Source organism: Anolis sagrei, chromosome 4 (genome assembly GCF_037176765.1).
Source record: "Anolis sagrei isolate rAnoSag1 chromosome 4, rAnoSag1.mat, whole genome shotgun sequence".
Taxonomy (NCBI): Eukaryota; Metazoa; Chordata; class Lepidosauria; order Squamata; family Dactyloidae; genus Anolis; species Anolis sagrei.
In genome coordinates, this window is record NC_090024.1 from 160,788,080 (window position 1) to 161,335,496 (window position 547,417).

The following is a 547,417-nucleotide window of genomic DNA, read 5'->3' on the forward strand; positions in this document are numbered from 1 at the left end:
TTAAAGTTATAACATTTTATCTTGTTATATGTTTATCTAAATTAATATCTGTATCTGTAATCATCATAAAGAGAATAATGATTGGAGAAAAAAGGAGAGAAGTCCAGTTGGTATTGTAAATCATTATCCCGTGACAAAAAACCTTGATGGAAAGCAGAGGATTAAAACCTACACACCATTAAAAATGTCTGAAAATATGCAATGGGATTTGATTCCAAGTAAACATACACAAGTTTGCAGCATGAGAGTCTTTAGGCACTTCATTATCACATTCTAAAAGGCTAGAACAGAACACAAGGAGGCAACAGTATACATATTTATTGAAAAGAAAAGTAATGGACCATACTGGAATATAACAGAAAATGCATAATCATAGTCTGTAGAAATTTGTCAGAATAGTACATTTACAAAACTAGCTTCTAAATACTATTACAACTATATGTACGAATACAGGATACATAATTCCTGTTACATACCATCCTGCTTTTACGTTCTTCATTGTGCAAGATATTATCCCTAGAAATTAAAGTAGAAGTGTCACTAAATAATGCCAGCAAATTTATATGGTGGCAACCCAGAAAGAAGATATGTCCCTGATCCTTTTTCTGCTTTAAATTATGGCTCTGAAATGTTAAATGCAATACAGCTGGAAGTTATGATAAATAATCCATTGTCTGTATCACTGCAAAGAAAAAGAATAATGAGTTTCTGTGTGAGAAATATTATTGACTGCAAAAATGGCATTTTACTTGATTGAAAAGTACCATGATATGTTGAAGCATTTTTAAAAAGTAAATTCCCATGGTCTAGAGAGCACTTTCTCTATTCCAAACAGATGATGCCATGAATAACTGAGAAAAGCCTAAGGTATAAACTTCTGTTTCAATTCATTGTAATGTATAGCATTTTAATAATACAATATGGGTAAAAATCCAGGTTCACTTCATGACTCAGGTACTCCTATGAGCCCTCTTTAGACTAAATCATGTGGCTGAGAAACTTTTATTAAACATGCTTCTTTTTCAAATCTAAACATGTCATTGTAAAAATGGTATGAAGAATAAGTAGCTGGGGAAAATGCCATGGTGCTGACTGGTGTTAAGGCTCTGGGAGTTTGATAGGACAGGGATTTTCTTTCGAGGTAAGGAAAAACAAAGAACAAAACGAGAAGAACAGAAGTTACAAAAAACATTGCAGTATAGAGTACTTTCACTCATGGTTTCAGTAACTCCTACTGATCCTTGCAATTTTTTTTTCCTCACTGAAGATGCCTAGTTCTCACTAGGCTATTGTTGCAAAAATTCCCCAGATACGTTTATATATTCAACAGATTATGCATGTTGACTAATAATGGCATAAAAAGAGTTTATACTATTAATCTGATTATCTTTTTCATGGCTCTATATGCATGTGCATGGTCACTGGAATTTTATATTATCAATAATGCCCAACAAGGAAATGATTGGCAAAACCTATTTTCTATCGTTATGTAAAATGTGTTGGTGGAAGAGGTAAGAAACTGAACAAATCACACTTTTCTACTGAAACTGGAATATAAAAGCTGTTTTTGCACAGAATTATGACATCTAAGATGATTAAGCAAATATTATACAAACTCTCAATTTTATTTCTAGCCACATAATGTAAAATGTCAGAACAGTTATCAATAATAAAAGGAAAAAAAGTCATGTACATAGGAAAATATTTTTAAAAACCAGGAAAGAAAAACAAGTGATGTACTGACATATTCAAACAATACATATGAAAACAATAAACAAAATATCAGTAAACAATGAACTGTGTAGGAAATTGACAGCCTCCCTCCCCGGGTCCCTTCTTTTTCTCTGCATATTTGCAGAGAAAGAAAGTCCTTTGGTTTCTATAATATTTCTACCTTTTGCTATTCCCTCAGAGTTGAATCTGGTAGAGAGCCTTATAGGTTGGACATATGTAACCTTTTGGCACAAAAGATAATTTTATAATCAGATGTTGTCTTTCTGTAAATAAAATCTCTGAATTGGTCTTAAATGTGCAGCTGTAGAAATGTTTTTAAAATAAAAAAATGTAATTCCAGAGGCTTGGAATTATACTATTCTTGTTAATGTTTAACATTTAAATTAGACCTCATTTGCATTAGTGTGTGCAAACATTAAAATATAAACTTCAACAAATACAAGAACTTTTTAAAAAAATCTTGTAATGAGTGTGACAGGGCACATACCTTTCGGCTCTAGCTTTATATAAGGAAGTCCATCATACCAAGGCATACATTACTGCTGGTTTTCCATTGGGATTTGTTCAGAAACAAGGCAATCTGTCTCATATTTCTTCTTTAGACCCTTCAGGTATATTTGCAAGCTGTTTGGATCCAGTTGAGAGTTACGAGCAGTTTGAACTAACATATTTGCTAAACGGTATATAGCCCTCTCTTTTAATGTTTCAGAAGTATTTATTTGTTGTTGCTGTTATTTAAAAGGACAAATATTAAAATCTGAAATTGTTTGACATTCACTGTGCAAGTTAAACAGATGTGATCTTTTCAATGATGCTCTTGTACTGATTGAGTAAACCAATGTAGATTATACACAAGCTTTTGGGAAATGCATGCCAGCAACCATGAATTTATCTTTATTCACACATAAACACACAGCTTCAAAACAAAGGGGCATTATTTAATATTGCTATATAGAACAATATATTGCTTTACAATCTGCATTGTCCACTAGCATGCATCTAGAATACAAAATTCTTAAAAATTATGAATTTTATTAATCACTTCTGGAGATAAAGACATTTTGAAATCTAGAAAACAAAAGTAGAAATGTTTTTCAAAACATATTTTTCTAAGACTGAATGGATAGTTGTGTTCTTAGGATTTGGTAGTGCATCAGTATACTGATTAGACCTGGCTCTCTTATTATATGAGTATACTGATGAGACCTGGCTCTGAGTCACCTTTGGGCTGATATGGGTGGGGTAAAAATGATATAAATAAATAATATATAAAAATATAAGTAAATAAATAAATAAAATAATTTAAAGCTTTATATTCTGCCCTTCTCACCCCAAAGGGGACTCAGGGCGGAGCACAATATATATATGGCAAACTTTTAATGCCGGAATATAAAATAAACTACAAGTATACATAAACACAAAATCAGTTATCTCCACTTTAAAATCAATTGCTTAAAACCATCTCAGATCATCCATAACGAATCCGGTATTAAGATCTAGATGAAGTCAATTACAACCTAAATTAATACCTGGGCTGGATGAGGATTTACAATTTGATACTTAACACCAACTAGAAAATGGTAATGATGGCAATGTCGAATTTATTTTTCCTGTTACTATCCCTCAAAATAACAAACTGCACGTCTTGCGTGTCCTTCTAGTCCCCATACTGCTACTGAATTCCCTGATGACAAAACTCATGTCAACTGATGTACTAGATGGAGCCTGTGACTGATTTAGGATTGTATTTCAGTCATCAGTATATCGATAATGTTTAGATCATTGCAATGTGCTCTCTGTGGGGATGTCTTTCTGAAGGCAGCTTAGAAGCAGCTAGTACAGCATGTTGTTTCTAGTGTCTTACAGGATAAAGCTTTGGGAGCCACATTACTTCTTTTCTGGAGTAATATAGTCTCAAATGCTTCCATTACCAATTCCTCCTTTGTACTGTAAAAATTAATCGTGAATCACCATTGCTATTCACAAGTAGCCCTTCTTCCATCAGCGACTTGCAAAAGGAATTTCCATGCTATCTCCTTTTCCCTATGAGGGAATGGCTAGAGTTGTACAGTAATAGTTGGAATGGTTCTATCTTACCACATCCCAAACTTCCATCTCCTCATACTGCCAATTTATCCATGGTGCCATAGTGTGACAATACTGTGTCACCACTTAAGGGCAAATCTCCTGAGGCTGTTTTCTAATGGACATGTATGCAAGGATTTGTGTGCCTTCCTATGAAGGGGAAAAGACCTACAATTCTCGAATGAACTGCCCAGGCTTTTACACAGATATATAAAAACAATAAACTGTTGCCCTTCAGGGATTATAGTCTGTCTCCCACCCGAGAGGTGAGATGTTTAACCAAGACTTAAAAACTTGGAGATCAGATTAAAAATTAGATCCTGAGAAACAACATGACAGCAAATGTACAAATGACAACATATTTTTGAGACTTAGAGTAATAATACCCAAATGTTAAGGAATATATTATGTAGCATCTGATAAAGTATGTATGTGTGTGTGTGTGTGTATCCTTTTCTTATCAAACTTTTATTCACAATTCAGTGGATTTTTTGTTTGAAATTTGGGATTAAAAAAGGCATATTCTGTATTTCAAAACAAATTCTAACAGGACCTATTTTCAAGTATATGTTAGGAAAATATGTAAGACTAACAAATGTACTGTACTCTAGGAATTACATGTTATATTCTGCATTACTACATACCATCATTTGTCTAGAAATAAGAGTTATGATCTCTTTAGCATCACATATTATTGATGGAGGAAGAGATGAAACCTCTGCAGCCTTTAATCCTAATAACAATATTAACAACATTGTTTAATTTTTTACCTATGAATTGAAGATTAAAATACAACAAAAACAGACACACAAGACCGTTTAAAAACACAAACACCAATTAAAATACATATTCAGTTAAAAGAGCATAACATTGGTCTAAAATCACGCATATTAAAAACAATCAATTTATGATTTTAAAATTCATCATTTAAAAACCTTCTGGATAGGTCTGCTGGGGGAAAAAACTGGACTTTAACACTGTTTATGCACAGCACATCTATTTGCTGAATCTCTTTCAGCAAGTCATTCAACAATTTGGGGGCAGTTAAAACAAAAGGCCTCTGCCTAATGGCTACCAAGTTGATTCTAGTTGATCAAAGTAAATGTTCCCTATATGACTTGACATTATGGGGTAGTTTATACAGGAGAAGACAATCTTGAAGGTAACATGAAATCAAAGCATGTATGATTTAAAAGAAGTTAAAAAAAACCCCAAAAAACAAAAAACACTTTGTCCTTTGCCCAAATGCTAACAGCAGCTGGATATATACTTTGACCCCTTAAAATTAGATAATCAAAATGTCTGTTTAGCACTGTTACTGCTGCAATATCTTGATCTCTTATCTATAGTAAAAAATAAGAGCTAGGCAACTATACTGCAGCTACACATGCATAACCTGGAGTTACGCATCTGTAGATGCTCCATATTCATTAGCACTACATAGTACAATATCACACTACAGCTCTAACATGCAAGTCCATGTTTCCCTATTGCCTCGTTTGCTCCTGCAGAATTCTGGGAAATATAGTTTAGGGTGGAAATCTCAGCCAGAGAAATCCTCGGCTTCCCTAAATTACGTTTTCCAGAATTCTGCAGGAGAAATCCGGGCAATAGGGAAATGTGGACCGGTGATTTAGAAGTCTAATGTGATATCATCCATAGTTGCTATTATGACATTATTGACACAATCATAAACACATTCGAAAATTCATGTTGCAAATACATTAAAAATATTAACAATAACACTAAAAATTATTACAACCACATAAAACAGTAGCTTCCCATGGAAGGAAGATTCAGAAGGTGGGAGCAGTCACTAAGGAGGATCTTATGTCCTCACCAAGCGAGCCTGTGATGGTTGTGAAACCAGGAGAAACCTTCTCCTGTAAAACTTGGGGTTATGTTTGTTTTGTAGGGGGAGATACACACAGTCTGGACTTAAGCTCTATAGAACTTTATGGTTCATGACCAGCACTTTTAATTGAGCTTAGAAGCAAACTGGTAGCCAGTGTAACTGTTTTAACAAGTTAAATGCAATAACAAAGTGGCACATGCCTAGTTCAATCAGCACATGGGAGTTCGATGACAGAGTCTTTTCCCAGTTTGGTTATATTTCTGCATTAATAGGTTGTAGAACTGAATTTTTCACTTGGAAAGAGGGAAGGGAAAATGGACACTATAACTATGATGCTATTATCAGTTTGTTACTACATTTCATTCATAACAACCTCATTACTAACGTTTTCCTCTCTACATCTATCTGTATGATATACCTGTCAACTGAAAATAACATTCTATTTGTTTAAAGAAGTGGACCCTGGTTCATGAAAGCTTATGTGTTAAACAATTTATCAGTCTCAGAAGATTCATTGTTTTATTGTAACCTTCATTCTTTCTTTGCAATGATATTGTAAATATCACTCAAAAAGAGAAGTGAAGCTGAGAAGAAGCAGAATATCTTGCAAAATGGAGAGACTAATGACAGCAATAATAATAAGTAATGCTGAGAAGATAATACAAATCTGAATGTACTACTGCTTTAAAAACATACACATATAAACAAGATGTCTTAAATACAATGTCACACTGGTGCTGCAGCACCAATGTGATTGAATTTCCTTCCTTCCTCCTCTTACCTATAATAGCCCTTGGAGATGTCCAACAAGCATCTTCAGAAGGTTTCCCAATCCTCCAGAGTAGATTCCAGAGGACATGGAGCAGGGGCTAAAGCAGATAGGGGAGGTATCCCTCTAACCAGATATGCTATATTCATTTTGAAAAATGCTAATAAGTAATATTGTATATTACCATAGTTTTTTTCTTCTGTATGTCCCTTAGAAAGCATATAGGTATAAGCAATTTTCTCCCTGATATCAGAACTACTTCTCACATGCTGTACTTTGAAGTAATTGTTTTCTGCATTGGGATATAAGGTATCAATTTGACATAATTCCAAGAAATGGGTAGCCAAGAGTGTAAATGCCTGAAGAATAGGGGGAAAAAATCAAATATAAATTATAGGAAAGAAGAAAAAAGAGAAAACATTTAAAAAAGAAATGGGTGTCTATTGATTAAAATATTAAAATTACCTTCAAATTCAGAAGATATTCACAGACTGCATAACATATGCCAATGCCTTCTTCAGGACTGGTACCTCTGCCAAGCTCATCAATTATGATAAGTGATCTGTCATTAGCATTTTGTATGATATATGTTATCTAGAGAAAAAGACATCAGATTTCATTACTAGCACTAAATGTGAGGATAAAATCTGTTAATGGGGATTTTCATTTCCTGCCCAAAACTCAAGCTAGGAAATTTACTTTGGTGGCATTTTACCAGCTGCCACTTAAAAGCAAAACATGAATGAACACAAGTAGACCAGTTTAGAAGCTCTACGTTTGCTTCTAAGCCAGAAGAGAAAAGTGGCAACAGGTATGTTTAGCTCCTTCTTGAAATGCATTTGTTTTTAAAATCTGCATTTTAGATTTTGTAGGCTCATTGCTTGCCCAAGTACATGTGAAAATACAATTTGTGTAAACAATCGCCTAAGATAGAGTATATGTGTATAACCAAATTCCTAAGTTGGGGAACATTATGTAGCACCTTCTTGGAGGCCACCTTAGCCTTCTTAACATGACACGTAGGATAGTTTTGATAGGGAATTCTAAAGACAATAAGAGGGGACCTTTACCCCACAGGCCAGTTGAGAAATATTTAAATAAACAAATAGATATAATCCACCTTCCACCAATTCCTCCAGTAGGAGCTTCTGGATTCTATCAGCTTCAATAAACTTATTTATTTGTTGGTGGGGGGGGGGGGGGGGAGAGAAAGAAGGTGCCTTTATTACATCTTGTTTGGATTATTTTATTTTATTTTATTTTATTTTAAACAGTTATGTTCTATCATTTTCACCCCAGAGGAGACTCAGGCTAGAGCACAACATACAAATGGCAAACATTCAATGCCAGGACAAAAATAAATTATACACATACATAAGCATTAAAATCATTTATCTCGACATTAAAATCCACTATATAAAACTGTCTCAATTATTGAAACATAGCTGCCTTTGGACACTTTTTAAAAACTCTTTTAATTGGTCCAAAATGCTCAGCCAGGTTACTTACTGGGGCAGGTTGTTGGGCGCATATAACATCCTTGCTAAAACAACTGAACTGCCTGCTGTTCCATTTCCAGGCAGAATTTAAACTCCTATGCAGCAAGGACTATGCAGAAGACGTGGATGTTCCGCTGTGCTTTTGACTAGGCAATTCCCTGGATAGCTGGTCCCAATTGGTACCTAAAAATCTTGTCCTCACACTTTCCAAACCTTTAATGACTAATTGTTCTTATCCTTATTGTTACTATAAGATATATGCACTTTACTCACTATTGTTATTGTATGTCTGCCCACCCATAACGAGACATTGGATTTTGCTATTGGTTGTTGGCTCTGATGTCCATTTTATATATTGCTTAATATTGTTATTTCTTTCTTGTTTATATTGTATTTTGTTACTCCTTTGTTGTTATGCATTTTAATGTGTTATGTTTTAACTGCATTGTTAGGCTTGGCTCCATGTAAGCTGCCCAAAGTCCCTTCGAGGAGAGGGAGGCAGGGTATAAAAATAAAATTATTTTTTGAGACGCAACAGGATGAGCCCACAGCAAACAAGATCACTCTGCTGGCTGTTGTATTGGATCACACATCAGGCACTTTGGCGAATAATGTGTGCAGATCCTTATTATTATTATTATTATTATTATTATTTTAGTGTATGTGGCAGATATAGCTTTTAACAGGGGGTATCCACCAGGGTTTGGTTTCGGACTCTTAATGGATACCAAAAAGTCATTAATGTTCAAATGCCATTATATACAATAGCATAGTAAAATAGTGCCCCTCATATAACATGACAAAGCCAAAATTTGCTCCGCAGATTTTTTGAGTGTGTATGGATATTTTCAACCCATAGATGGTTGAATCTGTAGAGAATCTATAGACAAGGATGGGTGATTCTATTTTACTTGACGTTTCATTGTATTATTATTTTAACTTGTTCTAATGCTGGTTTTAAATGCATATAGCTTAATTGTATTCTAACTTCTGTATTAGTAGATTTTTTAATTGTACTGTGCTTTTAAAATGTTATATGCCACATTGGATCATTTGTTTGGAGAAAGTTAGAATATAAAGAAATCAATAAAAATATCAAACGCAGTGGCTGAAACCATACTGTCATCATGCTGCACTTGTACAGCAGGGGAACCAACCTGCAGTCTGACTGATTCTCCAAAAAACACCTGGGGTTTACAATACCTTCTGAAGTGATAGGGGATGTGTCTCAGGAAACTGGAGTGAGAAACTGGCAGGAAATGGGAATTTCTCCTTGCATGAACTGAGGTGATTTATACAATTTTCAAAGATCTGTAAGATCTCAACCACTGCACGTCACCATGAACCTCTTAATGTGGTTATCAAAAGAAATCTCTACCGATTTGTACTCTTTGTTAGACCACCAATCATGGTCCAGAGTGGTGTCCTTGGAGGAATATTAAAGAGTGTTTTGCAAGTTGAATGTGGATGGATACAATGGGAAACAAGACTGGAATATAGAAAAACAGTTCAACATTTGGGTTGGTGCAGAGTGTCACTGAATTTCAGCCTGTTAGTACAATCTTTGATATTTTGGAAGAGCAACAGAAGCAAAGGCTCTTTAATATTTATTTCTAAGCAAAAATGTACAAGTCCATGAACAAATCAAATATTAATCAAGGCCATTGATTTCAAAATAGAATCACAAAGCTCAGCTGAATACCTCTTTCATCTCCTGCATGAATGTTGATGAATTTGTTTCTATATCATCATCCATACCTATTCTTGTAAATATTTGGTCAGCAATCCTAAAAGAAGAATATTCTGCAGGGACGAAAGAACCTGCAGATGAAAAAAGAAAAAAAAGAATGGAAAGTTTAATTGCAAAGATCCAATTTAATATTATATTGTTGTTTTGGGACTTCAACTTAATTCTGACTGAAGGCAACACTAGCACAGGGATTTCTTGACAGAATTTGTTCAGAGGGGATTTCCTTTGCCTAACTCTGAGGCTGAGAGAGTGTGAGTTGACTAAGGTCATCCAGTAGATTTCTATGGCCATGCAGAGATGCAAACTCCGATGTCCAGTGTCATGGTGTAGTGATTTGAGTATTGAATTATGACTTGGAGACTCATATCTGAACAAATCTTTTCAATAAAAACCCTTGGTAGATTCACATTATGAGGTTACAAGTCAGAAAGCACTTGAGGACTCAGAACATACTTTCCCTCTCCTATGGAATCATTGCTTCTAAAGAAATCAACAAGAGTTTAATATTACATACCAATTTGTGCCATAATCTGAGAAAGAGCTATCTGTTTTAAGTAGGTTGACTTTCCACTCATATTTGGTCCTGTAATTATGACAACATTGCTTCCTTCTGTGATGTAAGTATTGTTGCAAACAGGTTTCTCTAAAGATATTTTTTCAAGAACTGGATGCCATCCTTGCTTTATTGCTAATGTATCAGTAAACTCTGGACGTACTAAATAAAGACAGCAAAATAGTACAATATGTTTACTGATGTTGCTATTAACAAAAATATTGTAACTTCACTTTGACTGAGCTTGTAGGATCATTTAGTTTCTGAGAACTCCAGTAGTTGAGAATTTATGTGTGAAATCTTCAGCTTTCACAATCTGTCATCACACTCCCAATAATGGGGAAATTGATATTATTCCTGGTGGTTATCAAAATAATATTGCTTTTGGAGGGGAAAAAAGACCTGAAGAGAAAAGAAGTCCAAAAACACCTGAAAAACCAGGGGTTAGGAAACACTGGTCTACAACATCCCAAGTACTTACATGTTGCTGCAGGAAGTCTTTAATTGTATTGTTAACATCATTTGGTGCTCTAAATGGATTAATTGGTAATTTCAGGAAATAAATCGCAATAAATGGTATTTTTCCCTATGTAATAATACTTACCATAGTCAGAAAGTGTGCAAGCATGGGCAAATGACTGCAACATATCTAGCATTGACACAGTGTCAGAGAGTTTGTAGAGGCAATGAATATGTTCATAGATTTCACTCAGTAGTTTACACACTATCCTGCAAATACATAAGAGCACAATGTTTTACTGCTCAAAGCAATTTGAGCAAGAGTGTGAATTCATTACAACTCCTGTAAACATCAGCTATATTCCAAAACTACTTTTAATAAACATATAATAGCAATATCACTCATTTTACATAACTCATTTATATCAATACTGGAAAACATTTCATGATGACAAGACAGAAAGTGATTACTGGATTAATTTTAAATGAATTAGTTACTAAAGTTTGTTCTGTAAAACAGTTCAAGATCCACTTCAAGAAAGTGCTACAGAGATAGTGAAAATAAATGAATAAACAGTCCCCATGTTCATAGCAGCTTTTTTCATCTAGCCAACTTCATTAGTTTTATGTTGTTTGTGATTATTCTACATTAAGGAGAAAACCAATTTTTCTTAAATGCCATTATAAGGAATATTTGGGGGAAGTAACCTGACATACGCTATTTAATGATGGAATAGACATTTGGGGTCTTGGAGATTCAATTCACCTTTTAGGTGTTCTCTGTTGGGTTTACGTAATACCATTTATAAGACAAGGGCCTATTTACACAATCCAAATGAGGCATGGCACAGGTGAATTGATCTGTAGCATACATATAACATACAGGGCTGATCTGCCCTTAATGCAGTCTTACCCTGAGTTCCTCAACGCTGGGGGATGCTCTGAAGCTTCCACAAAGCTCTGGAGCTTACCTGCACTTTGGGGATGTGTAGCTAGGCCATTTCCAGGCCAGAACCAGTCATCCTGCTTAGTGGCCCCGGGACAGGGGGTGGGCACTAACCGTAATCATCCTGTCCTTAATGTAGTGGTAACCATAGGGCGCTAAATTGCTGGTCATCACTTGTCACAAAGACTGATGTCAGACCAGTCACAGAAATACAGGAGCAAAGGAGGGGGCAATCCCTCCTTTCCAATTTCTCCTCTCCCTAGTGGCTCTCATGTTTAAAGGACAGGATGGTGGTGGTATGGGTAGCTGCCCAATGGCATTGAACTGGGTTCAGACCACAAGGTCAAGAAGACCACTTCGCGTTGTCTGGATGGCTTGGTGCTGTGCTATGCGAGTACCCTCTAGGTGCCAAGCTGAATTGGAGGCTGGCTGTGCAGACTCCCTCAGGGCTGATTTGTAAATCCTGACTGGATCAGCTTTGGCATAAGTAACATGTAGAGATGGACCCAAAGACTCCAGAATTCCTCATGATCATTAACAAGACTTTTTGAAGTAATGATAGATATAGCTCAGTGAAAGCAGCAATCCATTGTACAGCTATGGTGGGGAGAAAAGCAAATTTGGAATTAAAGGAAAGGTGAAAATAAAACCACCACTATATTTAGAGCAAGGTTGAGTGACATCTGAATAAGGAAGGAGTAGACATCTGATATGTGGACTTCAGCATAGCTTTTGTAAATCCACAAAATGTTTAGAAAAAGGGCAGCCAAAAGATAAAGGGCAGCCTAAAGTGTTTGGAGCTTTTTAGTTTAGAAATAATATGCAGTGAAGTGGATATAAATCTATGTAGTGTGTGGCGAAGAAGGAAAAGACTTCCTTTTTTTTCCTTTTAGTGACAAAATTAGCTAGCAGTAGAATCTAATCTATGATGTGAGATGCTTTAGATGTGTTGGAAGAAGCAGCTCCCATTTCTCTCCCACAGGAAACTAAGCTGGCCCCTTCCCTTCCTTAATTCCATTGGCAGATAAACATCTTTTTTTCCTTTGGAATAATATCCACATCAAGGAGTATACCACAGAATCACACTGGCTTTGGGGGAACAGCTCCTGTTGCTATGTCACCTGCCTGTGACCTTCCTGAAATCATCAAGACAGTGAATCTATGTTCAACTTTTTCTGGCATTTTCATATATATAAGTGAGTATTAAGTGGAATTCAAACTTCTGCCTAAACACATACATCAGAAGCTGTTCTTCCTTGTCCCCCATACTAAAAAATAAAAATTAAAGGGACAGCTGGTATAGATTACACAGGATCATACTAAGGTGTCTTTTGGGTTGGAGGTCTTGAGCCTCTAGGAATAGCTGAGTTTGCTGGCAGATGGTACTACTGAGAGCCATTTTCTGGGAATACCAGACTAAACACATACATCAAAAGCTGTAATGTTTATGTGCAGCAGTCATTTTGCTGTTTAGCTATCTCCAAATATAAACACAAACTAGTGAGAATGAGACTAACAGAAGAAATAATAAAACAAGGTAAGAAAAAATCCCAAACCTTTTTTGAGAAGGTCAAAAATCTTTAAACAAAACCCATGAACATAGACCCAAAGGTGTCAAAACCTAGCATATTTGGCACAATAGCCTAAATCCAATCACAACTTCATGCCAGAGAAGACCCACTGAATCCATTACTGAGCCCCTTAATTCAATGTGCCCACTCTTGCTAGAACCAGAAATTGGATTTATGTCAACAAATTTACCTAGGGGGGAAATGAAAATGTTGGAGGTATTCTTACAAGTAGGTCATGTGATATATTTCTCTCAAAGACTCTTGGCATCTTTCATTCATTTTCATTAAATCTGGTGATGTAAAGTTATATACATTTTTCATTTTAGTTATCTGTAGAGAAAATTCAAACCAAACAATAAAATATGCTACATAAGCACAAATAAAACCTCTAAAAACTAAGTGAGTATAATTTGAAAAGCATGAGAGGAATTGCTTTTATTACCGTTCATAATTCTAGCTGGATAATAAAGAAAGCATGAATACAAATTTAAAATATGTGTGTGATAGTAACTGTATAATATCCAAATATAAATTTGGAGTTTTATAAAGAAAAACATTCTCATCCAGGTCTTGTACAAGGACAAGACCATCCAGCCAAGTCCTAACATCTCCAGTACTCCACAAACAGATAGGAAAAGAATGACAATCTTTACACTTTTTCAAAGACGACCATCACATTGCTTGTTCAGACAAGCTTAGAGGGACAAAAAAGGAAAATAACATGCAAAATTCAAGGAAAAATAAAACTCATAAAAGGGAGGGAGGCTGGCTGGCTTAGCTGAACAAGGCTTCACACTAAAACAAGAAATAATTATTTTTCATGTCCCAGATGTGTCAGAGAATTGAAAGGAAGGTTTCACTCCTCTGAAGTTATGTATTCTGCTGCCCGAAATGTTTAAGGTCAAGCTCTACACAGCCACTACAAATAACAGGGGAAAGCGATGTATAAATCATAAATATTCACAAAACTTTTTTTTGTTCTTACAAATATTCTAAAGAGATTATTTTATCATTTTAGAGTTGTATAGCTTTACAGTTAAAAACAGCTCTTTTCCTCTAATTTTCTATCTGAGTACAGTACATTAGGGGCCATTGTGTGGCCATTGTTCTGGTATCTATAGTCTTTGTAATTCAAACAATTTTTTTACTGTGTACTCTTTTTATGTTTGATTGATTTTATTGTTTATGGAATTTTATGGATGTTTATATGCTTTTAACTGTTTATATTATTGTGACATCGAATTGTGCCGGTTTTGTAAACCGCCCGGAGTCGCCCTCGGGCTGAGAAGGGCGGTATAGAAATATAGTAAATAATTAATTAATTAATACATATGTAGATTGAGATATTTGCGATTCTTTTCTTCTACCTTAAACACGTCAAGTTATCCATGTTTAAACAATTTGCCCTCATTCCAGTGTAATGTACTCTCTTGGTTAACCTGCATTATCCATGGCATCCCATAACATCCAGCTTCCCCAGTAGCACTGTACAGGAATAACATTGCCACTCTATCACTACAAGAGATGCTTGTAGTATATGTATGAAATATTTTAAGAAACCCAACGTATTAAAAACCATGTTTAAACTTTTTTCCAGTCTCATAACAGTAAAACATAATGTCAACTCCTTGTGATGGAAAAATTAAAATAATGTAAAAAAATTAAGTATATCAGGTTTCAGAAGCAACATCTCCAAAATATGTACCTTGGTAAATTCTGAAGGAAGCTGACCATTGTGTATTGCTGCACAGTCAGCACTCATCTGAATAAAAAATCCTCGAGCTGAACTAAAACTTGTTTTCAAAGGAAGGCTATATTTTTCTGCAAGCTGTGCTATCATTCCTTAATAGCAAGATGTAAAACACAAACATTTTTATATAATAAAATCAACCACATTATATGCACAATAAAATTCCTAATTGTTTCAGGGAAAATCTTGACATTTCTTATGCACAATGGATCTGTTTGCAGAAGATGTATCAAGTAAAGGGAAAACATTAATATTTTAAAAACTTGTTTTTGTTTCAATGTTGGTAAAATGAATAGAAAAAAAATAAGACAAAATACCCTGAAGAAATTGACATGGCTTGACAACAAAGAGCACATCTACACCACTTAGGCCAGTGTGTAGTCAGATCAGCCTTGCAGTGCCTAAAGACCACTAAAGGCTGGCCCAGCTTAACTCGGGGAAAGGCTATTTCAATGAAGTTGTACATTGGGTTAAACTAATTTAGGAAAAACCCAACTCCTAACACATAAGTCAGGCTCTCCCCAAGCTAGATACAGGCAATTTCCCCTTTTGTGAGTCATGAGAACCAGTAGAAAAATGCCACCACCCCACCCCCCCCCGAGATAAGAAAGGTGCGGGGGGGGGGGGGGAAGCTGCCTAATGCGTCTGGCATGGCAGGAGGGATTCCTTGCCATTAAAGTTGCTAAGGCATTCCTTTTGGGCTGCCAAATGGGCTCAAACAAGACACTAAAAGTGGTTTAGGCCCAATTTTAGTGTCTTTTAGAGAGACTATTCAGGGGGAAATTAAAAGAATATGTATGTGTTTTCATAAATGTGATCAACAAGAAATAAAAAAAATGGAAAAACACGCTTTTAAGTAAAGGTTCGGGATCCCTTAAAACACAGGTGTCAAACTCAAGGCCTATGGGCCAAATCCAGCTTGCCATGTCATTTTATATGGCCCTCCAGATGCCGGACTACCATTCCTGTATTTCTCATCATTAGACATCATGATTACAGCAGATGGGAGTTGTGATACAGTAACATCTGGAAGGCTGCCATTTTTCAGGATAGTGGGATTTGAATTTAGATACAAGGCTTGTGGATATGATGTATGACCTTAAAATGTATTTTAGCTGTTACCCAACCTCAGAGATAAAAATGCTGTTTTGCTGCCGTTCTCATGGCAGATAATCAGAAGTGATGAGAGTTGTCATTCAATAATACCTGGGTACCTATACTGGGTTAAAACTAAAGAGCACTAACCACTATGTAATATATATATATATATATTTGATCCTCTGTATCCACAGATTCTCTGTCCATGGATCCAATGGCTCTTTGAAGCCAGCCATTAGGTTGATGTGGCCCTTGATGAAAATGAGTTTGACACCCCTGCCTTAAAAGAATCAGTTCAGTTTATCCTGTTGAACCATCTGGTAATGTATCTCAATTAGAAAGGGCTGAATCCATAACTGAACACGCCCCCAATGAAGCTTGTGATCCAGCTAGTGTTCAGAACAGAAGCATGAAGCTGTTCAGATATTGGTAAAGAACATACTTTCTGTGAAATAATGAGCAGCTCACTCTCAGGAGAATTCCTAATTTCTGTATCTGAAATGTATTTATTCTTGCAAACTATATGCATTATTTCATATTTGAGAACAAGCATTTAGGTTATAAGGTACCTGCAATATCATCCACAATTTCAGTGTATGTTCTTCGTGCTATGTCAAGAAATTCATTGATATTAGGCTTTACTGCATAGCACTTCTGAGTTCTCATGTTCAAACATCCTTTTGTATATCTTGTATCATCATTAATGACAGTTTTAATTTTTTCAAGTATGATTCCAAATCTAAAACAATTATACAGGATGGTAGAAATGCTATATTTACGTATGTTAATAACTGTCATATATATCTATATTATATAGCAATAATATAAACTTGTTGCTATAGCCACACAATCATATCTAAAGTTATTTTAGATAACATTACAAAGCTAGTGACATTTTTAAGTTAAAAAGACTCCTCAGAACTAATGAGAAGTATTTTATCAGAGTTTATTGTTTAAACAAATTCCTATGTAAATCAATCAGCTTATTTAATAGTACTTCCTTATGTTTAGAATATCAATAAACTGGTTTAATTAAAATGAGCAACAGTTTCCTGTCAGGAGTGACTTGAGAAACTGCAAGTCGCTTCTGGCATTCAAGAATTGAGCAACTGTGAATTGCATTTAATATAATTTTCTTTTATTAATAGGGATAGAAAGACTTCTGAAAATAGTACTAATAATTACTGTCCACTAATCAAATTTATATAGTTTTATAATATTAATGGTAAAATAAAAGTAATAATTAATGCAATGAAATTTGAGTAAACTTTTAATAAAATATGGAATAGAAGACATACCAGCAATAGTGCTCAAGACAATATTATATTTATAATACTGTACCTTTTATCTTCCAAGGAACTATAATAAGCCTTTAACAATGGTGTTTTATAGACTGTCAAAGCATCCTGTTGAAATTAATATGAAAATTTTATATTGTAAAATGTACACAAATGTTAATGAACTCTATTGTTCTCATAAAACACAGTTGCATTCATATTTATTCAGAAGTAGGTTCTCTCCATTTCAGTTATGCTTCCTCTCAGATAAAGTAACAGGATTGCTATACAGTCATCTTGAATTAAATGAGTTTACAATTGAAAGACCAGGTTCACAATTTGAAAATATTCTTAGTGAGTGCATTTTTTTCTGGAAGACTTCATGTTGGGAGGCATATGTCAAGGAGTATCTTTGCCCAGTTTTAGTTTGTGTGCTAAATGCATCCCATTTGCTGATGAGCTGCTCTGTCTCCAGTACATGACCTCTTGATTAATTTTGGATCACTGGCATTGGGGAATAATGAAAAAAAAATCCTAAAACAACATACAATAATTAAGTCACAGCAGGACTGCCATTGTACAATGTACTTAACGTTAGGGAAAAATACAAATGTTTAAACTTGTTATTTGTCATTGAGTTGGCTTCAATGCTGAATATGTGAAAGACACACCTCCAACAAGCCCAGCCATCTAAAGCCCTGCTCAGATCTTATAAATGCAGAACTACAGCTTTCTTGATTGAATCAATCAATCCGTTATGCAGTCTTTCCCTTTTCAAACTGTGGTCTATTTTTGCCAGAATGTTAATCTTTTCTTGCTGTCCCTCTGTCAATACCTTCATTTTCATTTCAACTACAATTCCCACAGGATGCAGTGCTAAAATTATACAGTATGATAGTGTCCTGGGTCTGATCCTCTATGATGGTGGTACTGAAATGCAGTAGATAGGATAGCAATTTCCTCCTTGGGCAAATTAAAACAGTGATACAGAGTATTAAGGGTTATAAAAATCTGACGTTTGAGATCCTTAGGTTCTAATGATAACAGTAATTGGTGTTTAAAAAAGAATATGATACCTTCAAAGGCTCCACAAGTTCCAGGGTGTGCTTCAGATAAATTAAATTTGTTATCTTCGATTCAGATGCATTAAACTGTTAGAGAGCAGAGAAGGTATATAATTTATCATCCTTTAATATAATATGGCCTAGATTCTCTCGGGTTTACTACTATTATTGTTGGTGTCTCAGCTGAAACCCATATTTCCCTTGTAGGAAAATGTTAACTTACTTCTTTTCCTTACCTAACCACTCACTGTTTCCTTTACTGGATTGGCACCATTGCAACATAATGATTCTAACCTTGATATGAGGTGATTCTATAAAGGTCAATTTTGAAGCAAAATAGAAAGCCAAGTAGAATGTGTCAATAACAGGGAGAGAAAGAGCTGCTGCCTCTAAGGTCAACAGCATTAGATGTTTAATAACCCAACACAGCTCAAAAGATTTTCCTTGGGGGTACTTATGTGCACAGCACTGTGTCATATAGGAATACTAGGCCATTAAACCTTTACTGTTACACACTGTGTGATTCTCTCTTCTTTTCCCACTTAAAATAATACAGAGTCACACAAAAAATAAGGTATTTTTCATACTTGAGGTAGTATACAAGTAAACAGAAGTATATTCATTTGTATATTATAAAGAAAAACATTTATTTGTTTTTAAATTGATTGAAAAGGACTTGTGAGCATTTTGGAATGTCAAGGGTATCAATAAAAAAAATTAAGGGGAAACAGATATGTTAAACAATGGTAGGTGACAGGATAATTGACTTGAGTTCCTAACAGTTTAGAATCCCGAAAGAGCTAACTGAAAAGGAGTGTGTCGCCAGTGCAATTTTAAAAAATTGTATCCAGTACCATATACACAAGATTAAAAAAACTTTCAAGAGGATAAAATAGATAAGGGCTATTTTAAGGGAACGGGAACAAAAGGAAGTTGTCTCTCAAATATTCGTCCATTCTCTATGACCTATGAATGGTCTTATAGTTTCACAGTAGGTGAAACTCTGAAAACATTTTTATTAGAGCAGGGAGAGCCACTGCAGTATTGTAGTGCAAGATTCCACTTGTTTACTTCTGCTACAGAAGATGGTCCTATGGCTATCACAGGGGCAGTAAATAGTATCACACAATGTAAAATATACAACACTTGGCAATCAACAGTCTCCCCAACTTCTTTCACAAACTAGAGGTAGGACAAAATAAGAATCTTTCCACCATATTGTTCCATGTAGATCAACAACAATCTAATCACTCTGCAATCAGATTACTATATAACTATACTGCTACAGAGGGCAAGTTAATAATTTCTTATCTATTTTATTGTTAGTTCCTTGTGGGTCTTATCATTTTTGTTAACATATTCAATATGGTTTATTCTAACAAATTGTTTAGCTTAATGACATGAAAACTAAGATATACTGCTAGCACATTCATTGAGAATCAGCATATGATTGCTAAGTAAATGTTTTCAAGGAACAGTAATGCTTCGGGTTCATAACACTGGATATGCTTGTTTCTAGTTAAAATTCAGAAATATCTCAGGATGTATTATTTGCTTTTTCTACATAATTTATATTCTACCTTTCCACTTGTAAAAGCATATCTGTGCCAGCTCACAAAACTTAAGATTTAATATTACCCAGAAAATACATAATGTAAGCCCGACCTTTCAATTTATAACAGCTCATAAGACACTGTAATACATAAAATTACATTACAATGATTTGGTTACTCTGAATAAAATATCTGTTTATAATAGTTAAAGTTAAGAACATTGTGTAGGTTATTACAACCAATATAACATGCCAAAAATACTTTGAAAAAAGAATAATGCAAAGTCTCTAAGGCTGTAGTACATTCATGAAGAATGAAACTATAGTCCAATATTCTATAAATTTAATGTTGATGTCTGGCAATCTGTGAACATGTGGAATTACTCTAAAGATTCCTCTTTAAGAAATAAAAATACACAAATTTAACATGCAAAATACATACGCTACCAATTGCAAATTAGACAGATATCGTTCAAGGTTCAGATTTCCTCACAATAAATACAGAAGTGAATAATCAGAAACCAGCTATTCATTAAGTATAAAGTAAAAGATACATACCGTATCCTGTTTTGGAATTTGAACTAAAACTGAAAGTAGTTGTTCAGTGTCCAGGAATCGTGAAATAACTAAAAATAAGTCAAGCAAATCATTAATTAATCTCAATCAATAAAAATTAAAGTCAATGTACTGAATTTAATCACACTGTTATACCTGGGACAAATAGAGCAAACCTAAGTGGGACTAGGAGGGCATTACAAAGAAGATCAACTAATTAATCCCCAGCTCAGCTGGTTAGCGATGTCCAGGGAAGGTGGTGAGTATCTCCCTAGACTTTTCAGCTGAACATATTCAGACTTTGGAAGCAGTAAAATTGGCAACCATAACTACAACATACTCTCAGTTAACTGGGACTCAAACAGCTGGCAAAAAAAAAAAAACCCAAAAAGCAATACTTTAAATAAAAGGCTGTTTTTCTAACACAGTAAAACTGTGTTACATTATGTTTGCCTTTATTTGCCTTATTAGCTTTTACTTACTGTATTTAATATTAATATCAAATCAATACAGAGTTTATAGTATAGTATACTTTTAGTTAGGCCTATTTTTAATTCAAAAAATTTCAATTAGATATGCTCCAGTTTAAACAGATCCAATTCCTTAAGCCACTCCTCATAGGACATAGTTTCCAGACCTTTTACCATTTTCCTTTTTTGAATCTTTCTTGAATTGTGGTGCCCAGAAAGAGACACGGTATTCCATGAAATACATAACTATAGCAGAATAGAGTGGTACTATTGCTTCCTTCAATCTAGACATTATATACCCATTCATGCAACTTTGAATCACATTGGGATTTTTAGTTCCTCTACCACACTCATATTCATCTTGTAGTCCAGTAAAACTCCTAATTCCCTTTTGCGTGTACTGTTGTTAATCCAGGTGTCACCCATCCTAAATCGGTGCATTTCATTTTTCTTTATGTCATATTTCTCCCTGTTGAAATTCATTGTGTTAGTTTTGGCCCAGCCTTCCAATCTGTTAAAGTTATTTGATTCTAATCCTGTCCTCTCAAGTATGAGCTAATCCTCCTAATTTGGTGTCATCTCCAAATTCAATACACATGAACTTATAATGATGTTGAATACCACTGGCCTATGACAGAATCCCATAGTATCCCAATAGTCTCGCCACTGGTAAGCACCCTTTGGCCAGTTAAACAATTCCCAATTTGCCTAATAGAGGCATTGTCTAGGACTAAGTCATATTTTACTAGGCTCTTTGTGAGAACAACATGGGGAACTCTGTCAAAACCTTTTCTGAAATCGAGCTATGCTACATTCAGAATAGTCCCTTCATCAACCAAGCTTGTAATGCTACAAAAGAGAGAGAGATTAGTCTGGCATGACCTGTTTTTCAGAAACACGCATTGAATTAGTGGTCATGGCATTCCTTTCTAAGTGTTTCCAAACTCACTGTTTTTTCCCTTTTTGAAAATGGGAACTACATTCGTACTTTTCCAGTCCGCTGGAACTTCTCTTGTTCTCCAAACATTAGCAAATATGATTGCTAGTGGTTCTGAAATTACTTCTGCCGGTTCTTTTAATACTCTTGAATGTAATTAATCTGGCCCTGGAGATTTGGATTTGGATTCATTCAGTGTAACCAGGTATTGTTGTACTTTATCATATATTCTGTGTTGCATTTCTCTTACTGCATCATCTGTTCCATTTCCCTAAATTGAGCACTATTTTCCTTTTGAGAGAAGACTGAGGCAAAAAAGATGCTGTGTGGATCAGCATCTTCACTATCCTGTTAGCATTTCACCATCCCCTTCATGCAGTGCCCCTGCCTTTTCCTTGTTCTTTCTTTTGCTACAGATAGAACCAAAAAGCCCTCTAATTGTTTTCAACTTCTCTAGCAAGCCTGTGCTCACTCTGCACTTTGGCATTTTGACTTTCTACTTACACTGGCTAGCCATTTGTTTTAATTCCTCTTTGGTGATTATCCTCTTTTATCCATTTCTTTTGCATGTCACTTTTAAATATTAGCTCAGTTGAAAATTCTTTAGTCATCCCTCCTGGTTTCTTTAGTTCACTCTCCCTTTTTAGAAATTCCCATCCATCATCCCTCATTAAATGCCTTCTTTTATAGCATTCTTGATCACAGGGATAAATCCAATATTTCCTGAAGTTTACTGAAATCAGCTTTCTTAATCTACAATATATATCTGAACATGACCTCTCCCACCTAAAGATCCTGCCGCTAAAAGTTCATTTTGAGGATGGTCAGGCTACTGCCAAAACTGTCACTCAATTGTAGAAGGTTCCAGATGATGGTTTTGCACATTTGCAGGCAGCCCATTTGTCTCAGTCACAGAAATAATGAAGAACCCAGGGGTTCTCAAATTGTGCTTCATGGAGCCCTTGGAGCTCTGTATGTGATAGTAAGGAGCTCCACGGCAACAAGCTGCTTTCCGACTCCTCCTCTTTCCTCCTCCTGAGAAATTTAGAGAAATTAAAAATTTAGAGCTGCCAAAACAACATACTCCTCCTCCTCCCATGACACAGACTCTTTCTCTCCAGTGACTCTTGCTGCCCAGACTCTTTTTCTCAATGTCCAGACCTGCCCCCCTGACTACGTTGCTTCTAAACCCCTATTTCACTCCCACCTCTCAGGGGGTGCTTTGATTCTGCGTTTCCTGCATGACAGAAGGGAGTTGAACTAGATGGCCCCTGGGGTTGCTCCTATTATTATTATTATTATTATTATTATTGCTACTACAAACACTGGGTGTAAATTGTTTGAGGTGCTTTGATTGTGCTTTTCCTGCATGGCAGAAGGGTGTTTGACTGGATGGACCCTGGGGTCTTCCACTGAAATACTGTTAAGTTTGTGTTGGCTAAAATTGTTCTTCAAAGGTTTTCCATATAAATATTTCTTGGTTCTTCATGAGAAACTCTAACTTCACAAAGGACTCAGCAGCTGAAAAAGTTTGAGAACCCCTGCTTTAACTAATTCCTAAATGAGCTGTTGGAATTTAAAACACAACTGAAGACATATCTCTTTTGTCTCATGTATTTTAATATATGCTTTTATGATTGCATGGCAACTATATGCTTGATTTTGTTGTGCCCTACCTTAATCTGAAAAGAGAAGCAGGTAATAAATTAAAAATTACTACTACTATTATTATATTACTTAATATAAGTAATATTTCATCTCTTTTATACAGCAATATCAGATTACCTGACTGAAGGCCAAAAAAGAATTCCTCGTTCTGAAGAAGTTCTTGAACAGAATCCAATCTTGTGTTAATGGTATCCGCATCAACCAGAGGCTCTAGAATATTAGACCTAAGTCTTCTGCTTCCCCCTGGTGTTTTAGTATAATTTAGAACGCCAAAAAGAGTGTGACCATTCCTTTGAAGACAGCACACATTTGAAAAATAATCTCACAAAACAAAGTTGCCAAAAACCAATGCAAATATTGACATTATTATGCAAATCTGTTTTTAGAACAGCTAATATATGCACAAGTTACACTTCCTTCCATTTCTGCAGATCAGCACATAGAGGAGAACCCACCAGACTTTATAATAGTTCCCTTGCTCATGTCATCTCCACACAAAGCAAATTCCTGTCTTGTGGTCAATTCAGTGACTTTATTGCACAGTACTTTGGTAATAATTTCTATACTATTTCCTATTGCCATCCTTAATGCACTCATTTGTTATAACTCCAGATAGCACAATTGTTAAATCACTGAAATCTGTTTTTATTTTCTGCATTGACATAGCATTCCCCAACCTGATTTGTGGTCTGTTTGTTTGGAGTTTTGTTTTTTTACAATAAACAAACCCTGTATCACTAGGCAGTCCAATAGAGCCTTCCATAGCAAATGGCTATTGATGTTTTTCGGGGGCCATGTGCTCATCACTAATAGCATCTTGTTTTCTAGTACTGTCTGTTTTACTGCTTCCATTTGATCACAGATGGCATTAGTGATGAACAAATCTTTGTTCCTTCTGTGCCCGTTTCTGTTTCTATGGAACAGTAGATAACTATTGCTGCTGATTTATTCTTGTTTAATCTATTCATTTCAATGGGAAATGGTAAGGCACAAGTGTTTTTCAAAAAATAAATTTCTAATTGATATTGAAAGGACTTGGTGAAAGGAGATACTTCTAAATAAAGGACTATTTTGGTTATGGAGGAAGGCATGGATGGATGAGACACACATATTAAAAATGAATTCATCTATATCAGTGGTTTCCAATCTTTGGGCTTCCAGGTGTTTTGGACTTCAACTCCTACTGTTCCTAACAACTGGTAACCTGGCTGGCACTTCTGGGAGTTGAAGTCCAAAACACCTGGAGGCCCAAAGGTTGGGAACCACTGATCTATATTAATGGATTAAATGGTTTGGGGATGGATGGCATCTAGTTTGCTTCTTTCTAGGTTTCATGCAAAGCCAACTATGAATACCCTTTCACAGCAAGTGTTCTCAGCACACAAAAAATAAATAAATTGGGGCGGGGAGATGCAGAAAGGCCCACTAGAAAAAAAAACTGTTCTAAACCTGTTATTAATGAGAGAATTGCTATCATACAAGGGAGAATTCATCAATTATTACGTAACAAGCACCCAGCACCATAAAACACTTTCAGTATATAGATGTGCTGTTAAAGATCCAAACTGTGAATTTTGCCAATTAGTATGCAATTGTAAATACATCAAAAACTTTGTTCACATAATAAACATGGTTTATCAGTGAAAAGGAAATAATTTACTTAGACTGTTTCAAGTGAAACTATTGTGGTTAGAACATATGAACAAATGAGACAAAATTAGATAATCATTTGCATAGATATTATCAAGAACTGGAAGTATGGCAGAATAGTTTGCTTTACCAGGTGAAGAAAAAATGGTTTCACAAGAATTTACATTAGAAATATAATGAATCTGCTGCCACATTTACCATTTATGTCTGCAGTGGGGGTAGGAAGAGAGATTTAACATGGAGAATTAGCTGTAGCAATTCGAAAATGGACCCAAAGGTTTACAAAGCATTCCAAGAAGGAGGCTCAGAAGCCAGAGGTTAACTGGGCAATCCCATGCAAATCTCATCTATGTCCCACTAAATTTAGTGGGACTTACTCACTAGTAAATCGGTAATAAATCAGAAAAAGAAAGTAGGAGACAAAAGTAATCAAACTGATACTCTTTCCAGTATTGAAAAACTAGACATGCTTGTATTTTCTCCTAAATTTTTTAAAAAGAAGAATGACCTCATAATGGGCACTAAACCAAAAAGCTGTGTCAAGATGGAAATTTTGTGGCTCGCTGGCCCTGTGGGTCAGTCTCATTCTTGGGATCCCTTCCAGACCCTGACAATCCTCCTAATTTACCCACTAGAACAATTTTGGGACCTGTAAAATAACTCTAGGGGTGAAACTTAACATTGTTTTGCCCCCATCAAAAAATTGACTGTCACTGGAACATTACTTCCAGTTCCAGGAAGAGGATGAAATGAAAATGAAACCTCTAACCCTGACTGTCCGTGTACCAAGCTTCCTTGTAAAATCCTAATGACTTAAAATATATTTTCACTTGAAAAACAAACTTCTGTGCTTTCCCAGATATAAATTTATATTTAACAATATATTAACTACAAATATTTAATTCCTCTCTCTCTCTTCTCCACAGGTTAGAAATAAGAAACAAAAAAAATCTTACCTAGGATCCCTGTTGTTGGTTATTAATTCAAGATTTAGGGCTGATGTTGAATCAATCATTGCTGTTTGCTCACTTCCATGGAAACGAATCTTAAGAGACTTAGGTGCATACACTGAATTTTGAATGAACTCAACGTATTTCAGCACAGCTGCAACCGCTGCCAGACAGTAATACCTAGAAAAGAATTGAGCCAAATAAACAAAAATATTTAAAATTAAGCAGTATACTTTTGGCCTGAAAGTGTTTGTGGGTAGCTGAGATAAATTAGCACGGAACTTTAGACTACCCTAAATACAGTTTTGACACTTGCAAGGCAAATGTTCCTGTGTCACTTTCTGAAGAATAGGAAGTTAAAGGAAGATATAAAGAAATGATAGTTGCCATGTGAATCTGTGAGGTTAATAAGCAGTTTCACAATTCATTCCTAGTTTTCTGTATCTAAAAGAGCTTTCTCTATAATAGTACCTTGTTTCTGGAATTCTTAATATGTTTTTAAATTAAACATTTTCCAATACAATAAGAACAAAAATATACAAATAGAAAATGAACATAATAGTAGAGAAAAGGTAAAAACAAAGAGCAGTGAGAAAAGAATTTATATATGACTTCCAACCTTCCTAACACAGAATGGTATAAAGTAGCTTCACCGATCATACTTACTATTCATTTACTTCTTTAGCTTTACCAAATCTATTAATTACCAAAGTTCATAGTTAACATATTATTTTTTTCTCTTCAAAAAGACAAGTAAATGTTCCTTGTCTTTTAGAAATGCCACCAGTTGTTTTTCTTTAATCAATTCTGTTAATTTGAACATTTTGGCCCAATCCAGCAATTTTAGCAGCCAGTCCTCATTCACTTTTATTTTTCCTCTTCTATACACACAGCTCATTCCTGGAGACACCAGATATGGCCATGGTGGTATGTGCCTTGGTTACATCCCATCTGGATTACTCTAATGCAGTCCATTTGGGGCTGCCTCTTTAAGAACGCTCAAAAACATCATCTGGTCCAAAGAGCTGAAGCCAGATTGTTACCTGGGCTGACTACAGGAGCATACAAATTCCTTGTTGCTACAACACCACTGGCTGCCAGTTTGTTTCTGGGCATGTAAAGAATTTGGGACTTTTCTGAGGAATCGCAGTTCAATCATCTTCAGTAAGTGATCTGTTGCAGGGGAGATACTACTTGTGGTGATAACTGGCCAGACATGTTTAGAGTGGTGAAAATGTGCTCTCTGGATTAAAGACAGTTCAGGGGATTGCCTATGAGGATCCGTAAGGCCCCCATCTGGCCATCAAATCAACATGTTAATGATGAAGTGATTTCTGATGAAGACAAGAGAGATTAAAATTACCAGTGCAAATGCACAGCCTGAAAATGGGCAAAAAGAACCACAAAACCTATTTATTTATAAAATGGAACTAAGAAAAGCTTTCTGATCACAATGATAAGACCCATACTTTTGGCAAACCTTCTTTCTGTATGCTCAAGAACCTGGGAGTAAACTGGCTTGAAAAGGACTACTTTTTAAAGGACTTTTTCAAAAGCACCTTTAATAAAGAGCAAAAAGTAAAGAGGTCTGTTGAAATATACATGGCAAGGGAACAAACTGAGAATACGAAGTTTTGTAAGAAGCAAAACAGAGGAGAACAGATTTTAAATTGTATTTTCAAGCATGTGCCTGGCTTGGTTGAAATATTAGATTGTGTTGGCAAATAAAAGATTACTGAATTTGAAGGACACGACCTATGGTTTGGATGACACATATATTTATGATATAAAGTTTTGTGAGATGTGCCTTATTAAGACAATGGAATAGAAACAAGCCATGGTTATACCATAAGATGCCTTTATGTGTTTCAATACAAGAAGCATTCTACAGGCAGGAAAGAAGTAAATAGCCTAACCTGTTTTGTTTTTTTTGTTTTTTTGTTTTTTGCTATTTGATTAAGAACATGCTCTTAAAGCCTGTCAGTATAAAAGGGTTTTAGCCTGACACCAGATGAGTGTTCCAGAGTTCAGAGGTATTCCTTTCTTATTTTCCTTCCAAACAGGCTTGCAATGGTGGTAGGACTAAGAGAAGGGCCTCTCTTGAGCATTTCAGGACCTAGGCAGATTCATATTATTGAACTATGATTCCTCCCAGAAGCCCCAAATTCCTTAAGTTCCATTCATTGGCATCCAAATCAATGGCTTCTGGAAACCAAATCACTATGCTATTTACAATTTTTTATGGATTCAAAGTGGCAACAATAAACTTCTGAAACCTTTGGAAGTGGTATGTGACTACTATTATGATGTTTATTTTAAAAACAAGCTGTGTTTTACATATAGTTTTACTTTAAATTCAGAGTGTGAGCAAACTTAACCAAGAGTGGAAGAGGCGTATATAATTATTTAAAATATGTTAATAACATGATGATGATAAGGGAAAGTGGAGAAGCAGTAGTTACTGTTGTTAATGATGAGAAGGAAATGGGAGTTGCGTGTCCTGTGTTTTGCAATGTTGTATTTATTCCTATTTATCTGTCAGGTAAAATATAAATTATCAGATTGTGGGGTAGACAGGCTGCTCAGTTTGTGAGCTTTTTAGAGGCATCTGGTGGACTACTGTTCGGAAGGAGAATGCTGAACAAGATGAACCTTGGTTTGATTTACTATTTAATCAATTATTATGTACAGCAGAAAGAGGAAGGCAAATTGCAGGTGGTACACCATCTGAAATAATTTTCTGGCAGATAAAGTTATCAAGTTTGTCTGTTCTACAGGAATGACATAAAATCTCCCAGTGGGTGCATCTGATTATATTCAAGAACCATCTGTCCCTGATGAGGACGTGATAAAGAAAATAAATAGTATTAGCCTCTGAGGTGAGCTTTGGGAAACACAACTTAGACAGTATGCAAATAAGCTTTTGTCATGATACAGAGAACATGTAAACATTTCCAACTCATATATACCATATTATGCATAACATTGGACTCAGACTTATTAAACTCAGTTTCTTATTAAACTCAGCTGAGACTGTGCAGTTGCTAGATAACTGTCCGGATGTTTTAATGGACTGGATGGGGATCAATAAACTAAAGCTGAGTTCCAGCATGACTGAGGCTTCATGGATTGGTGGTTCTCAGGTCCAAGAATGGGTTGAACGGGGTTGTACCCCGCTCCAAAAGGAGCAGGTAGTAGCTTGCGAGTGCTCTTAGGTCCATTCCTAATCAATGGGCTCTGTGGCTCAGAGTGTTTGGCGCCAGCTTCAACTAGTGTCCTAGCTGCTGCCTTTCCTGGACAGAGATAATCTAACAACAGTAGTTCATGCTCTGGTCACTTCCTAGTTAGATTATTTCTATGTCAGGCTGCACTTGAAAAAAGACTTGGAAACGGAAGCTAGTGCAAGATGCAGCAGCTCAAATGTTGGCAGAAATATATAGAAAGGATAAAATGCCAGTCTTAAAATAATGGTACTGGCTGCCAATATGTTTGAGGTCTGAAGTCAAGATTCTTGTAATGAATATTAATGTAATGACATTTAAAGTCTTAAATGGCAGGGTAGCGCAATACTTGAAGAAGTCCCTCTCCCCTGAGGCTTAAGATCTATGAGGGGGAGGGTTCTTTGTGTCTCACCAGTGAGGTCAATACACTGTGTCAGGATATAGGAAAGAGACTTTAACTGTGGTACCCCAATTGTGGAATGTTCTCCCCCCTGAAGACTTCATTGGACCAACACCGATGTCATTTATGCTCCAATTTAAAAGTGAGTTGTTTGCTAAAGCCATCTATCCCCTGAAGACAATTATATATAGTTTTTAAAACTTTAAAAAATCAATCTGTTTCTAACTCATTTTATTAGAAACATAAAGTTGAAAGAGACCTTGTGGGTCATCCAGGCCAACCCCCTGCCAAGAAGCAGGAAAATCGCATTCAAAGCACCCCCGACAGGTGGCCATCCAGCCATCTTATTTATTGCTTTTATCTGTATAAATAAAAATGTAATGTTCATTTGTGGGATTAACATAACTCAAAAACCACTGGGTGAATTGACACCAAATTTGGACACGATCCACCTATCAGGACAACAAGTGATCATCACTCAAAAAACACCGAAAAACACAGCGGAAGGGACTTTAAAAGCCAAATACCAAAAAATACATTACTACGCATGCGCAAAACCGCATATAAACACAAACACACATATACACACACATATATGCATATATACAAACACAAAACACATATACACAGACTGGGCCACAGCAATGTGTGGCAGGGAACGGCTAGTCTTATTTAAATTAGCTTACTGGTTTTCAACTGTTTCAATATTATCTGTAAGCCACTCTGAATGTACCAGTATAGGATTGAGTGTAAATATTTTGATAAACTATAAAACAAATTTCAAATTCACTTTCAGCCAGCTAGTTCATCTTCAGTGGGTTGCTGTGAGTCTTCCGAGCTGTACGGTCGTGTTCCATAAGCATTCTCTCCTGACATTTCGCCAACATCTATGGCAGGCATCCTCATAAGTTGTGAGGTATTTTGGAAACTAAGCAATGGAGGTTTATATATATATATATATGTGGAAGGTCCAGAGTGGGAGAAAGAACTCTTATCTATTGGAGGCAACTGTGAATGTTCTAATTAATCATTGCAAAGCAGCTTTAAGGCCTGGCTGATTCCTGCCTGGGAGAATCCTTTGTTGGGAGGTGTTAGCTGCCCCTGATTGTTTCATGTCTAGAATTCCCATTTTCAGAGTATTGTTCTTTATTTACTGTCCTAATTTTAGAGCTTTTTAATACTGGTAGAAATATTTTGTTCATTTTTATGGTTTCCCCCTTTCTGTTGAAATTGTCCACATGCCTGTGGATTTCAATGGCTTTTCTGTGTAGTCTGGCATGGTGGTTGTTAGTTCATCCTCAGTGAGTCATTAATACTCAGCTTTACTTCAATATATTGGTTGTGAGCCTGAAATTAAGCCCTAAAATTTTAGGAAGGAAGATGGCATGAGAATAAACTTTAAAAAAATAGAATTAAGGCTCCAAAGCAGAATGAACAAAAAAAGTGAAAGATTTAGAAAAGCAAACTTAGTCTAAACATAGCCTGTGTAGTCAATAAATAAAACCAACAACAACATTAAATCCTATTGATAGTCCCAGCTTGAGTAGACTTACTGAATCAATGGTGAATGATGAGCTAACACTTATGTAAATGTCATTGATTCAAAATATCTGTGCCAGATAGTATAGGAATATTTGATATTTATATCAATCAAGAGAGCCAGTGTACTAAAGTGGTTTGAGCATTGATTCTAAAGAACAAGGTTCAAATCCCCGCTTAACCATGAAAAACCAATGGGTGAGTCACATTCTCTCAGAAAAATATCAAAGGTGAAGCTCTTCTGAATAAATCTTTCCAAGAAAACCCTGTGATAGGGTTCCCATAAGTCAGAAACAACTTGAAGGCCAACAACAACAACAACAACAACAACAACAACAACAACAACAAGCAGAGTACAGCACAGCTACTACAACCCAAGTTTGTGGTAGATACTGAAGAAATTACACAGGATGCTTTTGTAAAATTAATAAAAAGGAAGCAAATTGACCGTTTTAGAAAAACTTGGGCTAGGAGACAGGCAAAAGAAGTTGATCTAAATTTTGTTAAAGGGCTCTTAAAAGATGACTACCATTTGTGGGTGTTGGCTACCACCACCAATTATGAGTTTATCTAGATCCTCATAAACATGCCTTCCCAGACACAAACAGCTAGGGAAGAGAAAAATAATCTCTACAGACATGAAGGCAAGATAAAAAAAAACAGATATAAAAGAAAGTAGCAGAGAACTGAAACAAAAGGACATCCATGCTTTCTAGAGCCCCATGTCTCTCAGGAATCACTTTACAAACACCAATGCCTTTTTGTGTCCAACAGCTGAAATCATAGCACAATTCAAACCATTATATTAGTCCTGAATGTGTAGACTGGAAAGCAGAATGCAGTACCTAGTTGTAGGTTAAACACAGTGAACTGGTTAGTAAAAACTACTGAAGTTTTTGGATATGAATAAAAATGAAGCTTTTTTAAAAAAAAAGTACAACTAATAGAGATGTATGATCTTGTGTCCCCCTCCTTTCAACAGAAATTAAAGTTTTGCATACACCCCCTTTTTGGGAAAAAAATGCCAAATGCCACATATCAAATAGCAACATGAAATCTGTTTTGGAATTATCAAGACACTAAAATGAAAGAATTACTCAGTGTTAAATTACAAGGAGTACTATCTCCTAGTCCTACTATAGCAGCTTAACTCCTTGATCCCAAATGCATTTACCTGGACATCTCTCAAATTCATCTACATGTAACTGTAATTATTCCAAAGTAGGTTTTACTGAGCTAACAAAACTTAATTCCAAATTGGCGTATTCAAAATTCCAGTATAAGGAATTGTTGCTGCTTTATAATTATCTGATTGTGGAGATGTAAGGGAAAACTGCAAAGGAAATTGCACTGGTAAATGAAAACTTGTTAGAAAAATACTTACACTGGAAGCAAACACTATATAGGATCTAAACCTGAAGTACATCTACATCAGCCACAAAATCTGGGGCTAGCCTGAAACACTGCTGTTTTGAACCATGGTGGTTCAACCATTGGTTTCTGCCATGGTGTTTAAATCAATGTGCTCCCAAACCTCATCAGTGGAGAAGCAGCATCCTTACCGTTTGGTTGGGCCACATCTGGTTTGACTCCACTGGACAGTCACCCTTAGTGGTAGCCATGGAGCTCCAGAGAGCTTCTAGTCATCATTTGACACCTTTGCCAATGTAAGCAAGGACACCCATGAGGCTCAGAGAGAGGAGGGGGGTTGCCCCTCCTTCCTCCACCCCTCCTCTTAGTCACATGGGCATCTTTGTACCAAGTAATACTCAGGAGCTCTCTAGTGCTCTGTGGCCACCACTATATTGAGAGAGAAAAATACAAACATGTCCCATCCTCTGTTTGCTGAACCTCAAAGTGCAGGAACAATGTGATGGAACTGATAGCTTCTGAATCAGAACTGGCCCAACGTTAAGCACTTGCACCCCATGTTGGGGGCAAGATGGTCCCATGTGACTGTAATGCCACAGAACAAATTCTTGCCCACTTTGGGGTATATGACCTAAGTAGATGCACCCCTGGTCTTGGAGCAAAGAGAAAAGCTTTGTGCATGACAGGCTTATTCCTGTTGATTTATCCCTGCCCACATTTGCAATAGGAATCTGTGACTCCTTCCATAGTTATCCACACAATCTTCAAATGTCATGAACAGCTTTGTAGGACATCATCACATTCAAGAGGTGGTGTGTGTATTAAAGAGTATGCACCCCATTCAATTGAACAACTTTCGGCCTGTGTCCAATCTCCCCTTTTTGGGAAAAATCCTGGAATGTGTGGTGGACTTGCAACTTCAGGGGTTATTAGAATAAACTGATTATCTGGACCTGGCAAAGACTGGCTTTAGGCTAGGGCATGGAACTGAAACACCCTTGGTCACCTTAGTGGATGATCTACACCGGGAACTGGCCAGAGGGGTTGTGTCCCTGTTGGTTCTCCTGGACCTCTCAGCGACCTTCGATACTGTTGGCCACGGTATCCTTCTGGGACACCTCACGGAAATAGGGCTTGGGGCCACTGTCGTGCAGTGGGTTTGATCCTTCCTGGGGGACTGTACCCAGCAGGTGTTGTTGGGGGACACCTGCTTTGTCTTGTGGGGTCCTGCAGGTCTCAATACTGTCCCCATGTTGTTTAACATCTAAATGAAACTGTTGGGAGAGATCATCTGGAGTTTTGGAGTTTGATGTCATCTATACGCAGATGACGTCGAACTCCCCTTATTTAACTGCTACTAAGGAGGCTGTTCAGGTCCTGAACTGGTGCTTGGTAGCTGTGACGGTCTGAATGAGGGTGAACAAATTGAAATTGAATCCAGACAAGATTGATGTACTCCTGGTCAGTTGAAAGGTCAAACAGGATATAGTGTTATAGCCTGTGTTGGATATGGTTATGATCCATCAGAAGATACAGGTTCGCAGCTTGGGATTCATCCCGGATTCATAGTTAAGCCTGGAACCTCAGGTCTCGGCGGTGGTAAGGGGAGCTTTTGCACAATTAAAACTTGTGTGCCAGTTTTGCCGTATCTTGGGAAGTCAGACTTGGGAAGTCAGCCACGGTGGTCCACATTCTTGTTACATCAAGGATAGATTACTGCAATGTGCTCTACATGGGGTGACCTCTGAAGACTGTTCAGAAGCTTCAAGTGGTCCAACGAATGACAGCCAAATTTCTCACTGGGGCAGCGTACAGGAAGCACACAGCGCCCCCTATTACGTCAGCTCCACTGGCTGCCAGTTTGCTACCGAGCACAATTCAAAGTGCTGGCTTTAGCCTATAAAGCCCTAAATGGTTCCGGCCCAGCTAACCAGTCCAAACATATCTTTCTCTATCCACCTTGGAGAGTAAGATCTTCTGGAGAGATCCTACTCTCAGTCCCACCACCTTCACAAGCGCAACTGGTGGGGAAGAGAGACAGGGTCTTTTCAGTGGTGGCCCCTCGGCTATGGAACTCCCTCCCTATTGAAATTAGAGCAGCCCCCTCCCTCCTGACCTTCAGGAAGAAAGTAGAAAATGTGATTATGTCACCAAGCTTTTGAATAAAAAGTTTTTAGTGCAATCTTCAGGAGGAGCTTGAAAACGTGGTTGTTCCAGTGTGCCTTCCCAGAATAAGGAAACTCCTAGCATTATGTCCTAGCATTGGCACTTTATCAGAAAACCAAGATATCTGCACGCCCATCCCCCTCCAAACACTCCACCTGGTCATGCCCAGCACTTTTTAATTTTAATTATTACATTTGGTCCTGCCACTAATTTTAATTGAGTCATTGTGTGTGGTTAATGTTATTGCTTTGTTTTTTAGTTATTGTTTGTTTGTTGTTGCTGTTGTTTTTATTATTGTATTTGGGCTCGGCCTCTTGTAAGCCGCACCGAGTCCTTCGGGAGGTGGTTGTGGGGTACAAATAAAGGTTTATTATTATTATTATTATAACAAGAGAATAAGGAATAGTGAACAGATCAATAGAATGGCTTCAGATTATGATTTTGGATGGTGTGATTTTAATAACTGGTTTTAAATTGCATTGCTTTTATGTTTGGTCTTAATGCAAATGTTTATTGTATTGTATGTTTACGTTTTGGCATCGAATTGCTCCCTAATTTGTGATGCCACTTTGAGTCCCCTTCAGGGTAGAGAAGGGCGGGATATAAATGAAGTAAATAAGTAAGTAAATAAATAAATATAGCAGGCAAACTGCCCTAAAAAACACAGGAATTATACTCAACCCATCACAAAGAGTTTTTTCCTACCCGTATCTTTTAGAAACTAATGCAGGCCTGAGATCATCACATTTGGCACAGGCGGGGTGTCCCATTCCATTGTTTAAGCACACACACACACCCAAACATAGCATAATGATACAATGACACTTGAAATGGCAGATGTCTGTGAGAGAATTGATCACTCCCCACAGGCAACAGATCAAACTCATAAAGTAACGCTGGATGAAAAATCTACAATTCTGATACCATCACACGCAACAGATTATGCTTGTGATATGCTTCTGCCATTCAAAGGAATAGTCAGAACCCATTCAAAGACCACTGTTTTCCTATGCAATCACATGAATTGGCCACTAAGCAATAGCAGCATCATAGGATGGGATCCATTAGGTCCTGTAGAAAAATAGTGACAGGAACAGGAAAATGCTCCATAGAGGGCTGTACTGAGGGAGCTAAAGTGGAAAACCATAAAAACAATTCCCTGTTCTTCCTTGGATTCAAGCTAAAAATACATAATTACCCAACATACTGGTCCAAAATCAGTATCTATTAGCTAAAGTGTTAATATATTTATGTACTTAAGTATTAAATGTAAACCAATATGTATAGTAACAATAACAATAACAATAATAAATATATTGCTTGCCTCTCCTTGTATTAATATAATTGCATTTTAAAATACTTACATCTGACAAATTATGCATAAACAAAAAAAAACTAAGTAAAATTCAACTGCTGTGAAACAATTAACAATATGGCATGCCAACAGCACACTGGAATTTCTATTACATACATACTTGGACTGAACTTCCATTAGAACAGTGCAATATTCAGGTATACATAATTGTTCAATATATTCCAAGCCTTTGGATTCGTTGAAATATTTTCTTTGAACTGTAGTAAACGTCACATTCTGGGGAGGAAAAAACCCAAAAGCAGTATTGTGTTTTTCCATTGTTTTATAATTATTACAATGGACTATCCCCACCCCCACTCCCAACCACCAGTGAATTAAAGCTGAAATTCTAGTAGAAATCAAGTGTGAACATTTATATTTTGAAATGGATTTTAGAGGTACATATGTATAATGGGTTCACCAAAGTTATTTTTAACATTTCACCATGTCCAGATCCATGCAGAAGAACTAGAAACTGCTGCTAAACTCCACTGAGGAAACAATGTAGGAACCCTGCTTTAGATATATGAAGTTTCCTCTGCATAACTCTCTGACAAATGTATCCCTTTTTGTTTCAAAAATTTGCAGAACAGCCCACAAAATATTCATAAGGCATCCTTCTTGGAGGAACTGGGTTTTGATTACAATAAGAATGCTTGACAAAATACACATGTGCATTTAAAAATGTTTACCTTGAAATTTTCTGTTATCAAGCTGAACAATTTTGTTGCATTTCCTGTATCACATGCAGTATTTGACATTATTATTTCTAAAGGTGTTAAAATTCTGAGTTTGGTGATAACCTAGGAAAAAAGAAACATGATTAGTAAAGACCTGTATTTGATAGTTTTAAAACTATCAAGTTGTCATTGTCATCATTAAGATCAATTTATGTAATGCTATCAATATGCCTTTCTCGTCAGAGTGTAATAACCAGACATCTCTGCCTCTAAGGGTTTAACAGTCTGATAACTGGCGCAAGGGAGCAATATATGATCCAGACATACTTGCACAGCCCCTATGTAGATGTGTGGTGTGACACAGCAGGCAGCTGCCATGTCCTTCCCATTGATTCCTCGCTTTTCTCAACAGCCTGTGCAGAATTGCAAGCTCTTAGCACTTAGCCATTCAGATTGACTGCAACTGCCATATCTATTTCCTCCCCCCCCCCCCCAAAAAAAACCAACCACCTCACACTTGCCCCATATTCAGAGTTGGCTATTGTCACGATACATAGGAACTTCTGGGAAGTATTCAAAGTGTTTAGATCTTAATCCAACTTTTCTTGGAATGAAACAAAGTTGGGGAAAACACTGGAATTTGCATGCAACTCCAGAGTATCAACAGATTTTGGCCTGATTGGTTGTCCACATACCAACTGCTGCTATTATTATCCCTGCCCTGAGCAGCACAGAGAAAAGGATGAATGTCCTTGTATTGCTGCCACCACTCCTCACTAACCATAAAGCTCTGTGTTAACAAGGGGATGACACAGATAGACACCATCACAGCGTTACGGAGGATTCGGCCTGGTGCACCACCAGTCTGCACCATGATGCACCAGACTATATAAACACCAGCCTCTCTTTCAGCCTAGCCTACCTCACAGACTTGTTATTGGGATAATAATGAAGAGAAAACAAGTACCATATATGCTACTTTGGGCTTCTTGTGACTATCTGGTAGTTCTGGAAATTGTCTTTATTTATTTATTGATATTAGATTCTGTCTTTCTCCCAAGATGAGATGTCAGAGCATTATTTTGTAGTATTGTATACCTTGTAATGGCTGTTTCTTCTCCCACATCTAGTTACATCCAAAATATACTGGATTTATGCTCCGGTTTGTTACTGGCCATAGCACTATTTCAAGCTGCATTTCTCTTTTGAATTAAGTTTTTATCTCCCTTGAAGTATGATTTAGCTGTGTTTTAGGTATGACTTCCCACTCACCCCCACCCTGGACGTAACATCTTCTCCTTGCATGCTCCTCCCTGAGTACCCACAATCCAGTATCTCAATCTGTTTTTTGAATTATATAGTCACAATGCTATAACTCTAAAAAGAAGAGGAAAAAAATCCATCTGATAACCAAAAATGTAAGAAGAGAAGAGAAGCCAGTAGAAAATCCACAGGAAAAGTCACATGCCCTATTGTCATTAGTGAAACCACCCAAAAATACAGTTGGATAAAAACAGTAAATTGACACAAAACTCAGACATTCACTTCACTGTGCATTAGAAACCCCAGGGAAAAGGAAAACTACAATCTGTAGTGGGAATAAAAAAACTGTGGTAAATACCAGAAATGTTTAAAAAAAAACACAAGAGAATGAAGAATACTATATGGGTATCACAAGAAGAAAAATCCCGTAAGTACATCTTTAACTCTTATCAATCCAGAGAAATCCTTCTATTCATTAGAAAAGGATATCCATGAACAAATAGATAAATATGAGAAAAATGGGATGTAGTTTTCTCTTCCTATTTTTATATTTCTGAAGCATGCCGGTTGATGAGTGTGGAAGAGTTCCAAATTGACTGCCCTAAGATTCTGGGGACATGACTGATTTGCTTTCTAATGCACTTCCTTGCCTTGGTTTATGGTTATGAGCCCTCAATTTGTTTCTGGGTTACAGTGACTCAAAGAGAGATATTATCACAGGGTTTTCTGGGCCCAGGCCCGTAGCCAGGATTTTGTTTCCGGGGGGGGGGGGGGGGGGGCTGAGTTTGGTTCGGGGGGGGGGCTGAGTCTGAGTGAAAGAGGGTCTACCCTAGCAAACCTTTTGTATCGTTACCCCAATACACCCATGCATATGAGATATATTGAGCATGGTGATCAGATCATGATATGAATAAACATAACAGTTTAAATAATGTACCAGTAAGGCCTTCCCGCGGACCACCATGAGAATTTCAGGGGGGGTGAAGCCCCCCAAGCCGCCTCCCCCCCCCCGGCTACATGCCTGCCCAAGGTCACCCATTGGGTTTTCGGGTTGAGAAGGCTCAAACAACTACACCACACTTGCTCTCCTCCTCCCACTATGATCCCCCTCTTTCCCAAATGAGCTAACAACTGGAAATCCTAAAACACTTTTGTGATACTGAAAAACAGGCAACCATAAAATACTAATGCAATCTACTGGAATTAAGGCTACAATTTTGTGTATATACACTTCCTTTTTTCTTCTGTGAAAGGGAACCCTATGAAAATCCTTGGGTTACCAGAAGTTCATGGGGACTTCAAGGCACGCATTTTCTTTATTTTAAAAGGACTTTAAAGAAGGAATAAAGAAAGAAAGAAAAACCGTCTAATTTACCTTGGCATAGGTTGTATTGTCTGCAAACTGAGACAGCACAACTTCAGGATTTTTTAAGTCAATACTTGCCATTCCCACTTCACCTCTAGCAAGGCCTCGTCCTTCTATTACAGCTACAATAACTGATGCAACACTATGGGTAGAGACTGCTGAAGACGATGTAACTGTAAAACAGTCAGATATATTTACTGTTTGATGCAAATTCTACAAGAATTAATATTGACTGTTCATGAACATAATGACACATTCTGATATCTAGGCAATGCATTGTCCCAGTATATCTAACATTGATTTTTTTTTAATCACTGATCGAGTTGTTGAAGGCTTTCATGGTCGGAATCACTGGGTTTCTATGGGTTTTCTGGGCTGTACAGCCATGTTCCAGAAGCATTCTCTCCTGACGTTTCACCCACATCTATGGCAAGCATCTTCAGAGGTTGCCTGCCATAGATATGGGCGAAACGTCAGGAGAGAATGCTTCTGGAACATGGCCATTCAGCCCGGAAAACTCACAGAAACCTACCAATCAAGTTATTTTCATATGGAAAGGTGTACAACATTTATAAATATGTAAATATTTTAATTAAGTAAAACCAACTGTTCTGAACAAAAATGAATGCAAGTAAAACATTTAAGCAAGCATATATGTTGCTTAATCCATCATCATCATCATCATCACGACTACTTTTTAGGAGCAACATCCATGCCAAGCTCTTCCAGTATAAAATAATGTTTTGCAGTGTCTTAAAGACATACCACTATACAATATTGTCCTTATTTTTAAAAATCATTGTTAAAAATGCTGATAAAAGTTTAATATTAGCAGCTGAGCAAGATAAACTTTCTAAGAGAACCTATTCAATAATGTCAGCCTTTTTGTTTATCTTGCAATAAGAAATGTTTCTATGTGTTTTAAAAGAAAACTATAGCTTTTTGCTTTAATGTACTTATGTTCACTACACCATAAGGGAAGTTCCAAATAGATACAGTGACATATTGGCAGAGATTAACACTTCCTTGCAATAACAATGCATGAACTAATTGCTTCTGTCATAAAATTTCTAAAAACATTTCTTAAAGCTGTTTTCCTTAGTTGCAGATAATAAAATGGACTTCTAACCGGGATCATCATGGCCCTACTTGCAGGATTGCTACCTTATTGTGGTGAGTGTATGTGTGTGCTCCAGTGAAACTAAGAGTGAAGTTGTCAAGAGTCATTTACTCCAAGCATGATCACCCATGCTGGCAAGATTATAGGGAAGGAACCAGACAAAGAGCCATTCAAGGAAGCTCTCAATGGCAGAACAGGAGGATGACAACGTGGTGCATGTTACAATGGTTGTGAAGGTGAGGTGAAGGTTGCAACCCTATCATCACTAACACACTCTTTAACTAGAAAAATAAATTCATGACATCATAGAAGCTACCTCAGTCAAAGCATTGGCAACTCTTTGACTGTGTAATTAATTATACATGCTAGCGATGTACTTCTGACAAGAACCATGAGAAGCGCTGATGACTGCTGGACAGACCACTGATTAATTTTATCTACAATGGCCATCAAGATCACTTCAAAACATAGACTCCAAGAAAGCAAGTTAAGGCATAACATTTACATCCAAGCCCTTCAAGAGCCCTCTAAACAAGCTCTTCTCCAAGCAACACTTAAGGATCATCTGTCCATGAAAATGTTGATGAACAGTGGAATAAACTGAAGATTTCTATCATTACAGCCTGAGAACCAACCATTGGATAGCGAACTAAGAAACATCTAATAAAAGGGGGTTTAAACTGCCAATGTGATAGTACTAAAAACCCTGAGCTATCCACAACAAAGCATTATTGATATCATGAATAAAATTGTCTTCTTTCTCATCATAATCCCCTAAAATACTGAATCCCCCACTTATACTGAATATTCAATAATGCTGATTTTTCAAAGCTATCACCAAGTGACAAGATAATTATTTTCAGTATAAAACATCATAAGGTTAAATAACTGATGTTAAGATATTACACCTATCTGGTTCTTACATCCATTGTATCAATCAGAATATTCAGTCTTAAAGCAAAAGAATAACATTTACACAGCTACATAGTATGTGGATGTTAATGGAGAATCTCTAAATTGTCAAAAGACCAGTCTATTGTTGTTCTTTTGCTTTAACAACACGCTGTCAAAATCATTGTGACATTAGAGAATTCATCAATCTTTTAAATCAAATATTAATATAGAAAGTAATATCTTCATCAATCATTTTTATTTTTCATTCAAGTTCACTATTCTAGCAGTCAACATGTTCATCAATGTCAACTTTCCCTTTTATTCATCCTTCTGAAGCTTGCATTAGAACAGAGTAAAATGCTTAAAACTTTATCATCGCAATATTACTGTGTTTTCACATGTAGAGTACTTGGATTGAGGGTCCCATTGCCCAAGTAGCCCTTGTGCACCATCTCACATGCACATTGTGAAACCAGGAACTCTTTTATGCCAGATGTAATAATGGCACAAGTAAACTAGACAAATGTATTAAAGACAAGGGATTAAATTTTCTAAAGGCACCAGATCCCATCTAATCTTGGAAGACAAACAGGCTTAACTCTGGCTAGTACTTGGCTGGGAACCTGCCAAGGAATGCCAGGTACTATAAGCTGTATTTCAGAACAAGGAAGTGGTAAAACCATTTCTGATTATTCCTTGACTAAGAAAATCCTATGAAATGTGGAGCTGTACTAACCAAGAGTATTCATTCTGGGATAACAGGAGGACCAATCCACAACAATTGGATTTATCTCCCCATGTGCGAATTGGACTGATATGAACTCGCATTCTTTTTCCATCTGGCTCCAGTAGCCCCTTTCCTTCTCCTACAGTGCAATAATCTATCTGTTCCTTACTAACTTAATTATAAAAAAAATAACAACACAACAAAGCTGTCTAGAAAATAATTACTTCTTCTTGGCTCCCTAATAACATCTAGAAGAACTTCCTCTTAATCTCTTTTTTTCCTCCTAAGAGAGGGATGGGAGGAAAGTGTTCCTGCCATCCCAGAATGAATATTATTGGTACAACCTCTAATTCCCGGAATTACCCAATCCTCCTCCCCAGTGGACCATTAATTGACTACATAAGAGCCTCATTGTGTGTGTGTATGTGTGATGAGGGGGGGGGGGGGGTGTCGGGACAGACAGGGGACTGGGGAATTACCGATGGAGGGAAGACAGAGAGAAGCCACCAGAAAGGAGAACCCAGAATGAACAATGGCCCTTCCTCCTGCCAAAGTGAGGAAAGCCCATAGGCCCCTTGTGCTACTTCAAGCTTTGCTTTCTGGCTCACCAAAGCCCTGCCCCTGCAGTGAGGAAATTGGTTTGGGCTTCTGAGGTCTCCTCCTCTCCTCACATTCCCAAGCAAGAAAAGGAAGAGGAGGAAGTGGAAAGGGAGATGGGGGGAAAGAAGAGAGGGGGAGGGAGGAGGAGGAGAAGAGGAAGAGGAGGAGGAAGAAGAAGAGAAGTTCACCATGTTCCCATAAACTTTTAATTCATAAGTAACAATGTGCATACATGAAAAGGAACAATAGGTCAGACATACCATTCTTTCTCACTAAGTTTTATTGCAATGCTTATTGCAGATGGTGTTGCTGCAACCCAACACTGAATTGCTATGCTTCTAGAGCCCTGTTTCACAATCCTCCCAAGGCTGAATCTACTTAAAAAACATTCAGCTAGACAGAGGACAAGAAGTAAAAGTGGAGTGGGCAGCCATTGTAAAAACAAAATCACTGACAGATACAAATAAGTTACAAATTATTTTGTTTAATATTATCCATTCCATGAAATCTGGTAGACTTGCGGTGGTATCAACGTTGTGGTCCACTTCATCTCCCATAATTCCTTGCCATTGAACAAGCTGTCTTGGATTTGGGAGTTGGAGGCCCAAACATCTGGAGGGCTACAAGTTCCTCTGTGCTAGAGTGATGCCAGACTAATAAAAATGTGCAAAATTTGCTGCAACTACATCTCCTGTAAATTAATGGCAAACAGTTGGCCATCTTACTTTGAAGGAAAGGCCTTTGCTCTTTTGCCCAATAGACACTGTGTTTGCCTCTGTGGGAGAAAGAATGCTGGACTTATTTTGGGGGACTAATGGGAAGAGGAGGGGAACAGAAACAGTTTGGTAAGGAAGTGTTCAAATACTATAGCAGAGATAGATGAGATTTACTGGTACTTTATTTCAGAATAAATTAATCCATGTATAAAGAAAGTTATTAATGGGAAGATTTGGAAGTAACATAAGCATTACTTCAAGTAAATATGTTTAATTATAAGGTAATATGTAATTTGAACAAATTATACCAGAAACAACACAAACATTTCGTATCAAACTGTTTACAAATTATATACTTAAAAGGGTTACAAATCCTGTCTTAGACACACTGGCTTGAATAGCAAGGACTGGGATTTTCTACCAACCCACTGCAGCTCAAACATTAGTATTAACAATTGGAAAAGTAGTATGGGATGTAACACAGAAGATTGCATATGGAGTATAAACACTATGGCTTTTTCTTTCCTTGTGTAGGGAGCAATGCCTTTTGGCTCATGTTAGACATCTTTTGGTCCTAGCCTTTTTAAACACAATACAGTGGCGAAGGCATTCAAATCAGAACACTTCTTTTGCTCATACTGCCAATATTTCATTTACTATTTTATTTCCTTCACACTTCTTAGCCCAACAAAACATATTTTAAATTATAATATTCTGAAGTAGCTACTTAGTATGATGACTATAGTCAGTTTTTCTAGCTGTTCAGATTTCGAACCAAAAATTCTAATATAATTTCACACTGCCATCTACTGTCCATTTGAACAACTTATAATGTTAAAGGCAAGAGAGTGTCAGTAAAACATCAAATAGATCTTTAATAACTCTGGTCTCATACTTATAAGCTGTCTCCAAGTTTATATGTGTCTGTCTCAAGGAAAGTTTACATAGCCTAAAAAAACCCAAACATGCTACATACCTTATTTACTCAGCCAAATTACATAGCCAAAACTGAGGTGTATATTAGATTCAATTGAGCATTAGAATCACGCACATAAACTCACCTATGTGAAAAGGCCCGGAGGAACCCGGAACCCCACAGGCCAGACAGAGAGGTGGGGGACACAAAGAGGCTGTTCGTGGTGGTAGTTTCAGGGCTCCGTTGAGCTCAGAGGAGGAGGAGGGTCCAACTGGTGACCTAGTCATAGCCGCAGATCCTGCCTTCTGGGCCACCCTCAGGGTCTCTCCCCTGCCCACTCCCCCAGGCTCAGTCCCATGCAGTTGAGGGCAAATCCATTTTAAGTAACGTGCACATTCAACATTGAGTTAAACCTTACATTTAATGGTGCATCATACTCAAGTAAATACACTTTATTTTTCTCATTTTTTAAAAAGCTTTCATAATAGAAATCTGTAAGTTCAATAGCCTTTTCCCCCAGTCATTCCATTGCACTGTTCTCTCTTACCTAAACAGGGACTCTACCTATCAAAACCAGGGGTGGGAACTTCTGAACAACCAAATATCATTGTCCATTAGCTAAGCTAACTGGTAGAATGAAGGATGAATTCCAATAACTTCAGATAATCTACTACTTCTCCATCCTTGCACTAAGAAGTTAGCATTCCATGGACAATTGGTAAACTCAAATTTCATTGGACTATTCTCCCTTAAGGTCTTTTCTCAAAAGATTATGTGAGTGGTTGTTAGTTTTGTTTTGTTTTTTTACTTCTGCAAATTCTAGTATTACTCAAGGTACTGTGTGTGGGTGTGGTAAACTTCTTATAAAACAAGCACATACTCTGGAAACAAAAGCAGAAGCATGCAGCCCTTCAACTGTTGTTGCACTGAAGCTCCCATCAGCCTTGATCACCATAGGCAATGAGGAAGACTGCTAGGAGCTATAGTGCAACAACTTCTGGACAGCCACATCATTCCCACTCCTGGTTTAAAGACACAAGACTGATATCTAGTTTTGATAGCTGAATGTTCAGCTATAACATATATTCATTTACATCTAGTTTTGATAGCTGAATGTTCAGCTATAACATATATTCATTTATTCAAAACTGATCAAATTTAGGAATTACAGTGACAATACAACAAAATACAAAAGTAAACACTGATATGCTCTTCTGAGAGTTCCCTCTAATTTAGCATCTCAGCATGAAAACTGCTGTATGACTACCCATCAGGTACCCCAATTTGAGATGCATGGGAATAGTGTGTTTGCCAATGTTGTCCAAACATTCAATCCAACGGAAAGAAATTATTTTTGTTGCCCAAAATGTGAGTTTATTGTATAATACATTGACTGAAGAAATACATGGTGCACCTCTAAACCTCTAGTAGACTTGAAGATAAATTTACTCTTTTTCATACTTCGTAACAGATGGAAAGGTAACCCAGTCTTTTTGCATAACCATAATTTTTGTGTGTGTACATACACAAATGATAAAAACAACTATGAGTTTGCATCCAAATGTAGTTATACTCAAAACGTAGATCCATTAAAATAGATTTAAATAAGCTATATTTTAAATCAGACGTATTTTAAATTCCATTGATTTCAATGGGTCTATCCTAACCACAATTTAGAGATCTGAAATGCAAGGTCCACATATTTTTCTACAAAACACTAATATTTACATTTTTAAAATAACAGCTGTTAAGTCAACTGTACCTGAATATCCCATAAAAGGAGTCCAGTTTCTATATCCTGCTCTAGCCGATGATAGCGGTGTTTTCCGGGCCTGAGGAATATTTTGTGCTCTGGTTGAAGAAGGGCTTGTCAAATTCACTGTGCTAATGTTTTCTGCATAGGAACTCTTGTCTCCAAAGTATGAATCTAATAAATGTAACAAAACAAACAAATTTGTCATAAAGTGACAGGTATATACAGTGCTAGCATGTTTTGTTTCCAGAAGCACAGAACTAAGGTAACTAGAAATAACAATACTGATTATATTTAATCCAGTGGATTAAATCCAGATTGAATGAATGTTTTAGAGATGAAATTTAGCAGGTAAAAGTGAAAGGGTGCACACTTATGAAGTCCTGTTTAGTTTCAGCGGTGTAAGCTTTCTACACCTGTTCTTTTATACTCTTCATTGTATTATTGCAACCATTCTTTATTTTACCCCTCTTGTACCAGAGGAGGGGGTTTGCACATTTCCTTTGATTCTAGTTAAGAAATTAAGTGAATGAAGAGGGAAGGTAGGTCTATGTCTCTGCAGGCAAAGTGCCCTCTTTGGACCTTTCTACACAGCAGTATAAAATTCACATTGAACTGGATTATATATCAGTATGAATTCAGGTAATCCTGTTCAAAACAGATATTGTGGATTATCCGCCTTGATATTCTGAGTTATATGGCTGTGTGAAAGGGCCCTTTGCTTGCTGAGAGAAAAATCTGTAGTATCCTATGGCTATCCCAAGGAAGTCAATGCTATACTTATTCCCAAGATTTCAATAGGATTAAAGTATGGCAAGTGGATCTAACTTAGTAAAAATTTCCAAATATTTTATTCTTTGTTCATATATTGCTACAACTTCCAGGATCCCATAGCATTGAGCCATGGCAGCTAAAGTAGTGTAAAACTGCATTAATTCTACAATGTAGATGTAATTTGTAGATGTAACAAATGGTTATTTGTTAAATACAAATTTGCTTTGTCATGTCTAATTTGTTGTAATGTTTTCATTATTATTTGATGTGGATGTTCGATTTATGGTTGCTTTGGTTATTTTGGTTTTGAATTGCACTTTGCAGCTTTGAATATTTGCCATTGTTTGTTGTGAATCACCCTGAGTTCCCACAAGGAGAGGAAAGAATAGAAATAAAGTTTTATTATTACCCTAATGATTCTGGCCCAGCTTACCTGTCCTAATGTATGTCCCCCATGAACTACCCCACCAGATCATTTGCTCTCGGTTCCAACCTCTTCGCACATGTGGTTGGTGGAAACGAAAGACAGGGCCTTCTCAGTAGCGGCCCCTCGGCTGTGGAACTCCCTTCCCAGCAACACTAGATCAGCTTCCTCCCTTCCTCCAGAAAATTAAAACCTGGCTATGGAACCAAGCATTAGGAGAGTAGTTACAGTACAATATGCAGTTATGAGGTGAATGAAATATGATTGGATCGGCTTTGGACTATGATTCCGTGACCATGTGCTATGTTTTTAACAGTTTATTTTATTTCTGTTACTGTTTTGATTTTACCCCACTATGGATTTTGTAATTTTTGTTCGTTTTTATGCAGCACTGAATTATTGCTAATTGGAAGCCACTCTGAGTCCCCACAAGGGTTGTGATAAAAGTGGCAAAAAAACCCCACAGTAAATAATAATAATAATTAGATACACCCTGAGAGAACAGGATCTGAAATTGTGAATTTGGGCAAGTCACACTCTCTCAACCTCAGGGGAACACAGTGTCAAACCTTTTCTGGAGAAATCCTGCCAGGAAAACCCCATGATAGGTATGCTTTAGGGTCTCCATAACTCAGAAGTAACTTTGGGTGCATCTGCAATGCAGAAGTAATAGTCTACCACAGGCACGGGCAAATTTGGGCCCTCCAGGTGTTTTGGACTACAACTCCCACCATTCCAAACAGCCTCAGGCCCCTTCCTGGCTTAAGCGGCTGAAGGGGAAAAGGAAAGGGCCTGAGACTGTCAGGAATGGTGGGAGTTCAAGTCCAAAACACCTGGAAGGCGCAAGTTTGCCCGTGCCTGTTCCAGCACCACTTGAACTGCCCTGGCTCCATGGGAGGTGTAGTTTGATGAAGCCCAAGCCCTCTGGCAGAGAAGGGACAAGGCCTTGTAGCACAACTCCCAGGACCCTCTAGCATTGAGCCATGCCAGTCCTGTTGGTGTCGAACTGCATTCCTTCTGCAATCTAATGCGCCCTTAAAGGCACAAGACGCTATTAAAGAGTTGAGGCGGCCTTCCTTCCTTTCTAAGCAGGACCCACCTTCCAACCCTCTTGGGAGGAAGAAGGAATCCAGGCCGCTGCTGGTCTCTTTGCTTTTCTGTGGAAGGAGGGCCCCATCGTTGGAGGAAGACGTAGGGCCGGCACTAGCCGGTGTCTCTTGGAGGCCGAACTGGTAGCGGGGGCGCCGCTCCGCCGAAGGAGAGGACGAGCAACGCCCTGAGTAGGAGGTGGAGCCCCCCGAACCGCCCTCCATCTTCCAGGCCGCGTCCGACTCCCCTCACAACATCACTGCGAGGCGCTGGAAGAGGGCAACGGGATGTACCATTCCAAAATACAGGGGTCGCATATGTAATTTCATTTTTAAAGTCGAAACAAGCCCTTGAATGACACATAAGCCGACTCGCTGTTGGTTTTCTCTCTTCATAGAGAGGACACTCCAATTCATTCCCCTAAGACATGCGTTTGGGGAAGCAACCCAAAATAAAGCACCCCTATATGATCAAGTGGTACAGTCCACGCCCTGCTTGGGTAGCCTGCCTACCCGCCGCGCGCGAGGTTCAAAAGGAGGGGCTCGTCTTGTGCGCTGAGGCAGTTGCAGCTGAGGGGAAATTCAAGAAGCAGGGCTCTGGCTGAGGGATGCCTCCCCCATTAACATTTCAAAGGCCGATGTTGCTATAAGCCATTGCACTGGAGCATGCAACATAGAACATGGCAACCCTGAAAAGCATGCCAGGGCTTTGTATCCAGTCCTCATTCATTCTGGTGTACTGGCTGTGACGTCAAATCTATCATTCTAGCTCTGGCATCAATTCCAGCATTTGAAGGGAAAGAGAGGAAAGCCGCCATTTAGGTACACTCTGCCAGTTTCCTATCATGGAATCAGAGTTGGAAGAGACCTCGTGGGTCATCCAGTCCAACCCCCTGACAAGAAGCAGGAAAATCGCATTCAAAGCACCCCGACAGATGACCACCCAAAGGAGCCTCCACCACAGAGTTCCACTGGTGAACAGCTCTAAGGAAGTTCTTAATGTTCAGGTGGAATCTCCCTTGCTGTAGTTTGAAGCCATTCTTCTGCATCCTAGTCTCCAGGGCAGCAGAAAACAAGTTTGCTCCTTCCTCTCTATGACTTCCCCTCACATCTGTATATACGGTCATCATGTCTCAGCCTTCTCTTCCTCTTTAAGCCGCTCCTCATAGGGCTTGTTCTCATGGCAAACTCTAGTTTTCCATTAGAATTTATTCTATGTCATAACCGTAGCCAGATTTCTTTAATTATTGCAGGTTTATATTTCACATTTCAACCATCATTTTATGGGTGACGTAAATGGACACGTCCCAGGGGGAATTAACTCAAGGCTGAAAAGATTAAATTAGGAACTTCAACATACTTTTATATTAGATGCACTAGTAAATTAGAATAGCAAGAAGCTTCCTTAGCTGCTTTCTATTCCAATTTATTTTTTATTGTTGCTGATAAAGAGCCCCGATGGCTAGCATGTGGATTACCTCCCTCTTCAGACAAAATCGGAAATTTACTATAATAAAAAAAACTTGATCTGAACTTCAATGATCAAATTTCAACAGCAACATCCAGACAATTAATTACCTTGGACTGTATTATGTGTATCTGAACTGAATAGCATTGTGCAAGTATGTATATTTGTCTCCATATGCAACTACAATCGCACCCAACAGTCTAAGAATCTTTTCTGCTTGCTTGTTTCTAAGCATTAAAAGTTTGCAAAAGCAAACTTAAGACATAGACTGAAAATCTGAATGAAGTCACAAGTGTAGTGTTTTGTTTAGAAAGTACCTACAATCCCAGATCCAGCATGCAATAACCTTAAATGTAACTAGAAACAATTTAATTCAAATATGTCATTTCTCAAGATTCCTAGCTAAAGAACAATTATGCAACTTCTTACACCTCCAATAGACTATAGACAATGTAAGCAGTTAGAATTTCCTTTAATTTGTTTCAAGCAGAATCCCATTTCATATTTAAGATCTCAGCCAAGTTATAAATGCACAACTGTGACAAATGTGAAATGGAGGCACTTCTAGTGTTCCAGCAAAAGCAGATAATTCATCCTATAGAAAACAACTTTGTTCTAAAGCTTTATTTTGGACTATGTACAGTGTTAAGTGCTACTAAAATTGGGATTCATCACAGTAACAATAAATACCTTAAAGGAACAAACAGGAATTAAGCAAGGCCATTAGTTTAAATAAAGAGACATCAATAATACAATTATAACCTTCATTAAAGTATGCCAGTAGTACCATTAAATTTCTGCTTTCATGTAGTACAAGAAAATGTGATTGAAATTGGATAAAAACTATAGCAGATCTTACACAGGAACTCAAGTGCATAAAGTGTCACTGGCACAAGCAAGTAATTTTCTCTCAATACAAACAGTGTTGAGGACAATTCATTGCTCAGTAAATGCTATGACAAAGAAGAGAAATGATTGTGTCATAAATAGAAAGTCACAATTCAAGTATTCATCTACTGTGCCTAATACAATGTTCTGATGGAACATGACTGGAACCTAGCCAAGAGGAAGACATATTTTTAAAGACAATTTAAACGTGTATGTACATCTGTTATTGAAAATCTCAAGCACATGTAACAATGTTTATTTACTTTGGATACAGTCCACATATAAAATCATAGCGCTTACAGTAAAGTGGTGATTAATCATGTAAACACATTTAGAAATGTCTTCTGATGGAAAAATTGAAAGCAGCCATTACAGGAACGTTGTACATTACAGGAACGTTGTACACCTAGCTCACAAGTTCTGGTTGTACATTTACTCTTCGAAGGATCTCCTCGGGCATACAAAACACAGGATTTACTGGCTTAATTTGTTCTTCTCCGAGTAATGATAGTCCAGCAATTCCAAACAAGGTGTGAAATGGATCCACCTAAAACACATAAAAGCATACATTAAAAACGTTGGCAGTGGATTCACAGGTAATTATATTTTAAAATGATTAATGGATATTATAGATTTCTGGGAATTCTAATTTAGCAGTGGCCCCCAACAGAGATTTTACTTGATACTTTTTCAGAATCCAACCGAACAGACATAGAAGCCACAGAAAAAAACAAAACAGATTAGTCAAGAGACAACACATAAACCAGTTACAGAAACATCTAAAAGGTTTTATTTCACAGAGCTGACAAATATTTAAAGATATGCAAGTAGGCTAGATGGCAATAGAACATATCTAACTTTGGCAAAATGCTATAGCCAGAATTGAGAGAAAGCCATGAATGGTTTTTACGATGGAGTCATCAGTTTTCCCTCCAGTGGCAAGCCCATGAATATTAATTCTTTAACATTTAAATGTAGTGAAACGTCTTCAAAATACTGACAGAAGGAAAAAGGCAAAATGACTCAGTCCTTTGGATTTTGAACTGTTTCAGTTTCTGAATGTATTTTACTAGCTATATCCGTTTGTTTCTACATAGATTCCTGAACCAATTATACATGCATTTGGGTACCACCTGGTCCTAGAACTGGTCAGCTTTGGTGACAAAATCAAGAGGTTCACTTCAGGTCATAATTTAGAGGGAAAACTACCTGTATGGGAAGATAACTATCCTTGAGGTAGATAGCTTACCATATCGCCTGGCCTGTCAGCAAATCCTCCAGTCTCCTCATCCTGACAAGCCAAAATAAAGCTGCATAACTTCTCTCTGTCAATCCAATGCAACCTGCCAATTATCTTCAATGATGCCAGCACCCACCAGGAATAGCATACATCCGGCAACTGACAAAATTATGGAAATATGTCAGGGCATTGCAAGAGCAAAGGAAAACGTCACATCAGAAACTAGTACTAATTGCAAATATATGTTAGCATTATGTTTATTTTATTAATTTCTTCCCCATATTCTTAACTACATTTACATTAACAAACTCTGTGAAACATCATACGTGAAACATATCAATGGACTTAAGTTTATAACATCTAGTTATATGGGCTGTCACAATGGACTAAATGGACTTCTTCTTCGCCGGCGGCTGTGCTGTCTTCGACAGAGACTTGCCCGGGGTGGGCGGGACGGAGGATGAGGTGGAAGCACGCCGAGATTCCTCATGAGCTCGGCGAAAGGCAATGCGGACCGCCATGGAAGATGGCGGAGTCGCCGATGTCGACCTCGTGGATCTGATCGATCTCACCGACGCCACCGAGCTGGTTGAAGAGTGCCGGATGCGCACAGTCTCGGTCGTGACCGTGCATGGTTCCTTCTGCTTCGCAGGCCTTGCGGCCTTAGAAGCTGTCGACACCGAAGCCTTAGAAGCTGTCGACATAGCTGACCTTGGCCTTTTCTGTGCAGCCTTTCTCGCCCTTGTCTGGCGAGGCTTGACCTGAGTCGAGGGATCGACAGATTTTGAGGTCGATGCCTCCTTCAACGTCGATGTCGATGGCTTGGACACCGCAGTTGACGTCGACGCCGATGTTGAAGGTACCGGAGCCAATGTCTGCTGGTACAGAAGGTATCGAAGCCGATGAACCCGATTTTTACGGGACTGTGCCGTCAACGATTGACAATGACGACACGAAGATGTGATGTGTGCCTCTCCGAGACACAAAAGACAAAGAGCGTGCTTGTCCGAATCAGGGATCTTCCTCGGACAATTTGCGCATCTTTTAAAGCGAGTCGTTGACATAATACTATCCAATCACTAGTAGAAGAATCGAAGCGAGCCGTGCGGCGGAAAAACAGGAATTGTGTCGGTATGCGCGGGGCACCCTTTTATCCCTGCCGGGGCTGGGCGGGGTTACCGCCAAAACTTGAAAAGTTTAAACTGTAGAAGTTTCCGTTGGAGCCCGCGCAGGCGCAGTCTCTCCACAAGTGTGAATTCGCAGAGCACCACTCGAAGAAAGATGGTCACAGGTATGTAACCTACCATTACATTAACAAACTCTGTGAAACATCATACGTGAAACATATCAATGGACTTAAGACATTTAAACCAATTTTAAATTAAGATCCTGTCATATCCCTGAAGTGAAAAAAAACTTTTAAATTTAATCAATGGATGTAACTATGTACTCTGAAGAACTGCTGTAAAATGCTTTTTTAGTGTTTCCCTTCCTATCAACTTGCACTGAGCAATTACTTTCCATACTGCTCTCTGTACTCGTACATCAACACAAGCTGGATCTACTACTTAGAAGGTTTTCAACATTATGACAGGATATCCCGCTCTGAATCTCATAATTCACATGAATTCTTTTTTGTTTTGTAGCTATTAAATTTTGCCTAAATACTGAGATGTGAGCAATGTCAAGAGAAAAATGTTTTTGTAGATTATGACTACAGTTGAACAAGTTGAATGAAATTTAGGTAACTCATGAGCACAGTTATATGCAACAATGTTGCAAAAGATCAGAAAAAAACCTAACAGTTCCTCCCCATTTTTGGAAAGCCTCTAGGGAAGTTACAGGTAGCTTGAGAATGGAAACACATAATAACCCCTCTGTCTATAAATTTTGCTAGGAGGAAACTTTGTGTTCGTTAAAATGATGTCTGGAAATCATCTGAATTACTACACTGTTTACCAAATCTGCTTCTGGCATAATTTCCTTGTCCACCCACTTCCCAGCTCCATACTTTAAAAATACAAAAAGAAGCTCCATACCTTCTCTGGCCTTCCATTTAGCCCTCCAGATGGTAACTGACGTTCACAAAGCCACCAGCCTAGTAGGTCAGCATTAATTTGATGCAGCTGGCCAGTTATGGCCAGAAATCCTGTGCAACAATAGATCTAAAATTACAGATATAAAGTTGTCTATTTATCAATATAACTGTTCAGGTAAAACAAAGGAAGATTACAGAAAAGGATAACAAGGACGTAATGAAAGCTTTAAGTAACAAATATGCATTTTCATTAATATCAGAAAAACCTAATTTTGCACGGGAGTCTTGGTGTGGTGCTGTACCAGATCCAATTTTGACTATGATGAGTTTTCCACGTCCCTAGGCAACTTTTTCACTAGTCAATAAACACATTCTGTTTCATCCATTTCCCAAGCTAAAGCATTCTACTAAAATACTGGGCCTCCCAAAATATTTCCATTTAATCATAGTTGGTCTTTTATTTGTATTAACGATAACAGCAAGAAAAAAAAATGTAGAACTGAACTTAGCAAGTAGTTTTATTTGTACACCCTGGTTTTAGATTCCAGTTCCTAGCTTCCCCGTCCAAACTGATATTAATATTTAGCAACATGGTAAACAAAACATCTGGTTTCCCTTCAAAGTGCTACACTCTGTCTTATTTCTAAGTATATTTGGAAGAAAGGTTGCTTGCTTATTATACACGGTTCTAATGGAACTACACATTTCCAGTCTGACACTCATACCATCAAATGCACTCTTTGGGAAACATCCCAAAGTGAGTTTTCATGTGGCATGGAAGAATTTGGTGGGAAAAGAGAGTTAAGTTGGACAGGTGCTCAAATCCCTGGACAATGCTGGATTCTGCCCAATTTTATGGAGAACTGGGATTTTAAGGACATGACTGAAATTTGTGGAGATTAAAAATATTTGTTTTTTAAGAAGTCAAAACTTAATTTGAAAAGCTTAGCATGTTAGTACCCACAAACACTTCTAAGAATATGTTGAAAACTTTATTTGAAATGATGCACTACATACCTGTCCTGCATGAGATTCAGATCCTGGTCTACAACCAAACCCTCCATCAAAGTTCATACAAGACAATACAAATGATACTGCTTTGTCCACATCAATGGCATCCAGTTTACCCTGAAAAGCGGAAAAACTTTACAATTACCTTTCTCCGTCATAATTCAATGAAGAATCAATCCCAAACATAGTAGTAAATGTTCAGCTTAACTTTCAAGTATCTTTTATTTTAAAAAGTTGATGAAATTGAGTCTATACATTTTCCTCTTTGGTGCATGACAGATAGCTTCTGCTCATTTCACGACTCCTTTCTAAATATGGAATTAATTTGAAATACAGCATGGGAAAGTTTTTCTCCACCATACATTGGAAGATAAGCAGAAAATGCAACTAATAGGCATGTTTATGATGCAGTTTTCTGTATTTAATCAGTGTTTTCCCTAGCTAATTTGAACTCTTTATCCACAACAATTTAAGTAGCTTTTTCAAAATCAGATTGCTAGGGAACAAAGGACTTACCAGAAGGGCTAGCGTTGCAACTGCACAAAAAGAAAACCTTGTATCTACTTCTCCTGCGAAAAGAAATAAGAAATAAACGTTATGGTATGGTTTTTCCTTACTCTCAACACTATTTATATACTCAAGAAGTGAAGAATTGACATATTCTGATAGAATTAATGACATTAAAATTTCTCAAAATTGCACCTATACCCTTATGGAAACTATAACAGCAGCCATACAGAATATTGCTCTCAAATCTCAGAGTAATTCTAGAGCTAAAATTGTGATATAACATCAACCTTAGTCAGATAAATATTAACAACTCATCATAGATCTGAGAAGTTTGCAATTCATACAAATATGTACATAAGAATATAATTAGGACCCCTCTTGTAACATGTACATGTTTATTAAACAAGGAAAGGCACTAAGCAAGCTCACAGAATATATCCTTTTTAATTCTTGATCTCAGAAAATATAAACTGAATGATAAACATTTTTAAAGTTACCCCATTTATCTCCAGCAAATGATCCATCCTCCTTTTGCAGCTTCTTCACATATTCTACAATTTTATTTACATCAACAACCTGGAGACTGTCATAAAGAGTTAGAATCTGCAAAATAAAATCAGGTAAATTAATTTTTCTAGAACCAACATATCTCACAGAAGTTGCCTAGATAATTCCCAAAAGTTTCAAATATCAACTACATATACTGTATTGGATAGTCCTAACTGAAGGAGAATTTATTTATTTATTTAGAACATTTGTATCCTGTCCTATTTTCAAGCTACGAAGAGGGACTAAGGGCGGCTTCCAACGATATAAAAACACCAATAAAATACACAATTACATGGTAATAAATACACATTTAAAAATAGTTTGCCAAGATTAAATCATGCTGCAAATCAATCCAAAAAAATGTGGTCCATGCAATCTCATCTAAGCCAATAAAAATCGAGAACTGTTGAAATTAGAAGAAATTCAATCATAGCTTAGTACTCTTTTAACACACTGCTCTTTTTGCAGTGAATTAATTAAGGATGTAACATTGGTCATAGTGTAAGAATACTAAGTATTCAACATGAATTTGATATTTTAATGTTACCAACAGTATCAGATTCAATGTGATAAAAATAATTCATAAAGAAAACAGCATCACTCATGCATCTCATCTAGAAAACAGTAGGTTTAATTTTAGACTCATTCAGGCCCTAGATACTGCAAAGTGTAAAAAACAAGATATCTACAATAGCAGCCCCGGGTCTCAGAGTAATTCTAGAGCTAAGGATTACAACTACATCAATTGTAGTTTCAGATAAAAATTGCAGAATTCATCATTGACCCAAGGAAGTACAGAAGTTGTGTTCCAAAAATGTATATAAAAGCTCATACTGGACAATATGAATGCAGCATGACATTTTAACCACATATGTGAGAGAAACATTCTTGAGAACTCAAAAGCCTGCATATTATTGTAGAACTGGAATCAAGCCCAAGAAAGGCACTACTGTGTAACAAATTGTCAATAAAGTTCCACTGAGTAAGAAAAAACTTGCATTTGAAAGAAAAATATCTGATACTTGATTAACTCAATCAAATCAATTCATTACAGTAAATTACATGTGTGTTTACCTGGACAGCACTAAGGGTGTATAAAAGGTGAGGATCATGACCTATGCTGGCACTTATTCCCCCACATTCATGTTGACATGATTTGATAAATTCCAAAATTTCTTCTTTGCTCATACGATGTAGTTGTCCCATAAGATCCATCACTGTCAATCCCCAATAAACGCCACTCATTCTTAAATATTCTGACATACAGTATTCCTGAAAAAGTGTAACATTTTAGTTCCTATAATGATAGGAGAAAGCATGCAATTATTTCAAAGATCCCCAAAACAGCAAATATAGTCAATTTATTTTTATTAGCAAAGGTATTTTAAACAACTTTGATTTCACATACTTTTTCTTTACTTTTATATTTATATTTAGCTGTAACATAGCACCAGATGTATTTACTGCAAGAGAATTACTGTACTTCCTTGCCTTTTTAAAATACAGAAGTCAGGGAAGATAAGTACACAAATCCTACAAAATTACATCTTCCAAAGAACTAAACCTTTTTTTAAATGTAAAGTGAATTTTCAAAAAACACGGGATGCAGACATTTATTTAGCAAAACATTGAGGAAGTCCTATTTTTTTAAGAATACAGTGATATCTTTAAATTTAAAATGCCTCTAAGGTTTCAATAGATATAATACATTACAAAGTATTGCTATTTTCAAACACAGAATTAGTCATTGAGTCATGCTGATGAAAGTTAACATTTACTTATTTAACATCAGCCCTTCATCTTTAAATCAAATTATTTTATGAAGGAGGAGGACCACATAAAGGTTGAATCCTCTTTACAGCTGTTTTTTAGGTCTCAGTGTAATTCTAGAGCTAAAGAGCTAAATCTTCAGCTTTGGACTCAGATAATACATGCCAGTGTTACATCATTGACCTGCAAAACATCTGTAATTCATAGACTGATAAGTTTTTCTTTTACTCATCTTTTTAAGTCATTTTATAAGCTATTTTAAGAGAAATAAAGGCAACTGAATGCACATTAAACATGATACTCACATAATCATCCTTCTTTGTTCCATAAGCAGCTATGTAGTCTGCGTGCTTTTCTAAGAACAATGTAGCCGGTGCATCATTTTTTATTATGACATCTTTTTGTGGTGTTCCCTTAAAATAAAATTATTCAATTATTTTCAGAATGGTTTTCATATGAATTCTATGTCACAATCTAAAACTAATTTGGAAGGCTGCAACAATACTTGTGCAAACACATGCCTACTTAAAGCTTCTAGTAGATTCTAAATAGTTTCCCTCTACCTCTCCACCTAGTGGTCTGGAGCTTGAACTGATTCCTTGCACCAGTTCTGGGACTGGGCAGAGGCCACATGTTGCTCACTCTCAATTTACTGAAGAAGTTTGAGAAGACAATAGAACTGTAGTTCTCAATCTGTAGATCCCCAGATGTTTTGGCCTTCAACTCCCGGTAATCCTAACAGCTGGTATTCATTGAAAAGCTATAGGAAAATGTTTTTTATGATAGAACTAAGTAGGAAATGGCATTTACAAAAATTGTGTTACAAAGTACAGGGTTAGTCAAAATGCATAGGCCAAACATACATACAATTGTATGTATGTTTGGCCTATGCATTTTGACTAACCCTGTATAATCAAGAGTTTTAGCCTAGTTTATGGAGGCTGTAGAACAATCATTTTTATACTATTTCTCTCTTCAACTTAGGCTAGAATCTGCCCAGGGTCCTTATCCAATGAGAAATTAACACTTGTTCATTATATAGTTTCCTAAGTGGAGTCAATAAATAGGTCAGGCCCTGAAAATCTTTTTATGTAACTTACTCATTTCTATTTAATTCTGGGTTTCTGGATATATATGCAAATATATACCACCACCACCACCCCCCAAATTCAAACGCTTTCTGGTTCCAAGTATTTTGGATAATGACTACTCAACCTATACTACAACTTATGATATGGTGCAACATATTATGTAATACTAATAGTATAATATACTGGTAGTATACATATAGTGGTATAACAACTTAGCACAATATGTAATATAATTGTATATTATATATGATATGTTATTAACAATATTACAGTATTGTGGTATAGTACAATATAATAGTTTATAACAATATTGTAATATAATATATTACAATATAATACTACTATGCTATTAATATAATGTAATATAATATATTGTATATACATATATTTATAATATAACGTAATGCAAAATAATACGAATATTATATTATAATTATATATTTATATTACATGTAATATTACTAATAATATCATAATACAATGATATAGTACAATATAGTATTGTACTATATATATTGTATGAATATATATCTTGTAAGCCGTTCTGAGTCCCCTTCGGGGTGAGAAGGGCAGCATATAAATGTCGGAATAAGTAAATAATATACTACATATATATATATATTAATATTACAGTGCGATATAAGGCTTGTAATACAACATAACATATAATATTGTAATGTATAATAGTACTAATATATTATTATATTAACTATAATACTACTGATAAAATATACGAAGATATTATACCGTTTTGTTGTATATTTTAACTTGATTGCGAGCCGCTTTGAGAAATAAAGCGAGATAGAAATAAATATATAATATAATAAATATAAATAAATAATAATAAAATAAAAATAAACCTGTAGTTTGAGCAGGAGAATGGCGACTGGTGGCCATACATGGAGCCTGAGGAGGGAGCCATGTCCGACGCCCACGAGGCTCAGAGCGAGACAATGCAATTAAAAAAAAAATAACCCTTCCCCACGTTGAACCGGAAGAGGCGGGGCAAAAGTGGGCAGCTGAGAAGCGGTCCACCAAGTTCGATCCGACTTGACCTCGTGGTTCTCTCTCAGGCGCGAGCCTGCGCGCTCACGTGACCCACACCGTAACTCTTCTCTGACTGGCAGCAGAACTGACCTATCACTGCCTAGCCTCTGGCTCCTCCCCCCCCCCCCCAGGTTTTCACCAACCCGTTCTATTGGTTTCCGCCTCCCTTCCTATTTTCTCCCCCCCGCCCTTCGAGACTCTCAGAAAACCCACTCTATCCGTTACGGGTAGAAAAAAAAGGAAGGGGCAATAAAGAGCAAAAAAGGCGAAAGATAGAATTAACACGGCGCGAGCGGGGGGAGGGGAGTTACAAAAATCACCTCCACCCTGAAGCGAAAATAGACGCAAGTTGCGGCTTACCATGTTGGCACATCCGTCGCAGCCTGCCGACTGCGCCTGCGCGCGCTCGTCGCTTGAAAGGGCGGGGCGCAAAGGACGCACGCATCCGCCTCCAGTGCTTGAGGACCCCGTCATAGCTGCCCAAGTATTGCCTGTGTTCCTTCACTAAAATTCATTATCGCCTTTCGAGCGCATCTTGGGCCTCTCAAGGGTGTTTCCTCTATAGCTCAAATATACGCGAGTTGTGACCCTGTTTTGTACACTAAATCGACATTCGGTTATGGTTTTACTGGTTGATCGTGTTATTGACACCGATACACGGTAGATTTTTGAAATGAACTCAGTCCCCTGTATCAAGCACTACACAGTATTCGCTCAATCAAGGATCACTGCTTGTCCCCTGCTTCGCCCAGTGCTCATTGGGAGCCTCTGCAGGATTAAGTGTCATGCTTCAATACAATGGAATTATGGGAGTTGTAGTTCAGTGAGGCACCAACACTCTTCACTTAAGTGCTAAAAACCTTGCAAAACTACAACTCACAATACGCCATAGCAGACAAAGCGGTTTCAGACCACATTCATTCTATACTGTGACTCCACGCCTACTTATCCTCTGCCCCACTGGCACATTAAATGCCATAAACCTGGGAGTCTCTGCAAACTTACCGGGTTATCTTCTGTGAAGTCCTAAGAAGTGTTAGCTATGGCAACATTGGTTGCATATACACAGTAGATTTAATGCAGTTGGAGACCACTTTGACAGCCTTGGCCCAATGCTATGGAATCCTGGGAGCCATAATTTGATGAAGTACCGACACAATTTGTCAGAGAAGGCAGAAGACCGTATAAAACTACAGCTCCCAGGATCCCACAGCATTAAGCCATGGCTCTGACACACCCATATAACCCAGAACATCAAGGCAGAAAATCCCACCATATCTGCTTTGAACTGGGTTATCAGAGGGTCCTTCCACACAGCCCTATATCCCAGAATAATGCGTGATAATGTGTGATTTTTTGCCTTGATATTCTGGGATATAGGGCTGTGTGGAAGAGCCCTGAGTCCACACTGCCATATATTCCAGTTCAACAGGTCATGTGGGATTTTATTCAGCTGTATAGAAGGGACCTGACGTTCTTTCAGGAGGCCGAGAAGCACCTCTCTCTCTGCTGGACTCCTTCTCCTGCCATTCACAGAGGGCACAGGCAGGAAGGACTCAAGGCCCTTTCACACAGCCATATAACCCAGAATATCAAGGCAGAAAATCCCACAATATCTGCTTTGAACTGGGTTATCTGAGTCCACACTGCCATATATTCCAGTTCAAAAGCAGGTAATGTGGGATTTTAATCAACTGTTTGGAAGGGGCCTGAGACATCCTCTGCTGACCTCAGCCTGTTGCCCAGAGACAGGGAAAAGCATGCCTCCAACCTGAGTCTGACTGTTAAAAGATGAAAGATGGACGCTTTACTGCTGGGAAACAAACTGGACTCTGTTCTTCCAGATTCGGGGAAGGAAAAGAGCACAGGGGTTGTAATTTGGTGAGACACCAGCACTCTTTGGCAGAGAAGGTTAAAGTTCAAGTAAAACGACAACTCTCATGATACCACAGCATTGAGCTACAGCAGTTAAAATGGTGTAACAGCATTAATTACACTGCACAAATGCAATCTCAGAGGGTGCAAGCATCTTACATTTAAACTTCAATAACTAAGATAGAGTTTTGACTTATCAATCTCCAATATATGAGACTTGAACTCTTCCTAATCCTTGATTCACAAAATAACTCGAAATTAAGACATAAATATTTTTTTCACTTTCCATGAAAGCCAACATGGTCAGTGACACTGTGTCATGAAGTAAAGCTGAAGTCTTAAACTGAAGGCTAAAATGAAAAAACAAAACAAAAAAAACAAGAATTTATCTAAACTATGGCAAGATAGAACTCAGGAGAGTCATTTTTTCAAAAGCATTTTACAGCAAAATCTGGCAAATTATATCATTTGGGCACCAGACACAATGCACAATCACTGATCCATTTATTTCTTTGTTTAATTTATTCCTCTGGTACATTCCAACCGGGGTTGCAATATGAAATATTCCATTTCAAAATGTTTCAATAGTATACTTGCATAGATATAGGACTAACAAACACAGATTTTCTTTTTACCCTTTCCTGACATTTTTTTTCACCCAGAAGTGGGAATTGCAACGCTTTCCACATATAGTTATGTTGCAGCTTCCAGCAGTCTTGCATCTACTCAGCAAACCAATTGTGATGGTATCGCAATTCAACATCCAAAGTGACAAGCAACTCCATAAACTAGAAAGTATTCAATTGTGTCAAATGTGTAACTGAACTGAAGTAAAACTGAAGTGTTGACACCAATACATTCAGCCACATCCTTTGAGAAATTTTAAAAATAAAAACATTTCATTGCCAAAAAATATTCACAGTCTAGGTTACAAAGGAATTAGCTTTAAATGTAATACTATAGCTAATAAAAATAATGCTAGTACTTTAAATGTTACTAATAGAAATATTGCATTGTATGGCAATTTTTTAATCATGTTTGAGTATTACCAAATACCATTTAGCTGCTTCACTTTAAGCAACTGCAAAGGCACTGTCATCATTAAATACACTCAAATAATGTTCAAAACAAGCCTCACAATTATTTTACATCTGCCACACACTAAATTGATTATAAAACTATTAACAATTTACAAAGAAACAGAATTATTTTAGATAAATAATTATAATGTCATCAAAATGGATGGCTTCTTCAGAGGCACTGCTTTAAAAGCACTAGGATGGATTTATAAAGGCACTGCTTTAAATTAAGTGGGTGATGGCCACAATTGAAACAGATTTAATATTCTCTCTCTGTGCTGCTGAGCTACAAAAAGACATAGTATTTTACATTACTATGTTAAATACTTAAAAGCCTTGTGCATAGAATGGCAAGTTCGCAGTAAACCTATGGACAACTTATCTGGTATCACTGCAAGCAATATACACCTCATATTTTAGCTTGCTGTAACATTTCGTAGTTATTAAAAGGCAAACAGGTTCACAGAATTGGTATAAACTGTGATAAACTCACAATTTCAATTCACAATTCACAATTTCCCACTACACAGAAAGATACTTAATAGCTCTTCCCACAATTGTGGTATTTGTAACCCAAACTGCTGAGGCTAATATCAGATCTTACATATGGCACTGAAACAGTTAAATTTTCAGATTCCAGGCATTTGAAAGATATTGCAGAGTAGACTTCAGAAGTCAAGCATAACAATCTGGGTCAGTTTAAAGCCAAGTGAAAGCTTAACATTCTAGCAAAGCATACAGTACTGACATGTAATGCCTGAGAAAATTTCCAGGCTAATTTTTTTAATTGTTAAGTATGCAGCTTTTTATGTATTAAAAATAAGAAACAGATATGTCATTGAAAAAATGTTCTACTATAGAGGCAATTTTTCTTTTAACATTATAGAGTGGAAACAAGTGTTTGCGGAAGTGGGTTAATGCATGCTAGGAATTCAAGCATTAACTATATGGTTTCCGTGTTCTCTCAACCTTTAAATCTGCCAAGATGTTCACGGCCTACAATTAGCCTTTGAATCTGTGCTGTTCCTTCATATATCTGAAAGAGAAAATATTTAATAAGTAATATGTGCACTTGGACCACTCTGCAACTATACAGAATTTCAGTGAAAACAAGATAAACCTTGGAAGTGATAACAACCCAAATGATTCAAAATTCAAGTTGCAAAATATGTTATGGGGGTAACATAATGTGCACTAATCACTTCAAGGCTGAACATAATGGAAGGGGTCCAGAAAGCTTCTTTGCACAAATTCTAAATACTTTGATGTTTTCAGTGAAATGTTTACACTGAAACCAGATAATAGTACATCACAAACGACTTTAAAAGTCCTCTTGCTTTGAAGAAAAAATTATATATGGGAACTGTTGTTTAACAGATACAAACCCTTTGGAATGTATAAAACCATATTCTGATATTTTGTTTTGCCATCATTTGAATTATAACAACCAATATCCCTGTGGCAAACACTATTCTCTATCAGTATATTTTTTTTGTTATTGGTACTTTTGTAGTACTTTGGGGGGTGCATTTACAAATGCATATACAATTTGTAATAAATAACACTGATATGCTTAGTTTTCATATAAACTGACTGCATATCATCAAAGCTATCTGACAAAACATTAACAGCACAGTATATAATCATCTACAAGTATACTCAAGTCTAAGACAGCAATCCTATGAAGTCTTCGTCAGACTTATGTACTACTGAATTTAGTAGAATTTATTTTTCAGCTAATGTGCATACAAGCACTCAGCATAGGTACAAAGAAGTTACAGAGGGATAACTGCTACTAAAATAAAGAGAGCATTACCCTACAAAAAGACTCTTCAATCAGTTAGATTTATTAGTTCAAGAACAAATGTTTTGACTGTCTAAACAGCATGTCTTTGACTACTATTTCTTCTTTTATTATTAGTTCTTAATACACACATTGGTAATAGCAAGAGCCACCTTTAAGGATGCAATCTCTTCTACGATAATTCCTCATAAAACAACTGGTGGCACAATTCTTGCATTATGCACAATCTTTACAAAAAAGTCAAACTTTTCTTTTGAACTACTATGTCTCATGCAAAATGTTGTATATTAAGAGACTACTACTATGAATCCTTTAAGACAGCAGCATTATACAGGATACTTACCTGATATATTTTGGCATCTCTCATTAGTTTTTCTACTGGGTATTCACTGTTGAATCCATTTCCTCCAAAGATCTGGACAGCATCTGAAGCTACTTGATTTGCAATATCCCCAGCATATGCTTTTGCTATAGATGCATAGTAGGTATTTCTGCGACCAACATCGATCTCCCATGCAGCCCTTTGGTAAGCCAGGCGAGCAAGTTCAACTTTCATTGCCATTTCAGCCAACATGAAAGATACTGCTTGGTGCTATGATTGAGAAACATCAATCAGTGTTGAGAAATTGATGTCAATGATGTTATATAACCAAAAGAATATTGTCATGTAAACTACATAACTTACTTATTGAAAAAATAATAAACTGTGATACAAGAAGGAGGGTGCCAGTAGCTTCCTGGGATGAGCCAGTATCTCACTATATTCTAATTTTCAACAACTTTCATTTCATAATCATAACATATGTTATCACAAACTGATCTGGGTTTAATTTTTAGTGCTCATAACACAAAAAACTGAGAAGCAAGTCACTTCATGAATTTGAGGCAGATAAGTAAACTGCAAAATGTCTTAAAATTTAACAATATGGTTCAAACAAACTGAGATAGAAAAGATGTTGGACTATATATACCATGATCTCCAACCTCTGATCTTACTTGCTGGGACTGATGGATGTTATAAGAGCACATATATTCATGTCTGTTTAGTTCTGAGAAGATAATACAACATACTATTCTACAGTGGGAAAATTCACAGCACATTTGCCGTATTATCTATGAATTCTTTAAACCAGAAAACCAGAACCTGCTTGTATCACAGATCTTTTTAAAACAGTGTCACGTGTTCAAAATATAAGGAAATTCCTAATAAAGATTAATGAATGCTGTTTCATTGTTATCTGTACTATAACTACCAGTGTTTCACGCGATTTTGATAGAATTGTGAAAACAGATCAGCCTGAACAGATATTAACTGGAAATTAATACAAAGTGACTGAAAATGCACCTACCTCTGCGAGTATCCTGCCAAAGGTTTTTCTTTCTAGAGCATACCTTGTAGCTTCATCTAAGGCTCGCTGTGCTAGTCCTACCGCACCAGCTGCTACCTGTAGTTTTAAGGATGAATATCATGAAATTTGACTTCTATCATTCATGGAATCTATAATTTCTCAATTTTCTTCTAGCCAGTACTTACTGGAGGCCTTGTTTTATCAAATGCTCCCATGGCTATTTTAAAGCCGGCTCCTTCACCAATGAGAATATTCTCTTTGGGCACTCTTACATCCTCGAAAACAATCCCTCTTGTATCTGAGCAACGCTGACCCATATTAAGTTCCTGAAGAGGAAATTTGTGAAAGATGTAATTATCCATTAACACAGAAATACTTGACGAAAACTAACCAAGATTATATACAGAGTGCCACAAAATGCATACTTACTTTGATGTGAAAAATATTACCCTATAATTATAACTACTATATTTATACAAAAGCAAAATGGGTATGAGAGGTGTCCTTGAATTTTGGGATTCAATGCATGTGTTTGAAGTGCCCATTGTCGGCATCCAAACACTCAAAACCGCCACACTGCTACACAAACTATGTTCTGTAATGTGTCCAGTGTGATAACTGCATACGACCTTGCAGTTTTCTCATACAGCAATCAGTGTAGTTGGTTTCCTCTGTTAAACATCTTCCTTTAGCATCCCCCCATAGGTAGAAGTTGAGAGGTGTTAGATCAAGGGACAACACTTCTTCGACCTATCCAAAAACGAACATCTCAATGGTAGTGAGGGGAGTGCCAGCTTGTTCTAGGTAAAAGCTTTCATCCCCAGTTCTCGGATGGTAGGTAAAATGGATGTCTCAAGCATATCAAGACTTGTAGGTAAAAACTTTAGTCTCCAGCTCTCAAATGACAGGTAAAGTTGATGTCTGAAGCATATGAAGACACAGCACACTGGTAAAAGTACAGATTTTCAGAGGACTAGTACACACAATGGTGGAGGTTTACAGTATCAGTTTGAATTGTTCCTTATCAGACCAGACAAGCTTCTCTGTAAATGCCTCATCATCACACACCATGCTTTCAAACCACCCAAAGTACTGAAGTCTTCAGTCTGTATCGTCCTCAATCATAACATGCAGCATCCTTGGAATGTACACCTTCCACTTTGTACTTTTCAAATTTTGTTGTAAACTTGATTGACTAATTCTGGTTTTGTGTGAACACTAGGCTTGGTCCTGAATCAGTTTGAATGAAAAAGATTTGTATTCAGTGGGCTGTTTTATATAATCTCCAAAATAGACCGGGAAGGAGGGAGCTGAACAGCCTGGCAAAATGGATTCAGGGAACAGGATTTTATCCGGTTCTTAGTGAGGAAGCAGTAAAATTTCCAATATACCTGAGGCAGGGATCTGCCCCATCCGTCTTTTCTCCTCCTCCGGCAGCGGTGCCCCATTTCTTTTGAAAAAGTTCCCTAGTCTCCTCCTCCAGAGAGGGCCCTGCTGAGAACTTGCTTTCCCAGCAGCACTTGTACAGGGCAGGCAGTCTCTGAGTTGCTCCCGAAGCATGATGTGAGTTTAAGTTTTTCTCTCTGGTTCTCAGCCAATAAAAGTCTTGGTTTTATCTAAATCTAAAACTGAGGTAGGTTTCAAGCAGATAGGCCTTAAAATGACTGAGAATTGAACCTCTAGAATTTCCTGTTGTAGCCAATGGGCCGAATCTTTGCTGAATGAAAACAGCAATACCACCCCCCCTTTCGAGTAACTTCCTGGTAAACAGAATGAGGAGTCAGTTGACACTGGACCCCGAAACAGGATGCCATTTGGCCAGATTGTACACCCCTAGTGAGCACTATTTACAGACTTCAGTGGTGAGCGTGTAAATTGAAATACTACAGCAGAGGTACCTGTTCATGGTCCCTTGTATCTTTCTTTGTGCTCATCGGCAACAGTACCATCGATTTCAAATTTATCCTGAATTCATGCAATTCTTAAGACATTTTGGTAGCTGTGTTCTAATCTCATTCCGCCATTGTCTTTGTACCTGTCTAATGTTTTCAAACTTAAGGTAACCATATTACATTCTCACCCTGAAATAGAAATTTCATTTACATTTATTCCAAAAACATTGATGAGTAAGGAGTGTATACATTTTGGGGGCACTCTGTATTTTTAGTCAAGAAGACTGAGACAAGATATAGTAAATGCCACTGGTATGAGTGACTCACACAAAAGCATTAAGAGTAAAATATGTGTAAAGGTTTTTATTGGTTTTATGATATGTTAATATCCGCTTGTTGTTACTTACTTACTTGTTCACATTTCTATTGACTGACAGTTTTTGTTAACCTACACTGTCAGTCAATAGAAATGTGATGTTGTTAACCTACCACAAATACTCATATATAAATTGACTTCATGTATAAGAGTGAAGTCATGTCACTGCACCTGAGTTCAACTCTCTCAGATAATAAGACAAGTAGTCTTAAGATAAAAAATTGGCTAATAAACTTGGCAACCATCCCTGTAATACACTTGGCTACATCCTTGAAATATTTGTTTGTCAGACTGGTGCCTCCAGTTCACATATAATGGACACAAACTTCTATTTATTCACCTGGTTGTGGTTAGCAAAGTGTTTCTTCAATGCAAAAAGAGCACCCAGCTATGCTTTTTTCTTAGAAAAACTGTCAGTCAATAGAAATGTGAACAAAAATATAATTTAATGCAGGGTGCCAATCATTTTCATCGAGGGCCATATCAGTCTTATGGTTCCCTTTAAAGAGCCAGTGAATCCATGGCTATAAAGGACCAATATAATTTTCTGTCCAATAGTGGACAATGCTATTCAGTTTTTATCCAATTTGGTTGCCCGGATGTTTTTGAACAGCTCCCATCACTGAAGATAATGAGAACTGCAATCCAACAGCACTTGTCACACTGAGGTTCGGGAAAAGGTAAAGGGCATTTTAAAGTCAGACATGATACCCACAAGCCTTGATTCTAAAGTCAAAGCCTACTCTTCTGACAAAACAGAACAAACTGCAGCCTTCCAGGTGTTACTGTATCACAACTCCCATCAGCTTTAGTCAAGACATCTAATGATGAGGAATACAGGAGTGGCATAGACACTGAGAACTGGAAAGCCCTGGCCCTTGAGCGCTCCAGCTGGAGGTCAGCTGTGACTAGCAGTGCTGCAGAATTTGAAGAGGCATGGATGGAGGGTGAAAGAGAGAAATGTGCCAAAAGGAAGGCGTGTCAAGCCAACCCCTACCGAGACTGCCTTCCACCTGGAAATCAATGCCCTCACTGCGGGAGAACATGCAGATCAAGAATAGGGCTCCACAGTCACCTACGGACCCACCAGAATACTAATCCTGGATGACTATCCTACTCGGCCAACGAGGGATCGCCTAAGTAAGTACAGGAGTGGCATCTGAAGGGCCACAGAATATGACATAGAGGAGTCAGTTCATGGGCCTTGAGTTTGAGGCATGTGATCTAATAGTAAGCATTCTTATAGCTAGAATGCTGTGGTTTAGTTTAAGGTCCCTGCCCTCCAGAAAGCAAAATTCATGGATATGCATGGCCTGTCATTTGCAATGCCATTTTAAGATAATGTTCCTTATATAAAATGGCTTTTTGGGGAGAAAATATTTTCAAACTGTGGATGATTGAATTTGTGGGTGCGGAATCCACAGATATAAAGGGCAGACTATGGTAGTAAATGCTATTCCTTTTAGTGAATTTATTTCCCGGCATGTGTATGAAGGATTAAACACCAAAAATATTTAAAGATGCCACACTCAGGATTATTTTGCGAGAGGACAAATAGAACTGTTTAAATTCAATCCAGGCTGGATATTATATTACCGGCATATGTTCGTCTGGTTGTGAAAAGTACTAGAATCTGGTAAAGCCTACCCATTAAGAAAAGGAGGCACCACCTTTTTAATGCTGCGACAGTTACCCAGCCTTTCTGAACTGCTTTACTGGAGGCATAGAGGGCAAAGAGATATTCTGAAGATGGCCTCCTCATCCCACTCCTCCAGCACTCTGTTGGGTGGATCAGTTCCCTGAAGCTTCAGGTCAGCTCTTTTGGGCCAGTTTTTGAACATCAAAGATGGCATTTTTTCACTTCTTACTGAAAAGAATCCATTCCTGATACCTCAGTGAAGGCTAAAGTATTACTACAATACCTTTCTTCCTATTTGTATTCCAGGGCTATCTGCTTCCACGATAAAGCCAGTAAAAGCTTGATTTGCAGGAGCTTTGGGATCAGGAACAGTGCGAGCCAACAAAAAATACCTAGTAAAAAGACAGAGATGTCACAACTTTCACTGTAATGGATGTGAACAGTAACTTACAGCACAAACTACTTTAGCTTCACAAATATTAGGGCAATAGAGACTCACAGCATAATCCAAAGGACACATACACAGAAATGTGTCCCAGAATTCAGTGAGTTTTAACATAGCTGATAACAGACTCTAATTCTTCAATGCTATATATTTACAATTAGAAGAAACAAGCATTGTTACAATTTGGGAAAAAATCATGATCATTTACAATGACATTGTGGTAGTTTGAAGTGAAGGGTTGCCTTCCTTGGAACAAGAAACATGTAGGATGCATTTCTGTATGCCTACCAAAACTTCTAACTGCTCCACATTACATAAAACACAACGCATATGCATGTATAACACTCAATAATTGGATTACTCCAGGAACAGCAGTTGTCTTTTAAAACAAGGAGTAGCCCTCCTGCCTTCCTCATTTCACCAAAATGTGAGAATTTTTACAAAACTGTAAATAATCTATCTAGCTGGTGAAGCCTTGAAAATTGGCCTCTATATCCATGGAGCTTGTCCATCTCCAATTCACACAATTGTCTTCACTCTTCAGTCCCATTCCCTCTTTCCCAACTCTCATATTTTATTGTGCCCAGGAATATGGAGACCTAGTTGCATATTACTGGTTGCTCCATTACTGAATATTCCGATCCCTGGTCCAAACATGGTTCATGAATGGCAGCGATCTTGGGAAGTGATTTTCACATGTGTAATTGACACATCAGTATGTCAACAAAAAAAAAAACACTATATGGAAAGTATTACTATACCAGTTGGCCTTGCCACCATTGGTGATCCACATTTTTTGTCCATTAATTATATATTCGTCTCCTTTCTTTTCTGCTTTTGTTTTTAGACCTGCGACATCTGAACCAGCTCCAGGCTCTGTTACACAGTAGGCCTGAAAAAAAGCAATTACACATGTCAAGAGACAACAAGAGTGTGATACATCCAAGACTACATATTATTACACAGCTAATTTCATTTATAGCTTGTAATGTCCTAATAACATTTCATGAGTCGAACTGACTTGGCAATATTTTCTTTCTTTTTCCCAGTCTGGGACCCAATGCAGCATTACTATAGGCGATGTCATCCATTACCTGAGTTATATTCTGTTTTGACTGCAGCAATGTGCTAGAAGGAATATTAACTTTTAAGAGTATCTGTGAGATTCAGTTGGCACATATAAAAGCAGATAAATGTATCTGGCCCTAAGACAGAAAGACTTGCACTAAGTTGCCATTAGTTTTCCAGGCAAATTCAGGATACTGGCTATTATGTGTCTCAACTGAACTTGCCCACATGTTAAAATCTTGCAAAAAAGCCCTCTAGAGAGTACTTGCAGAGGCCCATTTGAAAGGGATGTGAGGAACTGAATGCATTCTGGTTCATTTCCCTTCTCTCTGTTTTGTAGAGGAAGTAAAGACACATCTTGTGAACTGTTTTGATTATTGAGATTAGTGCTTTTAATTTTTCAAACAAAATTCTTTTCAAGGATGTTTTAACTGTCTTGAGCACGAACAAATATAAAAATAAAATAAATATAAGATCCAGCCACTTTAATGGTACAGTAAGATGCTTCATTACCATATTGATCTAATGCTCATCTTTTTTTGGTTAAACTGCCTCATCAAAATTGGGGTGCACATTAGATTTGCATAATATAGTAAGCTTAGTGATGAGCCAAAGCAAAAGGGGAAGTTGCTTCAGGAGCGCATGGCACTCCGATTTGAGGGACATCATCTCTAATTTAATGGCCATGGCTCAATGCTATGGAATCCTGAGATTTGCAGTTTGGTGAGCCACCAGTATTCTCTGTTTGCTATTTATAACAAGATCATATCTAGATGTAGAATAAAAAGGATCGCACTGTATGAAGTACACTCTCTTGGGTGACAGAAAGTGATCAGGAACAAAAGAGGCTTTGAATAACTAAATTATATTCCTGTCATTAAGACTCTTGGGCTCCTGTGGTTCACCACACATTTCAATAAAAGAAGCCAGTTCATAACCTCATTGTTGGTGTGAACCCAAATGCTCCTTCATTAAGATGAACCATGTATGTTTTCTACATGCATAATAATAATAATAATAATAATAATAATAATAATACTTTATTTATAAACCGTCTTATTCCCCCAAAGGGACTCATAAAAGGTACATACACATCTCTAGACCACAGCCGTATTACTAAACAAATACTCGCTGGGGCTTTTGGAATGCTGAACAGGCTACTTGTTTTATTAATGATTCATGTTATTTTAATTGCTACTGAGTACCGATAAGCGACTATGAGACCTTAGCATTTTTGTTTGATATAAAAGCTAAGCAGGGACAGCTCTGGCTAGGATTTGGTTGGAGACTGCCAATGAATACTAGATGATATAGACTATACTTGAGAAGACGACCTGGCAATCTATCTCTTGAGATTGCTCTTACGTAAAAATCCCTATAAAATACATATTGTTGCTATAAGTTGAGAGGTGACTTAAAACCCACACGCTTCTTTAATATGAACTCAACATGACTGCTGGCAATTTTGCTTGAACATTTCTCTTTTTTAAAATGACCTTTCCATTTGTTTCTGTTTACTGCCCTGCTATAAACTCAGAATGTACATGCGATTTCAGTGTATCAGTGTAGTGAAAAGCTGTACATTGCCTTTGGGAGTAAGTTATGAATGCCTAACACCTCATTGTTCAACATAGCTACCTGTTACTAAGATTAGGATCTGGCCCATTTAATACTCCCAAACACATCTCATGATCTCTGAACAGTTAGATATGTTTCATTACAATTGTGCACAGTAAAAAAATCCAAGTTCTATACACAATGAAAAACACTTACACACATTAAGGGTGCTTCTGTCATTCTTCCCAGGTATTTCTTCTGTTGTTGTTCATTCCCTGCAATGATGACTGGCATTTGCTGGAAGAAAAGATGCTGGCTTAGTACACGTAATCTGATTGCTTAGACTAAATATTACAAAGAAGAGACAATAAATACTCACTCCCAGGGAATTTGCTTCAATGGCAGTTTGAACTCCTGTACATCCAAATGCTAATTCTTCAGTAATGAGACAAGCATCAAAAGTGCCAAGACCAAGGCCACCTAAGACAAAATATCATTTGAGCATGTTACCCCTATAAAAACTGACACTATATTGCACTTTAGCTCTGCATTATACCACAGCAAAACCAATATATTTCCAGGTCAATTAATTACTTACACATGTTGGGTATCTCTTACCGGGAAACCTAAAATGCTCCAAAGTCCAAAATTGCCAAGGCCACCCACCACATACACATACACATACACACACACACACACACACACAAATACTCCATAATAATAATGATAATAATAATAATAATAATAATAATAATAATAATAATATCTGAAATCCAAAAAATACTTCTGGTCCCAAGCATTTCAGATAAGGGATACTCAACCCACACTTCCTTTAAAAGGGAGCCACAGAGAATTACATGAACTACAAGATGCCTATGCAGAGTAACTCTCATAGTGGAGCTTCCTCATATTATTTGCTTGTGTGATTGGACAAGCACAATCTTTATACCAGAAACATTTCTACAGCTTCATCTCTCTCCATTCAAGGCACAACAGTTAAAACAAATGGCCAACAGCATGCCCATCAATATAGTTCTATTCATACATGTGTCCAATATATCAGTCATTAAGTGGGCTGTCACAAAAGAAATGATACATATGATCATGCCGTAACTATTTAAGAATTTTGTGATTTTTAATGAAAGAACAGTACGTTTTGCATTAAGCATTTTGGCAATCATTTCTTTCAGAAAACAATATGAATATGAAAATACATATGTCTTCAACTCTTGTAAAAGTCTACTTTAGTTTACTTTGTTTTGTAGCTTATGCAGTAATTCACTTACCACAGCTTTCAGGGATGTGAGTATTCATCAAGCCAAGCTCCCATGCCCTTTTAATGAGAGGAACAGGATACTGGGGGAAAGAAAGCGACATAAAGGTATTGTATGCATAGTTTCTGTATTTAAAAGAGTTTGCTAGGTGAAATATTCAAATGATTCCCTACTATATATCAGATATACCTCTCCAGTTCTGTCATACTCAGCCGCAACAGGTAAGATTTCCTCTCTAGCAAATTTCCGTGCTGTAGCTTGAAATTCCTTCTGCTCTTCTGTAAGTTCTGAAAAACATGAGATTTTTGTTTATTGTTAATTTGCCTCTTCCAAAAGCATTTCTTCGTGAGTAGAAGAATAGAGGGCTTCTTGTCTTCTTCCACGCCAGTGTTTTTTTATTTTCATCTAAGGGTAATCCTGGACTAAATCAGAAAACCAAATATTCCAGAATTCTGTCTCCCATAACAGCCAATTAAAGTCCCTAACCAGCTCCAATTAGAGGCTGCATGTTAAAACTACAGCTTAAAGAATTCTTCCCCAAGCATAGCTAGGACAATAATCAGCATATGAATCATGTTTCTAAACAATTCATATGTTACCTAATTTACATCACACGAGTAGTAGTTATCAATAGTGTTATTTTCCACTGATTTAATCCCCCTTTAAGGATATTTTAAGAAAAAAAGCCTGCACTTCTGATGTAATTTCAAGATAAAGAATTATGGTGATTCCACATTAATCTTTCTTGTCTTTCATAAATTTAGGCTCCCTTCTACACTGCCATATAATCCAGATTATCAAAGAAGAAAATATACACTCTCTGATTTAAACTGGATTATATGAGTTTACACTGCCATATAATCCAGTTCAAAGCAGATATTGTTTATTATTTATTTACCTTCTTTATACCCCACCTTTCTCAACCCCAAAGGGGACTCAAGGTGGCTTACATATAGGCAATTATTCAATTCCTTAGGCAACATACAATTCCAATGAACATTAAAATGAAAATTAACACATGTTAAACATTTAAAAACATTACATTCAGTATTAAAACCACATCATCCATATTCATAGTCCAAGGCCGTTCCAATAGTAATTGCACATATTCCATATCTATTATTGCACTGCAACTATTCTCCGAAGGCTTGATCGAAAGCCATGTTTTTACTGGATTTTATATGGCATTGTAGAAGGAACCTCTGTCTTACAAATGATCTAGATGATATATTGTATTTTAAAACCCCTTGATCTCAACAAGACTTCTTTCGTTTTTCCCTAATATTAACAAAACAAAATTCTTCCCCTAATAATAACAAAATGAAGTTCTTTGGCTGAAAGTTGAAATAGCGGCATGGTAATCCTAGACACTTCCCTTTAGTAGAAAACAAACCTTTTTTTTCAGTGCTTTTTCAGTACTTACCAAAACTAAATCCAGTTGCATGTTTGCTTTTTGGTAATGCTGCAGGAGCTTGACTGGACTGTGCTCTCCAACCACATGTAGCAATGCTTCTTATCACCTGGAAATTTGTTTTGAAAGTAAATTGAAAAACACTTTCAATTTATTCTCTAAATTTATTAAAAATGTCAACACACCCACATACATAAAACTGTAACAAGATCAATTAATTTAAAGAAAGAACAAAATGCATTTTGATCAGGAGAAGCTGGAGAATTCTACATATTTCAATGTGAAATACAATTTTTCATGTCTCTTCTGTTACAAAACTATATACAGTACATCTGGAAATATGTCCCTGGGCTTTGAGTGGAAACGCAAAAGTATAGTTAATAACAAACCATACTGACCAAAACACCTCTGGCAGAAGCACACAACAGAGAAACATTGGAGAATGTAGGAAATACAGTGACAGAACACTACTTCAAACACTGCTATGTCCTCCAGCACAACTGCAGCCAACTTCCAGCAGAAGTATACCATAGAATTATCAGGAAGATCTAGAAAATGTCTAGAGAGGACATATTATTTCAATCACAAGTAAATGTTAAAAATCAGCCCTGGAGATACGTGAGTTGTACTGCCCTTCTAAACTAGGGGTCCTCACACTTTTTAAACAGAGGGCCAATTCAGTTCCTCTGAGTGTTGGAATTCTGGAATATATTTTGTTGTTGATGCTGTGTGTCTTCAAGTCATTTCAGATTTAGGGTGACCCTATCACAGAATTTTCTTGTCAAGATGTATTCAAAAGGGATTTGTCTTTGTTTTCATCTCCGGCTGAGAGTGTGACTTGCCTAAAGTCACCCAATGGGTTTAGAGCCATAGTCTGAGGTTCAAACCACTACACCACACTTTCTGAATTCTTTCCCTCTCTTTTTCCAACCTCCTTTTCTTTCACCCTCTCTTCTTCTCTTCCCTCTCTGTTTCCTACCTACTTACCCTTCTTCCTGTTCTCCTTCCCTCTCTTTTTCCTACCTCTTTTTCTTTCTTTTTTCTTCCCTCTAACCAACCCCCCCCCCCCCCAGAATCCTCTCTATCCCATTCTTAGAAGGATTCTTCCATTGCTGTTTTTAAGAAGTGCATCCCAGTATTGTGTGTGCATTCAAGCATTTTCCCCAGAGAAAATGTGTTTTGCACACACATCTCAAGGTGATGGTTCAGCAAACAATTATAATCCCTAGTGCTAACTGCTGACATTGAATGTGTCTCATGCCTTGAGCTGCTAGCAAAACTGGGAACACTGTTTTTTGTTTTTTGAAGGGTTTGGGCTGATTCATTACTTAAAATGCCATTTTTAAAGTCTTTTAAAAAGCAGACTGGCTCACTCCTTTCTCCAAATTTTATCACTGTCACGAAGGTACAACAGGATCAAGGCTCTGACCTTTCTATTATGGTGGTTTCCATGTACATTATCTCCCTATGGCAAACTCTTCTCTACATTAACTCCCATAGTAATTGATTTGTTTTATACATCCCTGCACACACAAATGGTTTTTGCCTTGTTTATTTTCTAGTTTCCTGGGTACTTCTTAGTCTGAGAATGCTTGCCTTTCTGTAGTGAGAAACTACATGACCTTCCTATAGGTTCTGAATCTAATTTTGCATAGCCAGATAAGAAGGCATAACCATATATACAAATTGTTGTTGTCATTTTTAATGAAAACTTGGAAACAAAAACACAAATGATAAAAGTGGAAAATTCCATCTCTGTCATTCCAGTTATGTCTTACACAGCTATAGTACATCTTGCTGTTGAAATATGAGTACAAGCATACAATTAACAAATTAGATGTGCTCCAAGGATACATCTTTAATGGAAAATTTAGTACTGGAGAAAAGTCAGCAGGGAAAGAATAAGGAAGGATTCCTGCACTATAAAAATGATGAGCAATTTCAGCAAACTTTGCATTTAAAATTAACAACATGTTCAAGTGAGAAAAAAACAGGGAATGCATCTACACTGTAGAATTGCTGCAGTTGGACACCAACTTTACTGCCACGGCTCAAGTCTATGGAATCCTTGGATTTGTAGCTTGGTGAGGCACCAGTACTCTTTGGCAGGGAAGGCAAAGAGCTTGTAAAACTACATTTCCCATGATTCCATCACACTGAGCAAGGGGCAGTTAGAGTTGTGTCAAACTTACAGTATAGATCTGGCATAGGCAAACTCCAGCCCTCTAGGTGTTTTGGACCAACACCTAGAAATCCCGGCCATCTTATCAGTCGTTAGGAATTCTGGGAGTTGAAGTCCGAAACACTTGGATGGTTGAAGTCTGCCCATGCCTGCTGTAGATGCTCCCTAGGTCAGGTAAGCCTTGCAGAAGTGAAGAAAATTTTTTGGAAGTTTCTAAAGGTTCTTTTAAATTGTACTGAGGGATTACTTTTTTTTCTTTCACTTGCCACCAGTTCTTTTTATGATTTATGTTTGGATGGTCAAAGTTATTTTTAACTTGCTGTACGGAGCGAGTGAGCCAGCCTTTCCTCCTTTCTATTCTTATGTTCCTGCATGCTCAATAAGTGATGCTGGAGACAGTGGTTGTTTATCTTGCTGTTATATCATGTTCCAATAGGACTGGCTAAATTAGAATTCCACTTCTAATGGGCAAAGTCATTGCATTTATTACAGATATGCTGTTGCAACCTGATTCCAAAGGTATGTATTACTCCCACTCTCTTTTCAAAATCCTCCTAATGCCACCAGAAATCTTTCCAGAAAATAAGGAAGAAAGGGACACTGGTTACAAAAAAGATGATCTCTGTCAGAAGCACTTTTATTGAGGCATAGCTGCTGTGTAATCTTTTACAGTGATTGTCAGACTTTGGCCCTTCAGATAGTTGGAACGTCGTCTCCCTGAATTCCTGACTTTTGTTTGTGTTGGCTGGGATTTTGCCAACTGAAGCCAAAAACATCTTGGGGCCCAAAAAACTGAGAAACAGTGTTTTACAACACTGTAGTACAGGTTGAAAGTTCTTTATCCAAAATGTTTGGGACCAGAAGTGTTCTGTATTGTGGATGTCTTTCTGATTTATGAATACTTGTATATACATGAGATATCTTGGAGATGTGATCCATGCTGAAACGTGAAAATCTTTTATGATTCATGTGTACTTTATACACCTAGCCTGAAGGTAATGTTACATGTAACATTTTAATTATTTTTGTAATGAAGAAAACAACATTTGCGTAAACTGAACAATTTTGAGAGCATTTTGGATTTGAGAATTCCAGATACGCTACACACTAGCACATATCCTAATTCTTTGTAAAAGTCTGTACAGTACATATCTGTTTTGTCAATGAAATGTTAGGATAAAGAAATCAATTCCTTTTCATAAAACAAAATCCCATTAATACCAAAGATAAAATACTAATACTAATACTAATAGTAACTTTATTATTATATCCCACCACGATCTCCCCAAAGGGACTCAGGACAGCTTACATAGCAACCAAGCCCAACATAAACAAAATTTACAAGCATAAAACTCAATTTAAAAACATAATAATATATGAAAAATCTAAATTAAACAATGCACCTTCCCTTAAGGCTCCATTACATCATGGTTAGTTTCTGAAGTTATTGTTATGCTTACATTAACTGCACAGATGATTAAAGTGTTTGAGATGACATAACTTGTAATAAACCCTCCCCTTAAAGGTGTTTATTCCCAAATAGTCTGGAATTTTATTGTGATTTGCTGTTGGCTAATACCTGACAGGTGGAGTGGCTTCAGCATTTGACTATGACTGTATTTGCACTGTAGAATTAATAATGCAGCCTGACATCATTTTAACTGCCTTGTTTCAAGGTTATGAAATCACAGGAGTTGTAGTTTGGTGAGACACCAGCACTCTTTGGCAGAGAGAGCAAAAGGCCTTGCAAAATGACAACTTCTATGGTTCAATGGCATTGAGCCTTGTCCGGTAAAGTGGTGCCAAACTGCATTAACTCTACAATGTAGATCAGGCATGGGCAAACATTGGCCCTACAGGTGTTTTGGACTTCAACTCCCAAAATTGCTAACAGCGTGTTAGGAATTGTACAAGTTGAAGTCCAAAGCACCTGGAGAACCAAAGTTTGCCCATGCCTGGTGTAGAGGCTCCCTATGACTCTGGGGCCCTTTCCACACAGCTGAATGAAATCCCACATTATCTGCTCTGAACTGAAATATATGTTAGTATGGACTGAAATAACCCAGTTCAACACAGATATTGTGGGATTTTCCACCTTGATATTCTGGGAGCCCTTCCACACAGCTCTATATCCCAGAATATCAAGGCAGAAAATCCCACAATATCTGCTTTGAACTGTGTCATCTGAGTCCATACTCAGACAATGTGGGGTTTTCTGCCTTGATATTCTGAGTTATAGGGATGTGTGGAAGGGGAACAAGGGTTCAAATCCCTGCTAAGCCATGGAAACTCACTGGGTGAGACTTCACATTCTCTTGGCCTCAAAGGGAGGCCGGGACAAAGCTCTTCTAAACAACCCTTGTCAAGAAAACCTCATGATAGGTTTGCCATAAATCAGAAATAATTGCAGGGGGAAAGGATCATAGGAGATGGTTCCCACTTCTTTCTTGCAAACAGTGACCACGAGTGTGTCATTCAGAAACCCTTGACATTAAAAAAACCACGGCCTTTCAGACTATGCTGAAGAATGAATGCAATTTGACACCATTTTAATTGCCATGGCTGAATGCTATGGGATCCTGGGGGGTTGGAGTCTGACAAGGCCTTTAGTTTCCTCTGCCAAAGAGGGCAGGCGCCTCACCAAACTGTACTTATAGGATCTCATAGCACTGAGCCACGGGTAGTGTCAAACAGTGTTCATCTTACAATGTAGATTAGGTATGGGCAAGCTTCGGCCCTCCAGGTGTTTTGGACTTCAAAACCGGACTTTTGGACTTCAAAACCTACCGGCTGTTAGGAATTGTGGGAGTTGAAGTCCAAAACACCTGGAGGGCCGAAGTTTGCCCATACCTGGTGTAGGCCCCTGTAATGACTCCCTCGCTCTCCAGGACGGGCCCGGCTCTCTCCTCGCTTCTTCCTCAGCCAGGCCAGCTCCTCGCCCACGAAGCCTTGATTCCTTTCAATCTACGCGCCTCGATTTGGGCCTCCAGGCCTTAACAACGCTCTTCCTCACCCGAGAAGCCTTCCACGCAGCCATTCTGCCTCCTCTTCCCTTCCGCCCTTCGCTCGTCTCCTCTCAGCCGGCCAGAGGCTCACCTCCCACCTACTGGGCACAACGCCTGGGCCCCGCCTTCAGTGGGCAGGGACCAGGCATGGCGACCGGCTCTGAGAGAGGGAGGGAGGGAGAGAGGGAAAAGGCCGCCAAGGAGGGCGGTGCCCCGTTGCTACGGCAACGAGAGGGTTGAATTCGGCCTTTGCCCCTCGCTTGCGCCGCCGCTAGTGGGCCTGAGGCCTTTCAGACTTCAGCTCCCAGGATCCTTGATCATTAGGCACAGCAGCCGAGGCTTCTGGGAGTTGAAGTCCTAAAAAACACTCCGCGTTATAGCACAACAGCGCAGCACTTCCAAGCCTTTAGGACTCCAACTCCCACAAAGCCAGGCAGCGCGTTTATTGGTTGACTACCGCAGCTCCGTGGCGAGGGAATGCTGGGAGTCGTAGTTTTAGACGCTCTTGAGCCTTCTCTGGTGCCTTGCCAAACTAAACCCCCCCCCTAGCATTCAGCCATGGCAGATAAAATATGCCAGACTGCATTCATTCTACAGTGTAGGCCCTTCCACACCGCTGTGAAAAATCCACGTTATCTGCTTTGCACTGGATTATATGGCAGTGTGGACTCAAATAATCCAGTTTAAAGCAGATAATGGGGATTTCATGTCTTGGGCTGTGTGGAAGGGCCCTGTGTCTGTCTGCAGAGGAAAAAAAGCTCCATTTACACTACCATATAAAACTAGGAAGCCCTGGCCCTTGAGCGCTCCAGCTGGAGGTCAGCTGTAACCAGCAGTGCTGTTGAAGTGGATGATCTTTTTCCTAGGCTGCAAATCGGCGGGCGCAGGAACAACAAGACAGGCAGTCAGGTTCTTTCAAGAAAGCAGTTTACTTAGAAGTCAAGCAGCTGCCTGGGTCGCCTCCTACGCAACATGGCGCCTGGTGGAAACGACACAGGCCTCAAGCCATGTGGCCCTTTTATACAGTCAAAGGGGTTCGGTTTAGGACCGCCCATTGGTTCAAAGTTGTGGTGCAGTTTAATAAACATCCAATCATCCCCTGCCACCCAAACATCCAATCACCACCCGCCACCCTTGCCAAGCCCCTCCCTAACCCCATACTGCCCCCTATCCCATGAGTACTGGTAACTTCCCCAACTTCCATTTTGTAGTTCCACCTTATTCCCCCATTTTTTTATTTTTTTTTTTGTGTTCCCAAAACCCGTCCGACCTCGAAAGTCCAATTGTCTAGGGAAATTGGAAAAGCTCCCAGTAGACCATCCTATTAGACCAGTGGTCATTATCCTCCAAACAAAACATCAAATAACCGTCTTAACAATTCTACAAATGTGAAAATGACGTTATCATTTGAGTAAAACAATATAAACATTTTATGGATCCCTCCAAGTCTTACTGGGTTGAAACATAGCAACTTTTTCCACCGTTGGGGTCTGAATCATATACCTGGTACACATTTGCATGACTATGGGAGAACAACATAGTACAATGAAAAATACAAACAAGCCTAGCATAAAAATCATCAATATTTATGAGTAATTGTATGTACCATGGAGAAAGAAACGATCTCTACAGGCACTATAGTTCCCCATTTCATCAAAAATCCTTTGTATCCCCCTGGCAAAACTTGGTTGTTTTTCTTTTGTGCCAAACCAGAAACACAAACCTCTGGTGGCTTTTCGGAATCTAATCAGTGTACTCCTATCGTTTCCCGCCCTATTGGAAATATTAGTAAATAGCCCTGGGGGCTGATTATTGTTTATTCGGTATAAGTCGTCCAAGACTGGTTGGGGTTCATTAAACACATCAGGGAGAAAGGCAAAATCCCCTACCCTCCGGGGGTGCTCATAAATCAGTGTCACATTTTCCCCATGTACCTTGAACATTTCGCTGGCATGGAGAGTAAACCAATTCCCAAGGGTCGGTGCAAACATGCTAAACAACACTATAAACCCAAACACCGTTCTCCATCCCACCGGCCCTCTAGTCTCCCTCCTTCCCATGAGGACATTTTTCCACCAACTCCAGGAGAATGCTTTCGGTGGGCCACGCTGGGACATACTTGACCAACGGCGTTCTGTTGTTCCCGAAGGGGTCAGCTTCATGGCCTTGTTGTCCCCTTAGGGTGTTGCCGGACAATCCTGAGTCTTAATCCACTCGGATCGGTTCCTCCTACCCTCCACGTAGGTGGGGCTTGCTTTATGCGGGTATAATGAATCCAGGGTTTAATCTCCCTAACTTTTACTGCGGTTGGGGTTGACAATATCACCATATATGGCCCTCTCCACTTTGGCCCCAAAGGGTCAATCTTCCATTCCTTTACTAAAATCTCTTCACCTGGTGAAAAACAATGCAGAGGTGTGGTAGGATAAGGAGGATGGAGATCTGCAACATATTGAGCTAACTTTTCCAATTGCTTTCCCAAAGCTCGTAACTGTCCCTCCGTTTGCTCTTCTCCTACTACATGGGCCTCTGCCCCTTGCATTAAAATGTTTCTCAAATTGAGTGGAGGTCTCCCATACAGCCTTTCATAAGGAGACAGTCCTGTCCTCCGGTGCGGAGTACACCTGACTGTTAGCAATGCCATTGGCAGGGCGACTGGCCATTGTAGCCCAGTCTCTTGGCAAATTTTGGAAATTGCTGACTTTAAAGTCCTATTCATCCTTTCAACCTTAGCTGATGATTGAGGTCTATACGCGCAATGCAATTTCCACTTTGTTCCTAATAGGACGGCCAATCCCTGTATGGTTTTATGGACAAAAGCTGGGCCATTATCTGAGCCAATCTGCAGGGGTATTCCAAGTCGAGGAATAATGTCTCTTAGGAGGGCCCTGGACACCTCGACAGCCTTTTCAGTTCGGGTGGGGTAGGCCTCTACCCACCCGGTATAAGTATCTACAAACACCAGCAGGTATCGGAGCCCCCGATGAGAGGACATCTCCGTAAAGTCAACAACCAGTGCCTCGAAAGGGGTTCCCCCAGTATGCTGGATCCCAGGAGGTTGCAGGGGTCCTTCTCTTGGATTGTTTTTGGCACATGTCCAACATCTCATGGCGGCTGCCCTGGACAGACTGTGTAGCCCATTGATATATAGCTGTCTCTCAAGGAGTTTCGCCAGGGCACCTTTCCCTAAGTGTGTGTTCTGATGTGTCTGTTGAACTATGTGCCATGCCATGTTTTTAGGAACATAGACACGGTGGTCTGGCATCACGATCACTGAATCTTCCCATTGTCCTCCTTCTGTGAGAGCCCACTCCTCCTCCTCCTTTGTGTATTGAAGTCTTTCTAAAGGGGAAGTATCGGTTCTACATACTGCCACCCTTCCTTGTACAGTACCCTGCCGAGCGGCTTCCTTTGCGGCCAAATCCGCCTGGCGATTTCCTCTTGTGACCGCATCTTCCCCTCTTTGGTGGCCCTTACAGTGCATCACCGCTACCCGATCCGGATCCCAGACCGCCTCCAGGAGAGCTACAATCTCACCCGCATACTTTACGCCCTTTCCAGCCGACGTTAGGAGTCCCCGCTCCTTGTACAATGCCCCGTGGGCATGCAGCGTGGTAAATGCATACTTGGAATCTGTGTAGACATTGACCCGCTTGCCTTTCGCCAGCTGTAGAGCTCGGGTCAAGGCCACAAGCTCCGCCTTTTGAGCTGAGGTCCCCGGAGGTAGAGGCTCTGCTTCCAGGACCTCCCCTCCCTCCTGGACAACAGCGTATCCTGCTCGCCTCTCACCACTCTCAATGAAGCTGCTACCATCAGTGTATAGGGTCAAGTCTACTTTGGACATCGGCACATCCTTTAAGTCTGGCCGGCTGGAATATACCTGTTCCATCACTTGAGTGCACTGGTGAGTTGTTTCATCCCCTGGGACAGGTAACAGGGTGGCCGGGTTTAGGGAGGCACAGGTCTCAAGGGTCACCATTGGATTATTACACAGGACCCCCTCATACTTAGTCAATCTCTCGTTCGTGAGCCATCGAGGTCCCTTTGTATCTAGTAATGCCTTAACATGGTGTGGTACCCTTACGGTCAGCGGCTGTCCTACGGTCAGTTTACTAGCTTCCTTGATCAAGTCGACGGTTGCCGCCACTGCCCTTAGGCAAGGGGGCAACCCTTGGGCCACTGTATCTAACTGCTTAGACAAATATGCTACCGGCCGCTGCCAAGATCCTAATTTCTGTGTAAGGACACCCATAGCTACTCCATCCTTTTCAGAGATGAATAGGACAAAGGGTTTTTCCACATCTGGCAGTCCGAGGGCCGGCGAAGTCATCAAAGCCTCCTTCAGTCTCTCGAACGCCTCCTGGCACCCATTTGAATGCGTCTTCTCTTCCCCCTCTCGTAGCCTGATATAGAGGTTTGGCAATTGCAGCATACCCAGGGATCCACTGACGACAGTACCCTGTAGATCCTAACTTCCACCACCACGGGGGGGTACGTTCTTTGCCAGCCCAGGTGGATTGTCCTCGGCCCAGACCGCTGGGGTCCTATCCCATGGCCACTCTTGTATACTGGAGCCGCCTCCGGGGTTCCCCTCCTTTGCAATCATCAGTCTCCATTCCTCTTCCATTGGCAAAGTCAATTCCATCTGGCCCCCTTCTAAAAACTGAATCTGCGCTTGGAGCTTACTCAAAATGTCCCTTCCCAATAGGGACACTGGGCAATCTGGATGGTACAACAGTCTATGCTTTACTTCATGACCTGCTAGGTTACAGGTCCTTTCCTGCAGAAACGGACACCTCTGCATCTTTCCAGAAAGACCCACCACTCGAGTGGTGTAATCTGTGGGGTGGCTCACCATTTGGTTTACCACTGTCCGTTCTGCCCCAGTATCTACAAGAAAGTCCAATTGCTGGTTCCCGATTTTAACCTTGACCATCGGCTCCCCGGGATCCAGCAGTACAAGAGCCTGGCCGCTTCATTCCTCCTCCTCTTCCTCCATGTCCACCCACTGATTCTCTTCTGAGACTATGGCGGCTGCTATCTCCTTCCTGGGGAATGGGACGTAGCTTCCGCGTCCCCTTCCTCGACCATTCCCTCTACCTCTTCCTCGACCCCCCATATCCTTCTGGACTGGTCCCTCTACCTCCTGTCCCCTGCATTGTCCCTTCCAGTGCCCATATTTCTTACATCTGGCACACTGGTTCCAGTCCAACCGTACTCTGCCTCTCCCACGCCCCCGCCCCCTGGGCGCCTCAGGCTTCTCCATCATATTAACCAAAACCTTGTACCCTTCTTTCCTGTCCTTCTTTCTTTTCTCCTCCTCGACTTGATCTCTGGCCATATAGACTTGGTCCGCTATGGCCAGGAGTTCTGTCATAGATTTACCTATGAACCCTGGCTGTTTCTGTATCTTTCTTCTAATGTCATCCGCTGCCTGAGTAATGAATGACTGTTGTATCGCACGTTTCCCATTATCATCGTCCAGATTGTATGGACTGTATTTTCTATATGCTTCTTCTAACCTTTCAAGAAATGCTGTGGGCGATTCAGACTTCTCCTGGCGTATCCCCTGGATTTTTAAAATGTTGGCTGGTCTCGGGGGCCCTCGCCTTACGGCCTTCACCAAAATCCCCTGGAAAACACTCAACCTCTGGCGATGGGCTACCTTCTGGTAGTTCCACTGCGGGTCTACCTCTTGGGGAAACTGCTGACGTCCCCATTCGGCCACGTCAGTAGCGGCCGGCCTCCCTTCTACCTCTTGGGCAATTAGGCTTGCCTGATTTAAAATCTGCCTCCTTTCTTCGTTAGTGAAGAGGACCTGCAAAAGTTGTTTGCAGTCCTTCCAAGTGGGATTATGGGTGGACATTATTGTCTCTAAGAGATTTGCCATTGCCATCGGCTGTTCTGAGTAAGGAGGTGTGGAATTCTTCCAATTCAAGAGATCACTGCTAGTAAATGGGACCACCTGAAAGAGGGATTGGACTGCGTCATTTTGTCCTAAGACATAGACTTCCCTTATCGGGAATTCTCCCAATAAGTCCCCAATAGGCATATCTGCGCCTATTCCTTTTTTCAAAGCCTCCCTTGCTCGTGTAAGAGCCGGGCTTGCATCACTAGGCAGTCTCCGATTCACATACTTCTGCAATTCTTTAGAGAGGTCCCCATGAGGCCCAGATGGAGTAGGCCTCGAGGGAGTGCTATCATAAGGTGGCAAAGGCGGCGGACCCATATTTGGCGGAGCAAGGGGATCAAATTCTGCAACTACTGACTGTCCTGGGGACAAGTTGTAGGCCGCCGGAGGGGCCGTAGGTGGAGGTGGAGGACCTGGAAGTCCCGCCGGGATCCTCCTTCGAACCGCCTGGGGCCATTCTTCTTCTGTATCTGCCTCCAAGATCTTGGCTGGTTTTTGGCCTCCCTTTTTGCGTATAGCCATACACCTAAGCTTCTTACACTGCTGCACCCAGTCCGGATTCTGAGTCACTACAGTATCCCACGCATCTATGTAGATGAGCTGATCCGGATGATGTTCAGCACAATAGGCCTCAACCTGCCTAATCTTCTTTATGTCCTTAAGTTCCTTCTTCTGGCCACCCAAATGGAAAAGTCGGCCACTCATTAGTGCATAAATTCCTCAACCTATAGTCCTTAAAATCCTCTGGATCGGCCTGACTTGAAGCCGCCACAAATTTGTCAAAATTCCTCAACATGCATCCTAATGGGGTGTCCTTTTTTGAACCTCCCCCACCCATGGTTCCTACGCGGACCTTCCGCCTTGGCCTGAGCACCCGGACACTCAACGGCGTACTTCAGGAACCGCAAGGTTTTCAGTCCTTCCTCCCTTTTCCCTCCCTCAGGGAAACTTAGTGATCACCCTTCCTTTTCCCCCGGTACCGGCCCTATGTGTGTGTTCCCTAGTGTCTAACTTGACCACTATACTTGCCAGATTTCTGAAGACATCGGAACAACCTCTGCCCCTGGACTTTCCACCTGGATCCTCCCTGGACTGGTTTCTTGCGAACTTTTCGACTGCGATTGTCCTGGTTCGGGCCCGGCCCAAAGAGGGAAGCACCGCAACCGGTTATGTGGCGGTCGGGGGCCCCCTTCTTCTCGGCTCACGGTGGTTGCCTCCAGTTCCGGTCCCGGACCAGCAATCGGCCTGCCAACAGGGCCTGCCTTGTTGTTATCGGCCCTTCAAAGTAATCACGTCGGGGTCACCAAAAATGAAGTGGATGATCTTTTTCCTAGGCTGCAAATCGGCGGGCGCAGGAACAACAAGACAGGCAGTCAGGTTCTTTCAAGAAAGCAGTTTACTTAGAAGTCAAGCAGCTGCCTGGGTCGCCTCCTACGCAACATGGCGCCTGGTGGAAACGACACAGGCCTCAAGCCATGTGGCCCTTTTATACAGTCAAAGGGGTTCGGTTTAGGACCGCCCATTGGTTCAAAGTTGTGGTGCAGTTTAATAATCATCCAATCATCCCCTGCCACCCAAACATCCAATCACCACCCGCCACCCTTGCCAAGCCCCTCCCTAACCCCATACTGCCCCCTATCCCATGAGTACTGGTAACTTCCCCAACTTCCATTTTGTAGTTCCACCTTACTGTGGAATTCAAAGAGGCAAAGAGGCATAAATGAAAGGTGAAAGGGAGAAACGTGCCAAGAGGAAGGCGCATCAAGACAACCCTGAGTGGGACCACCTTCCTTCTGGAAATCGATGTCCTCACTGTGGAAGAACATGCGGGTCAAGAAAAGGGATTGGGACTTCCGGTGGGACGGCATGGCGGCAGGAGCGCTCTGCTGAGGCTCCTCAGCAGGGATCCACGAGAGAAGGCCGGGTAGAGTCTGTAACTCCCCTCCTCAGCCGGATCGAGAGCAGAGGATCGCGAAACCGTGCAGGATTACCCGAAGACCCCATAAGCCGCCATCCCCTCAAGGGTGGGGGTAGAGGGGGTCCGGGAAAAAATCCTCCGGTAGCGGGCTGCCTTGTGGAAAGCAGGGAAACCTGCAAGAACTGTCGCCGCCCCCCATCAAATTAAGAATTCAACGAAACAACGAAACAACAAACATCCCCTAATTTGAGGGGTAAGTGAAGAATTTTTGATTTTTCTGATACTTGCAACGGCAAGAAATAAAGAAACAAAACCGGGCAAAGTTCCCTGGCAGCCTCAACCCTGAACTGAATTTCAACTGAATTTTAATTGGAAAAATAAAGGAAAGGAAAGACAGAAGTGTCTAATTGAATCAACCAGAAGTGTTAATTGGGATTTGCCTAAAGACTATTAATCAATTAAGAATAATTAATTAAAAATTATATGAATTTCTGGAATTATAGCCAAACTATTTAAATTAGATTCTCTCCTCCCTGGAAATTCTCACCCCCCCCCCCCCCAAGAATTCTTGCCGCCTCAGTGAAGCATCGGTCGATTTATAAGAGCCCGTACCCGCACGGCTAAGTAAAGGAAAATTAAGCAATCCTGACCTTGGCGCCATGTTGTTATGTCTATCTCGCTGCCTTCTTGTAAACAAAAAAAGAACGGAGTGACGAACAGAGGAAGTGACGAATCGGAGGAGCGAAGGACACCAAAAGAGCGCTGAACAGAAGGAAAGCGTCAGGACGGAAAGTATTTGAGGTAACACCAGGAGCGTGGAAGGGCGGAAGTGAGATAATAAGAGAATACTGAGAAGGGCAGAAGAGTGAAATCCGCCATTGTAATTTGGGGCGGAAGCGAGAGGGGCAAGAAATAAATAAAATTTAAAGAAATATTGCGGGGAGAGGAGGGAGGAGAGAACAAATAAGAGGTGAGTGACGCTGAGAACGGCGTGAAGGGCGAGGGTCAACGAAGACGGCCTAGCAGAGAATCGACGGAGCGGAGGGATTATCATCGGGAAGAAGAGACAAACGGGACTTCGGACATCGGAAACAACAGAGATAGAGAAGAGATACAGAAGAAAAGCAGGAGCTTGAAGACGTCAGCCAACAAAGATAAGAAGAAGAGTTGAACTAATTAATAATTGATTTTGGAATGTTATTAATATTGGGGATATACAAATGAATTAAATATAAATCAATTAAAGTCTATATTTTTTCGGCAAGTATTGTAATATTCTGCTTGTCTAATTAATTGGACAATTTAATTTAAATTAAGGTATTTGATGTAGATATATTAAATTTAATTGATTATATATCAGAGCAATTCATATATAAATTAAACCTGAGCTGCTTTTTTAATTTTATACCTTAATGTACCATTGGAAAACAAATTGGAATATTATTAATTAATCTGAAATCATGGCAACAACACCAAAGGTGAAGCAGGATCCAACCACCAAAATGAAACAAGATCCAAAAATTGATCAATCATTGCTACAAAGGAGAAATTCCCAAGGATCGCAGGAGCCAAGTTTGAAAGATGTGGTAAAGGCACTTCAAAATTTAGCGGCATCACAAACAAGCCTACAAGAATCATTTGAAAAAGGTTTAAAAGATTTGAATGAAAAGCAAGAAAAACATCATAAAGAGATGCAGAATAAATTTGATGAATTAAAAATTGAATTAAAAAATGAAATAAAGAAGGAACTCAAAGAGGATATCAGTAAAGTAGATAAAGATGTTTCCGCGATGAAATCAGAGATAAAAGATTTAAAAATAAAAACAAAGGAGAGAGAAAAAACCCATAAGATAGTTGCAGAGAAAATGACCATGTGGGAGAAACAAAGCAAGAAACTGGAAAAGAACCAAGAAATATTGGAATTAAGAAATTTGGAAAATCAATTACGACTAAGGAATTTGCAAGAAAACCCAAACGAAGATATTAGGAAAATTACTTTGGAGATTTTGGCCACTGCACTGAAAAGACCAATAGAGGCATTGGAGAATGAAGTAGACCAAATATATCGTATTTCGACTACGTTTTCAAGAAAGAATAAAACCCCCAGAGATGTCATTGTAAAATTCTTGCGCAGACGAACAAGGGACGAGGTGCTGCAATGCAACAGTAAAATTCCACTGCAACTTCATGGCTCGAAGATAGTGGTGCTTAAAGAATTTCCACAAACAACTCTGATGAGGCGCAGGCAGTACTTCTTTCTTACAGAGGAGCTGAAAAGAAGAAATATAAGATATAGATGGGAGAGAACAGAGGGTATAATGACTACCTTCAAAGATCAAAAGTATTGGCTAACTTCAGTGGAGAAGGCGAAGAACTTCTACGATAGTCTAATGAAAGATCAAGACCCAGACAACACAAGCAACAAATCTCCGAAACCGGAACGTAAATTTGCTCAGGCAGAAGCTTCCAAGACGACATCTCTCACCCCAAGAAAGGGAAAAAGGAGTAAAAGGGCAAGATTTAACTCCCCAGACTACGTCGAAACAGGAACGGATGACGATGGATCCTCTAACTCGGACGAAGGAGAAGATGATCCCGGATCGGAAAGAGAAGACAATATTAATGGCTAATGAACAACAAATAAAAATATTCTCTCTGAATGCGAATGGTCTTAATTCTCCCAATAAAAGGAAGCGGCTATTTAATAGATTAAAGAGAGAAAAGTATGATATAGTGGCCTTACAAGAAACTCATATTATGCATAAACACACACCCCATTTAATCAATAAGAAGATTGGCAAAATTTATTACTTCTCATTCGAAAAAAAGAAAAGGGGGGTAGCCCTATATGTTAAGGATTCACTACAATCGGAGGTCTCCTTTAAGGACACAGAAGGAAGAGTGGTGGCGGTCATAATTACAATTGGTAACCAAAAGATTCTAATTTGTAATATTTACGCCCCAAATGGACCTAAATCTCATTTTGTGGAAACTCTTAAGGGTAAACTGGATGAGGTGGACTTTGATGATCTCATACTCCTGGGGGACTTTAATGGAATACTTAATAGCCAGTTGGACAAAACAAAAATTTCGAAAAAAAGTCTCAAGGGAAACATGTCCACATTGCCAAAAAAGTGGATTGACTTAAAGGAGGAGCAGGAGTTAGAGGATGTTTGGAGATGGAAAAATCCCACAAGAAAGGACTACACATTTTACTCACATAGACATCAGTCATGGTCTAGAATAGATATGTGTTGGGCCACAAAAAATATTATTACAAAAGTTTGGGATATAAACATCTTACCAAGAGAAATCTCGGATCATGCTCCGCTGGAAATTCTTCTTAACCCAAAAAAATTAAAAGGAAGATGGAGATTAAACGAAAATTTAATGAAAAAAGAACAGGACATTAAAAATTATAAAAAGGTCATTAATACATATTTGGAGCTAAACAATACCCCAGATATGCACCATAACATAATATGGGATGCTGCGAAAGCAGTGTTGCGAGGTCACTTCATACAACATAATGCTAAAAAACGCAAACTTGAACATAAAGAACAGAAGGATATTATAAATAAATTAAAAATGAAGGAAAATGAATTGAAGAAGAAACCCGGGAACAAAATAATTTTAAAAGAAATAGAAGTGTTACATCAGAAGAGACGTAGTCTAGAATTAGAAGAACAAGCCAAACAATTAAAGTTTTTAAAACAGTACCAGTTTGAAAATGCAAATAAAACAGGCAAATGGCTATCCAAACAAGTGAGGAAAAAGAAACAGGCCCAATGAATAATCAAAATTAAGTCGGAGAATTTAGAGGTAACGACAGATAAAGAGATTGTAAAAGAATTCAAAACATACTATGAAAAACTTTATAAGAAAGAAGAAATACCTAAAGAAGATATTGCAGAATATATAGGCAAATTTAAGATTCCCAAGATTACAGAGGCCCAAAGAGAAGATTTAAATAGGGAAATAACTGAGGAAGAGATAGAAGCGGCCATAAGGAAAATGGATGCAAACAAAGCGCCAGGTCCGGATGGATTTTCCGCAGGGTATTACAAAACTTTTATAAAGGAACTTATGCCACTACTAAGAAAGGTATTGAATGGAGTGCTCCAAGGTCAGGGAATCCCGGAGACATGGAACTCCGCAGAGATAATTGTAATCCACAAAGAGCAGTCGGATCCATCGGATGTACGAAATTATAGACCCATTTCATTGTTAAATGTGGACTATAAAATATTTACAAACATTTTGGCGCAAAGATTGAAGACCTTTCTGAGTGAATGGATAGGAGAGGAACAAGTGGGCTTTCTACCTAAGAGGAATGTGAAAGATAATCTGAGAATTGTTGTCGATATGATCGAATATTTTGAAGCCAACCCTCAAAAAGAGCTCGCCTTTTTAGCATTGGATGCTGAAAAAGCATTTGATAACCTTAATTGGGACTTTTTTAAATTGTTGATGAAAGAATTGGACTTGGGTTATCAGTTTACTACAGCAATTGAAGAGATTTATAAGCACCAAAAAGCTAAGGTGCAAATAAATGGACAAATATCCGAGGAATTCAGGATAGGGAAAGGCTCAAGACAAGGATGCCCGATTTCACCCCTGATTTTTATAATGGCTTTAGAACTATTGCTGAAAAACTTAAAGGAAGATGAAAATATTAAAGGGGTTAAAATCGGCAAACAAGAATTTAAAACTAGAGCATATGCGGACGACATAATTGGGATAATAGAAAGCCCACGAGAAAATATTAAAAATTGGCTAAGCAGGATTGAAGAATTTGGTAAATTGGCTGGCTTTAAATTAAATAAACAAAAAATTACCATCTTAACGAAGAACATGTCTAAAGAAAAACAAGAAGAATTGATGGAAATCTCGGGCCTCAAAGTAGTAAATAAGATGAAATACTTGGGAATCTGGATCACCTCCAAAAATGCTCAACTTCTTACAAATAATTATGAGAGACTCTGGAAGGAAATTAAAAAAGATTTAGAGAAATGGAAATTTCTGAACCTATCTCTTCTGGGAAGAATTGCCCCGATTAAAATGTCAGTCCTCCCAAAACTATTATACCTCTTCCAAAACATTCCAATAATTAGGAACATGAAAAAATTTAAGGAGTGGACCAGTGACCTTATGAAATTTATTTGGAAGGGGAAAAAACCAAGAATAAAATTTCAAGTGTTGACGGATCGGAAAACAAGAGGTGGCTTTGGGTTCCCTAACTTTCAACTTTATCATGATGCATCTGCCTTAATTTGGTTAAGGGACTGGATGGTTTTAAAAAAAGAGAACCTTCTCACTTTAGAAGGCCATGATCTGCGTGTAGGATGGCACGCCTATATCTGGTATGGTAGAGAACAAAAAGAAAGAAACTTTGGAAATCACTTTATTCGATCTTAGAATCATAGAATCATAGAATCAAAGAGTTGGAAGAGACCTCATGGGCCATCCAGTCCAACCCCCTGCCAAGAAGCAGGAATATTGCATTCAAATCACCCCTGACAGATGGCCATCCAGCCTCTGTTTAAAAGCTTCCAAAGAAGGAGCCTCCACCACACTCCGGGGCAGAGAGTTCCACTGCTGAACGGCTCTCACAGTCAGGAAGTTCTTCCTAATGTTCAGATGGAATCTCCTTTCTTGTAGTTTGAAGCCATTGTTCCGTGTCCTAGTCTCCAAGGAAGCAGAAAACAAGCTAGCTCCCTCCTCCCTGTGGCTTCCTCTCACATATTTATACATGGCTATCATATCTCCTCTCAGCCTTCTCTTCTTCAGGCTAAACATGCCCAGTTCCCTAAGCCGCTCCTCATAGGGCTTGTTCTCCAGACCCTTGATCATTTTAGTCGCCCTCCTCTGGACACTTTCCAGCTTGTCAATATCTCTCTTGAATTGTGGTGCCCAGAATTGGACACAATATTCCAGATGTGGTCTAACCAAAGCAGAATAGAGGGGTAGCATTACTTCCTTAGATCTAGACACTATGCTCCTATTGATGCAGGCCAAAATCCCATTGGCTTTTTTTGCCGCCACATCACATTGTTGGCTCATGTTTAACTTGTTGTCCACGAGGACTCCAAGATCTTTTTCACACGTACTGCTCTCGAGCCAGGCGTCCCCCATTCTGTATCTTTGCATCTCATTTTTTCTGCCAAAGTGGAGTATCTTGCATTTGTCACTGTTGAACTTCATTTTGTTAGTTTTGGCCCATCTCTCTAATCTGTCAAGATCGTTTTGAATTCTGCTCCTGTCCTCTGGACTATTGGCTATCCCTCCCAATTTGGTGTCGTCTGCAAACTTGATGATCATGCCTTCTAGCCCTTCATCTAAGTCATTAATAAAGATGTTGAACAGGACCGGGCCCAGGACGGAACCCTGCGGCACTCCACTTGTCACTTCTTTCCAAGATGAAGAGGAAGCATTAGTGAGCACTCTCTGTGTTCGTCCACTTAACCAATTACAGATCCACCTCACCGTAGTTTTGCCTAGCCCACATTGGACTAGTTTCCTTGCCAGAAGGTCATGGGGGACCTTGTCGAAGGCCTTACTGAAATCCAGGTACGCTACATCCACGGCATTCCCTGCATCTACCCAGCTTGTAGCTCTATCGAAGAAAGAGATCAGATTAGTCTGGCATGACTTGTTTTTGATAAATCCATGTTGACTATTAGCGATGACTGCATTTGTTTCTAATTAGAATCTGGGAAAGATACAAAAACTACTTTTATTCAAAAATCCCTCTTTGGATTTCTCCGATGGAAGCCAAACAGAGAAGATTATTGGGCTGGAATAAATGGCCGACGTATAAAGATGTATTAAAAAATGGCTCATCGGAGTTGAAATCCCAAGTAGAAATAAACCAGAGTTTCCCTAAAATCACATGGTTACATTACTTACAAATAAAGGAACAATATAACCAGGATAATAAACAAGGGTTTCAAATTAAGGAGGTATTTTGGGATAAGTTTTTAAAAACAGAAACCAAATGTATAACAAAACTGTATGAAAAACTATTAGAATGGTCAACGGAGACGGAAACAATAAAAGGATGTATGGTAAAATGGGCCGAAAATTTTAAGAGACCAATAGCTCTATGCGACTGGGAAATAATGTGGAAGAAAAAACTTAAATACACTTATGCAATGGACCTAAAGGAGAATTGGATGAAAATGTTTCACAGGTGGTACTTGACTCCAGTAAAATTACATTCTATGTACAAGAATGTTTCAAAACTCTGCTGGAAATGTAATCAACATGAGGGAACTTTTTTTCATCTTTGGTGGAGTTGTACAGAATCTCAAAAATATTGGAAAAGAATACATGAAGAAATGCAAATAATATTCAATAAAAAATTCCCAAGAAAAGCAGAATATTATTTATTAGGACTAATAGATTCTGATATAACACTGGATTCAAATGAGGATATCCTGTTTACGTATCTGACTACGGCCGCTAGAATCATTTTTGCCAAATTTTGGAAACAGAAAGAAATACCAGATGCACTCCAATGGATTATAAAAATAAATGAGATCAAGGATATGGATACTTTAACGTTTTTATTAAAGAAGAATACAGGCAACATAATGAAACAGACAAATTGGTCAATATTAGACAACTACATGGAAACAAGAGATAAAGAAGATTAATGGGATAGAGGTTATTTGAACACAATAGAGAGGGATTTACACTCCCTATATACAGAAAGAAGATGAGACTTTAAAGTGCGAAGCAGTATCAGAAGGGAGTCCACTCCCCCCCCCCCTTTTTTTCCATTATTTTATTTATTTTTATCCCTTTTGCACACACCGGCTCACTTTTTTGGGGGCATTTTTTTTTCTTTTTTTGGCGATATTTTGGACTCTTTGGACTTTTTCCGTTTTATTTTTATGCCTCTCTCTTAGTTTTCCTACTTTCCTATCTTCTTATATTATTCTCACACTTTCGCTGTAATCACATTAAACCTAATAAAATTTTCTCAAAAAAAGAAAAGAAAAGGGATTTATAGTCACCTACGTATCCACTGTCAAGACACTAGGAAAGCTATCATACTCGGATGAGGGATTGCCTAAGGAAGAATAATATAAAATCCAGATTATCTGCTTTGAACTGGATTTTATGGCAGTGTACAAGGGGCCTAAATTTCCTTCTTGAAGCTTGTGTGCCAAGTCTTCTTGTTGCCAACAAAGGTGAGCTTACCCGTAGTATTGCATCTATACTAGTGTAATGCACTCTGTATGGGAGTGCTTTTGAAATTTCTGTATTCAAACTGAGAGTACACAATAGCATGTGTGTGCAGATATATGTCCTGCTGAAGCAAGTCAGGGACTGCCAATTTTTTCCCCTCCACCTCCTGCGTCAACTGCAGCCTTGTAGATAATGAGCTATGAGATGAGCTAATGCAAAAAGTTTTAATTGAAACTTGGCAACTGAAAGTGTAAAATAATAAGGCACGAGATGTGATGTAAAATCACCTTAGAGCTTTCTAATCAATTATGCTGGACCCTGATTTAGGACCCTTCTGCACTGCTGTATAATCTAGATTATCAAAGCAGATCATCCAGATCATCTTCTTTGAATTTGTTTATATGAGTATGAAACCAGAATTTGCAGTTCTCCCAAGTCCCGAGGGATGCCTGGTGAGCCAGCTAACATGGATACCGAAGCAGGAACCGAAAACTTTACCAGGATGAAAGCAAACAACAGATAATTTATTCCATTTGCGCAAAAGGGACACTTGTACAGCACAGGTGCTTGAAGGCTAAGAGGGTAAAAATGTATTCACAAGCAGATATCTTTGTACCCAGAAGTTTCCATTCACTGACACTGTCTCATTTCAAAATCTCCCTCCCTCCCTGATTGGCCAGCTTGGCAAACCCAGCTTCCCTGGCACTTGCCCTGATTGGTGAAGGCGCCAGTGACATAGCTGAGGATCTCCTCCTAGCTGAGCAAGGAAGCCCAGAAGCCACCAATCAGTCAGGCAGAGGCAATCAGGAGGGAGGGAGCTATGGGGTAGATGGCATAGCAATCACAGTTTCAGTGTGGACTTTTGTCCCATGACTGTCCAAGATATCCAAAAGGAAATCCCAGGGCCATGAACAAATGGCCTCCTGCTGGGATCCGGGAAGAATCTTTGTCCAAAGGTTATGGCCCATCTCTGGCTGTAATCTGGGGTGTGGATATGATGCTTGGAAACTGCTCAAGGGAGAGGTTACTGGAGTTCATTGTTTCCAAGTTCATGTACATTTGCCTTCATTTTATAGAGTTTAATAATAATAAAACATAAAGAAATAGAAATAAATAATAGACTTTGTGTGGTACTTGGTGGGAACCAAGTATGAAGAAGAAGGAAAGGGGTGAAGATTGGGGGTGTCGCCATTGTTGAGCAGCAGCTGAGGGGGTCACCGATTGTATTTTGTTGTCTGTTATCTGTATTTGTTATTTGTATTTTGCTCATCTGTTCATGCAAATGTTTGCAGAAGAGAAAAAGAATAATAAAAGTAGAGAAATAGGAAGAGATACATGGTAACAAGGGAAGGAGAGAGACAGAGTAGCAGGGGCTCGCAAAATGGAGGTGCTATGGTTTCTTTGTGGCCGTTTGGCTGGCTTCCTAGATGGGAGGGAGAGAGGATCAGCTGGCTGAACTCCAAGCCTGTGGAGATCAGCTGGAGCAGACCAACCAGAACTAAGGGGTTGGGCCAGGGTGCGTATTGGGATTTGGGGGACCATGGTGGGTGGGTTTCTAGTGGTCCTGAGGAGGCTCCAAGGAGACGGTCCTTGGGAAAACTATAAATCATGGGACATAATCTATGTGTTCTTTTTTATTAGGGGTTGGGTTGGGGGTCTTCGATATCAAGTCTACACTGCCAGATAATCCTGTTCAACGTCTTAGGCCCCTTCTACATTGCCATATAATCAAGTTCAAAGCAGATAATTTGAATTTTATTGGGTGGTGTGGAAGGGACAATAGTAACACCTCAAAGGGTGTCTTTGCGCTATTTTACCTATAAAAGTAAATGTAACTGTGCAATTGGGTATTCCGTTGTTATAGCACTTGGGGGCCCATGTTTTTTGGTTTTCCATCTTTTCCCCCTTATTTTCCAAAAAATTTTAAAAAACTTCTCTCTTGAGATCAAGAAAAACCTGTTTGTGGTCTACTGTATTTTAAAACTCCACCTTTAAGAGACTGAGGTGACAAAATATTTCAGATTGTCTTACTCTTGTCCAAATATATATACAAGGGAACTACAGTTCCCTGGCTACCACTGTTTCTGGTTTCAGCTCAAAATGCTGAGTATAGTTTAACACCCTTATATCACTTAGTTTCAGGGTATCTGAAGAGCCCATGTTCTCACACACAAATCTGCCTGGGTGTTAGATCTTCGGGAGACATTTTTCCTTCTGTCCCATCATGGTCAGAAGAACATCTGTTGAAGAAATAAGAGAGAGGGCTTTCTTGTTGGCTACCAAATGAAGCTCCTTCTCTGATGTCTTTTCATCCACCGGAAAAGACCAGGCTATCTGTCTGAACGTATCTTCCCCTACAAACCAACTCGGAGACTAAGATCATCTGGGGAAGCCCTGCTCTCTGTCCCACCTGCCTCACAAGTATGGCGGGTGGGGACAAGACACAGGGCGGTTCCTGGGTTGTGGAATTCCCTTCCTAATGACATTAGATCAGCCCCCTCCCTACTAGCCTTCAGGAAGAGAGTCAAAACCTGGCTCTGGGAGCAGGCTTTTGAAAATTAGGGCAATGCAGTATGCCGAATATAGAATTATGTGCAATTTGACCTTGGAATTGCCTTAGACCTTGAACTCTGGATGGCATGTTTTTAACTTTGAATGTATTTTAATATTTTAGAATATGTTGTAATTTAAATTATTTTAAGGTGAATTTGTTGTTTTGAGGCACTGTGTATGTGCCGTTGTAAGCTGCCTTGAATCCCCCTGCTGGGATAGAGAAAGGTGAGGTATAAATATGGCAAATAAATAAATACATAAATAAATTTAGCAACTGACTTCTAATGTTTCAGAAGGTGTTTCTTATTGGGTAGATGCTATGTTTTATTTTACTGAAGCATTGAAAAGTGCATTTTAATTTTTGAACATGTTTTATTGTTTAAATCAATTTGTTTTTTATTGTTTAAATCAATTTAAAAGTGCCTTGAGATCTATTTTTGACGATTCTTATTAACTTCCCTTGAATTCCATAAATAAGTAATTAAGTAACTAATTAAAAATTTTCCCCACTGTGTCAAGGTTTAGAAAATGCAATAAAAACAACCAAGAGCAAAATCTCATGGATTGTTCAGTTACTTCCATTGAAAACAGGAGTGATCAAGAAGAGTGAATAAATATGCTGCCTATCCATATTAATTGAGGGTTCCTTGGATTCTTGACTTATTATGTTTCATAAATGCACCTAATATGTCACAGATAAACTATGCTTTTAAAAAAGCAGGGGTTTCTTTTAACCCTCAGATGATGTTGGAGTGAATCTCCCATCATTTCTCACCACTGACTATGCTGGCTAGGACTGTCAGAAGTTGCAGTCCAACAACATTTATTGGCTATAGTTTGTCCACCCCAGTTCAAGGTGATAGAAATCAATGCATTCCACACAAGGTTTTCTACAGATTGGGGGGAAAACAATGTTCTGATTGATTATGGTTTCCTAGGCAGTATTTGCTCTGTCTCTACTAAGCCTTTTCTACAAACTTTCATTGGCAAGATGGGAAGAACCAACTTGAAGCAGAAATGTAGATAATTAGAAGAGAAACAAGGCATGTGATGTGTAAAGTTACAGAAAGGCCCTCTGGGAATAAGTATTAGATGTGTGGCTTGAAAGCTTCCTTCCAGCATTCTAAACACAAAGACAGTCCAAAATGTTATTTTCCTTTCTTTTGCTTGTGCTTGTGAAGACATAATGTTTTAACCAATTCAGGTGACAGTAAGTGCAGAACCAAATCATAGTAGGTTTTTTGTGGCTGATTCAAATGTGTTTCAAAGGGAGGAGATTGGAACGAAGTACATAAAGGAAGAATGGAAGAACTAGCAGAGTGAGCCACACAATTTGAGAAAGGAAATGTTTGATAAATTTGAGAAACCATGAAAGGAAATGGAAAAAGAGGATTGCTACATTAGAATCCTGTGTATACTCAGGATGCATCTACATTGTAGAAACAATGCAGTTCGCTACAGAATCACGAGGAGTATAGTTTTACAATGTCTTTAGGTATCCCTGTCAGAGAGAGTTATGATGTTTCAACAACTTCAAATCCCATGACACCATAGTACTGAATGATGGTGGTCAAAGTGCCCCCCTCGATGGACTGTCACCTTGTCGTGGTGAGGGGGCTTGCGCGTTCCAATGAACCTGTAGGCACAACAACTGGAGTCCTGCACTCCCAGGAGTGGCCGCGGGGGAGGTTCCAGACCAAGCACAGTCCGAAGACCCAAAGACCTCAACGGCGGAGCAGGCGGAGGATAACATGGCACATGTTACAACGGCTGCGAAGGCGGAAGAAGGCTGCAACAGACTGAGAAGCCACGGTCATTGTGTTAAACTACATCACCAGTGGAACCTCACTCTGTGAAGTCTGTGTGTTGATCAGTTGTGCACTGACCTCCACACATTAAAAAAACCCACGCACAGGCGTCTTCCAAAGAAAACAAAAACAAACCAACCAAAGCCCCATGGCGATCAGCGAGTGGCGACAGGGGCAGGACTGTGAAATCTGGAAGCCCCTAGTCACAGACTGGCACATGGGCGGTGGGTACGGACTCAGTCGTTCTACCTCAAGGTCCGAGGCAGTTGAGTAGTTCGGCAGCTGTATCCGCGACTGAGCAGCCCTATTGAGGACCCACTCTGCTCACCCCACATGGGGAGGGGGCTAGAAAAGGTGCCCCAAACATAGTCTGCCTCACTTATCCCTGACTGGACTGCCGCGTCCAGTGGGGTCACCACCCTGCGGCCAAAAAAGGAAAATGAACTTCGGTACGTGGAACGTACGGACTCTGATGGACAACAGTGGCAGTGAACGCCCCGAACGCAGAACTGCCATCATTGCAAGGGAGCTGGGACGCTTCAACATCGACATAGCAGCCCTTCAGGAGACCCGGAGAGCAGGAGAGGGACAGCTGAAGGAAGAAAAAGGAGGCTACACCTTCTTCTGGAAGGGACTGCCCGAAAAAGACCAAAGAATGCACAGAGTTGGCTTTGCCATCATGAATGATCTGGTGAAACATCTGTCCGAAGCACCCACTGGCATCAATGAACGACTCTCCACCCTCCGAATCGATCTTGCCAAAAACCAACGGGCAACCATCATAAGTGCCTATGCACCAACACTAGATGCTGACGAAGACATCAAGGAGAAATTCTACTGTCAGCTGGATACCGTCCTATCGGGGATACCTAAGGAGGACAAAATCATCCTCCTGGGGGACTTCAATGCAAGAGTCGGGCGAGACTTCGACCTGTGGCCAGGGACCATCGGAAAAGACGGGGTTGGAAACAGCAACTCAAATGGCATCCTGCTTCTCACCAAATGTGCGGAGCACAACCTTGTCATCACCAACACGCTCTTCCGCCAGAAAAACAAGTTCAAGACATCATGGAAGCACCCCCGGTCAAAGCATTGGCACCTCTTAGACTATGTAATCACACGCGCCAGAGACCGCCATGATGTGCTCCTCACAAGAGCCATGACAGGTGCTGACGACTGCTGGACTGACCACAGGCTAATTCGATCCTCAATGGCTCTCAAGATTGCCCCCAAGCGCAGACTCCAAGGAAGGAAGACAAGGCGCAAAATGAACACCCAAGCCCTACAGGAGCCCTCCAGACGAGCCCATCTCCAAACAGCACTCAAGAACCATCTACCCACAGTACACCCTGAAAATGTTGAGGAACATTGGAACAAACTGAAGACCTCCATCATCCAAGCCTGCGAAGAAACTATTGGATACCAAGCCAAGAAACATCAAGACTGGTTTGATGAAAATGACATCGAGATCCAACAGCTAATTGACAAGAAAAGGAAAGCCTTCCAAGCATGGCAGAGAGACATCAACTGTGTTGCTAAGAAAAAGATCTATGCCAGTGCAAAAGCTGAGGTCCAAAGAAGGACAAGAGAACTCAAGAACATCTGGTGGACAAAGAAGGCTGAAGAAATCCAACACCTGGCGGATACCCATGATGCTCAGGGATTCTTCAAAGCCACAAAGGTCATCTATGGACCAAGAAACCATGGGATACAGCCTCTACGCTCATCAGATGGAACCAAACTCCTGAAGGACCAAAACTCAATTGCACTACGTTGGAAAGAACACTACCAAAGCCTCCTGAACCGCAGCTCCAATGTGGCCGAAGAGGTCCTCTCACAAATCCTGCAACAACAAACCAGGGACGAGCTTGCAGCACTGCCTAGTTTGGAAGAAGTCAGCAATGCCATCAGCCAACAGAAGAATAACAAAGCCAGTGGACCAGATGGGATCCCTGCTGAAATCTTTAAAGAGGGAGGACCTGAGCTGACACACCAACTCCACCAGCTCATAGAAAAAGTGTGGGTGACCGAGAAAATCCCAGCAGATTTCAAGGACGCCACCATCATCACCCTCTTCAAAAAAGGGGAAAGAACAGACTGCGGAAACTATCGAGGTATCTCCCTTCTAACCTCCGCTGGGAAAATCCTCGCAAGAATCCTTGCAAACCGCCTTCTGCCCCTCTCAGAAGACACCCTCCCAGAATCCCAGAATGGCTTCCGCCCCTCCAGAGGAACAGTGGACATGATCTTCACTGCAAGACAGCTCCAAGAAAAATGCAGAGAACAAAACCAACCTCTGTACATGGCATTCATCGACCTTGCCAAGGCATTCGACACAGTGAATCGCAGCGCTCTCTGGACCATCCTCCACAAAATCGGGTGCCCTAACAAATTTGTGAACATCCTGCGGCTCCTCCATGATGACATGATGGCAACAGTCTTGGACAGCAGTGGCTCCCAAAGTGACCCATTTAAGGTGGAATCGGGTGTCAAACAGGGATGTGTTATTGCCCCAACTCTATTCTCCATCTTCATCGCTATGATACTTCACCTTGTTGATGGGAAGCTTCCCACCGGAGTGGAAATAATCTATCGGACAGATGGCAAGCTATTCAACCTCAGCAGACTGAAAGCCAAAACCAAGGTTACAACAACAGCTGTTATAGAACTCCAGTATGCTGATGACAATGTTGTCTGTGCGCATTCAGAAGAAGATCTACAAGCCACTCTAAACACCTTCGCAGAAGCATATGAGAAGCTCGGCCTGTCACTGAACATTGAGAAAACCAAGGTGCTGTTCCAGCAGTCGCCAGCCAATCCCTCTCCAATGCCAGTAATACAGCTTAATGGTGTCACATTAGAAAATGTGGACCATTTCCGCTACCTTGGCAGCCACCTCTCCACCAAAGTCAACATCGACGCCGAAATACAACATCGCCTGAGCTCTGCAAGTGCAGCATTTTCCAGAATGAATCAGAGAGTGTTTGAGGACCGGGATATCCGTAGGGATACCAAGGTGCTTGTTTATAAAGCTATTGTCCTCCCAACCCTGCTATATGCCTGTGAGACGTGGACTGTCTACAGACGTCACATGCAGCTCCTGGAACGTTTCCATCAGCGCTGCCTCCGGAAAATCCTGCAAATCTCCTGGGAAGACAAGCGGACAAACGTCAGTGTGCTGGAAGAAGCAAAGACCACCAGCATTGAAGCGATGGTCCTCCAACATCAACTCCGCTGGGCCGGCCACGTTGTCCGGATGCCCGACCACCGTCTCCCAAAGCAGTTGCTCTACTCTGAACTCAAGAACGGAAAACGGAACGTTGGTGGGCAGGAAAAGAGATTTAAAGATGGGCTCAAAGCCAACCTTAAAAACTCTGGCATAGACACTGAGAACTGGGAAGCCCTGGCCCTTGAGCGCTCCAGCTGGAGGACAGCTGTGACCAGCAGTGCTGCAGAATTTGAGGAGGCACGAGTGGAGGGTGAAAGAGAGAAACGTGCCAGGAGGAAGGCGCGTCAAGCCAATCCCGACCGGGACCGCCTTCCACCTGGAAACCAATGCCCTCACTGCGGAAGAAGATGCAGAGCAAGAATAGGGCTCCACAGCCACATACGGACCCACAAGGAAATCCATAACGGAAGACCATCTTACTCGTCCAACGAGGGATCGCCTAAGTAAGTAAGGTCAAAGTGTTGTCAAATTACATTAATTCTACAAAGTAGATGCACCCTCAGGCACCATTTGCTATTTATTCCCTGGTGAACACGTGTTACAAGCAAGAGTGTATATTTTGGGGGACTGTGAGGTTCAACCCCTATGGACTACAAATGGCAGGTTCATGTGACAGCCCAGACCATTTTGATGTTTTCTGTGTTTCTATAGTACCTGTAGCAACTGAGGGCGTGCTTAATGCAGTTTGATACCACTTTAACAGCCATGGCTCAATGTTATAGAATCCTGGGATGTACCGTTTGGTGAGGCACCAGCACTCTTTGGCAGAGAGGCAGAAAACCTCAGACAACATCACTTCCCAGGATTCCATACTCTTGAGGCATGTCAATTAAAAGTGGAGTCAACTTTGTTAAATTCTATAGTGTAGTCACCCAGATAGGAGTTGCTATTGGGGTCTACAAGACATATCAGTTCCCTTGGGATTCTCCCAGGGCCTTCTGATGGAACTCAGCTAGATGGCAAGGATTATCTAGTAGTGGAGACTCCGGCTGCTTCTACACAGCTGTATAAAATCCACATTATCTGCTTAGACCTGGAATATATGGCAGTGTAGACTAAGATAATCCACTTCAAAGCAGACAATATGGAATATCTTGATATTCTGGATTATATTGCAGTATAGAAGGGACCTTAGTGCCCTTCTATACTGCCATTTAATCCAAGGCCCTTTAATGCTTTTGTTTATTTACCAATGTATGTGTATACGCGGTATTAAATTGTTGCCTTTGTAAGGCCGCCCTGAGTCCCCTTTGGGGTTGAGAAGGGTGGGATACAAGTGTAGTAAATAAATTAGTCTATCCACTTCGAAGGAGATAATGTGGATTTTGTACAGCTCTGTAGAAGGGGCCTCATATAATCCAGTTTAAATCAGATCATCTGGGATCAGATCCAGGGATATAGGACAGTGTAGAAGGGGCCAAAGAAAGCTACAGAAAGTTCCCCTCTCCCAATGAAACGTATAACTTACAACATAGGACCCTTCCACACAGCCCTAAAATCCAGAATATAAAGGCAGATAATACACAATATCTGCTTTGACCTCGATTATCTGAGTCCACACTGCCATATAATCCAGTTCAGTGTGGATTTTATACAGTTGTGTGGAAGGGACCTTACTCAGGTCAGTCACAAACTGACAAAGGAGAAGACATCTTTACTTAAACTACCCACATAAAGAAAAATAATTATATTTTAATGCCTTTCTACGAATGTCACCAGAATAGTGAACAAATCAAAATAAAGCCACATAAACCTAAAAAATTCAGTTGACAGACCTTACTCTGAACTGTAAGTATAACAAATACAGGGAAACAATAATGTAGCAGATTGTGTTAAGAATCAAAGTTTTCTAGGTTATTCTTTTCTAGCTGGCAATTTTACTAGCAAACCTGCAATTCCTTCCTCTGATTGTAATTTGTCTTTTTTTCTTCCTGCAGTGTGGAATATATATTGCTTCACTGGTCCCATTTATATAGCAGGGTGCCTTTTTAAAAAACAAAACAATTCTAATGAATAGTATAAGCTTGTATAAATTAGCAGGAAAACCCTGTAGAAGTAAGACTAATACATTATTTAAATGCAGGTTTTTCATTTGTTTAGACAGTTTAATGTGTTATTTTAATGTTTAATATTTATTGGACTCATTAGTATTAAGCATGGATCATATTTTTATTAATTATTTGATAATTTGAAACATTGCTAAACAGTATGCTAATAAATGATCATTATGAGATAAAAATATCTCCGTTTTGCCAATTGGGTTAGAAAAATGTTATTAAAGCACAAAAGGTTTTAAAAGTTGCGACAGATGTTTTTAAAAAAGATTATTGTATCATTATTTTTAGTAATAGAACATACAACTAAAATACATAATACCTTGAAGAAAAGCACTCTGTAAGGAACACACTTGAGCCTATCCAGCTGAAACTATAGACAAACCTGTTAAATCAAGTACAGGCAAATCGATATTGATGCAAATTCCACTGATGCAAATTCACTTGATTCAACGAGTCTCCTCTAGTTGGGATTCACAGTAAGATTTAAGCTATTAAAATTTCCTGACTATGTCTACAATTGAAATTGCAGTGAGAATGACATGACCTTTCAGATGCTGAATTGCAGTTCCCAGTATTCTGCACCAGTGGCTGGCTAGAGTTGCTGAGACTTGTACTGAAATAACACCAGGACCTCCACATGATTTAATAATAATAATAATAATAATAAATTTATTTATACCCTGACAGCATCTCCCCAAAGGGACTCAAGGTGGTTCACAAAAGCACTCCAGAGTGCCACACATAAATAAACAATACGTAAGCCTAAAAACAATAACAACAAAACAATACATAAGCCTAAAAACAATAAATTTACAACTGCAAGACATCAAACACACATAAGTCCACCTAATACATTTTGAAATTTATAAAACTGGTTCTTCAATTAATGAGCTAAAGTGCTGGAGTTAACAATTAGTCCTCACATACAACCACTGCAGACTACTCAAGGTCAAAGGTCCGTTTAAAATACCATGTTTTTAGGCTAGACCGAAAGGTTTGGAGTGGGGGCTAACCTAATCTCTCTAGAGAGGGCATTCCAGAGTTGGAGAGCCACCACCAAGAAGGCCCTCTTCCTCGTCCCCACCAACTGTACTAGGAACAATGGTGGGGCTGAGAGAAGGACCTTCCTGGTAGATCTCAGAGCCCACACAGTTTCATAGAAGGAGATGCGATCTCGAAGATAGATTAGACCCAAAGTGTATAGGGCTTTATGGGAAATAACTTGCACTTTGAATTGAGCCTGAAAACTTGTCAGAAGCCAGTGGAGCTCTTTAATAGGGGTGTGGTATGCTCCCTATAGCTAGACCCAGTTAGTAATCTGGCTGCCGACCTTTGCACTAACTGCAGTTACTGAGCTGTCTTCAAAGGCAGCCCCACATAGAGTGCATTACAGTAGTCCATTCTGGATGTAACTGAGGCATGGACCACAGTGGCTTTTCAAGGTACAGTCGCAGCTGGCGCACAAGTTTTAATGTGCAAAGGCCCTCCCGGCCACCACTGACACCTGAGTTTCAAGTGTCAGCAATTAATCTAGGAAGGCCTCCAGACTGCAGACCTGTGTCCTCAGGGGGAGTGTAACCCCTTTGATCACAGGTTGCCACCCTATACCCCAGATCAGCCTTGCAACTGATCAGGAGGACCTCTGTCTCATCTGGATTAAGCCTCAGCTTGTTGGCCCTCATCCAGTCCATCACAACTGCAAGGGACCGGTCCAGGATCCGGGGAACTTCCTTGAAATGGGGTGGAAAAGAATAGTAGAGTTCTGTATCATCTCTGTAGAGATGGCACCCAACTCAAAAACTCCAGATGACCTCACCCATCTCTCTGATTTCCACCTCTAAACACAGTCTTTCAAAGGGAGAGAGAACAGAGTGAGAGATGGATAGCTGAGGTGATGGTAACATAGAAAGAAGAAACATAAAGTCTATGAGATTAAGTATAAACTAGAATGAAGAGCTAAGAATCCTCAGAATTCATTACTGAAATTATTTCTAAAAATAGCTGCATGATCTTTTTCCCATTGAAGTTCCTTTAAGATTTGGTTTAAACTAACGCAGTGCTTGAAGGGTTTTCAAGTAGAAAGGAGATCACCCACGATGATAAAATTGCTTCTGCTGGATATTGTGTTGGATATTGGCTTCTCTTTCCTTTTATGTTAGTGCTCTGACACTTTCAAAGAGTGTTCCAGACACCAGGAGGGAAGAGTAATTTAAGAGAGGACTTTGTACAGAGGAGTGTGACCGAACTGGAGGAGCAAAAGTCACAGGCAGGGGTATATTGGGATGCAATGAAGGCAATAAGGCTGTGGAAATTTTTGAACAGAGAGTGAACCAGTGTAGCACTTGGAATATCATGTGCCATGTCTTAATGATTAGTTAGGGGAGTCATGTTACTTGGGCAAAGGTAAGAACATTGTGGTCTATAACAATAGAGGGCCAATAATAAAGGTGGGGAGTGACTACAAAATGATATTACCTTTTCTCATAGGGTAACAAGAGGATGGGCCAGTGTCCTGTTTCTTTTTCCATTCTTCCAAAACAAAAAAACCATTCTGCTTAAGCAAATTGTCTGTTTCATAAACTGCTGTCAAGAACACAGAGTTTGATTCTGCAGCTAACTTTTTTTTGTGCTGAGGACAAATAAGTAGTGCCATGTTCATTCTCCTCTTTCTGTTTCGCCATACTTGATGGTGACTAGCTACCAGTACAGAGTGCAGACATCCTATTGGTGTCAACATTCTCTCTGTGCTGAAGAATCCAGCCAGCATTCATATTGTCTTCTTGGACTGGCAGCTGGCTTGCAATTTTAAAAGAGTGGTCAGGTTGTTGTAGAACTTCCTTCCTAGAGAAGTGCAATCAGCCCCCTCCTTGTCGGCCTTTTTAATACAAATTAAGACCTTTCTGTGGAGCCGAGCCTTCTCAGATGACTTATAATAGACAACTGTGAGATAGTTGCTGGTAACTATCTAACTCTGAACGTTATGTTGGACCTAGCAATCTTGTGACATGACCTAATGAAAAAGGAGTTTTTCAGGATCTTCGTACAACCTGTTCTAAGGATAACCATAGTGGCCTGAGGTTAGGGAATTTTTTAATGGTATATGTTGCAATTTATTAATTTGTTGTATATGGTTTAGGTAATTGGTTATCTACTTTAATTGGCTTATGGTGTTATGTTGAATATGTATTTTATGTCATCTCTGTTGTTTTTTTTAACCACCGTGTGCCACTTTGAATCCCACCCATGGGTAAAAAGTGGGATAAAAATGAAGAAATAATAATAGTAACTTTCTGAATATTAGCTACCTTGCAGCTTTTGTGGATCCTCCATTTCCCCCCAGAATCAAGACAGTTTACAAATCAGTATAAATGCTGTATTTATATCCTCAAGAATCTTTACCAGTAGTGAGAATCATGCTGCCCTCCAGATGGTTTTAAGCTTCAAGATGTAGTCAGCATAGCCTAAAGCAGTGGTTCTCAACCTGTGGGTCCCCAGATGTTTTGGCCTTCAACTCCCAGAAATCCTACCATCTGATAAACTGGCTGGGATTTCTGGGATTTGTAGGCCAAAACACATGGGGACCCACAGGTTGAGAATCACTGGCTAAAGCAAAGGAATGGTGGTAGCTGCAGTCAAACAACATCTGTATTGAAACCCCTGCAGTAGTTTATAGATTGGTGGGAAAGCTTTGGCTCTATAAATACTTTGGATTTTGATTCCCAGATAAGCCAATCCATATGGCAAATGGAAAATAATGATGAAAGTTGTAGTGCAAAATATCTGATGGAAAAATAGCTCTCCACTACTATGGTAGAGGATGCAATGGGTTGAAAGGGGCAAAACAGGATATATCAATGACAGGCTCCACAATGAGACCACTAAGGGAATCTGGGAAACTCTCAGTTCACATGCAAAAATAGTTGAGAGAGCACGGTATGCTACATTGAACATGGCTGATATTTCTTTTGGAAATGGGAATGCTGAAATGACTGGGCCAATGAATACTGATGCATTGCATGGAAAAGAAGCAAGGTATCTTCCCACAGTATTTGACAAATTGCATTATGTGGTAAATACTGGTGTGGATGGTGATCAGTAAATCAAAAGCCCATATGACGCCTAAATATATTGAATTTGCTGCAGTTTGGCTTTATACATTAGCCACATTCACAAGCAATGTCCTGTGAATTTTGTTTCTAAATTGGTTATTATTTGCAGCCATTCTCCATCACTTATCTCTGTTAAAATAAAATATGTAATGGATTTATCCTAGTTACTGTTCAGAGATTATTTAACTAATTGGAAAGTTTTCAAAACAACTTGCATATTTTTCTTTGATTGGACTTGAAAGTAATTTACTGCATGGCTTTAAAGCATTTTCAAGTTGTTGTTTTTGTGTTGTGCTTAGATGATTCAAACATGGCTTTGTGTTTGCACTTCAGTGGAGAATAGCACTTGTATTATAAAACAACATTTGTTCAAAGTTGCTGTTTGAAGTAAATGAAAAACAAATACTAAGCCAGAAGCATGTTGATTTCCTTATCTTCAAGAAAAAAGACCAACCAACACCTATTTGAAGGTGAGCCTCTTTAACAAAGGTCTTGAGAAATAGGAAGGAAGAAAGGAGTGCTGTTATGTCACTTAGAAAACGTTTTAGTAACAATTTAGCAATTTCCTTCAGAAGCTGTATAGCAATAGTACAGCTCTTCAGTTTTCAACAGAAAGAAATCCTGCAGTTTGAATCCATTGCTCCATGTTCTGGTGTCTGGAGTGCTAGAAAACAAATTTGCCTCATCTTCAATATGACATCTTTTCAAATATTTAAACTTGCCTATCATGTCACCTTTAATCTTCTCTTTTCCAGGCTATCATGAGACTTCTTAACTTTCTCTTTTTCAAGGTAAACATATCCACTGCCCTCTAAGCTACTCTTCATGGGGAATGGTTTTTAAAGCTTTTGCCATTTGGTCACCCTCTTCTGGATATGTTCCAGGTTATCAATATCCTTCTTGGATTGTGGTGCACTCAGAACTTCATTTAGGCAGGAAAAATGAAATGCAAAACTACAAATGTGTAACGCCTGACTTGAAAGCAATATCTTAAAAAAAAAGATCTGGGGACCTTGTAGACCAGTCGTTCCCAACCTTTTTTTGACCAGGGACTACTTTGACTAGGGATGACTCTCCAACATTAGTACCAAAAGGGTTATGAATCAGTTTTTGGTCAACTTTAGATTTGGTTTGGGGTGCTGATTCATAAAATTGAATTGCTCTAGTTTCTGATACAAAACATATGCCATGGTCAGTGACAGGGAAGGAGTAGCAGGCAGTGTAAAAAGAGCAGAAATAAAATAAAATAAAATAAAGAGGAAAGAGGCTTGCAAAGGAATTTTTTGTCCTTGTGGCCCACTGGTGGTTCATGGTCCATAGGTTAAGAACCACTGTTGTAGACCACTAATGGATCACAAGTGAAACATGAGTCAGCAATGCAATGCAGCAACCAAAAAGCCAATGCGATTCTAGATTGCATCAATAGGAGCACAATGTCATGATTGGGTTAAGCAGTAGTGCCTGCTTTAGGTAGACTTTACCTGGAATATTGTGTCCAGTTCTGGGCACCACAATTCAAGAATGATATAAACAAGGTAGAATATGTCCAGAGAAGGGCAACAAAAGATCTGAACACAGAACCGTATGCAGCATGACAATAACATGTTTATCTTGGGGGAGGACTGAGAGGTGACATGGCAGCTATATTTAAATATCTGAAACGATATCACATAGTAGAACAAGCTTGTCTTTTGGTGACCCAGACGCTAAAACATGAATCAATGGGCTCAAAAGAAAGGCGTAGTGGTGGGATCATTCTCAACTCTCTCTATATATTTTTTTATTATATCCACTCTTCAGCAGTAGTATAAATTGCTTTTGAGAGTAGCAGTCTTTAAACAAAGTCTGGTGAGTATCTTTCAAGAGTCATTATGTATTCCTTCATGGTGAAGGCTTGACTAGATGACCTTTGTGATCCCTTCCAGTTATAACATTCTATGATTCAAAGAATGTATACAGTTGTACACATTCATTTTTGGGGGAAAACATTAAAATACTTATTTCTTGTTTTGAACAGAACATGACCTGTCACTGCTGATGAATAGATGTGTTAGCCTTGATATAGTAGTGTAAAATACTGAAAAAATGTAGTTTCTCTGCACTGCCTGATGAATGTGCTATTGGTGTTTATGTGCCTTGAGGATGTTCATTAGCAGTCTTTGACAACAACATTTTTTCTAGACTCCCTGTACAGAGTGTTAGCCAATGTTCGCCCCATTCTTGAATCTAATTATTTGCTTATTTATTTATTTATTAGTTACATTTATATCCTGCGTTTCCTTCAATAAGCTCAAGTTGGCATATATGTTTCTCCTGCTTCACATTTTATCTTCACAATAACCCTTGAAGTAGATCAGGCTCAGAAAGAATTGCTGACTCAAGGTCAAACAATGTACCAAATGACAAATATAAAACATAGAAGTGATCATTACATACCAAAGTCAGAGTAATCTATGCCATCACATTCCCAGTTTCAACATATCATTGTAAAAGCTGGACAGTGAAGACATTTAACAGGAAAAGAACTAATTCACTTAAAATGTGCTGGAAGATAATTTTATTCAAATTGTGGACTGCTGAAAAAGATAAACAAGTGGGTTTGAAAACAAATCAAACCCACATTCTCGTTGGAAATTGGGGCTATTGTATTTCAGACACATCATGAAATGACATGACTCATAGAATCATGGAGTTGGAAGAGACCTCATGGGCCATCCAATCCAATCTTGTCAAGGAGCAGGAAAATTGCATTCAAAGCACCCCTGACAGATGGCCATCCAGCCTCTGTTTAATACCTTCCAAAGAATGAGCCTCCACCACAATCCAGGGCAGACAGTTCCACTGCTACACCTCTCACGGTTAGGAAGTTCGTCCTAATTTTCAGGTAGAATCTCCTTTTGAAGCCATCATTCTGTGTCCTAGTCTCCAGGGCAGCAGAAAACAAGCCTGCTCCCTCCTCCCTATGACTTCCTCTCACATATTTATACATGGCCATTGTGTCTCTTCTCTGCCTTCTCTTCAGCAGGCTAAACATGCCCAGCTCTTTAAGCCACTCCTCATAGGGCTTGTTCTCCAGACCCTTGATCATTTTAGTTGTCCTCCTCTGGACACATTCCAGCTTGTCAACATCTCCTTTCAATTGTGGTGCCCAGAACTGGACACAGTATTACAGGTGTGGTCTGACCAAGGCAGAATAGAGGGGTAGCATGACTTCCTTGGATCTAGACACTATACTCACTGGAAAAGTAGTGCTTATATAAGAAAAATGAGTAATAAAAATAAAGACTACATTGAGAGTGAGTTGATTTAAGGAAGGAATCAATGACTTTGAGTTTGCATGAAAGAAAACAAAGTTAATGACCAGAACTCTTGCGAGCATCTAATGGGATTGTCATAAACTGAAATTAACTTGTAGACAAGTAACAATAATAACAAATTCCTTTATAATAATTAAAACTTGTTGATGATGTAAGTGGGGTTCTAAAATGTGAATATATTATATCAACTATAACAAATTTGGGGGAAATTATAGAATGCAACTATACAACTAAATTAATCCAGTCTTAATATAGTCAGGATAGACACAGTGAATCACAGTGCTCTCTGGACTATCCTCCAAAAAATTGGGTAGCCTGACAAATTTGTGAACATCCTCCGGCTCCTCCATGATGACATGATGGCAACAGTCTTGGACAGCAATGGTTTTCAAAATGACCAATTTAAGATGGAATTAGGTGTCAAACAGGGATGTGTTATTGCCCCAACCTTATTTTCCATCTTCATTGCTATTCTTTCTATTAATGATACTTCATCTTGTTGATGGGGAGCTTCCCACCGGAGTGGAAATCATCTATCAGACAGATGGCAAGCTATTTAACATCAGCAGACTGAAAGCCAAAACCAAGGTCACAACATCTGTTATAGAACTCCAATATGCTGATGACAACATCATTTGTGCACATTCAGAAGAAGACCTACAAGCCACTCTAAACACCTTTGCAGAAGCATACAAGAAGCTCGGCCTCTCATTAAACATCGAGAAAACCAAAGTGCTCTTCCAGCAGTCACCAGCCAATCCCTCTGCAATGCCGAAAATATAGCTTAATGGTGTAATGTTAGAAAATGTTGACAATTTCCTTGGCAACCACCCCTCCACAAGTCAACACTGAAATACAACACTGCCTGAGCTCTCTGAGTGCAGCATATTTCCGAATGAAGCAGAGAGTGTTTGAGGACCGGGACATCCGTAGGGAGACCAAGGTGCTTGTTTATAAAGCCATTGTCCTCCCAAACCTGCTATACACCTGCAAAACATGGACTATCTACAGACATCATACACAACTCCTGGAACAATTCCATCAGTGCTGCCTCTGAAAAATCCTGCAAATCTTTTGGGAAGACAAGTGGACAAATGTCAATGTGCTGGAAAAAGCAAAGACCTCCAGCATTGAAGGGATGCTCTTCTGCCATCAACTCAGCTGGACTGACCACGTTGTCTAAATGCCCAATCACCATCTCCCAAAGCAGTTACTCTACTCCAAACTCAAGAATGGGAAATGGAATTTGGAGGACAGGAAAAGAGATTTAAAGATCTCTTAAAAACTGTGGCATAGACACAGAGAATTGGGAAGCCTTGGCCCTTGAGCGCTCTAACTGGAGGTCAGCTGCGACCAGCAGTGCTGCAGAATTCAAAGAGGCATGAATCGAGGGTGAGAGGGAGAAACATGCCAAGAGGAAGGCACATCAAACCAACCTTGACCGGAACCGCCTTCCGTCTGGAAACCGATGTCCTCACTGCGGGAGAGCATGCAGATCAAGAATAGGGCTCCACAGCCACCTACAGACCCACCACCAAGACACCACATCTGGAAGACCATCATCCTCTAGCTACGAGGGATAGCCTTAGTAAGTAAAGTAAGTAAAGGATAGACAGTAAAAATAACTGAGGAAGCTAGCTATTTTCAAAATTGAAGGGACAGTGATCCACCAATTCATAAATACCTATCTTTTATAACAAATCAATTTTCCTTCTAGGTATTTTTGAATTGCATATACTAGTTGCCTTAATGACTATAATCAATGATAAGGAATGCTGGGAGTTGTACTCTAACAACCTCTAGAGGGCTGCATCTTTCCCACTCTTAAATTTATGAAACAGTAGCTGTAAAGTAGCACTTTTACTCTACATAGCTGTCAAATTGCAAAGCAACAGCAGAGGGTGCTCTTGCAGGAGATTGCATTCTGGATTTTTAATGTTCCAATAAGGATGTGTATATTTGAAAATATTTATCCAATGACATTTTATCATTTCTCATGTGAAAAAGAGCGAAGCTCATAGGCAGTTAAATTATAATATAGAACAGTCTGTATACCATGGCATTCAAAATGTACAAGTTATTTTCAGAATAATTCTCCCATTTGAAATAACAGATGCTCTCCTTTCATTCCGCTTACAAGAAACTCAGGCTGAGCATAGTATTGAAGGCATTCAAAAGAATGAATGGTATTGGAATTCTATGGGAAGGACAAAAATAATCTCTAAAATAAGAAAAAATCTCAGCGGAAAGGTCTAAACTAGCAAGTCGGGCCCTCTCATAATACTTGTAGTAGCAAAGAGATGTGTGCACAAGATGGCAAATATAGTGCTTCCCCCCACCCCACATCTGTGGGGTATACATCCTTGTGGATAATATCAAATTTTATTGAAATGAGTGACTTTTGCCAAAAGTTATTACGAGAGTCTTTCTGGAGGACCTAGAAATTTGCTACATTCTTAAGCAAGACTCTGAGGAAACCTCCAGCAGAAGCAGGCCAAAGAATCACATGGAGGACAAAGAAAATTCCTAGAGAGAACATATTTTGGCAGATGTGGGTAAGTGGAACTGTGAGTACCAGATGTGAGTAAGTGGAACTGTGAGTACCAGGACTGAACTGTATAACAGCAACAATATAACAGTATCCACCTCACTTTCTGAGCAAGTTCACCCATGCTTAATGTTTTCAGTACTTCAGAGTGTAGTATCAAGTGGTGATTACTTATACTTGAGCTCAAGAACTCAGCAAAGCAAGTAGGATGTATTGTTTCTGGAACTCCCATAATGAGATCCTCCTTTCAATGAGGAATGTGAATTTGCCATTGCAGTGTTCCCTCACTTATCGCGGAGGTTCCGTTCCAGGACCCGCCGTGATAAATGAAAATCCGTGAAATAGGGATGTCTGGCTCCCCCTCCCCACCTCCTGCTACTCCTCTTATCCCCTCCATCCTAAATCACCAGCGCTTTGACGCAAGGCCCCTGAGGCCACTGAGGAAAGACTGGACCTGGCCCTCAGGCAGGGAGGAAGGGAAAGAGTGAACCTGACTGGCTGAGGCCTTCTTTGCAAAAGATGGCTCTTGCCCTCCCGACTCTATCCCCGACCCTGTCCCCTCCACCTCAAGCACCTTTGGGCCTCAGGCCCGCCTCTTTGGGGACCAGCTGGATCTCCTCACTGGGCACCATGGCACAGGCAGGCTGGGAGGCGGATGGGGGGGGGGGAGAGCCCGCCGGAGTAGGAAGAAGGCACGGACGGGAGTTTCCCTTGCTCTCGGTGGTGGCCTCCTTTCCTCCTCCTCTTTCCCTGACTGCAATGCCTCAGCGCCCTCCCTCCGCCAGTGCCAATCAATGACTGGGCAGCACTAATAAATTCATATTTATTAAAAAATACATTTTTTTTTAAACGTGAAATAGCGAGTCTGCATAAAGTGAACCGTGAAGTGGCGAGGGAACACTGTACACTATATTTTTTGGGATTCTGTCTGTTTCCATTATCCCAAAGGCCAAAGTGGTACAAATAGAATGTCAAAATCTCTAGTGTTTTGGTTTTTTTCCCCTTCTTCAAGAGATCCTTGCACTTATGGAGCACCTATGTACACAAGATGAATATTAGCAGCCTGGAAGGAATTCCACATTTCAACCATGTTTTATATTCTTGCTGAGAAGGGAAATTACCTAAGAAGACAACTCCTCTGATCAACTATGGATAGCCTCTACTAGAAGTGCATTATTGCTTAGAAAGGCAACAGTATCATATTCTTTTCTTTTCTTCTTTTTGTGCCAGCTAATATACATCCATACATATTCATATACCCATGCACATTCTTCCTGGTTTCTGTACCATTTTCCATGTGGACATCACCCAGAGTGGAATTTGCTCAACTCATATATGGCTAGGCTCTTTAATGCTTTCTAACACAGGGATGGGCAACTATGATGTGTCGTGATCCAATCTTCTATCCTGGGGACTTCTGGGAGGAGGACAACACAAAAGGACAAAATGAAATTAATCAGGGATGGTTGAATATTCACTCATGGTTTTGAAAAAGGGGGAAGATTTATGAATGACACAGTGCAACACCTCATTCCCAATATAACCCATTTAAAAGTAAAACCAACCGCTGCCAGTAAATGCAAGTCATCTTTCTTTTAGCCAAGAAAAGGGTTATCTAGATAGCCTGGGGGAATTGACATCCACAAAAAGTAGTCTTGCAGGATTGCATGATGTCTCAATGCCATATTTATCTACGCATCTATTAAAATATACTGCTGTCTACCATCAGGTTAATTTTGACTTGTGACTTTGACTTGTGACTTTGAGGATGGGGATTCTGGTGTTCCTCCTGATGGGGCTGAGGATTCTGGGATTGTTAGGCCAACAGGGATGTTCCGTTAGAGACAGATTCACAGGCTGACAGGCCTGAGCTAGCTTTCCCAGGAGAGCCAAGGTCGGAATTTGATTGGAATGTGTTAACTGAAGATGTAGAGCCTGCGTTAGGTAGAAGGAAGTAAATTTGTCAGCAGAGACAGGTGGCCAAAGGGAGGCACCGCTCTAAGAGACTGTTGTCTAAGAGAGGCCCTCCTCAGAGTTCTCAAGGAAAAAGACATAGTTTCTTAAGGATAAAAGAGGGCGGTTTTGGAATGATCTTTTAGAGGAATCAACATCTAAGTAAAGGGAACAAGTCAAGATTAGTGGATTCGAGCCTTGGTTTTTCCTATGTGGTTTTTTAATGTTTTGAATATGAAGTGTTTTTCATGGTTTCTTGTATTGCTCCTTCTTGGATTGCTCTTAGAATCAAGTGGACTTATGTAATTTCTTGGATCTTTGCCATGCTAGTCATGTACCCCTGATCCTCAGGATTGTTATGCTTGCCAAGACACCAGTTTAAAGGTTTTGTCTGTACCTTGGTCTTCTGGATTATTGACTTCAGCTTTTCAGATGACTGTTTTTACATGGGCTATAATTTGTATTACTTTGAAAGACTTTTATTCTTTTTGCTTTAATAAACTGCTTTGCTTATATACTGAACTCTGGAGTGTGAGATTGGTTCAGAGGTGCCTTTCCAGCCTTGGTGTGTGACACTGGGCTGCATGGCCACCTTTGGGAAGCATTCTTTCCTGACGTTTTGCCCATATCTATGGCACGCATCCTCAGGGGTTGTGAGGTTTGTTGGAAACTAGGCAAGTGGGGTTTATATATCTGTGGAATGTCCAAGGTGGGAGAATGGCATGCAGCTGTGGACAAGCCTACATAGGAACCACCAAACACAGCACCCAAACACGAATTTTGGTGGTGGTGGTACTGAAATTAGGGTGCGTCTTACAATCAATGGTGACTTACAATTGAAGAAATACGGTATATATTTTAAAGTCTTAAGAAAGGTGTGTGGGGGAGAGAGGCCCTGATTCTGGTCACTCTCACAAGAACTGGAAAAGGTGAAGCAGAAACCTGCACATGCGGATGAAATGTCAAATAAGACATCATCATAATGTATATACTGATTTACATAAATCCAACTTAACAAAGCTACAGAACCTATCTTGTTCCTAACTTGGGGACTGCCAGTACTGCATTTCAATTGTAATCCACTATGGATTGTAATTTGCACCCTACTTTCAGTATGACCATGACTAAGAAAGATACACACACCTGGGATCTGAAAACACAATTTTTATAAATGTTTATATAGGAAAAAAGTGGGAATGGAAGAAATACAGTATGATAATGTTTCTATTTTAATATGCCAATACAGGCATGGGCAAACTCCAGCCCTCCGGGTGTTTTGGACTACAACACCCACAATTCCTAACAGCTTAATGGCTTGTGGAAGGCTTTCATGGCCAAAATCACTGGGTTGCTGTGAGTTTTCTGGGCTGTATGGCCATGTTCCAGAAACCTTCTCTCCTGATGTTTTGCCCACATCTATGGCAGGCATCCCCACAACCTCAGAGGATACCTGCCATAGATGTGGGCAAAACATCAGGAGAGAAAGCTTCTGGAACATGGTCATACAGCCCGGAAAACTCACAGCAACCCAGCCTACCGGCTGTTGGGAATGGTGGGAGTTGCAGTCTGGAAGGCCGAAGTTTGCCCATGCCTGTGCTAACTAACAGAGCTTCAATATGAGGAGGAGGGGGAGAGCTAGTGCTTCCTGGCATGGGGCTTGAAAGCAAGGCGGGGCTTTGAATCCCCTCGGAGACTAAACTTGGGCTGTGTTCCCCTTCCCGCCTGGCCTGAAGAGGGGGACTTGGGGGGGGGGGGGGGGCTGGGGGGAAGAGGAGCTTGGGGCGCCCCCAGGGCTGCCTTCCTGCGTATGGCTGGGGAGAGGCGGGCGGAGAGGCTGGGGGGCTGTCCCTCTTCGGCTCCCCCCACCCCTCCTCCCCTCCTGCGCGGGGAAAAGGCCAGCGAGGCTCCCAGAGAGACCGCAGCTCCTGCTGCTGGCGCGGCGTCGCAGCGAGGCTGGTGTTTACCTGCTGCAAGCCTCTCTCTCAATCGCTCTCTCCCACACTGCCTCTTGCACTGCTTGGAGCTCAAGGAGAGGAGCGAGGGGCGCTCTCGCCTGCCTCTGCATCGGCAGCTGGGGCAGGAGGAGGAGGAGGAGGAGGAGGAGGGAGAGAAGAAGAGGAGGAGGAGGAGGAGGAGGAAAACAAGCCTGGTCGCCTCTCCTCCTCGCCCCCCCCCCCCCCTTTCATTCCCCAATGCCCTCGCTGCCACAAAGCGCGCGCTGAAAGGCGCCCGGGCCCCGCAGGCAGGGCTAGTGCTGCAAAGCCGAGAGAGGGACCATGGCCAGGAAAGGGGACCCCGCCGCTTCGCCTTACGGTAAGCTCCTGAGGGAAGGGAAAGGGGAAGGGAAGGGGAAGGGAGGAAAGAAGGGAAGGGGAAGGTAGGGGAAGGGAAGGGGAAGGGGAAGGAAGAGAAGGGAAAGGAAAGAGAAGGGAAGGGGAAGGGAAGAGAAGAAGAAGGGGAGGGAAAGGAAGGATGGATGGAAGGAAGAAAGGAAGGAGGGAAGGGAAGAGAGGGAAGGGGAAGGGAAGGAACGATGGAAGGAAAAAGGGAAGGAAGGAAAGAGGACTGGGCTGGGCTGGCGAGGAGCTGGAGCAGAGCAAGGGAGGCAGCCCGCTCTTCTCCGGATAGGAGCCGGGTCTCTCCCTCGCCCCTTCCCCGCCTGGCCTGCCGACGGAGTTTGTTCCCTTCTGGGCAGGAGAGCGAGCCCGGTCCCCTTGCCTGCCTTTTGCGTGGCTCAGCGGACCCCCTTCCTGCCAGCTTTTGGGGGCCTTGCCTCTCCTTTCCGCCTTCCTTTCTCCAGCCCAGCGCGGCTTCTTGCTACTGCTGCTGCTGCGTCCTTGAGGAGGTCGGAAAGTTGGGGCTGAAGCGCAGGGAAGGGGACGGCGGAGAAGGGGACTGTTTGGGGGAGAGGCCGCCTGTTCGCCCTCCTTCCACCAGCCGCCGCTTTCACTCTCAGGGGAAAGGGGAGCCAAAGGGTCCTCTCGGCGGCTTTGTCTGCCTCCAGGGGGAAAGGAGGGGGTGCCTTGTTTTCGGGTTCCGGCCACGAGGTGGGATGGAGGCCCCAGGATGGAGGCTTTGCGGAGAGGAGGCGCGCTGCCTGGCGTCCCAGGAGGAGGACCTCTCCTTTCCTGAGCCGGGAATGTGCCCCTTGGCCACGTCCTGGGAAGACCCCCCCCCCCCCACTGTCGAATCCATGCAGTTGCTCGCTCTGGGACGGCTATGTTTCGATGCTATCGAAGCGTGGGATTTGTAGTTTCACGGGGTCTTTATTTAGCCTTCTCTGGAGAAGAGCGCAAAGGGTGATGTTGGGAATGAACCTTATAATGCACGATAGGCCTGAGCAAACTTGGACCCTCCAGGTGTTTTGGACGCCAATTCCCACCATTCCTAACAGCCTCAGGCCCTTTCCTTTTCGGCTGAGGGGGAAAAGGAACGGACCTGAGGCTGTTAGGAATGGTGGGAGTTGAAGTCCAAAGCACCTGGAGGGTCCAAGTCTGCCCCTGCCTGCTGTAGAATGGATGCACCTTGGCCCCACTTGAACTGTCCTGGCTCAATGCTGGTATGCAAACCTTGGGAGCAGTGCTGTCCAACTTGGGGGGCTTCCCGTTGTTTTGGACTTCAGCTCCCAGGATTCCTGGCCATCGGACAAGCTGGCTAGGGCTTCTGGGAGCTGTAAACCCCAATGTCTGGAGGGCCACACGCTGGACATCATGGTTTCCGAGGGTCTTTGCCAAGAGTGCTGACGCCTCACCAAACTTCAAGCCCCCCCCCCCCTCCCCGTGGCGCAGTGGGTTTAACCCTTGAGCCGGCAGGACTGAAGACCGACAGGTCAGGGGTTCGGATCTCGGGAGAGCAGGTTGAGCCCCCTCTGTCAGCTCCAGCTCCTCATGCGGGGACATGAAAGAAGCATTCCTTGCAGACGGCCAATTTTCTGACACCAGAAGCGACTTGCAGTTTCTCAAGTCGCTCCTGACACGAGAAAAACCCAAAACAAAACTGCAAAGGCCTGGATTCCACAGCATTGAGTGGTATCTATTCCAAACCACGTTCACGGGGGAGCGGGACTTCAGTGGGTCAGGGAGTCCCGGGTGGGAAAATCTGGGTGGGAACTTGGCGCCGACGTGAAATAGGGTTGAGTGGATTTCTTCCAGGTTGGTAGGCTTCGAAGCCAGGGAGCCAAGGCGGGTGGGATGCCTTGGTTGGCTGGCGAGCCGTGTTAGGAGAGTTGGGTTGCTGTGTCTCGCTCGTGAGGCTGAGGAATTGGAGCTCCCCGAGCATCCGAGACTCGAGTCCGCGGTGCAGTACAAAGGAGGGAGGGAGGGAAAGCCTGATAGGCGCAGGCATCTGGTGATGCTCAGCCAAGAGCCAATGGATCAAGGCTCTGAGCGATGCAGGGGCGGGCCTCGGCATTTTTAGGGACTCCTGACTGCTTGGGATAGAGATAGTGGGGCAGAAAACAATCCTTGGAGACAACTTTCCTGCATCTCTAAGCACAGTGACGACTTGAGTGTAGCTATTAATGGGGTTGTGGATCTGAAGGAAGAAATATATTCCTAAATGCCTTCTGAGGCATATTTGTGCTACTGTTTGCAGTGTAGATACCACAGTGTTTCTTAACCTTCCTAATTCCCTGACCCCTTAATCCAGTTCCTCATGTTGTGGCCACCTTCCAACCATAAAACTATTTTCATTGCTACTTCATCACTGTAATTTTGCTACTATTATGAATCGTAATGTAAATACCTGATATGCATTTACATTGATGGGACCAAATTTGGTACAAATACCCCATACGGCCAAATTTGAATACTGGTGGGGTTGGGAGGGATTGATTTCGTCATTTTGGACTTGTACTTGCTGGGATTTATAGTTCACCTACAATCAAAGAGCATTGTGAACTCCACCAACAATGGAATTGAACCAAACTTGGCACACACAACTCCAACAGAAAATACTGAAAGGGTTTGGTGGACAAACGATGATGGATCTGGACCAAACTTGGCATGAATACTCAATATGCCCAAATGTGAACACTGGTGGAGTTTGGGGAAAATAGACCTAGACATTTGGGAGTTGTAGTTTCTTGATTGTTCAACTACAGTTCTGAACCCCACCAATGATAAAATTGGGCTGAAACTTCCCACACAGAACTCCCATGACCAACAGAAAATAGTGTTTTCTGAGGGTCTTTGGTGACCCCTCAGACACTCCTTCATGACCCTCCCTCAGGGGTCCTGACCCCCAGGTTGAAAAACACGCCCATACCCTCTGTGTCTGTAGAAATAAATTAAATATAATAATATTAATAGCAACAATAACAATAAAAGAATTATAGAGATGGAAAGGACTGCACGGGCCATCTAGTGTAACCTCCTGCCTTGCAGGAAAGGCACAATTAAAGCACCCTTTTTTCATGTCAGTAGCAACTTGAGAAACTGAAAGTTGCTTCTGGTGTAAGAGAATTGGTGGTCTTCAAGGACGTTGACCAGGAGATACTCGGATGTGTTACCATCCTGTGGGAGGCCTTTCTCATGTTCCCAAAAGGAAAGATGAAGCTGACAGATAGGAGCTCACCCTGCTCCCTGGATTTGAATTGCTGACTTTTTGGTCAGCAGTCCTGCCACCACTAGGGTTTAATCCACTGCACCACTGATTGGTGGCCATCCAGCCTCTGCTTAAAAGCTTCCAAGGAAGGAGCTTCCAGCAGACTCCGAGGCAGAGAGTTCCACTGCTGAATAGCACTCACAGTCAGGAAGTTCTTCCTACTGTTCAAGTAGAATCTCCTTTCCTGTAAACTGAACCCATTGCTCAGAGTCATAGTTTCCAGAGCAGCAGAAAACAAGCCTGTTCCCTCCTCATTATGACATCCTTTCACATATTTATATATGGCCATCATGTCTTCTCACAGCCTTCTCTTCCGCAAGCTAAACATACCCAGTTCTTTAAGACGCTCTATAGGGCCTGGCCTCCAGACCTTTGATCATTTTAGTTGCCCTCCTCTGGACACATTCCAACTTGTCAATATCTCTTCTAAATTGTGGTGCCCAGAATTGGACACAGTATTCCAGGTGAGGAAATGTACTACCCATTTCTCCCTGAGACTCAAGGCAGGGTACAACATCATTACAACAAAAGATCAAAAAACGATTAGAACAAGTTCAAATCCACTGATGAAATGCAGATTAAAATTCACAATTTAAAACTGAGTGGGTAGGTATGCCAAAAGATATGCCCTTCAGTTGTGTCTTAAATATCTATCTACGAAATGTCCACTAAAACTCACAGCTTTATTCATTTCTTATTTTGTTCCTATCTCAGCTGTTGAAGTTTGGGGAAAATAGACTTTGACATTTGGGAGTTGTAGTTGTTGGGATTTATAGTTCATCTACAATCAAAGAGCATTCTGAACCCCACCAATGATAAAATTGGGCCAAACTTCCCAGACAAAACCCCATGCTTTGAAGGGACTTGCTTGCTTGCTCACACGCTCTCCCTTGCCAGCACATGCACATCATGATGCCATGCACTGAACAAGGCTGCTCTCCCCTCTGCCTGGAGTCTCAGAAACAGCTCTCCCCTTGACTGAGAGGCCAGCCAATCACAGTGGAGGAGGGCTTTTGGTGGGAGGATTTGCTGCCTGTTTCCAAAAGGAAGAGAACAGCCAGAGAGATTGTCAGTCTACTCTGCCAAAGGGGTTCCTAAGACCATCAGAAATAGATGTTTTCTGATAGTCTTTGGTGACTCCTTTGAAACCTCCGCATGACCCCACCAGGAGTCCCGACCCCAAGGTTGAGAAACGCTGCTCTAGAGCAGCACAAAATAAGCTTCGGTAAAACATCCTTTCAAATATTTTAAAATTTATATCCTATCCCCTCTTGATCTTCTCCAATATAAGCATACTCAGCTCCCTAAACCGCTTCTTGTAAGGCTTCACTTTCCAGCCTTTGACCATTTTGATTGTCCTTATCTGGACACATTGCAGTAATGGTGGAAGTGTACTTATTAACTCTGTATGTGTGGGTAAAGTGTTGAGGAGGGACCTGCTTAATTACATCAGCTTACAAAACTGCTAAAATAGCAACATTTTGTCTACAGTCACTTTGATTTTCCTTTCTCTCTGTTTCATATTCTTGAATTTTAGTGACCTTTGACTCGTCTATTATGATACATGATATTGTGGTAGTTTAAATTTCTGTGTGAGGGTTTTACACTGAATTACATGGAAATAAGAGTAGTACTTTATGTAAAGGAACAATTTATCTTGTTTGGACCTGTCTTAAATTGAATCAGCTCATTTAGCCTAGGCTTGCCTGCTTTGAGTGACAGTAGCTCTTCTGATTTGGGTCTTTGTCACCACTTGCTCCCTAAACTGTAACTGGAAATACCAGGGACTAAGCCTGAGGCCTTCTGCATGGAGCACATATGCTACCACCTAGGATTAGTCTTTCTCCTTTTATTTGAATGGAAGCTTATCACTGGGTGTTATTTGCTTGATGAATGCTACATCAAAGAAGCTTTATCAGACATTATATTTTCTGTATATAGATATTATAAGATACTATATATTTTTGACATATTAGTTTGCGTACAGGACACATTTGCAAGTGCATTGCACAAATAGACCATATACACAATTCTGGTAATAGTACACTATTACAAAGCGGGATTCTAAAGTATGTAGGTTGGTAAAGAAGCAAGTCATACAACCAATTCACGCAGCATTCCGGTATGAAAATTATTTAAAGTAACTAAAGTTAAACCACTGAGCTGCAGAACTTGCTTACCGAAAGGTCGCAGGTTCAAATCCGGGGAGCGGCATGAGTTCCCGCTATTAGCTCCAGCTTCTGTCAACCTAGCAGTTCAAAAACATGCAAATATGAGGAGATCAATAGGTACCGCTCTGGTGGGAAGGTAACAACACTCCTTGCAGTCATGCTGGCCACATGACCTTAGAGGTGTCTATGGAGAACGCTGGCTCTTTGGCTTAGTAATGGCGATGAGCACCAACCCCCAGACACGACTGGACTTAATGTCAGGAGAAAATCTTTACCTTTACCTACCTCAGGGAAAATGAAGGGTATGATATAGCCCAACATGTCTATAACCTCTTGTTTGAAACCTAGAATTTTCTGAGGCATCATCTACATTAATCATTTCATGCAGTTTCAAATCGGTGCTGACGAAAGAGGTTTCACTCTGCAGATGATTACACAGGAAATCCTGGAACCAAATTGAGACCCAGATGGTAATTATACAAACCATTGCTGCTTATAAAGAGCTTTTTCCCCCCTGTATACTTGTGGGAGTTGTTTGGCTTCTGCAGTTTGAAGCTAACTAGCTTCAAACTGCATTAAATGATCAGTATAGATGAGGCCTTGGTGAAGATAAAAAAAAAGGAGTCACTGTGAAGAAATCACTGGAGTCAAAGAACTGGTTAATCATGAGAATTTTTAATCTTAATGTCACAGGCTATACCAGGCATCCTCAAACTATGGCCCTTCAGCTGTTTGGGCCTTCAACTTCCAGAATTCCTGACCATTGAAAAAACTGGCTAAGGCTTCTGGGAGTTGGAAGCCCAAACAGTGGAGGGCCACAGTTTGAGAATACATGAGCTATACTGTAAAACAATTGCTTGGGAGTGTCCTTTGGAAATGTGTCAGTTCCATTTTGGTTACAAAATAGATATGTTAATTTATTTATTTGTATCCCGTCCTTCTCAACTCCCCGAGGGGGGACTCAGGGCAGTTTATAATGGCAACAATTTGATGCCAACACATACAAAAACACAATGCAACATGACATAGCAGAGTAGATAAAACATTAGGTTAAAATCAGTTTAAAACATTATCAACCATATTGCCATATCCAAGTCTGATTCAGCAACCAACAACCCAATCCAAAGCCTGTCCATAGTACGTTCTAAAACATTACGATTGCTGTCAAGCCTGTTACCCAATTGCCTGGACTCAAAACCATGTTTTGAGCTTCTTCCTAAAGGAAAGGAGGAATGAAGCTGACCTAATTTTTCTGGGGAGCATGTTCCACAGGTGGGGGGCCACCAACAAGAAGGCCCTGTCTCTCGTCCCTGCCAAATGTGTTCAAGAGCAGGGCCTCCCTGGAAGATCTTAAACTCAGAGGCAGGACACAGAGGGAGATATGCATATGCATTCTCTTTGGAATATTCCTGTCAGGTTTGCATATCTTTCTTTAACTTGATCTTTTGAAAATAAATAAAAAATAATGTTCACTCTTTTCCTCCCTCTCTTCTCTCCCCACTTCTCTCACACATACTGCAATTCTAAAGCTGCAATTTGTAATGTTGCTTCAGAGTATCCTTTCAAGCTATTCCCAAGGCTACGAAGAAAATAGCAGAGGAAACTGATGATAGTAGTACATTGAGCTCTCCATGTCCACATCAGAGTCTTGCAAAGCTAGCCATAGCCATATTATCTCCATTATGTACAGATGTGTGTCCTTTCCTTTTCCTCTGAACTCTCAACATATCTGTACTGTACAGGAGTTTGGAAAATATGTTTAAGTTATTACTTTTATTTATTTTTAATATCTGAATTTGGATGGACAAATTGGTACTTTGGTACTTCACACATTGGACTGCAAGGTTAAGAAACCCCATCCAACCCAGCTAACGGTGAATAATGCTTGAATTTGCAGTCTTAACATCTGGAAAGTCCGTTTTCCCATCCTAACATAGACTGAGACACTGCAAACATTCAACTAGCAACTGAATAAATATTTATTCTAACTTGTAAATATTTTCTAGATGGCAAGTGACACTTCAAATGTTCTACAGTATAGCCCCCAAACATTTCTCAAAATTGGGTTGTTGTAAGTTTTTTTCGGGCTATATGGCCATGTTCTAGAGGCATCTCTCCTGACGTTTCACCTGCATTTATGGCAAGCATCCTCAGAGGTTGTGAGGTCAGAGGTTGTGAGATCAGACCTCACAACCTCTGAGGATACTTGCCATAGATGCAGGCGAAACATCAGGAAAGAATGCCTCTAGAACAGCGTTTCTCAACCCGGGGGTTGGGACCCCTGGAGGGGTCGCGAGGGGATGTCAGAGGGGTCACCAAAGACCATCAGAAAACACAGTATTTTCTGTTGGGCATGGGAGCTCTGTGTGGAAAGATTGGCCCAATTCTATCGCTGGTGGGGCTCAGAATGCTCTTTGATTGCAGGTGAACTATAAATCCCAGCAACTACAACTCCCAAATGTCAAGGTCTATTTTTCCTCAAACTCCACCAGTGTTCACATGTGGGCATATTGAGTATTTGTGCCAAGTTTGGTTCAGAGCCATCATTGTTTGAGTCCACAGTGCTCTCTGGATGTAGGTGAACTACAACTCCCAAACTCAAGGTCAGTGCCCACTAAACCCTTCCAGTATTTTCTGTTGGTCATGGGGGTTCTGTGTGTCAAGTTTGGTTCAATTTCATTGTTGGTTTAGTTTGGAATGCTCTTTGATTATAGCTTAACTATAAATCCCAGCAACTACAACTCCCAAGTTACAAAATCAGTCCCCCTGCCCAATCCCACCAGTATTCAAATTTGGGCGTATTGGGTATTTGTGCCAAATTTGGGTCCAGTGAATGAAAGTACATCATGCATATCAGATATTTATGTTACAGTTCATAACAGTAGCAAAATTACAGTTATGAAGTAGCAACAAAAATAATGTTATGGTTGGGGGTCACCACAACATGAAGAACTGGATTAAGGGATTGCGGCATTAAGAAGGTTGAGAACCACTGCTCTAGAACATGGCCACATAGCCTGGAAAAACAACCCAGTGATTCCAGCCATGAAAGCCTTCAACAATACATTTCTCAACATTGTTTCTCTGCTAGTTTAGGACTACTGAGAGTTGTAGTACAGTACTTTTTTTGGGAATACAATATTGCCAGCTTGGTTTACATACTCATTTCTAATATGTATCCTTCTCAGGCACCTGATTTGTCAGTTTTGTGAACAGAATTTACAGAGGGCTTCTGCTTTCCATTAGAAATTATTCACATTGATTTCTTAATTTGCAGTACTAGCCTGCTGGATATCTTTTTACCTTGCATCTTCAACTATGGGGGAAGAAATATTCCAGAACATTTTGAATACTTTCCTGTGTGTGATTTGACACACAAAAAGACATGCAAAAAGTAAAAAAAAAACCTCAAAAGAACAATTATAGACAGTGCCCAAGTTATAAACATCTGCCTTACAAATGACTTATAGTTAAGAACAGGGGAGAGACAACAGGAAGTGAGAGAAATCTACCCCTTGGGAGGGAAATTCACTCCTGAAAGAATTATCATGGGGAAATGGTGTCTCCAGTGAAGTTTTTTCAACAGTCCTTGTTTCCACAACAATCCAAATTTTTCAAAATCCAAAACCCCCATTCATATAATTTCACCAATGAGGTGAAATCATCTGAATGGCGGCAAAAAATAAACAACAAACAAAAAGAAAACATCACAGGGTGTTCAGTCTTCCCCATGCTATCAGAATCATGCATGCATGCATAGATAGAGGTAGAGATGGTTATACACACACATATACATACATACTTGTACATGTGTGTGTCGAGAGTTACAATTTTAAAATGCACCTGTTTCGACTTACATATTCATTCAACTTAAACACAAACCTACAGAACCTACTTGTTCATAATTACCAGTTGCCTAAATTGAATTATTGTACTACTTTAGTGAGTCTGATTAGGTTTACACTAAAATAGTGCTTGAGTTGGATAGACTTTGGTTTGTGGACTGGGCTATAGTGACATCACAAAATTTGATGTGAGTGAGAATTACGTGGCAAAACTCTCTAGTTTATCTCATTAATGTATCAGTTAATTTTTGCTGTTTTGCCTAAAATGCAGACTTAACTGAATGTTAACTGAACATTAATTCACATTCAAGGGAACTCTTCTTTTTGACCAAGAAACCTAAAGATGGCACAACATTTCTTGCTTTCTTGTGTCTAATGAAAGATTTGTATCTTGACATCAAATGTGCAGTTCATTGCTGTTTTTTCCTATCTTCAAGTAGTTGTACCAGAGATGCGTGGTACATTTAACTGATGGTGCTATCGGTGCTATAGATGTCTGCTACAATATATGTAATTATGACATAAAACACATCATAAGCCTCTTTCACAATGAATATATTTGAAGGGGAAGATATGTTTTCAAGAAGCAATTTCTTTTTCTTAAGGTCTCTCTTTGGACAATTTGTAAATCAGCAGGTGGATTATTCAAATTAAAAATGGGGACTTGATACAAAACCCAGATGAAATGAACTGCATGCCAGTCATTTCTTTAATCCTTTGCTGTAAAATAGGATTTCTACAATTATTTCATTGGAGTTTGCAAAAGTGATGGCGATGGAATGTGGTGGTGATAATGATAACATCAACATATAAAAGACTGTGTATATAAGAAGTTATGTAAAAATGTTTAGCTTTTCTTAACCAAGGATTTTAAAGATGATTAGTGTGCCATTGTCTTTGCCTTTAGAAATTGTTGTTGTACACTTCAGTTACTCTCTTTGGCTAGTTCCTTCCTTCAGCTTGAAAATAAAATTATTACAGGGATTTCTCTTAAGTTGCTGGCCTAAATCCCCTAAAGACAGCAGATCCTATCTGATCTTGGAAGTAAGCAGGATTAGTTCTGTTTAGTACTTAGTTGGGAGACCTCTGATAAATACTAAGTCCTGTGGTCTATATTTCAAATTAAGGAACTGGCATAATCGTTTCTGAGTATTCCTTGTCTAAGAAAAGCATATGGAATTCATGGGGCTATCATAAGTCAACAGGTGACTTGAAAGCACTTGCAGGAAATGGTAACACAGCTTTACAAGTTTTTCAGTCTAGATCAGTGTCCCTAACCTTTTTTTTTTAAACCAGGGACCACTTTGACCAAGGATTACTCTCCAACATTAGTACCAAAAGAGTTACAAATCAGTTTTTGGTCAACTTTAGAATTAGTTTGGTAATTTGAGGTGCTGATTCAGAAAATTGCATTGGATAGACCACATCAGCTCTACTTTCTGATACATAACATATGCCATCCAGTAGTCGCCATCTGCTTGCCCACAGAAAACCATATTTAATAATCTAGAGCTGATGTGGTAGTAGTAATCTTTCTTGGGTAGTCAGCCTCTCCCCTCCCAACATCCCTGTTGCCTTACCACTATAAGAAAGTTTTATGAGACCGCTCTCGTTGCTGTGTGGTTTCGAGGCCATTGTATAGTGATGCCGTGGACCATATTTTTGTTCATGAAGACCACTGGTGGTCTGTGGACCACAGGTTGGGAGCCATTGGTCTAGATGATAATTATTTTTCATCTTTTTCTTACCATCTACTAGTTAAGGGAAGGAATTTAGATGTGTCATCTTGTTATGGTAAAGGCCTGATCCACTGGTATTTCACAATTTTGAATTCCCTAGGTTCCAAAGTTGTCAGCTTCATATCCCAGTTGTTAGTGCATCTTGTTCTGATACAGATATCAAGCAGGAATACTTGGTTCACATCTTTCTGTAGAGTATTACTGGGGTATCTCGTCAGACATCCTCATCCCCACTTATGGGATTCCTCTCTACTATTGGAGAGGATTCTCTATCTTGTATTACCTTCCACAAGTCAGTAGATTACTTGTCCAAATGTATCTCCTGCTATGAACTACCATGAAGCTTAAGATCGTCAGGAGAGGCCCTGCTCTCGATCCCACCACTCTCGCAAACTCAGTTGGTGGGGACGAGAGACAGGGCCTTCTGGGCAGTGGCGCCCCGTCTGTGGAACTCTCTCCCTAAGGACATCAGGTTGGCCACCTCCCTCCTGTCCTTTAGAAGACAATTGAAGACCTGGCTTTGGGGCCAGGCGTTCGACTAGATGATAGTGACAGTAGGAAAGGAATTTTGGGCTTTTGCAATATTGGATTTCCCAGTTTGGTCTTTGGTTTTACTGGCACGTTAATTTATTGTTAATTGAATTTATTGATGATTTGTAAAATGTGTTTTAAAATGTTTTTTACTGTTTTAATTGTAATTTTATGGTATATATATTATTAGCATCATTTGATGCCTATGTGAGTACATACATGTATGTATGGAGAAGGGCGGGATAGAAATATACGAAATAAATAATAAATAAATAGATCTAGTCTCTAATTTTAAAAAAGTAATTTAAAGATATCTGTTTTCTTCTTTACTCCTCTGTATCTTGCTTGCAGCTCAAACATCTCAATTATGAGTGACGCTTTTTTGCTTCTAGATCGAAGATTTTTAGTGTTACCAATCAAAAGGCATTGTTCAGCCACTCCATCTTTTCCTGTTTTTTTCTGCTAAGAAAATAATGCAAGAAATATTGTGATTGTACAATAGAAACACCTGTTGAGTATTTATTTTTTTAAAACACATTTCAGTTGTGCTTAATCAAATCTCAATTTCATTCCTGTAATATTGTTTCCTTTGGCTTACTTTTTAGTTTGTGAGGTCTTTGTATCTATTTTTATCCTTGGGAGTTATGTCACAGACTGCAGCAGAGTTTGGCTACTGGAGTGTCCTTACTCTTTTTCATAATTGTCAAATAGAAAAGCTGTATTAAAAGTGCCAGATATACAAATGCAAATGTGCAAAATGGGACACAACATGATTCAGTGCCATTCTGGAGATATTTCAGTTTATAGTTAATATGTATTTTCGAGTTCTTAATTATGGAAGCATTTCAATAAGAACCTTTTAAACACCTATTACAAAGAGGGGTTGTCTTAATAGTTTATTTTATAAATATAATTTAAAGATAGTTCATTCTAAGACGATTACATGCTTAATTACTTCCAGCATATACAGCACCCCAATTCAAGTATTCCTATCATCTACTATTGGGCTCTTTTGTTTAGCTGTACAAACAGAATGTTGATCACACTGTTAATGGTGTTTGTTTGACTTTTGAAGTCCTAATTGTACAGTTACTTGAGAACATAAGCACCCTTTGTTTTTATGACTAGTCATGCCAGGTTTAATGGGATTACTCACTTGTTCATTTTTAAAGCACAGAAGCTCAAAGGGAAGGATCAACATCACTTGGAAACATGACTTGTTGTTCCTCCATCAAAAAGGTCACAGTGACTATTAAGTGTCTTGTTCTATTATTTTGAGAAAATACAAAAACCCAGTGAAATAATTGGCAAGATTACAAAATATGTGCATTCATTCCCATGTGAGCAGTCCAAGTGGAATTTAGCCAGCATTGCAGAAATGCAGCTTAAATATCTGTTTTGTAACCATTGGAGCTTGAATTGTATTATACAGGTCCCATAACTCTGGGCTAAAATTACAAGGATGGCATTTTAAAAATTCAGTTGACAAGGGCTAATAATAATCAGATTCTATTATTGAAATTATTTCTAGATAAATAGCAGGATGATCTTTTTCCACTGAAGTTCCTCTGGACCCTTAAAATTTGGTTAAAACAAATATACTGCTTAAAGGGTTTTCAGGGAAATAGGCAATCACCCCACATGTTTGCATTGACAACACTGCATCCATTCACATAGTGTTGGATACTGGCTTCTTTTTGCTTTTGTGTCAGTGTTTGACAGGCTGTAGTAGAGCACATGAAAATAGGATGAAACAGATGAAATAACAGACAGAGGTTGAAGCAGTGATCTTCATGTGATTAGAGTTGTGTTTTTATTGATCAAATGCTGGATGATACGCCATGTCTGAAATCTCTTTAAGTATCTATTAGAGACAGAACTTGATTTAATCTCAGATTCCAGCCAATTTGACTATTCTGAATATTATTGTGTGTGTACAATAGAAATGACATGTCTTTTATGTATAAAGTTTTCCCTGTTTATTTAAAAATCAAGGGCTAATTTCAAAATTAGTTGTTCTCAAAGAAGACTCACTGAAACATATGGAATTTAAGATTATCACAACTAACTTAAGGTCCATTGACTTCAATGCATCTACTTTGAACATAAGTAATGCTAGATCTAACTCATGGTAAGGTTGTCTCAGGGTGCTTCCAGACAGCATCAAAATGTGGATCAAATAAGTGCGGCAAAAAATTGCGGGACCTGACATCAAGCCCAAACACAGACCTGTCAGTCCTGGTAAATGGACCCCTGCTGTTTTGACACTTTGTAGTGGATTTTAGAAATCTGCAAAATTGATGGGGACATCAGGCAGAAGTTTACTTCTTTTTTAAAAATGTGTCATTTAACTGCCACCCCCTGGTTTCTTCCAGATTTTAGGGCATGTATGTAAAAGGGCCTTTAAGGGGTTGCAGTTCAGATTATTTTGTCATTTGGACGCCTCTAGTAAAAACCCAGACAGGTCCCAGGATATGGGCTTAACTGGATGGGCCCTATTTATTGAAAAACCCTCTTGCTGTTAATGGGATTTTGGGAAGCCTAGACATTATTTTATTTACATATGCAGTGATGGTGCATGGTGATGGGTCCACGCTGGTACAAGGCAAACTAAATGAAATACTCTAAAATCATATAACAATGATATACACATAACAGTCAGTTAGATACACAGTCCAGTCATAAACCTAAATGACTATCTCTTGATAGATTCAGTCTCCTATTTTAAATGGAGGGGGTGTAAACAGAGACTTAAGTATAGATACATGATAATTTAGTACTATATTAATAATACAGTGAGATAATGATAGCACTGTTAGACTTGTTGAATATTTCTGTTTCATATGGATGCAATTGTTCTTTCTCTGTGGCTTCAAAAGAGAACGAAAATACCATTTATGCCATTTCAGAATAACTGTTAAATAGTTTAAAATACTAACTTTCATGAACGAATCAGCACTCAGAAGTGCAACATTGATGACAGGCTCTCTAATCAGTACAAGTAAATACATGACTGCTGCCTATCTCAGTGATGAAACACCAATGTGATTTGTGAATGTAAATGGCATGTTATTTAGTGTGAAGTATACCATGTGTGTCATTGGCAGTTGTGTGCCATTTCTGATTATTCCATCTACACCTCTGTTTTAAGACTACATTCTATTTTCAGACCAGGTGCCCACTCTTTTAATATCTTGTATATATTAAAGTCCAGTTTGTAAAAAGTCATGTTTAAACATAAATCAACACATACTATAGTTACATCACTTTATATGACCATTTATTTCAATATAATTATAGTTAATTATAAAGATAATTATAGTTCTTTTGCATTTTTTGCTGGCCTTCATATAGTCATTTTAAAAGGGGGGTTCTTTTGGTCTTTCACTTTAAATACACGAGTCCCTAGGGAATTCAATAATGGTTACATTTCAGTTTTTATATATGAATTGTCAACTAATTACAGTCTTTCTCTTATTCTTGAAAACACTTGCTCTGCCTGCTATCTTTATTGGAATGTAGATTGGGGTATATAAAACTCTTGAGAGTGCCATAATATAGGGAATTATATTACTGTCAGAATTACTGGGAGATGTTTTGTGCTGTACGTATTGCAGAAATATTATCTATGGTTCTGTGATTAGATGTTGTATATGTCTGTACTTACTTAGGCAATCCCTCATTGTCCGAGTAGGATCGGTGTACTGGCGGTGGGTCCATAGGTGACTGTGGAGCTCTATTCTTGATCTGCATGTTCTCCCACAGTGAGGGCATTGGTTTCCAGGTGGAAGGCAGCCCTGGTCGGGGCTGGCTTGACATGCCTTCCTCTTGGCATGTTTCTCTCTTTCACCCTCCATTCGTGCCTCTTCAAATTCTACAGCACTGCTGGTCACAGCTGACCTCCATCTGGAGTGCTCAAGGACCAGGGCTTCCCAGTTTTCAGTGTTTATGCCAGAATTTTTAAGGTTGGCTTTGAGCCCATCTTTAAATCTCTTTTCCTGCCAACCAACATTCTGTTTTCTGTTCTTGAGTTCGGAGTAGAGCAACTGCTTTGGGAGACGATGGTCGGGCATCCAGACAATGTTGCTGGTCCAGTGGAGTTGATGGTGGAGGACCATCGCTTCAATGCTGGTGGTCTTTGCTTCTTCGAGTGTGCTGACATTTGTCCACTTGTCTTCCCAAGAGATTTCCAGGATTTTTCAGAGGCAACACTGATGAAATCGTTCCAGGGGTTGCATGTGACATCTGCAGATAGTCCATGTCTCACAGGCATATAGCAGAGTTGGGAGGACAATAGCTTTATAAACAAGCACCTAGGTATCCCTACGGATGTCCCGGTCCTCAAACACTCTCTGCTTCATTTGGAAAAATGCTGTACTTGCAGAGTGCAGACGGTGTTGTATTTCAGTGTCAATGTTGACTTTTGTGGAGAGGTGGCTGCCAAGGTAGTGGAAATGGTCAACATTTTCTAATGTTACACCATTAAGCTGTATTTCTGGCATTGGAGAGGGATTGGCTGGTGACTGCTGGAAGAGCACTTTGGTTTTTCGATGTTCAGTGACAGGCTGAGCTTCTCGTATTCTTCTGTGAAGGTGTTTAGAGTGGATTTGAGGTCTTCTGAATGTTCCCAGATGACATTGTCATCAGCATACCTGAGTTCTATAACAGATGTTGTAACCTCGGTTTTATGTCTGTATCATGGTATCAATGGTATAATTTACAGTGGTTTTCTAGTTACTGTGATTATGTCAAGAAAAATGTAATGGCTGAAGAGGACTGGAGAGTCAAAAAGGCCTTGGTATAACTTGGGAATAGTCGTCCTAATTGTTACAAGTAACCAGCAAAGTTCTCAAGTGTTGTCTTTCTAAAATGCTGCCTATGAATGGAAACACTTATGTTACCAATGAATGGATAAGAACATTTTCCAATTACTTGCAGTTCTGCCAGAAAGCTGCCTCCTTTCTCTCCTTTGAACTCCACAGTGAACTTGTTGTTTTATCTTTAAACATGACTGTAAAAACTGAACTGATTTTCCTTAAAAATTTCACTATCTAATTGTTTACCAGTAACCAGCTAAATTTTGGTCTCATCTCAAGTGTGGTCCTTTTTCAAAGCTACATATTAATAGAAAAATGATTGCATCTCTTATATTTTCTTCTATGCTTAATACGTTTTGTTTGTAATTGTATATTGAATTTAACTATTTTGTTCCCTATTATTTTTCTTATATCTTTCACATTCGTTCACAACTTTGTCAGTCCCATCATCCTTTTTTCTCTTTGCTATTTAGAGGTTTTACACCCCTCCTTGCAACAAATTTTCTAAGTTGCTTTAGTCATGTTACTGTTGTTTCTGACTTATGTCTGTCTTAAGGAGACCCTGTCAAGGTGACCATATCAAGGGGCTTAATTGGCAGAATTTATTCAGTGAAGGGTTTGTCATTATTCATTATTCAAGTTATTCTGAAGCTGAGAGAATGTGACTTGCCTGAGATCACTCAGTGAGCATCAAACCCTGATCTCCCAGAGTCATAGTCCAGCACTCCAATTATTATATCACATTGGCATTCATCACACAGATTTTAAGTGTAGTTTTGTACCTGGAGAGGCTTCAGACTTTCATTTTTGAAAAATCCACATACTTGAAAAATATATCATAGGTCTAGCACCAACTCAACTTTATACTTTGTAAACATTAAATCAATTGCTTTCACCATTCTTATACACTTGTTACCCATCTTTGTGTTGTTTTGACAGGGGGCATTGTTTTGCATTCAATTATAGAATATAGACTGGCTTGATTTAGGAGCATTCATGAATGAAAATAGAAATGGTTTCTTATAATTGACATGCACATTGGGATCAGCAGAAGTACAATGTTTGGATGAATTTCAGGAAATGAATATGTGATTTTCTCAGACTTTGTTAATACTTATAATGACTGCTATGGGTATCAGTTTTGTAAATGCTGCTTACATTTCAGATACAAGTCACTTGCACTTGCTTGATACTTCATTAAAAGCATTAGGAACAATGAAGCCTTGTCTGTCAGTGAAATGCCAGAGTCCCAAAATATGTCAAGAATTACTGTTGCCTCGCTTCTTCTTTTCTAAAATTCATTATGTTGCATTTCTATATTCTTTATCTCATATTGTACAGAGATACTGAGGTGTGCATGGGTTATAAGAGTGTGTGCACCATTAGGGTAAGCTTCAGATTTAACATTCATATTAGCTAACTATGCTATATGCAATCAGATCATTTTGTTCTGATTTCTTTGGGTCTTGCCCAGCTATGGAGAGAAACCGAACAACCTAATTCAAGGGGTTGTTTTGTTGTTTGTACTTCTGTAGAAAGACCATAGAAATAGTTCATTCACCTGTTGCTCCAGGCTGGATCTACACTGCCCTATCCCAGGATCTGATCCCAGATTATCTGCTTTGAACTGGATTATATGAGTGTACACTGCCAGATAATCTGGGATAAGCAGATAATCTGGGATCAGATCCTGGGATAAAGGGCACTGTAGATCCAGCTTCAATAACAAGACAGCTGAGGACAGAGGGAAAATGTTTTGATCGCCATTATCTGATTCAGAAGCCAAATATAGTTTGACGGTATGGTAAATAAGAAGGCAAAGAAAGACATTGAAAATGAAAATAGAAAACTTGTCATGGCCAGCACTTTATTATTTATGGGTTGTTGTGCTGCTCAGCATATATTGAAACACATGGAGGAGCAGCTCAATTTTAATTCACCTAGACTGTGAAGCATACAGGGCAAAGAGAATTTAATGGTTTTGACCTATACATTTCTAAATAGCTTCAGCTTCTGGTCTGCATACATTAAGGCAGGCACTCTCCGATGTTTCATCATGGTCTCCGTGCTAAACAAGGATAGCCCACTATAGACTAATAACTATTTTATCACCACCCAGAGCCTAGCCAAGAAATATGTAAAATAACCCCATAATAAAAGATGAGGGTGTATGCGTGCCTCTGTTAGAGCCATAGCACCAAGATCAATCAAGGCAAATTCTAAACACCTGCATGCATACCAGGGGAAATCTTGTAGTGCACATCATGGAGCTATTCGTTTCTCAGAACTGCATTAATTAATTCTAATTAATTTAAAATGTGTTGATGTGTTTGAACCCTGCAGTATCATCTCCTATGGCTTCTGTCAAAATGTGCACAATGTTTCCAGCTCTAAGAGCTACATAGCATTGTTTGAAGGCATCAGTGCATCAAATTGAAGGCTGTTCCAACCTATGTGAAACTGGGTTCTCTCATCAGAATGAAATAAAATAGTTTGTCTGACATGTATCTGGGAAACCACCATCAGTCTCCACCCTGCTGGAATTTGAGGAAAATCTTCTAAGTAAACAGATGACTTTCAGCAAAAGCCCTGGTACTTTTCTGCTTAGAAATAAAGCACTATGGGTAGCCAAGGGTGTCCCTTTTCCCACTTCGGTGCCTCACGCTCTAGCCTAATCTTAGGCAGAGTTATATACAGCAGAGTGTTTTGATTTCTTTTAGCTTAGGCATGCCTGACTGATGCATGTCAAATAGTCCTTTCTGTAGCTGCTCTACAGCTATGAAACTTACTACCTTTGCTTATGGGATCAACTTTGCTGACCATGAAAAACAACTGAAGGCCAGTGCAAATAAATTTAGACTGAGAATTTACAGATAAGTTCAGGAATTTGTTTGAAGTATCCTTGTGGAACAGAACTCGCTGTCCTTTCACAGAGAACTCTACTCCTGATGAATTCCAAGCTTTATGCTAGTGACGTGATTTAAAGATGGGGCATCATTGTATTTATGCTTTTGCTAAAAAATTGAGTTAGAAATCCTTGTTGACCTATAGCAGTGGTTCTAAACCAATGGGCCGTAAGAGCAAAAATCTGGCCTGTGAACCTCCTTTTTATTTCTGCTCCTTTCTGCAGAGCTGACCAGCCCTGCCCTTTTTGGTACTAATGTTGGAGAGTGGTCACTGGTCAAAGTGGGCCCTGGTCAAGTGGCTCTGGTCAAAAAAGTTGGGAACCACTGATCTATAGAAATCACCAATTGATCTACCAGCTGGTTCTTATCTCTTTGCTGCTGAGCAGACTTCCTCAACCAATTCCCTTCCAGAAATGTTAGACTCTAGTTCAGTGTTTCACAACCTTCCTAATGCCATTGCCCCTTAATACAGTTCCTCATGTTGTGGTGACCCCAAAAACATAAAATTATTTTTGTTGCTACTTCATAACTGTAATTTTGCCTCTGTTATGAATCGTAATGTAAATATCTGATACACAGGAAGTATTTTCATTCACTGGACCAAATTTGGCACAAACACTTGATATGCTCAAATTTGAATACCGGTAGGATTGGGTGGGGATTGATTTTGTCATTTGGGAGTTGTAGTTGCTGGGATTTATAATTAACCTACAATCAAAGAGCATTCTGAACTCCACCGATGATGGAATTGAACTAATCTTGGCACACAGAACTCCCATGACCAACAGAAAATACTGGAAGGGTTTGGTGGGCATTGACCTTGAGTTCTGGAGTTGTAGTTCACCTATATCTAGAGAGTGTGAGAGACTCAAATAATGAGAGATCTGCAGCAAACTTGGCACAAATACTCAATATGTGCAAATGCGAACACTGGTGGAGTTTGGGGAAAATAAACCTTGATATTTGGGAGTTGTCGTTGCTGCGATTTATAATTCACCTACAATCAAAGAGCATTCTGAACTCCACCGATGATGGAATTGAACTAATCTTGGCACACAGAACTCCCATGACCAACAGAAAATACTGGAAGGGTTTGGTGGGCATTGACCTTGAGTTCTGGAGTTGTAGTTCACCTATATCTAGAGAGTGTGAGAGACTCAAATAATGAGAGATCTGCAGCAAACTTGGCACAAATACTCAATATGTGCAAATGCGAACACTGGTGGAGTTTGGGGAAAATAAACCTTGATATTTGGGAGTTGTCGTTGCTGCGATTTATAATTCACCTACAATCAAAGAGCCCCTTGAACCCCAACAATAGTAGAATTGGGCCAAACTTCCTACACAGAACCCCATCTCTTGAAGGAACTTGCTGGTGCGAGCCTCCCTCCAGCTTCACGTGCTCTCCCTTGCCCGACATGCACACCATGCTGCCATTCACCAAGCTCAACTGCTTTCTTCTCCCCATTTGGAGTATCAGAAACAGGTCCTCTTTGGCTGGGAGTCCAACCAATCACAGCGGAGGAGGTCTTTTGATTCGCTGTTTGTTTCCAAAAGGGAAGAGAAGGACAGGCAGAGAGATCTTCAGCCTTCTCTGCAAATGATTCCTAAGACCATCAGAAAGATATGTTTTCAGATGGTCTTTGGTAACCCCTCTGAAACCCCCTCACGACCCCCACCCCAGAGGTCCCAACTAGATGCTTCTCTAGTTATTGCTCCAGCTGGCATGTCCATTGATCTCTACCATGAGTTTCTTTTGTATGCCGAGGTCAAACTACGTGTGATCTTCAGAGTATACAAGCATTTAATAAAACATCCTTTCTTCACCCACCTATATCCCCCACTTCTGAGGATATTAGTTCCAGCAGGGAAGAGTCATTTGGGGCATCTTACTAGAAGGATTTTAATACCAGGAAGTTACTAAACTGGGGCTGATGGGAATAGGGCCGTAGCTGGCTGTGTGTGTGTGTGGGGGGGGGGGGAGTGGGTTGTTAATGGTTCTAATTGTCCCTTAAAGGGTTCTATCCCCCCCCCCCAACCTGGTTTACTCAAGAATTTTAACTGGTCAACCAAGTTGTGAGTAAACCAGGTTTCTTTTTTAACCTGACACATTTCAGGGCTGGGTTGAACTTTTAACCCCTTGCCCCCCTCTGGCTACGGCCCAGGATGGGAATGCTACTCCTCTAGAGAATACTAGACTTTAGAAGGCTGTTACAAGCTTGCTTAAAAAAGTGTACAGCCTTTACAATTGAGAAGTCTGTAGCAGGAAATAAATAGCTATTATCTTGGTATATCTTGTATTTTGTTACTACTAAATAGCCTAGGGCTATTCCATTTACATAATTAGGTGCTTAAAGGTGCTTAACATGAACTGAGTCTGCCCATATTATAGAATGTGCATGTAATGGTCCAAATGTTCGCTGTGCCATTTTAATACAGGAAAATGTATATATTATGTAGCCTGTTAGTGTACTTAACTAGTGTACTTAACTGTTCCATCATATTGTCCAGTTGGGTTATGTGTGATATTTCTTTTGGATAGCTGTACAAGTGTAGCCTGTATGCTGCATGCTAGTAAAATATAAACTCATAAAACTTGAGAGTCCATGAGTTTTTGTTATTGTCAGCAGGAACATCTTATCTTTGCCAGAGGTGAGGAAATGAGAAAAAAAAAGAAAAGCTGGTAATAAATCCTAATGTAAAATGTGTACAAAAAGATTATATCATCAAGGGCATCACTGGTAAATATAATATGTGCTGTTCATGCCAAGTTACTTCCATCCATCTTGATCTAGTGTATCTGTCTCAATCTCATAAGTATCTATGGCACAAGAAGCTTATCTGGAAGCATATGTAGTACAAGAATTGTGCCACAGCTGCAGTCCCCTCTCAGCAGCAAAATTATCTATTAGTTCTGGAACATAAACATTCATTATTCTGTGTGAGGAGACAGAACATGATATTTTAGCAACTGTTAGACTGGTATGAATTTATTTATCACCATAACTAAAACACAAGAAGTCTCTTTTTCACAGAATTCGTTTTGAGTTTTTCACATATACAGTAATGTCTTTGTGTGAAGATGCTTTAGTTGGAAGTTGTGAGTATAGATTTCACCATAACAGTTTATTCATTCTATTTTGAGCATTCTAAAGGGCTTCTTACTGATCACTTGGGAGGGAAGCCTGTCTTGCCACTAGCTTCACCTTCTCCAAAGGGGAACTCATCTGTCATTTTGGATTACTGACAGTTTGCAGCCTGCAGGATTTGAAATAGAACGGTTGGTAACCATTAAGTAAGGAATTCCATGACAGGAGTTAGATAATAGAGCCAAGCTCAGGGAGATTGCGGCATGATATCCCAATCTACTTATTCCCCAAGGAAGGAAAGAGCAACACTTTCCTCTTCAAAAGCATCCTTTCAATAGAAAGGTCAAAGCACCAGGCCCATCTTGCAAAAGAGATGGTATTGGTGATTTTAAATGATTCTTCATGGCATGAGTCATTAAATGGACTATATTAATCAGTAGAAGTTAGTTCCTTCCATCTTTGTCTGACACAGTACTAGATAATGACGCCAAGCCCTGGCTTTTTCTACTCTCAAATCGATCTCTAGTCCATTTCCTTTCTCTACAACTTATAGCCTCGTGAATGCTCCTAGGATTTTCTAGTGACTAGATATTGACTGAAAGGTTGCAGATTTGAATCCAGGGAGCGATGTAAGCTCCCGCTGTTAGCTCCAGCGAAAACATGCAAATGTGAGTAGATCAATTGGTAATGGTGTTCCATGCAGTCATGCCAGCCACATAACATTGGAGGTGTCTATGAACAATGCTTAGAAATGGAAATGAGCACTACTCCCCAGAGTCAGACACGACTGGACTTACCTAGATATTGAAGTCACTGTGTTGTTAGAAAAAATCTTTTTAAATACCCTGAAGGCACAAGTTTCCATCTGATTTTGAAAGCTAAGTGGTATCAGCCCTGATGAGTACTTCGATGATGATAATGATGATGATCATAGTAATAATAATAATTTTATTCTTGTACCCCACCTCCATCTCCTCAAAGGGACTCAGGGCAGCTTACATATGGCAGAAAGTGGATGGAATACAGTCAATAGATACCAAGTACAATAACTATTTCAGAGAAGGGAACTGGCAAAACTATCTTTTACTATATCTTGCCTAAGAAAATTCTATGAAATTCATGGGATCATCATAAGGTGCCAATCAACTTGAAGGCATACATGGTCAGTATCTTACATATAGTGAGATGGAAAACTTAAATGTGAAAGCCACAGACCGTTAAACATTATTTTGTAATTTCTTCGTTGATGCTACCTTTCTCTGCTTTCTATTTTCTTTTTCAAAAATGTATTTGTAAGTGTTACTTGTGAGGCAAAAAAACCCCAAACTGAATTGATTTTAAATGACATATTGATTTTAGTCACTTTGTACTCCTTGCCTCCTAAGTTGCAAGAAATCCCTTCAAACAAGCAATGTTTTTGGCATAATAAATATCTGTTACTCATTATGTTGTTATTCATTATAACACTAATTATGTTTTTAAAATGCCATTAGTGACAACATTCCCCTAAATTCAATGCATGAATGGTTACATTGTAAGCAGTTGGACCAGTTTTTCTCTCTGGACAGCAATGGCTTTCTCTGCTCTCTTTCACATCATTGCAATACCTGCAGCCATTGTATTACTGCTGCCCCCATAGCAGCCACCTACATTAGCATAGTTACATCAGCCAGGAGGATTTTGTATCTGTTCAGTTTTGTAATGCAGCATTCAAAATTGTTTCCCTCAATGTTTTGCCTGTATTTATTAAAAGCAGACCTTGATCTGATCAAAGTATAAATATTTACAGGTTTTGTTTGCATGAGCCTAAGCCTACTCGACTATGTGACCAGTTGCATGTAAACAAAGTGTTTCCCATCTTATGACCTCTTGACAATTCCATTTCTTAAACCAATAGTATCTGTCAAGCAACAAGAAGGGGAATTTACTGAGTTCCTGATGGCTCACTATGCATAGTTATGAATTCCCAGTGATCAAATCCCTTTGTGATATAGTAGTACCCTTAGCAACCGCTCATAGTTACTCTTTCAAAAGATAACAGTGGTTGCTATATGGCTATTGTATTAATGATGGTGCCTGCCTAACAATGGACTTCGCAGATGAGCATGGCAGAATAAATAATCTCCTGGTTTTAGAAAGTTCAGTTAACTCAAATAATTAGTAAGAAGACATAATCATTATTTATATTTAGTGAGGAAACTTGTTTTACTTCATACTTCTAAGCCTCTGTTCTTTATTATCTACTAGGTTTGCAGACTTTGTTTAGCAATGTTTGCAAGATCAACAATACAATTTGTATATTAGTTTTACAAAAGCAGTGTTGATTCTGTATGCTTCAAATACTAGCTCACATTGTTTTCAATACAAGGAGCAAGGGAATGTCTCAGTGGATTGTGCTCCTTGACATTATCTGCTGTCAAATTGGCTTTGACTTATGGCAACCCTCTGATGAGAGATCTCCAAGAGCCTCGGTCATCAATTGCCCTGCTCAAGTCTTGCCAACTTGCAAAGCCCTCCTCTGAAATGCAGCTCATTTTTTTAAAAAAAATTACAACTATATTTTATATTTCTGTTATAAAAATATGAGTATTTTTTGTATTATTGGTACTATAAGTTTTAAACATGAATTTTAAACAATTTGGGTTGGATAGGAGAAACACAGTGGGGTTTTAGGGAAAGGCTGCTCTTCTAAGAAGGTCGTAATTTGCTACTTCCCACTCTCTTGGGCAATAAAAATTAAAATGCACTTTATTCATTTGTTATACGTCTTATAGTTTAGAAGTTGCAAAGGATAAAGGAAGTTGCAAATGTATAAAGGAAATAATTAATTTTGTATAGTGTACTTTTGTACCCTGGTTTGTATATGCTTCGGGTCCTATCTATCTTCAAGATCACATCTTCTTCTATGAACCGATGCAGACTTTGAGATCTTCTGGGGAGGCCCTTCTCTTGGGTCCCACCACTGTCTCAAGCATGGTTGGTGGGGATGAGAGAGAGGGCCTTCTCAGTGTTGGCCCCCTGGCTCTGGAATATCCTTTCTAGAGAGGTTAGGTTAGCCCCCACTCTCCAATCCTTTCAGGCTAAATTGTTGTGGGGTTTTTTGGGCTGTATGGCCATGTTCTAGAAGCATTCTCTCCTAATGTTTTGCCTGCATCTGTGGCAGGCACCCTCAGAGGTTGTGAGGTCTTTCAGACTAGTTTAGAAACATGGTTTTTTAGACAGGTATTTGAACTTGTGTAATCTGTGATCAGATTGAGGATTCAGCAGTTGCTTCACTCTGCCACTTTACTTGTTAATTGTAGATAGACAACTTTATTTTCAGGTTTTATTGCATTTTATGAATGGTACAATTTTATTAGATGGGGTTTTATGTGTGGACATGTGGTTGTTGTTTTTACAGTGATGTTGCTGTTTTATATGCTTATGTATTGTTTGTTATGTACGGCACTTGAAGTGCTTCTGTGAGCTGCCCCAAATTCCTTCAGAGAGATGGTGGTAGGGTATAAATAATGTTGATGGTGGTGGTGATGATTATGACTAATTTCTTCGTTGGAGGGAGCAGCTACTCTCTACATATGTAATTTTCTTTGTGTGTGTGAAAAAAGTTCGCTGATCTTATTTTCCAACAATAGCATATAGTCTGCTTATTGGTTTGTTTTGTTTCTCTGCTATAAAAATGCTTTGGCCTCATGCTTCCTCACCTGGTTTTAAAATGTTTGGCATGCATTATTTTTTCCCATTAGCAAGGCTGTTTCTGTATATGCATGTGAATAGTCAATATTTTATTCATTCATTCTCACATGAATCTTGTGGTTTTAGAAATGTAAAGCTTAGAAATCCTTATAATTTATGAATAGCCAAGCACATAAAAATATGAACACTCTGTTCAGTGTTCAGCAGAGCAAACCTATGCCTTGCAGAAAACTGGAAAAGACATCATTTCTTTAAAACTTCCCTATTCCCACCCTCCTGCCCCCAACTCCCTTTCTAAATGGGCCCTGAAAAAAAACCAAAGGCAAAATAGTTGCATAGGGAACTTGAGAATGAATGAATGCAGAAGTAATCCACAGTTTGAGATGTGGCTAGATAAGAGGTGTTTTTTTGGAGGGGAATGATGTGATGTGAAATGCAAGGGAGAAGGGTTTCTCCAAACAAACAAATTTCTGCTTAAGAACCAGAGTCCTGAAACTGATCCTTAATAGTCTTTTCTCCATACATATGCTGAGTATATACAGGCAGTCCCCACGTTACATACATCCGACTTACAAACAACTCATAGCTAAGAATGGAATTGAGACAACAGGAAGTGAGAGAAATCTATCCCTAGGAAGGGAAGTTCACTCCTGAAGGAATTAACGTGGGGAAAAGGTGGAGATAGAAAGTAAGGCAAAATCTTCTGGACTGGAGCAGAGACAGCAAAACAAACACCACAGGTGTTAACCTTTCCCTATGCTATCCAAAGCTATATATATATATATATATATATATATATATATATACACACACACACACACACACACACACACATACAGTAGATTCTCGCTTATCCAACATTCTGTGTTATCCATTGCAGTCTGTCTCTCACCCAGGTCCACAAGTGAGGGAAGTGGAGATCATATTTACCTGTGGAATAATGTCCACGGTGGGAAAACCCTTGTCTGTTTTGGTACTAAATTCGTAAATACTGTAATTACTACATAATGTTACTGTGTATTGAACGGCTTTTTCTGCCGATTTGTTGTAAAACATGATGTTTTGGTGCTTAATTTGTAAAATCATAATGTAATTTGACGTTTAATAGGTTTTTCCTTAATCCCTCTTTATTATCCAACATTTTCACTTATCCAACATTCTGCTGGCCTGTTTATGTCACATAAGCGAGACTCTACTGTATATATAATATGACTGAAGTTACACTTTAAAAAAGTACTTGTTCCAACTTACAAACAAATTCAACTTAAGAACAAACCTACAGAACCTATCTTGTTTAAAACTTGGGGACTTCCTTTACATGACTAAGTCTCTTAGACAGTGGTTCTCAACCTATGAGTGTCCAGATGTTTTGGCCTTCAACTCCCAGAAATCCTAACAGCTGGTAAACTGGCTGGGATTCCTGGGAGTTGTAGGCCAAAACACCTGGGGACCCACAGTTTGAGAAGCACTGATCAAACTCTAGTCCTCCAGGTGTTTTGGATGTCAACTCTCAGAAGCTTCAGCTGCCTTGGCCAATGATCACTGATTCTTAGATTTGATGTCCCAAAGCATCTGAAAGACATGGTATTTGGAGACACTGCTCTAAGACAGTGCTCCCCAATTTTTGGTCTTTCGGGTGGTTTTGACTTCAGCTCCCAGAAATCTTGATATTTGGCCAAGCTGGTTGGGGATTTTGGGAGCTGAAATCCCAATACCTGGAGTACGAAAGGTTGGGAACCACTGTTCTGAAGTAGACTGTCACTGACGATATGCAATTCATATTTTCTTTTTTTTATTATAGTCTTTATTGAAAGTTTCAGTTAAAATACATTATAGATAAAATCATTAATCAAAAATCAAAAACTAAACTAACAGCATAAAGAACTGCCACCAAGTATCTATAGTCAAAAGACCAGGGCAGCAAGAAAAGAGGTAGGTAACCAGAGAAAGAGAGAAAAAGAGGCGTGAGAGAAAGAAGAAAAGAGAAGAGAAAGGGGAGAGAAGAAAAAAAAAAATGCTAGCAGAAAGCTTTTATTGACTTCCCGAGTATCTTCTGTGTGGATTCTTCCTTTTCTTTCTTCCATTTCCCTCTTCTGTTTCTTTTTGTCCCTTCCTTTCTTAAGGGAGCATATTTTCTCTGTTCAAGGTTATCCCCCTTCCCATCACCTCACCTGCAGAAGCCTTGCTGTTTAATTGTATTTTTTCCATATATTATCCTGCCTTGAAGAATTCTGCTCTTTTCTGCTCACAGATACAAGGTCAAGGTGCGCCACTGTCTCCCCCTTTCCTCTCACTGAAATAAAGCCTTCTTTACTCAGTCCCACCTCACTTGCACATTAGAAAGCTACAAAGAATGGTCCAAATGTGTTTATTCAGTTTCCCCCCACAAATATGATTATAATTCAACTAGAAATCATATTCCTCTATTTCTCAAAACCTGGATAAATCAAAATCAGTGTATAAAATTAAAGTCTGGGTTGTACAGCCATTATTAGATAACTTGTATGTAAAGACAAGCATTTTAACCCTACTGCAAGCATAGTAATATCAAGTATTAAACAAATACGGTTTCAAAATACAAATCTCTGTATTCTTTGTCTCAATTCAATTACAGGACTCTTAATTTCTAGTGTCTAAGAGACAGCCTTCACATTTAGACAACAAAGTTCATTCTAGCGTTTGCTGAAGGATAGCATGCATTTCTACACACACCAGAGTGTTCATGTAATCATTATCTTAGAAGATAGCAGGTCTTCTTCATTTTGTGTTTTCTGTTTGGCCGATGAGGTTGGAAGGGAATTCAGACATGGAACAAGTACCAGGCTTTCCCCCACAATCACAAAGCGATGGGCCCTGGGAATAATGTTAAATGTATTTTTAGATTATCATAGTAAAACATTGTGACTTTTCAAGAGGTTTTGCTCGATTTCTGACAACTCCCATGCCTTGCTTGCACTATTTGATTCACAGCAGTAGCCACTCTTTGATGGTATATCCCATTTGCTCCCTTAAATGTCAGAGTCTTGAAGTGCATTTTATCTTTCACTGTCAGCTGAAAAAGAAACTCCCCCCTGAGTTCTGCCTGATTCTTTTCCATTGGGAGTAGGGGGTGAGTCCATCTCAGAAAAGTATGGCATCTCATCCTGAAATCCAAGTTTGTGCAACAAATATGGCTGCTCTCTTGGAGTATTTTGGTTCTGGAGCACCCCCCCCCCATCCTCACACCTTAAGTACACTGTGAGGGTGTCCCCAAAACGGATTCTGTTGAAGGACGCCCCCCAAAACAAGGAAGTAGAGGTACAAGGGTACGTCTAAAAATAAGTGGAGCCACATGTCACTTTTTGTTGGACAAGTTGTACGTACCCAATACTACCACTGTCTGAAATATGTTCTTGTATATAATCTGGATGGTAATAGCTCCTACATGCCCACCAGTCCATTCGCCAGGTTCCCTGGTGAGAGAGAGATCACAAAGCTCTCTTTGGGTGTCATTTTGAACCTGATGAGATAACCTCATGATATGATGTCTTGTGCCTGTTTCTTAGAGATATTTTTCACTCCAAGGAAATGCTGGCTCGCCTCCCTCCCACTGGGCCCCATGGGAGAGAGGCGTGCATGAATCAGTCACTCTTTTTGTTGCAGGGTTGATGGCTAGAGTACTTTCTAAAGAAAGCTTGCTTTGTTCCTCCTTTCTGATCTTTAGCCCACTTTGAAACTTGGGGGAATGTGAGGACTAGTGAAATTTCTGCTGCCCTTGAGATTTACTAGGGAACAAAAGAAAGGCTTAGGGGGAGCTAAAAAGAGTTCTCCTTTCCTACTACTACTGTAAGGAGTTAGCATCTTGCCAGGGGGGAAAAATGAAACATATTCGGTAAGTCCGAGAGGAGGAATTCATATTCCAGGGTTAAAGCTAGAGAATCCTTCAAGCCACCTCTCCCATGGCACATGCTGCGAGCCAGTCAGACTCTAGAGTTGCATTAGTCTTATAGCCAACCGCTAACGTTGCAAATGATAGCATTGATCTTCTTATCTTCTTGTATCTGAGCTCTGGGATTATCTAACTGGGAGAAAAGAAGAAACTGCAGCACAGCCATGAAGACCTAAATTGGCATAGTCAGCTCTGGAGCTGGCAGAATACTATTCTCTCCCACCAGAAAAGGCTTTCTTTACCCATTGTTGTTGATCTCCCTGAAAATAATACGTAACATACTGGTGTAACAAACGTGCTGTAAAGCACAAATAGGACTCAGCACTTAGCATTTTGTCTTTGTCTTAATGTAAGGGCAGAACAACATCACATATACTCTTCAGCAGCTATTCAGCGGCTTTGAAGGAATACGGGGCTCAAAGAGCACGAGAGTGGTAATACTATAGAATACAGAAGCACCAATTCTACGTAGATACTTCACTTACATACTCAAGGCTGCTTGAGTGTAGGTGGCAACCAGGCTGGAGAGTTCCAGGTAGTAAAGAAATGAAATGTGGTTTGTGCTCAGGCAGTGAGGAGAAAGAACAGCTTGCTTCCAACAACATCAGAAAGATGGGAGATGTTTCCTCTTCAGTGCATGCAAGAAAAAAACACATAACATAGTGACCTATGTTTTACAGAGAATTGACACAATGAAGGAACTCAAGAAAGGTCAAGGGTAGCAATAAGCAATGAGAGAGTTGCTATGAGATATGGCTTCAGGTGTGCTGGCTAGAAGATTCTGGTCAACACCTCCCCTGTTCAGTACTGACACATCTATACAGCTCTTCTTTCTTAGTTGTGTGAATACATTCCTTGGGCTCAGCTTTACTTCCACATGTCAGTTAGTATTGCCTGCCTCCAATCTGGTGTATTCCAAATTTGACCTACGATTACTCCCATCTGTCCCCAGTTGATATGTCCAGTGATCACGATGCTGGCTGAGACTGGAGCTGTAATTCACATCTAGAGTACAATGGTTGGGAACCTCTCTCTCTCTCTCTGTTACACACACACACACACATACTATGCACATGCATCCTGGCAATTATGCAAGCTGTTTGTGGCATTCCATGATAGATGATAGAAGGGCATGGGATTCTTAGGTTACACATTCAAGATAATTTTACTGTGGGTTACCTGACCATTCTTACTCTTTTGGTCCTCAATTATGAATATATTCAAGAGGATTCATTGTGCCTTAATTTCCATTTGTGTTGCACACACCCATTTATCCCTCTTCCTCCCAACTGAAGGTAATTGAAGGAAGCTTTGAAGCTTATGAAGGGATTCACCTGTTCTTTTAACTCCATGTTAATTATAGAGGTCAGTTCTTGCTTCTTCTTAAGAGAGTGATGTTAAGCACATGGTTGTTACTTTTTCATTTCCTATAAAGCTTCCTCACTGCTGACATTCAAGAAAATAATGAGAGAAATATTCTGTAGACGTTTTCTAGGTACAGTAAAGTCTTGCTTATCCAACATAAACAGGCCTGCAGAATGTTGGATAAGTGAAAATGTTGGATAATAAGGAGGGATTAAAGAAAAGCCTATTTAATGTCGAGTTGCATTATGATTTTACAAATTAAGCACCAAAACAATGTTTTACAACAAATCAACAGAAAAAGCAGTTCAATTCACAATAACGTTATGTAGAAATGACTGTATGTACGAATTTAGTGCTAAAACATCGCAATATATTGTAACAGCTATGGATTGGGGCGTTGGATAATACAGAACGTTGGATGAGTGAAGGTTGGATAAGTGAGACACTACTGTATAAGCACAATTCAACATAGTAGGCCCTACTTCAAAGTAAATATGAATTGAGTTAAACTGGAGTTCCTTTTCTCCTTAGCTGTTAATAGAATTTGCATATTGCTGGAGTCAATTTGTTGGCTAGTTTTATTTTTTCAAATCAACACATCTTACCTTAGTTTTTTTTGTTAATGGACAAGTATTAGTATTTCAAATGAATGAGTAATTAAATAAATATGGGTGCAGTCTTGTGTGTGAGAGGTATCTTACTATTTTTTTAATCATCCAAGTCTTCTAGTAATATGTTCAAATTATAATCTGGCCCTCCAACCGTTTGAGGGACTGTGACCTGGCCCTCTATTTTAAAAGTTTGAGGACCCCTGTACTAGAGCTTGAACTCTAATTGGAGGAGGATACCATTTGTGTTTGACAAGTTTTTAAAAATCAGCTAATAGCTGATTAAAAAATAAATAAAAGGCCTTTTTTTTTTGTAAATAGGTGCAGGACAGAAATTAAAGTATTTTAGTTGATTCTGGTTCACATGTATCTTATACTGAACATGAATGAAAGTATAGGTGCATCAAGAATGAAACTATAGGTGCATCTACATTGTAGATTTGGAACCAGTTTTTACACCCATGGCTCAATGCTATGGGATCATGGGAGTTGTAGTTTTAGAAGGTGGTTAGCTTTCTCTGCCAAAGAGCTCTGGTTCCGCATCAAACTACAAATCTCAGGATTTCATGGCATTGGACCATTTAAATTTAAACTGCATTCTTTCCAGTACTGATGCATCCTATACACCCTTGAGTTGTACTTTGTGCTCATCTGTGATCTATAATCTATTTCAGTGGATTCACTCAACCAAGTATTTGATTACTTTGTGCTTCATAGCACATTCCATCTTACGGTCAATAACATGAAGACAAATTATTTTAAATAAAGCATTTTGATTTTCTACTTTTATAACATTCTTCGGTGTGTCGATGTGGTTCCAAATACAAAGAGGTCAATATGAGAAGTCATTGAGTCTGTTGGAAGAGGTCATACTCATTTCCATGTACAGGCAGTCCATGAGTTACCAATATACAACTTACAAATGATTCATAGTTAAGAACAGGGGTGAAACAACAGAAAGTTAGAGAAATCTACCCCTAGGAAGGAAATTCACCCCTGAAGTTTTCATGAGACTCACCATTCCTCTTAATGCAGTGGTTCTCAACCTGTGGGTCCCGAGATATTTTGGCCTTCAATTCCCAGAAATCCTAACAGCTGGTAAACTGGCTGGGATTTCTGGGAGTTGTAGGCCAAAACACCTGGGGATCCACAGGTTGAGAATCACTATCTTAATGTTTCCCCAGAATCCTCCACCTTGTGTGACTGTGGAGCAGAACAAAAAAAATCACATCTGTATGCTTACTCACATTCCTCATTCACAGAGGAAGAAATGCTTAAAACTACAGACAATGTGGTCGCTGTTGCCCATTTTTGGTCAAAAATTATTTACCTGCTTGTGCTTTCTCTATTTTATCAGTTTTATACTTGTTTTATTTATGCAATTCTTTTGACACAAAATAAATAAACCAAGCTTAGTAATCAATTTTCATTTGCACATGGAAATGCTCCATTTGCTGTGTGTTCATTCCTGATATGTAAAGGCACCAAACTACACCCATGAGCTAAGATTTGTTCCTTCTTGCTCCCTCCTGTTAGTCTATCTAACCCTAAATTAATATGTCCTTTAAAAATAGCATTTATGCAGGATATATCATTGGAACTACTTTCTTCCCTCCGGCTGTTGCCTTGCTCCTATGTTAGAAATTGAAAAGATCAATGTGTGTGTTGAAGTTTTTTTGGCTAGTAAAATAAATTCTAAAGTATTGATTACAGTAATGTAAATTACATTGAGTTAGAGATACTAAAACACTTAAGTACTGAAGCTGAATGATTAGGTTGTTGGCATACTATTAGCAAGGTGTATTGAAGTAAGCATTGTTACTTTTGTAGTTAAAGGGATTGCTTCTCTGCTTTCCAGTTAACATATTTTCAATTATAAGACACACCCTAATTTCAGTATCATCACTAACAACAAAAATGCATAAGATACACCTGTGATGCATCCCATTTTTAGAGATGTTTATATAGAGAAAAGGTGTGTCTTAGAAGTGAAGAAATACAGAAAATAATTTTGTATCTTACCATATTAACATAGTGCAGTGGTTCTTTTTTTTACCAGGGACCACTTGACCAGGGATCACTTGATCGGGGACCATTCTCCAACATTAGTACCAAAAGGGTTACGAATTAGTTTTTTGTCAGCTTTAGATTTGGTTTGGTTATTTGGGGTGCTGATTCAGAAAATTGCATTGGACAGAGCACATCAGTTCTAGTTTCTGATACAGAACATATGCCATCCAGTAGTTGCCATCTGCTTGCCCACAAAAACCATATTTAATAAGCCTCGGCACTATAAGAGGGTTTCGTGAGACCAGTCACTCTCGTTGCAACTGTGTAGTAGTGATGAGACCATGGACCATATTTTAGTTCTTGTGGACCTCTGGTGGTCCATGGACCACAGGCTGGGAACCACTCATATAGTATATTTCGCAGTGAAATGTACTAGTGATTCCTGCATGTGGCCATTCCTTGGTCATTTAGGAGGGCATATGATGCAGTCATCTTCAAGAAGCTCAGAAGTTTTGGCTTGGTCAGCCATGGTATAGTTGACCACCTGGAAATCCGTTGTACATTGACTTTAATGCTATCTTGAGTGGGGGGGGGGGGGAGGTTTTTAATGTAAATCCAATGAATAAATAATTTAAGAATCTGTTTAGTCTTATGGTACTGTCAGATTTCCTTCCAAAAGAATAGTTGTGTTTTGCTGGTTGCAGCAAAAATATCAAAGAGCAAGGATGTGTATTGACTAGGTATATGGAATGCTGAATCTTCTAGGATAAATTGGATGGGGGTAAAGTGGCGGTGTATTTAGGTTGAATACAGAAGGCTTCCCATCTCTTAGAATAACCTTCTTGTAGATTGCTGAAGCATGATTGCCCTGGGAAAAGACTCATTAAATTATTACAGAGATATTTGTGTTCAGAGGTGTTCAGCTGTGTTCAAGTATTGGGTCCCTTGTGATTATTCTTTCTGAACCCTGTCACTTTAACATTAGAGTGCTTCCTAGGAAGAGAATTTATGTAGAATAATGGCTGGAAAATGGTTTCTCCTTTTTGGCTTTATTCCCTTCAACAAACAATAACAGAAGAATGATTACCGTAGTATGGTAAAGAGGCTAGGAAGTTGTTTTTGCTCCTAAATATTTACAACTTCATTTTGACTGGGAGATTAGGGGAGAAGATTGAACATGTAATTGGGCAATCCAATGCTATGTAAGTTGTCATAATGGGAAGCCATTTGTACACTTTTGGTTTTTGTAATAGTGCAGGTTCTATTCAGTTTATTTATTCATTGGACATACATCTTGCTTTTCTCCAAGAATTGGGACTCAGGTTCACAAAAAGATCAAAAGAGGTGCAAATAGAAATAGATACAGATTTTAAAAACATAGCAAAGGTAAAATGTGAACAAATGTGATATTAAAACATATTAATACACAAAGTTAAGATGTTATTGAATTAGTAAGCACTTCAGAAACACTTCTGTAAGAAAAGCATGATGCAAATCTATTAACATAATCTACTGTAGGGGAGAACAAGACACCTGTCCATTTGGATTTAAAAACTGGGATTTTTCTCTTGGTGGTTCGATAACAGGTTTTTGTAGAAGGGCATTTCACAGCTGCAGAGCAGCCGCTTAAAACTCACAGACTTAACTTTATGAGAAATGAACACTCCAGCTGCAAAGCTTTCTTGCAACAGTCAGTGACAGAAAATATGAGAGAAGTCTCCATTGTCATGTATACTCTTTTTGTCCTGTGTTAACTCTGAAGGCTCACAGAAATGCTGGGTAGCCCCAAGGCATATGCTCCAATAATAAAGGCCTATGAGATATTTTCTAAATGGTCCAAGGTCCTTCTTTTACAGTCAATGTATTTGGTGGTAATTGAAAATGTAGAATAATATTTCTGTGGCTCCTACCATATGGAATTGCTTGTACTGGATGGTACAGTAAATCTAATTGGTTTTTCTTCTCATACTGCTCTCACTGACAGGGTTTTTCGGACGTGTTTGGTATGTTAAAAAAGCAACTGACTAACAAATAATAGTAATAATACTGTATTTAGTTGGGCTTTTGCAGCAGAATGATAAATAGCCTCAGTACTGTGGCTTTGGTGGTAGCTGACAAAGGGCAATGAACTGTATCTCTGAATACCCCCTTCTGTTAGTTTCAGTACAATGTGATATCTGTGCTAGTATCTAGAGAGCAAGCAAGAAGATAATGAACACAACGTGTCTCTGGACAGTGTACCTGAATGCTTCTAATGTTTATCCCAAGATACTGTGTAAAAGTATGAGGTGATATGTTTGTAAAACACTTGAGGTTTTTCTGTAATGTTTTGCTTAGCTCAGTTTAATTTTGACAGGTGGAAATTAGTTTTTAGCAACAATGTGACAAAAAGAAGCATAGTTCTGAAGAAAAAGATTGCTTACCGAGCCATTGTAAACATAGCTACCTAGAAGTATAATCAGTTTGGGACCTCGGTACCGTAAGGAATGCTTCTTCCCACATATATTTATTCAGGCGTTTCTTGCTTCATCTGCAAGGTATCTCAGGAGAGCGTACATGAAATTATGAAAACACATACGGTATAATGGCAACAATGATGTTACAAGATGAGGCATTAAATTATTCAAGCAGCAAAATATAAGCAATCTAAAAATTAAGAATGTGGATTAACATTCTGACAGTATTTTAGAATATAAAAATCTCTCTGGGCCATTTTCATTTGGTGCCAAGAAGAGGACATAGTCAGTGTCAGTTGGAAAGCTATTGCAAAGTCAAGGCACTATCTCAAGGAAGGCCCTTTCTATCTGTTGTTGTTCATTCGTTCAGTCGTCTCCGACTCTTCGTGACCTCATGGACCAGCCCACGCCAGATCTCCCTGTCGGCCGTCACCACCCCCAACTCCTTCAAGGTCAGTCCACTCACTTCAAGGATGCCATCCATCCATCTTGCCCTTGGTCGGCCCCTCTTCCTTTTGCCTTCCACTTTTCCCAGCATAATTGTCTTCTCTAGGCTTTGCTGTCTCCTCATGATGTGGCCAAAGTACTTCAACTTTGTCTCAGTATCCTTCCCTCCAGTGAGCAGCCGGGCTTTATTTCCTGGAGGATGGACTGGTTGGATCTTCTCGCAGTCCAAGGCACTCTCAGAACTTTCCTCCAACACCACAGCTCAAAAGCATCGATCTTCCTTCGCTCAGCCTTCCCTAAGGTCCAGCTCTCACATCCGTAGGTTACTACAGGGAATACCATGGCTTTGACTAGGCGGATCTTTGTTGCCAGTCTGATGTCTCTACTCTTTACTATTTTATCGAGACTGGACATTGCTCTCCTCCCAAGAAGTAAGCGTCTTCTGATTTCCTGGCCACAGTCTGCATCTGCAGTAATCTTTGCGCCTAGAAATACAAAGTCTGTCACGGCTTCCACATTTTCTCCCTCTATTTTCCAGTTGTCAATCATTCTTGTTGCCATAATCTTGTTTTTTTTTTATGTTTAGCTGCAACCCAGCTTTTGCTCTTTCTTCTTTCACCTTGATTAGAAGGCTCCTCAGCTCCTCCTCACTTTCGGCCATCAGAGTGGTGTCATCTGCATATCTAAGGTTGTTAATGTTTCTTCCAGCAATTTTCACCCCAGCTTTGCATTCATCAAGCCCCGCACATCGCATGATGTGTTCTGCATACAAGTTAAAAAGGTTGGGTGAGAGTATGCAGCCTTGCCGTACGCCTTTCCCAATCTTGAACCAGTCTGTTGTTCCGTGGTCCGTTCTTACTGTTGCTACTTGGTCCTTGTACAGATTCCGCAGGAGAGAGACAAGGTGGCTTGGTATGCCCATCCCACCAAGAAATTGCCACAATTTATTATGATCCACACAGTCAAAGGTTTTAGAATAGTCAATGAAGCAGAAATAGATGTTTTTCTGAAACTCCCTGCCTTTCTCCATTATCCAGCGGATATTGGCAATCTGGTCTCTCGTTCCTCTGCCTTTTCTAAACCCAGCTTGAACATCTGGCAACTCTCACTCCATGTATTGCTGGAGTCTTCCTTGCAGGATCTTGAGCATTACCTTACTGGCATGAGAAATAAGGGCCACTGTACGGAAGTTTGAGCAGTCTTTCGCATTTCCCTTTTTTTGGTATGGGGATATAAGTTGATTTTTTCCAGTCTGATGGCCATTCTTGTGTTTTCCATATTTGCTGGAATATGGCATGCATCACCTTGACAGCATCATCTTTTAAGATTTTAAACAGTTCAGCTGGGATCCTGTCGTCTCCTGCTGCCTTGTTTTTAGCAATGCTTCTTAAGGCCCATTCAACCTCACTCCTCAGGATGTCTGGTTCTAATTCATTCACCACACCGTCAAAGCTATCCTCGATATTATTATCCTTCCTATACAGATCTTCTGTATAGTCTCGCCACCTTCTCTTGATCTCTTCAGCTTCTGTTAGATCCCTGCCATCTTTGTTTCTTATCGTACCAATTTTTGCCTGAAATTTACCTTCAATGTTTCTAATTTTCTGGAAGAGGTCTCTTGTCCTTCCTATTCTGTTGTCTTCTTCCACTTCCATGCATTGCTTATTTTAAAATAGTTCCTTATCTCTTCTGGCTAACCTCTGGAATTGCGCATTTAACTGGGCATCTCTCCCCTTATCACTGTTTCCTTTTGCTTTCCTCCTTTCTTGGGCTACTTCCAGTGTCTCAGCACACAACCATTTTGCCTTCTTGGTTTTCTTTTTCTTTGGGATGTACTTTGTTGTCGTCTCCTGAACAATGTTGCGGACTTCTGTCCATAGTTCTTCTGGGACTCTGTTTACTAAATCTAGTCCTTCAAATCTGTTCTTCACTTCCACTGTATATTCGCTAGGAATGTTAGTGAGATCATATTAACTGGTCTGTGTATTTTCCCTGATCTCTTTAGTTTTATTCTAAATTGAGCAATAAGAAGTTCGTGATTTGAGCTACAGTCAGCCCCAGGTCTTGTTTTCACTGACTGGATGGATGTCCGCCACCTTTGGCTGCAAAGGATGTAGGTGCTGACCATCTGACCTTTTTATCTACCTGTGTCCAAAAAAATGAAAACCAGAGGCCTTCTCTGAACTCCCATTAAATCTAAAACAATAGTTCCCAATCTTTTTGTGATCAGAGACCACTTGACCAGGGACCACTTTGACCAGGGTCTGCTCTCCAATATTAGTACCAAAAGGGTCAACTTTAGATTTGGTTTGATCATTTGGAGTTCTGTTTCAGAAAATTGCATTGGATAGACCACATCAGCTCTAGTTTCTGATACGGAACATATGCCATCCAGTAGATGCCATCTGCTTGCCCACAGAAAACCATATTTAATAATCTAGAGGTTATGTGATCTATACAAGGGGTCAGGGCTGGTCAGCAACAGGGAAGGAGTGGCAGGTGCGGCATAAAAAGAGTGGAAATAAAATTAATAAAATAAAATAAATAAAGAGGAAAGTGGCTCGCGGACCAAATTTTCGTCCTTGTGGACCATTGGTGGTCCACAGCCCACAGATTAGGAACCACTGCATTATAAGCTATTAAATCTGCCTCAAGAAAGTCACATTTAAACAATGAACTTTATACTAGAACTTCAAGTCTCTAATTAGAAGCACATTCTATAAAATCAATGATTTCTGATTCCAACATAAAAATACTTGCACTACAAATTATGAATTACTACAATTTATTTTTAGAAGCTAATTATTGGTTTCAAAACAAAATATTTTAAAGTCCTTTAAAAACAAGTTTGCCTCACAATTTCAATTACTCGCAGACTAGCTTTATGGCATTACGAGAAACATCAAAGCACGCTTTATGGAGTCTTGGTCTCCTCCAGAAGAACTCCTGGTACTTATTTAAGGAATTCAATTCAATTGTTTATAAAGCAAGGATCTGCGAGTGTTTCTATTACAATGAATTTGGTGTATTTCCAGAAATAATTTATAGCAAGCATCAGACAAAACTTTGTAATGAAGCTACAAATTACAAACAGTAGGATGCTAGCAACACACTGAGAAACATATGTTCTAATGGGCTTCTTCACCTAGATCCTATGTACAGATCCATGCATCTTTATAGACAAGCTGTTATGCAGATATACAGACTCTACATCTCAAGATATGTGGCATTAAATACTCACTGGCAGTCCTCCTATCCATATAAGCACTATCAGTGTGATTCAAGAAGGGAAATTTCTTCCAGAATCAAGTATACATACCTCATCGCAGTATATGAATGAAGATGATGTAGTTCCATAATCAGAATATTCAGCAGACCGACAGCACTCTTTTATATGCATGGATATTTCTCTAGAGGTCCACAGCAGGTTCATAAACAAGAGCAATAAGGAATCCTGGGCTCTTTATAGTCTTTTTAAAATAATAGAAAATATATCACAAACTTCCTTGAGTCAGAGCCTACTACAGGTCCTTCTAACATTGTACATCATTGGTAGCAGACCATGGGCCCCCAGATTATCCTCTCAGGCTGTCTATCAATGGATAAATGTATGGCTGAACTTATTTGTCTGTATGTCCACTGAAGTCCATAAAATGTGAAGATACCAATGTGTATAGAAATATTTCTAGCAAGTCATGATACGTTTCTGAATGGAAGAAATACAGTTGGTCCTCTAAATTTGCAGCTTCATCCACTGAAGTCCATAAAATGTGAAGATACCAATGTGTATAGAAATATTTCTAGCAAGTCATGATACGTTTCTGAATGGAAGAAATACAGTTGGTCCTCTAAATTTGCAGCTTCACCCTTTGCAAACTTGGATTTGATTAGCATATTCTCTCTAAGAATCTCCAGATCCTCCCATATTATTCTATGGTAATTTTTTGGTGGACATTCACAATAGAATTATCTACAGATTCTTAGAGAGTTGTTCTGTCTGGTAAAAAGTAAAGATGGGGGGAGGGGTTCACTTTTGTGGATGTTTTCAGTCTTTAGATCAGTGGTTCCCAATTTGTGGTCCATGGACCACCAATGGTCCACAAGAACAAAAATATGATCCACAGCCTCACCATGATTACACCTTTGCCTCGAAACCACGGGGCAACTAGAGCAACTGGTCCCACTAAACCCTCTTATAGTTCCAAGTCAATGGGGATGTTGGGAAGGGAGAGGCAGAATACCCATGAAAGATTATTACTACCACATAATTGTAACAACTCCATTTCATTTATTTTCATCCCTAAATGTTTTTGAAGTGCTTACTAATTCAATAGCACCTTAACTTTGTTTGTTAATACACAAAGGCCTTGGTCAAAAAAAGGTTGGGATCCACTGCTATAATGTATGTATGATAATACCCTACTAAAAACTTGGGGTTTTACATGTTATATTTCAAATATGCTGCTAAGTCCTTAATAATGTGACTCTAGAAAACGACTTTTGTAATACACTTCCTTGTGTTTTCGACAAAAGTAAAGGTTTTCCCCTGACATTAACTCCAAAAGCTATCCTATTTTCAGCTTTTGTTTCCTTACAAAAATTGTGACACTTTGCCAATATAGCATCCAGAAGTTTTCATCTCTCTGTGTTTCTTTCATGTTAGATTCTTGTTGTTTTATAAAGGTAAACCTTTATAATGTCATTGTTGTTGTTTGCCACCAAGTTGGAAATAACTGAAGGATGAAAATTAATCATGAAGCTGGAAAGAACAGTGGTGCTGATTTAAGTTTCTATTTGGAAGAAAATGATTTCCGTGCTAACAGCAGTTCATTATGAGGAGGGAGAAGAAACTGTATTTTTTCCTCATTTTTATTTGATCAGTCTGATGCAGAGCCCTTTGTGCAAAGGCTTTCCCATTCAATTTAATGGACAAAATAATGGCTTCCATTGAACTGAATGGAAAATTTTATATGCATAACATGTAATATTCAGCAATACCTATTAAAATCTAAAACTGCATTACAGAATAGACATTTTGATATGATATCAGTTATTTGGAAGTAGCATTTTCAGTGTGGGTAATGTTACAAGGGAGAAATATGGGAGAGTTAAACAATCACAGAAGAAGCATGAATATTAATGTGAAAAGCATAAATATTAATGTGAAAGAATTGTAATGTAAACTGCCACAGCTTGACTAGAGAGCCAGCAGGGTGCAGATGTTTGAATGCCGAACCTTTGAGAGCCAAGGGATCAAACTCCTGCACAATCATGGAAACCTACCAGGTGATCTTGAGGAAGGCACACTTTCTCAATCTTAGAGGAAGGAAATGGCAAACTGAGTATTTGGTACTGAATGTCCCAGTGTCCCATTGTTGCCAGGAAAATTCTAGAATAAGATTGTCATAAGCCCGTCATCTTACAGGAACATATCAGCAATAATAAATACTTGATTATAAAGCTTTGTATTGGTTGGGAGATAGTTACTGAAGTAACGGATTCTTCTGAACCAATTCACTTATGTTTTGAGGTCATTTACAGAAGTTGTTTTTCGAGTAGTCCCACCATGGGTTAACCTGAAAGGAGGCCACATTTAGGTGGTAACACTCTTATTTATTTCCGTCTTTAGGTAGTGTTGCTTGACATCTTTGATATCCTCTAAATATCATTCAGAGTTATTTTTAATTTCACAGCCTTTCGAGCCTTCCATTTAAAAACTAAGATTATTGTTATTTGACTTTGATGGTTAGATTAGCATTATAGGGCGCTATGTTTTCCAAATAATGAATGCAGAGAGGTGTCGTGTGGTTCAGCAACACTTTTATTCTGCCATGATCATGAGGCTTACGATATTCATTGAAACATGGCCAAGAATTTCCCAGATCAGGTGGCTGTAGAAGAATAGGTTGTGCCTATGTGCAAAATTACCAGATCATATTGAAGTAAAACATGTCAGGAATCTTAATAAATAGTTTGAGTAGCTTTAAAAAGTCATGCTGGTTAGAACATTAGTTTAAAACTATGAGCTTTTCAGGCTTAGATCTTCTGTTGATTTTTCTGCTTGTGCCTAGCTTTGCTTTAAAAACCATATGTTAATGCTTTGGTTTGAAGTTCTTTCTAAGTTCTTAGAAATAAGAGAACAAGTGCCATGTTCTTTCACAGAGGTGCTTTTAAATGTGTTTGAAAAGGCTTTAGATCAAATGCATAGCAGAAGTGCCTGGTATTAAAACTGCTTTATAAGACGCACCATCTATTCACCTTGAGGTGCTGTTCATTAATTCTGCATAATAACAAACTGACTTGGGCAAATATAGGGGCATAGTTTTGTTGGAGTGGGTGGAAGAAGTCACCACATTGCAACCAGTGATTTTGCAGTATCTGAAAGGGCCAAATGTAAATTGCTAATATATTTACAGCTCATTTGATAACAGAGTTGGAGCTGGAGTGAAGATGTCTGCTATGTAATTGTGAAAGGGTTGTTCTTCTCCCAGTATTTATTTTGCAATGTGTTGATGAGCTTCTCAAATCACAAATAGTTTGCTAATTAGATTTCTTTCAAGTACAGGTTAGATAATATCAAATAACTGCTGTTGAAAGTGACCAACACATGTGACATTTGTGTTGGGTAATTTTAAGGACGTCGTTCTAAGCACATTTTCCCTAAGGAGCATCATGTAAATCCATCTTTTCTCCTTCAAGCATCCAACCTTCAAGCATGCAGGAATTACTGCAATGACAAAAATATAATTTATTTCATCTTGTTTATATTTGGAGCATGCTAAACTGCCTTAAACTGTCACCCCACATTGGCTATTTCCTTTACCATACCAGACTTTTCTTCCACTACAATGTCGTTGTTTTAAAAATGCCTTTCAATCAGAATTGTTCTCCTTTCTTTTGCACCTCTGGAACCATTTTAGGATTAAAGCATTCATGTGTTCTAAATGCTTATCACACATAGCATTTGGAGACTGCCCAAACAAATCATCCAAAGCAATGCCCGTTGCCCACCCTCTCATTACCAAAAATCACCATACAAACACAACTAAACTTCTGCACAGGAAATCATAGCAGAACAGTAGGAGGAAATGTGGTAATTAATGGATTTTTGTGTTAATAAAAAGAAACAGTCTCCAGTGGGAGAACAATAGAAAATAAATGGCATCATACAATCAACCTATCCAAAGACACCATTACCCTAATGTAATGGTGATTTCCCTAACTTATGTAGTAAATCCTGTCTTCATTTTGGAACTCTTCAGATTTCTGATATCTGTTCTTCAGGTCTGAATTCTTTTAAATAGAAATATGGAGCACTAGAACCAGAAGCCTTTTGTATGCAAAGCATGTGCTCTTTCCCTCAGGTACAGACTGGAATATCCGTACAAGTAGTCTTAGTATATACAGTAGAGTCTCGCTTATCCAACCTTCGCTCATCCAACCTTCTGTATTATCCAATGCAGTCTGCCTCCCACCCAGATCCACAGCTGTTTCAGTACATTGTGATGTTTTGGTGCTAAATTCATAAATACAGTAATTATTATATAACACTACCATTCATTGAACTGCTTTTTCTGTGAATTTGTTGTAAAACATGATGTTTTGGTGCTTAATTAGTGGAATCATAATTTGACGTTTAATAGGTTTTTCCTTAATCCCTTCCTATTATCCAATATTTTCACTTATCCAATGTTCTGCCGGCATGCTTATGTTGGATAAGGGAGACTCTACTGTATTGCTATTTTTTCCCATTAGATATAGGAAATAATACAGCCTCTTTGACTTTTAAATTGGTTCATGTTATTCTTGCTTGAATTCTGAATCGAAGACCAATTCTGAATCCAAGTGGTCAGCCTCTTGCACTGAACAATATTGATCATAGGTAGCATGTTAGAAGCCTAAAAGAAAATAAATCAACACACAGTTTCAGGTGACTAAACAAAAGGCAAATGGCTATTGGCAAAATATGTGCATGTGTACGAAGCTGGATTAAGAATGCTATTTTCAAAGTCTGCGTATTGACTGAACTCAAGACATAGATTTCCATATTATGTTTTTATATCTGACAGCTCTTTCCACAAAGCTTTCAAGTTTTGAAAATATAATATAGTTAACTTGCATGCACAATCAAAGCTCATTTTTCAAATACATTGTAAAGCTTCAAATATGTGTTGTCATCAGCTATGTCTGCTGTGAACAAGTGTTCCTTTCTATCTTTTAAAAGAAACTCTTGGCTATTTTTTTAAACAACTCCAAGTCTAGTGATTTCAGTTAGGACCATGGTTAAAGAGTCTGTGCCCGGCAAGCATATGCTAAACTTGATAGTCCAGGACAGAGAATCAAATGCACCAGGTTGAAAACAAGGTACAGAGGTTAAATACGATTTGACTAAAAAGAATGAAAGTACAAGCAGTGTGATTAAAAATGCACAAACATGAATTCACAAGATACAAGACATCTTATACCATTCTGATAGCTATTCAGACTTCTTGCACTCTCCACTGATTGGCTGAAAAAGAGACAGGCTAGTATTTGCACCGGGATTGGCTGGGAGCTCAGTTGATGTTCTCACCTCCAGGCAGGGATTCCTGTGGCAGGGAAAATGGCAGCCAGAGATTGATCAGAGTTTGATCAGGATTGATCAGCTGCAGAGACACCCCTTGGGAGGGTGCAGGCCAGGATAAGACAATCGTACAGATATGGCTGGTGAGCTTTTGATTAGCTCCAGAGTCCAGTTCTGTGTGAGACAAAAGGTGGACGACCCAAAGACAAAAATGTTGGTTCTGAGCAATCAAGGGCTAGGCTGCCAGTAAAGAAAGTTAATGTATGCACATATTCTAAGCCCCCATTTCAGCTGACTCTCAGCCTCAGTTTAGGTAAGCAGATATCTTGAGCTTATGTGGCTGATAATGCGGATCATCTGTCTTTATATACATAATGGTCTTGGTAGCTTCCTGGCTTGGAAAACAGAGGTGGTTGCTTAACATTTACGCTCTCAGGAGATTGTCTAAACAAACTCACAGATAATTCTGATACATATCTGAGAAATATTTTATACATTTCATATACTTCATATAATAAATTCATACAGTACATAGTAATAAAGACACAAGTTATACAGAAATCATTAAATGGCTGCAATTTATTAAAAGGTTAGACACAATATAGTTCAAGGGGTACAGCTGCTGCTAGGTATGTTCCAAATCTTCTAAAGATTTTGCAACTTTGGACCTTAATAAAAACAAAAAAAATATTGGTTGTGTCTTGGTGAACTATAAATCCTTCAGAGGGAGTGGGGTTACTGTGACTGTATAACATAAGCACTGAGAAAGCATATTTTTAGCATATATTTCAAGAAAGTCAAGAAAACATTATGGTTCATTGTAGGTATTGTATCCAACCATGCTTAAACAAACTTAACTATGATGTCAGAACTGAAAAATTGTGTTTGGCAGCAGGCTGGCAAATGTGAATAAGAAATTATAGCCTGGCTGTGCTACTCCCTCATCATCAGCTGTCTCTACACTGAGTTTTTCTAAGATGTCTTAGTATATAAAGTATTTAGGGAATAGCTAGAACTTTTTGCAATCTACCTTGATGTTCTTTAAGCATTTTGTATTAAGGGAAATTAATTAATTAATGGCAAGGAAATGTAGTGTTTTACCTTTTTCAGCCGTAGACAAATACAGTGCTTTGGCCTACAGCATCGGAGAACAAGATAGGAAAAAAGGTACAAAAACATCTCCCCAATGAGAAAAGATGCAAGATGTAATGCATAATATACTTGTGTTTTAATTAACAATTTGAAATCTTTAAATGTTTAATGAAAAAGCAATGTTGAAGAAAGATTATATAATGGTCAGAATGAGACCATCAGCACATAGCTAACACACTTTGCTAATTTATCTTGTAAATTACCTTTACTCTTATAATTCACCCTAAATTAGGTGAATCTTTTGCTCTTAAGACATTTACAGTTGTTTAAAAGTGATCAGTAATTTGTCTACCGAGTTTAAATGATTAATTGAATGAAACAGTCAGCTACTGAGGTGCTCCATGTCCATTGGACAGCAGTTACTTTAACAAAAACCTTATTTTAAACAGGCAAGATCTATATATACTAAACCATCAAAACCTTTTTCTGAGAATAATGGTTTGGGGATTTGGTGAGTATGCAAACATCTAGCTGTCCATCAAGGAAACTAGAAGTGGGCCATGTGACTCTTTATGGTTTGATTTCTGTACATGTTTTAATATTTTGGGCCATCTGTCCCATGAATGGTCTTTCAGGCCAAAAACAGCTTTGTGGACTTTCTGGGCTGTGCCACCCATTGGTTACAGTGGTTGGCACTAGTTTTCTAGGATTTCAGGCAATTATCTTTCCACGCTCTTCAAGGTTTCAAGGATATTTTTTTGCCAATGAGCTACAACACATCTCACTAAGTACAGGGGCACAGGAAGTATAACAATGCTCCCAACCTTGCCATTTTTTAAATAAAGAATACACAAGTTGGTAGAGAAATTGTGCTTTCAGCCTTGTGTGTGAATGTTAGAAAGTAAGCAGAAGAAAGTAAACAAAGAGACAACACAAGTATGGTCCATGAGCAAAATCAAAAATCAAGATTTCACATTGTTTTATTTATTTATTTTTATTTTATTTTATTCAATTAACAAACTTTTGCCATACAGGTCTTATCTTGATATACATTGTTCCAAAAGTCACTTTACCTTAATTGACGCTTTATGTATTCTTTGGATGTGTATCATATTACTTTAGTGAACCAGAAAAATACCATTGTTTAAAAACCTCTGCTTTTGTGTCTTCCAGGGCAGTTTATAAGGCTGGGAATTACAGAACCTGGGACTGGAGAGAAAAATAGAAAACATGTTTTTAAAAAAACACTCATGCAGGCCACCTGTTAAGGCCATAGAATCTATAGTTAAAGTCCATTGCTAGAGACTGCAGGCTAGAAACATCACCTTGAGATGTGATTATTATACTTCATCTCAAGGGATATAGAATCAATTGCTGTGGTCTATCTTGGTAGACAAAGGATTTCAGAACTACACAGCTCACTATCTGCTGTCTCTGATTGAAGTATATGGCTCCTTGGTGAGCCTGGGGCAGACATAACAAGCAACATGGCAGTCTCCATAGCAGCAAAATGAATGTGGTAATCTCATGAAAACAACCCCCACACTATTCCACTCTCTACTATAAGGTGCATAATGCAGTTCTCTAGTGGCTTTGGAAGCTTTGTTAGTAGCTTACACATTGAGTAGATAGATGAGGAACCTCTAGAAACGTTACTGTAAGTATTACCATTCATAGATGACTATCTCTTTCTCAATAGGAAGGAAAATAATAGTTCTTTTATGGTTGCAGAGGAAGGGATATGAACTTTGTAGATTTTAAATATAAAATCACTGTGCTGAAGCAATCAATTTTTGTTAGTACCCAGTGATTCTGCTTTCTGCTTTGACTAATTTGTTCATTGTTAATATTGTCCAAAGGGAAACCAGTCTGATGTATTTAATCGGGCTTCTTTTATTGAAAAAATGAGCCATTCTTCTATTAATTAAATATAAATGAGGGTTGTGAAGTTGGGAGACATAATTAACATGTCCTACAGATCCACATAGTCATCTTGCCCTCTTTGTTATTTTTTTAACATCATAATGACTTTAAAATAATGCTCATCAAACACTGTAATCCCTGAAATTTAACAGGCTCATCAGTAATCTCTTGTTGAATAGAATTTCTTGTCTCCTTGGAGAATGACACTTGATGGGTTTTTCAACTTCTTGCCACCAACACAATGACTTCTCACATCCAGGTTTATTTCCTTGACATTGACCCACAGGTCTTTTGCCACATTTTATAGACGTCAACTTATAGTTTAATATTCTGCATAAATTTAATTCCTCCTGTATCAGAGTGAAGATAACATCCATAGATTCCAGGAATACGTTAGGATCATGTAGGGGGAGAGAGAAAAAGATTTGCTGGTAAATGTTTGTGACCCTATCCAGTTTGTTAAACATGCTATCTTGTTTAGTGCTTCTCTTTGTTTGCTAACTAACCTCAGATGGCGCAAAGCCTGCTCAGATGTTCTGGCACAACACATGGTAATTTCCTCACATGGAGGATTACATTGTTCTGTTCCAGAAGTTAGGATACATTTATTTATATTTAGATTCTGCCTTTCCACTACAGATAGTGCACAGGATGGAGAATATGTAGGGTTGTGTACAAATTCTTCTTGCTACTGTGGCTTTACTGTGATCTTGGCTGAGTAGCTTGGCAACCAAGCAAGCACAATGGGTGTGTGTATTTGTAGATGGATTTAATGGCTTCCGCTGTCACTTCGAGCAGCACTTGGGTGCTTATTTTTGCAAATAACACTCCATTACATTTTTCACCTCCTGTGTCAGGAAGACAACACTGGACAGAAGTCATAAAGGGGAAGTTATTTTTCTAGATACGTTTTACATCTATCCTTTGAGGCAAAGGCTGCACAATACAGCATTGAGCATTTTTAAAAGGGAGAGCAGAGATAAACTCGAATAAGCAGAGTTTCCCTGTAAAAAAAATAAACTGATTTAGAAATGTCCAGATGTATTTTCATATCACAAAATGGTTAAAGACCAAAGTCCCACAAAACTGGTTTGTTTGTTTGTTTTGCTGTAGTTAACTAATATGGACATTACTTTGTGAATAAAAATATACAATGCAAACATAGAGGGCTTTATAAATAATATAAATAATATGTAAATTAATAAAGTTCAATGAAAAGTTTGTTATTTTTGAAATCTCAAGGACATATAACTTCCAGGAAAATTGCTTTATGTTTCATCAGACTTGTTGTTTGCTTAGCATTGTTACTTCTTTGGCCCCATCTACATTGCCATATAATTCAGTTTGAATACATTATATGATCATAAAATGCAGTTCAGTTAAATTGCATTATATGAGTCTACCATATATGAGTCTACCATATACTGACCATATAACACATTTTCAGACTGCATTATATAGCTATGGATGGGGCTCAGGACATATTTGCTGATAATTCTAGGACAGGAATAGGATTTGTGTGTCTTTCCAAAGTGCCGAAGTATAACTCTCAGCCTTCCTCATCATAAATCTCTATCCTCTAATTTCACAGCTGGAAACTGGGACATTTGGGCCAAATAAGAATGTAGTCCAGATTGCAAGTTTTCTTGAGGATGAATGCACAATTCAGAGAGATTACAATCTTTTAATTTTGTCTGATCCTACTAGGAAGAAGATTGCATCCATCTTTTCCCTTTCTTCCCTCTGAATTACAATGGGTCTTTACAATCTCCTGGGATTTACTTCCAGTACATGCCCACCCAGGTGGAGACCAAGATCTGTGGGTTTACAAGTTCCATTATATACACTGGCATAGTAAAACCGTGCCTCTTAAACAAAATGACGAACAAGTCAGACGAGTGCTGGAGAGAGCCTGAGATCTTTGAAATGTTGGGAGACTACAACATGGCATGATTACAAATCAGTGTAATGCTCATGCATGGCAAAAATCAAGATTTCCTTTTGGGATCCACCCTTCCCCATATGTTTTTGAGCTATGGGTAGGGTAAAAAAACTGTAGATTTGGAAGGCTGACTATAATTGAGTGCAAAGTACTTTGGGAGTTTGCAATAGTTGCAACAGTTGAAGTTGAGAATGAAGGAGAAAGTGAGAGATGTAGTTAGAATAGAGAAAAACTAGGACATTTTAAAATCAGCTGAAAAAGTGGAGGGGGATGAATTATTAATTGGAGCTGTTCCTGTAAAATTGGGACATTTGGAAAGCATATAAGCTGTGCTGGCTAGAATAGAAGAGAGATGCAATTAGCCAGCAATTGAAGGGCCACATGATCACCACCACTGCTCTAAGACTAAAGAGAAAGGCCTTGCTTATGCAAAATAATGTCCTTTATTTTTCTGTTCTCTAGGGCTTGGACACCCTACAGAGTGTCTGTTCCATGAGACCTCAGGCCTTAAACAGAAGCACCAGTTTCTTTGAGGCTGATATTTTGTAGCATGTCCCATTTTATGTAATTATATTAGTAGCAGAATGTATGAATATATTTTATCAACCAGTTTTTGATAGGCAATGTGATGACAGTGTATGAGTCTGGGGGAAAATATCTCCAATGTCTTGGCATGTTATGTTGGCTCTCCGTTAAATAAAGAAAGGTTTTCCAAGCAACAGAAGAGTCAGACAAAGTCCAGGAATATTAACAGAAGTAGCCCCCAATAGTAGAGTCCTTGTAAGTTAGTAGTTTTAATGTACATACATACATAAGCCATTGAGACTGAAATAAAGCCCAAATTCTGAGTCCAATTTCCGTGCTCACACCAAAAGTGTTTCAAGGTGCATTCAGGAACAAGCACAAACCAGAATTCCCATCCCAGGTCAACAAAGCTTGCAGTCTGAAAACAGCAGAATCAGAAGTCCAAGTCAGAAACCAAAATACAACAGTCAAGGGTACAGTCCAGAATCAAGATAGCTAATAATTCATAGAGCATTGGTCCAGATTCACACTACAAAGCAAAGATGTCTCTTTTTGACAAGGCTGGAGTGTTGAGATCCTTCAATTCTATGTTTCAGGTGTTTCCTGTGTAGAGCCTGTTTCTCTGCTATGTGAGTAAACCGGTGGGCCTCAGCTTACTCTCGTCTGTATTATCAAAGGGATGGTGCATGTAATCACCCATCAGCCAACTCTGATGTACTGTTTTCAGTTTGATCCGCCTGCTGGGAAGTGGTGGCTACTACAGAAGACTCCTCTTCTGCAATAATGAAGCTAGGCTTGGAGTGGGGGATGAGGGTGGGCCGCTGGTCTCCAACTCCACCACTGGCCCTTCCAGCAACTCCTCGTACTCACTCTCAGAGCTGACCAGGTGATGCCTAAAGATGTATGAAAATCAGAAGCTTCCAATTTCAATTAGAAAGTTGTCTCAAAGGAACTGTCACATTCACAAAACATAAATGCTATTCAAAATGGATATTATTTGACCTTGTCTCTTCCCCGTGCTCTCTTCCTCATTCTGTTGCATCTGGAAGTCTAAATGGCATCTGAGACAAAGAATAGGATGGCAGTATTGCATTCATAGCCAATACAATGAAAAATGACTCCCAGTGTTCTTCAGTGTATAAAGTCTGAATAGCATTAATCTTCACATATAACTTTTTTGTCCACCATTATGTAGCTGTCGTTTGCCTATTTTGTATTTTATTCCTATTTAGTTCTTAATTGCTACTTGTAGGTTTTGATTAAAGTTATCAAAGACTGGTAAACTAAGATTAGAATATATCTGCATGAAATCAATGCAATAAATTTCCCTAAATCCACTCAGTGTTTAGTGAAAAAAGTAAAACATCAAACCGAACTAAAGTGAAATGTGATAAGAAAAATGTGGATATTAGAACAAAATGCCTTAATGTTGCAAATATATGAGCCATGAAAGGTCAGCCAGTGAAGAAGAGGTCCTTAATAGCTGACAACAATAATTGACAGAAAAACTATTGTAGACATTGATGGGGGAACAGAATATTAAACAAGCCATTCGATTCTGTTTTCATAAAAATGGGCATAAAATAGATTCTGTTTTAAAAGAAATCTCTTCCTAAAGAACATAGAAGAATGCTTGAAACAAAACAAACTCATGACGGAAGGAATGATTGTATAATTAATTAGATATATTTGTATTTATATTGTATGTTTTGTTCCCAGAGCTAATGCCCAAGTTGGCTTACAAAAATTAATTACAATGCAAAACACTATCCCTATATGGTTACAATACAATGAAGAAAAGTTGACATGAAGAGAATTATCTCAGTAGAGATGTGGTGTTGATATTTTGTGGCTGTCGTGAACTGCCAGACTGAATAAATAGGTGAAAGAGTGAATCCAGTCCGAACCCTCCCTCAGAGACCAAAATGTAAAGGCATATCATAAGATGACATGACTTATTAGAAAAAAAAATCAAACAATGTTGGGGAAAGTGGGAGGCAATAGGAACAGGAAAAATGCATTAGAGATGGGAGGATAGTGCTTGTCCTTCTGGTTACCTAGAGGATGCAAAGGAGAAGACTCATCAGACTTGAGTTGGCATAACAAAATCTCCCCCATTGGCTTTCAGCTGAGGTGAATGAGTCTCCCACCCGATGGAAAGTCCAGCAAAGCCAACCATATCTTCTGCCCAGACCATCATAAATGGACAGGATTTAAGAAGCTTGTTCTGTAAACTAGCCAGTTCAGGGAGCTTCCTGTGTTGTCCATACCAAGGTTCTGTTGTGCTTCTTATGCCCCTTACAAGCCAGATTGCAAAGGAAGGTTTATTCTATGTTAATATTCTTGGCATTTTTTTAAAACCAGAAGCTAGAAGTAACTGGTTTGGACAACACAGCAAGTTGTCGCTTTCTGATTTAGGAGAAGCCAAGCCACAACAAAAGTAGACCATGGACCAGCATGCAACCTCTGAGCCATAGGCTAGGATTCCCCAGAATTCTGAGTTATCCTTGTAATAAAATATAGTTGTTGAATCCTAATTTAATTTTCTCAGCCCCCCCCCCCCCTATGTAGAGTATTCATAGAATGTCAATATGTAACACAATTTGTCATATGGGTCACTTTTTGTGAGCAAAAACTTCAGTAGGAATTATACATCAAGTTCTGCCACTTCTCTCAATTTATGTTAAAAATTTAAATTCATTTGCTGAGTCATACTTTGCGTAGCTGCATGAGGTACTATGAAAGAAGCACTTCAAAGCCATCTGCAGAATGTAGCAGAGGATATGTAAAAATATATATATTGAAGATGCATAAGTCTTTCACTGATTCTAAGAACAGTTTGAATGACTGACATTGTCATGGAGAATATGGCATTTGAAACCACGAGTTTTCATTTCTGTTGGCTTGTGTTTTGAACTCCAGTGTGAATTGTGCATATCCTAAAGGTAAGTAAGTGGTGGAACCAAAGTGACATAGTGTCTTATTTTGGGTGAGTACTTTTAAGATCCTTACTCAGCTATGGAAACCTATTGGCTGACCTTGGATAAATCATTTACTCAGCCTTTAGGGAAGGTGCTGGCAAATTGCTTTGAGTAACTATTGTCAAGAAAACTCTAGGATAGGTTCCTCTTAAGTGAGAGTTAAAGGTACAAAATAACAAGTATATAGTGCTCTTATCAATAATTTATGTGTATGTGCCTTTAGGCCAGTGCTATGTACTTAAAAATGTGTAAATCAGAATACTGTTTTTTTTAAGATTGTGTTTAGAAACAACATTATTAAGAAACAAAATTGGAACAAATTACCAGCTTTCTCCTTCCAAGATCATTTGGGAAAAATAGGCCAAAGGAGGCAAATATACCCCCAACAAATATAATTTGACACAGTAGGAGATTATCTCTTGGGGAATGATCAAGCCAATGAACTATGTAAATGACGGGCTTCAGCTGTGAAGCTTTCCTTCCTTCCCAGCATGTTTATCTCTAGAGATATTGGTGAAGGCTGAGGAGGGTGCTTTGCTTAGACTACAGAATTACCATATAAATAAATCCCACTGTAATAGATATTATAAAAATCTGGACATGGTACCTTAGAATGGTGTGTCTTAAACTGTGATTCCCAACTCCAAATGAGATACCCTTTGTTCAATGTTGGGGTCATGAAAAAATTGGTAATAGTAAAAGGTTTTTGACAGCCACCCACTTGTACAAATGTGTTAGCAGCAACGTCCAATGTTTACAGTGCATTCTGCAGAAGATACTTTGCTTCTAAATTCCACTGCTTTAAGTTATTGTCATGCTAGAAATTTCGGAAATGAAAGGAAATATAATTGAATAGTGTCCTCATGTTGCCTTTTCATCAACCACACAGCTGAGTAGCTAAAGAAGGGCCAAAATAGATAATTAAACTGTATTAATTCTACAGTGCAGACACATCCCATCTTGATTTTTAAAAACTTAGGTTAGGATCACATTTGTTTTCCAATAGTTCCCACTGGTTTTGAATTCTCAGTTGATAATAATGGAACATTTACTTTCTGAATACAATGACAGAATATAAAAGAACTTACGGTAGTCACTCTCGTTGCAACGGTGTAGTAATGGTGAGGCCAAGGACCATATTTTAGTTCTTGCAGACCACTGGTGGTCCAAGGACCACAGGTTGGGAACCATTGGTATAGAGGATACAATGTTTCATAGATGTGTGAATCTGTGTAAGCACAGCTGAAGTTTGTAGGGAAAACTAGAATAATTAATATAGGTTCTTGTGGGTTTTTTGGGCTATAGAGCCATGTTCTAGAGGCATTTCTCCTGACGTTTCGCCTGCATCTATGGCAAGCATCCTCAGAGATAGTGAGGAGGATGCTTGCCATAGATGCAGGCGAAACATCAGGAGAAATGCCTCTAGAACATGGCTCTATAGCCCGAAAAATCCCACAAGAACTTAGTGATTCCAGCCATGAAAGCCTTCGACAATACATAATTAATATAATTTGCAGTCATCAGTATGGTCAGGCTATAATATTAGTAAAAACATAATTAGCATTTAAGAAAAGAAATCATTGCCTGTCTCACTAGTTATGATACACTTAATAGCAAACAGAGTTCAGCAATGCCTAAATAAATGTAGTATAATTTCATCACGTCCCACACACAAGTGCCACCTAAGGGCTCATGTATTACTTGCAGACATGTGTCATAAAGGTATATGAAATAAGGTATAATTAAATAAGCATTTGATGTGGTTTGCATATTACTTGAACAAGCTGTTTTGTTTTTATCTTCTTTCATCATCATTAATTTCTCCCCTCTTACTTCTCACCTTCTATTCTGTCAGGTTATCTTACACCATCTGTCACATCATATTTCTCTTCTCATACTTTGTCTCACTCCTCTGTCTTCTTCCTTTTTTGTTCGAGTTGATTTGTGTGACTTTCCTGCACAATTTTTTTCTTGATTCTATGTGGAGGTCTTCAAGTTGCATGTCAACTTATGGTGTCACCATAAATTTCATAGTGTTTTCTTAATCAAAGAATACTCACTGGGGTTTTTCCAGTTCCTTCTGCTGAAATATAGGCTACTAATATCAAATCCAATTTCTGAAAATGTTTAGACTCTATACATTTGACCACAAAGTGCTGTTTACCTAGCAAAGCTCAAATTCTGAAAACTTAAGCAAGCTTTATAGCCCTTTGTCTTCAAACCATGTCTACAGCCATGTTTGATGGTAGATATCCTTACACCCCTTTAACTTACCATCTGTGTATTTGCGGAGCCCCGCAAATTAAGAATTTGCCCTATTACTTGCTCCTCTGCTCATCATATTCTGAACCAAGAACCAAACTTTTGGGATTTATTTTGTTTGATACATATTTCAAGAATGTTTCGTGAAAGATTTTCTATCTGATACTCCATGGTAACTCACAAGTTTTCTCTTTTTGCCCTGACAGCAAGGAAAATTTGGGCAAGATTTATTGCTGATATCACTATTGATTACTCTAGGGATGTACTTAAATAATCTAATTGTATAATTATGGCATTGTTGTTAATATCTAATATATTTCAATTATATTTTTCAATATGCAAGATGCATAAGTTTTCATTTTGTGCTTCCATTTCAAATATACTTTGTGGTTTTCATCTCTTGTTTTAGACCGTTCCCTTGCCTCTCCTTTAGTTGAGTGGCTCCCTGGAATTTTTCTTCTTCTGTGTACACTTAGAATTTATCCCCACTCTCAAATGGTGTAATAATTTCTGACATTTGCCAAAATTGGGTGCATGTCCCTTTTCATCCTGTTTATCACACCACTTCTTCTTTGTCTGGTGTTCTGGTATCCTCACAGTCATCAGCATAACAGCAGGTTATTCAGAGTTCAACCCATCAAGGCTCAGCAGAGTTTGCCAGGAGAAAATGGAGATTGATAGGAAGTGGCCACACTGTTCCAAATTCATTTAAACTGCAATCCTAAAAAGTGCATTTCTGAACATAAGCTCCATTGAACACACTAATATTGATTTCTGGTTAGAGATGCACAGGTTTGCCCAGCCAACTGGAGCTTACAGAGGTTTTTTTTTTTGGGGGGGGGGGGAATAGCACATACAATTATTTCTGAGTGGCTCAGAGTTTGTATTGCTGGTTTGTGGGAAATCATTTGTTATCAGGACATTGAATTATGTTTATACCGATTGGATTCACTAGAGAATCATTTCTGTTCCCAAATAGTGTAAAAGTCCCACCTCTAAATATTTTGGAAATAAATTAGACTGTTTGTCAGGAGTGCATTGATTGTCTATTCCTGTGGGTTAAAGTGGATGCACTTTTTGGTCTCTTCAGCTCTGTGGGTGCCTCTACACTGTAGAATTAATGCAGTTTGATTCCACTTTAATTGCAACCATTCACTGCTATGTTCCTGGTATTTGTAGTTTGGTGAGATATCAGCACTCTCGAGCTAAAAGCCTTGTAAAGCTAAAACTCCCATGGTTCCAAAACTTTAAGCTGTAGTGATTTTAGGTAGGATTGTGGTTAAAGGATCCATGCCCAGCAAATGTAAGATAAACCAGATCAGCCAGGACAGAGAAACAGTTTCACCAGGTTGAAGACAAGCCACAGAGGTTTATTATAATTCAGCCAAAAAGACTGCAAGTGCAAGCAATTTGCTTCAAAAGGTACAAGCATAAACATACAGAGAAATATAAGACATCTTATACAGTTCTGATATCAATTCAAGGCTCCTGCCTCGTCCCATGATTGGCTAAAAAAGGGGCCGGCCAGGATTTGTGTTGGGATTGACTGGGGATTCCCTTGACATCATTGCCTGCAGGCAGGGATTTGCTGGGTGGGAGAAACACAGCTGGGGATTGTTCCATGAACAGAGCCAATCAGCTGCAGATAAACCCCCTGGGAGGATGCTGTCCATGAGGAAACAATGGCACAGGTATGCTGATGAGATTTTGAGTAGCTTAAACATCCAGTTCCATGTGAAACAAAGATATGGAGCTCAGAAGACAAAGGTGCTAGATTCAAGAGACAAAAGTGCTGATCTTAGGCAGTCAAAGACTTGGCTGTCAATATAGAAATTTAATGAATGCACATATTCTAAGTCCTCTCTTCTGCAAGGAGCAGTAGACTCTCACGTTTTGAGCTTATCTAGCTGGTAAAGAAGATCCCCCATCTTTGCTCATTCAATGTATCTGATAATTATCTGGCTTGGGAAATAGCTAGAGGGATTTGGCCTACATCCCTGTTCCCAGGGGATTGTGCAAACAGGGAACACACATGATACAGGGACAATATGAAAGATAGAAGTTACACAGAAATCATCTAATTAATATAATTTCTTAAAGGGTTAGGCGCGATAGAGTTTAAAGGGTACAGATGCTGTTAGGTCCATTCCTGATCTTTTAAAGCTTCAAACTTATGCAATTCTGGATCTCTAAAAAAGGTTTTTAATAAAAAGAATCATATATTTATTTGTTGTTTCTTGGTGAACGATTAATCTTTTTTTGTAGGGGGGCTTGATAACGGAATCATGTCAGTTAATGTGGTGTTAAACTTCATTCATTCTTTAGTGTCAATGCAGTTTATGATTCAATGACTCTGAATTCTTGTTTATAAAGAAACAGTTACAAGATGCTATTGAAAGAGGGATATTGGGCAAGTATGAAAATAATTATAATACAGCTCTTTTTTACTTTGGCAAAATGTTCTTTATCCAAACTTTACAAGCAATGTATTTCATGGAGGTGACAGTGGTCATTGAGTGGAGCAGGAGGGGGAAAAGATGGACCTGTAAGGTTCTGATTTTGGTAAAAGGCAAATGCAAAACCAGCCCCTTTTGCTGTAAATGACTAGCAAGACCAAGGAAAGAAGTAAATCCACATTTTTTAAATATCTAGAAAGGTATCTCATTTTAAGATGAACCATTTAATCCCAGGAATTCTTTGAACATTTAATAATTTATTATGGAGTTGTTATATTAGTTGTCCAAAAATCTACTAGCACCCAAAATAAAAATGATATTGCAGCATGTTTTTGTGTACCACAACCTGCCTTATAAAGTGCTATCCTGTAAGTATATTATACATATTTAAATACTTTTATATGTTTTAACTGTATCTCTTTGTAAAGCTGTTAGCTGCTCTGTCTCCTAATCCTCAGGAAAAGCAGGTTATAAATAAATACAATAATAATACATATGGTTTGACAGTTAGAAAATAATCAGAAAAAAATCAAAATACCAATCTTTTATTTTGCTATGAACTGAGCACTACCCTGATATATAGGCACATCCTCTTGGGTGCTCAAATGCCATTTATAATTGTGTTGTTAGTAAAATGGTGTTCCTTATATAGAATAATAGACAACTCAAACAACGTAGCATGGTTCAAACATCAGTCGCTGGGGAACAACAGACATAAGTCGACAAGCAACTCAGATTTGTGATTGTGCCTTCTTGTCATTTCCAATTTATGGCGTCCCTAAGTTGAATCTATCACAAAGTTTTCTTGGCAAGACTTGCTAAAAGGGATTTTTGCATTCTCTTTCTTTGAGGCTGAAAGAATATTACTTGTCCAAGGTCACAGAATGGCTTTTCATGCTAGAACAGGGATTTGAACTCTGGTCTCGAGTTGTAGTTCAACACTCAGACTGATATACTATGCTGACTTCGTAATATAAGGGCATCTATTACCAATTATCATAGGTATTTTGCTACAGCATTCAGATTGTTTGTTATAGCTGCTTATTATATTTAATTTAGCACAATTTTATTAAGATCAAAGAGACTTTATTTGTAATTGGACTACTGACTGAATAATATGCCATTTTTTGTGCCTCATCTATAGTTAAGTGAGATGGTTCTTTATAAAAATCAGGATATTTTTGCTTCAATGTGTAAGCATTCACAAATATGAATTACCTCATTAGGTACCATTAAAAATCTACCTCAAATCAGATTTAAATTGGCAAAGGAATAGAAGGCAAAAGATTAATGTGATTGCTACTGTATGTAATGCACAAAAAGATGAAAGCTTAATTTTACCTTAGTTATAAGTTTCATGTGAAAGGGCCAGCATGAAATGGAGGTCTGGCACATTTCATGAAAACCATAATTTCCCTCATATATAAGGACAGGGTTGTGAAATTGGGTGAAGCAACGCTTTCCAATTTCTAGAGAGGCCAGGAAACATTGCCTTCAATCTGATTTGCATGATGAGTGCCTGGCATCACCTGGAGGCATTTTTACTAGTGCAATTTCACTTGCCAACTTTGATTGGCTATAGAAAGGTATGCTACTATCAAGTAACCTATATGGTTCTTGATGAGTTTGCTTTGCTTTAAGAGGAGGTCTGAGGCTGGAATCCTCTTGTAGCACTACACCAACATAAAAATTATTGTTTAAGCAGTTGTATTTCCTCAGACGTTGTTTAAATGCAGTTTCAGTCATTTGTGAAATTCACACAACCTTCTCTCGCATTTTCAGCTTGCTAAGTTGGGAGCCAAGCAACTGATGTGCAAAAGCTGAGCTTGGGACTATGGTATTCATTGTTCTGAAGATGCCAGCCACAGATGCAGGCAAAACACCAGGAAAACATCCCAGAAGCCACACAACATCCCAGTGATTCTGGTCGTGAAAGCCTTTGACAATATAGTTTTTCACCTCTTCAAAAAAATCAGATGCATATAAGAGAAAGCCAAAATATCTAGAATCTAAAATGCAACAAGAATACAGAATGCAACTGCAAACAGTGAAACTTTAATTTGGTGTGCACACTGAGTATGTAAAAGCCCGCCTACAGACAAAACATAAAGTACATAAATCATACTCCAGCAAATAAAATAAATCTAAAAGGTTTTTGGCTGTCATGGGGGGAAATGACTTGCCAATAAAATGGAAGTGCAAATAAGGTTTTGCTCTCTACTAAACACTGCACATAAAACCAATCTGTATAAAATCCTGGTCATAACTTTCTGGCGAACAGGAGTCTTACGATTGTGAAGGAGGTGAAGTTATTCCATTTCTCAAAATCCTCTGGTGTTGAAGGATTCAGTCAATCGCTCATTAATGAACTGTAACGTTAAGTAGTAATACAGTGATTGATAGATAGAATAAGAAGTAGAATTTATGAAATTATGGAGACATTACCTCTAGCTCTTGAATAGTATCGTAAAACTGTATTGAAAGGATCAACAACTTGTTATCCTTTTGGCTTTGTTATAACATCTATATATATAAAAATGCTCAGTGCATAATGAGTACCTTAAAAACAAAAGAACCAAAGAACGAAATCACACCAAATTTGGTAACAAAATGTCTCACAACACAAGGAGTGACCATCACTCAAAAAATTATGATTTTGTCATTTAGGAGTTGTAGTCGCTGAGATTTATAGTTCACCTACAATCAAAGAGCATTCTGAACTCCATCAACGATGGAATTGAACCAAACTTGGCACACAGAACTCCCTTGACCAACAGAAAATACTGGAAGGGTTTGGTGGGCATTGACCTAGAGTTTGGGAGTTGTAGTTCACCTATATCCAGACAGCACTGTGGACTCAAACAATGATGGAACTGGGCCAAACTTGGCACAAATATTCCTTATGCCCAAATATGAACACAGATGGAGTTTGGGGGAAATAGACCTTGACATTTGGGAGTTGTAGTCACTGGGATTCACAGTTCACCTACAATCAAAGAGCATTCTGAACCCCACAAATGACAGAATCGTGGCAAACATCCCACACAGAACCCTCATGACCAACAGAAAATACTTAAGGCCATTCAGTCCAACTCCCTTCATCGGGGCAAGAAAACATAATCAAAGTCCTCCTGACAAAGACCCATCCAGCCATAGATAGATAGATAGATAGATAGATAGATAGATAGAGATAGATAGATATTGCTCACACACACACAGATATAGTATCATAGTATTGAAAGGGACCCTTAAAGAAGGACAATGATATCTTGCAGGTTCCAGGGTGTGCAAACCAGACACTCTCCACATCAACACTGACAAAGAAACAGCAAGAAATACTGTTTACCCACAAGCATAAATAAATTAGATATATTAGAAACCATCTCATTACTTTATTTTCCAGATCAACAGACTGGGCCACAGCAACGCATGGCAGGGGACAGCTAGTTATGAATATGTGCATAATTATTGTATTGATAATGGAAAGAACAATATAACAAAAGAAATTGATGAAGGGTTATTCAGTCCTGAACATAATTGTAGAGCTATAGTCTCAGGAAGCTGAAGTTACTTGGTTATCTCTGCTCTAGTATGCGGTTGATGGGTTTTGAATTCAGTTCATTGAGATTTAAGGATATGCTGACAGGCAGTTAATGGCAGAAGGCAGAATGTGTTCCTTCATTAGTATGTCTAGCTAACAATCCTTAAGACCAAAACACCTAGATAATGTACTTGAATGCCTCTCCATACACACACAGTTGTTTACATTCTGGTACTGTTCTCATTTGCCATTGTGTTTGAATTCAGCAGAATGATTTGAATATGCTGGTCTTTCCTTTGGTCAAGTGGTATTAGCTTTTTCCTGATCTTTATTCTGGCCCCTTCTACACTGTTCTTTTATCCCAGGATCTGATCCCAGATTATCTGTTTATCCCAGATTATATGGCAGAGGATACTCATATAATCCAATTCAAAGTAAGTAACCAGGGATCAGATCCTGGGATATAAGGACAGTGTATCCCATAAGGGACATTAGGTTTTCCCCATACCATATCTGTATGATGTTAACACTCTTATTATTATACTGCATTGATGATAATCATGGAGGCTAAGCTGTGTGATAGGGCAAGGTTTTCAGCTCCACAGGTAAACTGAGGCGGAAATTCCTCTTCCCAGGTCCAAAAAGGGAGCCCACCCTCTGGCTAGGCTTACCAACAAGCTGAGAGAAAATCTAACATGAATTGGTGGCCACAAGGATTCCCAGGAATTGAATGATCTCATCAAAATTATTCCACTCAGGACTTAGTGTAAGGTGGGAATCATGCTTCCTTCATAAAGGGTTAGTTCCTACCTCCCACCCCCAAGCCCACCCCCATATTGATTTCCCTGGCAAACAGGTAGTATTTGGGGGGGGGGGAGTTCAATTCTGTACCTTAATAAAATTAATATACACAGCAAAATATGTCATTGATAATGTTACGACTTTCTTGAGACCTACAAGATTAGTCTACTTGTGTATTCCTTCTGCTTCTGAAGAAGAGACAATGGGATTGATGTGGGGAAATTTAGACTGTTTCAAGAAGCAATTGGTGATAGGAAGTTAACATGACTGGGGTAGAATGCTGTTAATCAGGGGGCCCCAAACTAAGGCCCACGGGCTCTCCAAGGCCATTCACCCCCCCACCCTCAACTTTAGACTTGGGGTCACCCTAAGCCTGAAACAACTCGAAGGCACACAACAACAACAGTAATCTTAATTAACTTGACTATCTCGTCAGCCAAAAGCAAGTTCTCAATTCCCATTTAAATACTGGTAAGTTTGTTTTGGTTAAAATCAATTTTCATTTTAAATATTGTATTCTTCTTTCAATGTTTTTTTTTTTGCACTGCAAATAAAATATGTGCAGTGTGCACCGGAATTCATTTGTGTTTTTTCCAAACTATAGTCCCACCCCCAACAGTTTGAGGGACCATGAACTGGCCCTCAGCTTAAAATGTTTGAGGACCTCTGCTGTAAATGGAAGTATTGAAATCGGGCACTTGGGCATGATTTGGCTCTTGTTGGTACTTAATGATTTGCGGTTGAATTTTCAGTAATTATGTCACTGGATTCAAAGGTCTTGAGTTCTGCAAATACCGTTTTCCTTTCTGTTGTTCAAATGTTCTTTCCAACTGTGTATTCCTTTCATTTCCAACATTTCTGTGCTGGGATTTCAATCCAAATTGCACAAAGCTACCGACGAGTCAGTTGTTTGAACTGGGATGGCTTTGGCCAGAGTGTATTGAATCTGAAGAGCTTGTTACAGAATGCTCTCATTTCAATTATTTTCTTTTCCACACAACTCATTTAAAAAGAAGAGCAAGCCAATAATTTGCAGATCCTCATATGAGTATTCATGGTTCCATTCTTTTGATTCTTTACAAGTAATGGAACAGAATTTTGTATACTAATTGGTTGTCTCAAATGGCATCTTCAATGGTGGTATAGGGAGTTCTTCAGCTGTGCAGTTACCATGAATGATCTCTTCATTTGTAAAGTTAATTCTTGGCTGTAGCTGAAGAGCTGGATCATTAAATGCTGCTCAAGAGAAAGTACTAAAAATGAATCCGGTTAACCTCTCTGTGATCTTCTGAATATGGAAAGGTTGAATCTTGGCTTGTAGGCATGTCCTCAGGCTCAGTACTACTGAAGGAGGGGCAGATTAAAGAAGGGAATTATTCTTTCCCATTTTGAATCTCTTTGCGGCAATTTGCCTCTTTGGAGCCAATGAAAATATAGCTTTCTGTACTTTAAGGATTCTGGCTCTGCCAAAGCATGTCAGGTCTTCTTCATAATGGTGGAGAAGAAACAAGACAGGTTAGCTGTACCTGACTTTAACCAAAAGATTTGTTGTAACTGAGAATGAGGAAGGGATGTAACCAGTCATCTTGCTATTTATTTATGGCAAATAAACAGTTTGGGAATGCTTTGATGCTGCCACCTCTAGGGGAAAAAAGCTTTATTTTAAGCCACCTTAGATCTGTCAGGAGACAGGTAAGATATAAATAAAATGATACATAAACAACTTAACAGCATAACTCTGTTTGTGTGACTGAAATACAATAATGGAATCACCTGAGAATGCTGCCGGGCTCTCATTTGAATATGATAGCAATAAAAGAGGAATCAGTGGAAAAACAGAACAAAAGGATTTTGAGTCAGCAGAATAGTTTTCACTTGCCACTGTAAAGGAAAGTAAAAGGTTAACTTAGGCCGCAAACAGCTGGTCAGCTGTATCTGGTTTTTTAAAAAGTGGAAGTGCACTGAAGCAGTCTCCACAGGGAAGGGAAATCTAGTGTTTTTCTCAAGTGCAGATATATACAGTGATGTGAATATGCACATTTTCCGTCCGGAATTGGGATATAAGTGGACCTTTTAAACATTTTTTTTAGTCTGTTGCAGAAAATCAGCATGGATTTGCCACTAGGGCCATGTAGCTACCCCCCTTTTATCCCGGTAACTTCCACATTTTAGGTGCTGTGTAGAAGGGCCCTGAGAGAATAGGGTTTAGGTTTGAGACAATTTAGGCTAGGAAAAAAGTGAGTAAGGGGAGTATGCGTGATAAAGGGAAAGTAGATAAGGAAACTTCTTCACTTTCTCTTGTAATATCAGAATCCAGGATTATCTGCTGAAGTTGAATTCTTCACTGAACATTGCTACAGGATGGAGTGGTGACTGCTAAAATAAATCACTTTGAAATGGATAGATGTATTGAGACTGGTGCTATTAGTGACTGACTAACATGTTACCAAAATGACTACCTGTTTTTGAATTTCCTGTGTCTAGCTAACTAATAGACCACTATGTGAACAAAATACTGGACTACATGGTCAGATTCAACAAGGCACTTAGATTCTATCATATGTTCATATGTTGTGTCCTATAATACAGATAATTTTAATGTTATCACAGAGGAGGAGGACTAAGATACTTTAATCACTTGGAATGCTGGCTAGTCCCACTTGTACTACCATGGCCGCCACAATACATTTTAAATGAACATCGGCATGTAACTGTATTTTAAATTTCTTCTAGGACATTTGTGTTAATTGGTGTTAATTTATCCACTTATGTTTTAGTTAACTATGTCCTTCTTGATTGTTTTGTTTTATTTCTCATCACAGTGCTTAATTCTTTGTTGCAAGGTAAAGATAAATGTTTCCCCTGACTAAGCCGAAGAGTCAGTGTTGTCAATAGATGCCTCCAAGATCATATGGCTGGCATGACTGCATGCAGTGTTGTTACTTTCCCGCCGGAGTGGTAACTGTTGATGTACTCACATTTGCATGTTTTCGAACTGTGATGTTGGCAGAAGCTGGGCCTAACAGCGGGAGCTCCCCCCGCTCCCCAGATTCGAACCATCAACCTTTCGGTCAGCAAGTTCAGCAGCTCAACGGTTTAACCTGCAGTGCCACCAGGGGCCCTTCTTTGTTGTAAGCCCACTGGTATTACTGTGTTTTATTGTGTAGTAGCTGTCCCCTGCCATGCGTTAATGTGGCCCAGTCTGGGTATATGCGTTTTCTGTATGTATATGTGTGTGTATATATTTGTGTATATGTGTATATATGTGTGTATTTGTGTATATATATGTGGTTTTGTGCATGCGTTGTAATGTAATTTTTGGTTTTGGACTTTCTAAGCCTCTTCTGCTGTGTTTTTCAATATTTTTATGAGTGATGGTCACTTGTTGGCCTGATAGTTGTATTGTGTCCAAATTTGGTGTCATTTCATCACAGTGATTGTGTTAATTTCACAAACGAACATTACATTTTTATTTATATAGATTATTTTGATATGTTTTGATACTTTTGGATTCTCTTGAGGCATTGAATGCTTGCCTTTTTGTGTGTGTTAACTGCCCTGAGTTCCTTCGGGGAGAGAAGGTGGTCTAGAAATAAAGTTTTTATTATTATTGTTGTTGTTGTTGTTTACTTTGAGCATCATAATTTCTGAGCATTCATCCCACAAAGTTTTGCACCTGAGAAAATGCAACTCGTTCCTAGGAGGAAAAGCCATGGTTATTGAAAACATTAGAACTTCCTTGGAGATGAGTTGCATTTTATCAGGTATAAAATATTGGGGATTAAATACTCAGAACTTATAAAATAAAAAACAATGACATTAAAATTGGTTACAGACCAATGCAGGAGGTAATCACATAGGAGCTTTGATTTCAGTGGGCTGAATCAGGTTGAACTCTAATTCTTATGTTCCTCTTTCAATAAAAACTGATGTCTCAACATTAGAAGGGAATAAAATGAAGAAAGGGCCATGACAGCAAGAACAAACTCACATCTAAAGCTAGATGTCTGTGGTGAGCAAAATGCCCAGGCTGCACATTAAGATTTCAATTTGTTATGGTAGTTGAACACATGATTAATTTTAGGAATGTGCCTTGAGTGCTATTAACTCCTTGCTTGATGATGATGAGTTCACACTCAAGTACTTTCTTAAATGTACTGAGTAAAGCATTGACATTGACAGCTAATGAGCATAAAGAGAATGTTTTAATGTATATGCATCTGGGGTGAGGTAGGATTGTTTAATTTATCCAGCTGCTTGTTGCATGAGCTATGGGGCTTTTAATATATGCAACACATTTGTGGGGGATGATGCAAAAGACTCATTTGTTTTGTTCTTGAAGGGCTTCTGAACCTTCCTAACGACACGACCCCTTAATACAGTTCCCCATGTTATGGTGACCCCCAACCATAAAATTTTCATTGCTACTTCTTAACTGTAATTTTGCTACTGTTATGAAATGTAAATATCTGACATGCAGCATGTATTTTCATTCACTGGACCAAATTTGGCACAAATACCTGATATGCCCAAATTTGAATACTGGTGGGGTTGGGGGCGGGGGATTGATTTTGTCACTTGGGAGTTGCAGTTGCTGGGGTTTATAATTAACCCACAATCAAAGAGCATTTTGAACTCCCCCAGCGATGGAATTGAACCAAACTTGGCACTCAGAACTCCCATGATCAACAGAAAATACTGGAATGGTTTGGTGGGCATTGACCTTGGGTTTTGGAGTTGTAGTTCACCTACATCCAGAGAGCACTGTGGACTCAAACAATGATGGATCTGGGCCAAACTTGGCATGAATATTCAATATGTCCAAATATGAACACTGATGGAGTTTGGGGAAAATAGACCTTGACATTTGGGAGTCATTGCTGGGATTTATAGTTAGCCTACAATCAAAGAGCATTCTGAATTCCACAAATGATAGAACTGGGCCAAACTTCCCACACAGAACCCCCATGACCAAAAGAAAATACTATGTTTTCTAATGGTCTTTGGCAAACCCTCTGACACCACCTCATGACCCCCCCCCCCCCCCCAGGAATCCCGACCACCAGATTGAAAAACGCTGCTGTAGGGGCCTGATAGAAACATTTACTCAAACTTTGGGCACCCAATACAGAAGCTCCTGTCGAATTTTTGGTGATACTAAGCATATATTTACTTGAATCTAGTGCGCCACCGAATCTAATGCACAATTTTCAAGAACCTGAAACAAAAAAAATAATAAAACAAAATAATTATTGCTGGAGAATGTAATGTGCAGCAGCAAAAAGTGCTCTTTTTGTAATTTGTTCCAAAAAGGTATTGTTGTTTTGCACATAGAATTCCTTCTTTAATAATAAAAAGTGTTAGAACAACAAATATTCCAGTAATGGAGAGTAACACCAGATAATCAGGTAACACTTCTCTCAAGGAGTCTTGAAAGAAGAGAGAGAGGGGAAAAGAGAATGGAAATAAGATACAAGAAGGAAGGGGAGAGAGAAAAGGCAAAGAGCAGAAAATGCTCTTTGATTGTAGGTTAATTATAAATCCCAGCAACTGCAACTGCAGAGGAAAGGAGCTCTGCGGTGGTGGAGTCAAGGCTCAATCCACTGAGGGGGAGGCCCTGGTGAGTCAGGGCAAAGGAGGCCACCTCCACCTCTTCTTCCCCCTCCTCCTCAGTTTCAGCATCTGTGGCAAGCTGTTATTGAGGGATCTGGCCCTGGCAGATCCCTCTGGCTCCTCCTCCTCTACCTTCATGGCATCCTTTGCCTCTTTCTCCTCGGCTCCTGGGGTCTGTGGCGAGCAGCAGGAGCTGACCCTGGCGAGGCGGCAGCCCCGGCAAGCCAAGGAGGCCATGGATTGTGACAAGCAGGGAGGCCCGTTACCATATTACACAAATTTAATGCGCATCCCAATTTTGGCAGGGCCTTTTAGCCAAAAAAAGGTGTGCATTAGAATAATGTAAATATGGTATTTTGCTCAGGAAATGTTTGCTTAGGGTTTTTGATTCCCTAGATTCTGGGAAGTTCTGATGGGTAGAAGTTATCTTTTTGCCATCCTGGTCATGGATTCTGCCTTCCTTTTGAATACTAGCTCTGTCTTCGCATTAATTATGCATTTAAAGTATGTTTAATATATTTTTCATAGCTGTACAGAGAAAACGAATGTTCTCAGAAATCTCCAAAGCACATAGTATAGCAATTTAAGTTTCACTTCCTTAGTTTGGTGCCCTTTCTATGTATTGGATTATACTTCTAGACAACCCAGGCAATAATAGGAGCTATAGTCAAACACATCTGGAAGGCACTAGTCTGGGTAGATTGATGAGTTACTCAAGGACTCTCAGTCTTATGGCAGAAGTAGCAACTAATTTCTTCATCCAGATTTCTCAAAGGCCTTTGAAGACTTGAAATGTATTTTCGAATGATAGCTTCCATTTTTACCCAAGAGATTTTTCTGCCCGAACCTTATCAAAAATTTTATTCAAATAAAATGTCACTATGCAAAAGAGGTGTGACAAAAAAATCTGTAGCAATTCTACTATGCGAAAAATTAATTAGAAAATTAGACCTCACAACCTCTGAGGATGCCTGTCATAGATGCAGGCAAAATGCAGGAGAGAATTCTTCTAGAACATGGCCATGCAGCCCGAAAAACCTAAACAACCCAGTGATTCCAGCCATGAAAGCCTTCAACAATAAATTAGAAAATAGTACGTTCAACTAAATCTCTTGTGTATATATGCTTTCAAGTTGCTTGTTGACATGTGGTGACTTCATGAATTTCATTGGGTTTTTTAAAGAAAAGGAATACTCAGAGCTAGTTTTGCCAATTCCTTCCTTTGAAATATAGTCTATAGCTACTGGTGTTCATGATGATTTAACCTTGATTTGGGTGAAATCAATATTGAAGTTTTCTAGGAAAACTGGAGATAAAAAAAAATCTTTACTTCAAGGGTTGTGAGCATGTAGTTCATCAACTTTAGGGAGTCATGTTTAATCTTCAGGGGATCCAAAGCAAGGTGGGGGGGGGGGGGGGAAATCAGAGCAAGAACATTGTGGGTAACTGTCAGAGAGGTGGGGAAGATTTAGAAATTCTAAAAAATGGCTTGTGGCCACCCAGAAGGTAAATAACAACTCTAGATGCTTTCTATATCCACAATTGCATTACCTTGTCTATGTCACCTACCTTTACACTATAGGTTTGACCCAGACATAAAGCAGACCTGTTGAAATTAAGTTAATTTTGGCTAATTTAAATTTAGTTCATTTCTTTGGCTGTGCTCTAGAGCAGACCATCGTGTTCTACTCTTTCACGCTATGCAATTATGGCACCATTATAATTTCAGCCACATGACCTTGGAGGTATCTACAGACAATGCTGGCTCTTCGGCTTAGAAATGGAGATAAGCACCAACCCCCAGAGTTGGATATGACTGGACTTAATGTCAGGGGATAACTTTTACCTTTACTAAGTATCTCTAACAGAGATATCAACATATACCAGAAAACTATAGCTCCCATCAGAGTTAAAGTGGTATCAAAAATGCTATACGACAGTCCCCAAGTTACGAAAAAGATAAGAACAAACATACAGGCCCTAAGTTGAATTTGTATGTCATTTTAAAGTGCTTTGAATAGAATAGGGAAGGGTTACCTCTTTCTGTTGTTTGTTTTGCTGTCTGTGCTCCTGTTCACCTCACTTTCTGTCCCTGTGAGAACTGGATTTGGACAAATGTGGCTTGTTTTGGAAACAAGAGTTGTTGAGAAAGCTTCAGTGAAGACACCTTTCAGGAGTGAATTTCCCTTCCATTGGGGTAGATTTCTCTCACTTCCAGATGTCTCACCATAATTTGTAACTATGGGTCATTTATAAGTCAGATGTTTGTAAGTCTGGGTCTGTCTGTAATTGTTTAAAAATAATTTAAGCTAGGATCTGAAAAATTGTTTATATGTTCTCCCATATTTCTCCCAGGAACCCAGGCATGTTATTTCTAGAATTTAAATGGTTGTAAGAACTGACAAAGCCAACTCCTGAGTATTTCTTTTTAAAGAAAATCCTATGAAATTCATGGTGCCACCATAGGTCAACAGGCACAGACACAAAACAGAGATGTGATCAGTCTAGGAATCCTACATACAGTGAGGTGGAAAGCTTGCTGCAGTAGAAATTTAGAAAGAAACAAACAATCCAATCTTAAAGTGAGAATAAAAAGCTGCTGTTGTTGTCAGAAATTGTCAGCGTATAACTTGGATTAAGAAAGCTATTTCGGAATACGTACATACATATACATATGTGTGTGTTTACAAACCTGGAGAACTACAGATCCTGGTACAGCAAATGTTGCCATATTTATTTACTCACAGAAATAGTTATTAATTAATATTTGCCACCTGACCTTATAGTTTGTCATTTACCAGGAAACATACTGTTCTATAAAACCACTGTGCTGCTGAACGTGCTGATTGAAAGGTTGGTGGCTCAAATCTGGGGAGCAGGGTAAGCTCCTGCTGTTAGGCGCAGCTTCTGCCAACCTAGCAGTTTGAAAACATGAAGATGTGAGTAGATCAATAGGTACCTATCTGGCAGGAAGGTAACAGTGCTCTATGCAGTCATACCTTGGAGGTGTCTACGGGCAACACTGGCTCTTTGGCTTAGAAATGGAGATGAGCACCACCGCCAAAAGTTGGACATGACTAAACTTATTTCAAAAGAAAACCTTTACCTTTACCTATATTATTTTGTTACTGCTTTATATGTGCTTTTAGGCATGGGTGGTATTTATGGGTTAATGGACAGGTTGTTTTGTTTTTTTAAAAAAAATTCCCAGGGACTTCCATCATGTTTCAGGTTTCTCAACCATTAAGTATTGAAATGGTTTTGAACCCTAACAATTACTCATTGAATTCTGTTTCTTCAATTCCCTGATATAATACTACTGAGCATTATATACATGACAGGTTTATATATTATTAACTATGGTTCAATCACAGGATCAAATCAATGGAAGGGACCACAATCACGAACTACTTCAACTCCTGCTGTGCAGGAATACACAATTAAAGAATGCCAATAATGAACCAATAATGAAAATGTATATTAAAAATAGTATTCCGTGTAATTGTTAGATTCTCAGAGCAGAGGGCCACTCTCTGACCACCACACCATTTTGGTTCAGCTGGTAGATTATAACTCAGAAATCCAGATTCCATCATGGAAACTCAAACTAATGAGAAAAATTCTTTCAACTGCTATATCACCCACTTGTCTCTTTTACACTTATCTTTCATCTGCTGCAGGGAGGGCTCTTATTTTGCTTGACAGGTGACACAGTGCTCTGTGAATGTCGCATGTCTGAATATATTTTTAAAAGAAAATTTAAATATGCTGTGTCACAATCTTCACCAATTTTAGAAGTATGTCATTCACATTTCAGTATCTAGTGGTGTAAGAAGTTAATTGAATCATCTGCTCAGTAGCTTCCTTGATTTAAATTCACAACATTTGATAGGGAATTCAAAAAAGTTGACTGTGCAGCACTGGTGCTATCTCTGGTCGCTACGATACGGCAGGGCACAGTGGTCTTCTTGCAGTCACCACCATACCTTTTGCAGCCTATTGACACTAACTTGTATCATCTGGGTGCCAGAAATGGGAATCAGATTAATGGGTATGATCTTCCAAACTACGCATGTAAGGGAGGCAATTTTCACTTACTGGCAAAGAACCAACCAAGTAACACCAGCAGAGCACTATGGAACATGGCTATATGGCATCATTCCCAGTCTGGAAGTCTAAGGAATTTTGTTCTTCATTGAGAAGGTGTGCTGGGAACTTGAGATCCTAAAGTATATGAAAATCTAGTCTGGAACAGAATCAGTCTCTCTAAGCTACTGCTTCTTAAACTGTGGGTTCTGGACCCAAATTGGGTCCCTTTAGCTTAATGTTGGGGTCACAAACAATTTGGTAACAGTACACTTACACAAATCCATTAGCAACAACCTCCAGGATTTGTAATGGACTCTGCAGAGGATGCCTCAGCTGTACTACTGCTCAAAAATGGAAACTGGCCTGTTTAGCAAGATTTGCACATGCTGATTTATTATGAATAAATGTTTGATTTGTATACCTTTTTAATATACCTATATACTTGGGGTCATGTAAAGATATCTTGAACGAAAAGGGATTGCAAATGGAAAAAGTTTAAGAAGCCCTGCTCTAAGCAACATTTTACTGTCACCCCTATCACCACCATCACTTTTAAAAGATAGAAATGCTAAGAAGATAAGCACAGCAAGAGACTCCCCAATTTTCTGTCTTGCTCTCTTAGGGCATTATCCCACATAGCTCCCCTCCTCCCGGTTTCAAAAACATGAAGGAAATTAAAAACAACAGAGCCCATCACATGACGCAGCGAGACTTCCCTCTTGTGTCTGTCATGTTTTATTAGGGAGGTGTTTCAAAAGTGTAGAAATGGGGGTGCAGGGAGAGGAGACGTGTATAAATTGTCTTCTGAGCACATGATTCGATTGGAAATGGAAGAAAGCAGCGGGAAACACATGGGATGGGATTTGTCAAATTTGCTCATTTTGAACTGTCTCAGTGACATGGAGTAATGGGTGTTCCTATGGGTGGTCTCCTACCAAGCATTAATAATAATAACAATAAAACTTTTTTTATACCCCACCACCATCTCCCCAAGGGGACTCGGGGCGGTTTACACAAGGCCAAGCCCACAATACAATACATCAATATACAATAAAACACACCAATAAAATAAAATAAAATACAAAACAGTACATTCTAAATAATACATCAACAATATAGAATTGTAACTTTTAAGACGGAGGGATAGCATTAGCATTTATCTCCCAAAATCCTGTTTCGTGAGCCCAGCATAGTATTTTTTTAAATTAATGTAATACTTAAAAATACTGAAATTTCAGGATATCACCACTTTGTTTTTCCTGTCATTTCACTTTCATAGTAATCTTGGCTTTCAAAATAGTGCTACTGCTAGCTTTTAAACTTTGTTTCAGACTTCCACAATAGAGAGAAAATAGATTGGGAGGAAAGGAGAGGTGGCCAGAGAAGGGAGGTCAGTCATGCAAACAATGTTTCCTTTCTCTTTGAGAGTAGTGGGATTGAGGAGAAAGTCAAGTATCCTTAAAGCGGTGTCTGGTATAAGAACGGTGCCTTGGGCCTACTCAGATGTAGTGAAATTGAAGAGGAAAGTCAAGAGATGTATGTCTTAAGAACAGTGCCTTGGATCTACTCCAAAGTAACGGAATTGGAGGGGAAAGTCAAATATCCTAAAAGTTTTTTTCCATGTTTTTTTTTTAATGGAGTGGGTAGTAGCTGCACTTGCTTGTGTGATAAATCTGAAAATGGATTATTTTTGGATAAAAGGCAATAAAGAACAATGTGTGATGGGATCTGAGAACTGATATGATTTGCTTTCTAACACAATGGGACATAACAGCACGGTAATATGATGCTTCCCCCCCCCCCCCTATTGTTTGCAAACTAAAAATGTTGAATAAAGCAGTTTAGTTTTGTTATGTGTATTTTATATGTTATTGTTCCCCTTGTATTATTATTATTATTATTATTATTATTATTATTATGGTTTTTAAAAAACAAAGATGGCAATATTCGCTTTATTAAACTGCAATGTGCTATGTCACACATACTCTTTGTGCGAAGTGCCATTCCAGCTCTCTTTGTGTGCACTCCTTCAGTTGCATATCAACTTATGGTGACCTGATGAACTTCATAGGGTTTCTTTAGGCAAGGAATATTCAGATATGTTTTTAATAGTTCCTCTCTTATAGAGTCTATAGCACCTGGGATCTGTTGACACTCTCCCATCTAAGTACAAATGAGGACAAACCCTGCTTAGGTACTAAAATCAGCTACTAAATATTTTCCAGCAACATCTATATCTAAACTTTTATCAATGCATACCTTGTTTATTCATCTTGGTTTCTGAAACTGCAATAGTTTGGTAAATAAATTAGCAGTAGGTGATCTGACAGGTTTCAGCAGAGTTTGCAGAAATTGCTTGCATGTGTTTGTTTTTAGACTTTTGATTATTCCAGTACTTTAGGGACCACATATTTTTTTTGCCAGTATTTCTGATGATCACACATTCATTAACTCGCTTAACCCCTCATTTCTTGTATAGAATAGAACATCTCTGTGACTGTTTTGTCACTTCTTGTTTCCATGGAGACACTCTTTGAATGCAGTTATAATTAGTATGCTGCAGCCACAGTAGATTGTCCTCTGAAAGAAGTAAGAAGAACATCCTCGGAAAGATGTGTTATACTGTCAATTTCAGAACACTTAAATGGAAGCAATTTTTATGAACCATGAGGTCAAGCTAATAAAATGTGTTGTGAGGCATAGCAGGCTGAAGCGTTAAACAAGCATGTTCTCAGATCTCTGCACATGTCTAAAGCTAAAGCAAACATTGCATTTGTTACTTTGGTCATCTGCATTCATTGGCTTTTAAAGATGAGCTTTACCCACTTTATGAAAATTTATTCTAATAGGAGGCAGTGATTTTTATGATAATGGTGGCAATGATGATGATGATGATGTTTATACCATGTTTTTTCTCTCCATAAATGAGACGCGACACTTTTTCACTTGCAAGCCTTGTGTTTGTAGTTTGAGGCGTCTCTGTATAGATTTTTGGATTTACATTGATCTGGGAGATTTAAATAAATAATAATGGTATTTGTAGTTTTACAAGGTCTTTAGTCTTCTCTGTCAAATAGTGTTTGTGCCTTGCCAAATGGTGATATTGGTAATAAACCAGTGGTTCTCAACCTGTGGGTCCCCAGGTGTTCTGACCTACTCCCAGAAATCACAGCCAGTTTACCAGTTGTTGGGATTTCTGGGATATGAAGGCCAAAACATCTGGGCACCCACAGGTTGAGAACCACTGGAATAACCCTCTCACTGTAGACTGAATGCAGTTTGATACCACTTTAACTGTCTTGGCCCATTGCTCTGGAATCCCAGGGGCTGGAGTTTGAGAATGTCTTAGGCTTTCTCTGCCAAATAGTGCTGGTGCTTCAACATTAAGCCATGATAGCATTAAGCCATGATAGTTCAAGTGGTGCCAAACTTCATTCAGTTTAAAGTGTAGATGCAGCCTTGGAGAAGAGCACACTTCCACCATCTTCTTCATGACGATTTTGCTCCCATGAAAAGAGATGCATGTGAAGAGATAAGCCTCCTTTAACCATGAATGATTTTTTTCAGTTATCTGGCTTGTAGAAAACTCTCTCTGCTTGAGACGTCTATTTTTAAATTTATGCTAAGTGATAATGGAAGGGCAAGGATTGTCTATTCCTTTTCTTGAATATTTCCTTAACCTTTGTGCAGAAAACTCAATTGGGATGTTTGTCAGGTATGAAAGTGTGTGTTCAAAGGGGGAAACAGAAGCTCCTATCTTCTGTACAGCTGGGATCGAACAAGGCCATTGCGTCCATCCTTGGAATCGGGGAGGGATTGCTACTCCCATTCCCATCCCATCCAGCCCCAAAAGCTGCTTCAGAGGGTTAGGAAACCCTCCAGAGCAGAGTGGTGTGGGGAAGAAGGGAAGACATTCTCATTGTGCTTATAGGCGTCTCTTTTTATGCCTGGTTTTAATGAGCACAGTGGAAACAGTCATTTTATCTCTACTTCCTAGTTAGATCTTTAATAAAAATGTTAAAAGGATTAAGCAGTACTTTCTGAAGCTGAGACAGGCATTGTGCCTTTTCCAATGAAGCTGTCAATGGTGAAAGATATTGACATCGCTGTATGACATTACCATTCCAGCCAGACAGTTTCACCTTTGAAAAGATATGCCCAGAGTGTTGTCAATTTTAGTAAGTGATATAGAGAAATGGAATGATACAGAAGTTTCAGCACAGAAGACAAAATGTGAATATAGCCAGAAGTATGGTATACATGATCAGGTTCATGTGAAGTTTCTAAACTCTTTTTAATGCCACATAACATCAATCTTACTACAGCTGCATTGGTTACCAATTGAGCACCGGATCACTTTCAAAGTGATGGTACTCACCTTTAAGGCCTTGCATGGTCTGGGGCCGATGTATCTGAGGGACTGCCTCACCCCCTACCAACCCCAGAGATCCCTCCATTCTGAGGATCAAGATCTATTGGAAATTCCCAGTGTCAAGACCTTGCGTCTAACAGCAACCAGACGGAGAGCCTTCACAGCAGTGGCACCATCACCCTGGAATATTCTGCCACTTGAAGTCCGTGCCTTGTGGGACTTACCAGCTTTCCGCAGGGCATGTAAGACATACCTGTTTCGACAGGCTTTTAATGTTTGATATTGCCGTTTTTAAATTGTTTTAAATTGCTTTTAAATTTTGTTAGATTTTAGCCATTCTTGTAAGCCGCTCCGAGCCCCAGGGGAGTGGCAGCATATAAGTCCAAATAATAAATAAATAAATAAATAAATAAATGTCAAGTTTTGCCTTGCTCTTTTGAAACTGTAAAGGAGTCTCTTTATTCCAATGTGTTTTGCCCATTCTGTCATAATGATGTTTGTGTTGGCAGCAGATGATGGGGAGATTTGATAGTTAACTTGATAGCAATAGGGCTCCCTTGTTGCCATTTAGAGAATGCATACATTTGGTATCCACTGAGGTTTGCTTGGCTCCATTGTCACCACAGATACCCTTATTTTCATTGTTTACAATGGCATAGTAAAATGGTATTTTATATATAAGACATGGAAAAATCAAGTTTTGCTGTTTGGAAATTTTGAGGTGAAATATTTTCAAGCTGTGGATGGTTGAACTCGTGAATGCTGAACCTGTGGATACAAAGGGCTGGCTGTAATAATTACTTCGAAGTGTACTAATGAAGTGAGAGTCATGTCTGCTATTTCAACCTGATCTCATCTTTTTTATTTTGTTTGCAACCCCTTTGGGGCAACATGGACAAGCAATGCACAAGGTTGCAGAAGTTGAACTCAAACAACCAAAAGACAATGAGGTTAGACTGTCTTTGGGCGATTCATCTCTGAGTAACTTGTGAAGATAAACATGTTCTCCAATTGTATCCCAGCAAAACCATTAGCAAAATAACTTAAAATGTTATATTCAGCCAGTATTTATTTCTTATTTTTAGATGTTGTTTTATAGTAGGACTAGATAAGGAAAGAATTTCATGTGAGTGTCTGAGGCTTAAATAGGATGCAGCCATAAATCAATGCTTTCTGGCACACCCTTGGTAGGAAGTGATTATCTGGAGCCATTTCAATTTCATTTCAACCTTGTTTTGGTTCCCAAACTGTATTCATCACCCTATTTTATTACCCTTGCTAGAAGAGGAGCAGAGGAACTGTGATTGCCCAGCAACTGTGAAATACAAGAGACTTGATTTCCTTTGGAGCTCACTCATTCTTTTAAAGTTTGGGGAGGCCATATTATAGTGATCTCAGGAGAAATGTTAGGAAACAGTTGGTCCTGCCTGTGGAAATTGTATGGGCTTCTGCAGAATTTAACTTTGCTTCTCATTACTTTAAACACTTCTGTGAAAAGTCTTGGAGATCTTGTCTGAGGTGCAGAGGACATCGATGTAGTACCTCAAGGTTCTGTTCTTGGACCACTGCTTTTCAACATTTTTATCAAAACTTAAATGGCAGGGTTGAGGGAATAATTATCAAGTTTGCCAATGGAAAGCATCCAATATCTTTCAATGTAGATCACACATTGAAATATAGAAACAGAATTCAAAAGTCCCCTGATATATTGGAAAATTGAACAGAAATTAATAAAATGAGATTCAAAAGAGAAAAATGAAAAATTCTATATTTAAGCCACAAAAAATCAATTTCACAGGTAACGTATGGGGGTACATAGCTCAGCAATACAGTATACAAAAATGATTTTGGAGCTATTTTAATCACAAGTTGGTCATGAGTTATCAAATATGGCAAATACTGTTTTAACCTGCATTGATTGAAGCATGGTTTCTGAGCTGAGAGAGGTAACAGTCTCATATTTAGTACTGATCTTTTGGAGTATTATGTTGAGTTCTGGGCACCTCATTTTAAGAAAATCACTTGAAGCAGGTTCAGAGCAGGGCAATAAGGATGATAAGAGGTATGGAGAACAAACCAAATCAGGAAAGGTTGGAAGAGCTGGGCCTGCTCAACACTGGGATGCATCTGCACTGTAGAATAAATGTAGTTCAATTCTATGTTGACTGCCATTGCTCAATGGTATGAAATGCTGGGAGTTGTAGTTGTCAAAGATCTTTAGGCTTCTCAGCAAAAGATTACTGGTGCTTCATCAAACTACAGTTTCCAAGATTCTGTACCACTGGGACATAGCTGTTAAAGTGGTGTCAACTGCATTACTTCTACAGTGTAGAGCAGGCATGGGCAAACTTCGGCCCTCTAGGTGTTTTGGACTTTGGCTCCCACAATCCCTAACAGCCGTAATCTGTCTGGGATTTCTGGGAATTGAAGTCCAAAACACCCGGAGAACTGAAATTTGCTCATGCCTGGTGTACATGCGTCTTTGGTGAAGAGAACTGACAGGTAACATGATTGTACTCTTTATATTCTTCAGGGACTATCACAGAGCAGAGGGGACAGGCCTGTTCTCTGCTGCCTCAGAGGAGTAGGTCAATAGTTTGACATTACAGAAGAGTAGATTTTGATTGAATATTCGAAGGAACTTCTTGACAGTGAAATTGGTACAGCAGTTGAATCAATTCCGCATATAAGTGTTGAAGGCTCTTTCTTTGGATGTCTCCAGAAGGAGACTGGGCAGCTATCTACTGAGGATGCTTTATCTGGAGGTCCTGCATTAAGCAGAATCAAACTCAATAGCCACATTTGTAATCCTGAAACCAGTTCTATGGTTTCAGGATTACAAATGTGATATCATTAGCATGTTGTTGATAACCAGAACTGTTTTTCTAGGTGGAACACTATGCTTGCTCAATGAATGCCTGGAAAAAGCATTTAGTACTGAGGAACAGAAGTAAATGTAAATGCAATCCAAACAGAAATAATTATCTAGAGAGGTTCTATACAATGATTGACTGGGGCAATGCCTGTTTTGCCCAAGAAAACACTGTCCTTGAATGATGAAGTTCATAGCTGAAGGACAAACTAGGTTATTGGAATCTCAGGTAAAGACTGATCCATGGTGAACTTTTCTGGTTGTCCATATTGAATGTAAAACATCCTTTCTACCTTTGTTACCTCCATATTCCATGTCCCCCCTCTGCATCAAACTGTCATTAAATAGAAATATCAAGATTAATTCTTAATCTTGGTATTGGATGGGAACAAATGGGTGAAAACATCATAGTTATTCCATAACAATTGAAATGGTACCCGTTGTGTGCTGCAGATAATAATTTTATTTGTACCCCACCCCACCTTCCTGAAGGGACATCAAAATAGTTTGAACCTGAATAGTTTGAATTCCTGCCTATATATCTCTCTCCTTTATGCCACATATCAGAAAACAATAGTCTTGCCTGCATGAGGATTATAAAGGTGAGGAAGTTACAGTCTTCCTTGACTCTTACTTGTAATTTAGTCATATGATAATTATAATCAAACTTATTTATATTTTTTTAAAAACTGTAGAATCACTTGGTCTTTATATACTGTCTTTATAAGTTTTTGAATGTCACACTGGGAAATTTTTTTTACTTATATGTATTCGTTAGTTGAATTTGTATCCCGCCTTTGTTTCATTGAGCTCGAAGTGGCATACATAGTTTTCTTCCTCCACACTTTAACTTTGGAACAACACCATGCAAGTGATCTGACTGAGAATGTGAGAGGACCAAGATCTTCTAGTAAGTTTTATGGCTCAATGGAGACAAGAATTTGGATCTCCCAAGTTCCAGGTCAACACTTCCATTCATTCCTGTTATTTTACTTGAAAAGGAAATGGTTCCAGTCAAGGCTCCCCCATCCTCTTCCCCCTCCTTTCCAGGTAGCATATACTATCTACACTCTGCTAGTTGTCTCAATGTGTAGATTTTCGGAGGTACACTTTACTATGATAGTAGATAGGTACAATCCGTTTTCCTATGGATATAGGATTACATTTCTTCCTTCTCAGCCTTGAGCGAAGCACCAATTATGCTTGGCTTGCAATACAATCTTTGATATGGCATTAAAATTGCACTCACGTTCTTTTTGTTTATCCACTCCCCAAATAGCGTTCATCTATTATTAGAATCATAATGGACTATACACATAACCCAGCATATGCTGTAATTTTGGAAGTGTGTAGTGGCAAATATTCTATCAGAATGTTGTCTGTGAAAAGCATACAAATTGTGTTGCTGACTTTGCAGGAGATTTGACACAACTTTAATAGGAGATTGAGTGAACAGGAAAAATGTGTTCAGAAATTGATTTTTGTTCCAGCATCTCAGGACAACTTTATCTTAGTAGGTTTAGGAAGTCAATAGGTCTGGTGACTTCAGGTTAGATGTTTTCTGCACAATGTCTTGATTTTTTTAAAGAGTAAGTAAGGATATATTCTATTTATTTATTTTGCATTTTGCTGGTTTAACGTTTAGAGTCATGGCACACATAGTGTTTGTCTAATTTGACTGAGTAAGATGTACAATGATACAAAGGCTTCTATATTCTGTGGTAAATTGATTCCTTTTAGATAACAAATGACAACTGTATCAACTTGGATAATTCATATATATTGCATACATTCACATCTATACATTACACATCTCTTCCAAATATTGTAGGGTTGCCTAGTTCCTCAAATAGGATATAAACACTAGATATTCTAGTCTGAAGCTGACACAACCCGTAGTCCAAAACTAGTGGAATTACTGCTTCCTAAAAATGTCGACCCTAAATTTATGAAGAGAAGTTAGTTCACAGAGAACACAATTAACTAAAAGAATTATGAGATTCTCACCTGGTGGTCCTTGAAGTGGAGCAAGGTTTTACCTATATACAATATATATTTGAATCTAAGGCTTACTTTTTTGGCTAAATTACACAGCAAAAAGTGAAGTGCGCATTAGATTTGATGGCAAGTTAAACCCACCTGTGCCCCAAACTCACCAGCCACAGCCTTTCGGAGGGGTATGTCTTCCCAACAAGTTTCATTCACAAGGCCTTCATAACCTCATTCATGAGACCTTTTGAATGCCCCATGAATAAGGACTTAGTTGGGAAGCCGCTGCCCATCTGTTAGACTAAGGCTGGTGAATTTGCCAGTCTTGCCCTGATGGAGGGGCATAGCTTCTCCTTGTCTGTTGGCCATTCTGAGGCAGGCAGCAGAATGGCCTACAAGCAAGGGGAAGCCACACAGTACTCTCAATAACGAACCTTTTTTTGCTCTGAACACCTTCAAAATTGAGGTGGTACTACAATCAATAGCACGTTATACTCAAGTAAATGTGGGTATGTTCTGCATAAATGTGACTGCATGAAGCACAAATGATGCCAGATAGAGCTTTATAAGGCAGATTATTTAGTTTAGTATGATTTAAATGTGTTCCAACCAAACAGAAGCTTCTCCTTCTGCAAACATGATCCATGACTTGGAGCAAAACCTTTCTAAAAATTATTTTCTTTCTTTATTTACTCTACATGGTAGTTCTGTGATAGCCTCCCCAAAGGATACATCAGGTCTGTAGATCTTTTTAGCTTTTAAGAATGTTATAGTATTGTGTGATTTCAGGCTGTTCATCAGGCCCAGTGCAAAATCTTAAACAGCCATAAAGTGAAATGAAAATGGGAAGTAGAAGTTGTAAATAGTCACTCTACTCCTGGAAGTTATGGTGAATCTGGGCAGTGGGTACATATATTTACGCTTTTAAGTGTTTTGCCTTTGCGTGTATGTTAATTTCCAAATGTTGTTCTGTGCTCTCTAGTGAGCCAGTAAACAAATATGTAATTTTGGTCTAAATGACTAAATCTAAGTGTTTCTTCATAAGTTTTGCAGGAAAAAATGAATAAGCCACAGTTGCTTCTTCCTTAGCAATAACCATTTTCAGTCTGTCTATGTAATATTACTTAAGCCTAATTAAACCAGAGGGACTTGCAGGAGAGAAATTAAGCAAGTTAGAACTGGATTCAGCTTTCAAACAAATAAGTGTAAACCCATAGGAGCGATAGAGTTAATATAGTTTTGCTATTTGCAATAGCCAGGATCCAAAGAACTTACTTCTGTCAGTCCAAGAGGACTTTGAAATTAAGAGGTATGATCAATCATTTCTGAGAACAAGGAGGGTTTCAAACATAGAAAGAAGAAGACAGAAACTCATAGATCCATTGAGCATATTTTACCCTTTGAAATTGACACTAAGCATTAGATAAAAGCATACTTAAGTTCTGTTCTCAGAATTGAAGCTCACTGTAAGGAGACAGATGGTGTTATGGAAGACAACAGTAAAATGGTATTTCTTTGTATTTCCATCAGACATGTTTGTGTGACAAGACAGTATTTACAATAGCAATTCTTGAAACTGAAGGTCTACTTTGGAAGCGAAAGGATAGACTATGTGGCCTCCAAACCTGCTTTGTCTTCTCCTACTCCATTGCATCCTACCTCTATTATCTAGTGCAGGTGTTCTCAAACTAAGGCCCGTGGGCCAGATACGGCCCTCCAAGGTCATTTACTCGCCCCCTGGTCTAAACTTTAGATTTAGGGTCTCCCTAAGTGTGAAACAACTTCAGGTCACACAACAACAATAACAATCTGAATTAACTTAACTATCTGATTAACCAAAAGCAGGCCCACCATTCCCATTGAAATACTGGTAAGTTTATGATGGTTAAAATTGTTCATCATTTTAAATACTGTATTGTTCTTTCATGTTTTTTTGCAGTACAAATAATATATCTGCAGTGTGCATAAGAATTTGCCCATGTTTTTCTCAAAATAAAGTCCGTCCCCCCCAAACAGTCCAAGGGACAGTGAACCGGCCCTCTGCTTTGAAAGTTTAAGGACCCCTGATCTAGTGTGTACAATTCACTATCTAGCTGTAGAGTATTAATTGCCATAAAGACAAAAAAAGTCATAGTGAATTGTTTAAGTAAATGGCCTACAAATTTAAAAAGAAATTGCCCAATGGTAGATCAAGCTAACTCTTATATGGGAGATGGTATAGTCCCAAGGAATGATGAGGCAGGAACTATTCATTCATTGCTTCTCTAACCATTCATTCTGCTGTTGTACATGATTCACCTGTAATATCCAGTTTATTCTTGAAATAAAGATTTCCTTCTAGTTCTGATTCAGGCCGAGTGTTAAAGCAGCTTACCTAATGAGAAGACACTTGTCTCCCTGATGCAACAGTGATGGATATGGCCATGTTGTTTTGTACACAAGTTGTTTCTCTGTTCCAGAATATTTTCTCTAGAGTTGATATCCATATTCTATCATGCTTGTGGGGATAAAGTCTCTGACATTGAGAGCTCAATCATATGAATATCATATCTATTGAGAAGCAAGTTTTATTGAATTTAAAGACCAATGTGTATAAGTTACATCACACGTGGCTTGTAAATATATGATATATTTGCAGCATGGTTGTTTATGTTGGGTGGGATAAATTGGGTAGGATAAGACATGGTCATTTATCATGAGCAGGAAATATGAGTTTCCAAAGAAGTCATTCAGTCTAGATTGGGACTGAGAGGAGTCTATTCCTTCCATGAGCTATTAGTTCCCAAAGGTGTAATTTGCTGGAGTTTGTATTAGAGACAACAAACAGCAATTTCTTCTTTATTTTTTTTATTTCTCCCAGTATTTTATTCTGCAGAAAATAGTGCAGAGAAAAGTGATATTCCTGCATTGCACAGTTTGGTCCTGATCTAATTACTTGCAGCAATAGCCAATGTAGCGAAGCAACCAAGTTGGGGGGGTGGGGGTGTTGAATGCTCTCATTAAGGAGGCCAGACTTGGTGGAGGTGGTTGACAGGGGCAGAGCTGCAGGCTATTGAAGGCTGCTCTGCCCCCTGCTGTGCTCTTGGATTCAGCGTGAGCTAGGAGGCAGGTTTCAAACCCCCCCCCCCCCTGAAATTTTCAACCCTCCCCGATTTTTTTTTCTGGCTACGGTTCTGGGTACTAAATAGTTCAAGGAAAGAAGACAGTCAAGGCCTAGAAATTAATCATCACTACTGGGCAAATATAAAAGTTTTGAAAGATTGAGATTATGAGCCAGGGACCCTGTAGGCAGAAAACTAGATTTCTCTACTAGACCAAGGGTGGGTAGATTACAACCCATTACAAGGCAGAAGGCTATTTTTGCCAAGGTAAAGGTTTCCCCTGACATTAGCCATGCCCCACTCTGAGGGGTGGTGCTCATCTCCATTTCTAAGCTGAAGAGCCGGCATTATCTGTAGACACCTCCTATGTCATGAGGCCAGCATGACTGCATGGAGCTGCGTTACCTTCTTGCAGACGCAGTACCTATTGTTCTGCTCACATTTGCATGTTTTCGAACTACTATGTTGGGAGAAGCTGGGCCTAACAGCGGGTGTTCACCCCGCTCCCCAGATTTGAACTGCTAACCTTTCGGTCAGCAAGTTCAACATCTCAGCGGTTTAACCCACTGCTCTACCGGGGGGGGGGGGGTGGAGTTTTCCCCTATAGACCTGGAAATCTGAAAGAGAGGGAAAAAAAGTTGTTTTCTTCTCCTGCACAATTATCACTCCTGAAAGTCTTTATGAGTGATATTTGTGTAACCCAAATATAAATATCTGGCCCTTTCTGGTTTGTTTTTCTGAACATTTTCCCCATAGCTGGTGCAGAAAACTGACTACCTGGACTGCAAGCTTTCTCATCTTTGGTCTCTGTCCAGTCACACCAGCTGTCCCTTGGACAATTACACAGAAGAGATTTTGTTTGCTTGAATTTTCTCCTTGAAAATAACCTTATTGTCATGGTTGAAATTGTTTTTGCCCTACATTTTTATGGTACACAATGGATTTTAGTAATAGCATTTACTTTTGATGTGCTTTATATGAGTGCTTAAACTACAACATGCTTTGAGATTGTTTTTTTTTTTAATAAAGGAAGGTTGAATACAAATTTCTAAGTCCACTTTTCCAGTCTGTGTACTGAAGCTAGCATCCCCAGAGGTTAACAAAGGCTGAGTTCAAGCAAGCATAGAACTGGCCTCTGAATCCCACAGATTTCAGTGGAATACATTTGCAGGCAACTAAGTGTGCATAGGTTTGCTGTCTGACACCCACATATTGATTTGCAATAACCAATGGGCTGTTTGGCTTCAGGCTTCAGACTTCAGTCCATGCCTCTTCTATAGGTTGCAATAAAATGAGGTAATGGAATGGGCTTTCTTTCTGATTTATTCTGAACATGAATAACGAAAGGTCCTATTTTAGAAAAACATTTCTTTTAGATTAGGCAGAAAGTTAATCTGATTTTGAAAACTAATTACACTACTCTTCTACTACTTCAATCTTGTTTTATATTTTTGTGCTTTTGAGAAAAAAAACGAGTTATGTGCATGTTAGTATTCCTGTGGAGCTTAATCTACATCGGCAGCAGAATGAGGCATCAGCGAGAAAGCAAAAGCTTGAAATAGTAAAACAAGGCCATGCAATGTTTGACTGCAGATGGAAATCACATTGCTGAATGCTCTTCTAAGAAAAAGAATAATAAAACCAATTACATTCCTGGAAGTAGGAAAACTACAATTGCATTTGGGACTACTGATCTTGGATTTTTCTCTTTGATGTATTACAAATGTCGAGGTGCCAATAGTTTGTTTTCTTTTTTAATTTAGAGAGGCATTAAAATTGCAGACCTTGGAAGTAATGTGCTACCAGAACACTGCAGCCTATTGCAACTTTCCCTTTTGACATAGTGTGATGTAACACAACAAGTCATAGCCTTATATTTTACATGAAACAATATTTATACAGTAGAGTCTCGCTTATCCAACATAAATGGGCCAGCAGAACATTGGATAAGTGAAAATGTTGGATAATAAGGAGGGATTAAGGAAAAGACTATTAAATGTCAAATTACGTTATGATTTTACAAATTAAGCACCAAAACATCATGTTTTACAACAGAAAAAGCAGTTCAATACAGTATAACGTTATGTAGTAATTATTGTATTTACGAATTTAGCACCAAAACATCACAATGTAGTGAAACAGCTGTGGATCCAGGCGGGAGGCAGATGGTGTTGGATAATACAGAACATTAGATGATGAAAGGTTGGATAAGCAAGACTCTACTGTACATCTTTTCAAGTTAGTCAAGGAGGAGGGGCTTTGGGAAACATTTTTTGGACATCTTTTTTCAAGATCTAGACGTTTCTTACTTTTTTAACCCCCCTTCCCAAAAGTAATAAAAAAGGAACGTGAATTACGCAACCAGACAATACGAGTAATGGGGAATTGCAACAATTCTTATTTAAAAAAATAATTGAACAGGATAGTTCCCCCCCCCCCCCATTGCCTTCCAGATGTCGCAACTCAGGATAGATTCACCTTGCTCAAGACACCACCACACAACAAGGCTGTAGGTTTTGTAGTTTATTGAAGAAAAAGCAAACTCAAAAACATAGAAATAAAGTTGCAAAAGTTCAATCGTCAAAACAGAGTCTTAAATGCAAAGGCAAAGTTTCCACGATCCAAAGGCAAATAACATGAAGTATAATCCTTCAGCATTGGTTAAACAAGAATCCATGGCAGCATGACAAAGTCCCCAAAAATAAAGATCAAAACCAAAGTCCCAAAGAGCTAGAAGCTTTCCCCAAAAGCCGAGGTAATTTCAGAGAAGTTAAAAGGGTGTAAGCAAAATTGCACTGACAAAGGATTGACTTCAATCAGATTGTTAAATATGTTTCCCTAGCATGAAAGCATTACATTGACCTCGAACTTCCCATTTGTTGGCAAGCCGAGCACTTCGGCGTACCCTTAATTGCAAACGGTCCTCCCTAATCAAATCTCCATCACCTTCAAGGCTGGATAACTCATTATCCTGGGACTGGTCACCCTGAGAACCAAGAAGTGATAATTTTATGTAGGCCTACTTCTTTATTCCCATTCATATTTAGAATAAGATAAACTGATAACTGTTGCAGAATTCTTCTAGTTGCCATGCTACAAGTAGATTAACGTGTAAAACCAGGAGATGGTGGCAATCCTACACCTGGTATAATATGCACCATCTATCTATCTTCATGCATGAAGCAAGGATTTCTGAAGAGGGGAATCTTTGTATAAACCAGTGGTTCTTAGCCTGTGGGCCACGGACCACCTGTGGGCCATGAGGACAAAAATCTGTTCCACGAGCCTCCTTCCTCTTTATTTTATTTTTATTTTTATTTAGTTCTGCTTCTTTTGCACCACTTGCTACTACTTCCCTGTTGCTGACCAGCCCCATCCCCTTGGCTAGATTATTAAATATGGTTTTTCGTGGGTGAGCAGATGGCTTCTACTGGATGGTATATGTTCTGTATCGGAAACTAGAACTGATGTGGTCTATCCAATGTAGTTTTCTGAATCAGCACCCCAAATAACCAAGCCAAATCTAAAGTTGACCAAAAATTGATTTGTAACCCTTTTGGTACTAATGTTGGAGAGTGGTCCCTGGTCAAAGGAGTTCCTGGTCAGGAGGTCTCTGATCCAAAAAAGGTTGAGAACCATTGGTGTAAACAGAGTGAGTAACTGCTTACATATAAGCTTTTTAGTTCAAATGCCCATACCGAGTTCATATATTTCACATGTATCTCTGTGCTAAATAGCGTAATTTCAGTGTGAAACTGCCACTGTGGTCCTGCTTCTTCTTCTGACACATGATGACCTAGTGTACAAGTAACCCACAAATACAGTTTTGGTCTCATTGTTAATTCTCTTACAGTGCAGAAAACTGAATCAGGTTAGTTGGCCTGACCTAGATCTGCACAAATGGTGAATGCAATAAGCACCAGCTGCTTATTGTGGCCTGCCAGCATTTGATAATTTTGTACTCCAAACTAGGCAGCAGAACCAGGATGTTTAACAGAGTTGGTGAACTATGTTTGGTTCAGCTAAGCCAGTTTGGGGGCCATTCTCTTAGAAATGTTTGCTAGCAATTAGTAAATGATTGAGAACTACTTAGTGGTGAAATTCAGGATTTAAATTTAATTTTCATAGTGTAGTGACTGTACAATCAAATTTAGGTAAAACAGTTTGATTGCTGGACATTGTTTGATGTCGCAAATAATCGGAATTTAGCAAATGCCATCCCCTTTTGTGGTCATTTAATAATCAAATCAAATAAATCAGTGTCAGGGTTAATAGAGACCTTAATTGTAAAAACAGTCAGAGTCTTAAAACAAAGAAACATCCAGAAAAAAAATGTGCACATCTATCTATCATCTATCTATCTATCTATCGATCGATCGATCGATCTATCTATCTATCTATCTATCTATCTATCTATCTATCTATCTCCATCAACACAGCCTTTCATAATTGTTTGTTTGTTGGAGGAGTTTTGGAATTCCCTTGTGGTGTAGTGCTGTCATTGTCTCCATGCATAATTTGTTTATACAATTAGCAGACAGTCTGACACTCTGCACAAAATAGGAGATTGTAGTATGGATTTTCTCTACACCACTATAGCCAAGAATAGGAGAAGGTAGTCCAGATAATTTGGATCATAATCTCCAACCTTTGATTATGCTGTCTGGGGATTTGTAGTCCACAGTATCTGGACGGCTCTCTAGTTATGTGTTCCTGTCTTTCAGGCTGCCATTATATACAAAGGAGTTTATTCAGGAATACTGGACTGGTTTTTGGATTGGTGATGTAGGTTTCTACACTAGGATTAGACACATAGCTTGTTAAATAAACTGTTGGAGAGTAAGGCTCTTCATACTGGTCCTTTGTGTTTACATTCAAATTTTATTTTCCCTACCCAGTATGGAAAACTTCTGAATAGTTACTGCTTAGAATAATACTGTAGATTTATGTGATCACTTTTTAGTACTCTCTAGAAAGGCATCTCTTCAGAGCTGTTTGCTCCAAAATACTATTTCTTTTACAATTGGCCTCATGTTCTGGATCCTAAAAGAATAAATCCAACCAACCATTTGTGTTGGGAGCTCTGAGAAATTTTGAATTTGCTCAGATGTTTATTACTGATTTACATGTAGAGCAAAGAGATGCCAAACGGGAGGCAGAATTCAATCAAGAGGTTTTGATGGCATTCTAAAGTTGAAAGATGCAATTTGAATGGTTTATGAATAACTCCACAACTGAAACATTAAATTACAGCCTGTAGAATCCACATGAGGACGATGAATACCAGATACATAAAACACTTTTATTGCTAGTTACCTTTAAGGTTGAGCAGAATGAAAATCCATCATGTGGGAGCGGTCCTGCAGCATATCTTGCACCGGGGAATTACAGCAAGTGCAGGGGAAAGAGAAAAAGTAAAGGGAAGGAATTTGAGATGCAAGGGACAGGAGGATTTTTGAGCCCATGACCCAGGAAAATGAGGAGGATTACACAATGCATGATATAGCAGGGAAAGGATTACTGCTCATGTGATGTTGGACGGCATAGATTACAGCAATACACATTTGTAACTCAGCACACATAATTTTTTTCTATATTTTATTTAGAGAATATCTGTTCTAACAAGGGAATGCTATCTTTACAGTGCAGTCATTTTGTGCATTTCCTTCCAAGGTGATGCAAGTGTTATCATGCCTCAACACATGGGCATGTGACACCACTGGGGTGTTTATGTGAGCGCTAAGGAGACCCAGGTTGTTAAAGAAGGATTAAGAAATAAAGTATATTGCAGAAACCAATTACCGAAGTAAAGCATGATCACTGCAAAGTTGCTGGGTAATAATTATTTTCTTAAATGTTTGTCGAGTTAAATGAACACTTTGAAATATTTATTGCCTTTTCAGAATGAGTTTTCAGTGTCATGAATAGTCTTTAGGTAATATTAGTCATTTAGGTTTGGTTTTTTAAAAATACATCTTACAAAATGTGGGTTAATTTGATGCTCATCAAGAATAGCAAGATAGGCAGGCAATGTGTGCTGATTTTTTAAGCACTTCATTCCCAGTGGAGCCTTGCAGTACTACAAAGCATACTGGTGTGCTTGGGTAATGTAAAAAAAGCTTTCAGATGGAGTTCAAGAAGGATTTCAAAGGCCAAATTGTCCAAGTTTTAGAGAATCGTATTATGGCTTTGACCTTGCAGGCCCCAGCAGTTGGAACCATTCAGCACTAGGATGATTTGAGTAAATGGATTCTAAGGACTCTTGCTCAATAATGATTTGGTGTACCATAGGAACCGTTTATCCATTTTTATCAGTCATGTTTGCACTACTACAACTACCTGAAGCCTAGCCCTGTCAAGACACAAGTGTGTGCTTTCCATATACATAATTGTGAATACAACAGGAAATTGAAGGTTACCTGAGAAGGCCAAGAGCTTGAACAAGGTTCCCACCCTAAATACCTTGGCATCACCTTAGTTCGAACACTAACAGTTAGTTCACATTTTTGTGTGAACACCAAATCCAAAGTAGCTGCAGGCAGTAACATCCTGCAGAAACTTACTAATAGCGCATGGAGTGCAGACCCAAAATTAATAAGAACATCAACCCTGGTCTTGTCTTACTCAGCTGCCGAGCATGCCTGCGTTGTTTGGCATTAAATCTGCCCATGTGAAGCAGGTGAATGCAGCACTGAATGAGATGTGTAGAATGTCTTAAAGCTACATCTGTTGATAGACTCTGTAAACTAGCTGGTATTGCCCTCCCTGATGTGTGATGGGAAGTTGCTGCCAACTATGAGAGAAATAAGGTTGAACACTGTGAAAGCCACCCACTGTATGGCTATCAGCCTCCTCCCAGTAGTCTTCAATCAAGGAAAAGTTTCATGAGAACCGCCACTCCTCTAAATGTTCCTCCAGCAACAGCAAGAATATCCCCGTGGGCAGCAAAATCAGGTAATTCCAAACAGATGCCCCCCCTCTCTCTCCCAAGGGTCTTCCTTCAGGGACAAACCAAGAATGGGCAACTTGGAAGTCCCTGAACAGACCCAAAAGTGGAGTGGGCAGATCAAAAGACAACCTTGCAACATGGAACAACCTAAATGAATCCTCCACCTTGTGCAACTGTGGAGCAAAACAAACAACTCAGTATCTGTATGCTTGCGCACAATGCCCTGCCTCATGCACTGTTTAAAGCTACAGACAGTGCAGTCATTGTTGCCCGTTTTTGGTCAAAAACTATTTAGCTGTTTGTGATCTTTTTATTTTATCACTTTTAAACTTATTTATGTAATCAATGCTTTTAACACAAAATAAACAAACAAATACATATTCTCACTCATTTGTGACATTTTGTTCGCAGGTAAGTTAAAATGAAGAACTGCTGAAATGAATGAGTGTAACAATGTTTCTTCTCTTCTCCCAACATGTTGGAATGAGAAGAACAGGGCAGATAGATTGCATTGTTGTTGTTGTTGTTTTTTTTGTTGTTGCAGTGTTTATGTTGAAGCTGCAGCTGATCAGTTTGGAGAGTAAGGTAGCCCTTTCTGCTCATGACGATTCAGAGTGAAGTAATTAAAATAAATTATCAGTGAAGTTTCTTATATTTAAGTGGACAATTTAACTGAATTCATTTTTAATTTAATTGATTTGGGTTACCTTAGACGTTCACAATTAACTCCATTCCACCATTGAGATATTAATTAGCACATTCAATACTTAGATGGGAATAATAATAAACAGCCAACAATTTTAATATTTCCCCACAGTTGGGATTTTTGAAAATTGCTTCAAACTTGTTAGTTTCTTGATTACATTTTTGTACAGTGAGGAATTGCAATGCTTAGTTGCAACATTTAAACCTATGAACAGGATTTAGATATCTTGGTTTATTTTCATTCTTGTTTTCATTTATTTGAGAAACTGCAAGTCGCTTCTGGTGTGAGAGAATTGGCTGTCTGCAAGGATGTTGCCCAGGGGATGCCCAAATGTTTTACCATCCTGTAGGAGGCTTCTCTCATGTCCCCACATGAGAAGCTGGAGCTGACAGATGAGAGCTCATCTCTCTCCCCGGATTTGAACTGCTGATCTTTTGGTCAGCAATCCTGCCAGGACAAGGGTTTAACCCATTGCGCCACCGGGGGCTCATTCGTGCTTTATGTGTTTAAGGCATTGAATAATTGCCATATGTAAGCCACCTTGAGTTCCCCTTGGGTTGGAGAAAGGTGGGGTATAAATAGGGTAAATAAATAATGTATGATAGTCAGTTCTGAAGTTGAAAGTCTTTCCCAGCTGAGAACAAATATGGTGGTCTAGGCAGCCTTCCAATGTCAGACTGTGTACAAACTAACATTATTTTGAATTAACTTCTAAGTTACTTGGCAACTGAAGTATTCTTTTTAAATCACATTGCATGCACCTCTTTTCTTTGTTTTCAACATCAGTTCTCAACAAACAAGTAAAATCAATAGATAAGGGAAATGTGAGAATAGACTCTGGGTTTGGTTTTCACATTTTCCTTATCTATAAATCTCAGTTTCTATTTAGCCGAGAATGCTCTGTGTTTGTGTGTGCTGATTTTCCCCTAAGTTATAATTCTAACCCATTATATGCAGACAGTGAAAATGGATTTTAAAATATCTGTTATATTTATACTTGTCATCTGTTTATAGGTACTAATTTTTTGTATGAACCAAAAGTTCAGTGTGTCTAAGTTGGTAAAATGATGTACTGGAATTAAGTACATACTAAAGTATTACAATGGAAAATTACTATTTCATGCAAATAGTGAACTATTTGATTAATAGTTTAAAATGATGCTGAGTTAAATTGATATTTTGAGTTACAGGCAGTACATTTTCATAAGAACCATCAGACTAAGAATGAGCTGTAAAATGTGTACAATCTGGGAGACTTTTAATTTGATTTTCAAGATGATAAATTATTCTCTGTTATGTGAGAGAATCTTCATTGAAATAATATAATACAGACATAGCTCAGTTAACAAAATCTTTTAAGATGTTTTTATACCCCTCTCAGGCCTCTTTTTCTCTCCTTCCCATCTGTCTTGCTGATTTTTTTAATAACATTGGGAGGATGGCAAAGGAGGGCATAGTTTTTCCAATAAATGATGCAGTAAAGCTTGACCTGGGAAAGAATACAGTTCTGTTGTGGCTGATTTTACTGTCATTGTGTGCCTGCCTACAATAGACAAGGTAAAAAACAGCTGCTTTCAGAATCCCTTGCTAAGAATGCATGAAATGGGAAAACAGATATGCCTACTTCACCAACTCCTGTTAGCATGTTAAAAACATAGCTCTATTAATTTGACCACCAAAATGGAAATCATAAGAAAAGCAAAGGCTGATGGAAGGGGAAAAAACATGAATTAATTAGGAATGGTCTCTAGAAGATTCAAAATGGTTTTGTTTCCTTATTAAAGTTGGCCATAGCTGGTTGTTTTATTTCACATGTGCATAATTTTAGTTTCAAAACATGTTTGCTGAAACATGTTGAATTACTCATCTTTTTAAAGGTGGGAAACACTCTCTCTGCTTTCCATGGTATTTCTGCCATTGGTACCACATTTTAATTTGAAGAAATTCATATACTTTGATAAGTAAGGAATATATACAACTACAAAAGTGAGAACAGTTTCATCATTTGTGGACATTTTGTACCTTGTTTAAGTTGCTCCGAGTCCCTTTGGGGAAATGGAGGTGAGGTATAAAAATAAAATTGTTGTTGTTATTGTTGTTGTTGTTCTTGTCATCTTTTGATTGTGTATCACGTTGCTTCTACATTCCCACTTAGGATGATTTATATGGGAGCTTTCCCCATTAACCTCAGAATTGTAGAGTTAGAGGAGTAGAGGTTATGGTGAAGGAAACAATAAGAAATCAGAGCTAGACCTGGACATTATAAAGGTAGGGACAAAATGTTTATATTGGGTAAGAATGAGTCAGGAAACACTACTAGTTGGAAATATGAAGAGAATCATATTGAGTCAAATAAGAAATTATACCTGATGAGATATTGATTAGATAGATCTTTGTAAAGCTAAAATGTTTAATTTTATGTGCAGAGCCTTAAATTTTTTTTCCTCACCAAGCATTTTCTCTTTGTTATTTCATAGTGAATATCACTGCCTGATGCCACCACATAGTTAGCATAATATTTAATCTAACCTTGGATCAGGTAGATTGAAGAACTCCCTTTGGTAATTATATTCTCCACACCAGAGCTCTTTAATACTGTTTATATTAAGCCTTTCTTCCCTTCAGCATAGACTTCTGCACTGTATCAATATTCCCTAAATGTCAGGATACTGCTTTTTTGGTGAGGCTATTTCTTTCATAAAAATGATAAAAGTGTTTTTGATAGGATGGCAGATTGTGAAAGCTGTAGATTTATTTGACTTTCTGTATTTACAGATGGCAGTATAAGATGTCCATGTAATGTATGCAGTGCCATGCAATTTCATTTGAACTCCCTTTTCAGCCTGAGGCTCCGTAGCACTTTCCAAAGTAGTGGCAGATTTCACAGGATCAGTATTGCTTCTCCACACACACACACATGACCTCTTACTCTTAGAGGAACTATGAAGTATAGATTAAGGCCAGAGTGATGTTTGCCAAGAACAAAACAAAACAAGTTACTATTGTCATTATGCAACTCATAAAAGACATTTTTCTCCAAGGTAAAGAAAAATGTCAACTCTTTTGTTCAGTGTATTAGTCATATAAGAATTTCTAGTTTTTTATGGATAGTGCTAAATAGTGGTGATGTGATGTGGTGTGATGTATGATCCCAGAATTGCTTGTAATCATTCATTCCAACCCAGCTCAGTCTAACAGGAATGTTATGACAATAAAATCAAATAACCTCATGTACTTTAATGAAAAAAATGTAATTCTGATAATTAGAGAAAGTGATTCTCTACGTATGTCTTTCATCACAGTGATATGATTAGAGATAAACCAGATTTTACACTGATAATTGTTACGTCAAGTTCAGTTTATAATATTAGTTATGGAGATGACATACACATGCTTTTCAATGTACAATGATAATTTGTCCAATCTACTAGAGTACTGCATTATTTTACACTATGCACTTCTGCTTTCCAAGGTCATCATACATTTTCCAAAAAACTTTCCAGTGAGTTATCTGTAAAAATAATAATAATAATGTGTATTCTTCTTTATTATGAACATCTTGATAGTTTACTTATAAGATATATACATGGTGGGCAAAAGTAATGAAGTGGTTTCAATATTTAATAACTCCATTAGGTTTTGTTTTTAATTTAAAATACTATAGCATCATATACAGCATGTATAGGAAATAAACTTATACTACATGTGAAAATCTGAATCTCGTAAATGACGTCTGTTACCATAGCAAAGGAATGTCAAACTCATTTTACCTAGGGTCACATCAACCTTATGGTTGCCTTCAAATAAATATAAATATAAATATATTTATGGTGTCCTGGCATTGAAGGTCTCAGCAGGCACATGAAACGATGAGATAAGCCATATTTGCGGACCTTGCATTTGACATGTGTGCCACATACACATATATGTGTGTATATATAGGATCCCTTCATGACTTTTGACCCATCCTATAGAATCAAATAAATGAAGAAAACCCAAATAGTGCTTTGATTAGCCAAGGAAATATTCATGAGCACCAGTTTTATTTATATAAAGCAGTGGTTCCCAACCTTTTTTTGACCAAGGACCACTTGACCAGGGACCACTTTGACCAGGGACCACCCTCCACCATTAGTACCAAAAGGGTTATGAATCAGTTTTTGGTCAACTTTAGATTTGGTTTGGTTATTTGGGGTACTGATTCAGAAAATTGCACTGGATAGACCACATCAGCTCTAGCTTTGGATACAGAACATATGCCATCCTGTAGTCACCATCTGCTTGCCTACAGAAAACCATATTTAATAATCTTGAGCTGATGTGGTCTATTCAATGCAATTTTCTGAATCATTACCCCAAATAATCCCAGGAGCAGGCCTAAAAATGAAGACACTGGTGCCCCTGTTTCCAGGCGCCACATGGAACGGCTCCTCTCAGGGGGAGGGAGGAGGAGGAGAAGCAGCAGTCAAGAGGCTTGTTGTCGCATCTTTCATGGTAGTCAGCCTCTCCCCTCCCGACATCCCCATTGCTTTGGCACTATAAGAGGGTTTCTAGAATCCAGTTGCTCTCATTGCAACAGTGTAGTAATGGTGAGACCACGGACCATATTTTAGTTCTTGCGGACCACTGGTTGTCCACAAGGTTGGGAACCAGTTATCTAAAGATTTAATATAAGAGGTGCAGAAGCTTTAAAAATGCCTGACTGAACATGTGACTATATTCTGCATAAGAACCCCAATCTCTGGATATTGTTATTTTTAAAAACTTTTGTTTGAGATCAGTTCCTGCATTAAAAGTACTTTGGCAAAAATGTGAACATCATGCAGATCATTTGACACTTCTCTCTTGCAAACTGGAAATGCAATAATTCTAGAGAATTAAAGATGATTGATTTGTATTCTTGAGTAATAGGGTACAAATGATCATTATAATTATTCTACATCAGACACTTCTTTATCATTTATCTACTGTCATTACATAAATGCAATTTTTCACACAATTCAGCAAGTAGCAGTGGCAAACATGGAGTCCATTTTATCTAATGAATGACATTGTTATCATGGCCTGGAAGAACTGTCGGTCTTCAGTCCTGCTGGCACAGGAGTTTAATTCATTGCTCCACTGAGGACTCCACTCCACAATATTTATTTATTTATTTATTTACTTTATTTGTATATCGCACTCTCTCAGCCCGTAGGCGACTCAGTGCGGTTTACAACCAGGTCAATATACAAGTGCACAACAATAGTATTAGCATTTAAAAAACAGTAACTAAAGCAACTAAATCACATAGCAAAACATCAGTATCACAATATAACAACAATACATCCATATAACTAATCCATCACGTCTCATCAATAAAGTCATAATCCGATCTCCTCGTCTATTATTCCTAGTTCCAAGTTCCAATCTCAATCAATTGATTGCACTGCTTAATTAAACGCCTGTTCAAAGAGCCAGGTCTTCATAGTTAATAAGATTGTTATAACATGGTACAGTAGAATTTCGCTTATCCAAACTTTGCTCCTCCAACGTTCTGTATTATCCAACACAGTCTGCCTCCTGCCCAGATCCACAGTTGATTCAATACATTGTGATGTTTTGGTGTTAAATTCATAATTTAATTATTATGTAATTAATTATTACATAATGCTACCATATGCTGAACTACTTTTTCTGTTGATTTGTTATAAAACATGATGTTTTGGTGCTTAATTTATAAAATCATGGCATAATATGACATTTAATAGGCTTTTCCTTAATCTCTCATTATCCAACATTCTGTTGGCCCGTTTATGTCGGTTAAGTGAGACTTTACTGTATTTCAGTTGTGTGCATTATCTTAATCTTGTAGTAAATTGAAGAATGCGAATTCCATTACTTTAAGATGAAGATGTTTATGCATTGAGAAAAATGTTCTCTAAGGAGTTAGGGAGCCAAAGCAGAGCCATTTCTTTCTTTTCTTTTTATTTTTCAGCGTGAAATTTCTTTCCTCAAATGTTAACTGATTCAACATTTATTTATGTTTAAAACATATATTTCTAAATTATTAATATACCATCTTTCAGCCCTTGAAAAAGATTCCCAGGGTATTTTACAACAATTAAAATCTCATTAAGGTTTAAATTCCAGGGAAAAACACAGTAAAATAGATCCATACAGAGGACTGTTTGTGATCCTAAGATATACTGGAACCTTCTGATGACCAAAATTCACATATGTCGCTGTGTTAACAAGACAATAAACAACATTGCCATAAGAAAAAAAATATAGTGGTGGTGTCTGGAGTCAAAGAAGTCATACTAACTGGTTTGGGTGTGTTTCAAAGCTCTTTCAGGCAGGAGACAAATTCAGGGCTCAACCTGATTACCTCAAGTGTAGTGAGTTTCCAGTTCTTTTAATTTTAATTGTATCTGCATATGCAAATATTTATATCCGGTCCTCCCTTGTAATATGTCAGATGTCCCTCTTGTCCCTCCCTCCCTCTGTTGTGCCCTCTCTCGCTGATCGCATGCTACATCCTGTCTCATGCAACATTTCAGAAATTGCTTTTCACCAGTTTCCCGGTGAAAAACAAATAAAAGTGCTGAAGTGCTTTAGCGATATTATATATACTCATTTACAGGTTTGACTTTGGCGGACTTGAGGCAGCCATCATTTTTTCTTCCAGGACAGTAAAAACATACAAGGCCAGTTCAGATATATTCCACTATGAAAAGTATTGGATTGATTTCAATGGATTTAAGGGTGTTGATGAAGGGAATAACAAATGGCATTAGGTATCCTAGCAAGACTGAAGCAACAAAAGAAAATCCAGGTTGTCAATGTGAAAACTTAACCTTGATATTATGTAAATTATCTGCTGAAAAAAATACAAAGGAAAACACTTGTTTTGATTGTTAGGTAGCTTGACATGGAAACATCTTTACATTTCTTTGTGCTCTAATGTTGTTTCTTCTAAGTCAGAAAGTAATGTAAAATTCCATAGCAGAAATGACCTAATGTCAAAATCTAAGTAATGCCTTAATACTGTTGATTTGAATTCTATATATGTACATTATGTATGTGTGCAATTATACACACTTGCGCACACACATATTGTCAATGGAATAAGCATGGTAATTAGACTTGCCTGCTTATATCTATGCAATTCACGTCTTCCATTCTCATCATCCTGGGAACAACAATTTATCCATCCTGCATATTCTAGAAGGCTGCAATCTGTGGACCTTTGTAGAATGACTTTTTTGGTATTAGCCTTCTTAGGAAATATTGAAGCAGTGACACCAAAGAAATATGTTGTTCTATTGGAGTAGCTTCCAGAACTTCTAGTCAAAGCTCCTAGTGACCTTATTACTCCCTCATTTTGGTGATGTATTGTTTTGCCGCAGTCTAAACACTTTCCTGTTCTGCTTCTTATCACTTAGGTTTTGTGTGATCCTCCAACTGTCTTTACATTATTCTACACTCCTCACTTCTAGCTCCTTTCAAGCTCTACAGTCAGATGTCTTGGCACCCAATTTCTTAGAACTGGCCACATTGAGATGCCCATAGGACTATTTTTTGGATACATTCACCTCCAATTTACTGTCATTTTTCTGAAAACATAAAATGATAGCTTAGTCACTTTTCTTTACTATTCTAAATGTGGACCCCTCCCCTAAATTTGGAGTAGCCCTCTAAATTTGTAACTGTATGCAAAACCATGCCTCTTAGGGCCCATCCAGACAGGGCTTTAAACATGGGAGTTCCCGTTTCAAAAAGAGGTTTGTTTAGACAATGTCAGTGCTTAATGCACACTAATTTGGACCAACTGAGGGAAACCATGGGACAAAAAGTTCCCCTTTTATCTCTTTTCTTGGTGAAAGAGATGCATCTTCCTATGTCTGTGTGACCTTGCATGCCAAAAAACACGTGTTTTCCTTCTTTTCCCCTGTGGAGACCCCTGATCAGCTGATTGAAAGGAACCACGAATTGAGATCCAGTGGAACTCTCTGAAATTCTTTATTTAACACTGTAAACACTGTAACACTGTAAACAGAACTTTAATAAATAATTAGGGGAAGGGTGGAATCCGGCGGAAGTTTTAAAAAAATTCCCTCGGTTATGTGTTGATCCATATATGCGCACATGGAAATATGCTTGTGTATATTATATTCACATGTGCACAATACAGATCAGCACATAACTATATATATATTCTGATGGATGCCCCCCGCCTGCCCTTCACTTTATATCTCGAGACACAGAAGGGCTGTGAGGATGGTGGAGGAAGAAAGCCTGGGACTGGTAGGTGTGTGTGGTGACCTGCTCTGACATCCCAGGTTTTTTTGCCCCTCTTTTTGAGGGGTGTTTGGAAGCACCCCTCAGGTTGTGTTTTCATGTAAAATAGAATTTTGTCCATTAAAAAAACATTGAGTGTTGGTAGGTTGAAACTGATACCTAGAGCAATAGTGAGCAACTGTGAAAAGCTAGGGAAATATTGGAAGGGACCCCCCTCCCCTCAAGAAAGATACATTTTTTCTAGTTTTGAGCCTCCTGAACTGTTATTGCACATAGGAAGTAGGTCACTTCCTACCTCCTTCCTGGTTTAAAACAGTTTGGTCACTCCTGATCCTAATGTAGATGGCCCCATGCCTCCTAAAGAGTGTTTGGGGGCAAAAACATTTTTGAGCCTGGGGGCTGCATGTGGTCTGTAAGCTGCACTCTGCCACCTTTGGAGAAGGGCCATGTTGCAGCCCTAAAGCTACATGTAACACACATGCATGATTTCAACTCTATGATTCTGTGATTCTAGAAAGAGTATCGTGTTTAGCTTTTGAGAGCTATTCAATTCCTTGCTTTCCTGCTAAATTCAAAAGTAAGCTCTTAACTATATTTCAAATAAGCCTTTCCCTCTGCACTGCAGTAATGTGTATGTATAAACAATTAATATCAGCTATATATATGCATTAATAATATATAGCCCAACAAGCAAAGATGTTAATTATTTTATATGAGAAAGCTGTTTTAAAAAGACCTGTTTAAGGATTCAGCATACAAACCAACCACAGGGCAAATGGGATTATAAAGCAAGTACTGAAGAGCCTAATTAGGCACTGCAGTTTTCTTTCTATAACAAATCTTATTGCTATATTTTAATGAATGTTTAAAGGAGTAGTTAAATATAGTTGAATTCTATAAGTATATTCAAATGCAGAAAGCAGAAGTGTAGCTATATGAGGACTTTCAATGCAGTCTGTAAAATACTTCATGCTTGTATATAAGGAAATCGGTATCAAACTACACAAGACTATAATTCTATGAAATGCTCTTTTACTGGAGTATTATAGTATGAAAAGGCCCCTGGAGAGTCTAATGTCCTATGCCTGTTCTGATTGAGATCCTAGCATAAAAGAAGTCCTCTTCTATAGCTTCAGCCTGGATTGAGTCCTCTGCACAAAGTACCATTAATGTCAATGAAAAATCCAATTTGATGCAAATTAATGCAGTATGATCTTTTGTCCCCTCCACCTCTAGCCTACTATACTAATATACCTGGACAATGTCTTGTTTGTATTTTCATTTTTGTAATAGAGCTTTTCAAATTTTAATAATATCATAAAAAACAACATGCAAATAGATACAGTTGGGAAAGTCTGCTGAGTCACATCAAAAGCCTGCATCATTTTTTCCCCAAATGTAACACCACCATCTTTCCACACACTCCCTCCACCTGATAGAAAAAAATGGTGATTACAGAAATATTTTTTTTAAGTGCAGCACCAAAAAAGTAGTTTCATATAGTAGTTAGGCTTCTAAAGCAATATATGGGCAATTGCCTTAGGTTGTTTATTTGTGGTGGTCATATTATTGCTATTGATAGTTCTGAACATTTAGCCTACTAGAATTTAGTAACAGTATAATTATAACACAAACTATTATTTCTCAGACTGGTGCCTTCCAGGTATATAGGCCTAGAACTTCCATTATCCACAATCATTTGCCTTTTAGTGGCTAGGAGTGCAGAGCTTCTTGTTTAACTAATGTGGAAACTGACAACTTGGAGAAGGCTGACATGAATGATTTGGTATGTGAATACAAACTGTTTTATAAAACTAAAATGAACAAATACAGCTACAATTCACCGTACATTCTTCAGTTAAAAAGTTTAAAATATTATTTTTCAAGCAGAGAATGCAATAGACTTCTAGTATCATAATAGCATCCAGAAAATTGTCACCAAAGACAATGTAGTTTTAAAAGCAATATGTACAACTTGGCCTGTTTCTTGATCTTGATTCTTTTCTTTCCTTTTTGGGTGAGGTGGAGGGTGGGGGGTTGTTAGGCCACAGTGCTGCAATGGTAACAGAAGCTACAACTGGCAGAATTGGCCCTACTCTCTAATCCTTAAAATCCAAGGTCTCCATGATTGGGTCGTGGTCTTCAGTATCTCATTACTCCATGACTTACCCATTACCTTCCATCTGTCCTTAGGGCTTGTTGCCAGGGCTAAAAAGATGCACTCATATCAAATGGATCACTGGCCATCTTTGCAATGCACAGCAGCTTCTGATGATTATTCCTAGGTTATCACTTGTGGCCAAGTATGGTTATCTTTCAAAGGTAGTCTTGGCGGTGGGTTTGTATGTGACTGTATTCTGGATCCTCATGGTCTTTTATGGTCTGGGCAGTCTGCACAGCTGGATTTGGCCAGATCCTCTGTCCTGGCAGAAACAACCACTGCCACCCTTTCCCTGTGATGATCAGAGCAGGGAAAGGGGATGGCATATGCCTATGTCACTACTACTCCTAATCAGCCATGGAGGTTTGTCCTAGCACCTGGCCATTACCTGTTGCATTTGTTATATCAGAATGAGGCATCAGCAAGACCAGCAAGAGAGAGGGAAGACCAACTGTCTTTTTCCTGGTTGCATGGGTGCCTCATTTTGGCATCACCAGAGGTGACTGGGCAGGCATGTGCTTGAATGAAACTCCATGGCTAACAAGGAGTGACAGAAATTGTGTCATAGAAGAGATTATAGTGAAGCAAGACCAATGCTGATGTGAGTATTCTGGACAATGGCCTCAAATTCAACCCATAAATGCTGGATTTGAGGCTGCTCTGGCTCAGATTTACACCACAGCGCATTGATTTCTCCTGCTCCCAGGATCATCTATTCTTCCTCCATGTTTTCTGTCCATTTTCCTAATGACTCTTTACCCCTACCTTTTGCATTCTGCACCATATCTCCCAGTGCTTAACTTCCTTCTAAATCTAGAGATTCTGACTTTTAAAAAATATCCACCCGTTACAGATGTCCCAGATTCTGTAGAAGCCAGACTGCAAATATTTATAACTTTATTCTCCAAGCATTTGGATGCTCCATGATAATCTGAGCCATCTAAGATGAGCCCAACTATTGGGTTAGTTGAGCCAGCTGATTCTGGCAACAGATGGCAGAGGATAGGTATAACAGAGGGATATAGTGTTAGAGCACAGAACTGCATATGACTTCTCATCTGCCTGACACTCCCCAAGCAGCCTATTACTGTCATGTAAATTGATAAGCATTTTCACATGGGCTGTGTTGATTCAGTATCCAATTTGGTTGACTTCTGAAAATGCCAGAAAGGGCCCTCAGTATGCCCTTACTGCAGCAAAATGTTTTAGGCCCTGCTCCCATCAAAGGAATCTTATACTTCACTTTTAACACTACATAGTTATAGTGCTATGATTCCATTTTAGCTTTCGTGGCCCCTGGGTAATTGTGGGATTTGCAGGTTGAGGAACAATTCTCAGACAGAGAGCAATAATTCCGCATCAGACTATGGTTCCCAGGATTCCAAAAAATGTAGTCATGGCAGTTAAAGGGGAAATAGTGCATAAATCTATAGTATGAAAAGGTCTCTGGAGAGTCTAATGTCCTATGCCTGTTCTGAACTAAGATACAAGTGACCATCTTTGCTTCCTGAGAATGCGGTAAAATTAGGTTTTTGTCTTCTTGTTAAGCCCATTCATTGTCAATGCTCCTATGTGTGATATTCATACTAAGGGCCAAACAGCGGGTTATAGTACTACCATATTTTGAGGAAAGGCAGTTTGCCAAACTGCAATACGATTTCACAAAATTGGTTCAACTTTTCACTGCTTCCCTTGATATAAATCAGCATGATAGCAGTAAAGCAGGTGTAAACCTTTGAGTCAATCTGGTGTAGGTGAGCACTGGCTCTTATCAAGTTTTTGTTTGTTGCAATTATCTTTGAAGGCAATGCTATTTCCAACCAAATGATGTTGTCAGCAGAGATCAAACACTAAGCACCAAATGATTGGAAACTAACAGAGTTTGAAATGGGAAAAGGTTCATTGGAGGTGCATGAAATTCCAAGTCAGTTATCTGTGCTTCAAAATGTGTTTTTTATGATGCCCTTCATAACAATAAATGTTCTTTGATGACTAGCACAAGGGTATGCGCGGCATGATTCTGAAAGCCAAGATTTGCCCAGAAGATTTTGAGAAAGTAAAGGATATAAGAATTAAACGCATATTGAAATTGCTGTCATTGTATACCTCCTGCTTCATCTTTCCTTTTTATGTTGCCTCATTAATAAAAAGCCAAAGAAACAAAGCACTGATGATTATATAAAGAAAATATTTCATCTTGCAGCAAGATACTTTTCTGTGGCTAGTGAAGCTGAAATGTTATTGCTCATCCATTATTGCCCTTTGCCATCATATTGCCAAGGAGTGGCCATTGCCTTCATTGAAATACCTCAGGGCCCTTCCACACAGCCATATAATCCATAATATCATGGCAGAAAATCCCACAATATCTGCTTTGAATTGGGTTATCTGAGTGTCCACTGCCCTTGTTCAAAACAGATATTGTGGGATATTGTGACCTGATATTCTGGGTTATGTGGCTGTGTGGAAGGCCCCAACAGCCTGGTTCTTAACCTATGGGCCCATGGAAAGATTTCCGGTGGTCCATGAGCTTGAACTGGAGAAAAAAAATCTAATTACCTTATTATCCTTCTTGCCCCTTATTTCTATTTTCTTTACTTATGAATACAGTACTGTTCATTTCATATCATATTACAGTTGTTGCATATCTCAAAATATTGATTACTTGCATCCATAGCTTGAAGTTGTGGTAGTTGGGGTGTTGTGTGGTTTCTGGGCTGTCTAGCAGCATGTTTCACCTGCCTTTGTGGCTGACATCTTGATCCTCTAAAGATGCCAGCCACAGATGCAGGCAAAACGGCTATACAGCTCGGAAACCACAAAATACCCCAGTGATTCTGGCCATGAAAGCCTTTGACAATACGTTATGGTAGTTGTTAGATCTCATGCTAGATCACACATGATCACAGTCCTGCTGTATGCAAACTATTTTGCGATGCTGTTGGCCAACTATCTGTCAACACAGAATAGATAAGAAACAAAAGATCTCCTGAGCGGTGTCTTCAATCTTTTGATGTATAGGGGTGCCATTGTGCAGTGATAAATCAGAGAGTGAAAAAAAAAGTTGTAGAAGTTGAAAATTTCACTCCACACAATTATAATCAATGTAATCATAACAAAAAAAAATACAAAGCAAAAAAAATAGCTTAATGAAATGAAACATTGTGAGAAAGTTGTAAAATATAATTTTGAATAAATCAAAATTTTAATTTAGACATGTCAATGTTGAATGTCTAAAACTATCCACTACTACATTCCAGAGTCTAGTTTTCACCTGACTGGCAAACAGGTCCATGGAACAAAACAGATTAAGAACCCTTGATCTAACATGTTTATCATTTTTCTCCTGTATAAATTTAAATATCTTTGCTTAATGAAGAAGTCAGTGAAGCTTTGCAAGCTTACATGGTGTATTTTCTTTATTTTGCTTGGTCAATGAAGGTATCACCTTTTTGTGAATTTTGTATTTAATAGTATCTTGCAGGGGGAGTGCCACACATACATAGTTAAAATTGCAGTAGCAGATAGTCCTAATATAGGAGATAAAGTGGCGGAATACAACCCAGTTTTAATTGCAGCATTCATTAAGCATGCAGCCAATTTGTTGCATTGATTGTTTCCAACTTGCATCGTGGGTACAGTTTTGACAAACATGCCAAATCCATTCTAGGTCAAATCAGTTCATGCTGGTGAATGACAAGATGTTATTTTGCATCATTATTTGGCACAGACTTAGATAACAAGGTCAGCCTTACTCCACCAGCCACAAGCATCATTTAGTTCAATTGTATAATATTCCACACTATTGTTGAAATCTACTATTCAGAGTCTGTTCAGCCAAAATTCCCTAACGGGTCTTCCAATTCTATGGCATTTGGCAGATGTCAAAACAATGCAATTCCCAGTGCTTTGCATGCCAAGATTTTAGTCAAATGCAGTATATTATTAGAGAGTGTTAACAAATGATGAATATGAAAAGTATGTTCTGGAATCCTGGAAGTTTTGAGGAGCTCCAGCTTCTTTTAATTATGTTTTATTATTAGCCAGTTTTTTATTTACAGTATATTTTGTACTTTATTTCAAAGAAAGAAAAGGATGATCTTTGGCCTTATGAAGAGTTTCTGTACTTAAAATAAATAGTCACCAGAATAAATACAGCACTAGGACTACTTTTGTCAGTATATTTTCCCTTTGACTTCCTAAATAAATTAAATGATACATTAAATTGTAAAATATTAAATATTAAGCATAATGTATTGTCAAAGGCTTTCATGGCTGGAATCACTAGGTTCTTGTGGGGTTTTTTTGGGCTATAGGACCATGTTCTAGAGGCATTTCTCCTGACATTTCGCCTGCATCTATGGCAAGCATCCTCAGAGGTAGTGAGAAGCCATTGAAATCCACAAGCATGTGGACAATTTCAACAGAAAGGAAGAGACCATGAAAATGAACAAAATCTGGCTACCAGTATTAAAAAACTCTAAAATTACAACAGCAGAACAGCAGAGAGGAAACAACTAGGCACATCTTAACACCTCTCAACAAAAGATTTTCCCAGGCTCAGCCAGGCCTTCAATTGCTAATGAAGGTGGTCAGTTGAAACATTCACACCTAGCTCCAGCAGAGAAGAGCTCTTTGCCCCATCCCAGCCATTCCACAGATATATAAACCCATTGTCCTAATTCCAACAGACCTCACTACCTCTGAGGATGCTTGCCATAGATGCAGGTGAAACGTCAGGAGAAATGCCTCTAGAACATGGCCCTATAGCCCGAAAAAACCCACAAGAACCTATTAAGTATAATATAAGCATAATATATTTAATATAAAACACTAAATAAAGTGATACATGCAGCCATATGATTCTTGGCATAACTTGTTTTCAAACTGATGGAGAAAGAGGTATAAAAATTCAAACACATCTTTAAAAGTATAATGCCTACTTACTTACACCTTGCTAGATTGAATATGGGGCAGAATTTTATCACACTAAATAGACCTGCTGAAAATTCTATTTTAGCAGCTATATGTTTTTCTTCCACTAAATGCAAAGCTGTGATGACAGCTCTGTCCCCTACTGAATCTACTTTAGATACCTCTGACATAATGACATACAATAAAAAGAGGAATGCTAGTATCCATCAGCATAGTCTTTTTTATCTCTTTATTATGCTACTGACAGTTCACTATACTTTGGACCTATTCATGAGATTTTTCTCTGCCATGATACCTCTTCTCCATGCATTGACTTTCAGCCATAGGGCTGAATGTTGAAATGGTAATTTATGTGAATACTGCTTCCATGTACTGAAAACCCTTTTCTATAGCAGCAGCTAAAAAAGCAGTGCATGCAAAATTCAATGCATGGTGCTAGCTTTCATACATCCATCTCAGTGAACAGCACAGATGGCTAGAAGTCAGTGTAATCACACAAAGAAGACTGTGAGATAGGGCCTTAGCATTGTCAATATACTCTGAGGCAAGCATATCCCCTTTAGAGGGAGCAGAACAGTAGAGTGTCATGATGTGCAGAAATGGACTCAAACCTTTTAATGAAGGATTCATAACCCAAAGCACAGAACCCTTTCAGTTATACAGTTCACAAACAGTGCAAAATATGAAAGGGCATACCTGCCATTCTGGCCAGATATTATGTGAATTTGTAAGCAAGTAGGCATTTAAACCAGAATACACAATTGCACATAAAACTATGAGAAAGAGGGCAACTGGATCAGAACAAAGTTCAGTCTCTCTTTCACACAGTGGCCAACAAGTTGCCTATGAGAAGTGCACAACCTGAGTGTAATTGCCTCACACGTCATTCTTTTCAGCAACTGATAGAAAGAAATTTTGCTAAGGGCTCTTCTGGACATGACTAAATCACAGAGGAACTGGGATATTGTATGCCAGTTTGCCCTGGGATTTAATCCCCATTCCCACCCCAAACTATGGGTTTTCCCTGAGAGGGTAGCCACACATGCCGTCCTGGGTCAACGAGACATACCGGAGCTTTCGACGGAGGAGCCTGAGCATGCGACCACACACCTTTGGTAAATTTAGCAGCTAAATGGTGGGCTGGGAGGAGAGGGTGGAGGTGCCATCCCACACCTTCAGTCTCGAAGAACCAGGATCACTATGGGGATTGACCCCCAGGATTGCAGAAGAAGTCCTGAGAGTCAGTCCCAATAGGGTCCACACCAGGAAAGATCTGGACTTTAATGTATTTAATTAATCTGGAGTAAACTGGGAAATCCCAGTTTACTCTGGATTAATTTGGGTTTACCTGAGGAATTGCTTGGATGATTTTAAAGGGAATTATCATTTATATTATGCCCAAATAAATCGGTTCATCACAGGAACACTCTACACTTAAATATTTTGGTTACAGACTCTAGTTGTATGTGTGTGTTTTAAAATGCCATGATAAGGCTAACAATTCTAGATCTGTAAAAACCATTCTTTAAGAGAGTTCTTGGGAAGGCACAATTCAGTAGTTCCATTTTCTTAAAATATCCTCAGTCCTTTGGTTTCTGAACCAGTGGATAATAAAGGAGGCGTTGATTTCTTTGCTCCTACAATAACAAACACAAGTTGTATGGGCTCTTTGACAGTCTGTCCTCCAGGGCAACAGATGGCATCCTTTGGAATTTTGCCAACATGAGTTCACTTCTCCATTGGAATTTATCAAACTTGGATAATATTCCCCTAGGCTTGATTTATAATCAAGTGTGTTATAGTAGGGAGTGAGCTTGATATCCATAAGCAATGTCATATAATTTTGAGATAAAATTTCTTCTGTTCTAATATATTGAAATCTACCTTCGCTGTTGTATGTTTACAGTAGCATTTGTGAGTTACACTTTTATCAGGCGTCTGCCTGAAACCTTATGCAATTTTAGATTTTGTTGATGATTTGCTGTCCACGGATCACCCTTTTCCTAACCTAAATATATTCTGTAACATACAACATACCTAGTTACTATGCAAAGAAATTTGAATATCATAGAATCACTTTGGAAGACCGAGGAAATACCTAGAGAAGAGTTCTCTCTAGACCTCCCATTCATTTCTATGGTCCTGTTTTTCTGAAAGTGAACATAGAATCACACTGGAAGCTTAGACATAACACTTCCCTAGGCATTTTCTAGGTTCTCCAGAATGAATCTATGGTATGTTTTGGCTCAAGCCATTGTTCATTTCAGGTAAGAAAAATAAGGTTCCAGATTAAGTTCTTGTGGGTTTCTTCGGGCTATATGGCCATGTTCTAGAGGCATTTCTCCTGACATTTCGCCTGCATCTATGGCAAGCATCCTCAGAGGTGAGGTCTGTTGGAACTGGGAAAAAGGGTTTATATATCTGTGGAATGACCAGGGTGAGACAAAGGACTTTTGTCAGTTGGGCTAGGTGTGAATATTTCAACTGACCACCTTGATTAGCATACAATGGGCTGACTGTGCCTGGAGCAAACTCTTCTTGAGAGGTAATTAGATGTCCCTGCCTGTTTCCTCTCTGCTGTTTGTGCGGTTGCAATTTTAGAATTTTTTAATACTGGTAGCCAGATCTTGTTCATTTTCATGGTTTCCTCCTTTCTGTTGAAATTGTCCACATGTTTGTGTATTTCAATGGCTTCTCTGTGTAGTCTGACATGGTGGTTGTGAGAGTGGTCCAGCATTTTTGTGTTCTCAAATAAAATGCTGTGTCCATGCTGTGTCCAAGATTCCAGATTATTCAAAAATCATATCATATAAAGGGTCCTGGGATAGACCCGTGTGTAATAAATGAGCCTAGTGTACTTAGACTGATAAAAGTACTTAATATTTAATATTTACTAGCTTTTTTAAAAAAGGCGTATATTGTAGATGCCAAGGTCCCATTTGTGCACAAAGACACATGTATCCTTTTACAGCACCACATCGACATAAACTGTGAAGCCATCTGATATCACCTCTCCCATTCAACTAGTTTATGCACATGCCTGAAGTAGTTTAGACACAGCTGCAACTTAGAAGCATCTCCACTTAGCCTATGGAAGAATGTTTGGTATTTATGGTAGTAAAGTGCAGCTGGCTACTGCTGTGAACTTATGGCTATTTAACAGGAATACCTATTTTGAAAGTTGATGAGCAAAAAGAAAAAAATTGCATTTGCAATTTTATCAAATATGTTAAAAATACTGGGTAGTTCATAAGATGTTTACTGAAGCCCTTAAAAATGTCTCCTATGTTTGAAATTTGACATAAATGGCCATTATGAAGATTCAAAGCAAGTTAGGAGACAAAGCTCCAAATGCTAGTAGATGGTCACTTGCTTTTTTTAAAAACCCAATATGTTTTGGGAGTTTTGGCCACTGTTGGAGTTGTATTTTCTCAAAGTTATGCCTCACAGAAATGTATGGAGTTGTATAATACACACTCCAAAGTAATGGACCATAAGCAAAGAGAGCAATAGTTGTACAATAGTTATTGGGACTCCTCATAACCTTTATCTAGCTGTGATGATGAAATAGGAAATAACCTTCACTGAAAAGAAGGAAGTAAACTCTAAGTTTAACAGTCTACATGTTGAGAAAAGTCTATAAAAGACTAGAGAAGAAAACAAAAGGGAGTTTCTCCCTGTCTATTGCCATGTCATTTGTTCAAGTTACAGCATTAGTTAGTTACCAACAATGGGTTAATAATATCTGTATTAGAATGGCACCTATGATGTCTTAAATCCTTTTGGAGGGTGGGGTGGGGAGGCATTATGTTTAGTAGCAGAATAAGAGTGGCTATACTTTAAGTAACATTGGCCTTTTGGTTTCTGGGCAGAGTAATATGCTGGTTAAGCACTAGGTCATCCATAGGGCCCGCCGGTCCCATCAAATGACGCTGGCAGAGCTCCATATGTGATCTAGGGCAGAACTGGCACATGCTGCCACCACGGCAAAATAGGAGACTTCCCATGTTATCATAGGAAGCAATGGGGGGAAGCCATGTGATCGATGCTTCCCCACCCCCACACCTCACCCAGAGCACATGGGATTAGCTGATTCAGGAGCCAGGTGATCTGAGGCATGGGGCGGGTGGGTTCCTCATGCCACCAACGAGGATCGTCAGATTTGCCATGATGCGTGGTGATTCCGGTGGCCGTGTAACAAGGCGGTAAGTCAGAATTAGCCCACTGCAATGGGGACAGAAGCCAGCATGCAGCATATTTAGCTAAAATCACAATATCCAGCTTTTCTTGATTTTTTACCTTTTACTTTGTGGATGTCAGGGAAATCATGGAATATGTAATCTTATAGTCTGTCCTATTTGGAGGCATTCAGGAATGTTTTTGAAAATTTTAACAGTGATTTTATCACCTCCTAAAATTAGCATTTCCTGAAAAGTGCAGAGGCTTTGAGGATTATATGCACATCCTTTCTACCCCTTTCAGTCAGTCATATTGTCAAGTGTACCAGCCATTCCTCATCTCTGTATAGGATATGGTTTCTGGTAAGGGTTGATTGAAGTCCCCTCATTGTGGGCTTTCTCTGCCTTGTTGCATGGCCCCTTTTCAGTGCGGAAAATATATAGGTGCATAATATGCTTAGGTTATTATTGTCATGCATTTGCAACTCAGCCTCAATTAAGCAAGGTACATATAGTGATCAACATCTTGCTAGATCTTACACAATAAAAATAGTAAGGTATTGTTTAAGAGGGGTTTCAAGGTTTAGTGATGACAGTGAATCAAAGAGAAGTAGTTGATTGCCAGGACAACAGAGGCATAATCTGTTGACAACAGGAAATCAGGATTACGTGGAGGACAAAGGAAAAAAGGGGCATTCGTTGGGAAGCAGCTGTTAATGTCACAATGGTCCAAAACAGTGCGGGTTTCTTAAGCTTGGTGCTTGGAAAGTAAACCAGAGAGGAGAAGGGCACCTGGGTGCAGGTCAACCTTTATTCTTTTGCCTTAGCAGAGGGTTCCTGAGCCAAGAATCTTGTGTTCCTTATAGAATTCCGGCAGAAATCCAACAGCACTCTGTAAATGAAAAAGGATATATAAATAGGAACATAGGAAGCTGCATTCAGGGTTTTCTCCATCGAGGTCACTACAGCTATTGGCTGTAGCTTACCATGGTTTCAGGCAGGATTATTTTTAAACTCTGCCAGAAGATACCACAACTCCACCTGGTATCTCTGGCATGAAAAGTGGACTCCTAAACTACAGTCCTTTCCCATTCGGATGAAACAGTAGCTCTTCTGTTTCCAGGTAAGAATCAAAGGGGCAAGAATGTCAATTGTTTTCGAGCATTGTCAGAGAATATGTCCATCCCAATATTTCAATTCCAATTTAGCAAAGGTCCAGTCGTTTCCTTTCCAGCAGTGACTGGAGCCTTGGGAATGAGGCAGAGGCAAAACATAATGGATCTGAATGTAAATGTTTCCAGTTTGCTCCAGTGCTACAGTTTTGGGCACCCCACTACAAAACACAGAGTTCTTTAAACTTGAGCTCATCCATATCCCTCTGCAATGCTATATTATAAAACCCCTTCTATACCTGCTGTGGTATTGATGAATACATCTTTGTTATTATTTAATAGCAAGATACTAGTGTGTTAATTTATCACAACTAAACTGAACAAAACTGTAGGAAAGTTTCCCTGAAATAAACGAAACTCTAATTTTCTCATTCAATGGAAATTGCCACTCTGGACAGCAAACTTGGAACCTGACATTGTGTGAGCTTGGCATGGGTTAAAAATCCTCATAGCACAGCTTTAAAAAAAGTACAAGATGAGATTGCAGCTGTTACCATATTTAAATAAATAACAGGAGAAGGCACAAAGCAGAGTGTGGGGAATGGTCTTACAAGAACGCAGTGAGAGAATGAATGCAATGCACTCTGTCTGCACATGGGAAGAGTACGTTTGCTTAGAGTGGTAGGGGATCTGGGCACGCATACATATGCACAAACATTGAGATTTAACAAAGGGGGTTTCAAAAAAATCAGACACAATTTATTAGGCACCATTATTCCCCAGATTGTGTGATTCAGTTTGTGTGTGAGTGCTTATGTTTTTGTTTTAAAAAGGAGTAATTTTTGTTACAGCAGCGTTCCTAGTTCTGTAACGCTTATAGCACCAGTCTTATGTTGGTAGTAGATGACATCACTTTTCTATTCCTGTCTCTCTTTGGAGCTCCGTCCTTATTGGACAGCCTTCTGTCACTCAATTAAGTTTATTTTTATACCTGGACAAATAGTATTTTGTGGACACAAACCCACTGTACAAACTGTTCTACTAGCTGTACATTGCTAGAATCTAGGAGTCAGGGATATGGCTAAGGTGGAAGAATTTTACTATGGAAAAAACGGTAATCTGTTTATTCATCTTTAGTATTTTGAAAAATGTTTTATACAAGAGGGTGACATGAAGCAGTATTTTACTTGGGTACTCAGTGTGTTTGCATATGATAAATGTGTAACTATTTTATGTCATTATTTACAAATCAATTTGTTTTGAAGTGGATAAAAAGTTGATTTGATTAGTTTTGTGTTTGTATTAGTTTTATTTGTGTAGCATATGTTTTAGCTGCAGATTTTAACTTTCCAGGAGATCATGAAAGCTCAGCATTTTGTCTTTATCTCATTACTTTAATTCTCAGTACCTTTTCTTAAAACACTCTGAACTAATACTTCTGAAGCAGTTTAGAAAATGGGTAATTCATTGCTACTTTTTCTGTTTAAGTATGTTCTTCTATGTGAATATTTAGAAAATGGTCCTTTTGTTGTTTATCATCACAACCAATGCTGCTGTTTCTGGGACTTGTAACTCAGGATGGGAATTGTGAACTGCTCTGGAGATTGTTGAATCACTTCTCCCAAAGCTCCTAGCCAGCATGGTCAATAGTCAGGAAAACTGAATTCGCAGCTGAACTTCTGAAGGACTAGATGATTCTCTCCCCTTGCTGTAACTAAGGGAACCTTAGCTTAACCATGCTTATTCAAAAATGAATTGCATTGATTTCTGGGGATTTGGTTCTTATAAAGGAAGTTTGTTTACAGATTAGTGTTAAGGTAAAATAAAATTAATTTGTATTTATTTTGTCCCCATTGATGTATTCACCTATCTCTCTCTTCTCCAGATACATTTTAGCGGTATTTCACAATAGTGTGTTTCATTTTGTTGAATAGCTCTGTCTGTTGTATGTATAGAACTTTTGTGTTTGTTCTTGATATTGTTTTTCTTTTGTGGAAAAGCTGCTCTTAAATTCAGAAACACCGCTCCAGACTCTTTGATTGCAGTTAGGTTTTTTTCATGTCAAGTTGCTTCTGGTGTGAGAGAATTGGCTGTCTGCAAAGATGTTGCCCAGGGGACGCCCAGATGTTTGATGTTTTACCATCCTTGAGGGAGGCTTCTCTCATGTCCCCAGATTGGGAGCTGGAGCTGACAGAGAGAGCTCAACCCTCTCTCCGCAAATTTGAACTGGTGACCTGTTAGGAGTTCTGCCAGCACATGGGTTTAACCCATTGTGCCACTGGGAGCTCCTCATTGCAGTTAGTAAAGGATATGGAAAAAAATCAAGAATTTAAATATTTTTATCCTATGGCTTTCATTATTTGGATTGCATTCTGAGATCAGGTTTGTACAAAGCAGTATATCAGGTTGTGCTTTGTATAGTTCAGGACTGTTGTGTTGAAAACCACCCATGTGAAAAAATCATGGTTTGTTAGTCAGAAAACCGAATTCTGTAAACATGGCTTGTTGTATGCACAAATTATGATTTGTTCGTGCTTTGATTGTCATTATACTTTAACTCAAACCTAAATTTGCAGCTCATTCTTTATCCTGCTCATCCTAAAACAAGAACTGACAAAAGTGATCACAATAAACTTGGTTTGTTAAATCATCTTCAGAACAATGCATGCTTAAGAAACAAACCATAGCAACATAAAATGTGGCTAAATGTGATGTATAGGAATGTATGTGTATCTCTCTCTCTCTCTCTATATATATATATATATATAATGATCAACAGATAATTTTATAAACTCTTAATATTAAATGGAGATTTTTTTTTCTTCAGGCAAAAATATTTTGTAAAATTATATTACCACCACCACCACCACTACTACTATTATTATTTCTTGCATTTATATGCTACCTTTCTCCCAGAGTGAACCTACAATGGCTTCCTAAAACACACTATTAAAAATACTCACAATAATAATAATAATAATAATAATAATATATTTTATTTATTACCCATCTCTCCACACAGCTTGAGGCGAGGCATAACATATCACATCACTGTAAAACATTTAAAATGATATAAAACACAAATTTTGAAAGATGAAAACATATCATTAAAAATCTCTACTAACCTGTATGTTAAAAGCCTGCTTGAACAAAAATGCTTCTTTCAGAAAGTCTGCCTGCCTTTCCCCATCGCCACCCCCCTTTTGCTCTTATAGGGAAGACTTCAGCCAGGCAGAAGGGTGTCTCTCCCATTAGAAGAGACTTAGGCCTAATCCTAACCTCCTACAGCTAGGGAGTAACAATCACACTGATCAACAGAAAGAAAAGAGTGTGAGATAGAACATCCCTGGACTTGAGACAGAATAATTACTTGGAGTATGGAAACAATTCCCTTGGAAACAACTTATAATGGTAGTTTTCTGCCCCCCCCTCCCCCTTTGAACATTGTTGCCATCAACCAGCCCAACTCATTTGCTTACTAGGAAAAAAAAGGATTCTTTTTTCCTTAAAAGATCAGTTTATAGACTACTTTTTTTCTTTGTCTTGTAGTTAATTAGCACACATTGATTTTTGCTAGAGTGATACTTTATAGTTGCATCTATGTTAAAAATGCATGCCTTTCCCATTTCTTATATGAGAGGAAGCCAACGATGATATACCATGGAAGCTAAAACTGGAGGCAATTATTGTGAAATCTGTATTGCTATTAGTTATGGAGCCATTACAAAAATAAGATGCTTTCTAGGGGAGGAAAAACTAGTATACACTGGCTATACTATCTACCATTCTGTTTTCCTGAGCATTTCATAAATTGTTGCTGCTAATGATGGTGCAGCATAATGTAGGGCAAAATAGAAACATATGCATAGGAAAGATAAGGTATGGGAATCATCCAATCTTTTCACAGCTTTGATTTCATGCTTTTTCCACAGCCCAAGAAATATCTTGCTCAACTTTAAAAAATCCACTATGCCTTCAGTTGCACAGTGTGCCAATTCTGTGTTGATATGTGGATAGAGCTATATGTAACATGCATTTTAAATGTGTTTGTTCTTGTCAGACACATGCAGAGGACCTGATAGTAGACGTTTCTGAGCTGGCTGGGGGAAAAGTGCAAAATGTCTGATAAGACATTTCTGGTAGTGCTTGTTCATTTCCTGGAATCTCCCTTGCTTTTTTGGGACTTTATTGTACAAAGGTGGCAAACTGGCATAGAAGAAGTCTCCTTCTTTGTAGGCTTTTAAACAGAGGCTGGATGGCCATCTGTCAGTGCTTTGAATGCAATTTTCTGCTTCTTGGCAGGGGCTTGGACTGTTTGGCCCACGAGGTCTCTTCCAACTCTAGGATTCTATGATTCCAAGCAAGACTGTGATATTTGTTGCCAGTCTGCCACCTCCCCGCAACAAAGTTGTTCCTCCCTATGGAAGGGAAGAACCCATCAATAGCTGCTTTGGGCCTCAGATAAAGAGGGGAAGGAGGAAGAGAAGGAGAAGAAGATGTCAACTCTGCACCATGGTGCCACAACCTATCTGGCATGATGATCCAAGGTGCTTCTGTGGTGACATCATGGTGAGAGATTATCTTCCTTTTCCATTTTCCTTTTGCTCTTAAATAAAAGATTCCCCCCTTTCTTTCTTTTTACTTTGCAGAATAACAAATTGTCTACAAATAAACAAACAGGAAAAGTGACACAGTGAGAGGGCAGGATTGTAACTCTCATCTGGAAATGAGACAATGGGACCTCGCACTTCCTAAGCATTGTAATTGTGCAATGCTAGCAGCAGTGCCATAATGAAGGTCCACATATTAATAAGTTGCCACTATCACAGGTCACACAAAATACTGTGAGATAGCAGCACCGTTCAATAAATTTCTTGGTCACTTAAGTCACTGCTTCTTAAACTGTGGGTTCCAAATCCAAATGGGGTCCCCTTAGCTCAGTGTTGGGGTCACCCCCAAAAAAATGGAAACAGAAAAAGAATTCTGAACATCACCTAGTGCTGTTTTAGACATTTATACAAATCTATTCTGCAGTGTTTGCATCAGACATTGCAGAAGATGCTTCAGCTGTACTCCATTAAAAGAAAAACCGGCCTGTTTATTAAGCCTTGCAAATGCTGATTTGTTGTCAGGAAATGTTTGGTTTTTATGCCTATTTTATATACACAGGGTCACACCAACATTTCTTAGGCAGAGATGGATTGCAAATGAAAAAGTTTAAGAAGCCTTGACTTTGGTCACAAAAAGTATTCACTTTTTGATCACTTTTTAGGGACTTCTTTTTGAAAGTATGTGCAAATCATGCACTGGATAGGAAGGTTTTCTCTTAGCATTTATGTTTATAGCAGACAGACCCCTGTCTCATTTCTATATCTTTTCCAGACTTTGTAAAATATTTTCCTTGTTTTGTTTTGCTAAGAAACTGTTCTTTATGTGCAGTAACTTTGCAAGTGCCACATGGGTGTATTTAACGGAAATTCATTTATTGTAACTATATAGAGTATAGCCAGCTGTGTGACATTTATTGGGTCTGCTGCCTTCTGAACCTGGAATCAATCAGAATGATTTCTCTTTGACAGCATAATTTGTGTTGTGTACCAGCCAGCAATTTTATCACACAGATCTGTTCCAAAGCTATTAGCTGACCAAGTTCTTGTGTTGGTTATTGAGGTGGAAGAAAACATTATTGATACAATGCAAACATACTGGAGAGCATTCTGAGTTTACACAACAGGGTTTTTGTGTGTGTGTGTGTGTTAAAGTTTTTTGATACGAAATATTAGGATCAAATCTAACCTTAGTGAATGAGTACAAGTATTTTTTTTCTCGAGGACGGAAAGATTAATTGCCAGCAGAAACTTTCCCATATGTATTCAGAAGCTGAATTCAGCAGGACTTACTTTAAAGCAGTGTTTCTCAACCTTCCTAATGCTGCAAGCCCTTAATACAGTTCTTCATGTTGTGGTGACCCCCAACCATAACATTATTCTCATTGCTACTTCATAACTATAATTTTGCTACTGTTATGAATCATAAAGTAAATATCTGATATGCAGAATGACTAAATTTGGCACAGGTATCCGATACTCCCAAATTTGAATACTGATGGGGTTGCGGGAGATTGATTTTGTCATTTGGGAGTTTAGTTGCTGGGATTTATAGTTCACCTGCAATCAAAGAGCATTCTGAACTCCCCCAGCGATGGAATTGAACCAGACGTGGCACGCAGAACTCCCGTGACCAACAGAAAATACTGGAAGGATTTGGTGGGCATTGACCTTGATTTTTGGAGTTGTAGTTTACCTACATCCAGAGACCACAGTGGATTCAAACAATGATGGATCTGGACCAAACTTGGCACTAATACTCAATGTGCCCAAATGTGAACACTGGTATAGTTTGAGGAAAGCAGACCTTGACATTTGGGTGTTGCAGTTGCTGGGATTTATAGTTCACCTACAATCAAAGAGCATTCTGAACCCCACCGATAGAATTGGGCCAAACTTCCCCCATGCCTTGAAGGGACTCGCTGGCATGAGCCTCCCTCCACTCGCACACTCTCCCATGCCCTCACATGTGCACATTCCACCATGCACCAAGCACACCTGCTCTCCCCTCTCCACTTGGAGTCTCAGAAACATCCCCCCCTGGCTGAGAGACCAGCTGAGAGGCAGCCAATCACAGCGGAAGAGGGCTTTTGGTGGAAGGATTCGCTGTCTGTTTCCAAAAAGGAAGAGAAGGACAGGCGGAGAGTTCTTCAGCCTTCTCTGCCAAAGTGGTTCCTAAGACCATCAGAAATATATGTTTTCTGATGGTCTTTGGTGACCTCTCTGAAACCCCCTTGCAACTCCCCCAGGGGTCCCAATCCCCAGGTTGAGAAATGGTGCTTTAAAGCAACTGCACAGAGAATTGCATCCTGAAATCCTTTAACATAACTGATAGCAACAACTTCACAATGGACTTTGGTCTCAGAAGAGTAACTTTAACATTATTAATATTCATCTGCCCCTTGAATGAGTTAGTTAATGTATTTGTCCATACCATTCTTTTTCTCTATAGATGACTTTCCAAATCACCATCAATTTTTTTCTCTGCAACATTTAATTAAAACATTTTCTTAAAATGTATGTGTGTGATTGTACTTTAAATATTAAAAATAACAGGGTGAAAAAAGACTTTTGGTATCAGATATTTTAAACAACAACAAAATGCAGCCAGCCCCCACATCCATATCCCCATATCCACATCCACCTTGAAAATATATATTTAAACATTCCCAAAGACAAACCTTGATTTTGTTTTTATATATAGTGGACAACATTTTACAACATCATCGAGCATGCATGGATTTGGGTATACAGAGGGGTCCTGAAACCAAACCCCAACAGATATTAAGTGCTTACTGTGTAGTGTTTAAAGTAATTGCTCATCCAATAATAATAATAATAATAATAATAATAATAATAATAATAATAATAGATTTATAAGCCACCCTCTCTCCCCAAAGGAACTCAGGGCGGTTTTTGACATGATGCATTTTAGTTTGCCTCTACAAATGCAATGTGTTAAACATGCTACTTGATCTTCTGACATTCCTCTTGCAAAAACAGGAAAGATCCACCATAATCAGAGTAAGCCTTTTTATCCTGAAAGCTATCAAGAAAAGAGCACATTTCCTGAAAGAAGAACCAGGAAAATAAGATTCTGACTGTAAATACTTACTTACTTACTTACTTACTGTATTTGTATACCACCCTTCTCAGCCCTTAGGCGACTCATAGTTCAGTTGCTGTCCTCTCCTTTTTGCCTTGTCTTTTACTCATGTTATATTTTGAAATGGTCATATGACAGGTCAAATAAAAAAATTAATAATAATTACTACTTGTTAGGCTATGGAACATGCACTGATAAAATGTAGTTGGGTAGCAAGTACTTTTGTTGGCACATACATCATTTGAAATCTGTATTGGAATATAGATAAGAATAGCGGAGGTTTTTCCAATTTATTAATTATTTATTTGCAGTTTTTATATCCTGCCCTTCTCACCCTGAAGGGATTTCAGAGTGGCTAACAGAACACACATACGGAAAATATTCAATGCTGATTATACAATTAACAAAGACAGACAAACACAAACAGAGGCAAAGGCGGTTTTTCCCATCTTATTTCAGGCATCTTGGAGGCTGTGCTCGACTCTGGTCATGTGGGGAAGGGGTGTGTGTGTGTGCTGTCGCTCCATGCCAAGGAGCTTTCCTCTGATCGATGTCCATTTAAGGGTGCCTTAATTTCCTCCCTGCTAAACAGCAGTACCTATTTTATCTACTCACAATTCTGCCTTCCACCTGCTAGGTGGACAGTTGAGCTACAGCTAACGGCAAGTGCTCATCCTGCCCAGGCTTGAACTGCTGACCTTCCAATTGGCAGGATTTTTCAGCAGCACAGCAGTTTAGCCTACTGTGCTAAGCCCAACCTTAATTTGTTAAGTGCAAATTAACATTGATTTCCTCTTCCCAGTCCAGTTTCCAAATTGAAACACAGTTATCCTTTGGAGTGTGAATGAGCTCTCAATGCATTTCTCAGCACGAGGAGTCAAACATACATTAGACAAAGCTGTGTGCAAACATATGCTTATTGGGAAACATGTACAAAATGCAAAATGTTCAGCTTCCCAAATACGAATAAAGGCAAATTTTCATTCACATAGAAACATAGAGAGTGATGTGGAAAAAATGGACAGAATACAGTTATGTCTGAATGAATGTAAAATGATGAGGACTAAACGAACTTATCCCAAGCTCTAAATTTTGGGCATAGATCATGTGTAAGATATAGGAAGATTTAAATATAATAGCTCTGAAATAATAACAGTAATCACATCTATTTATATTTTTGTGTGTGATAAATTTGCAAGTGTTGCATAAAGATGTTTTTATTTGGGGGATGCTCCCTTTCTTAACATCAAAAGTCTATTTTTGTAAGATGATGCCTTGCTTCCACTTATCTGCTCTATTATTCTCATTGTAACAGAAGCTACAGAGTAATAGCATTCTACAACTATAATTTCTTCTCTTTTGGATAGCAAAATGCTTCAGAATAGTTTTATACCGTTGCTTGATTTAACCTCAAAACTTTTAGGAGAGTTTGTTTACTCAGGTAGGGAAATAACTAGGTTTTAGGTCCTCGCCTTATTTATTTATTTATTTATTATTTATTTACTGCGCTTATAGACCGCAATTCTCAGCCCAAGGGCGACTCATTGCGATGTACAACATGGAAAATCAAGTGCAAATTACAAAACATAGTGTAAAATAATCCACAATTCATCATTATCAGAAAAACATCTTATCAAAACATCAACATTACTACAAAAGCCATTCCGAGTCGTCTCATCGTCAAACCCACAATCCGATATCATTTCCGTTGTTCAATTCCTATGGTCAAATTACCAGTCATTGCACTTCTTGATCAAATGCCTTCTTAAACAGCCAGGTCTTTAACTTCCTGCGGAATAGCAACAGGGAGGGGGCTAGCCTGATGAGATAACATCTCTAATTATGAGAGAATGCTTGTTGAAATTCTAATAGAACATGTATTCATATAAATGTACCTTGTGAACTAGGTAGAATTCACCATATAGATTAGAGAGTACTTCAAATAGGGCTGCGTTGATTAATTGGAAAAGTCACCATGAAAGTGACTTCTTTGAACTTCCAAAGCACTTTCAAATGCATTGTGTTGATACCTCGTTGGCATTTGTCTTAATTTTTTTCTACCAGACAGAGAGAGATCCATGCTGCAGTATGAATAACAAGATGGATTCCCTTGCTTCTGTCTTAACTTTGATGGACTCTAGGCTCTGTATTCCAATAGCAATTATCACTGTTTTGGGACTCTTCTCTCTTGGAAGATGGTTTGGAAGGAAGAGCACTAATATCTAGCAGTGAAGAGAACGGGTGGGAATAAGAAACCAAGCCACCAATGTCAAGGATAGAGGAGATAAGAAAATAGCAAAAGCATGATTCTTGAGAAGAATTATGGCAATCCTGTCATAGTAATGGTTTCCCCTGACTCTGTGGGGGGGGGGGGGGCTCATCTCAATTTCTAAGCCAAAAAGCCGGTGTTGTCCGTAGACACCTCCAAGGTCATGTGGCCAGCACAATTACATGGAGCGCCATTGCTTTCCTGCAGAAACAGTACCTATTGATCTACTCACATTTGCATGTTTTCAAACTGCTAGATTGGCAGAAGCTAGGCCTAACAGCGGGAGCTCACCCCACTCCCCAGATTTGAACCGCCAACCTTTTGGTCAGCAAGATCAGCAGCTCAGTGGTTTGATCTGCTATGCTACCAGGGGCCCCATTCCTATCATAACATGAAAAAAACGAGGACATGCCTTAGAATAGGACCAGTAACCATATAGAGGACTTTTATTCCAAGATCCACGTGTTTTCTTGTATTAGTATCTTGAGATTCACCTTTAATTATAGTCAACACAAATATAGAAAAGCCCCTAGCAATATTATGCTATTTCTTCATGTCCTTGAGAAGTGTTCATTTTATTTTCACATTTATATTATATTTGCTGAGTATAGAGGTTCATTTGGAATTAAATGTATGCATTTGGGTCACATAATTTGCAACTTTTTGTGTTGTTTTTATTGCTCCTATGGATGGTCCTTGTGGTCTCTTCTGATTCTATGATTCTATGTGTTATGCTGTATATGAATAATTGGTCTTCTTCAGCATCATTATTATAAGATGAAATACATTTAGATTTCAGCAGATTAAAAATTATGATGTCTGCTGGTCTTGAGTACACATAACTGTAGGCTGGATTGCGCCCCAAGTACAGCCACAAAAGCAAGTTTCTTCCCAAACAGTTCAAGAATACGGGTCAAAGAGACAATACTCTTAGCGGTATTTAGTGTAAGATCATTTTGTAAAGATGAATCGGAAACCAATAACTTGCTTAATTTAGCCCCCTCCAGTGAAATATTGACACTTTTTTGCCTTTGTAGAAGATGGCAGGCTATAACACAGGACATTCTTCAATATAATTAAATATTCTTCAATATAATTGAACTTAGTTGCTTCCAGTAGGAGCACTTTTGATTGATCAAAGATTTCTGTTAATGGAAGGAAGGGAAACTGTTTTTACTTATTCCCACACCCTGTGCAAACTTCTATGCATTGGCAGATCTGTGAAATGTTGTCCATGAAATCCATATGTAAGGTGTTTGCTAAGGACAGGTAGATGGTATATCCCTACCTCACAATGGATGACTTTCTCACTCCCTTCCATAACCATAATTTTGATTATGCTTGTTGACATCAGTGGAGGACATTTTCCTCTTGCCAATCTCATGTCATTTTGTAGCCATAATGTGTAAATCAATTGCCCTGCATTGAAACACTTATTTATTATCTCAGGAGCAAATTGAGGGTACAGTTATAATGAATTTAAAAACACAAGCAACGTTAAAAACTTGACATTATGCTAAATGTCCTTTGACCAGAAGCTGGGCACTTGGGGTGCCTCTGCTGTCACTCTGAGAAGGTCCTCCATTGTGCATGTGGAAGGGCTTAGGTTACATTTTAGTAGGTGGTCTGTGGTTTGCTCTTCTCTGCACTCGTATGTCATAGACTCCACTTTGTAGCCACATTTCTTAAGATTAGCTCTGCATCTCATGGTGCTAGAGCGCATCCTGTTCAGTACCTTCCAAATCACCCAATCTTCTGTGTGCCCAGGAGGGAGTCTCTCATCTGGTATCAACCACTGATTGAGGTCCCGGGTTTTAACCTGCCACTTTTGGATTCTCACTTGCTGAGGTTTTCCTGCAGTATCTCTGTAGATCTTAGGCAGCTGTTTCTTGATTTAAGGCATTGGCTTGCTGGCTGATATCCGAAGAGAGGATAAGCCGGAGATGTCAATGCCTTGGTCCTTTCATTACAGGCTGCTACTTCCCTACAGATATCAGGTGGTGCAGTACCGGCTAAGCAGTATAATTTCTCCAACAGTGTTGGACGTAGACATCCTGTGATAATGTGGTGTGTCTCATTAAGAGCCACATCCACTGTTTTAATGTGGTGAGCTGTATTCCACACTGGGCATGCATATTCAGCAATACTGATCATGAAATAGTTTATTAATAGAGAAAGAATCCTATGTAGCATAATTAGAATAAATATATAAATACTATGTATGCATAAAGGCGTAGTTCCTTGAAGATTTCCGATTTCACTGAGGCAGAAAATCCCTCTACAGCTGTAGATTGCTCCTTTTCAGTGCATAATTGGTAGGATTAATTTGTCGCCCGGTGGTCAACTTTTTGATGATGAGCCTTTCCGTATTAAATTAAGTTGATCCTGGGATGACAGGCAGAGAGTCTGACTCCACAGTTGTACTTGGAGACTGATCAGGCTGGTAGAACCAGCATAGCTTTTGAGAACTCAGGGTCACCTTCATGCTTGGATAAGGCAGTGCAGGCTTACTTTGTGCAGGAAAGCTTTGTTATACAGTAAATCCACAAGCTGCACTTTGCCCGGCCCTGATGTAAAAGGTAAACATGTTGGTTGCACACTACAGCTCAACTGAGCTTTGATCTGCCATGAATTCAAAATGATGCAACTACTTAGTGAAGTTGTTACAGTGAACGAGCTAAGCGTAGAATAGTATGACTTTCGGATTTGACTTTGCTAATTTCATTACCTCATCTCAGTGCAGAAGACCTTTGACAGAGCCATTCTTTGTGGTACTGCTGTCATCTGTCATGGTATTTTCAAACATAAGCCAAAAGGCATTGCAGTTAATGTAGAAAAGACTGTCAAATGCAGGCAAACCCAGTAAGCTGGAAATACACACAGCCATACTAAGGCTTCTTTGAATTCTTCAGCAAGACTTGTGACAGTTTTGCCCATTTCTCATTTTTTGGAATAGCAAAAATTATAAGGCAATTTAATTTACCTGTCATCATTAACCCATGGAATAAAATCTGTTGCTGGGAAGATTTTATCATCAGCCTCTGAAATAGTGAATAAAATGACTCATTCTAAATATTTCTTCTCCTTCACTTTTTTGAGCATGGGTGGATGCTAAGAACACTAGGATGGCTATTTTCAGTGTGGTGAAATAAACAGCCAGTCTGAACAAAGTCCCTATTAATCTGCATCACATATTTTCCCCTGGAGGGTTCCTATATTACTGCCAACACATAACATTACGCACTCTGTAACACTGTTTCTTTGTGCCTATGTTTTAAAAAGTATGTTTGTCTATCCATTTGCAACATAAAACTTTGTGTTCACGTTCTGTCCTGGTACTATGTTATTGCTAATAAAAATAGCCTTAAAAATGTTACATTATACCACTCAGGACATTTTATTTAGCCAGTAGTTTATTTTTACATGTGAACTTTCTTAGTTCTCCCTGGATAGGCATTCAAATGGAGGAAAATGTCTTATGTGAACCAGCTAATTGTGTATACAGCCAACATCAGTTAGTGGGAGTGTGTCAGCTAGGAAAATGCCACCATCTTTATAGATGTTGTTAGAAGCCAAAACACGATTGCTCTGTCTATGTGTTTTTAGGATCTGTGAATTTATGCATCAAGGTATGTCGGTGTTATTTTCCTTCAAAATCACAAGGGAGATATAGGCAAAATGTGATTGTCGCCATCTCAGCTACCTATCTACATTATTTACTTACTTAGGCGATCCCTCATAGTCGAAGGATGATGGTCCTCCAAGTATAGTGTCTTGGCGGTGGGTCCATAGCTGGTTAACCCTAACCCTAACCTTGATCCACATGTTCTCCTGCAGCGAGGACATCATTTTCCAGGTGGAAGGCGGTCTCAGTCAGGTTTGGCTTAATGCGTCTTCCTCTTGCCATGTTTCTCCCTTTCACCCTTCATTCATGCTTCTTCAAATTCTGAAGCACTGCTGGTCACAGCTGACCTCCAGTTAGAGTGCTCAAGGGCCAGGGCTTCCCATTTCTCAGTGTCTATGCCACAGTTTTTACATTATAGAGATGTAAGCCAGTATGTTTAAGGTAAAGATTGTTGAAATAATGATGCATGTGAAGCCCATGATAATGTAAGACCATTGTGCAAATTGGCTCCGAATCATTCTAATGGCTGTTGGCAACACAATTTAAAACAGAATAATATCTACCTGTAACTGCAAAAGTCAGAATTGACTGTTCGTAATACACAGTAGTTTTAAACCTTTCTCTTCAGTAGGCTGTCTGTAAATTTTTAACAGAAAGCAGTGTTGTTCGTATATATGCTTAAAACACTAGACCTTCCTACATTTAATGTTCTGTTGGAAATACTGGGCTTTTGCAAATGAGATTGCCAAGGATCAGTCATAAACAAGTAACATTCCAAGATTATACCTGCACTCCATCCACTTTATTTGCGAGCAGACACCTTTGAGATCAATGTGGTTGCTTCTATATGTTATGTAGTAGAATTCGCTGGTTTCCAGTTTCAATAGGATTTCTTTCATGGGAGGGTGGATGGAAATGAGAACTGCTCATGGACTTAAATGATATATATGTTCCATCCAGAGCCTATTAGAGCTCTGATACCTCCAGAGGAACCATTGCACTCTGCCCCGCCACCTTACAAGGTTTGTTTGATGAAACAAGATAAATTTATTTATTTATTTATTTACTGCATTTATACACTGTCTTTCTCACCCGGGTGGGCTCAAAGCAGTGTACAAGTAATGGCAAGATTCAATGCCAACATATATACAAAACCAAGCATAATAATTAAAAGGATAACATATAACTATAAATTAAACCATTAAAATCCTACAGTATTAAACATAGAACATGAACAAACATTTAGACAATTAAAACATAGAATTAAAAACATCTTAATATTAACATTAAAATAACATAATCTAAAATTGTAATCCAATTGTCAATTGCACTTAATACCTATTTGTTTCTTGTACTGCATTTACTGCCTGAAGGCTTGGTCCCATAGCCATGTCTTTACATTCTTTCTGAATGTCAGGAGTGAGGGTGCTGATCTAATTTCATTGGGGAGGGAGTTCCACAGCTGAGGAGCCACCACTGAGAAGGCCCTGTCTCTCATCCCCAACAGTCGCGCTTGTGAAGGAGGTGGACCAAGAGCAGGGCCTCCCTGAAGATCTTAATATCTTAGATGGCTCATAGGGGAAATGCGTATGGACAGGTAAGCTAGGCCGGAACCATTTAGGGCTTTATAGGCTAAAGCCAACACTTTGCTCGGTAGCAGACTGGCATACAGTGGATCTGGATCCTGTATGCCATTCCAGTGAGAAATCTGGCTGCTGCCTATTGGACCACTTGGGGCTTCTGAACAGTCTTCAAAGGCAACCCCATGTAGAAAGTGTTGCGGTAGTCTATTCAGCATGTAACAAGAGTGTGGACCACCATGCTCTTGTTCTTTTTGATGACTCCTTCCAGACTGTCCTTCCACTAACACCTAAAAACATTATTTTTTTTCCAGGTTTTAGAAATCAACTCTGATTGTGTACTGCACTGTTGCACTGATGGTTTAAAATGAATTTTCGTGATTTTAATGGATAGATTTAATTAACATGCAATAGGGGCTTTCTTGGACTAGAATCTTATTTTTTACATCTGAGTTCCCATCTTTTCTTCTCAACATGTTTTACTAGAGGTATCATTTTTTTCTTGGTCACCCACCCCTCATCACTTTGAATCAGGATTTGGTATCTCTGAGTAATAGATGAATCATTCTTGTCATTTCATCTATCTGTGGACTGGGTGCCTTGCCTTCCTGAATGCAATACTGGAATCCCTTTCTCCTTCATTGTTATGTTTGTTATGCTGAACTTAGCTTTGCAGCTGAAAGAAGCAGAGGAAGTGCTTCAGTTAGCAGTGATGGACCCAGTAATATCCCAGATCTGTTAACGTTCATGATCTCAGAGGACTTCAGCCATCCATGAGATAGTTCCTGCACTTCTTAGGTCAGATGTTGCTGAGCCATAGATTGGAGGTCAAACAGAGTTTCAAGATTGGTGTTTTCTCCCTAGCTCCCTGTGAGTGGGAAACTGCACTGTACAGTGATTCACACACAATATCAAGGGAATAACAAACCTTAATGGTTTAATATCACCATTGGCCATATGCCACAACTGAGCAGTAGTAGTTCAAGAAGACAGCTCACTAACCCTTGAGAGCAATATTTTCCATTTTATATGGCATCGTTCATCCAGAAAGGTACCAAAGTGGTATGCAAGTGAATATATATTCATTAGCCCTGGCAATAGCAAATGCTGTAGTTTATATTACATTTCAGAGTTCCATTATAAGCCTCTTTATTCATTTGCTCATCTCTTTATCCTTTGGAACCAAGACCTTTGGTTGCTCAGGGCACTGAGCTTTTATTTTCCAAACATTATTAATTTTCTCAGGTTTTAGAAATAAACTATGATTTAACTAGGAATTAAAAGCATGTTTTTCAAACAAAAATGACTTTAAAGCTCTCAAATATTCTTGGAGTGAAATGACATATTTGTGCTTTTTAAATGAGCACAACTGTTCTTCTGGCCACAATATTTTCAAATACCGTAAATGTTCCTCTACGATTATATAATCCTATGAGAGCTAGCATTAAACAATGGTTTGATAATTAGCTATGATTCTGGAAACCAGGGTTTGAATCCTCACTCAGACATAGAAACTCACTGGGTGACTTGGGCTAGTAACACTCATCCAGCCACAGCCACAGGCAAGCCTCCTGCTGAACAGATCTTGCCAAGAAAACACACGGATAGATTTATCTTAGAGTCACCATAAATTGGATGGGAACTTGAAGACACACAACAATAATACATTCCTTTTTCTGTACCTATTTTTCAGATCTGTCTTTTCAATGTAAAATCTCCTGACACTCCTTTCTGAACTTCCAAAATAGTTCCAGATGATTCAAAGAAGAGATCGAAGCAATCTAAAATGGGCTTTCTAAAAATCATGTTGCCAGAAGAGAGCTAGAGAAGTTGTTCTGTCAACTTCTCTATTCATAAGAATGCTTCAAAACAAAACAAAAAAAGGGAGGGAGGGGGCTCATTTTACATGCCTCTCAACGATTCCTTTTCCCTTCTTGCAATAGCGATGGCTGTCGTTGCCAGAATCATTCAAAGTACCTGATTAGAAAGACGACATAATCACATGACTTTTGAGTAATTGTCTTTTTATTTTTCATGTCAGGAGCAACTTGAGAAACTGCAAGTCGCTTCTGGTGTGAGAGACATTGCCCAGGGGAAGCCCTGATGTTTTAATGTTTTATTATCCTTGCTTCTCTCGTGACCCTGCAATGGGAAGCTGGAGCTAATAGAGGGAGCTCATCCGCGCCCTCCCTAGATTCGAACCTGCGACCTGTCGGTCTTCAATCCTGCTGGCGCAAGAATTTAACCCATTGTGCCATGGGGGCTCCTTTGTCTTTAAAATAATAAAAGGAAACAGGCAATTTGACAATTGGAAGTATTTTAATGGTTGCCTGGTGACTTACCAGGTTAATTATTTCCAAGCAGAAAGGGCTACCTGTCCAAGGAATAATCATGTCTTTTCTTGGTTTCAATATAAAAGTTATAATACATGTCCAAAATGACTGTTTTTCCTTATTATCCTTAGTCTCCTCTGCCCTCACATTTTTGGCCTTGTTATAGATGCTGGCAGTGATCCATTCAATACAGCCTAGGAACATGATTTTAGTCATCAGCCCAGATTAAAACTATTCACTTATATGGTCTGTTATTACTGTCTTTCCTCCACGGTCCCCTTGCTTTCTCAAGTCAGCTAAAAAGCTCTTTTGCTCTGAAGTATGTGAGAGTTTGGATGCACAGCCCCAATGTAGCTAATTGAGATATATCAAAAGACAGACTGACTGCTTGTCCTGTTTAAAGACTTCCAGGCCCCAACTGACATCCCTCTCTTTAATTGCCTCTGATGGAAGCAGAAGTGTAAAGTATAAAGTAGCTGGTTTTATAAGAGAAGCCGGTCGAACATTTGGCACCCATGTGGTCACTCAGCATAAATATTTTATTAGCCAGGCAATTAAAATGCATAGCTTCATAAGCAAGAGTAGTGCTCTGCATTGATTTGCAAGGAATGAAAGGAGAAAACTTTTGGAGTATTGTCTCTTTTAATGAACAGCCTTGCCATACAGGAGAAAAATCTAATTTCCCGGTTCTCATTATTGCAGAGATAAAGTACAAATGTACAGTGCTGAATTCACCTGTGAATACAGCCCCTGTAAGTATACATAATGAACTTGGTTGGTTCCATTTCATCATGGATGGACTTGGTTCTTTATTTCTTTTCTTTGATTATAATTTGTGCTGCTAACATTAGACTGAGGTCTCAAACTTTTACGTCTCCACATAGTTAACCCTCTGGGCTCAGTGCAGGTATTCAGATACAGCAACAGAAGGAACGTCATAGGAAAGGGAGGAGAACAGAACATGTCAGAAAAGAACCAGTTTGTGTGTGTGGGAGCAAGAGACCAATGTGGTTTGAGTGGATACTTTCTCTAGTGCAGTATTTCTCAACCTGGGAGTCAAGACCCCGGGGGGGGGGGGGGTTGCATGAGGAGAGTTTCAGAGCGGTCGCCAAAGACCATCACAAAACATATATTTCTGATGGTCTTAGGAAACCTTTTGGCAGAAAAGGCTGAAGATCTCTCCACCTGTCCTTCTCTTCCTTTTTGGTGTTGGTGAACTACAACTTCCAGAATTCTAAAACAGCCCCCCCCCCCCCCGCCCACCAGTATTCAATGTTGGTCATGTGGTAGTGTGCCAAGTTTGGTGCAGATCCATTGTGGGCAGGGTTCAGAGTGCTCATTGATTGTAAGTTAATTATAAATCCTAGTAATTACAGCTCCCAAATGTCAAGGTCTATTTCCCCCAAACTCTACCAGTGTTCACATCTGGGCATATTGGGTATTCGTGCCAAGTTTGGACCAGATCCATCATTATAAATTACAACTCCTAAACACAAGATCAATGTCCACCAGTCCCAATATTTTCTGTTGCTCATGGGAGTTCTGTGTGCCAAGTTTGGTTCAATTAAATCGTTGGTGGAGTTCAGAATGCTCTTTGATTATAGGTGAACTATAAATCCCAGCAATTGTAACTCCAAAATGACAAAGTAATGCCCCCCCCCCCCCCACCCAACCCCACCAGTATTCAAATTTGGGCTTATTGGGTATTTGTGCTAAATTTGGTCCAGTGAATGAAAATACGTCCTGCATATGGGATATTTACATTACAATTCATAACAGTAGCAAAATTGCAGTTATGAAGTAGCAACAAAAATAATTTTATGGTTGGGGGTCACCACAACCTGAGGAATTGTATTAAGGGGTCATGGCATTAGGAAGGTTGAGAAACACTGCTCTAGTGTGATTAAACCACTGTTATCAACATTTTGTGGCTGAAACATGACTCTCTATCAGTCTTTATAAAATGGCTTACCAAGATGCAGTAATGATTTTCCTTCTATATTATCCTTCAGTTTTAAGAAAGTGAGGGCTTTTCTTCTTCTTCTTCTTTTTTAAAAAGCTTACAGGTCAGGTAATTGTTGCTTAGGATAGAAAATCCAAATGCGTTGTAAGTATTTGGATTACACCTGAAAAATTGCTCCTTTTAAAGTGTGTTACAGATTTGGGGTTCTTAACTGTTACTAGGTTCCTTAAGACTTTGGCCTGGATCTACTTAAAGTAGACCTGTTAATGGGATTTGCATTGATTATGATTTGCCTTAGTTCATTGATTTTACTAGTCTGGATTCAGTCCATTGTCATGTGTTTTGAGATAAGAGGCTTAAAAGGGAGCACTGAAGAGTAATTAACCTCACAATCTCAAAATACAATGAAATAAGCTAGGTAAAAATGTATAAGTTTTGTAATAATTCTTTGGACTTTTTGGTATTTTGTTTCAGTGTTAGTTTATGGGAAGTTTATAAATATAATATTATTATGTAGGCATTGGGGACTGGGGATATTGTAAAAAAATAACATCATTCAGTAACATCATGCCAGTGAGTATACAGTAAAACCCCTGTAACCCATATCCATGGTTTCTCTTACCTGTATTCGGAGAAAAAAATTCTTGCTAGTCTTCCAGGTAATTATATGGTCTGCTTCTCTCAGAAGTTATCATGAAAGACCTGGGAATGTCCTAAAGAGTATATATCTCTAGGAATCTCTAGACCCTCCAGCACAACTCTATGGTGTGATAGGACTGAAAGTAAGTTAATTTAATTGTGTTCTATGGCATATGTAGTTTCAAAGAATGGCAGTCTGGTCAGGAAGCTATCCCATGTGGATAGGAGGTTTGACCGTACCTGTTAACAATGGCATCTAGTCAGTGACTTACACAGTAGTGGAACAGTAATACACTCTAGATTTTAATCTGAACTTTAAATATACTATTCAAGGTGCTAAGTCTTATTCCTACCTCTAAGTACACTGGTATAGAAACTGTCACTGCCTTCTAAAAATGCTTTTGCAAAATTTGGCAATTTTTGTTAATTATCATACACATGGGCATAAACATTCACACACAGGCACATCACTCCATGCATCTAATAAAGTAGCACGTAGTCTACAAAATCTTATGCTACAAACTTCTTTCTCTCACAACCTCTTCACATGGGCTACTGGAATTGTCACCTGTCATGGTGAATCCAGCAAAGACTGCTGGGGAGTGTGGGGAAGCCATCACCCTATACCCTGCATTGCCCAGCTTACCTTTAAGCCGATCCTACAGGAGGAAGTATAGACCACATGGCTCTCCCCATTCCTTCTGGTGCAACATGGGAAGCCTTGTGTGTTGTCACAGTGGCAGCATACTGCCTTGGTTGACCAATGGAGCCCTGCCAGAAGTTCCTTTGCTTCATGAGATGGCAGCTGTGGGCTCTGTGGGTCAACTAGGATTGAACTGGCATATGCCACTGAAGTAAACCCCATCTGATGAGGTCGCAAGTCTCAAAGCTGCTGAGACATCCCTTTGCATGATTTTTGCATTGTATGCCATGTTCTGAGATCTTGGCTAACTGCATCCCGAACAAACTCCAAAAGCATTTTAAAGCAAGATACCATAGATTATGATGTTGTTGTGGTAGTGATGTGTCTTCAAGTCATTTCCAACATTTGGTAACCATATAGTGGCTCTATCACAGGGCTTTCTTGGAAATAATTTTCTCAAGAGGTTGACTATTATTTTCCTCTGAGGGAATGATTTGTCCAACTCATCTGGTGGGTTTTCATGGCTAAACAGAGATTTGAACCCTGGTGCCCAGATTTGTAGTGCACGGCTCACAATACTATACTTAAAGCATAGTGAAATTCATTTTTATTTTCTCTCATTAGAAATAAAGGCAACAACTTGAAAGGTGTTTTAAAAGTAAATAAATTATTCCTAATGTTTGATTCTAACTTTTCAAGTAATGATTGTTTTTCAAAGCTCTCTTGAGTCTTCAGTCATATAGAAAATAAGTTGTAGCCAAATCACATCTCATCTTCATGGAAATCTAGACAGAGCTGTAAATTATGTGGTGCGAAATTATTTTCATAGGGTATGGGAAAGCAAGGCTGTGAATAGAGCATCTTATTTCATGTTAACATTTGCAATTAAGGCGTTCACTGGGTAGTTTGGGAGGAAAGAAACTACAAATTGAAGACAGCTATACTTAATGTGTTTTTGTTTTTCTTATGAGCCTGCACTGAAGAGATATATTGGTAAAATGTGATCATTTTAAGACAAATGAAAGAACAGCACAACAACCCCTGGTTTCTTTTAGTTTTGCAGACACATTTTCTGAGAAATCAGTCCTTTAAATTCAGTAAGACACACTCTGAGATATTTATTTATTTTATTTATTTGATGCATTTATTAACCGCCATTCTCAGCCCTACAGGGCGACTCATGGCGGTGTACACACATATAGAAGACACTTTACAAAAGGCAATTACAACAACATCCAATCTACACAACAATTACAAAACTACACTAAAAATCCGCTTCGTCTCATAGTGGAATCATAACCAATCTCGTATTCCTTGTTCCATTCCAGTCATCGTTACCACATTGTTGTAGCACATTAATTAAATGCCCTCTCGAACAGCCATGTCTTGAGGCTTTTTCGGAAGGACATGAGGGAAGGCGCCTGTCTGATATCTGCAGGGAGGGTGTTCCACAGCCGGGGGGCCACCACCGAGAAGGCCCTTTCCCTCGTCCCCGCCAGACGTGCCTGTGAGGCAGGCGGGATCGAGAGAAGGGCCTCCCCGGACGATCTCAAGGTCCTCGTGGGCTCGTAGGCCAAGATGCGGTCCGAAAGGTATTTTGGGCCGGAACCGTTTAGGGCTTTGTAGGCCAGAACCAGCACCTTAAATTGGGTCCGGTAGCAAATCGGCAGCCAATGGAGCTGGGACAACAAGGGCGTTGTGTGCTCCCTGCCACCCGCTCCGGTTAGTAACATGGCTGCCGCGCGCTGAACCAGCTGAAGCTTCCGGGCCGTCTTCAAGGGCAGCCCCACGTAGAGAGCGTTGCAGTAGTCAAGGCGGGATGTGACCAGAGCGTGTACCACCGTGGCCAAGTCAGACTTCCCATAGCTCATTTTTCAAATTATGGTCTTGGGCAGAACTATTACAAAATAATAATTTGAAACTGAATGACTCCTACTTTTTCTTTATAGCTTATCTAGCCATTCTTGTATATATTCAGAATTAAGCTATGAATATATATTTGTTTAGAATACTGTAGTTCATAATTAGGCTACATTTCTATATAACAGAAGTGAGCATATTGTGGCCATTTGCAGGCCCTGGATTGATCCACCCACTCACTTTCCCACTTACTCAACCTCCCTAGGATGTCCATGCACTCCATATGTCTCCTTTTTGCATCAAAAGAATGGCGGTTTTGCACCATTTTCACCTCTCTGCTTGCTTAGACATATGTAGAGGCTGCTTAAAAACTAAATGAAACAGTCTGCTATATGGAATGGGTGAAAAGTATGCTTGAAGTCCTGGGATGGCAGCAGCAGATACAGCCTCTGGACCTCTGGATATCTGCCTTCTACCGAATTGGATGATATTTGTCTATGAAATATGACCTTAGCCAGTTTGATGTGCATTCTGCTGTCTGGTACTAGAATGTTGGCCAGACCATTGGTACATCTAGCTAGCTGCTTTTAACAATCTTATTACTCAACATATTTTTAACCTAAAATGCTAGCTATTAAATTTGAGACACTCTGGATACAAATTTGAGACATTCTGGAGACAAAGTCTATCTTTCAAAATAATGCTATGAGCTCTTGCTATTTGTACTCTAAAGACTTGCTACCTTGACATTTTATACATGATCTCAGAATCCTGGGCCATAGACAAATGACTACATCATGTTTAGATCTTAGCGCAACCAATGTGAAATGTTGCTAGAGGCTAATTTAAAACCCATTGGTTTCAGAAGGACCTAACTACTAGGGATGTGCAATTTGGTTTTACCCTGTGCCATTTTCGGTGTCCAGATTTCATAAAGCTAAAGAACCTCACTCACACCAAAATACTTTGGATGACAACAGCTATGGGTCATAAAAATATACTGTTGCTAGGAAAACCCATTTGCCTTTCAGCTATTGTGCTAATAGCCACTGAACCCACCCGGAGAAAACAGGAAACAATTTCCTGCTAAACAAAGAGTCAGGTGCTTTGAACCTGTGAGAACTGTCTCTGCTATAGCATTGTTTGTAGCCAAACAGACTGAGAGGGTACAAGTTTGTGAAGGACTGCTAGAGTTCCATAGTTACTCGCTGTAAATAGCTAAAATAGGTCGAAACCTAAGTATGCATCAAGAGGTGACAAAACTAGAATTAGGGCATTGTGATATATTAGAACTACAGGACTTATAGCAAAATAAACTTTGTCTGAGTTGTAAGGTGTTCTTGCATCAATTTCACATTATCCAATTTTAGCATTATGATTTTATTGTAAAAGAATCATGATCTATGGAAACTTGGAATTTGTAGTTTGATGAGGCACTAGAGATTTCAGACGTGAAATTCTAAATGATTCTCCATAAATGACAAATGCCAGAATTTCATAGGATGAAACCACGAGAATCAAAACAGAATCATAGTGCTGTAATTGGATTGGGTAAAAGGGTGCATTGTGTCTTGGAGGCCTTTGAATCTGTGGTTTGGTTCTTCAGTTTTGACCCATTTCATTTTAGATTTCTGTCTCCAGCTGAGCTTTGACAACTTACTAAAGTAAGCAAAACTTTACCCTGCTTAAGTAGAAGAGTGGGACTCCGCATTATAAAACCTGTATTATGAACCAAATTGCAGAGCATAATAGTGATGTTTCCTGTGAGAATTAATTACAATAAACTGGTTACAAAATATTCCTCTTTATTCTATTTGTTGTGATGTATTTTTATAATGTTTTATTTTATATGCAGGTGAACCAAGGAAATTTGACCCAAAGTTCAGCGGACCTATTCACAACAGGTAAATATTTTAATTCAGTTTACTTAACTGTTATGCGGTCTTTCTCTGAACAGATAGAAGGAAATGCACTTAAATTTTGTTCCTTGATATTTTTATTTATTTTACTTATTAAAGATTGCATTTATTGCTTCTCAGTTCTGAGGGCCCTCAAAGTTGTAAACAGCAGATAAAAGTATATAAAAATATTATTTAATAAGAAACCAAACTCATTTAACAAAACATAAGACACACCATTAAAAACTCCTAAACAAAACAGTCAGAAAGGCTACCCTTGAAGTTAGGATCAAATGTCATATAAAACAATGCAGCCTTGGTTGCCCACCAGAAGCTCAGGCTGGATCTACACTGTCAAATAATGCAGTTTGTACTGTATTATATGGTCAGTGTAGACCCATATACAGACAGTTCCGAGTTACAAATATCTGACTTACCAATGACTCACAGTTAAGAACAGGGGTGAGACAACAGGAAGTGAGAGAAATCTACCCCTCCAAAGGGAAATGCACTCCTAAAAGAGTTATCATCAGGAAAAGGGGTCTCCAATTTATCACCAATACCTGTTTCCACAACAAGCCAAATTTTTCAAAATCCAATTATCACAGAAAGTGCAATGCAATCTTTCAACAGGGACACAGACAGTAAAAACACCACATGGGTGCTAAGTATTCAAAGCATGTGTTTGTGTGTGTATGCCAGGAGTTGCACTTAGAAATGTACCTGTTCCGACTTACAAATAAATTCAACTTAAGAACAAACCTATGGAACCTATTTTGTTGGGGACTGCCTGTAAAGCAGTCTGAATTGCATTGAAGTGCATTATATGGCAGAGTAGATTCAGCCTTAGTTAGCGATAGAAGCACCCTGCCTTTCTTTTGGAAGGCATTCCACAACTGTGGTACTGTGGCAAAGAAAACTCAGTCCTGTGTGCACATTAGCATGGCTGCATAGGATGATAGGAAATACAACAAGGCCTCCACTGAGGTTTTTAATTTCTTGGCACGCTCATACTCGAAGTGTTCTTTCAGGTATCCTGGCTCATGATCCATGGATTCAACCAAGTGTAGACTAAAGCAGGAGATCTCCCTTATAAGTTCCTATTCATGCAATAGTATAAGGCAGCAGTGGAGATGGTGGTGAGCCCCAGCTCTCAGGTGCACTGGCAGAGGTATACTTTTCATGTTGCATTGCCTCCAGGGACTCCATCAGCCGGTGGCAGAAGCAAGCATCTAGCATTCTCCCTGCCCATGACTTACCACCACCTCCACTGCTGTTCTATACCATTTCATTAATAGTACCTTAAGCGTTCACATTTGAGGGGTCCTACATCCAAATCCCATGGATATTGGGGGTCCACTGTATTTGATTTTTAAAAGAGGAATTGCAACATTCCCAGAAAAAGAGGCTGAATTTTGTGATTTTTTATGGCAACAAGATGTCTTTCAGTGACTAAGAATGTATACTCTCAACATAATGTCTGTTGACTATCTTAAACTAGGAAATGTATACCCAGGCTACCATTTTAGTTACATCTTTGCATTTTTGAGAACCATCATGAATTAAAAATGGCAATCCCCATGGCAAATGTCTCATTAATCTGGCTAGCATGTCAAAAGAAGAAGCACATTAGAAACCTTCTTATGTGGCCTCCACATCATTTGTGAAAGCCCTCTACTGAGCCTGACATCTTGGACCAAGAAAATAGCAAATTTAGATTCTAAGCAATCAGATCTGACATTATTTTCACTGTAATGATATATAATGGCCCTAAAGAGTCTAAAAGCTTTGAAGCTGGGAAGGCAGAAAAGTATCAGAAGCACTGCACTTTATCCTGAAGTCTTGACTAGAGGCAGAGTTTCAGTTAAGTTTAATGGGAACCAAAGAGATTTGGTATCTTTCAGAGCCTACCTGCTTGGTTGCAGTTTATTGGCAGCATAACAAGTTATCTTCTGATTTTAGCCCCCTATGATACTCTAATAGAAATAGTTACCATGACAATAGCTGCTATTTAAATTAGGCGACTTGTGATCCAGAGTATATTCTTTGTGGTGGCTACCACATAACAACTAGCTCATGTAAGGTCAGTGTGTTTTCAAGTGTGTTTGGGGAAAAAGGCAGTATGGTGAGAAGAACAGACATTTTTTTTTCATCAGCAGTTACAAATTCCTCTCTGTGCAAATAAATACATGGGATTCAGAACTCCCCTTTCAGGTTTTCTTCTTTTTCTTTTTTGGCTTTCTTCTTTGTAAACAAGGAAGGTTGTATGTGGTGCATTTTAACCTCATTTTTTTGTGCAGCAGTAGTGCCCTGTGATAAATAATACCCAAGTCTTATTCCAGGCATCAGGCCAAGTTTTAGGTCCCTTATTGTTGAGGAAGGTTGTGTTCAATACTAACATGTGTAGTATAATTGCTGCTAAGGCTTCTCTCTTCAGCCCCCGTCCAGTGGGTAATGATTGTTGAAACAAAGGTATATTTCCTTTTTGTTACTGAATACATTTATAATAGACATCCAAATGTGAAATATAAAAAGAAAGTCAAATAGTAAAAGATAGCAGACAACTGGTCATATAAGATGACCCCCAACTTTTCCAGTTAAAATATAGAATTTGGGATATACCTGCTGTATAAGACTACCCCTCTTCCAATGTACACCAAAATTTTAAAAGCATCAGATTTATTTTCAATATGGTAATTTTCCTATTACTGTACCTCCTTTTCTGCCTCTCAGATCTCGCACATGTGCACCTGCACCGCTTCACTGCAGTCTTCAAGAGCGAGATCTGAGAGGCAGAGGAGGAGGTATGGTAATAGGATACAAGGGTGGGGCAGACAGGTAAAGGAGGTGTGTTTTTCTGGGCCCAGAGCCATCGTCTCTTTTTTCCATACTCCAGGCACCCGGACGCCTGCAGCTTTCTCCACCCTTCACTTACACCTTCCCGGTGAGGCACCCCTTCACCTCACCATCGGGACCGCATTAAGTCCATGATGAATGGATTTTATTCTACCGTATTTGTACAGTGTCGCCCTTAATGCTTTCATAGTCGCTGCATACAGCAGGGATGCAGCCACTGCCATTTTTGAGCTCCCCCCACCATTTGCAGCAACCACAGATTCTCCAATCCAGATTGGAAGTTTCAGCACCTGCTCTATAAGACTACTCCTGCAGATAAGGTGACTCCCACGTATAATGCTACTCCTGCGTATAAGACGACCCCTGACTTTTGAGAAGATTTTCTTGGGTTAAAAAGTAGTCTTATACACCAGAAAATACTGTATATTTTAAACCTTGAACCTACCTCTGAATGTATGCTTAAAGATAGGTTGTATAGAGATAGGAATATATGTTCTTTTAATGAATACCTACTCTTAAAATAGATGTATAGAAAATATATAGGCACCTGTACTAATTTTTAAGTAGACATTTCTGGAAAACCGTTGGACTAACTATAGGGAGGTAGTGGATACAATTGATTGTTCTACTTACTGTAAGTTCTAGCTCTCTTGCTAGTAGGAATCCATTTATAGGTGTCCTGTGTGTATAGAGCTATGTGAAAGCACATGTAGGTTTCCTGTGCAGTATAAGAATTATGTGGTTTGAGACTTTGCATCTCCAGTTTGTCCAGGCATTTGTGATTGATGGGACAAGCACATTCCTGCTTCATCGTCATAAGAAAGTTTATCAGAACAAGCCAATGTCAGTGATGGAAAATCACCTTCCTATGAATGATATGTATTGTCTTTTTAGTGTCACATCAACTTCACACCTCCCAAAAGATATGAGTACAGTTTCAGATGGTGCCATAAGCTTTTATACAGACTACCAATTAATTTTTAGAAGTCAAATGTAAAACAAGAAGAAATGTGTCTTGATTTTTTTTGTATGCATCACGCAAGGCCTACTCCCTCTTCCTTATGACATCCTTTCACATATTTCTACATGACTATCATGTTTTCTCTCAACTTCCTCTTCTACAGGCTAAACATACCCAACTTTTTATGATGCTCCTCATACAGCATGGTCTTCAGATCTTTGATAATTTTCGTCACCCTCCTCTGGACACCTTCCAGCTTGTCAATATACCTTTTAAATTGCACACAAGTATTCCAGGTGTGTTCTAACCAAAGCCGGGGAGCCACAATGGTGCAATGGGTTAAACCCTTGTGCCGGCTGAACTGCTAACCTGAAGGTCGGTGGTTTGAATCCATGTGACATGGTGAGTTCTCATCTGTCAGCTCCAGCTCTCCATGCTGGGACATGAAAGAAGCCTTCCACAGGATAGTAACATCCAGATAGTCCCTGAGCAACGTCTGTGCAGATGACCAGTTCTTTCACCCTAGAAGTGACTTGCAGTTTAGCAAGTCACTTCTAACATGATAAAAAAACACCAAAGCCAAATAGAGAGGCACCATTACTTCCCTTGATCTAGACACTATACTCCTTTTGATGCATCCAAAAATCACATTGACGTTTTAGCTGCTGTATCACACTGTCAAGTTTTTGTCCATGAAGACTCCATGATCTTTCTCACATGTACTGTTGTCGAGCCAGGCATCATCCATCCTTTATCTTTGCATTTAATTTTTTCTGCCTGAATGCAGTATCTTAGGCATGAATCATTGGGAAAGTGCTTAGTAAGGTAGAATACAGTAAGAAAAGAGGAAGCTTACATCCAAATGAATAGACACATCACACTACAGAAAAAATCCACTTAAAATCTGGTTTCCGCCTCCTGCAGAATTCAGGAGGTTGTAGTTTAGTGAGCCTGTTCTCGGTTCCTCCCTAAACTACAAATCCCAGAATTCTGCAGGAGGCAAAAACCAGATTTTAAGTGGCTTTTTTCTCTATTGTGATGAGGCCCACAGCCAGGGAAACTACAGCCAGAGAATACAAGATTTGAGCAGAGTGGTTAATGACAGGGTGTCTTGGAAGGTTCTCATTCAAAGGGTTACCATATGTTTGATGTTAACTTGACTGCAGTTGGCAACATCAAATCCAATCAAGTAAAAGAAACTCAGTCACTATAAACATTGTCTTTTGGTGTATCATAACATATTTAATATTAACGTTGTAGAGAAAACACATCTGTAATTCAGCTAGGAAGGTAAGAAAACCAAATTGGGCAGAAGATGACTTTAGCAGAATGGCTAAGCTTTGTGAATACAAATGCGTTTTCTATGTTGTAAATGTACTTCTGATGTTTCTTGGAAAAGAAGGAGAGCAAGGTTACCATCAATTATTTATCCATTTTATTTCTCTCTGGAAAAACTGCACAGAGACACAGTGACACTGTGATACTTAAAGCAACATCTTATACACAGAGTGTTTTTTCTCACCCATGAGTATACTTCCTTGACTATTCTTATTGGAGCTGATATTTTGAAAGTAGATAGAAATGCCTGAATTTAGGAAGGGTTTTGCATTTAACTCAGTAAGGAAAGCCATATTATTTATTAATAAGGAAATCTGTATTAATGTAGCTCTTTCTTTTAGACCCTTTACACTTTTTAGGACATCACATTCATGTCAGGTGACAATTGTATCTAAAAGCTTGCTGAGATCAGTCAACATAACAACTCGGCAGATCTTTAGTACTTTAATATGTGGTCAGATCTCCTATAATTATTTCAGATAACAAAAAAAGAGAGGTTTCTCCTAGATATCTTAGTAGTCCGGTTTTTCAACTTCTAATGATCTGGATTGTCCAGTATGAGCATGAAAAAAAGGCATTTTGGGGAGATGAAAATTGCACCTAAGGCAACCAACAACATCACACAAGCAGGCCACTCCTTATCTGAACAGTTTCTGGGCCGTTTGGCTGAGAGAAATGTTCTGCCAGTCTTGGGGGCAGTAATTGGTGAATCTCATTTTTCTGCATTGCTTAGTGCTACTGATTGCCTTTATTATTACATTTTCCTCTTCGCCTTTTTGGATTTGTTACACAGGTCTACACAATTGAAAACAGGATGATGTTATGGCATTACACCATCAGTTGGATGTGGCTATATAACACTGTCACTGAATGAGTAATTGAAATAAAAAGAACAATAATTTCAACAAATTAAATAAGTAGAAAAAATGAACAGCAGCCACACTCCCAGGGGTTTGTGAGTTCATTCCTCATATTTTAGGAGGCAGTACCAAAGTGGCACAGCAAAGGAGTAATTGGGACAGTTGGAAGGGATGATACATCAAGATCAACAAGATGTTGAGGCAACTAAAATGTGTCTATTAAAATAGATTCAGCAGGATTAAAACAATTCATGTAATAGAAATCAAAACACTTGTTTGCACAGGATGTTGGAAGGCCATTCAAGGAGTGGGGGAAATAAATATCCAGGCAGCAGTAACTCCCACAATAAAGAAGGGGCTATCCAGATGACATCCTGGACAATTCCAAATTAATTCCCCACAAACCAGGAAAGCCCTGGTTTGTAGTGAATTAATTAGTGGGTTTATTCTGTGCCTTCTTGGAAGGCAAGGGATAAACCCACTATTTCTGGTCCTGGACTGCAGAATACTGCAGTCCAGACACCATTCCACAGTTTTCCTGACTAAATTAGTCCAGAAAACTGTGGAAATACCCACCCTCCTCCCCCGAGCCCCCAAGCCCCTTTGGAAAGTAAGGAAAACTTACCCAGCCTCGAGTAGACTGTAGCCTTAGCTCTCCCAGTGCATAGAAATGATGTGCCAGGAAGGGGGGGGGGTAGGAAAATCACTCCCTCCCCCACTCTCCTGGTGCGTCATTTCTATGTGCTGGGAGAGCTCCAGCTCCAATCTACTGGAGGCCGGGTAAGTTTTCCTTACTTTCCAAAGGGGTTTGGGGGCTCTGGGGGAAGGGGGTAGGGTCTCCAGATGTTCTTGTGGGCCAGTCCCGCAAGATAATCTGGAAACCCACCTCAGAAAGTGTGTGCTTTCAGGGGTGGCTGTAGACAACCCCCCAGGAACATCCGCATTTTTAAAACAGGCTAATCCTATTCTTCTGGAGCTTCTTTGTATATGAGACAGATACATATATAGGGAGTGAAAGCTAAAATAAAGCAACATGCTAGAAATAATCATAGAAAAATCTTTCTATTTAGCTTCAGTGGTAGAGGCACATATGTTTTTGCAGAATGGAATTTTATACTTGGTGCTGCTATATCCTGGCACTACTGTGCTCGCAATATAAGAACAAAAGATGCATTGTTTCCTTTCAAACACCAGTATCATTTTATAGACAGAGAGTGGTGTCTGCATTTAAAACGCTGAAATGGGAGAATCTAAACTAGAACTGTCAAACATTTAAATGCTCTTAGTTGATAAGCTGTCTTGCTTTTAGGCAGTTAAGTAGAAAATTAAATGCAAGTTATATTATTTCATGAAAACAGCAGTTTAGATTAAATTAAACTGATAAACCAGTTAACTGTATGATAGCTATTTTGAGATAATTACCTCCCCCCTTGTGTGGTTTAAAGGATGTCACTTGTTGAACTGGCTACTAAAAGAATCCTATGCAACGCAGTCAGCCTCACCATTAGACAAAGGGAGGCATCTACCTCAGGCTGCAGATCAGGGATGTCATGAAAAAAATAGCAAACTGTTATTTAATTATGTTTTTAAACTGCGAGGGAAAGATAAAGGTAGCATGTGGATATCAAGAAGAAATCTAGCAATTCTCTGCTTTATTATCCTCCTCATTCACTCTTTGTTAAGATGGCACATTTAGTATTGATACTTGCACATCTCATTCATTGGACCAGATAAAGGAAACCCTGCCCATTACTCAAGACAATAATGATATCCTGGGCTAAGGACCTAAGCATACCAATAGAATTGGATAACTGGGAATACCTATGGAATAAAGGATCCAAATTTATGGTATCTGAATCAATTGGGGAGAAATTATATACAATGTTTTATAGATGCTATATCACCCCAGCAAAAATAGGCAAAAATAGAGAAATCACCACAAGGTATTTGCTGGAGGTGTAAGAAACAGAAAGGGACATTCTTACATATGTGGTGGACCTTGGGATAAGGTAACTAAGGAGAAAATAAAATGCTACATAATAAGATAAAAAGCCCAGAGTTGTGCCTATTAGGCTTACATGGACAAAACCATAATCAAAAGGACAAAGAAATATACCAATATAGCTTTGTCACGGCAAGATTAACCATAGCCAAAGATGGAAAGGGGGAAAAGTTTAACTAAGAAGGATTGAAGGGAAAGAATACAGAAATATAGGCAAATGGCCAAACTAACCAATAATAGCAGGAACAAAAGTAAAGAGGACTTTTTGGAAAAATAGAAGTTGGCCATGGTATATCTGAGTGGAGAATCAGTGACATTAGGAATTTAGGATTTCTGTGAACAAGGATGAATTGACTTAAAGGCTTCATAGTGCTTCAGTGTTGGAAGTCATGGTAAAGGGTGCATGGGTTTGGGGAAAAGGTTTTATTTTGTGTAGGATAGGGGTTTCAGATATGTGTATGGTCTGTTGTTTGAATATTATGGTGAACTCTTGTATTAATACAAAAAATCACAAAAAAAGAAAACCTGCTCATTACCTTAGTTCTCTAGCAAGTGATTTCATCATTCTTGGTCTGAAAAGAGTCAATTAGTTGAATTCCCTTTACAGTCCACAACTTCCTCCAGCTATCACCTGTGGAGGATAGCTGGAGGAACCTTCCTGTGAGGTTTCTCCTCTATGTTTCCTTTGACCTGTTTGAGAGAACCTCTGAAGTAAGTTCTTGACTCCAGAATTCAGAGTCAGTGGCACAATTGCAATGTACTAAAGGAGAAAGTGGTGGATCGTATGGAGGAGAGCAAATCCCTTAACAGATAACCAATCATGAAGGCATTGCTCTATGTCTAACAATATACATTTAAGAATTAGAAAACAAAATGCTTTATGTTTTAAGCCTGATTTGGTTGCCTGGTCTTCTGGTTTGGTGTTTATTGCACAAGAACAGTAATAGGAAAATTGTTTAATTTCTTCCATTGATTTTTCAAAAATATCAGCCTATTTCCAGTCCAAATATATAAATTGCATATTTTGTGAAATTCTTTAGGTGTGAACTGAAAAGAAATTCAACTTCATTTGTTTTGGCCAAATTAAATCATTATATCTATTTTCAGAATGAAGAGGACCATGTCAGACCTACCTTCCTTATATTTTAATAAATAGTCTCTTATGGAAAATATCATAGATTCTTTCCATTAGTAACCTGAAGAAATTTGACAAATCATTCTAAACAATAAACTGAAATTAAATCTTCCGCTATTCTTGTTTATTGTTTCTATGTAGTGGTTCCACTCCATAGTATCATCACAACACTGATCAAACTAGAATCAGTCTTCCTATTTTGTTCGCATCTATCATTTTGTTCACATATCAGGGGATTATTAAGAGTGTGTTCCCTGGCCTCTATTTTCTCTTTGTGAAAGCCTAAAGGGATTGTTCAATTAAATCTCAGAGTATGTGAACAAAAAGAGCGATAATTGGTGGCCTAAGGAGGCCTCAAAATTTCCACGAACAGAAGAAAATACATTCGTTGAGTTGATCGATTGCAGAATATTACTTTCACTACATAATAATGCCCCTGTAAATCAGTAACTTTCCCCTAGGGAAGTTGAAACCCCTTACATTCAGAATGATCTTTTTTCTTCTTCTTGTTGTGGTTGTTGGAAGACCTCAGACCTGTTTAATTACACTCCTTGAAGTGTCTGGACAATAGTGAGCACTCTGCTTAATTTCAGAGGCTAAAAGACAATCAGCTTTCTCCCTACTGTCATACTGAGGCTTTGGGCTGCTTTGTAAAATAAGCTAGGATTTATTGAATAGCCTTTGTGTTTCCAGAAGATAACAGAAGAGGGAAAGGATGGCACAGGCAAAGCAAATGAAGTTGGCGGTTTCTAAGAAGTTCAGATAATCCTTGCTATGCCTGTGTAGGAATAAGCCATCGTTTTTTTTAAAAAAATGCAGATGTTTAATGGGTTTTTAAGAATAATTTGGAGAAATGGAAGCTTAATGTATTTTTAGGTTTAAAAAATCCAGCCTTCACTCAGCATGCAATCTCATCTCTCCCAAATGCCTGTCTGCCTCATCGGTTGACATGACTTGTAGACACTGAAAGGCATCTAAGTCCTCTTTTTAATGAGACAATCCTTATGTTAACACCACATTCTGTGAACCCGATCACTATTTTATCAGTGGTGACTACCCAACTTCTTTTACCAATTGTGCTTCTTTCCTCAAGTATCAACCCCAAATTTGAAATAGATTGAAAAAAGATGCCAGCATTTGGAAATGATAAGAAACAAGCAGGAATCTTTTGCAGAATTCTAAACTCTGACTGTGTCTTCCCAGGTCTCAATTCAACACAAATGAGAAAAGACTCCACTTGGCCTCTGATTGTTCTCTGTGTTAAATGACATAGGAAGGGGTTGATGAGAAGAAATAAGGGCAACCAGGAAGCTGATAGCCAAATAATCCAGACATATCAATTTCCAAACATACAGAATCCTCAAGATCAGTGTTTCTCTACCTTCCTAATGCTGCAACCCCATAATACAGTTATTTTTGTTGCTACTTCATAACTGTAATTTTCTTACTGTTATGAATTGTCATGTAAATATCTGATATGCAAGATGTATTTTCATTCACTGGACCAAATATGGCACAAATACCTGATATGCCCAAATTTGAATATGATTTTGTCATTTGGGAGTTGTAGTTGCTGGGATTTATAGCTAACCTACAATCAAAAAACATTCTGACCTCCACCAATGATGGAACTGAACCCAACTTAGCACACAGAACTCCCATGACCAACAGAAAATACTGGAAGGATTTGGTGGACATTGGTGGCATTTGGGGGAAAATAGGCCTTGACATTTGGGAGTTGTAGTTCCTGGGATTTATAGTTCACCTACAATCAAAGAGCATTCTGAACCTGACCAATGAGAGAATTGGGCAAATGTCCCACAGAAGCCTCATGACCAAAAGAGAATACTGTGATTTCTGATGGTCTTTGGTGACCCCTCTGACACCCCTTCATGACTCCCACCCTCCCCATGGTCCTGACTCCCAGGTTGAGAAATGCTGCTCAATATCAATGTCACAGTGTTCTATTCAGTAAAACGATTCTATGATTTCTTTTTCCTGTTCATCAAAGGTGAAAAATGTGTTGGAAGGCAGCAAACCAAATGGGCATTGCTTATCCAAAATCTTGTAACTAGAAATATTCCATATTTTGGATTTTGAAATACTTGTATATACATAATGAGATATCTTGGAAATGTGATCCATGTCTAAACCTGTTTCATATATACTCACTTAGGCTTCATATATACCTTATACATATAGCCTGAATGCAATTTTATTTTAAAAAATTGTTTTTAAAAAAGTGTGCATAAAACGAAGCCTGAACCATCAGAAAGCAAAGGTGTTACTATCTCGGCAATTCAAGTGGACAGTTTTGAATTTTGGAGTGTTTCAGATTTTGAAATTCTGAATTAAGGGATATCCAGTTTGAACTTATCCTCATGATTACACCAGTTATTGCAAGTTGTCTGATTCTGGATCAAGTCAGTGATGTACCTATTTATTAGTTATCTCTATTGATTATTCCAGACTTTCAGATACAGAGTTTCTATTTCCAATCAACTCTGGTGATGCTATGGATTAAACCTAGAATATTCTGCATTGCCTCTTCCCCAATGACCTGGTGTTCACTGTTCCTGCTATGTTTTCAATAGGAAACTTAGAATAGTTCTTTTTTATGAGGAAGGAATATGCTAACATGCCAAAGCCATTCATAACTCAGCAACAGTAGGATGATGATCTAGGACAGACAAATCACCTGAATTTGAGTAAGACACAGCAACCACAATAGTTTAAAGACTGGAACGTCTACAGATATTCTGTACAAGATTGAGTCTCTGTTTCAGGTTTTCAAGCACAAGAGATATTCAAGGCTTTTTAATAAGAGCATCACTTATCTCCAGCATGATTTTGCTACTACTTTATCTTTTCCTAAAGTAGACATTGTCAAACCTGCCTAATTTCATTCTCATGTGAATGTACTCTGCTCATATTGAACTCAGAGCAGGAAAGGAAGGTACGCATTTATACAATACTAGCTGTGCCCTGCCACGCGTTGCTGTGGCCTATAGTAAAACTTATCAAAGTTGAGGTAGATATCTGGACTATTATGAAAGAGAGGTACGTACCTATTCCTTCCCCCTTTTCCTCCCCCTTTCTCTACTTTCTTCCTTCTCTCCCTCTTTCTTTCTTTCCTTCTTTCACTACTTGGTTTCATCCTTCTCTCTTTCCTTCATTCCCTCCCCCTTTCTTCCTTTGCCTTTCTTCCCTCCCTGTTTGCTTCCTTCTTTCTCTTTTTATTTCCTTTTATTTCACCCCCATCATAACAATAACAATAATGCAATGCATTGCCTCCGGGACCTGACACCTCTCCCATTCCCCCTAAAAGGGTCTCATAGGAACAATAGCATCATCATCATAATCATAGAAATAACAACCTTTACCCGCCACGTGTTGCTGTGGCCAATCTTCCCTCTTTCTCTCCTTCTTTCCCTCCCTCCCTCCCTCCCTCCCTCCCTCCTTCCTTCCTTCCTTCATTCCTTCCCATCTTTCCTTCTCCTCTTCTTTCTCTATCTCTTTCCTTCCTTCCCCCTTTTTCTTTCTCTTCTGCTGTCTCTCTTTTCTTTCCTTCCATCTTTCCTTTTCTTTCCTTTTCTTCTTCCTCTAACTTTCCTTCCTTCCCCCTTTTTCTTTACCTCCCTTTCTCTTTCTTCCTTCTTTCCTTCCTTCCTGTCTTTCCTAGATTTTGACAGGGCGGGAAGGGGCGGGGTGGGGTTTGGAGGTGGCGTGAAGTAAAAGGAGGTAAGATTGGGGCAGGGGAGTGATGGAGCGTGGGGTTGCGTGTGTGTGTGCGGCGGCGGGGGGAGTGATGGAGCCTGGGATTGCGTGTGTGTGTGCGGCGGCGGGGGAAGTGGGGTTGCGTGTGTGTGTGCGGCAGCGGGGGGAGTGGGGTTGCGTGTGTGTGCGGCAGTGGGGGGAGTGATGGAGCGTGGGGTTGCGTGTGTGTGTGCGGCGGCGGGGGGAGTGATGGAGCGTGGGGTTGCGTGTGTGTGTGCGGCAGGGTGTGTGTGTGTGCGGGAAGCGGTGCGGCGGGGCTTGGAGTGGGCATGGTTTCCGCAGAGGGAACGTTGGCCGGAAGGCCATGTGCGCGCGCGATGGAACTTGCGGCTGGGCGCCAATGCGCATGCTCAGTTGTTTTGCCGTTATGTGAGTGTGTTGTGTTGTTTTTCATTTTGAGTAGATATGTTTGTACCTTGTGGGTTGTGTTATGGGCATGGGAATTTTGGTTAAGTTTCGTTGGGGTTTTTTTGAGTTTTGTTCTTTTGCCGTTTTGTGAGTGTGTTGCTGTGTTGTTTTTCATTTTGAGTAGATATGTTTGTACCTTGTGGGTTGTGTTATGGGCACGGGGATTTTAGTTACGTTTCGTTGGGGGATTTTTGAGTTTTGTTGTTTTGCCGTTTTGTGAGTGTGTTGTTGTGTTGTTTTTCATTTTGAGTAGATATGTTTGTACCTTGTGGGTTGTGTTATGGGCACGGGGATTTTAGTTAAGTTTTGTTGGGGGATTTTTGAGTTTTGTTGTTTTGCCGTTTTGTGAGTGTGTTGTTGTGTTGTTTTTCATTTTGAGTAGATATGTTTATACCTTGTGGGTTGTGTTATGGGTACGGGGATTTTGGTTAAGTTTCGTTGGGGGATTTTTGAGTTTTGTTGTTTTGCTGTTTTGTGAGTGTGTTGCTGTGTTGTTTTTCATTTTGAGTAGGTATGTTTGTACCTTGTGGGTTGTGTTATGGGCACGGGGATTTTGGTTAAGTTTCGTTGGGGGATTTTTGAGTTTTGTTCTTTTGCCGTTTTGTGAGTGTGTTGTTGTGTTGTTTTTCATTTTGAGTAGATATGTTTGTACCTTGTGGGTTGTGTTATGGGCACGGGGATTTTAGTTAAGTTTCGTTGGGGGATTTTTGAGTTTCGTTGTTTTGCCGTTTTGTGAGTGTGTTGTTGTGTTGTTTTTCATTTTGAGTAGATATGTTTGTACCTTGTGGGTTGTGTTATGGGCACAGGGATTTTGGTTAAGTTTCGTTGGGGGATTTTTGAGTTTTGTTGTTTTGCCGTTTTGTGAGTGTGTTGTTGTGTTGTTTTTCATTTTGAGTAGATATGTTTGTACCTTGTGGGTTGTGTTATGGGCATGGGAATTTTGGTTAAGTTTCGTTGGTGGGTTTTTGAGTTTTGTTTCCTCGTTGGATGCCCCTAACAAATTTATATATATAGATTTCAGTTATTGTAAAGATGGAAGGCCATGGGCAAAGAGGAAGACCACAGTAGAGCTGGAAGGTGTCCAGAGGAGGGTGACTAAAGAAAGCCATGATTTACAAGCCCTAAGCAGGGTTGTTGATAAGTAAGACTCTTGGTGCTATCACATTGATAAGATCACCATAAGTTCAAGCAACATGGTAGCAAATAATAATGACTATAGTTTACATGATTCTTTTTCCCCCAGTGTCTTTCCATTGCCTCCCTTAGACAGCATGTTTCATCATACTCTCTGTTTTAGTATGAACTTCAGCAACACAAAATAAATTCTTATACTGAATATGATGAGTTTACTCACCCATTGTCATTATTCTATATATTTCACAGTTTATCTTTGTCCATTCTGCTTTTATATGTTATATATGTTTCTAAGTTTTGGTCTCAGTGCCCCTCACTAGTCATACATTGCAGACTGTCTTTGTTCTTATCTTCCCAAAGACAGGGTCTGAATGTCCCTCTCCCTTTTCCCATTTTCTTTTAAACTAACTTTAAAAAACCCTCATTTACAGTTGACTTTCAGATTGTACATGCTTAACTTTTTTATTGTTATCAACTGTAAATTGGTTAATAGTTCATGAAAGTCTTCTGTTCATGAAGTTAATAGCTCTAGAGTATTGAAATTGACAACTTCAAAAAGAACAGATCTGTGAGTGAAGAATGGGAGAAGGATTTTGACTGTAGGATAGAAAAATAAAATAAAACTTTAATATACTTAACAGGAACTATGAGTTTGTACTCGCAAAAGGGTTTGATGTCTCTATCTTCATTTCTTCTATAGTACAAAATTATGAAATCTTACATGGTTGCTTATAATGATGAAATATTCATAATTCTATAAAGATATTCAGTGTTTCTTCCCAGTTTATTAAAACCGGGAAATTATAAGTCATTTGTTCCTTTCACTACATACCTTCTATTGCATTAATTATTTGATCAGTCGGTGGCTCACTTTATTATTTAAGCTCTCGGCATATAGTTATTTCACTGACTCAGTATTTTCCTTTTCCTTGTTAGTAGTTCACTTGCGTATGTGCAAGGTCCTATAGAAACCTTTTGGAGTTTTACTCCAGGAACAAAACTAGATGTTTGACATACAACAGAAGAAACAATGCCCTTAATCTGGCTCCATACAAACAGTGAAATATGATTCCTCTTTCTCATGAGGTTCTTTGTTCTAGCTGAAAACCTGCTTTGGATACTTTTTAAGTTTTCAAGACTATGTCTTCAGAACAAATGGGGCAGCTAAAGGGTGAAGGGTGAGAGTCATTCTGTTGAGTACCTCCCTGTCCTGATCCATATCTAATAACATGAGCCAACAATGTGATGCAGAAGCTTAAAAGTCAAGGGGATTTTGGGCTGTATCAAAAGGTGTATAGTGTCTAGATCAGTGGTTCTTAACCTGTGGGCCATGGACCACCAGTGGGCCATGAGGATGAAAATCTGGTCCGTGAGCTTCCTTCCTTTTTATTTATTTTATTTTATTTCTGCTCCTTTTGCGCCACCTGCCACTCTTTCCCTGTCACTGACCATGGCAAATGTTCTGTATCAGTAGCTAGAGCCAATGTGGTCTATCCAATTTTCTGAATCAGCACCCCAAACCAAATCTAAAGTTGACCAAAACCTGGTTTGTAACCCTTTCGTACTAATGTTGGAGAGTGGTCCCTGGTCAAAGTAGTCCCTGGTCAAGTGGTTCCTGGTAAAAAAAAAAAAAAGGTTGGAAACCACTGGTCTAGATCAAGGGAAGTCATGGTGCCCCTATATTCTATTTTGGTCAGATCTCACCTGGAATACTGTGTCCAGTTCTGGACACCACAGTTCAAGAAAGGTATTAACAAGCTGAAGAAGAACTTTATTTTTCTACCCCACCTCCATCTTCCCAAAGGGACTCGGGGCGGCTTACATGGGGCCCAAGCTGGAAGGTGTCCAGAGGAGGGTGACTAAAATGATCAAAGGTCTAGAGACTATGCCCTATGAGGAGTGTCTTAAAGAATTGGGTATGTTTAGCCTGCAGAAGAGAAGTTTGAGAGGAGAGATGAAAGCCATGTATAAATATGTGAAAGGATGGAGGGAGCAGCCTTGTTTTCTGCTGCCCTGGAGACTAGGACTAAAATGATCAAAAATGTGGAGACCATGCCCTATGAGGAGCATTTTAAAGAGCTATGTATGTTTAGCCCGCAGAAGAGAAAGTTGAGAGGAGAGATGATAGCCATGAAAGAATGTCATAATGAAGAGGAAGCAGGCTTGTTTTCTGCTGTCTAGGAGACTAGGACTTGAAGCAATCGGTTCAAATTACAGGAAAAGATAATCCACCTGAACATTAGGAAAAATGTCCTGACCGTAACAGCTTTTCAACAATGGAACTCACTGCCCCAGAGTGTGGTTGAAGCTCCTTCTTTAGAGATTTTTAAACAGATGCTGGATGGCCATTTGTCAGGGATAATTTGATTGTTTCCTTCACATTAATGTATGTGCTTAGATAAATTCAAAGGTTAGCATCCAATAAATGCTTCCGATAGTGGCTATCAACTTGTGTGGCACCTAAACTAGGTAATGGTGGCACCTAAACTAGGTAATTCCCATCATCGGTTTGTGGTATTAGAAAATCACTATTTTACTTTTCTCTACTCCTACCCTGCTCTGTTTTGCTGATCATTTTTTCTTTTAGGCACGTGTTTTTTAATCTTCCCTTGTTTGTTTAAATAGTAAATGAGAGTGCTTTATTAATTGTGTATAAATTAATCTTCTTTATGACTCTGATAAAAATAAAGGTTTCTGCCTCCTGAATTCCTCCCTATTTATTGAATAATAAATACTCTGGCTTCCTTTTTAGTACATGATTTGGAGAATAAGCATGAGTTGGGTGTACTACCTGCATTATAATTTGGTTTTCTGGCAAGTTTGCTGATAGATTTTGCCCTTAAAGCCAGGCAGAAAAATATTTCTTTAAACTAGCAAAATGCATTCAGCATATGCTATGAAGCCATAACAACAACATTATTAGAATAGAGCTCTACATACAGACACCTTTCAACGGTCAAAGAATTATTTAAGTATCAGAATGTAAAATATGTGATTACCAAATGGATATGATCTAACATCTTATGACTTTGTTAGAATTTATATTAGCTCAGTACAAGGCTCTGTGGAGAAATGAATCTTCGTTTGGTGCACAAGGCTTATACAAAACTCAGCCCCCTTATGTTAATCTTACTGCATGTGTTTAATATTTAATACTTCTAGCAGCTGAGAAGTGAATTCCTGGGCATAATCTACTGTAATTCGGTCAACTAAATAGAGCCATAGTACTGAACATATATACTGATGGTGGGACCCTTGGGTGCACAGGTGAAAGTCATATTATTCATATTATATTCCAGGCAATTGCGGTATGTCAAGAAGACTTTTCAGTTTATTTAAGTTACTCAGAAATAATAAAGGAAAATTATAGAAACCCCAAAAAGTTGCATAGAGCAATAATGCCCTATCCTGTCCCTTGAACAGATCTTAAAATTGGGTCATGAATTAAATGTATTCAGCAAGCAAAGCCAGCCTAGCTCTTTTTGAGACTCTTCAAAAGTTCCACAGTGAAAAAGAAAATAAAAAGAGGAAAAGTTCCAAGCATAATTTGGAGCCTTAAGCCTTTTGTCAACCTTTGTTCTTACTCTGCTAAAGTACAAAAAGATAAGCCACAGCTGGAATGCCTTGGAAGAACACGTATGGAAGAGTGGCAAATTAAAACATAAACAATAGGAGGGCCATCATGTTAGTGGATTTTAAAAATAAAGTGCCATGGATCTGCAATGTTTAGTACTGTGAAGACATTGTATATTGCAATATGGACCTATATGAATTAATAAATTGATGATTGCATGAATGCAGTAGTACTAAAGTCAACCCAAAATACATTTTAGTGGACTGATAATGGAAACAGGAGAGGTAGGAAAGAAACAAACTGCTCAAGGTGTAGAATGTCACAACACCCAGAATAATTACCAGGATTTTTGGATTTCTTTCATATTAGGATGCAAGCTTTTTAGCAGCTAGTGCATAATAGGAACATGGAAGAGAGACTGAGCTTCAGTATCTCCTTACATGATCTGCTCAAGTGTGTCTTTCAGAACATCTGGGATGAAGGTCCTCTCTTGAACAAAATGAGCAGAGTTAGATTTTAATTTAATAACGATTTTTAATGTTAGCATGTAAAATTGAACTGAAAAGAATTCCACATTTCATCAAACACTAAGGACCACATCCCACAAAGGGGGAGAGAGTGGGGGAATCATCTTATACGTGTGGCATTCAGTGGCCTTCCATTTCTAAAGGAAGCAGACAATTTAACAATAGTTCCCACCCACCTTAAAATTCAACAGTTCCGTCTCATCTTAAAATACAATACTTTTCATCCCACCTTAAGATACTTGGTTTTAGCCATTTATGAGCAGGGAGAGCAGTGAAGTCGATTTGTCCCCAACTTCACAAGCCTCCCATTTCCAAACACTTTAAAGATGAAATCCACCTGAAGCAGTTCTGTGTCATTGGATGGACTCCATGGGACTCCGTCTTTAAGGTGAATGGAAACTATCCCCCCCCCCCCCCCAGTGGGATGAGGTCCTAGGAAACTGAAGTATTTTGAGAAGCACTTACACAGTACAATGAAGTGATCTACAGAAGAGAAGGCAGATGTGAAGGTATTACTAAACAAAAACAAAATCACAACGAATAAAAACATAGTTTAGTGTAAAATTATATAGTATTCTCAGAGAGAAAAGCATGTCTTTGTCTCATTACGAATTTTAACGAATATGAGACATCTTTTAAAAATAGTTGAGGACATACTTTGAATGAAATGTATAAAAGGTATTAGACTGCTGATTTGGTTCTGTCATAATCTTATTCACAACCAACTTGTAATTCTGTGCTCAAGTAATTGTGACTGTGATCCACTGAACTCAGAAAGTCTCTATTGTTATTTCCTCAATACTTGTACTGCATTGCATGCATCTAGATATCCCCCTTTCCTGGATTTTTAATATTGTGAATCTAGCAACTTGGGTTGGCAATTATAAGCACAGAACCAAGGAGGTGAGAAATCATTGTGCATATGATGCCCTCCTATGTGGAGATCTTAAAAGGAAGGTGCGAGTAATGTCCACTTTCTGTGTCCACATGGAACAATATTTGGTGAAGCTATTAACATAGCTGAAATTCCACTGTTAATATCTATTGCATGTATGCACACCAAAGGGTAGGCATACTGGGAAAAATGGATACCCACTAAGGAATACCTACTTCTTGGTATCTTGGGCTGGAGCTAACAGATCATCAGTGCAAGACACACATCCTAAAACACACACAGAGCAGATTTGAGCAGATTTGTTGACTACAGAAATGCCATGATTTAAATTCTGTCGTTTTAGCAATTATTTAACCTTCGGACAGGTGGTATAGTTTTGGCATTCCAGATAGTCTATGTGAGCAGGCAGAATGAATTAAAATGTTTTTGATTGAAATATGGAATCAATTTGTTGGTACTCATCTCAATTTGGGAGAACCTTTCTGTTCCTCTTCCCATCTGGTTGTGGCCCAGTGACCATTCCTCTGATTATTTTCAAAGAGATCATACCCCTACTCTCCTGATTGGGCTGGGACATTCCCAGTCTGCTGTGCAAATATGTTATGTGTTTTAAAATGTCCCACTTTCACTATTATTTCAGTCCACTTTCCCCTGTGCTTTCAACTTATTTCCATTCATGCAAATTGAGTCCAAATTCAAATGTAGTTTGCACTCAATTAATTGGAGGGTTGGGGGCTAGAGTCTATCCCTTCCTTGTGAACTTGGGTAAAAGCAAAGTGTTGCAGTTTCTGCTAGTTTGTCTGTTCTCTTACATTCATAACTTTTGTTATCTTGACCACATTAATATGTTGAATGGGTACATTTCCCAGTGAGTAGCCTCCTGTGGTGCAGTGGGTTAAAGCCTTGTGCTGGCAGGACTGTTGACAAACAGGTCAGCAGTTCAAATCTGGGGAGAGTGAGTTGAGCTCCTTCTGTCAGCTCCAGCTCCCCATGCGGGGACATGAGAGAAGCCTCCCACAAGAATGGTAAAACATCAAACATCCGGGCATCCCTTGGGCAATGTCCTTGCATACAGCCAATTCTCTCACATCAAAAGCAACTTGCAATTTCTCAAATCATTCCTGACACAATTTCCCCCCTCAGTTTCCATTTGTGAAATATTCATGGTATGGGAACATAGAAGACAATATGAAACTTTCACAAAGAAAGTTTTTTAAAAACCTAAGAAATGTCCCTTTAGGTTTATTTGGTGAAAATATTTGTAAAGAAGATATAGAAATTTGTCAATACAGTTTTGTAGCTGTAAGATTAATAATAGCAAAATCATGGAAGGAGGGGAAAGAGCAAAGACTTGGAGAGGAAAATTATTAGACTGTAACCAAATGGTTAAGCTGTCCAATGGCATTAGAGAAGGAAATAATGAAGACTTTGTTAGAAAATGAAGGCTTGTTTTTGAATATCTAGAAAGGAAGACAAAGGTAGACTTTAACAGCAAGAAGAAGTTATTAATATAAAGATAAGGGTAGATTTTAATGAGATATTAATTTCTCATTGAGTGGTGTCAGGAGTCATGGGGAAGTGGGTGAGTGTTATATTTGTATTACGCATATTTGATGTATTTCCTTTATTTTCTTTTACATTCTGTATATTACCTTGACACAAAAATTATAAAATGTATTAGTGTCCTGTTAAGGACGAGTGTAAGATTAGTTTTCCAAATCAGCACTCTAGTCACCCAATATCCATTCCCTGATCTTTGCTCCTCTAGATAGAATAGTAATAATTGCATTGCTATCACTGTGATAAAATAGGTACAATGACCCAAAACCCACCCCTGGATAGAAAATTCCTCCTTCAGTTGAAATATTTTTAGATAACTACACCTGAACAATAGCTCAAATGAATAAGGTTTATTCCAAATGAATAAGGTTTATTTTTGAGAGGGAGCACATTGGCTATCACACCAAAATGAATATTTAAAACCTTGATCTTTAAATATTTACTGTGCTTTGTTTCTGGCACTGTATGCAAAGACACTTGGATGACAAGGCTCAATTTTAATGCCCAAATGTACCAAGCTTCCATTCCAGTGTGTGTTCTGGTGTGTCAGATTCACATGATACCAGTTTTCATCAAAACAGCAACATTTTTCTGGAAGAACTCTTTGCGATCTGGCCCTGTTTCAGCTGGCACTCAGTTTAAAGCCATGTGCCATCTTTGCTCCCACAATAGTTTCCAATTGTCGATGCTGGAAGGGGAAGATGGCGAAGCTCAGGGAAATCATAATTATACTTACTATTAATCCACATTGAATATTTGTCATAAAAATAGTTGGCCAAGCCAATCATGTTGTTCATATTACTGTGGAAGACTACTTTAATATCTGTTTGTTCATTTGTTTAGGCTTTAACTGTTTACTTAGGTTTAATCTTTTCTTCAGTTTTAATGAGTTCGCAAAGTGGAAAATAAAACAAATACATGAAAAATATCAAGACAAAAGAAAACAGGTCAGAGTGTAGCTGTATAAAATAGCTGAGTTGGAACAAATGCCATATAAATGAATGACTATCTCGATATTAGACACTTCAGTAGATTGATCTACTGCTAAGAATTAGGAGTGCGAAAATCACTGACAATTTTTTTCAGTTGGTACTTAGTCATTTTTTATGCTTTCTACATTCTCATTAGCTCTGCTTGCTCATTTGTTTTACCACTGGCTCTGATGTCACAATTATGCCCTCTTTTTTCCTTGTGGATTTACCTTGGTGGTGGTTTTCAGCTTGGTTGATGAAGCTGAATGAACTCACTGCTACTCCATCTATGCCATATTGAAGGATCATATTTCTCTGAGATATGGCAGTGACCAGTGACTTGATCCATATGCATTTTCCTCACCCGGAAATTATTACTTGATCAGTCAGAGCTGGCTCCTGTGAGCATTGGCTTCTGTTCAAAGAAAAAGATGAGAGCATGGAGGGCACATGAAAGCTCTTCTTGTGCAACTTGATTTGGGATGGCTGTTCCATGTGTTCAAGTCATCATGTTGATAATGCAGTCATTAGGCAATGTTCGTGAATGTTTAATTCAGTTTAATGAGAACCTAAAACAACCTTTTTTCTTTATACATGGAAGTGTTAATGGACCACTCTTTGAACTAGCAAAATGAGATACCGGACGTCTTATATTACATTAGGAAACTCCAGTGGGCCTTTGGTATCTGCTGGGTTTGGTTCCAGGACTCCCCATGGATACCAAAATATGTGGATGATCAAGACCTGTTACATAAAATGGTGCCCCAATCCCGTATATGAAATGGCAAAATCAAGGGTTGCTTTTTAGAAAACATTTTTGACTATTTTCCAACTGTGAATGGTTGAATCGGTGGATGCAGAATCCATTAATATGGAGGACTGGCTGTAATTATATAGCTGTATTATATAGACTACTGTATTTGCACATAAGTACTATTTTGGCTAATGAATCTAGTAGCTGCTATCAGAGCAAGGGACTAGAGTTGCCTGAGTATGGAACAGCTACTCACCCATAAGGTATCTGAAGCTATTTTTGGCCCTACTTATAGAATTATAAAATTAGTCATCATAAAAACAGAAAGTCCTCTGTATATAATTGTATATAATTTATAATTATATATAATTTAGGGACCCCCATTTATACTTCAGATAAGGGCCCTTCCACACAACCATATAACCAGAATATCAAAGCAGAATATCAAAGCAGATAGTCCACATTATCTGTTTTGAACTGTGTTATCTGAGTCCACACTGCCATATTATCCAGTTCAATTTAGATTTTGTACAGCTGCCTGGAAGGGGCCTAAGAGAAACCTTTTTTTCTTTTATTAGAATTAAAAGAAGGAATTGTCTCTATATCCCACACAGTGAAAATATTGGCTGTGGTTCATTCTGTTCCAAGAATTGAGATGTGATTGCCTGTTTGTTCATGCAGTCATTGGCCGTCAGATGACTTCATTTTTTAAAACAGGCACTGTTCTTGGGGACTGAGACAGAAAGTAAGAAAGAGCATGTCCAAAATGTCTTTGTCATTGCTTCTCTTCAGACCTATTATCATTTCCTTTAAAGATTCAATTCATATGTTTCTTCCAATAAATGTTTGCCTGAACAGTCAGTTCATTAATTACCATATTTTTATGCTCAGGTTAAGTATTTTATTGTTACAATCCCAAATTTCCCAATCATAGAGGCAAGATAGACATTGTCATATTCTTGGATGATATATGGCCAGTATAGAGTGAATTAAATAAGGTTTCCCAAGACTATTTTTATTTTTTTACATATTTGGTTTAAAAATATAATGATTTACATAGAATTATTTTTAGTTTGCTTCTATTTCTAAAGAAGTCTGAAAACATTTCTAGCCTTAAAACATTCCAGCAGGGTGACTCCAAAACATGAGATTGTTACTTTATGGCTTTTGACCAAGTGTCTCCCACAAAATAAATTCTGTATAAAAATAGTGATGGGAGTTCAGCAGTGGGGAGATGGTGCTTTTGGTTTGCAAGCTTGAAGCATTATTGGATTGTTGTGAGTTTTCCAGGCTGTATGGCCATATTCCAGAAGCATTCTCCCCTGACGTTTCATCTACATCTATGGCAGGCATCCTCAGAGGTTGTGAGGTCTGGAGAGAATGCTTCTAGAACATGGCTATACAGCCTGGAAAACTCACAACAACCTAGTGATTCAGGCCATGAAAGCCTTCGACAATACATTGAAGCATTATATTTCATGAACCCACCAAACAGTTGGACAGATTAAGGGTTTGAGCAGGGTAGAAATCTAGTGTACTGCTTTTAGCCTACATGTATTGCTTCTGCAACTCTCTGGAGTAAGATCCCATGTCTCACCCATACACAGCCTTGTCCCATAAGTTTTTGAATATGGATTTTCCAGATTCTCTCTTTATATATCTGGCCATTCCAGTTTATAATTTTTGTCTTGAACTTCTGAAAATAACATTTCAGACCTGTAGTAGATGTCTGTACAGAGAATCTTTTAGTAACAGCATCTTTCTACTCATACCAAATAAATTAGCTAGTTATGACAAGAAGAACCTTCACTTTTTGTGTAATTTCAATCTTTTAGTGGGGGTTGAGTTGTGTTATGCTAAATTTCAGGTTTTCCTCATCACAAATCAGACAGACTAACTGTTCACCACACATGGAAAACTTCCATAGATTGTGAAGGAAGCCAGATACCAAGAATGTGCATTAGATTGTATAGCTCTTAAACCAATAAATGGTTCATGGGTTTCTGTGACAAATTATTTGATACAGAATATGTCCTTGTTGGAGCAAGCCTAACAAACTTTTGTCTAGCATATGTTTCGTTGGCATTGTTGGCTTAACAAAAGCATTGAAAATTAAATTTGGGAAAAGACTAATGAATTGGAAGCCAAAAGATAAAGGTTGCACTTATAACCTGCTAAGAAGAGATTTTTATTTTCCATTGGTAGTATTGTTGGACACATTTATAACTGTTGACTATGTTCTTTTGTCTTTAGGCATTGTACAGATGTTCTATGCTGTATCATCTTTGTTGTGGTCATCCTGGGTTACATTGCTTTAGGAATTGTGGGTAAGTAAATCCATTTGCAATCGAGGCTTATCTTTCTCATTTGGAGAGCAACTCCTTACATACTTGTTGTTTTAAGCTAAAAGAACATTTCATTTCAAGGTAATTGAATTCACTTAATATATTTCTCAGAAACAAAGCATGAGCTACTTGCAGACATAAGTTGACTATTCTAATTATAAGGATTGAAATCAAAATGATGTGTAGATTGATTTTTAAAGACAAACAAAGAATGCAGGTGGAATCATCATGGTTCAATAGTTTTGTACTCTGTTACTGTAATTGTAAAAGCTGTAATTGGAACAGAAATTTCTGACAATTATCATTAGGTGGACAAAAAAGCGAGAAAAACAACACAATAGATTCTTTAATTGGCACATGAAATGTCAGCTTAAAGAAACTGCCATATATAATAATGTATAAATCAATCTGTTGAATAAGTTTAAAGCGGGTTTGGGGCCAAAATTATGGATTTGTGTTTTAACCCATTTGTAAGTCAAAGGTAAAATGTTGGGGCACGTAAGGGGCATGTAACATACAAATCCTTTCCTCCCTTTTAAAAAACGTATAGAGGGAACATACATAGGAGGAGCTACAGAGAAAGGCCAATAATGGGGGGGGACACAAATGCACCTCTTTAGGGAAGGGGTTCCAGAGCCACTGGGCCAACACCAAAAAGGCCCTGTCTCTCATTCCCACCAACCATACTTGTGACAGTGGTGGGACTAAGAGGAGGGCCTCTCCTAATGATCTCAGGGCTCGTGCAGGCTGATAGGAGGAGATGCGGTCCCTCAAGTAGACTGGGCCTTCACCATTTTGGGATTTATAGGCTAAAGCCAGCACCTTGAATCGTGCCCGGAAACAAACTGGAAGCCAAAGCAGGTGCTTCAGAAGTGGTGTAGTTCTTTCCCCATAGCAGAGCACAGAGCAGTGGGCTGCCAACTGGTGAGGTGGTGGGAGAGCCGAGGAGGCTCCCTGCAGCAGCTGGAGCACTGGACGGAGAGTGGCCAAGCAGCAAGGTGGTGGGGCCGAGGAAGGCACCCTCAGCAGCTGGAGCTCTGAGTGGTGAGTGACCAAGCAGTGAGGTGGTGGGGGACCAAGGAGATTCCCCACAGCAACTGGAGTGCTGGGCAGTGGGTGACCAAGTGGCAAGATGGTGGGGGCCCGAAGAGGCTCCCCCAGCAGCCAGAGCACTGGGCAGTGGCAGTCAAGCAGCAAGGTGTTGGGGGCCCTGAGAAGGTCCCTGTAGCAGCAGAAGCACAGGGCAGTGCACAACTAAAGTAAGTATGCTAGAGTATCTTTCGGGAGAAACCCATCTTTTACTCAAGACAGGGAGCACTAGAGCTTTTCTGCTGTGATATAATGGCTGCGATGCTCACCTGCTGTTCCTTGGTCTTTTTCTTGTTTCCCTTATTCCTTGTCAAACTCCCACAATTTTCAACCCCCGGGGAACCACGGCGATTAAACTGGGTGGTCAGGCTGGAGGGGGGACTTCAAGAGACTCCAAGAGGGAGGATTGAATCGGATTGAGTTGGATTTAGATTTTCTCTTCCTGAACTTCCTTAAGATTTTTTAAAGAAAACAAAACAAAACCTTATCATTTTTCATTGGCTCATCAAAATGTTTTTCTCAAAGCATTCTCTCCCTTTTGTTGCAAGTTTCTAACTCTAAATAATTGGTTTATCAGAAAACTTTTTAAAAAGGAGGTTGGAATTTTAAAAAACTTAGAAAGACAGTCGGTAGATTGTGAATTTGTAGTATTTCCAGACTAGTAAACCTTCCACTGTTCTTTACTTTCTCCCAGCACCACACAAATCTCTCTTAGACTTTCAGCTTGGATTTCATGACAGTTTTCTTTGCAAAGCCCCAAAACCATGTACTGTATGAAATCTGTCATAGATTGATGGAGATAATGACCGAATGCTTTGCTGTTGCATCTTTCCCCTCAGGCTTTGGTCACAGAAAATAGGGTCAGCTTTGCCTCTGCTGAAAATCTGCACACATACGCTACATTGTACATGCCCCGATTGTAAAGAGGGGATGTTGGATTAAATTTCTGAGCACCTGCAAATGCTCAAATAAAGCCTTGTTTCAGCTTAAATCTGTGTGGCCGTATTTCCCATTCCCATAGATGATCTCTGTCTCGTTCTCCTCATTCTCTCTCTTCCACACACAGAGAACAGCATTCAGTTTTCATATGCAGGTTAATTCTTTTACTACCCTTCTCATGTTTCACACTTTCCTTTGCTTTATTTTCAAATGAAAGATGAGATCAGCCTTGGATAGACTCCAGGCACTTGTTCTGTTCAAAATGCATGAGAGTCAATAAAGTTCATATAAAGGGAAAATAGAGTATAAATCAATTCACAGTCATGAGTTGTGCCTTAAGCATCTCATGACCCAATAGGATATGTTTATTTCTGTCCTTTGGCTCTTTATAGAAAAAATTGGGTTTCTTTGTCTATGAATATATATAATGGGAGATCATTCAGCATTTGACTGGATGCAGAAACCTTAGAGTTTATAGCCATTACCTCTAAGGTATAGAATTTTTGATTGATGGAGGAAAAATGCTGTCCAAAAGCATGAGTATACTGAGTAACAGTGGATTTGTCCAATTCAAGAAAAGATTCAAGAACATTAGGCTCTTGCTGTCTTTCTGAAGCCTTTAGAGAAGCCTGTATGTGTTAGTGTGACTACCCAGTCATCTTCCATGATCAAAGTTATTGATTTATGCTAACTGTCTTTCTCTGTGGTGCTTCAGAAATATTTATTACAAGAGTTATTCTTACGGGTTTTTTTCTGTTAATACGGTATCTGATATTTTTGTTTTGTGTTTTCTGACTGATCTTTTTAATTGCCAGAATCAGAAATCTAGTATAGTTGTGCCTGAGTTAGAAATGGATAAGAGCAATCTAGTTATCTATATAAATAAAAATGTTATGTTCATTTGTGGGATTAACATAACTCAAAAACCACTGGATGAATTGACACCAAATTTGGACACAATACACCTATCAGGCCAACAAGTGACCACCACTCATAAAAATGCTGAAAAACACAGCAGAAGAGACTTTAAAAGCCAAAAACCAAAAATTACATTGCAATGCATGTGCAAAACCACACACACACACACATACACAAACACACATATACACAAATATATACACACACACATATACACAAAAAAACCAACAAATATATACAGACTGGGCCACAGCAACGCATGGCAGAGGATGGCTAGTATTTCATAAAAAGATCCCAAGGAATGAATGACTGCTAAACTCAAAAGGAAATAAATCAAGCTTCTTGATAGAAAGATATGGCAATGTCACCATAAAATCCCAGGGGAAGAGCTGCACAATTTCAACTCTGAATTATTTTTAAAAATAATTGTTCTGATACAGGTCTGTTTTTAATACAGTATTATTTGAAATATAATTTCACAGAAACTACTACAGAAATTGGCATACTAAGGCCCGGGAGTGGGATGCAGCCCCCTGGGCAATTACCTCAGGACCTCCTCATTTCTTTGTCCTCTTGGTTTATGGACACAGTGGCCCGCCACAACCTTATGCCAAAAAAAGACGAGGGAGGAAGGCATGTAGCAAGTGAGAGCCCTCCTGAGCACTCTCAGCCACTACACGTCTCACCCTCCTTCCAGCATAAGGATGGTGTGAGCGGCCCCATTCTTGTGCCACGATGATAGTTCAAAGAAGGTACGCTGCAGTTGAGAGCCCTCTGGAGTACTCTCAGACATCCCCTGTCTCACCCTCCTCCCGGCATAAAGATTGGGGCAGCCATTGCATGTCTTGCCTTTCTCCTAGGATGGGTTGAGCAGCCCCATCTTTATGCCAGGAGGACAACCTGAGGGTGACTCAGGCCTTGCCCTGCCCCATCCTGGCCCTGACAGGCTCTCCCCCTCCTGGACCCACCCACCCTCCCTCTTGGTCCAGCCCGCAATGTGGTCCCAAGGCAAAAACGTTTGTCCATGCCTGACCTATAAGAAGCATAAAGAAGGAGGTGGGAGGGGGAAACTGTAGATAAGCCCGTCCAGACATTAGCTACAATTCTAGTTCTAGTTCAGTTGTCATAGCTGCTTATCGAGATAAATCAGTGGAGTTAAACATATTGATTACAGGGATAAAACATGCTTGTTTCCTGATGGGCAATGGTCTGAGATTGCAAAAATTATTTTTCATTAAAAATAAATTTTGTAAGCTCATACAGAAGATTGGCAGGCAGTGTTCCATTCCATATGATCCGCATCTTCATAAGGACTTGGGGTTCTGAGTACCAAGAAGTAATGGAATGACTTTGTCTTGTTATATATTGACCACCTATATGTATCCCTGTGCCTTGCACACTTGCAGTGTACAGTATTTACAAAATTCAAGAGGAGTGCTTCAGGTGAACTTTGCCTGTGTTTTTGTTTTTTTGTTTTTTAAGGCAGAAAAAAGCTTAATATGACCAGCTTTTCTATGTTATATAAGAATTTGGAGACTGAAGTCTTCAGCTTTAATATTCTCCTAGATATTTTTCTGTTTGTGGAGTCTCTCTGTTGCAGTTAATGCCCGTCTATGCTCAGAGACATAATGGAGGATTAAACCACTGGGACAAGAGACCATCTGTGAAGTAGTAAACAGAATTTTTCTTGTGAATGTTTATACAACAACTACCCATATGTATAAATTCAGGATCATGTTTCCTATTATCTGCTTCATTGCATTGGTAAATTAGTGGCGTTAAAAAGCCATAAGCACAATTTGGCAGGCTTGTGTTTTTACATATTAAAGTGCTTAATTTTTTTATCTTTAAGGGAGAACAAAAATGCCGTTATGGACCCAACAAACACTTAACAGAATACTTTTAGCTCTGATTGTCAGATGGTTTGCAGTCTGTTTTGAAGGATGCCCTTCTATCCCATCTTTTGTCTTTGACAGGGAAGCTTTGAGTTCAGTTGGCAACAACTTACTTGACCCCAGACAATAAAAGAAAGTAAAATGAGATGATACCTGACAAATGTGTTAAAAAGACAGATGCTTGTGATTTCTAGGGCAGGTCTTGGGTGGTTGTTCGAGCATATTAGCAAGAAATGTTGGCATAACTTCATGGTTCAAAATGTAGATGCTTCACAGGTTTATGGACACACATGACACCTATGTTTCATTGAATGCTGACTCCTTAGGTTTCTCAGAGATTTATGATTGGCTCCAGGAAGTTTCCACCAAGGATCTGTCAAGTTATATAAAGACTTGCAACTAAGATTTTGGCAGGCAATTAGACTAAAAATGCTGAAAACCGTATGAAAAGATAGTCAAAACCATACCTGCGAGAGACTTATTAGCATAATTGTCTCTGAAACTCAGTATTGGTTCTTTCAAGATTAATAATTATCTGTTGCAGAAACAACTTGTTTTTATGTTATGAATTACTACAACAATAATTTCTGTTTTAAAATAGAAATATTTTATCTTATATACCAAAGTTCAATTATAATATTAAAACTTAGGAATAAAACATTTTGATTCTTTGGTTCTGGTGAATATGCACTGGGCATATCATATGTCATATACATTTCAGCTTCTGAGCACTAATCTTAGCCATTGCTTCCTATTGTTTTTCACTTTTGCAAGCAACTCTTCAATTATTCACATTTGAATTAATCACCTCAGTTGAATAACGCAGTACAATGTCACCCAAGTTTCCCTGTTACATTTCTTCTTTTCTCAGAACCTATAAATAACTTTCAGGGAGGTTTGATGAAATAGTTTGACTTTTGAACAAAACTGAATTCATGGAGTTGTGTTTTGTTTACCCTGCACTTCAAATATAAACAGTGACACTGCATAGTTGGAAAGGAAGTCAGAATATTCAATGAATTAGAAATTTGGATGCATCACTTCTCTTTAAACAGAGAAATGCAGTGATGATTGATTATGTCCAATGAAGTAACTGTATATCATTTTGAATATCTGTTAGACTGACAAAACTGCCAATTCATTTACAGTGCATTACTTCTCATGTGGAAACAACACAGCCTCTAAGAAATATGACTGACATATATGATTAACTATTCAACTGAGGAAGGTCTAATTCATGCATGTGTTATTGAAATGGAAATAACCTCTAACGAGCACTATGCGTATACTTCCACTATGAGGAATAGCTTGTTTGAAAGTTGTTGTTGTGTGCATTCAAGTCACTTTCTTCAAGAGGTTTCTTGGCAAGATTTGTTCAAAGAGAGTTTGCCATTGCCTTCCTCCCAAACCAAGAGACCGTAGCTTGCCAAAGGCCAACCAATAGGTTTCCATGGCCAAGTGTGGATTCAAACTCTGTTCAGTGCTCCAGCCACGACACTACTCTAGCTCTTTTGTTTAAAGTACTGCCACATATAAATCATACTCAGTTTCAAAATAAATTATGGCATTAGGAGGGTTGTATGCTTAAAATTTGCAGGTATTCCTAGACTAATTTTCTTTTCATATATGATTTTTCTTTTAAAACGCCCTGTTTTGTGGTGGTACTTTTTATTCATAAGACATGTTTCCAGAACATGTGAGTTTGAATCAAACCAAAGGGCAGTTCACACAATATTCCTTAAAATGAACAAATATAACTGACATGCTGGATCTTCACTGCTTTATAATCTAGTATCTGATTGCAGGTTATTTGCTTTAAACTGGATTTATATGAGTCAACACTGCCATGCAATCCAGTTCAAAACAGATAATCTGGATTTTATATGGCAGTGTAGATTGGACTCCAGTCTGGCAAGTACTGACTGCAAGTGGAAAAACATTTCATGAGAATTGTTGTTACACACTTTTTAGTTGTCCTGATTAATCCCTGTTTTTCAGATAGTTTTAAATGTCCCAGTTTTTCTTTCCTTTTCTTTCCTTTGTCCCCAGATTACTTAGGGTGCTTTCAGACAGCATGACAATTTGAGTTTTAAATGGTGGACAAAAAAAACCTGGGACCTGGGAACATGTCCTCACAGAGACCTATGGATCCTGGGATTTTTTCGCCCAGTATCATAACAGGCTTCCTCTGTATTGGAACAAGATGGAGGGTGGAAGGGAGACAGCCGGTGGAATGTTTTGCTTTTTAAAAATCCCTCTATTATGCACTGCACCATATATGTGCACATGCAAACATCATAATATAAATACAAGCAGTTTTGCATGTGCGCATATGACATTCAGGCACATAACAGAGGGATTTTTTTTAAAAAAAACTTCCACTAGATTTCTTTCTTCCCCCAATTGTTTATTCAAGCTTTGTTTAATTTTATAAAGTGTAAAATAAAGAGCTCTAATTGCACTCCTTTTGTGCTTCCTGTTGCACTCCAGGCCAGGAAAGCCCTCTGACTTTAAACACCACACAGCTGAGTAAAAATGCAAGCAGTTTATTGAAGATAATTAAAAAGCAGTAGCAGTAAAAAAAAACACTCCATAAAAATAGGTAAATCCAATTAGGTAGAAAGATAAGCAGAAACATATAGTCCAGGAAATAAGTCCATCAGAGTTCATGAAAAACAAATACAGAAACTTCCAAGGTAAAACTCCAAAACTTGACTCATGAAATCAAACAAAGCACTTAATACATGAATCTATCCAAGGCCCAAAAAAGACATCTTAATTCCAACATTGCTTCATCTGACTATAGATTCTGTACTTGGCACTTTTATCCCATAATCTACTCTATGTCCCAAGCAGCCAGGAACGGATTTCGTTTTAGCCTTTACTTCTTATCAATCTCTCTCAGTCTGGTAGAACACCTGAGAGATTTGTTTGTTTGAATGTGCTGACTGAAAATATGCCTTCTCTCCACTGGCTCATTAATTTTTGCAGTTGGGCCAGGTGCTGAGCTTTTCTTAGGCTCAGAGTCCTGGGAATTCTCTGGTAGCAATTCAGGCCCTTTTCCAGGGACCATACCATCATCCCCAAACTCTTCAGGGACATTCTCATCAGAAATGACACTTTGAACAGAATTCCTATTGTCATTCTCTGCATCTAGAGTGGGGGTCCTCAAACTAAGGCCCGGGGGCCGGATCTGGCCCTCCAAGGTCATTTACCCGGCCCTTGCTCAAGGTCAACCAAAAGTCTGAAACGACTTGAAAGCACACAACAATCCTAGCTCATCAGCCAAAAGCAGGCCACAGTTCCCATTGAAATACTTATAAGTATATATTTTTAAAATTGTTCTTCATTTTAATTATTGTATTCTTTTCCACTGTATTTTGCACTACAAATGAGATGTGCAGTGTGCATAGGAATTCATTTATGATTTTTTTTTCAAATTATAATCCAGCCCTCCAACAGTTTGAGGGACTATGACATGGCCCTCTGTTTAAAAAGTTTGAGGACCCCTGATCTAGAGCAACCTCATCATTAGAAACCCCCAGAAACTCAGGAAATCCCGTGTTTTAGGTGCTGTGTAGATGGGCCTTTAATATGCTGGAAACTGAATTCAAAGTGTAAAAGTTCTTCGCACTCAAGTCAGTAGGAGGGAGATGAGAAGAAGTGGGAATATTGATTTTCCCAATAAATTCAAGCAAAAGCAAACTTTGTGATGTTTTCTAGTTTGTGTATTCTTCCTCATTAATAACTTTTGCCATTTTGAACTTATCCTGATGTCGATTGTCGACATGTGTTCTGGTTTTCATCTCTGAAATATTGAAGGGTATGCTGTTCACTGTCTTCACTCATTGAAACTATGTTCTTATGAATCAGTAAGCCACAGTTATTATTCTTGAGCTGGTACATCACTCCCAGTTTATTGCTCCTGGTAGCAGGAAAGTCTTCAGTAAGGAGAAACTCAACAATAACAAAAAGACATAGCATTATATCAAAGCTGGCTTTCCTGTCTTATCATTGTCCTAACAAGTCTCTAGAGCCAAAGTTTGAAGCTGGTTTACTATTCTGGTTGCATTGGAGAGCAACAAACCAACAGTTGGGTTTGTACATAGTGTTAACCTAAGATTCTCAAAGACTTCTGGCTTATTGCATTGTGGGCCCATAATCCAGATAGATGTGAACTGCTTGTACATGAAAATGTGAATGAATTGGCTGTAAGTCAGTTTCTGGGTATGGATGTGAACTTAAATGTTACAGGTCTAAATCCAGCACTACTCACTATGCAAGCATTCCTGAAAAACATGAATATGATGTGTTCCTGCAATGCATGTTTTATATGAGAAAAAATGTGTGTGTGGAAGCACTGTAAACTCTTAGTAAGAGTTCATCTTTTTCGTGATATTGTCTAATGCTCTTGAAAGATGGACATTAATTGGGTTGTTTTTTAAATCCCAATTATTAAGCAGATCTTGTTGTCAGCAGTATCATATTCTAAATTACAATACAGGTGTTAGGTTTTGCATGTGACTACTTTAAATCTCATATGACAAGATTTATGCCTGCTGGAATCTGTACAAGAGGGAAGAATAATAATCTTAATGGAGGTGGAGAAATTTTCTGTCATGTAGAAAAACAATAACTTCAGGAATATGTGAGGTTGCTATAATGATTACACTTCAAAGAGATTAAAGAAGTATATTAACTATTGCCAAAACTGCTAAGTGTAATGATATTTTTCTGGATCAGATTTAAGAGAACATTAAAGGACAATGAAAATCTATTTTGTCAAAAAGCAATAAACAAAGGAATATCGTATTATAAATGTGACTTCTCTCCCATGCTCAAGTAGATAAGACCAGAAAAGAAGAAGGAAGATTATCCATCATGTTTTAGGTCATTTTTTTAGTATGTATGTTTGTTTTGTAGTATACAATATGAAAGTAGTTTTACTGATTTCCTGCAAAACCCATATACAAGGTGAGGCAGCATAACTTCCTTTTTTTCAAAACTTAACAAAACCCATTGTATGAATCAGATTTTTTTATTTTTTTTTATAATGTAGGCACATACCTAAAGTTTTGTTTTACATAGTTTTGAAGGTCAAATTAGGTAGGTGATGTCCCCCATTCTCCATACACTGAGTAAACCGATTTCTGGCGTTTGCCATGACTCTTGCCAGCATAGCAGGCGTTATGTTGGCAATTTCTTCCTGGATGTTGGTCTTCAAATCTTGTAGGGTCCTTGGACAGTTCACATAAACACGAGATTTCAAAAAACCCCATAGAAAAAAAATCACAAGGGGCCAAATCTGGAGAGCGGGCCGGCCACTCCAAATCCGCTCTAAAAGTAGGCCTCAATGGCAAAAACACGCTCCTCACAGTTCCAATGCATTATGGCGACTGAACTGTGTCAGGACAAAACTTTATACTCCTGCCTCTCGAATGAGACCACTAGCACTCCACTACGTCTTCAACCGACTGAATGGCGCACATTTAAAAAAAGGAAGTTATGCTGCCTCACCCTGTAGTATTGTTCTTGCACAGCCAATGTGCTGGTAGACTTAAATGCTCTTTAAGGAACCCAGAAATACACAGAATCACCATAATATAATAATAAGCATGTATGAGATACTCAGTCCCCCTGGTGGCACTGCGAGTTAAACCGCTGAGCTGCTGAACTTGCTGACCGAAATGTTGGTGGTTCAGATCCAGGGAGCGGGGTGAGCTCCACTCTTAGGCCCAGCTTCTGCCAACCTATCCATTCGAAAACATGCAAATGTGAGTAGATCAATAGGTACCGCTACTGTGGGAAGGTAATGGCGCTCCATGCAGTCATGCTGGCCACATGATCTAGGAGGTGTATACGGACAATGCTGGCTCTTTGACTTAGAAATAGAGATGAGCACTACCCCTCAGAGTCAGACATGACTAGACTTTGCCTTATCTGATACCCCCTCCATTCAAAAGCTTACTAATTTACTTTTTTGATGTTGTTTGTTTAGTGAAGTTGCTAATTCTTTTCTTAAAGTTGTTACTTTTAGTCCACCAAAAGTAGTTAATTATGCTGGCTACCATTTCAAAATGAAGGCTTATTTTTAAAAAATCTTCATTGTGAAGAAACTTTACAAGTTGTTGTAACAATTAAGAAAAGATGGGAAGTAACCCACAAATTGTGCAAATTGTCTGGTGAAAAACAGCTCAGCCTTCTTTACAAGGATCAGACCAACCACAACCTAGAATTGGTTTCACACTACTTTAACTATCATGGATCCATTTTATGAAATCATAGAATTTGCAGTTTGTTGTAGCATCAGAGCTCTTTGACAGAAAAGGGTAAATGTCTCACAAAATTACAAAAATCCCACAGGACATGGAAGTTAATGTGGTTTCATACTGCTAAAATTCTGGAGTGTGAATACAGTTCAAGTTGCAGTTCATGACTTCCTAAGAGACCTTTGTGTTTTTATGTACTGTCACTCTAATGTCAAGAGGGTTGCTATATCAATGACTTTGGAGAAGATTTGGTTTCAAGTGTTTCTAATTTAAACACCACAAAATCAAGATGAGTGTGGGGATGCAGCAATTACACAGGAGCAAGTTCAAACTGATTTGCATAAAGCGGATGTTGAAAAATACATTTTAAGTAGCTGGTGCAATTCACTGTACAGAAGGAAGCTCAGAAGTATGAGTGAAGGTGGCTTGGTTTGTTTGTCTTGGTTCAATACCACTCTGTGGCGCGATGCCAGCAAAGCTTTTGTAATGCTTCCCTCTGCTCATTTTAATAATGGTGATTTTCTAAGTGCATTACCTCATTATTTGGCTACAAGCCAGATGTACCCTTTCTGAGAGGAGATATGCCAGATATGTTTTACTTCCTATCTATTCATCTGTACTTGTTTCTTTTTAAAAATCTACTGTTTAAGAAAAATCAATAATCTTCAGCAGCTCTCAAGAGAGGTTAAAACACTACTTGACAGGCAGTGCATTTTAATGACTTGAAAACTTTAATTTCAAGCAAAGCCTCTGTATGGCAAAACTCAATTATCAAATAGTATATATAATTTCTCTCTCTCTTACATGTTTCTGCAGCTTGGGTACATGGTGACCCCAGGAAAGTGGCTTATCCGACTGACAGCTATGGGCAGTTCTGTGGTCAAAAGGACACACCTAATGAGTAAGTACTGAGGCAGTTGTCATGACTTCATTTTTTGTGAAACATGGCTGAGAAATGAAGAACAGTCAACCTTCCACATTAGTGTGTTTAACGTTTGAGGATATTATTATTCACGTATTTGATTAATAGCTTCTCTCTAAGAATTTCTCGGTCTTCTAGGTAACTCTATAGCAAACATCTGGTGGAAGTTGATCTTAGAGTTACCATGGAAGACCTAGAAGTTCCTAGAGAGGTTATCTGAGGACCCTTCCAGACAGTGCTAAAGGTCAGTTCCTCCTGGAATTTAGTCCCCACACCTCTGCCAAACCCTATGCTTTCCCTGGGTGGCTGCATGTCCTCCCAGGTCAAAAGGACATGTTGGGAGGTTGGAGGGGGAAGGAAGGATTTATCTCTCCTCCCCCAACCTCCCGTCACATCATTTGGATGCATCAGAAGCTGTCATCGGGAGGCCTGCACATGCCCCCAGGACACTCTGGTAAGTTTTTGGGGCAAAATTGGGAGCTGGGAGGGGTCTATGAGATGCTATCACACTCCTTCAGACTCTTAGAGCCCAAAGAACCATGATGACAATGGGAATTGACCCCTGGGAACATGGAACATGGTCCTGAAAGTCAATCCCCACAAGCCCACACTTGGAAAGATTAGGACCTTACATTAAGTTCCAGATCTTTCCAGGTGTCAAATTAATCTGGGGTAAACTGGGAAATCCCAGAACCCTTCAGATAGGCCCTATATCTCTGGATATGATCCTAGGTTTTCTGTTTATTCCAGATTATCTGACAGTATGGACTAATATAATCTAGTTTAAAGCAAAAAACCTGGGATCAGATCGTGGGATATAGGGCTTGTCTGGAAGGGTCCCTGGTTTACTATGGATTAATTAGGGTTTACCTGAGGCATCATTTGGATGCTTCAGGTAAACTCGTAACCTGTTGCAAGTTATGGGCCTGTATAGTTTGGCCCTCAGGTTAAAATTCCGAATTCATGTTTTCCGCACTTTTGCAGTGTCCTGTACCCCTAAGGCCCACAAAAATGGAGGACCTATGTAGTAGCTTTATGTTTGCCAGAAATACTGTATTTGTTTCCCACCTCTGAAACTAGAGAAAGTTACTACATTCTTTAAAGTGCTCTCTACATTGACTCCAGATAAGAATGATAAAAAGCAGAACAATATCATCATGCAGACTGAAGACAATTCATAATTCAGTAACTTATTACATCATGAAGCCAAGTGATTAGAAAGCCACTGTTTATAAAATGCATTGAATATGATTAGCCAGGATTAAATGGGAATATTTAATTGACATGTCCTCTGAGAGATTGCTATATCATTCCTAAGAGAAGAATAATTCATGTCAACTGCATGCCATTATGTAAACTAACCACTTTATAATCTGCCATAACTTTGAGCCAACAGCTGAAATAGCAAGAGGAAATTCCAGTGCTTACAACTAGTAGTTTGAAGTAGAGCGTTTTCCTCCTCTATGAGAAATTCCTTTAGGCTCTATCTGGATTCTTTGCTGAGAGCCAGTTCTCTTATTTCCCCATACAGTACAACTTTATATTGTAATTTTTACGCATAACCACTGATATGAGTGCAGAAGATTGCTTCAAAAATTATATAACTGACATGAGGACAGTTGGTCATTGGCCCAAGTAGGATGTCCTACAGCTAGGCCCGTAGCCAGGATTTCAATTCGGGGGGGGGGGGGGGGGGGCTAAGTTTGTTTGGGGGGGCTGAGTCTGAGTGGAAGAGGATCTACCCTAGCAAACCTTTTGTATCATTACCCCAATACCCCCATGCATATGGGATATATTGAGTATGGTGATCAGATCATGATATGAATAAACATAACAGTTTAAATAATGCACCAGTAAGGCCTTTTCACGAACCACCATGAGAATTTGGGGGGGGGGGGGGCTGAAGCCCCCCAAGCCCCCCCCCCCCAGCTACATGCTTGCCTACAGCTAAAATATTCTATAGCCATGGCTCCCAACCTGTGCTCTGCAGAGCCCTAAGGCCACGCATGCACGTCCCATGGGGTCTATGGCTGCTCCAAGAAAAAAAAAACAAAAATTGAATTAAATGAGAGAATAAGAAATCAAAATAAGAAAAACAGAAATTGCATTCCAAACAGAAATTTTCCAAGTTGAATTTGCCACTGTGCAAAAAAGGTGAAACCACAGGTATCTCATTAAACATTTATACCTTATTTTATGTTATGCCTTAATTTAGGCCTATTTTTGCACTGCAACACACTCTAGTTCTGTTGTAATACAAATGGTTTGATTATTGAACTTTAGAATATATATTTTTTTATGTATGGCCAAGTTTTGACAATATCATGTGTAGTGGTGATAGTTGAGAATGCATTGAGATGTTATGGTAAATTTCAATGTTTTTAAAATACAATTTTATTGCATGGACATTGGGCAATTGTTTACAGATCTCTTTACTTTACATTCTGTTATTAAGTATCTATCCTCTTCCTCCCCCTGTATCACTACTCCTAAACACCATTAACTTGTAAGACATAGGATAGGACTAAGGGGCTCCACCATAGAAATGTATTCCAAAAAGGGCTTTGCAAGTCAAAAAGGTTGGGAACAACTGCTTTATGGTATTCAGTTTCTTTAAAGCTTAGAACAGCCTAACAATGCAAACCTGTATGTCTACTAAGATTTCCCACTGAGTTAATTCATAGTCAGAGGCCAAATCTAACTGGTTAGGTTGACCAAAGGCCACGTGAGTGAATACTAGTGCAGCTGAAATAGGAGAATGGGAATTACTTAGGATCAACTTCATCCTGTCCTAACTTCTAATAAACAAAAGAATGTTGTCAAATGCTTTGAACAAAGTGGTATATCAACCAGGAAGTGGTATATCAATCAGATGCTGGGTTGTTGAAGGTTTTTTGGGTTGTATGGCCATGCTCTAGAAGCATTCTCTCCTGACGTTTCACCTGCATCTGTGGCAAGCATCGTCAGAGGCAAAACATCAGGAGAGAATGCTTCTAGAACATGGCCATACATCCCGAAAACCTACAACAATCCAGTGATTCCGGCCATGAAAGCCTTCAACAATGGTGTTAGATTACAGCTCCCAGCATTCTCCACCATCCATTATCCTGTTTATGTTTGCTGGGAGTTATATTTCAACATCATCTAAAGAGCCACATGATTCCTAAGTCACATATAAATATTTGCTGCTATGATTATTAATATTATTTGTGTACATTCATGTATGTTTTGTATTAGAGTCAATTCCATACTCCTGTCCACTGGGAAATAATTTTAACTATACAATTGCGAACATTTTAATTATTTTTAAACCGTTGCTTAGAAAATAAAAAAAAATGAGGTGGTCATATAGCTCTAATGGGTCATGGATTTGCTATAAGTTGATTGAAGTTGATTTGCAGTACATTACGAATAAGAGATCTCCACGATTAAAAGTTTTCAACCGCCCTACTCAGAGCTTGCAAGCTCAGGGCCATGGCTTCCTGGATTGAGTTGATCCACCTGGAATGTTGTTTTTTTTATTGTCTTTTTAAATATCTTCTCATGGTACCATTACAACTTATCATGTATCTATTATCTAAGGAACAACTCTTTAGATGTTGTTCAACCACAATTTCTATCATCCCTCACCACTGGCTGTACTTGCTGAGTGATGCAAGTGGTGATCCAAGCACAGCCTACTAACCCCTATTGTCAAAGCCAATTGCTGATAGTCTCTCAAACAAACAAAACAATTGTTCAGTGTTTATTTTGAAATAACATGTTCCTTTCATACCATCAATTGACACTGATTCACATTGATGCTGTTGAGTCTGTTTACACTAGGTTTCATTTCCCCATTGGGATTGTATACTTGTGTTTAAAGCATCTGTTTCTGTTGCATCTGCAGCAATAACTGGATTCCTGTAGGGAAGAGCATGAGTTACTCAGATTGAAAATATTGCATTTTAAGTGCATTGTGTGTGTTTGCGTGTGTGTGAAATAGTAAATTCCACTCATATTTACATAAAAAATTCACTTTATGGTAACTCCTGCTTTCACATATGTACACAATGGCAAACTTGAAATATGTTACGATCAATATACAGACTTTTCAGTCATTTCCAGGATGATTTGCATGCTTTAATGAATTTCAGTAAATACATATTTTAAATTATTAGTATAAGGACATGTATGCATATATTTTAGATAAAAATAGGTGGAATGCAAAAAGATTGTTTTTCAGGTCAAATTGTCAAATGGTACCCAATATACAGGAACATTGTTGAGAAATACCAGAGATTTATGATTTGTCAAACACACAAGCTGGCTCTAGTGAATTAGAATCTAATTCATGCCTTGAGAGAAATTAAATTTGGAGATGGATGCTAATCTTTTTGTTATTGCTGTTTGAGAGCCTCGGCATGCTGTAATAAAATGTAAATAAATGTTCCATTCGTTCCAACAAATATTACAGCATGTAAATATTTTAGAAGATTTGATATTTTAAAAGGGTTCCAGTGTTCATAGATCTTGAGAAAGTGGGGAACTGAACTACAATAGTGTATAATTAATTTCATTTTGTATTCCCACCAGAAGTCCTCTAGGAAATCTCTCTGTATGGTAATCCATCTATTTGTTAGCTTCCATATTTTAAGCCCTAAATTTGTTCTGCATTCTGAGGACTGTACAAGCAGCATGTAATGCAGATGACCTATAAAGAAGATAGATCTATGAGGCTGGTATTTACTGTTCTGTATAGTTACTTTGTTTCCCCTGTATCCCAATCAATAGCTAGAGCCATTTCTCTTCAAAATAAACTAGAAATTGGATAAGGTTTAATACAAAGTTGTACAGAAGTAAAATATTCCCATTGCCTGAACATAATTGACCAATTGTCCTATCTACTTTTATATATTTGTTTGTTTATTTGTTTTATTTTATATTCACTTTTCCATAAAATGAAATTTATTTGGGTTTCTTCTAAATGGAAAAATCCTCTGATAGACAGAGCTCAGTGCTTCTGTTTTACTGCACTGTGGTTTTTCAAAAGATGACATGTAACCTGTTTCACTTCTGGCATCCTAGTGGACCCAAGTAATTTTTTCAGTAGCTGACATATAATCGGCTTCAACAACCTATCAAGTAGTGTTGGGCCAAGATAGTACTTGGACCACCAAAAGATCTCCATTCAATGATTCTGTACAGATGCAGTAGTAACAGATAAATATTTCTTTGCTGCTATCATCCCACAGATGAGTTTATGCCTATGTTACCGTATTTCATTACATAAAAGGTGCACTTTATATCCCTTATTGGGGGTGAAAAATCGGGGTGCACCTATTACGTGATGAAAAAAATCCAGCTACAGGGCTTCACTCTGCCAACACTTTGCTCAACCAAGTGAGGCTCATAGCTGAAAGAGAGCATGCAAGTGAGAGAATGAAGTGTGTACTTTGGGCAATGAATCAAGGGTGCGACTATTACTTGAGGAATGCAAAAATACCAATTTGAGGGACCAAAAATGGGGCGGGGTGCAACTATTATGCAGTGGCAGATATTATACTAAGAAAAATGGTACTTACAATTCACAAAGTCATTGACTGAATCTGTAGAAAGCAGATGGTCAGCAAACTGTTCATAGATTCATATGTTATCTCTCTTCCCAACACACTATCAGTCTTCCTCACACATAGTTTAATTTGCTTTTTGAATGGAGAAATGTGCATTTTCAGGAGGACAGTGCAATTACTAATGGAAGTCTGTCTTATGCTCTGTCTGTTCTTTGGGCAACATAAACAAAAATTAATGTGCTAACTTTGTTTCTCCTTTTCAAAGCACATGTCATCTTTACCGCATGCTTTTTAAGTACAGGCATAATCTATATTTTCATTAATGACAAAAATATCTTATCCACAGGCACACATTCTTGATGGATTTTAGTGCTATCTTGTGATTAACATAAATACCAACAACTAGTTTATACTGAGGTGTGTTCTTATATGTGTGTGCTTGAACAAGATATTGCTTTGACAAGTGAAAAGGCCTTTACCTGTGAGATACAGGTAATGTGACATATAATGAACTGATACCAGTCTGGGTTATTCCATAGAGAATATCAGTCTCACTAGAATTTGACTTGCTTGCTACTTAATTAAGAACACATGAGGTTTTATACTTCTTAGTATCAGTGAGCACCTTGAATTTTGCAGTGGTTTTTGAATGATATGTATGGAGCATATATTATTTATATATATTGTGAATTATTGCTGCAATAGCCATAAGGTAATCATTGCATGTCCATTCCTTTCTAGGAACAAGACAATTTTGTTTTATTTTAACATTCTGAAATGTGCCAGCCCTTTAGTGCTAATAAACCTACAGTGCCCTACAACACAGGTATGTAATAGGTATTCAGAATTGATGTGTTTTTACAAAGTGTAACTACTTTTAAGATGAAAAATGTTAGAATTAACACTTGCTTTCTATATTATGGAGGTAAATAATAATGCACATTTCCATCTCCATGCTTACCTAGAAATTCTGAGCTAATATTTTTAAGACATTCCAGTCAGACGGAAAAAGAGAATGTCTTTTCAATTTTGAACGTGACTTTTGCCACTGTTTCAGAGAATGAGAAGAGGAAATATTATGAGTGCTGTCAAAATGAGTACTGGCTGTATTGCTCTGTGAATATCTGTGCCATAGTCATGTTTCTCAGGAATGATTTGTAGGGCTTTATTCCCTTCCAAAAGGTAGTCCTTGAAAATATGTAGTTCTTCTTTGACAGCCAGCAGTTGGGCTGGTTTGCATGTAGAAGTTGACACCATTTTCACTGTTGTCTCTACACATTATTTTTCCTTCTTTATACCACCTTTGGGCCTGAGTAATCACTTCTTAGATCCTAGCTATCCGTTTCCCTTTTTAGAATGGAAAAGAATAAGTAATTGGCTAGTGCTGCTTATAGTAAATTTATGGTGCTACAGTATTGACCTCAGGTGTTTTCAAGGATTATTAGCTACAGCTCTAGGGACCTTGTTAACAACATTACAGGTCTACTGCTGTACAAGATAACAATTCTGTGTTTTTATAGACTGCCTCTGGTCATATGTGCTTGGTAATGGCCACATTTCCTTCTGGTAACAGCCCCTTGCAACTCATTGACTGCCGCTCCAGAGGGTCACCATATCTTGAAAGTACCTTTGAGGCAGTTACAGGGAAGGCTGCTGCCAGAAGTGGAGATGCAAAGGAGTATGGTACATAAGAACCTACTCTTCTGAATGTTATCTTTGTCTCTCTTGCTGACATATGATAGGAAATTTTAGTATAGTCTGTAACCCAGTCAAATTGATATAAATGATTTAAAATAATTTAACTTTACACATTGACTATAGCTCAATGAATTATTGTAAACAGACATACAATAAAATCATTGCATGTAAACCATTTTATTTCCCCAAGTAACATAAAGGATGCAAAACATATCTCTTTAAAGGAGCATTAAAATGTAACAGGTCCCTTAGCCATAACTCTGAAATATTCTATTTCACTAACAGATTTACTATTGAAATTGGGGAAGAGAAAAATGCCCCAATTTCAATAGTAAATCTGTTAGTGAAATAGATCTTGAGACCAGAGTATGGCCTTCACGTTCTGTGTTATGATTTCAGAAAAAGTTACAGCCAGAATAAAACCCGTCTAGTGTAGCTTTAACCTGTGTTCAACCTTAAGATAGCGAGTGCTAAATTTGCTTTTGTCTGAGCGATGGAAACTGCAAGTGGATTGCACTCAAGGTTCTTTCTAAAAGGGCAAACCATTTTAACTATCACAGTCTTTATTGACTGGGATTCATATGCCATAAATTTGATACTGAGCAAGCTGTACTGCATTGATATCCCCAATGCCTCTGTAGGTGGTTTGGAGCAAAGAAGAAAAATCTTATTTGGGAAAAATATTGGTGCAAGTGTTTCATTTTAAAAAAATTAGAAGTATACATCAAATGTTTCTAACGGGCAGAAAGTCTTGGGAAGATGCTGTAGCTGTGCAGAAAGAACCAGCTGTCTCTTTTCAGTTGTTTATCTAGAGATTGCAAAGGGGGAGAGAAAAATGATCATGTCTGCTTCTAAGTGCTGCGCTAAGCAGGCAATCTGATAAAATGAAGTGTTTCTACAGATGACATTTTTTCTTGTCTAGCTGCTTTGATAACATAACTTTCTCATCCTCCAGAGCGGCTTCAAACAATGTGCATTTTTCTTTCCTTAAAGCTTTGTGTCTCAAAGTGCCCAGACAGGTTTGCAACCTACATAGAAATGCAGTCTTCCTACAGAAATTATTGGGAGTACTTCAGACAGTTTTGCAAGCCTGGCTTTAATAAACCACGAAAGGTAAGTATAGATATATATGATATGCTATTGCTTTTTATTTGTCATTATTGGTTATAGAGCAGTGTTACTCCTGGTGCAAGTGGCAAAAGTATGATAGCTGGGATCCTACTCATAGCTGGAACTCATACACTGGTTGTGCAACACATGTCAGAATTAATGAAAAGAAGTCCGTTTGGACTGCTCCCAGGTGCCGGGGCTGCTTTCTTCGAAGGGCAGAAAGTGTGCTGGTATCCGGGGAAGGTTTTTACAAGGCCCTAATACAAACAGAGTGGCAGGAACTGGATTCCCCTCCCTTTCCCCTCTTCTTGTGCATTCCCCTGCCCACTTTCTGACAGTGGAGTAGCCAGGGCTCTGGGAGGGCAGGACATGTGAACTGTAGACCCCACTCCTCCCTCCCTCCCTCCCTCCCTCCCTCGTGGCTGTGTCTCTCACTCATTGCGCTGTCTCATGCACATGTTCCCTTCATGAATTCTGACCCGCAGTGCGCAACCAGTGTAGGGTCCCGGCTATCATACTTTTGCCATGCAAGGTATGTGAACTTCAGTATGGCCAGGGCTGTAAAAGGGCTGGTATCTTTTATTGGTAGTGTATCATAAAATGGTGTGTGTGTATATATATATATATTTCTGTACACAGGTTCAGTGTTTTAAGGGAGAAAACCTAAGCTCCAAAGGGGATAACAACTGAAGGACTATTCGATACTGTGAACATTTTTCTTAATAGGGAAAGTGAGGCCCATCACCGTGGTTCTTGATGCTATATTCTTATTCCTGAAGGAGCTCATAGACCCTCTTAACAATCTAACTTGCTTTTAAAACTCAAATTATTTTGGAATTAATTTTCAGGCAATTTTTTATCTAAAATGTTCCAAAAGTAAAAAAGAAAAACCCAGCTGTTAATTCCATAACCCATTTCCCCAGACCTCACATCACTTTCATTGTGAAAATCAACCTCAAATGGCAACCAGTCTAAAATCAGCCTAAAATGATGTGTTAGGAAGCTCCAGTACAGCTGATGGAAGCAAAAATGGGTTCTGTGTAGTTGCTCATTCCTGCTCTACTGCCTCCGCTGTAGCACCCACAGTGTCTTTTCAAGTGGTATGACTGAAAATAAGATCTATTTAGGGTAGTTCTGGGTCTGTCTTGTTCCCCTGAGATGAAAAGGTATTTCAGCACAAAGCTGACAGACCTATGGCCTTCCCACATAGCCCTATATCCCAGAATATCAAGTCAGAAAATCCCACATTATCTGAGTGTGGACTCCGATAACCCAGTTCAAAGCAGAATTTCCTGTGGGATTTCCTGTGGGATTTTCTGCCGTGATATTCTGAGATACAGAATTTCTTTCCAGTGATGTCAATGAGAGTGAATGTTTCTTAAATGACTGGGAAGAAAATATGTAATAAGGTCCTTGGCATTTCAAAATCTTGGACACAGATTGAGATTGGCAAGATAGTGGATTTTGATCTCTTTGTAGTCATTGACACATTTGGAAATTCAAAAAACTATGGTAGTTCCATCACAAAATTGGCCACTATGGGAATGGGGCTGCATGGCTGGTCACAAAACAGCTACTACAGGCATCTGGATACACAGAATGGCTGCCCTGTGGTCATGTAATCAGAAAAGATGCACATTTGCCTGAAAAACCAAGTACAAAGTAGAGGTTGAGCATTAAATACCAGAAAACATATTTGACCCCACAAAGCAAAACAAAATATTTGCCTCACAGAAAGAAAATCAGAGAGATTAAGAATAATGTGTTGACTACTGTTGAAGATACTAAATGGAAAGGCAGAGAAATGTTCTAAGTACCAAATGGTTAACTACATAATTCAGTAAAAGTTCTTGAACCAGATCTCACTCAATAATGTCCCACAAAATCTTCCTTCCTTCCTCTCTCACTGAAGCTACCCACACACAGAGATGTACTTACATATACCCCCCCCCCCCAACACACACCCACACACACTCACACACACACACAAATACAGCACTTGGGCTCTAACTACACAGCCATATAATACGGTTCAAGGGTGGATTAGGCTGAGGTATCCAAATGACACCTCAGAATAACATGGTTTAACTCAAAATAAACCTGGAAATCAATGGTTCAAGGAAGGTCTGCACCTTCCCAGGTATGGGAGGTTTGGAGACAGCCTCTTGGGTTTGGCATGTGTGAACCCAGGAGTAGTTCCCACAGTCATTCCACCACTTTGGGCTCTGGTAACCTGGGAAGGAGGGATGGCAGGGCCAATTTCCTCTTCTTGCCCCCTGTTTCACCCTCAGACTTACCTGACAGGCCTCTGGATGGAGCCATAAGGCTTAGCAAGGCCTCCTGGCACATCAAAAGAGCTTTGTAGGAAGGAAGGGGACTCCTGCTATCCTTCTGACATGCCTGGAGGCCTGCCAAAAAAGTTTGAGGGCCAGGGAACCAGTGGTGATATCCCACCCACCCACCATGCCCACCTCCCTGTGTCAATTCTAAATTGGCACAGGAGGGTAACCAGTCAACCCTTGCCAAAAACGCAGAGTTTTGGGCTACCACTTGGCCGCCAAAGATGATTGAATTTAGTGTTTAGTGTTGAAGGACCCTTATTCATTCTTCTCACTACCAATCCTAGTCCAACCATTTGAAAACCTTTCCCTTTCATTGCTACAATCACTTTACATTCCCCCGATATCTCTTTGACAACTTCTCAGCCTCTTCCCAATGCCTGTCTTGCATTCTTTAATGCACAGAGAATAAGGGAGAGAGGGAGAAAAAGTTTGCCAGGCCTTGGTGAGAATGAGTTCCTTTTCTTCCTGTTTTCTTCCTGAATTTATTTCCATGACAGTTTAACACACTGAAGGAGATAGAACTAGCCACAATCATTTCTCCGTAGAGCCATTCATGGGAACAGCTCTCTAGCAGAATCAAATGGAAGGTAGTTAGAGCTTTGATTTGTAGCATGCCCATTTGCCTGGTGGGATGTGGCAAAGACACTTCTACAGAGCAGGCTACCAGTAGAAAATGTAGGAGAGTCTCAAGGTTATTGATAAAGTTGTGCTTGCCCAGAACTGGGAGAATTATCAAATATACTTTTGGACAGATGACTGGAAATGTACATTTTTTGAAGTATAATTCCCTGGAAACACCATGTAGTGAGGCCAGTGAACAGGGAATTCTGTGAACGATAATCCAAGAAGTATTGTTTCCAAGTTCTAATTTTATGTAAGATCAAGATCAAGCATATGAGTTTTTTCATCTTTTGATTGAGGGAATAAGTGAAAGTATGTTGGATTTAGGGGTTAATTAATTAACCTTTCACTCATACCATAGGTTTGAAGCAACTTGGTTGTTTTGTTTTTTAAATTAAAGCCTGTTATAATATTCTTCTCATACTGAAAACCCCTTACTGAGTCCTGATTGCAGCCTTAAGTTAATTATGCTAATTGTGTTAAAAGGTAATTTTCTTCTGTCTAAGATGAGGACAAAGCCACCTGCTGAAGCATTTTCTATTCAAAGGCATGTCTTGATGCCTGCTGTTCTGTTTTCATTGTTAGTAGGCCGCCGGAGAGTCATGGTTCCATGCATTTCCCATTTGAATGTGCCACTGAGGCCTCAATCAAATAATTTAGAAGGGTGTTTATTTTCAAAATGAGCTGAAAATAAAAATGTGTTCTTTTAAAAAAAAATACGACAGGAAGAAATTAGAAGTGTTACGTTCAAATGTTTTTCCTTTGATTTCTAGTCTGTGACCCAAGTTATGCGTGATGAAGATTGTCCTTCCATGATTGTTCCTAGTCGACCTTGTAAGTGCTTGAGTATCTGTATAGTATATTGTGTCTAGTATTAGTAAAATTAGTCCATTCCCATTGTTGGGATTGTGTGAGCATAGTTTGCACATAATATCAAGATCACAGGATAGGATTGCCATGTTCCAGTTCCTCAAATCCCAGCCTTTAATTTTTGTATTGTGCATATATGCATAATTCCAGTTTTCATTACTCATATTTAATACACTAATTGTTTCATTTTTCCAAACACATTGATTCAAATGGCACAATTTTTATAGTAGTCACTGATCACATAAAAGGAAGTAATGTTTAAGTGCTGGACTTAGAACAGGGATCTGGCTCAAATTCCTGATAGATCACAGAATATTTCCATGTGTCCCTGGGCTAGCACTACTCCTCAGTAAACATGTCTTATGAATAGATATTAATAGCTGCCTTACAGGGATGAATAGGGAGAGGACAACCATGTGGTATATCTTTGTACACTCCTGGTACAGTACAAAAAACAGTCACAATCACATTAGCATTTCCTGTAGTAAAATAGAATTACCTGCATTTACTCAAGTCTAATGCACCATTGAATCAAATGTGCACCTCAGTTCTCACATCCTGAAGCTCCCCCAAAATATTTGCTGCCAAATGTAATGTACAGCAGCAAAAAACACACTCTTTGTAATTTGGCATTATAGTTGCTTTTTTTGGTCAGGAGCTGATGTGATGAAATTGGCCGTCTACAAGGACGTTGCCCAGGGGATGCCTGAATGTTTGATGTTTGTAGCATCCTTGTGGGAGGCTTCTCTCATTCCCCCACATAGGGAGCTGGAGCTAACAGAAGGAGCTCAACCCACTCTCATCAGATTCGCACCACTGACATGTCAGTCAGCAGTCTTGCCGGCATAAGGGTTTAACCCACTGCACCACCTGGGCCTCCATTCCAGTTGCTGCCTGTTTAGGATTCCCTCTATTAAAACAAAAGTGTTAGAACACCAAAGTTTCCAGCCATGAAAAAGAATATCTTCTATGCTGTAGAATGAATCTCCTTTAATTCCCTTGATTCAATACTATGGGATCCTGGTGGGTGTAGTTCTACAAGGTCCCGAGCATTTTTAGTCAAAGAATCCTGATGCCTCGCCAAACAAGAAATTCCAGGATTGCGTTGCATTGAGACATGGCAAATTAGAGTTGTTGTCCCTCAAATAGGAGCTCCAGGAGCACCTGAAGCAGCTTCCCATGTGATGCAAATCTAATGCTCACCATAATTTTGACAAGGTAATTTAGACAAAAAAAGGTGAGCATTAGATTCTAGTAAATAGGGTAATTTTACATAATGCTAGTTTAATTTCTAAGATAATTTTAAAGAGAAGTGCACTTGGAGCAGTTATTGAACTGAATGTAAGATGTCAACCGAGGATGAATTATATGAGAACAATGCACATCTCTTCTTTGTTTTCACAGTTCTTAAGAGATGTTTTCCTGATTTCTCCACTAAAAATGGTGTTCTGACAGTGGCCAATCAAACTACTTTCAGAGATGGAAAAGGAAAGACAAGGAATGTAACAGATCTCAGGGAAGCTGCAAAGTATGGATTGTGTGTGTCTGTGTGTTTGTTCATACTACTTTGCACAACCTGTTTGTCAGATTATAATTTATATGGATAAATGTTTTATGTGTACACTTACCTCTAGATTAAATGGGAGATGGATTTCCACATTTTTCACTTTAGTTATTTTAGGGTTTGGGATGCTGTAGGTTTTTCAGGCTATATGGCCATGTTCTAGAAGGGATGTTCTATAATCCCTAAAGTATTTTACGGATTAGCTGCTTAACACTCAGGTTTATGTGATTTTCAATAATATACTTCTTATCTTTCTTCTTCTTTTTCCAAATATAAGGAATTCATAGCAAAGAAGTATACGGGAATGGAGTACTTAATTTGCCAGTCACCTCCTTCTTCTTAGGTCTTATTTCAGTTACAGAATCTAAGACCTAAATATATAAGCAGCCTTTGCAGGCATTCCCTATGCTTTTGCCAGGAATCTAAATCTTGGCTGATTTCATGCCAAAACAATACATTTCATTTTCACCTTGTTATGTGAGATTATGAATGTTTCTATATGTTAGTTGGTTTTATTGTATTGTATTTTATATTTCAGGAATTTTAAATTTGTGTCCAAAAAGCAGTGTATAACACAAAGAATACAATATTTTGTGCGAAATGTCTTTCATGCAAAATACCTAGTCTTCTGGCCTTGTCAAGCATTTTTTTTTTTCAGATTGATGTCTCAGTGTGTACTTTCTCTGCAAATATAACCATTTTTTTAAAAAAAAATGGTTACATGCCTGCCATATGCTGAGCCCAACTTTGTAGAGCAATATATTCAGCACATGGCAGTATGGTGGGGAATATATTGAATGAACTCTGCTATATTTGGATGTCATACTAAATATCGTGTTTAGTGAGACAAATGGGACTAGCCTTCCCAAAGGCTTGTGCATTTTCTCTTTTCTCTTCCTCGCATGCAGCTGAGAGAACATAAGATCCTTTCTCTTCCAGTTTTGATTCAATTCAGCTTGTCACCTCGCACCAACCAAGGCTGTTGTCTAATTTTGTTGTTGTCTGTCTTGTTACACCTTTTATAATGTGGTTATAAATATAGATTTACAGGCATACTTCAGTTAACAAAATAGATGTGTTCCTGGGAATTACCTTTTTAACATAAAACATAGTTCCAAAGGCAGAAATAACACAGAAAGAATAGGCATAGGGCCCTACATCACAAAACAGAAGAGCAGTTCAACATCTTTGGACAAACATCCATCCAACACAAGCACTGTGCAAGTGTAGAATGAAACAACCAGGTTAGCTAAGCCTTGCATACATAAACAAAATATTATGAGCCTTCTGAAATTGTTTGAAGACTTATTTGAAAATGAATTCAGGGATGACTTTTTACTCACCAGCCTTCACTTTTTTGACAATTTCAGAAAATCAGATCTATTGTTTACATGTTGGGGGTAGTCAATGGGTGAGCTTATCTGCTTTCTCTTTTTCTCTTTGTTTTGCTTTCCATGCTGGCTCATTAAAGTGTCCTGAAGGCAGATGCTTTGTTTACCTTGCCTACTACAGGCAGCACAGGCAGCTACATCAAGATCAGCTAAAGTAGAATCTAAGCTTTAGTGCATTGTTTACTGCAGATACTCAACACTGAAAGTTGAGTTTTTGTAGCCCATGTGATCCATGCCCTCAAAGCCAATGATGCTTTAAATGTCTTCCAGACAGACAGAGGACAAGGTAGTGCTGGACAATCATAAAAAGACTTCATTAAAAAGAACTTCTTTATCAGAGGCTTTGTTAACCGAGGCATGTCAACAGATCAGAATCTCTGCATGTTTCTCCGACTTATGGAGACCCTGAAGCAAACCTATCACAGGGTTTTCTTGTCAAAATTTGTTCCGGGGGGGGGGGGGTTGCCATTGCCTGAAAGAGAGTGAGATGCCCAAGGTCAGCCAGTGGTTTCCAAAGCTGAGCAGAGGGAATGTGAACCCTGGCCTCCCAGTGTCCTAGTCAACACGCAAACCACTATATCACACTCTCTCATGTCTCCCTAGAAGTAAATCCTATTGCATTCACAATTGTTGCTTCTGGGGAAACCTAAATCTCTCAAATTTCTATGCAATTTATTTTTTTCTTGTAGTTGTCTTGTTTTGGGTACAATCCAGATCTGCAGTATCATAATAGCATCTTATTACTCGCAAGAACACATTGTGTTCCATTTTACTAGTAGACAAAATGTTACAAACAGAGCTCTGTTTTGGAAATATTTTGTGATATAACTTTTATTTTGCTATTATATTGAACCCTTAGGCTGCTTTATTTAAATAATGAATGTATTCTACATGAACTTAAAATGTCTTGCCCTTTCTTTTTAAAGTGGCATCAATAATGTTCTCGATGCAAGATCAGTTGGGATGAAAATTTTTGAAGACTATGCCAGCTCTTGGTATTGGATTTTAATGTAAGTTGTTATTCAGAAATGGTCACATCTCCCACATGCAAAATTGTAATAACATAAAATGAACAGAATGAATATGAAGGGAAAGCATCTTCTGGTACATCCAGTCATTCTATACATTAATTTTGATGTTTTGTTATAGCTCTTCTGCATTAGTTGTATTGGAAGACCCACTCCTTAATTATCCTATTATTATAACACCCAAGGATTTGATGACAATGGATACCATATTTAGAAAAATGAATAAAATTCCATGCTGCTGGAAATGAACATACTTACCATGATAAACAAAACTTCTTCCTTCCATAAACATCACTATTTAGTTCCCTATTCATATCAAAGCGTAGAAACTTTAAACGTGGATTTTGCTTCACTACTTGACTATAGACCCTATAAATAAAGTAGTTGCTCTGGTTGTAGGACAATGGTTATTTTGCCATCTAATTTTGAAATATCTCTCTGATTGGAATAAACACTTCCCTCAAAACATCTCCTTGCTGGTGAATTATTTTTGGTAAGAGGATGGATCATGGAACTGACAATAGGCTGGGTTGTTGTAGGGTTTTTTTGGGCTGTATGGCCATGGTCTAGAGGCATTCTCTCCTGACGTTTCACCTGCACCTATGGCAAGCATCCTCACTACCTCTGAGGATGCTTGCCATAGATGCAGGCGAAACGTCAGGAGAGAATGCCTCTAGACCATGGCCATACAGCCCGAAAAAACCTACAACAACCCAGTGATTCCCGCCATGAAAGCCTTTGACAATACATTGACAATAGGCTGCTGTTTTAATTAGCTTTTTCCCTTGTTTTCCAGTGGTTTATTTATTGCAATGGTTGTCAGCTTGCTCTTCCTTGTGCTTTTGAGATTCATCGCAGGGATTCTCTTCTGGATTTTCATCTTTGGTGTAATTGGGATTATAGGATATGGTAAGTGAAAAATATTTCCTTTTTTTCACAGTGCTGTATGCCATTATCTATAACCCTTAGAGTATAGGATCTGAAGAGACACCAGATAATATTGATTAAGAATTCTGTGCTATACCATCTGTCCCTATTGGCCCACTAGCTCTGCCAGTTCTAAACTTAATGCTAATGGATCCATTTGTCTTCTTAATTCAGTGGAACAGAAGTATTTTTAAATTCCAAAGTGTATGTGCAGAGCTTTTTACAGTCAAAGTGTATGCTTGCTAGTGAAAATAACTGTCCAGAATCATAGTATCGGAGAGTGGGGAGGAATCCCATGGGCATGGAGTCAAGCCCCCTACTCAATGCAATATCCTCACGTAAAGCACCAAGAGAAGGTAGCTATCTGGCCTCTTTGAAGACATAGAGAAGGAGACACAGCTACCTCTCTAGGCAGTTGGTTCCATTACAAAGCCTCTTACAGTTGAGCTGAAATCTATCCTAATATAGACCTGGTTTTACTTTCCAAGGCAGCAGAAAATAAGTCTGCACTACCCTCTTTTTGGCAGCCTTTGAGGTATTTAAAAATGGGATCATGTCACCCCTCAGTCTTGTCTTCACCAAGCTGAACATACTCAGCTCCTTAAACCTCTCTTGATATGTTTTGTTCTCTATACCTCTAATCATCCTCATTGTTCTTCCCTAAAATTGCTCCAACTTGTTGATATCCTTCTTAAAATGAAATTCCCACAATTGAACACAGTATTCCAGATGCGTAGAATATAGGATTATTGCTTCCCTTGACTTGGAGACTATGGTTGAATAAACACAGGCTAACATAACATTTAGAGCTTAATACATTTCCCAATAATAATAATAATAATAATAATAATAATAATAATAATAATAAATTATTTATACCCTGCCACCATCTCCCCAAGGGGACTTGGGGTGGCTTACATGAGGCCAAGCCCAACAATTACATCAAAACAAATATACAACATAACACCAATAAAATATGATAAAGATAAAAAATAAAATAAACAGTGATATAAGATAAGCACACAATACAAATTAAATTCACAATAGTTGGACTCAGGCACCTTCTACACAGCTGTATAAAATCCACATTATCTGCTTTGAACTGGATTATATTGCAGTGTAGACTCAGATAATGCAATTCAAAGCAGATAGTGTGGATTATTTACCTGGATATTCTGGATTATATGTAAAGAAGGTCTGATCTTGGAAAGTAAGAAGGGTCAGCCCTAGTTAGTGCTTGAATGGGATGCTGACAACAAATACAATACAAACCAGCATTTGCCATCTTAGCTTCAGCATCACACAGCTGGCTTATCTCAATTTATGATCAACAATATTTCTAGGGTATTTTCCACATGTAGTACTATGGAGTCAAGTATCCTCCATCCTATACCTGTGCATTTGATTTTTGTGGCCTAAATGTAGCATTTTGCTTTTGTTTCTGTTGTATTTCATTTGGTTCCTTAGCCAAGTTTTCTATTTTATCACAGTACTTTTGAATTCTGTCCTTGTCTTCCACTGTGTTAGCTACTCCGCCCTCATTTTACATGATCTGCAAATTCGGTAAGGATTCCCTCCATCCTATCATTGAAATCATTTGATAGAAAAATATTGAAGATTATCAGCCCAAGCACAGAATCCCGTGGCACTTGACTTGAGATCTCCTTCCAGTTTGAAGCACAGCCTCTGATATAACCTCTTTGAGCAGTATCTTTCAATTAATTGAAAATTCATCAGGTAGTGTTTTCATCTGTTCCATAATTAGTCAGTTTACTAATCAATAATATATCCATAGCATTCCCACCATCTGCTAAACTAGCAACCTGATCAAAAGAAGATACAAGATTAGTTTGGCAGGACTTTTTCTTGATAAACCTATGTAGGTTTCTAATCATTGTATTATCATCAAGATATTTGCAAACACAGGCCTGTATCATCCCTTTTAATTTTTTCCGGATATTGAGGTCAGGCTGACTAGTCTCTAGTTTCTCAGATTTTCATTTTTTGCCTTTTTTTGAATAGAGGGACAATGTTTGCTCTTCTCTAGTCCTTTGGCATGTAAACCGTTCTCTAAGATTTCACAGAAATGATGGTAAGTGGTTCTCTGAGTATGTCAGCAAGAGTCTTCAATACTATGGGATGCAGTACTTCAGAACCTGACAATTTGAACTCATTTAGATTAGCTCTGTGATTCCTAACTAACTTCCTGGATTCCTTGCAAAAGTCTCTTTTTGGGAGTGAAGTAAAATAGGTATTGAACAATTCTGTGATGTATTAGCATTTTACCATACTTATATTACAACATTGAGCTCCCGGTGGTGCAGTGGGTTAAACCCTTGTGCCAGCATTACTACTGACCAAAAGGTCGGTGGTTCGAATCTGGGGAGCAGGGTGAGCTCCCATCTGTCAGCTTCAGTTTCTGATGTGAGGACATGAGAGAAGCCTCCCACAGGATGGTAAAACACCTGGGCGTCCCCTGGGCAATGTCCTTGGAGGCGACCAATTCTCTCACACCAGAAGTGATTTGCAGTTTCTCAAGTCACTCCTGACACGAAAAAAATGCATCCTAATTGAGCAGCACTATTTACTTCATCATTCTCTTGCTTTGAATATTCTATCAATGCAAGGCATATTTATCTTTTTCTTCATTCATCAGGGTAGCAGCATCTTTTCTGTTAGTTACTATGACAAAACCAACATCCGTATCTTGAAATGCTTTCAACCTCCTGTGCAGCTGAAGTTCTTTCTTTGTCTAGAAGACTAATATCAGCATCAAGCTTTTGCTGGGGATTTTATCAGAGGCTGCAGGTTTAAACAGACATTTTTCCTTTGTTTATCTGTTTTCTATAAGCTGGTGGGTTTTTCATCATTACTTTGTTCTGTGCCCTAAGAATCCAAAATATAAAGCAAGGTTTATCTCATCTTATGGCCTATTGAAAGAAAAACAGCTTCTTTTAGGCATGAGTGCAGATGCAAACAAACACAGAGAAAGACACACATGGTTGGTGTTTTCAAGCAAGGAAGAAGTGTGGAAGCTGAATTGTGATAATTAATTGTGACAATCACACATTATCTTTTTTCATTGCATGAGTAAGTTAAAAAGCTGCAAATGGTTTGGCCATTCTGATTTATATCCTCAGTGGTGATAGCATTTGCACACTTTTACCTGACAGCTATCACTATAGAGTAGAGATGGGAACATATGACCCTCCAGGCATTGTGAGACTAAAACTTGAATCCGTCCCATCATTTCCAATTATGTAGATCTAATGGGAGTTCAAGTCCTACAGTATCTAGAAGGCTATAGGTTCTACATCATCAGTCATGAAGGAAACCTATGTGTGAAATGAGTTGCAGATGGATGTTCATTGATATTTTCCCCTTATGGAGCATTGGGGACTGATGTGAACAGGATGTAGAAATGATCCGAAGATACACCCCGGCAACATTTTATTTAGAAGTCTCAGTGGGTGAGATTTGATTGTATTCTTGACCAGATTGGTTTTCTACACCAGATCAGACCAGTAGTTCAACAAAAAAGGAAATACACCTAAAAAAAATCTGTACTTTCTTACATTAAGACTCATAGAATGCACTAGAGTTTACTTCAGATTGAAGATGTACTGGATTGTTGTACTGCAAATTTTGACTCTCGCACCCCAATGCATGACATACATTACAAAAACCTTAAAAAGCATCTGAAAGAGGAACCAAAACCAAGCCATGCCATATTTAAAACTGTGTCTTTTAAAATCTGGAAGAACAGAAAAATCTTAGCTTGGAATTAGCAGTAGTCTGGATTATATTGTGATATGCTGGTGAGTCTTGCCTTTGATTACAAAGTTATAACCCTTCTCATATAACTCTATGACTGTATTATTTTTCCCAATAGGTATCTGGCATTGCTACTGGGAATATCACCACCTTCATGGAATACCTGGCTCTGATCTTACTATCTATGATATAGGATTCCAAACAGACTTCAGGGTATACCTGCAACTGAGGCAAACATGGTTAGCATTTAGTAAGTGGATTTTATGGAAAGTCTATGATTTGAGACTGAGTGTATATTCATATATTTAAATGATTATTTTACTTGTTGGTTATTTTAGTTAAGTTTTACAGCATTAGCATGTTGTCATGTGGTTCCTATCTTAAATTTGGGTGACAACAAAAAAAGACAACAAAAAGTACTTGATGGGCCAGGCAGGCTCTATTTCTTTCCTTCCCCTGCTTTAAACTTTAAGATGCTTTATTTGTGGACTGAGAGCAAAAGGTTAAGAGTTTCCTATTTTCCTTTTAGTGTAGGAAAAAGTATAAAAAGTCCACACATGTGATCAAGAGATAAAAATATGTTTTATTTCACTGTCCAAAAAAAATGTAAACTCATGAGTTTACATTATTTATTTATTTATTTATTTATTTATTTCCACAAAAGAGATCCAAAGAGGCTTATATTAAAAGCATTTCAATACAATTTAAAATCCCAGCAATATAGTTGAGTAAGGGCAATGTCAGTCATCCAAATCAGGGGTTGGGGGTTCAGTCTCACCGCCAGTTGGCAAGGAAACATAAAGTGTAGGCTTGTGAATGGATTTGGTTTGGTGGGTTCCCTTCAGCTAATCCAGCTTATTCAGATAGCTGTAATGGTAAGGGCTCAGCCATAATTTTTTTTCATCTATAACAGGGCCACGTGGCAGGTGATCATGTCTCCTTGTCCCCTATTTGCACTATGCGGCATGTGGAGAGCTGGTTTCCCTGTGAGCCCTGCCTGTTGGGCCAATCAGAATAGAAGACCACTATGGCATGTCTTACGTGCTGCTTCCTTAACCCCATTGCTCAAACCCAGGCTCTGTTGAAAGGAAGATAGGAAAAGGTTCTAAGAGGGGTGCTTCCTTAACCTTGTTCTTCAAACTCAGGCTCCCTTGAAAGGAAGATAGGAATGAGTCTCAGGGGGTACTTCCTTGAAAGGAAGAAAGGAAAGGATCCAGGCATGCAAAGAGAAGCCATATAATTTCCCCATTCCCACCAATGGGCTGGATCTTCCCAGATCTTTCAGCTGCAAACCAAAAACAGCTATTCAGCAACCCATCCATTTTCTGGAGACAAGTGAAAATGGATCCGGAAGTAGGCCTGCAAAAATGGATTGAGGTTCAGCCAGAATGCACAAGTCTAATAAAGAGGCATTGGCCCATTTGGCAACCCATTTCCGTGGCTCCAGTGGCATGTAACATGCAGGTCAGGTTAGCTCATCAGACAACAAATGAATAGCTACTGTAGGATATTAATCTTATGTAGTCCAAGCCTTCTACAGCAGTAAGAAAAAAAACTGTGGCATTTTATATCCCAGCCCACGGATATGCATGTGATCATTTGCCTAAGAACTTTCCTCCAAATTTTGCTGCTGGATGATGCAATTTACACAAAGCATTATACTTCTCGAGAAAACCACCACAATCTGTGTCCATTTTCTTAGGTTAGCGAACAAAATAATGGCCACTGAATAAACTTATGCGCTAGCACCTCTGTTTTATAAATAAAACACCATAGTTGAATTTAGATTGATATCTTCCACATTTTCAACCTGGCAGCATTTTAAACTTTTTATAATCCACACAGAGATTTTTGTTATACATTTCCTCCAGGCTGGAAGATAGAAATCATCAGTTGTAATATTTATAAAATGAGTCTTTGATTAAAAAATAGCAGGTTCTTGATATTCATCTTTCTTGGAGGCATTGCTCAATTGTTGTCAAGCTTCTATCAATAAATTCAACTTAGATATTGTTTGTCTGTCTATCTATAGAATATAATAATTTCATGAGCCTTCATCAAATCTTTGAAATCACGGAAGCCGCAATTAAAGCATGAGGATGAGTCCTTGGGGACCATTTGTTTCTAGAGAAAATGAGAAAGTTGCTGAGAGCAATGAATTTGCATAAAACATTTTCCACATGATTATTGAGCCTGTCATGCAATTTTCCGTTTTTACACTTTCTGCCTTCACAGATTGTTTTCAGTTGTATAAGGCACTGATCAGCTTTTTTGATTATACAAGATGTGTATATGAATTATTGCACATAAAGCCACTATCATTTTTTATGTAAAACTGGGCTTTGTAAATTTCAGTCTGCCTCATCTATAAGAACTGGAGCTGTGTAAACTAGGAAGCTTTTCCTAGGTGATTAAAGATAGTAGGAGCAATGTGAATAGCCTCCTTCCTATGGAAACCATTGGTAGGGATTGAAAGGTGATGTAATGGTTTCATCTTATCTGGAATGCTAATACTCAAGAAAACAATGTGAAAAAGACCAAAAAAAAGCAATGTTGCACAAATAATTGAAAATAGTTTAGGGCCGGAATGGTATAGTCATTTGACTTTTGGGTTAGACTCCAGGAGATGAAGTTTTATTCCCTTCTCATTCATGGAAACCACTGGGTGACCTTGGGCAACTCACACTCTCTCAGTCTCAGAGTAAAGTAGTGGCAAACCTCCTCTGAATCAACATTGTCAAGAAAATATCATTATAGGCTTGTGTTAAGGTAACATAAGTGTAGAAATGATTCAAACATTCAAAAAATAACACTAATAAAACTAATAAAATTAAGATTTTAAAATAGAAATGTTTAAACGCTGTTCTGCAAATAGTCTTAAATATATACAGCAAAGTAAACATAAAGGTTTCTTCTTGACATTAAGTCTAGTCTTGTGTGACTCTGGGCGGTGGTGCTCATTTCCATTTGTAAGCCAAAGAGCCAACATTGTCCATAGACGCCTCCAAGGTCATGCAGCCAGCATGACTGCATGGAGTGCCATTACCTTCCCACCAGAGTGGTACTTATTGATTCACATTTTCATCTTTTCAAACTGCTAGGGTGGCAGAAGCTGGGGCTAACAGTAGGAGGTCACCCCACTCCCTGGATTCGAACTACCGACCTTTTGGTCATCAAGCAGCTCAGCAGTTTAACCCACTGCACCACCAGGGACTTCTAATATGGACAATAAATTATGGATATAAGCAGTTTGACTGGCAAATAATTTCTGTTGCTATATGTTCTTCCACATAACAATCCTCCAGTAGAGTAAATGTAGCAAATAATGGTGATAGGACAGTTCAGGCTTGGTTGATAAATCATGTTTTTGAAATTAAAAAATATTATATTCCACTTGTTTTGTATTAAATCTTAAAATATTTCCCCCACCTCATATAAATATATTGTGGGCTGAGCTGTACCATAGACCTTGCAGGCTGGAGATTATGGGAAATGCAGTCTGAAACATCAGCAGGACACTAGGCTGGGGAAGCGTTCTTTAAATAAACAGATTGATAATGGGAGATCCTCTCCATTATCCAAAAAAACTAAATCTGCAGAAAGTAAGTCAGATTGAAATCCCAAACTGCAAGCCAATATTCATGAATATACAGAATGAGCTTGTAGACACGTAAGTATATATAAATATGTAATCACAAATTGACACATAAACATTGCACTGACTTCCAATGAGGTTTATCAAGTTACAAATATTGCTATGAAATCTATTTTGAATGAAGAGAACCTTAAATTGCAGAAGACCCTCCACATTTGCAGGAATTAGTGGTGCAAGATCCACACAAAAGTGAAAATACCACAGATTTAAAAATACTTTAAATAAGTTTTTAACTTTTGGGGACAGCTTTCTAGGAATCTCAAGGCTCTCTAGGACAACTGTATGGTCAACTTCCACTGGATGCTGATCATAGAATTTCACTGGAGGACCTAGAGATTCCCTCTCTCTATAAAACTTGGTCCTTCAGGGTGACTCTTATTTATTTTTTTATTATTTCCAGCATTTCTACCCCGTCCTTCTCAACCCCTGGAAGGGGGCGGGGGCTCAGGACAGCTTACACTCAGCAACAATTCAGTGCTGCAACATACAGACAAATATAACAATATAACAACAATTTAAAACAGTAGATAAATCATTAAGTTAAAAACAATTAAAAACATTTTGTCAACCCATATAGCCATTCCAGTCCTAGTCCAACATCCAAAGTGCTGTTATGCCTGCTGTCCAAAAGCCTGGTCCCAGAACCATGATTTCAATTTCTTCCTGATAGACAGGAGGGATGAAACCGACCTAATCTCACTGTGGAACGAGTTCCATAGGTGGAGGGCCACCACCAAGAAGGCCCTGTCTCTTGTCCCCGCTAAACGCATTTGCGAAGCTGGTGGGACCAAGAGCAGGGCCTTCCCAGATGATTTTTAACTGTGAGGCAGGACATAGAGGGAGATACGTTCAGACAAGTAAGCTTAGTCAACTTCCATTGAAGGTTGACCTTAGTGCAGGCATGTTAGGAATTGTAGTAGCTGAAGTCCAAAACACCTGAAGGGCTAAAGTTTGCCCATGCCTGCAATAGAGTCTCGCTGAAGGTCTGACATGTTCCCAGGAGAAACATACTAAACAAATTTGCAAATAATCAAACCTGAAAAAGTTAAGCCCACAAATGGGGAGGGATGACTGTATTTGTCATGCAGCTGTATTTAGAAATCCATTTCTTTGGTTTTTACCAAGCAGACCGTGAGTTAGACACTCATATCAGACTCTCTTGGTTTCCAATAAGTCATATGCTTACCCTAGAATTATTTTTGAGTGACACTGGGATAATAGGAGTCACAAGCAAAAGCTTATTTTAAGACATCAATTCCATTTATCATCATATACACTAAAATAGCTGCAGAAAGCAACCATTGAACAATTACCATCTAATCATAAAGAAACATTTCTTCAAATGGAATGCATTAAGCCTAAATGTCATTTAAAGCAAAGTACTGCATTTAATTGCTTTATTTTCAGACAAATGGTCTTCTTCATAAATACTTGAGTGTGCTGTAATACTCATCAAGTGTCAAGCTTATACACACAATTACACACATAAATATTGTCATTAAAAGAGGACAGATTCTGGCTGTTATCCTGCTCCTTGAAGCATTTGTGAAACATGTGTGACATATATGAGTCCACTGTAGCTTAGAGTACCTTGGAGTAGTGAAGTATAACCCTGCCTTTGCAAAAGGAGACATGGAGATACAGCTGTAAGGAACCGATCACTAAGTAACCATCTCAAATCCACAAACTTTGAAGGAGCTATCCGAGGTGCTGAACCTGCTTTGCAGTTCTTTTTAATTCATACTGAATGGATTAGGAACTCACAACTTCACTGGCTATCGCGGCTTTTGTCTGTATAAAAGCTGCTATTTTTTGTTTCTAGTGGTATATAAGTACAACACTGGTAGTAATGACAAAACATTATCAAAGCAAACACAATTTTAATCCAACTTATGACTGTACATGTATAGTAGTCTGCAGCCCATCACCATTTGTAACTACCACTTTCTTTTGTATTGGGTATAAGACAAATTAGACTGAGAAAAAGAAGTTTGTAGCATAATAATCTGTTTTTACACTGAATGCTTCAGCAGATGCTTGGAGTAGAGTTCATACGGACAAGACATTCATGAATGCATGAATGTGCAGGTTGTGTGCGTGAATAGTACAGTGTAATTTAATTGATAGTTTTATGTTACTGTTGTTTTATGTTAAGTTTTCATGCCTTGTAAGGCATTGGATTTTGCTGTGAATATGTTGGAAACTGCTTTGAGTCTCCCCGGGTGTGAGAAAAACGGCATATAAATGAAGTAAATAAATAAATAAATATAACCCCTGTACCCCTGCTTTCACATCCTCATCTGACGAAATATGACTTCTCTAGAAGTCCTTGTATATTTTTAGAGCCACTTTCATAGTTATATCTTATATTTTATATCTCATATTTAAATAGTATTTACTGCTTTTGTATTTAATGAGGCCTGGTCATCCATCTTCCCTGTGGGGGTCTATTTTATTCCTGCTTTTAATTCACTATTTATTTATTGTTATTTATAGAGTATTGTGTTTTTATGGTTAAGTATGTGGCACTGAATGTTTGCCTTTCGCTCTGGAAACCACCCTGAATCCCTTTGGGTTAGAAATAAAGTATTATTATTATTATTATTATTGACACAAAAAGCACAGTATGTCACAGCAAACGAGTTCTATATGCTGGATTTTGTATCAAAAAATCACAAGTCGAATACTTCCCAAGCGTCTAGAACTGTGTGATGTATTTTCTAATGATGCGCACAGATACAAGTATTATTATTATTATTAGTATTAGTAGTAGTAGTGTTCTGGAGCCTTCAGGTGATTCTGTGGCATGCTTTCATTGGATGTTACCATAAAGTCACTTTGGAGGACATAGCAAATTCCTACAGAAGAATTCCTACAGAATATTTTCCCTGTTGATTCTAATGGTAACATCCAGTGAAAACAGTTCATTTAAATAGAGTTTGCTGTTATCCATGATTGCCTGTTTCCACTTATTCAGGAACATAGTCCCCTGGGATATATGAGCCATACTGTAATAGAAATTTAAAAACAGTGGGTATGATGATTGGGTAACAAGCTCAGTTTTGCAATACACAAATACGAGGTGCAGAACACTTCGGTTTTCCTGTACGTTCCATGTGGGACCTCAGAACAGCAATCCTTGAACAAAGAAAGTCAAGGAGGCACTGGAACGAGATACAGCAGAGTTGGTATGTATACACAAACTCCAGTCCATCAACAGTGCATTGAATAGGGGCAGTGGTTTCCTGCCCTACTACATATACTAGAACATCAGTTAATACTCCAGCTTCGTGAGGGCTGTTTTGCTCATTTTATTGCATCTCCTTTATGGTTCTTTGCCAGCACCATGCTATGTTCCAAGAACTCTCACCATCATTCCTTCCTCCCATCCCTTTCCCCCAAACTCAATACCATACTTAGATTATTGAGAGTGATCGAAACACATATACAAGCTGCTCATGCATGGATATAATTGTCTCTCCATAGCACTCCTTGTTCCACATTGTCTCAGAGGTGCTACAAAATCTCTATGCACACTGATCCAAACTAACTTAGCTATGTCTTTAAATTCCAAGTCAAATTATGTAATCTCTATGTCACCATCCTCCTTTATATAACACACTATCTCTTTGAGGGTGCATCCAGACTGCTCAAAAAAGCCAGACAGTCTGAAGGTTTGTTCCTATACCAGCTCCCCAGATTGGTTTGCTATATAGGATCAAAGCAGGAATAAAATCAGAGACTTTTCAATCAGTTTGGATCTTGCCTATATCATTCCAACAGAATTTTCCACTCTTTTTATCTCTCTTTTATTCATCCAATCACCACTCTTAAGCAAATTCACTTAACCCAATATTTTGCATTTATTACTAAGTCTTCATGCATACCTGACCATGCTTAACATCCAGTCTTATAATGCAGGACCACAAAAGTATGTTTTCAGTGTGTGTAACATCACAGCTAGTAATGTAAAGAGGCAATGAATTGCTTTGATATCTATTGACAAACTTGATTTTCTTGCTTTCAGTGATACTGCTTTGCATAGTGGAAATTGTCATTATACTGATGTTAATATTTCTGAGAAATCGAATCCGGATTGCCATTGCACTTTTGAAGGAAGGTAGCAGGTAAATATGTTGGTGAGAATATATCAGTATATCATTGGATTTCTGATATTTGCTTTTGGGGACACTTCTAGTATTCTTCACTCTTTCTATATAAATATATGCTCTGGTTCTTATCTTCACTTAAGGATGAAATAAGCACAATGAAGTTGCAAGATACATCCTGACCTTTCATCAGACTGTTAGGCTTTTGTGTAAATGAAATCAATTTGCACAAATGCCTAATTGTGTATTTGTATTTTACTTCTACAAGAAAGCAGAGAGACATCACATGAATTGGATATGTGTACTATCAAATTTCCCAACAGTCAGCAGTACCAGCCTAGAAATTGTGCTCTGAGAGAAGTTGGAAATTAATGCAAGAATGAGATCATTCATGTGATGTATTTTGTGTATCCACGTTTAGTAAGAACAGCAAGCCCATTTTGGACTGCTTATAATTTAAAGATACAGAAGTCATTTTAATAGTTGGTCTGAATCTTCACAATCAAAGAATATTGAATACATTTTGTACTGGCTGTAATTAAAGGTCATTTTAATAATCTGTAAGGTTATTATGATGTAAATGCTATTGTCAACCACAGATCGAACTAAGAAAATGATCCTAGCCATAGCAAGGATCTGCCTCATATCATGGAGCAATTCTTGGTCAAGAAGGGTTCCTTGAAGGCAAGCTTGATTGGATCCCATTTAAAATACATAAACTGAATTAAAACAGATCAGATGGACCACCAGTCTTTCTCGCTATCATTATCTAAACTGAATTGCAGTTTACAATCATTCGTCAGGTCTTTTATTAAGTTGGATGTTTTTGCTGTTGCCACACACCACAGGCATAAGAATTTCCTGAAAGCTAGCACCAAAAAGGTTTACCAGCTGAGGGTTCTGAAATTTGGATTCTACTGGTACATAAATGGACATTTAGACTTGGGCACAGAGCTAGATTTTGACCATCTAACCAGCTGCTCTATACAAATTTTTATTACCAAAGGTAGCCAAAAAACAAGAGGGTCATGTAGAAGATCTCTCCATGTGTGGCCAAGAAATCACCAAGTGCCACCAAAGTCGACAGTGTTGTATAATCAGTGGGTCTCTGTATTAGGTGGTTGTAGTTCAAAAATTGTTTTTTCTTGTATTTAAGACAGTTATTTTCTTGTAAACAATGTTATTTTTATCATGAATTCAGTGAACCATTCTAACCAAATTCTCAGGGTTGCTGCCTGTGAAGCTGACTATAAGTGAAAATACATTTTGTCCCAGTGGAAAGCTGTGGATGAGTAACCAAGCACATATATTTCTTGAATCTGTTGTCATGAACAGCATTAGAGCTAACAGCTTCATCAGAGGAGTTCTAGTGTATGAATGTGTTCCTGTATCCTTGGTCAGACCCTGTCTTTTCTCATACTGCTAGTGTCAAAATATGGAGGCTCTTATGGAATAAAGGAGTCCTACAGTTCCAACATACAGTAGTTATTTTTCATTAATGCTATAAACATGGGGATTAGCAGTTATTTGTTGCAGTTCTAGACTGCACCATATATTTTTCCCCTTTTTCATTACAATTCAGGACCACTTTATAAAATAAGATGCCTTTATTCAAATAAGTGCCAAACAGAAACACTCCTGAAACTTCATAAACTTCCTGTTGCGAGGTAATAATGCCTTGTAGTTCTGCAGCAACATTTAAAGGTCACTTGAGGGCAATAGTTTCCAATATTTATGCAGAATGCATGAAAAGAAGCGCGGCATGTCATTATTGTAAATGCATCAGACCATACCCTATAGTCAATGTCTTGAAAAATATGCTGCTAATGACTGAGAGCTAAATTATTTTCCCCTGGCTCAGTTTAACTATTTTTTCAGTGAATTGGCAATTTATATTAGCAATAAAGCACTTGCAATCTATAGCTAGAACAGTTAACAAGCGGTTTGTTAGAATAAACTGTCTGTGACTTAACCATCAACCAGGTCTATCATTAATGCCTGAAAACCACTGATTTGCGGTGATTATTTCTTAAGTAGCATAAGGTGATACTTTTTTAAATGATTCTACAGCTATTCAAGGGTTTCAAGCACAAGTCATGATTTTTCAGTGTAGAAGTGTAATTTAACAAGCATGCTTGATTTGAGCCATATTTCCTCAGTAGCTTATGGAAAATAATGATGAAGAAAATCATGTGCAGAGTGCATTCCCCTCAGGAGCAAAAGCTACTCATAATGCTCTTATATAGAAGGCATGGCTATATAAGAGAAGGTGTAAAAAAATTGGGAGTCATATACATCACTGCTTAGGTGTTGTGCCTTCCATCCCTCCTTGATGAAGATGTGCCTGCCATTGTCTGCTGCTATAATAAAATCAAGCAGACACACACTATTTACACTTTTGATTGAACTTCGCCAGTTTCAGTCCACAAGGAACTCCCTCAAATATTCTTGCCTTTGGTGATGTAGCGGGGAGAAGATCCAATCCTTGGCCTCTCCAGTGTTGAATCATAGAATCATAGACTTAGAAAGGATCACACAGGCCATCTAACCAACCCATGCAAAGCAGGAAAAGCACAATGAAAGCACACCTTACAGATGGTGATCCAGTTTCTGTTTCAAAGTCTCCAAAGGGGGAGCTTCCACCACACTCTAAGACAGAGACTTCCATTGTTGAGCAGCTCATACAGTCAGGAAGTTCATCCTAATGTTCAAGTGGAATCTCCTTTCCTGTTATTACTCCAAGTCCTAGTTTCCAGGACAGCAGAAAACAAGTCTGCTCCCTCTTCCTTATGACAGCCTTTCAAATATTTATACATGTGATCATGTCTCCTCTCAACCTTCTCTTTTGCAGGCTAAACATCCCCAGCTCTTTAAATTACTCCTCTTAGGGCATGATATGAAGACCTTTGATAATTTTAGTTGTCCTTCTCTGGACACCTTTCAGCTTGTCAATATCTCTTTTAAACTGTGGTGCCCAAAATTGTGCACAGTATTCCATGTGAGGTCTAGCCAAAGCAGAATAAAGGGGCACCATGGCTTCCCTTGATCTAGACACTACGCTCTTTTTGATGCAGCCTAAAATCCCATTGGCTTTTTTAGCTGCTGCATCACACTGTTGGTTCATATTTCTCAGAGACATCTACACCGAATTTATCAAGAACAATCTACTCAGCTGTGTTCAAGAACCCTTCATCTCCCCCCCCCCCCCCCCCCACTACCGGGGTTCTTGTTCTGCATCATTTCTGATTGGGGAATAAGCTTCCATTTGATTCTCTAACCCCAGATTCTGTGTTTGTGAACCAGCCCACTCCTCCCTAGCAGGCATGTAGCTGGGGGGAGGGGCTTCAGCCCCCCCCCCCCCCCGAAATTCTCATGGTGGTTCGCGAAAAGGCCTTTCTGGTGCATTATTTAAACTGTTATGTTTATTCATATCATGATCTGATCACCATACTCAATATATCCCATATGCATGGGGGTATTGGGGTAACAATACAAAAGGTTTGCTAGGGTAGTCCCTCTTTCACTCAGACTCACCCCCCCCCCCCAAATTGAAATCCTGGCTACGGGCCTGGCATGAATTCATCAAGGATAGTCCACTCAGTTGTATCCAAGAACCTCTCATCCTTGCCAACATGTTCTAATTACTCATAATCTCTGGCAGGGTAGAGAACTTTGAATCTATTCTGTAACTCCAGATGCCCAGAATGATGCTTGATCCTCCTCCTCCTCCTTCTGTATGTTAAATTCCTCCAATCATTGACCTCCACATCTGAAGTGACCTCCTCTGTAGGTTCATTTGATGTGCGTTGTACATCTAGGACAGTCTACTGGGCTGCGTCCAAGTAAAACTCAAGTGCCCTGATCTCCTTAAGTGTAGAGATTCAGGCCTCCAGTTGCTGGATCCAACAAAGCAACCTGTTTGCATTTTCTGCAGATGTAGTTTGTCAGGTGTTCTGGCCCAAAGACAAACATTCTACACATTCTACAACTGACTGCATCTCCTTCACATTTCGTAATCAGGTGATTTAGGTTAAAAGCAGGAACTCCTATCCGGGGCTCTAGAGTCGGCCTGGGCTCTGGAGAGGCATGAGCCCCTTCTCAGTTAGGTCCCTGAGCTTGGCTAGATGACTCCAAACTCTGTGCCTTCCCCCAAGTCCACTCTCTATTTACATCCCATACACAGAAAAGTCTGTGTTCCAGTCTTTCCTCATTGTACTGACCTGAAGCTAACCAGCAGTAAACTGGAAGGTATTTCTGAGCCAATCATATAACAAGTGCTCAAGCTGTGCTGCTCCCGTGATACTCTGTTCCTCTCTTGATGGATGGTTGGGTTGGAAAAGTTAATTGTTGATTAGTGTTTCAACCATCCTAAGACATCTGGTGCTAAGAGACTGGATTTTGGGAACAGAGAATTTTAATTTGTTTCCACTAATCTTTCTTTCTGTTAACATTCTCTTTGGAAACCTCATATTGAAACAAGTCACCTCCTGAAGTTCTTTATTTGGCAGCAAAAAAATGGGGTCCATTTCACAGAACAAACTCTGTTCAGTATTTTTGTAGAGTATTCCATTGTCAGACAACAAAGGGAATCAGATTCATGATGTCACCTTCAAAATATGAGCATGCCAGACACTGAGAGTGATGCCTGTGTGAAGAACAAAGGAAGAATATAGTTAGTACAAAGCTGGCCTCTATAGAATGAGTAAGAAAATAAAGAAGCAAAGTTATTGGAGCTGAAGCCAAACACTGCAGTACAGAAAAATCAATATCTCCGTGTGTAAAGCTTTAAAATGTTCATCTGAAAACAATAAACAAAGTATATTAGAAGAGTATCATTAATATAGCTCTCATAGTTATTTAATGCTGTTGTACATTATTACTTAATGGAAGAAGTGATCAAAGAGACTTGAAAAGAATGGAATAATATTGAGCGCTGTGCATATCAGGTAAAGAGAAAGGAGAAATAAGGAGAAACATAATAGTAAGATTTTTTTTTTACAAAGACTTACATAGTTGGCTATTAGTATCCACTGGGGTTTGGCTCCGGGACACCCCACCCCTAAATACAAAACCTGTGGGTGCTCAAATCCCATTATAGACTGTGGTGCTGTAAAATGGGGTCCCTTATATGAAATAACAAAATCAAAGTTTGCTATTTGGATTTTTTTTTTTTTAAATTATTTGCAAACTATGGGTGATTGAATCCATGGATACAGAATCCATGAATACAGGGGGTCAATTGTATAGCACACAATCCTGCATACAGAAAGTCTGAAAAAAGTATCTAAGATTAAAGAAGCATGTAAATGTGTGGATTGAGCATTATGCCTGTTGATTGCAAATTTTTATGTTCATTCTTTTTTGTTTTTTCAGGGCCATTGGCTACATCATGTCTACACTGTTCTACCCAATCATCACCTTCATTCTCATTGCAATCTGCATTTCTTACTGGGCTGTGACAGCTGTGTATCCTTTTTGGACTCCAAGGGCAAATGAGAGCAGGATCTTCTCACGTTTCCCATTCTTTGCTTCATTATTAAAGCAGAAGTGCAGGGAATGTTTAAGCCCCTCCCAAAGAAACTCTATTTGTTGAGTAGCAAAGACTGCTGAGCCCTCATAACCTCTCATTCAGGCTGCCTTGTTGTTGTTACTATGTTTATTATATGCATCTATGCCCTGCTTTCTCAATCCTAAGGTCCATTTATGGAAATGTGTGTACTTAACTTACTTACTTAGGTGATCCTTCATAGCTCAGGGATGATTGTCTTCCAGATGTGGTGTCTTGGCAGTGCATCTGTAGGTGGCTGTGGAGCCCTATTCTTGATCTGCATGTTCTTCCGCAATGAGGACATCAATTTCCAGGTGGAAGGCAATCCCAGTCAGGGTTGGCTTGATGCTCCTTCCTATTGTCATGTTTCTCTCTTTTGCCCTCCATTCATGCCTCCGTTCCGCAGCACTGCTGGTCACAGCTGACCTCCAGTTAGAGCGCTCAAGGGCCAGGGCTTCCCAGTTCTCTGTGTCTATGTCACAGTTTTTAGGTTGGCTTTAAGCCCATCTTTAAATCTCTTTTTCTGTCCACCAACATTCTGTTTCTCATTCTTGAGTTCAGAGTAGAGTAGATGCTTTGGGAGATGGTGATTGGGAACTTGTGTGTGTGGCTTGTGGAAGTCTAAAATTCTAAAAATCCCTCCCCATGAAATTTATAGTACAACAATGTATGATTTTCTTTAGTCACAAGGCAGTTATAAGTTCACTTCTGAATTGCCTTCCTAAGTTTCCAATGCAAGCCTAGCAAGAGCCGGGGGGAGGGGTGGTAATACATTTTGGGTGAAAGCCTTATGGAAAATCCTGGCTATGGATTACTGAGATGGATAAATGCTTTTGGGTAAAAATATCATGGAAAATTAATGTTGATATGCTCCCCCCACACCATTGCAACAATCACCTGAAGATGTATTTTTATTTTATTTTTCTATATTTGCCCAGTATCTTTCCCTCTGGTCTCTATATATGAGAACATTAAATCATACTGTGTCCTTGTCTGTTACCCCTTTGGCCATCGCTGTTATTAAGCAAAAGCATGACAGTATTTTACTCTCCTGGTGAAAATGCCCTCAGGCACAACCAAATGGGGTTGCAGTAAGTGCATAAACACTGTGGTATGATATATACACTAGCCATGGGAAAGCAGAGATTAAGTGTATTCTCTGGGGGCTTTCCTATTAGTGCTAAGTGTCATTTGCTATGCCTCTCACTCTGGAAGGAAGCCTGTGATTTTTGTTTCCTACTTAACCCAATTAAATTAAGCTTCCTGGCTACATCAGGGGAACCGGTGTACAAAGTCATGGCTAATCAGAGCCTGTGCAAGTATGCAAATCTGACCTGTTACCCAGAGGTAAGTGTGCATAATTCCTTTCTTGTAAAACCCTGTGTACATTCGAGTTTTTCCATTAATGGTCTCTGTGTCAGCATTGTCAGTTTAAAAGCAATCTCCCGGTTCTTTCTATTAGAATAGTACATTATAAACAAATAGATCTGATCTTATTATTAACCTTTTAGGCTAGATACATCATATTGAACTCAATTGAGTTTACATCTGAGTAGACACATGTAGGATTGCATAGTCGGTCATTTTATTATCTCTGTTAGAAATCTTCTGTGGCACTTGTGTTTAGCTGGTGCACAAGATAGAAGAGTGGGCAGTACATACCATGGGGGAGATCAGCATATTCCTTAATATTGATATGAGCAACTTATGGCTTCCTAGAGCAGTGGTTCTCAACCTGTGGGTCCCGAGGTGTTTTGGACTACAACTCCCAGAAATCTCAGCCAGTTTTCCAGCTGTTAGGATTTCTGGGAGTTAAAGGCTAAAACATTTGTGGACCCACAGGTTGAAAGCCACTGCTCTCAAGCAAAGTTTCTCAAACTTTGCTCCTCTAGATGTTTTGGACTTCAGCAATAGAGCGCTATTTCTTAAACTGTGGGCCCCAGTCCCAAATGAGGTCTCTTTGACTCAGTGTTGAGATAACGAAAAATTGGTAGTGGTGGAAGGTTCCTGAGCACCTCAATTTGCACGAATCTGTGAGCAACAATGTGCAGTGTTCACAGTGGACACTGCACAAAATGCTTTAGATGTACTGCACAAAAAGGAAAATCACCAGTTCAGTGAACCTTGCAAATGTTGATTTATTATTAGTAGATGCTTGATTTTATACCTATTTTATATATCTGTATAGCCAGCATTGCATAAAATTTATTGAGTGGAATGGGGCCGTGAATGGAAGCAGAGCTTCTTAAACTATGCATCGGAATCCCAAATGGTCCTTTCCCATTCTCATGTGTATCTCTGCTTTTTCTTCCTTCTCTCTCTCTCTCTCTCTTCCATCTCTTTCTGCTTTCCTCTCTTTTTCTCTCTTGTGTGTCTCTCTGCCTTCCTTTCTCTCACTCTCTTTCTCTCACATATACGCACACATATTTCCTTCCCCTCCCTCTCTCCTTTATATACTTGGGGTCGCACAAACATTTCTCTAGTAAAAGGAGTTGTGAGTCAAAGAAGCTTAAGAAGCTCTGCTCTAGAGGATGTTGGACTTCATCTCCAATCAATATTAGCCAGCATAACCATTTTCAATGGGTAACAGCAGTTGTACTTCAGATACAATTTGTCTACTCCTGATTTGGGACTATGCCGAAATAATTACTTACTGGTCTGTATTTAATGATAGTAATGTTAATAATTCAAAATTGGTCTGAAATGTTTTTTATTTTTTTAAAATCTGGTATTGACTAACTCTTCTCTTATCAATGAACAGACTTTCAACACCACCAACGTAACCAAGCTTTGCCCAGGGGCCCAATGCACCTTTGCTTTCTATGGAGGAGAAAGCTTGTACCACAGATACATCTTAGTCTTTCAGCTCTTCAATGTTTTTGTCTTTCTTTGGTTGGTCAATTTTGCAATTGCACTGGGTCAGTGTACCCTTGCTGGTGCCTTTGCCTCTTACTATTGGGCTTTTAGGAAACCTTCTGACATCCCAACATGCCCTCTTTTTGCCTCATTTGGACGAGCGATAAGGTAAGCTAAAAAAAATGTGAATCTCAATTTAAATTAGTTTCTCCTTTCAGAAATGGGCACTATGGAAGAAAATGGAGGAAAATATGTTTTATAGTCAAAATTTTGCACTGTGATACATGCATGTTCACTGTAGTCTGTCTGAATTCCATCGCTACTCCATTGATTCAGCTTTGATGATGAATCAATGTCTATCTATACATCCATCACTTTATTTGTATCTGTCCTTTCTCCCAGGCTGGAACTCTACCAGTTTCCAAATAGGCAGAGAGCCCAATGAAATGCAAATGGTTTAAAATGGATACATTTAAGATTACCAGTTGTATTCAATAACAGCAGGATTACAGCCAATCAAAACAGCACTGTTCTTATTCCCAAAGGCTTCCTGGGGAAGAAAAGTATTACCATAACTTATGGGGGAAAGGAAAACAAAGAAATAGTCTTCCTGGCAACTCTAGGGAGGGAGTTCTAAAATGGGGAAGAAGTCACAGTGGTCTTCTGTTGTGTCCCCATCATTAATGCCTCTGAAAGCAGCATAATAGAGAGATGCATCCTCTGCGGATCTTAAACCTCGGGCAGGTTCATGTGGGAAGATACCAGCCCTCCGAAGTCATATCGTGCTTTGTAGGTCTAACAACATTTTGAATTGTTCTTAGAAACAAACCAGCTGCCAATGGAGCTGTTGCAAAGAGAGAGTTGTGTGCCTCCTGTAAGCAGCCCTGCAGCTCTTTGGACCAGTTGAATCTTTTGAATAGCCTTCAAAGGCAGCTTCATGTAGAGTGCATTAATCCAATCAGGATGTAACTAGTACAGTACACCATCCAGAGTGTGGAATTATATTTTAACTGGTATAGTTCCATCCTATGGAATAATTGGATTTGTACTTTCATGTGGTATCAGAGGTGTCTGACAGAAAGGGGCAAATGTTTCACAAAACTATGAATCATATCAGTTAATGGGACATCAAACTGCTATAATTGTGCAGTGTAGATATATCTCTCCACAGCCAAGTCAGACATCCCAAGAAAGGGGTGCAGCTGGTGCACAGGCCTTCATTGTGCAAATGAACTCTTGACCATTGCAGAAGACTGGACCTGCAAAGCCAGAGCTGAATGCAGCACTGCCCCCAAGTTACAGACCTGGATTCTCAAGGGGAATGTAATCCTATCCAACACAGACTGAATCCCTATTGCTTGATGTGCATTACAACTGACCAGGAGCACCTTTGTCTTGTCTGGATTGAGTTCCAACTTCTTCACCCTCATCCAGTTCCTCATGGCCAGTGCCCATTGGTTGAGAAAATAGTTTCCTTTGATTGAGGTGGAAAGGAGAGATAGAGTTGGATGTCATTCGCTTATTGGTGACACTTCAGCCCCAAACCCTGGGTGTTAATTCAATGCATGTGCTGTAGCTGATGCTACCAAAAGCATTTAGCTCTCAGGTGTTGCTTTATATTAGGTGCCTTCAGTGCATCCTTTCAACTATAGTGATAGAAATAAAGGTTTTAAAAATAATTTCTGTACAAGTTAATGTATCAATGAAAAGAGAAATTAAAAGCTACAGGGAGAATTGCAGTTTGTAGTCAGTTACTATAATCATATTAGGTTTTTTCTCACACACAAAGTTATTGTGAAGGGTTCCACAGATAGGTCAAAAGACAACCTGGAAAAATGGCACTACCAAGAAGAATCCTCTACTTTGTGTGACTGTAGAGCAGAACAAACAACTCAGCATCTGTATGCTTGCCCACAATGCTCTGCCTCATGCACAGAGAAGAACAGTTTAAAGCTACAGATAATGCAGTTGCTGTGCCTGTTTTTGATCAAAAACTATTTAGCTGCCTGTGATCCCTTTATTTCATAAGTTTTAAACTTACTTATTTACGCAATGCTTTTGATACAAAATAAATAAACTATGACAATTTTAAAAAAATCAGAATTACTGTCTAGTTAAACAGAAACACTCTAGTTTCTAATAAGATTCCCATTACTGAATGGTGCCATTTTATTTTCTACTAGGTATCATACAGGTTCCCTAGCATTTGGCTCTTTAATTCTTGCCATAGTCCAACTGATTCGAGTAATCCTGGAATATCTGGATCACAAACTCAAAGGTGTGTTTCCTGAAATTGTACTATTTTTGTTTCTGTTTGGTAAACAGTGGACATTTGTAATAAAATTTTGAGAACTGTATCTTGATGTGATATAATTCAAATAAGTTGCTCAAAAATTGGAAACTGTATCTTGGCGTGATACACTCTATATAAGTTGCTTAGAAGTACCATTTATTTCATTTTGTTATTTTAAATAGGGAAAAACAAGGGTGGTGTGGTATAGGAAATGCTAATGTGTCTTGTATGCTGTGGGGTAACTCCAACAGTCCAGCAGGCTGCTGAGAAAATTCAGTGCATTGATATTGCCCTAATACAAAACTGAATTTTAATATGATAATTTGCACGATATTGTTGCAGATAAACACAAAAGTATTGGTATAAACAGGGTCTAAGCCAAGGTGCATGTCATTTTTGCATCCAAATGGCATTTCTTCATTCTTAACGTGGGTTTTTTTTTTGTTTTTGTTTTTTTGCATTTTGGGGTAGGCTCACAGACTGCCTTTGCTAAGTTCCTCCTCTGCTGCCTCAAATGCTGTTTTTGGTGCTTGGAAAAATTTCTCAAATTTATCAACAGAAATGCCTACATCATGGTATGTATTTTGGTCTCCTTTTCTTGTATGCTACTATAGCATTTCCTTTTCTAAAGAATAGCTAATAGTCTACCAAACACTGTCCCTAAAGCCTTGTTTTAAACTATAATATTTAGATTTATTTCTAGTAGCTCTGGGGTAAAAATCACTGATGAGTTTCTTTACTGCTGCTTACAAAGATAAATATTTTCACAAAGCTGAAATGGGTCCTTAGAAAAACGTAGCAAGCATGGTCGATCAGTTCTTGGATAACATTGCCCTTTTCCTGCAGGCTACAGTAAACCTATCCAAATCATATTCATGGAACTAAAAATTAGAATGGTAGCAAAATGAAAAACTGTTTTGTGTTTTTTTGGGGGAAAGGAACAAAATGTATAAAGCAATATTTTAAAATGCTGTATGAGAAATGAGCAACATTACACCTAACTAGGTTGTTTTACCAACTAATATGCATATTATCTCAGCAGAGGCCAATTGAGAAACTCATCAGGAATTTATAAAAAGGGCTTCTTGCAGTGCAGTGGGATTTTATGAGTCCAGGTTATATTGTGATATGCATCTGATTTCAATCTGTTCAACACAGGATTAGATCCCCAATCTGGCACAAGATGGCCTTCATCTTGAATGTGCCTGACACAATTGGGGCAAGTATGAAAAAGAAAGATATCAACCTAATCCAAGTGCTAACCCCAGTTAGAGCAGACTGCTTGATTTAATGGGATTTCTATATGTTCCTTGCGGCAATTGTTTCAATAGGTCTACTGTATTTGAGAGTAATAATTGTATTTAGGTCACAAAAACAATAACATGGCTGCAGTCCTATGCATACTTTTTTGATATTTGCATTGGAGACAGTGTGGCTTACCTTTGAGTAGACATAAGTAGGGTTGTCCTGTAAATGTACATTTAAAATGTGAAAAGGTATTATGTCTCAGAATGTAAAGACCAATTGTAGCCATACATGCACAGCCTTCATTATTAAAGTAGTATCCAAATGAAAAGCACATTTCTGCTTTTCTACCTATTCATTCACAAAGACACGGAAGACTGTAGCCATGTGAGAGTTGTAAAAGCAAACAAACACACCCTCGTCTTCATCCATCCTTGCTGTGCAATTGTTTTGGGCCTTAGAAATGAAATCTAGTCTCTTGAATTTTGCCCAGAGGATTCAAAGACGCCTGCATGGATCACAGAGCATGGCTATGGTGTGTACTCTCAGTAACCCAGTGGGCAAAGCAATATATTCTGAACCAGCTGAGACTGCCAGACATATTTCTTCTTTAGTGCCATATAGAATGCATTAGAGTCGCTTAATCTTGAGGCTGCTAAGGCTGTTTGGGGTCACTCACTGTAAAGTGTCAGAGGGAGATGTAGTTATTCCTGAAGGTCAGGACAACTGTAAGCCTCCCTCTGCCCTTCTTTAGAAAGTCAGCATTGAGTTGTGTCATCTATTATTCCATTTCTCCAAAGATCACACAGCTTATCCCAGGCCATCTAGAAACAAAAGCAAATGTCCAAGGTCTTATTCCTTTTTGTGCTCTTTTATAATGACCTGAATGCTTTAAATATGTACAGTTTAGTTTCTATGAAATATATTAATATCCATCTGGGAAAAAAAAACTTAAGTGGTTAAAGGCCAGGAGTGGCTAAGATCTAGCCTTCTGGGTTATGGAAATTGGATGATTTTGCCCATAGATTGGGAATATAATACCATGCATTTATTTATTTCTTGGTGTCATTAGTCCAATAACATGAGCTTATAAGTGGACTTTTACACAAATAAGCTGTTATTATTTTGCAGATTGCAATATATGGTAAAAACTTCTGCGCCTCAGCAAGAGAAGCTTTCTTTCTTCTCATGAGAAATGTAGTAAGGTAAGGAGGGGTCCGACACCGTGATTCCAATTTCATGACACTCACAAAAATACTCTTGTATTTTATTTAATGTCTATATTAACACCTGAGTCACAGAAAATTAGGGATTGGAACCAAAGTGGAAGTTGGCCCCAGCTAAGTCAGTGCCTTCAGATGTGGATGTAATTTACCATTTCATCTGTTTTTCTAATGTAGCACCATGGAATTCATTGCATTTCTTTCTTATGAATACCTGAGAAAAGTCTTTTAGTTTGATGGGAGTATAATAGTTAATCATTGGGCATTTGGAGCCCCCAGTGGCACAGTGGGTTAAACCCTTCTGCTGGCAAGACTACTGACCAAATCAACAGTTTGAATCTAGGGAGCGAGGTGAGCTCCCACCCGTCAGCTCCAGCTTCTCATGTGGGGACATGAAAGAAGCCTCCCACAGGATGGTAAAACCTCAGGCATCCCCTCAGCAACATCCTTGCAGACAGGCAATTTTCTCACATCAGAAGCAACTTACAGTTTCTCAAGTAGCTCTTGACACGAAAAAAAATGGGCATTTGATTCTGGAGTTCTCATATGCAAAGACTCAGTGCTTCTTGAAATTCTCTTACCATTTTCCTTTTCAACATTACAAAATTCAAGAAAACAAGTACTATATAACATTCACATTAAGGAGAAATAAGTATAAAATCTTATAAGTTGCTATTTCAAAAGGAAGTAAACAGAAAGTCTCTCCATGGAGCCATCAGGTAGCTGAAAGCAGACCATTTGAAAAAGAAAAGTTTTTTTCCACTCTTATCAATTCTTTCTTTCATAGAGTTGCAGTGTTGGATAAAGTGACAGACTTCTTATTATTCCTGGGGAAAATTCTTGTTGCTGGAGGTGTGGGTAAGTCACTGCATTATTTTGATTCCGTCATTGATTGAAGACAACAGGCAATTTATAAAAAAAGGTTTCAATGAGGTCTTTCTAGTTTGTGCCAATATAATTCAGACTTGCAGCCTTTTTATAACCTGTATGTAAATCATTACAGGAAAACCTCATTATCTTGGTGTCTCTCAGGGCATCTGTTAATCAGATAAACAAGGAACTGCTTAGATTATTGTATTGGTGGGAATCTAAAAAGAGCACAGGCAAAATAATTTGTTCAAGGATGAGCTGAAACCAAAGAATGAGCAGCTATAAAAAGAAAAATAAAGAAAAATGTGTCCTTCCAGCAAGAATAAAAAGATGGGATTTCTCAACCCATTCCCCACCTCCAGATTCCTGTTTTTTTAGAGATGTTGTTAGGGGAATGCTGAACCAAAATAGGAATCATTCAAACAAATTTGGGAGATGCCCAAATCAAAATGGAACTTGCACCTAAAATGACTTCTAAGGATTCAGCAGCAAATTGCAGTCTCAAGGACACAGTGATGCAATATGTATTTTACCTCCTAACATACAAGGAAGTCACCAAGATACCGAGGGCCCTTCCACACAGCTATATAACCCATAATATCAAGGCAGAAAATCCCACAATATCTGCTTTGAACTGGGTTATGAATCCACACTGCCATATATTCCAGTTCAGAGCAGATAATCTGGGATTTTATTCAGCTATGTGGAAGGGGGCTGAGAAGGGAAAGGGAGAGGAGGAGGATGTAGTTTTGCAGTTGGCAGGTCTCATTTCTATTAGCAGTGAAAGATTTTACAAAGGCTTTCTGATCCCAGTGTTTTGGGGAAGTAGGTGGGAGTAAAATATTGCAGGAATGATCACAGTCCATTTTGTTAGATTGATCCTGATGGCTTTTTGCTGCTAGAGTAAAACAGCTTTGGTTGCATTTGTGGGACCTGGTGGGAGGGGGGGCGGGGACATGGATGGATGAAGCACTTCCTTGGAAAATGCTGGATGTTCAAGTAGCCCTGCCTTTGGCACTGTTCTTCCCATGTCTTTCATCTGTCTTGGTTCTATTAGACTTTATGAGACTTTGGTGCCAAATGAGCAGAAAACAAATTTGGGGACTAGGTGGGAATCGTGCTTGCTAGCTGGAAGGAAGAAAGGGTGATGGGTTGGATTTCTTCCTCCTCCTGAAATTGATGATCAGTGCACAAGAGCAAGTATGTTCTATGATGGGAGAAAGATATTTAGATCTTACAAAGTCTATTTTACCAGACACATTTGATTTTTTAAAAAATGTTCTCAAAGTTTATTTATTTTCTGAATGATTTGTACTTTTAATTCACTAGGACTCTATCTTGTATATAATGAAGTATTTACTGTTATTGCTTGTACATTCCTTTATCAAGCAAATGAGATTTGTCTTAGATGAAACCATGAAATAGTAAAATTGATTAATGTTTGCCTTGTGCTTAAGGACACATTCCTTGGGCTAATTAATTTACATGGCTTCCTCTCTCTGCTTAGTGCAGATGCTATCGTAAGCTAATATCTCAATTTATCATGAACTATATTGAATCAGATAAATGAAAATAGTTAAATAGCAGTCCAAGAGAAAAATGAGAGTTGTTTAAAAAATCAGATCTTTTTCTTTCTTTTTTTCCCTCTTTTTCAACTGGATATTTTATTTTACTATCTTTTCTTATTTGTAAAAACCAGTTTCGTTGATATAAAATACCATATCACTGATTAAAATCTGGTTCCATGAGCCTCCTATAAATAATCTGAATGTCAGCTTGTGTTCCACTGAAAATAGAGGAACTAGTTCATGTGCTGGTTTGTTGCTCAAAAAATTCTATATAGATTACTTCTCCCCAACACATGTGTTGTATATTGCTTAATTTGCTCTTATTAAAGAGATTTTAAGGGGGTTTTCAACTCATTCCTTCTCTGAACACGTATTGATCCTGAAAATGTATGGTGGCATATTTGTGTGGACTCTTAGAAATGGCATTACCATGTATACATCATCAGATATCTTTTAGAATAGCATGGGAAATAATGCCATTAAAGAGCTACCAAGTGCATTTCTGGCACCTGATAACCCGTGTTTTCTCTTCCCGCAGGTGTCCTAGCCTTCTTTTTCTTCACACACAGAATACCAATATTCACACATGAGGCACCATCACTGAATTACTACTGGGTCCCACTCTTGGTGAGGACATTATAAATCTTCTTAGAATGTAAAAAATCCAGGACTTGTGTCAATATTCAGCTTGATGTGGGCCTGAAGAGGCCTGACAAGGTTAATGCCGGCATCCCCAAGTTGCTTTTTAAAGATTTGTCTACCATCTTTCGGGAGCTGCAATGCCACAATGGGTTAAACCCTTGTGCTGGCTGAATTGCTGACCTGAAGACCTGAACAATGCTCCAACATGATTTTTACCAAATTTACTAAAGCACTGTAGAACTGCAAGTTTTCTGTATTTAAACTAAGAAGTGCTTCATGTCAACCTTTCCAACCTAGTGTTTTCCAGATGCATTGGACTACAACTTCTTACCATCCCTGGTTAGGAATAATGGGAACTGTAGTCCAACCCATCTGAAAAGAACCAGCATATGGTTAAGATTGCTTTATGTAATGCCCATAAAATAAGGTCTAATCAAAGTATATTTTCTTCCCTCTCTCAGACTGTCATTATAGGTTCTTACCTAGTTGCACATGGGTTCTTCAGTGTCTATGCAATGTGTGTTGACACACTTTTCCTCTGCTTTTGTAAGTAGCACTTTATTTTTCTCTTTGGGTAACACTTAGGGAAAGGGCCTCCTAGTTAACAGATCTCATGTAAGTTCATGAGATATGAAGAAGCAAACAGTTCTTCCTCTTCTTGTGAAGTTTGCTGCATGGTTTGTGAAGTTTGCTTCACTGACAAGAAAAGATGACGCTTATCTACCTTAGCTTTGGCTTCCTTACTTCCACAATGTCCTCATGGAAACAGCTGGCTTTTTAAACAAATAAGTGCTCTAACTACTAACAGGTTGCTTCTGGGTGCTTTGTAACTTCTTCTTGTCCAATTAGACTTTATTTAGATGACTGTTATGTGTTCTTGCTGATAACACATTTTACTATTTCAAAAGCCACAATAAAGTGGGGTGAATTTAAAGTAACATGTTTTAACTTTCAAAAGTATATTCCCCTTTAAGGGAGCTGAAAGGTTACTATAGAGGCCTGAATCTGGTTATTAATCCCAACTACAGCTGCCACATTCAATCAGTTGAATGTAGGTGTTGCCTTGCCAAGTTGCCACAGCATTCATTGGGTCTCCTCCAACTGGGACTGACAATACAAATTAGGCCTGTTGCTATAACATTGTCTAGGATTAAGGGCACTGTTAAACAATCTGTGTTTCAAACCTTGAAGTGTTATATTGGGGGAGAAAAACATTATTTGCTATTATATAAAAAGTTAATTGACTAAAATAACCCTTTTTTTAAAAAAAGTACAGACTATTAATGTAAAAAGATATAAGGGAATCTTGTAACACTATTGAAACTAATGGTGAAAAATATATTTCTAGCATTTTCATGGCTCACTCCACTGCATCAAATGTGTCTGATTTGTTGTTGCTATGTGCCTTCAAGTCATTTCTGCTTTCATAGGTTTTCTTAGCAGGATTTGTTTAGAAGGAGTTGCTGTTGCTTTCCATTGTCACTCAATTGGTTTCTGTGGCTGAGTTATGATTCAAACCTTGGTTTCCAGAGTCCTAGTCTAAAGCACCTTGCTAAAGCTCTTTATCTCACTAGTAACATGTCTCTTTAAAATTTACTAGTTTATAAAAATTCTTAAAAATACTAAAACTGCCCCAGTCCTCCCAAATGATCTTTCCCAGTACAATGATGTCAGTGTTATTTCATTAAAGGAGCTCAGTTATGCCCTCATCTACCCCCAATATTTCACTGCTCTGTCTTTTTAATGTCCTGATCTGTGAACTTAATCTGAGTTGGGTTTCTGTGTCAAGACTTTTGAGCATGGCAATATGTGATGCCATCATAAAAGGTTGCTAGCCTTGCTAACTGCATGTTCCCTTTGGGACGATTCTGAGCACCAAATGCTGGGAAACACAACCAAGAAAGTGTTGTTGCATTCATATCATGTTGGGGGTCTCCTGTGGGCAACTGTGGGGTAATGTCAGCATAATAGTGGATGAGATTGCTTGGATCCACCTGACTGTACTCTTCTTGAATATACCCAGAATGCTGTTTTTCATTAGCATTGGTGTAACTCAGCCCACAAACATCTAGAATTTACAACAATGTCTGAAAAACCAAAAGCTCACTTTTATTCAATTTGCCTTTAGTTGTTTTCTCCCCTTAAAGTTTCCATATTTATCAGTACGACTTTCCAATAGCACTTCCTCTTTAACTTGCTACCCTTGGGCAAAGTCAGCAAAATATAATTTTCATACGCCTGTAGTTTGCAATTGGTTATCTAAAAATTGTTGCCATATGTAAAAGGTGGTTACAATGACATGCATGCTGTCTTTTCCCTTTCATTTCTATACATGAAAATGATCTTGTGATTTCTCCAGCAATCGTGATCTACTGTCTCCATTTTTAAATGACTGAATGAGGAGGTGGTGAATTGCAATCTTGATATGCATTCTTAATTCCAGTGGTTCTCAACCTGTGGGTCCTCAGGTGTTTTGGACTACAACTTCCAGAAATCCCAGCCAGTTTACCAGCTGTTAGGATTTATGGGAGTTGAAGACCAAAACATCTGGGGACCCACAGGTTGAGAACTACTGTTTAATACTGACTGATCATGTCAGAATGGAGAGAGAAAGCTGACCTGCATTGACCTCTGACTCTTCACTTGCTGTGAAGAGCCAAGTTCATTACCATTACTTACATTTTAGAAATTATGTTTAAGCATCAGACCATTTTCATATAAGAGTGAATTGAAGGGGTTTTTTTTCACACTGGTAATGCTGGCTAGGGCTTATGAGAATTGTAGATCAAGACACTGGGAGGGCATAAGATTTGAAGAAGGCTGTCTTTATGTATGTGAATGAGCCTTCAAGTCACCTGTCAACTTACAGCAACACCATGAATATCATAGGGTTTTTTGGGGCAAAGAGAGGGCTTTAGCAGTTCCTTATTCTGAAACATATTCTACAGCACCTATGGAAGTATTTTTGTCAGTTTCCCATCCAACCAAAACTTACTCTGCTTAGCTTCCAAGATACATGGTTCTTATATCCTTGTGCAATACTTCCAGATATCAGTACAGTCTGACCTCTTGTGGCAAAAATAAAAATTAGACCAAGAAACAAATAGAAATAATACAGTTCACTGTCAGACAGAGAGCAAAGAGAACTCACCCTAGCAAAATATAGTGTCACCATGTTTCACCATATCATGGAGAACAAGTGCCAAGGGTTTTAATTCTGAAAACGAAAAAGTCACCCTTAACTGAGTTGCTGTGTGTTTTCCGGGCTGTATGGCCATGTTCCAGAACCATTCTCTCTTGAAGTTTTGCCTGCATCTATGGCAGGCATCCTCAGAGGTTGTGAGGATGCAGGTGAAATGTCAGGAGAGAACCCAGTGATTCCGACCATGAAAGCCTTCAACAATACATCACCTTTAACTGCCCTGAGTCGCCTGCGGGCTGATATGGGCGGGATAGAAATAATGTAAATAAATAAATAACTGCTTCCACATGCAGAAGTAAGAATCACAATATGTCCCGACAGTGGCTTGGCTATGAACTACTTTGTATCAATAAGGAATGAAGGAGGGTGATGGTTTTGGGGCATCTTGCAGTGACACAGCACTAAAGCTCACCTCTGTTGTAACAGGATTTCTAACCTTGACTCTTTTCATCTCTCTCTGGCTTTCTCTCCTTTGTTTTGATTTGTGTTTGACTGCATGACTGCTTGCTGCTTTGGCTGCTTCATATTCAGGTGAAGACTTGGAAAGGAATGACGGATCGACAGCGAAACCCTACTACATGTCAGCTAGTCTGCATCGCATTTTGGGAAAGAAGGAACTGAGTCCTAAAAAGTTAATGGGATAATGTTCAAAAGAAATTGTGAAAATGGCAGCAGTATTACTGTTAAGAAAATAACAATAACAATTAAGCAGGACACATTGAATTTCAACAAAAGATGTGTTTAAAAAGTACAAATGATGCTTATGATGAAGGAATTATTTGTATTTGTTTTATACTATCTAAAAACGAGCTGACAGGCAACCTTTAAAATCAAGTCTTTTTAACAGCTGTGATACAAGGCCACATCATAGTTTTTATAGAGTGCCTATGGACAAGTGTAAATGTGAAGCTTTTTTAATCTTTAGCTCTTAGTGTTTTCATAACTTTTCTAACTTGAGATTTTGCTGTTTTACACAACAGCCATTTTGATAACTTTTTTTATAGGTGTATATTTGTAAAGGATATTCAGGCAATTTTTGAAAGCACCACAGTGCGTCCGAATTAGCCATAAACAGATCAAAACTATAGATAACCAGCAGGTGGTCCTAAATTTGTAATGATGGTGCTATGGCTGTATTTTTACTGTACATGCTGGTTGACAGCTATTTAAACTGTGATTAAAATGTATTAATGATTCCCTCCGAAGAAGGGCACAGTGCTATGTCAGTTGCCTCCACTACAAAAAGCTGTATGCTAAAAAAAGTGATTAGTGTCATACTGATTCCTCTCAAAGGAGGTATAATGAAAGAGTACAGATGGTTCAAATTGCTTAGAACAGAGGCATATTATTAGCAATCAACGTTTCAAGAAGCGGAGTCTATCTGCATGAAAAAAGTTGACCAAGTAATAGAATCTGCTGTTCATTATAGTATGACTGCAAATATAATTAGAGGTCCTATGCTATATACCAGGCATGGGCAAGCTTTGGCCCTCCATGTGTTTTGGACTTCAACTTAGGAATTGTAGGAGTTGAAGTCCAAAACACTTGGAGGGCTGAAGTTTGCCCATGCCTGTTATATACAGATTTAACCTTAGTAAAGGTAAAGGTTTTCCCTGACATTAAGTCTAGTCGTGTCCAACTCTGGGGGGTGGTGCTCATCTCCATTTCTAAGCCGAAGAGCCAGCGTTGTCCGCAGACGCTTCCAAGGTCATGTGGCTGGCATGACTACATGAAGTGCCATTACCTTCCCACTGAAGCTGTTTTTGAACAGCTAGGTTGGCAGAAGCGCTCACCCCACTACCCAGATCCAAACTGCTGACCTTTTGGTCAGCAAGTTCAGCAGCTCAGTGGCATTCAAAAAATCAACTTTAGCTCCATTAAAAAAAATCAAACTCTGTGTAGATTTTGATTTTTCTCTCTCCTCCCACAAACCCTGCAAAATATTGAAAAAGTCCTTCTGGACTTTCTAAACCAAGATACTGCTGCTTTATACACATATAGAAAGAGAATGAAATATGTGAATCTGAAAATGCCTTTGAGCCTCCCTTGCACTATTCATGTAACATCTGATCATTTTTCATACACATGAGGAAGAACAGAGAGACATATGAAATACAAATGAGCATTCTGGCCAATTACCCATTGAAGCAAGAACTACTTCTGGGTCTCCTGTGAGAAAACACCCAGCGACCAAATAGCAAAACTCTGTGCTTTGAATAATAAAGCGGCACACTGTCTTGAACCAGACCCCTGGTGACAAATGCAGTTTTTATTATTTAAACTTTCAAAACTGAAAGTCGGAAGCGTTGTAACACCATCATTACTTCTGAAAAGCATGGCAAAAGAGGGAACTGCTAACTGTGGGCTACAGCTAACATTGCATGCAGGTCTGCCATCTGGACTCTCTTCCTCTCACCTCCTTCTCCCTCTTGTGGAAAACCTGGACCTCCAGAACAGGCTTTAAGTATACAAGAGCGAATGTTTGCCTGGAAGTCATTTTATGAGATAAGTGAGATTTTCCAGCTGAATATATCTGAGGTTGGATAGCTTACATCAATATGGTAATACAAAGGATTTGAGAAATAATATAAATCTGAAATAAAACGAACTGTGCAATCAACTAAACAATTTTTTCAATGAATAATGGAACTTCACACTATGTGAACCTTCCTAGGACTGGATCACAACATCTGCCCAAGGGAGGTGTGTGTAGGGGGGGGGGGGGGGGAGCGGGGCTTTACATCCTTTAGACATTAACATGTTTTGCTCTTTATCCTGTCCCTTGCCCCATTCCACACCCTTTATCCCCTGGATGGTTGTTCTGGGAGTTGATAGATTAGCCAGAAACACAAGAGAGCTGGTGTTGCTAGAGGGAGAATGAATGGCTTGAAATAACACCCCTCTCTTTCCCAAGTATGCCTCTGCTGAATGCAGGTTGCTTCTGCAAATGGAAGAGGTGTTTTCATTTGAAGGAACAGAACTCCAAACCCAACTAAGACTAGAAATATACAAATTCTATATATTATATATAACTCTAGAAATTTTAGTCAATAAATCAACCCAATAACCTTCAATTGACATATCCATATGTCAATGGAATGACTGTACCTTAACTCTTTTTTTTAAAAGGAGTCACTCCTCTGAGTGGAGTGCTGAAAGGTTGGATTTCTAGTCCATCCTGAGAGAGTCTAGGACCCCAGAACATTGGTGTTTTCCCCTCTCTGCAGAAGGATATTTGATTTATTCTCTCTTCTGACATCCTCAAAATCCATAATTTAGCTCCCCAAACTTGCCCTCAGCTTATACATGAAATTGATATGAGTATATACAGTAATGAAAAAAATCCTTCCCTAAAAGAAATAAGCAGTCATTTGTATGCTATAGTTGCCATGTGTTGCTGTTACAGTCAAACTGTTCTGTGACAGCCAAATTATATTGTCCCAAATTCAGCTGCAGTTACAAGCAATTAGTTATGCCTATCAGCTGGTGGTCCTGGAAGCAGATGTGCCATGCCATCCAAAGATGCATCCAGCCACATCATCAGAAGAGCTCAGTTGGGTATTACTTTGTAGACAGGGGAAGAGCTACACTGATACAAAGTGTAGTAAAAGTGTACGGGTGTATATAAATACTTCTCAAAGGATTAGAATTCAATTAAACACCAAGAGTGAATGGAAATCAGTCTTCCTCCCCACTCCTCTCTCTTGACATTCTCTGCATGTCCTCAAAAATGTTCTGAAGGCTTACAGGACTCTACAGGTCAAATGTAGGGAGATGGCAGAAAGTCCTATTGCATAATGCTGTTCCCTTCATGTCAGTGGTTCTCAACCTGTGGGTCCCCAGATGTTTTGGCATTCAACTCCCAGGCATCCTAACAGTTGGTAAACTGGTTGTGATTTCTGGGAGTTGTAGGCCAAAACACCTGGATACCCACAGGTTGAGTATCACTGCTTTATGTGATGTTGGTTTCAGCTCACTACTGAAAGTTTCTTAGCCTCTGAATGAACCCCTTTCTTTCTTAAATTTTTAAAATAATTTTAATAACATATCTTATTGTATGCAATATTGAGTTTGTGTACAGCAGAGTTTCTCAAATGGTGCTCCTCCAGATGTTTTGGATTTCAACTCCCACAGTTCCTAACAGCTGGTAAGCTGGCTGGGATTTCTGGGAGGTGAAGTCCAAAACACCTGGAGGATGTACAGGATTGAGTTTGCCAATGGTTGCTCTAGCAATATAACCCAAGATAGGACATTATGTTGGCAATACAATTAAGATGCATTTGCAGAAATAATTAGAATCAGTATGAAGGGGCATATCCAGCATCCCTGAAGAAAACAATTTAGAGCCATATTGTTGAATAAGCAACTGAGAAAACTGAGAAAATTCAAAGCAATAGCACTGAAATTGGGTTGCTGTCTATTCAGCCAAAACATAGCTGTTCAATTATTGCAAAATCCAGCAGACAAAATTCCTGAATATCTTTCTCAGAATTGAATTAGCATTGATTAATGTGCAAACTTAGGTAATAATTTATTTTTGAAACACAGAAACCTTTGGACTTGGTTGGTGTATTTCTTAATGCCCAGCCAAATCCTGCTGTTTATTATGATGTCAGATTTATGCATAACATGCTTTAACATAAAGCTTGAGAAAAAATGCACTTCCTCGCTTTAGAGAAGTAGTGTAATGGACGAATCATTTCATGATGAGATGATAAATTTTAAATAGACTTTGATCCTGCACTCATTCTAGTCAAGGACAAGACGCATGTCTTTGATTGAACTGGTGCAGCATCTGGTCCATATAATGTTAAAGGGCTGATTATATTCTTGCATCGGTGTTTACTGTATAACAAATGCCAAAACATACTGTATTTAATACATACTGAGGCTTTTTGCTGTTGTGCACAAAAGGGCCAGCAGGGGGCAATATTGTTTTCATGGTGCGTTGCTTTGACAACTTGCTTTCTGCCATTCTGCCCCCTAGTGGAAGATTTAGAAAGTCACGATGGCTCTCCCGCAAGACCTTATTACATGAGTAAATCTCTGCTGAAGATCTTGAACAAACAGAACATGCAGACCAAGAAACAATAGAAAATGCCCACTGTCCTCTTCACACAGTCCCATTTGATTTCAACGCATTGTTTCTTCAGTATATTATTGACCATTGGCTTTTCTTTGTGCATGTTTTATACCAAAGCTATTGTACACGTGAAGCCATCAAAAATTGTAGTGACATTGTTTTGATAATTCCAGCAGAAATTGTGATGGAAAAAACCCTCCCATGGGAGCATTTTATATATATATGGATATACCGAAAGTTTCCTCCTTTTTTCCATTTGCCTTTAATTCTTGTGGCTTAGATGTTTTGGAGTGACCGATTTACAAGTGTTGGCTGCTTAAAAAAAATATGGAAAAGATGTAGAATGTTCTACTGTTTCAGATTATCTTCTTGGTGAGTGAACAGTTTTGTTTTGTTTTTTTAAAAAAAGAAGAATATGAAAATTTCCCTAGAAACAGAGTTTGTAAAAAAACTTTTTCAGTTTAAGTTGTCATAGTATATATAAATGTTTCCAGATTGCATTTAATGTCTTATCCGTTTCCTAACTTGTATGGTTGTGTGCTCCATGACAAAGTGCCTTACTGGCTATCAGTATGACGTTAACTAGCTTGGTTTTGAAGTTTACAAGCACCATTGAACCACAAACCTACCACTATTTGCCATGAAAATATGTTCAGCTTACTTAAAATGTATAGGCACAAACCTGGCTCTTTGTGCTTCTATAATTTTTTCCAGCATCTGTATTTTCCTATAGGAAGCAGCAGAGAACATTCTTTAAAGCAGGAGCTGTGCAAAGTGGAGGTTGGACTACAACTCCCATCAGCCCTAGCCAGTGTTGGCTGTGGCAAAGAACACTTGGAGTTGCAGTCCAGCAACTTTTAAAGAGGCACACTTTGCTCACCTTTATGCTTTACACAGATGGGTTTGTGGCTATTGGGATTTTTTTAACAGTTACTTTTACTTCTGTCTAATTTGTGCTATAGGAAAAATCAAGCTCTGCCTCTGCTAGCTCTCCATTTGTATAGGTAGTGCAATCTGCATTGAAAGCTATATCCACACTGTAGAGTTATAGCAGTTCTATATCATATTAACTGCGATGACTCAGTGCTGTGTAATTCTGGGCTTTGTAATTTTGCGAGACCCTGCTGTGTCAGAGCTCTGGTGCTACAACAAACTATAGATTGCAGGACTCCATAGGATGAAACTATGGCAGTTAAAGTGGTGTAAACCTGTTATAAACATCAAACGGCTGTTAGATGCAACAACAAGAATGGGCTATAATCTTGGAAACCCACTGCGGAGCTGCCACATTCAACTTTCAGAAAGATTGCTCCTTTCTAACCTGGCAAATGTTTGCTGAGTTTTTCCATTTCTACAGGTGACAAAAGCCATTCTGTAGTTACAGGAATGAATGTTATATTATTACCAATGCTAATTAAGCCCTGTTAGTATTCGTTCCTAAGTACAAGTGGGTTTGGAAATGCCTTTGCCTATGTCATTCACATTGTAACCACAATTAGCAATGACACTGAAGTCACCAAATGGCCAATCTATATATAAACCTCACTGGTTTACTGGGTCTACTCTAGTTGGAAGTAAGGACTCAGGCTGCAATGAGAAAGGACTTGAGCATTTCATGCCTATGGGGAGAGTGTGGGAAACATTCGTATACTAGTGAAATTCTTTTTTCCAGATTAGTTTCCAGTGATATCACAATAGTAGAACCATAGAATCATAGAGTTGGAAGGCACTACAAGAGCCATCCAATCCAACCCCCTGCTATGCAGTAACAAACCACCAGAGCACGCCTGGCAGACAGCCATCCAACCTCTGCTTTAAAACCTCCAGAGGCAGAAACCACCACACTCCAAGGCAGCACATTTCACTGTCAAAACAGCTCTTCCCAGCAGAGATTTCTTCATAATCTTCAGGTGGGATCTCTTTTCCTGCTATTTGAATCCAGCACTCCCAATTTTGTTGTGGTGTGAGTGCATGTGAAGTTTGCTTTCAGAGCTTCAGCCTTACACCTCAGTTGTAAGTCATAGCTGATTTCAGTGGTGCTTATTGCCAAGTAAACATGATTAGAGTAAGAGAATTAAGATGAGGATTTATTAAGATTGGATCAGTGTTTCTTGCTAGACACAGGGACTAGGGTTTAAGTTTCAAAGCCACCTTCTACCTTCATATGCTGGTTAACTGACCATAGGGGGCTGTGTGCCATTCTGTTGTGTTAAATCTTATGTGTCTAAGGCCTTGCTACTTAAATTAGGAAACATGGGAACAAGGAGATACATATGACACAAGTGTAAAGTATTTATTGCTTTGTTATCCCTTGTGAAATGGATGCTTCATTTTTATGACTCTTCTTAAGAGAAGATTTTGTTTTATAAAAGGATGTTTAATTTTTCTAACTTTTGATACTGATTCTTGGTTTCCTTGTAAAATATTGGTAATTTGCACTTCATGGTAATAAAACTAAGAACCTTGTGGCTTCTTCAGTTTTTGAGATGTGTAACTAATGGTACTAATATTGATCATGAATGCGATCTATTTGTTTGCTTGTTTTTGAGAAAAGGTCCATCAGCATTTCAAAGATATATTCATAAATTGCATGGTGGCAAAAAAAAGAAAATAAATTCTGGTCAGTCTCCCCTATGATCACATTTTACTTTACCAGTGATTTTAGACTGTGTGGTTTGGTCGGGAGAGAGAAGTGCCCAACCAAAATAATGTGAGCACACATCCGTCTGAGCTCTAAAACCGTTTATTTGCTTCTGCTGTGCAGAAATATTAGAACATATTGTTGAAAATATCTTTTTAGAACTAAAATGTTTAATATTTAACACAATTTGTTGTTACTTATTGTTTTACAACTCTTGGGGTTTGTTCTAATAAAAAAGTTTAGATACAAAAGGATGTCTCTCTGTCTTTCTTTTAGTTGTTTTTATGTGGGGCCTGTATTCTCAAAAGAGACTTCATGTTGCATTGCTTGATCAATCTTCTCACCTCACTAAAGCATACCATCTATTGGACTGATTACTCAAAGGTCCCCACTCAAAAAAATCAAACTGTAAATGGCAAATGTTATCATATTTACTCAAGTCTAATTTTGGCTAAGTTATATTGCCAAAATTGATGTGTACATTAGATTCGATGATGCATGAAAATCGCATACACAAACCCACCTGCATTAAAAGACCTGGAGGAACCTGAAATCCCAGATTATTATACATTATACTTGAGTAAATACACACACACCTCTCAGCCAATGGCCATGCTGGTTGAAAGATTCTGAGAGCAGAAGTTCTTCTAAGGATCATAAGAACCATCCTTTCATTAAAGTACTATAGCCTTAGTTATCCTGTGGCTCTTGGGCAGTGGTTCTCAACCTGTGGGTCCCCAGATGTTTTGGCCTTCAACTCCCAGAAATCCTAACAGCTGTTAAACTGGCTGGGATTTCTGGGAGTTGTAGGCCAAAATACCTGGGGACCCACAGGCTGAGAACCACTGCTTTAGGGCAACAAAAGGTGTTCAGGATGAAATGTATTCGAAAAGCTTCTTGCAAGTGGAGAACTTTGATCTCTGCCTGAACATTCTGTCCCCCTCCAGCATTTCACCCAATAAATAGGGAGAATATGGGCAGGCAGACCTTTTGGTTCTAGTGATATCTACCACCATCTTGAAGTCTGCTACTGGCTACCAACAGTTTAGTTCTCCCAAGGGAATGCAACCTGTGGAAGAAAAGTAATATGAAATTTTGCCCACACGTGGTATTTACATCTACATTGTTAGAACCTTTGGAGCAGGCATTTCTTGCTATGTGGAATCAAGAAAATATTTTTGGAAAGTTTTGAAATTATGACAAGTCCTCAAGGGATTAAGTGGAAACCAGCCATTCCAACACACAAATTATTTCATCTAGAATTCAAACTCTGGTCATCCAAGGGGTTTAAAGATGATGTGACCTGCAAACAGTCCAATGTAATTGATGTGAAATTACGCAGCACAAGAAGCATGGTGGACACAAACAGTGGCAGCAAGCTCTTTCAACACCAGCTCTTTCAAGGAAGTCTGATTTTTTTAGACATAATGTAAACTTGTGCTGTCAAAAGGCGTTCATGGCTGGAATCATTGGGTTGCTGTGAGTTTTCCAGGCTGTATGACCATGTTCCAGAAGCATTCTCTCCAGACATTTTACCTTTACATTTTATGGCAGGCATCCTCAGAGGTTGTGAGGTCTCTGAGGATGCCTGCCATAGATGCAGGTGAAACGTCAGGAGAGAATGTTTCTAGAACATGGCATACAACCCCGAAATCCTACAACAACCCAAAATCAGGAAACTAGTTTCCAACAGACCTCACACCTCTGGCCAACATACATTTTGGTGCCTCAAATGTTAGACCTGTTTCTGGGAATATTTGACCTGATTCCAACAATGGCACCAGTTTCTCCCTGTATGCTCTAGTTTTTGAGATACAGAACATAGGGCACTTATGTACCAGTCTTCATCTCCTAACCCATAAAAATAATGATAGCCATATCTAAGAAACTAGAGCTTATACAGTCTATCCAATGTAATTTTCTGAATCTGCCCCAAATAATCCCCAGAACCAGCCTGAAAACCAAGAAATCTTTTGTTGTTGCTGGGCTATGTTTAATTTGCCTCCAGGCATTTGGTGGGCATGCTGTTTTACCAATCACTCTGTTGGTATGAGATTGCACAAAAAGGAATCAATGCTGCAGTAATAGGGAAATCACATAGAACTTACTCCGTGGAACTCCATAATCACATAGAACTTACATGTAGAATCACCCCACTGCAACACTGTCCAACTAGTCTCCCCTCATCACAAGCCTAACATAAGAATGAATTCTGAACAGTTAGTAGAATATTTACTGGCAGTAAACGTTGGTGTAAACTTAGCTAGCTCTTTCATTGTTAGCCACTACCCCTGGGCTCAGAAGCTGACAGTCCCTACTCATCAGAACACCTGCTTAGGACAACTGAATTTAATTCAATATTATTCCTATTCTGTAAACAATGCACAGCTTCTTCCTTATTTCATCTGAAAATAGGCTAAGAATAACAGAAAAAAGAATAGGTGGATAATGGAACTAGGATAGATGTTAATGGAAAATTATAACATCACCTTTATTTGAAAGCACATCTTTAAAGAAATAAACATCTAAAACTATACCATAGAGACATAGATTATTTTAAATCATGTTTCAAGGGCAACAGCAGATGCTTTTGAGATTCTTTCTAGAGGTATTCCTACAGTATAAACTTTGAAAATAGGCCATACAAAAAGTGCATTGCTGTCTGTTTGAAACTCAACGGGATGTTCAGAGACCATCTGCTTATTCTGAAAAACACCTGGAATACATCTAAGCATAACAATAACTATTAATAATAATAGAACAACATACTATATATAGTCATCCACAATGTAATCCATCAAATTTAAATTCAAATAATGTACCATCTGAAGCTAAAGCAAAGAATGCATTTATAATCTGAATGTTCAGATAAAGGGTTGTTGAGAGTCCATGGCCTTTAATGTTCGCCCCATATGTACAGAGTTGTTTTTAATTAAATCTGGATTTCTTCAAGTACTCCAGCCTTTGCTTGCGTCATGTGGAGCCTCCCAGAATGGTCTGCAGTTATTGATTATTGTGTCGCTGCTCATTTGCAAGACATAACTTATTGCAAACCTGCTTTCTTTCTCCTCTTTAAGGCATGCTCATAAACAGTCTTCCTATGATTGATGTGTTTTATGTATCACATAGTTTTCTTTACTTTCATATTACATTTAAATCTACTATTGGCTGCAGGCCATAGATATCTTAATCCACTTCCAGATGAATTTTAAAACTAGGATCCATGCTTGGCCTCTCTCGCTTTCACTCTTTTAGACTCTCTGCATCTGGTGTCACATTCTTGAAGCAATGACCTCTCTTGTTTAAACACAGGTCATGCTAATATTCCTGCACCCCCTAAATGAAATAGAAGGGAGGTTGCCTTCATTTGAAGATGGAGGCATCTTTTGATTGGTTGTGGTGCCCAGTTTAAAATTTGTGTTGTGGGTGAGGGAAAGATATGTCATAATTCTGCTTGTGTTGAACTTTGAAAGATTGTACTTCTCCTTCCCAGTCCACTCATTTTGAATATTTGAAGGATATGAACAACTTTAAGAAAGTAACCAACTACTTCATGCTCTTCCACATGACCTCCCTTAGAGATACCATTTATTTATTTATTTATTTATTTATTTATTTATTTATTTATTATTTACGATATTTCTATCCCACCTTTGTCAAACCTGAAGGTGACTCAAGGCAGCTTACAACCAGCAGCCATTTGATGCCTTAACAACATACACTTAAAAACATTTTAAACAAAATTATAACCATGATAATAGCTTTAAAATCATATTAAAAACAATACCTCCACTGTTAATCTCATCCAAATACATTGTCTGAGCAGTTCCAAAATTCAGTATTAAATAGTTCCTAGTTTGTCTATTGCACTGTTTCCACAGGCTTGTTTGAAAAGCCATGTCTTCACTTTTCTACAAAAAGTCAGGAGGGAGGGGGCTGACCTAATATCCTTAGGGAGGGAATTCCACAGCTGAGAGGCCACTGCTGAAAAGGCCCTGTCTCTCATCCCTGCCAGTTGCACCTGTGAAGAAGGCGGGACCGAGAGCAGGGCATCCCCAGACAATCATAAGCTTCTAGATGGTTCATAGGGAGAAATACATTCAGACAGGTAAGCTGGGCCAGAACTATTTCGGGTTAAAGCCAGCACTTTGAAATGCTCGGTAGCAAGCTGGCAGCCAGTGGAGCTGACATAACAGAGGAGTTGTAAGCTCCCTGAATGCCACTCCAGTGAGCAACCTAACTGCTGCTCGTTGGACCATTTGAAGCTTCCAAAAAGTCTTCAAAGGCAAACCCACGTGGAGCGCGTTGCAGTAGTCTATACGGGGATGTAACCAGAGCGACCATGGCCGAGTCTGACTTCCCAAGATTTGGGCGCAGCTTCCGCACAAGTTTTAACTGTGTAAATGCTCTCTTGGTCACCCCCGAAACCTGGGGTTCCAGGCTCAGCGATGAATCCAGGAGAACTCCCAAGCTGCGAACCTGCGCCTTCAGGGGGAGTATAACCCCATCAAGCACAGGCTGTAACCCTCTGCCCTGTTTGGCCTTGTGACTGACCAGGAGTACCTCTGTCTTGCCTGGATTCAATTTCCATTTGTTCGCTCTCATCACAGCTGCCAAGCACCAGTTCAGGACCTGAAAAGCCTCCTTAGTAGCAAGTGGAAAGGAGTCATAAGCGCAGAGACAGAAACTGTGTTTTGTACACATGTGGTCTTGATTCTCATCCTCATGCCAAGAAATTTCAGCCCAGCATTGGATGTTTTAACCAGTAGCCTAATGTTGGTAATTCTGTGCATTAGTGACAATATGCAATCCTGAATTTACAGTCTCACTCAACTACAAGACTTCCTTCTTTGACTTAAGGAAGTCTTTCTCTTCCTGTACTTCAACCTAAAATACATCCAAGGGTTGTTGTGAAGGTACAGGAAAGATTAATGAATGCAATCCTGAGCATTGCTAGGAAAAAAATGTGATAAACTGATCAGCAGTTGAATCCATATATGGCAGTTTTGTATCCTAAATATGCTTTTCCCAGGAGAAAAGACCATTTATATAAGAATCCCACACAAACATGCATGCACCTATTCAAGACACTTCGTTGGGTTTAGATAAGCACTCCAATATCTGTTTTATGAAGACTGGGGATATTCACTCACATTCTTAAGAACTGGTGATAGTGGACCTCGATTTTGATCCTGTCATTTGCCATCTTATTTAACCCTCCTGATAAATCTCCCCAATTAGGAGGGTCGCTAATAATCCAGTGACAGGACCAGGATTCAAATGACCTTAACAAAATAAAATTTACAGATATAGGATGTGTGACATCTGGCTTGACAGCAATATGTTAAGTTGTGAAAAAGATCTAAGAATTTTAGTAAACTACAAACTGAACCTAATCTAGCAGTGTGATCTGGAAGCTTAAAAAGCCAGTACAATTATAGTCAGCATTGTACTGACTATAATTGTATTTAGATGGAGGGAAGTAACAGTACCCCTCTAATCCAATTTGGTCAAATCTCAACTAGAATAACACTGTGTTCTGAACACCGCAGTTCAAGAAGAATATTTGGGACAACTGGAAAGTGCCCAAAGAAGGACAACCAAAATGGTCAAAAGATCTGGAAGCCAAGCTGCATGAGGAGCATCTTAGGGAGCTGGGTATGTTTAGCTTAGAGGAGAGATGACATGATAGCTATGTTTAAACATGTGAAAGGTGTCATATTGAGGAGGGGGCTAATTTGTTTTCTGCTTCTCGAGACTAGGATACAGTGTAATATATTCACAGATTCCACCTGAACATTAGGAAAACTTCCTGTTGGAAGAGCAATTTGACAGAGGAATATGCTGTTTAGTGGGTGGTGGAATCTTATTATTTTGAGATTTTAAAATAGAGAATAGATGGCCATCTTTCAGGAGTATTTTGATGTGTATTCTGCATGGCAGGAAGTTGGATTGGATGGCCCTAATAATTTCTTTCAATGCTATGATTCTATGAACTGCCATGTTGTAGAACAGTTTTGCCATCAAAAGATATAATTTTGATAACACTAATGACCACTAAGAATTAATACTATGTTTTCTAGCCACATGAAAACCAAACTAAGTTTAAGATGTGCCTTTGTCACATGAATTCTTATACAATATCTTGACACACTAAATTTGACTGTGCTGAAACCCAAAATTTAGCTTTCCAAATACTCAGAGTGCAAATACACATTCATCAAAATGCAATACTGGCATAGACTTAGTAATGAAGACTTGGACTTGTGCTGGTTTACAAATCCGGAATTTATCATTCCATCCAGAATAACAAAAAATTAGCTGTAATAACATACCATTGACTGTATTGTCGAAGGCTTTCATGGCCGGAATCACTGGGTTGTTGTAGGTTTTTTCGGGCTATATGGCCATGGTCTAGAGGCATTCTCTCCTGACGTTTCGCCTGCATCTATGGCAAGCATCCTCAGAGGTAGTGAGGTCTGTTGGAACTAGGCAAAAGGGTTTATATATCTGTGGAATGACCAGGGTAAGACAAATTACTATTGTTTCAACTGACCACCTTGATTAGCATACAATGGAAGAGGTTGCGTTCGAGGCGGTCATAGATCCGGTGAGCCTGCAGTGTTTTGAAAATCCTTGACTCTTCTTAAAGATTGAAAAATCATCTGGACAACATAATTTGAACATAAAACACACAGCATATGATTGTAGCATAAGAACTGAGAGTGTATATATAGCACAAGAACTGAGAGTGTATACGTCCTTGAAGTTATATCTTGAGCGTTTTAATTCAGATGCACATTTTCAATAACACAGATAGAAAGAAGAAAAACAGATGTACTAATCAAAAGTATTGTCAGTGGGGATGGTTCATTGATTATACATAACCTGTTTTCTAGAAATGTAGCATTGAAGACTACAAAGGATTTTTAAAGGTCTGCACCGGAGCACAATAAATAACCATAATAAAAATGGAATTTCATGAAGCCCAAACTTTATTTCTCGGGGGATTTAATGATGCAACATGCCAAGTTTTTGTGGCCTCCCAGAGGACTTGGAGAAGGCCATGACCTCTCAGAAATTATAGGTTGTCAATTCTGAATTTATTTACATTGTTCTCAGGAAAACAAATGTCTTTTAATTTTATCAGGATTGGCACTATAAGCATTGGAATTTGTATATAAGATGCGTAAGAGTTATTGCAGATTTACATTCTAAAAGTATCTTGCAGTATGCAGTTGTTTTTTACAGCCCAAATGTAAACTGTCTTGGATTTTCAAAGTTAGGATAAACCTGTCTTAGGTTTTCAAAGTTAGGATAAACATATACTTGCGATGAAGCAAGTGAAACAGAGACTAGAGCAGCATTGGCATCAAACTCACAGTGAATCTGACCTAGCAAGGTCTAATAATGATAATGATGATGATGATAATAATAATAATAATAACGACAGCAACAACAACTATTTATATTCCACCCTATCTCCCCAAGGGAACTCAGGACAGATTCCAACATAACAATGGAAAACATTCAATGCCTACATAAAACACATGATCCTAACATAAAATCCTGGAAAAACCCCACATATAAAGGTAGTATTAAAACCTAACATCAAATTGAAAACCTAGTATCAATAAATTAGATTTGAAATCAATAAATTAAACTACATGTAGTAGTTTAATTTATTGATTTCAAATCTAATTTAAACTACATATAGAGGAGCCCCCAGTGGCGCAGTGGGTTAAACCCCTGTGCCAGCAGGACTGAAGACCGACAGGTCGCAGGTTCAAATCTGGGGAGAGGCAGATGAGCTCCCTCTATCAGCTCCAGCTCCTCATGCAGGGACATGAGAGAAGCCTCCCACAAGGATGATAAAAACATCAAAATCATCCAGGCGTCCCCTGGGCAATGTCCTTGCAGATGGCCAATTCTCTCACACCAGAAGCGAGATGCAGTTTCTCAAGTCGCTCGTGACACGACAAAAAAAAAACTACATATAGTCAAACAAAATTCTATAATAATATAAATCTAAAGAAAACGTCCACATTAGTGTAGAAGAGCCAGCAAGGGTTCACAAAACAGTGTGGGTTGGTTATGTGGTCATTGGGCTGGTGTGATCCAGGGAAGCCTAAATACAAATAGTTTCAACCAGAGGCCCAACAATGATCTCTCAATCATCTAATCCTCCTCCTCTCCATATGATAGGGAGCAAAAGTAGGTCTTCAGTTGTTTTTAAAAGGAGAGGGGGACAGCTTTATTTCTTTAGGGATGGAGTTCCAGAGGTGGTGGGGGGGGGGGGGGTGACCACAGAGAAGGCCCTCTCTCTCGTTCCTACCAGTAGTGCTTGCGATGACCGCAGTACCCAGGCTGGTTTGTAAGAGGAGATGCGATTGGTCAAATAGCCTGGACCCGAGCCATTTAGGGCTTTAAAGGTAATGACCGGCAGCCAATGGAGCTGCCACAACATGGGAGTAGATCTCTCCCTGTACAGAGCTCCTGTTAGCAGTCTGGCTGCCGATCTCTGAACTAGTTGAAGCTTCTGAACTATCTTCAAAGGCAGCCGCACATAGATAGCGTTGCAATAGTCCAAGCGGGATGTGAATAAGAGGTGGACTATTGAGCTGTCCCGCAATTGTGCAAAGGTGCTCCTAGCCACTGCCAACAACACAGGCTGTAATTCCACACCCTGATCCACCTTCCAACTGATGAGGAGTACCTCTCTCTTGTCTGGATTTAATGAAAACTTATTAGCCCTCATCCAGTCCATCACAGCTGAAAGGCACTGGTGTAAGGGCAGGACAGCATCCTTGATATTAGATGGAAAGGAGTAATAGAGCTGGGTGTCATCCGCATACATTTGAGACCACACTCCAAAACTCCGGATGATCTCTCCCAGCGGTTGAACAGCATGGGGGGCAGAATTGAGCCCTAAGGGACCCCACAGGCCGCCAGCCAGGGAGTCGAACAGGAGTCCCTGAGCACCACCTTCTGGGTCCAACCCTCCAGGAAGGACCAGAGGCACTGCAAGACAGTGCCCCCGAGCCCCATCCTGGAGAGGCAGCCCAGAAGGATACCATGGTCAAAAGCCACTGAGAGGTCTAGAGCTTATAAAGCCTAATCTGCAGCAATGAAGGCAGCAGAAAAATAGTTTATTGCTGCCAACATTGCATCTGCATCTGCAAAGAACCGACCAAGAGAGTTGTTTTGAGTGGTCAGAGGACTTTTAAATCCTGCTCAGCCAGGGATCCCTGACCAATCAGCAGGTCATTGTGAGGAGTTTGCTAGGTTCTTCACAGATAATGTCGCTCAGATCTGTTACAACTTAGATGTTAGTATTAATGCAGTCTTCGTGGATGTAGCTGAGGCATCTGCATATCTTTGTTTATTTGTTTTCAACTTGTGCAGCCCAAGGACGTGGACAAGATCTTAGGAGAAATGAAGGCAACCACTTGTTCTCTGGACCACTGCCCATCCTGACTTATAAAATTGGCTAGGGGGGACTGGAGGAGTGGGTGAAGGTGCTGGTGAATGCCTCCTTGACCTAAGGCAGAATGCCAATTAGTTTCAAGGAGGTAGTAGTAATGCCTCTATTAAAGAAACCGGCACTGGATCCCACTCAACTGAACAACTACTGGCCAGTAACAAATCTTTACTTTTTGGGCAAGGTTCTAAGAGAAGGTGGTGGCTTCCCAACTCCAAAATTTCTTGGATGAAACCGATGATCTGGATCCATTTCAAACTGGTTTAAGGCCCGGATATGGAACAGAGGCAGCATTGGTCGCCTTGGTGGATGATCTATGAAGAGAGCTAACAGGGGGAGAATGTCCCTGTTGGTTCTCCTGGATCTCTCAGTGGCTTTCAATACCATTGACCATGGTATCCTTCTGGGCCAGTTCTCTGGCAAGGAGCTAGGGGACACTGTCTTCCAGTGGCTCCAGTCTTTCCTGGAGGATCGGTCCCAGATGGTGGTGCTGGGAGACCCCTGTTCAACTCCCTGGCCTGTGGCCTGTGGAGTTGCTCAGGGTTTAATTATCCTCCATGCTATTTAACATTTACATGAAACTGCTGGGAGAGATCATCCACCTAAAGCCAAGGATGCCTTCCTGGTTCTAAACCAGTGCCTATCATCAGTAATGGACTAGATGAGAGCTAACAAGCTGGAATTAAATCCAGACAAGACAGAGGTACTCCTGGTTAGCCATAAGGCAGATCAGGGTATAGGGTTATATCCTGTGCTGGATGGGGTTATGTTTTATTTAACTTTAGATGTCATGTTATAATGTGTTTTAATAAGTCGGGTTATTTTGTGTTATTATGTTTTTATTTATTTATTTATTTATTATTTACATTATTTCTATCCCGCCCATTTCAGCCCGAAGGTGACTCAGGGCGGTATTTGTTGTTGTACTGAGGCATTGAATGTTTGTCTTGTTTGTTGGAATCCGCCCTGAGTCCCCTTGGGGAGATAGGGCGGAATATAAATAAAGTCTTATTATAATATCATTATTATTACATTTTGTGATCAAAAACCTATGCAGCAGAGTCCAGTGGTTTCCAGTGGTTGAATGATTTGCTTCAGATTGTATAATGAATTATTCAGACTGAAAAGACTCATCTGAAATCCTGCAGAATATGAAGCAATGACCAAGCTCAGTATAGAAGGCAGCTTAATATTGAGCACGATAGCAGCCCAGACATTTTAAGGGATTCTATGCCAGTTTATTTCCTAGCCTGAATGATATAACATCTCTGTGACCAATTAACTTTAGCTTGTCCATAATCAGACTCACATGTGTACAGATGCATACAACTGATGATAGGATGTCTTGAATACTTCTCATTCACAGGATTGCCATAAGTTGGAATTGACATGCAGCAGTCAACTACTACTAAATGAGATGCACAAATGTATTGAAGACCAAAGCCCTGTGTTCAAAGCTAAAAATTACAGATATAGTGGTTTTGTTGTTCATCTGATTGAAAACAGTCTGGGAACCAATTGTTTGAAGTGTGATATGAACATGTATAGGATACAACAAAAACTGCACAAGATGGTACTGGACTAGAAGAAAACACAGAGCTGCCTTTTCCAAAATAAGTCTTTTGTTCTTAATAATGCATAATTCCTATATCCTGGGGTAGCCATGCTGGTCATGAAACAAAATATAGCAAACTCCAAATAAACACATTTCAGTGACACCTTTATTAGGCCAACCAAAAGGCACAAAACACAAGCTTTTGAAGTTCATAATCTTCTTTATCAGGTAAGGATTTTAAAAATCATTTCGGGAAAAGAGATGTGACGAAGGAGGGTCAAAGGACTGCTTCTTTCTTGAGATGTTAACATTGAGTTTAACACAGTGGAGGTTGGAGCTTTGGTGTCAGTAAAATTTGACCTTGATGTCCTTAAAGGCTCCTTGCTGACATTTGGACTGAGGGTTGGAGATTATTTGAAGGCATAATTCAGAACAAGGTCTATATATCTATAGCACCATGATTCCACTTTAACTGCAATGACAACATCCTGTAGAATGCTGGGATTGGGAGCTCAGAGATGGGCATTCAAAATTCTCACCCAGAGCTCCTTTAATGCCTCAACAAACTACCTTTACATTTGAGAATAATGTGATTAATTGCTAATGTGTTGTTTTATATGTTTTTAAACTGTTTAAATGTATTTTAAACTTTATTTAAATATATGTAATTGTAACATATCCTATGGCTTTGTATGGTTGCCTACATGTAAGCCGCCTTGAGTCCCCTCCAGAGTAGAAATGCCGTAAATAAATAAATACATTTTAAAGACAGAATATACAGGGTATAGACATGCATGAAACCCTTTCTGTCTAATGTCCCATTGCTCTAATATTAAATGGTGAAAGGGATTAAACAAAAAGCTTGGTTAGGAAACATTTTCCAGCAGAAAACAATATAAATTGACAGTACATGGCTTGCATCTCTAGGAAATACATTCCGGGGCTTTGCAGGGATGCGTCCAAGCACAGGGTCCCACTGGAGGACCTAGAAAATGCTTAGAACAGACATATTTTGTGAGATGGGGATAAATGAAACCATAAATGCCAGCCACACGGATAGGGGGTCATACTGTAGTTTTAAAATGGTAAGAGCACATGCAACAATGTTCTTCAATCTTTTGCCACCCAGGTGCACTGGATCACAATTACCACATTCGAAGGAAGGGAGGAGTTATAGATTGGCACATCTGCAGGACAAATGTTAAGGGAAACTGCCTTACAGCAGACACATTAGTGAATCATATTTGCTATATCAAGCAGGAGATTTTATTTTAGTCAAGACTTCACATTAGTTTCTTTTCCTGCCAAAGTTGCTAGCTTTTGTGCAGAAGCAATAGATTATTGGCACAAGATGCTGACACAGTCTTAGAAGGTTTTAATATTCATTTCAGTATTTACCATTATCATTTTAGCATATAAATGTTTAATATTGTTTTAACTATCATATTAAATATTGGGTTTTAACTTTTCTTCTGACAGTGTTTCTTAATACCTAAATGTATATGTTCATATGTTCCTATTGTATATGTTCCTATCCCAATGACTGTTCATTTTTGGGTGCTGGTCATCAACCATAATAAATAAATATATGCATTAAATTCTTTGACATGGTATTGTTAGTGCTTTGTATTCCAATAGCAAAAACTGTTTTTTAATAGCTCTCACTAGAGGATTCAAAAAGACAGAGGCTTGCTTTTATCACTTACCACACATGCAGTTTAAATTATGTTTCTAATGATACTTTGTAAGTCAATGGTTTTTTTTTTGGCTGACCTGAAGACTAAAATTCAAAGGCTCCAAATATTGTGTAGATTTGATGTGAAAGCTCATGCCTTTAAAAACAACATTTTAATTTAAACCAGAAAAATATATCTTGGTATTTGCTTTATGTGCAAGACTGTATTTCTTGTTCAAAGTTGATCTGGTAATAGAGTTTATCTGTAGGAGGGCTGGTGCATAAAGGGCTCCCCCACCCCTTCACTCCCCTTCCCACTCACAAGGCAATTGGGAAAATAATAATATTGGTGTGGTTTGCAAGCACAGCTGTTACAAGAAAGATGGGGGGGGGGGTTGCTGCAGTGTATCCCACTGAGACGTTATAGGAAGATTTTAGGGTGGTTGTGTGTGTGTTTTAAAACCACAGAATTGTTGCTGCTGACATGTGGTAACATATATATTAAACAGAGGAAAACTCTGCTAGAGGAGCAGGGAAGGGGTCAAGGAGAGAGGCTAAGGAAGCATCAGGTTGCCACATTTTCTGTAGATGTGATGTTTTTATACATCACATCTACAGAAAAGGAGAAGAATTTTAATTAAAAGTATAAGTTTAACTTTCTTAGGCTGGGCAGTGGATTATGGAGGGGGGTCTTTAACAATTTGACAGTTAAATTGTAATTTTCTTAACTATTTGACAGTTGCTTTCTGGGTGGCCATTTAGTACGTACTTCTGCATTCCTGCGTCCTCAAGCAAAATTCAAGACAAGAGACCATCACATTGTCAAACAGAGCAGGAGATCCTAAAATGTTAATCACAGCTGGGGGAGTGAGCATTAGTGCATGCATGCATCCACCCACATACATCATTCCTCTGAAACCTGATGCACAGAGCAAAATATGCAAGCATTGTATTGTTACAGATTATTGGGTTTTGGAGTAGGTTCAAGCAACATCGAATTGGGATAATATCACGGAAGGAATTTTGCTAAGCTTGTGGGGGGACAATACAGTCCCTCTTTTAAACATGCTACCAAGAACTATCAATATCTAATCTTATTTGTCCTTATTTGTTGGCCTTTGTGGCTTTACTTTGCAGTCAGTGTGCCTCAGTTTTGCGCTGGATAATGGCCGACGTGTACTAGAGCTTATCCTGCTAGAAACACTTCACTCTTGTATTCCATATGGTGGAGAAAACGATTATAAGTCAAAAGAAGAAAGTATAATTGCATACACAAATACCACAAAGGAAAAAGACAACATCTTGGCCATCCTGATTGCAAGGCTGTGGGAGTTATAGTCCATGAAAGTAATTTTTCCAAACTCTGACATAAAATCATGCAGGTGTCACCTCAAATAATCCCTAGTCTTTCAAACTAAAAGTGAAAATAGTTACAATATTTAAGGAGTGTTTGAGATAATTCAGTTTTCTGAAAGACCATTCCATAAAGGTTTTTTTTTCTTTTTGTTTTACTATAGAACTAGCCTGAAACCCTAGAAGCTCTCCCTACCTTTCTAACATGGCTCCACTCCAGCAGGAGAATGCAAACTAGAAAGAATTCTTTTGAGCTGGTATCATGTCTTCATTATTTTTCCCTCCCAGGATCTGAAATAACTTTATAGCTGTTTAAAAATTGGGGGGGGGGGGGTTGTAAAGAAGGTTTGAATAAAAAGTTCATGTGTGCTGATGGCTTTTTTAAATAGGAACCTCTTGCCTAATGTGTAAGTAGTTAGGAGCAGAACAGAAGGGTGACAGCATGTTGGGTTTGCTGGTGTGTTTATTTCGATGATGTGTCTGCCACTTCTAATAGTTTGGAGAATTGAGTCCCAGCATAGGTGAACTTCTAAAATGCTATGTCAGTTCTCACCACAGAAGTTATGATGAGCCTCAAGACCACCCCCAGTTAGGAATCCAGTTTCCTACCCTCTGCAAGACCTCCTTTACCAGGGAGTTTGGCTCTGCCTACCATATAAAGCAGCCAAGTTCATGTATGCAAGTTCCCCAACCCTGCTTCCCACGCTTATATTATTGTTTCATTCTGGCAAATCTGGAGGTACACAGCGTGAGAGCAATGCTAATGCACCCTATGGGAAGTTGCGTTTTTTTCTCCCCTGACGATGCAGTTTGCCTAAATTATGAACAAGTGTGACATACACATAACAGCAAGGAAGTTTAGTTGATGTCAGCTGGACAGGAACCAGAACAAACTTGAATTTAAAAGTATGGGGCAAGACAAACTAAATATGACATTTATCTATGAAATCTAAGCATCTTTTACCACTAGTAGTCAATCCGTGCCTTAATTCTTGCTTGTCTGTAGACAAAACTAAGGTGAGACAAAATAATATGCAATGAGCACAAAACAGTTCTAAAACATGAGACCAATTTGGGTGGATTCCTTGTTCTCAAGACTTCCACTCCTAAAATATAAATAATTGCAACATGTAAGGCTATTTATAATCCAAAACACTATCATTTATAATCATTACAAACAGGCATTTTTTCCCTAAATCTGCAAATAATTTTCTTGGAATGGGTGGTCTTTATGCACATATATGCATTTCCCCTTTTTCATAAAAAAAATCTCATTTATAGTATTTTGAAAAACACTTTATCTTTGCTACACACAGCTTTGACAGTTAATAATCTGAATATAAGGGGAGGGGAAGAATAAAAACTGTCGATCATGCCAACATTTTTCTTCCAACATGAACTTCGTTCTTGAAGCTGGAGTCAGAATTAAGTCAGCATGCCTTCACTTCTCATTCAGGTCTCATTTGTTTTATCCAAAGAAGGTAAATGCAAACTCTTATCTAAGAACTGTGCTACCATTTAAGGAGTATAGTGTGTCTCCATACTCCATATATCTGTTATGTTTCAAGAGTTGGATTGGATTCTACATAGTGAAAAAAAATTGTTACAACCCTTGAATGCCAAGTTGGAGGAAATCCCCATAGACATTAGGGGCATTGGCCCAGGGGTGTCATTTCATTCATGCTTCCCCTGAAAGTTCCCCCTAGGTGATAAGACTAACTTCACGCTCTGGAAGCTTTCTGCATAGCAGGTAACCTGCAAACAATGAATGGGAGCACCCAGATCATACACAAACTGCAAAAATGCTCCCGCACAAATGAGGATGACATCACCCCTTCCTATCTTTCTTTGTAGGGAAGGACATGGAACAGGTAAAACACATTATCCACTATTACCCACAATCACCAGTAATATTGTGTTAAAATTCTGATGGACAGACATACTGACATTCTGACATTTCCTAGTGGCATGCCTCCAAGAAGCTATAAATATAAACAAACAAACAAATAAGTAAGGAGCTAATTAAGTCATGTCAATAAAACAGTCTTGGCAGTTTTCATCACAAATCTTTTATAAAACAAATGCATCTTAATAGTCCACTGAAGGCCAAGTGCCCCTAATCTCTATAAGCATTACATCATAAATGGTCACAATATATTATTGCTTGGAAAATACATCTTCCTATGTTGCCATTATGAAAGTTGCAGCTAAACATAAAAGGAACAAGAAAGTTGGTAAGAGTGTGGGTGCAGATGATGTCATTATTCCGAATCCATAAACCAATGATACACAAAGGTATGGCTCCCTACATATTGCTAAATTGCATCTTCCAGTGTTTCCCACCATTCAGTATGCACAAATCACCACTTATTGGAGATGATGGGAATTTTAGTTTTGATTGCAGTAACCTTGCCCACCTCTACTGAAAGCTGTGGACTGACTACACCACTGCTGATTACTGACCCGACTTCAAAACTGGAGCTTCTTCTCCTGCTTCAACTGAGAAACCCAGTGGCAGATGAAAGAATCTACCCAGGTGTCAAGTAGAGGCTTAAGGAGAACCCTATATCATCATCATCATCATCATCATCATCATCATCACCACCACCACCACCACCATCATTTATAGCCCATCTTTCTCCCCATGGGGATTCAAGGCAGCTAACATCTATCTACACTAAACAGTTTAAAAAGAGCAATACAAAAGTTAAAAATCATTTAAATAATAACAGTGTAGTAAAAACAGAATTAAAATACAGAAAATGCATTAAAATTGTCTTTAAAACTCATAATCCCCCCTCCAATCCCAACCTCCCCAGAGCCTACCCTTTCCCTTTCCCAATAGCCTGTTGGCAGAGGGAGGTCTTGACCTGCTTGAGGAAGTCCAGCAGGGATGGGGCCATTCTGGTTTTGGAGGGAGTTCCACAGCCTGGGAACAGCCACTAAAAAGGCCTTTTCCCGTGTACCCAAGCATGCTTGAATGGGTGGTGGAACCAAGGGAAAGCCCTCCCCAGTAGATTGGGCCAGAAGTCTCCCTCCTGTTATGCTCAAGAAGTCTTTTAAATGTCCATTTTGGTTTTGATAGTTTTGCTGATTCTTGCTATTCTGAATTCAAAGTCATGTGTATAATATTACAAGGCCATAACCAACAGCAAATGCTTTTAAGGAACTGCTCTTAAATCTTGAGCCTAACTAAAGGAATGTCTTCATATACACCCCAAAGATTCTTGTTCATGCATTGAAATGGCATGACTGAGCTATACCAATACTATGAGAATTCCTCAGTTAGTTGCTTTAGTGTCTTAAAGAAAATACGTCCAGCAAGGATAAGCAAACCTAACAGAACAGGAAACAGGGATTTATAGATCTACTGAAGTGTTGCACACATCCTGCAAGTGATACCTACACGCACAACTGGAATTGCCCATATATATAAGCATATTCTTATCTGAACCAATAGTTCTAGCATGTATTATTTATTTTTATTTACTTCATTTTTATCTTAAGAACACAATGCTGTAGTTGGGAGTTTAAACCCCATGACAACAAAAAGACAAGCCTTAGATGAGGCAGTGCAGACTTTCTTAACGGCAAACCAACACACACAGTATTTCAGATCACAGCTATATGCTGGAGTCCCGTGGAAGACATCAGCCATTCTAAGAATTATTTCCAAAGAGGACATTTTTCATAGCTTTCATGAGAAAATTGCTGCATTGTATATGTTACATTTATTTGACATCAAAGACACCCAACTTACATTTTCAGGACTCACTGCCAGAGTAGAACATAGCTGCTTAGGAAAAATCTATTCACTGACAAATTTCTATGTTTCAGGTGCCATCAAACAGCATTAAGCTTGTCCAGGTCAGTTCCATCAGAATACATGGTCGGAATGCAATTCTAAGTACATTTAAAATGCCAGCTGTCAGCAGAGTGAGTGCTGCTGTGAGAAATAGCCATCACATCTCTGTGAGAAGATATATTAATAGAATATTCCAATGCTATGCTGTATCAAAAGAAAAGCAAGGGGTCTGAGTCTATAGAAGCTTCTAATACACTCATCTATAAACCTACATTACTTTGTGGGTTTTTTTTTAAAAAAGAGCACTTTTTTGGACATACTGGAAATATGCGTGTTTCTGTCACACATGGGAAACACTCAAGAGATGCAACATCTACAGCAGACATGGACAAACTTCAGCCTTCCAGGTGTTTTGAACTTCAACTCCCACAATTCTTAGCATCCTACCGGCTGTGGGAGTTGAAGTACAAAATACCCGGAGGGCTGAAATTTGCCCATGCCTGATCTACGGTGATTAATCAACCTTTTATGTTTGCCTGACATTTGTTCTTGCATCTGAGATATAGCTATTTGCAAGGCTCCCTGGTAAATATTTATTGATCATAGATTTGCATGTAACATAGAAGGCTGGAAAACCAAGAGGTTCATGTTAGCATCCTCACTGGTCTTCTACTCAGGGATTTCAATGGAAACCTGTATTCAGAGAACATCACTAAAATGATGCGAGCAGGAAAAAACATGAGAAACGAGAAACACATGCATACAAGTGAAATAAAGGGAAAGGGTTTTTTTTCCTCAAGAGGTTGCTTTATTACAATGAATCTACAAATCCACACCACTGGCTTTCCACACTTTGGTTGAATGAGGCTCCTGGTTCCCTTACTAAAACTATTGGTGGTCATTACCAATAAGAAAAGAGCCAGCCAGCTCCCCCTGTAATCAGAAAGGAGATGAAGAGGAAGCTGGAAATTTAAATTCCATAACGTAACCCTCACAATGATGTATACTGCTGAATATTTTCCTTGCCAAACTGACATGATTTCTGCCCATCACCAGCAAGAATTTCAGACTGGTTCAGGTGGGTATCTGTAATTAAACCTGTAAGAGAGCTCTTTAAGGATGTTTCTTCTGACCTCTGTCTCACCGCCTTCACCTACTAAATCCCCTTCCTAATGTAGAGATAAATTTTATAGCAACAGAATACACTATTATTTCATTCCTGAAAAGATAGTATATCAGTCCCAGATAATGAATTATTGCTTTTATGAGTGCTGCTTTGAATTCTGTGAGCACAATTTGTAATGGAAAAAAGACAAATTGAACAAATAGAACAAGATGCGATGGAAAAGCCAGCTTGGAATGTTAACTTTTAAAAAAGCAATTTGCTGTTACAAAACTCTGGAAAGTTCATAGCCACTGATATTACAATTTTATCAAAGGAACTATTTATTTCTCAAAAAGAGAGATAGTTATTTTAAAACATGATTAAAAACAGCACAGATCACAGCATAGGCCAACACTTGACTCATGGGATATTGATTGATTGATTGATTGATTGATTGTATTTATGTCCTCCCTTTCTCCCAGGATAAGATCCAAGGCAGCTTGTCTACTACTCACTGGCACAATTTCTTCTCCACCATTTACTGGTGCAACACCACTTTAACTATAAAAGTTAGTGAAAAGTTAGCTGCACCAAAGAAAGGATGTCAATGAGTTAAAATTATCATATAATTTTCCTCGAGGGTCGCCCCACGGCCATTATACTGTGGGTCCCACAGGGCTCAGTATTGTCCCCTATGTTATTTAACATATACATGAAACCGTTGGGGGAGATCATCCGGAGTTTCGGGGTACGCAGATGATGTCCAACTCTGTCACTTCTTCCCACCTACTACTAAGGAGGCTGTTCAAGTCCTGAACTGGGGCTTGGCCGCTGTAACAGTCTGGATGAGGGTGAACAAATTGAAATTGAATCTAGACAAGACAGAGGTACTCCTGGTCAGTCGTAAGGCTGAACAGGGCATAGGGTTACAGCCTGTGATTTATGGGGTTACACTTGGGAGTGATCCTGGACTCATTGCTGAGCCTGGAACCTCTCGGCAGTGGCCAAGGGAGCTTTTGCACAGTTAAAGCTTGTGCACCAGCTGTGCCCATACCTTGGGAAGTCTAACTTGGCCAAAGTGGTCCACGCTCTGGTTACATCCCGTATAGACTACTGCAATGCTCTCTACGTGAGGCTGCCTATGGACTGCCCGGAAGCTGCAATTAGTCCAACATTCGGCAGCCAGGCTACTAACGGGAGCGGAGTACAGGGAGTGTACAACTCCCTTGTTGCGCCAGCTCCAATGGCTGCCAGTTAGCACAATTCAAAGTGCTGGTTCTAACCTACAAAACCCTATATGGTTCTGGCCCAGTTTACCTGTCCGAACATATTCTCCCCTATGAACCATCAAGAGTGCTAAGATTATTTGGAGAGGCCCTGCACTCCATCCCGCCACCTTCGCAGACGCATCTGGTGGGGACAAGAGAGAGGGCTTTTTCTGTGGTGGCCCCCCGGCTATAGAATTCCCTTCCAAATGAAATTAGATCTGCCTCCTCCCTCCTGACATTTAGGAAGCTGTGGAAAGAGGCTTTTGAAGAGTGATGGTTGAGACCGGTAATTGACCAAAGTTATTGATCATAATATAAGGACTGACTATACTGACTGAGTTGTACATGATTTTATCTTGGCGAACGGCTTTTATGCAATTTATTCTATATGTATTTGTTAAGTTATTGTCGATTTATAATGTTTTAGATTTTTACTGTTAGCATTGAATTCTTGCTGTCAGCAAGTCTGAGTCCCTCTACGGAAGTAGAGAAGATCGGGACATAAAAGTTTTAAATAAATAAATAAATAAATAATGTATTGACACCTTAGTGAAGACACCAATTCATTAAAAATAATTACATATAAAACCAATTATTGCACAACTCTGGAAGTGATATTAAAACATATTATTGGTTATTGTTATCATCAACCCTTTGTCATTAAAAACAAAAAAAACCAGCAGAGCACTCACTTCTGCTACTTGTCAATGAATAAGAGTGAAATATGCTGGTCCCTTTTCTTTCATTACATTAGTGATTCCCAAACTTTTTTGACCAGGGACCACACTTCAACATTAGTACCAAAAGGGTTATGAATCAGTTTTTGTCAACTTTAGATTCAGTTTTGTTTTTTTAGGTGCTAATTCCAAAAATTGGATTGGATCAACCACATCAGCTCTAGTTTCTGATACAGAACATATGCTATCCAGTAGTTGTCATCTGCTCGCCCACAGAAAACCATATTTAATAAGCCTCAGCACTATAAGATGGTTTCGTGAGACCAGTCGCTCTCGTTGCAATAGTGTAGTAACAGTGAGGCCGCAGACGATATTTTAGTTTTTGCAGACCACTCGTGGTCTACACTCCACAGGTTGCATTACACAAACAAATTATTTTTAAATGAACCAAGACAAGTAACTGAAAGATTGTCAGTTTTAAAGATAAAGCTGAAAGACTTAGTGATATGATATACAAATGTTTGGACACTTAGGTAAATATACAATGTGTATTTATACATGGACAGGCAACATATTATAGCAGTTAGGGTGCTGGATTAGGACTCTGCAGTCCAGGGTCTGAATCTCCACTCACTGGTTTCTTTGGTCAGGTTATAATCTGTCACCTTTAAAGAAAGGTATGGATACAGCCATTCCAAACAAATCTTACAAAGAAAACTGCACAATAGGGTTGACATAGATTGAAGTGACTTGATAGCACACAACAAACAATTTATACTTGAATGTGAAACAACATTTTGTTTGGACAGCAAAGAGAAACTTCCCCTTAATATTACTATGATACCTTGACTGAGCACCGGAACCCTGTTAATGTTACAAGCATGAGATAGAGGCAAACCATACTGCAGAACGAAAAGACTTTTTGGATGTAATTTGCAGCAATGCTTTGAACTAAACCAGGGGTCCTCAAAAGAAGACCTGTAGGCTGCATGCAGCCCTCCAAATTTATTTACCAGGCCTAAACTTTAGATTTGGGGTTTCCTTGAAATGACGTGAATGTACACAACAACAATCCTAATTAACATGACTATCTCATTAGTTAAAAGCAGGCTCACCGTTCCCATTGAAATACTGGTAAGTTTATGTTGGTTAAAATTGTTCTTCATTTTAAATATTGTGTTGTCCTTTCATATTGTTTTTGCATTACAAATAAGGTAAGTGTATAGTGTGCATAGGAATTCCCCCCAAACAGTCTGAAGGACAATGAACCAGCCCTCTGCTTAAATGTAAAGACACACAATTATACCACTAACACAGGAATGTATTTGTTTGGCATGCTACAACAGAAGGTTTTATTTAGGTCATCTGGAGAATGCTGGCAAATGAAGTTTTGCCAATTCATAGGCATAAGCTTCAAAGTATAGGCTGCATGTAACTCAAATACAAGTAATACTTTAATAACAATAACTTACAGATACAAACTAATGATGAACTACAATTTCACAAAGAATTGTAAACATTTTGCACAATTGTCAGTCTTGTCTTTTAGGCAAAGTGCTCTTGATGATAAATAAATTAACAAACACATAGCTAGAATGGACTACTTCCAGACAATACAAAAAAGGTGTTCCTTTTTAATAAGTCTTGTAAACATATTTATGGAGAAAGCCATAAAAGTGTCTTGCAGGCCAACTATACTTACATACCTGGGCAACAAAATTGTCTTCCAATTGCTTTGGATGCTATTTAAGTTTAAACTGATTTTCAATGACAGCGTATAATAGGTGACACAAGGGTACTTCCTTAGCCTCATGTCCCTGAAAGAAATGGATTAGCTGTGACTTATTGGCAGCTGTGTCATTGAATGGGGTAACAGAGGCTGGAGTCCAAGAGCAGAAGGTGAATGAGCTACAAAAATAGAAAGATTTGCTGGTCAGCCTGACTGGAAGTAGAAAAATATTACTTGTGAATAAAAATCCAACTGCATTGACAGGGCTGGGACACCGGCAAGTGGCATGCATGTCACCAGCTTCTGAAAGAGTCCTTTTTCTACAACAACAAAGGTTTCTTCCTTACACTCTAGCTGGTGCATGGTCTTCCCATATGAACAATTCTGCAGGTGGTGATGAAGGCATTTTACTACAGATAAAGTTGATGTCCCGTTTTTGTGATAGAATGAAGCCCTTTAAAGCCTGCTTTGAAAGATGAAAGATATTTAAGCCAGAGGGAGTCACCACTGGTTCTGGGAGAAGTAGAACACCTCCCTGGAATAAGTGCCACATCTTGACATTGTCCTCCTGTAAGCTATGTATACCAGTCAGCATGCACAGTGTGTGTGTGTTTTGAGTGCTACATAAATAATAATTTGAAACTTATTGAGTATGGCATTCTCATTGCTCCTTTAAAACAATTCAGCAAGAATATGAACATTTTAAAATATGGAGAGATGGAACTTGATTAATAAATAATGATTTAGCTGATGCATCAAGTGATGTCCTATTTGTTTTTTTAAAAACCATGTTTTACTATCACAAGTTAATGGCAAATTCAAAGTTATGCTCAAATTGCTCTAATCCAAAACATTGTTACAATTGAATACTGTCTTTCTTTGTTCTAGAGATGAACTCTTATCCCCCAAAGGTGATCTCCCTTTGTAATCACTGAATGAATACTGATGAATAGCAAAAATGTGACTAAAGGAATTATATATATAAAGTTACATATAACTGTAGTCAAGTAAAACTCTATTGGGTGTGTTAATTGACATGAAATAATTGTCCAGCTCTAATTAAAAACTCCTATGTATGCAAGTTAATAAGTCACATTTTCTTCCAGTAACCTGTGTGCAACTCACGTTTACATGTAACTGAGAGCAAGGGCAGAAAATGTATCGTCTACTGAGAATTGAGGATGAAAAATGTCATTAATATAACTTTGTGTAATGGAATTATAAAACTCAAGCTGATGTGTGAAAATGTATTCTGTAATATTTTGATCTGAAATGAAGGCAGAGAACATTTGGGATCCAGTGCCCATTTTTTATGTCATTCTGGTGGACAAAATGGTGGACCCACATGGGGAAAGCCATGATATTGTACTTGCTACTCCAAATTTGTTTCAGATGCATCTCATGCTTCCTTATGCATGAGCCCATTTCTCCCCCAGAGATCCTCCAATGCCATAGAAGCACCATGGTGATGATAATAACCTCATCACTTCCATGAGTCGGTAAGAGGATAATAAAGGCAATTAGGGAGAAATGCTATATGCAGATATTTTCCTGGATTTCTAAGCTACTAGCAAATTCTGCCATCAGTCTCAAGCATCTCTATCTAAATAGAGGTCTACAGACTTTGAAATACCTCACCCCCCCCCCTAAAATTAGGTTTTCTCAAGGATATCTTTTGTGTTGTTAATTTCCTGGGGGTTGCTTGGTGCCCTAGCCTGAGCTAAAATATGTATTTCACATTTTCTTTTCAAGTCCATAAAGTAGTTATAGCAAGCTACTATACCTACCATCCATGTAACTATGCAGAGCAGTTAACATTGTCCCATCTTGTGGTACATACGCTGAATATGCCATCTCTTCCAACATGGGCGGAGAAAGCCTGGAAGGCTGGACTGTCGTAACAGGAGTAGTTGATGAATGATTGGGGCTAACATGTTTCTTGTGGCGTGCTCTGCAGTTCTGAAACCACACCTGGAAAGTGGGAAGACACAAAACATGTCAATTTCATTCATTATCGGGCATTTTAATATAATTTAATCACATGCTAAGCAACATAATTAAACTAACAGTCACTTCAATCTGGGTTTTCTCGGATTTTGTGTGCTTTCTCTGATACTAGGTAGACCAAATTAATTGTACATTGTGGATATAAACCCACTAAGCCAGATGCAATAGTGTATAAGGAAAATAAATCTCATGAAGTTTGTAACATCAAGATATGAAGAGTTCTTTTGGTCTCCATGTTCACTATAGGTCATTACCACTCACATTGCTCTTGGGACATATAGGACAGCCTTAAATCATGTCCTTTCAACAATGTAAAAAGTATCTGATGGAAAAGATTAGCTGTGGGATTCCCTCCTGAAAAGTAAACTTTCTAACTGCTGCAAGATATTACACAGTATCTGTTTCTAGCAGAAAAACTGTCTTTCAGAGTTTTATAAGCAGAGGAGCTTTGCTCACAGTACTTGTGAAGTAACTGAAGTACAGTTACCTGTATCACACGCCTGCTCAAGCCTGTTCTTTCTGCCAGTTTTTGAAGTGTTTGTGCATCTGGGTTGTTGTCCTGAGCAAACTGTGCTTGCATTACCTGGAAAATGCAAGAAGTATTTTAAATTTTTTAAAATGGTAATATGAAGTTCTAGCAAAGACTGCATAGATATCTAGATGCGGTCATACTTCATCCTCCAATAACAGTTTGAAGCCTATTTTTTTTCATATAACAGGATTATGTGTAATCACAAAGAGACAGACTAAACCTACATAATGACAAGATAAGCCCAAGTGTTGGATATATTAACTAAAATGCAACAAAGCTAGATTCTGCTTATCTGTCAATGAAAAATTAATGTGATAATGAGAAAACTAAATTCCTCCCCAAAATATATAAAAAGTAAAGGTAAAGGTTTTCCCTTGAAATAAGTCTAGTTGAGTCTGGGGGTGGTGCTCATCTCCATTTCTAAGCCAAAGAGCCGGCATTGTCCGTAGACACTTCCAAGGTCATGTGGCCAGCATGACTGCCTGGAGAGTCATTTTACCTTCCTGCCAAAGCAATACCTATTGATCTACTCACATTTGCATGTTTTCCAACTGCTAGGTTGGCAGAAGCTGGGCCTAACAGCAGGAGCTCACCCTGCTCCCTAGATTTGAACTACCGACCATCCGGTCAGCAAGGTCTGCAGCTCAACAGTTTAATCTGCTGCACCACCAAGGGCTTCTAAAATATATATTACATTAAAATTCCTTCATGTGACAAGAACTAGTTTTTGCCTTACACAGTGGCAGTAGACATGCCATCTGCAATGATTGCATATGCATGAAAAAAATATTAACATGATACAGAACTGGAAAGAGCTTGAAAACAGCTATACTACTTAATTATTCCAAGTTACACCAATACAACATATTCAACAGAATGAAATGATTAAAAAATTACTCCTTGGTGAGATTACTATCCCCAAAAAGTAAAGAGTGAGCCCTGTTATGGAAGGATTTTCACCAACAGCTTGTTATTTACTACTGCCCTCATGTTTTGGCTAATTAAGCTTCTGAATCCTTGGCAAGAATATGTTATTGTTAATCTCTTCTTTAATGGCCCAACAATAGTTCGGGTAGACCTAAACACACTGAAGTATTTTCAGATGAAATTAACAGAATGTGTAATTAAATTAATTAACTCTAATTCACACAATGTTTTTAAACACAGATTTGATAGCCATCTGTCATTCAAAAGTGAGCCATTGATTAGACCTGCTTCTGTGTAGAGATGTATAGGATTAAAAATAAAAGTTTGTGGCATTCTAAAAATTATTCAGCCAAAGCCATTTCTTCATAAGATGGAAAACAGAATTGTGCTTTAAGTTGATCACATGTGGGCCCCATTGAATTAATATGAAAAGGCAATCATGTCTGCTTTCATGTCTGTTGATTTCATTGGAACTTTTATGTGAGAAACAGACTGAATTCAGTCCAGCAAGGTTGATTATTATGAAGTAAATTATTTTTAACAGGTTAACTATGTTTTTTAAAAAAGCATCTGAATGGCTGGTCTCCCTGACTACTACTTCTTCTTCTTTTTAATTATTAAAATTTTAAAAATCAATTTTAATTTTTTAAATCACAGCATAATCTAAGGAATCCAATGCTTCTTTGCTTTTTCTGCAGAAACTGTTAACCAGTTTGTTTATTTCTTATGCTTTCTTTTAGAAATAGTTGTCAATGTCCAATGGGATTATTCTTTTACGGGAACTGCTTCTGTCAACTGAACAATGAATGGGCTGAACACTTTCTCCCCAAAATTATGTTCATCCTCAAAATTTGCTCTATGATTTCTAGGATGGAAGGGTTTCTGGAGGAAAAGGATTTACTCCATTCATTGTTTTAGGAAACTATCCAGGGAAAATTTTGGGAAGCACAGGGACTGAGTTAACTTAAATAAATGTTGCTAATTTTCCTCGTATTTGCGTTTTTTTGGCTCTGTTTCTGTATTCAAGTACTTTTAAAAGTTTTTTAACTATTGTTGATTAATTGTTTCAATTATACTTTTCTATTACATTGTTTTATCTAACTTATAACCAGTTTGAGTAGGTATTTTGCCCAGAAAGCTGGGATACATTTTAATGTGTATTAAAGCATTTTATTACTGCATAGTATAACTGTGTATGTATAAAAGCAATTCCCACTGAGCTCAGTAGTATTTTCCAAATAACCAGGCCTCAAATTGCAGTCTTAAATATATTTAAGACATAAACAGAGGTAAGAGAAAAGTACAGATTTGGCATGAGCTATACTGATGGCATTTAAGGCAGGCATCCAGATGTTATTGGATTACAACTCCCATTTGCCTCACAGACATGGCCATTCAACAGGGTGATAGTGATTGTAGTCAAAAATAGGGTAGGCCCTAGATTCCCCACTCTTGACCTCAATGATTAAAAAGTCTTGTGAAAATTAATGACACTCAGTCGGCCACATGGAAATGACAGCAGATTTCTTCAAGCTTTAACAGTTGTCCAGAAATACAGCTGTTTCAACAGGTGTAGACAGTCATGCTGATATCTTCCCTTCCCACAACTATTGCAGAGTTGGGCTCCATTTGTCTGTCCGAAATCTCTCTATCTCTCTCCACAATTTAAAATATATGCTGAAATAATTATGTATTAAGTATTGCTTCACATTCAATACTGCAGAAATCTCTCTTGGAAAGTGTGTTTATATCAAGGAGTCATGATCAGTTTCTATTTTTGAATGCATATAAAGCAGTGGTTCTCAACCTGTGGGTCCCCAGGTGTTTTGGCCTGCAACTCCCATAAATTCCAGTCATTTACAGCTGTTAGGATTTCTGGGAGTTTAAGGCCAAAACATCTGCTGACCCACACGTTGAGAACCACTGATATAAAGGAAGAACATAAATCTGTGACAGTCTTTGTTTTGATAAAGATTATTCAAGCAGATAAGACTCGCTGACTCAACAAATAATATATTTGGTAGAAATGTCATGTGTCTAGCATCTAATCAAGGGCCAGATGTTTTTGGCCTACAACTTTCATTAGCCCTAGAAAACAAACTTAATGGTGAAGGGTTATTGGCAGCCCAGACATTTCTGGAGGTTAACAGTCATCTATCCATTATTTACATCAACGCTGGGGTATATTTTGTCCTCCAGATATTTTAGGAAAAGCACTCCTCAAAAAAATTCTAAGTGGAGCTTTTGAAGCTCATGGTGTAGGCATCTGGTGGACCAAAGCTTTCTCAATTCTGATCTAGGCATACTACTCAATTTGTTGTTTTTAAAGGAAAAAAACTTCCAACCTTCCATTAAATTCATTTTTTTCTTCTGATAATAACCATCAAATTCTTCAAGAGAACAGAACCAAGTAACAGCTAAGGTGCATTAAATGTTAGCCTCACAAGGTCCTGCTGAGATGACTGGTCTTGCCAAGGGTAAAAAATATTGAGCATGTAACAAAATATATGCACCTATATGTTGGTCAAAAGTGAAGAGGAATCTACATGTACTTTCCTTTTCACCAACTTCTAGTAATGAAAGACAATAAAGGAGGTAATTGAAACAGGTATATGCTAAAAATTAGCAATAACAAATATCCAGTTTACCTACCATGGTATAAAATACAAAAGTAATCAGGGATGTCCAAAAAATACTCTGTTGCAGAAAAGTGTGCATTTGTGTGTTTGTGTTGACTTCACTGCAATGTGGTCTGTTAAGAAAGTGTTTCTTAACAGAAGGCCAAATTACAGTGTGTGTTTAAGATAGCATTGGCCTATCATCACTCCAGTTCTATGCCAATTGGAACATGACACCACCTTTCTCTCTTAAGAGCCACGATTTTTGATTGCCAGTTGCTGTGGCATCTATGGTGAAATTTAAGACACTCAGAACATTACATTTCCTGTAAAGCTATATTCTGCAGATTTCCAAATGCCTCTCTTCATATTACATAGGGCTGAAACTATTTAGTCCCCTATTGTAATTACATGTAGTGATGTAAATGTCCGACTTAATGAATTTCATCAAGTAGTCAAAACAGATCAGCATTTACATTTCCACTGGACAGAATTACCAGCTGCCTTCAGGGAAATAGAAAATCTTGAAGAGTAACGATTTCATTTGAAAGAGCTAAAGCTCACAAAATATCCCAGGAACATGCTGTGTCTTGATAGTGGTTTGTTCATATTCATCTAGTTTTAGCAGCATTTTCCAGTTATGCACAGCATAAAATTGCTATGTTCTCCCCTGCCTCCCATCCCAAACACCCCACAGCTGACTTTGATTACGGCATTCAACCAAGCCTGGGCTCTACCTGCAGCTGATCTGCTGTGAAACTGGTCCGAGCTCTTTTTGCTGGTTTTGGATGATTAACATCTTGTTCTGTTAATAACGCACCTTCTACACTAATCCCATTCCCTGAAATCAAAAAAAGAAGACAATAAAAGTCCAAGGACTGCCTCTATCAATAATAGCCAATAGTTACAAACGTTACAAACAGAAATAATGTCTAGTATCTGGAATAAATTCCAATACTGGAATATCATCTTTTCATTATTATGAAGGTGCCTTGACCTTGGACTTGAGTACTCATGCCTAATGTTTTACATTTTTGAGAAAATGAATGGAATTTAGTTTCTTGCAAAGCAAGATCTCCAGCTTTATTGGGAACACAATCAATGAGCTATCAGATAAGAGTATAGTATGTGCTGGACCAAAAACCAGTTTTATTTTGAAATTAGGAAGAAATCAATGGAAACAAATGTTACATTTGCAAAAATGTATACAATCAAGCTGTAGTACATATAGCATTTTGAGGACTCTGTTCAAACAACTAAGGCAATTTCACAAGATTCCCTAGGAAGAACATACACAGTGGATTTGTTTCCCCATGTCATGACAGTGGTGACTATTTGGGTTTCCATGCTGTGGTAGTAGTGTCTCTTTTTTTAAAAAATGAGAAAAACCTTGTTACATTCAGTAGAACACAAATACTGAAAATATGAGTAACAGCAAAATTGTATTAAGATGTATTTACATGAGGAACTGGTAATCTGAAGCACCCTTGTTGCAAGATACAAAGACTTAAAAAAAATTCTTAGCAGGCAAGAGAAAGCTACAGATACCCAACTTCTCATGAGCCTACAAGCATACTAGATAGTTGATAATTATTCATTAGAACATGGTGTCAAGTTTCAAGGATTGCTTCAAAGTGTTTTGTCTCAGATGGAGAAAAAACCATGGTGTGGGACCTACAAAGAAGAACCTAACAACAAAAAGAAGAGTTACCATTTTCCACCTCTCTTTTCAGATTATCCAACATGCAGTCATAATGTACCCTACAGAGGACTTTTTCTTCAACCAAAGCAAATTCCTCCCCTGTGGAAAGCTGCCTTTTGCAGGAAAAGCAGGCAAAGCATGCCAAGTGATACACATTTCCCTTAGCTCTTCGGACCCAGTCAGTAGAATGGATGTGCCTCCCACAACGGGAACAGCGGGTTCCATACCGTCTACAATGACAAAAAAAAAATGAGGGTAGAACAAGATCACAGAAATCTCTCATATTTTAATTCCCACCACAGTTAGGTATTGTGAAATTTATTTTATGAGTTACTTTTCCTGAACCCTGTAAGAAATGCTATTGTTCTCACTGAAAGCAGGGGTGCATATTCCTTAATTTCCATTAATTTCCTTAAACAAACATGAAGGATTGCTTGTGTCCTTTTGCAATGCAATTATTTAATTTCTATCAAAGTTTATTGACAGATCATATAAGGACCAGCAAGTTGTTTTGAGATGTTTCAAAACATGCTATCTCATATACATGGGCTGTGTTTTGATAAACTTGGGATTATATTTTTTTTGTCTGTACCTCACATCTAGTGCAGAAACATGTTTTTCAGATTAGGTAGATTATATTTAATACACAAAGCATTATAACATTTTTTTAAAGCCAAATCAAAACACAAGAGTTTGAAATAGTAATCTGAAGAAAAACATCTGAGTCTCCACCAGTGGACAAAACAAAAAAACTGCTATTGAGCCTTAGTGAATGTTGTTTTGGCAGTAATATTTCAAATCTCCTAGAAGAATGTAGTTCCATTGGGGGGGAAAGGATTTTCCCCTGATAAAAACACCTAAAGCCCAAACTGCACATTACTTTAAAGATGGTCAAGAGAAGTTGCAGACATGACTGATCCAAAATGGGACCTCAGAAGAGACAAAAAGATCCCCAATGTAAATCTGTCTATAAACCTAGATCACACATGTCAAACATAAGTCCTGAGGACAGAATCTGACCCGCCACATATTATGCAGCTCCCAAGGCTTTCAATGTCAAGCAATATAGTTACATTTATGTAGTCTTGCAATTACAAGTGGCTCTCAGTGAAAATGAGTTTGACACCCCTGGCCTAGATCAATTTACTGTGCTTACTTTAAACTAAAAACAAGACAAAGAAGACACAGCACCTATATTTGTTTTTAAATTAACAAACCAATTGATCTAATTAAGTGCAACAACAGAGAAGGGCTTGCCCTGAGTTCCTAGTAATAACTTCTATGAAAATGTCAGAACTCATTAACAGGCCTATAAAGTGATTTTTGAGAAGTATATGTCACCAACCTGCACACATCTCACAGACTCTCAAAAGTTTCACTAAAATCTGTATTTAAAATTATTTCTGGGTTCTTTACTTTGAATTTTCAACAGAATTTTATTGAGCATGAAAGGCCACAGCTTGACTTTACAGTCATAAACATAAAGCTTCTGGGCAAATGGAAAGCTGTGTTTCCATTTCAAACAGCAACAGTCTTCTCTAGCAGCAAACTACTTCTGATGCTTTGAAGAGATTGTGAGAATAGTTTTTTCCCAATAGTGTTGCCAGTACAACTTTAATGCTTGAAAAGATGTCTAAGTTGAGGCAAACAGCAAACTATAAATACACAATATACTTTATGACATTTAAAAACACTTTTTTCTTGATCTAGCATGGCCTAGATTAATTGTTAATTCCAGCTACAGTTGATGCACTGAATCAGTGGAAACTGGTAACTAGGTAAAGTAAAGGTAATCGATTTCCCCATGACATTAAGTCTAGTTGTGTCCAACTCTGGGGGGTGGTGTTCATTTCCATTTCTACGCCGAAGAGCCAGTCATGTGGCCAGTATGACTGCATGGAGTGTCGTTACCTTTCCCGCAGAAGCAGTACCTATTGATCTACTCACATTTGCATGTTTTCAAACTGCTAGGTTGGCAGAAGCTGGGGTTAACAGAAGGAGCTCACCCTGTTCCCCGAATTCGAACTGTCAACCTTTCAGTCAGTAAGTTCAGCAGCTCAGTGGTTTAACCTGTTGCACCACCAGGGGGCCCCTTGGTAACTAACAAGTCTGCAAATTTGATTTACTGAGTGGTTTACCCTAGATGAGAGGAAATTAAATTTAGGGCTATAGCTCACTACTCTGGATTACAATGCTCACTCAACTATGCCATATCCAAATTAACAAGTATACTGTCAGAGTGTTGCTTATATCAACAAAAAGATCCACACCCATAACAAAGTAAATAAATTTATTATCAAAGCCAGTGAACATGATCCCATAACATTAAGCAATGTCTTTATTGGCTCTTGTTGTCTTTGGTGGGAGAGTTAGGCAGACATTATTTACCCAGTTACCTGTAACTAAATGCTACTGAACTGAGTGGAATTTACATGTATAAGATGTCTTATTAAAAATTAAGGGCCAAAGCATGTTTCTGCTGCAATCGGTTGACTTTTTTACTGTTAAAAGAAGACCCAGCCAACAACAGTATTGTTTATATAAGCTTTTAAGTTAGATAATCTTCAAATCAAGTAGAAGAACAAAATGAATAAAGACATTTTAGAAACAGAGATTTCTTCACATCCAGCTATGAAGCTACTGGCAAAACTAGCAATTTTTGATTCACACTGGGAAAAGTCAGGATTTTGACTTTCTGCTTACACAAATTATTTTGCACAGAAAGATAAAAGTTGGAATACATATTTTATAACAGGTATATAGTACCCTAAACAACTGAGGTTTCAGTAACAACAAAAAGCCAAATAAAACATTAGTGTTTGTTTATTTCACATCATTGCATTTTCTGTTCAAACTGTGTCTGTCTTATGTGTAAGGAAGGAAACCTGAGGAGGGTTTGAGAACAGGTGGCATTTCCTTGCATAATGTAAGGAATAGAACTGTGATATATTCAGGAAATCCTGCTAAACTTTCCCAAGCTCTAAAACTCACAAGGGTGAAGGCTTCCATATATGTGTTCTCAAGTTGCCAGGAAAGATTGGTCACCAGAATCGCCTTGCAAAGCCGATGAGGGACTAGTTACCAAGTGGAAAGAAACACGTCAATGTAGAAGTCCTTTTCCTAGTGTCCAAACTCATACTCCTTTCTATAGGACCATTTAAACTACAAAAGGGCAGACTCACTCAACACTGAAAAGACACTGGAAATGACACTCCATTGACTAAGGACTTTATCACATTAGCCTGCCATCTCATTGCATTCATTCTCAGGGATTAGTGCAGATATAATTCAAGAACATCTAAATGCAATTCCTCTCGCCTGACAGTTAAAAAGAGTCTCTGTTACATCATAAACTCACAGGGCATAGCAGTTGCCAGAGCCTTTTTGCTACTGGTTCCAAAAAGTTGCAAAACAAAAGAATGCATTATATTGTGGCCAATTCTGTACGATGTAAGAAAGCTGAAAGAGCAGCCAAATGGGTTTCCAAAATGGAAACAGAAAAGACTTGTCCAATTTATGAACCCAATTTTTAAAGCCTTAAATGTTTCTGCTTTTCCTGGAATCCTTTAGACTGCTAGATTAATCAATCCTCTCACTTTAAAGCAAAGGAACTAATAGTGGCTTTCAATGCCAATGCACAACCTAACAGGGATAATACAGCTGTATTGGATTTCAACATGCAATTAGATATACATTTCAGCTATAAGCAATGAAGTGCAATACCTGCATTGGGCTGAGTGAGCTGGTATGCACAAACCCAACATTTGACAGTCTACTTTCACCATTTCTAAATATCAACATATATTCGATAGATATGGTTTACCTGAAATAATCAAGCTTGCAGAAAATGTCTTTGTCTTTGATATAACAGCTGGTGTGCCTTCCTAAAGAGGTCCTGCATACACTGCAGGAGAGGCAGCGCACATGCCAGCACAAATCATTTACCTATGAAGGAAGAAAATGCACATTTTAATGATCTATATAAAGAGAGCATTATGAAAATAAATGTCACAAATATGTCAGACTCCTCACATTTTATAAGCAACCAGAAATAAGAGTCACAACAATAGTAGTCATAACATAGCATGCACAGAAAAACACATGTTCTTCACTATAAGTCCACTGGAGGAGCAGCATTAGAGGTATTGTTCTCTCTCTTTCTCTCTCTCTCTCTCTCTCTCTCACACACACACACACACACACACACACACACACACACTATATTTTCCTAAATATATATATCCAGAAACAATTTGCCACCCCAGAAGAACTGTTGCTTGTGTTAACTCGGCAGTGCATCACATAATCTCTCTGTCCTTCTGTCACTTCTAAAAAAGTATCTAAGCAGACACATGGTGTTGAATGAATAGGATGTGGGATATCACATGAAATTTGACTGAACAGAGAATGAGGAAGTAAACACCACAATTTCATGGGGGGGGGGGGATTACATATCAAGATAGATTTAGAAAGGAGTTACATCAGGCTCTTGGTATCTGCTAAAGTTTGGTTCCATGACCTGCTGTAGATACAAAATCAGTAGATACTCAATCCCCATTATATACAGTGGCATAGTTAACATGGTGTTTAGTATATAAAATGACAAATGAAGTATTTGTTTTTTGGAATTGTTATTCATAGTTCAACTCTGGGGATCAGAGTTTGAATCCTGCTTAGCCACAAAACCCACTGAGTGACCTTGAACACGGCACACGGTCTCAGTTTAAGAGGAAGGCAATGGAAAACCTCTTCTGAACAAATATTGCCAAGAAAACCTTGTGATGGGTTCATCTTAGGGTCATCATAGATTGGGAACAACTTGAAGATGCATCACTACCACCACAACAACAAATCCACTGTTGTCTTTAAAAAAATCTAATCTATGTAAATTGATTAAATGAAAATTTAACACAGTATATAATAAAGTTACAAGGGAAGTAATTCTTTTTTGAAAGAGGTGAAAAAGCTAACAAAGGCCCCTTCTATACTGCCCTATATCCCAGGATCTGATCCCAGATTATCTGCTTTGAACTGGATAATATGAGTCTCCACTGCCATATAATCCTGTTCAAAGAAGATAATCTGGATTTTATATGGCAGTGTAGAAGGGGTCAAAATCAGGTGTTTTCAGTTCCTAGTCTTTTACTAAATTCATCCTTCTAATGAGCAAAACGGTGTTTTAAGCACATTTTTCTATGTTTTTTCTTTCTTTCAAGCTTCTTCATGACATTCTAATTTTCACATGCCTTTTAGTCACAGGTCAAAATTCTGACATAAAAGCCACATAGGTTATTGAGGGGAAAACTACAACAGCAATGATATACACATAAATTATTATTTAAAAACATTGCTGAGGTGCTTGTACAAACAATGCTGTCAATCTAGAATGCAACCTGTCTAGACAACCTGTACTTCCATACTTATAGTCATGATACAATGCAACACAGCTATTATTATTTTTATTATTTGCCATATTTATACCCCACCTTTCTCTACCCCAGCAGGGGGACTCAAGGCAGCTTACAATGGCACATACACAGTGCCTCAAAACAACAAATTCACCTAAAAATAGTTTAAAATTACAACATATTATACATGATTAAAATACATTCAAAATTGAAAACACGCCATCCAGAGTTCAAGGTCTATTGCAACTCTCCAATATACTTTTGCCCAATTGGCACCTTCGAAATATGATTTCCACCATCTCCAGCCAACAATGGGGTTGGTTGATCTAAGCTGTTTTCATGTTTCTTCAAAAAGAGGAAAGGGAAACAAATATTCCACATTGCACTGCTGAGCTTGGGTCAAAGTAATCTAACAAAACAATACCAAACAGCTCTAACAGAGAGAATACACATAAAATATTTTCAGCCACTTTGGAAGTGTTAATGTGGCTAAAGGGTAATGGAAAACTACTATTTAACTACTTTCTCATTTTTGAGTGCAATTATGTATTATATTCTGGATAAAAACATAAAGGAAAATATATGGCTATTTATTATTATGAAATACAAATACAGAAATATAATCTCCTCCATATATCTTTAGAAATAACCAAATATAAGCTGAACATGCATGTCAAATGAAATGTCACCTTATCTTCATCAATCAGCACCTCAGAGCAGTGAAGAAAATTGTACAAGTCCTTGCTAGAAGCAACACTCAGGCCCCTTTCCCATAGTTGAATGAAATGCCACATTATCTGTTTTGAACTGGACTCAGACAACCCAGCTCAAAGCGGACATTGTGGGATTTTCTGTCTATTCTGGGTTATATGGCTGTGTGGACTATGGGCTTTTCAAAGGCCAAACTTTGTTAGTTCCAGACAGAATGAGTTTAGTAAATGAGCAGCTATATCAATTCTGTTTACTCAGAGAGTCTACTCTAGTGGGAATTAGTAACTGAATCTAGAACGCAGAGTGTTTTTCCACAACTGAATAAAAAGAAACAAGACTTTGGTTTTCCTGGCAAGTTTACAACTGAAGACTTTTATATTAACTTAATATTGATATGTAACCCCACACTGAGTATATATCCAGAGTACTGTATTTAATAGCTCACCCTTCAATATAGCTACCATATGATATTTGGCAGAGTGAGTAAAAGAATAATGAAAAATGCCTATTAAACCAAGGGAAAACAACTTTCATTTTAGTATAGCACAGAATTATATTAGGTGGAGAATCATATCTGGCTACCAACTCTAATGAATTACAAAAATGCCTCTTCTATACATATTGACAATACTACTACTTAGAAGTAAATATTCAAAACCTGGGAAATAATTGTCAAGTTGATCATTGACACTGCCCATTTGGATTCCCGTTGCTCTAAGATCCTGATTTTAACAGATTTAATGCTTCTTTTTTTGCTTTGTGCATATATTTACACATTCTGTCTCTCCTTCATATATACCCACAGTTTGCTGTTTGACAGATACCACTAGGTGCTCAGTTTTCACTAGTTAAGAGGTCAAAAGGGTTGCTAAAGATATAGTATAAAAATAATGTTCTTACATTATAACCATTTGCTTGGTTTCATTAACATCCAACATGCCAGTTCAAGTTAATGCACATCATGTCAAGGATTTTGAAGGGGAAAGCAGGAAAAGGAGTATTTTCCTAAATTGCCCAAATGTTGAGCTTTTTGTAAGAACGAATTGCCAAACTCAACAGCCTGATGACTGTGAAATCTAAATTACTAGGTTTTAAACAACAAAATCAGGTTTTGGTTTGGATTAGTGGCTACCAAAGCATAACACAACACACACATGGAGTTAGTTCATAGGCTGTGCAGACAACATTATTTGAACGTAGTAGTTTAAACTTGAAAGAAATTACTAAGGTATAATGACGAGATAAATGTCAAGCAGTGGCATTGTTTTGAGGTGAATATGTCATCTTTAATAGTGTTGTTGTTGAAGTTTAAAGGCTAAACATTCAACTGAAGGGAAACATGTTTGCTTCCATGAAAATATGGTGTAGCCCAAATCTCTGATTAATAGTAGTTGTAGCTATTCTCTCAAACATATCAGCAAAGTGAAAGAGCTTTATTTATAGGGAGAGGAATTCAACCTTTCAAAGTGTCTTTGACTTAGGTCCTACTTAAAACATAGGACACAATCTAGATCCAAATTTGAAAAGTACTTTTTGTTCCCATCAAGATTCCTTCTCCTTTACTGTGATATTTGAGACAATTTCTTCTGAATGGTTATTGTTGTGTCATGTCTTCAAGTTGCTTGGAACATATAGTCACATACAATAGGCAAAAATGGTTCAGAGAAGGGTTGCCTTTGCTTTCCTCTCAGGGCGAGAGAATGTGATTTCATCCATGGTAACTGAGGGCCCTTCCACACAGCCCTATATCTCAGAATATCAAGGCAGGTAATCCCACATTATCTGAGTGTGGACTCAGATAACTCAGTTCAAAGCAGATATTGTGGGATTTTCTGCCTTGATATTCTGGGATATAGGGCTGTGCAGAAGGGCCCTGGATTATCTGAGTCCACATTCAAATAATGTGGGATTTTCTACCTTGATTTTCTGGGATATAGGATTGGAAGGGCCCTCAGATAACCCAGTTCAAAGCAGATGTGGGATTTTCTGCCATGATATTCTGGGATATAGGGCTGTCTGGATGGGCCCTGTGGCCCACACAGCTGTATAAAATCCCACATTATCTGCTTTGAACTGGATTATATGGCAGTGAGGACTCAGCCCAGTTTAAAGCAGATATTGTGGATTATCTGCCTTGATATTCCGGGTTATATGGCTGTGTGGACCTTTTCTCACCCCAGAGGGGGACTGAAAGCAGTTTCCAACATATATATGGCAAAATTCAATGCCCCACATACATAAAACATCTAACATAGAACAATAATAACATACAACTGTCAAGAAAATCATAAAAACACAAGGACATTCAAACATTAAAACGTGGAGTTAAAAACATATTACATAAACATTTTAAAAATCACATAATGAATACGGTGCACTTTCAGTTCCAGGATTCCAGTGCCATGGAGTTCTGGGAGTTGCAGTTTGAGAAGGACTTTCGCCTTCTCTTCCAAAGAGTGCTGGGGCCTCGTCAAACTACAATTCCCAGGATTCCATACTATTGGGCATTAAGGTGGTGTCACAGGGCATCCATTCTATATTGGAGACAACACCCACAGGGCCCTTCCATACAGCCATATAATCCAGAATATCAAGGCAGAAAAACCCACAATATCTGCTTTGAGCTGGGTTATTTGAGTCCACACTGCCATATATTCCAGTTAAAGAAAATGTGGGATTTTATCCAGCTGTGTGGAAGGGGCCCCAGTCTCTCTGAAGGCTCAACTCACTACGCCATTCCTTTAGAAATAGGAATCACCTTTCCAATTTCTCAGGCCACTTTCTAAAGTATGACAGAATTAGAATCTCAGCAGGGCTTTGTGCTAAAATGCAATGCCTGTAAGGGCCCTTCCACACAGCCCTATATCCCAGAATATCAAGGCAGAAAATCCCACAATATCTGTTTTGAACTGGGTTATCTGAGTCCACACTCAGATAATGTGGGATATAGGGCTGTGTAGGGCCAGTGTCTTGAAATGTTAAGGAAACAAAGGAAAGGCTCCAGCTCCGGAGGGACTCGCAAAGTGATGGTAACTCGGCTGCTACACTGACCATTTAACGCAGTTTCAAAGCGGCGGGAAGAAAATGGGTTTGTTTCACTGTGCTGATGATTCCATAGGAAAGCCTGGGACCAGTTGGGAAGTCCCGGATGGTGAGGACACAAACCACAGAGCCCCGAAGAGGCACATTCAGATCTTCCTTTTGTAGGAGTTTGCTGCCTGGCCGCCGCAGTTCGAAACCGCATTACACGGTCAGTGTAGGTAGACTCGGAGCTTGCCCTCTTCCCCGACCAGTCCCTTTCCCCCTGGGGCTCACCTTGAGCAGGTATTTGTCGACGATTTCGAGGCCGCAGCTGCTGCAGACGCACTTGCCGGGCGCACAACCGCCGGAGCCCGAAGCCAGCGAGCGGGGCGAAGAGGAAGGCGAAAGCGGGGCGGACGAAGAGCACGAGTCCTCGTCTCCTGCCGCCTCGGGGCTCCCCTGCCGGGCGGACAGAAGACGGTTACATCCGGGCCCCAAGCCCAAGCCCCTCACCTTCAGGCTCGGCTTTCCCCTTACCGAGCCTCCCGCCAAAGCGCCCCATCCCAGCCGCCTCCGATTGTCCCCGCGTAAACAAATGGAAGCATTGCCACGTCCAGTCTCCGGATACTCTTCTTCTTCTGGCGTCTTGGGGGCAAAGGAGTGGGAAGGAACGGCGGGGTGCCCAACTGGGCCCCGAGGGCGCACCTACCCTCGCACATTGACATTTCTTTAACTGCCATGGCTCAATGGCTATTTCGACACTGACAAATAATGCAGCTTGAAGGGCATATAAAATGATCAGTGTCTAACCCTGTAAGGAAAGGTAAAAGCTTCCCCCTGACATTAAGTCTAGTTGTATCCGACTCTGGGGGATGGTGTTCATCTCCATTTCTAAACCGAAGAGCCGGCGTTGTCCCTAGATGCCTCAAAGGTCATGTGGCCGGCATGACTGCATGGAACGCCGTTACCTTCCCGTCAAAGCGGTAACTATTGATCTGCTCACATTTGCATGTTTTCGAACTGCTGGAAGCTGACAACGGGAGCTCACCCTGGTCCCCGGATTCGAACCACCGCCTTTCGGTCAGCAAATTCAGCAGCCCAGCAGTTTAACCCACTGCGCCACCGGGGGCTCCTACATGAGTATATACAGGAATGAAAACACCCGTCCCTAATAGACATAAGCAGTCATTTGTATGGTATAGATGCCATGTGTTCTTGTTACAGTCAAACTGTTCTGTGACAGCCATATTATATTGTCTTAAATCTAGCTGCAGTTAAAAGCATTTAGTTATGTGGTACCTATTGATCTCCCCACATTTGCATGTTTTCGAACTGCTAGGTTGGCAGTAGCTGGAGCTAACAGCAGGAGCTCACCACTTCACCAGAGGGGATCCTGTATGCCAAACAAACCTCACTATATAGCTACTTTAGAACTACTCAATGTTTTGTATAGATCAGGCCTGGGCAAACATGGGCCCTCCAGATGTTTTGGACTTCAACTCCCACCATTCCTCACAGCCTCGGCCCTTTCCTTTCCTCCCTCAGCCGCTTAAGCGAACTTTGCCCATGCCTAGGAGAGATTCATAGGAGTTGTCATCTTGACCTTTCTGTCAAAGAGGACAACTCCTGGGACCCTAGAGCATTGAGGCATGGCAGAGAAAGTGGTGCCAAACTACCAATGCCGCAGTGTAGACGCATCCCCAGTCTTAGCTTTTGGGTACCCAGAGGAGGCAAAGACTCGCCTATGGTCTCCTCAGGTGAGGCAAGAAGCTGCTCAGAGCTTCTGCTGGCGAAGTGGGGAACCGATGCAGTGTGCACTAACTAGTCTTATGCACTAACTTGAAGGGCCTTTCCACATTTCCGCAACCGTGAGTAGATGACTGAGTGGGAGGGAGGCAGCCAGCAAGACACAGCTACGTCCAGTCTTATGCACTAACGTCGTCTTTCTATTTTGTAGCTTGCAACCCCGAGGGTAAACCAACATTTTGGAAACTACTCTGGGTGCCTTTGTAGCTGGAGATAAAAATGATCTAAATAGGGAGGAGGAGAAGAAGTGAAGAAGGAAAAGGAGAAGGAGGAAGAGAAGGAACAGAAGGAGAAGAACAAGAAGGAGGAGGAGAAAACGAAGGAGAAGGAAGAGGAGAATGAGAAGAACAAGAAAGAGAAGGAGAGCACAAAGGAGAAGAACAAGAAGGAGGAGGAGGAGGAGGAGAAAACGAAGGAGAAGAAAGAGGAGAATGAGAAGAACAAGAAAGAGAAGGAGAGCACAAAGGAGAAGGAGAAGAACAAGAAGGAGGAGGAGCAAACGAAGGAGGAGAAGAACAAGAAGGAAAAGGAGGAGAAAACGAACGAGAAGAAGAGGAAGGAGGAGGAGAAAACGAAGGCGAAAACGAAGAAGGAAGAGAAGGAGGAGGAGAACAAGAGGGAGAAGAAAGAGGAGGCGAAAACGAAGGAGAAGAAGAACGAAGAGAAGGAGAAAACGAAGGAGGAGGAGAGGAAGGAGAAGGAGGAGGAAAGGAGGAGGAAGACTGCAATGGGTTGATGCTATGGAATTCTGGCAGTGTGTGTAGTTTTACAGGGTCTTCTCTACCTCACCAAACTCTAACTTCCAAGATTCCTTAGCATTGAGCCAGGAGGGTTCAAGTGGTGTCAAAGTGCCTTTTGAGCCTCCCCGAGTCTGGCCGACTTGGGAGAAGGAATGAAGGCAATGAATGGCTCGCTCAGGACCTGAGGAGGCTCCCAGAGGGACTTTGGGCGGGAACGGCGAGCTGGCCACGAGGAGGAGGCTGTGTCTACGCTGCCCACACCGTGGACCAGAGAGGAAGGCTCCCCCAAGCAGGCAGGGGCAGACTTGGATCCTCCGGGTGTTTGGGACTTCAAGCCCCACAGTTCCTAACAGCCTCAGGCCCTTTCATTTTCCGCTTAAGCGGCTGAGGAAGAAAAGGAAGGGGCCTGAGGCTGTTAGGAACTGTGGGGCTTGAAGTCCCAAACACCTGGAGGGCCCAAGTGTGCCCCTGCCTGCTCCAGAGTCTTCCTTGCTTGAGTGGAGAGAATCTGCCCTCCTCCTCCTCCTCCTCCTCCTCCTCCTCCTCCTCCTCCTCCTCCTCAGCCTGCCTTGACTCACCATCGCGGCCTCTCCGGCGCTTTTCCGCCTCCTTCCCGCGGCTGCTGCTGCCACTCGCCCGCACTCCTCAGCCATGAACCTCGGGAGCTGCAGGCAGAGAAAGAAAGATAGAGAGCAGGCGGCAAGCTGAGCGCGCCAAGGAAGAGGGCCAGGAGGTTGGGAGGAAACAGGAGGGAAGACTGGAGGGGAACCCACCCTCTCCCCCTTCTCCAGCCAAGGCGAACCCGGCGCAATTACGGGGCGAAGCGGCTCCCAAGCCCCGCGTGTGAATGGGGGCCCTTGAGGGCTAATTGCCGCCCGATTTGAATGCAAATGCCTCGGTGGGCGCAATTAGGGCAAGCAAGCAGGCAGGCAGGCAGGCCGGCCCGCCAGGCGCAGCCTCCGAGGTGTAAATGGCCCACTTAAACTCTCGAGTCGACAACGGCCGGACTCGAGGATTAAGATTAGGGGAGGGGGGTGTCTTTCTTTTTGAAATAGAACATAAAATGAACGTTATAAACTCCCACCTCAACCAGGAAGAGAGCGCCCCGTCCCATGAAGAGAGAGAGAGAGCGGGAACCCCGGCAGCTGGGGTTAATTGGGAGCCATTAAAAGCCCCCGCGCAAATGGGCCGGGCGTTTAAAGGGTGCGAGGGACAAAAACGCTCTCGAGGCGGGCTGGGGACCGAACAAAAGGCGCCCGGGGCACCTGCGGGCAACCCCGGGGCAAGGACACGGCTTGGCTTGTCGGGCTGCCTCTTAATGCGGGTTAAGCCCTTCCAAAGCGGGGCTATTTAAGAGAGAGAAGGCGCCTAGGTACGCTGTAAGCTGAGGTGATAGCCAACCCGCCTCAGGAGTATGCTTTGCCGGAAGAAAACGCGTGAAATTCATGGGTTCAAACATTATTATGGGGAGCTTAAGTAGACAGGCGATTGGATAAAGGCACACATAAAGGGAAATGGCCTACATTCCTAAAGGCATCTGTTTTAGGAAGCTAAGTAGGGTCAGTTCTCTTTAGGACCAGAATGGGAGACTGCCAATGAACACCAGGCTCTATTTCAGAGGAAGGACCTGACAAAACCATCTAACCCCTTCCACACAGCTGAATAAAATCCCTGCTTTGCAGTGGAATATGTGGCAGTATGGACTACTCAGGGCCCTTCCACACAAACCCTATATCCCAGAATACCAAGGCAGAAAATCCCACAATTTCTGCTTTGAACTGGGTTGAGTCCACACTTAGATAATGTGGGGTTTTCTGCCTTGATATTCAGGGATATAGGGCTGTGTGGAAGGGCCCTCTGATGACCCAGTTCAAAACAAATATTGTGGATTCTTTGTGTTGATATTCTAGGGCCCCTTCCACGCAGCTGAATAAAATCCCTCATTATTTGCTTTGAAATGGAATATATGATAGTATCGCCTCAGATAACCCATTTCAAAGTCGATATTGTGGGATTTTCTGCCTTGATATTCTGGCAGAAATATGGCTGTGTATGGAAGGGCCCTGAGGATTCCGGGCCTAAGACAAACACTATGAAATTAATAGTCGCCATAAGTTGACAAGCGACACTATAAACATACATTAAGGGGCAATGGGGCAGGCAGCTGTCCCTCCTTTGGGCCTAAAGTATCAAAAGGGTCAAGCCATGCGAAAGAGAGGAAGGAAGGATTGGGCCCCTGCGTTGCAGTTTTACTAAACCAACAGCAAGCAGTCCACTGACTCTGAAGTAGCCTTCCTACCTGAGTGGCCTTCACAAGTCCTTGCAGGAGCAACTCCCGAAATAATTCAATGGAGGCCCTATCTACACAGAGCTATATACAGTTTTACTGCATCATATGACAGGGTAGATCAGGCATGGGCCAACTTGGGGTCGATAATCCAGTTCAATGCAGCCGAACAGCATTATATGCCAGTGTAGATGGGGCCTGAATCCCCCCCTCCCCAAACCGTTCTTTGGCATCTCCCCGGTCGTCGTGGCACATCGAAACCACTTTATTATTATTATTATTATTATTATTAACTTTATTTGTACCCCGCTAGCATCTCCCGAAGGACTCGATGCGGCTTACACAGGCCGAAGCCACAAACACAATACAAAGAAAACATATCACAGCAGTAAACAAGCAAATCAAAACAATTAAGCAAAATAAACAGCAAATGACATACATCAAGACACTATTAAAACTGGTTCGGCCGGCGCAAGGGGTACAGGGTTAAAAGTGCTGATATGGCAGGAGGAACGTAGGATTAAAGTGTGATGTGCGGCAACATTTGTTATACTAAAGTGCTTCCAGGACTTGGGATGGGGATTCCTAGTTTGGGAAGGCACAACGGAACAGCCAAGTTTTTAAATTCCTTTTGAAAACGGCTAGAGTGGGGGCCTGTCTGAGATCTTTTGGGAGGGCGTTCCAAAGTCTGGGGGCCGCCACGGAAAAGGCCCTGTCACGCGTCCCCACCAAGCGCGCTTGCGACGTGGGTGGGATCACGAGCAGGGCCTCTCCGGATGACCGTAACGAGCGTGTGGGTTCGTAGATGGAGATGCGGTCACGCAGGTAGGGTGGTCCCAAACCGTTCAGGGCTTTATAGGTGAGCACCTGCACCTTGAATTGGGCCCGGAAAATGAATGGCAGCCAGTGGAGCTCCTTAAACAGAGGGGTAGACCTCTCTTGATAATGGGCTCCGGTTAGCATCCTGGCTGCTGCACGTTGGACCAGTTGCAGTTTCCGGGCCGTCTTCAAGGGTAGCCCCACGTAGAGCGCATTGCAGTAATCCATTCTAGAGGTGACCAAGGCGTGGACCACCCCGGCCAGATCAGCCTTCACGAGGTATGGTCGCAGTTGGCGCACAAGTCTCAGTTGCGCAAAGGCCCTCCCGGATACCGCCGACACCTGAGCTTCAAGTGTAAGCGAAGAATCCAAGAGGACGCCCAAACTGCGGACCTGTGGCTTCAGGGGGAGTGTAACCCCGTCCAACACAGGTAACCACCCTATACCCCGATTCGGTTTACGATCGACCAGGAGGACCTCTGTCTTGTCGGGATTGATCTTCAGCTTGTTCTTCCTCATCCAGATCGACACAGCGGCCAGGCACTCACCTAGCACCTGAGAAGCCTCCTTGGAATTAGGTGGAAAGGAGTAGTAGAGTTGTGTGTCATCTGCGTAGAGATGGCACCCAACTCCAAAACCCCGGATGACCTCTCCCAGCGGTTTCATGTAGATGTTGAAAAGCATGGGAGACAAAATAGAGCCTTGCGGGACCCCACAGGTCAAAGGCCAGGGGTCAGAGCAGGCCTCTCCCAGCTTCACCATCTGAGTTCGTCCCTCCAGGAAGGACTGGAGCCACGACAGAACCGTGCCCCCAAGGCCCATCCCGGAGAGACGACCCAGAAGGATACCATGATCGATGGTATCGAAAGCCGCTGAGATGTCCAGGAGAACCAGCAGAGTCACACTCCCCCCGTCTAGCTCTCTGCGGAGGTCATCCACCAAGGCGACCAAGGCTGTCTCGGTGCCATGGCCAGGCCTGAAACCAGACTGTGACTGATCTAGGTAGTTGGTATCGTCTAGGAAACCCTGAAGCTGAGAGGCGACCACCCTCTCCAGCACCTTTCCCAAAAAGGGGAGGTTGGAGATCGGCCTGTAATTATTCAACACCGAGGAGTCAAGGGAAGCTTTTTTGATAAGTGGGCGAACCACGGCCTGCTTCAGGTTAGATGGAAAAATTCCTTGCTCCAACGATGTATTGATAATTGGTACAAACCAGTCAAGCAACCCCCCTCTGGCTGATTTAATGAGCCAGGATGGGCATGGGTCCAGGGATGAGGTGGTCGCTCTCACAGCCCCAAGGATCTCCTCAACGGTTTCAGGAAGAACAAGCCTAAAAGAATCCCATAAAACCGGACAAGCAGGTGCCTCCGTCACCTCTTCTGGCACTGCGATGGAATTGGAGTCGAGCTCGAGGCGTATCTGGGCGACTTTATCTGCAAAATGGTGTGCGAAATCGCGACACCGAGCTGCGGGGTCGTCGGGGAGCTCCTCCACCACTGGAGGGTGGAGGAGCTCACCCACGACCCGAAACAGCTCCGATGATCTATTTGCTGCAGATGCTATACGGGTGGTCGTGAATGACTTCCTGGCCGCCCGTATAGCCGCGGAGTATGCCTTAAGGGAGGCTCTAGCCCGTGTTCGGTCAGACACGTCTCGAGATTTCCTCCATTTGCGCTCTAGCCCCCTTCTCGTATGCTTCATCACGGCCAACTCCTCGGTGAACCAAGGGGATGGCCTGTCACGACGCAACGAGATGGGGCGTTCGGGTGCGATGCAACGAGATGGGGCGTTCGGGTGCGATCATATCTAACGCCCTGGCCATCTCCCCGTTGTAGAGAGTTACTAAGGCGTCGATAGAATCGCCAGGCTCCAAGGCAGGAAGAACCCTAAGATTCCTCAGGAATCCATCCGGATCCATCAGTCTCCTAGGGCGGACCATCTTAATTTGTCCTCCACCCCTGGGGGGGTTTAGGGTCGCAGTAAGTCTAAATGTGATCAGATGATGGTCAGACCATGACACTGGAAGGATGTTTTGATCTTCCACTCTGATCAATTCGTCGTCCGCCACAAAGACGAGGTCAAGAGTGTGCCCAGCATGATGCGTGGGGCCAGATATTATCTGTGACAGTCCTCGTCCAACCAGGTCTCGGTGATGCATGCCAGATCCGCCCTCTCATCCAGGATCAGGTCCTGGATGGCTGCGGTCTTACCATTCACGGATCTGGCATTGATCAACAGGACCTTAAGACCTTCCAAAGCTTTCCCTTTTCAGAAGCCAATGCGCGAGTGAGCCGAATTGGCTTCAACCCTTTCTAATGTGTGCAATAAAAAAATTCCAGCGGGAAAGGTTTCCCAGTACGGAGGTCGACTCCTCAAAAACACCGAGGGAAAAGGTATTGTGTACGTCGGCTAGCTTCAAGCCTCAAGGGCTGACTTACCCCGGAGGAGTCCCATCGGAGCCAAATGGAGGACTGGGGATCCTTGCCTGGCCCAGCCCTGCGAACCAGTGTGGATCGCAAAAAACGGGTGACGATAATCCTCAAATTCTGTTTTTTTAAAAATAAAGGGACTAGTCCAAAGCAAGCTCCAGTCTTCCACGCCCTAAATATTCGCCCTACCTTTCCCTCGGATTTTGTTTAGGGCTGCTTTCGCGCAGGGAAATCCTGGCCCACAAAACGTTTCACGTCGAGAAGAAGTCTTTCGGAAGGAGAAAAAGAGCGGAAAGCGCGCATAACCAAAGCGAGGGGTGGTGGAGGAAATGGGGAGGACTAGAGGAACGATTCTCAAGCCTGGGCTCGTGGAAAGAGTTGTGCGAGGAGCGGCGCAATCCGATTCCAAGCCGGGCTCCACTTTAGGCGAAACTGTTCAAAATGAAAAGCAAGGTTAGGGCAAAGGACCCCGTCGCCTCCCCGGCTCACCTTCTCGGTCTCCACTCGAAGCGCAGGCAAGTCCTGGCCGTCCAGCTTACACACAACCAAGGGGCTGCTCTTCCAATACATGGCACCGCCTCGGGAGGGCCCCTCTCATGCCAGCTCCCCCCCCCCCCTCGGCGGCACCCAAAAGCGGGTCGAAAACGGGGCGGGAGGAGAGGGGGGCTTGAAAAGAAAGAGGGAAGGAGTAGGGGGACACAAAAGCAACACCCCCGCTGCCCTCCCCACCTCTTTCCTGCAAAGCCTCCGGCTCCTTCCCGCTTCCCTTTTGCTGCTCCACTGAAGCCAGGCGCTGGAGGCCCCCCAAGTTTTGTTTTCCAGGGGGTGGACCCTCCCGAGGGAGAGGGGGAAAGACAGAAAGAGGGAGGGAGGGAGGGGGCCTGGCCTCACCTCCCGGCGCAAAGCCCGCCTTCCCTGAATATTTCCATTGCTGAGACTGTTAATTTATTTATTTGGGGCTTTTTTTAAAAGCCAGGCACTGGGTACGAGTCCCTCCCTCCATCTTTCCCCAAAACTCCCCCCTTTCTCTCCTCCTCCAGCTCCCAAATCTCCTGATTTCCCTTCCTCCCCTTTTGACAGCGACGAAGGAGAAGGAAACCCTCCTTCTCTTCTCCAGGAGGGCTTTAAACTATCCTTCATTAAAGGGGGAGGAGAAGAGGCATATGGGCCTCCTATCTTTCTCCCCCCCCCTCAAAGAAATACTACCTATCCTTTTGGCAAGGCTAATAGACGCCTTCCTTGGGGCGCTCTTTGGCCTCGGTGTCTCCCCATCCTGAAGGCAGTCTTGGCAGGCCGCTGGAGGTGGCGCCCAGGATGCCCTCAAGCAGCCCCCCCCCCTTTCCCGCCTTTCTCCCTCTTTCCAACAGGTGGGGGGAATCCAAGGGCTGCTGGGCTTTGCAGGGGGAAAGGCTGGAGGCGATTGCAGCCATGTGCCTCGCATCAGCCGCCTTCTCTCTCTTCTCTCTCTCTCTTTCTCAATCTCTCTCTCTCCCCCCCCCCCCCCCCCCCCAGTCTTTCATCTCTCATGCCTCCTTCTCCCTTTCCTTTCAAGGTGCCAGGCAAGCGGACAGCGACGTGGACATCGAGACTTGGGTGGCTTTTTCCCTCTGGTGAGTTTTTTTTTTCTTTTGAGGGGATTTTATTGGAGATGCCCAAAGGTATTTCCCAAGCAACGTTTTGGGATTGGGATTACAACGTTTTAAATCCAGAAGACTTTATTCTGGGTCCTTCCACACAGCCCTATATTCCCGAATATCAAGGCAGAAAATCCTACATTATCAGAGTATGGATTCAGATAGCCCAGTTCAAAGCAGATATTGTGGGTTTTTCTGCCTTGATATTCTGGGATATAGGGCTGTCCGGAAGGGCCCTCTCACTCTTGTTTCGGGATGCGTCTCAACCATAGAATGAATTCAGACATCTGAACAAAACCCCACATTATATGCTTTGAACTGGTAGTGTGGCCTCTGATAACCCAGTTCAAAACAGATATTGTGGGATTTTCTGCCTTGATATTCTGGCTTGTATGGAAGGCCCTTCAGTTTCACAGCCCTGGCTCAATGCAGTTGTAGTTTGGTGAAGCATCGGTGCGCTGCTTGGCAGAGAAGGCTTCTCAAAATACAACCCCCATAACCCCATAGCATTGAGCCATCGCAGGTCAAGTGGCGTCAAACTGCATTATTTCTACAATGTAGGCCCCTTCCAGACAGGTGAATAAATGCGACATTATCCGCTTTCAACTAGAATATATGGCAACGTGGTCTCAAATAATCCAGTTCAAACTAGATATTGTGAATTTCCTGCCTTGATATTTTGCGTTGTGTGGCTATATGGAAGGGCCCTTAGATGCACCTTTACTTTCTGAGTTCCAATATGTGTTGGATCTGTCCAGTCTGTGTGTTGTGTGCAGGCTGAACTGCTGACCTGAAGGTCGGTTCGAATCCGGGAGGTGGAGTGAGCTCCCATCTGTCAGCCCCAGCTTCCCATGCGGGGACATGAGAGAAGCCTCCCACAGGCGTCTCCTGGGCAACGTCTCTGCAGACGGTCAATTCTCTCACACCAGAAGCGACTTGCAGTTTCTCAAGCGCTTCTGAAAGATTTAAAAGTTTCAGGAGGTGTTTCAGAATTAGTCTCAATTTTGTCTCTCTCTGCACATTAATTTCCTTTGGGTGAGCTGATGTTGTATAAAGGGGTCGGGCTAGCGCTTTCTTTCTATGGAAGTCTCTTTCGGTGATAGAAAAACAGGGGAAAAAGCAGAAGAAACCCAACTATGTAAAGGATGTGTATGTACTCAGCTTCACCTCCCCTGTCCTTTGATTGTGTGACCTGGACAAAATCGGAAAACAATTTTATGTTCCTAGGTTCTTGTGGGTTTTTTCGGGCTATAGGGCCATGTTCTAGAGGCATTTCTCCTGACGTTTCGCCTGCATCTATGGCAAGCACCCTCAGAGGTTCCTGCTTTGAAAGCGTTGTTTCCTGTTTAATTGTGAGGGACTTTCTTTGAAAGTGGTTGTTCTACCCCAGAAACTCTTTTTTTGTGGCTGCCACAAAACTCTGTTGAATTGGTTAAGACTTGAGATAGTCATTGAAAAAAATGTACTGCAGGATGTCTTGCGAAAACCGCCATTCCTTCTTTGGATGTCTCAACTCCATTCCTAGGATCTAGACCAAGGCTGAGCAAACCGGCTGTTAGGAATTATGAGAGTTGGAGTCCAAAACACCTGGAGGGCCAAAGTTTGCCCAGGTCTGCTTTAAACACAAAAGTCCAAACTCTGCTCCCATTTCCTCCTGTCATCCTCTCCTATCTCCCCAGAAATTATCACATTCCTTCTGGGGCGGGCCCTATGAGTAGAATTTGACAGCCACACACCCTACATCCCTTGTGAATGTGATTGGAGGTGTCCATGTTGTGTATGTGCCTTCAAGTCGCCTGTCGATTGATGTGGTGGCCCCATGAATGTCACCCAGAAGTTGAGCTGTGTTGCTTCTGGGGGAAATGATTCCATGGCCTCTTGAGCTGTGGTTTAACTTTGCCACTATCTGGGCATCTTTGTCCCTTCAGATATGGCTCAGGATAACCCCTCTCCTCCAGTCCTCTTCCTATTTTGGCTATGTTGCTTGGGCTGTGGAACGAGGGCTAAAAATGGTTAGCCAAAGACAGCATCATATTGAGCATTTAAGGGTCTGGAGAACAAACCCTATGAGGAGTGGCTTAAAAAGCTGGACATGTTTAGCCTGAACATGAAGAGAAGGCTGAGAGAAGACATGATAGCCATGTATAAATATGTGAGAGGAAGTCATAGGGAGGAGGGAGCAAACTTGTTTTCTGCTGCCCTGGAGACTAGGACGTGAAACAATGGCTCAAACTACAAGAAAGGAGATTCCATCTGAACATGAGGAAGAACTTCCTGACTGTGAGAGCCTTTCAGCAGTGGAACTCTCTGCCCCGGAGTGTGGTGGAGGCTCCTTCTTTGGAAGCTTTTAAACAGAGGCTGGATGGCCATCTGTCGGGAGGTGCTTTGAATGCAATTTTCCGGTTTCTTGGCAGGGGGTTCGACTGGATGGCCCATGAGGTCTCTTCCAACTCTATGATTCAGTGATTCAGGGTGCATCTACAGTGTAGAATTAAAACCATTTGAACTGGCATGGCACAGAGGATTGAGAGTTGTAGTTCTTACTCTTTTGCAGAGAAGACGAAAGACATTGAAATACAATAATTCCCATGGTTCCGCAGCACAGAGTCAAGGCAGTTCAAGTGGTTCAAACTATATCCATTCTACAGTATAGAGACAATCCAGAAGGACTGTTCCATAGTGGGATAAAGAGTGGTGGACTCCCAAGAAGAACCATATAGATGGATATCTTTGGGGGAGTAATGTGGTGGTGTAATGCATGGCAGCTGGTTAGACCCCATGTGCTCCCTTCCAACTGTCATTCAGTGGCTCTTAAGGGACTAATAAGATCACAACTTCGACTTTGTGGGATGTGTATTCGCCTCCGACCCCAAAAGGTGGACCCCTTGAAACCATTCACTAAGAAGAGAGGGAAATGAATCCACAATGCAACTCAAGAATGATCCACACAGAAGGGCACAGAATCATTTTATAAGGCCCCTTCCACACAGCTGAATAAAATTCCACACTTTCTGCTTTGAACTGGAATATATGGCAGTGTGGACTCAGACAACCCAGTTCAAAGAAGGTATTTTGGGATTTTCTGCCTTGATATTCTGGATTATATGGCTATGTGGAAGGGTCCTTAGATGCACCTTCACTCTCTGGATTCCAATGTGAGTTGGATCTGTCCAGTCGGTGTGTTGTGTGCGGGCTGAACTGCTGACCTGAAGGTCGGTGCTTCGAATCAGGGAGATGGGGTGAGACATAAGAAGAAGGGAGAGGAAAAGTTGCAGCTTTATTTTTTATTTTAGCCTAAGATATCATGGATGTAAACCCACTTCTTTGGATGCAGGACAGAGTGGTATTAGAACGCATATTCATTTTTGGGTTGCTGTGAGTTTTCCAAACTGTATGGGCATGTTCCAGAAGTATTCTCTCCTGACGTGTCACCCACATCTATGGCAGACATCCTCAGAGATTGTAAGGTATATTGGAAACTAAGCAAGCAGGGTTTATATATCTGTGGAAGGTCCAGGGTGGTAGAAAGAACTATTGACTGTTGGAGGCAGGTGTGAATGTTGCAAGTAATCACCTTGATTAGCATTACAAAGCCTTGCAGCTTCAAGGCCTGGATGATTCGGGCCTTCGGATGAATCCTTTGTTGAGAACATGGCCAAAACTCACAGCAACCTAGTGATTCCGGCCGTGAAAGCCTTCGACAACACATTCATTTTTCATAGACACTTCAAAGCTTGACGCCCCAAACTTCTCCTTTTACTGTGGGTGCATCTACACGGTAGAGTGAATCCAGTTTCATACCACTTGAACTTCCAGGGCTCAGTACTATGAATTCCTGAGCGTTTGGGGAAGAGGGCACTGGGCACTCTTTGAAGAAAACGTTAATAAAGACCTTGTTAAACAACTTCTAGCCAGGACAGTTCAAGTGGTGTCAAACTGCCTTAATTCTACAGTGTAGCTGCACTCGTAGTCCAGCGCGACAAAAGCACCCCTCGCTTTGGAAAGGGAGAGGGATACTTAACCCCAAGCCTAAACTAGAAGAGAGAAGGTTCCTCCTCAGCCGAGACCCTCCTCGTCCCCTCCTTTCCTTCCTGGGAGGTCTTGGATGTCGTCTGTAATCTGTGGAAAGAGAAGGACTAATGGCTGGAGGAGGAGGAAATGAGCTCGAATCCGGGGGAAGCAATTTGGAGCCCAGGAAGCCAGCGTTGAAGCGGTCTAAAGGAGAACTTTCACTTGGGGGCTCCCTCTTTGCCCCCCCCCCTTTCCTCAAGGTTGCATCTACACCAGGCGGGGCAAACTTGGACCCTCCAGGTTCTTCTTCCTCGTTGTCAGAGTAGGATTGTCTTCCAAGATTGGTGTACTGGCGGTGGGTTCGTAGGTGAAGCCCAATTCTTGATCTGCATGTTCTCCCTCAATGAGGGCATTGGCTTCCAGGTAGAAGGCGGTCCGGTAGGGGTCGACTTGAGGAGCCCTCCTCTTGGCAAGTTTCTCTCTTTCGCCCTCCATTCATGCCTTTTCAAATTCTACAGCACTGCTGGTCACAGCTGACCTCCAACTGGAGTGCTCAAGGGCTAGGGCTTCCCAGTTTTCAGTGTCTATGCCAGAGTTTTAAAGGTATTTTAAGGTAATACCTCCAGGTATTTTGGGCTTCAACTCCCACCATTCCTAACAGCCTCAGGCCCCTTCCTGGCTTAAGCGGCTGAGGGGGAAAAAGAAAGGGGCCTGAGGCTGTTAGGAATGCTGGGAGTTGAAGTCCAAAACCTGTATTAGACGCATCTTGATCCAACAAGGAAGTGCAGTAGCAGGCACTTGAGAGAATCACAACAAAAGCAAGAGAGGATGCGTCTATATTTCCAAAATAAGACATTTGGAAGCCTGGGAACTGTAGTTTTACAAGGCCTTTTGCCTCTTCTGCCAATGTGTGCCAAAGTACAACTCCCCTGAGTCCATAGCACCCAATCAGGGCAGTTCAGGTAGTCCCAAACTGCATTAATTCCACAGTGTAGAGGTACCCAAAACGGCTGTAATCAATCAGCCCTGTTTTGCGCCGCTTCCTCCCTAAACCAAGGAGAACGTTTTCATCCGAGGAAGGAAAAGGTCGGGGAGCACATTGGCGAATGTGTTGAAAGCCCGGCGAGGCCTGCAGACAGAGCGGTTGCCTCGCCATCACTAAACAACCCCCCCCCCCCTTTGGCCGAGTTTCGCTTTTCTCTCAGGACAGGAGAGCCTTCTCGGGGAGGTTTCTTGTTCCCCAAGAGGCCCCGAAAACCCTTTGGGGAGAGGGAGCATCTCTCGCAGAAAGACAGGAAAAATATTTTGAAATAGATGGTAGAAATGGGTCTGCTTCCTATGCTCGAACTTCTTTCCGTCCTCAGGAGCTGATGCGGTTGGACACCGCTTTAATTTCTCAATACTCTGGACTCCTGCGAGTTGTAGTTTGACAAGGCCTGTAGCCTTTTCTGCCGAAGAGGGCGGGTGCCTCACCAAACTACAACTCCCAGGAGTCTATAACATTGAGCCAGGGCCATTCAGATTGTGCCAAACTGCATTCATTCATGTAGATCAGGCATGGGCAAACTTGGGTCCTCCAGGTGTTTTGGACTTCAACTCCCACAATTCCTAACAGCCGGCTGTTAGGAATTGTGGGAGTTGAAGTCCAAAACACCTGGAGGACCCAAGTTTGCTCATGCCTTGTGTAGATGAACCCTAAGGAAATTTCACCACCGACACAATCTAAAAATATAAAAGTCAGTTAAGTGAATTTCGTGGGAGGGAAAAGAATACATGGGAAAGATCCACCTCGTTTTAAACATAATTCAATTTATCATGGAAGAGACCGATAATCACCACTGACAAAAATAAAATGATTCAGAGGAATTCACCATTATGATGATGATGCTCCTCCTCCTCTTCCTTCCTTCCTTCCTTCCCTTTTTCTCCTCATCCTCATTTTCTCCTTCTCCTTGTAGTTATGTTCTTTCACAATTTCTATAAAACCATTAAAATATTTTTAAAATATTTTTTTCGTGTCAGAAGCGACTTGAGAAACTTCAAGTCGCTTTTGGTGTGAGTGAATTGTCCGTCTGCAAGGACGTTGCCTAGGGGAGACCCTGATGTTTTACCATCCTTGTGGGAGGCTTCTGTCATGTCCCTGCATGAGAAGCTGAAGGAAAATACTCCACGCTTTGTAATTTTTTTTCAAAATAATTTTAAAAATATACGAACGCCTTGATTAAAATTCGAAGTTATTGGATCTGTATTAGATAGAAATTAGATCGGGAATGTCTATATCGAAACTTTCACCGTAGGTTTTGAGATATATTTTTAAAGGGTTTTTTTTGAGGGCCTTTCCACACAGCTCTATATATCCCAGAATGTCAAGGCAGAAAATCCCACAATGTGGGATTTTCTGCCTTGATATTCTGGGATATAGGGCTGTGTGGAAGGGCCCTGAGAGAGGAGACTATGTATTTTTTTTCTCCCAAAATCCTGCATAAATTGTAAAAAACAAAACAAAACAAAAAAACAAACAAAAAGCAAACAAAAAAAACAGACCAAGTTTTTAAAAAAGGCGACTTGAGGCAAATATATTCAAAGAATAAGTGAGAAAAGGTTGAATTTCGATAGCGCTAGGGGTAGATTTAGAAACACTGGCGTGGAATTAGATTTTAATCTGTCGGAAGTTTGGGATCAAAAATAATCCAGGGAAGAGAATCTTGGAAAACGGGAGCTAGATATTTTGGAAACCAAATGCTGGCCGTTTCAAGCCATTCCAAACCTAGATGTCGGGGATAATAGATTTCTAGTGAAACTGACACGAATAAAAAACAACCCTGTAATTCATCCTGTAATCCAGACACCCCAGATCCGGGCGTCATTAATCCCGAATTCAATGCGATTTAGAATTCTACGGAATGTTAGACTAATCTACCCAATGTCTTCCAAAAGGATTGACTCCCAGTGCGTTTCTATAGGAGTGGAATCTATCCCTTCCTTCCTTCCTCTTCCTCTTCCTCTTCCTCTTCCTTTCCTTTCCTTCCCTTTCCTTCCTTCCTTTCTTTATGCCTCGACCTTCCAAACCATTAAATTAATAGAAAGGAATTGTAGAAGATAATAAGTTTTTAAAAATCAGTTTAAAAATGCGGGAGAACCAGATTCGAAACATGAAATCATAAACTGGTTGGTGATAAACCCGAAGTAAGGGTATTTGGCCTTTCTGGGAGTTTCTAATTGAGTTTCCGATGGGGTTTGGATCCTGCGTTAGTAGCAGTTTCAGCCTTTCCTTGGGTTTTGGGAATGCTAAGGAATCCTTTTCGAGAATGGTTTCTCTACATATAACAAATCCAGAAGCATTATCTCCTGACATTTCACCCACATCTATGTAAGGCATCCTCAGAGGTTGTGAGGCCTGAAGATGCCTGGCACTGATGCTTCTGGAACATGGCCATACAGCCCGGAAAACTCACAACAACCCAGTGATTCCGACCACGAAAGCCTTCGACAATAAACCAGGTCTTCTTCTTTACCTAAACAACAGAACCCTCGCCAGCACCACAGGGAGAGCAAAGATGGTCAGACTCCTTCTGTGTATAGGAAGTGTGTCTAGGATCGAGGCTTTACAACAGGAATATTTGACCTGAATATTATGTTCTCAACCCCTACAAAACCTCTAGGGCTGGTTTTGAGAAGCCCGGGCTCAACTTCGGTGGGCAGGTTGTTGAGTTTACTTATTTGTAAGGGGAGAGCAAATTACTTTGTCCATCCGTTACCACTGAATCGTCCTTAAATACTGATGTGAGAAAATTGGCCGTCTGCAAGGACATTACCCAGAGGGATGCCCCAACCGTGCCCCGATTTGAACCTCCGACCTTTCAGTCAGCAGTATCAGCCGGCACAAGTGTTCAACCCATTGCGCACCAGGGCGCCAAGGTAAAATGTATAAGTGGCCTTGGGCGAGTCACAATTTTATCTTCAGAAAACCCCAAGTCCAAATCGGAAACTATTTGATGGCAAACATACATGGTTCATCTACTGTTGTATTCCTCCAGTTTCCCTCTGCTTGAACTGCCAAGGCTCAATGCTTAGGAATCCTGGGAGTTGTAGTTTGACAGGGTCTCCCGGAATTCTCTGGTGCCTCACCAAACTACAACTCCCAAGGTTCCATAGCACTGAGCCATGGCAGTTAAAGCGTCATGGCAGTCAAACTGCATTAATTCGACAGTGAAGATGCGTGTAATTTATTCCCAAGTAAATATGCGTAGGATGGATTGGAAACAACCTTTCTTCCTGAGAGGCCTCAAGGACACTTCTTAATATTTCTTGGTGATTTAACACATATCTGATCATACCCGATTAGGATAGATTACTTAAACGCCTTGGTGGTCCAATTCAGCTAAGATGGAGATTCGGTCCTCCCTCCCAGCCTAGTCTACTTCTAGCTTTGAGGGAGTAAATCCCACGGAATTTAGCAACTTCTGAATGGAGACCTACCTGCTATAACATTGTAAAACACACCGAAGGTCTATTTGGAATTTGATCCTGTTATGTGCAAATAAATATGCCTGGAAGTGCAAAAAGGAAAGAAAAGCACTGGATTCAGGATCCATGCCAGAGACAGATGTAAAGGAAAGACCTGGCTATCAAAACCATACTGTGTCTCTGCTTGGAAGTCAGTCCCATTGGGTTTAACGTCCAGGTAAATGCATATACAGGATTTCAGCCTGGGCAATGCTGGCCCAGGATAGGTTGTGAGAGGAGAGAGGGACAAATGGGCAAATATGTATTGTGAAAGGAGAGAGGGACAAATGGGAAAATTATATACAAATATATAATTGTATAGTACAATATAGTAATATATAATACTGATATTGTATTATGCTAATAATATAATATATGATGTGTGTGTGTGTGTGTGTATATATATATATATATATACACACACACACACATATATACACACACATCATTTATTATTAGCATAGTACAATATCAGTATTATATATTACTATATTGTACTATACAATTATACTGTAATATTTTTAGTAATATTTTAGTAATATTTTTAGTAATATTTTTAGTAATATTAATGTAATATAAAATATATAGTTATAATATGTAGAGGACTGTAGTTGGGGGTGACTTGGGAAAACTTGTAATTGCTTTTATTTGCCCACTGCCTGGGAAGCTCTTTTGGGCCCTGAAATGATATAGGGCCCTTCCACACAGCCCCATAACCCAGAATATCAAGGCAGAAAATTCCACAACATCGGCTTTGAACTGGGTTATCTGTGCCCACACTGCCATATATCCCACTTCAAAGTAGAAAATGTGGGTTTCTATTCAGCTGTGTGAAAGGGACCCTAGAAATACCTTAAATGAATAAGAAAGTGGAAGGGTATCAAAATGCCCAACTGTGTAATTGGATCACAGCATCTCATTTCAGTCAGTTATGTATCCAACTTAACTGACTTACATCTAGTCAGTGCAACAATTACAAATGACATCCCATGTGTCTTATGGGTGTTAATAGTTACTTATAAGCAAGTTGAAAGAAGATTATTTCCCATTCCACTGACAGTTTAAGTATCCTAATCTCTCTGCCACTAGAAAGGAGCAAGGGTGTGTTCACCTGCTTTAGTTGGCACCTCTCCTTGCTTGAGTTTCTTCTAATGATGTAGCAATACAATGGGATGTGCAGGTGTTCTTTATAACAGTCCCCAGGGGGATAGAAAACAGACTGGAGTACTCACTACTATTGAGAGGATTACAGTTCAACTCACAGAGATCAAGAAGAAAGCATGGTGGGCTGGTAGATGAAATCAGTGTCTTTGTAAATAAAAATGCCTTCGCATTTTGAACATGCAAGCCTTGGTTCAAATGAACCATTTTTTTCCATTATAATGCCTGGCAGGGACACGTATTGTCTGAAACTGATGCTCAAGTAATGCATATGATATAATTCAGATTCACATTAATGACAAATAGATTTGGGACCAAGATTGATAGGATTTAAATCCAAAGTGACATACATGTCATTTGTCACTCACTGGCATTTGTGCTGTGGGTAATCTGAACTAAAGTGTGATTTGTCTCCATTTTAATGCAAAGCATCTACACAGAATTATAGTATATCAAATAATACTAGTTTGCTAGTTCCTTTCTCCAAAATATAGACTATAGCACATCTTTTGTGCTATAGCACATATGTTGGTAATCTCTCATCCAACCACTAATCCAGATTGACCTTGCTTATCTTCTAAAATCAGATAGGATCTAGTCTATTTTGGATAGTTATATGCCTACCTTAATCATAGAAAGGCAACCTTTCCTTCACCATTGAGCAACCAGAGTCAGCATCCTTCCAGGTCATAGTTCCTCATTCATCAATACTGATCTTTATGAGAGTGAGCAGAGATGAAGCAGAGATGTGAGTGTTGGGTTTGGGAGACCAGGATTTTAATCACCACTCAGCCATGGAAACACATTGGATGAATCATACTCTTTCAGTCTTAAAGCAAAATAGTAGACTCTGAATAAATCTCACCCAGAAAATCCTATAATAAGGTTACTATAAGTTAGAACTGAGTTGAAAGACATGCACAACCTCTGAGGATGCCTGCTATAGATGCAAGCGAAAAGTCAGACAAAACTTCAAGAGAGAATGCTTCTAGAACATGGCCATACAGCCCAAAAAACCTACAACAACCCAGTGATTCCCTGAGTTGAAAGAAATCAATAGCCCAGGCTTCCTTCTTGATTTGGCTACTTAATTTCATACAGATTGTTTTCAGTTTGCTCTAGCAAAACCGGGAAGGAATCCCCTGCTCCTACATTGCTGGGGAAAGGAACCAAGAAGGTTCTCCTCTTCCTCACATCATTTGGGAGTGTGCATGTACCTGTTTTGTGTGACATCTGTGCATGTGCTCAAATGTGGCCCCAGACTCTGGCTCAGTACCACCTTACCCTTCAGGGCCAAAAAGATTGTGCAACCCTGTATTACAGAATGTCTAGGTTCCGCTCTTGCCTCTCTATGGATATGTCAATAATTTAGCCAATTTCTCCATGAACAGTTACACTCTCCATAAACCAGATGTGTTTCTCCAGCCAACCAGGTTGTGCAAGTATTTGATAGATGCCAAATGAAACTTCTCTTGGCAAACCGTGTGTGGGGTGGAAGGAGAAAGGAGCAACTTGCAATATGATTCCGCAATGGAAAAATACTGCATCAAAGAATGGAAAGAGTCCCCTTTGAAGTTTTAGTTGAAGACTGGAAATGGTCATGAGGGTGGAATTAGGTAAACTTGGAGCTGGGATCTTTGTCTGGGATGCCATGACTGTAACAATGTGCAAAGCAGTCTAAGACTTCTTACAAGAGACCAGCCGTCTAGACCTGTGATACAGAAATGAGGCAACTTTCCAAATGTTTTAGACTACATCTTCAGGCATGTCAGTGATTGGCTATCATCACTAGGAATGATGGGAATTTCTGTCCAACATTGTAGGTCCTTTTTACACTGCCATATAATCCAGATTATCAAAGCAGATAAACCACATTATCTGCTTTGAACTGGATTAGATGAGTCTACACTGCCATACAATTAACTTCAAAGCAGATAACCTGGATGGCTGTGTAAGGACCCTTCCACACAGCCCTATATCCCAGAATATCAAGGCAGAAAACCCCACATTATCTGAGTGTGGACTCAGATAACCCCGTTCAAAGCAGATATTGTGGGGTTTTCTGCCATGATATTCTGGGATATAGGGCTGTGTGGAAGGGCCCTAGAAGGAGCCATACAGTTATTTTATTTAAGGGACACCATTTTGCCACACTATGGTATACAATGAGACTTGAGTATCCCTGGATTTTGGTATTCACGGGAGTCCTAGAACTAAATCTCAGTAGATACCAATAGGCCAATATATATCAATGTATATTTCTATCTTTATTTAGAATTTTGCATCTCTTTGCCAAACTTTCTTCAGCCCTGCAGGACTAGGCTGTGATAACAAGAGTAGCTCAAATAATACTGATATGAGAATAGAACAGCTTGCCATTTCTCCACTCCTTCTGATACACTGCTGGCGGTATTGCTTTATCAAAGCAGCATTTGCTACCTCACTCCTGAGTGACACCAGCACCAATGGTGTGACTGATGGGTCTGCAAGACGTGTTTTCCATCTCTGCATCACTGATGGGAGTCAATCCTACTCCTTGCCCCTCTCGGGCAACTAGGAAAGAGTATGACAAAATTTGAGACATCTGCTGTATTTTTTGAATGTGTTCTTATGTCCAGATAATTTCCCCCTGTAGTGCAGCAGCTACAGTTCTTCTCAAATAAGAGGAAAAGGGGGGGGGGGGGGGAGCTCCTCTTCATGGAATTGCACTTCAACTGCCTTCCATCAGTCCGCCAACACATTAGAAACATGAACTGAGAAGAGTTTCTTCGGGCCCTTTCACACAGCCCTATATTAGGATATTCTAGGGAATATCAAAGCAGAAAATCCCACAATGTCAACTTTGAACTGGGTTATCTGAGTCCACACTCAGATAATGTGGCATTTCCTGCCTTGATATTTTGGGATATAGGGCTCTGTGGAAGGACCCTTCCTCACAGTCATATAACCCAGAATATCAAGGCAGAAAATCCCACAAGTTCTGCTTTGAACTTATCTGAGGCCCCTTCCACACAGTTGAATAAAACCCCACATTATCTGCTTTGAACTGGACTCAGATATCCCAGTTCAAAGCAGATATTGTGGGATTTTCTGCCTTGACATTATTCTGGGATATATGGCTGTGTGGAAGGGCCCTGAGTCCACAATACCATATATTACAGTTGAAAGCAGACAATGTGGGGTTGATTCTGGGTTATGTGGCTGTGTGAAACGGCCCATAGTCTCCAGCAGCAGATATTAAAGGAAGGGTGGATTTCGCTTCCATGGGCCCCTTCCACACAGCCCTATATCCCAGAAAACAAGGGTCAGGCTCTATTTCAGAGAAAGGAATTGACAAAACCGGGGTCCTTTCCACACAGCCCTATATCAAGGCAGAAAACCCCACATTTATATGGGTGTGGACTCAGATAACCCAGTTCAAAGCAGATATTGTGAGGTTTCCTGCCTTGATATTCTGGTATACAGGGCTGTGTGGAAGGGCCCAGGAGCCGATGCCGTATTTTAGTTATTGGGCAGACATGAGGGTTAATAAAGGGATGCAATATCTAAACATGCCTCCAAATGAGAGCACTGAAGAAAGCTCCAAGCGGTTGACGCACTTGCCCAGGCAAAGGAAGGAAAGTCGGGAGGGGAGCAGCACGGCGCTAATGCGGATTTCCTCCGAGGCTTCAATTCCCTTCATGCTGTTTGGACGGATAAATAAACAACACAGGTTTGGGGCTGAAGGAGGAAGTGGGGAATCCGGCGCCTTGGGGGGAAAGGAGCGCATCAATCTCCTGGCCTTATGAAACCCGGTCTGATTTTTTCCTTGGAAGGATTATCATGCCTCTCGGGCCCCTTCCACACAGCTGAATAAAATCCCACATTATCCTCTTTGAACTGGGATATTTGGCAGAGTGGACTCAGATAACCCAGTTCAAAGCAGATATTGTGGGATTTCTGCCTTGATATTCGGGGTTATATGGCTGTGTGGATGGGCCCTCGGTCAGCTTTCTCCCTTTTTCATCCGGGGGCGGGCAAGGAGTTTGCTCTCCATTAAAGTCAGAAAGGAAGGCGCCCAGGAAAGGGTTTAGCTCAGGGCTGGCAAAATTGGGCCCTTCAGGGGTTTTGGACGTCAACTCCCACCATTCTACACCAGGCCTGGCCAAACTTGGGTCCTCCAAGTTTGGACGTCAACTCTCACCATTCTATTCCAGGCCTGGGCAACTCCCACTAGTCTATACAGCCATAAGAGGCTGAGGGAGGAAAGGGAAGGGCCCGAGGCTAGGCATGGGGGGGGGGGCTTGGGGGGCTTCAGCCCCCTCCCCCCGAAATTCTCATGGTGGTCCGCGAGAAGGCCTCACTGGTCCATTATTTAAACTGTTATTTTTTTCCATATAATGATCGGATCACCATGCTCAATATATCCCATATGCATGGGGATATTGGGATAACAATACAAAAGGTTTGCTAGGGTAGATGCTCTTTCACTCAGTCTCAGCCCCCCTTCCCCGAATCACAATTCTGGCTACGGGCCTGCCTCAGGCTGTTAGGAATGGTGGGGGTTGGCGTCCAAAACACCTGGAGGGCCCAAGTTTGCCCAGGCCTTGTGTAGAATGGAGGGAGTTGGCGTCCAAAACATCTGGAAGGCCCAAGTTTGTCCAGGCCTGGTGTAGACAGGTGGGAGTTACCCATGCCTGATGTAGAATGGTGGGGGTTGACGTCCAAAACACCCGGAGGGCCCAAGTTTGCCCAGGCATGTAGCGGGGGGGGGGGGGGCTTGAGGGGCTTCACCCCCCCTGAAATTTTCATGGTGGTCCGAGAAAAGGCCTTACTGGTGCATTATTTAAACTGTTATGTTTATTCATATCATGATCTGATCACCATACTCAATATATCCCATATGCATGGGGGTATTGGGGTAACGATACAAAAGGTTTGCTAGGGTAGACCCTCTTTCACTCTTTCACCCCCCCCCCTCAATCGAAATCCTGGCTAGGGGCCTGCCCAGGCCTGGTGTAGACTGGTGGGAGTTGACGTCCAAAACACCTGGAGGGCCCATGTTTGCCCGGGCCTGGTGTAGACACACCCTTTGAGAAGGGCCAGGCATATTATTGACGACTGAGAATCCCAGAGAAGAAGGCTTGGTACAACTGAAATCAATCAATCAATCAACCAATCAGTAAACAACGTGGGCAAAAAAAATAATCTCTCGCCGTTAAAAGAACTGAGCAAGGCCCAACAAGGACGCCTTGACTGGGATTCTGGATCCCTTCACATACACCCGCAAAATCACCATAGCAACGGAGCTCTTCTCGCAGGTGCCCCTCACCCCCCCCCCCCCCCCGCGCACCTGGAGCTGTTCCTGAACTCCCCCCTCCCCTCCCGTTCCAATACAAATGGATTGGGCGGTCCCGGTCACCCACAATGCCTTGCGGCCTTTGGAGACCTAGGCGTTGAGGAAACCCACCACAAGGTTTCTTCCTCAGGGAAGAAAAGGAAGCGAGGCGGTCATGCGATAGCCTCGGCGGGGTTTGACCATTTTCCTGGCTGACAATCAGAAAAGATGGATAATATATCCTTTAAAAAACGACAATACTGCGAATGGAGAGGACAGCCTGGCCTTCCATGGTTGGAGTTCTCAATATGGAGTTGTTCTTAAACTATGTAACACTTAATTGGTTCTATCATAGAAACGTGGAAAAAGTGGATTAAAGCTACAGAAAACTGGACATCTTGCGGCACATTTTGTTACAATTTTTCAATGAATATCTTAACTAATTTAACCTAGTTTGTGGCAGCCACAAAAACGGAAGTTTCTGGAGCAGAACAACTACTTTCAAAGTACACAATGCACAATTAAACAGGAAATAACAGTTTTAAACCAGGAACAGAAAAGCCTTCACGTTTTGTTAAGGTTAAAAGGTTTTCCCCTGACATTAAATCCAGTCATGTCCAACTCTGGGGTTGGTGCTCATCTCCATTTCTAAGCCCAAGAGCCAGCGTTGTCCATAGACACCTCCAAGGTCATGTAGCCGGCATTACTGCATGGAGCGCCATTACCTTCCCACTGAAGTGGTACCTATTGATCTACTCACATTTGCATGTTTTCGAGCTACTAGATTGGCAGAAGCTGGGGCTAACAGTGGGAGCTCACGCTGCTCCCCAGTTTCAAACCTGTGACCTTTCAGTCAACAAGTTCAGCAGCTCAGCAGTTTAACTCACTGCGCCACTGGGGGCTCACGTTTTGTTACATAGTGTTATTTAAATGACCAGTCGGTGGAACTGACATATTGGAAACACACTTGGATGAGTCACACTCTCAGCCTTAAAGGGAGGCAAAGGGCATGGGCAAACTTCAACCCTCCATGTGTTTTGGATTTCAACTCCCACAATTCCTAACAGCCGGTAGGAGTTGAAGTCCAAAACACTTGAAGGGCCAGAATTTGCCAATGCCTGTCCTACACTGTAGAATGAATGCAGTTTGGCACTACTTGAACTGTTATTTCTTATGAAGTTCCAGAAGTAGTAGTTTTACAAGATTACCAGCCCATGTCAAAGAGTGCTGTTGCCTCACCAAAGTACAACTCCCACGACTCCATTGCATTGTGCTATGGCAGTAAATGTTGGAAATAGCAACCTTCTACAAGCCTCCTATACTAGTGATTTGTTATGTAGATAATTCAGATTGCTTACTATATTGGTGTATGTGTATATTGGTATGCAGTTTCTTCTTAACTTTAAGGTTGTGGGAGGGACTGCAGACCATGTGATCAGATCTGGGACTATTCAGACTGAAACTGCATTTTAGATGTCAGTGTTCATTATTCATTAGACATGAGACTGCATCAGACTGCTTGAGTTACGCTTTAGATCAGTGGTTCTCATCCTGTGGTTTCCCAGGTGTTTTGGCCTACAACTCCCAGAAACCCTAGCCAGTTTACCAGTTGTTAGGATTTCTGGGAGTTGAAGGCCAAAACATCTGGGGACCCACAGGTTGAGAACCACTACATGTTGCAGAGAAGAGACTGCAACAGAATGCCTTAGAGAATTTACTGTTAAAATTTTCAACTGATAAGCAATGTACCTATATGCTGAATACATTAAGTTTGTAAGTAAAACAACTATGTTACTTTTAACGAAGACTACCTTATTTTTGTCTCTTGGGAGCATTATTTAAAACCTAATATGGGAGAGAGGATGTTTTTGGGCCACTGAAATAACACTTCTGAAGACCTGCTATATATTTTGTGCATTGGCATAATCTTTGTTCCTAACAGTTCAAAGAGGTAACCCAAGGATATCAGTCTAATAACTGAGAAACCTAATTTGCCTTGCATGAATACTAGTGGATAAAAGAGAAGATTCACTCAAATGAATTTTTAGCTCTTCTCAGGAAGATTATACTTTACAAAAAGGTTATGATTTTCCAAATGGTAGTGAATGCCAATTAATCTCCAAAAGGCTTTTGGAGATTCTGGTTGTCCACAAGGTCATCCTTCCCCAAAAGTCAAAGTGGCACCAAACTGCATTTACTCTAGATGCATCCAGTGGCAACCTGCTTCTGGACCAGTCTTGCCAAGAAAACAGCTTTAAGGCACTCAACAACAGGGGCCTATGAGCCTTTTAAGAGATTGCACAAAATAAAAGCAGAAAAGCAAACTCCCCCCTCCTCTACTTTATACCTATGAAGGTTGAGTTTAAACGCAACAAAAACAATAGTGATTGTAATTTCAGGTTTCCTCTTCACTGCCTGCTTGCCAGAGAACATATTCAACATGGATTTTTGAAAGTAACTGAGCTATTCCTACCTTTGCTTTTTTTTTGGGGGGGGGGGCAGTTCTTGGGATAAATGAACCCTACAATTTCCCCCAGGGATGCCAAACAGTTTAATGTAATGATTCAACAAAATTGTGCTAGATCCATTCTTCCACACAACTCAAGATGTAGGCTCACCCTTAGATGGGAAAGCCCCATCCAGTCCTGAACTTGGGTAAAGGAGGAAGAGGAAGAGGAGGAAGAAGAAACGAGAGAGCACATCACATCCTGCCTGAAACTCTTTGATGGAATAATTCACATACTTCTGCTGTCTCACTTTGGCATGGATAATTTGGCTCAATCCTCTGTCATCGCACCCCCCACTCCCTTTCATCCTTGTTCTCAAACTTACTTCAGCCGATCCATTTTCATGGTTTCCTCCTTTCTGTTGAAAATGTCTGTATTCCCTATCCAGCATAGGGAAGCTGATGAGGAAACACAACATACAAACTATCTACAGACCCACCAAGAATATCCAACAAATGCTACATTCAGCAAAGGACAAGAGGGATCCTCTCACTTCTGCAGGAGTCTACCGTATACCATGCAGCTGTGGAAAAGTCTACATAGGGACCACCAAACGCAGCACCCAAACATGAATCAAGTGACATGAAAGGCACTGCAGACTACTTCAACCAGAGAAGTCAGCCATAGCAGAGCACCTGATGAACCAACCTGGACACAGCATTTTATTTGAGAACACAGAAATGCTGGAGCACTCTCACAACCACCATGTCAGACTACACAGAGAAGCCATTGAAATACACAAGCATGTGGACAATTTCAACAGAAAGGAGGCAACCATGAAAATGAATAAAATCTGGCTACCAGTATTAAAAAACTCTAAAATTACAACAGCACAACAACACAGAGGAAACAATCTGGGACATCTAACCACCTCTCAACAAAAGATTGCCCTAGGCACTGCCAGGCCATCAAATGCTAATCAAGGTGGTCAGTTGAAACATTCCCACCTAGCTCCAACAGACAAGAGTCCTTTGTCCCACCCTGGTCATTCCACAGATATATAAACCCTTTTTCCTAGTTTCAACAGACCTCACTACCTCCGAGGATGCTTGCCATAGATGCAGGTGAAACATCAGGAGAAAATGCCTCTAGAACATGGGCATATAGCCCGAAAAAAACCTACAACAACCCAGTGATTCCGGCCATGAAAGCTTTCAACAATACATTTAGACTTACTTTCAAGTAGAGTTCGAGGATATTAAGAACTATGATGCTAGTACACCTGAGAAATCATTTATGCCATTTCAGATAACACAAAAGAATTGAATGTGTTTGTTCTTTCCATTACGTTTATTATTTTTCACCACCCCACCCTTGCCCCCTTGTCTATTTATTCCATTCTTCCTCCCCCACCCTTGGCAGTGGGAATATTTGTAACATATATCCAGTGTTTATTACAATTGTTGGATCATTTCGAAGCACATATGGTTCTGATCTGGATTCTGAGCGCAGCAGTGCTTTTCTGTACTCCTAGGAACATTTTTACACTTCTCTTCTAGTTTAAGATTTTCTGTTGCCCAGTTGGATTTAGGCCCAAAATGTTCCATTTTACATTTTGCCTTAGTCTATACAATAAGATTAATTGTTGTACCTTTTGTTTTTTTCTTGAAGGCCATCCGAAGTGTTTTCCCTTTTTCTGGAGATTGATTAACGGAAAGAAGAAACAATATTGCAAGGATCAAGAAGTCACAAATATTTAGAAACAATGTTCTGAAGGTGGAATATGACCCATTCGGATCTGCAGATTTACAATAAGAATGGATACATATAATACATTTTATTTTGTCAAAATACATTTTATCTGGCCAAACTGTCAGATACGCAGATATCACACATGTTTCCATGCACAACATACAAAAACACACCTCTATCTTTTTTTAAAAAAATGGGACAATTGGATGAGTATATACATCCCAAGTGTTACCGATCACGGGCCACTTCATAAAGCAATACATGAACGAACTAGGCTGGAAACCCTAGGCATATGGCAACTTTCAATATGCCTACTTGATACGTGCATGCGTGTTTTAAATGTCAGCTGTAACTTTCATGATGTATGTGTTTAGAATGATTAAAGTAGTCATTTACCACCAATTGATTATGCTTTTCTATAACTATACTTTTGCACATACTAGATTGCCATGTGTTTGTGCAGCAATGAAAGACTATAGTAATAATAATAGTAAAGGTAAAGGTTTCCCCTGACATTAAGTCTAGTTGTGTCTGACTGGGGGTGGTGCTTATCTTCATTTCTAAGCCGAAAAGTCAGTGTTGTCCATAGACACCTCTTAGGTCACATGGTCGGCATGACTGCATGAAGTGCTGTTACCTTCCTGCAGAAGCAGTACCAATTGATCTTCTCACATTTCCATGTTTTAGAACTGTTAGATTGGCAGAAGCTGGGCCTAACAACGGGAGCTCATCCCACTCCCCAGATTCAAACTGCCAGCCTTTTTGTCAGTAAGTTCAGCAGCTCAGCAATTTAACCCGCTGTGCAACCAGAGGGCCCAACAACGACAACAACAATCATGAATTTATTACCTGCCTCTCCCTATGGCTTGAGGCAAGATACAAAATCATTTTAAAAAGAGATAAAACACTATTAAAAGACACACAACAAGACAGACAGTTTTGAAATACAAGTTAAAATCCACTGATAAAATGCATATTAAAATTCAAACTTAAAATTGACTGGGTAATATGGGCTGATATGCCTGCAAGAAATGGCTGATTATACACACACACACACACACACACCCCAATATTTTATATTCGATTATACTGATGTTCAGAGGGTGGGGTGGGTCTAGAGGACATTACAGAAAACACTTCAAGTATACTTTGTTTCCCAATTTAGTGCCCCACCGCTACAAATATGGTTCACTAGAGAGCTCTAGTCTACCCCGAACTATTCCCAAGACAGTTTGAATGATGCTTTCCATATAATAGAAATGGTGGTAGCAATATATTTCTGGGATTGTTGCTGCATTACACAGTGGCTTCTGAGGTGGCCACTATGGCCCATTAATTCAGGGAAATTATTCATTCCTAGCACAAAGTATTCCATCTAATGCTCCAAAGGTCTTAACAACAAAATCCAAAATCCACAAAAAGCAACGCCTTTGTAACTAAAAAGCACAAAATACACAATGCAAACCTTTGAAGCTTTAGACCATCTTACCTGGCATCAGAAATAATAACTGAAACAGAATGTAGGCTGATGGCTTTAACATTGTCACTTTTCTTCTCTTGCATAATTTTAACGTCATTGTCTGATGAAGAAGTCTGTTAAATGTCAAAAGTTTCAATTATGAATTTTGTGTGTGTTTTTAAAACTAGCCTGATGAATGTATGGATTTTTTTTTGTATTTAGCTACATGGCAAACACATGAATGTTTCCAAAAGTTTTTAGCTCATTTTATTTTCTGTCCACTGTGTAAGCGTATCCCAGGCTGTCTTCCTCCAGATGTGGTGGTTTGTGAATGCTCTGATAGAGCTGAACATAATAGTTTTGGAGTACAGCCAAATAATGGTTTGTCGTGCTACTTGCTCACAAGTGATATCCAACACTGTACAACCAGGAATATGAGCAGTTCCTTAGGTGAAGATAAATCATTTCCAGAGCATATCTGTGATCGACACAGGAAGCTGTATGAACAGGTCAAATCCACAATTGCTGAAAAAGTCATTTTTTGGACTGGAGCTCCCAGAACTCCCTAGTTAGCATGGCCACTGGGTATTTGCTCTGGAAGAAAGAGAATTATGGATGAGAATGATAACTCAATAAAATAAGTTTTCCAAGCTGTGACTATGCATGAGACCAGATTTAAGAGCATCATTTTAATGTCCTGAATATAAATCATTTTGTTGTCAAAGAATGGTGTAGGAAACACCAGGGAAAACTGAGTCAGATGTACAATTCAGTCTTGATGTTAATAATACATTACAGTGGAGTGACATCAGACTCATTTTCTCCGGGAATAAAATTCTTCATTGTCTGATGTGGGTGGTCTATTAGTAAGGGTATGCATTAAATTTATTTGTGGCTTTGTAAAAGCATCAAGTGAAAGGATATTACATTTATGTAAATAGGAGCCCCCGGTGGTGCAATGGGTTAAACCCTTATGCCAGCAGGACTGAAGACCGACAGGTTGCAGGTTCAAATCTGGGGAGAGTGTGGATGAGCTCCCTCTGTCAGCTCCAGTTCTCCATGTGGGGACATGAGAGAAGCCTCCCACAAGGATGGCTATATATATAGCCATCAACAACATCTGGGCGTACCCTAAGCAATGTCCTTGCAGACAGCCAACTCTCTCACACCAGAAGTGACTTGCAGTTTCTCAAGTCACTCATGGCATGGAAAAATTATGTAAATACAAGTGGAGACAAACAAAATTAATAGTTGTATGTTGATGTTTGCAGTATCTTATGTGGCTGTTTACACTTTAATATGTAACTGCTTCTACACATGTTCTGTTTGCATGCTTCTCTCTCTCAAATGGGTTTGTCACATACTCCCTTGCCACTCATCCAAACCTTTTAACTGCCATTTTGTGTTCTTTCCTCTTCCACAGTGGCTTAACATAGTCCCTAAGTGCTGAGAAGTTATTTGTACACACATATTCTGACATTTTAGTTTTCATACACTTTCCCACAGCTTGGACCACTACTCTTGAATTCTTTCAGCTACTCACGCAATTTATTTTATGCACTTTAATTCCTCTGTATACTTTCTCACAGAGTGGGCTCAATGCATCTCAAAAAAGGAATTGCTTAAAACTTGACAATACTTTAAAAATACCTCCATAAATAAAAAAAAAAAGCTATTTGATTTCATTTCAACAAAGAAGCCAGAGCTCTTGCAGTTATGGAAATATTTGCTTAGTTCTGTTCCAGTTCCCTTTCATTGAGTTTATCAACTTTACTAACTACAAAATCCCAAATTTTGAATTTCCTTCAAATTGATGCTTTGTTGTAATGCCTCCTCTCCTGCATTTTACAGTGTACTCAAAACCTGAGGTTGCTAGTAAACACCCCTAAATCCAACATTGTCTGATTTGATCCAAATTTGTGTCAAAGTTTTTGTGCTTTTTTGTAGCAATGAGAACCTCCCATTCTGCAACACTCTCCGAACTGAGATAGAAATGTCTCCAGCCAGAGTTTTTAAAATACCCCAAACCAGTGGTTCCCAACCCCCCCTTTTTACCATGGACCACTTGACCAGGGGCCCCTTGAACAGGGACCACTTTGACCAGGGATTACTCTCCAACATTAGTACCAAAAGGATTATAAATCAGTTTTTGATAAACTTTAAATTCAGTTTGGTTATTTGGGATGATTCAGAAAATTGCATTGGATAGGCCACATAAGCTCTAATTTCTGATACAGAACATATGCCATCCAGTAATTGCCATCTGCTCACCCACAGAAAACCCTATTTAATAATTGAGAGCCAATGTGGTAGTAGTAATATTTCATGGGCAGTCAGCCCTCTCCCCTCTCCCCTCTTGCCTTGGCACTATAAGCAAGACCAGAAACTCTCATTGCCATGCGGTTTCAAGGCAACGGTGTAGTAATGGTGAGGCTGTGGACAATATTTTTATTCTTGAGGACCACTGGTGGTTCACGTTGGGAACCACTGCCCTAAACTCACCATTGCCCAATCCCCCCAAATCTGTCTTGAAGTTTTGCAATTGCTTTGAACTCTCGTCAATGTAATTGTCTTGCCCACCAAGGCAAAGCTGTGGCACACATGTGATCATATTGTATTTTGTGGTGTTTACTATACTCTCATGTGAGATACATGTTCCTTGTTTTTGAGGGTGTTGATGTTTTTTTTTAACTGGGCAAACCAAACACTGCTGCATTCTTGGAATGAATTGGATTGGATTTTGGAGATCCCAAGGGATTATGTGCTTGTGGGTAATGCAAAATTTGGGGCTTTCAATTCAAAACTTTGGTAGAGTTTCCAAATTTGGTTAATTATTGTAACAAAATTGTCTTTATCTAATTATGTTGGTAAATGGAGAAAACACTTTTTCCTGGAAAGCTAGACCTCTCTAAGGGGGTGATGAGCTATTTGAACCCACATAGGACCTCAAGGCTCCCTTAATATTCAACACAAATTTGAGAGCCTAACAATTTAAAGGTCTGGAGCTATGGCAGAGATACATTCCTGCTCTATCTCTCTGCCTATAGGTTGAAATGTAGTGAAAGTTATCAAAATGTTTGACTGAATATTGTGTGACTGAGTTGTCAGTTAGAAATAATAAATTTGTAATAGGCTGAAATTGTGAATTATAGTGTATTATCCAAAACCTACTTTTATTTGAGTTATAGTGGCTATGCACACACAGTGTATATTGTTAGCTAGAGTTGAGTTACTGTATATTCCGGCATATAAGACGACTGGGCGTATAAGACGACCCCCAACTTTTCCAGTTAAAATATAGAGTTAAGATGACTCCCATGCATAAGACTACGCCCGCGTATAAGACGACCCCTGACTTTTGAGAAGATTTTCTTGGGTTAAAAAGTAGTCTTATACACCAGAATACACTGTAGTTTCTTTTTTACTTCCCAAAAAAAAGAGTCCCATGCAAGACAAATGTTGCACACTTTAACTGTAAAAATGTATCTTTGTTTAATTCATAGTTTCACCAACAACATGGTTTAATTCTAGGGTGTGGTGGTAATCACTGGAGGCAGATTTAAAATAATAGGACATGTATTTGTATGCACTTTTAAGTTGCCGGTCAATTTATGCTGATCCCATGGACTTCATAGGATTTTGTTCAACAGAAATGGCTTTGCTAGTTCCTTTCTCTGAAAAATAGCCTGCAGCACCTGGTATCCATTGGTGACTTTGAGGATTTGGTGCCCTTTAAGGTATTGCTAGATAATTTTTGAATGTTCATTTTGCAGGATTATTCTAATAAAACATCAAGAAGTACAAAAAGATACCTAATATAAACATAAGTATACTCTAGCCACTTATCCATTCATTCACATTTTTAGCAATTCAGAAGGAAATTTCTGTTATGCATATTGATGTAAATTCAGTTAAGTGCAGACTGTGAAGCCACTAAAAAGCTTTTAATGGGCTGACACCCTAATACCAAGTATGTTTTGTTCACATATCTCCATAGGCTTCCTTTCAAGTGCAGTGACTCTAGCCTGACCTGAATTTATATCTGAACATATGGAGATGAATTGGCTATTGAAGTGGTTAACCTAAGGTTTCTATGAAATATGAATTCTTCAATACATACCTTTTCCATAGCATACTAACATCCCTACCCCTGCATTGAAATCTGTAAATAGAGGGGTGAAATTATGGATTATCCCACAATCTTTGTAGGGGTGCGCCTACATTGTGGAATTAATGCAGTTTGACACCACTTTACTTGGTATGATTTGATGCTATGGAATCATGTGAGCTGTAGTTTGGAGAAGCACCAGCACTCTTTGGCAGAGAACTAAAGACACTGTAAATCTACACCTTCTGTTGTTTTTTTCCTGTGTCAGGAGTGACTTGAGAAACTGCAAGTCATTGGCCATCTGCAAGGACATTGCCCAGGGGGATGCCCAGATGTCTTTTAGATGTTTTACCATCCTTGTGGGAGATTTCTCTCATGTCCCTGTATGGGGAGCTGGAGCTGACAGAGGGAGCTCATCCGTGTTCTCCCTGGATTTGAGCCTCCGACCTGTCAGTCTTCAGTCTGCTGTCACAACTCATTGTGTCTAAAGACCCTGTAAATCTACACCACCTGTGATTTCATAGCATAGTGCTATGGCAGTTAGAATAGAGTCAGCTTACATTAATTCTACAATGAAGATGCACCCTGGTCACCATATTAGTCTGTTGTGTCCAAAACAATAAGTTTTGTGGCATAAAATGTAGTGCAAGCTTTTGCCTACATCATGTATAGGCTCCTGGAATTGGTTGCCATCTGTTTTTTTTGTTTTTTCTTGATAGACCAAGATTTAAAAAGGAAGAAGAAAGAAAAAAAAGTACAAGATGCAAAGACAAATTCACTGCCATTTATTCCATTAAAGCACATCCTTTTTTCAAAGCCCTCCGTTAATGCTTTGTTTTGGAAAAGTAATGCTTATCTGCATCCAAGTTATGCAAATCTGCATGTGGGTGGGATATATAAGATCCTTTAGTACGTACATTTGGATTCTGCAACATGTTTACGATTGTGGCTGGCATTGAGCTGACAAGATGTGTGCGGTCTCTAAACCTGTGGCTTTTAACTCGGAAGTCTGAAAGCTCTTTTGCTGCTGCCTTAGAATAGGATAAGGAGACAGAGAGGCCTGCTAGCATTTGAGTAAAAAAAAAAAAAACACAAGTGTTTGCTTTCAGCTTGCTTTTAAATAAATATTTAGAAAGACTGGTGAGCTCTGCTTCATGATCGCTGCCAATCGTTCAACTTTATTTGAGGCTGTTTCTCTCTTTCCTTTTTCTGCTTTTTAGGTTTTCCTGTTGTTCAGACCCACATGGGGATGCCGATAACAAGACTGGACAGCAGTACTTGCCAAGAGGGCTGATGGGCCTAAATGGATAAAATAGAAATATTTGAATATCTTGCGTGCATTTGTTTATCCCTCTCCCCAAGCTATTTGTGTCTGTGACACAGCCAAATGTGCCGTGATGGATTTGAAGTGGAGTGGTCCACGTCCACTATAAATAAACAAGCACATTAATAAATAAATAAAAATACAGAAATCCAACCTTGGCAGTTTTTCCATATTCATAAAATGTTTTGTAAGGTCTCAAAAGACAAGCTTCCCATAAGATTTTCCCATACTTCCTAGGTCTTGCAGCATATCAAAATGTTCATAAATGGCATATTCAAGGTCTGGAGTCATGCAGATTAGTCTTAATAAGCTTGAAAGCTTGAAGTGTTTGCCTCTATAAAGGTTTAAAGCCAAAGATATTTTGATTAACCATATGTATACATCTATTTGTGCTTAAATATCCTAAAGGCATCAGATCCATCTGACTTGGAAGCTAAACAGAGTCAGCTCTGGTTAGTACTTGGATGGGCAACATAACTAATACAGATGCTGTAAGCTACATTCAGAGGAAGAAACTGACAAAGCCACCATATGTCAACAGGTGACTTGAAGACACGCTCATATAATACATCTGTTTAATACATTTAACATACTTATAATTAAAATATGTTTTAAATATTAGTTAAGAGTAGAGAGTGAAGGTCTATTTTGGGAGGCTGCATCTTTTAGTCAGAAAATTGAAAGTGATCTTTTAAAAGGATCTATTTATCTTCAACTGCAGTCAGTCTGCTGCTGACAAGTTCAGATGCATAGTGACAATCAGGGAGAATTGGGCTAATAGATGATAGTTTTTATCCCTGAATGTTAGTCTGCCATGGGACGTTTGAAGGCCCAGCATATGCCTCATGCTGGAGTGCTTGAGTCTAGTCTCTTCCAAGGCACTGGGAGAGGCAGAACATATGGAAACTATTTAGGAATTGAAGCTATGCAAAGTATTATTTAGCTGTGGAGCCTGTGACTAGACAACAAGACAGAGCAAAGGAATGAGGCCTGACCACACAGCTATTAAACCTGAAGACCAGCAAGGGTGTCATTAAAACTAAGTAGTTGTTCTGATTATGAGTGAGTAATTTTAGTTAGGAGTTCAAATGACTGCTAGTGCTACAAACAAATACATGTCTTCTGTTTGCTGTTGAATAAGGGCCACCAAGGAATCATTCTAAGAATGGATTATGACTGAATTTATTCGTTTATATCCCTACATGTGCCCTCAACTTGCCTTTTAGACCAAAGGTGACCCTCATGAATCTAAAAGGGCAAGGGATTTTCACAGGTGGTTTGGCCAGTTCCTTCCTCTGAAATATATTGTATAGCACCTGCTATAGGTTGGCATTGTCCCATCCAAGTACTAATCATAGCTGACCCTTATTAGGGTCCAAGAGCAGACAGGACATGGTACTTTTGTGGTATTTGTCATTGTTCATATTCATATTTAAGCTGTCTGTCTGTCTCTCCATCCTTCCATTCTTTGAACTAATCACAATATTTACTATTTATTTATAGTAGTCATGATCCATCATCATACATATAGTGACAAATTTATAACTACAAATTGTCTCCTGATCCAACTCCACAAACCCAGGCTCCTTCTACACTGCCATATAAAATCCTTTGAACTGGATTATATGACAGTGTAGACTCATATAATCAACTTCAAAGAAGATAATGTGGATTATTTGCTTTGGTAATATGGATTGTCAGTGTAGAAGGGGCCCTGCTTTAACAGCCAGGAACTGCACTGAATGAGGAGGTCTATTCTGTTGGGGAACATGGTGCAGCTTGATGACATTTTCATCTTGTGTGGCTCTCATGACAGTCCTTTCACCACAAAACCCATTATTTACATAATCTGCACTATTGAAATTCCTACCTTAACTATCACATTACTTTAATGATGAAAGAAAAGTAGTCACTTCCTTTAGTAACAGCTGTGGTAAAGGAATTCAGTTCTGTACTCTTTCAGGACTCAGAGGAACACCTTATCATCCTTCTGAATTTCAGATGCAGTTGTGATGGTGGCGGTGATGGTGGAACTGAGATGTGCTCTGAAGGCTTTTAGGCAGAGAAAGGAATGGTGTTTCCCAATATGACAAAGTTAGCTATTCTGTCTCCAAAGAGTTGACAGCGGTGTACATGTTTCTTCTCCCTTCATTCTCCTCTCAACAACAGGCCTTTGGAGTAAATTAGGCTAAGAGATCGCAACTGGACCAAAGTCATGGCTTTGTGACGTTTGATTCCACCCCCTAGTTGAGTACTCTTCAGATGTGCATAGTTTCTTTCAGCCTACCAGGGTGCTCTTGTCCGTCTTCTTTCTTCTTTTGTCTTGGGGCCCTTCCACACTGCCCTTTATCCCAGGATCTGATCTCAGATTATCTGATTTAAACTAGAATATATGAGTCCCCACTGTCAGATAACCTGGGCTAAACAGATAATCTGGGATGAGATCCTTGAATAAAGGGCAGTGTGGAAGGGCCCTTCGTAGTTCTGCTTGGAGGCACCAGGAATGAATGCGTGATGTCTTCTACTACTGGGTTATGGACCTTCTGCTAGTAAAGAAGTTGGGAAAATAGAAGCAATTAATAAAATTAAACTTACAAAGAACTTCTTGACAGTGGAACAGGCTGCCTCCGTGATCAATAGCCTAGCTCCTTCTTTGAACAGATGTTGGATGGCCATCTGCCAAGAAAGCTGTAGTTGTGTATTCCTGCATGACAGAGGGTCCTTGCAGTCTCTTCTAACCCTATGAATCAAATGTTGTATGAACTTTTACAGAACACTTCTGCTGAAGTACAATAATAAAAAATTAAAATGCTGGAATGTAAAGAACCTGTAGAAAAACATAAGAATAAAAACCAAGGCATAAATACAATGCAAGAGCAGAATGGCTTGAAGGATTTGAAGATCATAGCCTAGTGTTTAAATGCTAATTATGGCATGCTAGATGGATTTCCCTTGGAAGTTCATTTTATAGATCGTTAGGGTTTGGTGAGGACTACTGCTTGGAAGGGTGTTTGAGCCCAAGAACAAGCCATTAAAACAAATGCCATCGACGCCATAATTGAAAAGTTGATGACAGATCCCAAGTGTAGACTGTGCAAGGAAGCAGATGAAACAATAGATCACATCCTCAGCTGCTGCAAGAAGATCATGCAGGCAGACTACAAGCAGAGGCATAACACTGTTGCTCAGATGATTCATTGGAACTTGTACCACAAATACCAGCTACTTGCAACAAAGAACTGGTGGGATCACAAGCCTGAAAACATTACAGAAAATGATCGGCACACTGGGTGCAGTGCCTAGAGAACCTTGGCCTGCACTTAAACACAATTGGTGCTGGCAAAATTACCAGCTGCCAGCTGCAAAAGGCCACCTTACTGGGATCTGCACGCATTATTCGCCAATACATCACACAGTCCTAGTCACTTGGGAAGTGTGCCATGTATGATTCAATACAATAGCCAGCAGTGACCTTGTTTGCTGTGGATTCATTTTGTTGTGTTTCGAATAATAATTATTTCTTTACCCACCTCTCCTCATGGCTCAAGTGAGAAGTGTGGACCATTATAGTATTAGACAGAAACTTATAGGAGCAGCCTTGGGGTGTAGCTGTATGGGGAACAAAGTGAGGGCATTGCTCCTCCAAAGAAGAATTCCATCCCAGAGTGAAATTTTCCTGCAGTCCCCAACTTTTTGCACATGGTATTGAAAATAGTTTCCACCTTGCAATTCAGTTGACAATTTAACTTTAACTCCCTTCTTAAGGAGTTAAAGATGGCTCACTCCCTCCCTGCCTTCAAGAAACAGTTGAAGACTTACCTTTGCTCACTGGCTTGTGAGGAGGAGGAGGAGGAGGAGGAGGAGGTAATACTACCATTATACCTCTGATTAATAGCTACCATCTGTAGCCCTGTTCACCCCACCAGCTCAATAGGTATCTTGAGCAATGATCAATCTATTTGCCCCCAAGGAACTGGGAAATTGATGTTTCTGTTCCATGTTTGATGTTTTGTCTTATGTCTGATATAACAGGCTGTGTTTTTGATATAATTTTAGTTGTTAAGTCATAATTTGTTTTTATATGTTGGGTTGCCAAATTTCATTACTATGGATGAATTGTTGTTGTGTTCGGGCATTGAATGTTTGCCTTTTATGTTTGTAATCTGCCCTGTGTCCCTCCAGGAAGATAGGGTGGAATATAAATAAATTATTATTATGTTTTAAATATTATTTAATTTAATTTATTTATGACATTTATATCCTGCTCATGGGGGTGAGAATTCTTATTGTGAGTAATAGCATTATTTTGCCCCCACACCTCTTTCAAGTAGATGGGTCCTAAGCTGTTTAGACATTTAAAAGTTGGCATCAATAACTTGATCTGAACCTAGAAACTTACTGGTAAACAGTGCTGTTGATGTAATATGTGGTTGATCTGTTCCAAACAGCATATCTCCCTTTTCTTGTGCATACATGTACACATGTATACAGTCTCTATGGAAACATGAAGCTTTATCTGACACCTAGCCAACACACCTCTGTGATTAATTCAATACCAATATTCTTTCCTTTTGTATCCATTTTCACCATTGTCTTTTCATAGATAAACCAATGATTGTGTACGCATTTTCTTAGCCTTTGTTCATTCCACATTTGCTTAGCCTTTGTCCATTGCTATTCCTCATAAGGAATGAAAATAATATCGCTGCATGAGTGGTATGTCCAGAAGGATTTCCATGTGTCAGCATCAATTAAAGGAAAAATAGGAAAAAAAATAAAAAGGAGAGAGATTTTTTTCATAGTGGTTCTGGGGAATAATTTCTGAATTGTTGCCAAGACTTCATTCTTCGTGGGGTCCAAAATGCATTGTGTGCATTAAACTGTGTTGTAGAAGCACAAGTCTATTCCAGGTGAATAATGGGGTTGGTAGCCATCCTGACGTATTCATGCAGATTTCTTATTGCAGGTGCAATCCAGTAAGGTGTTAAGCATGTCTTAGTTTCACTGACAGTAAAAGAACGCATACGTTTTTGTTATATCATTAAGTGGCTTGGTTGTCTTCATTGCTTAAATGCATAAAAATGATTTATAGGAAATGTGTTCGAAAGTGTAACCACTGGGGGATATGTCTGAGCAAAAAAACTGATCAGAGGTTAATGAACTGTGGTTTGCGGCAAATAAATTATGCATGAAAGTATGAAAACCAAACAACATTCTTATCCAAGAATAAAAGACACATATTTCATAAACTCAGCACCAACACACTCCAACGTTTCATGTAAGAAAGATGATGTAATGGAGCCGCATCTTATTCTTGGGAGAACTTCAGATAGAATTAAGATGCCTAAAAAGAATGCATGCCTGCATAGAAGCCTTTAGTCTCTGGATAGGTGCTTCTGCTATTACCAATATTAATTAACATTTGGGTGTACAGTACAACCCCCTTATCCACGGGAGGTACTCTTCCAGACTTTGCATTTGTAAAACTATGAACAATAGTGAAGTCTAATGAAATGAAGGATTTCTGTAGACCAAAGGTGACCCTCATGAATCTAAAAGGGCAAGGAATACCATAGAGTCACATTTGAGCTCCTAAAAATGACTAGAGATGCCATATTTGTTGGAAATAGATAAATGAAACCACAGTGACTGATCCCATGGATACAAGAGTTGTACTCTAAATATTATTGTTCATTCCTCAAAGGGCTGCAGTGGTACTTCTAGGAGCGAATCCTTCTTTGTGTGCAAGACTGCATTGTTATATTTTGATATTACTTTAACATTCGCCACTATAGAACAATGTTTGTTAATGGGAATAACAATGATGACATCCATTGCAGGGGGAAAAAGTATCTTTGCATCTGATGCCTTGAAATGAACATACCTCTTGATGAATGAGAATAACAAAACATAGAACCATGAGTGCCATCTAATGCAACCTCTTACACAGGCTAAATCCTACCAAAAGACCTTCACTCAACTTCTCTTTAAAGACTTCCCACAGAGAGTTTTATCATCCACTATTCCAGGGATTCTCATATTTTTCAGCTGCTGGGCCCTTTTTGAAAGGGGAGGAGAAGGAGGAGAGAGGAGGAAAAGTAGGGGAAGGAGGAAAGCATGGAGCCTCTCCGGGTGCTTCACAGAGCCCCAAGGGCTCCATGGAGCACACTTTGAGAACCACTGCTTTATTCTATTTCCAAACAGCTCTTATGGTTAAAAAAGTTCTTGGTGATGGCTAAAAAAAGTTCTTGGTAATGTTTAAACTTTTCTTGCAATTTAAATCCATTGGTTGGTATGATAGTTTTAGCAACTGGTGTGTGTCTGAATAGTTGGGTTATTTAAACCAGGGGTTAGAATTGTGCCCTCAAAAGGGAGAGCATGAAACCAAACTTCATAGAATGTTGCCTAGATCAGAAATTAAACAAGATAACTTTCTATCCTAATTTAAAGTTCTTTTAATGTTTCACACACACATCACTTCACCTTTGATTGGGATATTTTGATTGTGCTTTTCCTGCATGGTAGGGGATTGGACTAGATGGCCCATGTCATCTCTTCCAACTCTATTATTATATGATTCTATGAAATGGAAGCACTGAAGGTTAATTCTACTTTATTTCTCATGTGCTGAATAATGTTTTAATGATGATATATTGGAGAGAAAGGTTAGTTAAAGGTCATGTCAGATAGTTTGTAAGACAGTAGAGCAATAAGCCTGGGGAATATGGAAATCGTTGAATCAATTATTATTTCAACATAATTCTGTCTGGATTCCACCTCTAATTCCAGACACAGTACATATTTTCACATGAGTAATCCCCACTGACAACAGTACTTCTTACTTCTGAGTAAATATGTATAGAATTGTCCTGGCTCCAATGTTAGCCCCCAACTTTGGAAATAAATTGAAAACTTATTTAATCATGTTTAGCTGAATAATTTAATTTAGGGCCCTTCCACAAAGCTTTATATCTCAGAATATCAAGATAGAAAATCTCACATTGTCTGAGTGTGGATTCAGATAACTCTAGGCCCTTCCACACAGCCCTATATCCCAGAATATCAAGGCAGAAAAACCCACAATATCTGATTTGAACTCGGTAATCTGAGTCCACACTCAGATAATGTGGGATTTTCTGCCTTGATATTCTGGGATATAGGGCTGTTTGGAATGGCCCTCAATTAAAAGCAGATATTGTGGGATTTTCTGCCTTGATATTCTGGGATACAGGGCTGTGTGGAAGGGCCCCTAGTTTCAACCTAGTCAGGGTATAGCACTAAAATGGCCTTAGGCCCCTTCGACACAGCTGAATAAAATCCCACATTACAGTGTGGGATTTTCTGCCTTGATATTTTGGGAAATAGGGTTATGTGGAAGGCCCCCCAGGTTCTTTTGGTATAATTGATTGTGGTATCTTACTGTGGAATGTGAGTAGAAGGCATAGCTTTGCAACACTTTCATTGCTACTAGGACGGCCAGCTCCAGAGAATAGCATTGAGGAATTCCTGTCCAGTCCCAATGCTATTAAGGTGTAGAGTCCTACAGGGTTTCTTTTATCCCCCATACTGCTCAACATCTGCATGAAGTTGCTGGGGAAGGGCATAAAGGGTTTGGGAGTGGGGCGCCACTCAGCTCTATTTCTCCTTGTTGTTGGAGTCACTAGAAACTCGACAAGTGTTGGGCCAGAACCTGGACGGAGCTGGATGAGGGCCAGTAAACTGAAACTGAGTCCCAATAAGATGTAGGTTCTGTGGACTGGAAGTTCTTAGGTCTGATAATTGAGTAAACAGCCCATCCTGGATTGGTTTGCTCTCCTCCTAAAGCAGTCAACACACTTCTTGGGATTGCTCCAAAAGATGCCTCAGGTAAACCTGAATCAATCTGGTATTTCCCAGTTTACTCCGGATTAATTAAACACCTGGAAAGATCCAGGCTGTAATATCCCTGAATGGGCCTTGTGAGGGAGGATTAACTCCCAGGGATCAATCCCCACAATGATCCTGATTCTTCAGGCTCCTGGAGCATGAAGGAGCAGGATGGTCCCCCCTCCCCTCCCAGCCCCCCATTTCCTGAGTGGCTTGACAAATCTTACCGGAAGGACCCAAAATGTTATTCTGATGTGCCCCATCCCAACACATCATTTTGATGTGCCAAGAGCTTTTGATGGAAGGGCTTGAAGCATGCAGCCAGGCCCCTCAGGTAAGTTTTGGGAGTAAATTGGGTGGCATGGAGCCACCGCTCCAGGAAAAGTTGAAGGTCTGAGGGAGGTGTGGGGCCTCAATCCCAGGAGGAACTGGGATAAAATATCCCAGTTCCTCCTGGGATTCAGGCATGCCTGCAAGGACCCCCAGATTTATTTTATTTTTAATTTATTTACTTCATGTCTACCCAGCTCTTCTCACTCCTTAGGGGACTCAGAGTGGCTTACAACATACATCTAGGCAAAAATTCAATGCCTCATTATACAAACCATATAAGACATAACGTGAAATCAGATGGATTCTATTGTACTTCAACTTTGGAATGTCCTCCCTCTGGAGGTCTGACAAGTGCCAACACTCATGTCATTTAGGCAGCAAGTAAAAACTTGGTTTTTCATCAAAGCCTTTGGATCTCATTAACTCAAATATGATGTACCTAGTTTTAAAAGATGTTTACATCTTTTATATCAGTTTAAATATATTTCTGATGTTTAATATGCTTCAGTGTATTTAATTATTTTATTTTTTAAAAATTATGTAACTTGTTTTAATGCGTTTTTGTAATTTGCCCTTAGGTCTTTGATATAGGGCAGAGTATAATTATTTCTATCATCCAGTCAATCAATGCTATGTTAGAATTAATGTGAGTACAATAAATTTTCCCTTTTCATTGGAACATTTTAGCTTTTAAATGTAAGATTAGGTTCACAAATGTTCATGTCTTTGGCATACTGTATTTCCATTTTTAAAATGCCAAATCTAGAGGAGGTTTATTTTTGCAACAGACATCATTTCACCAACTAGCTAGTTTTTGGGTTATAGTAAACCAGAAGCTACACAATGAAGTTCTTAGGTAACTTTAAGGAAATACACATATTTTCTGATAAACTAATGATTTGCTGGAACCCAGAAATCTTCACTTATTTAAACTCATGCCTATGTCTTACAGAAATTGGAATATATATAGTTTTTATAAGGACATGATTTTTCTCTTTAAAAATCCACATGAATTGAGGTTAGACAGTGGCTCTTGGTTTCCTACTAGTCCACGTGAAATGGACACTTCCCCCCTTGAAGGGTCATACCATTGCATGTCACAATGGATTGCATCTTGAATCGCTCTGCAACGGAATCCCATCCTGCCAAAACAGAATCCCCCTCACCCCACTACCCCCGCTTTCGACATTTCCCTGAGATTATAATGAGTTTAGTCTGTAGGATTTCCTTTTTGGGTGACATTATCAGAAGAAATTACCCTGTATCATTACCTGTGGCCAATGAGATCTGACAAGTCTCTTTTCTCTTTCTTCCACTGGACCACACGTGATCTTCTGAGACAGGAAAGCATCGTCTAGACGTGAGCCTTTGAAGTTTCCTTCACCTCCATCTCCCTTCTCCCTGAAACTTCAGTTCAGAACATTTAGATTTTGGTCTGAAAATGTATAATCAGTATCCCCATGTAGTATATAGAAATGCTAGGATGACTGAAATTTTCTCAGAATACATTCTGGTTCAGGTTTGGTTGGTTTTAGCCAAGAGCATGGTAGGCATGGTGTGGGGACTATAAACGAGAAAAACATTATTTGTGTGTTACTGAATGACCGCACAGCAGTGTTGTGGAATCACTTCTCATAATCTCCTAGACTTCCTGAACTTTCAGAAGAAAGAGGAAAAACACCAGGAAAGCATAGTCCAAGTGAACTAAGAGCAAAGTGCTAAAATCAGTCGGTATAGCTATTTTCCTCAATTTCCCTGTCAATAACTGCAGGGAAATTTGGCTGTCAAAGAAGGTCCGTACTTTCATCTAGCCAGACCTCCCACCATCAAATTCATCTCAGATGTGAGTGTGGTCCATGAAAATGTAACAAGGCTTGAATTTTAATTTACAGTATTTTTTTTTAAAAAAAACAAGAGTCCAGCTATCAACTAGGTTGCTAGTCAATCTAACTTAACACATTGAGGCCACACAAACTACTATTGAATCCAGATATTGAACAGGGTCCTGTCAACATTCCTGTTATAATTTGATGGACAACTGTGCAGGCTTCCTATCAGGATATGGATATTAACAGGACCAGAACCTAAGGCCCAAGAGCCAGGATTTTGTTTTCTATCAAGGAAAGAAAAATTGAGAGCCAATAAGAAAAGCATTTTCAGGAGACATCTGCATGGCAAGGAAATACTTGAAGCTTACTGTTATGTTCAGAAGGATTTGAAGGATTTAAAATTCCCATGCTATAATATCTCATGGCATCACAATGACCAAGAACAGGCATTTTGAAACTTTAATAATAATAATAATAATAATAATAATAATAATAAAAACTTTATTTATATATGTACTGTTCTATCTCCCCAAGGGAACTCAGGGTAATTGCCAATATATAAGGCAAAACATTCAATTGCCAAAAAGGAAAAACCATGTAGACAAATTGAAATTAAAATAAACATCATAAAACATAAAACCTACTAAAACATACATAAAAATTAAAAACCTTTCCCCATGCACCATTGGAAAATCGCTAGTTGTTCATTAAGTCACTTAATTGACTTTTTTGTTTGATTCTACAAATTAAAAATATATATTTTCTACTCTTCGTTACTGTCAAATTCAGTACTAATACAAATAAGTATTATAGAAAAGGGGATTGCTTTAAAGAACTCATGAAATAAATTCAGTAGAACCATCTATTCTCTGTCGGGGCAAGAGGGGATGTTAAGACATTAAAGGAAACAAACAACCAATCTACATAAATGTTAATACAAAACATTTTAACAACCATTTCTTTGCTCTGTGGTGCTTGTTAGATATCATTACAAAAGCAGGACAGGACAATTCAGAGATAAGTTATTTTCAAATGTCAGTTTAATGGAGGCAGCCTGAGGAGTGGATGTACTTGTAGCATTAGAAGTAAACTGAGGGTGGGGGAAAGCATGAAAAACAAAGGGAAACTAGGACTTTTAAAAAAACAGCTGAAGAGTGGGGTGACAGAGGGTTTATCAGCACTAGGTTGTTGTAGGTTTCTCGGGCTGTATGGCCATGCTCTAGAAGCATTCTCTCCTGATGTTTTACCTGCATCTGGGGCAGGCATCCTTGCAACCTCTGAGGATGCCTTACACAGATGCAGGTGAAACGTCAGGAGAGAATGCTTTTAGAACATGGCAATACAGCCCGAGAAACCTACAACAACCTAGTGATTATGGCCATGAAAGCCATCAGCAATACATGTATCAGGACTATCACTTCCAAACAGGGTCAGTTGGAGGGTGTGGTTAGACACATAACTTTTCAAAAGAGCACACTCAGATTTTATGACACCCAAGCATTTTTCAGAAGCTGCAAAATGAAAACATCCCATCTTTCCCAATCCATATGTCTTATTGCTACATTTCTCTCAACCTCTTAATAACTTTTATAAAACTCTAGTACATTATGTAGGTTTCTCCAACAGCTGAAGAACAGCAACCTTCTGCCCTCAATTATTTCAGTAGCTCAGCTGAGCTACCACCTTCCTTTAAGAAGAAGTAAACTCTTAGGGAAAAGTAAGAACAACTTATTTAATACTTTATCATACAAGTCTTTTGTTTCATAGCAATTGTGCTATTTTAAACATTATGGTTTTGCTTCAGTGAAACATGTTCCTACAAACTGCCTTATGTCCTGCTATAACTGAGCTTGCTTTTTATTATGTAGTGCCTGCATGCAGTGGCAATTTTACTAAAGAGAACAAATGAAAGAATTTAGATTAGATGCCTGTACAATCAGTGTAAATACCTCATCAGATGGGCCACTAGAATTGCTATGCATAGTGGCAAATCTGGCGGTGCCCATTGGAGGGCATGATGAACCCATTGCCCCGCAACTCACATTAACCAACTCACCCGAGGGTGAGGGGGGGGGGGAGTGCCAGCAGCCTGGATTCCCCCCATTGACTTTAATTCAACACAGGAAGCTTTGTTTGTTACCACCATGGCATCATGTACCAGCTCTTCTATGCTTTTATGATGGAGCCCCACCGGAAGTTGCTCTGTTTCATGGGATGGGAGCCTGCGTGCTCCGTCATAAAAGTATAGGTGAACCAGCGTATGCTACCAAAAAGGACCTCATGTGATGAGTCATAAGTCTTAAGAGCCTCATCTAAGAAGATAATTTGCTGAGATCCTGCTGGTCATGTCACAATAGGTTTGACACATCTCAGGACACTGAATCGCAGCTTAATAACTCGAAAGCATCTGGAATTTTCTGTGGTAGATGACACTTCACCTTCTTCAATTTAAAAACTTCAGAGTTTGTAAGCTTTTATGAAGCTCAAGGAAAAGCAGATCAAGCATTTCCAAAATATTTTGATCATACCATCAACTAACTTGAGTATTCTACTGTAAAGTGATTAAAATTTACACTATAACCATAAAGGAATTGACAAGTTAATAATGGTGTTAAAGGATAAGTCACTGGACACATTCTTGGAATAATGGAAATCTTTTTATCAATATATATCTGAGGGAAAGAGAAAGACTTTATGCATAGGTCTGGAAAAATAAACTCTTGCCGTATTTTTTGTTAATGTTAAAATGAGCAAAGGTAAATAATTTGTTGAATATAAGGAGGAAGAAAAAACATTAAATTATAGAGAAATCAAAAAAGAGAAGCAAGAAATCTATTTCTAAAATGAAATATGTAGATACGTGTGTAGTTTAGACTTACATATAATTGTAAGATGCATGCTGTGTAGTTTGAGATGTAATTGTTGCTTAAGTATGTCTGTGTTTATGTATGCGTAAAATGGTTTTCTTTGTTTGTATTTTTTAAAATATTGAAAAAATAACTGGCACTTTTTACTACTACTAATAAATCAAAATAAAGGGGACATGTTCAACATGAATAGTTTTCACTTAGTGCTTACTTGGTAAATTTCCATTAGAGCGTAATGACTGCTGTTTAATGATTGGGTAAAACATATCCAGTGTAAAGCTGTGATATACTATACATTGTCATATACTCTTGTCAGGTAGGTTTTCCAAAACTGTATTAAATGGTAAATGTGAATTTGCTTTGGTGCCAGATGTTGGACATCTGGACAAGCATGTTGCTGAATAAACTGCTGTCTTCATTTCACTATTGTTTCCCTTCCTGGTACAAACGGAAAAGGAACAAATTTTCCCCAGATAACTGTGTTTACAAGTGACACAATCAGTTATTAGAATCACTATGATATCTGAATACAGAAGTTTGGCCGCTAATAAAATACATAATTGCTTTCTCTTTCTCATATCATTTACATTGCAAAAAGCTGGTATGATTGTAACCTAATTCATACGTCTCTCTCTCTGTCTTATTCTTGCCTTTAAAAAATAAAATAAAATAAAGCCTAGCATGATCTCATCTTTGTACATATGACCTCTCAAGAATGTATGTAATGTTAAGGATTGGGAAAGGAAGGAGTTTATTTCTAATGCTGCACAAAGCCCACCCTCCCCTCATTGCTGGTTTGGTAAGTATACTGTTTCTGCAATGAAGTATATTTGCTTATTAAAATCAGCTATTTTGCGTTCTTCACCAAAGAACTGTAGGCACATACACGGTAGTATTTCTGGGTGATCGTCTTGCATGAAAATGCTTAGTGATCTTTAAGTAGGCATTTTTTGAATTTAAACTCCTATTGCTGTGGCCACATAGGGAGAGAAATAGAGTCAGGTATGGCTCTATTGTGCTAGGCCCAGAAAAAGATGGAAGACCATCCCATCTGCGGATGACAGAGAAGAAGAGGCAGGATCCACAGGACTTAATCCCCTCTTATATGGCAATTCCCTTTTCCTTTTGTGTCAAATCTTAATTAGTTTGTAAGCCTAGAGGAACTGTTTTGTTATACTTGTAAAACTCCATGTACAGTGAAAGTGCTGTGGGAATGAATAAATACATAATTGATAATCTTTCCCTGCCTCCTTTTAAACCATTTGCAAATGAAATTATGTTTTAATTTTGTTGTTAATGAAATTAACAAAGCTTCTTTTTATCTGGAAACCTAGTCAGTGCCTAAGAACTTGCCATTCATCTTCAGAAAGGATAGACAACTGGGTGACTTGGTGTCATTGTTTTAGGCTTACAACTCCCATCAGCCTGAGTTGACACAGTCTTAGGACCTCATCACATTAAGGATGGGCTTCAGCAAGCATTACAATGAACCCAACCCAGCATGGAAAACCCATCACTTCACTCCCAACATCATCCGGCTTCCCCTTATTGTTGCCTATGCGACATGGGAAGTTTCCTGTGTTGCCGCGGTGGCAGCTTACCATGCTTCCACTTCACTTGAGGCATGGAGCCCCACCAGAAGTTGATTGATGTTATGAAATGGGAGCTGGCAGGCTCTGTGCCGCAAGTGAAGTAGGAGCGTCATACGACAGACAATTTTGCCAGTCAAATTAGTCTGAATGATGGGAGATGATGAGGGTTATAATCCAACATCTGAAGGGCCTTGCCTCCTTTCTCCAGTCTATTGCCTAAAATATATATTTCCTAATAGCGATTCTAAAGTATTCTTGTTTTGGAATAGACACTAATTGGAAAATGATTTTGTCTGCTTAATAATATATTGTAGATGTTGAGTCAAATTTAAAGTGAGTGAGATCTGAATATGGAAACATTTAAATATGCTTCGCCCACTCCTAATGTTCTGCCTTTGTATATACAACTTTTCAATATCTTATAAACTTTCCCACAAACTGAACCACCACCAGCCTCATTTAGGGACTTTTCTACCCAGCTCTTCGGTAAAACAATTTGTGCGGCATATACAGTGGAGTCAATAAATGACTTTTCTAGTCCACATTTCTTTGTCAAGTCTCCATCAAACAGACTGTCTGTCTCTCAAACATTAAAGCTTGAATAAATATGTGGGATACAGTGGTGTTTACATTTTGAGGGGTTTAGCTTTTATTATTTTTAAATAGGTGGGAAGTTGTACGTGTTTGCTAAGTGTTAGTTTTCACATGATCTATGACAACATCACCATACAATGGCCATCAATAACTTTCCAGACAGTTTAAACAAAAGCAATACTACCCCATATGGTTGCAGCAGAAACCTCTCTTTCAGCAAGAAATCTACATTTTGGCTAATATGATGAATTTGCCTAAGTCTGAACCATGATTTTACTTTTCAGAATGTTGTCCAAACAATCTATTGGAGGATTTGAACCTGTAAGATTTCCAAGTATAAAGAAGATACATATATAACAAACTATGAAGAGATTTATTTAGCTATATCACTGCTCAGGTAGTGTCTCCCATATCTTTTCTCTCAATCTCTGCAAAAGATGGAAAAAGAAGGGATTTTATGACATGGATCAGTGCATCACTACCACATGGACAGTGAGCAAGATAGGAAAGATGCCAGACCTGGACTATCTCAACTTTGTGGGTATTCTTAGACAGTGACAGATGATATAAATGTTTTTAAAAACTAATAAATAATCGTAAAACCATTTATTCATTTTTTAAAACATTTATATCAATATCCTCCCTTTCCTTAAGTTGCATACATAGTTCATCTTCTTTCCCACTCTGTCCTCATAGTTTCTATGTGGTACATCAAACCACAGAAGACTTATGTACTCAAGTTACCCTTTTCGTTTCTTAGCTTAACTATTAGCACAACTATATTTTTCAGTGTGAGAAAATAAATGGCAGAGGTTTATCTAACAGTTACAGAGGTACAAGTGGAAAAAGATTACCAACAGGACAACCATTTAACATGACATTACATTTGACATGACATAATATTACAGTAAAGTAACATTAAATATCATAGGTCAGACCTTGCCCTATGGAAATCCTGGAAGTTTCTGCTCAACTCTTGAAGACTTTTTATGATTTAATCTGATAGTGTCAGAAGTGCTTAATTTTGATTTTTTTTGCATTTCTTTTCACCATTTATATGCACACATTATCCTATAATGAAGAGAGTTTCTCTAGACCGAAGCTGGTAGAACTGGGTGGCCCAATTCCTTTGGTTCACTTGACCTGAAATATTGGAATTTTACATACATATTACATATAAAACAAAAGCCAGGAGAAACTTGTTGCGGCTGATCTCAGTACGATTCTCTGACACTTCAGCAACTTGATTGGGCCTCCCACTTTTCTGTGGCTGGAGGAAATGCTCACAGGGCTTCATCTGGTAGTGATTTGTCATTTACCATGTTTTGGGCTGGCTGCCAGGGTCAGCTGCTGCCAAATAAAAGGAAGACAAGGGAATAAAAGTGATCTTGCTCCTCCCTCCGCACCAACCCTGGCCCAGGGAAAAGGCAAAAGAAAATGAAGTAAAATCAGAGATTTCAAAGAATAACCTTGGGTCTAACGTGATAAGAGCAACAGCTTGGAAAACAGTGGGCAGTGTGTAGGATTCCCCCTCCCCTGCTCAGAAATGTAGGATATTTGACTATTATTCCTTAAAATATGTGTGTAATCAATTGGACCACCAGGAGATAATTGCCTGTGATCCTCTTGCTAGGCTACAGCTGCTCTTTCTTATCCTGTATCTCTTCTATTTGTGGCGGAGTTAATTATGGATGCTGGGAAAGGGCTCGCTAGGCTACCTCAACTTTTCATGGCCTTATCATGAAAGGCACCGAATAAATATATAACGAATTATTCTCCATCTTGCAGTAGGTACATATTTTCTTTGTTTAATTCTCCAGGAGGTAGGGGAAGCAATATAAATTTGTAGGTTTGATCACAGGCACTGAGAGATTAACCGGGAAAGAGTTATAAAAGGAATCAAGGAAACAGAATGGAAACCAGCCTTTCCTCAAACCAGCTGTCCACCACATGTGGACTATAATTCCCATTCCTCCCAGGATTGGCTTCATGAGAGATGTAGTATAACAAAGCTGGATGGCTTTCAGTAAAAGAAGGCTTATGTAAACCAAATAATGGATATGGATATGTATCAGGTCAAAAGTAATGTAAACATGTCTCCCATTAATTATAAGGTAGATGGCATTCTCTGAAAACCTCTGAAGGAAGCACAATGGAAGGAAGACAACTATTTCCTCCATTTTAAAAAAGGGGAAACTGACTACCCAGAAAGTAGCAGAACTGGTGATATACTTCTGATACTCTTCCAGAATATGGGCTGTGAGTAGAAGGTGAGAGCATTGTCAACTCCCCTGGAGCTCAGAAATGCATCAATAGTTCATGCCAATCTTTTCAAAAGGGTATATTCTTACCAAAAAAAGAAAAGAAAAGAAAGATGGAAAACAGTTTGTCCATTGCTCTCAATAAAAGAGTGACTCCCCACTGTGTTTGATAGGCCTGTGATTCAGACTGACCTTTTTGTGCTATTTTCTGTACTTTGCTTTGGCCCTGCTGTGAGACCTGTCCCAGTTCTCTCTCATTCCTCTGGTTCTGATTCTCATGAGTCATCTATTAAGAACATATGGAAATCTCAGATAAATTTGACTAAAGGCATGATGTGACCAGAATCCTATTTTTCTGATGAGATATCCTCCGTCTGTCCCTATTTGGCAGGGACAATCTCAATATATCCCCTGCCATCCCCCTTTTCAACAACTTTCAAAATGTTCCAGTTTCTCTTTCCTTCTACACCTGTCTTTTTATCCTCTGATCACTTGAAATTCTGCAAACTCATTTCCAAGTGCCAAAATAGTTTGTGAGAAGAGGAAAGGGAAGCAAACTCTTGTCCTTCCCATAGACACAAACAAAAGCAAACTGCTGCTGCCTTACCAACCTTATGTGTTTTTCTTCATTAAAAACCCTTGCTATCCTAATCACAGCCTGATGTTTCTTGTCCACACAAGTCCTGGTTTTCTTGTTTTGATAAGTTAGCAGGTATGCAAGGTCAATCAGATGCTCATGACAAGTCCACAAGCAGGACATGTGAGCAATAGGGGTCAGCTACTGTAACTAGTATTACATATCAAAGATTCAGTATAGCTCACTATGACTTTGCATTAAGGATGGAAAACATGGAGGGTGCTCTAGGATGATCTTTGCTGCAGGGTGACCATTGATAAATCTGATCAATCCGAAGCCAATTTTGGGATCACAGCAATGGTTACTTTCTCCTGCCCTTCATTTGCAAGGGTCATCTTCCCTGTTTGTCTTGTTTAGTGAAGAAATGCTGTCGTCCCTGGAAATTTGTAGTGGGCCCTTGGTTCCACTGGGGTTTGGTTCCCTCTAGAGCAGTGGTTCTCAACCTGGGGTCCACAGATGTTTTTGGCCTTGAACTCCCAGAAATCCTAACAGCTGGTAAACTGGCTGGGATTTCTGGGAGTTGTAGGCCAAAACACCTGGGGACCCACAGGTTGAGAACCACTGCTCTAGATGTCAAAATCAGTGGATGATTAAGCTGCATTATATACAGTGGCCTAGTATTATTTTATTTATTGTGTCAGGGGCCAATAGAGAATACAGTTATAATGTATAGAAAATCATAAACAAAGTTAAAATCTTGGCATTGTACTAAATTTCCTTTGACCAGAAGCTGGCCACTTGGAGTGCCTGTGGTGTTGCATTGTGCTTGTGGCAGGGCTCAAACTGCATTGTAGTAAGTGGTCTGTGGTTTGTTCTTCTCCACACTTTCATGTCGTGGACTCCACTTTGTGGCCTCATTTCTTAAAGTTAGCTCTGCATCTCATGGAGCGCAATCTTTTCAGCACCTTCCAAGTTGCCCAGTCTTCTGTTTGCCCAGAAGTGAAACTGCCTAGTAAAAAGCTATGGATTGTTGAATCCATGAATACAGAGGGCAGACTTTAGTGGATTTATCAAGTTTTTCTGGTTGGTGGAGTTGCTAATGTGAGGATGCAGTCTAAAGTAAGGTCTGTTATATGTGTATATGAGAAAGCAATAGAGTGTGGGTGAGTGGGAGAGAGATATAGATAGAGAGAAAGGAGGGGGGACACAGATTTCCCCTCTGGACTTGACAAACGTGCTGACCCTTGTCTTGACTCCCTTTCATCATTGGTAGTCGTTTCCTTGACTAAAACTCTAATGTTCTGATTTGGGATGACCGTCTTCTCCTTTCTTTAAATCACAAGACCACTGTTTTGTATATTATCACAGCTTTTTGTGCACCTCCCTTTCCAGAACAGCAAATCCTTTCCCTCTTCACTTTCCCGTGCAGCCCCTTCCCCTGGTTTCTCCTCCACTTTAAAAATGCACACTGCTGCCTGCCTCCCCCACTGTGCCAAATTGACACTTCAGCAAGCAGGGCCTTCCATCAGTACATACTGCTGCTGAGTTCTTTTCCTGGCTTAATGGAAAGGGCTGCTCCTTTCTGATGCGCATCATCACTGAAGATTGGCAGCTTAGCATCTGCTTAAGGCAGGGACTTACGATTTGCAAGAGTTTTTTTTATTGCTCCATTAATTTCATTTTTTGTGTGTGGTGCTGGTTTTCAGGCAAGTTAAAAATCTTTAAACTGTGTCACATACACCTTTGGGGGGGGGGTGATGCTTGTTTTACTGCAATGAGATATTGTTTTGATCAGATAAGCAGGCAAATGTTGCTGTCGGTGCACAATATGGTGAGGCAATCACTATTGTGTCTCTTCATCTCCCTGCTGCTTTCCCAAAGGTATCTGTGGGAAGTTTGAACTGATAATTGCTACCTATAGACTTCTGAGCATAGTGTGAGCAGGCCATTGAAAGCATTTCTTCAAAGCCGTTGGAGAAAGTTGTCATCTAATGGGCTGCACCAAGGAGTTAGAGTCAGCAACCACTGCATATAATCCCTGCTTTGATACTACTTCCTTTTGTGACATTCAGCGGGGAGTTGTGAAGATTAATTGCAAAGCATTAGTTAAATGCTTTCTGGGTATAAGAAAAAGATCTCACAATGAGCTAAGTATTATTATAACTTTTCTTCCTTTGTTTAAAAAATCCCTCTTTCTAGAAAAAAAATCCCTAGTACTGACACACATGTAAATACCCATACACTGATGCTCTTTCCTGGACGTTTTCAGATTACTCTGGTGGCATAGGGTTTCATTTGGCCCTCTTTCTTTGGTAAATGCAATACTGAATGTTTTCCAATCAAATGGGTTCTGGGTGCCATCAAATTATATTTTTAATTTAATATGTGCTTTCTAAAAAATGGATGATGTGAGAGATTATCAACCCATGGTTAAAGAAGAGGTGGGGCATGACTGGGTTAGGAAATAACTTTTAATTTGAATCATGTAACATAATTTTCTGGAATTTACCATCAACAAAGGAACAGACTTCCCACAGGATGGTGCCTACAGATATTTAGCACAGTTGGGGAAAATATCATGGTCAAAAGATCCAAAAGGACCAACTGGACATATACCTCCCATCCCATCTTGGCCCCTCTCTGTACAGGCAAAATTTGAGGAGTTTATGTTTTTAAGATTATTATTCCCAAAATTCTCCAGCCAGGAATCAACATGTCTGTGATTCTGGGCTTAGTCATATCAGCTCAGATATAAGAATAGGATGTATGGAACTATGTCCCTCTTTTCTTGAACTGGTCATTGACCATAATAAAGTGAACTTGAATTTGATCTTGAAGAATGGGATGGTCAGAGCCAATCCCATTGGACACAAAGGAAGTGGTCTTGTGCTCCAGGGAAAGTTACTCTAAGCTAGGAACCACCATCGGGCCTCACCTGCCGTAACACAAAGCCAATAGTCCAATAGAGGAGCTCACATACCTTCATAATGGTGAGCTGATTTTGAAATGGGTTCAGGGCTCTAACTACCTCATTTTGGCCTTCCAAACCCGATGATATTCTAGCAAATGGGGCAAGCGATTTGTTTAGTTTAATAGGACTTGAATGCAGCAGCTACCTGCAATGCTACTGTTTCAGTATTGTGACCTGCATATTTCAGCTGTATCTTTTTTTTACCAGTCGAAGGGCTGCACTGGTTGAGGCAGTTATGGTTAAGGTTAATAGTGCGCCCCTGTATCCATTCGTCAGCTCAAGAGAAGGCTGAGAGCTGAGGATTGAGGTGCCATCTCTACTATTAAGAGATGGTACACGTCAAATGGACCAGAAAAAGTCACTTCATTTCCATGGTATAAGTATGGGATGCTGCTTTACTGCAGCTCTCTATTTCTGCACACACCATTTCTACAGTTAATGTACAATCAAAGTACTGGTCTGTGAAAGCTTTTGCAGTCCTTTGAAGCAAATGTCAGACCTTTTATAGATGTGATATCAGCTTTTTTCCACCACATCATCCAATCAAGATAAGGTATCTAGTTCTTCAGGCCCTACTGTAGTATCAATTCAGTCATTTTATAGAAATCTTAGGAACTGCCCTCCTCCAATTCAGATTATTCCAGGCATGAGTAGATGAGAAAATCTTTTTGAGTGAAGTATGCTGAAATTGATCTCAGAACGTAAAGGGAATGCAAAGTGCAGCATTTAAGGTTACCATAGATGGGATAAATGCACAACGGCGGATTTAGCTGGAGTGAAATCTAAATTTTTGGTGGGCTGGAACTGCAGTCTGCGTAGGGACTTAATGCATATGAAGAGGCTGAGAAGAGTAAGAGTGCATCTGCATTAGATAACTGACAGTAAGGGCTTTAAACAGGTTTCTGCTGCTCTATGGATTTTATTATTTTTAATGGATATACTTGAAGCTTTAAATAGCTTTAGGATATTTTACCAATCACCATATGCTTTTACCATATGCTTTTAGTTATCTATTTCTATTGGTTTCTGTTTTAATTTTTGTAATTTTTAAGGGCAAAAAGGTGTGATGTAAGTGAATAATAATAGTAATAATTCCATAACTTTAACGACCAGGGTTCCATTCCACAGAATCCTGTACTTTGCAACTTGATGACATTCTTAGACTTCTCTTTTTTTCAACTTAAAACTAGGAGCCCCTGGTGGCACAGTGGGTTAAAGCCCTGTGGTGGCAGGACTAAAGACCGACAGGTCACAGGTTTGAATCCCGGGAGAGGCGGATGAGCTCCCTCTATCGGCTCCAGCTTCTCATGCGGGGACAAGAGAGAAGCCTCCCACAAGGATGACAAAACATCAGAAATTATCCGGGCGTCCCCTGGGCAACATCCTTGCAGACGGACAATTCTCTCACAACAGGAGCGGTTATTTAATCCATGTAGACACAGGCTAGAGAATTGAAAGATCTAATTGGTTGTCTTGAACTGTAATACTAGGGCTCTCTAGTAGGAATTTCTAACCACCTAACCAAACTATACATCTTAGTATTCCATAAGGTGGAGCAGTAACACTCAAAGAGGTATCAGAATTCTATAGCCACATAGTGGAGGCACACATCCAACGCTCAAACCACTGTTGTTGCCGTTGCGTGCCTTGGAGCCACTTTTGACTTACGACAACCCTAAATCAAAACTATCACGGGGTTACCTTTGCCAAATTTGTTCAGAGACCAGTTGCCATTGGCTTCCTCTGAGAGTGTATGACTTGCCCAAGGCCACTCAGAGGATTTCCATGGCTGAGCAGGTGCCCAACACTCAAACCACACCACCCTGCTGATCTTTGTAAAAAAGTATTAAGCCTTTTGAAAGACCTCAGCATTTGGTATGAATTGTTATGTACATATGGTTTAAAAAAACCCCTAATATTAATGGACACACTCCTACCCAAACAATATTATGTAGGATTTTATTCAGCTGCGTGGAAAGGACCTTAGGCATGCCTACTAAAATTTTATTTATGTATTTATTTATGAATAGGTTAATAATTAGTTTTAAGGGATTTAACTGTTTATTTTTAACTCTACTTTAATATTTGTATGTTTGAGTTTTTAAAAATTGTATCAGTTTTACTGTAATCCATTTTGAGTTTCTTTTTTTGGAGAGAAAAAGCAGGGTATAAATAAAAATAGTAAATAAAGACTCAAATGGAAGTCCCATTGCATACTGTAGGTCTTACTTTGAGAAAAGTCAAGATAAGTTTGATATTTTAAAATGCCAAGTACACATATGGATATGAGTTTTGTGTGTTCTATTATAATCCGGATTTGGAGTTTGCTGGTTTCTAGAAGGGAAAAATGTTTTTTTCATATAAGACAAATAATACCACACCCACCCAATAAACCTTGTTCCCTTGTTTCCTTATGCCATTAGTCCCACTATGTAATGTGAGAATCAAGGAAAAGAGCCTGTTCAGCTTCATGAAAACTTTCCTAAACATGCTCATGAAATGCCTATATAAACAATAATACAAACAAGTAGGGAGAACATAAGAGGTCTTTGAAGATTATACAGCTGATAAGGAAAATACTTAAGAATTATTGGGGAGGGGGAGACAAGAAATGAAACAAAACGAGATGCCTTTGGAACCTATTGCCAACAATATTCCTTGCATGAGGGCCCCCTAATTATTTCATCATGCAGCCAGGAAATCCTGGTAGGTCATATATAAACAGCCCAAGGCAGAGACCTCTTCATCAGATAGAGCATGACATCTGACATCTGTGCAGCCTGCCGCTCGCATGCCACAATTAGCCTAACTAGGAAGCTCAAACATTAACTAATGCAAAAGCAACTGTGGGAGCATGAGGAGGGTTTCGGATGGCAAAGGTCCTTCCTTAATCTAAGATTAAAATTGCAGCAGGGTGCTGCTGCTCCTCGCAACCATGGCACTTGGCATGGTTCAAAAAGCTTCATGTAATATGAGGTTCCTTGTCTCCCTTCTTCCTAATTACAAAGAGAACTAAATCCAACATTGTACTGGAAGGCTATAATAAAATCTGCTTCTCCTCCCACGTGCAGCATAATGGGCTGCCAAAGAACAATTTCTAATGGATCCTATAATGCTCCCGAACCGTTTTGGGGCACACAGGGTGCGTGGCTCTATAGGGAAGGGATGCTCACATCCTTCCTAATTTCATTGGATTTTGCCATGACATCTATGGAAGTCCATAACCACAACCATCTTTGTGTGGATACTCTACACAAAGCCAAGACGGACATCATGTTTCAGGTTTGGGTTAAGTTAGACCAAGGATAGGCAAAATACAACCTAGGAAGCTTGTGGTTTCCAAGAACCTTTTGTGCCTCAGAATTCTTCTAGAAGCCTCTTTTTCTTGGAAAAATTGGTGAAGCCTCCAGGAGTGGCCATTCTGTGCCCTCTCACCTTCTTTCTCCCTATTATGGTTTTTGTGTGTGTCAGAAGCAACTTGAGAAACTGCAAATTGCTTTTGGTGTGAAAGAATTAGCCGTCTGCAAGGATGTTACCCAGGGGACGCCCAGATGTTTTTTACCATCCTGTGGGAGATTTTTCTCATGTCCTCGCATGGGAAGCTGGAGTGACAGATGGGAGATCACCCCATCTCACAGATTCCAACCGCCAACCTTCAGATTAGCAGTTCAGCTGGCACAAAGGTTTATCCCATTGTGCCACCATGGCACTTCCTATTATGATTATTTTATCCATTTCTATCCAACATTCTCCTCAAAACTGGGATTCAAGTGGGTTTACAAATTTTAAACAAATAAGCCAGAATCCTCCATGGCTGTTAAAATGCATAACCTAGAGTTATGTACAAGTAACTGTTACTTGTTTTCCCTATCTAGCACCTGAACTAGAGCTACACAGGAAACATAGCAGTCTCCCCAATCCCATCTACTAGGAAAAAGCCATTGTGATCAAAAGGTGTCTGTTCCCCTGTTGATTGGAAAGCTGTTTACTGATATTCCCACTCAGTCCTTTGCAAAAACAGTTTCCAGAGCAAGGGGTCCTACTCTCCTTGTTGCACTGGAGACTGCCCACTGAAGAGGGTGGAAATTGCAGGCAGCTGCTTCCTGAAAGTGGAACAGACCCCCATTGATTGCAGCAGCTGCTTCCAAGTGAGTTTACCACCATGACAACAGTGCTTACACTTCCGTATCTTCTATATTGGATTCTAGCCGTACGGATTAAAAATTCAAGACAATAATGCAAACAAAAATATCTCATTCATATGTGTATGTGTGTGTATAATTTAAAAATAAAACCAAACCATCTACAGAATTAAAAACCTTAAAAATCCTGTAAAAAACAGCTTTCCAAACATTTCAGGTTCATGACACACTTTTTAGCATCCATCATTTTGCGACACAGTAATTTGGTTATATCACCTACTTTGTGCTATGGACCCCCTCTACTTCTGTGCCAACATACCAGCAGTCAGAGGGCAGGATGCTTCTCCTCTCTCACTCTCTCTCTCACTCTCCCTGCCTCCATCTTCTCAGTATTCCCAAGCCATCTGTTTTCTGTTTGTTTTATATTTTTCAATTATATTTGCCATTTTTTTATTTTTCATAGCTAAAATTACAAAATAGCTCATTAAAAACCCCAGAATAGCAGAAATGTGGGAAGGCAGGGTTATGAGGTTATGCTGAAGTACAATCAGGAAAAGATGGATTGTCAAATCGACACAACTGTGTGAATGAAGAGAGATGTGATATCATGGGTATATTTCTGCTGTCTTCATTCTACTTTCTCGGATGCAGTCTGTGGAAATATACGAAAGTTCATCCTACCAATCTTGTTCTGTCTGTTAGTCTCAAAAGTGCTACAAATTCCTAATCTAATATTCTAGACTAACATGGCTATATCTCTCTACTTAAAAGGAAAATGGGTTCCCTCGGAACTAGAAAGACCACTATCCACTAATTGCAGTGACGCAAAAGTATCTAAACCCATAGAAATTCAGTGTATACACACAAATACAAATGTCAGTAAAAAATAGGATTATTACAATCACATTAAACAGAAATAATTTGTTCTTTTCTCAAAAGATGAAAAAATTCCTCTTTATGTTGTAGAAATAGTTCTTGTGCCTTTGAGTAGATTCTAATTCCTTGCACAGTAAATATCCTATTTTCTTTATTACACAAGAGTGGACTCCAACATTCAACTGCTTTCAACTCTCAGGAGTCTTCATCAGGTAGTTCCAACACATGTTATTAATATATGCATACAGATAAGTGAGTAAGTAGTGTGTTTTTACAATATTTATAATATTTACAAACTTTATGTTTTCAGTTGACAAACTGTATGTGTGTAATGATAACATGTATTGTCTATAGACCCAACTACTGATTGTATGTATACATTGAATTTCTATGTATTTAGATACGTTTGCATCACTGCAATTAGTGGATACTGGTCTTTCTATATCTCTCTACCTGTCATGTACAAGCTGAAACTTGACTATGTTTTTAATAGGTCTTCTTTTGTGGCAACGCCCAACACTCCTATATTGTAGGTTTTGCAACAAATTGTGATTTTGCGGGACTAAAATGTTCCATTCTGATGTGAGATGTTAAGGTCCCTTACACATAGAATGTCATGCATAGAACTGGAGGATACAAAGTTTCCCTTTGGGATGCTTTCTCTCCTTTCCCCTCTCTCTTAATGTCTTGGACAACTCTTGGCATTACTAAGCTGTTTCATTGGGCGAAACATGTATTCTTCCACATGATGTTACTTCTGTCTTCTCACTACTTGTTTCCCAGCAATATTCCCCTTCCCCCATGACCAATCCAATGTTTTTTTTTTTTCTAATTACTCACTGCCAGAAGCAAAAGAACAGATCTATAGATTTTATTTTTATGGCAGATAGTGTCCTTGGGAGAGAGAGTAGAGGGAGAGAGAAAAGCAGGGCAGCTCCAAAATGTACCGTCAGGCTATAAACACTCATTTTTATTTTTCATTTTACTTGTCAACACCTGACTTAACCTTTTCACTTCCAAAAGCCCATAACTGACCACTACTATAAAAACCGTGTTTTTGGCTAAGAAAATAATCAACTGCCTTGATCAAGATTTCCTAAATCGATCCTTTCCCATTTTCCATTTCTGATCACTTGTGTCCTTTTATTAACTTTCCTTGATATACTAATGTAGGCAGTAAAGTGTGTTCCTTCTGTTATCTTTATTAGGAAGGTTAGTGTTATCTTTATAATGTAGGTTAGTGTTCAGCTTGCTTGAATGCAATGTCCCAAATCTTTGTCAGATATGTGTGCAGATGCATTTGGTTACTGGTATTCATCCTACTCTCCACATGTCCCACATACTGCAGTGCGACCCCCATTTCTGTGAGGAATACATTTTGGGACTATTCTGTGGAAGCACAAAACTACAGATAATAGCAAACCCTACTGAAATGACGTGAATCATCTCTTGCAAAAGTATTTTTTCCTCCAGCACTACTCTATGGTCAACTTCTGGTGGAAGCATACTAGAGATACACATTGGAGGACTTAGGAAATGCCTACAGAGTACATTTGTTTTTCAATATGGGCAAGCAAAACCACAGATGCTTTCCCCATGGATACAGGGCATGCTGCATTCTTTAATATCAGGTACCATACAATGAGAACCCTGTCATTTTATCAGGGCTGGCCAAACACATTTTTATGTCTGAGGAAAAGCAGCAAATGGTTACTCTTTATCAATCCAAGCAAGATGCATAATTTATGAAAAGTGAATCAGATTATTTTGTCACCTGAAGCAGAACATCCCACAGTGACTTTCCCCATCTCAAATTAAATAAGCAATAAATATAGCAGAAGCATGATGTAGTGATGTGAATGTTGGACTACATCTTTAGAGACCCAAGGTTCAGTTCTCCACTCATCCACAGAAACCCACTGGGTGACCTGGGCTGAATCTCAGCCCTAGAAACCCTCTTCAGGTTGCTATAAGTCAGAAATGACTTGAAGGCACACAACAGTGGTTACTAGTTTTATTATGTTTATTTATTTATACCCTTGCATTATTTCCTCCTTTTTCCCTTTTCATTTCATTTCATTTTAATTTGTTTATTTTTCAAAGTGTTTATAACTGTATTAAAATTAATATTTTTAAAAGGATGTTGACAATTCCATTTGACTCAACTCAAAGAGAATGGAAGTACTCTGGCAGGTGGAATTCCCTTTTCTTCTCCTTGGAGCTTTATCATTTGAATGGCCTCTCTCCCAGTAAATAGAAATAATGGTAGCCCCATTAGGTTTTTGATAGTTGGGTGTGAGTGGGGATTTTTTCATGTTGCCCAAAGTGCTACAGAATCACACTTTGTGTCCCATCCAAAAACAGACATACCCACATGTAAGCCACATTTACATGAATGTATGACAGATACAGAAATCCAGTCAATGTTTAAGGAACAGGGTGGTATTTTTATTTTTGTTGTATGCATTCAACTCCTTCCTCACCTTTGGTGAACCTATCATGGGGTTTTCTGTGGCCGAGAGTATATGACTTGCCCAAGATCACCCAGTGGGTTTCTGTGGCTGGGTGTGGAATTGAACCCATAATCTTTCTCCAGTGCTCAAACCACAATAGTGCGCAATGTGTATAGATAGTAATCTTTCATCTGAGAAGCTGACTGGTCTATGTGTGTCACTGTTTCCATCTGTGAAACATTGGCATGTATGTCCCTTACTAGGATTTCTGTGTTTGTTTATGTATAGCAGGCATTTTTGCCACATGTATGACAGGATAATCTCCAGCCGTCTATTACCGCAGCGGCAGCAGCTGAAGCCATAGGATCAAAGTACACATGGTGTTAATCACACTGTAGTTTCCCTTCGACATTCCTATAAATCTAAATCTGCCTCCCAGGTTGCCATTTCCAAGAAAAGATGTGTGTCTCTGTGTGTGATGTTGTGAGAAAGGGACAGAAATGGTTCTTAATTCCTCGACTTCCACAACCCCTTATACATCTTCAAATTGTCCTCTCACCACTGTGATAACCTTTTCCTTGTGTACATTTAGATGCAAAGTAAAGATCTGTAAACCATTTTGGGGACCTTTTGGCTGAAAAAAGGTGTAACTTCAAATATCAGGTTCTCTAAAGCAAGCAATGTACCTTTGGAAAACAGTGATACCCTTATTTAGCTAAACAAAAAGTATACAAACAACATAATGCAGCTTTTAAAGCTCTACTGAAAAAAAGACAATGTCACAGGATAACATCTTGATAAGGATGTTTACCAGCTGTTAAGATAAGATATTGTTTCTGTAGCTGTTAGTTACGATAATCTGGGATATCCATGGAGACTGGTGCCACTCCTCTCTTTAGACATGTGGGCTTTGAGAGATGAAGAGTTTAGTATAACCCAGACAATAAAAAAAATAAACTTTATTAGGAAAAGGAAAAGGAAAGCAACTTTTGCAGTGCTATTGGGGTTTACATTATCCTGTATGATTTTTTTCATACATTTTGTTTACTGAAAAAGCCGATGGAAGTTCAAAAGCTTGATTGATACATATTGTACATTTTTTGGTTGTTCTAATAAAGGTATAATTGTTCTGTGGATTTTGGATGATATTGTAACATTCCTTTGGACATCTCTTGCAGCTTCCTCATGTCAGCCAACATACAAATACACTTTTGTACAACTAGATCTACTGTGCTTGCTATGTTTAAACTATTAAAAGTGTGTCATTCTTCTTCCGGTGGCACCTGAAGGCTCCCATATAAGTGAGATGGTAAATCCATTCTGGGTAACAGTTAGAACTTTAAAGAAGCTATCCAGGGTGCTGAATCAATTATTGAAAAGGGTGTCAGCACATTAAAGTTTAGATTAAAAGACAGAGTGAATCCAGTGCCCCACTAACAAGAACATTAAATTGAAATTGTATCCAGACAAGACAGAGGTCCTTCTGGTCAGTCGAAAGGCCGAACAGGGCATAGGGTTACTCCCAAGCTGCAAACCAGTGTCTTCAGAGGAAGTGTAACCCCATCCAACACAGGCTGTAACCCAGTGGTTCTGAACATGTGGGTCCCCAGATGTTTTGGCCTTCAACTCCCAGAAATCCAAACAGCTGGTAAACTGGCTGGGATTTCTGGAAGTTGTAGGCCAAAACACCTGGGGACCCACAGGTTGAGGACTACTGGGTTACAGCCTGTGTTGGATGGGGTTACACTCCCTCAGAAGACACCAGTTCGCAGCTTGGGAGTGATCCTAGATTCATCGTTGAGCCTGGAACCCCAAGTCCCATACCCTGGGAAGTCAGATTTGGCCATGGTGGTCCACGTTCCTGTTACATCAAGGATAGACTACTGCAACACGCTCTATGTGGAGTTGCCTTTGAAGACTATTCAAAAGCTTCAAGTGGTTCAACAGGCAGCGGGTAGATTTCTAACTGGGGCATCATACAACTCCTCGTTATGCCAGCTCCAATGACTGCCAGTCTGCTACCGAGCACAAGTCCTAGCTTTAGCCTATAAAGCCCTAAAAGGTTCTGGCCCAGTTTACCTGTCTGAACATATCTCTATGATCCACCTCAGAGATTAAGATCTTCTGAGGAGCCCTTTCTCTCGATTCCACCTCCTTCACAAGCGAGACTGGTGGGATGAGAGACAGGGCCTTCTCAGTGGTAACCCCTGGGCTATGGAATTCCCTCCCGGGTGACATCAGATCAGCCCCCTCTCTCCTGACCTTCAGGAAGAAAGTAAAACCATGGTTATGTGGCCAAGCTTTTGAATAGCAAAGTTCTTAGTGCAATAAGAGAATAAGGAATAGTGAATGAACCAATGGAATTACTACAGATTTGATTTTGGATGGCGTGATTTTAATAACTGCTTTTAACTTGCATTGTTTACAGATGGGTTTTAATTAAATGTTATTATATTATCAATGTTTAATTTTTATGCTTTATGTTTAAATGTTATTTTATGTTCCATGCTTCCATTTGGTTACAGTTATATGTTATTGTCTTGCTGTTATTTTTTTGGTTTTCACATGTACGGCATTGAATTTTGCCTTTTAATGTTGGAACCCGCTTTGAGTTCCCTCAGGAGGAGAAAAGTGACATATAAATGCTCCAGTCCAGCCCTTCCCAAGGGGCAGTGCTATTTCCATTAGGTGGTTGCCACTGTCAGCCTGTCAATGTTCATTTGAGTGAGAATTTTCTAGCCATTAGAATCATTAGTTGAAATACCTTCAGTTTTTTTCTTTCTAAAGGACTAAAAAAGTGACAATTGTATGCAGAAAAAGAGCAGAGCCTATGGAACTCCATTCCTATTTGCAATAGGAAGATTTTGTGATGTGATGGACCTACTTGCAAAACATTTTTCTTCTTATTTATCCATGTTGTAAATCATACTCCTCTAGAGTCTCCACAAAGTTAGCCATCACAGACTCCTGTGGACAGCAATAATTTTCTCCTCTCTTATCTCTGTTCTTTCATTTCACTCCCTGGTTCCTAACAGGTCTACATTCCAATTTGTTTACTTCAGGCTTGTTAAGTACTTATTTTTAATTCATGAAGATATATTTAGAGAAACTAGGTGCAGAGCAAAAACTTGACAATGAATAATTAGAATAATATCAATTTATATTCCTTGAGTAATTTACATATAGACATCTGGGAGTTTTTGTTTCATTAAGTTTTATTTCAGGAAGGGGTGGGTTCTTGAGCACCATGAACTTAAGCATACTTACTTAGAAGTAGATTTTATTTAAATCAGCAAAGCTTCTAACTAAAAATACTGTATAGGTGAAATACCTTCATGGACAACATTCCTTAACTTTTTGTCTCAGCAATATATCACAAACAAATATGAAAGTTTCCTTTAGAGCAGTGGTTCTCAACCTGTGGGTCCCCAGGTGTTTTGACTTACAACTCCCAGAAATCCCAGCCAGTTTACCAGCTCTTAGGATTTCTGGGAGTTGAGAACCACTGCTCTAGAGAAAGGTTTGAGATGGCACTAGCTGATAGGAAATCAATGCCTTTGCCATTGGGTCAATAACAATGTGTTAAATCAACACTAGAATCCTTAAAGGCTGAGCGTTCATGCACAAAGCTATCATGTGTGTTTGGCATTTGAGGTGTAAGAAGCAAACTGATGTAGCAACATAGTTGTTACTGTAATTAAATTTGTTTATGGGATGTGGTGTTCCAGTGGCTTTCTGAATTACCAGAACATTGTGATGGTGGTTTTACCATATGATACCACAGTTTAGATCTCTGGTTATCTGATATATAGCATCAGCTTTGTTTCTTCTTAAAACCTATTATTGGGAATATGGAGAAAGACTCAACATCAAGACATATTTTCAAAGAATTGATAATCCTGTCTATGAATGTAGATCCACTTTTGATGATAGATCATAAGCCCAGTAAGCATTGGCTTCTTTTCAATGCCATTCCAATCCTAGTACCCTTTCACTGTGAGGTTTTGTGCTCAGGTATGGAATTGCTTGAGCAACTTCTCTGAATTCATCCTGTAAATGAGTATCAAGAACATCCCAGGCCTTAGATCTGAATCCATTACTTTGAAGGTATATGCCTTTCCCAATGGCACATCATTGTCTGGTGATTCTCAGGTGTCAATATGCCATACTCTTCAACTGTCCTGGTTTGGCAGGCACAATCCCAGTTAATTCTTTGCCATCCAACTTTCTCCTGGTTTTCAAAATATCTCTTTCCTCATCCTCTCACTTTCCACCTTCATATTTGACTTACTTCAGTTACTGCAATCAGAATTGCAGGGACAGATGTACCTTGCACTCAATTAATACAACAAGAGCGAGCGGCAGAGCCTTAGCCTTTCTATTAGAATAATTTGTATTTTTTTTTGTTTTTTCAGGCATTTGTAAATTTATAAATTCCAGGGTTTCTCTGCTTAAAATAGTAGCTTTGCATGTTCTTCTTATTAGTAGCATTTGCTCTCCTGTTACCTGACCAGCTCCTTTTGACCACACTTTGACATTACTTGGCTACACGTTTTCATGTATGAAATGCCAAAGAGTGCGATGTGCTGGTATTTTTGGTTCCCCTGTCTGAAATTGAATTCCTGATGGCTGAAAACGCATCTCAGGACTATATTATTCAATATCAACATACATTTTAATGCAATGGAAAATGAAAGGGGTTAAAATCCTTAAGACCAGGATGATTTTCATCTAAGAGGCCCAAGGAAACATTCCTCATTGTGCTGATTATTTATTTTGCTTCTTTTCTCTGACAGATATTTCCTACATGTCCTTGAACATATAGATCATTGAGTTATTTACTCACTTGGCTTAAGAGTCTAACCAGAAAATAACACTGATGTTCTTGACAAAGAAAATGGATAGACTAATGGAGAATGCTCACCCACCCCGGTTATCTGTCCTGAATAAATGAAAGAAAGGGTGGCAACATGTGCTAAGGATTAGCCACGTGAATTGCTTTTGCAGATGTATTTTAAGGATTAAGTTACAGTTCCCTTACTTGTTTGTTTTTGGTTCTGAACTTGTGAAAGCTCCAATCTGGCCCAACTTTTTTGGATCTATTTTGTGTGCATTTCTGATTAAACAAATTGGAATCAAGAACAACAACAGAGACTTTTGATTGTTTTGCTTCTTTGGAGGGAAAAGAAAGGAAGATTCAGGTACTGTAAACAATAATTTCTTGGGCTACTTCCACCTAACCACATGTCTTGTGCAAGAGGCTTTTTTAAACCCCTGGAGAGAAGTGATATGCAACATTTGTGCTCATGGATACTATCATCTCTTAAACAAAGCTGCTGTGGACATTGAACTTGGACTGTGAGACTGAGAAAAGTTGGATTGGGGAAATAATTCTGCACATTGCAGGGTAATCTCTGGAACGTTGGAGGCTTCTAGCAGATTCTGAGGTTAGCTTAGAGGAAGTGAAAGGCTTTGTTACAGACGGTTACATTTTGACAGTTGAATCCTCCTCCAGGGACTAAGTGAAGGATATGTTCTGGAATGTGTGCCAGATCTCTGCTTTATGTGTTTTCTTTTATCCATATGTATTGCGTTCACAAACGCTTGCTGCGTTAACAACACCTCATGATCCAGGGGGATTTGCCCTATCACTTTTACAGCTTGTGAGCCAATGAATTATTCTACATGCCTTATTCCCTTGGTGCCACTGAGCTTCCATGAACTTATGTGACCAAGAAAAGGATCACTGTGAGGCACTCAACTGGCATGTTCCCAGATTCAGAACTATGCTCCACAACCCTGAAATAAACACCAACATGAATAAGAGTGTTTATGGCTTTTGCTCTGCTAATGCTTGCTAACTTCTGAAGGTAAATCTACACACACAATTATAGCAGTTTAATAATATTTTAAGTACCATGGCTCAGTTCTATAGAATCCTGAGATTTATAGTTTCATGAACTACATAGAATTCTCTCCAAGAAAGGCCTGGCACTTTATTTCACCATGAGAGTTACGTGAAAGACGTCTCAGATCTTCAACAAATACAAAGCTCAAGATTTGATACAAGGGAGCAATTGTAGTTACAGTACTAAACAGCTTTATTTGTGTAGTGTTGATACAATCTGAAATTCTGGAATAGAACAAGCTTCCAGAGTTACACTCTTCAAGACATGTATGTAAGAGATTCTATTGGAGCTAGCAAAATGCAAAACAATGAAGTTTGAAAATGTCTAGAGAAAGACAGGCTCTATTTTTGAAGATTAATTTATGCTCCTTTGAAAATCCATCTTGGTATGCTTGCTAAATAGTCCAGTTTGTTTGCCAAGTAGTCCATGAGTGAGGCTAATCTGCAGACGAAGCAAAATAATGAAACCAAATCCAGTTTCCATATCTTTCCATCCACCCACCCACCCATCCATCCATCCATCCATGGTGGCAAGAGGAGAGAACAAAGCAGAAAGAATATCTATCATTTTAAAAATAGCAGCAACTTTGAAGAAAAATGAAACAAATAATTAGCTATCTGGAACTTACTTAGCACATCAAATCAACTTTAAGGAAGGAGCAAGGTGAATTATGAGGCACATCTGCAGTCTTGACTTTTGTCCAACCATTCAAAGGCAAAGGAAATTTAATTCACAAATAAAGGTATTCTTATGGGCGGGTAATAGTCCCATTCAAACTGACCAGTAACCTGATCCTGTTTTCTGATTCATGGTGGTTCCTAGTTAACATTATGTTTAATCATGTATAAGGAGGCATTTGGGAGAAAGTCAGTAATCGTTGTCTATGGTTTCCACATTAGGAGAAAGTTGGGCATTAAATAAATAAATAAGTAGCTAATTTAGAAATGCAAAATTGGTGTTTATTACATCAGGAAAAGTTGGTATTTTATGTTCTGTTCTGCACACATGTACTAAAACATAAAAAATGCAAATGTCTCACGTGCATCACCCATTTTTTCCTGGTTTTTCCACCCTTTCCTCCTGCCCTATCTAATTCAAGCACTGCTCAGCTTCACAATTTCACATTCTGTGTTACCTTTTCCAAGGGTACCTACAGCTTAGGTAGGTACCAATACTATTTGGACTGGATCATCCATATAGGATAAGAAGGAGCTTCAAGTAGGGATGGATGGATGGATCAATATATTAAAAATCTTTGTGCGTTTGTCCATTCATGCATATCTTCTATCCTACCTCTGCACCAACTTGTGAATTAAAATATAGGTAAACATGTATTATGAAGAGTTTTCACAGAAGGCATATTTTTGTATGTTTTACTCCTCATAGTTTTACACTTTATTTTTAAACATGAAATAGAAACAGTGCATCTTGGCACATTATGTGAGTCAAAATTTGGAGGAGCATGAAAACTGAAGGTGAACTATTCTGATCTGTATATTAGTCCAGGAACTGTGTGTTAGATCACTTCAGAAAATGAAAGCTGCTAAACAAAACTAGATGTGGTGCGGTGCTGTAGTGGTAGGTAATACGCTTCCATATAATGGTAATAAACTACCATGCTGCCAGGGCTACTCCTGTTCCAAAAGGATGGAAAATAATTTAAAAGATCTTGTTAAAAACCAGAATAGTGGAGGATTGACTTCTTTTATTTCTGGTGGTGGGTGAGTTGGGGATTGTAATATTTGAACTGGTTTTAGGGTGCAGCAGTGGCAACTGAATAGTCACAAGGAAAGGCATACCTGTAGAAAGACTTGAAAGTCAGTTTTCAGTTTACTTTTTAAATTGAGTAGGCATAACTGTTTCTGTATTATGTCACCAAACTGAATGCACCACGATCATTCTTATTTAAAAGGAATAAAAATATTAATAACAACAACAGGAAATAAGTAGAAAAGAGTGGGGCATTAGCTACTAGGCTGCAAGTTGCTTTGGGTGACATCTCCGACCCATCCTCTGTTTGGATATCAGCAAGCATGCCAATGCCTTAAATCAAGAAATAGCTTTCTAAGATCTAAGAGATACTCGCAGGAATACCTCAGCAAGCAAGAGTCTGAAAGTGGCAGCTTAAAACCCAGAAACTCAATCCATGGCTGATACTGAATGAGAGATTCCCTCCTGGGTGACTTGGAAGGTGCTAAACAGACTGTGCTCTGGCACCACGGGAAGCAGAGCCAACAATAAGAAATGGGGCCACAAAGTAGAGTCCACAACATGTGAGTATGGAGAAGGGTAAACCACAGACCATCTATTACAATCAGGCCCGTAGCCAGGATTTCGATTCAGGGGGGGGGGGGGGGGGACTGAGTTTTTTTCAGGGGGGGGGTTGGGGGGAGTGTGAGTTTTTTTTGGGGGGGGGGCTGAGTCTGAGTGAAAGAGGGTCTACCCTAGCAAACCCTTTGTATCATTACCCCAGTAGCCCCATGCATATGGGATATATTGAGTATGGTGATCAGATCATGATATGAATAAACATCAGTTTAAATAATGTACCAGTAAGGCCTTTTCGAGAACCACCATGAGAATTTCGGGGGGGGGGGCTGAAACCCGTCAAGCCCCCCCCCCCCCGGCTACATGCCTGATTACAATGCAGTCTGAGCCCTGTCACATGCACAATGGAGGACCTTCTTACAGCAACACCAGAGGCACCTCAAGTGGCCAGCTACTGGGCAAAGGACATTTAGCATAATGCACAGTTTTTAACTATGTTTGTGTTTTTAAATACATTACAACTGTACCCAATTCACTTCTGACACGATAAAATAAATAAATACTACTAGGTATGCAAAATTCTTTTTTTAATGAAAAAGGTGAAATACATTTGCAACAAAACAGATAAGAGTGTATAAAGACTCTTCTTCCATCCTCCAAATGAAATGTCTATTTTTTTAAAGCCAGGTGCTTAACAGATCAAACCTTTCAGAGAGATTCAGAAACATGCACCCCGCCCACCGCCTGTTCCTAACTATTCAATGGCTCTCACCATAATATATTCAAACATCTGATCCTACTTTCTTCTGCAATCTGCATTTGCTGGGTTGCAAGCTTTGAAACATATTGACTTATTCCCTCTGTTTTCCAATGTTGTGTGTGGTTTAATCAAATCTTGAGAAAGAGGTGTAATTATTAAACCTCAGCCAAGTTAACAAGTGGTATTTTTCTGTTCAGCTCAGTGTCCAGGGTTTGGCATTTGGTCCAGTGGGAAAGACAATTTGGATTAATATCTCTCCAAACCACATGACATTTTTCCATGTTTTATCTATTTACTTTTGTATTCTGCATAGAACAATGGCTCTGTGGGTCTTTGTATAACTAACCTTTTTGTTCAAGCTTTTGTGGTAATGGCACATAGGAAAGGTACCGTTTACACTGTTAAATTCAATCCAGAAATTATCCTATGTGTTCATGGTATGGTAGAAAGAAAATGGGTATCTCATTATGCACAAATTAGCTTTTTACATACAATTTGCATGCTTACACAAACCCTTGAAGGTAGTACTTGTCATTAGGCAAATACATAATTCAGGGTATTTCATTAAAGGAAGAAGCCCTGCTGCCTTTTGCTTATTATGTTAAATTGGTTAGGAAATTGGGTACCAGTTGTTCAACATGCATTGAAGAGAGGCAGCTTGCCTAGCCATGGCAGTTCATCTCCAGTGATTTTAATTATTCTATTTTTAGACAATTCACCACACTTCTATCACATTGGCTATATTCTGTATCAGCATCAGAAATGAAAATGAGTCAAATGCTGTCTCTTCTGGTCAGCACTTTCAGTTTGTGAGCTGGTATCATGAGCTATTTTGGGAGAACTCTTAAGTACAATTCTTCTGCATCATCAATGGGATAAAGGAGGAAAAAATATTTTGTGTCACAAAATTCAGAAGTTGTGGGGTGATACTTAAAGTCATTGGTACCTGATGTTTGGATTCTTGGCACATCTTCTCAGGAAAATTCCTGTTTTTCAGTTAATATAAATAAGGGTTGGGAAAAGTACAGCCCTCGAGCTGTGGTTGGACTGGCACTCAGCATTGCTTGCCATTGAATATGCCAGTTAAGACTTGATGGGAATTGCAGTCCTGGTATTATAATTTACTCCCTGGAGTAAGATGATTCAGAGATAGATGATTTTGATAATAATAAGACTTTGTCCAAGTCCAAGAATGTGCATTTCATGATAACAGTGGTCTTTCCAAGTCAGGGGAGCTGGAGTTTAAGAGTGAGGCGGGGGGCTGTTCCTCAGCAGGGTGTTGTGGACACTGAAGATACCACTATTTTCTGACTGGTAAAAAGAAGTTATGCAAATCCCAATGACTGTAAAAGAAGAAAATCAAATTAATCAGGTACCTGGTGTTTTAGAGATGACTGTTCATAAATCTCCCATCAGCTCCTCAGCATTGCAATTGGTCACAACCTGGATGATTGACAGCACTCTTGGCCTTTGTGTTTTCATCACTGTGAACTGGCTAGTTTGGGGTTTACTTCCTGCTGACTTTTTGCATCTGGATTGCCAACTTGTTATAAAAATTCTTGGACTGGTTGATGACTACTCTCTTGTTTCACACTTCAGCTTGTTGGGTTATCTATGACTTTTTAAAAATCATGTCAGAAGCAAATTGATAATATACTGCAAGTCACTTCTGGTGTGAGAGAATCAGACATCTACAATGACATTGCCCAGGGGATGCCCAAACGTGCTACCATGTCCCTGCATGGGAAGCTGGGGCTGACAGACAGGAGCTCACCCTGTCTCGTGGATTTGAACTGCCGACCTTCAGGTCTTCAGGTCAGCTGTTCAGCAAGCACAGGGGTTTAACCTATTGTGCCACCGTGGCTCCCTATAGCTAAATTAACTATTAGAGAGCTCTAGCATTCTAAATGCCTGATTCCTGGGACTCTTGATGTCTGGAACATAGGACACCCACAAGGCTGAAATTAAATCACCCATGATGTAGACGCCATATACTTAATTCTAGCATGTCACTTGAGAATGCATTGTGATGGACTACCTTCACTGTCTTTGCATCAAGATGGATCTATTCTATGTCTGGTTAGGTGTTTGTCTTGTGAAAGAACTTTGTTGTTATTGTTGTATGTTATGGCAACCCTAATCCAAACCTATCTTTGGGTGTCCTTAGCAAGGTTTGCTCAAAGAGTGATTGCCATTGCCTTTCTCTGAGACTGTGATTTTATCTAAATCACCCAGCAAGTTTCCATGGCTAAGTGAGAATTTGAATCCTAGTTCCCAGTGTCCAGTATATTATGCTGGGTCTTAATGTTAGGAGACTAGAGAATTGCAACCATCACTGTTCTTGACATTGCATCTGTACAGTGGCCAAAATATAATAATATGTTTCACAACAAAAATGGGCATAAACCTGCACAAAATGTCTGACACTAACTTTAGTGAACAATGCCAAGGTCCTTGGTCTCCCCAGTTAGTCTACCTATTGTGTGCAACCCCATATCTTCTGCTATCAGCCGAATACATCCCTTGCACAATGGTGATTTTTGAGTTTGATGCATAGCGTGACTTATGCATGTATATGTCCCAGGCTGGTTGCAAGCTGTTATGTAGTAAGGGCCTCTCCCATTTCAGGTACATATAGAAACAGAGTTGCACAGCATCAATCCTGAAGACTGGAAGGTTCCATGAACCTTCCTGTTTGGCTACACTGACTAAACCTGTAGGAGTACATGCTTTCTGCCCTTGATTGGTCAGTGGACAAGTCAGTGGCACCCAAAAAAAGTGACAACCTACTTTCAAACTTCACAAGTGAGTAATTTGTTTTCTTATTCCCAAAGTAGAATTCTTCCATCCGAAGGCAAATACACACATGCGCACACAGAGAGATAAATACAGATAGAGATGGAGACAACAAAGACTCACTCGTTGGACATTTGTAAGCAGATTCCATCCCACTGACTCCAATGGCGGGAAGGTCTCTTTTTTGTACTACTACTGTCTCCTACTCTACTGTCTCCAACACAGTGCCCTTTCTGGCATTTTTGAACACCTTTGTGTGGAAATTGCAGTGGTTGGCATTCCGAGGCAGCAGGTGGTGCTGGTCCTTTCCTCTCTTTGAGGAAGGATTCTGGACCTATCCAGGGGCCATATCAAAATCCATAATTTTGGCCCTAAAGTCTGTCATAGACATTATTTATTTATTTATTTATTTATTTGCACCATTTCTACCCCACCTTTCTAAACCCCAGATGGGACTCAAGGCAGCTTTACAACATAAGCAGCAATTTGATGCCATTTAAACAATATAAAATTACAATAAAAATTTAAAAATAGAATTATAAAATACATCACAGCAATTAAAAGGATGCGACTTACATGAGGTAGACTTATACATAGGTATATATAGTAGTCCTGGAGATGCTAAACTGGTGGGGATACTCTCCAAATCTAGGCTCAGTTTAGGCAGCCACCCACAAGTCTGGAGAGCTTTGAATAATTATGCTTCTTATTACAGGAGAATGTACATGTCTTCACTCTGGACAGTACAAAGACAGTACAAAAAGGAGACCTTCCCCCCACTGGAGTCAGTGGGATGGAATCTGCTTACAAATGTCCAACGAGTGAGTCTTTGTTGTCTCCATCTCTATCTGTATTTATCTCTCTGTGTGTGCATGTGTGTATTTGCCTTCGGGTGGAAGAATTCTACCTTGGGAATAAGAAAACAAATTACTGACTTGTGAAGTTTGAAAGTTTGATGGTGGATGTTTTTTTTTTTTTTTTGTTGTGGATTTGGGGAGGGGGAGGTTGGACCCTGGGAAATGCATTGGGTTTTCTTTTCTTTTCTTTAATTTTTTTTGGTTCGCTCTATAAATAACTCTTGGCAGGCAGAAACAACCTTGATTGCAAGAGATGAAGTAGAACAACCAGCAGGCTCTACAGCAGAATAAATGGCACGGTGCCAAGAGCTTCATCAAATGAATAATAGCTTCCACTTGACAATCAGTAAAGTGCCTCTTCTCCTGTGGATTTAGTTTTTAATGATGATTAGAGAGGATGGGCCCCTAAAATTTCTCTGGTAGAAATGACCTCCTATTAATTTCTGTTACTTGAAAATGCTGAATTTAAAAGCTATTTTACAGCTGCAGAACCAAAGGCACTGACAGAAAGGAACTATTATCTTTGTAATTGTAGCAACAAGTACTAAATTTCTCATTGATTAACCAGGACTTTTTAACTTTATGGTTCCTCAGTAGGTTAAGCCCTCTAATATTGCATACTGGAGTTTTTGCAGATAGGCTTACTTGAAAGTAAAAAGGTTGGCTGGGATTGAACTATGAATGCACAGGATGTGTGTGTATGTGAAACTTATTTCCATGTTACATCACATTGTGTTTTTATTTATTTATTTATTTATTTCAAGTATTTACATCCCGTCCTTCTCAACCTCCAGAGGGAGACTCAGGGCGGCTTACAAAAGGCAACCATTAGATGCCAGCAATATACAAGTATATTGGCGCAGTGGCTTAGTTGGTTAAACCCTTGTGCCAGCAGGACTGAAGACTGACAGGTCAGAGGTTCAAATCCAGGGAGAGTGTGGAAGAGCTCCCTCTGTCAACTACAGCTCCCCATGCAGGGACATGAGAGAAGCCTCCCACAAGGATAGTAAAACATCAAAACATCTGGGCGACCCCTGGGTAATGTCCTTGCAGATGGCCAATTCTCTCACACCAGAAGAAACTTGCTGTTTCTCAAGATGCTCCTGACATGAAAAAAAAATAGAACAACAATTAAAACACTGATGTACATTCAATTTAAGACAGTCTGACAGTTCAAACTCATGGTCCATGTATTACATGTTACTTAAGTGCAATCAGATTCACAAAGATTAACAACTCTTTTGGAGTCTTGTGCTGTAGGTACTATTGTATATCTAGACCTCCAAGGATATGGAAAGCAGCAGTGCATTTGTGACTTCCTGTTATAATCAGTCATTCCATTTAGCCTACTAATAGAAGGATAGTATCTCAGAATAGAGCATATGCTTTGCATATTTAAGGATGTGATGGTGAGTGAGTGCCTCTTGGGATGTTGTTGGGCACTAGTGCACTTCATCCTCAGTCAGTATCAAGGATGAATCTTGTAGTCCTGCAGTATCATTTGAGAAAGATACAGATTCACAACTCCTGTGTAGCAAGACACACATTTCAGAAATCAAAATTGGGCTTTCAGGGTGGAGGGTGGAGAATGAAGATATAACACATCTTCATGATTTCAACACATGGAACCTTAATACACTACATCTGCAACCTGTGGTAAAGATGAGGTAGAAGAAAGCGTTTTTCCTATTTCTTCCTAGAGTCATTCCTGCTCAATTCCTGCTCAGTTTTCATTATCTCAGACAGAAGGATCTTGTGTTGCAGGACTGAAAAATCTGTGAGATCTTGAAGACCTATTTCCAAGCAGTATTCCTATTGAGGAACTGGTGCATACCACTGAAAACTATTCCATGTGATGAGGTTGTTAGAGCAGTTGGGCCAATGTTTGGATGCAAAATAAAGTATACTTTATATATCTATGTTTAATCTTTCTCTTAGTCTTAAGTTGCTTCCTATCATCTAATATGAGGAAAGGGCAAGACCTCATATTTAGGGTTTTTTTCTCATGGAAGATTCTGCATTCCATTAAATTTAAATGGTCATTTTGTTATTATATTTCCATGGAACAATGGTATATTTCAAACTTGCCAGGTCAAAATTCCCACATATCACTTCCAAAGTAAAATACCAGAGCTTAGTCATTTTTTCAGGTGATCTGATTTTAACTTGGGGGGTTTGTGGGGTTCAGAATAGATCTGTCATCAACATTTCAAATGCTGATGTGAACTGCAGGCTGGTTGCAGTTTATGCTCACTGAGAGCTTATACATTTCCTTTACTGTCTCAGTGAATAATGGCCAAATTAAACAAAACCCTTAAACCACATCACCAGATAGTTGTGTAGATCCCCCTGCTTTATGGAGAAGCCTGTACTGAATTTCACGTTTAGAACAATGCATTTTTAAAGTCCCCATACCATCAAAACCTAGGTCTTCTGCCAATAGTACTAAGTACATTTGCATAAAAATATTTTACTTGAAGTGTACTGGGAAGGTGGGGGCCAGGGGAGTATGCTCTTTAAGACCTTGATATTTAGCAGAACACCAGGGAAGAATTTTAAAGTCCTCTTTGCTAGTTGTTGGTTAGGCAGAACTGAGTCAACAACCTATTGCTGAACACGTTGCAAATAAAAACTTCCATTATTCGGTTCATCCAATAGCTGAAGGCTAGGGATCCTAAGGGCACTGGATCCTGTCTGGTCAGTACATTGGTTAGTACTTAGATGGTAGATCACCAATGAATACCAGGTGTTGTAGTCTGTATTTCAGAGAAAGGGACTGACAAAACCACTTCTGGGTCATCCTGCTTAAGAAAAACCAATGAAGTGAATTGGATAAATCAACAGGTGACTTGAAGGTCCAGTGTGCACAAGCACACACAGACAGATGGGAACCAAGTGTTAAAGGAAAAAGACGTAATTTGCTTCATCTTTTCTTCAGTTGCTTCTTAAGTCTTAAGTCTCCTAATGTCTTTTCATTATAATAATGCCTAACTGAATAAAATGCATGGAATCATGTTGTTAGCTGATGTTAGTTGCATGGTTGAAAATTTGTTCACACATGACTATTTCAGTGTGGCTGTCTGTTGTACTTCAGTGGTTGGTTGTCTTGATTTCTGTAATACCTATTTTGTAACTGTTCTAGGGCCCTAATGATCTTAATCTGATCTTGAATTAGCCCTGTAAAAACCTGTTGTGGCTGTGTATAGGGGTGTGTGAAAAGGCACAGAATCCATTCTGTTTTCAGGTGCTCTCCCCCAGTTCTGTTTTTGTGAGGATTTTTCCTGAATTTGAAACAGAATTACAGATCCAAATGCCCTCCTCCTAATATTTTAGAATTTTCCTGAAAACAGAATTGGTGGCATCCAAAATTCAAAATGAAAACATAACAAAAACAAAAGAGATTTGCACCCTCTTGAGTGTCTTGCTGACCAAAAAGTTGGCAGTTCGAATTCGGGGAGCGAAGTGAGCTCCCATTGTTAGGCCTGGCTTCTGCCAACCTAGCAGATCGGAAGCATGTAAATGTGAGTAGATCAATAGGTACCGCTTCTGTGGGAAGGTAACACATGACCTTGGAGGTGTTTATGGACAACACCAGCTCTTCGGCTTAGAAATGGAGTTGAACACCTCCCCCTAGAATTGGACATGACTAGACTTAATGTCAAGGGGCAACCTTTACCTTTTAATTATTGTTACTGTGTGTCTCCAAGTCATTTCCCACTTATGGTGCCCCTAAGGCAAATCTGTCACAGTGTTTTCTTGTAAAGGTTTGTTTACAGGGAGTTTGCTTCCCTCTTACGCTGGAGGAGTATAACTTGCTGAAGATCATCCAGTGAATTTCCATGTCCTTGTAGGGATTCAAACTCTGGTTTCTAGATGTGTAGCAGCACTAATAGCATAATGCCACAGTAGTTCCCATTGGCTTCTTTTGTACAATTTAAGTGAAAACCTATCTTATACAAAGGGGTGAAGGATCTTTAGCCCCCAGGTGTTTTGAACTACACTCCAACAATCCTTAACCATTGGCCAAGCTAGCACAAGCTTCTAGGAATTGATGTCCAGACAGCTGGCCCACACATGGTTTAAAATTCCCTTCAGTGCTGCCTTGATGAGACAGCATCCTTTTGGCACATGTCCCCATTGTGGTATTTTGAAAACAAAATGTTAGCATATTGGACTAAAATTAAAATGGACTAATCCTGAAATATTTGGGAACATGGAAAGCCAAAACCATAGCTCACTTCCTCATAGACAACTGCCCTAAAAATCAATCAGTGGAGAATTCAATATGTACTGTGAACAACTCCATAAAAACAACAGCATTGGATGGGAAATTCCAACATATCTGGGCCAGAAAACCAAAGGTAAAAATACCAGACCAGAATGAAAAACTATTTGTGGGTGTTTTTAAGATCTGCACTAACAATCAGGGGGAGGGGTAGCAGAGAAAAATGATAGTATGTTTTCAGTTATGGTTGATGTTAGGGGATTTCTTTGGAGACCTTAAAAAAGGGTTAACTCCATTTTATAGATAATGTGTGGGCCTGTGAAGAGTGTGGTTGTACTTAAATTGTCGGTTAGCATCAAATTCAATCCTGCTTGCTCATTGTAGCCTCAGAACTGGTGTTTTGGGAATCGTGGGAAGGACTTTTGGAAGGTAAATAAGACAACTATTGCATGATGCTGGGTGTGAGAGATAAGTTGAGATGATGCATGCACTATTTCCAATATGTTATGCTTCAATATAGATCATGTGTTCAGTATGAGATCTGTTTTCAAGAACTGGTTTAAGTAAAAATGAATTTAGAGGGAGTAGGCTGTTAAACCCTCATGTTGGCCATGCACTTGACTTCTGTGACCTTTGTGCCAACAAATTGATCCCATGGATTGTTTTCATACATTTGGTTCTTATTCTTTATTTTCCTGGGTAACGGCTGTGTATATAGCAATCTATATAAACTAAGTGTGCATAATAAAGCTCTGTACATATGGAATCCTTAAAAAAGAGGGAGTCAGGGGTCGATCTAACTAGGGAGGAGCAGAATTTATTTATTTCCAGCATTTCTAACCCACCCTTCTCAGGGCGGCTTAATGTCACGTTTCTTTCTGTGTTCATGTTGGCGGCCCAAAAGTAGCATTTCTAGGCTCTTTTTCCAACCTCAATTTCCATTTTGTTCCAGTTTGATGTACACTTTAAAAAATATATTATTTTCAGTACTGAATGCCAAAACAATAGCATGATCATGGGCTAATTTAAAAACAAAGACAGTTGATATGGCAACAGGTTGGGATTCAAAAATATTAAGACTGCAATTCTCTCAGGACCCTTCTACACTGTCATATAAAATCCAGATTATCTGCTTTAAACTGGATTATATTTATTTTATTTTATTTACTTTACTTGTATACCACAGTTTCTCAGCCCGTAGGCGACTCAACGTGGTTCACAACAAGAGCAAAAAGTCAATCCAACATGGCAGTTTAGACATATAATCCAGTTCAAAGCAGATAATGTAAATTATCTCCTTTAATAATCTGGATTATATGGCAGGGTAGAAGGGGCCTAAGTACTTACCTGTGAGTAGACTCCATCGAACTCAATAATTTCCTTTTGAATGGACATAAATAGGGCTCTATGCTACATTGCTTATGTTTACATAATTTTTCCACATAGCAGCTCTATGAACTAGGCTGAATATCAATGACTTCATATAAGGCCCCTTCTACACTGCCCTATAATCCAGATTATCAAATCAGATAATCTACATCTGCTTTGAACTGGATTACATGAATCTACACTGCCATATAGCGCAGTTTAAAGCAGATAATTTGGATTTTATATGGCAGTGTAGAAGGGGCCTAAACCACTCCAGAATCATGTAAAAATTTGAACTTGAGTCTGGCATAAATCTGCTTAGTACTGTCTTCATGTAATAACAATAGTATGTCAGCATTCTATATTACAGTTATGGAGTTGTAATATAGTTCTGGAGATGTAACTGTTCTGTATTCAAAATTCAGTAAAATGATGTTGTCTTACTGTGTAATGCATGTGTCTTCAAGTTGCCTGTTGATTTATAGTGACATCATGACTTTCATACATTTCCTAAAGCCCACCTGAACAGCTAGCAACTGATTCAGTCAAAAGAGTCCTTTGTAGCTCCTGATGCCCATCCTAGCCTTGAATGCTGCAACAGTAACGAGTTGTAGGACCCAATCGCAAGTCCTTTTCACAGTCTCACTTGCTGTGGGGCAGGTCTAGAAAAACCTTCTTCTTAGCACATCTGGCTGGCAGCTAAGTAGACATCTTGATATTGCTGCTCGTTGTTAAGGAGGGTTTTAGGGATTGGGTTATGGGATGTTATGCATATGTAACTAAGTAGTAATGTAGAAGATTGGTGATTACTCTATACTTAAGCATATTTCCTCTGAATGACAGCAGAACATTAATCTCCAGGGTTTAGCAATGCAATAGAAAAGAATGAGAGGCTGCTTTCATCTGAATCTTGTTCATGAGTAATCAGATGTTCTCCTATTCAACATAGCCATGACATTGTTCCACACATGCTCTGATATTTATTTGAATACAGCCCTACAATAGTTTACCATACTGTAGCCATTAAGAAAACAACAACAATGTGTGATTGATCTGCATTAAGCACAAAAACCCAATTATTCATGTAACTGCTATGCCTGGGTGTGGTGGCAGAAAGTGGTCATATAATCAGATTCCCTTGGAGTAGTCAGACTTTCCATTGTGAAACCAGACTGAAGGAGAAGCTTGTCCCTTCTTTGGGTTCAAGAATGGATGCATTATTAAACTGAAGATGGTTATTTATTGTGCTAGTTAAGATTTTGTTAAGCAAACCGACCCTAAAGCAAGCATTTAACTTACAATTTGTAGAGGTTTGGGGAATTCTACCCAGCAACAGCCTACAGCAACTTATATGGAGTACATAAGATGCATATTAGCCAATCATTAAAGAGCAGTGATGAAGCCCGTAATGAAAATTAGTAAAGAAGCAACAAGCAGAACCTTTTCCTTATATTTCAGATTGTTGTTGTTATAATTAGAAAGTGTCTGCTGAATCAGTGGTTGGATCAAAATGTTCTTAACCTGCTTTTCCTTGAGTAATGGTAATTTTACAGATTTAATTCTTTTCCTTCATTGAGGATGCTTTTCTTTCCTCATGACTCTACATTGGCCTTATTGTTAACTTCTGACATTTTCATCTCATGCCCAGCATTTGTAAAATTTTTAATCATTACATTTGGCCCGGCCTTTAGTTTTAAATGTGTCGTGGTGTTATTGTCTAATATGTATTGTTATTGTTTTAATGCTTATTGTCTTGTTTTATGAGTTTATTTATTGTTGTATTTGTTTTGCTGTTGTTTTATTGATGTGTTGGGCTTCGGCCTCTTGTAAGCTGCACCGAGTCCTTCGGGAGTATAAATAAAGGTTTATTATTATTATTATTATTATTACAAATCAACTAATTCCAATTGAGCTCTGCTGTGCTTTTAGGTTAATCAATCATTTATTAAATTGGTTACAAGCCATAACGTCCAAGAAGGCTGGGACCTAACTGGTTTGGGATGTTTTTAATTCTGAGAAAATAGATCTGAAAACATTAAAAAATAAAATTATATGCGACATAGATAGCTAGATTTACTGTGGTTGATGGGAAATACAGCTGAACATCTGGAGGGCATCAGATGGGTGAAAATTGTACTAGAATGGAGCATACCTTCTTTTCTATTGACTTATTACATTTCCAACCCAAACTTCCAGTAAACAGCAACAACTAAAAATAGTTTGCGGGGTGCTTACCAAATTGGGAGGAAATCATATGGCACTCAGAGGCTGCTGGATTTAATCTCCCATCAGTATTAGCCTACACAGCAAATAGTGACTAATGTTGGCAGTTGTAGTTTAAACACATCAATGGGAGGTGATTCTAACACAGAGTAAAGACAACAGCAGAACAATAACAGTAATAAAAGCACTGACAAAACAATGTAAACATTAAGAACATTAAAATCTGTAACCAATACATATTAAGGTCATTCACAAAGCATGCTTGGAGAGAGAGCGCCTTGATGTCCTTCCTATAGCTGAGACCTCAGAACTGAAGGTGACCCTAAAGGAAATGTACCCCACAGAGCAAAAGGGCACCGAAGTATCTGAGACCATGATATTCTCAAAAGAGCTTATGCTGAAGTTCTTAATGCCCATACAGGCTCCTAACAAGATGTGTGGACCTCTTGATAGTCAAGCTCCAGGCCACAGCAGGTAGTGATTTGCTAGCTTGGGTTTTTACATATTGTTTTTAATATTGCTGCTGTATACAGTAAACAAATTCTCTGACAATGAAGTCTTTTTATGTCAGCCTAGACCACTTTTGCCTTCTTGTCTTTTGCCAAACTGGGTGGTTTTTAGCAATATTGTGAAAATAGTGGAGAGAGCTGGAGAAACATTGCCGTTGAGTTTCTGAAACAGAACTTCAGTAAACAGCACAATAAAGCTTGAACTGGGGAAAAATGGAATTCTATTGTAGTAAATCTGCCTGCAAGTAGCTGTGTGTTCCTACATGGAACAGGCAGTGTAACAGCAGCTGCCTCCAAAATCTTTTCCCGATTTTGAATGAACAAAGAAATAGAAATGTAATAAAAGGGTAAATAAGACTGCCTCACTAGCTACCCTAACAAGTCAAAAAGACATAGATCTAGGTCATACCAACCCTCCAGATTTCATTTCTCCAGATACTGATGGACTACAATAGGAATACATCTGATGTCACTGATTATGCTGGTATGCTGTCCAAAAATTTCAGTCTAATAACATCTGGAGGGATATGTAACTCACTTCACTATTTTATATGCACAAGATTTTCTCCATTTGATGGAAATCTTGACCCATTAGAAGTCCCATCTATGCAACAGGAACCTCTGTCTTGAAGTGGCTGTTCCTGATTGAAGTAAATTACAGGGCACTGTCATGCCCCATGAAGACCCTCATTGTTTACCCCAACTTAAGCCATTTTTAGTTAGAGGGATTAATATTTTATGTACAGTTTCTGAGAAGTCAATCTAGACAGCCTCTTTGCATTTGAAGCCTTTGTCACTCTGCCCATTTAAGAATCCCTTCAGGGGCGGGACCTCAGGCAAGGGACTTTTGGTTCTTGAAAGAGTCAGCCTTTTCGTGACTGGAATGTGAAGACAGAGAAAAATAACATGTCCGGTCGGAGCTACATTCAGTAAGAGCTGTATTCCAGTCAGAACTGTAGTCAAGTCCAGTCGGAGCTGTATTCAAGTCTAGTTAGAGTTAAATATTGAGACAATCTTAGAGACATTTGAACAACATAAAAGAAAGAAACAATAAGAAGAAATAAAGTTTCAAGAGCCTCAGTTCGGCCAGAACTGTGTCTATCTCTCAAAGACTTTACCTCTCCTCATAAAGACCTTGTAATGTGACTCAGGAGGAGAGAAAGTCTAAAATTCTTGTCAGTTAATAAATTCTTGTTTGATTCAACTATATAGTCTCTGATCCATTCCCTGCACAGCCAGTTCACCTTCCAAGTAGTTAAGATAGCGTGGGGGCAGAACAGGACACTATGGTCAGTATGTTTGGTGGTGGTGTGGATACACTGGTCCTATGCCCTCTCATTGGCTTTCTCACACCTGAGAGTCTGGTGTGTTTGAACTTGATGTGAGGCACAACATGCTCCACAACAGTGTTTTTCTACATTCATCATAGGTAGAGCCAAGTGGGGTAAGAATACAGAAGAATAAATAAAAGGAATGAGGAAGAGAAATGGATACCAAAGATTTCTAAACTTTGTGAAGCTGGATACATCTCCTGTGTATTCATGTATAAATCTAGAAATTTTAGTCAAACAATCAGCTCAAAAAATCTGGTCTGATTTATTCATAGGTAAGTATTGTACCTTAACTCTTATCAAAAAGGAGCCATCCCCTTCTCTGAGTAGAGCAACAGAAGGCAAAAGTTCTGGGAGACCTAAAAAAGCACTGGTCCTCTCTACTTTCTCTCTTTGCCATGGCAGTGCTTCAGGCCTTTTTTAATGCCTGGCAGGGAAATGGTGCCAGTGGCCAGGGATGTAATGATCCTCTACTTATTCAATGGTTATATCAAAATCCATAATTTTGGCCCCCAAATCTGCCTTCGATTTATACATGAGGTAGACTTAGTACATGAGTATATACAGTAACAGAATGGGAAATAACCATTTTGTTGTGAGGTGGATGGTCAGTCAAAGGAGAAGACTTATTTCTTGGCTTCTTAGTAATATCTGGCAGGGCATCCTAGAAACTAGGCTGCGTGGACTTTGGTTTGATCCAACATTACTCTTTTTATGCTTTTGTGCATGGAGTGCCAAAATGTTTCATAGTAATCATAACACATACTAATGCCCTTATGTATGCAGTCCTTTTAAAAATAATATTTCTAAAACCTGCCAGTTCCAGAAAAAGAAGAGGAAGAAAGCTTTAGTTGAACATTTAAAGTTAATTAGCCTTGTTTCAGCTGAACATAGAGAAAAGGTTCAAAGAGGATTAAGGTCTGTAGCAGCCTTCCCATATTATTTCCTTCAATTTCATCTAGCTGGCATAAAAAAAGAATCAAAACACTCTGTGGGGATTATGGATGCTAAAGTGTGCTTTATCCACACAGTGCAGTTTGAATGGTTTGTGCAAGCACACAGAACTCAGAATGTGGCCAACCATAATTGATCGGAAGCATTAGAAATAAAAATAACACAAGAAAAATCAATCCCTTGAGAGTGTTCCCCCAGTGGTTTCTGCTCGCTTGGGATTGGGAATCACCTTAACAAATACACTCCAGGTTTCCTGACAGATTTAAGTGCTTTGTTGTAGAGGTTTGCTTTCCAAAGCCTGAATTTTGCAGATTAATATAGATTAATCTGCCAAATATGTACATTTGTGTATGTGTATCTGTATTTAATCGCTTGTAATAGAAACCCTTGAAGAATATGAAGCTTCTTATTATAGGACACACCTTTCCTCCTCTTTGTTTTTTAACCATTACAAGTTCTAAAACACATTCTACTTCAGTCACATTACAGTTGTTTTACACTTATTCTTCATTGCAAAGCATATTGTCCATTAACGTGGTAGGATGCTTTTGCCAATAGAAGCTAGTTCCGCTGGTATAAACCTTTGTACATCCCCTTCCCAAAACACCTTTCAAAAATCTCAGTTTGCAAGCAATTGCCTGAATCTTATTGGTCATCTCAACAATAACAGACCAACAGAATCAGCAATTGTCCTTGCCAAAATGAAGGAGGTGGAGTGGAGGTGGAGAGAAATTTCCAACTACTACCATCAACTTAGCATTAGTCCAGGGACATGGCTTTAACTAATGCAGTGTTTCTCAACCTGGGGGTCAGGATCCGGGGGGGGGGGGGGTCACGATGGTCTGTCAGAAGGGTCACCAAAGACCATCAGAAACACAGTATTTTCTATTGGTCATAGAGGTTCTGTGTGGGAAGTTTTGCCCAATTCTGTCGTTAGTGAGGTTCATAATGCTCTTTGATTATAGGTGAACTATTTGTTGTAGTTCAAGTCTATTTTTCCCAAACTCCACCAGTGTTCACATTTGGGCAAACTGGGTATTCGTGACAAGTTTGGTCCATATCCATAATTGTTTGAGTCCCCAGTGCTCTCTGGATATAGGTGAATTCCAATTCCAAAACTCAAAGTCAGTGCCCACCAAATCCTTCCAGTATTTCCAGTTGGTCATGGAAGTTCTGTGTGCCAAGTTTGGTTCAATTCCATCATTGGTGGAGTTCAGAATGCTCTTTGATTGTAGGTTAATGGTAAATCCCACCAACTATAACTCCCAAATGACCAAATCAACCACCCACAACCCACCAGTCTTCAAACTGGGGCATATTGTGTATTTGTGCCAAATTTGGTCCAGTAAATGAAAATACATCCTGCATATAAGATATTTACATTACGATTCATAACAGTAGCAAAATGAAGTAGCAACAAAAATAATGTTATGGTTGGGGGTCACTACAACAGGAGGAATTGTATAAAGGGGTCACGGAAGGCATGAGGAAGACTGAGAAACACTGAACTAATGTAAGAGATAGGCCAGAAACTGGGCTAGACTTTCCCAACCTTGTCCATTCCAGATATTTTGTCCTACAGCTTTCCATAAGTACCAGCTAGCAGGGATGGGAATGCTATAGGTTAGGGAATGCATAATTAGTCATCTTAGAAATAATCACAATGCATTTAGCTATTGGAAAACTGTTGCACAACTCCATTATCCCCTTGCTTTCTAGCAACACTAAAATAGATATGTTCAAGTTTCATGGGGTAATAGCAACAGATGTAGCTATAAAGATTTAGTGACATCTACATACAGGCATGTAGCCGGGGGGGGGGGGGGGTTGAGGGGCTTCAGCCCCCCCTCCCCAAAATTCTCATGGTGGTCCGCAAGAAGGCCTTACTGGTACATTATTTAAGCTGTTTTGTTTATTCATATCATGATCTGATCGCCATGCTCAATATATCCCATTTGCATGGGGGTATTGGGGTAATGATACAAAAGGTTTGCGCTAGGGTAGACCCTCTTTCACACACACTCAGCCCCCCCCCCCCCCCCCCGAATCAATATCCTGTCTACGGGCCTGTCTACATAGATACCTCCCAATGCAAGATTTAGCCATTGTTTATACCTATAATATGACAATATTGTAGGATATCTACATTTGTGGTTTGGGTCTGTGGGAACTAAAATGTGCTGTCCTGGTGCATGAGGGTTAATTTTGGGTTAGTAATTTATTCTACTCATATTAAATGCCTGTCTTGTTCTTGTGGTCTGATTGTTTTGGAACTGTGTTTGTTTCTAGACTCAATGGGCTCATCTATTTTCATTATTATTTGGATTTTGAATATGCAAGTTAATATTTACATGTTGATCTCACTCTGAAGCATGACAGAGCATCATCTTCAAGTTGATCACCAGAGCAAAGCTGGAGCTACCATTAAAAAAATCCATTCCCCGGCCTTTGGCAAAAAGTTCCCTGTAATATATTTTATTTAGAATGAGAGAGAGGCTCCCATCCTTTACTTGATGTCTTTAGGACAGAATGTTGATACAAATATGTTCATGTTTCAGATAGAAAGCATAGCTTTCTGTATCATTTGAGAGTGGGCATGTTCAGTCTTTGATTTTCATCAGGAAGCATCAAATGCATGACAATCCCTGGAGAATGCAGTGTTTTTCTTGCTTATGACAGAATACAAAGTGATGGGCTTTCTCATCAGAGTAAATTGCAGAACTCATTAGAATAAAATGCTACAGTGGGACTTCTAAAGTAATTCTCACGAGGTCTAATTTCTGAAATCTTTTGATAACTGAATACTTTCTTAGCTCTGTGGGAATATCCTGTTTATGGATAACTTGTTTATTGTAGCTGTGTGATGGCACAGGAAAAATGGAGGCGCTGATCTGCCTAAGGAACATTACATTCTGGTTACCCATTGCTCAAGTAAAATGAAGACTAAATAGCCGTTGTATTTCAGCAGGGAATTTAAATTTCTTCTCAGTTGTAAGCAGCATTATACCTATAAAAGTTTGAGCTCTGTTTCTAAGATAAAATATACTGAAGCTTTCACTTGTGTGGAAAATGAACTCTTTGTCCTGTTGGAAGTATTCATATGACAGATCTTATTGATGAATGTAGACATCACATGGAAATCTGTTATTCCTATGTGGTTAAAGAGATTCTAGAGATTTTCTTTCTATCTATTTATTATCTTATTTTCATTGGAATGAAGATGTCATTCCCGTGCGGTGTGTCTCTGCATGCAGCAACAGCAGCTAACATGATTTGACACAGTGCAACAGGGTAGAGAGTTTACTTTTCTACACAAGTGAGAGCTGCCTCCAAGCTTTACAGACGGGTGTATAAATTCTTCACAGAACTGGGGGAAACAGGAGAGCAGGAATAGTCACGCTCCAGGGCCCAAAGGGCTGTATTGAACTGTTTCGGATTCTTGTGGAGTTCTGAAGGACCACATGCAGTCAGAAGCAAAATTATGTCACCTCTCTAGTAATTTTTAGGAACCCCCCTCCCCCCATTTTGGGGTGTTCCCTCAACAGCATTTAATGAAATTTTCCATTGATTACTTCATTGTTTCCCAAACTCTAGTATTGCAGATGCTACAGCTCTCAGAATATCTGATGATTGGCCAAGGCAGCTGGGGCTTCTGGGGGTTGAAGTCCGAAAACACCTCGAGGAGAGAAACACTGGTTAGAAACATTTTTGTGGGGAGGCATGAGGAGGGCTGGAGGTTATCCATGAAGTGGCCTGGATTCCACAAAGGTTTGTATGGGGCACTTGACTCCCACCCTTCTACTCTTAGGTAGTTCTGCATTCAAGAATGTCCATTATTGGTTGCCAAGCACTGCTATGTTCTTTACTCAAGAAAGATATTTTCAATTGTTGCACCCGACTGTGTCTGCTATTCTTTTTCCATGAATTTTTCTATGATGTTCAAAACTCGTATTAATGCTGAATTATTATTATTATTTTAGATGACATTTCCTTGAGTTCAGTGATAGGATACAAATGTTGAAATAAATAAAATACATTAAATAAACAAATCAAGTGTGGATACAAATACCATCTTGGACTGGCAATTATTTTGTCATTTTGCAGATAGAAAAATAATTTAAAAGATAAATACTGAATTTTGTATTGTTAATAATGTCAAAACATATCTTTCTGAAGGTGAAATGTTATGCAGAATAGGGGAAATCTGAACACCATTGGCAGAGGTATATTTATATATGTTTCTTATGTTTTGGCATCTTATCAGCTGTGGCTTCAACTGCACTTTGCTCTTACTGATGAAGAAGGAAGAAGCCAAGTCTTCCCAATTCCCCATGCAGTCCCATGCATTCTCTCAAAATATTTTCATATTAAAAATCCTCTGTAAGAGACTATGGAGGGCAGGTAATTTGGGGAATTGTGGGGAATCCCACTTTTCCACCAGGAGTGTCAATCCACTGCATCAAAAGCTTTCTGTGAGCAGAAGAAGCTAGTCTTTTTATGGACACGGACTCTTGAATACAGTTCCGTGAGAGTTGAACAGTTTTGGAAAGTAAGATGGATAACTGTCTTTGACCGTTCAATAACCTTGGTGTCTATGTTTATGGCATAAAAATAACACTGCTATCCTGTCTCCTTTGGGAGATGTATGTGTTCAGACCATATTGTACTGAACCAAAACTGAACTGAGATATTAATTATGGAAGACAAAATGTTTGCACTTAACAGAATAATGCTGAATGTTAGGAGGTGGCACGACTTTTGCTGAACAGCTGTCTATGTAAGCTGATGTGTAATGTTGAATGGGATGATTTAATTCAATTCTACAATTGCCATGATTAACAACTCTATTTTTTGGTATGCTAGGAATGGCTAGAAACATATTTTCCATACAAATGCTAGTGAGAATGTTTGCCTTCAGACTATTTCACTGTACTTCCTTCAGTTTTAGCACCATAGCAAAGCTATGAATACAGGATCTGTTTTTAATTGGCAGCTCTGTTCGTCACTCCAGAGTGTTGTGTTCTCATCCTCAAAACAGATGTGTTATGGATATGAATTTATAGTTCATAACGTGAACATATGAATTTGGTTTGTGCTGAGTCAGACTATTGTTTCACTTACCACATTATCATCTACATTGACTGGCAGTGGCTCTTTAAGTTCTTGGGAAAAGATCTTTCCCAGCTCTGTTTTCGGAGGTCCATTTAATTTAACACATCAAAAATCCGACTTGGAACTTTCTGTTTGAGGATGCAGTTATGAGCATCAAAATAACAAAAATCTCTTTATTATTTCTTAACATAATTACAGATCTAACCATAATTCTGGCAAGAAATGTGGCTGTCTATCATTATGTTTTAAAAGAAATGCCTGCATATTAACAGTTGTTAATATGTTATAGCAGGGCTGGGAAATGTGCGGCTCTCCAGATGTTGTTCAAGTGAAGTTCTCAGCATCCTGCAACAATGGCTCTGCTGCTGGTGGGAGTTCAAATCCAGCAACATCTGGGGGGCATGGATTTCCCAGGCCTGTGCGAGAGAAGAACCTCCCTTATAAACCGCGCAAAACAATTGTTTATCACACCCGTAAAAATGTGCCATCATAGCCAATATTGCACTGACCTTAACTCTCTTTTTCACTTTTTTGAGCCTTCTGTGTGGAAAAAAATCATTGTGCACAGACTACGTTTTGCACAAAAAATATTTATTTATTTGCGAATAAACTAGTGCATTTTGGACAATGTTGTTTGCGCAGATGTCTATGTAGGTTTTGCATCCACCACAATGTTTTATGCTGGGGTCCCCAAACTAAGCCTGGATGCAGCCTTCCAATTCATTTGGTTAAAATGTTCTTAATTTTGAATATTGTATTGTTCTTTCATGGTTTTTTGCATTACAAATAAGGTATGTGCAGTGTGCATAGGAATTTGTTCATGTTTTTATATCCCCTCCCCCTGGTACCAAACAGTTTGAGGGCCTGTGAACAAGTCTTCTTATCAAAAGCCCTGTGCAATAAAAATTAGAAAATTTTGCAACCCCCTACTAATAATATCCCCCATTGGAAAGGAAATGTTTCAGATAGTTTGGCTTTACATGCAACAATGAGACAAGTGAACATTTACATTCCTACTCAGATGTTTTTTCCACAGGGGAAAAAAACCTCCACACCCTCTATACTAGGCAGGCTTAAATAATATTTCAGCTCAGCTGGGCCACTGGCTCCTCCACCTCTTATGGTTGAAAGGGCACCTCTAATTTAGTCTGGAAACATTAAGAGCACTATTGCTCCCTTGTTCTAGGCTGGAGTCTTAGGAATCGTCTACACTGTAGAGATAGTGCAATTTGACACCACTTGAATTGTTATGAAATCACAGGAGTTACAGTTTAGTGAAACAACAGCACTCTTTTACAGATAAGGCAAAACTGCATTAATTATACAGGGCAGATGCACCCTTAGATAGCATGAAGGTCTCCAACTGGTAACGGTAAGGTGGCTACCTTATTCTGGAACTTCTGTGGGAAGTGGGATTTTTTCAAGTCAGTATTGAAGTAATTTCTTTCATTGTCCTTTCAGAGAAATGTTTAACTCCAGATAACTGTCCATGACTACATCTGAAAATTAGTGACAACTATCAATGTATAACATGGTGAAGTATGTACTTTCAAAACTATTTTCCATGTCACTGGAATGGGTACAGAAAGTCTGGGTTGCATCTTCGAGCTTGGATTCTATCCTGAACCATCAGAAGCTATTTTCATCTGATGCTTTAATTCAGAGGAGAAAAATTTCAATGCTATTAAAATTGGGATATTATTTATTGAATCCATTTTCCGCATTTCTAGCTTACTTTACCTTTCATTTTATGCTTACAAGAAAAGAAAAATAGTAATATATACAAAAAGAACTGTAACAAAAATATCAAAACCATGAAACCAGCAGCAGATTTTAAGATCAACAACAGAATGCCCACCAGTATCAAATAGTGCACAGCCCTTAAATCCCTTATTTCCACGAGGAATCTATTAAATAGTACAGATGTCAGCAGCATCAGCGATCCCTTGTGTCCGAGCATGATTGCCTTCTAAGTGTAGGATCTGGTGGTGGGCCTGTAGATGACTGCAGAGACCTATTCTTGATCTGCATGTACTTCCGCAGTGAGGACATTGGTTTCTAGATGGAAGGTGGTCTTGGTCAGGGTTGGCTTGACAAGCCTTTCTCTTGACACATTTCTCCCTTTCACCCTCTATTGCTGAGGCCTGTGAAATCTCGGCCTCTGAGGATGAGGTCAAGGATTTTTTGTGTGAGCCTGTTACTTCTATCCTGTTGGTTTGGTTTTATTTTTTCCTGGAATATGCCTGTGTATGAATTTGATTTATGTGTGGAGATCAGTGCACAACTATAGTCATCACAGAGTCAGGTTCCATCCAGTGGCATAATTAACATGACAATGGTGACTTCTCATCTGTTACATCCTTCTTCCACCTTCACAGCAATTGTAACATATACCATGTTATCATGTGCCTGCTCCACTTTGAGGTCTTCAGATTGTGCTGGTTCCTCCCCTGCAGCTCTGCCACCCAGGGAGACCCCCAGGAAGCATATGACTCCGATGGTTCCACTTGTAGGTTTATTGGAACACACAAGCCTCCTTACCACAACAAGGTGACAATCCATCGATGGGGAGTACAGATGTACTCAAACACTGAAGAGTCATAGAGGTTCTGCTTTTAGGTAATGTATATAGGAAGGCACCACAGACACTGACATTGAAAAAAACAAGATAGTGCAAGAAATATCACAATGCAGTTTTAGGTAAAGCTCTTTGGGTGGGCATTCATATCTTGGGTGATAACCTTCAAAAGATTGTCTCTTGCAATAGACTCTCAATTAACCAAGATCTTAACACTTTAAAGGATAAAGCCAGCATTGCCAATTGGCTTGAAGAAAGTCTGGAATTCAATGCATCTGTGTAAAAGCTCAGATATCATGATCATATTGTCTAGTCTTCATTAATGATCTCCTTGCTTTATTTTGAACTAGCAGATGTTTCAGAATTGTTATCAGGTTACACTATAAACAAGGCATTACATCAGAGGTAAGGAACTGTTGATTCTCCAGATGTTGTTGAACTGTTACTCCCATTACTTCAAAAAAAATAACCAATGGTAAAAGATAACAGAAGTTGCAGTCCAGCAAGACATTAGCATAGGGTTTTCTTTAAAAAAGAAACCAATAATGCTTGGTAAGCAAATGAAAACAATGACAACAATCAGTATTAGTATCAAAATAGGCACAGGATGAAACCCTAATTTTAAAAGCACCGCCTGAAAATGGTCCAGGTGTTGAGTATGGTTCATTGTCAAGATGAATAAGAAAAAGGAGATACGTCACCCTGAAAGAAGTTATAGTTTGCATAATTGGAGGAAGGCCAAGAAATAAAGATGTGTCCATATGTGATATGTATTATTGTATGCAGTTTATTTTTATGATTTTATTTTACTTTTGCTCCTCTTTATTTTTTTCTGGTTGGGGTGCTTAGATGGAAAACACCTGTTTCTTCACACACATACATTTGTTTAGTTATTTATCATTTTAATATTCTTTTAAATAATGCAGTTGGCTCTCTGTAGCCACGTTTTGAAAATATATATTTAAAAATATCAAAAAGTAAAACTTGATTTTGCAGTTTTATATACAGGACACGATTTTGCTATATCAGTGGTTCTCAGCCTGTGGCTCCCTAAATGTTTTGGCTTTCAACTCCCAGAGACCCTAACACAGTGGTTCTCAACTTGAGGGTCCCCAGGTGTTTTGGCCAGTTTACTAGCTGTAAGGATTTCTGGGAGTTGAAAGCCAAAACATCTGGGGACCCATAGGTTGAGAACCACTGTCCTACCAGCTGGTAAACTGTCTGGGATTTCTGGGAGTTGTAGGCCAAAACACCTGGGGACCCACAGATTGAGAACCATTTTGCTATATCATTGTATATAATGGGACTTGAGCACCCACAGATTTTGTTATCCACAGTGGATACTGGAAACAAATTTCCAGTGGATATCAAGGGGCCAGTGTACATTTTTTACCCTAAAATTCAATGCATGCACTGCAAGTAATTGTTTTAATCCTAAACCAGAAGGGTAAAGACTACAATAATACAAGTAATTTATAAGAGGGCAGATATCACTTGCTGAGTTATTAGCTTTGTTTCTAGTTTTGTCCTCCCTCCCCCTCTCTTCCCCCTTCTTTCTTTATATACACACATGCTATATGTATAAATCAGCATTCACGCTGGGGAAATGACTCATTAAATAAACACCTTGCATCCATCTTTGTTCAAATCTGTTGTTTCTCCAGTTTTCCACTGCTCTTAGGTCATATAGAAGTTTTTGATGATTGCATTGTATTAAAGGAGCAGTGAATGAGCCTGTCTTTCAGTTTTGTAGGCTGTTAAATAGTCCCCATGCCCTGCATGCATGTGTTGTAGCCAAACCAAACAGAATTGTCTGCAGCAGATTTTATTGATTGATACTGTTGGTTTAAGTTTATATGGGGTATCCACTTTTGTGTGTATGCCTTTATTAACTTTCCTTTTCAGAACGCTATTCAAATGGACTGATCTCAGCACTGTGGCTAGAGAGACTTCGAGTGTTGGTGATAGTTTCTTTCATTGTACACTTCTCTCTGATTCATTTCTCACAATTGTAAAGCTCTTTGGGTTTTCCTAAAGGAGACTTTGATATGGCTGATGACATCTCTCCCCAGAAACCCAGGTTTAAAAGACAAAAAGTCTGCTTCCCAGAAATTTGGCTTCCATCTCTGTCAGGTAACCAAATTTGACTCCCAAATATCAATTTTCACTCACAAACAGTGTCAGAAGCAGTAGTAGATGACTTGACAAATTCAACTACATTTTCTAGCTTTTCTCTAGCAACTGATACACAGAGACGTACTGGCTCTGACGTTGGACAGAACATATAGCCAAATATTTCAGAGCTGATCAGATTCAGAAGAAACTGCAAGTTTCTTGCAATGGAAGTTGAACATTTGAGATGTAGGTTTTTTTGTGTCTATAGCCAAAATATTGTTTACTGTACTGGGAAATTAGCAATTAAAGATGTTATACACAACACTTGCTCATGATTGATTTGCAAATAAAACAGCATTTCTTTGCAGAAAACAGTATTTTCTTTGTGCAAAAAGTAACATTTCTGCACAGAAATATTATTTTTCACACAGGAAATACCATATACACAGAAAATGCCATTTTTGAGACAAAACAACTATGTGCAAATTTTGTGCAGAGTAAATTCTGCATTGTGAATTATCTTCAAAAATAGTGTATTCAAAAACCTTCTTGCAGCCTGAAAAAAACTGTTAAAATGAATTGTTGCTTCCTTTGTGAAGAACAATGCCATATAATGTAGTTTCATAATGCAGATGGAGCCCCCGGCAGGATACCTCACTGATAGGTCAGTGGTTCAAATCTGAGGAGAGCGAGTTGAGCTCCCTCTGTCAGCTCCAGCTCCCCTTGCGGGGACATGGAAGAAGCCTCCCACAAGGATGGTAAAACATTAAACATCTTGGCATCCCCTGGGCAACGACCTTGCAGGTAGCCAATTCTCTCACACTGGAAGCGACTTACAGTTTCTCAAGTCACTCCTGACATGAAAAAAATGCAGATTAACTACATTGAACTAGAATATATGAGCCTACACTTAAGACATCATATAACTGTTATGATTAATAGTCTCTGTTAGCTAGTCTTGAAATAAATGCAAATCAGAAATAGATTTCTGATCATTTCCTGCTTGAATTTTCAAATTCTTTTTGGCTCAAAATATATCCATATAGCCTATTGGGTTTGTGTGGGTAAAAGCTACCATTGCCTACTTGCCACTTAGATGGGTAGAAAAACCAAATTGATGTCAATCATACCATGAAAAGAGGTCCAATCTTCCTCTGTGTGAAGATCATCTTTATTTTTAAAAAAGGCAACATCTATACTAATATAAATTTTCCCTTTTGTTTTGACCTACACAATAAGTAGTTACAATTCTGACTCAAAGATTGGCTAAGCGTCTTACCGGATTCATTGTGAGGTTCCTAAGACCCTCTGGGAGTTTCATTATTAACAGATATCTTTGCTTTAAACAAAATGAAGGAAACTGCATTCATAAATTCTTAGACAATTGAGGAATTGTGGTTGATAGTGTAACTCACCTTAAAACCTTGACCAGTAGACTTTCCTGCCTACTGGTACAATTCAGTTTTCAGGAATGTTACTGTTTGATTCTATAATAGTTATTCCTAAGTTATTGGAACAATATACTCTTTTGGTGTGAAGTGAGGAGAGAGAAAGTGACAACTGGTCAGACTTCCTCACTAAGTTAAACTCTAATTTTTACACCCAGAAATTCCTAACAAACCGCTTTATAAAAACTGGCTAGTACAACTACATATAGTGATTCAATTTAGCAATTCTAAAAAGAAAGCATGGGATTTTGCTGTTGCAAAGCAAGACTAGAGCATGAGTGAAAAGGAGTTTTATCCCACCTTTAAAAAAGTAATTGTAAAACTAACTTTCAATTAATGACTTCTAAATTATTTTCTAAAAGATAATAAAGTTTTTAACCATGTTAAAAACTGCATAAAAGCCTGGTGGTCAATTAAAGCAACAGTATCAATTATTAATGGTTTCATATATATATATATATATATATATATATATATTCCTCAGAACATGGAAATTCATGTCTCTAACCACCTTCCAAAAACAAAACATTCAGAAACATGCCTTTGGAAGTGAGGGAATACCCGAGTCTCCCTTAGAATTGACACAATAGATCGGACATACCTTCTTTTTCTCAGTATGATTTCCAGGCATCTGATGTAAGCCATTTTAAAAAATACAAAAAGAAGAGGAAAACGGCTAATTACATTTGTGCAGGAGATAACAACCGTAGGGGAAACCCTATGGGCACAGTGCAAGCATAGTGTTAATGATGAGATCATTCATGTTTCTATTTACATACAGGAAGTGTCATCTTGCATTGATTTATGTAGCTCTCACAGACCATAATGCTCCCCAAAGCAAAAATGAGAGAATGCAACAAGCTATTGTCTGCTGAACCTGCCACAACCTGGTGATATAATTGTTTGTGTTACCATCTGTTTATTTATATACCTAGGAAACCCTTTGGATAGTTTACTTATTTTCCCTCCAGTTTTATGTTCTCACTCAAAAGAACTGAAACTATGCTGTCCCAATGGAAACTGCCATCGTGCCTCTGTTTATTTAAACAATGATCTAAGCGTGCAAAATGTTTCAGATGCAATCCCCAGATTCCCTTCCTTCTCAGAGGAAATCTACTTCAGATTCCATGTAGCACTACAGCGGGCTCAGATATCATTGTCACGTACAACTGAATTTTCATAAAAGCAGAGCACATACGAGGCCCCTTCCACACAGCTGAATAAAAACCCACATTATCTGTTTTGAACTGGAATATATGGCAGTGTGGACTCAGATAACACAAATCAAAACAGATATTGTGAGATTTTCTGCCTTGATATTCTGGGATATAGGGCTGTGTGGAAGGGCCCAAAGGGCCCTTCCAGACAGCACTAAAGCACAGATTTTAAACAGGGGCACAAAATCCCAGGACTTCAGAAGAAGTCCATATACAGACCTGTTCATCCCAGGAATTCTGCCTCCATTGTCCAGACTTGATGCTTTGTTGCAAGATTTAGAGGATCCCAAGATGGCTGTCATGAGATTTCTGCAAGAAACCAGCAGATTTTTTTTTTAAAAAAAACTCAAGATGCGGATATGCGGAGAGTCACTGCAAAGGTTCTGTTCTTTGTCCTGGCCAGAGAAACTATGTCCTCCAGATGTTTCATGAAGTATCTGCCACACGAATCTAAGTTTATGGAGCAGGACCACTTCTCCCCAAGCCAGCGCTACACAATCAAACAGGAACACATGTTTTCAGGCTAGGAACATAACTTTGTCATTACTGACACTTTTTAGAGCCTGGCTGCCTGTCCATCTATCCAGACAGATTTGGTTGTGTACTTGTGGCATCAAACAACAGGGTGCTGTTCTTGGGTTATACATGGCTGTTCCTGGTTGTTCTTGTGAAAAAATGTGCAATATTGACTAGGTGGTCACAACTTTGTCCTGGACAAAAAAAAGGGGGGGGCCCTCCACAAGTTTTATGACATTTTTGGCACCCAAACAACGTTTTTGCCTTCCACTCAAGTGTCACCTTCTTTTTAGGAACTCATCAATCAGGAAGAAACATCTAAAACCTGGGAAAAACCCAGATAAAAAATCCCATTATTTACAAATGCAGGGTCATACAGACATGCGAAGATCGCTTATTTGGCTCAAAACTGCAATATCCCCGCACGTGGAAATCTCACGTTTTTTGCCTTTTATAGTGATTGCTTCATCTTTACAGGGAAAAGTGTCTGACCACCTTCCTGTTTGTTGTAGAAGCTCCTGGGATAAAGGTACTGTCTGAATGCGCCAAAAGAGACACAATCTCAGGACTAGCATTACCATTTAGCTAGGGTTTTCCAGTGAAAAATAGAACAAGATTTCTGTATCTCTAATAGCTATGTAGAAGAGGGAATTCCATCAGATGTTGCTTGTTACATCAGCATTATCTGCTGTAAAGTTTTCTTCCACAAATTAAGAGTTTTATGTCTGGTGACCTGGCACTCAGTAGAGTGAGACAGCTGCCTCAGGTAGCAGATGTTGAGAAGACAGTACCAATAGTCTCCTTGTAACAATTCCTTTCAATTCCATCAGCTCTAATATTTGTGTAGAAGGGGGAATGGTTGCCACACAAGCAATACATCTATGCAACCATTAAGGAGACACAAGGCTTCCTGTTTTACAAGGCAACCCAACTGAACGCTGATACATTACTCATCCTGACCCTCTAACTACTGCACCAGATTGACTTGGGGAGAAGAGTGGAGAACTCATCCCAGGACCTCCATTTTTGGCAGCATGTCTGTTTCAAGTGTAACATTTCTTTCAACTCTGGGAGGAAATGCTTAATAGATCACATCTGCCTTTAGTTCTGAATGCCTAGAACATTGCTATGATTTTGCCACAAGTAATTCAGAAAAGCAACCTTCTCCAAATAAAAATGTCAAATCGAAGAAAAAAACTCCTTCAACCTCTAACCACAACATTTTTAAAAAAATACAACCCCTGCATAACCCTAATTTTGTTGCATGTGTGTTTTTAAAGAATGAAACCTCCTGAATTGAGCTGAAAATTCATTCTGGAAGCCAGGATGAAGGAAGAAGAGGTCTCAAATGCAACAGATGTCACTGAATGCACTCTGGGAAGATGCTCAGATAAACTGGTGATGACAACCATCCAGCAGTCTATAGAGAACGGAATTAAATCAGCCATTATTGCTGTTACAACAACACAAAGCAGATGTTTCTACGGAGCATAATTTTAAGCATCAGTCCTGCACAAATAACATTGCAGGATTAGAATGAACAGTCGCTATGCAGAGATTGCACACCTGATAATATGAACTTGTTGTTGTCCCGGTCTGCTGACAGTTTGCCTAGGGGATGAAAAGCAGACATGAACAGAAACAACTGCTGAGCAAATTCAGCTATGGTGGAGTTTACAGCACAGATTCACTCCTATGCAGTGGAACAGAGTTTTCCAATGAAAGTGAGTTGTGACAGTTCCTGCTGTATTAGGCAAAGGCAGGAGGGTTTAACTCTAAATGAATGATTGGTTACAAGGAGATTTGGAATCTTCCTGGGTAAAAGGTTGCTGTGGGCCTGTTCCAGTAAAGATGGCCATAAATCTGCAATGTTGGAATAACAAGTTACCTAATATCAGGCAACCTTCAGAACTATCTTTACATCCATTATTTGATATATATCTGGGCAGAAGCCAAAGGCTATATTCTAATCCTTAATGGCTTTAAAGAAGGATCATGTACATAAACACTTATAATCAAAGACAGACTGCTGCAACACATGTGCAGATTGGAACATGCATACACACATTGTATATTTGTACACACTCACATCTCTCTCTGTATATAACTATATATCCATCTTCTAATATGGCTTTGGGGAATTCACAAGAAGCCACAATACGGTTGCATTTTTGAGAAATCTTATCCAGAGTTCTTGAATACAGAAAGGCAGTTTGAACCTCATATAAATTGTGGATTATAATCGCTTCTTGACAGTTACAGAAAATGTGTGGCACTCCAGATGTGGCTAACTTTAAAATGCTAACATCTCCCACTATTGGCTCTGCTGACTAGGTCTCATGGGTTTTGAAGTCAAGTCACAGGAGATAAGTCTCCTACTTCTGATTTATATTTTTCAACATTTTTCCAGAAGGGACACATCTTCTTGTATCCTTTCCTTCAAAACTGAAAGGCAGAAGTTGTGTTCAGGCAAGAATCCTTGGAAATAACATCCTCGGTGTGCCAGAAAGAAATAAAAATATCCCAATTGGATTGGGAAGAGCTATGAAAATACTAGGGTAACAGGGGGAACAAAATGACATTCCTTATTCGCTCTATGACACTGAGAGGAGGATCTCATTCCACAAGATTACATAAGTAAAATGTACAATTTTGCTATCATATCTGATACATTACTGAAATGTTTGTCTTATTATTAGAGATAGAAGATTGTTGACCCTGCCCTTCCATTCTTACATAGCCGTGAGTGGAAATAGTTTCTTCCTAACTTGGCAAATTGTTGTCAATTGGATCTATTTAATGTTTTCCCAAACAACTGTTTTCACTTGACATGCAAAATGTAGACAGTTGGGTCAAATTACATGGAACATGGGTTTTGTTATTAGAACAAATTACTGCTCTGTTCTTGCATTCAAACCAGGATCCTTTTCTATATCCTAAAGGTTTCAGTTGATTTAAGAGTACAGCAACATATGGATGCTTGCATTTTGGAATATCTATGCCAACACCTTAAGGCCTAAATACAGTGAAGGCGCCAGATCCTTTCTGATCTTGGAAGCTAAGCAGCATCTGCTTTTATTGGTACTTGGAAGGGGGACTGTCAAGGAATACCAAACACTGCAGGATAAATTGTAGAAAAAGGAAGTTTTCCTTGCTTAAGGACCTCATCACATGGAGGTCCAGAAGCCGGGGTCAGCAGGGAAAACATGGGACAGTGCCCACTTTCGTCCCCTTACCATGGTTGGTTGTGGGCTGCCACCCTACAATGTTTCCTGGCTGTCCCTGGCTTCCTCCCATGCTGTCCCTGGATCCCTCTTAGTATGCTATCAGTATGGAGCCCAACGGAGTACCGCCAGAAGTAGCCCTGTGTCATATGATGGCCCCAGTGTACTTGCAGCATGCTGGGATAAGAAAAAAACCTCAATCTGATGAGGTCGTAAGAAACTGCTATAAAATCCATAAACTACTATAAATCCGCAAACAAATACATGATGCCTCCTTTTTTCCATGAAAAAAGTTGTAAGAACACTTAGTCTCCAATAATGTAGAGATCTGAAAACAAAATGTGTGCTTGAAGGTTTCCTAAAACCAGATTTTCTAAAAACTTTGAGTGAATGAATCTTAGGCATTTATTTACCACTTTCCATGCTCTGCAACCTTCACAGGTGGTTCAAAGAAACAAACCCATCCATCAAGAAATCATCATCTAGGCATGTCAGACTCCAATAAATGTCATTTGTCTTTGAATCTTCCCCCAAATCTTTCCTACTCTCTATGAAATTGTTAATGAATTGACTTGAACTTGACAGCCTGCATATGCATCTGCTTGATATCTCAAAAGTTAGCTTGGCTTGGTTTGGTCCACTTCCTTTTGAAGATCAATCCAGTAGCACTATTCCACCATGATGTTTGGCCAATCGATAGTCCTTTTGATTCTGTAGGAAACAAACCTTATAAGAATATCCACAGGCAGCCTCAGGCAAAATTTGCCATTAGTCTAAATACAAACAATAATTAAGAAATATTAAAGATATTCCAAATATTCATCACAATGCTTTGTCTTTATAGTAAAATGTCAAACTACTCTTCACTTTTTGAGAGAGACACACTCATAAAGCTGTACAAGCAAAATTATGGATTCACCAATGTTTATTGATTCCTGATATTGTTCTTGTTTATTTTGTTTTTATCAGTGCTTTTAATGTTTTCATTGAGGTTGGGGGTGGAAATTGATAGTTGGATGCTATATTTCAGTGTAAAGGCGAGATAAGAATAAACTGCAACAATTCTAGCTGAAAGTCATGAAATGCGATTGATTAATATGAGGAAAAGAGAATTCCCCATATCCCTGAGGTACAGAGAAGCCTGCTGTCAAATTGTCTACATCAGACACCAGCACTACATTTGGTTACTGTCACCATAGATTTATCAACGTAAAAAAAGTAAAAATCTGTGTATTGCCTGCAAAGTTTCAAAATCCTGCCAAGAGAGAGAAAGAGAGAGAGATTTAATGGCTAATTTCAGAACTAGTATTCTCAACTCTTGTATCTTGTGTGAATGGGAATTTAAAGAACACTCCTATGTTTAGGATCTTATCAGGTCACTATGGTAATATAAGAACAGTTGTACATAATTCTGCATTCTGGGACAAAGAAACAAAAACGTTATATTCCTGGTACAATTTCAACTATTCCACAAGGACAGACAGGTGAGTATGTTGAATATTTCACAACAGGTGAGTGCATTTCTTACACATGGATAGATCCGGTGTAATCCTGCTACAGTATAATTACATTTAAACTAAAAGTGTACAGAAACTTGAGTGAAGTATAAGAAGAGAAGAATTAAGTCACTACTGCTAGCAAGCTGAGCTTTTTGGCCTGGCAGATTTGGAATTTCTCTAAAACTAATAAGGGAAATGAAATGAGATACACCAGCTCAGGATCCGTAGCTGCCTACCTCTACCCCAGTGGTTCTCAAACTGTGGGTCCCCAGGTGTTTGGGCCTATAACTCCTAGACATCTCAGCAGTTTACCAGCTGTTAGGATTTCTGGGAACTGAAGGCCAAAACATCTGAGAACCCACAGGTTGAGAGCCACTGCTCTACCCTGAAATGGAACACCAGCAGTATGGGACTCTTTTTACCAGTGTAACTAAGACATCCATGTGGCCCCAGTCCTACCCTAAACCCAATCTAATGCTAGGTTCACTGGATTAAGATTGCCAATCATATATTGATTAGATTCAGTAGTGGGCAGCAGGCCTGTAGCTAGAAAGAAAATTCGAATGGGGGTGGGGAGTTGAAACAATTTTTTTAGCGAATCATGAAGAGTAGGTCCATAATGCAAAATAATTTAAAGTCTATTACTCATTCTATATGTTTATATAGGCATAATTAAATCAAATTTCTATTTCAGCCTCAAAGTTTCAAGCCTTAAAAAACCTGAAAATGACTCTTAATAGGTAATTTGGTTACAAAAAAATACCACAACACCTGTTGGAAACTGTGTCAATATACTTTGACAGAAATCGGGCTCCATTGATAAACTCTGGTAGACACTCAAGGGTGCAAGTCCAGTCAGTCTTTCTCATCCCATTGTACTTCTTACGTAGTTTTCAAACATTTAAGAGTTAAAAACAACCTTTCATTTGTTGCTGTTGACACTGCCAATGTTGCAGAAAATCTGAAGAGGTTTCTTAACATTCGGGGGGGGGGGGGGCAGAGGGACTGTTTATCACAGATAAGATATGCTTCCAGTGCATTTGATGTTTTTTTTTCTGCAGGTATAATCTTTTTCCATTTTCTACATCATAGGCCAAACTCTTCTATCAGTGTGTCAGTATCTTAAAGGCATTCGTTGTAAAGTTCTGTTCAGTTGTTCAAGTTGGATTTTAAATGGCCACAATTAATAGGGAGGAACACTACTTCTCTGTACCTTGTAAACTTTTCTTGAAGCTGACTACAAAAAAGTCCAGAATTGGGATGTACACATTTTGCCTATAATATTCCATTGGTGTTGGGGAATTTGCCTTGATGTTGCTTTTAGAAGCCTGCATTGAACAGATGTGAGGAATCCTAACTTCTCCACCAATAGACTTCACCACTGATATTGCTGTGTAAAAAATCTCCTGAAATTCTTTCACAGATTCTGTGTGCCTCCCTCTGGCTTTTTCTTAGAGATTGTCAACATGTTGCAGATTACAGAAAATGCCCACATCTACTCTTTGTGATGTTTTGCTTAGCTGAAGAGATGATTACAGAAGTTTTCTTAGAATGTGTATGGGTACTACAAATTCAGCACTCAAAACTGCTAAAGGAAAGGTCTCCAGCTTGGGAAGAAGTCTCACTGTTATATAGAGAACTCTCTTTTAGTTCTTCAAGTGTTCTCACCACCAAACTATACAGTTTAATAAAATGTAAAACTGCATCAAGTCACTCAACCCAACAGGTTTCACAAAGCGGTAACAGGTTGTTAGCTCTTGATTCAGCGAAACAGCCTTTGATATTTTTCTTCAACAACTCCAGGCTGATGGATGATGCTCTGAAGAAATTGCACAAGATTATATTGTTCCTTGACAGTTTCTGATAGGTGGAATGCTGAAAGTTTTTGCTAAGGCTAGATTTAGTGAGTGAGAATTGCAGTGGATGTAGACAGCCATTGGATACTTCTGTGATAGAATTGCCTGTGTAACAGTAATATGACCACTCATATTAGCAGCTCCATCATAACCCTGACCACACAAGTATTGCAAGTTCAGCTCAATTTTCCAGTGTTTTCAAAATAATGCCTGCAAGTCCTCCAACTGTCACATCATTTATCTTCACAAACCCTATAATGTCTTCTCTTATTCCTGCAGCTTCAACATCAATATACCTTACCGAGAGCGATAACTGTTCTGAGGTACTCACATCCATATTTTCATCTGCCAAAACAGAGAAACACTGTGATGCATTGCATCTTCCAACCATTATTTTTACTGTCTTGTCATCACAATGTCCATTAGTTCATTCTGTATTTCTTTTTATTTCCTTTATCATGGTGACAAGTTATGCTAAGACATTTTCCCCTTGGCTATGGATTTGATGGGCAAGGACTGTGCTAGTGGGTTTTGGAATCTGCTTCAGTTATTAGAACCTCAATGGAGGATTAGGAGTCTGTAGGCTTTTTTTAAAGTTTGGGCTAAAATTCAAAGCAGATTCACTAGCCAACCAATATGAAAAGCACCAACTGACTAAAATATATATTGTTGATTATATATAAGAAAACATTGACACAATCCATCAAATTTGCATGTTGGCCCACCATATTTGTACACTTTACTAATGCAAATTTGATTAATATGTTTCCTTTAGGAATCTCTTGGTCCTCCAGTGTGTCTCTATGGTCAGCTTCCACCACAGAGTTGCACTGAAAGATCTAGAGATTCTTACAGAAAACAATTCTGTAGGCATTTGTAGGTCCTCCAGTGTAACACTATGGTAAATATCTGGCAGAAATTGACCACAGAGTTACATTTGAGGGCCTAGAGATTCCTAGAAAGGTGTTTTCTTAAGTAAAACAAATGTGTTTTTTTAATTTTTATCCCTTCCTCCCACACACACACACACATACACTTTGTATGAGTTCTCTGCCTCAATCCCAGTGAATTTGGAGAACTAACTGTCTATGCAGGTGAGAGTTTGGACAACTGTTCTGTTCTACACTACCCACCTGCATTCGTTTTATAATTCTTTAGCAACTATGATGAATCTTCAAAGTCTGGTTTGGATTTGATCACAGTACATGAAACCACTGAGATGTACTCGAGGGCATCTTACATAATGCAGTCCATGTTATGGATTTTCAATGTTGGTTTCAGTCTCTTGGAAGATCTGCCTTTGTTTAATGTCCATATTGTTCCAGAACATATTCATTTCATTGCTAGAAATGTTTTGTGTGTAAATATTTTTAGAAGTTAATTATTTCCAATGCAATAGAGATGTTATTCAGATTAACAGCTGGAGGACCTGCTGTGAATAATTGCAAGACTGTCCTTTCCCTGAAATCCAAAAAAAAGAAAAAAGAAAATTAGAATTAAAGAGTTGTTAGCAACAAAAACAAATAAACAAAAGGCCTTTGTTTTACAATATGTAATTAGTTCACTTAGCATGGTGCCCTTTCTTATTAAAAAGTTTGTGCTGTACTTCAAAGTCTCATAAACACGATTGAAAGAAATTATGCATTGTGGACACCTCTACCTTCCAGTCAGGGGATGATAATAGACGTTAGGGAAGTACAACTATATTATAATACTGTTGTTGTTGTTGTTGTTGTTGTTGTTGTTGTTGTTTTTGTTTTTTTTCTTGTTGTTGTTGTGTGCCTTCAAGCAATTCCCAATTTATGGTGATTTAGTCATGGGGTTTTCTTGGCAACAGGTTTGTCATTTCCTTCTTCTGACACTGAAATGGTATGGCTTGCCCAAGGTCATCCAGTGGGTTTTCATTCCTGAGCAAAGATTTGAACCTGGGTTTCCGGAGTCAGTCTAATTCTCAAAACATTATACCCCCTTGGCTCTCTTGCACATTAGATGTCTCCAAAGGTTGTAGTCTATTTTTGGTTTTGGTCCATTTGCAGTTATGCGAAAGCATCGACAGCATCATCACAATGGTTGCTCTGAGGGGAGTCTTCAGTAAGTTGTAAGAAAGGAGTGACCAACGATAAAATTAATTACAGCAATTATTTCACAGAAGGAAACTTGATGAGGCTGGAAAACATGTTAATTGCTGATGAAACTCTTTATAAGACAAATGTTGAGCATCTCAGTCTTTAGCATCAGGCTACATGTATCTTAATATAATATCAGGTTTTCCTCCCCGCAGATGGAAATGTCTGAAGCTCAGAAATAAAATGGGTACACGAGTCACTTATATAAAGTCAATTATCTCACTTTCTACACCTCAACAAACACCCATGATGCAATACCAGTGATCAATTTCGTTCTGCTATTTTAAAGAAGTCAAACTGTGCAAACATGAAAGACAAAGAATCTCTTTCTGAATACGAGATAGAAATGGTGTCTAAAGCATTGGATTAATTGAATACCCATTTATAGGAAGCAAACGAATGAATTCCTCCATATTACCTCTAAAAAGAGCTCCTAAAATTTATGTCACCTACTTCATTCCCTAAATGGTGACCCCCAAATGATCCCCCCCATACAGATGCATTGGCAATATAGAGGATACTTAGCAGATGCAGTTGTGTGTTCACCTATGGAAATATGTAGTCACATACTAGAACGTGCTGTGATGGAGCATCCCTAATGTCTGTTCAGAGAAGAAAACAAAAGGCATACATGAAAACTAGATGGAAGGGGCCATCCAGCAAAGTCTATTTGGAAGATGAGAGCACAGCTTGCTATAGGACAGATGCTCAATTCACCATGCAGCCCTTCCAATGATGTTGGACTGCAAATCCAAGTGAGGGCTGCTGGGACTTGGAGTTCTACAGCAGTTGAAGTGCCACAAAACTTTCATTCCTTTCTTAATCTAAAATAACAGCAAAGTCACCTTCCTGACGTTTTAGAGAACCGTAGACCAGACAACATTTTCAGTCAGAACAAAAAGCATTGCCATAGATTTATTAAAATACTAATCTAACAGAATCTCCTGGTAGTGTGCCCAAAGGCTGTACTAATCAGATTTTAGGTGTAGGTGTAGTTTGAAAAAGGACTTACCTTATACTTAAGTATAAGGTAATCTCAGATATCTGTAGATTCAATGCACTTTCTCCCATGCCTGGATAGTACTACAAGATGTCTACTACATTATTTGCAGCATTTGCAAAGTGCAGTAAGTGGAATAAGGTACAAATTAGTGGGACTCCATTTGTTTCTCAGATTTATGGGAGTCTGTCTTGGGACAACAGCTGAATCTTGGTATTTTGTGGTAGTAATTTGAGTGCCTGCTTGAGGTCCCAATGCTCAAGGGGGGAATGGTGGCGTTCCATGACCAAATATGGCAATGAGACCATGTTCTTCCCAAATTCTCAAGCCTTACCCAACCAGCTTATTGTCATTGCTTAATGACCCTCCAAGGCATTCCTCAATGGCCTTCCTGTTCATTCTGAATTTAGGGAATGATTCTGTATTTAATTCTGTAGTTACAGGGAGATCATGGAGGTTTCCTACGGCCACCCAGAGATTACTGTACACAAAGCAATGCTAGACGAAAGTGAAAGGTTTTCCTTTGTCAGGCTTTGTGTTCTGATCATTATCAGCATAGTTGTGTGTGGAAGAAATTGTGGTTTTGGCAAACAGGAGTTTACGCAAATTTTGAAAAACAAGTGGAAACCTTATGTTCCAGACTAAGTCCACAGGCAACAGTTAAAAGTGGTGAGTGTTACCTTTCTGAAAAGTTCCCAGCCAGCTATATATATACATATTTATATGTTTTACACCTATTTGGTAGACGAAAATAAGCTTCAAGGAAACACTTTCTGATCCTTCTGACTATGACTCCTATAACCCCCTAATTGGATAGCTGCTGGACATGCTAGTTAGGGGGGTCTAGCTCTTAAAAGTACCTTTTCCTAGTTGTATTAAAATATAGACAGCAATTGTGTTAGCTTTAGAAGTGTTAGCTTTAGCTTTCAACTCCCAGTCTACTCATACACACACAACACACACACACACACACAAATGTATTCATAGTTTTCCAACTATGCTTTAGAGCCCAGCTGGGAAGGACTTTCAGAAACCTAGCACCACTACCAAGAAGGCCTTGCTCAAACACTAGTTTATTGTCATTGTAAGACATAAAGCAGCTCCATTCCTGATAATCTCAGAAGAACAGGCAGACTCACGCAAGAGGACAGGGTCTTTTAAATTGCTACAGTCTGAGGTATAGAAATGCAGCTGGTCAGGTTTATCTAACTGTGAAAGCTAGGCAACAGATGAGACTAGCCAGAAATTGATCTGATTTGGGAGGACGTTTTCTCTAGCCCACGTCCCCGAGCTCAGGTCTATGTAGGTTTACCACCTACTACTTTATAGAATGCATCTGATTTTCTCATTTATTTTTTCCTCAAGGTTTATGTCTTGTTCGCCTTAGGCTACATTTTTGGCATCAGATAGATTACTGTCATTTTACAGAATGTCTGTTTTTTTTTAAAAAAAATGCTTGGATGCATTTCCTTTTCTCTGTGCATTTCCTGCATCTGCAATGTCTTGCTTTGATCATTTGTGTGTTTGTGGTGTCATGATGAGGATGGCATTTGTACGTGCTTTCTCCTCCCGTCTCTGTTTTTCCTGCTTCCTTGCTTTTGATCAGATTGATTTCTGATCATTTACCAGTATCAGTTGAGCAGTGAGACAAATAAACCCAAGGACCATATCACACAACCGTCAGAGTTGCTCTGTTTTGTCAAGGGGTGTGGGAACCCAGCACCTTACGCCCCGCATTGCCTGGCTCCAGCCGAGGGTGATCAGATGCTGGGGGGGGGGGGGGGGAAGCATGGAGTGCATGTGGTTTCCACCCATGGATTTTTTTTTTAAAAAAACTTTATTATTTTTTTTAAAAATTTTTATTGATTTATCACAATTATTACATACTGTTGCATTTTATACATCAACCTCTTTAACATGTTGTTTTGTTGTTTTGCTTTGACATTTCCTCCCCTTTTCTCTTCCCCCCCCTTTTTTCACCTCAGTGCTCCCCTCCACCCGTCTCAAGCCACATTTTTTACATTTCATCTGTCCAAAATTTCATTTCTTCTTGTGACGGTAATTTTCCTTCCTTATTTTTTAATCCATTTACCACAAATTTTCCCCATATAGTATCAAAATCACTTTGTTTCCATATACCTTTTTTAACCTTTAATATACATGTCAGTTTATCATTTAATGCTATTTTCCATGCTTCCTTATACCACTCCTCTATTCGTATATTCATTTCTTTTTTCCAATTCCTTGCTATGAGCAGTCTTGCTATAGTTAGTAAGTTTGTTATCGCTTCTTTATCCTCCTTTTTCAGTTGCTTATTGGTATATAATGATAATAAGGCTATACTAAGACTTTTGTCTATTTTCATATTCATTATACTTTCTATTTCTCTAAATATTTTCTCCCAAAAATTATTTACATATTTACATTGCCACCACATATGTATATATATTCCTGGTTCTTTACACCCTCTCCAACAATTTGTTGAATTGTTTTTATTCATATATGCTATTCTTACCGGTGTTAAGTACCACTTCCATATTAACTTGTAATAATTTTCTTTAACACGTATCGATAGGTTTTTAAAATGTCTTTGTCCCCATAACTGTTGCCACTCTATTTCACTTATTTTTATCCCTAAATCCTCTTCCCAAATCTCCTTAAGGGTACTCTTTTTTATTTTCCCATCCTTCATTTCAATTAGTATCTTATAGATTTTGCTAATTATACCTCTCAAGTTTTCGTGTTCTTCTACTGCCCTTCCCTTCTGTATTATTTGTTCGAATTGATTGAGTTGGCTTCCGTTTCTATTATTTTTTTTTCCAGTTTATTAACCATTGTTCTAGTTGTATACAATGAAACCATGATAATTTTATTTCTTTAAACTCTTCCAACATCCTTTCCCTCTTCATTTCCGCCTTCATCCAATCCCCTATTCTATCTAAATTTATTTCCCTTACCTTTTTATCCATTGCTTTTTTTAAATTTTTTGGGAATTTCTTTTCCATCACTATTGGGGTTATAATTGATCCTTCCTTTATTAACCTCCCCTTGTATTTATTCCATACTTTCAGTATGTTGCTCAGCATTGGGTTTCTAATTTCCCTCAGTTCTTTTCTAGTAAGCTGCTTAAAAAATATATTCCAAGTTTCATCTTCCACTTTTCCTGATTCATTACTAAGCCAATCTATTCCCTCTTTTTTAACCATTCCTTCTATAACCAAATTTAATCTACTTGCTTCATAATATTTTTTATTATGATTTCAGTGTTTGTTGATTAAAATTGTATAAAAAATAAATATATAGGTAAAAAGAAAGAAAAATATGGAAATAAGGAAAAATAAAGATATATATATGGGAGAGGGAAAAAGAAAAAAAGGAGGGGTGAGATGAGAGAGAAAAGAGAAAAAAAGATTAATAAGTGAGATCATTTGACTTCCGGTCATCTTTGGTGTGGTTTATTTCTAGAGGTATTCCTATAAAGCAATCACTTTTACCATATCTGAAAATTCAGGTCCACATTTTTTATTTTGCAAAATATGGGTCTGTTATTTAAAAATAAGAAGCAGAGCTTTTCTTTCACCACTGCAAAAATTTCAAAGAGTTTCTTAGACCTTGATGGTTCTTTTGTCTGAAATATAGTCTATAGCATCTAGTATTTGTTGGCCATCTCCCATCCAGGTCCTAACCAGAGGTGACTCTTCTTAACTTCAAATATCAGAGAGGATCTAGTAGTACTTTAATTAATATAAATTAAAGGGTTTGGGATGGGGAAGTTGCAAAGGTGCGTTTACTTCTATACATCAGTGATGCAAAGTATTTCTTTTGAAACAGTATAAGTAGATGGTAGGTAACTTTAAAATGGCCCTTTGAAAAATAATGAGTTGCTTTTTAAAAGTAATGTCCCAAGCACTGTAATATATCTGCTTCATTTATTAATGGAGATTCTGGAATAATTTATAGTGTATCCATACACAGGCAATCCCAGAGTACCAAATGCCTCCTAATTAAGAATGGGGGTGAGGCAAGAGGAAGTAAGATAAATCTGCCACTAGGAAGGGAAATGCACTCCCGAAAGAGTTATCATGGGGAAAAAGGTGTCTCAAGTGCAGCTTTAGCACGAATCCTTGTTTCCACATCAAGCCACATTTGTCAAAATCCAATTATCACAGGAACAGAAAGTGAGGTGAAATCTTCTGAAAAGGGACACAGACAACAAAACAAAGACAACAGGGGTGTTCACTGGGCTTGGTTGATCCAGTTCGTTAATTTCTTATCTCGTTATTAATATGTTAAATAAATACCTATAGAAGCAGTATCGACACGATTTGGGAACCCGGAAGTGATCTTGCTATTTCAAAGCCGCGTCCGCCATCTTACGGCTTCCACCAGTGAATCGTAAATGCTGGGGGTGTGGCCTTCAGGAACAGCTGTTCTTACCCATGCCTACCTCCTTCCTCTTTGCATCGGCGGCTTTTGAGGTGGTCGCAAAGCCCACCTCGCAAAGCCGCCAATGCAAAGAGGAAGGAGGTGGGCGTGGCCAAGCACAGCCCTCCTTGGAGGCCTCGCCCCCAGCGACCTCCGAGGAGCGCTGTGCTTGGCCACGCCCACCTCTCCCTTCTGCATGACGGACAGCTTGCCAGGAAGGGAAGGAAAGGTGAAAGATTTTAAAAGTGTTAGTTTTAAAATCCCTCACCTTTCCTTCTCTTCCCTGGCAAGCTGTATCAGTCATGCAGAAGGGAGAGGTGGGCGTGGCCAAGCAGAGCGCTCATCGGAAGTCGCTAGGGGCGAGGCCTCCAAGGAGGGCTGTGCTTGGCCATGCCCACCTCTCCCTTCTGCATGGAAGCTCGCCGCAAGGGAAGGAAGGAAACTGCGATATTTTAATGGTTTTGGAGGGAGGGAAGGGCACCTTCCATTAATGAAACAAAGGAAGCGATTCATATTTCCTGGTATTTCCAATTTTTTTAAAGAAAATTTTGTAAATAATTTCAAAATCAAACCGCCAGTGCCCCCTATATACGAAACGAGTTTAGAACCATTTTTTTCTTGATCAACCAAGCCTAGTGTTCACCCTTCCCTATGCTTTTCAAAGCAGAAAAAATAATAATATTTGACTCGAGTTACACTTAAAAATGTACCTGTTCTGACTAACATACAAATTCAAAATAAGAACAAACCTACAGAACCTATCTTGTCCATAACTTGAGGACCGCCTGTACATATGCACATTATATTAATTGTTGTTTTTTGCCAATGTTCTAGTCAATAAACTCTCTTCACAACATTGCAGTGAGTCTGCTTTATGTTGTAAAATGCTTTTTCATGCCAGGAATCCCAAGAGAAAACAGAATAAAAGAATCTGTCAGCTTCCATATATTCAGCAGATCCTGGCAAAAACAGAGAAGAGGCTGATGTCCTCTTTTCGAACATGAGAGTGAGTGAAAAATCTGGAATAAAGATGGGTAAGGTATATTTACCAGACTCTTCAAAATGCCATACCAAAATAGCTTGATTTAGCAGGAGGAGACCCAGTTTTATCATGTCATCTTTTTCATGCCACTTTTTCAGCAGTTTTTAAAAGGCATTAGTTTCTCTCCCCTTATCCCACTTTCCCCTTTTTTCCTTGGCTTGCTTCATTTGCTGCAAACTGAGTTTAAAGAGTCCAAGTGGCTTGTATAGAGTGAATAGAGAGAAGGGGGCATAATTTTGCCCTTCTCAGTAGGCTTAGGCAAATGCAAATATTTGCAGTTTCTCCCAGATTGCCTGCACTCTATAATTTATACTTTATCTTCTGCTCCACTAGCAAAGTCTAAAGAATAACTTGCATGGGGGAAACACAGTTTGTCTGTGAAGTACATTATGTCTTTATTGCCTCATCTGTGCTGCCACTGTTCTTTAAATATTAGGATGGAATACATAGGGCTTAATAATCTTTTTTTATAGCTTTTTTGTAATATCTAAAGCAAATGTCAAAAGAAGTATTGTAATCAATGAAGAAATAGAGGACAACAAGAACATCAAAAAAGGGAGGAGAAGAAACCTCTTCCACTAGATTCAAGAAATCAAAGAGACATTTACACCAAGAGTAAGGATGTTCTTTTGACAGCAGGGGAATACATTGCAGGTTCAAGAAAAAAATCAGTGGAAACAATACATTGAATAACCATCTAAAAGAGATGGAAGGATGACAGATTCATTCATTGTTTGTAGATTTAAGGTTCTGAGCTGCTTTGGGTCTCAGTTCTAGAAACAAAAGCAGGGTATAAAGAAACATCATCGCCATTAACATCATCATAATTCAATGAAGAAACATTTGAAGAAATTTAGAAATTTTAGAAAGTGAAGTGGAAGTGGCACTTGAAGCATTTTGAAGGAATACATCACGAGGAATAGATGATCAGACCAGCAGAGCTATTTTAAGCAAAATAGATAGAATTCACTCACATTCTAACAAAAGTATTTCATATTCTAAGTAAATACAGAGAATGTAGAGAAACTGAATAATTTCCAGTTGGCCGGGTTGCATTTTATCTCCTTATCTATTTGCTTTCCACACTGAACACATCATACACAAAGCTAGAGTGGACTCTTAAGGGAAAAAATGTGAAAATTGGAGGAAGCAACATCAACATATTAAAATATTCAGATGGCACAAAATTATTAGTAGAAAATATCAAAGACGTGGAATAACTACTAAAGAAAGTCAAGGAAGAAAGCGCAAAAGCAAGTTTTTAGAAACAAAAATAATTACCGTAGATAATTTACATAGCTTTAAAGTATAATAAAGACATTGTTTATTTATCATATCAGAAGGGAACTGAGAGTACGGTTGTAATGCATTTAAAAACACAAACAAGATTTAAAAAGTTGGCATTATACTAAGGACATTTAGTATAATAAAGACATTGAGATAATCAAAGGTGTACCTTGGTTCAATCATTAATCAAAATGGAGATGCAGTCAAAAAATCAGAAGGAAGCTAAAGACTGGGAAGGACAGCTTTGAAGACAAAATCTTGTAGTGCCAAAGTTATACCATTAGATACTAAGCCTAATAACAAATTAATGTTTTGTAAGCAACTTTGAAAGCCTTTGTGGTTGAAGAATGGGGTATACATATTCTAAATGAATGAATGAATAATGGAATACCCAAGTCAGTGTTGTCTGTGCATTTGTATATGGTTGTGAATGCTGAATAATGAAGAAAGCTGATAAGCAAATAATCAATTCATCTGATATGTGGTGCTGGAGGGTTGCTCTATGAATACTATGGACTGCCAAAAAAGGGGAAAAAATAGGTCTTAGAGCAAATCAAGGTAGAGTTCTCTCAAGAAACTCAGGCTCCTTCTCCACTACCAGATAATCCAGGTGATCAAAGCAGAAAATCCACATTATCAGTTTTGAACTGGATTAGTTTAGTCTACACTGCCATATACCTCATTTCAAAGCAGATAATGTGAATTTTATACAGCTGTGTAGAAGGGGCCTAAGTTGACTAAACTGAGGCTGTCTTGCTGTGGCCATATTAAAAGAAGGCATGATTCACTAGAACAAGCAATGATGCTTGCCAAGGCAGAAGGCAGCTGGAATGGAGAAAGGCTGCATTCCAGATGAACTGACTCAATCAAGTAAGCCATAACCCTGAGTCTGCAAAACCTCAACCAAGGCAGTTGATGGCAGGGTGACTTGAAGATATCTTGTTCATAGGGTTGGCATAAATGGAAACTCACAAACTCTGAGGATGCCTGCCATAGATGTGGGCGAAACGTCAGGAGAGAATGCTTCTGGAACATGGCCATACAGCCCAGAAAACTCACAGCAACCCAATTCAAACTGACTTGACAGCAGTTAACAACAACAATAACTGACCATTTCTGATTATCTAATGGCTACACGTTTTATGTTTTACAGGTTATTCTACAAACTACCCTAAATATAAATATTTCAGTTAAATGTTCATTGCAATATTTTGTGCAAGATTATATAAAATTTAGACATTGCAATTTTTTAATATTTATTATAGCTTTTTACAAAAAACAAAAGTTTGAAAAATAAGGTATGTGTGTATTGTACTTTGTATTCAGTTTAGCAAGATTAATGTTTCCCCAGCCTTAAGTATTATGCTGGATACTCACAAAACAGTTATGCTGCGTTGATACCCCTTTACCTGCAGACCTTCATGCTATGGAATTCTGGGTTCTGGAGTTCTCTGCTCTACTGCCTTAGAGTTCTATAGGATGCAGCCATGGCAGTTATATTGACATTAAAGTATCATATTTGTGAAAAAGGGAATAGAACTAAAACTGTTTGGTTGCATGATAAATCCTATCACTTCTCAAGTCTTCTTATCTTTATTCATATTACTTTTAAATGAACACCTGAACCAATTTGGAAGACTATGAAGTATCTTAATTCTAACCTCATCTTGGTTGATTGATAGGTTTTCAAATGTTTTAAATTGTAGACATGCTGAGAGAGGGTCATGTTTCTAAGGTTAACACCTGGGCACACTGTGGTGTGGCAGTCAAATAAGGAAGGCTAGGTACATGAGGTTGGAATGAATGGGATTGCATCCTAATGACTAGAAAGCAGAGTAGATACAGAATGTCTTCTTCCAGAATGCGCTCCAATTTTCAGCTGCCACACCTTGATTCTTGCCTCCAAAGCTCCCTTGGTTAGAGCAACATTTAGACGTTATGAACATTATTTTTAGGTCACTTTAAGAATGACTCCTTCCCAAAGTGGCAACAGAAGAGTAGAAAACAGAAGAGTAAAAGAGTAGAAAACAATATAAATCAATTTTTAAAAACAGCAGTTGTAATCAAGAACTCAAACTCAGAGCCCCTAAAATTTCCTCTGGATGGGGAATAGGCAGGGGCGGCTCAATCCATTACGCAAAGTAAGCATTTGCAGTATAGTTGATTTTGCCCAGGGGCGCTCTTGAGGCGCTCTTGGGGGAAAATAGACCTTGACATATGCGAGTTGTAGTTACTGGGATGTATAGTTCACCTACAATTAAAGAGCATTCTGAACTCCACCAATGATGGAATTGAACCAAATATGGCACGCAGAACTCCCACGACAAACAGAAAATATATATCAGTGATTGGTTGGGCGGGGGGGGGGGGGGGTGCCAAAATACTGTTTGCTTATCGTTGAAAATTACCTAGGGCTGCCTCTGGGAATAGTGAACAAAGAAAAAGAAGAAGAAGAACTCCTTCAACCCCCTCCTTAAAAATACAGTTCAATAAAAACCTAATAATAATAAGCAGATCCTCAGAGGACTGAGGAAAACATTTCAGGGCAGGGATCTTATGTCAAGCTCATTCTAGAATTGTGGAACCACAATGAAAAATGTTCTCACCAATTGAATGTTCTTGATAGCAGTAAGGAGAGCATTATTTCTATCCCGCCCATATCAGCCCGAAGGCGACTCAGGGAATACTTCTGTTGTAGATATGGCACAGAGGACTTTATTATAGTCGTATTGTTTCTAAAAGAAGACAACAATGTTTTCGTCAGTAGAAGCTGTCGTCCTGGAAGTTAATCCTCCCCTCCCCTCCTTGATGTGCCTTATAGGACTGGTCCATTATGGAAATGTATTCGGGACATAGTTTAGTGCCTGAGGGCCAAGGTTAGAGAAGGACATGTGAATCCCATCCCAGTATGTCCATCTCAACATCTTGTCCATAAGGGCAGAAGGATCTGTTTGTCAGGTCTAGGGTCAATTCCCATCAATCTCCAATGGTATCTACATCCCTGCCAATTTCAGGCCACAATACTAAGGACTAAGGAATTGGTGAGGAGACAATATCCATTCAAACTGGAAATGGACAACAGTTGACTTATGAGATATAAGCCCCCTTTCCAATTTTGCAGCCCCTTAGCAGTCCTCAAGAGTGTCTGTCACTGCTGATTAAATTAAAATAGGAGCCCCTAGTGGTGCAATGGGTTAAAGCACTGAGCTGCTGAACTTGTTGACCGAAAGGTCACAGGTTTGAGTCTGGGGAGTGGCATGAGCTCCCACTGTCAGCCCCAGCTTCTGCTAACCTAGTAATTCAAAAGCATGCAATGTGAGTAGATCAATAGGTCTGGTGGGAAGGTAACAGCACTCCATGCAGTCATGTCAGCCACAAGACATTGGAGGTGTCTATGGACAATGCTGGCTCTTTGGCTTAGAAATGGAGATGAGAAGCAACCCCCAGAGTTGGACACAATTGGACTTAATGTCAGGGAAAAACTTTTATTTTTACCTTTAGTGATTAAATGTCATTTACCCCTGAAATAAGTATATGCCTCCTACATGCCTTGTTTATAAGAATATTCATGCTTCAAGAAGGCCCTTGGGAGCACAAATCTGTTTGCAAACGAAATGCACATGGAAGTGTGCCTTGTTGAGATAAAAATTGAACTTTTCAAGTAAAAAGACCACTTCGATCATTATTATGCTGCTGAATTTTGGTAGCAAAATGAGTGGCATTGGTACAGTGAAGCTCCTAGTTTATAGTATTTTCCTTTCAATCGTTTTTCTCATTTTTCAGCAGATCTATCTTCGTCTTTCATATTATTCCCAAGAATTCCCATTTTTTCAGATACTAATAGTCTTATTAGTATCTAACCATTATTGTCAGATTTAGGCAGGATTTCAACTCTTAACCTGAACCCATTCATTAACAAACATTTTCAGAGTAAATCTCTGATTTGGAACACAAAATTTATCTTGAAGCTTGGGTGACCTACTCTCACCTTCTTAACTCCCCCTTCCTTTTCTTGGCTTGTTAGCTCCTACCACATTTAATTCAGCTACTCCAAAATTACACTTTAAGGGGCTGGTCTTTCCTATTTTTTTAATTGACAGATTGAGACTTTGACATTTATCAGTCCTATCTCTTAAGTCTCTTTGTAAAGGACTAGAAATAAATTACCTGAGGTCAAGTTCTGTTTATACAGTGGACTGTTCTGGCAGAATTACCTTCTTGACTTAATAGCTTCCTTTTGGGTGACATTTCTCCCAGAAAGAAGACAAATTGTCTAAGGTCAACCTGCAGTTCAGCTCAGAGTGTAGGAGGAAATTGTATGGGATCAGCTAAATTACACCGGGTCTACTAGCCAGCATTTGCAGCAAGCCGCCAGTTGCAAAAGAACAAACACAACCGTCCCTCTTTGGTTAGACTGAAATGCAGCCAAATGTGTAAGAAGCTCTTGAAATTGTGTGACATCCTAGAGCTCGAATGTTTCCTCATTTAAGCTTTCTTGGATCTAACCAAACACAGTGAGGAGTTCATTAAAATTAGATCAGCAAATTTGTCAGTCTTGCTTCATACTGAGAGATGTGTATTCATCGTCCATCATCATCATCATCATCATCATCATCTTGTTGTCCCTGCAAAACCTCAAAGTTTTGACTTGAATTAGTTATTTTTTTCCAAATACATTACAAACTCAAGCAACATTGCTTCCTTGCAATACTGTAGGGATTTCTCATTGTTTATAGCATTACAAGGGAAAGTTCAACTAAGTGACCTGCAATGCATAATCATGTTTTTTAATTTTCTTTTTATTGGCAATAATGTGGCTACATGACAGACGTTTCATTTTCAGACATACAAAAACAACTGGGATTTAACTGGGACCAAGGATAGTTCCACACTGCACAATTATAGTGCTATGATTTCACAAAATCTTGTATCTTCCTCCCATGGTACCCTGGGGTTTGTAGCTTGGGGTGCACTGGATCAGTCTGGCTGAAAGTTCCAAATATCCTTCCCTAAATGAAAAAAAAATTAGGATTCCATAGGATGTTGCCATGGCAGCTGAAGAGGAATCATAGCACTAACACTGTGTAAATTTAATTGCGCTTAAGAACCACTGAAATTGGGTAGAGAGTAAGCCACAGTTAGATTAAATCCCATCAGTTGCAAGATAAACTATGGAGTTTTAGCAAAATGTTTTATTTACACCCATCTTTCATCAACTTTCAACCCAAAATAAGGAAAGGGAAGTCAGATAGTCAACCCATCCTCCCCATCACAGGCCATATGGTCAACCTAGTCTGAAATTAAGCAGTGCATAGAAGGCAGGAAGAATCAAAGATGTTTAACAATATTATTTTGTCAGAGACTAAGTTGCCAACTTGCCAAAAAAGTATATTGACCATGTGTGTTTGTTTCAATGCATCTTTTCATCTTACAATTTAATTTTAAATCTATAGGAAAGGGTCCATTACGCCAGTGTTTCTCAACCTTCCTAATGCTGCCATATCTTAATACAGTTCCTCATGTTGTGGTGACCCCCAACCATAAAATTATTTTCGTTGCTGCTTCATAACTGTAATTTTGTTACTGTTATGAATCGCAATGTAAATATCTGATATGCAGGATGTATTTTCATTCACTGGACCAAATTTGGCACAAATTCCAGATTTGCCCAAATTTGAATACAGGTGGAGTTGGGGGGGGGGGGGTTGATTTTGTCATTTGAGAATTGTAGTTGCTGGAATTTATAGTTAACCTATAATCAAAGAGCATTCTGAACTTCATCAATGATGGAATTGAACCAAACTTGGCTCACAGAACTCCCATGAACAACAGAAAATACTGGAAGGACGTTGAGTTTTGGATTTGTAATTCACCTCCATCCAGAGAGCACTGTGGACTCAAACAATGATGGATCTGGATCAAACTTAGCACAGATACTCAATATGCCCAACTGTGAACACTGGTGGATTTTGGAGAAAATAAACCTTGACATTTGGGAGTTGTAGTTGTTGGGATGTATAGTTCACCTACAATCAAAGAGCATTCTGAATCCCATCAATGATAGAATTGGGCCAAACTTCCTAAACATAACCCCCATGACCAACAGAAAATAATGTGTTTTCTGATGGACTTTGGCAACTCCTCTGACACCCCCTCATAACCCCGGGGTCCCAACCTACAAGACTAAAAAAACCTGGGATGCATAGTCCTTACCAATAGAAGCAGATTAGACTGAAAGTTGAATTTTGCTCCAAAATTTCTGGCAGGACAGTAATTTCTATCACTACTGAGGGAAGCAGACTAATTTAGAAGATACATGACTATGGAGGGAAAGAGTCATGGGCAGAGGCTTCTTCTTCCTCATCACATGTCCATGAGCATTTATTGTCTGAAGAAGTCACGTAATTCTGCCTGTGGGTGTGTGTTTAATGCCTTGGGCATTGTGTATTTGCTACAGAAAAAGGAAAGGCAAAGACTGAGTAAAGTTAAGACGAAATAGTGTTTTATTGCACAGAAACATTTGATATTATTATTTAATATATTATTAGTATATTTTATCACTTCTCAAAATTGTTGGAACTGAAAATGGAGAAGTAAAGTAAGCTGAGCTCTCCATAACATCCAGAGGTTCCCAGTATCTCTTATATGGAGTGACGTTCAAGAGCAACTGCTTCATATTTATACAATCATGAAGGGATTAGAAAGATTTGAAAAGGAAAAGGTATTTCCTCTCTTTTCCTTACCAAATGGGCAAGGTTTGGAGAAGTGTGGGGAGGGGAAAAAAATAAAAGTCTCTTTTTAATTAAGCTTCTTATCCTTTGAAGTTTTCTGATTTTCTCCCCCCACCACTGATGATGTAATTTATGTAAATAATCATCTATCTATGAAAGGAGTGTGTCTGTCAAAAGCTAAAATAAAAAACATCCGTCATTTTGAAGTGATTAACATTCTCCAGATGTTTAAATCCTCAGATTTCAGGAGTTTCTCTTTGTTGTGATAATGATATAGTATCCAGAACAAGAATGTTTACTTTTTTTGTATGGGTCAAACACAGATTTTTCACAATCCTATTAAAGCATGCCGTGCGTTGTAATTGTATGTACAGATGAAAGCATATCCAGTTATTATTATTCCCCTTTTAATGGTAAACTGCTGCTGGTAATTTTACTGTAAGGCTGAGACAAAAGGAGCATACATGAAAGGGCCACCATTGCTCACTTATGTAATCAATTTATAGATGTCAAGTTTGCACAAAGATGGTTATCCTTTTCTGTTACCAGACATGAGACACGCTACCACCCTGCAGCAGTAGGAAACGTACCCTTCACTACGGCCATTTCCCAATCCCTCCCCCTTTCAGGTTGCTTGGAAATACAGTAGATGTAGCTGATAATATTAAATGACAGCTAAGCATTGCTTTACCCTAGGCTGTCCAACTTTGGAATCAAAGGAGCCTGACACAACATAATATATTCCTCAGGGAATACGGCTTGAGGAACTGCCACACGCTCCTGCTCAGGCCGAAAAGCTAGAAAACATTTTCAAAATACTGCCTTAAAATGAGTTTCTTCATCCCTTTGGCACTTTTCCATCAACTTGTTTAAAGCCGAACACAGTCCTCCCTCCATATCTGAATGAAAATATTTTCAAATATTTACGAGAGTTACTTTCACGGGAAAATTTAACCATGCTATGGATTTGTACATGTATGTTTTATAAGGTGAAATGACGTCTCAATGTCTGTTTCCTTTCATTTCAAGTGTCTTTCATTTATTGGGGTTCAGAGTAACGGTTTCTAGAATTTGAAATCTGGAAAAGCAACACTTTATGAGCACTGGTTTGGATGAATTAATTCAATTTTTATCAGAACTTTGGGCAGTGTTGTAGCAAAGTTCTCACTTTTCTTGCTTGACAATATACTTTTTAATATTTGCTACCTCGAGGAAGAAGTGGCTGCTTCAAACAGCACATTTTGTTTCATTCTCATTCTTTTTTTCCCAAAACAATTGTTGTAGTAATGATTGCATAGAGACACAAATCTAACTGAAGGCCTTTTTACTGATCTGAATAGGTTTGGTTCTGTTAAATTTTGGCGCTCTCATTATTTGGTCAGATGAGCTATACTATATGATCTCTGGAAAATCGTTGACATTGTAAAGGCTGAGGAATAATTCAATACATAATTGTCTTTTTTAGATAATCCCATAAATGGAATATATAGTCCAAGTTTTGAATGAGCATTTTTGGCTTTTCCAGATCCTGGACAGGCTGTACTAGAGTATCTTGTGATGACTTGAAATGACATGTTGGATGACTAGAATTCAATTTTAGTCATTTTCCTAAGTAATCCTTCCCCCTTTTTGTGGTATGGTATTTGAAAAAGCATTTATGTACCAAAATAGAAAAGAAATAGCTGCATAAAATGCCCCTCCAAGCATGTTTCCTTCACCATGGAAGAGAGGAGAAGGAGAAGAGAAAGAGGGAGAAGAGATAGAGAGATGTAATTTTCTTAAATCTTCTGAGACTTCAGGTCTCATTCACTGCAAGGATGTGGCCCAAGAACTTGTTTATGGGAGAATGTGTTTCTCAAGTTGGAAAAACAGTTTCCTACCCTGGTTTAGGTGATAGAGAATAACCCATAAGAAGTCCTGGGCTCACATCATACTCTTCCCTAGCCTTCCGCTTTGGACATAGAAGATGAAAGTGTTTGCTCTAAAATTTAGAGCAGACCACAGTTCTACATCAATCTATGAAAATTTGGGGATAATCTAAAATCTGAAACCACATTTTGAATCCAGACAAGACAGAGGTACTCCTGGTCAGTTGCAAGGCCGAACAGGGCATAGGGTTACAGCCTGTGTTGGATGGGGTTACATTCCCCCTGAAGACGCAGGTTCGCAGCTTGGGTGTGATCCTGGACTCATTGCTAAGCCTGGAACCTCAGGTTTCGGCGATGACCAGGGGAGCATTTGCATAGTTAAAACTTGTGCGCCAGCTGCATCCGTACCTTGGGAAGTCTGACTTGGCCACGGTAGTCCACGCTCTAGTTACATCCCATATAGACTACTGCAACACTCTCTATGTGGGGTTGCCTTTGAAGATGGTCCGGAAGCTTCAACTAGTCCAACGATCGGCAGCCAGGTTGTTAAGAGGAGTTGCGCTCAGAGAGCATACTCAGGGAAACCGCCTTGAGTTGCCAATTGGCTGAGAAAGGCGGTATACAAATACAGTGAATAAATAAATAATAAATAAATCTTTAATCATGGTTTTATTTTTTAAATGAACCTTGGTTAGAGTAAACCACAGTTCTTCTAGTTCATAACTGTACTATAGAATGTGCTTTGTTCTCTAGTGAAAGTAAAGAAACACACACAAGCAAAAGCATCCCCCTTCTTGAGTCTTGAGGAAGATGTAGTTTTTCATTACTCTTGTAACAGCCAATTTAATTGTGTACCAATTAATATTTTTGCATCAAAGACGACCAAAGGCCATGAAAAGGAAGGAATTGAAAAGCACATTATACTGCAAGAAAATAAATGGGCGGACATATTCTTGTGTGTCTGTGCCACCAAGCTGCCGTCTCCCATTGCTACCAACAAACCTGCTAAAATGGCACTCCTGCTTCTGCCATTCCTAAAATCCCAGAAATTATGTTGGGAAAAATTGCACATGTGTCTTGTTCAGTTCCTAGCAACTCACAGTGATTGTTTCCCCATTTTTAGTCTGTTTCCTAGGAGAATTCCTGAAAGCCTATCAACAGAGAAACTGCCAAATGGAATAGGATTGGTGGGGCCAGGGCTTGCAAAAACTTTTGGCTTACCCCCTTTGGCTCAAAACCTACCTGGTTTAGAAACTAAGCCTGGGGAACTACTGTGCTATAGCTTGAAAAAAAAACATACCCTTCATAATAATAATAGCCTTGTGGCTTCTTCTCTGCAATTGACAATTCATCAGCTCTTTGGCTAAGTCTTTGAGATGTTTATGTACTGGAAAACCTCCAGTCAACAGATCCAAAAACCTCCAGACACCATTTTGGTAAGGGCCCTTCTGAGCACTTTATGCTGAGTAATCCTAGGATGAGGTAATATGACAGATACAAAATATTTTATGCTATCTCTCTTCCTAAATCCTATGCCATGCAGTAAAATTAAATAGTCAAGGAGGATGGAAATGTCCCTCTTGAACATTAACATGAACATTAACAAGTCTACAATAATTTACAAGCAAAATGTGTGATTTTGCGCTTCTTTCCAATTTGGGACTACATTGTGGAGAGTGTGCATATATAATTTTCACTCATCACATTCTGAGTGTAAAGTGACATATTTGTTCTCAGGTACTATAGATTCACATCTTCATTTATGTGTGAAACATCTAGTAAATAAAAGGACATTGAGTTGTATCCAATAATGGCACAAAAAGGCACCTCTGCTCTCTATTCTCCTCTTTTCCATGTATGCCCTTTGACTCTCTTATTTGATTAACCCTTTGCCTGTGACTTCATTTACACAGCCACATAATGTGGCATAGGAAACGAATTAGCCTGGGGTGTCCAATGACACTCCAGGCTAATCAGTTTCAACCTGGAGTAAATGTTTAGCTTCTGTGGGCCCTTCCAGACAGGCCCTTTATCCCAAGGTTTTCTGTTTTAAACTGGATCATATGAATCTGCACTGCTAGATCATCTGGGATAAACAGAAAACCTGGAATCAGATCCTGGGATAAAGGGCCTGTCTGGAAGGGCCCTTAGATAGCTGCTTTAAAAATTGGACTATATCCCACCCACTGACATAGGTCCAGCTACCAATGAATGAAAAAGAAGGATTTTGTCATCTCATCTGACTTTTGAGCAAATAATGAATAGAAAGCAAGATAAATTCTGCTCCTTTTAAAATGTAAAACTATAAAAATAATTCAACAAAAAGGTCTGCCTTGGTTAATCTCTCCTAATTGGCTGGAACTTGATTTGACAATATTGCATAATACAAGGGATGGCAGAGAAGAAAACCATTACAATATTGGAAGTTCAATGAAAGATGTGATAATATTGCATAATACAAGGGATCGTAGAGAAGAAAGTAGTTACACTATTGGAAGTTCAATGAAAACAACCAATAATAAAAAACTATTAAATTCCAATTGTAACTCCAAAGTGCTGCAGAATTTGAAGAGGCACGAATGGAGGGTGAAAGAGAGAAATGTGGTAAGAGGAAGGCGCGTCAAGCCAACCCCGACCGGGACCGCCTTCCACCTGGAAACTGATGCTCTCACTGTGGGAGAAGATGCCGATCAAGAATAGGTCTCCACAGTCACCTATGGACCTACCGCCAGGATACTATGCATGGAGGACTATCATCCTTGGACTACGAGGGATCGCCTAAGTAAGTAAGTCACTCCAAAGTGATGGACACTTGATTTCCTTGGTTCAGTATTTTCAAAATCATTGAAAATGGCACCATGATCAAAAGTGGGTATTCAAGAAGCAGATACAGAATTAGATCTACAACTGCAAAGAAAGGATAAACTGATTGCTAGGATCTACAAAATATTACTAAAAAAAACTCACAGAGGAAGAACAAGTAAAAGACCACATGATGGGCACAAAACATTGGACATAATATTGAAATGAACACATGGGAATCCAGGTGGAAAAGGGGGATGAAATTCACCTGCAACTATGGCCTCCATGAGAATTTTTATAAGATAATGTATCATTGGTATATGACGCCAGAACAACTAGCTAAATCCAACCTAAGAGAAAGAATATTTATTGGAAATGTAATGCAGTGGTTAGCTCCTTTTACCATATGTGGTGGCTATGCCCACAAACTGAAAAATATTGGGCAAAAATGCTCAAAATAATGGAAAATATATTAAACATCAAAATTATATTAGAACCTGAAACCTTTCTATTAGGTCTCATTCATAAACGATTTTCAAAAAAGTACCATCTCAGAGGTTAAGATCTTCTGAGGAGGCCCTGATCTCAGTTCCATCTCCTTCACAGGCATGACTGATGGGGACGAGATACAGGGCCTTCTCAGTGGTGGCCCCTCAACTTTGGAAGACCATCTCCAGTGAATCAGCTCCCTCCCTCCTGACTTTCAGAAGAAAAGTGAAAACGTGGATGTGGGACCAAGCCTTTGGACAGTAATTCTCAGAGCAATAAGTGACTATGGAATAGTACAATTTACAACTGGAATGGCTCTTGGACTATGCCTTTGGATTGTGTGCTTTTAATTAATTTGTTTTAAAATTGAGTCATTTCAATTTTTTAGTTTTCATGTATACGTTTTATTTTATTTTATGTATGTATATAAAGGAGGGCGACTAAAATGATCAAGGGGCTGGAGAACAAGCCCTATGAGGAGCGGCTTAGGGAACTGGGCATGTTTAGCCTGAAGAAGAGAAGGCTGAGAGGAGATATGATAGCCATGTATAAATATGTGAGAGGAAGCCACAGGGAGGAGGGAGCAAGCTTGTTTTCTGCTTCCTTGGAGACTAGGACGCGGAACAATGGCTTCACACTACAAGAGAGGAGATTCCATCTGAACATTAGGAAGAACTTCCTGACTGTGAGAGCCGTTCAGCAGTGGAACTCTCTGCCCCGGAGTATGGTGGAGGCTACTTCTTTGGTAGCTTTTAAGCAGAGGCTGGATGGCCATTTGTCAGGGGTGATTTGAATGCAATATTCCTGCTTCTTGGCAGGGGGTTGGACTGGATGGCCCATGAGGTCTCTTCCAACTCTTTGATTCTATGATTCTATGATTTTAGTGGGTTAGTTAGGTGCAAGGAAAGGGAGTTAATGTAAGCTAGGTCTCTTTATGAGAAACTCCTTTCTTGCAGCTTTAGATTAGAATCTTTGATTCTTTGATTCTATGATTCTATGATTCTATATGCAGCATTGAATTGTGCCTTTTTCATGAGCTGTTCTGAGTCCCCTTCGGGATGAGAAGGATGCGGTATAAATACAGTAAATAAATAAATAAATAAAATAGTATGAGATATTTTTTTCAAGACATGGTATCAGCAGCCAGAATATTGTTTGCAAAATATTGGAGACAACAGACAATACCAACAATGGAAGAATGGAAAATGAAACTCATGGAACCCTCTGAAATGAATAAGCTGTCCAGGTGGCTACAGGATCAGATTTTATACTTGGAAAATCTGAAAATAACAAAGATTTGCTTCTTAAATTGAATAAAGTACATGGAACTCACAAAAAATTAAAGTTGAACAATTTATGGAAATAATCTTCCAGCATTATTGAGAACACAAGGTGTTCCAACATTATTGAGAACACATCAAACAACCTATCTTCCTTTCCATTCCTAAATGTTTGTAAATAGAACAATATATTGAATATAAATACAAATATTAAAAATCTAAATGTTAGAAGTTCAAATGAAAGGTATTTCTCAAGCAGTTCATTCCTCATGTTTTTCATAATATTAATAGTAGTTGTTATTTTAGAATGCAGTGTTTTTACTAACCTAATATAGTATGGCATTTCTGGATTGTCTACAATAGTTTAATGCCAGCTTATATTTGAATAAGCTTTCACTGCAATTCAACTCTGAATGGATTTTTACAGGTTTTTGATGAAACCATGAAAGCTTATTTCAAAATACTTAGCAGTCAGACTCCCAGACTGAGAATTCACTATTTACTCAATCTGGATTGGGAATTGGAAAATTGCCATCTTCTTTGAAGCACTGAAAATAGAGAAAGTGGGTCTTTTGTTACTACTATTTATTTGTTACATAGCTTTATTTGTATTGTTTGTAGATTATTTTGTCAAAGTGTTTAAAAACTTTGCTTCATCTTAATAAATTGGAAGGTAGTATATAAGAGGCACATTGTAAATGCATAGGACTGTCATCCTACTTTAACTGCAATGGCTTCCATCCCATCGATTTGAAGTTTAGGAAGGGATATTTTGAATTCTCAGACAGATATGCTATTGTTGTATGAAAATAAAATCCAAGATTCCATGGAATGCAATTAAAGTAGAATTATAGTACTATAATTTTATATTGTGTAATGGCCTCAAGCATGGCAGAAATACTAATACAGCAAAACAAAACAGAGGCAAAACAACCACTGAACCGAATGTATACAAACCATCTCTGAAGCTTTGAAATGGTTAGAAAATGCATTTTTAACATAGTACCAGAGTGATAATGATATTAGTGATATGCAAGTTGGTAAGTATATGTTTGCGTTTGAGTGCTGGGAATATTCTGGGGAAAAGTCACTAAGAAGCAAGTTATTTGTTTTTCTGTCTCAGACATAGATTGTGGGTACAAAGACATTTTGTTAGTTTGGTTTAAAAATAGATTGTAAAACCATTTAGATGTATGAATTTTCATGTTAAAACACCTGAGAAGGTATTGGGAATGATTAGCATGCAAAACAAAATAAAAAGTTCATTCTAAAGTTTCCATCTAAATACACCAGAACTTAGGGAATCACACTCTAAACACTTTTATTTTTTGCTAGAAGAGACTTTGTTACTATTAGTTCTTCTGATATTCTGATAGTAGAAGGCTAATTGGATTTTAAACAGCATATATTGAATCATGGCAACTCATTGAACTGAAACGTTTTGATTGATGTAAAGACACAGACTTTTTTGCCATTGAGTACGGTAATTAGGATTGCTTTATATAATTCATAGTGAAACACTATTCTGGATCTATTGACTCTGCATGATAAAATCCTTCTAGAGAAATATCAACTAAGGGTATCCCAGATATTGATCAGCATCATGGGAACTATGAACTGCGAACAAAGCATCAGAACCAAACATTTCAATCCATCTGTTACTGTGTCCAAAAGCAGATATATAACTTAGGTTTTACCAATTGGCTACCCAGGCACTTGTAGTTTGAAATCCCACATATCCCTAAACTGGTCTTCTGAACCTATGACCTATATTAGGAGAATAATCCAGAATCAGAAATGTGACATGCAAAAGCATTTGACAGCTTTATGAGTTTATGGGTTTTGGCAATGCAAACTCAGCAATGAAACACCAGATAATCTGGGGAAAATCGGCATGAGTCCTGATGCTTCACATTTAAACTTTATGCTTCAAGTAATGTCTCATATATATATATATATATATATATATATATATATATATATATATATCTGTCTCCTGATGGAAGCTAAAAGGTGGCAGCTGTGCCAAAGTAGTGGACCCCAAATCGCTGAGCAGAAATGAGCAGAGAAAGCTTTGATTGCTTCTAGAGCAGTAGTGAGTAGTGTCTCTCAACTACAAATCAAGCAAGCTACGAGGGGGAAAAAAAAGACCCAATCAAGGCAATAATGGCCTCCACTTCACAATCAGACAAGTGCTCCTACTTTAGAAATCCTACCATTTATAGCTGATTGCTAAGCCTGGCCTCATTTCTAATCTAAAGGGCGAGTAATAATTTGAGAAAGGAATTATAACAACTTCCCAACGATTTGGTAAATTGTTATTATTTGGAGGGGGGTAAGGAAGAGAGGTTGTTGTGAAGCTATTGCTTTTTGTAAGTTATTTCTCTCACACATACACACACACCCTAAAATCTGGTGCACTACTATATCAGCCATAAAAATTCTTTTCTGATCCATCCTAGAAGGGGAAGGAAGGAAGACACCATGAAAACACACCAACAAAAATCAGGAAAATTATTATATGATGTTTTAAGTGATATATCAAAACCAATGGCAGAGAGAGAAAGGACTCTTTAAAGGAGCTTGACTGTTGTTAATTTTGTGGTTGTAATGATACCAAAATGATACCAAAATTCAAATAGAATGTCCACTTGGGAATGAAGATGGGTGGTTAAGGTGAGATGTATGTTTCTACTGAGCTGCTCTCAAAGTCAAAAAAGACACCTCTACATTTTATATAATTTCCCCCTAATTTTAACATTATGGTGGTATCATTTATATAGCTACAGCAAGCAAAAACCAAATAATATTGTATTAAAATGTTAATTTTTTCTATTTGTTAGCTTGAAAAACTAGTGTTGGTGCTGACAGTTGTTTGTCTCAATGTCTCTGGATTCAGGATATTCACAATAAATGGTATATCTTCATTATTTACTTGAGAGAAGGAGAAACTATTATTTTCTTTGAACAAAAAAGGAAATGAGTACAATTAAGCAACATCCCTGCTAAAAGCATTGGGAGTCACTTCACATTTGGCTACATATCACACATATGTAGCATAACCAGTTCTTATTGGTGAAAAGTATTAGATTCATTAATAATGCGGTCTCAAATACTTTTGATGAGAACTTCACTGCACATCAAAATGAATAAATTTAAAATTACTTGAGTAAAATCTATGCACAGCCTGACTGCGAGTTGGATGCTTTCGTTGTGTAAGTTGGACAGTTCCTAAAATTTTGCATTAGTTTTCATAACATGTACACGATTTTGGATGCCATCCAGTTTACTGATGAGATGAATGTGTATATGTTTTAATTTCCTTTGGCAATGGCACCTATTTCAAAGGCCTCATTTCTCCTCACTCATTTTTTATTATGTTTCTGCCAGCTGTGACAACATTGTCTAAAAATAATGGCATGCTCTGGCCTTATTCTTCATCATGCCATTATTGTATTTCTGCAACTTACCATGTTGTTCTAGAACTTACTAACTGCACACTTTTCAGGCATATCGGCAGGGAAACTTCCTTCCATCTCAATTTGAAACTTCAGGACCAAAGGTTAGAAAGTGGAAACATGAGAAGTGCTGCTCGAAGGAAAAAGCCAATACTATCCAGATATTACTTGTTGTATGAAGACCCTATGCTGAGGGCAGGCTACCTGCTGGGAGAAGTGGCTACTAACGGATCCTGTTTTCACTCATGCCCGAAGGTAGACAAGTGGAACTGTTTCATGTGAACTGCACAACCTGGATGTGAAGCAGATCCACATGAAGCCTTCATCCCTAGCCTGTATCTCTAGAATTGTCCACCAGGGAAAAGAGGATATATTTTAAATAAAAAAAGTCATAAATGAATAATTTCAACATTTGCTGTCTTATATAATAGGTGTATCTATAAACCTGTCCAAATCTAGGTCTGAATTCATTGAATTGATTACCAAGTGGTCAAGAGTAACAATTGGATGAAGATTGATGCTTCCATCTGTGAATTTATGGTCTGAGTCAGGAATTTATGCATATTTTAAAGTAACATATGGATCTTTTGGATTGTGCATTTACTCCATGTAATCAATGCAGTTTATCATCACTTTAACTGCCATGGCTCAATGCTATGGAATCATGGGAGTTGTTGTTCTAAAGATCTTTAGCTTTCTCTGCCAGAGAGTACTGGTGAGTTGCCAAACTATAAGTCCCATCATTTCATTGCAATCAAACTGGGATCAAACTGCATTTATTCTCCAGTGCAGATGCATCCTTAGTGGAATAAGACGGCAATATTTCACTAGACTGAAGGGGATATAACTTGAAATCATGATCCAAATGCACATGCATGAAAATAGTAGTAGAAATAAGATCCATTGAACATAATTGTATAGCTTTCTGAAGTAAAGCCCATTGAACACAATTGTAGAGACCCCTGAACAAGATTATGCAGTCAATGTGGATTTCATATTCCTTAAAGCAGAGTTGGAGGAATCAGCACTCTTCAGATATGGTTGAACTCCAATTCCATCCGCCCTAGTCAACGTACCATCTATACTCATGCCAACCTCATGCATAACTCGAGTGCAGGATTTGGGACCAAAATTATGGGTGTTGCTATGACTCATGCATAAGTTGAGGGTAATTCCTTGGAGAGGGGAACCCAACAACTGCCCTGAAAATAAACACACACAAAACATTGTGCATCTGTGGCTAACATTGTGGTGTTTTTAGATTCCACTCACTTGTGGTGTGACAGGAAGGATTCTTTTTAATACAATGACATTCATTTTTAAAACAATTACAACATGGACACAAAACTGACAGGTCAGTATAGCTAAATCCAATACTAATCTTACTTAGACTAAACTGAATAAAATAAGTAAGACTTATGTTAGTAGTAATTAATAAATCTCATGCATGTCATTGCTTCCAATTGAATAATTCATAGACAATTATAGTTCAGAGTTATTTTTCCCCTCGAGGATTGGTTTTTCTTCTTGTGAAGTAACAAAAAATATGTGGGCCATAAAGTTGGTTTGGAAGATATATAAAATCCTATTAATTTATTGACCTTATTTATATCCCGCCTTTCTCAAACCCGAAGGGGACTCAAGGCGGCTTACATATAGGCAATTATTCAATGCCTTAAAGCAACACACTATTCCAATGAGCATTTAAATTAAAATTGAAATTAAAATTAATGCATATTAAACATTTAAAACATGCAGTATTAAAAATCACGCCATCTATTTTGCATATCCTGATTCTATCTACCTGAAATCTGTTAGCAGAAGGTGTGTGTGTGTATAAATATGGCATATTTCTTTCAAAGTGGCTCACAAACAAAATCAGTAAAAATATAGTGCAAGAGCACGATTGCAAACCAAATAAAAGCTGTTAATTATAAGTCGTACAGGGAAATTGGCAGTGCAATCCCTATCCGGGAGCAAGCCCCACTAAGGTCAATGGGAACGAAGATTACATCACTGCCTTACCTTCCCATTCATGTAATTGCATGCAAAAACATATGTATATATGTATTTACTCAAATCAAGCTAACAACTGGGATAATAACAGCTTCCACCCAACCCTAGTTGTATAGAAAGCCTTATGCAAAGCACATGGTAGGATATATTTTTTTAAAGTCTTGAGTGAAATTTAAATATCCGAAATTAGCTGGGAATTTTTGAAAGAAAAGAATGGCTAAACCTGTAGTCTTGGCAGAAACCCTGAGCTCAATGCGAATGTTTTTCTTTTACACCAGTGAAAGGAAATTGTGAAAGGGGGAACAGCAAAGTGGAATACAAGCCACAGCTGAATTTTTGTATTCTTTGTAAAGCCAACAATTATAATAAGGCACACACCCTTATATACAAACGTTTCCTTGCAATTAATTCTCAAGTGTCACTTTAGCAGTCACAACATCGCTAGGACCTTCCAACTCAGGCATTTACAAATATGTAATGGGTGAACGTTTTAAAGATCAACAACCTTTTTGAGCAAAAAAGTATAATTCGCATTGCAATTTCAGTGGAAAGGAGAAAACCACCCCGAACAATACTTATAATAAGAATAAGATGATGTCATTCATTTGTAAATAGGTTTTGACTGGGTTTTTTTTTAATGGACAGATTTAAATACTGGTCTGAATCCCCTGAGAAGGGCAGGATACAAATGTAGTAAGTAAATAAATAAAATACTGTTAAGCCATGATTTTCACAAATGGGTCACTGACTCAGATTTTATATATTGCAATGGGATCAATATACAGCCATAGGAATAGATATTTGGTAGTAAAGAATCAAGAAAATGGTTTCCCTACTACTATTGTATTCTAGGAAATGTATTCTTTGAGTGTTTAGTATTGCGCAGCAGGAGTATAAGCTTAAATGACCCCTAGTGTCAGAAAGCAGCATGTCTAAGACAATTACAAGGGGTTTTTTCCCCCGAAAGGAAAGAGAGAGATAAATAGTCTACGCCACTGGCTTAATCTTGACCTAAAAATAGTGACAATCGTTCAGACCCGTGACATGAAATATTTTTTTAAAGGCATTAAATAAAAATAATGGAAAAATCTTTTAAAAGTAAGGAATGAATTGTTATTGCCCCACTTTTAGTCCATATAAACATTAGTAAATATATTATACAACTATTGTCAACTAAATAGAAAGTGTTAAGATGCAGTCAAAATAATATTCCTCCAGAATGGAAAGAGTAGTAAGATGAAAGAAGCCATGTCTGGTTATTGGATCGTAACCTTCCTCAGAATAATTCTGCTTCAAAGGCATCAGACAAAAAAGTCATGTGTTCATTTAAATGAGCGAGGGAAAAGATTTACCCATACCCACCACAGTGGAAGCCAATGGATAATTCATTTCGACACGTGATTTCCACACAAATTACTGTATATACTCAAGTATAAACCTAGTTTTTCAGTCCTTTTTTTAGGCTGAAAAAGCCCCCCCCCCTCAGTTTATACTCGGGTGAGAGTCCTGGCGGGAAGGCTTGGGGCTGAAAGAAGGGGTCTTTCAGCCCCACACTTTTCTGCCAGGACCCTCACCTCTCTGCGCAGCAACCCAGCTCTCCTTCCTCTCCTCCTCTCTTGGTGCAGTGCATGACTTTCTCGCCCCTTCTCTCGGCACCAGTCATTCCCATTTTTCCTTATTCATATACACACAGCATTTTCCCCAAAATATATAGTTAAAATAAACTATGGTGATTATTGGAGGGATACGTAAGCACATTTACATTGAAGAAGGTTAGAATAATGATTTAATCAGAGTTGGACAGTCTTATCTTAAATCACAGTTTTATGTAAATATTCAAAAACATTTAACCAACCGATGAATCAATTAATTTAATTTTATTGGTATCTATTTTTATTTTGAAATTTACCAGTAGCTGCTGCATTTCCTACCCTCAGCTTATACTCAAGTCAATATGTTTTCTTCTGTGTAGTACTGTGAAATCCACACCTGTGGTATTTCCCTGCATCCACGCAACGAAATACCACAGGTGTGAATTTTACAGTTAACCACTAGAAGAAACATGGTTACAGGTAAGCAACCTTACTTTCCCAGTTTTTTTGTGGTAAAATTAGGTGCTTTGGCTTATATTCGGGTTGGCTTATACTTGAGTATATATGGGTAGGTCTTCTGTGGTTTTGTGTTGTAGATGGATTAGGAATCAGCTGGTTTTCCCTGTAATAGACAGTAAGAGCACCCAAAGCTTTGGAGAGCATCTGTTCAACAATTTCAAAGCTCTCTACTTGGGCGGTGATGGCACGATTGTCAACATAGATGAAATTCTCTATCCATTCTGGCAGTGGCTGATTAATTGTGTAAATGTTAAGCATTGATGGAACAAGCATGCTCCCCTGAGGCAGGCTGTTTTTCTGTTTTTGCCATCTGCTTCTTTGGCCCTGAAATTCAACAAAAAGCTCCTGTTTTGTAGCAAATTTCCTATGAGGTGGGTAAGGTGGTAGCCCTTTGTGATATTATTAGTTTTTCTCAGGAGAAGATGATGGTTTACAGTGTCATAAGCTGCTGACAGGTTAATGAAGATAACTCCTGTAATCTGCTGCCATACTTTTGGACAATAACCGTACTGCCACCATCTGATGGTATCAAAGGAAATAAATAAAAATTTCAGTTTACAAACAACATATAGACAGGAAAGGTGAACTACTAGAAGAGTAATATCAATATTTGCTGTGCTTTGACAAAGGCTGTCTTTTAATTGTTGTGCTCTGCCTGGAGAGAAATAAAATGCATTATTCTTGCATTTCATATTTGGTGGCATGGATAATATTTGGTCAAATCTCTCTTTATATGGTTAGTAAATATAGCTACATAGTGCGCTCCAGCTATTATAATGAAGCAAATATAAACACAATGAGATAGCCATTATGGAATTGCTCTTAAAACAATAATAGCACGCACATTTCTGAAGCTGGAAAAGAATTGAGATCCTTTACAGCATAAGGTTTACTTGGAAATCAGTCCCACTGTGCTCAATGAGATTTATCTGCTAATAAATGTGGTTAGGATTCTGTAGCCTGAAGCTGTTGGGGGAAAACTCGGAGGGAATGCCGCTTTCCCTGAAAGAGTTATGGACCTGATAGAAAAGAACTATGTTTCTGGCCCATGAAACAATGTGGGGAAAACCACACATATAAATATGTGATTTTTAATAAAATTAGAGATGAGTATAAAGAAACTACCATAAATTCCTTATTATGAGCGTATATATAGTGGGATTTTGGGGGTGATCAGAACAGTTTATTCGAAGTTCATATTACACACTTTATGGCTGACCTTCCAGCTTTCTGCTCTGGTGATAAACCACCAATGAGGGAATGAGAAAACCCCAGGAGGGCAATTCGTTTTAGACTTCATTACTGGGGGTGTTGAGGGAAAGAGACATCATTCTCAGCAAGCCATAAAGACCTGACTTTGGAAAGATTCAGAATAGAATTACGGATAGCTGTCTGCCTTAAGAAAAAAGTAGATCATGTTTTTTTTTTTTTAAACTAATTTAGTTCATTTCTTTTTCTGGGTGGACCTGTGAAAATCATAATGCTGAGAGTAACTATTGCAAACAGGCTAAAACATGAGTCTCTTCTTCGTGAGAGATTGGTTTTTTAAGGCAGGCATGCTTACCTAGGATGATGACATTTTAAAGTAGTAGTTTTTTGGTTTATTAACCCAATAATATAACCAGGAACAATGAGGAAAACATCACTTGTGGTCAGAAACAAAAATGATAATAAGTTATATAAATTGAATGGAAAACTGAGATTTGTAGTTTGGTGTGACGCCACCATCACTCTTTGGCAAAGAAGGCTAAAACTCTTGTAAAATCACAGCTCTTATTGCATTGAGCCATGGCAGTTTAAGTGGTGTCAACCTGCATTAATTCCACAGTGTAGATGCTCCCATAGTCCAATACTCAAACCACTATGCCATGCTGGTTCTCTGGTTCTACTCATGGGCAGTCATTAGAGATCCCTGTGGCTTCACATGTATAAAGCATATGCTATATCACAAAACTGCATTGTGAAATCAACATGGAATTAAATACTGCAATAGAACCTTGCCTGATAGAGCGCTGACATAATTAGTTATATATTTTTTATTTTTAGTGTGTTTTATCATGTTTTTTTATTTTATGATGTTTTTTATATTCTCCTTTTTTGTTTATTAAGTTACAGTTAGATTGTTCTATATTGTCTAACGTGCTTTGTTTTGATGTAAATTGTTTGTATGGTTTTCTTTGTGGCCTTGAATTGCTGCCATATTTATTGGAAACTGCCCTGAGTCCCTTTGGGAAGATAGGGCGGTCTATAAATAAAGTTTTATTATTATATTATTATACACTGTGAACTGCCCTGAGTCCCCTTTGGGGTTGAGGAGGGTGGTATACAAATACCGCAAATAAATAAAAATAAATAAGCCAGCCACTTATTTACTCCATTTCTGCTGTAGGTTATAACTACAGCAAATTCCTGATAAACTTCACAAATCACAATTCAGTCAGCTTTTCTAAAATCTGACCTCATGTTTTTGCCTGAGAAAGAATCACCAAATGTGTTTTAAACTGTGAGAATCTACCTTGTGTTTTCATAGCCATCACACTGAGGTGCCCATTTGCAGATGTTTATGAAACTGTTCTTGGGTGGGCAGACAGAGGTTTGTCTGTGTTCCTCTTAAAGAAAATTATGGTTTCCACTGTGGTTTCCATTGATGTGTATTTACTCAACAATCAAATCTCAAACACTGCCTTGGCATACATTTTGCTGAAGCAAAGGTTCCAAGTGTCCTTCAGTGAAATCTACGAATTTCCAGGCTGAAAACGTGGTTTGGACGATCTGCAAGTAACTTAACATGTGGCACAGCAATTGAAATTCCCCATTGTTTAATGCTTGCATTTTTTTTTATTCAACTGCTAAGGCTGTGGAGTCTTAAGTTTCAAAATTACTCCTGCTGTCTTGTCTGATTAAATGAACATCTACTTCTATGTCAGCAGAAGTATCAGTTTCCGGGAGTAGTGGGGAGAGATCGTTTTCATGAGAAAAACTGATAGAAGTTTTTCAAAAAAAGGCATACTGTCATTTAAAAATATAAAATACTAAATGAAGTATTAGCAATAGTACACAACATCACTGCCTGTTTGAGCCCACCTACAATTAAGGTAAACAGCATTTCCAATGAAAGCAAGCATATCATTTTGCTCTCTATCTCGGGGTTTGTTTTACTTTGTTTTGTTACAGAAACAAGAGAAAATACCGAGTGATGCATAATTTGTTCTCCCACTAGCGCTGAAAAGTCAAAATTCCTAGAAGTTTTGGTTTCTTATGTAAAATGATCTAGGGCTCTTGGGATTTTAAAAAATAAAACAGTGCAATGGAGAAAAACATTCAAAAACTCTCCAGGACAAAGGCACCTCCAACCTTCATTGTTTTTCACTCCCAGCATCAGGAGTTCTTCACACTGCTTTGAACTTAAAGCATTTGATGATGTTTTTCTTACTGTATGATAAATAAATCAAACTGTGTTAAAAGAGGGATCACTCTCAGTATATGTATATAAAATGTTTTAAACCCATTACAATATATACAGTGGACTCTCGGTTAAACAGCACCCATGAGGATTGGTAGATGCCAGATAAATATAGTTTCTGGTTGCTTGAGTCTTACTACTAAAAATAGGCCTCACAAATACTATACAGGCAGCCCCTAACTTACACACATCTTATTTACAAATGGCTCACAGTTACAAACAGGTTTTTTTTAATCATGTCAGAAGCAACCTAAAAAATTGCAAGTTGTTTCTGGTGTGAGAGAATTGGCCATCTGCAGAGACGTTGCCCAGGGGACACCTGGATGTGTTACCATTCTGTGGGAGGCTTCTCTCATGTTCCCACACGGGAAGCTGGAGTTGACAGATGGGAGCTCATCCTGTCTTGCAGATTCAAACCCCCAATCTTTAGGTCAGCAGTTCAGCTGGCACAAGGGTTTAACCTATTGCACCACCATGGCTCTCACAAACGGGGGTGAGACAACAGGAAGTGAGAGAAACTTCACTTCCTCGGAAGGGAAATTCACTCCTGAAAGTGTTATCATGGGGAAAACATGTCTCCACAGAAGCTTTATCACCTTGTTGTTTCCACAACAAGGATTGACTCATTTGTTCAGGACTGAATTGACTTCATCACCTTTAAACATCACCAAATAGGTAAAACGGGCCCTTAACAACCCTAAAGAGACCCTGAACAACCTTTAATAAACACCAAATGCTCTGAACAATTCTAAAGAGGATCTGAGTAACCTTTAAAAGACTTTACAAATAGAGTTACACTTTTAAAATGTACCTGTTCCGACTTACAAACAAATTCAACTGAAGAACAATCCTACAGAACCTATCTTCTTTGTAACTTGGGGACTGCCTATATTCCATACTACACCATACCATAATCTCTGTATTGATATTAATATTGAAATATAGTAAATAAAAGCAAATAAAGACAAACTTAATGTAATATGGTTTTATTATAAAAACAGCTTTGTAATTTTATGTTCATTTTTATTTAAAGTATCATTTCTTTTATTTTTTGCCTTTGCTTGAGAGTTCCAGTTGCTTGACTCCTGGTTAATTGAGAATTTACTGTAATATCAGCAAAAGGATAAGAACGTACAAAAGTCATTTTGGATTTGTAAGGTATCAAATGGAGACATTCATAACACTGAGATTTACAATTCAGCAACATTTGCTGCCTTCCTTTTGGGGAATATCTTCAGATCTAAACTGTGTAAAACCCAAGCTTTTGAAATGAAACCACTGTAAGTGTTTTCTTGATGGTTCAGTATGGCAAAGACGTCACAGCTCTACACAAATATGGGTCTGTTGTGGCTTACCAACTTTGTAACTCTCTTTTTAAAGCACTTTATCAAATGCCAATGTTGTTGGTGTCTAGACACCATGTTAAAATTTGGCTTTCTCTTGGAATTCTACGGCTTTCAACCTCATAGAAATATATATAGAGCTGCAATCTTATACATGTCTTTTCAGAATATCCCACTGAATTCAGTGTGGCTTACTCTCAGATATATGCATACAAGAGCATTGCCTTTCTTTGGCTGCATTGGTCTTGGTTTGCATTTAGTGGTCTTTGTTTAATTGTCATTTAATTCAAACATTTCATTTATTATTATTATTATTATTATTATTATTATTATTATTAACGGAAATACCACAAGATGAGTCCACAGCAGACACTCTGCTGGCTGTTGTATTGGATCACATATCGGACACTTCCCGAGTGTCTAGGACTGTGGGATGTATCGGCAAATAATGCGTGCAGATCCCAGTAAGGTGGCCTTTTGCATCTGGCAGGTGGTAATCTTGTCAGCGCTGATTGTGTTTAAGTGCAGGCCAAGGTCTTTAGGCACTGCACCCAGTGTGCTGATCACCACTGGGACCACCTTTACTGGCTTGTGCCACAGTCTTTGCAGTTTGATCTTTAAACCCTCATATCATGTCATCTTTTCCAGTTGTTTCTCTTCAATTCTGCTGTTGCCTGGGAGTGCAACATCAACTATCCATATGTTTTTTAACACAATTGTGAGGTCAGGAGTATTGTGCTCCAAAACAATGTCTGAATCCAGAAGTCCCAGAGTAGTTTGACGTGTTCATTTTCTGTATTATTATTATTATTATTATTATTATTATTATTATTATTATTAAACTTTGAGGTCCTTACATAATAGAACTGTTTAAAGTGAAATAAAGAAATATTCCTAGCAGAAAGAAGAAAAAAGCATGTTTTTAAAGCAATATATATATGGCAGGCATACTGAGAACCACAGGATCAATGAATATATTATATATAGTTACTCAGCTCTATTCTATGCATTATGAATGCCAGGAGGGAGGGTAGTGTTACATTATTCCACAGGAAATTTATGTTGAATGGAAGTAATGCATACATACCTTCCTGACTGTCTGGGACAACCCAAAATAATCTTCTGCATCCTTCTTTTTTCAGCTGTCTTAAACATGTTCTGCTTTCTCTTTCCTCCTTACACTTTCCCTCTTTGTCCTCAGTTTACCTCAATTGCTGCAAACTATGGAGATGAGAGGAGAGGAAAAAACTTTGTCTTTCCTAGTAGAGTTAGGCAAAAGCAAACTGCTGCAGCCAATCCTAGCTTGGGTGTTCTTCTTTATTAATAATTTTTGCCATTTTGATTCCACTCTGATGTCACTTGCCCACATGTGTATGTTGGAGGGTATGTATACATGTGTAACTATATATATTTGGATATACACCCGCCTAATCTATTCATGTATCCATGCACAAGTCTTTACATGGATATATACTGCCCGAAGATTTGAGGTTGGTAGAAAGGTTCTACTTCTGTGTCTTATAGTCCAGACAATATGTTATGGGAGGATGTCAGTGTGGACTTGCCCTGCAGTAATGCCGTTTATGGAATAGTCTTTCCATAGGCACCTGAATAGTGCTATCAGTGGTGTCATCCCAATGGCAAGAAAAAACATTCCTTTTTACTAAAGCCTTCAAGACATAACTGATTTTATAGAAATCTATATATGCATATGGTTTTTAAAAGTAGTTTTTGTAGTTTTGTAGTTTTTACAAATGATGTTTTATTGTTTACACTTGGTCAGTTTGATTTTATTGAGATGTTTTAATATAAGGCAGGGTATAAGTATTTTAGATGATAGATAGATAGATAGATAGATAGATAGATAGATAGACTCTCTCTCTGTGTGTGTCTCTGTGTGTGTGTGTGTATGTGCAAGAGAGAGAGAGAGAGAGAGAGAGATCATCAGAAAACAGTCCCAATCACTTTTGGTATTGCAGTGATCATAACATGCTACATTGCTCTCACCGCATAAAATATATATGACTGGCCAGAGGCAGATATACATCAATGCCACAGTAGCAAGTCTTTGTAAATTCCTCAACTCTCTTTCCTAAATGTTGTCTCAATTCAGATTGGTAGTCTGAGAGAATGCTGTATTGATAGGATTGGACTCTAAATCCCATAAGCACAGCCAGAATGTACAATAGTCAGTTGTGATGGAATTAGAGCAGGGGATCATTTCTGGATTGACCACATTAAAGCAAAATCATGGATAATAGCGAACCCTATTGAAATGAAATACTTCTGGCAAAAACATATGATAAAATCTCACTGGAGGACATGGAAAATACCTAGAACGAATACATTTTGGGGATGTGGAAAAGTGGAAGTGTGGGTACCAGTCTTGTAGATACAAGGGTGATGCTGTATAAGCCATCAACTGCTGAAGGGTCACATATTCCCTTCATTCCTAGTAAAAATGAATCTTGGAACACATTGTACAGATACATATAATAGTTTAAAATGGTGAATACTCAAGAATTTGTCTTTGTTTCTTTTCAATCAATGGAATTACAGCACAAAAACTTGAAAAGTACTACTTATGAAATTTGACATGACTAATTAGATCAATGTCTTTTCAGGATTATACAAACTCTCAAGTTACAAACACAAGGAAAGTTCTGTATAGGGTGATGATAATACTTGCAAAATAGTAACAGAACTGCAAGGAAATGGGAGTGCTTGATTGTTAAGGCTCAAGACAAGCTGCAGGCATGCCCATGTTATCTAGAGTTGCATGGTGTGGTATTTACAAGACACTTGTCTCGTCTGACCACTCTCAGAGTTTTTCATTACTTTGCTGTGACTTAAATGTCATAATACAATGCTATGCTTTGAATGAAAGTTCCAAAAAAGAAAAAAGAAGAGCTAGTCATTACTGAATTAATTATAACCAACCAAAACTGTTGCACTAATTTTCTTTGTTGAAAATTGTCAAATCAGAATACAGGTAATGTTATCAAACTGGTACAAAATTTGAATTTCATGCTTAGGAATACTATCACTCTCAGGATCCCTGAATTAATCTACGGTCCATTTTGATTGAGGAATTTGAGGTGATGTAGACCCAAAGGTCAATTTTTGCAATCTCAGCATAAATCTTATTTATTTCCTCAACAACTAAGATATTTAAGTCCAAATATGTTATATTCAAGAACTTTGTATTGATTTATGAGATCTTCCATTTTTATTTGCAATTTAAATTTATTTCCATTTCACCCCATGTGACATTTCCCTCTGGATGACAAAATCAAAATGAAAAGATTTTTGATGTTAAAAATTCCAGCAGTACACAAACCTCTAACCAGAAAGTTTATAAAACTGATTTTTCAAGGTATAAATGCAAATATGAGAACTTTTACTTGGAATTAGAAATGACACGTTAATAAATATTAAGTATGATTTTCCTCACCTACATTTCACTGTTTTCTAATTTTTTTCTTGCCTGCTTCAAAGAGGAGTGCAACCAGATGCGAATTACGTTTTTTTCCTGTGTGAATGAAGACTATACAAATCAGATAACAAATCTATGTTGACACAAGCAAAAAACAACACAAGATCAGGCTTGGTAATCTTAGGTATTTGTCTAAAGCTGTGTTTCTCAAACTCTGCTGCTCCAGCTTGTTGCTGGATACTTACTCCCTTGAACACAGGACTGACGCATACCCTGATACAGCAGGCAATCACAAAATAAACAGAAGCATATAGTTTTGTGGATCTTTCTCCCCCAAAAGCATGAGTCAAATTTCACATAGAGAAAACACAAGGACACACTAATTCATAAACGCCTTTAAATTTAAATTTAACACCTTTAAATCTGACTCTTAATAGATAGCCTACTCACCCTTTATTTTCTACTCATGCATACCAATTCCACACAATACATTTTCTTGGTACCTAGTAAATATTTCTGATGAAAAACTGGGCTCAAGATTTTACACACATTTGCATATATGAACCTAATGAGAGATCATGGAGAGAGGACCCAAGACTAAATATGAATTTTATTTCATATACACCTTATACACGTGGCTTAGAGATAATTTTATGCACAATATTTCTAATAATATTGTGCACCAATCAAAGTTTGTGTACATTGAACCATCAGAAAGCATATTACTATCTCTGCCACCGATATGAATAATTTTGGAACATTTTGATTTAGGAATTCTGTATAAGGGATGCTCAATTTGCAATAAAATATTTAAGGCATTCTAGAAACATCTATGTCCAATTTAAGAAAACATTGTAGCTCATGTTTTCCCTTTAATTGAACTTATTTTACTCTCTTCCTTTTGTTTCCATTCAGATCTCCAGGGCTTTGATTTTCAATTCCCCAACACTTCCTTATTTTCGGCTTGTGTCATTTCTTCTTGGCTTACAGAGAAGACAATGGCTTTGCACAGTGTTTAGCTCTTGATGAAGTTTGGTGTGACTTTATCAAGAGGAATGGCTTATTAGAAAGAAAGCAGTTGTTGAACAATGTAATAGTCATTGGCTGTAATCCACAATACTGTTCTGTGCATGTATTCATGCCATTCCACTTTGGCAGGAGGAGTTTAAAAGGTTACTGGATGAGCTAAAACTACAGTATTGTCCTCATTTGGTCACATACTGCAAAATGATGAATTTTAATACAAAACACATGCTGACCTAGCCTCTCTTGCCATTGCCTCAAAATCGACATTATGCAGCATAATGGCATGGCTTGAGAAGGGATGGACAAAATAAAGGCATCCTTTCCCCAACAAGAATCCTGTCTCTCTCTATGAAATTTTCTTTCACTCATCCAATTTCACTTGAAATAAAATTCAGCATGGCATGAATTGGTCTCCAAAAAGCCTCCGAAACAATTTCTCAAGCATTCTAATCAAACTGGACTTACCATGCATGAGTGGAGGAAGATTATGCCCAAAACTATTATTTTCCTACTTTTGGAGGGACTGAATTAGTCAAATCTTTCCTTCTTTCTTTGACAACATTTGGCAAGGAAGAAACATTCTGGGGATCCATATTTAAGCTCTTCACACTCATGTATAGTAAGACCTTACCGGATCAGTTACTTCAGAATAAAAAGAGGGTAAAGATTAGCTAGCTACATAATCTACCTTTAATGTGATATATGTACTTGAACTGGAACTACATCTAAGCAGTAAGCACATATGATGCTAACAGACACATATCATTACTTCTGTGTTTACTGCTTCCTATACTTCTTCTACCTATCTTGTTATGATTTAATTGTAAACTGCATGGGAAATGAATTTGCCCCCGCTGTCAGTATGTCTTCTTGATTGATGGATTTGATGTCCATGGTTTCACTTACCCATGCTCCAAAATTTTTTATCTCCAGTTGTGGGCCTTTCCAGTTCCTCCAGTGTGATTCTAATAATAATATATTAATATACTTTATTTGTATTTCGCTTTATCTCCTCGAGAGGACTGAGCGCAGATTAAAGAACACATATACAGCAAACATTCAATGCCGTTATACAATTCACAAGGACAGACAAAACATAAATGGAGGTAAAGGCATCTTTTTTTCCATTTCTGGCATCTGGAGGCTGTGTTCAACTCCAGCCACGGGGGAATGCTGTCACTTCATTTTCCATGTCAAGGAGCTTTTATCGTCTGCAGGTGTCCTCCCGATCGAATTGCTTCTGCCTTTATTACCTCCCTGCTTAAAGTGGTACCTATTTATCTCCTCATATTTCTGTTTTTGATCTGCTAGGTGAACAGAATCCGGAGCTGATGGCGGGCGTTCACCCCAACCTGGGCTTGAACTGTCAACCTTTTGATCAGTAGGATTTTCTGCAGCTCAGAGGTTTAACTCGGTTTGCTAAGTCCAGCCCCATTCTACAGTAGCAGGGTTTGCTATTATCCATGTAGGGTTTGCAATTTATTATTTATTTATTTGGAACTTTTATATACCGGTCTTCTCACCTCCGCAGAGGGACTCAGGCCGGTTCTCAACAACAGTATCACAGACAATCGTTTAAAAACATCACATCCCGTAATACACTAAAACATTAAAATACTAAAATACAATCATATAATTACATAGGCCAAGTCGTCAAAATGAAATCGTTGTTCATCACCATCCGTCAGTGTAGTCACGAGTTATTGACTCACTCGTCAAATGCCAGTTTCCAGAGCCAGGTTTTCACCTGTTTTCTAAAGGTCAGGTGAGAAGGGGCAGTTCTAATCTCCAGTGGGAGAGAGTTCCAGAGCCAAGGGGCCACCACCGAGAAGGCCCTGTCCCTTGTCCCCAATTATCTCAGGTATCTACTGGGGATCTTGGATTATACCTCTCCCCATAGGGGGGAATCATACTGTAGGTCCTTTCCCATTGTGACCAGTATTCTCAATGCATCTTGTATTAAGTTATAAGATCTTTATGTGGTCCACCGTGCACCTTGGACCACAAGAAGATCAAACCAGTCCATACTCCAGGAAATAAAGTCCGATTGCTCACTGGAGGGAAGGATATTAGAGGCAAAGATGAAGTACTTTGACCATAATGAGAAGACAGGAAAGCTTAGAGAAGACAATGATGCTGGGGAAAATGGAAGGAAAAAGGAAGAGGGCAAATGGATGGATGTTATCCTTTAAGTGACTGGCTTGACCTTGAAGGAGCTGGGGGTGTCCACGGTTAAAAGGTGGCTCTGGTGTGGGCTGGTCCATGAGGTCACGAAGACCATGCACATTTGAACTTGTAACAAGCTATTGCAAGGAGTTGAAAGCACTTATTGTACTCAGCATTAAAATGCATATTGGAGAACAATACTTTCAAAAACGTTTTCATTGTGAATTGCTATAGCAGTTTTATAGATGCTTACATTGGGCCACTGAACTCAGCTACTTTTATTTCTGAGTAGACATATTAAAGATTTTACAGGAAAGGTTTCAATTGAGTCAGAAAGAAGGCCACTATTATTTTTTCACAGCTGAAACATGTCTGCTCTTTGAGAAGGGGCAAAGTTCTAACTTCAGTTATGTTTTGCCTATAAAAGAACATGCGCTACGCATTCACCTTCATATTTAACATTCACATTTATAATGGCTATATGGCATTTAAGCTGCAGACGTCCTATTTATCCCTTCAAAATGCTGTCAGTTTAATTTCAGGCTATTCTGAGTGAACTGTTCAAGAAAATGTTTTTTCTGCTCCAAGCCCACAAAAAACACTCTCCCTAAGGATTTCTTTTTAAATAATTATTTTTAAAAACTGATCAAAATTTTACCCCTCCCATACATAAGATTTGAAATGCAGTTCCTGGCTGACTTTGTGTAACATATCGCCATCTGGTGGCCTGCCAGATAGCTGAAAAATCTTTGAAATAATAAATTATGACATCCTCTGAATTCTCTACAGTACTTTATTGTCTGATAGACCACAGTCTTCACATTTCACCCCTTGTCTTCTGTTCAGGCAGATGTTTCTGAGAGCAGACACCATTTCTGAACTAGATTTAACCTCATTCAAAAATGCAATTTTGCTGAGAGATGTAATATTCAAAGTTGAGTTGATAATCCTCCTCCCCTGGAAATAAAAAAAACCCATTTTATTAATATATGGAGTCATATGTCAAATATTGTATGCTTTGCATTTTTACATAGTTGTTGCAATGCTGGATACAGTTTTTAAAACCTTATACAGTTCTGTAGAACCATAGAAGCATAGAGTTGGAAGGGATCGTATGGGTCATCTAGTCAGGGGCGGCTCATCCATTACGCGAAGTAAGCGGTCGCAGAACACTTTTTTTTGCCAGGGGCGCAGAGGTACCTCTGTAAATGCCCCTCGACCGCCACTTGAGGAACACCCCCTCAGCTCACATTTTGGGTCCGGAGGCGTGTCTGAAGACCCCAGTATGCGCACCAAAAGTCACCGCTTCTCCTGACTTTCTCTTCAGCCATTGGGACCAAGAGAGAGAGAGAGAGAGAGAGAGCCCCTCCGGCTGGAGGTATCTTCCACCTCCGCTCCCTCCTTTGTTTTTGCGCCTACCTTCAGGAAAGGTGGGCATCTCCACCTCTGTCTCTGTCTTCAGGCACGCCTCCGGACCCAAAGTGGGCCAGGCAAGGGAGCAAGTGCGGCAAGTGTAGTTACTGGGATGTATAGTTCACCTACAATCGAAGAGTACTCTGAACTCCACCAATGATGGAATTGAACCAAATATGGCACGCAGAACTCCCACGACGAACAGAAAATATATATCAATGATTGGTTGGGGAGGGGCGCCAAAATACTGTTTGCTTACCGTGAAAATTACCTAGGGCCGCCTCTGCATCTAGTCCAACCTCCTGCCACATAGGAAAAAAACAGTCAAAGCACTCCTGTCAGATGGCCATCCAGCATCTGTTTAGAAGCCTCCAAAGGAGCTTCCACCACACCCCGAGGCAGTGAGTTCCACTGCTGAACAGCTTGTACAGTCAGGAAGTTCTTCCTAATGTTCAGGAGGAATCTCCTTTCCCGTAATTTGAACACATTATTCCGAGTTTTAGACTAGTTATAATAAAAGGAGAGGTAGAATAATAATAACAACAACAATAATAATAAAACTTTATTTCTAGACCACCTTCTCTCCCCGAAGGCACTAAGGGTGGCTTACACATAAAAAGACAAACATTAAATGCCTAAAAATAGGCGGAAACACATCAAATAATACAAAATAATGAAGAACAGAAAATTTACAAGGAATTAAGCATCAAAATAAAATAACAAAAACAATCCATTAAGACATAAAAGCTAAACTATGAAGAAGCATTACAATGTATACCCTAAAAAAATTATAAGGCATTAAATTAAAAATGGCTGACAATTGTGTTACATTTAAGAAGTATCATTACATATGCTAAGTAATGACCACTGTCTTTGTAATATAAAGCATCCAATCAAATTCATGACTTGAATTTGGTTGGATACCTTGAATTTAACTGGATAATTTATGCAAAATGAATGACACTTGCCGATTGAACAAGGGTAAAAACACTGCATATATATACAAGGCAAGGTTCAACCTGAGTCTAATACAGGAAGTTGCCTTATCCTGGTTAAATCAGTGACATGAAGACATGCCCTGGCTCTATTAAAACACATTCAGAAAGACCTTTATCTAGATTTTTAATTAGATGATCTCTACATTCTTTGCCTTTTGCTGGCATAACGTCACCTATTTAAATATTTAAATGTTGGTGAAAGCATGACTAGAGACTTTGAAAGTGATTTTCATAGAATCATAGAGTTGGAAGAGTTGGCCATCCAATCCAACCCCCTGCCAAGCAGGAAAAACTCATTCAAAGCACCCCCGACTAATGGCCATCCAGCCTCTGCTTAAAAGCCTACAAAGAAGGAGCCTCCACCACACTCCAGGGCAGAGAGTTCCACTGCTGAACAGCTCTCGCAATCAAGTTCTTCCTAATGTTCAGGTGGAATCTCCTTTCCTGTAGTTTGAAGCCATTGCCCCACGTCTTAGTCTCCAGGGCAGCAGAAAACAAGCTTGCTCCCACTTCCCTATGACTTCTCCTCATATGGCCATCATGTCTCCTCTCAGCCTTTTCTTCTGAAAGCTAAACATGCCCAGCTGTTTAAACCAGTCCTCATAGGGCTTGTTCTCCAGACCCTTGATAATTTTAATTGCCCTCCTCTAGACACATTTCAGCTTGTCAACATCTCCCTTCAATTGCAGTGCCTAGAATTGGACACAGTATTCCAGGTGTGGTCTGACCAAGGCAGAACACAGGGGTAGCATGACTTCTCTGGATCTAGATACTATACTCCTATTTATGCAGTCCAAAATCCTATTGGCTTTTTTTTAGCCACCACATCACATTGTTGGCTCATGTTTAACTTGTTGTCCACAAGGACTCCAAGATCTTTTTCACACGTACTGCTCTCGAGCCACGTATCCCCCATTCTGTATCTTTGCATTTCATTTTTTCCTGTCTAAGTAGAGTATCTTGCATTTGTCCCTGTTGGAACTTCTTTTTGTTAGTTTTGGCCCATCTCTCTAATCTGTTATGATTGTTTTGAATGATTCTTGTGTCTTCTGGAGTATTAGCTATCCCTCCCAATTTGGTGTTGCCTACAAACTTGATGTTCATGCCTTCTAACCTTTCATCTAAGTCATTAATAAAGATGTTGAACAGGACCGGGCCCAGGACAGAACCCTGCAGCACTCCACTTGTCACTTCTTTCCAGGATGAAGAGGAAGCACTGGTGAGCACCCTCTGAGTTCATTTTGGTTCTTTTTCATGTAAAAATGTTGAAATTCTAAAAGGAAGCTCTCTTTCTAAAAGATGGGGGGAAAGGTGTGTGTCACTGGGAAATGGTGACAGATCCCAAACATTTCTGACAAGACTGTTTCTGGTAGTTCATGTTTCATTGTGATATTTCAAGTTGAAATTCCCGGAATGGGGAGAGAGCCATTGAGACAAAGAAAAAGCTTTGTTAATCTGGAATATTAATATGCAAAGGGATCTTGTAGCACCTTAGGGCAGTGTTTCTCAAACTTCCTAGTGTTTCTCAAACTTCCTAATGCCGTGACCCCTTAATACAGTTCCCCACGTTGTGGTGACCCCCAACCATAACATTATTTTCGTTGCCACTTCATAACTGTAATTTTGCTACTGTTATGAATCATAATGTAAGCATCTGATATGCAGGATGTATTTTCATTCACTGGACCAAATTTAGCACAAATAGCCGATATGTCCAAATTTGAATACTGGTGGGGTTGGGGGGGTTGATTTTGCCATGTGGGAGTTGTAGTTGACAGGATTTATAGTTCACGTACAATCAAAGAGCATTCTAAACTCCACCAACGTTGCAAATGAACCAAACTTGGCACACAGAACTCCCATGAGCAACAGAAAATACTGGAAGGGTCTGGTGGGCATTGAGGTTGAGTCCTCGAGTTGTAGTTCACCTACATCCAGAGAGCACTGTGGACTCAAACAATGATGGATCTGGACCAAACTTGGCACAGATACACAATATGCCCATTGGTCGAGTTTGGGGAATATAGACCTTGAAGTTTGGGAGTTGTAGTTTCTGAGATTTATAGTTCACCTACAATCAAAGAGCACTCTGAACCCCACCCATGATAGAATTGGGCCAAACTTCCCACATGGAATCCCCATGAACAGCAGAAAATACTGTGTTTTCTGATAATCTTTGACGACCCCTCTGACAGTCCCTTGTGACCTCCCCAGGGGTCTCAACCCCCAAGTGAGAAACGCTGCCTTAGAGATTAAAGAGAACCAAGTTGATAGTATTGGCCTTCGAAAACTAAAACTTATGCTACCAACTTTGTTCTATCAGTTAGTCTGTAAGGTGCTACAAGATCTCATTGAGACACTGGGAGGCCAGTAGTGGACAAACTCTGTGGTTTCAGGAACCAATTGCCTGTTGCAATGACCCGCCAGGGGCTGAACAAAATGAAAAAGAAAAAGTGAACAAAATTGGAAGTAGCTGGATGTTCATGATTAGCTTTAAAAATGGAATGAAAATTCAGCCTGTGACCTATTTTAAAGATGAATCAGGAAAAACCATTTGGCCTCTTTTTGTCTAGGGATTCTTGTGGGATAGGGAACCACAAAAAGTGACTTGACAGTGTACTGTTATTTCTCAACCTGGGAGTAGGGCTGGTGGGAGAAGTGCTTCCTTTTGGCACCACACACTTTAACAATAATAACCAAAAGCAAAGATGCAAAGCTGCAGGCTGTTGTAATTCCAACAATATCCTTTTTGTGTCCCCCTTCATTGTGATTTTTAACATCTTTGCCTGATGAACTAGCCAGTGAACTTTGAAAGCTAGCATGATATATTTGTATTATTATTGAGTTGATTTGTTTAAAGATTAATGTCTAAAGCTTTGTTATATTTAGGCAATCCATGAGGTTTCTCCAAGTATTCTGATATTTTTCCCTTCTTTCATGGCAGTCCCATTTTGGCTACAGTTCTGTCAGCATTCACCATTTGAGTTTGCTATTAGATTACATCCATCTTTCATTCCGAGAACGCAATATAGCCAGCACAGCTTAAAAATGAACAGTGGGAAATACCACTTTGTAAACTTCATTCTTCTTAAAACACAGAGGATGTCATAAATGTATATAAACTGAGCTTAGGGAAACATTGATTTTGATTCCTAAAGTTAATTGGAAATCTCAGCCAAGCAAAGGCTCACTTAAAAAAAAGACCTGGAGTCTGTGTATTGTTGACCTGAGTTCAACCATCTTTTTAAAAAGTTGCCTAGGAATTATCTATTGTCAAAATAGGGGCCATACTAATGTTGGGAAATACAGTATGTTTACACAAACATGGCACCTATAAGCACACAGGATCTGACTTACAAGTGGTTACACACTACTGTGTCAATTTGAAATGAATTGTAGCAGCAGCAGTCTTCTTAAAAGTTGTGTAATGGTGCATATAGTAAAGGTAAAGGTTTCCCATTGACATTAGGTCTAGTTGTGTCCGACTCTGGAAGGTGGTGCTCATCTCAATTTCTAAGCCAACGAGCAGGTGTTGTCCATAGACACCTCCAAGGTCATGTGGCCAACATCACTGTATGGTGCACCGTTACCTTCCCACCGGAGCGGTACCTATTGATCTACTCATATTTGCATGTTTTTGAACTACTAGGTTGGCAGAAGCTGGGCTAACAGCAGGAGCTCATCTAATCCCCGGATTTGAACCACCAACCTTTCAGTCAGCAAGTTCAGCAGCTTAGTGGTTTAACATGCTACACTACTGGGGGTTCCCTAATGATGCATATAGTCACAGATAAATTAAAAAAAACTTTAGGTGGACCTTTCAGGAGCAGGAATTTTTAGGGCTGATTCTTGTGTGAATCATCCTCAGTAAAACACATGCTTGAAATCTAGGTTTATATAGGAAGGCAGTTGTCATACACATTCTTAATTATTGTCAACATCCAGTGAAACCAATTGGACTTCCTTGAAATTACATGAATATGGAACTGAGATTTAAAACAGACATCTTTTTCTATGTTAAATTTACGGAAGTGTGAAACAAAAGTGAAATTTAGATTTGCAATTCTAGGTGCTTAAGGTATTTAATTCAGCAATGATGCTAGTTTTTGTGCTTCCATTTCACTTGTGTGAATTTAGAAATAAATAACAAGTGAACTAATAACGGAACAGTAGCTTTTCTTTCAGGCCCCGATATTCCTTAAAGTATCATTTTTCATTTACATTTTAAAGTTTTTATTCCTACCTTTAAAAGCAGTAACTAGCAGTAGTCTAGAAAACTAACATTTCTTGTTTATTCAAGCATGACATAGTACAATAAAAACAAATTCTTAGTAGGGTCTTGGTGTCTAGGCCTGTTCTTGGGATCATTTTGGGAGCCAATTCAAAAAATTGCATTAAATGGACTGCATCAGCTCTAGTTTCTTAGATATGATTATCATGATTTTTTATTGGTAAACAGATGGTGACAGCTATATGGAATATGTATTTCAAAAACTAGAGCTGATAGGGGGAAATTCTTGGAATCAGATTAAATCTAATCAGAAACAAGGCTAATATTTGAGGCACCAAAATATGTGTTGGCCAGTG

General features: G+C 39.2%; 5 protein-coding genes and 3 non-coding genes across 14 annotated transcripts; 1 reads left to right on the top strand and 7 right to left on the bottom strand.

Moving 5' to 3' along the window:
- Positions 1–329: 329 nt before the first annotated feature.
- Positions 330–48,837, bottom strand: MSH4 (mutS homolog 4). Its single transcript, XM_067467817.1, has 20 exons — positions 48,576–48,837; positions 46,288–46,452; positions 39,562–39,725; positions 36,936–37,046; positions 36,365–36,480; positions 26,199–26,372; positions 23,710–23,882; positions 20,521–20,588; positions 18,423–18,497; positions 17,411–17,475; positions 16,639–16,808; positions 14,927–15,063; positions 13,448–13,551; positions 10,850–10,974; positions 10,207–10,407; positions 9,645–9,763; positions 6,909–7,037; positions 6,628–6,802; positions 4,464–4,552; positions 330–2,462 (listed from the first exon to the last, which is right to left on the bottom strand). Exons 1-20 carry the CDS (start codon positions 48,787–48,789, stop codon positions 2,271–2,273), a joined length of 2,766 nt encoding a protein of 921 aa, XP_067323918.1. The 5' UTR covers positions 48,790–48,837; the 3' UTR covers positions 330–2,270.
- Positions 48,838–50,485: 1,648 nt separating this feature from the next.
- RABGGTB (Rab geranylgeranyltransferase subunit beta) lies at positions 50,486–60,665 on the bottom strand. 2 transcript variants are annotated; one of them, XM_060773748.2, is made up of 9 exons: positions 60,537–60,665; positions 58,344–58,451; positions 57,343–57,540; positions 56,217–56,322; positions 55,726–55,778; positions 55,216–55,326; positions 54,200–54,325; positions 52,170–52,319; positions 50,486–51,467 (listed from the first exon to the last, which is right to left on the bottom strand). In XM_060773748.2, the coding sequence occupies exons 1-9, from the start codon at positions 60,648–60,650 to the stop codon at positions 51,327–51,329; spliced, it is 1,107 nt and encodes a 368-aa protein (XP_060629731.2). In that variant the 5' UTR covers positions 60,651–60,665; the 3' UTR covers positions 50,486–51,326. The 2 variants fall into 2 exon arrangements, with proteins under 2 accessions (XP_060629731.2, XP_067323919.1); XM_067467818.1 differs by lacking the exon at positions 57,343–57,540.
- On the bottom strand, positions 55,960–56,042 carry LOC132775290 (small nucleolar RNA SNORD45). Its single transcript, XR_009631496.1, has one exon. It is a non-coding gene; the product is annotated as a small nucleolar RNA SNORD45 (small nucleolar RNA).
- Positions 56,969–57,053, bottom strand: LOC132775289 (small nucleolar RNA SNORD45). Its single transcript, XR_009631495.1, has one exon. It is a non-coding gene; the product is annotated as a small nucleolar RNA SNORD45 (small nucleolar RNA).
- Positions 58,138–58,222, bottom strand: LOC132775288 (small nucleolar RNA SNORD45). The gene has a single exon (XR_009631494.1). It is a non-coding gene; the product is annotated as a small nucleolar RNA SNORD45 (small nucleolar RNA).
- A 1,873-nt stretch (positions 60,666–62,538) lies between the features above and the next one.
- On the bottom strand, positions 62,539–81,362 carry ACADM (acyl-CoA dehydrogenase medium chain). Its single transcript, XM_060773747.2, has 12 exons — positions 81,141–81,362; positions 75,958–76,054; positions 74,724–74,821; positions 74,547–74,616; positions 73,640–73,740; positions 73,477–73,557; positions 71,397–71,527; positions 70,474–70,582; positions 66,469–66,609; positions 66,284–66,379; positions 65,278–65,526; positions 62,539–64,166 (listed from the first exon to the last, which is right to left on the bottom strand). Exons 1-12 carry the CDS (start codon positions 81,162–81,164, stop codon positions 64,095–64,097), a joined length of 1,269 nt encoding a protein of 422 aa, XP_060629730.2. The 5' UTR covers positions 81,165–81,362; the 3' UTR covers positions 62,539–64,094.
- A 39,552-nt stretch (positions 81,363–120,914) lies between these two features.
- SLC44A5 (solute carrier family 44 member 5) lies at positions 120,915–363,465 on the top strand. Of its 4 annotated transcripts, none has more exons than XM_060773741.2 (22): positions 120,915–121,044; positions 258,867–258,915; positions 283,915–283,988; positions 295,933–296,017; positions 302,332–302,416; positions 304,282–304,401; positions 308,135–308,195; positions 309,636–309,759; positions 312,113–312,196; positions 313,011–313,123; positions 317,034–317,165; positions 324,598–324,697; positions 330,053–330,145; positions 331,487–331,574; positions 332,989–333,251; positions 335,267–335,361; positions 335,848–335,951; positions 337,753–337,826; positions 338,632–338,702; positions 340,821–340,909; positions 341,386–341,470; positions 362,698–363,465. In XM_060773741.2, coding segments are annotated over exons 1-22 (2,028 nt in total). In that variant the 5' UTR covers positions 120,915–121,007; the 3' UTR covers positions 362,700–363,465. The 4 variants fall into 4 exon arrangements, with proteins under 4 accessions (XP_060629724.2, XP_060629723.2, XP_060629721.2 ...); XM_060773740.2 differs by lacking the exon at positions 362,698–363,465 and adding an exon at positions 349,114–352,101; XM_060773738.2 differs by lacking the exon at positions 362,698–363,465 and adding an exon at positions 344,658–345,334.
- A 10,628-nt stretch (positions 363,466–374,093) lies between these two features.
- Positions 374,094–400,277, bottom strand: LHX8 (LIM homeobox 8). Of its 3 annotated transcripts, none has more exons than XM_060773742.2 (9): positions 399,995–400,277; positions 394,549–394,635; positions 391,719–391,883; positions 386,108–386,229; positions 382,294–382,514; positions 381,320–381,423; positions 376,993–377,088; positions 376,286–376,469; positions 374,094–374,677 (listed from the first exon to the last, which is right to left on the bottom strand). In XM_060773742.2, the coding sequence occupies exons 1-9, from the start codon at positions 400,073–400,075 to the stop codon at positions 374,601–374,603; spliced, it is 1,137 nt and encodes a 378-aa protein (XP_060629725.2). In that variant the 5' UTR covers positions 400,076–400,277; the 3' UTR covers positions 374,094–374,600. The 3 variants fall into 3 exon arrangements, with proteins under 3 accessions (XP_060629725.2, XP_060629727.2, XP_060629726.2); XM_060773744.2 differs by having other exon boundaries at positions 374,094–374,961; XM_060773743.2 differs by having other exon boundaries at positions 374,094–374,964.
- Positions 400,278–547,417: the final 147,140 nt, after the last annotated feature.

Coding starts and splice junctions, on each gene's coding strand:
- LHX8 (XM_060773742.2), bottom strand. CDS start 400,075: ATGTATTGGAAGAGCAGCCCCTTGGTTGTGTGTAAGCTGGACGGCCAG. Junction 386,230..391,718: donor TCGACAAATACCTGCTCAAG/GTGAGCCCCAGG, acceptor CTTCCTTCATAG/GTAAATGATTTGTGCTGGCA. Junction 381,424..382,293: donor GAAAAGAGAGGTGGAAAATG/GTAACTCTTCTT, acceptor TTTTGATTTCAG/GGAATGGGATTAGTGTAGAA.
- ACADM (XM_060773747.2), bottom strand. CDS start 81,164: ATGGCTGCGTGGAAGGCTTCTCGG. Junction 74,822..75,957: donor TGCAACTGGATTTAGTTTTG/GTAAGTACTGAA, acceptor CATGTTTTTCAG/AACTTACAGAAGAGCAGAAG. Junction 66,610..70,473: donor GAATACAAATAGGAAGAAAG/GTATTGTAGTAA, acceptor TTTCCTCTTCAG/GAACTTAATATGGGTCAGCG.
- RABGGTB (XM_060773748.2), bottom strand. CDS start 60,650: ATGACGGGGTCCTCAAGCACTGGAGGCGGATGCGTGCGTCCTTTGCGC. Junction 54,326..55,215: donor CTGAATCTCATGCAGGACAG/GTATGTAGTGCA, acceptor CTGTAATTTTAG/ATCTATTGTTGCACAGGATT. Junction 52,320..54,199: donor TAAATGGAAGGCCAGAGAAG/GTATGGAGCTTC, acceptor TAATTTTGTCAG/TTGCCGGATGTATGCTATTC.
- MSH4 (XM_067467817.1), bottom strand. CDS start 48,789: ATGGAGGGCGGTTCGGGGGGCTCCACCTCCTACTCAGGGCGTTGCTCG. Junction 6,803..6,908: donor AATATCTTCTGAATTTGAAG/GTAATTTTAATA, acceptor CCTATTCTTCAG/GCATTTACACTCTTGGCTAC. Junction 2,463..4,463: donor TTATTTCTAGACAAATGATG/GTATGTAGTAAT, acceptor TTTAAATAACAG/CAACAACAAATAAATACTTC.
- SLC44A5 (XM_060773738.2), top strand. CDS start 121,008: ATGGCCAGGAAAGGGGACCCCGCCGCTTCGCCTTACG. Junction 324,698..330,052: donor CTTTTGAAGGAAGGTAGCAG/GTAAATATGTTG, acceptor TTGTTTTTTCAG/GGCCATTGGCTACATCATGT. Junction 337,827..338,631: donor CTCATGAGAAATGTAGTAAG/GTAAGGAGGGGT, acceptor TTTCTTTCATAG/AGTTGCAGTGTTGGATAAAG.